The sequence below is a fragment of the Lynx rufus genome, unplaced genomic scaffold (genome assembly GCF_022079265.1).
Source record: "Lynx rufus isolate CCGP_SWC_20201006 ecotype Redwood Valley unplaced genomic scaffold, mLynRuf1.p SCAF_9, whole genome shotgun sequence".
NCBI lineage: Eukaryota > Metazoa > Chordata > Mammalia > Carnivora > Felidae > Lynx > Lynx rufus.
Window position 1 is genome coordinate 15,132,340 of NW_025814897.1, and position 565,912 is coordinate 15,698,251.

The following is a 565,912-nucleotide window of genomic DNA, read 5'->3' on the forward strand; positions in this document are numbered from 1 at the left end:
AACCTTGTGAAGCCCTCAACTCTTCCCCTTCACTTCTGGTCTCTAGTCAGCCAGCCCCCCTCCCCCCTGAAGGTTAAGGCAGTTGGTTCACAACCAAGTTGTTTGGTGACCTTGGGTGAGCTCCAGGCAGGCACTGGGGTGAGGAGATGTCTGTGCAAAATTGCTTGCAGAATGATCTTGGGATGCTGGATTTTAATTTCTGAAGCAAGAGAATTACGGGGGACACGTTTCCTGTCCTGGGAAAAATGGAGGCCAGAGTGATATGAAAGGAGGTTGGATTTCAAGTTTAGAAGTCATTTTTCTATAGATAGCTATCTAGAACTAGATCATTTTTCCACCTTTGCTTATTGAGCACGTCTGGTTTTTAGGTTTATATGCCTGTGAAAGCTGTGAATCTATTAGAGCTTTGAATCTTTTCCTATCCTTTTATCTTTACTCCTATAGGAAATGGCTTCAGCTTCCTTCTCTTTTGGAACTGAACGAGAAAAAACTAAGTGTTAACTAAAAGAAATTAACTCCAGGGGAAGGACATCATTATATTATCAACAGCTAAATTTTTCCCATTCTGGGACCTGGACATGCTTACTGGCACTAGTAACACCATCAAGGTAGCAAAGACTTTTCCTTTCAGCTCCAGTTAAATTCTCTCCCCTCTGTTTTGTTCTTTTCCTTCTTTGTCCTTCGTTCCTGCCTAGCAGTCTCTTGGCCGTAGACCTTCTCTTCTCTTGCCTTACTTGCTCAGGCTTGTTGACTGTCATCATTTTAAGGAGCTGGACTTCCCAGGACCTCCTGGCATCTTGTAGGGTGATTGAAATGGCCCAAGTGCTCCCCTCTGTAGAGGTCAGGTGACCCACTTTCTTTGGTTAATGAAACGTTCATGTCTGCAGGTTGGTAGCTTTCACCGACAGAAGTGTGGCAAAATGGAAGACCAGTTCCTTTGTTATTTTCATTTGGGCGATTCGTTTTTTATCTTGTAATCAAAAATTTTCTCTCTCATCAACGTTGCAGTGCCCTTTAGTCCACCAGCAATATTTTTCAGTATCCCCTAAAAATCTAGAAATTAGAAATGGGTATAAAAGCTATTCTCTTTTCCACAAATCTTTGAAGCCAAAGGAATATAGCGAGAAGAAAGGAGGAAGTGGTGGGGGCAGGGGTGGGGGGCTTACCTGCTTCCTAGTAAAAGCCCCTTGAAAGCCAACTATAGCAGGATGACAAATGTTTTGGGGAGCTGTGTGTGGGAGTTGGGGCCTCATTGTTGCTCTTTTCTCTGTCTTGTTCAGAATCAATCAGAAAGCAACATTTAAGTTTTGGTCATCCTCGTTCTCCCTTTTCCCTCTGCCCACTGGCCTGCAGGGATAGAGGCCATGCAGACCAACGGGAAAGGCCTCGAATACAGTGAGTAGAGATGGGACAGTCGCTTTTCAGGAGTTGACTTTAAAAATAGAGCTATATAATATATATTTTTTACAAGCAAGAAGCTGTTGTCAAGATTTTTTTTCTCCCACATTTAGAGTTAATAGTTTCAGGGTAGAAAGGAAGTAGCTATAAAAAGAAAAGTAAGTACAAGTTAAAAAAAATAGGACATTGGGACCTCGTAATGAAGGGGTTGAGTTTTATGCCCTGGAAAGAGCTGGGAAAAGGCCAGTTTTCCCCAACATGGGAAGAAATTACAAAACAGAATGTGGCATTTTCATTACACGGTAGCAGTTCTGGAAGTTTATTTACACAGTAAGTTCCGAGCTGGAAACGGACAGTCTCCAGTCTTCCTGACCGTCTTTGTGGTGAGGGGGTGTTCCCAGTCAGCCAAAGCAGCACCAAGTGCAAGGGGAATGAAGAGAACCCAGATAAAGAACTGTGATTCAGTACTCTTGTTTTATTGGTTTATGGCTTGTGGGCAGCTGGCCGAGGCCAGGATCTCCAGAGGCCCTCCTTGTGTTTCCCTTTCCCTCATCAGGTAATTCCACACTCGGCGGGTCCCACACCTGGAAGCAGTGTGTCGACAAGACAGCAATAGGACCCAGTGGGTGAACCAGGGGAATTCAGGTCTTCCCATTAACACTGGTATCATAGTCGACTGTGTTAGAGCTGATAGGGAGGAAATGAACTCGGTCCCCACTACCTAGCCCAAGAACCAGCCTGGGTCCCCAAGTGCTATTACTAGGAGTGGGGGCGTAGAGAGGAGGATAGGGGTGGAGGATGGCCTCCGGGAGCGGCTCGGGGGGTGAAGGAAGTGAGGAAGCCTTGAGGCTGCCAGCCTTTCCCCAGCAGCCTTGTTACTGAAGGCAGGAATGCTAGAGCCAGACAGCCCTGTGTTTGTGACACCAGGTATATAATGCTAGTGCCACTGTCGGCCGCCTCAGCCAGGTTCACGGAGGGGACACCAGAGAGGGAGACAAGGCAACGAAACTGCTCTGTATCACGTGGAGCTCTTACTACTACTTTACAGCTGAACGGAAGAAGTCCAGGCAGAGGCGTAGGGCGTCCACCCTGTACCTGTTGAATGAATCTCGAGGGTTCTGCTTTCAAGGGTGAAGAGAGGTCTCCTGCCCATCCCTCTCGGCACCTCAGTTGCAGAGCTCCAGGGGGGTAGGGGTCTGGGGAGGGAGCGAACATGGAGGGGGAAGACGAAGCCCGGCCCTGCTATGTTTGCTGTGTTCCAATTGCTGTCTTGTAGGGCACCTGGGGCTGAAGGGGGCTGGGAAAGGTGAGTGGTACCCGTCGCATGTGGAGTAGAGGGTTCAGGTAGAGACGAGTGGAATGAATAAGGTAGAAATTCATTTGTTAGATGGGACTTCTTAGTGGGCACTTTTCATTTCAGAGCGTTAAAAAGAGCTTTTCGGCTAGGTGAGCCCTTCTTCCCAACTCGCTTCTGGTCAGGCTACAACCACAGAAAAGAAAACGTTGGGTAGCAACACCCATCTTGCAAGATGGCCTTCTGTCTTGGAGATGCAGTCTGAAGCTGGGACTGGCGAGCGGCCGTGGTTCTGCCTTTTCTAGCTCTGATCCCAGCTGTTCCCTGTCTTTTGCGCTCCCCTCGTCTCCTCTTCCACCCGCCCCCGTTTGTACAAATACTCAGTCTAATTACATTTTTGTTTAATTCAAGAGGCAATCTTTGTACCAATGTGAGGCTCGTTTATACAGTCCCTATCACTAAAGCAAATAGCAGACTGTGCATCCGTTCCTACTGACTTTGGCCAGCAGGGAAGCAAGAGTGGCCCTTTCTCTGCCAGGGCACCGCAGACAGACACACACTGGGGCGACTCGGCTGTGATGCCACTACTTCTGGAACTAAGAAAAGAAGAATACTTTGGGTTGGAGAATCCAGAGGAATGGTGGGCAGAGGTTCAAGGCTGAAGTGTCAAGCAGCAGAATTTCCCAACTCGGGCTCGAGGTGACCGAGAATAATCCCGCCACCAGAGTACTGCTTTCTTCCCTCTCCTGTTTCCTGCAGGTGCAATCCCTGTAACCCACCTTGCCAGCTTTCCCTCCTTCTCTGTCAAGGCAGAGGCATTTGGTGGGCAGGGGAGGGTCTTGAGGTGTTCTGGCCACCGGTGCCATCTGCGTCTCCTGCTTGTGACCAAAGTGAACCACCAGATGTGGTCCAGGGGAATCTCTTGTCTTCCGCCCGTGGGCCTCCTCACTTCAACAGGGAGATGTCGTCCGCAAAGTCATCATGTTGATGGCGCAGGCAGCGGAGGCAGCGCCACTGGCACACCATGAGGCACAGTGGCAGCATGAAGAGGGCGCAGATGGCAGCCATGACGTAGGCTATGGTCATGAGGGTTGATTCATCTGTCTGTGGGATGTTGTAGCCACAGTCTTCCATGTCTGGGGTGACGAAAGGGCCTTCCACTGCTGCTGTCCTGAACTCATCATGCACTGGAGAAAGGGCACACGTCAGTGGGCGGCTCTCATCGTCACAGAGCAGTTTAGCTTATACAACAAAAAGAACTTCCCGATAGGCCTTGAAATTAGCCCCCGAGAAGGCTCTAGCATTTCCTTGCCTGGAGGTATTTAGGGGCAAGACAGAAAGCCCTTGCTAGGGAGAGGCACGCCTCTCCTCCCCCCAGGCCAGTGGGAGCAACAGCCCTTTCCTGTATAAGCATGCGGTAGGAATGGCACCTAAAAGTCAGTCTTGTGAGTTGACCAAAAGGCCAGCCCCAAGTATACCTGGTAAACTCACCTCTTCGGCCGATACCCACTTGAAAGACCTGGCCACCGATCCTCAAGTAGCCGGCATTCAAGCTCATCATGTAGCAGCTGACCAGGTCACTGTAGGCTCAGCCTGCTGCCCTTGGAGCGAGAGCTTCCCAAGGGCCCGAGGCAGCCCTTGCTGTTGCGGTCTGCAGCAGAGGTCACCGACCCATGCAGGGCTCACCGTGCCGGGCAGCACAGAAGAAGCACAAGCACGCTAGCTTTTGCCCAACGTGTTGGCTCTGCCGTGAGGCAACTGTTACTACCTCCCAGGCTGACAGGGGCCCAGGTATCCTAACTGCTGGACAGCGAGAACACGGACAGACTGACCCCACCCTCCTGCCTGGCTCTTACCGTGACAAGCACTGACAGCAAAGCCGATTCGTTTCCGGGCCCGATCAAAGACCACGTAGAAGCCCTCCATGATCACAGCTCCCATAACCGTGCCCGTGGAGGACTGTGAGATGGCGAACTTGTAGCAGTCATCTTGGGACGTGGCCACGTCTTCCACTGGCCGCAGGTATTGCTGGGGACAAGCAAGCAAAGAGGGAGAGGCTGTCTTCCTCACTCCAGCCCTCTCCCAGCCTCTGCCTTCCGGGTATCTGTGCCCTCAGGCTGCTCCTCCCTCTGCCATCCCTGAGCTCTGCGTGCTCCGTTTCTGCAAGAGCCCTCTTCCATGGGACGCTCCTCTACTTGTTCTTCCACTTGCGAGAGGCCATGCCTGGTCCCTGTCTCCCCGGCTGTACCGTGACCACTTCCTGGGCTGGGGGACATACCTGTGGAAGGATGGTGATGCGGAAGGACTGATTGGTGACCTCACCCATTAGGTAGAGGGAGATGACTGGGAAAATGTTCCAAGGGGTGGTGCCTGCTTGCCAGCACACCAGCTGCTCCCCCAGCCAAAACCCGTCCGGAAACTTCTCCGTCTATGTGGGCGAGAAAGGGATAGTGATGGGGAAACTGCCTTCTTCCAGCACCTCGCTTCTCCCGCTTTCACGTGACACTTCCCGCGCCCTAGATTTGCTTTTCTGTGGAATACCCGAGCTGGGGGAAGGCACGCTGAAACCCAAGAATCAGGGGAAGACGGAGGGAGGGCGAAGCCAACGCTTTGCACCAGGGGGACCGTGTGATGAGCCGACCGAGACCCAGGAAAGAGACTCGCTTTGAAGGCATTTAAGTACAAGGATCTAAAGGTAGACGACTTGGCTCTTGTTGAGACCTGTGACCTCCACGGACTTCCTCTGACACCACGTCATCTCTCGTACCCCTGCCCTTAGTCCCACTGACCGAGGAGGCTGCCTTGATGGATTTAACGGCGGCTTCAAACACCTTCTTGGGCAAACGAAGGTTGGTGGTGCCACTGTCCACGATGCTCTTGTCGTAGTTGTACTAGGACGGGGAGAGAGGGTTGGAAGAGTCAAAAGCCTTTCTTGTTGCCAGGCCCTGGACAGAATCGGAAGGGTGAATCTGACTGCTGGGGGGACAGCCTGGCTTCGTACTTCTTAGGAGTAGATCCGTAGGCGAGTTGTTTAGCCTCTGTGCCTCAGTTTCCTCATCTTTAAAATGAGGATAATAATAGTACCTACCTCAAAGAGTTATTTTAAGGATTAAATTAATACATTTGAAGCGCTTAGAATTGTGCCCGGCACATAGGAAGTATCCAGTAAATACTAACTTGTTATCTTGGGTGGGGCAGACGTTCTCCAGATCTTGAAAATAAAAATACCTTGTATAGTGCATTTAACTTTTCGTAGTACTTTTATATCTGTTCTAATTTAACATCATTAAGGATCTAGATAAGGAAGACCCAAATGGTTTAGCTGCTATTTACTGAGTACTGCTATGTGCCAGGCCCTGGGAGAAACAATTTATCCATTTTTCTCTGTCTTCACCAGTCTTTGCAAAGCTGTTTTTCCCTCTGTTTTGCAGATGAGGGGACTGAAACGCAAAATAGTAACTTGCCTGAGGGCACATGGCTCGTAAAAGGCAAAGCTAGAAACCCAGGTTTTTCCAACTCCAAAGCTGGACTCTTCCACTTGCATCATATGAAGCTGCCTCACCAACAACTTGCCCAAGGCCATCAAGCAAGGCGGTGACTAGAGTCCAGACATGCTCTTTCCCTTCTTAGACCATAATCCACATGGTCCCTGTGAAAGTGCCCTGCCAGTCCCTAGCCCCAAACTTCAGGTCCTGTCGTGTTACCGTTAAGCTCGCGACGGTTCTAGGCTCAGCCCCCAACCCTTTCTGCAGGTCCCCTGTACCCCTGCTCCGTCCTCCCAACCTCATAACTCAGGGTCTGACCTCATGCTATGTTGCCTCCCCCTTACCTCTCCCTGGTCCCCCTGGTGTCGTTACCTCCTTGCAGTCCATCTTCAGATCCTGCCCGTTGATCTCCACCCGCACAATGATCACCTCGTAGTACCACTCCCGCCGGATGGGTGTGTACCAGAGGCTGCCCGTGTACAGTGAGTGGTCGATACCCCCAATGATCTAGGGAGACAAGGAGGCAGGTACTCGTGTCCCGGCACAGAGGGACAGGGAGTTACCCAGAGACAAAGCAACGGGAGCAGAGATTCCCTGGGCGGGGGGTGGGGGTGGGGGTGGCAAGGCCCTTTACAGGCCACCTTTCTCACCTTCCTGCTTCTCATCAATTCATGTCCCAAAGTGATTTGTAGTTTCTTAAATGTGTTAAGAATGTGTCAGGGGAAGACGTTACAGGACTTTAAATTATTTGTTTCAGAATCTCGCAGCCCTCAACATAAAGTTATTTAAACCTCAACTGGCACAATAAACGTTAAATGAATGATTATTTGCTTCTCTTACAAGTTTTATTTTCTCTGCTTGTTGGAGATGGAGAACCATTCACCAGTTGTCCTAATTAATAGACTTTTAGACTCCTCACATCCCTGCCTTCTGATCATCAGACTAAATAAACTTAATTCGAGAGGTCTCATTTTCATTTTCTTTCAAGTTCCCTAACCATCTCATCCTTTCCAAGTTTACCATAGGCACCTGGGATCATTTCTGGACTAACGCAAGGAAGAAAAGGATGGAAAAAGAAAAACGGAGGTGGGGAATACAAAGAGGTTTCTCTTGGTTCTGAGTAGTGGAGCCCAAGAGTGTGGTGGAGCCTTATAGGGAGGGGAGGCAGGCGGTGCCCACCCCTCTGCCCAGTGCCAGACTGCCCCTCTCCGAGGATCTACTCACCATGCTCCCTCCAACTGAGGCCAGCACTTCTGACTGGTTGAGGGGAAAGCCGGCACCACAGAGCTGCAGGGAGAAGAGGTTGGGAACGTGGGTCTGCTTTACCAGGGAGTCAAAGAACGGCTCCAGGGAGTCATCGGGCTGTGGAGACAAGGAGTGAATCCTCACACAGAGGCCCTAATGGAAAGAGGCCAGCTTCCTAAACTGGAAGGCCAAAGCAAAAACTTGGGGGATGTTCCTTGGGAAAGACTGTCTTGAAGTACTGAGATTTGGCAGAGAGAGGGTTAGCAAGAGACACTGGCAGTACAAACAGGAAAGATCTACAGAATCTTTGATCCCCACGTGCTTAACCCGTTTCAGATTTATGGGGCCGGGGGGGGGGGAGGGGCTGTCTTATTCCTAAGATCTTGGGGTCGGTAGAAACCAGAGCCTACTCTTGGACCTGTCACAGTATCCCTCGCTATAGTTCTGCCCTCTACAGGGACAAGATTCAGATGGCCACCCCATCCCTGTGTTAACTAATCCTTCCAGCTGATTTGTTTCCCTCCCTCCGTCCTTTCCTCTTCTCTCCAAACCCGTCCCTCTGTGGCATGCAGGGAGTGACACACAGACACAGTGCCCAGGGGTAGGCTTTGTTCCTCTCACCCTGGCAATTTCAGCATAGGCCAGCCCCAGGATGCCCTCCCAGTTGGAGCCATTGATGAAGAACTTGTCTGATTCAGTGATGGCAGCGATGTTGGCACGCACAGTGACGTTGGGGCCGTGGGGGATGCTCACCAGGTCGGTGCCCAGCTCTCCCTCCCACTTGCCCTGGGTGTAGGGCACATACACACCCTTCCGGAGGTCCCGGTACGTGCTGGACCTGTGGAAAGGAGGCAGAGATCTGTGGAGGCATGACCACAACAAGTGGCATAGGGATCCAGCCTCTCCCCTACTCCCAGATGCCTCCCCTTACGTCCGAGGCATCGTACATAAGGTACTTTCAGACTGCTCAGCAGACCATCCCAGATCAATCACCCAGATCAGAATGGAAAGTAACCTTGCAAACAGATGACGGGAGCTATGACTGGGGCTCACTCTCCTGTCTCCATAGCTCATACCCCTAGATCTTGAGCTCAGGCCCTGTGAGGAACAAGCCTAGGCTTTGTGCATTGTGCCCGGTGCTGCTGAGGGACAGCTAGTGGGCATCTCTTCCCCCAGCCCCCAGCCCCCAGCTCCATCAAGCTCCCAGAGAAAAGGAGCCTCTGACTCTTGCTGCCTTGGGACCCGGTGGTACCATCTGAGTGGTAGAGAACGTGCCAGGCGGGGTGAATGTGGAACCTCTCCGGCAAGTTCTTCCAAAGAAAGAATCGGCACAGCCCTCAGCAGAGCAGGTAAGTGAGTATTACACACCACTTGTGTGGAACGTGTTCATGAGCACGTGACACCTCCCCCTGTGTTTCATCATGCCACTACCCCAGCCTTGTGTACGTGCTGGAGGGCAGTGATGGGACTGGGACAAGGAGGGGGAATGAATTCCCTTTTGTGGATCCTGACCACGCCCCGTCACTGACCACTGTCTTCAGACAGGGAGGTTAAAGGTGAAGGAGCCTAAGAAGGCAGAAGATGCCGAAGGTGACTTTGGCATCTGCCTAGAAGTCCGAGAATAGGATTAAAGGCTCTGCTTACAGATTTACACACACACAGATGCCTCAGACATTAGACGGCCTCTCGCCGCTTCTTGCTTTTGTGCTAAGGAGGCTCCCCCATCATCCTTCTCTGCCTCTCACCTTAAAAACCCACATCGACCCTCCCTGCCACCAGCTAGCTACGTCCAGCCGCTGGAACTCTGGACGGTGCAGGGAGACATTATGGCTTTCAGTCCCTGATATGGGTCTGGGCAGTGGGGCTTATGGAAGGTTCTTCCTTCCCTCCCTTGAACCGTGCAGTACCACCAGGAGTAGCCCCGGGGGGGGGGGGGGGGGAAGTGAAGGGAGCCGTCACTGCAGCCTGCTCAGCCTGGACTGAGTGAGTCGGTGTTGCCAGAAACCTGAGAGCCACTGAAGGGACCGGGGTTGGGCGGGCTGGGATGACGTCTCCACGTCTCCCAATTCAGGCGGAGAGAAGAAGACTCTTGGGTTGGGAACTGGGGGGCTCCTCTGCTTCCCTCCGCAAGGAGGCTGCCTTTGTCTCTGTACTGAAGCACTTCTTGGTGGTCCCTCGACCTCCCTTTTCCCAGAGTAAACCCCCTCACATCCCCCCTCTCCACTCCTCTCTCTTGGAAAGGCTCCGAGGAGCTCATCTTTCTCCCCAAAGCCCTCCCCTGACCCTTCTGGGCCCTGGACCGTTGGGAAGGGTTCTCTCTAGCTCTCCCCAGGACTCACAGCTGCCTCTGGTAGTAGCGGTGCAGGAAAGGGTGGGGGGAAGCCCCCACTGCAAAGTTACTGCTGCCCGTGTCCACCAGGATGTTGAGCTGTCAGAGAAAGGGGAGAGAAAGATGTCATCCACACGAGGCTCTGGGCTCGCCACCTCCTTTGTCCTTCACCCCACCGGCAATAGACTCTCCCTTTGGCAGGTCCCGGTGAAACTTCTGCCGTGGGGGACAGAACAGCCTGGCCCCTGCTACCACCATGACCACAGACGGAATATGGCCTCCTGTGCCATTCTCGGCATGGCCTCGTGTCTGCTCCTGCCTCCTCCGCGGCATCCTAACGTTTTCTGTGTTGCCAGAGCCACGTTGTCTCTGTGGTTTTCATTCCTCTTGGTCTCTACTGTCAGACTGCCCTTACCCACTTCGTGTTCCTATCTGGTCGTGTCTGCAGAGCTTGCCCCTTCCCTCCTTTTCCAGTCCTCCTAGGGAGCAGATCACCCAGCAGGCCGGCTGGGCTCACATCCCCGTGCAGCCCAGAAATGCTATTCTAGGAGCTGGCACGGGCGAGGGAAGCTGCGGGGACCAGGACGGCGTGTTGGTGCCCACATGTTTCTGACCCTGCCTGCCAGAATGTGGCTCCCCAAGAAGGGCTCCCCTCCTGTCTCCGAGGTGACACAGGCCTAGGAGTCCTGCTATCAGAAATAGTAGGGAGCCAGGAGCCCACGCCGACGTCCCGGTAAAAACCCATCTTGTCAGGGCCCTGGGTTTTGGCTAAATGAATACAGACAGGTGTCTTCTTGGTGTGCAGCTCCTTCTAGTGTTTCTACTTTTCTCAACCCCCCTTTCTCCTTTGGCGGCCTGATCCGTCCCTCAGTCAGTCCAGAGCCACATCTTGAATATCTTAACTGTATCCTCACAGGCAAAGAGAGGCCACGCCTCTCTCCTCAGAAGCACGGTTCCCCAAGAACTGACCCTCTTTTGCGGACTTTTCACGCCCATCTCCTCTTCTCCCCTGACCTCAGGGCTCTGTCATTCCCGTGTCCTCTCTCCTCAGTGCGGTGAAGTCAGCTGACCTCAGTTGTGGTGCAGGCTCTGACCTTGTCACCTTGGGCAAGTCCCCGTGCTCCTCTAGGCTTCAGTTTCCTCCTCTGCCAGATCCTCTGGCTCCTTCCTGCTCTCAGTGGTCCTTGTGGCTCCGCTGACTGCACCTCCCCAGCACCTGCTTAGGCCTCCTGGCCTCCCCGTGTCCCCAAAGACCCTTCTCTAGGGCTGTCTGTCCCCCCCCCCCCAACGCCCTCTGACCCTGCCTCCGCCCTCCTTCCCAGCCCCTTCTCCCCCCTGGTTCCCATTTCCCACCCCTGCCCTTCCTGCCCCACCTCTCCCCCGGCCCTCTCCAGGGTCTCTGGGCAGCCACCGCGGCCTCCAGATGCTGTGCTTTCAGAATCAATAGAGCTGGAGGCACAGCGGTTCCGATTTCAGCCAACCAGGTTAATGATTAAAAAGGCTTCTCCCACCTACTCCCTGGAGCCCCTCCCCCACCCGCCAGGACTCTGCTCCCAGGCACTAGGGTTGGCCTCATTCTTAGGGGTCCCTATTATCACTGGGCCCCAAAGAAGGGTCCCCATAGCTGTGCAAGACAGGGCTCCCTGGAATGTGTGCCTGGCTGGCTCTAGGAAAACGGCCACCTGGGCTTTTCTTCCTGAGGTCCCAGCTGGTCCAGGCCTCCCCCTCTACTCTCCCCTCCCGAGAACCTCTCCCTCCCTAACCAGGAGGCCCAGTCACTCTTGTCCTTCTGGGCCCAGCCTTTCTCCCCATCTGAGGAAGGCCCCTCCCTTCCACCTCAAGGGGGGTCAAGCCCAGAGCCCGATGACCCCCACCCACTCCCACACTAGGAATTCGGGCCACCACAGCCCCGTCCGCCACCTGCTCTCCATCCGCCACAAAAAATGGGGAACCAACATAAATGGCCGAGATTCCCTCCTGAGCAAACGTCCAACTATCTCCTCTTTGCCAAGTGCTCCTGGCTTCTGAGAGAAGCGGTTCTTGGTCCCGCCCTCCCAACATTTCTCACTGGAGCCCCAGAGCAGGCTCTCTCTCTTTCCTGCTCCCTGTGGAGGGTTCTCACGGGGCAGGCGCTTCAGGCAGCAGAGCCACCACCCGGGATGCAACAGGGCAGGTAAGGGCAGCCTGGAAGAGGCGGGTTGGAGCGAAGGGGTTTCCAGCGGTCACACCTCCAGAGCGAGGCCTCGCCTCTTACTGCCCCGGAACAGAGGCCGAGGCCGGCAGATGAGACCTCCCTGGCCCCCACAGCCAGCGACCGCCACCTGCCCGCCGCTGCGCCCACCTGTCCTTCCCCTCGGCTGCCCCTGCCCGGCTCCCTGCCTCTCCCTCAGGTACGTTCGCCCTCGTACAACCACCCCAACCCCAGTCTGAGTTCTTCCCATTGGCATTTACAACTGCTGGAGTCTCTCCATTAAAAAAAAAAAAACCTTCCTCAATCTCACATCCACCTCCAGCCACCATCCCCTCCCTCACAACCCAAGTCTGCAGCCAAGCTGTCTTCTTTCTTCACCTCCCACTCGTTCCTCAACCCATCCTAAAACGGGTCCTCCTCTGCCCCTCCCTCCACTACAGAACAGCCCTTACTACGGCCGGCAAAGGTTTCAAATACAAAAGACGTGTTTCACATCCGTTCCCGTCTGACTGTGAGGACTTGCTTCTCCCTCCTAGACACACTCTTCCCTGCCACCCCGTCCCGTGACTGTCCTCCCCATCTCTGACCAGACCTCCTCTGGTCCTCTCTGCTGGCTCACTTCTCAAGGCTCGGGCTCCGGCCCTCTTCCTCTCAGGCCCTACCTCCCTCTGCCATCTCCCCTGTGGCCACAGCTCCAAGTATCACCTCTGCCCCCGAGCTGATAGCCCGAAGCCCTTTCCTCCCCTTTGAGCTCCAGAAGCCCATAAGCAACGCCCTCAAAGTCCCCTCAAGTTCAGGATGTCTAAAACTGACCTTCCACGGTCCCACCCGTTTGTCTCTCCTCAGCCTTCCCCGTGTCAGTGGATGGCGTCACCATCCATCTGTTCTCTCTCTAAGTCAGCAACTGGGGGGGGACATCCTAACACCTTCCTCTTCTTCACATCTCCATCCGATGCATCGAGTCCTGTCCAATTAACCTTCTCAAAAGTCTCTGGAATTTACTCATTTCTCGCCACCTCCCTTGCCACCCTTGGGCCAAGCTTTCATCACCTCATTCTGGAATATCACAATAGCTTCTCAACTGGTTTGGGCACATTCGCCCTGGACCTCTCCAACCTGTCTCTGCACTATGGCTAGGGTGGTCTTTTCCAAGTGCAGATTTGACTATGTTGCCCTCCCATGTCAATCGATTCCCTCTGCTATGAAAATAAAAAATGTAAGCTTTCACGTTTCCTGCAGGGCCCTTCCTTGTCCGGCCCTGCCTGCACAGCCAGCCTCGTTTGTCCTGTACTTCCCAGCCCCTGGCCCGCTAGCTCATTGGAGGTCCTCAAACCAGCCATGGTCCTCCCCGCGAAGACAGACGCGAAGGTCCTTCACTGTGCCCAGACATCTTCCTTCTCGCTGGCAAGTCTGTCTAGTCATCTGTCATCCCGCAGTCCGAGCTCAGGAGGGACTACCTCCTCGCGGGGAAACACCAGGTCATTGTCTCTTATTAAAATGCCTCCCTAGAACATGTCACTCTGTCACGTCACATTGAATCTCACCTCCCTCGTATCTAATTTTTCAAAAAATCCCCATCGTGTCCCTAATGGGTTTCACGGTACCTGGCAATAAGTAGTTCTTGAATTAACGTTAAAGGAAAGAAAAGGGGAAAGAGCTACTCTATCCTGTTTTTTGGATGAAGGAGAGAGCCCTCAGTGGCTCCCCAGCTGTGGGTGTTTGTAGGTGTAGCTTGAGCTCAGACCCGTCTTCCTCTCACCGGCCCCCAGGTTTGACTTGGGACGCAAGTGGTAGTAGCCTGGGGTCCTGGAGCCATCTTCTTCCCCAACCCTTGGGGCAGGCTGACCCAGCAGTCTCTGTAGCTATTATGTTTTAGATTCCCAGGAGATCACAGCCTGGGGTCAGGGCTAGGTCACTGCCAATCACTTAACAAACAAATGCTCCCCCACCCCATCACCGGGGCCTCTGAGGGAAGGCAGCTTCATGGAAGTGCTAACAAGCCCCACAGGGAGAGGCACACCTGCCCATTTCACTCTGCAGGCCCGGCTCCCCAAGAGGAGTTTTCAGCAAAAGATCTTGGGTGATGAGATAGATACGGAGCCGGTGGGTTGGTGAGTTCTGGGTAAAGCCGGTGAGTTCTTTGTTCTCCAAATCTCACCTGTCTTGGCCCCAGCCCTCAGCAGACAGGGATAGCTTAGATTCTTCTGGATGAAAAGAGCCTTCGGGGGTCATCTGTCCATCAGCCTAGAGAGATTCTGAAAGGCCAACTCTGAAAGGTCTCTGGTTACTAAGATCTACAACCTGGTCTGGTAGTCTATCCCGGGGCCCTAGGAGGGGGCTTTAACTCGAATTCCTCCTATCAAAAAGGAAGTCTCTTTCCTTGTGTGTGGGCCTCTACTCTTGTCTAATAAGCCTTTTAGCAAAAGCTGGGATTGGAAGGCTTTCTCCCATTTTACAGAGAAGGAAACGGGCACCTGGAGTGAGTGGGCAATTTGACCCATCTAACACAATAAGCCACAAAGCTACACAAGAACCCATTGGTTCTGACCAACTCCACGTCTGGTGTTTCATTTCTTGACCTTCCCGTCTTTCATTTGGAGAGGAAGTAGATGGTACATTGCTACACTGATCAATCACGCTTTCCTGTACCCATGTCTTTGTGTGATCCCCTCCGACATTGACTCGAGGCTTGGCCATGGGATTGCTGTAACCAGTGGAGCGTCAGTAAGGGGGGAAAGCAGAGGCTCGATAAGGGCCTGTGCACTGGGGAATGTGCACCGGCCTCTTGGAATGCCTCCCTGATATTGTATGTGGAGAAGCTCCGTCTTGTCTCCTTGAAGATGAAAGACTTCATGGAGAGGGGGGTCCAGCAGGCCCAGCTTTGTCCGGCCCCCCGCTGACCCACCTGCTGAACGCAGCCACGTGAGTCCAGGTAAAACCTGGAGAAGAGCCACTAGCGAACCCATGGAATCCTGAAAAACAAAATGGCTCTTGTTTTCAGCCACCATGTTTTGGAGTAGTTTGTTACACCGCATCAGATAACAGATCCACTATCTGAATTAAATCCCGAAAACCCTGCCCTCGGGGGCGTCTCACCAACCATAGGTCAACCCCGATGAACATTTCCTGTCACTTGCCCCACCCCCCCCACCATGCTTCTCAAACGCATCATGATCTCAGATGCATGATGACCTCTGCACTTTCGCATATCCTGTTTCCTAGGCCTAGAACATTCTCTCCATGTTTTGTCTAACTTCTGTTTGTCTTTCAAGGCACAGTGTAAATATCCTTTCTCCCAAAGGTCTTGCCGTGATGCCCTCAGCCAAGGTAAGGCTCCTTCTCTTGCAGGTCCTCAGTAACACCAGTGCTTACTTGTATATCACTCATCTTATCTCATGTCTGCCTCCCACACTATGAGCTCTGCACAAGGGTGGGGAGCACTTCTGTATCCTTATTATCATATTCTTCCCTAGCGCTCAGCAGGTGCTCCATAATGACTTTTTTCCACAATGACAGTAATTGCCTCATTTCCTGTAGTTCTCTGTGACCCTACAGACTCTTGCTATTAATTCTCAGCCCCGGGGTCCTTGCAGGGGTGATTTCAGCCTGGTACCATGTATGGTGACAGTGACAGTGGATGCCCACTATATCCATGAAATTGACTAGATTATCTACCCAGGTTCTTAAAGCAATGGTAGTGACTTCAGGACTCGGTCCTAGACCTTTGAGTCAGCTTCGTCTGCTTTCCTGAGCGGACATTCCCAGACCTGAGCTTGCCCAAGGCTGAGAAAAGGGGGCAAGGAAGGACAAGAGGAGCCTAACGTCAGCAGCTGGCAGTGGCCGAGGGCCAACAGAGCGCACAGTTCCTGCCCCCAACCGAGTCCAGCGACTGGATCCTGTCCAGGTTCCCTCCGCCTTGACCAAATCAGCTGATCCACTGGAAATTCTTTCCCTAGACATACCCTTGCTTTCCATTTCTCTCTCCAGGCTAAAGCTGATAATCGATACCTGGGAGCAAGCAGCCTGCCTGGTACCACTTACCCTACCTTGGGCTGTTTTTTTGTTTTTTGGGTTTTTTTTTAAAGGAATCCAAAGGTGGCTGGGTCACCCCAAACCTTATCTAGTGCACCTTTCTCCCTTTAGACAGGATGTTCCATTTCCCCCAGGGTCAAACCCAACTCAACTAATATTTATCAAGGCTTCCTATTCAGCGAGATGATGGATGTGAACGGTCAAAAAATGTACATGTCTGTTCTTAAAGAACAGATCTAAGACCATGGTTTTTCAAACTTTTTTTTTTTTTAAGCAGCAGAACTCTTTTCCAACTTTATGCAGGATCTCAGTATGCCAAAGAGAGAAAAATAAGAATTGTTCTTTGGGAGGGAGAGGTTTACTTCCTTTGTCCCTCTCACCTCCTGTGGTGGCTCTTGAGGCGGCTCTTGAACACCTCCAGCATCCCACAGAACCCACCTGGAAGCCCGCTGGTCTGGGAGGAATCACAGCAGCTATTGGCTACCTGCTTTTCATTGGCAGACAGTAAGTCCTTCCTACCGTCTAATCATGTCCTGCCCACAGGTGACAGTTGCTTTCATCTTCTCTTGGTCTGTCCTCAGTTGAAAATACAGCTGATCTCTGGCATAAGCCCACTTTGCTCCAGGGCACCTGGGTCATGCTCAGTACAGGCTTGTTTGTTTGAGCCATTGGGAGATGCTGTGGTTCACGCCTTGAGCTATTTGGCAAGAGCTTCACAGGCACTGGGAAAGAATTGGTGGGGTTCACCAGCCCCGAGAGGCCAATGCGGTCTGGACACGGGGGTTACAGCGGGCAGTAGAGAGAGTAGCCACAGGTTGGTACAGTCCAGGAGACCTGGTGAAAGAGGACAGGCTGGGGTGGCAGGGGCAGGGAGCTCCGTGGCTTTGTCAGAGTCTGTGGGGAAAAAGACCAAGGAGTCCTAGCTCCCCCATGTCAGCCCTTAAGACTACTGATTCACCATTCCCCTAGAGGGAGCACCTCCGCCCTCTCAGGAACCACTGGCTGCGGCACCTGAGGATGTGGCAGAAGGGCATCAGTGAATGTTTCCCAGCCCTCTGGGCCCATCCTGCCAGAGGCGGCTCGGGGCAGTTCTAGGACCAGGAAAATGGTCTGGCTCCCGCCTAGAATTCTCCACTGCCCAGGCCCCCAAGAGACATGTTCCCAGCAGAGAAGATAGTTGTCTGCTAGGGGAGCTTCCCTGAGACATGTTTCTCTTCCTGGATTTGCAACCAGAATTTTCTGCTTAGATCTTTTTTGGAGGCACCCAAGAAGGGTTCCTGACAGTCTTTCCCCTACCCCCCACCTGCAGCTAAACTCTTTCTTTCCTGACCTGGGGAGGCAGAGGAGGAGAAGTGTGTGAAATGAGTGTGAGCGTCCTAGCAAAGCTCTCTTATGCAACCTGAAGCCAGTTGTGGTCTCAGGGACTGGGTGGAAACTTAGAAGTAGGATCTTGTCTAATCTTGCCTTGTCTAATTTGGATGGTGGTTCTTTGAGACCAATGTTTTTCAACCTTTTTAGTACTGGAAGGAAGGAAGGAAGGAAGGAAGGAAGGAAGGAAGATGGAGGAAGGAGGAAGGGAAGGATTGTTCTGGAATTCCACTGTATAAAACCAAGAAAAGCTCATTTAGGAGCAGGGAGAAGGGGAGAGGGTTTGGTGATGGGAGGGGTGAAAGGTCCGAAGTCTTTACCTCTTACCTTTCTCCTAACCTTCTCCTTCATCCTTGAGTCCCTTTATAGAATCTCACAAATCACAGTTTGAAAACCATTTTAGGGAGGGGAGGTGGAAAACCACTTGACCCTTCTTGGTTTCTGAGACCCTGAACCCTCATAGTTTTCTACTTCTCTGATCTCTATTTCTATTGCTCCCTTGAGCCCCAGTCTACGTTCAGTATTCTTGTCCTAGTCGTTTCCCTCCCCCCTTTTCCCTCCGTTGTCTCAAAGAACAAGTTTGCTAACTTGGCTTCCAGACCGCCTCTCTGCAGGTGACTCCTGAGTCTACCCGTCCGGTCATAACCCCTCACCCGGTTTCCAGATCCCCATGCTCAGCTGGTTACTAGATTCATCAATAAGAATGGTCTACCGGCATCTCGGAGGCAACCACACGTCTTAGACTGGAGAACACTGGAAAGAACCCAGGATTTGGACTTGGAGTCCAAAGACCTGGATTTGAAACTTGGCTCTGTTTTCCTTAGCGGAGTCTCTTTGGACAAACCACTTTGTCTGAGCCTTAGTTTCCTCACCCCCCAAATGGACATGCTAGTACTTCTCCCTTGCAATTAAAGCAGGATCATAAACGTGGAATTTTGATGAACTATATTGTGCTTTAAAGTTTGCTCCTTTTGCTGTGTTCCCTGATGCCACAGAGAGGGCACAGGGAAGGGAATCTCGTCTCTTCCCTCTCCCTCCCCAGGAGCAGAGAACACCTGCTTGAACTGACACGTGCACGCGGGATCTCTGAGGACTTCTTTCTATCCTTGCTGCCACCGGCGTCTTTCAGGCCCTCGTGTCTGACTGAGGGCCTTGCCTCAGACTCTAGACTATCCCGCTATGCTCCACACTGGAGCTGTTTTCCTAGAACCCACACCACACTGGACCACTCCCCTTCTCATATACTCAGAAGGACTCCCGACTGCCTGCAAAGCACAACCCAACCTCCGCTCAGCCTCACAGCGCCCCTGCCATACAACTTTCAGCTTCTCAGCCCAGCTCATCGCCTCTCTCCATGAAGCGTCCCCCCACCCACCCCCCGCCACCCCATCTCCAAATAGCAAAGCTTTCTCATCTTTCTAGGCCATACTCAAATGCTCCCTTTTCCAGCAAGCCTTTCCCAACACCCTGTCAGCAGTAGCCGCTTCTTCCTTTGCACCTTCTATGCCTCCCTGTTCTTCTCTCTGTACCAAATGCGTTCAGTCTCGTATGCTGTTTAGCTGTTTATATGTCTGTGTCTCACACTGGATTGCAAGTTCTCCAAGGGCTAAGACCATGACATTGTTTTTCTCTTCTGCTCACAGTAGGTGCTCAAGAAACATTTGTTAAACTGCACTGACTACCACCAGATCTCGATCCTCACAAGTATTATCCTGGGCTTGGGCACTGGTGCTCATCCCATTGTAATGAGATGATATCCTTTCACTTAAGCGAAAAGGATGAATGGGCTTCTTTCTCCACAGGCTCCTGTTCTGCACTTACAAGCACCCATCGAGAGTTCTGTCAGTCTGTCCTACACTTTATTCACTCACTCAATGTTTTTTAGGTGCGTGTTCTGAATCTGGCACTATCATAGATGTTAGATAAGAGGAATGAGACATTGCAAAAAAAAATCTTTTTTTTCCCAGAAGACCTTGTCCTCAAGAGCTTGATGTTCTGAGAGGGAAACAAACACAAAAACGCCGTAATATGTTCTTATAAGTGTAACGAGGGAGACAGGAGAGGGTGTCCCGGCAGAATGAAAAGAAATGGTCGTGCTAAGCCCTCTCTTCTCCCCCAGGATACCCGGCCAGGTGGCACGGCAGAGTAGAAACGTCCAGGTGAGAGAGGGTCTCAGCTTACTGGCCTGTCTTCTGGCCAATTGTTTAAATTCTCAGTCCCCATTTCTTTTGCTGGAACTTGTGAGTGATAGGACCATTTTTGTATATTGCAGGAAGGACTGTAAAGAAGAAAATAACCTATACAGAATATATTTGAAAACTTTACATAAACTACAACCATAAAGACAAGTGTACATTTGTCCACCATTACTGAATAAACCAGCCCCTCCTGCCCACCTTCCTGGTCCCTCAGATGGTCTCGTATCCTCCCAGATCAGAATCCTGAAATCACCCCCGATGTCTTCCTCCTCACCCTTCATGCCAGTGTCACCAAGTCCTGTCCGGCTGTCCTGGAATGTCCCTGCATCCTGGTCTTCTCTTCCCTTTCCACCTTATCTTGGCCACATGCTGCCCTTGCCACAGTGCCTCACACCCAGACTGTTGTGACAGAGCCTCCTGCCCTTGTACCTCTCAGTTCTGTTCTTCCTAAAATTCAGATGTCTCTTCCTAAAAGATTGCTTTTTCTATGTCATTCCCCTGTACAAATAAACTCAAGCTTCCCCCTATATCTGCAGACTGAAGTCTGAACCTTATAGCTTCATGTTGAAGGCTTTTGGCAATTCGGCTCTATCCTGTTTACCCCAACCTGTAGCATTAACCAGACTGGCTTTCTCACTGCCTCCTGAACAAACATGCATGAGCCCAGACACACGTCTCATTTTCTCATTCGTTGCGGCTTCTTCTGGTCTCAGGGACCCAGGCTAAGGATGGGAAGAAGTGGACATTCAAGTTAAGTGCAGTTACAGTTGTGTGGGACAGGTACCATTTCCCCACCGGAAACAGCTTCCCCTCTCCTAGCCATCCTTCAAGACCATGCTCACAGCACACCTCCTCCAGGAGGCTTTCCTTGATTTTACCTCCTGAACACCTAAAGCACTCACTCTTCCAACTACTGCGGATCAGTGCTTCTCCAGCTTGAGCCAGGGCCCCTGAAATTCCAACTCAGTAAGTCTGGGGTGGGACCCGAGAAGTTATGTTTGTAATAGGCTCTGGTGGCAAAGGTCTCAGTGCTGCTTTGAATTACCTCGTACTGGCACTTACGCTTTTACGCTCTATACTCCTCATGGGCAGCAAACCTATCCCCTGTCTCCCTGAGGATCAGCTCTCAACCCCCCCACCTAATCACCTGGCATACGGAAAGTGCCCCCCAAGTCCCACTTCTCCTTGTTCAGAGCACCCCGCCAACCACATTCTCATCTGCTCACAACAGCCCCACCAGGCGAGGGGAAAGGGCCTCCTTCTCGAAACTGCCGGGGAGGGAATCAAAGTCACCACAGAGCACAGACCAGCTGGCATTGGCTCGTGTTCACAGCCATAGGGCAACCCAGAGTCTCTCTAACTGTGGGCTCCCCGGCAATGGTTCCTTGGGCCGGTGTTCAACTGTAGGCCCACCTTCCCTTTCTAGGAAGGAGGGGGAAGGAACTGACATTCATCGGGCAATTACTCTCTGCCAATTTCTGGACTGGGGGATGTACACACTATCTCAGGGGGCCGGGGAAGTACGGTAACTGGTCCCTCAGTCCTATGTGTGTAAAATATGGTGGCCCAGAGCTCCCAAGTTCTTGTGCTTCCTTGCATAGCACAGAAGAGAGAGATGTGGCCAGAGAAGTTAGCAGAAAGTGACTTCTATTTACTGGAGGTCACCTGGGTCTGCGTGCATTGTCCAGGGTGATTTCCCCTACAAGGTCCCATTTAACCCTTGCAAAGGGGTTCTCCTTTCACCCGTTTTGAAGAACAAGGCAATAGCCTCAGAGAGGTTGCTTAATTTGCCCCAGGACACACAGCTGAGAAAAGGAAAGGCTGCAGGCTGTACAGCTGGAATTCCTGGTCTGTCTGGTGGATCCAAAGCCCCCTCCGTCGTGTGTCCATGCCCCAGGCTGTAACAGGGCTTGCACAGCGAGCGTATCAGTAGCAGATCAGGGAGTGGGTTGCAGGTCTCTACACCCCCCCCTGCTACCTGAGAGTACCTGCCCAGGCTGCTAGGGGCCTATCCTCACACGGATTTGAGACTGTTTCTGGGGAAGTTATCATGCACCGGAAAGAGAAGGGGTCCATAGGGGAGACCGGAGCCTTGGATGAGCTGGGGAGGTAGGAGGTAGGCCTGGGTGGCAGGGACCTAGGAAGAATTGCTTCCATCAGGTAACTGGGGGGCAGAGGTTTGCGTCTCTCCCAGATCCAGTGTAAGAGCTGTCTGAGAAGTTCAAGAGAAGTGTGGCTGTTCCCTCTAAACACACTCCCACCTTCACGGACCCTCCCAAGGACAGGCCTCCCGACAACAGATCCCACAGATCCGTGGGGGGGGGGGGGTGCCTCACAGAAATGTGCAGGCTCGGATTCAAGGTGACACACACCAGCACATGCAGAACCATCCCGCCACCCGTGCCCAGGCCCACCCCCGGAGGAGGCAAATGTGCACAGAGGGCAGCAGCCACGACACCCCACCCACACAGGCACAGAGGGTGCCACCTCCCCCAGCCACCTTGGAGGTGCCGCGAAGGACTGGAAGGATGGGGAGAGCTGGCAGTGTTTTCTCCACCGCCGCCGGGCTGCCTTCACCCCTCCTCCCGCGCCTATCAGCTTGTGGAAGGAGTGTCATTCTTAGAAGGGGGCTCTGGCTCCAGGGCTGCGGTTTGTCCTTTCCCCTGGCTCGGTTCAGTCCCCTCTGGCCTGTGCTGCGCGTGGCTTTGGGGGGAGGAGGGGCCGGAGTGCAGGAAGCACAGGGGGAAGGGGAGGGAGGGCCTGGGGAAGCCAGAGTCTGTCTGGGGCTTCTGAGCTGGAGTGGCAGTCAGGAGGAGCTGGGAAACCCCGCTTTGCTGTCCCTGTGGCTGCCCGGACTTTGGGAGCAAGGGGTTTATTCAGCTCGTGTCAGGGTTCCTGGGTCCTCAAGGTGCTGGGAATCATGGTCAGAACCCCAGGTTCCCAGAACACCAGAGGAGGGGAGAGGGTTGGGTGACCAAGATCCAGAGTGCTGGGGTGGGGAGACTCAGGCTTGGCAGGGCTGACACCTGTTCACAGCGTCCCTATTGCCTGGACCCTTCCCCGGGCCAGCCCCCCCTCCCCGCCCCCGAGTCTTTCTCTTGCCCCAAATCCTTACTGAGGGGTGTGCATGTGGGATTGGGGGCGAGGGGAAGACAGTCAGATGAGGGAGCCCGGGGAAGCCTGTGAGGGGAAGGGAGGTGGGAAAGGGGAACTTCGGGGTGACTGCTGCCAATAGGATCCCAGAGGGAATATCTGGGGGGAGGCCCCTCCTGCCCACACCATCCGGCCCATTTTAGCGGGGCCCAGCATGCTGCACCCCCCTCTCTCCCCTCTGCTCCTGCAGGGAGGAGGGGAGGGCTGGCCTGGAGACCTTACCGTCTGTGGGGGGCTGCCCACGGTCATCTCCACGTAGTAGCCCTGACCGGACTTGCCCCTCAGGTTGTCCACCATCTCCACAAAGCTGCCCCTCCGGCCCGGCTCCTCTTGTTCCTCGTCGGTCTCCCGGGGCAGCCGCAGCCCCAGGGGGCCCCCCCCTAGCCCGCTTCGCAGGGGCAGCCGGATGCCAGGCTGTGTGCAGTGGGCAGGCAGCATTCCCGAGCTCATCCACAGCAGGAGCCAGGGCAGTGTTTGGGCCATGGTGGGCCTGGCCTTTGGGGCCCTCTGGGCTCACCCTGGGACCACGTCCGGCTCTGTTGCCTGCCCCCAACTCTGGGTGCTGGTGGTGGCTGCTCAGGAGAGTGAGCTGCGAGGCATCGGGGCTCCAGAGCCTGCAGGCCCCTCGGCCGGCCCCCCGCCCCCGGTGCCGTGTGTGGGGGGATCGGGCAGGAGAAATCCGCAGACGGAGAGAGGAGGAGACGGATCCGAAGCCGGCTACATCTGGCCAGCGGCGCCCAGCCTCAGCAGAGGTCTGGGAGAGGACGGCTCAGGCTCGGCGGGAGGCGGGGAGGGGCGGGCATGGCAGGTCGGCGGCCGCTGGCTTCTCGGTCCTCCCCCTGGGTGGGCGGCGGGGCAAGGCTCAGGGGGCTCCGGGGGCGCCCGCAGCTGCGTGTGCTGCTCAGGCCACCATAATCCGGCTCTCAGCTCCCAGGCAGCCCGGGGAGGCGGAAAGACTTGTGGCGGCGGCTGTCAAAGCCAAAGGGTTTTCACTCTTCCCTGGGACCTATGGGAAGTGTAGTCTTCCCATGGCTGGCAGCCCAGCTTCCGGGGTTGGTGAGGGGTCTGGGATGCCCTCTGCCGAGATGGAGTCCACCCTGCAGGACCCTGGCAGGGCGGGCCGGGCCATCTCGAGAGAGCGAGAGCGGCGGCAGACTTCGCAGTCCGTCAGTCCTTCATTCTGCATTTATTGAGCGCCCACTGCATGCCGGACGTTCTTCCAGGCACTGGGGCTACACAGAGAAATAAAATGCACGTGCACCACACAAACTGATGTGGCATTAATGAATAGGGATTTGGGGGGTACCTCCGGGGGGATCTGGGTGACTCAGTGGGAGGAGGTGGGGTTTGATTCGCACTGTAAAGAACGGGTGGGATTTCCACAGGCAGATATTGCGGGAGAAAGAGGAAGGGGGGCAGACGGATATTCTAGGCAGCCGGCTGCATAAACAAGGTCCAAAGGGGAAAGCCCAGGGGCATTTTGTCTCCACTGGAGCCTGCAGTCTGTGGTCTTCTCTCACCTGAATCTTGTTGTGCCTTTGATACTCTACCTGCCCTCACCTCCACCCCAGAGGCTGTGAGTCCCCAAGATCCTCCTCATTTCTGTGCCGCCAGTCAGACTCAGGGTAAATGGCCACTGTCAGCTTCCAAGTGTTACCGCTCCAAGGGGTGTCTGTATACTGACTGGTCAGAGCCGAAAACAAAAATCTTCATAGCCCTGATAGCTTCACGGAGAAAAGCTATATGATTACATCAACGTATTATTTAACAAGTGTGGAAAGCTGTTGTTAAAATTCAGTAGTTCTGATAAAAGCGAAGGTGGAACTTCTTGAACACGATGACAGAAAATCGTGGAAAACATGAGAGGGACGGGCTGAAACTAATCCGCGTCAAAGGCAGGTGTAGCAAAGGGAAGGTCCCTATCACTCTCCTTCCCCCGCATAGTTTTAGATCAGCCTAGCTAATTGAATAAGATGAGAAAATGAAACACATTCTGTAAATATTAGAAAGCAGGCAGGGTGCAGCAGTCCCCGGAGACGCCTGATGGTCTGTTTGATCGAGTGTGCCAGGGACAGCTTACACCTGGGATGGACTGCAGAACAGCAGGTACCCGACTTGGAAGTCCAAGTCGAACGTAGAAGGACAGCCTTACTCAGCAACCAAGAGTCAGCTGTGTCCAAGGCGATCTCAGCAGCAGCAAGTCCCGGTGACGGTTTTCCAGGGGGAACCGAGACTGGCGTTTTTAGCCGAGACACCAAGAGGTGGTTAAACCAGTGCTGGAAAATCCAGGGAGCTGATTTCCAAGTGAAAAGCCAGGCTCCATCTACTGTTTGAAGCTTCCGCCCCAAGCTTGCGTTGTTCGTAAGAGGACCTGCATCACACCTTAATCCGTAGCCTTCCTTTAGGTCTTAAGGATCCTGAAAAGCTACCACAGACATTGGATTTGGTGGAACAGCAGCCGCGACTGAGGGGAAGGGCAGCAAGATGTTGCAGCACGTCGACGATGGAACGAGACGTGTCCTGCAAGGTGGCCAAATCCTCACTGGCACCTGTAAGGCTTTTGACGAGCATACGAACTTGATCCTCTGTGATTGTGATGAATTCAGGAAGATCGAGCCAAGGAACGTGAGGCAGCCAGACCATGAAGACAAGCGGGTTCGGGGTCCAGTTTTGCTCCAGGGGGGAGAACTTGGTTTCCATGACTGCGGAAAGACCCGAAGATACTGGCATTGCTCGGGTACCACTTGCTGGGCTTGCAGGAGGCCCTGGGGTTGGCAGGGCAGCGGGCAGAAGAGTGCCAGCTGGTGTTCCAATTCCCCGGGGCTCCTGCTGGATTAGCAGGTGCTGTCTGAGGGGTTGGGGGGCCATCCCAACAGGAAATGGCCCCACAGGGAAGAGGCGCTGTGGCAGCTTCCACAGTTGCTGCTGCTGCCGGCATTGCTGGAGCCTCAACTCCATGCCCACCAAGATGAGGGACCCCAGCCACGCGTGTGGGCTGAACACCACCCCCTCCAGGTATTGAGGCTCCTCCTCCTAGTGTGACGCCACCTGTGGGCCCACCGGTTGGGTCTCCCCCCCGCTTGAAGGTCGCCAACAGGCATGCCTTGTCCAGGAAGGAGACCCCCCTCTACCAGAAATTAGAGGTCCACCCCCCCCACCCCAGGAATGTATCCGCCAAGATCCTGGGATGCCGTTGACCCTTCTTAAGTCACTTTTCTCCCTGCAGTTTGTCTTGTGAAACCGTGTACAGTGTTTTGGGAGCTTTTGTTCCCTCGTTGCTGCATTAATATTGGTTAATAAAATCACAGAGCAATTTAAAAACATATAGGAAAGCAAAGGAATCTTTGTTTGCAGGTTATATGATATGAACAGGGAATCCTAACCAACAGGGTCATTAGACGCATGTTTGAAAAGAAAAGTCAATTTAGGGGCATCTGGGTGACTCAGTCGGTTAGGCTGAGTGTTTGACTTCAGCTCAAACCATGATCTCCCCGTTGGTGAATTCGAACCCACCTCAGACTCACTGCTGTCAGCGCTGAGCCTGCTTCAGATCCTCTGTCCCCCTCTCCCTCCCCCTCCTCCACTTGCGCTCTATCAAAAATAAACAACTATTAAAAAATAAGTAATTAAAAATCAGGAGATCAATGCATGTGTGGGAATTCTGTATATGATAAAGATGACATTCATCTCAAAAGGAGATAGATCTATTACTCAATAACTGTTTGGGGGACAATTGGCTATCCATTTAGAAGGAAAGAAAACTAAATCTGTATCTCATGTAAAAATAAACTTCAGATAGATCAAATGGCTTAACATGAAAAATAAAACTACAGAAAAAAAATAGAGGAGTATTTAATAATTTTATGCTAGCAAAGGTCTCTCTAACAAAACTCAGTTTTGTTTTATTTTAATGGGCAGGCTTGGCTACTTAAATTTGTTTTTTTCGTGTTTATTTTTGAAAGAGAGAGAGAGGGAGACAATGAGAACTAGTAGTAGAGGGGAAGAGGGAGAGGGAGACACAGAACCTGAAGCAGGGGCCAGGCTCTGCACTGTCAGTACAGAGCCCAACGTGGGGCTTGAACTCACGAACCACGAGATCATGGCCTGAGCTGAAGTCAGATGCTTCGCTGACTGAACCGCCCAGGCGACCCTTGACTGCTTAAAGTTTTAAATCTTCTGCAGAGTCAGACTGGTGGTATTTCAAGTGTGGTTCTTCCGCTTAGAAACTGAGAGACTCCAGGTTAGTTACTTATCCTTTCTAGTCGTCAGTTTTCTCATTTGTAAAATGGGGATAGCAGTAGTACATTCCTTGTGATGTAAGATTTATTTATTTATTTATTTTAAGATATTTTATTTTTAAGGGCCCCTGGGTGGCTCAGTTGGTTGAGCGTTTGACTTCGGCTCAAGTCATGATCTCACGGTGCGGGCAGCTCAGAGCCTGGAGCCTGCTTTGGATTCTGTGTCTCCCTCTCTCTGCCCCTCCCCACTTGTACTCTGTCTGTCTCTCTCTAAAATGAATAAACATTAAAACGTAATAAAATATTTTATTTTTAAGTATTCTCCATACCTAACATGGGGCTTGAACTCACAACCCTGGAATCAAGAGTCACTTGCTCTACTGACTGAGCCAGCCAAGGGCCCTTATAGTGTGAGATTTATTTATTTATTTAAAAAAAATTTTTTTTAACATTTTTATTTATTTTTGAGACAGAGAGAGACAGGGCATGAATGGGGGAGGGTCAGAGAGAGGGTGACACAGAATCTGAAACAGGCTCCAGGCTCCGAGCTGTCAGCACAGAGCCTGACGCAGGGCTCGAACTCACAAATTGTGAGATCATGACCTGAGCGGAAGTCGGACGCCCAACCGACTGAGCCACCCAGGCACCCCTATAGTGTGAGATTTCAATGAGATAATTCACATAAAGCCCTTAGAATGGCATCTGGTATATTGTAAATGCTTAATAAAGCCTAGCTGTTAGTGTTATCACTACACCATTTACAAAATTAAAAATAACATTTATAAAGTTAAAACATAAGTTACAGACTAGGAAACAACATTTGTCACATAATAAAGAAACAAAGGCTTAATGTCTATAATATACAAAGAGCTTCAACAAGTCAATAAACCCCTAGTAGAAACCTAGTAGAAAAATGAACAAAGAATGTGAATAGATAACTAAGAGAAGAAATTCAATGGCCAGTGAACACGTGGAAAAAAGTTCAACTTCACTAACAGTGAAAGAATGCAGTCACAGCAATATTTAGATAACATCACCATTTTTTTTTTTTTTGCCTCACATTGGAAATATTTGGTGTTGGTGAAAGTGTTGGTTGGATTAAAATTATTCTATTTTAGAGAGAAATTTGGCAATTTCTATTGAAATGTAAAAAATGTAAACTCTTTGAGCAATGTCACTTCTAGGATCCTATCCAACAAATGTAACTGTATTTCAGCATGTGTCCAACACAAAAACTTTGGAAACAAAAATAAACGGTTATCAGTAGGGGAAGGAGACACTCATTTAATGGACTCCTACTGAACCTTTATAAAGAATGAAGTAACTCATTATGAACTCACCTTGAAAGATGTTAAGTGAAAAAAGCACATTGTAGAATAACATATACATTATGATCTCATTTATGCAAAAATTAAAAAGTATGCACTTGTGCATATATATGTATGCATATACATTTACATCTGCATAAACATTAAAAAGTCTGGAAGGTAGGAACCCAAATGTCAACAGTGGTTTCCTCCGAAGTGTGAAATTCCCTCCTTCATTCAGCTTATTTATTCATTCAGCAAATGTGTATCGAGAACTTACTACATGTTAAGCACTGTTTTAGGCACTGTGGATACAGCAATGCTAAAATGGACAAAATCCCTGTCCTCATGCACTTTACATTCTATACAGGGAGAATGATGGTAAAGAAATAAAATATACAGTATTACAGATGGTGATACATACTATGGGGGAAGGTAAAGCGGAGAAGGGAGAAAGAAGGGAAGTTTGCAATTTTAAATATGGTGGATTAAGGGGCTCCTGGGTGGCTCAGTTGGTTAAATGTCTGACTCTTGGTTTCTGCTAGGGTCATGACCTTGCAGTTTCTTGAGATGGAGCCCCGTGTTGGGCTCTGTGCTTATAGCTTGAAACCTGCTTGGGATTCTCTCTCTCTCTCCCCCGCTCATGCTTCCTCTCTCTCTCAAAATAAATAAATAAACATTTTTGAAAAAATATGGTGGATTCAAAGAGTAGAGGGAACATTTCACATCTTTATATACTTAAAAAATGGTAGGATTAACAAATGTTGTTACTTCTTATTATGTGGGTGATTTTCTGTGTATTACAAGTAAACAGTATGAAAAGAGAAGAAAAAGTTCTAACAGTGAAATTTCTGACTTGGGGGTATGGCATAAATTTGGGGCCAATTTAGGTTTATTCCTCCCACATCTTTGAGTGCAGAAGATAACATATGCGTATGAACTTCTCAATCTCTCTTCCTTATTCACTGGGTATATTACTGGCATATCAATTGGTGTGTCATTTTTGTTATTTCCCCCCAAAGATTTGTTTTCTTAATTATGTTTGCCTAAGGGTATTTTATAAATTGGTTTGCACTTTGAAGAACAAACCTACAGGGAAACCTGATAAAATGCAAATTGTTTATCTGTGCGGGGTAATCCCATTAGTCCCTTGGTGACCCTGATTTTATTAGCTCTCCCCACGAGACAGAAAGGGATTCATGCTAAGGAATGAAAGTTAAGCATTTTGACGGCAATCGAAGTCAACCAGATTGATTACAAGTTCTTGGACACAGAGACCAAGTCTGCCAATAGTTTTTTGAATATTGTTTTGTATGAGGTCTGTGGAGGATGAGCTTGTGAACCCTTGGAGTCCCATCCCAGTCTGTCCCCCTGACCCCTCAGTGAGACTTTTAAGGAGTGTGAGGAGGAAGGGGGAGCACGGTTGGGTCGTCTGCAGGCAGAATAAAGGACGTGCAGGCAGAGCTGCTGCAGAAAGAGCCGGACTTAAACAAGAGGAATACATTCTGGCTATCTGGTTTGGATCTACAGAGACAACAATCTGAGTTTTGCATTCTGCGATCGGGGGCACTGGTACTCGTTTTGGGAGATGATGGTAGGAGCCAGATCCACCTCTACAACAGAACCAGTCAGCAGCTGCTCCAGGGGACTCAATGTCTTCAACCCCTAAGTTCACTTTTCAGTCCCCCAGTTCCGCAAGGATGTAAAATGGCCCTGAGGTTGAGGACACTTGAGAGAAAAGAAGATTTGCCTTCCACGTAAGCAAAATGAAGCTCTTTGGAATTATATTAGTAGCAACCTTTCTGCCAGACAGAGCTTGTAGAACGGCTCTACGTTGCATCACTTGTTTCTTCTTAAGCAGACTCTTTGAAACAGGTATGACGGATGTTATCCTCACCGATGTTGCAAACTGAGCCCTGTGCTCTGGTTGAAAAGACAAACAACGGAAACCAGGGTTCTTAAGTCCTGGTCAGGCGCTCACTGATTTATCACTGATTTAATCATAGCACGGGAAAGCCAGTTCTTTTGCAGGGGGTGGGGGTGGGGCGGTCTCCTCTCCCCTTACATTCACGTTCCTTTTGTTTATTAAAGCCTTAATGGGTTACTGATGATCAGTGTATTATTCACCTGCCATTAATCACACTACTTAAAAAATGATGACGGGTTGTGGGGGGAGCACCTGGGTGGCTCAGTCAGTTGAGCATTGACTTTAGCTCAGGTCATGATCTCACGGTTCATGAATTTGAGCCCCACTGCTCACTGCTGAGCAGTGCAGAGCCTGCTTCTGATCCTCTGTTCCCCTCTCTCTGCCCCTCTCCCTTTTGCTCTCTCTCTCAAAAAAAAAAAAAAAAAAAAGTGATGACAGGGTGGCAGGGCACCTGGCTGGCTCGGTGGGTGTACCATCCGACTCTTGATCTCAGGGTGGGGAGTTCAAGCCCCACGTGGGCGTGGAGCCTATGTTAAAAAATGATGAGGGATAGATTGCCTTAGTTAATTCACCTTACTATAAATACTGCGAATGCCCCTTTCCTGCCCAGGAAGAAATTCCCCTCATAACCAAATTCAGAGCTCTCTTATGACCCCTTGTGGCCCCTCTATCAACTATCTTGGACTACATCTCCCATCGTGCAACGGGAAACGTGCTGCACTCCTCCGTGACCCGACGGGACCTCTAACCAATCCAGTGTCACAGCCCTTGTGCAGTGACCTATCGGCTCCGTGTAGAGGCGGGACTCTTAGTTGCTAGGTTGGTACTCTTTCCGGAAGTGGTTGTTGGCCGCTGCAGAGCAACACCCCGGCGTCCCTGGAAGCGGGGAGCCGGGGTGGTACTGGGGAAGCTGCGCGGATCCGGGAGCGGTCGTCCAGTGCCTCCCGGGGCGGGGGGGGCAGGTGAGGACCTCCTCGAGGGAGGGGGCAGGGGAAAGAGGGAAGCCGGAGAGTTGGGGCACACTCGTGTGCCCGCGAGCGGGATGAGCACGAGTGTGGGCGGGAACTGGAGGGAGAAGTGAAGAAGGAGCGGCCGGACTAGAGTGCATCCATCCAGAATCTCCCCGAGTGGCGGAAGGGACGCCGGGCTGGGCTGGGGTGCGGGCGAGGGGCGAGCGCGAGTGACAGCGGGCGCCGGGCTACGCCTGTCAGCTGGCCGGGGCGCCCCTTTACTTGTCCTGTCCGTGGTTGGAGTGTGAGGCCCGGCCTCCGAAGCCCGCTCGGATACCTCTCTTCTGGGGAGGCTTCCCCGGTGTCCGAATCCAGGGCTAGCCCGACCTTCTGACGTCTTTGGGTCAGCTGGGGAAGTCAGGAAGTTTTTGGGTTTTGTTTTTTCCTTTCCTTGCATTGATTGAAAAATCTACCTCCTCCACTTGGAACCGCAGCCCTCACTTGGCTTCCACGACTCCTCGCTCCTGGGTCTCCTAACTGAGCTGTCTGTGCAGGCCTCTCCCCTTTCTACTCACCGTAGCCCATCTCTGGGTGATTTCGCCCAGACGTTCATTTAACTAGAGTGGGCTCCAGTCCAGACCTCTTTCCTGAGCTCAGGCCTGCCTACTGACCATCTCCACCTGCATGCCTCCCCCACCGTCCTGGCGCCCCTGATCTGTGCCTCCTCCTTGTATTCCTGTGTCAGTGAAGGACTCCCCTGTTCACTCAGCCAGGTCTGCACCTGGAATTCATTCAGCTGCTATAGGCAGCGGACATTTGATGGGCATTTCCTGTATTCTAGGGAGCATGCTAGGTGGGGCTGTTGGGCAAGGCATGGAAGAGTACAGATAATCAGACCGGGCGGAAGTGCCCTGATTTCCCTCCTCCCTGCCCTTCACTTGCTGCAGACTTCAGGTCCTCTAATTCCGCCTCCTAATACCCTGAGCGTCTGGTTCTTCCTTTCCATTCTCGCAGCCGCCGGCTTCGTTCATAATTTCTTGCCTGTGCTTTCAGGCAAGCTTCCTAACTGGTCCCTCCGCTTCTATTCTTGCCCTCCTCAAAGTAGTTCCTATGCAGCGGTCAGAGTATCTTTCTAAACTGCAGATCTGACCATGCCAGTCTCCTTTGTGAAGTCCTGTGATGGCTTCTCACCATGTGCAGGATACAACCTCAGTCCTTCCCAGCCCTTTAGACTGTGCTGCTTGCCTTCCACTGTAGATCTCTCTCCGGCCGCTCCTCCCTTTGCCCCTTGTGTTCTGGTCACATCAGAGTGGGTAAGAGCTCACGCTTTGGGGTCCCACAGACGCGGGCGCATGCATGTTCTGCTGTGCCTTTAACCTTTGGAAACTTGCCAAGTTCTTTTTTATTTAACCTTGCAGAGCTTCACTTTCCTTATTTGAAAATGGGGAAAATAATTTCCTTTTTTTTTTTTTATTTTTAAACTTTTTTTAAAAAAAGTTTATTTTGAGAGAGAGAGAGAGAGGGAGAGAATCTCAAGCAGGCTCTGACCTGCCAGCACGGAGCCCGATGAGGGGCTTGAACTCAGACACCGCGGATCACGACCTGAGCCGAAACGAGTCGGACGCTTAACTGACTGAGCCACCGAGGCGCCCCTGGGAAAACAATTTCTACCTATTTGAGAGGAGGAGGTGAGATGATGTATGTGCAGTATTAGTACAGTTCTTGGAACGTAGGAAGTGTTCAGTGAATCTAAGCTTTTGTTGCAAAATGAATTCTCTGCACCCACCATATTCTTTCCTGCCTCTTTGCCTTTGTCCAGGCTGTTTCTTCTGCCTTATATTTCCTTATTCCCTCGTCTTGGTGAGCTCCTGCTTATTCTTTAAGAGCCATCTCATTGGTCCTGGACTCTGTGATGCTTTCCCTGATCTTCCAAAGTAACATTTGCAATCCTTACCTTAGTTTCCCGTTGTATTCCCTGTTACTTCCCTTAATGTGCTTAACACATTATATAATCATGTTCGGCTTCTCAGCTGGGGTCAGCTGGAGTTCAGGGCCTTGTGTAATCACGTCTGTAGCCCCTAATAGCACAGTGCCAGCCCATGGTAGGTGTTCAGTAAGTGGTCATTGAATGTCCAAATGGCCTTCACTTATGTTCCCTGGTATTATATCTGTCTTCTGGAACAATATAGAATAAGCCTTTCACGTATGTAAATAGTAATAACAGCAACTCACATTTATTGAGATTATACTGTGTTTTAAGTATTTTACATATACTGGATAATTTAATTCTCCCGTCAATGGCGGTAGACATCATTCTCTCCATTTTACAGATGAGAAAACTGAGGTGCCTTGCCCAGCTGGTAAGTGGCAGAGCTGGGATTCAAAGCCAGTAATGTTCCCAAACCTATGCTCAGTTCCCACTACCTAATCACTTACAGCGTCTTCCACCTTCTCCCCAGTGCCATCTCCAGGAAATCTTTTCTTTCCTTTATACTTTCTTTATAACTGTTGAGGCAGACTGGAAGCAGTAATTATACAGGGAACCCTAATTGTGCAAATGTGCATGTATGTGTGCTCTGCTAGTGTGCAGGTGTTTTTACTCTTCATTGCATCCCTAGTGCCCAGCAAAGGTACACTTAGAGGCGTCTGGGTGGCTCGGTTGGTTGAGTGTCAGACTTCGGCTCAGGTCGTGATCTTGTGGTTCGTGAGTTCAAGCCCGACACCAGGCTCGCTGCTGTCAGCACGGAGCCCGCCTCGGATCCTCTGTCCGCCTCTCCCTCTGCACCTCCCCCACTCTCTCTCTCTCTCAAAAATAAACGAACATTTGAAAAAAGGTAAACTTAGGTGCTCAATAAATATTTCTCGAATGAATAAATGATCTCTAGTAGCCACTAAATGCAAATGATTTCTCTTCCCACCACCTCCTCCTTCCTGTGGTTCCTGCCCTTTTGGTCCTGTCCTTACCCACAGAAGATCTTTTTCGGTGGAAGATTTGTGTGAAATTCAAGTGACCCATGATTCTGGGTTTTCCAGATTCTTCCTGACATTTCAATATAGCTAAGTAGGCATCCTGCCACAGAGAGATTTCACCTGCCCGATGCTTTCCGGAGACGGGGTGTATCTAGGGATGTGAAACATTTCTCGAATGCTCCGAGATGGTTGCTACAGTGCCTTGTGACAGGTCACAGCCTGTTGGACTGAACATCGGCTAGCCCCGGTGTTCAGGCTGCTAGGGATTCTTCCTTCCCCAGGGATTCTTTCCCTTTCTCCTTCCCTTTCCTACCTAACTTAGAGAATTCAAGATTCCTGGGGCGCCTGGGTGGCGCAGTCGGTTAAGCGTCCGACTTCAGCCAGGTCACGATCTCGCGGTCCGTGAGTTCGAGCCCCGCGTCGGGCTCTGGGCTGATGGCTCGGAGCCTGGAGCCTGTTTCCGATTCTGTGTCTCCCTCTCTTTCTGCCCCACCCCCGTTCATGCTCTGTCTCTCTCTGTCCCAAAAATAAATAAAAACGTTGGAAAAAAAAAAAAAAAGAGTATTCAAGATTCCTGTGGCTCATTAAGCCACATCAGCTGCCCTGGTTCCTGGTTCTTCTCTGCTCTGCTTTTTAAGAGTCGGTGGCCCTGCTTATCTCTGTGTGTGTGGAGGAAACATTATGGGCTCCTAGGGTGTTAGGGGTTCTTAGGGTAGGGCACAGATCCCCACTTGGGTTTACGTACCGTAGAGGAGAATGCTTCTTCCATTAGCCTTTCTTCTTAAGGCATGAAATTGCTGCTTGGAGGTCTCATGGTGGGAATGAGAGGGGGCATAGCCTCACTCCCTTGGCTCCGTTGGACTGACAGAGGGAGCCGTTTCTTGTGAGTCGTAAGGCAAGATACCTTCCTGGCCCATCTGTCAACTCTCAGGGTACAGAGAGGGCCACAGTAACGATCCCTCATATATCCTTTGCCTTTTATCAGGAAACAGCAATCTTGGAACAGATTCAGAGCCACCAGACCTGGCCATTGCCTGAGCACTCACTACAGGACACATCCCAACTTCCTTTAGCAAAATTTTTTTTTCAATGTTTATTTATTTTTTTGAGAGATAGAGCCTGAGCAGGGGAGGGGCAGAGAGAGAGGGAGACAGAATCCGAAGCAGGCTCCGGGCTCTGAGCTGTCAGCACAGAGCCCAGCGTGGAGCTCGAACTCAGGGACCGCGAGATCATGACCTGAGTGGAAGTCGGCCGCCAACCCAACTGAGCCACCCGGGCACCCTCCCCCCCAACCTCCTTTTTTGATGACAGGGTCTTTCTGTTCACTTCCCCTGCTGTAAGAGGGCTGTATTTCGCTTGCTGTTCCACGTGGAACAGTGACAGCTTCTGAAGAGGTCAGGCTTGTTTCTCTAGACTCCCGTCAGTCATACCAGCGAGGTGATGCCTTCTCAGGTGGGGGACGCACTCCAGCAGCCACTTTACAGGGGGACCTGCCTCTGCGTCACTGGGAGCCTCAGTGCGGGAGGTGCCAGAACGGGAGAGTTGTGACCTGGGAGGGAGGAGCAGGGAACGGCATGAGCTCGTCAGCTGAAGAATTTGAATTCGACGCTGTCCCATCCCCGGAGCTAGAAACCTTGGACTCAAGTTGGACTCTTTTCCACCCTGCCTCCCATCCCGCTCCTATTAACCCTACCATCACAGCATCTGCCCCTTCTCCATTCTCTCTGCTTCTGCCCTAGTTTAAGCCCTCATCGTCTTTCACCTGGATGGCAGCCGCCTCCGTGGTTTTCCTGACACTAGTCTTCTCCAGTCCTGACATCCATCCCTGCCAGAGTTCACATCCTGAAAAAAGGCCGCCATGTGCCACTTTCTCTCACCAGAGCCCTCAGTGGCTCCCCTTTGCCGCAGGGGAGAGTGGAGACTCTTTCACACGGTCTACAAGGCTCTCCGTGACCTAGCTTTCCACGCCAGCCCCTGCCCCGCGTTCTGTATCCCGTACTCCAGAGCACCTTGTCTGCACCCGACATCCCCTCTGCCAGCTTCGCTCTCTCCACCAACGTGACTCTTGTCTGCCTTTGGTACCCAGCTCCTTACAAAGCCTTCCTTCCCCCTTCAGCGGGAATATATTCCTTCTCTCTTAGTACTTCTGGAGCAGGATGGTTATTTTTCCCCTTCTGCCTTCTGCTGTTGAAGTTGTGTGTGCTACTTCCCCTAGATTGTAAGCTCCTTGAGGGCATCATTGGGTGTAAATAGGGATGTGTGTTGAAGATAGTGTGGCTGCACTGGGATACGTTGCCATCGGGGGGATGAGGGTGTGCCGCCCTTTTGGTGTCACTAGGGTTTTCTTGCTGGGGGTCCTATACTGTGAGTTGTTTCTGCCCTGGTGGTGGGGGGCGGGATATGAGGTCACACTCTTGAGAGAGAGACCTGGGTTTCCAGCTCTTTTGTGACACGCTGAGTATTCAGCAAGCGTTTGGGGGATGCGTCTCAGGGAACTTTACGAGGTGCAGAGTCTATAAGGCCTGAGTTGTGAGCCATTGTTCCACCCTCCGCTATCCCTGGAGTCTGGAAGATTTGCTAAGTTGGCTTGCAGGGTCTGGTCTGACCCAGGGGCTCCATGACCAGGCTCCAGTTTTTCTCCTTTTAAGGTGGGTCATTGATTTTCTCTTTGGAAGGGGGTCTCCAGGACGTAGGTGTTCAAGCCCATATCAATCATGGCCGGGAGACCCATCCGCATAGGAGACCAGCTGGTTCTGGAGGAAGATTATGATGAGACCTACATCCCCAGTGAGCAAGGTAAGAGGCCTGGGGTGTACTATAATAGTTCTTTGAGGGCAGGAATGGTCTCTGATTTAATTTTGTTCTTCTGATACAAATCTGGTACAGGTACAGGGCTGCTTGGTATATTTGGTTGGATCAGGGGTTGGGAAACTAACTCATGGGCTTCCCCTGGCCTGTTGCCTTCTTGTAAATAAGGTTTGATTGGAAAATAGCCATACTTATTTGCTTATGTATTGTCTGTGGCTGCTTTCGTGGTACAAGGGCAGTGCTGAGTAGTTGTGAGAGAAACCGTATCACCCACAAAGCCTAAAATATTTACTGTCTGGCCCTTTACAGAGAAAGTTTGCTGGCCTTGGGTTAGATCAATGATTGTTTTTAAATGTTTATCTATGTTGAGAGAGAGAAAGAGAGAGCGTGTGTGTGTGCATGCGGGAGGGACAGAGAGAGGGAGAGAGAGAATTCCAAGCAGGCTCCTCACTGTCAGTGCAGAGCCGGACATGGGGCTTAATCCCACGAACTGTGACATCGTGACCTGAGCTGAAATCAAGAGACAGATGCTTAACTGACTGAGCCACCCGGGCACCCCGATGATTAACTTTAAATGAAAATACAGCGGCTTCAGGCTGGCTCAGTTGGTGGAGCGTGTGACTCTTGATCTCAGGGTTGTAAGTTCGAGCTCCATGTTAGGTATAGAGATGACTCAGAAATGAAATCTTAAAAAAAGGTCCATCTTTAAAAAATGTACACGAAAATATATTAGAAGATACCATGAAATACACTGTGTCCTGAGGCCAGGGGTAACCCAGTTTCTTAAGAAAAAATACCTAAAGCAATGTTTTTTTTAAACAACAACGATAACTTTATTAACAATAATAACGGAATTTATTGAGTGCTCCTACGTGCCAGTCTCTGTGCTAAGAACTTCACCTGTATTTCCTTTTCAACCCTCACAGCAACTCCATGAGTTAGGTACTATTATCATTCCCGTTCTACAGATGAGGAAACTGAGGCACAGAAAGGTTAAATCATTTCCCTCCAGTCACAGGTGTACTGAGTGGCACAGTTGGGACCCACACCTAGGTATCCTGACAAAAGGGCCTGCACTTTGAAGCTCTGTGCTGTGTTGAGGGGTGAAGATTCCTCTGAAATTGTCATGTGTCAGGGACCTGGGCACATAATTCAGGAGGTTTGCAGGCCTGTTAGAGAGAGGGAAGGAATCTTGCACTCCCAGAGCCCCCGCACTTTGCATAAAGCATAGGATTTTTATTTGTTTGCTGTATGAAAATACAAAATTTTTACGTTAAATGTATCAGTCCGTTCTCACATGGCCTCGTAATGTTGTATCATAGTTAGAAAAGCCTTCCTTCGCCACTGCACAGATAAATACTTCTCTCATGTTTTCCTCTGGGTTTGTCCCCACACCATGCACGGTTCGCCCATCTTTCCCCCACTGAGTAGGTGCCAGCGTGTGTATTTTGCCCACTTATCTCCCATAGGACTGTCCGTTCACACGCCAGCACCATACTCTTAATTACTGAGGCTCGGTAATAAATTCTCTTTTTCAGGAGGGCTGATATGCCCTCGTGGCTTTCCCCACACCTCCTACCCAAGTTTTCGTGCTTATCCTGTCTTACCTCCCTGGGAACTTGCGAATCACCTTGTCTGGTTCTGGGGAGGGCTCTGTGTGGGAGAACGGTTGGCATTTTGGAGAAAATTGTGTTCAGTTTATGAAAGAACCTAGGGAGGATTGGCATCTTTATGAAGTCTCCCCCTGCCCAAGAACATGGTATTCCTTCCCATTTGTGTTTTGTTTGTGTTTTTCAGGAGTGACTTAAAGTTTTCTTCACGCGGGTTTTTTTTTTTTTTTTCAACGTTTATTTATTTTTGGGACAGAGAGAGACAGAGCATGAACGGGGGAGGGGCAGAGAGAGAGGGAGACACAGAATCGGAAACAGGCTCCAGGCTCTGAGCCATCAGCCCAGAGCCCGACGCGGGGCTCGAACTCACGGACCGCAAGATCGTGACCTGGCTGAAGTCGGACGCTTAACCGACTGCGCCACCCAGGCGCCCCTCACGCGGGTTTTTACACATTTCTTGCTCAGTGTATTTCTTAAGTATTTTTTTTTTGTTTGTTTGCTCTTGTGAATGGGGACCTAATGATCTAAGGATGTTTAGAAAAACTCTTTTCTGCTCAGTTCAGGGTTAGACGGTCTAAGCTCAAGCCACCATCTCTCTCCTGAGACTGTCAGTAGCTTCCTATTAGCCTCCCTGTGTACACCCTTGCCCTTCGCAGGGGTGCTCCATCTCGCAGCGGAGTGTTCTTCTTACAGCGTAAAGCAGATCACATCAGGACTCCGCTTTTAGTAGTATTCGTTATACTCAGCATAACACTCTTAATGGGGTGTGCAGGGCTCTGCGTGACTCTGCCCTGTCACCTGGCCAGGTTCACGTGGTGCCACTCTCCCTTCCTCGCTGCCAGTCCCATGGCGTTTCTGACAGTCCCCAGATGGGCCAAGCTGCTGCTTGCCACAGGCCCTTTGCACTTGCTTTTCTTCGGTGCTCTGTGTGGCCAGCTCCCTTGTCTCCTACAGGTTTCAGTTGTGTTCCGTCCTGAGAGGTTTCCCTTGACCCTTTCTAAAGGAGTGCCCCCTTCACCTTGAGGTTCTCTCTCTCATATGTCATTTACTTCCTTTATTGCCTTTATCAGAAGCTTTCATTTTTTGTATATTTATCTGTTCTTTTTTTTTTTTTTTTTGAGAGAGAGCGAGCAAGAGAGTATGGGGGAGAGGGAGAGAGGGAATCTCAAGCAGGCTCCATGCCCAGCGCAGAGCCTGATGCAGGGCTTGATCTCACCACCTTGAGATCATGACCTGAGCCAAAATCAAGAGTCAGACGCTTAACCGTTTACAGGTGCCCTGTTTACTTCTTTACTGGTTGTTCTACTAGAAGAGACCATTTCTCTTACTCACGGCACACAGGAAGCACTCAAGAACTATTTGTGAAATCAGTGAATAAGTCTCTGGCTAGCCAAATTTCAGCTGGTCCTTTGAAAAAGTGCTTTTTCTTTTCTAGTCCCCAGGTATGCCAGCCTCCACATTCTCTATTGAGAGAACCCATACTGGTTTTGCCTTTCTGGCCAGGGGTATTATCACCTGGAGCATTGATGCCCCTGGGGTATTTATTTGATTATTCCTGGTGGCTCTGGTGACCTATTCTAGCAGTTAGCTCATCTGCCTTTTCCCCTGTAGGTGAGGTCGCTCTTAGCTCAGTATGTATCTCTCCCCTGTTCCTCCAGATCTCTGGCGAAAGAGCTTTCTATGCTTGGTTCCCAGAGAGTATTAGAGTCCATAGGACATCACAGAAGTGGAAAAGAAACAAATCCCTTCATGGAGGAGAGTCTTCAGAGAGTGGAGAACAAGGCTGATCGAGTATCATCTCACTTTCTCAGCTCAGCTCTCCCCTCGCCTCGGGCTCTTTCCCTCTGCTCCCGGGGCGCACAGTGCACATCTCCATTAAAAGCACATATCCCTCGGTTTGTACTCTGTTCATGTGTTGGTAAGGTCCCCGAGGGGCTTAGTCTTCTCTAGTTGTTCAGTCCATGCTTGTTGACTGAGTGACGGGCACTTTTGCACCAGGGTTTTGGAGCTTGTGTCCCGGTAAGGCTGCCCTCATTCAGGATGCTTCTGGCTGTGGCCGTCGGGGTCTTCCTGAGGCCCCTTGACCTTGGTCTTATTGTTTTGCCTTTGTCATACTCCGCTTCGCATTACGTTCTTGGAGTATGGCAATAGCATGCCTGGATTCAGGTGTGTCATTTGTAATTTAAGAAGACAGAATTATTTATGTTTATTATTTATATTTAGAGACATAACACCTGCTCACTTAAGGAAACTTGGAAAGTAAAGGTGAAGGAGAAAAAAGTTGTCTAGGAAAAAAACCTGTTTTTCTTTTATTCTCACACTCAAAATGCTGGCACCAGGTGTGTGTGTGTGTGTGTGTGTGTGTGTGTGTGTGTGTGTGTGTGTGTGTTTCTGACACTAGCTGTGTGTCCTACAATTCAACTTCACTTCCTGGAGAGAGCATCAGATCCCGCAGGTTAGGGGCTCGGTCATAGTCTGAAGACTGTCCCCAACTTCAGACATCAGTTGCAAGCCCCAGGTTGTCCCTGGTACTTCTGACCAACGATCTATCCACCAGAGTCCCCTGCCCCACTCCTTGGGTTTGATAATTTGCCAGGACAGGTCCCAGAACTCAGGGAGACACTTAAGTTGAGCAGTTTATCATACAGTAAAGGATACGATAAGGGATAGAGCTGAAGAGCCAGATGAAGACATACGTAGGGTGAGGTTACGTGGATGTGTTCACCAACCCAGAAGCCTTCTGAGCCCCGTAGTCTAGGGATTTTTATAGAGCCTTTTTCACCAAGTCATGGTCGATCGTCAACTCACTTTTCCAGCCCCTCTCCCCTCTCCAGAGAATCGGGGTGAAACTGCAAGTTCCAAGCTTCTAATCACGGCTCGGGTTTTCTGGTGACCAGCCCCCATCCGGGAGCCCACCCAGAGTCACCTGATTGGAAGAAAAGAGGCTTCTGTTACTCAGGAAATTCCGAGGGTTTTAGGAGCTCTGTGTCAGCACCTCGGGTCAAAGACCAAATAGCAACAGGAACTGGGGGCGGAGACTGACACTTGTATTTCTTATTATTTCACAAGGTTGACTGTGATTCTTTTTCTCTTTTCCATCCACATCCCCCACTTTGTTACTTTCTCATCATCCCGCCTCTTCCTGCAGAAATTCTTGAATTTGCCAGAGAGATTGGTATTGATCCCGTCAAGGAGCCGGAACTGATGTGGCTGGCGCGGGAGGGCATTGTGGCCCCACTGCCCGTGGAGTGGAAGCCCTGGTAAGTCAGCACGGATGTAGCCCGCGCCTGGCGCTGGAGGTCAGCTTTAATTTGCCACCTTTGTTATTTAAAAAAAATTTTTTTTAATGTTTATTTTTGAGAGGGAGACACAGAGCCCAAGCAAGGGAGGGGCAGAGAGAGAGGGAGGCACAGAATCCGAAGCAGGCTCCAGGCTCCGAGCTGTCAGCACAGAGCCCGATGTGGGGCTCCAACTCACGAGCCGTGAGATCATGACCTGAGCCAAAGTCGGATCCTTAACCAACTGAGCCACCCAGGCACCCTGATTTGTCCTGCGCAGAGTTGGGGACAGCTATGGGCCATTCCTCCGCTGTGCTGCCTGACACTTTGGGCCTGAGCCCAGGCCAACTTGACGGTCCCTGTGAGGGGTTCAGCACCAATATCCAGGGTCCTGGGAGCTGCTGCCTCGTGTCAGGTCCTGCAGCACCAGCCTCTGCTTTGGGCCTGGTGGGGAAGTGTCACTGTTGCCCTTTGCCGACTGATACCGAGAGTGACAATATTGAAACCCCTCAGTGGGTCCAAAATGGATGCTGGTGCTAAAGAGGTTTGTGGTGAGGCTACACAGACTGGCAGAGGGTTTCGTCCCTCTTGGCAACCCATCCTGAATTTGAGTCCCGTGCTCACGAATAGGTTCCCGTCTGTGGATTTGGTCACCTGTGCAGTTTGGCTTTGAGCTCTCTGCACGTACGGAGCGGACTGGCTCGGGTTGTCTCAGTGAAACAGAGGCTGATGGGGAGGAGGCTGACGGGGTCTCGGCATCCTCTCCCACCCTCGGGGGCGGGGGTGCGTGTTCGCTGTTGTGCACGCTGGCTCCAGCTCGGCTCCCTAAAGTGAGTGCCAGAAGTTTACTTCCCGCTCTAGCGTGAAGTCCCCAGTTAGTCCCCACGGTCTCCAGAGTCCTCCCTCTTGCTGCTGTTGTACAGTTTTGCACGCAAGGTATAATATTCCGTTCTTACCCACGCCATTGAATGCGTTGGCCATGCTTCAAAATGACCGCAAGTGTGGCCTCACTTGTCCGTGCTGAAGAATCGTAAGTTATCCTTTCAGCTTCTCACATGGCGGGCTCCCCGCTCTCCTGATCTCTGTAGCAGCGTTTTCCTTGGATCTCCTCCAGTTTCGTGACACCTCTCTTGTAATAAATCCGTCTGCACTCTACACTCTTGCAGGTGCTGAGCACTCGTGGTTGTGTTTGTAGGGTAAGTTTGTAGGATAGCGGTTTCTGTTCTGTTTCTCATATCCACTCCGATGCCCACATTTGCCTTATCTAATCATCTCTATCTTCTTTGCCTTCGTTTTTAGGTTTGTATATATGTGTGCTGTTTGCTTTTGGATACATTTTCTCATTAGAAACCACATGAGAGGGGCGCCTGGGTGGCCCAGTCTGTTAAGCATCCGGCTTCGGCTCAGGTCATGATCTCACGGTTCATGAGTTCAAGCCCCGCCTTGGGCTCTGTGCTCAGAGCCTGGAGCCTGTTTCGAATTCTGTGTCTCCTTCCCTCTCTGCCCCTCCCCCACTCACGCTCTGTCTCTCTCTCTCTCTCTCTCTCTCTCTCTCTCTTGAAAATTAAACATTAAAAAATGAAGTTCTTATTAAAAAAAAAACCACATGAGAAATAGAATCAGTATAGTAACCTCTTAATGTACACATACTTAATAAATAAATGGCTTCAGTGTTTGTAAAAAATAAAATGGTGAGTGGAAGGTGGGAAACTGTCATTGGTTATTGAGCCAGCCATGTGCCAGGGTCACACCTACCACCTTCATGTACCTGCTAGGGGTGGTCAGCACTTCTTTTCCAAATTGACTATTAGGTCTATGGACGGGTTATTTCTGGTTTCTCTGCTCTCTTCCGTTGATCTGTTTGTCTGTCTTAATACCAATACTGCACATATTGTCTTGATAACTGTAGCTTTATTATAGACGTTGAAATCATGTAGGGTAAATCCTCCCACTTTGTTGTCCATTCGCAAAGTAGTATTGTAGGTCCTCTGCACTTCCATATGAATTTTAGAATCAGCTTGTCATTTTCTACCAAAAAAAAAATCCTGTGGAGATTTTGATTGGAATTGCACCAAATCTAGAAATCACTTTAGGAAGAATTGACCTCTAGAACTTTATGGAGTCTTCCAACCCCTGAGCAAGGGTCTGTCTCCATTTATTTGGGTGGTTCTTTGGGTGGTTTTTTTTCTCTAAGAAACGTTTTGTAGTTTTTAGGGTACGTGCATTACCCATATTTTGTTAGATTTACTAAGTGGTCTATTTTAAATCGTATATGTAAAAATTTCCTATTGCTTGTTGCTTTTATATAGAAATAAAATTCGTTTTTGTATGTTGATCTCATAGCTGGCAACCTTGCTAAACTCATTTCCGTCAGTTCTAATAGTTTTGTAGATTCCATAGGATTTCCTACACGCATGATCACATCTTCTGTGAAAAAGGCATTTTTACTTCTTCCTTTCCAAACTGAATACCTTTTATTTTTATGTCTTTCCTTACTGCACTGACTAGACCCTCTAACAATAGAAGTGGTGACAGTGGACATTTTTGCTTTTCTCCTCATCTTAAGGAATTGAGTATGATGGGAGCTGTAGGTTTTTGTAAATGCCTTTTGTCAGGATGAGGAAGTTCCCTTCTATTCCTGGCTTGCTGAGGGTCTAAATCAGAAAGGATATTGGATTTTGCCAAATGTTTTTCTGTACCTATTAATAGGATCATGTGATTTTTTTTTCTATTTCGGTCTTACTAGGGTCAGTTGTATTGATTGATTTTCAAATGGTAATCTGACCTTGCATTCCTCGGATAAAGTCCATTTGGTCATGATTATATACTATCGGATTTGATTTTGTAAAATTGTGTTAAGTATCTTTGTTCTAAAAAAATAGTTTGAAGGGGATGAGGTAGATAGAGTTTGGGTATTTTATTATTCCTGATTTCCAATTTTATTTATTCATTCTATTTTGTGTTACAAGTTGAGACCTCGTTTCTGGCTCAGTAAGTGATCCTGTTTATGTAAATGTTCTAGGGATGCTCGATAAGAATGTAGTGTCTCATTTTTGGATATAGGGTTCTGTAAATGTCCTTTATATCAATGTGTTTTCATATATAGATGTGTTTATGTCTTCTGTGTCGCGGTGCCTTTTGTCTGGTCTAACTCTGAATAACAGTTTAGTTGAGTACAGAGTTGTATGTTGAGTACGAACAGCCCTTGGACAATATTATACACCCTTATCTTCTGACTTCTGGTTTTGCTAAAAAGACATGTTTTCTTGGTCTCATCAGTTATTTCTTTGTGGGTAGTAAAATTCCCCCCTCTCCCCCCTCCCCAAACTGGGTGTTTTTATTATTTTGTTTTTATCTTTGGTGTTTTGTAATTTCACTGCTGTGCCACGTTTGGATTTATTTTTGTTTCCCCCTTTCCGTCCCTAATTTAATGATTCTACCGATTCCTACAAGTTCTGCTCTTTTCAATATGTCTGTTTTCTTTTCTTTTCTTTTTTTTTTTTAGAGTTCTGTTCTTTCATTATGGATTCTACTCTTTTTGTCCCTACAGTAATTTTAGATGTAGTTAATTTTAGTCTTCTTTTGATTATTGTACTATGCCAGGTTTCCTTACGTGCCAATGTTTCTCTTTACTGGCACTGATTTCCTTTCGCAGTGAACTGTCTCCCCATGGGGTTTGTTAATTATTTATTGTGAGTTTTGTGAATCTATCTTCTGTAGAGTTATTTTCTGTGTCTCATTCCTGGGTTGTTGAGTGACTTTATGATAGCTTGTGCCACGGATTTTTCAGTGGGTTTAGTACTAAATTTTTACATTAATTTTCTGACTTGGGATTTCCTTACCACGGTTTGAATTCTATGTCTACATGTATCTTGGAGTTTTCGCCTGCCTAGACCTGGATTGCTTCTTTGCCCACTAGGTTCTTCTATTCATGGAGCCAGCAGCCTTAAGGGCCCAGTGATACGCAAGGGTCTTGCCCCTAGTTTCCCACTTCATGAAGGTCTAAGGCCGTATTTTGTGCCTTTCAACCGGCATTAAAACTCAGGTTTTGGGGAGCCTGGGTGGCTCAGTCGGTTGAGTATCGGACTCTTGATTTCAGCTCAGGTCATGATCCCAGGTTCATGGGATCGAGCCCCGTGTCAGGCTCTGTGCTGAGCGTGGAGCCTGCTTAAGATTCTCTCTGTCTCTCTGTTTCTGTCTCTCTCTCTCTCTCTCAAAACAAAACAAAACAAATAAATAAATAAATAAACAGCTTTTGAGGGTCTCTGTCCAGGTCAGACACCAGCCTTGACCTATCAGTTCACACACTTGTTATTCAGATTTCACATTTTCTTTCTGTTTCTGGCATCTGAGAATTTGGCACTAGGTGAGGCAAAGTCAGATGTCTTCTTCAGTTTGGGTAAACATGTTGCCTGAGGTTTCGTATGTGTGTCTTTATTTATTTTTTAATGTTTGTTTATTTATTTTGAGAGAGAGAGAGGGAGGGGCAGAGAAAGAGGGGGAGAGAATCCCAGCAGGCTACACACTGTCAGCAGAGCCTGATGTGGGTGTCAAGCCCATGAACCGTGAGATCATGACATGAGCCAAAATCAAGAATCTGATGCTCATGTGGATGGAACTGGAGGGTATTATGCTGAGTGAAATAAGTCAGTCAGAGAAAGACAGATATCATATTTTCACTCATATGTGGAACTTGAGAAACTTAACAGAAGACCATGGGGGAAGGGAAGGGGAAAATAGTTGCAAACAGGGAGGCAAGACGTAAGAGACTCTTAAATACAGAGAACAAACTGAGGGTTGATGGGGGGCTCTGGGGAAGAGGGGGAAATGGGTGATCGGCATTGAGGAGGGCACTTGTTGGGGTGAGCACTGGGTGTTGTATGTAAGTGATGAATCACGGGAATCTACCCCCAAAACCAAGAGCACACTGTATACATTGTATGTTAGCCAACTTGACGATAAGTTATATTAAAAAAAAAAATCTGATGCTCAACTGACTAAGCTACCCAGGCACCCCTGTATGTGTGTCTTTAGAAAAAATTTCTAGGATTTGCAGTGGTGTGTTAAAAGATGTACAGAATTTAAATATTGTTAATCATACATTACCTTCCTTTATAGTTTAATAATTCCTCCAATAATGGTACATATGGTTGTTCATTTAATAATATTATCAGTTAGGGGTGCCTGGATGGCTCATGTGGTTAGGCATCTGACTCGATCTCAACTTAGGTCTTGATCTCAAGGTTGTGAGTTCAAGCCCTGTGTTGGGTTTGAAGCCTTTTTAAAAAAAAATATCAATTAAAAAATTGTCGATTCCTCCAAAATGATGAGTACAAAAAAATTGTTGATCCAAGGACAGGAAATTATGCCTGATCATTTAAATTTGCATTTCTCAAATCATTCATAGAGTTGAGCTGGCCATCTGTTGGCCTTTTGCTTATTTATATTCTTTGCCGTTTTGTCTGCTGGGTTGCTTATTATTATTTTTGTTGAGAAGGTAAAAGTGATTTTTCTGTGGGTTTTATTTTCATTTAAGCATTAAAAAAATTTTTTTAAATGTTTATTTGTTTTTGAAAGACAGAGACAGAGCACAAGCAGGGGTGGCAAGGGGGGGGGGGCGGGGCGGGGAACACAGAATCTGAAGCAGGCTCCAGGCTCTGAGCTGTCACACAGAGCCCGACGCAGGGCTCAAACTCACGAACTGCGAGATCATGACCTGAGCCGAAGTCGGATTCTAAACTGACTGAGCCACCCAGGTGCCCCAAAGCATTTTTTTTTAATTTACATCCAAGTTAGTTAGCATATGGTGCAACAATGATTTCAGGGGTAGATTCCTTAATGCCCCTTACCCATTTAGCCCATCCCCCCTCCCACAACCCCTTCAGTAACCCTCTGTTCTCCATATTTAAGAGTCTCTTACGTTTTGTATTTATATTATTTTTGCTTCCCTTCCCTTGTGTTCATCTATTCTGTGTTTTAAAGTCCTCATATGAGTGAAGTCACATGATATTTGTCTTTCTCTGACGAATTTCGCTTAGCATAATACCCTCTAGTTCCATCCACGTAATTGCAAATGGCAAGATTTCGTTCTTTTTGATTGCCAAGTAATACTCCATTGTATATATGTACCACATCTTCTTTATCCATTCATCCATCGATGGACATTTGGCTATTTCCATACTTTCCATACTTTGGCTATTGTTGATGGTGCTGCTATAAACATGGGGGTGCATGTGTCCCGTCGAAACAGCACACCTGTATCCCGTGGATAAATGCCTAGTAGTGCAATTGCTGGTTCGTAGGATAGTTCTATTTTTTTAATTTTTTGAGGAACCTCCATACTGTTTTCCAGAGTGGCTGCACCAGCTTGCATTCCCACCAGCAGTACAAAAGAGATCCTCTTTCTTCACATCCTCATCAACATCTGTTGTTGCCTGAGTTGTTCATGTTAGCCATTCTGACAGGTGTGAGGTGGTATCTCAGTGTGGGTGTGATTTGTATTTCCCTGAGGATGAGTGATGTGGAGCATTTTTTCCTGTGTCGGTTGGCATCTGGATGTCTTCTTTGGAGAAGTGTCTATTCATGTCTTTTGCCCATTTCTTCCCTGGATTATTTGTTTTTTTTGGGTGTTGAGTTTGATAAGTTCTTTATAGATTTTGGATACTAGCCCTTTATCTGATATGTCATTTGCAAATATCTTCTCCCATTCCGTCAGTTGTCTTTTAGTTTTGCTGATTGTTTCCTTGCTGTGCAGAAGCTTTTTATTTTGGTGAGGTCCCAATACATTTTTGCTTTTGTTTCCCTTGCCTCTGGAGACGTGTTGAGTAAGAAGTTGCTGCGGCCAGGATCCAAGAGGTTTTTGCCTGCTTTCTCCTCGAGGATTTTGATGGCTTTCTGTCTTACATTGAGGTCTTTCATCCATTTTCAGTTTATTTTTGTGTATGGTGTAAGAAAGTGGTCCAGGTTCATTTTTCTGCATGTCGCTGTCCAGTTTTCCCAGCACTACTTGCTGAAGAGACTGTCTTTATTCCATTGGATATTCTTTCTTGCTTTGTCAAAGATTAGTTGGTCATACATTTGTGGGTCCCTTTCTGGGTTCTCTATTCGGTTCCATTGATCTGAGTGTCTGTTCTTGTGCCAGATTTTTCTGTGTATTAATCTTATACTACTATTTCTACTATTTTCTCCCCACCTCCTGTCTTTTAATTTTCTTTGCGCTTTCTTTTATCACACTGAAATTATACATTTTTTTGTACTTTTTTTTCCAGGTAAAACATACATAATGTAAAATGTACTGTTTCAGCCAGTTTTAGATATACAGCTCAGTGGCATGAAGTACATTCACAGTGTTGTGCAAGCATCACCACCACCCATTTCCAGAACTTTTTCATCTTCCCAAACAGAAAGTCTGTTTCCATTCTGCCCTTCCCCCCCAGCTCCTGGTAACATCGAATCTACTTTCCATGTCTGTTAATTAATCTATTCAAGGTCAAATCAGTGGGCCCACGATATTCAGCCTTTTGTGTGTGGCTTATTTTACTTGATATAATGTCTGCGAGTTTCATTCATGTTGTAGCAGGTGTCAGTAGTTCATTCGTTGCCAAGACTGAATACAGTTCTAGTGTATGTATGTACTACCTTTTGTTTATTCATTCGTCAATGGACATTTGGGCTATTTGCACCCTTTGACTTTTATGAGTAACGCTGCTGTGAACATGGGTGGACAAATAATCTGCTTGAATCCCTGCTTTCCTTTTTGGTATATATCCAGCGGTGGAATTGCTGTGCTATATGGTCTCTCTGTTTTTAATTTTTAGGAAACTAGTGTTTCTCACAGCGGCCACACCCTTTTCCATCCCCACCGACAGTGCTCGAGATGTCCAATTTCCCCACATCCTCCCCAGCAGTTGTTATTTCTGCTTGTTTGGTAATAGCCGTGCTAGTGGGTGGGAAGTGATATCTCCCTGTGGTTGTAAATTTCACTTTCCCTGATGTTTAGTGATACTGAGCATCTTCTCATGCACTTACCTGTCATTTATTATCTTTCTGTCTTTCATCCCTAATATTTTTCCTGCTTACTTCTGCATGTTTTCTCTTTTGTTAGAGTTGAGATTGAGCTTGAACTCATGACCCCTAGATCAAGAGTTGCATGTTCCACTGACTGAGCCAACCAGGTGCCGCCAGACTTGAGTCTTTCTATTGAGGAACATGGGCTGTCTCTCCAACAGCTTTTTCTTTTTTTCTTTTTCCTGACTTTTCAGTGAAGCTTTATAAAGATTTTGTACACGTTGGATTTATTCCTGGGTATCGTGTTTTTTGTATTGCTATGGTGAATTTTGTTTGTTTTCTGTAGCTGTCTCAATGAATTTTTGATAATGGTGGCTGGAATGCATGGCTTATTTTGGACTTGTCCGTGTTGAAACACAGGTTCATGAAATGCACCTTTACATTAGTTTCTTTTGTTGATCTCCACTGGCTTGGATCGTTATTTCTTAGGAGATCGGAGTCTTGTGTAAGACCAGAGCTATCACAATGCCTCTTTCTTCCTTGGACCATTTATGAAAATATTAAGGAAGGTCAATCCTAGAACTTATCTTTAAGATCCCATAGCATCTGTACTTATCCATCTCAAACCAAGTTTATTCCTAGGAACCCCAATGATTGTACATTTTCTTCTAGAGAAGTCCTTAGCTATCCCAGTCCTTTGTTCTTATCTAAGTTAACTCCTATATTAGCCAGAAGGTACCCTTTCCTTCTGTGTTAATCCTCTCCTGTGTCCCCCGTGTCTTCGCTCTCCTTCTGTCCCTCTCACCCAGTTCTTCCTTCTTTTCTGTCTCCTGGCCACTTTTATTCTCTTCCTTTTTTTCCTAAGTAGCTTTGGACCTGAGCAGGGACTAACTTGTGACCTCCACTCTCTACAGCCAGGACATCACAGGTGATATTTACTATTTCAACTTTGCCAATGGGCAGTCCACGTGGGACCATCCATGTGACGAGCACTATCGGAACTTGGTGATCCAAGAGCGGAGGAAGCTGTCAACTCCAGGAGCCGTTAACAAGAAAGACAAGAAAAAGAAGAAGGAAAAGAAAGACAAGAAGGACAAAGAGACCTCCAAAAGTCTGCTGGTGAGTCCGTGGATGCCAGCCCCCAGAGAGCCGGGGCTGAAACCTCAGGGGATATTGGGAACCCCTAGGTGTTTACAGCTGGGAAGTTCAGAACAACACCAATAACGCATTGATTGCTTGATAGTACATCATCTCAGTTATGCCTGTCTTCTGGCAGATTTTCCTTTAGCTTCTGGAAGTTCTTATCGTCTCTGGAAAATTCTTTTCTCCTCCCCCCTCCCCCCGGGAAGCACGTATTATGTAGGAGGATTATGGAGAAAGCGCGCTTCCCCGAGGATGTTGCTTTGCAGCAGTCTGAGAAGGGATACTGTCTACCCCTCTGGAGAGTGGGGGACAGGGGGGCAGTTGACAGAGAACCTAGATGAGTGGAGTGTCTTTCTTCTTTCAGAGCCAGGCCTTCCAAGTGTGGTGCAAATTCATAGATGTCAGGTGTAGCCATAATTCAGTTGTCAGAAAGCCAGTGCCTTCAAAGTCCAAAAAGAAAAGCTTTGGGCTTTATCCACTTTTGTGGATTGTTCTTTTTTGCCATTGTCCTTTGGTAGGGGTGAGTAACTGAAATCTGATGGCAGCGTGAGCATCTTGGTCTCAGGTAGCTTTTTCACTCTGAGTTGAAAGTGCTCTTTCCCCTTATTTTTATTTGTCCTTCCAGTATGTCTGAACTTAAGAAGCAGAGTTATTGCCCTGGGTTTATAGGTAGAGGAGCTAAGACTTGGAGCCATGCTGATGTGAGGGCCAGGCTCTCCCAGAGCGCTCTGCCGGTGCAGGGGATCCTTCACCAAGGTGGGGCGCAGGTGGGGCATGTTGAGGAGAGGGAGGCACATAGGAGCTCAGACCAGCCAGGTGGGGGGCATGAGAATATCTTTTCAACCCTCTCACTTGTCCAGTTGATTTGCTCTCTGTCTGCAGTCTGTTTCCCACCAGTGCCTGTGTTTCAGTGAAGATTTCCATCTCCCTTTCTTCCTTCCTTCTCAGGGTGTCAAGTCTGGCATCGGATGGTTGGTGATGAATTAATCTTTTTCAACACTTCCAAGCTCCACAGATACTCTTCCCTCCCCTGCCCTCCCCCACCTATCACCACTCATGATTCCAAGAAATAAGATAACAAGCCCGTCCCTCCAGATAAAGAGGACAAGTCATTTCCAAATCGGTTGAATTTTCTAATGTTAAGTGTTTCAAAGGCAGAAGGTGGATAATGGGCTTTTCACTAACCCAGGACTACCTAGTGTCTGGGCAGGCTCTGGCATGAGTAACGGTGAGAGAGGGGACCAAGCAAGGGTTCTGGGGTGGAGGGTCAGGTGACAGAGTTCTGGCTGTGTGACTGAGCGCGTGGAACTCCCTGTTAAAAAGGATTCCTTCTGTGGAGCTGAGGACGATTGGGAAGTCCTGGGCTGCCAGTCTGGCTCTCAGACTCAGGACAGTGCCTCAGACCTGGGTTTGTCCAGAGGGCAGGCCTGAGCCAGGTGGGTGACCTGGGCACAGGTGGCTTGGGCTCTCCGGAGGTATGCGTGCACAGGCCGGCTGGAGCCTACTGTGAATGTGTTTGCAGGGTGAGGTTTATCGTTCAGAGTTTCTTCTAGACTCAAGGTTTTCTGTCTTTGTGGACCTCTCTTGAGCAGTGCCAGTTCGTGTCTTTGCCAGAAGACCTTGACGGAATCCCCAGGGCTCCCCTCTTTGGCTGTTTCCCTTCTTCTTTCCCTTCTTAGACAATTTCTGGTAGTCCTTGGCAAGGCTGGTGGGTTTTATAAACTTAACCAGGCACAGAACTGAGAGCTTGATGATCCTTTAGAGACAATCTGGTTGGTGGTTCTGACAGTTGTTAGTAGTGAAGCCCTGTCTTCCAGTCATTCCTCTGTGGAGGTCCAGCATGTCCAGAAGTGGAGCTACCCCAGCTGAACCTGGGGGTGTAGGTCTTAGTGACGCCCGTTCCCCGTGACATGTACACTCTTGTGGCCTCCAGGGCACCATGTGCAACGAACCTGCAGTTTCCACGAAGCAAGGTTTGTAAGCCACTGATCTGGTCCAGCCTCCCCTTTATAGATAAGGAAACTAGGGCCCAGAAAACAAAGAAGTCAGAGGGGGTTTCTGGCTTCTTTTCCCCCTCCTGGTTTGTGTTTTACTTTAATTAGAGGGTGGGTTTCTGCTAAGGGCTTGCCGAGGGCTGAGGTAGCAAGTGTAAGTCAGAAGTGCTCTGTCTCAGTTTTTCTTGCATGTTTATATACCCATCTAGGAGACACAGCCCGAGCAGGGACTTCTGCCGCCTCCTTCCTTTCTCCGCGGCCCATCCCCTCTCCCAGCACCTGGCCTTGCTGATCTGGACCTAGACCAAGAGATGCAGGCTAGAAGCGAGGGCTCCTTTAAGAAAGGGAAGAGCCCACGCATGCTGGGTGACATCCCCTCGCCTCTCATGGGCACCCTGCCCAGCAAGCTTCAGCCACTCTCCAAGGGCCAAGCTTCCCGAACCCACCACATCTTTGCCGGCGTGGAGAAAATCTTAGGCAGGGCCCGAGCCCAGTGCAGAACAGAATTGGGTGATCAGCAGGGTCTGGGGAAACCCCAGAAGCCGACAGAGAAAATCTACCTGGGGTTTTCAGACCCTGAAATAGAAGATCTGGAACTGAGGACCAGACAGCAGAAGCCCAGTGCTCTGGGCCCTGAGAATACCCGGCCCCTCCAGAATGGGCAGGATGTGCTGGAGAGCAGGTGCCAGGCCTCTGTCCACTCAGAGCTTTCTGAAACCATCAGAGGTTTGGGCCACATGGCCAAACGGGGCTCCACTGGCCCCGGTGGGGACAAGAGCCAGAGCCCCGTTCGCTCACCATCCCCTGAGGAGGAGCCCTCCGGGTCCCCCTGTTCCTCTGACCACATGCTGCCTACTAGGAAGAACCCCCTGCTCTTGTTAGATCATGGCCCAGCTGAAGGCCTGAGCTGGCGGGGAGTTTCTGGAGACGGTGGGAGTAGGGGCAGGGGGAGGAGGAGAAAAGAGCCCCCAGGACTGTGGATGGGACAGGTGTCCAAGCTTGTCGACAAGGATACCCCCGGCAGCTGCAAGGAGACAGAACCCAGTGACCCTGAGGCTCCAGGGGCCTCAGCTAAAGATCCACCTCGGGAACTCTTCCTATTGCCACCTGATCGGCTGGCGTTAGAGCCGGCCCAGAGTGCCCCTTCAGGGAGTTCCCCTGGAGGGTACCCTACCAGTGAGAAGAGACAACCCCCGGGGTCAACAGACCCCCGCGAAGAAGACAGGAAGCCTAGTGGGTCTGAGCCTGACTCGGAGAGCAGCAGCCTGGCTTCTCACCTTGGCTCTCAGATCCTGGGCGAGGTGCATAACCTCCTTTGGGACCTGCAGAGCTCTCAGGGATCTGGGCGGGGCGTGGGTCAGGCGGGTCCCGGCCTGAGAGATCAGCACTCCAGCCCCTTTCTAGCGTTCCAGGTGTCCCCCATGCAGGGGTCTACTGATGAGTGTTCTGAGAGCGAAGACTACTCTGAGGATCAGAGGTTCTACCAGCACATCCTGCATATGGTCAAGATCTCCAGGCAGCTGGAGGGCCTGGGGCTGCCCGAGAGCACGCAGGAGATGCCACGTAAAGACGTTGCCAGCAGGGTCTGTTGCATGGCAGCCGAGTCTTCCACGATATCTAGTGAGGGTGAGCACGAGGCCATCAGAGCCACGGAGAGGGACGCGAGTTTTCTGACTTGTGGCCCGGAGGTGCTGGCGTGTCCTCTGGAGGCGGCTCTTGCCCCTGCTGGGCAGGAGGCCCGTCAGCAAGCCGGTTTCCAGCCGAGCAGCAGCCCCCTCAGGCAGGGGCTAGTCGAGCTGAGTTCCAACAGAGGGCTTGCTGCAGAGTCAGGCACGACGCAGCCTCTCGACCAGGTAGGCTTCTTAGCAAGCATGGCCCGTGGGCCTCAGTGAACTTGGCAGGGAGGGAGCCCGTCGAGCTGACGTTGGACTTGAACTCGGTGAACTTGGCAGGGAGGCAGCGGGTTGGGTTGACTCGGCCATCAGGCCTGCTCTCCTGTTATTTGCTCTCCCCTCGTAACTACTGATCCCTGAACTACCCAGGCTGGCCATCTTGTGGGGTGACGTGTATTTCATGTTTCTTGTACCCATCACCTGCGAGACAGCGGCTCGGGGTATCTAGACTTCCCTTCCCTGGAGCTAACTGTATTTCACAGATGGGTCACAGGCTTTGCAGATGATCAGTTTTGAGGGTAAGGTGGCACTGATCTTGGCACTCACGCAGGATCTACGTACCTTCCCAGGATTTGGGAAGACTTTCTCTTCAGGTGATTATGGACAGAGGCTTCCCAAGTGGACACCGCACCCCTAAGCTCTGAATTCAGTCCCTTGTGGGAATCCCACGGAACTGGAGTGTGAATCCAGTCATGAGGGGCTGAAACCCAGCATCTCCGTACCATCCCGCGAGCTGCTGTTGCTCCTGGCTTCCCAGGGCTCCCAGAAGCCATGTGAACAACCTGTGTCAGGCTCGTACAGACCTCGTTGGTACCGTCACTTCCTCCGCTGCTGGGATTTGCCAAAGGACGGTGCTGTCCCTATCATCCCGACCCCTTTGTCCCTTTAAAGAGTCACACCATATTCTTCATTCAGAAGAAGTCAAGTTGGATCAGAGACCACAGGGGTCGCTCTGAATTTCCCCAGCTATTCTTTTGCTGTTGCCCAGCTGTGGCTTTACCCAGTTGTTCCCTCTGGTTTCTAATTGCTGGCGTGCCCTGGTTCTCTGTTAGCTTTAATAACTACTGTAGCACTATAAATATCGGATAAGCTGCAGATGATCCTGAAAGTTTTAATTAGCCCAACGGCAGCAAGTTTATCCGCTCCGAAGGACAACGCCACGTACAGCCCATAGTCAGAGTTAATGGCCAGCTATAGAAGATGATCAGCTAGGAGCCAGGAATGTGTAATTTCCCTGCTAACCACTGATTTGGTAAAGGCCTGAGAGAACAAAGCCCTCAGCATGCCTGTCTCCCTCCCTCCAGCCCCCAGCACGTTAGCAAATTAGCCATGGTGGGAGTCTGTACTTTTCCATAAATACAGTGTGGGAGGAACTTTGGTTGCTGATCTGCTGGGGCTGGTTGGGAGGGCTGAAGTCAGGACGAGCGGGCCCAGTTTGCCCCCAGTTTACCTTAGAGAAGCCTTTCTGGGCTCTTCTCTGCCACAGCCAGACGGTGGCGCAAAATAGTAGCTTAGAGACAGCCCTGGGCTCAGTCCCATGTCTGCGCCCCCCTTGCTGGCCCTGTGACTTTGGGCAGGGCTCTCGATCTCCCCAATCTCCATTTGTAGGGACTGTGGCCTCGGGTTGTTGTGAGAGCAGAATGAGAGGTGGCGCAGAAGGGGCTTAGCCCGGTACCTGATGCTGGCTTCTGTGGGCCAGCCTGAGCGTTATGCGTTCCTTCTCTGCCTAACGGAAGTACTCTGCAGCAGGCCAGGTGTTTGGGCAGTGGTTCGGGTGTTCAAAGGTTCGGGACTTCACCCCCCTTTCGGAGGAGTGTCCGATCCCCTTCCCACACAGAAAGGGGCCCCGCTGAGATCCTGCCCGGTGGTCTGGCTCTTTGAGCCGGTGGATGAGAGACGGTGGGCCACTTGTGCTTCCTCAGCCTGACCTCTTCTGGCCTCCCCTTTCTCTTCTTGGTCTCCTTGGGGTTAGAGGGGAATGGTTTCGTGTTGTTTGATGCGTCTTAAGTTTGAGTAATGAATTTTAAAGAGGTCTTTGTAAGTTGTCCCCAGAATGCTCTCCTTGCCCCTTCTCCTAAGCCGGGGCTCCAGCTGCGTGAGTCCTATGTGAGTCCCTCTAATAACAGCCCTTTCACAACATCGGTGTAGCCCCGGCCCCGTCACATGTGCTCCTCACATTCATGAGCCCTTTTGAACTTCCCAGCACACCTTGCTTTTTAAGCGGCAAGGCACTCATCATCTCCATCTTGCAGATCAGTAAACTGAGAATTCAGTTGTCTGTGAGTGCGCTGAGGCCTTGCCAGTTCTGACTCCCAGCCTGGTTTCTTTCCCTGTCCTCGTTAGCCCGAAGCCTTCGTTTGGCCAGCGTGAGAACAGGGAAACTGGGGGCCAGGCTCCTTTCAGCCACCTTCCTCATCAGTGGAGCGGGGCAAGAAAGTTCTTCTTTTGCCATTAATGTATTTTTTTTCATAGTTGCTGTTTATTTTAATCAAAGTAATACATGCCCATATCAAACGAAGTCAAGTAGTACCAAAAGGTGGGTAACGAAACCCAGCAGTTCTCTGGGCGCACATACCCCTCCCCAGAGACAACTGCTTTCTTCTCGTGCGTACTTCCATATTTGTAAATAATACGCTTCGACTGCTTTTGCTTGGTTCATCAGTTTTAAACTTCATCTATTGAGACTTCTCCCTCTGGTAGATGAGGCTTTTGTCTCTGCCCTCCCTCTGCCCCCCCACTTCCTACGTGGCTTCTGAAAGGGGAGCAGAACCCTCCGCAGCATCTGCCAGATGTGAGACGGCCGTTAGCTGTGCGCTAGCAGCAAAGTTAGGGGAATCAGCAAGCCAGCCTGTGATTTCTCACACAGTTGGCACAATGGTAATTTCTGGATGTTGTGTTTCATTAGCAGCCTCTGAACGGAGGTGGTTTAAATTTGAGCGGGCAGGATTTAGATGTTTTATTTTTATATCTGCTTCTGACACTCCGAGGGCCACGTGGTTTCTTGGGTTTGTAACAAGATGTTTTGTGTTGCCCAGGCCCCGGGCTCCTCATTAGCCCCAGTCCACGTCCCTCTTGGGGGCCTGGCTCCCTTAAGAGGCCTTGTGGATGCCCCGGCCTCTGCTCTTCGTGGATCGCAAAGCGTGAGCCTGGGGAGCTCAGTGGAATCTGGTCAGCTTGGAGAACTCACGCTGGTAAATGGTTTTTTTGTGTGTGTGTTCGGTGTATTTAGTTCCTGTGGGGCCTTCGTGTGTCATGCTAGGATCTGTGGCCCACGGATGATAAAGAGAGGGCATGGGCTGAGCCCTCAAGGTTCATAATCAAGTTGGGAGGGCAAATCACACTTGTGTGATGCTGAACGTGGACTCTGGGCTACAGAGGACAGGCCCACGCCATGGGGACTGCAGTGCTAACTTTCCCATCCTGGTAGCCGGGGTGGTAGGAGTTGGAAAAGGGAGGGATCCGTGTGAGCTGGGTTTGCCGGGCTCGGCTTCCTGGCCGTGGCAGACTTGTGCTGGGAGACAACCAAACCGAAAGAGAGTCGGGCAGGCATTCTGCAGGTCTTTCTGGTGTGTCCCTTGACTTTTCTTCTCTGCTTTGGAGCCTCCACAGGGTCTCAAGACTTCTGCTTACACAAAGGGTCTCTTGGGCTCCATCCATGAGGACAAGAAAGCCCTCAGCCTCTTGGCTTTAGGGGAGGAGACCAACGAGGAGGATGAGGCAGAGAGTGACAACCAGGTAATGATGAATCCTCTTCCTGGCCTGGGAATCCTTTGTCCTGTTTAGAAAAGTTTTTTTTTTATTGTGGTCAAATATATATAACATGAAAGTTACCATTGTGATCGCTTTTAAGCGTGCAGTTCAGTGTGATACATCACCACTATCCATCTCCAGAACTCGCTCAAAATCCCGAACTGCAACTCTCTACGCATTGAACAGTAACTCCTCAGTGTCCGGTCTCCTCTTGTCTATGTTCTGTCTTTAATTTGCCTATTCTGGGTATCTCATTTAAGTGGAATCATACAACATTTGCCACTTTATGTCTGCCCGTCTTTTACATAGCATGTTTTCAGGGATCGTCATGTAGCACATATGGCTGGGTAATTCGTTGTCTGAATGTGCCACATTTTGTTAATCCATTCATCTGTTGATAGACGCTTGGGTTGTTTCCACCTTTTGGCTGACCTCTGCTGCTTTAAAAATAAGTCAAGTGATTTTCTAGCCCACAGCTTCATTTCTTGCCCAGTCTATGTACCTCCTGGGTCTGACCCAGAAAGCAACAAACAAGGAGCTTCTTGGCCTGCATCCTGGGCTGACCAGCTTCCTTGACTTACCCCCTGTAATTGTGTTTGTTTTCAGAGTGTCCGCAGCTCAAGTGAGCTTCTTAAGAACCTGCACCTGGACATTGGGGCGCTGGGGGGTGATTTTGAGTATGAGGTAAGAGCCTGAAGCCCTGTAGACAATGCCTCAGCCTGGTATGCTCCTCCTTCCTTCTTAAGCCTTTCTCCTTGTGGGATGTGGATTTAGAAGGAGAACCATCTTGCCCCAAAGCTGTCTAGATGGGATTTCTGGGGTTTGGGGAAGCACAAAGGGGGAAAGGAATTAATCTGTTCACTCATTTGTCAGGTAACCACCACTGGTTGAATGTTTCCGCATGAGGCACTTTGCTGGGCACCGTAGGTCACACAGGCCTAAGTTAGATGTAATTACTGCCCTCTAAGGGTTTACAGCCTCACAGAAGAGAGACTTAAATTATTGGAAAACAGAATAGAGTGCAGTGAGGCTGTAAGGAAGGTGAGAGGGGACTTGAGGGTCTCCAAGGCACGTGGATCAACCAGGAAAAGGCTCTGTTGGGAAACTGACCTATGAGGTGTGCCGGGGGGAGGACGACACACAAGGCTGGCCAGGCAGAGGTGAGTGGGGAGGGAGAAGCCCACACGCAGGACACTGCACAGGCGGAGGGTGCAGGGTGAGTTTGGGGAAGGTGAGGGCGTCTCTTTCAGCTGGCGTACAGAGCGCACGTAAGAGGTGGCCCATGGAGGTAGCTTGGGCTGGGTCACGGGGGACCTGAACGCCACCTGCGGAGTTTGAATGGGGTTACCCAGGCACTGGGAGCCAGCAGAGGTTTTGTAACAGAGGCGTTTCGTCCAGAGTCTTAACAGTGGTTGAATGTCGGCCACTGTACTGGGCCCCGGTGGAGATACAGGTGTCGGTAAGATGGGTTTGGCCTGGCCTCGCGGAGTTTGCAGCTGGAGAGAGAAAGAACACTTGGTACTTGGTGTTTAGTGAGTGCTCAGAGTTGAGTAAATGACTGTCCCAGGCACCCGTAAAGCAGGGCAGTATGTGCAAAGGGCTTGGGTGCAGGTGCCCGCTTGAGGGGAGCTCTGCGGGGGAAGAAGTTACTTGTCTGGAGATCAGGAAAAACTTGAATAGATGACATTTAACCTGGCTCTTGAAGAGTAGGTAGGTTTTAGACATGGGGGTGTAAGGGATATTTTAGGCAAGTGAACAGCTTGAGCAAAGGCGCGGGGCCTGGGAAATGCAGACTGTGGACGGGAATAGCTTCCAGACTCTCCCCACAGTAGTCCTGTCGCTTCTGATCTCTGTCCCCTGGTCTGTCCTCTGTTGCCACCAGAATGTTCTTTAAAACAAACAAAACCCAAAACTCAGCATGGTGTTGTAATACTTACAACCCCCCAATGTGTTTTTCTACTTGAAAAGGAACATTCCCTACTAGATACCCTTTGTCTAATAACTAATATTTATTAGTTTTTAAACAGTTAGGATTTCTCCCCATATTCCCGAGGCATTCACACAGCCAGTAAATCATCAAGTCAACAGCTCAGATTTCCCCAAACTTTTAAATACTGATAGGCTGAATCACACTGTTCACAAGTCTAACATATAAAACTCTTTGACAGGGGTGCCTGGGAGGCTCATTCGGGTAAGCGTCCAACTTCATCTCAGGTCGTGATCTCACAGTTCATGGGTTGGAGCCCTGCGTCAGGCTCTGTGCTGACCGCTCAGGGCCTGAAGCCTGCTTCGGATTCTGTGTCTTCCTCTGTCTCTGCCCCTCCCCTGCTCGTGCTCTGTCTCTCTCTCTCTCAGAAATGAACTTTAATTAAAAAAAAAAACACAAAAGAAAAAACGGGTGGCTGGGTAGCTCAGTCAGTGAAGTGTCAGACTTCAGCCAGGTCACGATCTCACGGTCCATGAGTTCAAGCCCCGAGTCAGGCTCTGGGCTGATGGCTCAGAGCCTGGAGCCTGTTTCAGATTCTGTGTCTCCCTCTGTCTCTGCCCCTCCCCCACTCGCGCTCTGTCTCCCTCTGTCTCAAAAATAAATAAAGGTTAAAAAAAAACCCAGAAAAACAAAAAAACCAAAAACTCTTTGACATACTTGAAACACTTTCAAGACACTGACCACTCACATTTTGCTAGAATGATCACAAAGCTGACCGGTAAAGCAACAGTGCCTGTATCATAGATTTAAGTTTGTTTTCTTATTATCTCTTACTATGTCCTCATCATCCTTTATCATAACTCTTAATTGTTTCTGACTCTTGCTTCTTGATCTTCAGCTCACCTCAAGAGCCAGAGTTAATGTCTTGGTGGGCGGAGATTGCAGATGCTGGCTGACAGGCCCTGGGTTGTAGGGAGGCCTTCCCCGGGTGGTCCAGCTCTAGCCATTGGGCAGACCCTGTTTTTATTGGTCCTCTATTACCCCAGAAACTGTCCAGATTTTTGGCTGTGCACAATCAGATAGGTTTTTAAAAAAAAAATTTTTTTTTAATGTTTATTTTTGAGAAACAGAGACAGAGTGCAAGTGGACAGGGGCAGCGAGAGAGGGAGACACAGAATCCAAAGCAGGCTCCAGGCTCCGAGCCGTCAGCACAGAGCCTGACACGGGGCTCGAACTCACAAACCATGAGATCATGATCTGAGCCGAAGTTGGACACTTAAGCAACCGAGCTACCCAGGCACCCCTAAAAATTTTTTTTGATTTATTTTTGAGAGAGAGAGAGAGAGAGAGAGAGAGAGAGAGAGAGAGGGGCAGGCTGTCAGCACAAAGCCTGATGTGGGGCTCAAACCCCAGCTGTTAGATCATGACCTGAGCCGAAGTCAGTTGCTCAACTGACTGAACCACCCAAGTGCCCCTCAGATAGGTTTTGATGGTGACTTTAACACTTTCTGTGAAATGTGACACTTCCCTCCTGCCCACCCCCCATCTTTATCATCAACCTGATCTGTGTTTACTTTGAAACTGTTCCCTGTGAGTGGGGCCTGGTCTGTTTGCACCGCATCCAAAGCCTTCTCGGTGTGTTTGATTCCCTGAAATGACAACTTTGTTTCCTCTTGCCTGCCACTAAGACCTTACACTGCTGATGTGAGCAGTAGCTCACGTGTGGAGCCTAGAAGGATGACCATGAACTGAAGAGAGGCATCAGGGGGACCTACTGGCTTTTGGAGGAAGTAGAAGAAAGTCTCCAGGAGACTGAGCACATTGGGAGTAGAGACTCTGCCCTATTCATGTGTACATGGCCGGCTCTGGCCCACTGCTTGGAACCTAGGAAGCATGTGGGTATGTTTTGCTGAGTGGTTGAGAGAATGAATAGGTTAATGAATGAGAGTGAGCCCTGCCAGGACAAGGAGGGGATCCCTTCAGGTTGTATGGTGCTTTTTTCTTCCCTTGGCTGTCCCAGGTCCTGACCAGAGTGGATACTCCTGCTGTCAGCAGGTGGATTGAAGATCCCACTGTGGATCAGTGGTGCACTTAGACTTTGGGCTGATTTTTGCTTCATAAATGTCAACAAAAAGGGGATCTTTGACATGTCCTGGATTTCCAAAAGCTTCCTTCTGATGATTATATGCTTCTTTGGGGGGAGTGGGAGCCTTTAAGCATATTTTTTATGACCTCTTTAATAGAAATAGACAACTCAGCAGGGGAAGTGTCTCTAGCATCTCAGCAGATTTCATTCTTTTGTCACGTGGAGTGTTGGGTTCCTGTGGTCTAACCCTGGGAGGAGGTAGGGCTTTTCCAGGCAGAGAAAGAAGGGCAGTGCTGAGGATGAACAGGGGTTTCAGGAGAGACAAAGCTGCCTCTGTTTGGACCACACCCTTTGAAAATGGCGTTTGTCCCAGTTTATAGACCCTGGATCCTCTGAGCTGCCCCTTTCTTCCCGCTCTTGGGCAGCACCCCAGACAGCCCTGGGTGGAAGTGTCCTGCCAAGCTTTGTGCTCCCCTGTCTCTGTGCCATCAACAGTCACTTTGCTCGTGATTCCATGAGAGGGCAGTAGGATGGCGAGAATGTCTGCTTCTCTCTCTCTCTCCTTCCCCCTCCTCTCCTGCTTTCAGTGTAAACCCATTTCTAGTCTATTACAGAATCAAAGGGGATAGGTTCATGGAACAGACTCTGAGAATGGGTGAGAGTGAGGAGGGGAGGCAGAGGGGTGGGTGAGCAGGCAGCGTGTGGCCTCGTGGGGCTGGTAAGAACCCATCATTGGATCAAAGGAGAGGGAGGGAGCTGGGCTTAGAAATAACAGGATGATGTCAGTGTGATTGGGAAGTGCTAACAACATGGGGTGGGGGACAATGCAAAGACTTGAGACCAGCTGGGTGGGAATGAGACGTGGCAAATAACCTAACTGATGGTTGGCTTAGGAGGTTCAGCTCCCCCGGCCCCCACTCTCTCCCTCCCAAGCCATGTGGATTATAGTAGCCCCTGCCTTTTGGGGGGTATGTTAAATATTCATGAAATCTCTGGCACCGCCTTCCCCATGCAGATGACAAGGTTGTTTTTGAAAAGGCAGCAGATATTTGCCTTGAGATACTCAGGGGCCTGGGGCTGTGACAGGAGGAGGCAGAGCACAGATCAGCTCAGAGCAAAGCGATGCCCAGGGGGCAGCGCTCGCCCTGGTCTGTGTACCCCACAGAACCCTGATGTGGGAGGCAGTACGCCGGGGCCTGGAATGTGCGTCCTGGGCAGGTCTCGGCCCATGGGGTGGCGACGAGCAGGGCTGTGAAGGGTGAGGGGTCTGGAGTCAGGTGGATTTTCCCAGCACTCTGTCACGCACCGCGTGTAATCTGCAACCAGTGTCCAGTCTCCCTTGGACGTTACCTCTGACTGTTGAATTGCTGCACTTGGTTGACACGGGCTCAGGGGATGCAAGCTCCTTTATTTTAGTATTAGCCAGGTTTTAATATCTTAATATTCAGGGCCTCTGCACTGGCAGTGTGGAGCCTGCTTGGAATTTTCTCTCTCTCTGCCTGTCTCTCTGCCCCTCCCCCCACTCCCCCTCCCCCATATGTGCGTGTGTGCATGTGCTCTCTCTCTCTCAAAAATAAATAAATAAACGTTAGGGACCCCTGGGCGGCTCAGTTGGTTAAGCATCTGACTCTGGCTCAGGTCATGATCTCTCGGTCTGTGGGTTCAAGACCTGTGTCGGACTCTCCGGCAGCTTGGAGCCTGGAGCCTCCTTCAGATTGTGTATCTCCCTCTCTCTCTGCCCCTCCCCCCACTCGTACTCTGTCTCTCTGTCTCTCTCTCTCAAAAATAAACATTAAAAAATACATAAAAGTAAACTTTAAAAAAATCTTTTAAGTTTTTTAATGTTTATTTACTTTTGAGAGAGAGACAGACAGACAGTGTGTGAACAGGGGAGGGGCAGAGAGAGAGGAAGACACAGAATCCGAAGCAGGCTCCGGGCTCCGAGCTGTCATCACAAAGCCCAACGCGGGGCTTGAACCCACAAACCATGAGATCATGACCTGAACACAAAGTCGGATGCTTAACCGACTGAGCCACCCAGGCAACCCTAAAACGGTATCTTACTGTTTAGGTAGACAGGATAGCATACACCCCTTGATGGGAAAGTCTTTTGAAGAATTTGAGCTTGAGAAGGGCATAGACTGGGCGTCACAGCCTTGCGGCCTGACTACATTCTCTCATGTATACAAATGGGAGTCTCCGTCTGTGCCAGGTGTCCTCGGATTTTGGATAGGCTACTTGTTTTTCCATCATCTTGAATATTCATAGTTAACATTGTTTAGCTATTTTCCGTTTAATAAGCACCGTACTAAATAGAGTCTAATCCCTGCGTAACCTTGTAAAATAAATTGTACACCTGACTTTTACAGAGTAGGAACTCCTGTATCTGCATGACACCCCCATTTTGAAAAATCCGGTCGACAGGTATTCACTGCGCACTTATTACGTGCCAGATACTAGGCCCTGAGGATAGCACGGAGCTGATCTGGTGAGGGAAACCCATAGGAAGTCAGCAGTGACGATACGGTAGATGTTGTGACAGGACGGAAAGGCTCATCTCAGGACAGCTGCCCCAGGGATCAAGGAGGGCTTCCTGGAAGATGTGATACCGTGAGGACCAGAGGGAGTTTGTTAGGGTAGATCGTGTGTGTGTGTGTGTGTGTGTGTGTGTCGAATGTGCATGGCACCTCAGGAGCAGGGAGGGGTCTTCCTGGAGCTGGGCCCTGGCAGGTGGCTCTTGAACACTGGGGGGCCCCCCAGCCACATTGGGGTGGGTGCCGAGGATGCAAGCAGTGACCTTGTCCTGTGCTGTGCGGAGGGTGTTGGTGGAAGAGGAGGCTGATTGGGGCCGTCCTGATTGCCCTTTGAGCTTCTTCCCGCGGCAGGCCTTCGAGGGAGGCAGGGGAAGCAACCTGGTGGGGCTCAGAGGGTTGACCGTTTGCTAAATGAAGTGAAGTAACCAACTTAAAAAAAAAAAAAAAAGGGCGTGGCAAAGAGGAAAGTGGCACAATGTTTATCCATAGGAGGAGAGGACGCCTGCAGGGTGTGGCTGCCTGTGCCCCGTGAGAAGCGGGCAGGGGCTGGGCGAGGAGCCGTGGGCCATGTGGGGAGATGCGGACTTTATCCCGAAGGCCACGGGTGCTGCTGTGGTCTGACCCTCCTTTGTCCCCTAGTCCGAGGTCTGTTGCCTTTTTCTCTTCACGAGATGACCGCGGCCAGGGTGGATTGGCTCTGCTTGCTTGTGGTAGAGTGTGGCTGGCCAGACACCGCTCTCTCATCCTCAGGAACTCCCACCTGCTGGGAGTCCGTGGAGGCCCCTCAGACTGGGCACCGAACTCCTGCTGAGTGTCGGCCGCGGTTGCGGTATCGGGACGGGGAGACCTGGCCCCGCTCTGCACGCGTTTGTCTTGAAGGGGAGCTGTTCCTCTCGGCCCTTTCTCTTAGCCCAGAGGCCTTGGCGAGGCTACGGATGTCGGGAGGACGGGCAGCACCAGAGGGTGCCCTGCCCAGGCCTGAGGGAAGCCGCCCCCTCCTCCCTTTCACCTTCTGCTTTTCTCCCTGGGACGGGCCTGGGGCTGATGACAGTATCACCACTGTGTCCCCGGTCCCTCGCTTTGGGCAGCAAAGGCTCAAAACCAGGGCTCTCTGGGACATTGCCCTTTTCTCCATTCTCAGCTGAATTCCTTGAGGGCAGGATCTACGTCTTGTTAATGTGTGGGTCCCCGGGCAGTGTCTGGCACATAGAAGGCACCCGGTAAATGACTGTGCGCATCTCACAGTAAAACATTAGTTAACATTTATGGAACACCGAGAGTCTTCCAGGCACTGTTCTCAGTTCTTGAGCTCACTTAGTGTTAACTCAATTAACCTTCCCCGAACCCAGTGAGATAGGCCCTCTTGCGTCTCCATATTTTAGAGGAAGAAACTGAGGCACAGGGAAGTTAAATCATTTGTCTAAGGTCACTGTAAGTGTGGGGCCAGGATTTGAACCTAAGTAGTGCGTCTCCAAAGCTGAGCTCTGAACCGCCCTGCTTTCCTGCCTCTCAGTCATCCTTGGAAAGTTTGGGTTGACTTGTCCTTAGGCCGCTGGACCTGCCGGCGGATGGTTGTGTCTTTGTGTTCAGTAGATGCTTTGACAGACAGACAGCATCTGAATGCTGCACTTAGGGCTTCTCCGGGGACCAATGAATTCTAGTCGTCAGGCCCCTTGTTTGAGTTTCCAGGTTGAGGAAATGGGAAGTCTCAAAAATCCCTGCTCAGAAGTTACTCACCCTGGCAGCCCCAGTGATGTTTTCTGGGAGGAAGGCTTTTCTGTATTGCAAGGAAGGATTTGCTTTTTCTATGTTGGCCGGCTTGAAAGGTTTTTCCTAGTCTTCCGAAAAAATATTTTTTTTAATGTTTGTTTATTTCTGAGAGAGAGCGAGACGCAGAGTGCGAGCACGGGAGGAGCAGAGGGAAAGGGAGACACAGAATCCGAAGCAGGCTCCGGGCTCCGAGCTGTCAGCACAGAGCCCGATGTGGGGCTCGAACTCACGAACCGCGAGATCATGACCTGAGCTGAATCAGTTGCTTAACCGACTGAGTTACCCAGGCGTCCTGGTTTTTCCTGGTCTTTAAAGTGAGGTTTGTGTCTGAGAAACAGGGTGTGGCAGCTGGAGAGGGTGCTCCTTTTGAGAGACCCTGCTAAGGGCACCACAGCAATGACAGCCTCCAGCTACAGCACTTTGATCCACCCTGGCTCATGCCAAGGCCATGCTTGTTGATGGAGAGCAACAGACCCGAGAGCAGGACCTTTTCTGCCAGATGTGGGACTGCTGCGCAGGCCAAGACTTCCTCAGAACTGGGCCCTTCCTGAGGCCACGCCTGTTCCGGCCCGTGTCCCACTCTCCCCGTCATAGGTCAGACCTGTGTTCTGAAGGTCTCCCGACCCCTTTATCCTTCATAGCCACTTCCCCCGGTAAATCTTACCTTGGCTTCTTTCTGCTTCTCAGAGCGTGCAGTTGACAGTGCCCCAGACTCGCTTGTACAGGGGAGGCTTTAGGAAGAGAGCCACCCTCATTGCTATTGAGGAAGGTCTGTTTTTTTTTCCCTGCTGCTTTTTAAAAAGTGAACAAATCGGAATTGTACACTTTGGTACTTTTTTTCTCCCATGTGATTTTCCATCATCATCACCATAAATACATATTGACTTTTTAAAAAATAAATATTGACTTCTGAGTCTGCAGTCTTATGATTTGGCTAATGGGGCTGGGACGAGGCATTTCTTCCTTGAGAACATAATAGCTGGTGATGGAGTTCAGCGCACTGGTTTCTGAGCCTGTCAGTCGTCGGGTCCGGTTGGGTGTATGCAAATCACCATAGACTTTTAGATTCAGTAGATCTGGAGTGGAACAGGGAATCTCTGTTTTAAATAGCTGTTAGGGTGTTTGATAACGGGAGCGCTGGCCCGTACGGGTCAAGGAATGACAGTTCCATCTTGTTGCAAGTCTCTGAAATCATTTGATTAATTCTGATGCCTCCTTGTCTGACATGGTCTGCTGCCACCCAGGAGTCTCCAAGAACAAGCCAGCCAGAGGAGAAGAAGGATGCTTCTCTGGATTCAGAGGCTGCCGGGCCCCCCACTCCCGGCAAGCTCTTCAGCCAGGATGCAGACAGCAGTCTGAGCAGTGCCGATGGCACAGGGCAGCAGGGAAGAGGGGCGAGTGCGTGGCTCCTGGAGAAAGAAAAGGATGAGAAGAGCGATTCAGGAATACCCAGGAGTGGGGTGGACCCTCGGGGCAGTCAGCCTGCCAAAGCCAACAAAAAGGAGGCACCAGAGGCCCCAGCGGATGTAGGAGAGGAGGGTTCCAGGAAGGGAGAGGTGGAAGGAGGCGCCGAAGGAGGAAGGAGGCGGAAGGAGGAGCCCAAGGAGGAAGCCTCTGTCCAGAAAGAGAGCAGATCGGACGCCAGCGAGGTAAAGCCCCTGTCCCCTGGGAAGTTGCCCCTCCTTCCCTGAGCTGCTCTCTTAAGCCCTGTGCAGATCCCCATCCCCACATCTTCATTACTGAGATGGGGAGCTTCATTTGCAGTCCCTGCAGCGGGCTGTCAACGTGGCTAGAACCCTTCACTGTGACAGATTTGCCCAGACCCAGCAGGCAGCCAGATCCTGAATGAAACTCCAAACCTGCTGGCGTTAGAAATTCAGGGTAGAAATTGGCCTTTCCGTTGGCACCCTCCCGGGACGTTTGTGTTCTTCTGTTCTACCTACTTGCTCTTTCTGCCTGCTCCTCGTACTTCTCGACACCAGTCAAGGGTCGCTGCTGTCTGTGTTTCAGTAGAGAGGGGAGGATGTGGGTGAGGGTGGCAACCATTGGGAGCATTTTGCCCCAGGATCGGTCAGTCAGGCTACCAGAGGCTCCTCTCATTGATGGCCCGGCGGTCTTGCTTTGGCAAGACCAGGCAGTGACACGGAAGTAGTTCCCGGTGCCTGAGGCGTCTTCGGTCGTCCGACCCTTAGTCCTGCTCCTCTTCCAGCCAAATGGGGCGGGGGTTCATTTAAAGGGTGTTAAGCTACTTCTTGGAGAAGACAGTCCCGTTCTGTTTTCTAGGACAGCAAGAAGCCTCCCTGCTGCCCGCTTTCCAACCGTCTCCTCTCCACTTCACTTGGCTTTCCTTCCAGGTGTAAACCCTTGTTGACCCGAGTCAGAGAGTGGCTGTCCCTATGTAGCTGGGCTGCGCTGTTCAGCCTGAGTGGGGTGGGCGCTGCTGCGTGTGTCCAGAAAGAAGGGGAGGGTCCACAGCCCCCTTTCAGGTTTTCTAGAAGAGGTGGGTTTTGGTTAGGTCTCGAGCTGCCTTGGCACCTTGGCCTGAACGGAATTCCCTGGGAAGTGATCCCAGCCCTCTCTGCTCCGCTCTGGGTGACGTCTCTATGGGTCTGTTTCCCCAGGAGTTGGAGATCAGCGAGCAGGTGAAGGAGCTGCAGCTGTCAGACTCCGCGGCCTCTGACCCCAAGTCCTTCCTGGAACTGGTGAGTCTGAGGGGGGGTGGGGCAGCAGCGTGGGGTAAAGCGCGTGGCTTTGTGAGCCCCTGCGGTTCGTTTTGCCTGGCATCACACAGCTTGTAGGTGGGAAGTCAGGACTCAAACCTGGATCTTGTCTAACTCTGGTCTCTCAGCCCATTAGCTAAGAGTAAACGCTACCTACTTCACAGGTTTGCTATGAGAAGAAGGTGAGGCAAAGAATGTAAAACGTTAGCCTATAAACATCAAGTAACTATAAGCTGTTATTACTGTTTCTTGTTTCTGCAGTGGGAATTGTCTGGGAGATACGTGACCTAGAGCCTCTGGGCTGTAGCAGAGACATTGCATGAATCTAGGAGGTTAGAGACTGGTTGTGTGTGTGTGTGTGTGTGTGTGTGTGTATTTGTATTTGTGGGACCACTGAGCAATGGCACGGCCTGGTCCTCAGGCTAGGTGGGCTGCTGCAATTACTGTTCCAAAGAGAAGACGTCGTCCTGGAATGTCACCGGGCGTGGTTGCTTTGTCCCGGGCCTTCCACGCAGCCTGCTGTATCCTGGCCCCCTCTGCCAGGTCTGTACCTACAGGGAGTAGTCGAGGGTGCTTTTTGGCAGCTCATCACCTCTGGAAAGTGTGCTCCATCTGTTTGGAGGAAGCGGATCAAAGGGAAGGGATTAGCAGGAGAGGGTCAGGGATGAGCGGTAATGATAGGAGGGGGTGCAGAGGAATTAGGAGGCTGCGTGCTCTAGCCCCTCGCTGAGCCACGGGCTTAGGAGGCAGATGGCAGCTGCATTAAGTGGAGTAGAACTCGAACTGAAAGGAAAATGTCACCAAAAAAGAAAGCCCCTAAGCTAGGAAGGGAAGGCAGAAAGTCGTTGTTGGCAAAAACCATCGTGAAGAACAGGCACGTCTCAGGACTCTTGGAAGCCAGGGCTCCATCCCTTCTGAGGGAGTCACTGTGTGGACAAATGTGCCCATGAATGTTTTTCTCCTCCATGGGAGTGGGTGGAGGAAGCCATGGACAGCAGGACCAGACCTCGACTGGGCATCCTGCCACGTATCAGGGCTGATGACAGAACTGTCCCTATTAGCGTGCTGTCAGGTAGCAATCCTTCACTTGGTTCAGCAGGGCTCTTGGGCTTGGAGGGGGCAGGATCAGGGTCCTGTGGCAGCCAAAGGGCGACGGGGAGCTGGCACCTGTGTGGGTACTTGCCGCCTGTCCCAAAGAGAAGCCTGTGGACAGAGCACCACTAATTAAGCCCCATTGTCCAGAAGGGCAGTGGGGGAAGGGAAAGAGAAAGCTGAGAACGGCCATCATGCCTCGTTTCAGTGCTGCCCACAGGTCTCGTGGGCACTTTGACCTCTCTCCTGGTACCCTGGTTGGCTCTCTCCTGGTGCCCAACTGGTGCCCTGGTTGGGCACCAGGAGGGAGAGACGACTGGAAAGTGACATGATTGGCAAAGAGCTTGGACTTTGGAGTCAGCCCAGGCACATCTGACCACCAACCAGCCCCGTTGTTTATCAGCTACTTGGGCTTGGGTGAATTACATGTCCCCTAAACCTGCTTCCTTATCTGTGAGATGGAGATAAGGGTGTCAGTCTCACGGTTATTTTTCCCTCCATGGTTTTATTATGGAAAAAAAAAAAGTTTTTTTTAAATATTTGAGAGACAGAGACTGTGTGGGTGGGGGAGGAGCAGAGAGAGAGGGAGACACAGAATCCGAAGCAGGTTCCAGGCTCTGAGCTGTCAGCCCAGAGGCCAACCCGGGGCTCAAACCCACGAACTGTGAGATCATGACCTGAGCTGAAGTTGGACGCTTAACCCACTGAGCCACCTAGGTGCCCTGGAAAATTTCAAATATACAGAAAAATTAAAAGGATTTTAGAGTGAATACACACATACTCACCACCTAGGGTCTTCAGTGAACATTTTACCATACTTGCTGTATCACATGTCTTTCCAGATTAGTCACAGTGTGATTTTGAAGATGAGAATAATCGGTAGATGTGAAAACCTTTAGCGCGGTGCCTGACCCGTAGTGGGCCCCTTTCTGGAAGGTGGGGGGTGAAGGAGAGGCCGTGATACGGACGATGCCGACCGTGACAGGGGCAGCGCTGACCTCCCCCTCCACTCCCTCTAGGACTTCGGTTTTTGCGGCCGGATCTCAGAGCACCTGATGGATGTTGACGTGCTTTCCCCAGTCCGCCGGGAGGGGAGTCTCTCTGGATGCTGGGTAACCCGAGCTGAGCCCTGCTTGTCCCGGGCTGTGTTTCTGGGAGTCCCCTTGCTTCTAACTCAGTAAGGCATGGCCCGGGCTGTGTCTGTGAAGGCCTCCCAATCGTTTCTGCTCTTTGCTGCTCTGAATTGAGTCATCCTCCCTGCCGCCTGCAACAGACATTTATCTGTTCATTCGTTTATTTAGCAACGACCAATTTGACCAACTGGTCAAAGGTTGACCCATTTGCTCATGTGCAAAGCTCTGTATAGACTGTGTGTTTCAAGGCACTTGCCAGCCTGGCCCACTCAGCCTCTTGCAGCCTCATCCTCAGAGCACCTGCCACACACCGGCCGTGCCCACCGAGCGCTCGCCGTTCCCGGGGCACACGATCCACCTCCTTCACTGCCCTGCCTGCCGTTTGGTTTCCCCTTTTGTTCCGAGCCCCTTCTTGGTCTTGGAGGCCCACCTCTGACAGCACCTCCTCCAGGCAGGGTGAATTGTTCTGTCCTTTTGCTACCCTTAGTGCTGCTCCTTTTGGTTGACGGGTCTTGGGTCTGTCTCCCTCCTGGATATAAGCTCTGTGTGGGCGTGGGAAATGTCTGCCCCACAGAAGGGTAGGAATAGATAGATGACTCAGACACACGTCCTGTCCTTAAGGAGCTTGAAGACAAGAAAGTCATTTTTTTTTCCCCCTCCGTGGGCTTGTTTAAGAGAAGATTTTGGCACATGGTGTCTGTAGGTTGAAGGGAGCATTTGGTTTGGGTGAATGGAAGTTTGCCAGGTGGAACAAACAAGGTGTCCGATGCGAATCAGGTCTGGGAGCCCTTGGAGGACTAAGTGCCGAGTCAGGGTAGAGCTTTTAGGCCAGTGGCACTTGAGGTCACGTGCTTCTCTCAGCGCTGGCTGGTAAGCCTTGCCGTGCTACTGCCCAGCCAGCAGATCGAGGCCGGACCTTGGTCACACCTGTTTGTAGCACTGGACGAAGGGTGTAAAGGCACACACAGGGCGGGATTAGTGAGGAAGGGTTGGGAGCAGGGAGTTGGTAGGCCCTTTTGGCAGTAGGTAAGTGGGAAAGTCGGTGGGCAGGATGGATTTGCATAGCTCTGGCTCCAAACTCTGGCCAATATCCGAATCCTTGGAGGCTTTAAAAAAGAAAGATTTCTGGGTCCTGCCTAAGACCCAATGACGCCAGCAGCCCTTTTTTGGGATATGCCGGTTGGCATGTAGGAGTAGCAGGGCCTGGCCTGGATCCGGTTCTCACGAGGCACTCTCTGAGGCAGACAGCCCCGGCACAGGAAGTCCTAAGCTGGACCTCATGACCAGGGTGTTGGGGCACCGAGCAGCGCCAGGCACTCAGGTGGGCTGACCACACAGAGCCCCTCGTGGGCCTTAGTTACTCCAGCTGTCTCCTGTCTTCAGGCCATGCAGAGGGTTGAGCCAGGAGGTGGAGCTGAGGAGACAGGGGCAGCCCTTTGTGGCTCTGACAGCACCACAGGTGTGGTCCCCTTTGTCTTCGGCTCCTCTGGCCAGGGCCAAGGCAGTGGCTTAGAACTGAACTAAAGTTCTAAAAATTTCATGAAAAGTTCATAAAAATTTTTATGCAGCTTTCTTTTTAATGTTTATTTATGTTTGAGAGAGAGACAGACCGAGCATGAAAAGGGGAGGGGCAGAGAGAGAGGGAGACACAGGATCCGAAGCAGGCCCCAGGCTCTGAGCTGTCAGCACAGAGCTCGACGCAGGGCTTGAACTCATGAACTGCGAGATCGTGGCCTGAGTTGAAGTCGGATGCTTAACTGACTGACCACCCAGGTGCCCCTATAATTTTTTTAATGTTTATTTATTTTTGAGACAGAAAGAGCATGAGTGGGGGAGGGACAGAGAGAGAGGGAGACACAGAATCCGAAGCAGGCTCCAGGCTCCAAGCTGTCAACCCAGAGCCCAATGCAGGGCTTGAAACTCACGAACTGCGAGATCATGACCTCAGTTGAAGTTGGATGCTTAACCGATTGAGCCCCCCAGGCGCCCCTGACGCAGCTTTATCGAGATGCAGTGGACATATGATAAACTGGACTTACTTCACATGTGCCACTGGATAAGTTTTACCATATGTGTGTGCCTTTCAAACCATCACCGTAGTCAAGATAATGATTATAATGAATTAGGAACATGAGTTTTATACTAAATTACAAAAGTGACCATGAAGTTGTTTCAAATAATCCAGAAGGTCAAAGCCTTCCACTTCCTGCAGGCTTACTGCCACAGGTGGGGACTATTAACGGTTTCCATGAACACTTTCGTGTGCCTTTCCAGAAAATTTTCAGTGTACGTGTAAGTCTGTGTCTGTGTCACAAAAAGTGCTTGGCGATGTGCTCTTTAACTTAGAGAGCAGCTAGGGAATAGGCCCTTGACTTATTTCTCAGTAATTTCAGATCTCCCTTACTCTCCTTACTAGTCGTGTAGCAGTGTGCTTTCTGAATGTACCGGGATTTATTTAGCTGGGGACCAGGTCATGAACACAAAACCCTGGAGCCGAGTTAAGGGTGGGCAAGTGGTGTCTTGAGCACAGTTGGGCCAGAGGTGTCGGGTGTGCTGGCCGTGTCCCCTTTCTGAAGAGTTCTTTTCTGGGGCAAAAGGGTCTGGGGATCAACTGCTGCTCTACTCCAAGGCCCTCCGTCTGGGCGCTTTCCCGAGGTGGCCCCTTCTGTCCGGCAGAGGGGCTCGTGTGTTTCCGGCAGCAACAGAGATGAAGCAAGTAGGAAGCAGACAGACTTGGTAGCTCATTCCTTCCGACCCACGGCTCAAGCCCCCCACTTTTATCACGATCACCCCGCTTTGCTGTCCATGTCCCATTGGGGTTTGTTGCGTAGAGTGTCCTCTGTGATTTTTTTTTTTACCTTGCAAGTGACAGAGGGAGCCGTCCGCCGAGCTCGGTGTGATCGTGGGGGAAGAAGGCTGGAAGGGATGGGCGGGGCGGGGCCGTTATCTGCAGGCTCTGGCCAGGCTGACGTGATGCAAAGTGGCAGTGCTGGCAGGCAGCCTCGTGCTGCAGGCACCGGCAGGTACTCACAGGCAGCATCTCTATTTTTGATGTAATTTGGGGGAGCTGGCTCCTAGCTCAGGCCCTGCCCTTCCTCGCCCATCCAGATGGTAGAGTCGGCCACGGCTGCTGGGGCTCCGGCTGCCAGCGGAGAGGCGTGGGAGGCCGTGTGCACGGGGCCGGGGACACGGCAGTGCGCCAGCCCGGCCGGAACCCCACTGGGGAAGACAGAGTGAGTTGTCTCCTGCCCTGCCTCTCCCGTTAACCCTCACGTCCCGGAACCGACAGGGCGCCTGTCATTGTGACAGAAGGGGTACGGGCCCTCGAATGGAGACGGGCACCGGCAGAGCTGAGGTTTTATGCCTTAGGCTGGGGAGAGGGGTGGAGCGGGGACACAGGCGCTGGCATTTGTGGCACACCTTCCCTGGGCCACGAGTCAGGCTTTATGTACGTGATCGAATTTAATCGTCACCTCGAGCCCCGCGAGCTGAGCTGTACTGTCCCATTTTATGTATCTGCTTTTTAAAAATGTTTGTTTATGTATTTGGAGAGGGAGAGAGAGAGCATGAGCAGGGGAGCAGCAGAGAGAGGTGGGAAGAGAGAATCCCAGGCAGGCTCTGCTCTGTCAGCACAGAGCCCGGTGTGGTGCTCGATCCCACACACCATGAGATCATGACCTGAGTTGAAATCAAGGGACGGATGCTCGACCGACTGGGTGACCCATTTTAGAGTGGAGGAGACAGACTCCCCAGCTGGGAACCGATGGAGCCCCCCCCCCCCCCCGCCGGCACCCCTTGGGCAGCTTTATCGAGATGCAGTGGACATTTTGATAAACTGGACTTACTTCAAAGGTGCCCCTGGATAAGTGAAGTGGAAAAACAAGAGCTTGAGTCCAGGCCGACTACACTGTTAGCCCCCTGGGGCCCCCCCTCGAGGAAAATGATTGAACTTACAAAGAACAGCCCTCTTTTTCACCCGCTTGCTAAATTGGCCCAGACTCCCAAGCTTTAAAATGAGATTTTGGGTTTTATTTTTTGGATGGGTGGAGTAATCAGTCCCTGACTGGGAAGGGGGCATCATCGTCCACTGATGGGACCTGGGTGCTTGGGGGAGCCCAGAATGGGGCAGAGGAGCACCCTGTCTTCCTCCCTTCGGATGCCCAAATGGTGCTCTTTCTGTCTCATTTCAGCACGTCCCCATCTCTCCAGGGTCCTTCCTTGTTAATGTGCTTTGCCGCTGCCCCACTTCTGCCCGCTTGACTTTGCCGTCCCTGTACATCACCGATACCGGAGGTCCAGGCCTCCGTGGATTCGGGGTGTTCACGGATGTCTCGGCCTTCTCTTGGCAACTGTCGGTGAAGGCTTCCAGTGACGGGAGGAAGGGTTTTCTTTCTTGTACGTGTTCGCCTTTAGCTTCTGGCTCTGCACGCAGTGACTGTGGCATCTGGCTCATCGTCCCTAGGTCGGCAAGGCCGGCCCTGGAAGCAGCTGCGAGCCTGGGGGCTTAGCCAGAGCTAAGTAGATGGGCCTCCTCTTCTGTGTCCCGAGTGGTCCTCATCCACTCAAGAGCCACCTCTCAGTATGTCCTCCTAGGCCCCAGAGTTGGTTGGACGGTTGAGGGACCCATATGCAGGCCTCTTCAGTAGGCACTTGCCACTGCTGCTTGCCCACAGGCCCAGAGGTTGGGAAGAGAAGACAAGGATGGCAGCCAGTCCAGCCCAGATGAGCCACAGAGCAAGCGGTGCAAAGGCTCGGAGAGGTACGGTACGTGGGAGGCCGCCCTCAGGGGCTGTTGGGATGGTGTGGGCCGGGGCAGAACCCCTGGGTTTGGTGTGCGTGGCTCATTGTGCTCCTGCCTGCGGGCAGACGGTGAGCAGACTGGATGGCCTCGCAAAGTCTGTGCGTGTGTGCATGCGTGCGTACGCGAGCATGCCCTCTGACTCTGCACCGAGACAGGAGCGTGGGTGCGTGTGGTGGGACTTTGTACACCGCTGTGGGCCAAGGCTCTGTGCTCTTCACTGGAATGGGTTAAGCTGTGTGTGTGCCTGGTCATGGGCCAGGGCTGGAGGAACTTTCTAGAGGGTCAGTACTACAGCTTGGAGGTGATTTGGAGAGAGAGAGTGACAGACAGACTAGGAGGGAGAGACCAAGGTTTGCCGCTTCTGAGGCTGGAGCCTGAAATGAGAGAGGCAAGGGCTGCTACCCTGGAAGAGGAGGCGGGGCAGTGCTCCTGCTTCTTGGACCTTGAAGAGCTGTGCGCATTCCTTCTTGCCTTTGTGCATTTTCTGCAGTCTGACCATTCGAGTCTGGTTCCTCTTTTTCTCCCTTCTTTCCGCTCGGCTCTTGCATCCCTGCCTGGCCTCAGTGACGGTGGACGCTGGGGGCGGATGCACCCGTGAGGGGGCCCAGCTCTCGCCCCTGGGCCAAGCGGATGCGGTGCAGGGACCCGGGAGGGCTGAGTCTAGTCCAGGCAAAGGGAGAGCTCAGTGGGGAGTCTGCCCCTCTTGCTTGTCTGGCTGCCTTGCCCTCCGTGGCTCCCCGTGGATGTAGGGCCGGGGCTGGAGCCCTGCCTGGGAGGAGCAGTGGACCCAGGTCCACGTACCACACTCGCCAGTTCTCTCCCTGCTCTCCAAATGGTGGGGCCTGACTCTGCCGCTCTGGCCGCTCTGACCAGGTCGTGTCCTCCACTTGGGCCTGGGAGGCGGCTCCAGAGTCCCCTTCAGAGCCAGGCCACCGAAGAAGGGCCTCCGGAGGCCTCTGAGGGGCAGCCTGAGCAGAAGCGGGCCGAGGAGCCCCGGGAGGACTCTGCAGGCAGCTCCATCCCTGCCGGTTCCCTGAGGAGGTAAGGGGGACCCGGAAGCCTTCCAGGTGTGTAGTTGTGTGTGCGGGGGGGTGCCCGGGGAAGTGAGAAGCCGGGGACGGTTTGCAGCCTAAGCAGCAACCTCAGGTTTCCACTTAGTGTCCCCCGTGAGCTGGAAAATGAGGAAATGTGCTTCTTCCTAGTCCTCAGTCTACAGCTAAAATTGGGGTGCCCCCTCCAATTAGGGGAGCCTGGAAACTCCTGAACCAGGAAGCATCTCTTCTGATCCAGCTGTCTTCCTGCCGGGGGCCTGGGTCAGAGACTGTCCCCCACCTGAGCTGTGCTGTGCCTGCGCCCAGTCCCCACCTGCCAGTGCTCCCCACCCCTCCCGGCGGTCCTTCAGCAAACCCAAGTAGGGCCCCGTTGTATGCTGGGCCTCTGGGGGAGGGAGGTGCAGAGTCCTAGGCTTCCCTGAGGCCAGCCGAGAGGGCCTTCGCGCCCCAGCCTGGCCCAGAGCCTGGCGTACATCGGCCAGATCTTCTGTTCCCCCGGCGAGAGGAAGATGCTGGTGTCAGAGCTGGTTTTAGAGCACATCCAGCTGGGATGAGTCACTGAGAGAAGCCAAGCAGAGCGATGTTCAGTCAACAGCATCCGCTACCTACCCCGCTGTGTGCAGAGCGGCTCCTTCGGAGCCGTAACCGTGCACGGCCCACGTGGACGGGCCTCTGGTCTTCAGTGTAAACGGCCTGGGAAGAGGCAGGTGGGGGAGAGTGAGGCCTGAGATCAGGAAACTCAGCTGGGGCTACTTCCCTTGTCCTCATCACAGCTCTCTGACCCCAGATGGGTGCACTGGGGGCCTCTCGCCTTCCTACTGCTTTTAACACCGTTGCTTCCTCAATGCTCTCAAGGGAAGAGACCCCAAGCCCACCTGCCGCCCCCGCGAGGGGCAGGGAGCAGCGCTCCGGGGCCGAGGAGCCTGAGGAGGGGGCGGCCAGCCCTGCCGCACCAGCCTCTCCAGAGGTGTAAGGGCCGGTGTTCGTGTCTGTCCCCGTCCTCCTTTGTGTCTGTGTGGTGTGAGTGCCCACCACTCCTGGGTGGTTGGGAGGGGATGCTGTGGCCCCTGCCCAGGGGGAGCGGCGGGGGAAGATTGCGTGTGCCCCTCATCGTGTGCAGCCGTGGTCACCGATCTGAGTGTGGGGTTGGCCAGGTCCCTGGGGCTCCTGGTCAGGGCCTGAGGTATGGAGGCGGAGGGGCGGGGGCACCTCCCGGGGTAGCAGTTTTTCCCGTTTTCCTCTCTACCTCGCACTATTTTTCGCTTTCTTAAAAACATTTTATTGAGGGGCGCCTGGGTGGCGCAGTCGGTTGAGCGTCCGACTTCAGCCAGGTCACGATCTCGCGGTCCGTGAGTTCGAGCCCCGCGTCAGGCTCTGGGCTGATGGCTCAGAGCCTGGAGCCTGCTTCCTGTTCTGTGTCTCCCTCTCTCTCTGCCCCTCCCCCGTTCATGCTCTGTCTCTCTCTGTCCCAAAAATAAATAAACGTTGAAAAAAAAAAAAAAAAAGTCTTTAAAAACATTTTATTGAGGTGTTTACATACATGAAAGCACATAAATCTGAACTGTACAAGTCAATGCACATTTACACGCAGATCAGATGTGGAACATTCCCGTCCCTTCAGGAAATTTCCTCACGCCCCTTTCCTCTCAATCCGCCACCCCAGAACACCGCTCTTCTGGCTTCTGTCCTGTAGATTCGTTTTTCCCGTTCTCCAACGGGATGTAGACGGAGTTATGCAGTATCCGGTATATGTGTTTTGGGCCTGGGTTCAAAGCTTACCAGCACTTCTAAGACTTGGAGATCAGTGAGCTTTCCTCCTCCCATTTCCCTTTCCCCTCCCACCCCTTTTACAGATGAGGAGACTGAGGCTCACGGGAAGGGATCTGCCCAATGTCATGTTGCCGGTTGGTTGCATAACTAGGACGAGGCTCTGGTCCCTGGAGCCCTAGACTTCCGACTCAGCGTGCAGCCACGGCTCCTTTTCTCTACAGGGACAGAGAGGAGCCAGGGTTATGCAAATTTTCCCATCTGTGAACCGAGCGGTACAAAAGGATCATGAGCTCTTGGGACTCGGGCCGTCGACTAGAGACGGGTTCACGCACTGGTTACTCACAGGCAGTGCCGCCGAGAGATGGCAGTGCACGTGAGCTCATGACTTTTGTCCTCACCACAGCACTGCAGAGTGATGTAGGGAAGGGACAGCCCCACTTTTCAGGTGGTGACAGCTCTGACCCTGAGGAATGACCTGGCTTTCCCAAGTCTCCTTGGGGGCTGTGGACAGCAGGTCAGGGTGTTTTCTACGAGGACAGGAGGCGAGTGTGGTTCAGAGACAGGACCCTCTGGGCAGAGGTCAGAAGGCGTCTTCCTGGCGCCTCTGGGAGGGAAGCTGGGCAGTGAGGCTCCTCCCCCCTGTCTTGCTGATGAGTCCCCTTACTTTGTGTTTCTCCTCCCAAACCAACAAGGCCGCCCCTTCTGGGTCTCAGAGAGACATTCCTTGACCACACAGTTTACACAGAACCCTTAGGAAGTATCTTCTTTCCTTTGCTGAGTCTTTTCAGGCCCCATAACGTCCTTGTCATTCATGTTCACAGCTACGTTTATGTGTTTTGTGAGGAGTGGCCCTGTGTCTGTGTTTCATTTGTTTGTACCTGCGGGGTTCTGATTTATGGAGGTGACTGAGTGACAACAACAGGCCGGTGCCATTAAGGAAGAATTTATTACTTACGCTTCCAGAGAGAAGAGGGCGTGCCACACCATGCCAGGCCACCTGGGGGATGACCAGGGTGTGTCAGGAGGCAGAAGAGGCGAGAAGGGAGAGCACAGCCTAGAGCCTTTGTTGGGGTTTCCCTGGGAAGGAATAGGCGAGGCAGGGTAAGTACCTTGAGTGAGTGTAGGATTGGACAGTATGAATGATTTTGGTGGGCTTTGGGCTATGGGGGTGGCCCTCCAGTTGCCTGGTGTGAGTTATGTAAGGAGATGCTTGTGGTCTAGCCTCCCTGGGGGATCGGTTGGTTTGCATATGAAAGACATGTTCTTTCATATACATATTTCATATACATATATATATTTTCATATACATGAAAGACATGTTCTTTCACATGGAGTTGGCTAATCCTTGGAGGGCCGGTCTCTCTGCCAGCAAACTTTTAAAGATGTCAAAACATCATCATCATAAAATAACACCAAATAAAAAAACCATGATTCATAGAATCCGTCACCTTTCACAGATGTTGTCAAGCCACTCAGGAGGAGTTAGGGGCAGAGGGCGGGCCAGCAAGCGCTGTGGGGCCAGAAGGCCTGGGTCTGGGACACAGGGATTGCCTCCCCTTGGTGATCCCAGCGTCTTTCCTGAGGTGCTTGTAGAAAGGGGGCCCGGGGGGGTGAATGAATGAAAACCCCTGGGTCGAGCACGAGAGGGGACAGGATCTCTTCGCGGTTGTAGTGGTGGCACAGCCATTTCCGAATGTCCTGGGTGCCACAGCCTCCCTCCTCCCCACCGCCTGCCCTCCTTGCTTCTTCTCTTTCTTGTCTCGCAATGACTTGGTGGCCGGCCTGAGGTGATTATGCCCGCACAGAGCCTCCCTCTTGGCCGCCGACTGTCGGAAACTGGGTCTCACTGATGCTGACACCCGAGGAGCGGCCTAGAAATCAGACCTGCCTCTTCCTCTGGAGGCTTCATCTTCCCAGTTGTCTCCTCAATCATTCAGGGCATCGTTGACTGCCTTGGACCTAAGCTGGGCGTTTGGGATCGTAGAGCTTTAAAACGGGGACACAGAGAAGAGGCCCGCGTGCCAGGTGTGCAGGCGTGCTCGCCGGGGCGTGTGGCCCGGGCACGTGCTGCCACGCCGTCTGAGGCCCCATCTTTCCACAGCATCTATCCCTGGGGCTCCACATAGCTCCGCAGCCCACAGGGGAGAGAGACATTAAAAGGTACCGTCTCAGGGAGAAAAGATGTTTTCAGCCAAGGCTGGAAATGAGTTGGAGGGTTGATGAGGCGGAGAGCTGGCGGGGGGAGGTCCTTTCCGAGAGCAGGACTCTCAGAGGAGGTGGCGGCCACATCTCTCACATCTGCATCGGTTGGGCTATGTCAGGGGGTCTGGAGGAGAGCCGGGAACTGGAAGGGGGGCCGGGGTGGCGTTGAGAGCAGAAGACAGTCGAAGGCACGGCTCAAGGCCATTTCCAGGCTGAGTTATGATTTTAGGAAAGGGGGGGAGGAAAGAGCTTTTTGGTATTTCAGAGACGTCAGTAGCCTTTTATGTCTTCCTTCTCTCTCTGGTCTCGAGGGGCTGAAATGGAATTCCAAAGCCCGCGTTTTCTTCTGCCGTTCTAATCTGATCCCGCCTGCTGCCTTCCATCTGCCGCAGCGAGGGGAAAGGGGGTCCCGCGTCCCCAGTCGGGGGCCGGTTCCCCTCTGCAGCCCCTGCCCCACTGCTCCCCAGTGGACCGTGTCCACGCGCTGCTGAGGCTGACGGGGCCAGCGTGCCTGGCCTGCCGCCCGTGCACCATCGGGGCGGGTGGGGGGTGGTGGTTGTGAGGCGAGACCAGTCAGGTTGAGGGAGCGGGGGCTGCAAGCTCGCACTGGCCTTTAGGACGAAGCTGCTCTGGGGTGTGCAGTACTTTTAGCCCCTGCTGCTTTCATGGCCTTGAATGTTCTTGGGTTTCTCTCTGGGCATTTCCTTCAAGAACCAGAATACAAGCAATATAGCAACCTTCACACAGACATCTTTTTAACCTTTATTCCTCATCTCACCACCCACCTTGTGCATCCACGTCGGCTCTGAATTTCTGTTACCCGTTTCCAAATACTGAGTTAACTCCAAGCAGATGCAAACGTGGCGTCATCGAGGAGATGGGAGCGTGGCATTCTTGGTGCACTCTTGCTACACTCTTTGGCTTAGGGAGCAGTCTCCTGCCTGGCTGTTGAGACAGCGTGGGAGGAGATTTCCTGTTCCTGGACCTCCACGGACTGTTGGGGGTCTCAGGGCTCGGAGACATGCTGCGGCTTCTCCTGCTGGCTCATGAGCATTGGCCTGTGTTCAGGTTGGGAGGCAGAGAGTAGCCTCTGGGGGTGTCCCAAGGTGCTGGCGTGAGCCTCAAGGAGCAGGCAGAGCCCTAGTGGGGAGACGGAAACGGCCGTGAACCGTCCTGGGGAAGGACCCACTGGGGACAGAGCTTCAGTCTTTCCCTATCGCTGTCAGCTCTTGAGCCACATCTTCAGGTTTGTACTTCGGGCTACAACCTACCAGGTCCACTGAGAGCCCAGTATGGGCCGCCCTTCTTCCTGGACCGCCACAGTGAGGCTTGCCCTGTGAACAAATACTGCCTGGATCCTTGAGGGGGTAGCCTTCCTGCCTGCCCTTGCGTGAGCTGATTTGCGTATGTGATTCCTGACCCTGGGCCCTCCCCCCATTAGGATTGCGTGTGTGCTGTTCTGTGTGTGTGTAAAAGGTGGGATAGTAAAGCTAGTGAGTGTTGTTCCACCCTTGGCAGGCGAGCTGCGGAGCCTGCAACTCCCCCAAAGCAGGCTTCCCTGAGGGCCATGGAGGAGGCCGTGGCCCACGACCTGGAGCAAGACCAGAGGCGGCTTCTGGAATCGAAACGAGAGAAGATTCAGCAGCTCCGGGAGAAGCTGTGGCAGGAGGAGGAAGAGGAGGTCCTCCAGCTTCACCAGCAGAAAGAGAAGTCTCTCAGGTCCTGTTCCTCCCCTTACGCAAGCTGCCTGGGTCTCGCGGTGACATGGGGAGGAAGGGAAGCCCTCCTCCCACCCCGGACACTCACGGCCCCACCAACACTCCTCCTCGGTGGCCTCTGTGGAGGAATGGGTTTCCTGGTTCCTCTCTTTGGGAGGGAGTTGGGAGGCGTGATAACAGCGGGACCAGCTGACAGTTTTTGAGAGATTACACGGGTCCACGTGCCTCATAGCTGCTAATTGGTTTCGTCCTGAGAGTGGGTCCCATGAGGTGTTGCTAGCAACCCTATCATGTTAAAGGATCTACCAGACGGATGAAGAAACTGAGGCACAGAATGGTTATTTAACATGTCCAAGGTATTGAAGTTAATAAGCAGAGCCGGGGGCGCCTGGGCGGCTCAGTCAGTTGAGCATCCGACCCTTGATTTCTGCTCAGGTCACGATCCCAGCGTCGTGGGATTGAGCCTCATGTCGAGCTCCATGCTGAACGTGGAGCCTGCTTAAGATTGTTTCTCTCCCTCTGCCCCTCTCCCCCGTTCATGCGGTCTCTCTCAAGTAAATAAGAAAATAAATTTCAAAAATGCAGCAGAGCCAGAAGAACCCAGGCACTTTGTCCCTGGGGCCCATTCTTGGTAGTCATTGCCCTCTCTCTTGGTAGTCAGGGCCCTGTTGGGACCCAGCGAGATTGGTAGGGACCACACAATATGGTGTGAGGTGCTATTTCCCAGGATCCAGAAGTTTCATTTGGGTTCCTACTCTTTGTGGTGTTGGCTGGGAGGCCCTCAACAAGCAAGACACTTAAGGCTGGGCCGGGCCTGTGTGGATGAGATCGTGTGTATACTTCATAAATAAGCTGGAGGTTACTTTCATAAGAAAAGGCTGTCCAGGGCTGGCACAGCGGCTTCAGAGTCACCAGGTCCCTGGTGGTCCTTTAATCTCTCTGCACTTGAGTGCTGGTTACTCTCAGGGCCTCTTCGTCCTGCTGAATCCCCAGCCGTCGTGTCTGTGCTGCCAGCAGGGAGAATAGGGGTAGAGTACGAAACTGGTAACTTCTAGCTCATTCGGTCCCTTTTAAGGCTCTTTCTTGGAAACTTCACCTAATAACTTCTGCTTATTCTTGTAAGGAGTTTTCCTGGAAATTTTACTCAATAATTTCCACTCACATCTCATTGGTTACTTCTGGCTGCAAAGGAAACTGGGAAATGTCCTCCTTTAGCTGGGCCTCTTTACCTGATGGAATAAAATCAGGGCCCCTTTAGGAAGGGAGCATGGGAGAAGGGCCACCGACAAGGTGATCAGCAATCTGCCATAGGCCCAGGAGGGGACAGGTACGACAAAATGTGTTAACAGACTCTGCACTTACTCAACCTTGTAACTGAAGGCTAAATCTTTTCCTCTTGGACAGAACATCCCAAAGTGGTAGACTTACTTTTGTAGCATACGTAGCAAAGAGTGTAGAAGATGCTTATGCTCAGAGAAACTAATAGAAAACCAACACCCAGCCACCCAGAGGGTTGGGGACAACCCTCTCATTAGCCCAACACAGGACCTGCTGACCCAGGGTCCATCCTTCTACCACCCCTCCTGTGTCCCCTGCCAGGCAGCATCCTCCTCTTCCAGCCAAATGAAAATTAGGGCAGGAGCCTGCCCAAACAGGGTAAGACTCAGCTGATGTTGACAGGCAGAGCCTTGGATGAAATCCTGGCTGTGTTTCCCTGCCAGCCGTCTAAGCTTCTCCTCTCTTCCTGGCCACCCTGGGCCTGGCTGACTGTGCTTTCCGTCCCTCGCCAAACCCCCAGCTCCAGAGGGGCGTCCGAGAGCCCTCTCAGGTCGTGGTGAAGACTCCACGTGCCAAAAGTATCTGACTCAGGGCCCGAAACACAGCAGTTGCTCAGTAAATGGCAGCTCTTGATTTTCAGTTGGAATCAGTGACGGCCATGGCCTCCACGGAGTGATTTTTCTGTAGGCAGCGCCTTGTCAGACTCGCTACGAAATAGTTGATTGCGAGAACCCGGTTTCTGTTCACGCATGAGCCTTCTGAGGGGTGGGGCCGCCTCTGCTGGGAAACTTCAGTTGGTATAAATTTCTGGAAGCCATAGCTGGCCTTGTAGCAAATACTTCTTGAATGAGAAGGCAGGCAGGAGGACAGGCAGTCTGACCCTTAGTTTCTTGAGTCATAAAATGAAGAGATTGAATTTAGTTGTGAGATGAAGAGAGACAGTTATAAAATGAAGGCCTTCACCTGCCAAGACCCTTCCGGCTCTAACATTCTGTGGTGCTACGTGTGAAATGGAGCCATGGGACAGAGAGAAAGGGTTTCTGGGGGGATCTAGAAGGGAGGATTTTTATTTAACTCAAATTTTCTATCAGGATGGAAGAGAGCAGTGGTGTAGATAACTTGAAATTGAAGATGACCTTTGGAATTCACTAGGAAGCTTTTCTAAGAAATTGTCTTCTGAATCGTATTTCTCTTAGGCTTGAATTCCCTGAGTGCACAGCACACAGCCCCTGGTCATGTAGGGGCTGCGTGGGCAGGGGGATGTCTGCCTGGGATGAAATGCTTACTGTCGTTTGTCTGTAAATAAGGCATCCCTCATGGGTCATCGGCACTTGCTTCTGAGTTTGGGGCTGGGCGATGCTGTTCAAATTTGACAGACACGTACGGAGCACCTGCTTCACGTTAGCTACTGTTGTTCAACACCTCGGATATAACCAAGTGGAAGACCTGATTCTGCCTGGAACGGCTCCCAGACTTGTCAGGAAAGCAGACCTACAAAAGATGAATTGTGATGCGTGGGATAAGGAAGGTCTTTCATATACAGGGCGATGGGAACAGAAAGGCTAGTCGATGAACTTGGAAAGTCTTCTCGGAGAGGAGGGAGCCGGGCGTTGAGTGGCAAATATGGGTTTGTCAGGTAGAAGAGGGGATTCTGGGGAGAGGCGCCCACACGAACAAAGGCCCGGAGGCGAGGAGGATCGTGGTGGGGTTGAGAGGCGGTGTGTCCTCTGATGTGGCTGCAACAGTGGATCGGGGGCAGTGAGGGGATGTGGCCCGGGAGCCGGGCTGGGGTCAGACTGCGTCTGTCCTGGAGCGAATGCTGCGCCGAGGTGCATTTACAGGCAAGGGGAAACCTCTGGCAGAAATCCTGTCCTGGGATCAAGCAGCCTGTCCCTCTGCTTGCTGCGGCAAAGAGCGGATAGAGTTCACGGCCCCCTCTTTATATGGGATGTATTACAGGGAGGCAGCAGGACCCAGATTTAGGAAACTTCGCAGGCAAGCTGCAGGCTTGTGGAGGCCGGGGGTCAGGGCTGATGACTAGAAGAGCGGTTCCTCCAACAAACTTGCCTTTCTTTTCCTTCCCAGTTCCCTGAAGGCGCAGCTGCGGAAAGCCACCGAGGAAGAGGAGACTCGGATGAGAGAGGAGGAAAGCCGGCGGCTGGCCCAGCTCCTGGCCCAGGTGCAGTCCCATGTGGAAGCAGATGAGAGCCAGATCAGGTGAGGGTGCGCCGTGAGCCTCCTGCCCCACGCGGTGCCCCCCGAGCGCCCGGGCCTGGCCCATTCCGTCTGTCTGCACAGGGCCGAGCAGGAGGCTTCCCTGCAGAGGCTGAGAGAAGAGTCGGAGTCTCTCCAGAAGGCCGAGAGGGCCAGCTTGGAGCAGAGGAACAGACAGATGCTGGCGCAGCTCAAGGAAGAGATGGAGGCCTCGGAGGAGAGAGAGCGGGCTTCCCTGAAGGCCGAGAAGGAGAGGGCTCTGCAGCAGCTCAGGGAACAGCTGGAGGGCGAGAGGAAAGAAGTGAGCCAGCGGCGTGGGGCTCCCGTCTGACGTGCCCCGGCGCTGCCTGGGAAGGGGCTGGGCGCCGGGCTGGGCGTGTGGGGTGGGGGACCGGGCACAGAGGAGGTGTCCACACAGCCGGCACGGGAGGCGGTAGACGGCAGGTGGGCTGTCTGGGCCCACTGCCCCGTGTGGACCCGGCCGTCTCGGGGCAGGTGCTAGCCCGGGTCTGCCTGGTGCAGGAGAGGAAAGAGCAGGTATCCAGGGCTCCATCTGGGGCCAGCGGTAGCCGGGCGCTGTCAGTCACAGTGAAGAAGCTTGAGGGGAAATGGCCCCTGGATTTGGGCAGATTTCATGACCGAAAGAACCCGGGCCAGACCAGAGGTTCTGAGACAAAGGGACCCTGTCCCCGAGGGGCAGCTGTGATGAACTTTCATCTCTCCTTAGCGAGGTTGGCCCACGTAGAGGAGGATTTTCTCCTTTGCCCTTACTCCCTGGGCCTCCAATCCTCTGTCTCCTGAGGGTCCGTCTCTAGATGAGAGGCGGAAGTAGGGCATAGCCAGGCCACGTCGACCTTCTTTCTTTGGGCGACGGTGAGCTTCAGCTCTTAGACCAGGAGCAGCCACACAAGGTGGGGGAGGATGTCACTGTACTGTCCTCTGGGTGCTCGGGCAGCTCGTGCTGGACCTCCAGCCCTCACCGCCTTGGGCCCTTGTTCACAGGCACAAGTGTCACCTGTGTACCTGTGGCCTAGCCCAGGGGCTGGGGGATGGAAGCAGTGACCCGAGGCTTACCGAAATGCCCCTCCACTCTGGCCTTCATGTTCCTGTTCATTTGCTAGTCGCAGACTTTAGAGACTGTGTTATTTGGGGGCAGCAGAGCTGTGCCTGTGGTTCCCCTTGGCCCTTTGGCTTGACGGGAGTCAGGCACGGTTCTCCTGGCTATTCCGTCCTCCCTCCGGGGTCAGTGCCTAGTCCGCCTTCCCCGCCCTGCATCCCTCACAGGCCCCTTGTTGCTCCTCAGGCAGCGGCAGCACTGGAGAGTGAGCACCGAGCTGAGCTGGAGCGGCTCTCTTCCTCACTGGAGGCCAAGCACAGAGAGGTGAGGGGCAGCTGGCCTTGGCCTGCAAGGCGGAGTGGCCTTCCTGGTCCCTGAGCGTGAGCCTCAGGGCCCCTTCCCGAACTCCACCCCGTGCCTGTCGCTAGGGTGGGAGTCTCCCTCCGCCTGAAACCCCCCCACCCCTGTGGGGCTGGCTGCTGGGCCCCTGGCAAGCGAGTCCCTGAAGTCGCTCTGCAGTGCTGAGTGTCACGTCCCTTGGGCTGGGACCTCCTCAGGTTGTCTCCAGCCTCCGGAAGAAGATGGAGGAGGCCCAGCAGAGGGAGGAGGCCCAGCTGCAGGAGAGCCTTGGTCAGGCAGAGCAGAGGGCTCATCAGAAGGCTCACCAAGTGTTCCAGTACGAGCAAGAGGTAAATGCTGGTCTGCTCCTTCGACTTCGTGTATCCCTGTCACGGGCACTCCATCCCGGCCCCAGGGGCCCTGCTTTGCCTTGGATGGCTCGGCTGGGGCTAGAACGTCTGGTTCCACCTCTGTGCCTCAGTTCCCTGGAGGCTGGGCACTTCCCCACCCCCGCACTCCCCGTACACGAGTGGGGAAGGGGCGCGGGGGCGGGGCGTGTGCACGTCAGGTGTCATGCGTGCGCGGAGGTCGTGTTTGTGTATACCACGTGCCGGCCCACCCTCGGGCCTGCGAGTTGCATCCCTGCTGCCTGCCCCGCAGCTCAGCGACCTCCTGCGAGAGAAGCGCCAGCAGGTGGAGAGGGAACACGAGAGGAAGATGGACAGGATGAAGGAGGAGCACCAGCAGGTGCTGGCTGAGGCCAGAGAGCAGTACGAAGCCGAGGTGAATTTCCCCGGCGCACATGCGCGGCGCGCGCACTCACACGCGGCGCGCGTCCTCAGCAGCCGGCGGCTTGCACCCTGCGGAGGTGGCGTCGCGGCCCTGTCCTGCCTGTTCGCCCCGCAGCGGGCAGGCTGCATCCCCTCCCGGAGGGGTAGCGGCTCACAGATTCGGAGCTCCTACCCCTGCCGGCACTGGTCTCAGCCCCTTGATGTGTGCAGACTCATTTAGCACCCCCAGCACCCCCAAGGAGGTGGGGACTATTGTGACCTCCAGTTTAGAACCGAGGAGACAGAAGCGTAAGCATCTTTCTCAAGTGTTCCAGGCCAATAAGTCAAGGAGCTAAGATTCAAGCCCGGCTGTCTGACTCCAGAGCCTTCAACTTTCGCTACCCCGACGACACCAGGCCGTCAGGGTTAATCGCAATCCCAGGACACTAAGAAGTAGACTAGCAAGGGCCAAATAATACTTAGATCTCTGCCCATCCTCAGCCTTGGCCCTTGGGTGAGAGAGTGGACCCAGCCGGCTCGGCTTGCTCACACTGGGGATGAGCAGGGGCCACAGGACTTTTAGGCCACTACCCCACGGACCGGAACTCATATGCCAGCCCTTCTGTACAGTCTTTTCCACAGAGGAATGACCAGCCTGTGATAAAATGTAGTTGATTCCCTCCCCAGGCCAATTCTGAACTTGCTCAAGAGCAGTGGCCTCTCTTCCCTTAAGGAAGGAAGCTGCACATGGAGGGACAGCAGGAGAGGCAGACTCCCCGGATGGGGTGGGGGTCCTCCTAATGTCGTCTGCGGCAGAGAGCGGTGCGGGCTTTCTGGGGGATGAGAGTGGTGTTCTCCTTGAAGAGCCAACCCCAGGGAGCTGATGGGGTCCCTGACCTTGCTGACCCGAGGCTGCTGGGGTGGGGGGGGAACGCTGCGGTTTCCCCGCCCACAGCCTCACCTTCTGGGCAGGAGAGGAAGCAGCGGGCTGAACTCCTGGGACACCTGACCTGTGAGCTGGAGCGCCTTCGAAGGTCGCACGAGCGTGAACTAGAGGCCGTGAGGCAGACGCAGGATAGGCAGCTGGAGGACTTACGGCGGCGGCACCGGGAGCAGGTAGGGGCTCTGGGCTGCCACTGGGGACTGGGGAGGGTGAACCCACTCTGATACCTCTGTGCAGGAGGAGGAGTGCTGGAGGCAGGCATCTGTGGCGGCAGCGGATCTGAGCCTTGACAGCTTCTGGAGTGGGGGTCTCATGGCGATCCCCAAGCCAGGGCATGTTAGTGCTTTCGTCTTCCAGGCCAGGGCCCATCCCCAGGGTTAGAGGAAGTCAGCCCCCCTGGGGGTTTGGGGTTGGCACCTTTGCCTCTCCTTGCCCCCCGTGGGAAGAAACAAGGTGTGGCGCTTTCCCGGGAGCCTGCAAGGGCCAATGGGAGGAGGCCCGAGCCCAGCTTGGAGGGCGTGCTATGGAATCTGGCTCTGGGACTCCCTCCTGCATTCACTTGCTAATGCCTTGCACTCTTTCTACACTTACATCTTTCACTCCGCCTATTTCTGTGCAGGAAAGGAAACTCCAAAATTTAGAGGTGGAACTGGAAACCAGAACCAAAGATGTCAAGGCCCGATTGGCTCAGCTGGACATCCAGGTGAGAGAGCGGGAGTTGAGGACAGGATCTCCAGGTGCCCTTGACCGTGGAATCATAGCTCCCATAGGAGAGCATGGGTCCTCCTGCCCCTTAGACCTGGGGCCTGGGGATGGCCAAGGGTCCCATGTCCTTCCCTCCCCCACAGGAGGAGACTGCCCGAGTGGAGAGGCAGCAGCTCCTTGAAGTGCAGAGGCAGGTGGCGCTGGAGAGCGAGGTGTGTCCACCTGTCTCGTCCTCCCTCTTCTCTCCCCCATTCCTTCTCCCTTCCCTTCTCTGCCTCTTGCCCCACATCCCACCTTGTGCTCACCTGATCTGTCCAGGTCATTAGGGTCCCCAACTGTGGTGGCAGCATCCCGCAGATAGCCCGGCCGTGTGGGGTCCTGAGCGGACCCCAGGGGTGGGGCTGTGGAGGGCGGACGGAGCCTGCACGGCTCCTGACAGTGGGCACAGCGACCACCCTCTCCCCGCCGTGCTCCTCGGGTTTCCCTGTCCTCTTGCTCCCTGCCTTTGCCCCACGTGGCTCTGGGTGCCTCTAGCTTTTCTTCTGCCCCCAGGAAGCCACAGCCAACCATCATCACCTGGAGGAGGCAAAGAAGGAGCACACCCATCTGTTGGAGACAAACCAACAGCTCCGAAGAATTCTCGATGAGCTTCGGGCCCACAAGTTGGAGCTAGAGTCCCAGGTGGATGTGCTGCAGACCCAGAGGCGGAGGCTGCAGAAACAAGTCAGGTGGGGTGGGCACCCTGCACTTGGCCACTCCTGCTGCCTCTTGCCTGCCCTCTGATGCTCCTAGGCCCTGTCTGCTCAGTTGAGCGGCAGGGGTGAAGCCTGGCAGAGGGGCTTTTGCTGCATTTTGTAGGGAGTGGGGGCTCAGAGGCTGTGAACAGCTGTTGTGGGGGGGGGGGTGGGTGGCGGTCCCTGGTTCTACTGGTCATGGCCCAGCCCTGCCTCCGGGGCTTTGATGGAAGTGAAGGGATGGAGACGGTCCTGCTGTCTCCCTGAGATGGGGGCTTGACGCCCAGACTAGCAGTCCTGACCGTGTGCCACCTATCCTGTTCCATCGTGGGAGCCTGCCTCTCCCCCACCCCCAATCCCCTTTCCCATCACAGCGACCTGGAGGCTGAAACTCAGAGGAAGCAGGAGGTGTTGAATGAGCTGGCAGCTAAGGAGAGCAATGCCTCCTCACGTGTTGAGCCAGATCTCCACATTGAGGACCTGAGGAAATCCCTTGGGACAGTGAGTTCTCTGTGCCTTGCAAGGGACAGGGTGGCCGGGCCGGGGCTCCAGGAGGGGGTCTGGCTCCGCTCTATATGCAACCTCGGTCTCCGGGCCTTGTTGTTCCTAGTCCCCCATCCCCGTCGGTCCGATGGTAACTGTAAGCGGGCAGTGTGCAGCAGCTGGCGGAGCCAGTTCTGTGTTCGGGCCCTTGGGAGGGGCTCGGGGGTCCCTTGAGCTGGCAGTGTGTCTAATATTCAGTGGGTCTTTTCTACTGTGTGTCCTTAGAACCAGACCAAAGAGGTATCCTCTTCTCTCCCCCAGAGCAAGGAGGAGACCGACTTATCCTTGGACAGGTGAGTCCTGATAGCCTTAGTTTGGGTCCAGCATTTGCTGAAGGGGTGCCTTCACAGATCTGGGGCTAACTGAAATGAGGTGGCTGTGGTCACCGGTGGGGCTTGGGTCCAGGGACCAAGGGAATCCCTTTGGCCAGCCCAGAAGGTGCCCTTGGGGCCACTCATACCGCCTGCTGGCATCTGCTGCTTTCTGGTTGAGGGTCAGGCTGATGGGAGTGTCTGGCCATCTGTCTGGAGGCCCCCGGCCCCCTCCCTTTCAGAGACAGGGCAGGACGACTCTGCAGCCTGCTGCACACTAATGGCGGCATCTAATGGCGGCATCCACTCACTGCCCAGCCCGGCATAGTCTGTGCTCCCCTCGAGCCTCTGCTGGGGAAGTGGTCTAGTGACCCACAGCAGGGGGTTCTCCGAGCGTTCGCTTCCCTCTCCAACCCTCTGCCCTGGCCTCCCACAGCGTCCGACACTACCTCTCTGCCGAGGGGCTAGCCCTCCGCAGTGCCAAGGAGTTCCTGGTGCGGCAGACGCGCTCCATGCGGAGGCGGCAGACGGCTCTGAAAGCCGCCCAGCAGCACTGGTGCCAGGAGCTGGCCGGTGCTCAGGAAGCCGCCCAAGATCCACCGGGCACCAAGGCCCTGGAAGACGTGCGCAAGGACTTGGAGGAGGTCAGGAGCTTCGAGGGGACCCTGCCAGTCCTGGGGGGGGGGGGGGGCGGCGGGGAGGGGCTGGCGGGGGTGCTAGGGGACGCGGGGCAACATCCACCTTTGGTGGATTTGGTGGATTCTGGGGACTCCACGACAGTGGCCACACAGGCCCTGGGGTCACCGGATGAGTCTTTTAGGGAGATGGGGCAGGTGATGCAAGTTGTCTGTCTCCACGACGATGAAAGCACCTTACGTTTGCATGTCGATATGCACGTGCAGAATGCTTTCTCCAGTGGCCATTTGCTCGTCATGTGACCGTAGATGATGCGCAAAGTAGTGGTTACTCTCGTTTTCTAGATGAGAAGTACAAGTCAGGTTTTTAAAACTTCACAGCCAGCGCTTTGCTTATCCATTCCATCACATTAAAGACTCGGTTCCTAAGTGAGTCTTTGGAGCACCCTGGGCAGAAGACTGAAATGCTTCTCTGACGCCCTACTTTCCAATGAAAAGAGAGAAACTTCATTGTTACTCTGTGTTAGGATCACAGATCTCTGGGCCATCAAGAGGGGTCTTGGCAGAAGCTCCCTTAGCGTTGTGTGGGTGCTCAGAGCTGGCGAGGGGCAGGCTTCCCGGGGCGTCTGCATGCAGCCCCCGGCCCTGTCCTTGCTCTGCTCAGTGCTGATAGGGGAGTTGGAGCATGGCAGGGACCCCTTGAGAGTGTGTCAGGTGCGGGCACAGCGCTAAGCACGTAACACGCACTGTCTCGTTTCATTCTCACGACCTCATGAAAACTAGTATTTCTCAGGTGAACTTGTAGGTGGGCCTCCCGCATCCGCGTGTAGCCCCATTTGCGTCCTCCCCCTTCTCTCTGGCTGCAGGAGACCCGGCACCTGGATGAGATGAAGTCGGCCATGCGGAAGGGCCACGACCTGCTGAAGAAGAAAGAGGAGAAGCTGAATCAGCTGGAGTCCTCTCTTCTGGAAGAGGTGCGGCCCTGTGGCCACGGCCGCCTCCTGCCGTTCCTGGGATGTGGTTGGGTTCTTTGGTCTCTTGCTGCGGGGTGCTGGGCCTTTGGGGCTCCCGAGCTGGTGAAAAGGGCAGTGGCTTCGACTTTGCATTTGTTGAACAGATCTGTGCGGGGGGGGGGGGGGGGGGGGGTCCCGAGCGGACCCAGAGCCTCTTGCTGCAGGTTCTTGAGAGAGGGACTGGCCCCTCCCCCTGCCATGGTTCCTGAGGAAAAGTGTGCCCCTCATGTAAGGAACGGACATACTTAGTGGCCTGGTCGACTTTCCCCCGGATGCCAGAGGTGTGGGTGAGGCAGGAGGGAAGCCTGGGTGAACAGACCCTGTAGGGGGAGTTTGCCAGGGAGAAGGGGCTGTGGTCCCAGCTGCCTGTGTTTCAGGCCGTTGTGACCTTTTAGCCTCCACCTCCCTCCCCCTGTGATGCAAGACAGCCTGTGCCAGAACCTGGGGTCCCAGAGAGCCCCCAAACCTCAACACGTCGCAAGAGCGGTGGGCAGAACGCACAGGGCAGGGGTCAGCACTAACTATTGCTTGTATCTCTCAGGTCCCAGATGAGGACATTCTGAGAGGCGCCCCCCCCAAGAAGGTGGTGACTTTTGACCTCAGCGACACTGAAGACATGAGCAGCGCAAGTTCTGAATCCTGCCCCCTGCCTCACCGTGAGTGGTGGCATCAGCCCAGAGGGGGACCACAGTATCCGTGGAGAGGGAGGGGCTTGGGGGCCTGAGGGGCAGCCCCCCTCCTTCAGCTCGGTGTGCGCAGGCCTCTGGGAGCCAGGGTCTGGGGCAGGTACTCAGGGTTGGTCAGAAGGAGGGACCCCGTCGGGGTTTGCCAGCACCCAGGGCAGAAGGAATCAGGGGCCCCCTGACTGTGCAGAGACCTTCCAGCGCCACCTTCTGGGAGGGGTTCTCTCTGCTGCTCTGGTCTGCAAAGGGGCAGAGGACCGTCTCCTGTTCCTTCCTTGCCCACACCCTGGAAGGCTTTTTCCCCTGGCCAGCTTCCGCTCTGCACCTTCTGGACCACGGAAGCCCTGCCGTCCCCCTTGTTCCCCATGAGCCGAGGGGCTGTGGTCTGGCAGACGGGGCGTACGGGGTGAGGAGGGGCCGTTCTGGGCCCTGAGGTCGAGTCCCTGCCTTTCAGTCAACCTGACCACAAGTGCCACCTTCCCCAACAAGATCTACTACTTGAGCAGCTCGCTGCAGCGCATCAGCAGCCAGCTGAATGGTGTCCTCAGCATGCTGGGCAGCCTCAACCCGCAGCCGCCACTGCCTCTCTTCACTTCCACGCCAGCGCACGTCCTGCCCGGGGCCGCCGGGAGCACCTCCATTCCTGCCTGCCCCTCCCGGCTCTCACCCTCGCCGCTGGCTACACCCTCATCCACCCAGTGGGCCTGGGACCCGGGGCTGGGCCCCAGGCTCTCCTCCTCCGCGGCTCAAACAGTGGATGACTTCCTGGTGGAGAAGTGGCGCAAATATTTTCCAGGTAAGCCTCCCTCCCTTCCTCCTCTGCCTGCCCCTTGCCACCCCCAGCCTTGGCATGGTCTGTGGATTACGGCCGTGGGTCACCTTGCGGCCACAGGCTCTGTGGGTCATGATGATTTACTGGAGCCTTTAAAAAATTTTTTTTTAATGTTGATTTTTGAGAGACACAGAGGTGAGTGGGGGAGGGGCAGAGAGAAAGCGGAAGACACAGAATCCGAAGCAGGCTCCAGTCTTTGAGCTGTCAGCACAGAGCCTGATGCAAGGCTCGAGCTCATGCACTGAGAGATCATGACCGGAGCTGAAGTCAGACGCTTAACTGACTGAGCCACCCAGGCGCCTCTGATTGGAGCCTTTCTGATGGGATCCAGAGCTCCTCCTCCTCATCACTATAATAGATGCCATCTTGGAGTCTAATAACTCTCTGAGGTAGTATTAATTTATCCCACTTTGCAGATGAGAAAACTAACTCAGGTTAAGGGAGATGCTTCAGGGTACCCGGGGAGTAAGTAACACACTGGGTCTTGACCCTATGTTTCTCCGACTTCAAGATTCTGCTCCTTACCGCTTGGCCATCCAGCTTCCCAGTGCTTCTGGGCCGGGGGCGGGGGGCAGTGCTCACCTGGTCTCTCAGTCCTGCTGAAGAATGTGAAAAGCAGATTAAGTTTTAGAAATAATAGGACAATTCCTATCATCTGTCTCTCCCCTGCAACCACTGAAACTGGCCCTGTTTTTGTGTGTTTGTGCGAGGCAGGAGGTGCTGATGAGCCGGGAGGCAGCCTGCTGGGGCTGCTTTCCAGTGCCCGTTTCTGAACGATTTGCCCCCACTTTTCCAGCTGGAGTACCGTTCCTCAGCACCGGCCCTCCCCCCCTGGAGAACAGGCTGGGTTATGTGTCGGCCAGGTAAGCGTCCCTCTGGGCTCAGGGTGAACCACACAGCCCTGCTGCTTTGCTGTGCCTCCCGCCAGGGGAGAACTCTGGTCATGGAGAGGGAGCTTGGACGGGCCTCCAAGTCACGCCGTTGCCCGGGTCTGAGGTGCCTCTCCACGCTGAGAGAAAAGGCCAAAACACTGGGGTCCCGTGGCAGCTGTCCTCACCTGGCTTGGCTCTGTGAAGAAGCTGCCTGGTAGCATCTCTGCAGGGAGAAATCAGCCCCTGGGGGACCCTGCTCCTTCCCCCGGCCCCTCCTGCCCTTGAGTGTGGCTTTTGTCTTTGCCATCAAGCTCGTTGTCTGCTTCATGGGCTCCTTTCTTCCCTCAGCCCTGCTGAGCAACATCTGGCACGAGAGGGGCACCCAGTGGGAAGGACAGATGGGCAATTATTTAAACCTGTTGTTAACTTCCCATTCATCTTCTGCCTTGCCAAGTTGTCCTCTGCGTCCCCACCCCACAGGCCCCCAACCCTAAGCACTGTCATTTACCCTTTGGCCCGCTTGGGTATTTGAGTCAAGAGAGGGGAAAGCTTTGGCTGCTGAGTGCCCGGGACCAGGCTGACGTCGGGAGTGTTCACCAGAGGAGGGGCTCACCACCGCCTCTCTGGGGACCTGATGCTCGCCCTCCCCGAGCGGCATGCTCCCCAGCAGAGGAAGCTTTGAGCTGCTAAAGCAGGCAGAGGCTGGCGTGTAGAGGGGAGGAGGGAGAAGTGCTGGCCTGTGGGCTGTTCCACACAGCCCCTTCCTCCCCTCCCCACGCTGTGCTCCTCCTTCCCAGCGAGCAGCTGCGGCTCCTGCAGCGGGCCCATCCCCAGGTCTCCGAGGTGGGCAGCACCGACGTCCAGGGCCTGATCGAGGCTAACCGAAAGTGGCTACAGCGATACAAGAATGACCCCAAGTCGTATCCTTTGACTGGTTCCTGAGCCTTGCTCCGTTCCTGCTGTAGCTGCTAGGATGGCTGAGCTGGGCCCCGCGGGTCCAAGGACGGCCCCGTTTGGCCTCTGGCCCTTCGCTGGACGCACTTAACTGACCACGGAGTTTTCCTTCACCTCGCCGCCAGACGTCTCTTCTCTGCAGGGCCCAGGCTGGCAGCCTCTTCTGACTTCCTGCAGCTGGGCCTGGATGAGAACAACAGGCTGAAGGTGTATCACTACTGAGGCCCTGAGCCTCTCCTGCACCCAGACCAAGTGCCTGAGGAGCTGCCTGTGCTTTCTTCCTTCTGAGAAAGCATCGAACTTCCCCACTCAGAGGAGCCACGGGGGCCGGGGCTGGATGGAAAGGATGGTGGGGCCGGAAACCGTGAGCTGCCCCCCTGAGACCATGTCTCTCAGGCTGCAAAGTGTGGACTTCTGTGAGCTCCTGTGTGGACGAGGAACACTGGTGGGGGGTCATCGGCCCCCAAGGGCCCCTCCAGGGGAGGAGGAGGGATTAAAGGAGTTGCCTTCCAAGGCCAAGGGCCTCCCTTGGGAGCGGAGTTGATCCCTTGGACCCGCAGGGCACTCAGTGCTGGGACTCCCGTAGTTCTATGTGTGTGGTCCTTAATTTACCAGAACAAAGCTTCCCCACCCCCTGCATGTCTGTACCTTTCGGACCAGGCTCTAATACCTCAGCATCATAGACATCAGACCTCTCTCTTTTTTTTAAATGTCTCCTTTCTTGAGCACTTGGTCTCTCCTTTTGACTATCTCAGGATCGGGCCCAGAGCCCTGCCAGAGGTTGCTGGAAGCTGTCCCTCCTCCACCCCCAGCCCCTGGAAGCTCTGCTGCTCATCCTCTCTCTCCTGGGACTCGACTGTCCTCAGGAGGGCTCCCTTCCCTCCGGCTCCTCCCCAGAGCCCTCCCTGCTAGAGTCTCAGGGTCGCAAGCACACAACTTTCAAGAAGCCACCAAGCCATACAAAAAGTCTGGGATGGCTTCTGGTCCTCATCTTGGTTTTCTCTTCTTGTTTCTACCCCCGCCACCCTTCCTCGGAGCTGGGAGGCTGCACCTGGCATTGGCAGTGAGGATTCTGAGCTCCCTGCAGACCCCGCTTCCCAACAGAGGGGATGTACTCTGACATCTGTCCCACTGTTAAATAAAATGCCCCCCGTTTGTCTCGAAAGCTATGGGGTAGCCCTTGCCTCTCTCCTATATAGACACCAAATTTCTGCCAGCCCTCTGTGCATTTGTCAGGGATTAAGAAACTGTTTACTCCTCCCACGTGCTTTGTAGGCATCAGTCTGCCATGGGGGAAAAAAGTCTGTTTTGTCGTGTAGCTCATTCTGTGTGCTTCGGGGCTAGCTCACGTGTTATAACCAACTCTGGTGACAAGCCTGTATTTTCTACATCAATTAAATCTCTGCAGGCCCATTTGCTACAAGGCAGTTGTGTGAATGTCTCCTCTTTGAAGGCCTTTGCCTCCTTGCTCTTAAAGAATGAAGGAAGGAAAAATTAACATTCACAGACCACTTCCGAGGTATCTAATCTAATCACGGCAAACCTGTAATGTAGATGTAATGGTTGAACCGAAGGCTCAGAGACCTGGAGGAGCCCAAGGTCCTCCATGAAATGGCGGAGAGCCCTCACGCCCGAGCTCCCAGTCCTGCTGCATTGGGAAGCCTCAGGAAGTGCTGACGTTCTCCATCTCTCCCTTCCCCCTCTCCCTACTCTGCCCCCTCCCAGCTGGAGACTCATTGTGCCATTTCCCAGAGGCCACTTGGCATTGTTTTCTCCATGCAGACAAATGAAAACTAAGCCCCCTGAAGTCCTAAGCTGGCAAAGTCGGGTGGGTTTTGTTTTCTGCTCCAGTGGTGTGAGCAGCCTACATAGTTTTGGGTGTGTAGCAACAAAATTGCTAGGAGAACCAATTGAGAAGTCTGTGTTTCATGGATTTGCATAAGAAAACCAACCGAAAGACAAAACAGCCTCCTCTGTGTCCCAGTGTTCTTGCTGCTCTGATGAAGGGACCGAGAAAAGATGGTAACATTTGTCAACTACCTTCTATGTGCAGGTGCTTTTCAAATATTCTCATTCAACCCTCTTAACCCACGAAGTTGATATCATTTTATAGATGAGGAACTTTGGGCTCAGAGTTTAAATGACTACCCCTCAAGGTCAGGATTTGAACCTAGATAGACACGTCTCTAAAAGCTGAGGTGTGTTCAATCTCCCTTAAATCAGCACCTTCTGTCCTCCTGACTCACACAACAGTCCTGGTCCGCTTGGTCTGAAGACCTGAGTCCCAGGGAGGGAGTGGGGTCTAGCTGGGTGGGGCAAATGCCCCCGGGCCAAGGATTACAAAAGCACTTTTTGAGAAGACTCCAAAACTGTCCCATCTCTCCCCTTAGAGAATCTAGCTGAGGAGTCTCAAACGATAGACCTTTATAACTAAATGGAACCTTGTAGATGACTATGTGTGAGTTACCCAAAGTTACAGTCAGTGTGTGGGAGAGGCGGGACCAGAACCTGAGTCCTGACTCCCAGCCTGGGGCTTCAGGAAAGAGTGTTTTTAAAGGGATCTGTATTTTGAATAGGCTCTAAGTTCACGTGGCTCAGTATTCAAAAGAGGTGAATGTCAGTCCACCCTTGGGCCAGTCTTGTCCTTGGAAGTTCCTTCTGGACATTGTATGCAAATACAAGAAGGGACAGTGTTTTGGTTTTCTTCCTTTAACTGGTGGGGTAAAGGTCATTCCTAACCTGGGATCAGACACTCTCCTAAAGCTCTTTTGTGAGATGTTCACTGACTGTTTTCTTAAGGGAGCAGCGTTGGGAAGGGTAGCCCTCCTGCTGTGAGGAGACTTCACACAGAATGGCAGCCCCTGGAGTGGAGAAAGAACCCTGGCCTCAGGACCCCTGGGTTCACCCTGGGCTCTGACACCTGCAAGCCATGTGACCTGAAAAAGTCCTTTCTAGGCCTATGTCTCCCCTGGTTAAAAGCTCAAAGCCTAAACCCACATTTTAGGGAAGAAGCAGGGTGACCTCCTCGGGTGGGGGAGCTGCTCTCATCCAGAGGGAGGCTGGAAAGCCCCCAGTGGCCCAAGGTAGGCTCTGGTGGGAAAGGGGACTGATGTGGGTTTCCAGTCCCACCACCAGCTTTTTTTGGCGGGGAGGTCCTGGGGAAGTGGTGATTAACAAATGGAGTCCTGCTATCACCAGCGTCCGAAGAATCGGAAAGTCCCTTTGTTCCTCCTTTCCCCTTGCATCTCCTACCTCCTCCACTGAATTTGCCATCTCTAGCAGAAATGTTATACAGAGGGCCCAACAAAGGGCAGTAGAACACTGTTTGCCGTGATGGAGGAGAGGGATGCCTGCTCTTGGGAGGTAGGAAGCAGAGGGACAGTGTGAGGAGTTCCACTGTCACGATCAAAAGCAGACGGGACGTGAGTCAGATAAGGGTTCCCGTGTTGTCTTCTCTATGCCTCAATTGTCACGTCTGTAGAATGGGATGAATAGTAGTACCTATCCCATAAAGTGGTTGAGAGGATTAAGGAAGTTAATCCCTAGAAAGTCCTCAAAACAGTGCTTATCACATAGTAAGAGCAGTAACGTCACCCAGATGGTAACATAGGTCATTCCTGAATTCATTCCCCTTCATAAGAACCACTAACAACTATTCATGAACGAGACACCACTGAGAGAATCTGAGAACACAGGGCCGAGGCTGAAGCGCCCCCCTGCGACACAGAGACAGAGGCAGATTGCATTGGAAGTGTGAGAGAAGCGGCTCTGTGCTCACTTGGCCTTGCCTTTCCCCGGGCCAGTAGAGCCCCACAGAGAGGTCCCCTTAAGCCTGCGGTTCCTCCTGAGGGACAAGAGTTCAGAGTAGACATCCAGCGCTACCGCCAGCATCGTGGGTCGCTTTGTGGGAGCCCCTACCGTGGTTTCACCCCAAGGGGATTGCAAGGGAATCTGCAACGTAAGTGGGGAGGGACTTCCAACGACCAGCACTTGGATTTTGGCCAACCATGTTTGTGCTTGGAGGGCCCAAGTATTGTCTCAACCAGTGGCTTTACTTATCTGCAAAACCAAGGCAGTGGTACGTGCTGACCAGGACTGGGTAGGGTGCAGGCCTACCCGATCCGGGTCCTCAAATGAGTTTGTAGGCTCTGTAGCCTGCTCTGCCCGCACCCAGGCAGAAGAGCTGGGTCGTAGCCCCACCAACTGTGGAGTGTGGCTCCCAGTCCCTCCTGACCAGAAAGCCAGTTTGGGAAGATTTGAGAGTTGCCGGAAGGGGGCCCTCCAAGTCCCACTGAGGCTGGACATCCCAATCATGGCCCCACTTGTTACGGAGCATGGTCCTTGGCTAACCCAGCATCACTTGAGCCAAGAGGCAACCGTAGAACTGACCACCCCTAGAGTAAAGCCAGGGGCCCTGTTTGATGGGCGAAGTTGGGGCATGGGTCAGCTTGACTCAAGACCACCAAGAGCCTTCATGGCCCTGGGAGCTGCTTCTCCCACTGCACCTCAACAGAGAAACTAATTCATAGTCCCGCTTATAGCTGAATACAGCCATCAGCCCACCTGACCAAGGAGCCTTACCAAAACACAGAGGAAGCTGCATAGCCCACCCACTGTTTACAGTGGCACTTGAACAGAAAGCAGAGCCTATGGCTTTCCCTATCTGCAGAGCAAAATTGGTGGCTTCATCTGATCAGAATATTCAGTGCACACTCTCGCCTGATTTGAGTCCCCAAACCGTGAGCCATGCAGACCCTGGGTTCTGTCTTGCTGCCCAGCCAGGGCAGGAAAGCTAATTCATAGTCTCACCTACTGCTAAGTATAGTACCCAGTTCTAGTAAGCCTGATTAGAGAATTCAGGCAACCATGGAGCTCATCCTACAGCCTCACTTGGACACGGGAACAAACCGGCAGTCCTATCTAGCTGTTTTCAGCCAGTGGTGTATGTACCACCTTTGGCCTCAGAGCTTAAAGAGTTGCCTTGTCCAAAAACAGACCCTAAGAGGAGACTTCACATGCCGAAGTCACTACCAGCAGACCTGTCCAGAAGCCCAAACTGAGCTGACTTGTGAAATAAGTCACAAGATGTCACAGAGACATCTGCCAAAGCAAACCTGCAAAGTCTGGAAGAAGAGACCACTTACTCAAATGCAGATACCAACATAAGGAATCAAGGATCATGAAAAATCAGACAAATGTGATACCACTAAAGGAAACTAATAAAGCTTAATAACTTACCCTACAGAAATAGAGATCTATGCACTGTCAAAGAATTCAGAAGAATCCTTTGAAGTAGTTTAATAGTCTATAAGAATACCCAGACAACTAAATAAAACTAGGTAAACAATTCATGAACAAAACGAGAAGTTCAACAAAGAAACATAAACCATCAAACCCAAACAGAAATCCTAGAGCTGGAAAAATACAATCACCACACTGAAGAATTCAGTTAAAGCTTCAAAAGTGGATCCAACCAGGCAGAAGAAAGAATCAGCGACCTGGAAGGTAGGACGTTTGAAATTATCCAGTCAGAGGAGTGAAAAGAAAAAAGAATGAAAAAGAGTGAAGAAAACCTGTGGGGGTTATTAGGATATAATGAAAAGAAATAATATTCACATTATGGGAATTCCAGAAGAGAAAGGTCCAGAAACTGTATTTAAAGCAATAATGGCTGAAAAGTTCCTAAACCTGGGGAAAAAAATAGACCTCCAGATCCAAGAGGTCCAAAGGACCCCAAATAGGAACCCCAACAGGGCTACACCGAGACACATTATAAATTACTAAAAGTGAAACACAAAATTTTAAAAGCAGCAAGGTATATACAAGTGACCTTCCATAAGACTTGCAGATTTCTCAACAAAATTTTTAGGCCAGAAGAGAACTGGATGGTATATTCAAAACATTAAAAGGGAAAAATTGTGAGCCCGAAATACTGTAACCAATAAAGCCGTTCTTCACAAATCAAGTAGGGATAAAGACTTTCCCTCATGAAAATTGAGATAATTCATCACCAATAGACTTGCCGAACAAGTGGAAATAAAAGGACACTAGTATCATAAAAACATAAGGCAGTGTAAAATTCAGTGATAGTGGTAAATATATAGTCAAATTTAGATTCTGTAATATGGTAATGGTGGTGAATAATTAACTTTTAAACCCTAGTTGTGGGTGAACAACAGAGTTCTGGTCCAGGATGGCAATGTTGGAAGACCCTGAACCCACCTCCTCCAGGGACGCAACAAATCTACACCTATTTATAGAGCAATTCCTTTTGAAGAAGAACCAAGGGCTGACTAAACAGCTTCTGCAAAACAAGAGAGAGACCATATAGGAATGGCAAGAGAGGAGACACATTTACAAAGGGAGCCCCCAATCCCTATGTTGTGAACTGCAAAGGGGAGGGATAGGACTGAAGGACCTGGAGCAGATTCATCTGCCCTGAGGCACAGAAAAAAAAAAAAAAGCCACAGTTTAAAAGGGCAACTGGAATAAAGGAACCACCCCTACGACCCTGCCAAATGGCTGGGGAGCTATTGGATCTCTCCTTGGGTGGGGAGGGGCTTGTGATACCAGTGTATACATTCCCTCTCAATCTTGATAGCATGGATGGGAGCAAGATCTAAATGGCCTACCACTGCAGCAAGCACCAGGGCCCTGGCCCACACTTAGCCCCAGCCATCCTACCAAGGTGGCCCCAGGGTACCACACACCAGGACACCTGTGATCAGTGCTCACTACAGCTCTAGCCATTGCACCAAAGTTACATTGGCACAAAGCATCCAAGAACACTCCAGGCCTGTAGCATTTCAGCACCAGTTGCCCTGAGAGGTCACCCTCTGTGCTCATCACCTGGGACATCCTGCCACTTCAGCTTCAGCTTCATCCCCTGTCCTCCCAGGGTCCCCTCTCTGCAGAGAGCTCCAGAACCTCCCTGACCTGTACCTACTTCAACTACAGTTGTCCTCTCAGGTCTCTTCTTGCACAGCCTATGCCCACTTCAGCTCTGGCCATCCCACCAGTGCAGTCCCAGCACAAGTGCCCCAGAATCCCCAGCCTATACTGGCCCCAGTGGCAGCCAGCCAGAGTCACCATGCACACAGTCTACACAGGAATGACCACACACAGGACCATTCTTTCAAGTTTAGAAGTGGCAGTTCTACCTAATTCAGAAAGAAAAACAGAAAAGCAAAACGAGACAGGAATATGCTCCACATGAAAGAATAAGACAAAACCTCAGAAACAACCCTAAATGAAACAGATAAGCAATGTGTCTCATAAGGAGTTTAAGGTCATGATCATAAAGATCATATCAGTCTGGAGAGAAGGGTGGAATAACACAGAACCATAACAGCAAGATAGAAAATATATTAAAAAAAAAAAAAAAACAATCAGAGTTGAAGAATACAATCACAGAAATGAAAAGTACACTAGAGGTAAATCAGTGTTAGATTAGTGGAGGTACAAGAATGGATCAGTGATCTGGAAGGCAGGATAATGGAAAGCGCCCAAGTTGAACATCACAAAGAAAAAAAAGTTAAGGTAAGGTTAAGGGATGTCTTGGACAACATCAAGCAAACCAACATTTGCATTATCAGGGTCTCAGAAAAAGAAAGAGAAGGGCAGAACACTGATTTGAAGAAATAATAGCTGAAAACTTCCCTAGCCTGGAGAAGGAAGCAGACATCCAAGTTCAGGAAGAACAGAGTTGCAGACAAGATGAACCCAAGGAGATCCATACCATGACATATAATAATTAAGATTTCAAAGGTTAAAGATGAAGAATTTTAAAAGCAAGAGAGAAACAAAAAGTACATATAAGGGAAACTCCATAAGGCCATCAGCTGATTTTACAGCACAAACTTTGTAGGTCAGAAGGAAGTGGCATGATATATTCAAAGTGCGGAAAGGAAAAGACCTACAACCAAGGATACTCTACTTAGCAAGGTTATTCAGAATTGCAGGAGAAACCTTTTTCCAGACAAAAGTTAAAGGAGTTCATCATCACTAACCTGGCCTTACAAGAAATGTTAGAGGGATTTCTTTAACCGGAAAAGACAAGACCATAATTAGAAGAAAATTATTAATTAAAAGATATAAATATGACAATATATGTATAAAATGCAGAGGGATGATTAAAGTTTTTTTTTATAATGTGTTCAAACTTAAATGACCATCAACCTAATATAGACTACTGTATACCTAGGATGTTATATATGCATTCATAGTAACCACAAAACGAAAAACTATAATAGTTACACAAAAAATAAACAGGATTCAAGCATAACACTAAAGAAAATCATCAATTACAAGGGAAGAGAGCAAGAGAAGACACAGGAACAGAGAAAAACGACACAAGAAGCAATTAACAAGATGAAAATAAGTAGATACATATCAATAATTACTTTTTATTTTTTTAAAGATTTTATTTTTAAGTAATTTCTACACCCAATGTGGCACTCAAACTCACAACCCCAAGATCAAGAGTTGCATGCTCCACTGACCAAGCCGCCAGGTGCCCCAATAATTAAATGTAAATGGTCTAAATGTTCCAATCAAAAGACATAGGGTGGCAGAATGGATTTAAAAAAATAAGCCCCCTATATATGCTGCCTACAACCATTTCACACCCAAAGACACACAGACTGAGAGCAAAAGAATGGAAGAAGATATTTCATGCCAATGGAATTGAGGGGAAAAAAAAGCTGGGTAGCATTCTTATATCAGACAAAATAGTCTTTAAAACACAGACTGTAATAAGAGACATAGAAGGGCATGCATACAATTAGAGGGTCAATCGAACAAGATCCAAAAATTGTAAATATCTGCCCCAAATTGTAGTACCTAAAGCAAATATTCACAGACAAAAAGGGAGAAATGGACACTAATACAATAATAGTAGGGAACTTTAACACACCACTTACATCAATGGCTAGATCATCCATGCAGAAAACTAATAAGGAAACTGTCTTTCAATGACACAGCAGACCAGATGGACTTAAGAGATATTTATAGAACATTCCATCTACAAACAACAAAATACACATTCTTTTCAAATGCACATGAAACTCTCTCCAGGACAGATCACATGTTAGTCCACAAAACAAGTCTCAATAAATTGAAGAAGACTGAAATCAGATCATGCATATATTTTGACCATGAGGTTATGAAACTAGATACCAATCACAAGAAAACAATTGGAAAAAAACACAAACACATGGAGACAAAACAGTATGCTACTAAAGAACCAATGTATCAACAAGAAATCAAAGAGGAAATTAAAAAATACATGAAGGCAAATGAAAGTGAAAACATAATGGTTCAAAATCTTTGTGATGCAGAGAAATTAGTAGTTTTAAGAAACAAATTTATAGCCATACAGGACTACCAAAAAAAAATCTCAATTAAACAATGTAAGCTTATATCTAAAAGGATCTAGAAAAAGAACAATCAAAGCCCAATCTTAGAAGAAGGAAGGAAATGAAGATCAGAGTAGAAATGAATACAATAGAGTAAAAAAAAAAAATAGGAAAGATAAGTGAAACCGAGAGTTGGTTCTTTGAAAAGATAACCAAAATTGATAAGCCTTTAGCTAGATTCATCAAGAAAAAAATAAAGAGGACCCTGGTAAATAAAATCAGAAATGAAAGAGAAGTAACAGTTTACACCACAGAAATAGAATAGATTATAAAAAACAACTACAAGAAACTATATGCCAACAAATTGGAACTAGAAGAAATGGATAAGTTCCTAGAAACATACAACTTCCTAAAACTGAATCAGGAAGAAATAGAAAAACAGAATGGATAAATTATTAGTAATGAAACTGAATTGGTAATCAAAAAACTCCCAACAAACAAAAGTTCAGGAACAGGTGAATATACAGATGAATTCTGTCAAAAATTTAAAGAAGAGTTATTACCTATTCTTCTCAAACTATTCCAAAAAAGAAGAGGAAGGAAAGCTTCCAAATATATCCTATAAGGCTAGCATTACCCTGATACCAAAATCCGACAAGGTTACTGAAAGAAAGAAAAGATAGGAAGGAAGTAAACTATAGGCCAATATTTCTTTAAAAAAATTTTTTAATGTTTATTTATTTTTGAGAGCGGCAGAGACAGAGTGTCAGTGGGGCAGGGGCAGAGAGAAAGGGAGACAGAATCCGGAGCAGACTCCAGGTTCTGAGCAAGCTGTCAGCACAGAGCCTGACTCAGGGCTTGAACCCACAAACTGCGAGATCATGACCTGAGCTGAAGTTGGACGCTTAACCAACTGAGCTATACAAGTGCCCCTATAGGCCAATATTTCTGACAAACAGATGCAAAAATCCTCAACAAAAAAGGTTAGTGAACTGCATTCACAGTACATTGAAAGGATCATTTATCAAGTGAAATTTATTGTGGGGAATGCAAGGATTGTTCAATATTTGCAAATCTATCAATGTGATACACCAAATTAACAAAACGAAGGTAAAAATCATATGATCACCTCAACAGATCCATAAAAAGCATTTGGCAAAAATCAACATTGTTTCATGACCAAAACTCTCCATAAAGTCAATTTAGAGGGAACATACCTTAATATAATAAAGACCATTTATGAAGAAACCACAGCTAACATACTCAATGGGAAAAAACAAATGAGAGCTTTCCTTTTAAGACCAGCTTTCCCACTAAGAACAAGACAAGGATATTCACGCTAGCCACTTTTATTCAGTGTATTACTAGAAGTCCTAGCCACAGCAATCAGATAAGAAAAAAGAAATGAAGCATCAAAATTAGTAAGAAAGAAATTAAACTGTCACTATTTGCACATGATGTAATACTATGCATAGAAAACCCTAAAACTCCACCAAAAACTATTAGAAGTAATACATGAATTCAGCAATGTTGCAGTATACAAAATTAATACACAGAAATGGGTTGAATTTATATACACTAACAATGAAGTAGCAGAAAGTGAAATTAAGAAAAACAATTTCACTTACAATTGAACCGAAAGGAATAAAATACCTAGGAATAAACTTGACCAAGGAGGGGAAAGACCTATATCCTGAAAAAATATAAAATATTGATGAAAGAAATTGAAGATGGCACAAATGGAAAGGTATTCCATACTCATGAATTGGGAGGATATTGTTAAAATGCCCTTATTACCCAAAATTATCTATAGATTCAATGCAATCCCCATCAAAATGCCAACAGCATTTTTCATAGTACTAAAACAAATAATACTAAAATTTGTATACAGACCCAAAATAGCCAAAGCAATCTTGAGAAAGAACAAAGCTGGGGGTAGCACAATCCCAGATTTCAAACTACATTACAAAGCTACAGTAACTGAAACAGTATGGTACTGGGACAAAAACAGACACATAAATCAATGGAACAGAATAGAGCTCAGAAGTAAACCCAAAATTATATGGTCAATTAATCTACAACAAAGGAGGCAAGAATATACAATGGGAAAAAGTCTTTTTAATAAATGATGCTGGGGAAACTGGGCAGCTATATGCAAAAGAATGAAACTGGACCACTTTCTTACACTACACACAAAAATAAAGTCAAAATATATTAAAGACCTAACTGTGAGACAGGAAATCACAAAACTCCTAGAAGAAAACATAGGCAGTAATTTCTTAGACATTGACCTTAGCCACATTTCTGTAGATATGTTTTCTCAGGCAAGGGAAACAAGCAGAGAAATAAACTATTGGGACTACACCAAAGTAAAAAAAACAAAAACAAAAACAAACAACTTTTGCACTGCAAAGGAAGCCATCAAAAAAAACAAGAAGACATCCTACTGAATGGGGGAAGACATGTTGCAAATGATATATCCAAAAGGGGTTAGTATCCAAAATATATAAAGAACTTATACAACTCAGCACCAAACCCCCTTCCCAAATAATCTGATTATAAAGAGGGCATAGGACCTGAATAGACATTTTTCCAAAAAGACATACAAATGGCCAACAGAAATATGAAAAGATGCTCGAAATTACTAATCATCAGGGAAATGCAAATAAAACCTTACACCTGTCAGAATGGCTTGAATCCAAAAACACAAGAAATAACAAGTGTTGGCAAGGATGTGGAAAAAATAAACCCTTGTGTACTATTGGTGGGAGGGCAAATTGGTGCAGCCATTGTGCAAAACAGTATAGAGCTTCCTCAAAAAATTAAAACTATAAATACCACAGGATCCAGTAATTCCACTACTGGGTATTTATTTACCCAAGGGAAATGGAAATACTAATTTGAAAAGATATATGCACCCTATGTTTATTATAGCATTATTTACAATAGCCAAGATATGCAAGCAATCCAAGTGTCTATCAATAGAGGTATGGATAAAGAACATGTAGTCTTATATACAATAGAATACTACTCAGCCATAAATAAGAATGAGATCTTGCAATTTGTGACAACATGGATAGACTGAGAGGGTATTATGCTAAGTGGAATAGACAGAGAAAGACAAATGCCATAGGATTTCATTTGTGAACAACAAATCTAAACAACAAAACAAAATCTAAACAACAAAAGAATGAACAAACAAAAAGCAGAAAAAGACCCATAAATACAGAGAACACACCGATGGTTGCCAGAGGGGAGGGTGGTAGGGGAGTAGGCAAAATGGGTGAGGGGAGTGGGAGATATAGACTTCCATTTATGGAATAAGTCACTAGGATAAAAGGTACATCCTAGGAAATATAGATAGTGGTATTTAAAAAAATTTTTAATGTTTACTTATTTTTGAGAGAGAGAGTGAGAGCAGGAGAGGGGCAGAGAGAGAGGGAGACACAGAATTGGAAGGAGGCTCTAGGCTCTGAGCTCTCCGCACAGCCCAACATGGGGCTCAAACTCACGAACCATGAGATCATGAACTGAGCCAAAGTTGGACGCTTAACCAACTGAGCCACCCAGGCTCCCTGTTAGTGGTATTATAATAGTGTTTGTATGGTGATAGATGGTAGCTACACTTGTCATAAACATAGCATAACAATATACTTGTTGAATTGCTACGTTATATGCTTAAAACTAATGTCACATTGTGCATCAACTATACTTCAATAAAAAATAAATAGAAGTTAAGAAACAGATTTGGTAAAAATAACCGTAACTATAATAATCTGTTATTAGTGAACACAATGTAAAAATATGTAAGTTACAACATCAATAACCTAAAATGTGAGGAGAAGAGGTAAAAGTATAAAGCTTAGACATTCTATTGAAGTTGTCATTAGTTTAAAATAGGGTGTTACAATTTTAAGACATTTTATGCAAGCCTTATGGTATTCACCAGGGAAAACCTGTAATTACACAAAAGAACATGACAAAGAAGTCAAAGCATATTGATACAAGACATAAGAACATCAAAACAAACCAAAAAGCAGGATAAAATACAAGAAACAATGAACAAAATGGCAAGAGTGAGTCCTTACTGTCAGTGATTATTTTAAATGAAAACAGAATAAATTCTGCAGTCAAAAGTCATAGAATGGCTGATTGGATACACAAACAACAAAAACAAGGTCCAATGATACACTGTATAAGAAACTCACTTTAGCTTTAAAGACACACATAGACTGAGAGTGAAGGGATGGAAAAAGATATTTCAAACAAACTGTAACCCTCCAAAAGGCAGGGGTAGCTATATGCATACCGGATGAAATAGACTTTAAAAATGGTAAAAGGTGACAAGATCATTAAATAATGACAAAGAAGTCAATATATCAAGAAGACACAACTAATATGTCCAACACCAGAGCATCTAAATACATAAAGCAAAAACTAAGAGCCACAAGGAGAAACAAAGAGCAACACAATAATAATTGGGGACCTTAATGCCCCACTCTCAACAACAGATAAATCAGACAGAAAATCAATGAAGATACAGCAGAATGAACAACACTATACACTAAATGGATCTAACAGATATATATATTACATATATATATATAACATTCTGTCCAACAGCAGGATACATATTCTTCTCCATTGCACAGGGAACATTTTCTAGGACAGACCATAAGTCACAAAACAAGTTTTAGCAAATTCAAGAAGATTGAAATCAAGCCAAATATCTTCTCTTACCGCAGTGGTATGAAACTGGAAATCAGTAACAAGGGGAAAAGTGGAAGATTCATGAATACATGGAAATGAAACAACACTTCCTGAATGGATCAAAGAAGAAATTAAAGGAGAATTAAAAAGTATCTTAAGACGAACATAAATGTAAACAATATACTAAAACTTATGGTATGCAGAAGCCGTTTTATGAGAGAATTTCATAGCAATAAGTTCCTACCTTAAGAAGCAAGAAAGCTCCTACATAAACAGCCTAGATCTATGCCTTAAACTGGACAAAGAACTGAGCCCAAAGTTAGCAGAAAAAAGATAATAATAAAGATTAGAGCAGAAATAAATGAAACAGAGAATGGAAAAACAATCAAAAATATTAATGAGACTAACAGTTGCTTCTTTGAGAAGATAAACAAAATTGACAAACCTTTAGTTAGACTACCCAAGGTAAAGAGAGGACCTTAGTGAACAAAACTATAAATGTAACAGCACACATTACAACTGATACCACAGAAATACAAGGATCATAAGAGGCAACTATTAACAACCATACGTCAACAATCTGGACAACGAAAAAGAAATGCAAAATTCTAGAAATGTACAAACTGCTAAGACTTAATCAGGAAGAAACAGAAAGTCTGTACAACTAATCACTAGTAAGGAGATTAAATCAGTAATAAAAAAAATCTCCCAATGATGAAAAGCCCAGGGCCAGTTGGCTTCACTGGTGAATTTTATCAAACATTTAAAGAATTAATGCTTTCTCAAACTTTTTAAAAACATTGAAGAGTTGGGAACACTTTCAACCTCATGAGAAACAGGATTCATCACATTAATAGAATAAAGAAAAAAAAGTCAAATGATCATCTCATTAGGTGCATAAAAAGCATTTGACAACATTTAACATCCATTCATGATAAATTAGGTAGGGAAGGAATGTCCTTAAGTATACCATAGGCCATATATGATAAGCCCATAGCTAACATCATGGTCAATGGTGAGAGGCTCAAAGCTTTCCCAATAAGATCAGGAATAAGACAAGGGCACCCACTCCCACCACTCCTTTTCAATACAGTACTGGAAATCCTTGTCAGAGCCATCAGGTATGAAAAATAAAAGGCATCAACATTGTTAAGGAAAAGGTAGAACTGTCTCTGTTTGCAGATGACATGATTTTATATAGATAAAATCCTAAAGACTCCACCAAAAAACTGTTAGATCTAACCAATAAATTCATTCAGTTAACTTGCAGGATACAAAATTAACATATGAAAATCAGTAGCATTTACATACAATAACAAATTCTGTGAAAAAGGAAGAAAATGACCCATTTACGATAGCATCTACACAGTACTTATCAATAAATTTAACCAGAGAAGTGAAAAATCTCTCCTCTAAGACATTGATGAAAGAAACTGAAGAAGAAACAAATAAATGCAAAGGCATTCCATATTCATGGATTGGAAAAATTAATGTTAAAATGTCAATCCTGGGGCGCCTGGGTGGCTCAGTCGGTTAAGCGTCTGACTTCAGCTCAGGTCATGATCTCACGGTCTGTGAGTTCGAGCCCCACGTCGGGCTCTGGGCTGATGGCTCGGAGCCTGGAGCCTGCTTCCGATTCTGTGTCTCCCCCTCTCTCTGCCCCTCCCCCATTCATGCTCTGTCTCTCTCTGTCCCAAAAATAAATAAACGTTAAAAAAAAAAAATGAAAAAAAAAATGTCAATGCTACCTAAAGACATCTATAGATTCATTGTAATCCCTATCAAGATTCCAAGAACATTTTTACAGAAGTAGAAAAAAATCCTAAAATTGATATGCAACCACAAAAACCTCTGAATAGCCAAAGCAGTCCTGATAAAGTGGGAGGCATCCCACTTCTTGAATTTCAAACTATACTATAAAGCTATAGCAATCAAATCATCAAGTGAGATTCATTGTGGAGGATGCCAAGATGGTTCAATATTTGCCAATCTATCAATGTGATATACCACATTAACAAAATGAAAGACAAAAATCATGATCATTTCAACGATGCATAAAAAGCATTTGGCAAAATTCAACATTGTTTCATAACCAAAACTCTCAATAAAGTGGGTTTAGAGGGAACATACCTCAACATAATAAAGGCCATTTATGAAAACCCACAACAAACATTCTACCCAATGAAGAAAAACAACTAATAATGTTCCCTTTAATATCAGCAACAAGACAAGGATGTCCACTTTAGCCATTTTTATTCAACATAGTACTGGAAGTCCTAGCCACAGCAATCAGACAAGAAATAAAAGTCATCCAAATGGGTAAGAAAGAAGTATAACTTTCACTATTTGCAAATGACATGATGCTATATATAGAAATACCTCAGGACTCCACCAAAACACTATTAGAACTGGTAAGTGAATTAAGGTTGCAGAATGCAAAATCAATAAAGAGAAATCCAATCCATTTATACACACTAATAATGAAGTAGCAGAAAGAGAGATTAAGAAAACAATCCCATTTCCAATTTTACCAATAATAATAAAATACATATGAATAAAGTTAACCAAGGAGGGGAAAGAGTTGTATTCTGAAAACTATAAAACCTTGATGAAGGAAACTGAAGACAATACAAATGGAAAGATATTCTATGCTCATGGATTGGTATTGTTCAAGTGTCCATACTACCCAGAGCAATCTACAGATTTAATGCAACCTCTATCAAAATAACAGCAGCATTTCCTGCAGAACTAGAACAAATGATCCTAAAATTTTTATGGAACCACAAAAGACCCCAAACACCCAAAGCAGTCTTGAAAAAGAAGAACAAAAGTGGCGGTCTCACAATCCCACCTGTCAATGTGTATTACAAAGCTGTAGCAATGAAAACAGTAACTAGCACAAAAGTAGACACATAAATCAGTGGAACAGAATAGAACACAGAAATAAACTCATGATTATATGGTCAGTTAATCTTTGACAAGGAGGCAAGAATATACAATGGGAAAAAAATCTCTTCAACAAATGGTGCTGCGAAAACTGGACAGCTAACATGCAAAGAATGAAATCGGGCCACTTTTTAACACTATACACAAAATAAACACAAAATGGATTAAAGACCTAACTGTGAGAACTGAAACCATAAAAACCCTAGAAGAGAGTACAGGCAGCTATTTCTTTGACATTGGCCATAGCAGCATCTCCTGAGGCAATGGGAACAAAAGCAAAAATAAACTATTTGGACTCCATCAAAATAAAAAGCTTCGGCATAGCAAAGCAAACAATCAACAAAATTAAAAGACAGCCTACTGAATGGGAGAAAATATTTGCAAGTGACATATCTGATAAAGGGTTAGTATCCAAAATATATAAAGAACTTATACAAATCAACACCAAAAAACCAAGTAGTCCAATTAAAAATGGGCAGAAGATGGGGCACCTGGGTGGCTCAGTCAGTTAAGCATTCGACTCTTGATTTTGGCTCAGGTCATGATCTCACGGTTCATGGGTTCAATCCCCATATTGGGCTCCATGCTGGCAGTGTGGAGCCTGCTTGAGATTCTCTCTCCCCTCCTCTCTCCCTGCGCCCCACCCCCCCGCTCCCGTGTGCATGTACTCTCTCAAGAATAAAACAAAAAGTACAGTGAGATATCACTTCACACCTGTCAGAATGGCTAAAATGAAAAACATGGGAAATAACAGGTGTTGGCAAGGATGTGGAGGGAAAGGAACCCTCGTGTACTGTTGGTGGGAATGCAATCTGGTGCAGCCACTGTGGAAAATGGTATGAAAGTTTCTCAAAACATTAAAAATGGAATTCTCATATGATCCAGTAATTCCACTAGTGGGTATTTACCCAAACAAGACGAAAACACTAATTCAAAAAGAGATATGCACCCATGTTTATTGCTGCATTATTTACAATAGCCAAGATATGGAAACAGCCCAAGTGTCCCTCAAAAGATGAATGGATAATAGTACACACACACACCCACACACATACAGGAATATTACTCAGCTATAAGAAAAAATGAAATCTTGCCATTTGCAATGACATGGCTGAATCTAGACAGTATAATGCTAAGTGAAATAAATCAGTAAGAGAGAGACAAATACCATGATTTCACTCATCTTGGACTTTAAGAAACAAAGCAAATGAACCAAGAAAATAAAAGAGACAAACCAAAAAAAACAGACTCTCTTTTTTTCAAAAAATGTTTATTTATTTGGGGGGAGGAGGGGCAGAGAGCCTGAGAGAGAATCCCAAGCAGGCTCTGGGTTCAGTGTGGAGCCTGATATGGGCCCTGATCTCACAACTGTGAGATCCCAAGCTGAAATCAAGAGTCGGACACTTAACTGACTGAGCCACCCAGGTGCCCCCCAGAAACAGACTGTTAACTATAGAGAACAAACTAATCATTGCCAGAAGGGAGGTGGGTGGGGGATGAGTGAAATAGGTGAAAAGGATTAAAAGCACACTTATCGTGATGAACACTGAGTAATGTACACAATTGTTGAATGACTATATTGTACACCGGAAACTAATACAACACTGTATGTTAACTACACTGGAATTTAAAATATTATCTTATTCCAAACAATTGAAAAATATCAATATAAGGCTTGAAACCGTGAAAATCCTTGAAGAAAACATAGGAAAAAAGCCCCTTGATGGGAGTCTTGGCAATGATGTTTTGGGTAGGGCACCTAAAGCACAAGAAACAAAACTCAAGAATAAGTCAAGCTAAAAGTATGCACAGCAAAGGTACAGTCAACAACATCAAAAGAAAATATTTGTAAATGATATATCTGATAAGGGGTCAAAATCTAAGGTATATAAAGAACTCCTACAACTCAACAGCAAAACCCCCAAAAATCCAATTTAAAAAGGAACAAAAGACCTTACTAGACATTTTGCCAAAAGAAGATATAATGAATGGCCAAGAGGTAACTGAAGAGATACTCACCATCACTAATGATCAGGGAAATGTAAATCAAAACCACAATGAACTATCACCTCACACCTGTTAGAATGGCCATCAAAAAGATAAGAGATAACAAATGCTGTGAGGATGTGGGAAAAAGGGAACCCTGTGCATTGCTGGTGGGACCTTAAGCTGGTACAGCCACTATGGGAAGTGTGAAGCCTTGAAACCATGAAAATCACAAAAATTCCCCTCAAAATTACAGACAGAACTACCATATGATCCAGCAATTCCACTTCTGGGAATATATCCAAAGGAAATGAAAACACTAACTTGAAAAGATACCAGCACCCCTATGTTCATAGCAATGGGGTTTATAATAGCCAACATACGGAACTGTCCACTGGCGGGTGAATGGATGAAGAAGTTGTGATTATATGCACACACTGGAATATTATCCATCCATAAAAAAATGAGGACATCCTGCCATTTGCACCAACATGGATGGATCTTGACGGCATTATGCTAAGTGATATTAAGTCAAGCAGAGAAAGACAAAATACCTTTTGTTCTCACTTACATGTGGAATAAAAAAAAAATCCAACTCCTAGAAAAAGAGATCAGATTTGTGGTTACCAGAGTGTGGGGGGGGGGTGGGTGGAACTGGAAGAAAGTGGTCGAAATGTACAAACTCCCAGTTATAGGATAAATAAGTCCTAGGGACGTCTTGCCCAGCATGGTGCCTATAATTAGCACTGCTGTATGATATATAGGAAAGTAGATCCTAAAAGTTCTCATCACAAAGAAAAAATTCTTTTGCTTTTTTCTTTTTATATCTATGAGATAAATGGATGTGAAGTAAACTTACTGTGGTAATCATTTCACTATACATATGTTGTAAATCAAACCATTATGCTGTTAACCTTAAATTTATAGATGTGTGTCAATTATATCTCAATAAAACCGGAACAACATAAATAAGAGGGATTCAACAGATGTTAGCTATTATTGTCACCCCTGCAGGGAAGTCAGGAACCATAACTGGGATTCTGTAACTTGTAGGACTTGCTGTGATCAAGGTTAAGTCTTGGACACAAAGGGCAACACAGAAGGCAAGGAAGAAGTTTGCTGGGGGATTGCATCTCATCCGTGGCCAGTTGTGTGCAAACGAGAACCCTAAGGAAGACTGAGAGAGACAGACCTCAGATGACAAAGAGAAGCAAGACCAGGCTACAAGGGAGGCAGGCAGGCAGGAAGGCAAGACCAGAGGGGAGCCAGTCTGGCTTGAGGAGACACCCTGGGATGGAACGGAAGACTGGCTCCTTGGTTTCCCCACTAGGAGCCAGGGCCTGCCAAGGCCTGAATGACACAGACTTAGCCACTCTCTCTCCTGGAGACCAGTCTACCTGTAGAGCCACTGCTAGGGCAGCTGTGGCCACTTTAGCATATGATGGGAGAGGGGAAGAGGTAGGGAATGGGGACAGAACTTTTTCTGTACACCTATTATTGTAGACTAAAGTTGGGACCAATGTCTAGCTCTAAGGCTCTACATTAGGCCTCAAAAAAAGACCTGGGTTCAAATTCTGGTTGCTATTCACTAGCGAGGCATCTTTGGGAAAGGATTCTTCTCTTTACACCTCAGTTTCCCCATTTGTATGACGGTGCTGAAAATAACCTCACACTGAGAAGATTAAAGAAACAGCCTGTGTCGCTGGGGAAATGTAAGCCATTATCAAGCATCTGCTGAATGCATCTAAGGGCAAGGCGGCCCAATCCTGTTGACCACCTGCAGGCGACTATCAGGGAGACTTCTCTCCCCATTCTGCCCTGGAGCCACACAGAACAAATGCCCCCTCTGCTCCTTCCACATGGTGGGGACACAGGGTGGTTTCAGACCCCTCCCCTGTCTCCGTATGAACACACACTTGTGTGTTCATTTGGGAGTTCATTTGGGAGTTCATGCATGTTCTCCTGGGCCCTCTTATGGACAATAGCCTCAGTTTCCTTACTTTGAGCTAGCACTCAGTGCTTTACCTACCTACAGAGTTCACTGCGTCCGCACAACGGTCCCATCGGTAGGTCGCTTCTTTATTAAGATGGAAAACAAAAACAGAGGGTCTTGGAGAGGCTAAGCTAGTAGGTGGCAGGATCAGAATGTGCAAATCTGGATTGGAATAAGTCGCTCTGACTTGTTGGCCTGCTGGTGCATGTGGGCACATACCTCCGGTCACGGCATTAGAGGGCAAGTATCAGCGGGTGGGGAGAGGTTGGGAGCAACTCTTCATCGGAGCAGGGAAAGTCTCAGAGAAAAGGCCTGTGGTCCACCCTTCCTCCTCTTCCCCATGCCTTCCCCTGCCTCACGGCCAGTGGGGCCTCCGCCACAAGGTGCATATGCCTTCAATTAAGTAGCTGGTCTCCTTCCTGCGCCCCGTTTCCTTACAGAGAAAGCCAGTAGTTTCCGGACCACAACTGCCTTCCCTTAGTTGTAGCCAGAAGGAGAGGTTGAGGGGGGTGCAGTGCTGCCCATTCCCCAGAAATCTCTTGCTGCAGCTGCAGGTTGGGGAAGAATCGGACTGGCCCTCCAGCTGCCACTTACCACCTCTCGCTCTGGCCAAGTGACTACCCAGAAGCTGGGCCTCAGTGTCTCCACCTGAGGATAGGATGGTTACACTCACCCCGGGGAAGTCACAGACTCCCTGTCCTCACCCCATTCTGCTAGAGCAGGTGCCTCCTGAGCTTTCCTCCAGGGAAGGCCTCTCTCAGTGTCGGGGACCTCTCCCTGAGGTCCGGCTGCCCATGGACCTGCTGTGATGCTCCTGCAGCCCCATGAAGCCCTGCTTGGCCGGGTGTGCTGCTCACCTCTTGGCTCAAGACTAATCAGACCCCAGTGTTCCTCCTGCCTGTTCCCCCAGTGTCTTGTTCCTGTCCTTGTTCCCCAAGAAGGGTCTCCAGAACCTGAGAGGCAGGAACCCTGGAGTCCTCCTGGGGAAGAGGGTGCAGCAGGACCCCTGGTGGTGGTGGTGGTGGAGGGGGGGTGGTTGGATGCTATAGAAATGTGGGATGCAGGGCAAGGTGAAGGGCTTGCCAGTGCCCAGATGTCAGGGGCCCTATGCCCAGGGTTCTGGCTCATTCACATGCTCTGGGACCCCAGGACTGGCTTTTGCACAGAGCGTTTGCCGAGGCTGGCCTAGATGCACGTGGCTCCCAGGTGGCTGTAGCAGTGGCTGCTGGTGGCCGCTGCTACTAGGCCCAGATCACATGCTCAGAGCTGTCGTGGGGACACCACATGTTGAAGAGGAAGTGGCTGGGCAGGTGTGGCCATTCCAGGCAGCTGTGGACACAATGGCCCAGAACCGTGCCATCTACCTCCATCCAACAACCGGGGGAAAGGTCAAACTAGAGACAAAGACCACGACCAACAGCAGCAGGAGGGCTTCAGGCACAGCTCGCCACACCGCTGAGTCTTCCCGGAGGACAGTCAGGGCATTAACATGGTGGGGGCAGGATGGTGCTTAATCACATGTTGTCCCCTCTGCTTCAGTGACTCCTGTTTGGAGTCAGAGGCCAAGTGCCAGCTTTGGTTGCAACCGATGGTAGTGGGTTTGAGGATATCCACCCCCCACCTTTGAGCTTCCCTTCTGGACAGCAGATGTTGTAAGGTCCTCATGGTGACTTTCAGTAGGTTCTCTAGGGCAGCAAGTGACCTTCATATCCCCCCTGCTCCTTTGGGCACAGCAAACCTGACTGAGCAGATTTTGGCTTCCCTGGGATCTGGCCCCTGATAGGAGGACCTTCATCTTGCCAATCAATCCTCACTTTACAGTTAGAAGCATCTTTACCCACATTATGGCCTTCCAGTCTCACCAACCTGGTGGTGCACAGACTATTTCCCTACTTCACAGAAAAGAAAATTGAGGCCCATGAGGGTAAAGCTACTTTGCCAGGATTATGGAGTTGGAACAGGAGCAGTGAGCTTTGATTCCCCATTCGCTGCTCTTCCCTCACCGGGCTTAGCACAATTCCTGCTGCGTAATAAGTGTGGAACAAATGTTACCTTACGGGTGTCACTTGGGTTTCCGTAAGGGGTCCCAAGAGGCTCGGTGAATTCTGGCTTTGGAATTCAAGTCCTGGCTGTGTCTATTGCTGAGCGACTTTGTGCAACAAACCCAACCTGTTGACTTTTTTCTTAGCCAGTAATACGGAGACACCTCTTAAGGGCAAAAATTATGAACAAGTTTTGTTTTCTACACTTAGCCCCTTCCCACGCACAACCAAAGAGGGTTCCTGCCTTGCTTTCCATTTCTCCCACCTCCCCTGGTGCCCCTGGACCTGGCCTTTGCTGTTCCGTAATGCAAAGTCAGGAGAAAGGGGAGCACAGGGAGCAATGGAGCCCAAGGACTTGATAGTGAGTTTTGCAGCATGCGAGGACTTGGGTTGGAAACGCAGGGTTTCTGTCTCTTTCTACTTCCATTTCTGACGCCAAATATGTGGGGTTTTCCCACACCAACAACCAGTTCTCTAACTGGGTGCCCAAAAGTTCAATTCAATTCTGACACTAACTCCCTGGAGTTAGCAGACCTCACAGGTTAAGAGCTCAGTGCCACAAGACTGCCCCCCACTTCAGATGCAACTCCCAGGGCTCCTGCACTTCTGATTGACCAACTATGAATTAGGGGTTTCCTCTTTGGGCTAGAAAACTTGCTAGAATGGTTCATGGAACTCAGGGAAAACACTTTACAATGTCATTTACGACACACCATAATAATGAAGGGTAAAAATGAACACCAGATGAAGAGTTACACAGGGTTAGGTCTGGAAGGGTTCTGAGCACAGGAACTTCTGCTCCTGTGGACTTGAGATGCACCCCCTCTCAGCACACAGATGGACTTACCAGCCTGGAAGCTCTCTGAACCCTGTTGTTTAGGGTTTTTATGGTGGTTGCACTACTCAGGCATAACTGATTAGGTCATTGTTCCTTAGTGATTTACTCAATCTCCAGCCCCTCTCTCTTCCCTGGGTGTGAGGGGTTGTGTTCAAAGTTCCAACCCTCTGATCATGGGGTTGGTTTCTTTGAAAACCAGTCCTTATCCTAAAGCTATCTAGTGACTGAGAGTTACTCCCTGAAGCATAAATTCAGGAGTGGTTGAAAGGGGTTTATTATCAACAACAAGAGATGCTCCTCTCACACCTATCACTCAGGAAACATCAAAGGTTTTAGGAGCTCTGTGCCTGCAACTGAAGACAAAGACCAAATATACAATTCTTATTATACCACAATATTGCAAAGGTATCAACGGGTATTACTTTCAACTGTTCATTTGGATCCCCTTCAGGGTCACAAAACCAAAGCAGATAATGAGTTAGTTAATTTTTTTTTCCTTGGGGGCACTGTCCATTGAGTGTCTGACTTGATTTTTGGCTCAGGTCACGATTTCATGGTTCGTGGGATCAAGCCCCATGTGGGGCTCTACGCTGACAGCGTGGAGCCTGCTTGGGATTCTCTGTCTCCCCCTCCCTCAGCCCCTTCCTCCCTTGCATGTGCTCTCTCTCAAAATAAGTAAACTTTAAAAATAAAAATAGGGGCGCCTGGGTGGCGCAGTCGGTTAAGCGTCCGACTTCAGCCAGGTCACCATCTCGCGGTCCGTGAGTTCGAGCCCCGCGTCAGGCTCTGGGCTGATGGCTCAGAGCCTGGAGCCTGTTTCCGATTCTGTGTCTCCCTCTCTCTCTGCCCCTCCCCCGTTCATGCTCTGTCTCTCTCTGTCCCAAAAATAAATAAAAACGTTGAAAAAAATAAATAAAATAAAATAAAACTTTTCTTTTGTTTTCTGGCCAGTTCTTTGGTCAGCACCGCTGGTCTGAGATTGAACCACATGGATTTTCGTGTCCACAGGAGTCACACTTTCTTACAGGATCGTTGTAAAGGTACGAGAATCTTTTGTTAAGTGATTAACAGAGTGCTTACCATAAAGTCTCAGTAAAGCAGCACTTCTGACTGTATTCTGTTGTACTGTTTTCTTGTAGCCTGGGACAGCAAGCTGAGAGAGCCAACAGTTCATGAAAACTCAGTATCCACTGATTGTCTATTCCCTGTCCATTTCTCCCCCTCTTTACCCTTCACGAGTCTAACACATGATAGAGTCAGGCATAGTCCTGGGTGTGACTGGGAAGGAACGGGACCATTCTATTCCATTGGGGGAGCTTATTAGCTAGCTATGAACAATGCTCAAGCACCACATGTGGACAGCTGCATGCTGAGGAGGAATAAGGCCTGTTCTGTGGGGACCCCATGGAAGGGTGGTACCAGGCTTTTGGGTGAAAGAGGGGCAGACTAAGCTTAGTGTTGGGGAGGCTTTGCCAGCAGAGATGTCCAAGGGTGAAGTATGCTGGCTTGGGAATTGAGGAGTTGTCCATCGGGGGGTATAGATGTGAAGGACGCGCAACCCTTGCTGACTGCAGAAAGGATTCAAAATTAGGATGGGAGCCTGGACTAGGGGACCCTGAAGGCTTTGACTCCTGGGATTCTCTGATTCTTGTAGACACTACAACCAAATGTGGACAACCTCTAGCGTAATGAACACACAGCCAGCAGCTGTTCCCCCTTCTGCCTAAGACCATTGCTTCCACTGCCCAGAAGAAGTGAATTCTAGGAGGAAGGACAGAGCCCTGATTGGTCCTCCTAGCCTTCTGTCCTGTTCACACAACTGTCCTCCCCCTTTGTGAACTCATCAGCTGCTGTTCCCCAACCTTTTGCTTATACAGATACGGGGGAAGGGAAGGTGGCATGGGTGGGAGGTTTACCCTGGACCTAGGTGATGGAGGGAGGGTTTCCATGGGGAGCCAGTTTCCCCCTCATCTCCTACATAAGGCAAGATGATGCTAGCTGTTAAGACAAACTTCCAAATCTCAGTTGTCTAATTCATTACACGTTTATTTCTTGCTCAGGTAAAATGCAGTTGACATCAGTGGGGTAGAGGGGCCTCTGATCTGCACAGATGTACAAGAACCCAGGCTAACAGAAGCACTGACATCTTTGGTCAGTGACTTCCAAACTCACCTTGGGCACGGACAGGCAGTTAGAGAGGAGGGTGGTCAAGGAGATTTTGTAAACCAGGCCTGAAAGTAGCATGCCTCACTTCTACCACATTCCAAGTGGGAACTTGGTCTTAGGACCCTATCTACAAGTCAAGGGGCTAGGAACTGTAGTCATTGTCAGGGCAGACGCTTCCTGGGAACAATTGCACTGTGGAGGGGGAGCATGAGGCACTGGCAGACAGCTAGCTGTCCCTGACATATCCCTTTACCATGGACCTCCCTCCTCAGGCTCTGCCAATTTGCACACACACCAGGTAATGAGCCCCTTGAGCTCAAGGACATCCTTTGCATCCCCAGTGCTTAGCTCAATGGCAGGTCACAGGCAGAGCTTCGGCTATCTGGTGGGTGAACAAAGGCTTCAGTAGCATTTTGCTTGTTAAAAATACAGATGCCTAGTAGAAAACACTTTGGTAGTGCCTCAGAAAGTTAAACCTAAGTTATATCCTTCTGTTGGATTGACCCTTTTATCATTATGTAATGCCCCTGCCTCATTATAGTCTTTATGTTAAAGTCTGTTTTGTCTGGTATAAGTATAGCTATCCCAGCTTTCTTTTGGTTTTCATTTGCATGGAACATCTTTATTCATCCCTTCACTTCTTGTCTGTGTGTGCCCTGACATCTGAAGTGAGTCACTTTTGGGAGGCATATAAATGGGTCTTGTCTCGTGGTTGTTTGTTTGTTTTGTTCGTTTCATCTACCTAGCTACTCTGTCTTTTGGAGAATTTAGTCCGCTTACATCAAAAGCAATTATTAATAGGTATGTACTTAAAGTCATTTTGTTCATTGTTTTCTGGCTTTGTTGTAGTTCTTCTCTGCTCCTTTCTACTTCTTTTGCGCTCTTCCTTTGTGGTTTGATGACTTCTTTAGTTGTATGCTTCGATTTTATTCCAGTTGTCTTCTGTGTATCTGCTGTAAGTTTTTGGTTTTATTGTTACCATAAGGCTTACATATAACAACCTATGTTTATAACTATTTTAAATTGATAAGTTTGAATGCGTTCTTTAGCTATACATTTTTACTCTATCCCCACCCACATTTTATGTTTTTGATGTCACATTTTACATTTTTTAAAAGTAGGCTCCATGCCCAATATGGGGCTTGAACTCATGACCCAGAGTTCAAGAGTTGCATGTTCTACCGACTGAGGTAGCCAAGTGCCCCCATATTTTACATTTTTATCTTGTGTATCCTTTAACTAATTTTTGCAGCTACAGTTATTTTTGCGGCATTTGTCTTTTAACCTTTGTACTAGCATATTTATGCACCAAACATAGTTGCACCTAAATACGTAAAGCAAATATTAACAGACCTGAAAGAAATAGACAGCAATACAGTAATAGTGGGGGACTTTAATACCTCACATCAATGGATAGATCATCCAGACAGAAAATCAATAAGGAAACATCCACCTTAAACAACATATTAGACAGGAAGAGCTTAACAGGTATATACAGAACATTCCATCTAAAAGCAGCAGAGTAAGCATTCTTCTCAAGTGCGCATGGAATATTCTACAGGATAGATCATATGTTAGGCCACAAAACAAGTCTTAGTAAGTTTAAGACTGAAGTCATATCAAGCAGCTTTTCCAACCACAACGGTATGAAACTAGAAATCAGTTTCACGAAGAGAATCACAAATATGTGGAGATTAAACAACAATTGGTAAATAAATTTAAAAAAATCAAGACAAATGAAAATGGAAATACAACATACTAAAATTTATGGGATGCAGATCATAATGATACATGCCTACCTCAAGTTCATAGTGATACATGCCTACCTTAAGAAACAAGAAAAACCTCAAACATCCTAACTTTACACTCAAGGAACTAAAGAAATAAGAACAAATGAAGTCCAGTTAGTAGAAGGAAGAAAACAACAAATATTGGAGTGAAAAATAAATGAAATAAAGACAATAGAAAAGATCAGTCAAATTAAGAACTGGCTCTTTGAGAAGATATAATTGACATACTTTGAACTAGACTCATCCAGAAAAAAAAAGATGGCTCAAAAAATAAAATCAGAAATGAAAAAGGAGGCACTGATAGCAAAGAAATGCAAAGGATCATAACAGACTGCTATGAGCAATTATATCTACAAATTAAACAACCAGTAAGAAATGGATAAAGTCTTAGAAACATACAACTTTCTAAGACTAAATCGTGAAGAAATAGAAAATATGAATAGACTGGTTTTCAGTAAGGAGATTTAATCAGTAATCAAAAACCTCCTCCCCACCCTCCCCCGCAAAACAATAGTCCAGGACCAGATGGCTTCTCTGGAGAATTCTACCAAATATTTGAAGAATTAATACCAATCCTTTTCAAACAGTTCCAAAAAATAGAAACACACCCAAACTCATTTTACAAGGCTAGCATTACCCTGATTCCAAAACCCAACAAGGACACCACAAAAGAACATTACAGACTAACATCACTGATGAACATAGATGCTAAAATCCTGGACAAAATGTTAGCAAACCCAATTCAACAATACATTAACTCTTTTTAAATTTTTTTTTAATGTGTATTTATTTGAGAGAGAGAGAGACAGAGAGAGAGACAGAGACAGAAAGAGGGAGAGGGGCAGAAAGAGAGAGGGAGACACAGAATCTGAAGCACGCCCCAGGCTCTGAGCTGTTGGCACAGTGCCTGATACAGGGCTTGAACTCAAGAGCTGTGAGATCATGACCTGAGCTAAAGTTGGACACTTAGCTGACTGAGACACCCAGGCGCCTCAACATTATGTTAAAAGGAGCTTATACCATGATCAAGTGCAATTTATTTCAAGGATGCAAGGATAGTTCAATATTTTCACAAAGCCAATGTGTTACAGCACATTAACAAGAGGCTAAAAGTCATATGATGATCTCAGCAGATGCAAAAAAAGCATCTGACAAAAATCAAAATCCATTTATGAAAAAAGAATTCAACCACGTGGGTATAGAAGGAACTTACCTCAACATAATAAAGGCCTTTTATGCCAAGCCCATATCTAACATCATCCTCAATGATGAAAACCCAGAAGCCTTTTCTCTAAGATCAGGAATAAGACAACGATGTCCACTCTTGTCACTTTTACTCAACATAGTATTGGAAGTCCTAGCCAGAGCAATTAGGGAAGAAATAAAAGGTTTTGTATGGAACCAAAAAAGACCCTGAATAGTCAAAGCAATCTTGAAAGAACAAAACTGGAGGGTCATAATCCCACAAATCAAGATATACTACAAAGCTGTTGTAATCAAAACAGAATGGTACCAGCACAAAAATAGACACATAGATCAATGGAACAGAATAGAGCCCAGAAATAAACCCACGATTATATGGTCAATTAATCTGCGACAAAGGTGGCAAGAATATACAGTGGGGAAAAAGTCTGTTCAATAAATGGTGCTGGGCAAACTGGACAGCCACATGCAAAAGAATGAAACTGGACCACTTTCTTACACCATACACAAAATAAACTCAAAATGGATTAAAGGCCTAAACATGAGACCTGAAACCATAAAATTCCTATAAGCAAGCACAGGCAGTAATTTTTCTCACATTGGCCATAGCAACATTTTTCGACGTTTATCTCCTGTGGTAAGGGAAAGAAAAGCAAAAATAATCTATTGGGACTCCATCAAAATAAGAAGCTTCTGCACAGCAAAGGAAACCATCAACAGAACTAAAAGACAACCTACTGAATGGGAGAAGATATTTGCAAATGACACATACGATAAAAGGTTAGTATCCAAAATATATAAACAAATTATACAACTCAACACCAAAACCCCAAATAGTCCATTTAAAAATGGGCAGAAGACGTGAACAGACATTTCTCCAAAGAGGACTTGCACATGGCCAACAGACACATGAAAAGATGCTCAACATCACTCATCATCAGGGAAATACAAATCAAAACCACAAGGGGATATCACTTCACCCCTGTCAGAATGGCTAAAATAAAAAACAAGAGACGTTGACAAGGATGTGGAAAAAAGGAACTCTGGTGTACTATTGTTAGAAATGCAAACTGGTGGGGCGCCTGGGTGGCGCAGTCGGTTAAGTGTCCGACATCAGCCAGGTCACGATCTCACGGTCCGTGAGTTCGAGCCCCGCGTCGGGCTCTGGGCTGATGGCTCGGAGCCTGGAGCCTGTTTCCGATTCTGTGTCTCCCTCTCTCTCTGCCTCTCCCCCGTTCATGCTCTGTCTCTCTCTGTCCCCAAAATAAATAAAAAACGTTGAAAAAAAAAAAAAAGAAATGCAAACTGGTGCAGCCACTGTGGAAAACAGTATGGAGGTTCCTCAAAAAGTTAAAAATAGAATTATCATATGATCCAGTAATTTCATTGCTGAAAACACTAATTTAAAAAGAGATATACACGCTTATGTCTATTGCAGCATTATTTACAATCGCCAAATTATGGAAGAAACACAGTGCCCACTGATGGATGAATGAAGTATACACACTCACACACACATACTCACACACATAGAATGGACTATTACTCAGCCATATAAAAGAATGAAATCCTGCCTTGTGCAATGACATGGATGAATCTAGAGAGTATAATGCTAAGTGAAACAAGCCAGTCAGAGAAAGACAAATACCGTGATTTCATTCATCTTGGGAATTTAAGAAAAAAAAAACCCAAAGAACAAAGAAAAAAAAAAAAAGAGACAAACCAAAAAACAGACTCAACTATAGAGAACAAATTGGTGGCTGTGATGAGCAATGAGGAAGGTATAGAATTGTTGAATGACTATCTTGTACATCTGAAACTAATATAACACTGTTTATTATATAGGAATAAAACAAAAAAATAAAACTAATAAAAGACATCCAAATTGTAATGGGAGAAGTGAAACTGTCACTTTGGCAGATGGCTGGTTATTATATACAGAAAACCCTAGACTCTACCATAAAATTGTTAGAACTAATCAGTGAATTTGATAAAATACAAAATCAATATATGAAAATGTTTTGTGTTTCTATACACTAATACTAGAAAGAGAAATTAAGAAAGCAATCCCAGAGGCGCCTGGGTGGCTCAGTCGGTTGGGCGTCCGACTTCAGCTCAGGTCACGATCTCACGGTCCCTGAGTTCGAGCCCTGCGTCGGGCTCGGGGCTGATGGCTCAGAGCCTGGAGCCTGCTTCCGATTCTGTGCCTCCCTCTCTCTCTGCCCCTCCCCCGTTCATGCTCTGTCTCTCTCTGTCTCAAAAATAAATAAACGTTAAAAAAAAAAAAAAGAAAGCAATCCCATTTAAAACCACATCAGAGAGAATAAAATACCTAGGAATAAATTCAACTAAGGAAATCAAAGACCTGTACACTGAAAACTGTAACACTGATAAAAAAAAAATTGATAAGGACACAAATAAATAGAAAGGTATTCCATACTCATAGATTGCAAGAATTAATATTGTTAAACTGTCCCTATTGCTCAGAGCCGTCTATAGATTCATTGTAATCCTAATCAAAATTCCAATGGCATTTTCACAGAAACAGAACAAAGAATCCTAATATTGGAATTGAACTACAAATGATCTGGAATAGCCAAAGCAATTTTGAGAAACAACAAAGCTAGAGGCATTATGCTCCCTGATTCCAAACTATATCACAAAGCTATAGTCATCCAAAGGGTATGGTATTGGCATAAAAACAGACACATAGATCAATGGGACAGAACAGAGAATCGAGAAATAAACCCACACATATATGGTCAATTAACTCACAACAAAGGAGACATAAATATAAAATGGGGACAAGACAGTCTTTTCAATAAATGTTGGGAAAACTAGACAGCCACATGCAAAAGAATGAAACTAGACCACTATCTTACACCTTGCACAAATGTTAACTCAAAATGGATAGACATGAACATAAGACCTGCAACCACAAAACTCCTAGAACGAAACAAAAGGGGTAAGCTTCTTGATGTTGGTCTTGGTGAGGAGTTTTTAGATCTGACTCCAAACACAAAAATAAGTGGGATTACATCAAACTAAAAAGCTTTTGCACAGCCAAAGAAATTGTCAACAAAATGAAGAGGCAACATGTTGAAAAGGAGAAAATATTTGCCAAGTATGTATCTGATAAGGGGCTAATATTCAAAATACATGAAGAACACATACAACTCAATAGCAAAAAAAAAAAAAAAAAAAATCCAATTAAAAAATGGGCAGAGGACCTGAATAGACATTTTTCCAAAGTAGGTATACAAATGGCCAACAGACACATGAAAAGATGCTCAGCATCACTCATCATCAGAGAAATACAAATCAAAACTACAGTGAGATATCAACTCACACCTGTCAGAATGGCTACCAAAAAGACAAGATAAACAGGTGTCGGCAAGCATTTGGAGAAAAGGGAACCCTTATGCACTGTTGGCGGGAATATAAATTTGTGCGGCCACTCTGGAAAAGAGTACGGAGGCTCCTCAAAAAGTTAAAAATAGAACTACCACGTGATGTAGCAATTCTACTTCTGGGTATCTATTCAAAGAAGACCAAGACATTAATTTGGAAAGCTATATGTGCCTTTATGTTCGTTGTAGCATTATTTACAATAGCCAAGATATGGAAACAACTAAGCATCCACTGATGGATGAGTGGATAAAGATGTGGTACAATGCACAATGGGATTCTACTGGAATACAACGGAATACTACTCAGCCATAAAACAGAGTGAAATCTTGCCATTTGTGACAACCTGGATAGATCTCGATGGCATTGTGTGCTAAACCAACTTGGTCCAAGACAAAAACTGTACGGCCTCACTTCTATGTGGACTCTAAACAAACAAACAAAAAAAAAACCAAGCTCATAGATACAGAGAACAGATTGGCGGTTGACAGGTTGACAGGGGTGTGGTCTGGGGTAGGTGAAATGGCTGAAGGGGATCAAAAGGAAAAAAAAAAACCCAACTACCAGTTATAGTTAACAGGGATGCAATATTCATGGGGACTATAGCTAAAACTACTTTGTGGCATATTTGAAAGTTGCTGAGAGAGTAAATCTTAAAAGTTTTCACTAGAAGAACAAAAACTTGTAACTATGTACCGTGAAGGATATTAACTAGACTTATTGTGGGGATCGTATTGCAATGTATACAAATACCAAATCATTACATCGTACACCTGAAACTAGTATAATGTTATATGTCAATTATACCTCAATGAAAATATTTTTCTTCATAAAAATGTTAAACATAGAATTATCATTTGATTTAGAAATTGCACTGCTAGTTATATATCCAAAGACTTGAAAACAGGGACTCAAACGGGAACTTACGTACTGATGTTTATGCATTAGTATTCATAATAGCCGAAGGAAACAACTCAAGGGTCCATCAATAATGGGATTAAGGGGCACCTGGGTGGCTTGGTTGGCTAAACATCAGACTTCAGCTCGGGTCATGATCTCACGGTTCCTGAGTCTGAGCCCCACGTCGGGCTCTGTGCTGACAGCTCAGAGCCTGGAGCCTGCTTCGGATTCTGTGTCTCCCTCTCTTCCCCCTACCCCACTCAAGCTCTGTCTCTCTCTCAAGAATACATAAACATTAAAAAAATGTAAAAAAGTAATGGGATTAAAAATGTGGTCTATACATATAATGGAATACCATTCAGCCTTAAAAAGGAACAAAATTCTCATACGGGCTACAACATGGATTATACTTGCAAACATACTAAGTGAAAGAAGCCAATAGAAAGGACAAAGACCCTATGAGTGATCATGGAGTAGTCAACTTAATAGAGACAGAAAGTAGAATGGTGGTTGCCAGGGCTGGGAGGAAGGCAGTATGGGTGTTTAATGAATATAGAGTTTTTGTTTGCAGACCTGGCAAAGTTCTGGAAACGGGTAGTGGCGGTGGTGGCACAAAGTGAATGTTCTTAGCGCCACCGAACTGTCAACTTAAAAATGGTTAAAATGGTGAATTTCACTGTGGCTCTCTTATCACACATACACACACACACACACACACACACACACACACACACACACACAAATACAAATGCCTGGAGTCCAGGCCCACAAACTGTGATTCAGCTGGGATTGAACAAGCTCTTCAGGTGAATCTGATGCTTAACTAGGTTTGAGCCCCACTACTCTAGCTCTCTCTGATTGTTGCCAGGAGAGAGCAGGGGAGAGGTCTCTCTGAATCCTTCCAGTGCTCTAGGGTGCATGTGAGTCCTCTGGGGAGTCTGTTAAACTACAGATTCTGTGGGTCTGGAGTGAGGCCTAAGAATGTCCCTTTCTAGCAAGGTCCTGGGCGATGCTGACGCTGCATGTCTGTGGCCTGTGCTTTGACTACCAGTGCTCTAGAGACAGACAGTGGCCTCATCTGCGGTGGACAGAGTGGAGGTCTGGAAAGGAGCACGGAGGTGTGTGGGATGATTACTCCAGACAGTTTCGTGGTAACTAACTGGGGGTTTGGCTGACTTTGGAACTCGCTTCCGGGGACAGTTCAGACAGGTGGGTCTGCAGTTTACCTAAAGGACATACCGAGGCCAGAGATGATCGGCACACAACACTGTGGATTCTGCACAAGTCTGTTTGAATTTCTGCCCCTTGTGTTTGAGAGTTAAGGATCCAGAGCTAGGTTGACCACGAGTGAAACTGGCTCGTTCACCTTTGATGCTCTGTTGCCTCTCCAAATCCGTCTCATCCTGCCTGGCCCACCGAGGCCCCCAGAGCTGAGTCCGTCCCTCCCTCCCTATCACCGCCTCGCGACAGAATGAGATACATCAGGCTCCCCGTTCCATCCAGCCCCGGCATATTGGCTCACCTCTCGGAGTCAGTCACTCACGGCTCCACACTGACCGCCTTCCGGACAGTCAGTCCAGCTGGTCTCCCTCGTCCTGGCAGACGCCCCGCCTGCAACGTCCTAGGGACAGAACTGCAGCTCAGCCTCTGAGCGAGCACAACCCCGGGCAGTGTGACTCTACGGTTAAGGAATCGGACACCCTGGGACTCGGATCTAAGTGCACCTTTACCTGCCCCTCTGACCTTGGATGAGTTACTTAAGTCCCCACACCACAGCTTCTCACCAGTCAGACGGAGACTGTGACACCTGCCTCCCAAAACTGCATTGAGGTCACATGGGCCGACACGAGAAAAGCCTTCTGCCCAATACCTGGCACACGGTGGAGAACTTGGTAATGTACGGTCACGACAGGGTTTCCCTCTGCAACCTTAAGCAGGTGCCTCTATTCTACTCTAGATTTGTTCATTCCCTCATGCTGGTCCGGGTTGGGTCCGATTCGTGTTTCCCCAGTGTCCAGCGCAGGTGGGGGCAGGGCGCACAATGGGGGCTCTCAGCCCCCATCTAGAACTCCCAGGCTGGATCATTGTGCTTGCAGTTCGGGAGGTGACCTGCAGATGGCGCACGCAGCCATGGGAGGCGTCCTGCCTGGCTACTGAAGGAGTGAAGCTGGGCTATCAGTCGGTGTCTGGAATGCAGGCCCTTCGCATTATTCTCATTAGTGCTGTTGGCTGGTTCTCTTGGTTGGGTCCTCGGCGTGGGGGCTGAAATGGAGTTTCCCCTGGGCCTAGGAGTCACCAAGGAGAACAAGGCCTCTGCCCCCGCCCCTGTCATGGTGCCTACCCCCTTACCTTGTACCGGGGACACTCAGAGGGACAGCTCCTCTGTTTCCCACACTCCCTCGGTGCTCACGGAGTGTTGGAGGAAGGAGTTGCTTTTTGGAAAGTACTTCCATTAAAGGTCATGCATCCCAGGTAGGGTCTTGCTGTGGCCCAGACGGGCAGGGACAGCTCACCTGCATCCTGCACAAAGCCCTCCGTTCTTCTCCAGCCCTCTGGGCCCCTTCCCAGTCCCTCCTCTCAGCTTCTGGGGGTACGGCAGGTCTCAGAGACTCACCTTCCTTCCAGATTCCCGATCCAGAGCTCAGCCTTCACTTGGGGGCACTGAACCCCCTATATGCTTCTTAGGTGCACTGTCTTTTCACCCAGGGGTTCCTGGCCGTGCTGGAGGGAGGAGGGAAATGGCCACCTGCCGTCTTTCCGTCTCCTCGGCCTACTCAAACCTGAACGTCCTTGGAGGCCCCGCCCACACGTCCTTTCATCAGATAAGGACCCTCCGCACATCTGCCTGTGCCCCCATTCCCTTCCACCTGGCAACCTGATGCCAACTCCTCCAAAACCAGGCAAGGTCCCCGGCATGCCTGCTGGCCCATCCTCTTTGGTGGAGCTCCATTTCCCTCCTCCATGAGCCCCTTTCACCTCTCCAAACTCTGATGGCCTCACTCCTTCTCCTTGGCCTCACTTTGCCTTAACAGCCTAGAACTTCCGGCTCTGTCCCAACCCCCAGGATACATAGAATCTCTTCCTCCCCCTCCCAGTTTATAGGCACCTCTTATATGACTTAAGTGAGCACTTGTGGTTTGCCTAGCTTTACTTCCCTGGGCACGGTCATGTTCTCCTGGAGGAGAGAAGCCAGCACTTAGCCTCCCCACCCCCCCCCCATTCCAAGCTCCCCAAGCTCTCAGCAAGGTTGCCTCATTTATAGATAAGGAAACTGGCCCAGAGGGGTTTAGGAACGTGCTCAAAGCCACACAGCTGGCCCCCTTTAGGGGCCGGCCCAGATCTGAGAACAGAACAGGTGCTCAAGAATGCACCCGGGCTAATTAAAAGCCTTTTAAAAAGTTTAACCTGCTGAGCTAAAACCCGCGCTTCTCACAGTCTCCCCATGAGAGATAGCCAGCTAGGCATAGGGGCCTTTCCTTCCTCCCCCCCCTCCCCACTGGCCCTTGCCAGATGGGAAAAAAGCTACCACGTAGAAACATAACCTTTATTGCACACGGCGCTGGGTTTTTTTTCATAGAAAAAGGTATTAACACATAAGCATCTGCAAATTGAAGCAAGTCCTGGTTTTCTTGGAACAGTAAAATCGCATGCAGTGTCTCTGAGTTGGGAGTTTGGTCTTTGTCAAAACCGCCTAGATTGAAAGGAGGGTTGAGTGAGTAGGAGGGAAAAATTGCTGAGTCTTTGTGCCTCTGTCTCAAAATAAGGGGAGAGAAATATATAGATACATAGCTTGTCGACATGTTCCCATCTCCCTATATATGTATATAGATCTCTCCACGCATATTTTGTGGGGTTGGAGGGGTTGATTTGTACTGTTAAATTCTTTGTGCCCTGGCTTCATGGAGAAGAAGAAAATAGTTTCATTTGTACAAAAGAGTTCTATGTACAAGCGTTCATGACTCGGGGGGGTTTCTTTTCGTTGCCGGTTGGTTTCTGTCTGTCAGTTTAATATAAATAATGCAGGAAAACAGCCAAGTTGGTGTGTGAGGGCTGGAGGTGCAGACAGGTCCGAGCGTGGGGCCGCTTTTCTCACCGTGCCCCTACACCAGGGTATAGGATTTCGAGTAGGCCCCTGCCCCCTGCTTCTGGGATCTCCCTACCCCCGATGTGCTCATCTCGAGAAGTGAGTCCCTGGAGCCCCCCATTTTGGTGTGTGGGCCCCCGGCCCGCGGAGGCTCGGTGCTGGGGGCCGGAGGGGCGGCACTGGGGGCCGCGGGGGGCTCGGCAGGGGTGGGGCCGGGAGCTGGGGGGGCCGTGCCGGCTGGGGGTGCTGGCATGGCCAGGGTCCTCTGAGGTAAAGTGGCTGTGGAGGCGGCAGCAGGGGCCCCTGGGTGCGGGAGGCCCAAGGGCTTGCTGGCAGGGTCCAAGGTCAGGTGGCGAGCCTGGGTGTGGTAGGTTCGAGCCAGGTTCCGGATGGAAGCCTCTCGGGGTGGGACCACGGGACAGGGCTCGCGCCCATCTGCCTTTCGAAAGAAGGCCTCCGACTTGGCATACAGGGGCAGGTTACAGTAGTCACCTGGAATCACAGAGCCAGAAAAGGTTGGAGGCAGAGGCCTCTGGGAGCCAGCTTGCTCGTGCCACCCCCTACTCCCCGATCTTTCCCCCGATCTGACCTGGGAGTCCCTCCACAAGCCGGGCAATCGTCAGTTACTTGACCTCTCTGAGCCTTGGTTTCCTTATCGGTGAGATGTGGACAATCGCACTTCCCTATAGGATTACCGTCAGTAGTGAATGAGATCAAATACGGAAAGTGCTGCACATATAGCAGCTGCTCAATAAATTGATACTTGTTGCTAAATGGCCGATATACGCTGCTCAGCTTCAGCTGGGGGAGAGCTCATTTCTGAAAACGACGACTCCCCACGCTGAGCCTGATTCTGCCTTCTGCCACATGTTCTGCCACACAGCAAGCGCCCCCACACTTCCACCTTTCCCACGGCTGTCGTCCAGAGGTCTGAAGTCAGCTACGTTTCCTCACCCCTCTCCTTTCTCACAGGTGGGATCTTCCTGATTTCTCAAACCACCTCCGTATGACACGCTTCCGGGACCCCTGCGCCCTGATCCCTTGGCTCAATAAGCATCCTCACCTGTAAATGTGCCTCTGTCCTGTGACTGTGCCAGGAACTTTCCTTACCTGATCTCATTTAGTCCCTGTAGCCCCCTGGATATAGGTTAATACCTGCCCACATTTTGCAAATGAGGAAACTGAGGTTCAGAGAGGTTAAGTAATTTGCATGGTCACTGAGCAAGGCCAGTAGCGAGCAGACCAGACTGTGCATGATTTGCACGGTATAGTGTGGTCCAGTGCCCGTTGATGGACCCCCCTCCGGTTATCCTACGGCTGTCCCACCAACCCCGAAGGGCGTATGCTCTGGCCAGGCCCCTGGGTCAGACAGTCCCCAGTCAGGCTAGGTCACTGCCCACCATGAGGTTTGACCACCATGGGCTGAGCTGCCAGGATTGTTCCTTCGCGTCTGGATTGATTTGAAAGGCGCTGAGACCCACGGCCGTGGGGCAGCCGTGTCCCCACACTGGCACAGCCTCGGGGTAAGGGGAGGATCACTACGTCCTGAGAACCTGTCCTGCGTCGGGCACGTCCAGAACTTTCGGTGTCTGCTACGACAACGCAGAGTATATGCTGTCGCTTGCATTTTACAAACGAGAAAAGGAAGGCCAGAGAGGCTAAGTGACTTCCCAAGGCCACGGAGGTATTAAGCGGCTGAGCCAGGATATGGACCCTGACCTGGACTCTCCCGAGTCCTTGCTTTGCGCTGCCCACGCCGCCAAGGAGCCCTGCCCAGGCGGGCCGGCCCCACGTGGTGGCAGGGCAGGGGACACAGCAGGGGAGGGGGGCCGAGCACTCACTCTTGTTGGCCCGGTGCGGGATGGGCACAGCCACGTTCTTGCCTCGGTCGGCATCCTGGGGCTTGGGCGGGGAGGCGGTAAAGCGGCAAATGCCGGGCTCTGAGGGCGTGCTCATGGACGTCATGCTGTCCGCGTTCTCGTTGGTGCCTGTGGTCATCTGGTCGGAGGAGCTGTCGGAGATGAAGCACTCGGTGATCTCGAACTTGGCGTGCTGAAGCTGTTCTTCCAGCTTGGCGTGCTCGTAGGCCCGAGCCAGCTCTTCGTACGTGGACGAGGCACTCTCGGTGGACACCATGCTGTTCCGCCCTTTGTCTGGGGAGACGGAAAGCGTGGAGGTAAGAAGAAATGGGGGGCGGGTCATGGGGAGAAGGGTCTCATTTACCAATGAGACCAGAGCTCACTTTGGATTCTGTGTCTCCCTCTCTCTGCCCCTCCCCTGCTCGTGCTCTGTCTCTCTCTCTCTCTCAAAAATAAACATTAAAAAATAAAAACAAAAACAAAAATGAGACCAGACTGAGCAGTGCCCCTACCCTTGACCCCAGTGGTCATCTCTGAGGACCCTGATCGCCCCCTGGGAAGGTAGCAGTGGTGGCCGAAGTGGGGTCTTTGGTGAATAAAGGGCAGAATGTCTTCCATTCTTGAAAATAAGCACCCACCCCCCGGAACACTCCGCTCTTTCTCCAACAAACATCACACATACCATTTTCTCTGACATCTTCTGGGATAGCAAACTGAAATCCTTGACTAAGCAGAGCTCAGCGAGGTCAAGTGTTTTTGCGCCAGCCACACAGTAAGTCAGTGGCCAGCTGGCAATGAAGCGGACTTGTGTCTTGGCCCCCATGAGCTGGTGGGTAGAGGCTGGGAAAACGGAAGGGGGAGCTGGAAGGTAGGGGAAGTGAAGAACAGAGAGCAAGACGCGGGCAGGGCCCTGGGCTCACCTGTGTCCTGGGAGAGGCTGGCACTGTAGCTGTCACTCTCAGTGACAGTGACACCATGCTGGGATCCCACGGTGCGCCAGTCAGAGGTGAGGGTGCGGGCAGGCGTGGAGGCCTGGCACTTGGTCAGCGTCCACTGGCTTGAGTACCGGTTCCGGGTGCTGTGGGCTGACTTGACGTTCTTCCTGGACACTGGATCTGCAAACAGGAAGCGATGGCTAGCACGTCCGCTGAGGGCACTGAGGCCTGGGCAGCTGGCACTTACCAGAAGGGCAGTGCAGAGCCAGGGAAGAGGCATAAGCAGCCACAGAAGCTCCCGTGGGGAGGCTGAGCACGTTGCCTTTCCCAACCACATAGCTGGCCCCGGAGGAACAGAGCTACGGTGGTGAGGTGTGGGGGCAGTGGGTGGCATCCTGGTCCTCCCCACCCACCCCATCTTTTCCTTCCGTGGGGGGAAGAATGTCGCCTCCTCTCCTGCTGCCTCCTGTGCACTCATTCCCCATAGCCCTTGATGTGTTCTATCCTGATGTCCAGAGCTGCAGCGCTAGAGGCAGAAGGCCTTTGGAGAGCAAGAACACCCAACCCTCAAATGTCTAGGTAAGGCAACGGAGGCCCAGAGAGACAAAGTTAGCAATATACCCAAGGTCACAGCTAAGTAAGTCTTCAGTCAATGTCTGTAGACTCTAACTCCAGTGTTCTTTGCATTCTTCCATGCTGTTCCTCTCCCACCTTTTTTTTTTTTTTTTTTATTGCCTGTGCCCCATGCTGTGCCCAAGACACCCTGTGTGGGAAGAGGTCTGTCTCCCTGGGGATAAGGCATACTGGTGCCTGGCCGGATGTCAGACATGTCGATGAGGGGTCCTGTGCTCTGGATGAGGGCTGGGTGGTGCAAGGAGACACCAGTGCAGAAACTCTGCGGGTTGACAGCTTGGCTGAACTCAGCATCCGTCACAGGAATGGTGGCTTTGTCATCTCCTGGGGGAAGAAGGACAATGAGTAGGAGTCCTTCTCTTTGGACGTTGCAAATGTCTTTTTGTGTTTATCCCACGTTGAGACCCAGAAAGGACAGAATAATTCTTTCGGCTAGAGGAGGAAACTTAGCCCTTGAGAGAAGCTTCAGTGAGTTCTGAGGTTGCTGAGTTGTTGGTGGGGCTGCTGCTAGAGCTCTGGGCACTGCTGGGAGGGCTGGTGGCTGCCCTTTGTGGGTTGTGGCCTGGGGGAGAGCGGGACAGAGAGCCTGTGGCTCTTGTCACTCACCCAGCTGCTTGATGCCCTCCTTGTCCTCGATGAGCAGCTGGACCCTGGGGATGTCAATGTGTAGCCGCGGGCCTTGGGGAGGCCCCTTCACAGGGGTGTCAAAACTTCGGTTGTTCTTGCTGTGGGGAGAAGGGCCAGCGGTGGGTGACTCAGCAGCCATGAGGGGCTGGAGGAGAGGGTTTAGCAGGACAGTGGGGTCTTAGAAGCCTGTCCTCTGCAGGGGAGGAAGCAGCCATGTGACACCTACCTTATCAACATTTCTGCCAAGCTCTTTGCATCTGCAAAAGAGTAGAGAGAAGGGCTCGGTGAGAATAGAGTCTGAGCAGGATGAAAACTGGCAGAGGCATGGGGGAAAAGGTGGGGGAGTTCCCTAAAACGGGACCAGAGCTGGTCTCCTGGGAAGAAGAGGGAGAAGTGAAAGGGCTTCCAAACTGGTCTAAAACACAATAAGGTCTGACTGCTCCTGGTGTGAGGTTTGGCTCAGGTCTGTTTTCCTTTCCTCGGATTTTTATCTAATATGGAGGTCCTTCCCAAAGGAGAGGGTATGTAAACTGCTCTATCTGTTTCTTGAATCGACTCTAATTAAACAAGACAACATAGCAGGCTGGGAATGGGTACCAGTGGAGGGTCCATCCTCAGTTGTCTGCTGAGAAGAGGAGAGAGTGAAGTTGAGGTGGTCAGTGGGCATCCCTAAATGACTATCAACCAAGAGACTTCATTTCTTCCTCTTGGGCACCTGTCCCCAAGAAGTCCATGGATGAATTGACAAAAAAAAAAAAAAAAAAAAAAAGAATGAGAGAAGCAAAGGGCCTAGTTAATCCATTAGACCTCTGAGGAGAATGAGAATCATGAAACTAATCTGTCAGAATGAATCTAGCTCCATGTATATATCCAACCATCTACTTACCCATCCATCCATCCATCCATCCATCCATCCATTCACCATTGATCCATTTACCTATCAATCTATTTATTTCTCCACCCACCCATCCAGTCATTCATCCATCATCTACCCATTCAACAATCCACTCGTTCAACCATCCATCCATCCATCTATCCATCCAATTATCCATTCATCTACTCAACCATTCATTCAATCACCTATCCATACATCCATAAAATCATACAATCATCTGTCCATCTTATCATCCATCTATCTATCCATCCATCTATCCATCCTCCAGCCATCCAAACATCTATTCAACTATCTACCCATCTACCTAATCATTCATCTATTATCCATCCATTCAAATATACATCCATCCATCCACCTACCCATGGATCCACACATTAATCCATTCAACCATTAATCTATCCATCTATCTAATCGTTCATCCATCCACTCCTCCATCTATCTATACAGCCACCTATCCATTAAACCACCTATACATTGAACCTTTCATTTAACTACCTATCCAGCCATCCTTCCATCTATATATCTTTCCATCCAACCATCCAATTAATCATCCAACCATTCATCCAATCATCCAATCATCCATCCGTCCATCCATCCATCCATCCATCCATCCATCCATCCACCCATCCATCCAATCGACTGCTAAACATGCAAGGCAGTGTTAGTAATTCCCTCTTTTGTACTACTGTTGTGCCCTGGCTTCTCACGTTAGACTGTAAACTCTATGAGGACTAGACCCATAGGAGTCCTCTATAAGGACTAGGGACTCTTCCTTCTTCATTTGTCTTTATATCTCCAATGTATGGAAGTATCTACAATACAGCAGATATTCAATAAATGTTTTCCAAATGAATGAATGACCATCTGTTAAGCAACTACTAGGTGCCAGACACTGTACTAGGCCCTGGGGAAATCAAGGTAAATCAGACCCATTCATGCCAGTCTATGGTATCATGTATTAGGATAGGGGTGATATTCAAAATATTTAACATCAGACACATTCTGGAAGCAACACAGTCAGAACTGCGCAAGGTCCTAGAGACCACCTGCAGGTCTATGCTTTAGTGGCCAGCTCCTAGAAGAATTGCAGGGATCCTGTGTGAGAGAAGGAAGAGCCAGGGTAGAAGGGAACAACATAGAAATGTTTATTCTTTATTTTGTTTTTAACATTTATTCATTTTTGAGAGACAGAGAGAGAGAGAGAGAGAGAGCACAAGCAGGGGAGGGGCAGAGAGAGAGGGAGACACAGAATCGGAAGCAGGCTCCAGGCTCTGAGATGTCAGCACAGAGCCCGACAAGAGGCTCGAAGTCACGAATCACGAGATCATGACCTGAGCTGAAGTCAGATGCTTAACCGACTGAGCCACCCAGGTGCCCCTAACATGGAAATGTTTAAATATTTAAACCAATATGGCTTTGCCAGTGTGCATCTCTAAAATTCAGCCCTGGTTAGGTCAGGCACAAAGTCTTGGGGGCACAGAGGAGGAAGCAGTGAGAACTAAAGTTTCAGAAGATTGGAGTAGCAGCTCTCCCTTCAATGAGACACAGGTACACTCTCTTGCCCAGATGGTGCCATGAGCCAATGAAAGGTGGCCAGCGTGGCTGAGGGCCAACACTCCTTCCTGGGAAGCCCGTAGGAAACTTGCCTACCTCGGAGCCGCTTCAGCCGCTTCTCCTTCCTCTTCTTGCGAACGATGAAGAGCAGTGCCACCCCCAGAGTGGCCAGGATGACCGGGCAGCCAATGGTGAACAGCTTCTTCACATCATCCCCCTCACCTTGAGCAGACTTGATGGGAGGGATGGTACCTGAATGGGGTGAAGAAGGGAGTCAGATGTCCCTTATGAGTAGGATCTATACAGAGTCCTCCGGGTGGGGTAGCCCTCGAACCTCTCTTGCTGCCCTTGGTCTCATTCTGACCCCCACTTCCTGGCACAGAGCCCCAGCCTTCCCCTTTTGCCCTCCCCCACCCCCCAAATTCTGGTCAGATCAGGACATCCATGAACAATCATGTAGTTTCTATGCTGCATTATGAAATTGATGACTTCGTGGGGCTGTTTTAGAGTTATCCTGAAGTCTTTCAGAGATAGTCTCCTTCCTGTTGGAGTTCAATGTTCATTTCTAGAGGGGGGACAGATGAGCTTAGATGCCCCCATCCAGCTCGTAAAATGGGGGAGGGATGGCAGGAATCAGAGAGAGCACTGTCAGAGCAGTGTGATCCCAGGGTCTCTTCTCCAGACGGGAACAAAGCCATTCAATGCTGCATTGTCTCCTTGATCCCCCCCTCCCATGGGCAGTATCTGCTAACTTTGGGTGCCTGCACAGAGGCAGTAAGTTCTGCTGACATAGCCCTCTGCAAAGCCCCTCTTTTGCCTGTTTCAAAGCCTTGAATAAGAGCCATCTCCTTCATGAAGCTTCCTTGTTTGAGCCCATCCCCTTCTGCTACTGCTTTTCTTCGATTTCCTTAACGCACAGGTCGACTTCATTTACCTTGTGACAATGGATCTCTATGAATTCAGCCTTCTATGTACCTTTAATGTATGCGTGCACGTGTGTGTGCGCGCGCATGTGCATGTGTGTGCATGCGTGTGTGTGAGCGTATGCATGTGTAGGAAGTGCCCCACATGGCAGACACCAAACACCCACGTGCTCATCTACACCTCCCAGACTTCCTGGCAGTTAGTTAGATGAGAATCAGGTAACTAGTTCCGGACAACAGAGCATGAACAGAAGTGACGTGCGTCACCTCCTGGCCAAGGCAGTTAAGAACTGGGGTGCCTCTTTTACCCTTCTCTTCTTGGTGACCTTGGAGGCTACCCATTCAAGATGGCAGAGCTAGAAGATGGTGGCCAGCCAACCCTCTCAAGGCGTTATGAGAGCAAGAAGCAGATCTTTACTGGGCTAAGCCCTGGAGCTCTTAGTGTTTATCTGTTACTGCAGCACAGACCATCCCATCCTGGCTAATGCACCACGTTAGCAGAGGGTCCTCCGAGGGCAGGGCCTCAACTACACCTCTACATTCCTCTCCATCTCTCTGAAGCAACAGAGAGCAAGGACTGCACCTTCCAAGACCGTCTGTCTTAGTGTGACCCGTTTGCCTGTCTGCAGGTCTGTATGGTCACGGGGGCACCTGCCCACCGGCCTGCCTGCCTGCCGGTCTGCTGCTCCCTTCCCTGTCTCCAGCTTTTTCCTCCCTGTCTGTTTTTCGATTTGTCTGTCCCGTCTTTATGCGTCTGCCTCTCTGCCAGCTTCCCTGGGGACACCTCCCCGCGGTCCGGGTGCTGCCCCTCCCACCCTCTCCGACTCACTCCCGTCGTAGTCCAGGGTGGCGAACTGGGCAGTCTCGTTGCCGCAGCCGGCGCTGTTGCAGGCCCGCATGCGCAGCTCGTACCACGTGGCCTCGCGCAGCTCAGTCAGAAACACCTCCCCGGAGCTGTTGGCCCGCAGCCCCTGCCAGGCCCAGGTGCCCTTGGGCCGGTACTCCAGGACGATGGCTGTGATAGGGCAGCCCCCGTTGTTCCAGCCCTGCAGGTTAAGCCGAGCATGCGTGGAGTTGATGTGGGTGAACAGGTGCTGGTCTTTGCTGAAGGAGGGCTCTGGGGGGCGGGGGGGGGGGGCACAGGGAGAGAGCGTGGTTAGAGACCGAGAGAGAGGAGGAGGGTTCGTTCATCCACGGGGGGGGGGGGGGGGGGAGGAGTACCCTGGGCCAGGGGGGCTGCAGTGGCTCTGGGAACAGCGTTTGGCACAGATGGGACTAGGGATGCCCCAGGGGACAGAGGAGGAGGGAGATGAGGGAAGGACCTGGAGAGAAGGCCTCGGCAGAGGAGGAAGGGATGTGGGGAGAAGGAGGAGGCTGTCACCATCGGCTACCCCGCCAGGGAGGTGGGGCCTGTTTCTCCTACTGTGATTGGTCAAGGTGCTATCCATAGGCCGGAACGCGGCTAAGCCCCTCCCCTCAGTCTCCGCTTCCCAGCGCCCTCCTTGCCTACCCCAGCCCTCTTCCATCCCCACGGCCTGGGCCCATCTCTCCCCAGCTGGGTGATCGCTAAGCCTCACCCCGCCCGTGGGTCTTTGCCTCGATGATCTCGCTGATGCGCCCGGAGCCCACGCTGTTCTTGGCTGCCAGCTTCACCTTGTACCACGTGCCACACTTGAGGCTGTCCAGCTTGAAGGACCGCTCCCCTGAGCTGATGAACACATCCTTCCACTCTTCGCTGTTGTCCACCGAGTACTGCAGCACGAAGCCTGCCCGGGAGGTTTGCCTGGCTCAGGGCGGGCGCGGCGGGGCCTGGGACACCCCAACAGGCGTCGTGGGGCTGGGCTCCGGCAGGGGCAGAGTGGGGCCTTTGGTGATGGGGGGAGGGCCCACGCAGGTTGGACCCAAAGCTGCAAGGAGTTTTCCCGCTCTCTCTTTAGCAGCTAAGGTGGGGAAGGGAGCAGAGCCTTGAGGCTTAAAAGGGACCCTATTTAGACCCTGCCACTCCAGGGATGGTCCCCCTGACAGCGGTATTAGATCACCTGGGGGCTTTTCAGATCCCATCCCAGACCGCTTGAATCAGAATCTGCATTCTTTAAGATCCTCCTGGTGATTCATGTGCTTATTCAAGGCCGAGAAGCACTCTCTGTCTACTGTTACAGATTTGGGAACTGAGGCCCAGAGAAGAAAACAGATCTCTCCAGGTTCACACAGCTCACCAGCAGCATTTGGGGTGGGCCGTCTAAACGTGGGATACCTAGGCTGGTGACTTTCTGTGGCACTTGGGTAACTTCCTACTGGTCCGAATTGCCCATCCCCCTGGCCATTGATCACTTCTGGGGCATTATGCGGACCAAGTGGTGGGAGTGGGTGAAGCCCTTCCCCTGCTCCTGGGCCCAGAGTTTCTTCCCCTTCCCCCCCCTCCTCATCCAGACCCCTCTCACCTCGGATGGAGCTGCCCCCATTGTCACCTGGAATCCAGGTCAGGGTGATGGATGAAGCGGAGGTTTTAGAGACAGTGAGGCGGGGCTGGTCCGGGGGAACTGTGAGGGAAAGCCACCAGCCCTCACCACAAAGCGTTAACATCCGATGACGGGGGCGTGGGGTCTCCCAGCTGCAAGTGAGGGCCAAGGCCTGGCTTTCCCACCTTTTGGAGCCTCCCCGGCTCCCGCTCCTTCTCTCCATCCCTCCTGCCTTCTCTTCCATGTGGCACCTCTGTCCCACTGAGGGTCTGTCGCCCAGGTCGTTGGGGAGGTTGCCGGGCGGCCGGCCTTCCAGGGTCTTACCTTGCACCAGAAGGTTGACGATGATGGTGTCGAAGCCTCCAGTGTTGGTGGCCGTGCAGGTGTAGTAGCCTGAGTCCTCAGCCTTCACAGCACGCAGCAGCAGTGTGCCGTTGGTATGGATGAGCCGGTGCCCGTCCATGGACACAGGGATGGCCGAGTCTTCACTGCAGGGGTGGGAGGGCAGAGATGGGTTATGGTAAGCACCCCCTCTTCCCGGGGCCTCCCTCAGGACTGGAGGCACACAGGGCTGGGAGCAGAAGGAGGCTGGCTAGGCGGCCCAGGGCCCTTGGCTCTGCTCAGCACTTCCTGGGGATATCCCGTAACCCTGCCCTCTCAGGCACCCAGGGAGGGGAGATCCTTAGCCGTCAACAGTGGGGAGCCAGGGAGCCCAGGCCTCCTGGGAGAGCAGTAGCCGTGCACCCGGCAGGGCCTCTGGTCAGCTGGAAGGTAAAGGCACCCGATTCTTTTCTTTATGGCTCATCTACCACCCATCACTTGGGTCACTCAGCCCTCCAGGGTCCCGCACATACCTGTCCTTGGTCCACTTCACAGCAGGGGCTGGATCTCCCACTGAATTGCAGGGCAGCCGGACGTCTTTCATCCAGGGTGTTGTCACGGTGCCTCCGAATGAGATGATCTTCGCTGGGGCTACGGGGAGGAGAACGTGAGGGCACCCCACTCCTACCCACAATGCTGTACTGGGCGGCCTTTCTTGGGGCTCCCCAAATTTACGCATCAAGCCCCCCGTCTCCTACCTGACCTCCGCTTTGAGCTTGGAGCAGGGGTGGGTGCAGGCAATCTCAGATGGGAGTCATTGGTTCAACAAACATTTATCAAATAAATACTTGCTATGGGCCAGGTCTCCCATGAGGCTCTGAAGACTCACACAGTGAAGAAGATCTATTTCCTGTCCTCGAGTTGCACATCGTCCAGGACAGACACTTAAAAAGGATCATTATGGGGGCAGGGGCACGCCTGGGCGGCTCAGTCGGTAAAGCATCTGACTCTTGCTCTCTCAGCTCAGGTCTTGATCTCAGGGTCATGGGTTCCATGCTGGGCATGGAGCCCAACTTAAAAACATTTTTTTCCCCATGGGTCGAGAATACTACGGTAGGGATAGGTACAAGTAACCATGGGAACCCACAGGAGGAATGGACTCCGCCAGCTCGGTGGTGGTGGAGGTGATAGCCAGGGAAGCTTCCGGAATTGGAAGCTTTACCTTGAATCTTGAAGGCTAAAAAGGAAGGCCCTGTGCAGGGAAGGAGAGTCATGGTGGGAAGAGGCAGCAGCCCCGAGTAGGGGCCTGGAGGCCTGGGACCCGTGGGAAGTGTGAGGGTCTGCAAATACTCTGACGTGACCAAAGCCCAGGGTGGGTGAAGGGGGACGGGTGGTGAGCAGGAGCAGAAGCATGGGCGGCGGGGGGCGGGGGGGCTCTGTCGGCAGAACAAGGAGGCTGGACTTCCTCTTGGGGTCATGAGCTGATAAGTAAGTAGTGACGTGTTCAGAGTAGAGTTGCAGATAAAGCCCCGGTGCCGGCAGAGGATGGCTTGGCAGAGGACGTGGCTCAGTGGCAAGACGGTGGCCAGAGAGCAAGATGGTGGCTGGAGCCGACGTAAGTGGGGCAAGAGGTTAGGGGCTCCAGGAAGCACCGGCAGGACTCGGGGAAGGACCTGGCTTTGAGGAAGCGATAGAGGGGGAGGGGACGATGACTGCCCGATTCCGGCTGGGTGCTGGTGCCCTCACAGAGACCAGGCACACGGGAGGAGGAGGAGGAGGAGGAACGGGGATACTTCGCTCCCACTGAACCTGGGGTCACCCGCGTGGAGTAACTGGGAAGCACCCAGATATACAAGTGTCCCACGGACACCGATGTGGGAGTCAGCGGCCCAGGGACTGAGTCACCGGGAGCAGGAATGTAGACTGACACAGGGGTGGCAGTAACATACAGCCACGGAGGAGAAAGGAACGTCCCCCGGGGTTGACAGGAGCACGGTCGGAGCACCAGGATGCACAAGCGGCCTCACGGAAAGCAAGAAAGGCAAAGACGTCAAGGGCACCCGGAGAGGGTAGTCGCGTCAGGTTCCTCTCAGACCACCGGGCCGTGTCACAGGTGTTAAGTTAACCAGGCCACCAAACGCTGTAGAGCTCCAGACCTGGTGCTGCCACGTGGCTGGGGTTGGTTCCCAGGGCCCCAGGGCTAGAGACTCAGGTGGCTGAGGGAGGAGGCCGGCCCAAGAGGAAGGTGGCCTTCCCACGGAGGCCCAGAACCGAGGCAGAGGACTGAAGTTGTGGGCTGGCAGCGGGTCGATCCCATGGCCTGCGGTCTGCACAGAGGGCACATCAGCTGCTGTGCGGCTGCCTCTTTGCTCCCGGGGTTGGGGCCTCACACCTGTCATTCCCTGTAACGCGGGGGTGCATATGCCCTCATGCCATACTTCTGCCCAGGCCAGGGATTCGATGGGGGTGTTCCCTGAGAACAAACTCCGCGTGTAGCATCTAGCCCAGGGCCTCCTAGGTCTGCGCTCTCTAAGTGTCTGTGCATCGAGTGAATCAGCCATCAGAGGCATTACCTCTAAGGAGACGTCTAGGCTTTGAAACGACGAAGCTCCCTTTATGGCTCTCGGCCCCGTGGAAGCCGCGTACCCTGCCACCGCCCCCTCTGGAGGAGCCGAGCCTTGGGACAAAGGCTCTGCCGCGAGCTGGGAGCGAGACTGATGTCCCTTCTTTCGGCCCTGGAGTCGAGTTTGGAGGAGGGACCGGGCCCTCCATGCCACCCGGCCCTGAGTAGCTGCGCGGCCTGGAGCGTGCTATAAGGCTTTCTGGGAGTCAGGGGGCAGCAGAGGCCCAGTGTTGGCGGATGCGGGACGGAAGCGGGTGGCCCGCCAGCTCCTCTCGGCCAGGTGGCAGAGAGGGTGGAGAGAGACACCCCCTCTCTTGGGAGAGCCCGAATTCTAGAAGGGGGCTTCTGGCCGCTTCTTCCCCTCCGGCCTGCGCCGCTTACCCTTGCCCGCAGGCTCAATGGTGACCTTCTCGCTGCTGTTGCCCCGGCCGGCAGAGGTGACGGCGGCCACCCACAGCAGGTACTGTTGCCCACGGTTTAGGTGGGCGATCCGGTAGAAGAGCTGCTCTGGACTCGTCTCATACTCGCTCGGAGCCTGCGGGACAGGGGCAGAGAAGTGCAAAACCCAGCCTCCTGGGCCTCCAGCCTCCAACCCCAAACTTCCTCGGGGGACCTGGGCTCAGAGTAGGGGGGTGGGCCAGTCAGGGGGCTGGGGAGAGGAGGCAGGATCCTGCCTCGTTCGCCCTTTGTGGTTTGGGAGCAACAGCGAGCAGAATCTGCACCGGGCTTGGCCCTGGGGGCTCGTGGGCCTGCTCTGGCGTGGTGCTGGGCCAGCCTCGGTTTACTTCCTTGGCCGACCCAGACCCTGGCAAGTGTGGCTGCAGGTCAGGGGATGTGAGTGTTTCGGGTGAGTGATGGAGGGAGTCCGGAGAAGGGAGAATGGAGGAGGGAGGGTCCCAGGAAGACCCCGGGGAGAGGGAGTCTCTGGGAAGAAACTAAATTACCGCATTTGCCTTATTAGGGCTGTAGACGGGCGCCCCCAGCCCGAGCCCGCTCCGCACCACCTCCCCGCCCCGCCGTCTAATTACCACTCCTTCATTCTGCGGGAGCAAACCGTCTGGGGGAAGAAGGGGTGGGAGACGGAACTCGGAAAGCTTCACGGGACAACACTTTATTAATGATTATTAGTGGTATAGATCACCGTATATATTTGTAGCTTGTATAAATCTATAAATTTTTTTTTTAACCAAATGACAGTTTTGACAAGTTGCCAACAAAACAATATCGGATCCCAGTGGTTTTACCAGTTGCTTTGATGAAAAGATTATGTTGCCTTGGAAACCAGAGGCTCAGATATTGAAATGAATTTGAGAAGGAGCTTTTGATAAGCGCTAGTTTGCAGACCTCCTGTCAGCCCCTTCCCTGGTCCAGGCGGGATGGGGCTGACTTTCATTTTATTTTTTGGTCAGCCGCGGGGAAGGGAAAGGAGGGCAGCACTGGGGCCTCTTTGAAATCAGGGCAGAAGTCTAGGGAGGGGGGAGCAGCCCCCGGAACAGATGGGGGGCCCTGAGGCCAGAGGGAGCTAATAATTAGTTATCTCTGCAGTCACGGGATCGTGCACACACATGCTCACATGCACGCTCACACGCACATGGACACGTGGACGCATTCATCCACATGCTGAGGGACAGACCTGCAGGTAGAGATGGGGTCACCGAGGGACATTCTCTGTGCCCCACGGGAGGACTGAGGGGCCCAATGACTTATGGCAGGAGAAACCATCCTTTTTGGCCCCAGGCCATCTGCAGGGAGATGTTAGGAAGGAGGCACAGGCGTCTCCTCAATACACATAGAGCTGCCTGGCAAAGTCTCCCTCTTGCCTCCCTAATGGAGATTTGGCCTTGAACCCAGGGGGGTCCCTGCTGCAGACAGGTGCAAGGCCACCTTCAGCCCTGGTACTTGGGAAGTCTTTGCAGGCTATGGCACCCAGGGGACCGTGCGGGTACCTGTAGTTCCTGTCTGTGCACGAAGTGGGTGGTGTAGTGGCTCCAACACCCGCCTGCCCTTCTTACCAAGTGTGAGTCTCACAGCTCATACACCTTTCTCTCTCAAGGCTCCTGGGGCCTCGGTTTCCTATTCTGTGAACTAAGAAAGCGATACTGCTCTGCCTACCCCGTGTGGTTACAGAGAGGCACAAATAGGCAAGGGGTGGGCGAGTCCTTTGTAAACTGGGACGCGTTCTTCTCCCGGCTCACTCTTCCATGAGGATTGAGGTGGGCATGTGCACGTGTGGAGAAAAGTCGAATGTGCGTGCTTGTGTGTCAGTGTGTACGTGAGCGTACGTTTGTGTCTACACAGGAAAGGTTTGGCTTTCCTTTGAAGGTGTTAGCATCGTATCCAGATCCCGGGGTCTTCCTTTGAACCTGGGCTCCCCAAGAATCTCCTGAAATCACTTTTAAAAACACATCACTGGGGGCGCCTGGGTGGCTCAGTCGGTTAAGCATCTGACTTCGGCTCAGGTCGTGATCTCGTGGTTCGTGAGTTCAAGCCCCATGTCGTGCTCTGTGCTGACAGCTCAGAGCCTGGAGCCTGTTTCCGATTCTGTGTCTCCCTCTCTCTCTCTGACCCTCCCCTGTTCATGCTCTGTCGCTCTCTGTCTCAAAAATAAACGTTTAAAAAAAATAAAAAATAAAAACACATCACTGTACTCCCAAATAAAGTCCCAGTGGATCAAAAGTTAAAAAGAAAAAGGTAAAACTATGAACATATTTGTCTTTCTAATCATAAAAATAAAGGCAAAAATCACAAAGGACAGTGATTCATAAATTTGAATTATATAAAAACAAAACCTACGGCACACCAAAAACAGTGTCAAAAGGCAAGCAATGAGCTGGCAAATAATTGCAGCCAATACGATTTTTAAAAAGGTTATTATCCTTCTATGTAAAGAGCACTCACAAATCAATGAGAAAAAACCATGAGCCACCCAAATAAAAAATGGATAAAGGACATGAATTGACAATTTTACCCAAAGATGAAAAAAAAAACCAGTCAATAAACATATAACAATAATCAACCTAAGTAGTAATGAAAGGAATATACCTAAAACAGGACCCCTTTTTCCCAATCCAACTGGCAAAAATGAAACATAATATAATATTTTGGATTAGCATGGGGGTAAGAAACAAGTATGGACTTATTTTGCTGGTGGAAGCATCAATTGGTTCCAACTTTCTGAGGGGTAATTCACAAACACGTATGCACATTTTAAGAATATCCATATTCTTTATGACTCAGGAATTACCATAGAAATTTACCTAAGAAAATGATAAAACACGTGCATAAAGACTTATCTGAAGAATGTTCAACGACGTGTTATGTACAATGTTGAACATTTGAAAATAGATGAAAGAATAATGTGGGCACCAGTTAAATAGATTACATACATATGGGCATTCAAGGTCATGTTTGAAAAGAGTATGTGATGGTGTGGGAAAGTGCCTAGATATATTACATGGAAAACACAGATTATATAACATTATGTAAAAATTCGTTTTAATTTTTTATTAAAAAAAACCCCCCATAATATGCGTACAGATCAAAGGCTGGAAGGCTAGCTACCAAAACACTGCCAGCGTTTATCTTCAGGGAACGAGTACACGTAATTTCTACTCTCCTGTCCATTCTTTTATGTATTTACAGAATTTTGTGCAATAAAATTGCATCATTTTGATAATCAGAGAAAAACAACAAGTGTATGAACACGTCTGGTACAATTTCTAACGGGACTCACTGCAGTTTTGGCTGCCCCCAAGGGCATAACTTGCGGGAGCCCACGCCAGACGCGGTTCCCGTCTATTCTCAGGGTTCCACACGTGCGTGTTCTTACACCCTGGCACGTGTGCATACATTAGACTCACGTGCATTGCCTCTAACCTCACACTCACACCCGTGGCTTTGCCCTGTCGCGTGTACGGGCGACTGTGTCCTCACGCCTGTGTCCCCACCCCCAGCGCTCACTCCTAGGTCTCTTTCATAAGCGAATTTGTAGTGCAGTTGTTTGGAATTTGGAGTATATTTGTGCAAAGCGGTAACATCACACATCACACGTCACACATCACACAGTGTGGTGGTCAGGTGTCTGGGTCCCTCGCTGAGGCGGTTCCTCCTCCATAAGGTGGCTGAACTGAATGAAGTTCTCATCGCACAGGCCCCCTGGCCCCTGTGTGCCACTGTCAGATAGGAACCGTCCCCAGGAGAGAGGGGCTTCCTACGTGCTTGTGCTCAGGACATGAAGAGAAGCGGGGAGGGTCCCAGGGTCTCCAGCAGGGCACGGGCCCCAGGAGCTCCCTTCTGGGGGCTCGTGAAGCCTGAGTTAATGAGGAGGCAGCACCCCTTTGAAAGGCTTCATTGTCGGAGGAGGAAATGACCGCACAAAGCCAAGCTGGAGAATGACTACCCTCTCCCATCAATTCATGAAGGGAAACTTGCCCAATGTCTAAGGCTTTACAATTGCCAGGCTGCTCGTAATTCATTCATCAAACATGCATTTAGTGACAATGATGTTCCAGGCACAGTGTTTGGCAGCTGGGGGACCCAGAGATGAAAAGATGCTGCCCTTGTCCTCACAGGGCCCCACGGACCAGCACAGGACAGAGAAGTGAGCAGCTAATTGCCATCAAATGCATTCAGCGTACGACAGAGGATAAAGACCATGCCACGGCAGGGGTCAGCAGTGGCAGAGGCGTGGGCTGGGAAAAGGCACAGCGGGCATCCAGAATGGTGATAAGCTTAGGATGTGTGTGGGGGGTGGGGGAACAGAGGGAGAAGGGAAGGAGGGGCAGACAGCACGGCTAAAACATCGATTGGAAAGTTGGCACAGACACCCAACAGTGGCAGCGCATTCTCAACGTCCAGACCCCAGGGCTCCGCATTTCCTCTCCTGGGTACACACCCAACAGGCACACGTACACACGTGTATGGGTGTGCACAGCAGTGCCGCAAGGAACAGCTCCAAACTGGAACCTACCCAAATGCCTATCAATGGGTAGTGAAATGGATAAAACAATTCTATATATGCACCCAGCGGAAACCTATACAGAAGTGAAAGTGAATGATCTATAACCACACCCAACAGTGTGGAGGAAATTCACAAGTTCAAAGTAACGTTGAGTAAAAGAAGCCGGATTAATGGTATGAACTTCACTTATATAATGATATAATGGACATAAACAGGTAACACTAATCTGAAGTCAGCATGGTCGTCACCCTGGCAGGGGAAGGGTGGTGACCGGGAGGGGCACAAGGAGGTCCTCTGGGGTGTCCTGATGTCATGTTCCCTGCTCTGGGTGCTGCTTGCCCAATGTGCTAGGAGATGTCATGGAGCCATACGCCCATGACATGTGCACTTTTCTGCATGTGGGCTGGTGGCCGTGAGGATGGAGGGGAGGACGCAGAGTCACTAAAAAGCCCACATTTCTGGGCTTCTCTGGCAAAAGAACTCTGGCCTCACTGGTACGGAGCTGGGCTACCTAATGCTCAGAGGGTAACTCAGAAAGACCACAGGAGAGCAGAGCGGAGCTAGAGATGCTTCCTGGCTGCCAGGAGCTCATCCACAGATGCTCGGGCTGCTGTCCCATCACAAGCTGCTGGTGGAGGGGGAAGCTGGCCACCTCCTGCTCCTTGCTGCCTGCCTGAGATGTCCTGAGCACATCTCCCAGCTACTACTCCCGCACGCCCCTGGTGCGCCCCGCCCCCTCCCCACTAGACTGGACACCCCTTGAGGGCAGGTGCACCTGCTCATGTAACTAGAATGGCTGTGCTCCAGAGTAGCCACCCAGCAGATCTCAGTGCTGGAGAGGCTGGAGATCAGGAAAGGTAGAGGGAAGGATGCACACTATGGATATGCTATGGATATGCATAGTATATGGATATGCATATCCATAGTACTGCACTGTGCTCCCAGCTTTGGGCAGATATTGAAGTCTGAGTCCTCTCCCCAGCAGTGAAGCCCAGCCCTGGCCCAGAGAGAGATGCCGTTGCCTTCCTTCTACTGTCTGCCATTTTCCTCCTCCCTCCAGTGGGCTCCAGGCTGACGAGGCCGCTCAGGGCAGAGCTCCAGCAGCCCTCGGAGCCCAGACCATTCACGCTGGAGCGTGATTCATTTCCAGAGGCCATGGACCAGGCAGGCCCCAGTCACCAGCTCTGGGGCCTGATAGAACCTTCCTTGGTCAGCCAGACCAGAAGACCAGAAGAGCCCAGGCCTTGGTCTCCCTTTCACATCTGCTTGGTGGTGACCGCCTGACTCAAAGAAGCCTCCAGGGGTTGTGACCACCTTGCAGCCCCTGGATCGGAGGACTGACCCAAGATGGGCACCAGGTAAGGCTTCAGCTGCTCTTGGGTGACCAGTGCCCATTCTTATCCATGAATTTAGGTAGAAGCATGGACATAAGCAGCCCCCGGGTTTGACCCGGAAGCCAGCTGGTCTTCAGGGTACTTTTCCCTTTCTCCTGTCCCTCTCATCATTGGGCACTGGGCCCACTTACCGGCTGGCCGGACCCAGGGCTGGAGCAGAAGATGGTGTACTTGCGGATCACCCCGTTGGGCTTGGCTGGGGGGAGCCAAGAGACAACCACACTGCTGGCGGACGAAGGGACAGCTTTGATGCCTGCAGGGGGACCTGGAACTAAGTAGGGAGAAGGCCAGGTCAGTTTGGAGAAGGGAGGAGGTTAACCTTTGGGAAAGAATAACATGGTGGGGAGAGTGAGGCAGATCAATCTGGGAGAGCTTCCTGGAGGAGGCATCCTTGAGCCATGGTTTAAAGGGGGGAGGATCCAGCATGGCAAACAGGTAAGGAGAAAGGTGATCATTTGGGGCTTGTAACAAAGTTTCCAAGATGAAGGCATTGGGAAGGGCCAGCTTCAATACTGTTTGGCCAGAACCAAGGACTTAGGACACTCAAGAGAGAAACAGAACCCATGGGGATTTCACACTGATCCCTAGGAACTTAACCTGCTTCCTCTCCCAACGTTCAACTACTACCTTGTATAAAGACCAAACATATATACTGGTCACTTTGCTCTTTGGCCTGTGAGCTCCTTGAGGCTGGGGGCTCCATGGACTCGCAGAGTGGACTGTGTCCTGAGGGTCAGGGGCTGGCGTCAGCCAATGGGTGACAGGGTTTCCTGCCATGTGCCCAGGGCACTGCCCCTGGGATGCTGCTTAGGCCCTTTCTGTTTTTAGGAGGGCAAGTCTACTTGAGAATTGGCCGGGATATTCATCCTAAGGGCATACCAATTCATATGTATTCTGCCCTCCCACTGTCCCCATCTCTGGTCCTGCCTGGCCCAGCTGGGTCCCAGGGTTCTGCTTGGGAGACTGGAAGCTTCCTGTTTTCAGATCCCCTTCATCTGTCCCTTGAATTGCTGTGCACTTGTCTTCCCTCCTGGGAGCTTTATATGCTCCTTTGAGGACAGTGATGGCTACTCAACTCCTTTTGCCTCCCTGAGTCTCAGTTTCCCCATATAGATGATGGACATAATAACAACCACATTAAAGGTTTGTAGAGACAGTTAGTACTAATTAAAATAAAGCACCTGGCACAGTGCCTGCCACATAGAAGACAATAAACGGTGACAATACTCAGTTTTGCTCTAGCATCTACTGTGATTTTTAAAAAAATCTAGTAAGTGGTCAACAATTCTAGGCTAAATAAAATGACGATCCATCATGGCCATCCATCCAGGGGCCTGAGCCCTCCCTCACAGCTACGGCCCTGATATCCTGCTTCTGCTAGTGTCTCTGCATGCTGTGGAGTGCAGGGGGCCACGGGTGGCCACTGGGGCTGGCCGGCGTGCTAACTCAGGTTCAGATCTTTTCCGTCCTTGCTCACTTCTATTCTCAGCAGTAATCGAGAGGGGTATGTTGATATCTCCCCCACGACTGTGTATTTGTCTATTTTTGTAGTCCTGTCGGTCTTTGCTTTTATATATTTTGAGATTATGTTATTAGGTTCACAACAAATTCGAAACTGTTTTATTTGACTAGTAAATTGGGTCTTTTATCCTAACAGAGTGTCTTTCTGTATCTCTAATGATGCCTTTAATCCTTTCACATTGAACCTTTCTCTACCTTTACGTCTTAGGTGTCTCCTATGAACAGCACATAGTTGGGTTTGTTTCATTGCTGGATGAGTCTGACAGTCTTTATCCTTTAATTGAATAATTTAGTTGATTTATCGTTAATGCAATCACTTATATGTTTGGGTTTAAATACCTCAGCTTACTAAATACTTTTATTTTTCTTTCCTGCTTTTTTTCTTTTTTTTGAATCGAGTCTTTTAAAAAATACTTTATTCCCCCTCTTTATTAGATTGGTTATTAGACAGCCTTTTAGGGGTTACTCAACGTGAACCTTTACCAAAGCCTAACAACATTAATTGGCACCTTTTTTTCTCTCAGACAATGCAAGAGACTTCAAACTTCTTACCCGATTTCTATGCCTTTGTTGTATATTTTAGCCACACACACATACACAAGCACACACACACACGCGCACACACACACACACACACACACACACACACACAATTAATAGACCCTCCCCAAGATGATATCACTATCATCATCATTTTACACAGTCAGTATTAATGGAGATTTACTCATACATTCACCATTTACTTGTTCTTTGTTTCTTGCATCATGGAACTCACAGCTGGGATCATTTTCCTTCTAGCTAAGGAATAATACCCTTTACTATTTCTCTAGAGCAGGTATGTTGGTGATACATTTTCTCAGTTTTTGTCTGCAAACGTCTTTATTTCATTTTAATCTTGGAGAGTATTTTGGCTCGGCATAAAATCATAGGTTGACAACTATTTTCCTTACACACTTTATACCACTGCATTGTTTTCTGGCTTCCTCGGCTTCCACTGTTTCTTGTCTTGTTTTTATTATTCCATTGTTTCTGATAAAGCAGCGGTTAATCTAATTGTTGGTCCTGTGAAGGTAACTGGTCTTTTTCGCTTCGGTTGCTTTTAGGAATTTTCCCTTTGCGTTTCCTGTTTAGCGGCTTTATTGCGATGAGCCTAGGTGCGGACTTCCTTAAGTTATTGCTTGTGGAGTCTGCAGAGTGCTTTTTGCTTTGGGGATGGATGTCTTTCATCAATTCTGAAAAGTTTTCAGGCATTTTATCTTCTGCCCCGTTCCCTTTCTCCTCTTCTTCGGGACTTCTTCTCACATCCTCTGTGCCCTGGATATTCAGAATGTGGTCCAGTTGTCAGCAGAAGCGTCACCTGGGAGCATGTTAGAAATGCAAAATCTCAGGTTCCACCCTAGACCCTACCGAATCAGAATATGAATTTTAATATGACCCCCAAGTGATTGGTATGCACAGTCAAGTTTGAAAATCACTGCTCTATCTCTGACTGGTTCTTTTATTTTCCATTCGTGTGTCTTTCTGAGCTGCTTTTCGGTCTTCTGATCTGCCTTCCAGTCTGCTAGTTATCTCTCCAGCTGTGTCTCATTTGTTATTAAATCTATCTACCGAGTCCTTAATTTCAGGTTAATAGTTGCTCTGGTTTCTAGATTTTCCATTCGATAGTCTCCAGTTCTCTTAAAATTTCAATCTTGTTAAGAATAACTATTTGAAAGTTCATATTTGACAAAACCTGTGTTTGGACTCCTTGTGGGTCTGTTTCTTTTATCTGTTTCTCTTTTTTCCTGCTTTTGTTCACGTTGTTCCTCATAATTTTTTTACTGGGTGCCAGACACATCATTTGCAAAACTGTTTGTAGAAATAGTTTGAGGCCTCAAATGATGTAATCTTCCTAAAGGGAGAATCTGTGTTTGCTTCTGACAGGGACCTGCAATCTGGGGTTACCTTACTCTAACTTCCAGGACTGAGATGATTTGAAGCTGGGCTGTGTACTTCTGGTGCACCTTTAATCCTACAGTGCTGCCCTCATGGTCTCAACTCAAAGTGAGGGGGACCCGCCTGCCCCAGCAGGCCCTTGTCTCCAATCCACGGCTTTCTAGTGCTGCTCCGATTCTCAGCCACTGCGTCCAGATTCGGCAAATGTCCCCCACGGGGAGAGCGGTTCCAAATGCCAGGGTCACCTCCTGGGCTTCCACTCTCCCTTGGATCCTGGCCCAGTAATTCTGCACTCTCCCACCAGCTCTCTGATGCCTTCAAGCAGGTGTTTTAAAAAATATTTTATCCGGATTTCCTAGTGTTCTCAGCAAGAAGGAGAGTGGGTTTGAGTCACGTAGTCCACCGTTACTGGAAGTGCAAATCCTCTGACACGTCTCTCTGAGCTTGTCTCCACCTCTCCCTCCACCTTCCCCTCCTGCCTCCCTAGCACACACCTTCTGCTTCTCTGCCTAGATGCCCACAGGTTCTAACAGGCTTCTCTGAGGCCAGTCCTCATCCCTGCCCCCACCCCCAGCCCCTTCCTGCCATCTGTCGTCCACGCTTCCGTGAGGGTTACCTTCCTGCAACACAGGTCCAGCCAAGCCTCCTCTTTGGCTAAATATCTTTAAAACGGTTTAAAATCCAGCCCAGCCTTCACTCTGATTTGGTATCCCCAGGGGAGTTGGGGTGTCAGCAAGATCCAGTCAAGTCAGCCTGAGACCAAGTTATAGACTGGGGGATTCGGACGTAAGAAATGAGCTTGGGGGCGCCTGGGTGGCTCAGTCGGTTAAGCGTCCGACTTCAGCTCAGGTCATGATCTCACGGTCCGTGGGTTCGAGCCCCGCGTCGGGATCTGTGCTGACAGCTCAGAGCCTGGAGCCTGCTTCGGATTCTGTGCCTCCCTCTCTCTCTGCCCCTCCCCTGTTCATGCTCTGTCTCTGTCTCAAAAATTTAAAAAAAAAAAAAAAAAAAAAAAGAAATGAGCTTGAATTTATTTGACTTTGTTTTCATTTTATCTTTTAATTTATTTTTGGTTTTCTCTACCTTTCCTGCTCATTTTTTCCTTGGAAACATGCAAAATCCTGAGCTGGCAGTGGGTGGGGAGGGGAGCAGGCAGGGGGAGGTAGGTAGGGAGTCACAGTGTCTTTGGCTATTCGTCCAAGCTCCCATGGTAGAGCTGGAGCCAGAATGCGGGCCTGTCTGCTTCCCAAGTCAGCCGGAAAGAGCTGTAATAACTGCCATCGACACAATGGGAGAACCTGGAGGAGGTGGGGCCGGGCTGGTGTAGTGCCCGCTTGTCTGCCCGCCCGTCGGCTGTCGTTCTTTCCTGATCCTTGGGGACCCATGGCCCTCTGTCCCTCAGAGAAAGCCGTCCCCATCACCTCCACCAGGGGATTCACCATACTCGGGGGAAGTCAGCCGCGATCATTCCATTCCCCTTTCAGTGACTGGCTTCGCAAGATGCACGTTGCCCCAGGGTGGCCAACGGGACATGAGGATAAATCTGTTGAGGAGGGGTTTCTGGGCCGGTTTTTATTCACTCCCCGAGAGAGGCAGGCCCATAGGAGGAGGCCACTTCTCCGACTCTGAACTCGGTCTTGTCTGCCGTGATGCCGGGAGCTGCGGGAGGAACAGGTGACGTGCCGAGGACGGGGGCCCACGGAGTGAACCAACCCTGTGGAGCTGCCTCCTCAAGACCTCTTGTTACGTGTGATAATAAATCCACTTACTGCTGAAACCTTTTTTTTTTCTTTAACTTGTATTACTCACAGCCCAAAGCTTCCTGTCTCCTACAGAATAGACGATACGGAGGCAAGAAGGTCTTCATTTGCCTCCGAGGAGCTGAGTGACATTCAGCAAGTTGCTTTAGTTCCCTATGCCTCACTTTTCTCACCTCTAAAATGGACATAAGATGTACCTCACAGGGCTACTGGCAAGGCTCAGCCACGCTTATGACCACATGTGGTACACATGTCAAGTGTGGCCGCTGTTCTGACGAGACCTCATCTGACAGTGGATTCTTTCTGGCCCGGGGCCTCCCTCTGGGGGGCACTGAGCCTCTGCGGGGCGCCTGGGTCCTCCCAAAGCAGTCACTTCACTGCCAGCACCTTGGTAGCCATTAGGCACCTGCTGTTTGCTAGCACCGCACGTCTTAGAAAGGATTTTACAGTTAACGTGCTTCTTGGGACAACCCAATGAGGCATCACTGTCCCCATTTTATCACGAGGAAACTGAGGTTCAGGAAGGTTAAGTGACTTGCCCATAACTGGCAGGGCTGGGACCCTTCTTCTGCCGCGCCCACGGGAGCCCCTCCGCTCTTCGGAGCCTCGCGGTAGGGCCCCGTTCCCTGCCCGCGATCATCCCTGTGAGCCTCTGCAGGCAGCTCTAAATCGAAAGGTTGAAAGCTCCTCGGAACTTTGGGTTCCCCTGTGGGGAATCCCTTACCTTTGTGAAACATGTGGAGGTGCTTATGGCTCAGACCTTGCGTCAGAATAGGCTGCAAGAAGTCTGGGGGCCCCAGTGGTTCCTCTCTGGAGGCTGGGAAGGTGCCCGTGTGTGTGGTGCAGAGGCTCTGGAAGGGGCCGGGCTCTGAGCACAGTCCCCGTTTGGTCTCCACATAAGAGCAGGTGGCTCTGCCTGGAGCCGTCCCAGGAAACCTTGATGGGGGGATTAATGGCAGGAAAAGTAGGGCAGGCAGGTTGGTAAATATTTAATTGCTCAGAGCTTACGGCGTGGAGGGGGCCAATCTGAGAGAAGGGCAGGGCTTAGGGAGAGTGGGGAGCTGGATTAAACTGCTCTGTTCCCCGAGGGCTGGGCTGCCCTGGGAAGCTCTCTACCATCAGTCCCAGCCTGAGACCCTCCTCTCAACAACTCTAACCCTCCAGCACCTTCTGCCAAGTGGCACAGGAGGGGCCCAGACTGTGGGAACTTTGAGAAAATGGAGGCAGTGAGGGTAGGAAGCCATGACGGCAATGTTGGCTAGTTTAAGTGCCCATTGGTGCCAGCCCCTCTCCACACAAACTCTTTTAAAATACAGCACCTGCCTCAGAAGGTTTAAGAATCAGCTAAGTGATGGGGCGCCCGGGTGGCTCAGTCGGTTGAGCGTCCGACTTCGGCTCAGGTCGTGATCTCACAGGTTGGGAGGTCGAGCCCCGCGTCCGGCCCTGTGCTGACAGCTCAGAGCCTGGAGCCTGCTTCGGATTCTGTGCCTCCCTCTCTCTGCCTGTCCCCCACTTGCACTCTCTCAAAAATAAGTAAACATTAAAAAAAAAAAATGACGTGTTGGGATGACACGAGGAAGGAAACAGAGGCTGGCAGCAGGAGCCCAGAGCTGCGCGTGGGCACACACAGCACCTGTTGGACGCGTTCCATATGAAGGAGGCCCCCTGGCAGTGTGGCCCTTCTCCCACCCTGTTCTCTGCTGGGTTCTCCACTCCCCCACCTCCTCACTTTGTCATTCTGCCCTTGAGCTTTGGCTCCTTATTTTCCTCCATTTCTGCCCCAGGGTGGAGGGCCTGGAGGTCACAGCTCCAAATGGAGGCACATCCCATTCTCGCCCTGAGAGCCTCCCCAGCATGCCAGAGTCCACGGCCTGGACCGCTCTGGGGCCTCTGCCACGCCCCTAACCTGAGATGTGTGCAGCGACGATCCTCTCCCCCTCCTCCCCCAACCCCAACCATCCGTCTCCAGAAGAAACCAGGCAGGATCTTGCCACAAAGACGATGCCCTCGGGGAGGGGGTGGGAAGAGAGGCTTTACCTGGCCTCCGACCTAGGGCTGCAAGGGGAGCTAAGGGAGTGGGGAGTCCCAGAGCATCTCACTGCCACCTGCGGTAAGCTGTGTTCTCCTAAAGCGGGGCCCCAGCATGCTCAAAGCCACCCTGCAATGACTTACGGGGACAGGAGACAGGACAGTGCCCTGCTCTCACCCTTCCCCCTGGGCAGTGCTCAGCAACGGGTCCGGGGTGGGCGGGGAGGGAGCCTGGCCGGTGGGCGAGGCCAGGCTGGGCGCCGTGGAGGGGACTCACCATCCTCCTTGGTCTGGATATACAGCACGCTGCTGCGCACGCCGTCCCCGGCTTGGGTGTAGGCCAGCACCTGCACGCTGTAGTTGGTGAACTTCTCCATGCCCCGCAGCTCCACCCGCTCCCGCGTCGTCGTGATGTTCTGCATCTCGCCCCACTCTGCCCGAGACAAGCAGCGTCGGAGCGCGCGGCCAGGCCGGCCGGGCCTGGGGCCCCTGCCGCAGCCCCTCGGCCAGCCTGCGCTCCGGTCGGGCCAGCTCCACTGGGCTCAGACCTCGACTCCACAGCAGTGGCGACCGGGGGGACCGCCACCTTCAGGCGCCGGGGGGCAGGTCTGGGGCTCTGCTCCCAGGCCGCGTGTCTCCGCAAGTGGCCCAACTGGGGCGAGCGGCATATGCCCGGCCTCAGCCCCAGCTGACCTCGTACCAAATTGAGCTTAATGCTCTCCCTTTCCATCTGAGCACCTTTCCCCTCCTCCCCTTCCCCTCTCCATGTGAGGGATCCCAAGGATCTCCTGGAAGGGAGCCTAGGCCAGGTGAGATGGTCACAGCCATTCCTCTTTGCTGTCCCAGGGCCTCCTTCGGCTCTCAGGTCAGTAGGCAGTGTGCTACCCTGGGATGACGGGGGACAGGCTGAGGCTGCCTCCTCTGTGTCTGACTGCTCCTGGGCCAGCACCCCGAACGCTCAGTGGCGTCTGTGAGCGGCTAAGCCCCTTCCTTTCTCCCCACCGCTGGGGACACCCTCCCCAGGAAGCACCCACACGGAGAACCCGGGCGAGGCTGGTAGAGGGGACAGCCCCCGCCAGGAAGGGCCGGGCCTTCCTCCGGCTCAGTGAGGACCCGTCATCTGACTCTGCCAAGGAACTTGCTATAGACGGAAGACGAGTTTAGGGAGAGGGTCCCACGGGAAGACCAGGGTCTTAGAAGGAGGAAAAGAGACAGGCTCCTGAGCTGACAGCCATCCACTGGGACCATCGGGCTTTCCAAAAGACGGGCCCAGACGCACTGGCTGAGGACGGGCTTCGTAGGAGACAGGTGCCTGCAACCCACCCCAGCACCTCACCGGGGACCCGGTGTAGAAAGAGCCCGAAGCAGAGAGCCTGGCCAGGGGGAGGCAACAGTCTGCTAGGGGCCAGGGGCACGAGAACACCACGCCCGGCCTGAGGCAGCTCCAGGTCAGTGCAGGGGAAACCTCAGAAGCCTGAGCAGTGGGACCTTTCTTTTTAGGAAATCAGAAACCAGGGTAGTCCTGTTCAGGACCGGAGCCAGAGAAAGACCCCAAAAGAGGACAGTATGGCCAACAACCCAGGTGACTTTAGGGAAGATTACAGGCTTAGAAAAGAGGAAGCAAGGGGCGCCTGGGTGGCTCAGTCGGTTAAGCGTCCGACTTCGGCTCAGGTCATGATCTCACAGTTTGTGGGTTTGAGCCCCGCGTCAGGCTCTGTGCTAACAGCTCGGAGCCTGGAGCCTTCTTCGGAATCTGTGTCTCCTCCTCTCTCTGCCCCTCCCAGGTTCATGCTCTGTCTCTGTCTCTCAATAATAAATAAATGTTAAAAAATTTAGAAAAAAAGAAAAAAGAAAAGAGGAAGCACGCTCTGGAAAGCCAGACCACCCCTTATGCGGCACAGCAGAAATGCATGAGGCTGTCCCCCAACACATGAACTGAGGACACTGCCAGAGATCCAGCTCCTGAGCTCCAGGTCTCTGTGCTTTCAGAGGAGATGACAGAGATAGAGGCAAGAAGGACACTTCCTGTTGGCAGTGTATCCGGGCACAGCGGCATCCAGGTGGGGAAGGGGAAGGGGAAGGCAGGTGCCCTGGAGAAACGACCATGAGCTGGAGTCTCAGGTCCTCCTGGGGAGAAGGGAGGGCCCCGGGGCTGGAGGCAGAAGGTTCAGGATCCAGGGAGGTAAACTCACGGGGGTGGCCCCCAATAGAACATTTCCGTAGTTGGGGATGCTGGGTCTCTGCCTCGCACAGCGGCAGACTTCCCTATCACTGCAGGGTTCTCGTGGCCACCAGCGGGCGGGGACTTGGTGTGTTTGTGAGGCTACACACGACTGTTTGGACCCGCGCGTCCCAGGGCGAGGAAGGCACACACAGGGTTGGTTGCTGTCCCTCTGCCATTCCTACCCAGGCTTCACTGCATGTGTTTCCCCACCTTTCTCCGGGTCCCAAGCGGCTCATCTGCGCAGACCGCTTGCCCCACGGCCTGGCCAAGGGGTGCCCCCTTCCCCCAGGTCCTGGTAGCCCCGCTTCCCCCTCGTGTCCCCTCCGGCCTAGGTGGTGAGGACTGTTCCTCGGTGCCCCGCCCTCCTTCCACAGCCCTCTGAAAGCAGCGCCTTCATGAAACTCTTCAACTGCCCCATTCGCGGGTACCTCCTGCTCCCTGCCCGGACCCTGACCGAACATCCACATGTTACATTAGAAACACACGTGCACCATCACAGCTCCAGTCATTCCCAGACACACTGCCGTCCAGGAGCAGCTGGCGTCCCTCCCCCCCCCACAGGGGTGACCCACCCTGATCTCTGGCTCTGGCTGGGGTAGCACGCGCAGCAGAGGGAGCTGCGCCTCCGCCGGACATCCCATGGGAAGATGCTCGGCTCCAAGCGCGGACACAGACCCTGCACCTCTCACCCCGAGACCCGGACTTCACTCCTGGCAGACTCACCCCCATCCACGTAGAGGGACCAGAAGATGACACGATAGCCTTTGAGGACGCCATTGAGAGTGCTGCGTGGGGGCTCTGACCAGGAGATGACCGCCACATCTGAGGTGATGGACAGGGCCCGGACGTTCTCGGGGGGCTGGCTGGGCACTGTACAGGGCGGGGAGAGAAACAAAGGGCCCCGTCAGGAGGTACAGCCCGACATCCGTGCCCCCCGCCAGAGGAACATGGAAGGAGCTCCTGACAACGAGTGAGGAGAGTCTGGGCTGTGTGGCTGGGAAGTGAAGCAAGTGTCCTCTTCTGGGTAAACAGAGGTCCTCACAGTCTCGGCGCCTTGGCCTCCCGGTGGCCCATTCCCCGTTCCGGGTAAATGCCGGGGCAGAAGGTGATGAACTCTGGGCATGAGCCCATGGGGATTCACCAGTGGGCACCAAAGCCCGGGGTGGATGCTACAGAGCCTGGAAGATCTCCACGCCAGCCCTGGGTCTTATCTGACGGCTGCTGGCCCTGCTGTGTCATCTGACCAGGTGGTCTGAGCCCAGCCTGGTTCTCGGGCCCCTTGCGTCCTTAATGCCAAGCTGAAGGGAAGGAAAAGAAGGAAGCGGTCCCCTCACCCTGGTGAAGAGGAGAAGGGGAGCCATAGACACCTTTAGGACTTCTGGGACCATTACACCTTTGTCCCTTGTCCCTGTAACATGAATATATCAAAATCTCCGGGATGACGAGAAAGCACTTTCTGAGGCCAATGTAGGTGGTCTGCCCTGCCTCTAACCTTCCCCATTGGAAAGCCATCTTTGAGCCTAACCCAAGTCCTATCCCCCTCCCTCAGGGGTTTGCCCCGGTGCAGGCCACTTTTTCTGAGATGGCAGACGGCAGGGATGCCAGGTTCTAGGAGCCACCTTGGCTGGGGAGAACTTTGGTGGCCCTTCCTGCTGGCTTCCGAATTGCGGGGGCCAAAGGGAAGGGCCATGTGTGCTTTGCTCTGAGAGGGAGGAAGGAGGCACAGGCTGGATGGAAGGTAATTAGATCCCATTGCCCCACAAGAGGCAACTCTAATTTTTATGAGCATTTAAATGATAATACATCATCGTAACGATCCTCTTTGAGAATGATTATTGTTTCATATTACTTAGGTGTAAAAATATAAGCACCATGTAATTAGGGACCCAGTGTAATAAACTAATACAGATCGCCCGTTCGAACAAAATGAAGGTAATATAATTATGGAAAAGACACTACTGCTAAAGCAGGGGCCCTTGAATACCCCAGGAGGAGTGCTAATATTGCCAGGAAACGATCGGGATCTGACAGGCTAACGAGGGCCTTAATTAAGTATGAAAAAGTGCCGGGCAACTGCCGCTGGAAACTTTCTTCCCTCTCCTCCTTTGTTTTGAAAATGACTCTACAGCCCACGCTGATCTCGCCCTCCTGGAAATTCTGCACCCTCCACCCCCACCCCAGAGCAGGGAGGCGGTGACCCGATGAAGGCCAGAGGCGGGCCTGGCCCTGGAGGACAGGAAGCTCAGTGCATGGCGGGGCATGTCCGTGTGGGCTCAGGGCAGCGGTTCCCCTGGACGCGCCTTCCCCGGGGCATCCTGCATCCACGTCACTTGGTCCCGTATCCCGCCTCGCTCCCAAGCGAGAGTATGACAACGGGGCGAAGACAGAGTACGGGATTCAGGGTCTGACCTGGATTTTGATCCGGGCTCCGTTCGTTACTACATGGGTGATTCTGGACAGGCTACTTCACTTGCGTGAACCTTGGCTCCTTGTGTGGGTAAGGCCCTAGAGGTCAGTGCTACGGTTCTCATTGGTGTTCCCGTGCCGGCAGCGCCAGCATCATCTGGGAATGTATTCGGAATGCAAAACTGATTCAACCTGCTAAAGCAGAAGCTCTGAGGGGGAGGGCCCAGCAACCTGCTTACAGCCCTCCAGCAGATTCTGATATACACTGAGGTTTGAGAACCACTGGGTTAGAGCACCACTTGGGACTAGTACTGCTCGTGTGAAGAGGTAGCTGGGTGGTCCTCCTCCACCCAGCCAGGTCTGGGGCCAGCATCACGGAGGGGAGGTGCTGGGGTGGGGGGGGGAGGCATGGAGCCAGTGTGGAATGGGGGGGGCTGGCTGCCTTGTGGTCCTCCCCACCACCACCCAGGCTTCTCTGTGCCTCTCTGCTTTCTATGTGCCTTTCCCTCTTTTTGCATTCTCCCCTTCCCCAGGGGCTCAGGGCTCCACCCCGAAGCCCAGATCGTGCCCCAAAGCCACTGAATGAGAATCCTGGAAGATGAAGCCTGGGCACCATTATTTTGAAAGCTCCCCAGATAATTCCAATCTGGAGCTAACGTTAAGGACCACTGGTACGCGCTAATCCGCTTTCAGGTGTTTCCGACCTGACGCGTCCTCCCTCCCAAGGGTGTCTACATTTTCAGAGAAGGTGAAGTAGGTAGAAGGCGTTGCCTAACCTAAAGGAATGACTTTCTAACAGTGGAATGTTGGGTATTCCGATGGCATTAAGCCCTGTGGACAGTTACTCCCCTCCCTCTGCTGGGGCAGGGTCAGACTTAGCGCAGGTTTTGGTCTCAGACTCTGGGTTGGGGTTGAGGGACGTCAAGCCGGAAGCCGAGGAGAACACCCTGCTTCTTTGATCTGCCCTTCGGGAGGCTGCAGGCATCAAGGGCCATGTCTCCTCTTTCGACCTGGCACAGGCTCAGGTACCAGCGGGCCCTCCTCTGTGCTCGGAGAGTGGGCACGTTCCTGCTTTCTCCTAACCCTGTTCCCCTGAAAACCGGGCCCTGTATTTACTCAAGAGTCCTCTCTAGTCCTCATAGAATCATGTTTTAAACAGTGGCCTCTAAATCGCCTGCCACATGGATCTTAGACTCTCTTAACCCCAGTCTCATGTCAGGTCCCTGAAACAGGTAGTGGACAGGTTCTAGCCCAGAACTGCAAAGGCAACTTGGTTTCTGCCCTTTGTCCAACCTGCAGGTTACAAGGGAAGAGAAACAGGAGCAGGATGTAGAGGAAAGGGCCCGGAGAGAGAGACAAGCGAGGGCCAGAATGAGGGAGAAACATGGATGGAGAGTCAGACGGGTGGCAGGTGCTGGGGAGGCAGAGTGTCGGCAAGCAGTGGATAGAGTGCTGGCCGTTGGATTGAGGACCCGGGGGGCTCCGTGGACCGGCATCTCTAGAGGAGCCAGTGGGCGAGAGGAGACGGAGGGATCCAGGGAGCCTGTGTGCCTCACAAGACCGTGATGGGGACCAGGAGCCGTGGAAGGGCCCTGAGTCCTCGCTGGCAGCCTGCCTCTGCACCCCTACCCTCTGCTGGTGCCCTCACCATCCTCCAGCGTGGTGGCATTGATCTCGCTGGACGAGGGCCCTGTGCCAGCCCGATTGAAGGCTTGGACCACCACCCCGTACTGGGCAAACTTCTTGAGGTTGTCCAGGGTGTAGACCTCGCTGTCCCCGGTGGCCTTCATCTCCACGATGCTATACTGCCCATTGCTGCCAGGGCTGTTCTCTCTGTAGCCGATCTGGTAGCCCCGTATGACGCCATTCTGCAGCTCCTTCTTGGGCGCCTGTGAGCACGGTAGGGGAGGGGAGACAAAGACACAACGGTGCTCTGAGATGCTGCTCTTAAAGCCAAAGTCAGATCATGTGACTCCTCTGTTCCCCACCCTTCAAAGACTCCTGTCTCACTCGGAGTGAAAGCCAAAGTTCTTATAATGACTATATGACCCTATATGATCTGACCCCCATTACCTCTTGGGCCCATCTCCTCTTCCCCATGCTCCCTAGGCTCCAGCACTGGTCTCTTGCTGTACACACTGGGCCCATGTCCGTTGAAGGGGAATGCTTTTGCCTTGGATACCCCCACAGCTTGCCTCTTCACCCCTGTGGCGTCCTTGCTGAAATACCCGTCTTAATGAGGTCTTCCTTACGATCTTTTTTTTTTTAATTTTTTGAGAGACAGAGAGAGAGCATGAACAGGGGAGGGGCAGAGAGAGAGGGAGACACAGAATCTGAAACAGGCTCCAGGCTCTGAGCTGTCAGCACAGAGCCCGACGCGGGGCTCAGGCTCACAAACCACGAGATCATGACCTGAGCTGAAGTCAGATGCTTAACTGACTGAGCCACCCAGGTGTCCCTCCTCACGCTCTTTCTGTAAGATTGCTCCCTGCCCTCTGTTCAGTATTCCTTACATTTCTTCCCGGCCCCCATTTCCTCTTGAACCCATCTTTTCTTCCCCATGTTTTATTTTTCTGCATTGCATTTACTCAGCATCATTGGATATTTTATTTATGTGTCCATCTGTTTCCATCAGAATGTAGACACCATGAGGATGAAAAGCATTGCCTGTTTTGTTTGCTCTTTGCTTTCAGTGTCTACAACGATGGCTGATACGTAGCAAGCCTGTGATACACAGTTATTGAATGAATGAATGAATGAATGAACGAATGAATAGGAATATCATTTGGCATGGGCTCGGGGACCTGAAAGAAAGGGAACAGCACACAAAAAGTAACCAGACGGAGAAGGAGGTGAGCAATTAGCTTGAATAAAAACAGAAGCCCGAGATACCACATCACACCCTGTAGGACAGCTCTCATCAAAAAATGGAAAACCACAAGTGTTGGTGACCATGTGGGGAAATCGGACCTCTCGTGTACTACTGGTGGAAGTGCAAACTGGTGTAGCTGCAGGGGAACACAGTCTGCCAGTTCCTCAAAAAGCCCAACATAGAATTGCCAGATGATCCAGAAGTTCTACTCCTTGGTATAGACCGCAAGGAATTGGAAGTGGAGACTCAGATACTTGCACATCAATGTTTAGAGCAGCCCTATTCACCACAGCCAAAAGGTTGGAGCAACCCAAGTGTCCACTGACGAATGAATGGATTAACAAAAAGCGGCCCATGAGTGCAACGCAATATTATTCAGCCTGACAGTTAGCCTCTTATTTAGTCGGAATGAAGTCCTGACATGTGCTATCACGTGGACGAACCTTGAAAACATCGTGCTAAGAGAAATGAGCCAGACACAACAGGACAGATATTGTGTTGATACAGCTTCCATGGGGTCACATGAATAGTCAAATTCACAGAGACAGAAAGCAGACTAGAAGTTTCCAGGGCCTGGGGGCGGAGCTATCATTCAATAGGGGGCAGAGTTTCTATTTGGGATCATGAAGAAGTTTTGCAGATGGACGGTGGTGATGGTTGCACAATACTGTGAATGTACGTAATGCCACTGAACTGTGCACTTAGCTATGAATAAAATGGTGGATATGTTTTACCACATTTAAAACAACAAAAAAAAGAGTCCTTGATTTTGGTGTGTGCCCAGCCCTTCTTGGAGCAGGGAGCTACACTGCCCTGGGCATCATGGTAAGGGGCTGGGGTACGTGGGGACTGGGGCCTGAAGCCAGCCCCCAGATGCAGGGACAGAGGTAGATGAGGACACGCAGTAAGAAGGGGGCATTATGGAGCCCTGGCTTGGCTGGTGGGGATGAAGGACTGGCCCCAGTCAGCCAGGAGGACAGAGAAAACACCAGTGCCATGAGTCTGGGGCTAGAAAACATGCTTTCACTCCAAGCTTCAACCCTGATACACAACCAGACGCACACACGCGATCCTAATACCTCTCACATCCGGAACCATGAACACACACATCCGGACCCATCAAAGCAAACACCGTAATCCACCCACCTACCTACAGTCACGTATACTTAGACTCACAGACAGAAACTGGCTCCTTTAACAAGCAGACTTGCCCATCTAGAAATTGAGAGACAGCACCCACCCCAGTGCATATAAAAACAACTTGAATCAGGGTTTTAAAGACAATGAAGTTAATTTAAAAGCCTACCTTTTATTATACAAAAAAATAGTGAGATCAAAAACAATTAAGTTAGTAAAACAGCCCCACTGTTTTTTTTTTTTAATTCAATGAATGTTTTAAATGAACTGCATTTTCAGCTCGCTGTTAACTCAATAAAATGAAGTTTTTAATTTAACATAATTGTTTTGAACTCACTAAATAGGTGTGTGTGTTTTTAATTGACTTGACTTTTTGTTAATGCCTGAATAATGTTTCTCTGCACTTGGGCAGTCCTGTTTGCTAGTTTGTAAGTGAGCAAATTTCTGAATTCTCATATCTGCCCATGTAAATCTACATACACACCCACACACACAGAGACATCTATTATAGACACAAACATACCTTCAAGAGTGACACCCCATCTTCATAATGACACATACTCTTATATTACATACACACACCCATATTGCCACGCTCAGAGAGTAACACACGTGTCCACATGACCACAGCTATCTATGCCATGACATATACCAACATATTCACATCAACATATACTGACAGAGGCCTTGGATGGGCATCCAGGCACACCCCGCTATATACATATATATATTCACATATTTATACAAATCTTGACAGATCTTCCTTCCCTCCCTCCTCTTTCTTTCCTCCTCGCCCTCTCTCTCTCTCTCCCTCTCTCTCTCTCTCTCTCTCTCTCTTCTCCCTTCCACTGCTCCCCTCACCCCCAACAGGCACACTCAGGATTTAAATCAATCTTAACAATATTTCTCTGAAGCATTAAGAAATCAATAGGGCTGATTGCAAATTTATGTCATAAAGCAGTGGCGATCCATCTCGCGGAAAGGGTCTTAAAATGAAGTGACTTATCTTTCAAGTGAATCTTTATTTTTCATTAATCTGTTTCTTGGTGTTAAAAAAAAAAATCCCCTGAGAAGTCAGGCCAAAATTTATTGATGGGTTGGTTCATTCTGAAGTTCTAACTTTCTAATCAATTTTATTTTTCATTATGAGACTTTGGAGAAATAAATCTGATTCTAAATTTTTATCGACCTCCGGGTCAGAGCTTTGTAGCCAAACGGCTCAGTGTTTTACATACGTATTCATTCCCTGCCCCCACCTCCTGGCTTCCTGACAGTATTCCTAGGAAATGGGTCCAGAACCAGGATGCAGACAGACTTGGGGTTGGACTCTAGGCTTCACCCCCTTCCCCCAAGTTTTTGAGGAAAGGCTTGGTGCCCAGATCTGGATGTGAAGTGGAACCATGGCTCTGGGCATGGTTCCCAGGAAGGCCCAACTGTGTAGTCCCTACCTCACTTTCATTCTGGTCATTTCTCTGGGGAAAGAAGGAACGAGGCTCTGCTCTGTGTCTATGTGGGTGTGGGGGGCGAGGGGGGGGTGGGGAGACACACACAAGAGTGTAGTGTTTTTAAGGAAAATATCACTAAGCCCTTCTGCATCTCTCCAGTTCTCAAGTCTACCTTGTTGAAGGGCCTGGGGGAGAACTAAAGTGCCTGAGCTTCAGTTAGAGCCAGAAAATGACTGTGGAGGTCGGATCCCAGGAGCAGAGGAGGCATTCCCCCCAAGCCCCACTGTTGGGATGAGAAAGCTCCAAGAAGAAGAACACATACAGGCCCTACGAAAGCTCTCTGTTCCCAAACTCCGTGCCGTGGCCTCCTCTGATGGGTCGGGATAAAAGTACCTCTTCTGGCTACCCTCCAGGAACAGAGGGTCAGATAAGCCAGTGTGAGAAAATACTTGAAGCCTGGAAGAGTCAGTGCAACAGGCGGCCCTGAGGGCCCACGGCAGCGATGTGGTGGTGAGTTCGCCAGAGTTACCCAGGACGGTGTTTCCCTCCTGCTCCAGGTTATTCCGATCTGTTTCTCTGCCCAGCTGTGGGGTCTCCTCTAAGAGTTTTCTCATGTGACAGGGTCTTCAGGACATCCTGTAGAGTTTAAGGTCTCTGCCCCTCATCCAGCCCCAGAGGTAGGGAGGACAGTTATTTTCAGTGATTTCATAGAGGAGGAAACTGAGGCCTGAAAACACCAAGACTCCTGCGGAAGGCCTCACCAGGAGAAGATAGGGGATCACATTGCTATACCTCCCAGCTCCAGTGAGAGGGCCAAGATGAGGGCAAGACCCTGTTCTGTCATCTCTCATCATCCACAGGGCTCCCTTGAACTTTGTACAAAGTCAAACCCAACTCCTGACCTATTACAGCATGTGGGGCTTAGAAGAGAGGCCGGTGTGGTGGAAAACCCACCTTCCCTGCTTAGCATTGCCAAATTCTTCATCCCACCTCAGGTACAGGCCTGCCTCAGAGTGCCAAGGCGGAGAGGGGGTGGGGAGTGGTGGGGGGACCCATCCCTTTATCCTCCCGTCCTCACTGTGGTTAGCAAAACAAAACAAAACAAAACAACAAAAAAAAAAGACAAAAACAAAAACAAAGACAAAAACAAAAACAAAAACTGGGCATGAGAATTATAAGAGATTAGAGATCAGCAAGCTTGTTGGGGCTTCATTCCTGGGTTGAGAAGGGAGGAGGCATGGAGGCATTCAGTGGGAAATTCGACCTCACTTACCTTCCAGGTCACTTGGATACTCTGTGAGGTCACTGGCTGCAAGGTGACATCCATGGGGGGCCCATCAGGAGCTGGTGGAGGGGGAAACAACATTACAAGTTAAGTCAGGGAAGAAAAGAGTCTTATGTGCTCACTCTCATCCTCTTCAGCTGGAGGATTGCTGGGAACAAAGGAAAAGCTCATACACGAAAGCAGAGAACCTCCCATAAAACAGTCATAGGGCTTACCTCTCCTCTCCATTCTCCATCATCATTTGCTGAAAATGCAGCGAGCAATGACAACGAGATATTACTCTACATTTAGCACACTGGGAACAATTTTTAAAAGTTTGATAGTATCAAGTGTAGGTAAGGGTGTGTAGTAGTGGGAATTCTTTTTTTTTAAGGTTTACTTATATTTGAAAGAGAGAGAGAGAGACAGAGAAAGAGAGAGAGGGAGAGAAAGAATGAGTGGGGGAGGGGCAGAGACAGATGGAGACACAGAATCCGAAGCAGGCTCCAGGCTCTGAGCTGTCAGCACAGAGCCAGACATGGGGCTCAAACTCACAAGCTGTGAGGTCATGACCTGAGCTGAAGTCAGATGCTTAACTGACTGAGCCACCCAGGTGTCCCAGGAATTCTTATATCTACTGGCCATGGGAAAGGAAACTGGCCCAATACTTTGGAAGACATCTTGGCCTTTCCGGTTAAAGGTAGGAGTGTCCTCATCTGATGCCTTTGTAATTCTGCAACTACTTCTATCCCATAGAGAAACTCACAGACCTCTGTAAGCATACAAGTATGAAAATGTTCACAGGTCCAAGCTGCAAGCCACCTAAATGTCCCTCTTCGTTAAAATGGACAAAGAGGCTGTGGTATAATCATGGCAGAGAGTACTACAGAGCACTGAAAATGCACAAATGATGAAACTCACAAAAATACTAATGATCAAAGCAAGGAAGACACAGAATATATCAAGAATAATTTAATGAATACATTCCCTGGGAAAATGGGCAAAACCAAACAACATGCTTCTGCATACATACACTGTAGTGACAGTATAAAAGAGAAAATAAAGAATGACTACTGGTTACCTCAAAGGGAGGCATGGGATTATGGTTGGGAAGGGGCAGAGGGAGGACCCCTGGAGTGCTGGTAATTGATAGTGAGTGTTGCTTATCCTATTTTTTGCTTTATTATTATTATGTTTTAATTTTTTTTTTACATTTATTTATTGTTGAGAGACAGAGAGAGACAGAGTGTGAGCAGGGAAGGGGCAGAGAAAGAGGGAGACACAGAATCTGAAGCAAGTTCCAGGCTCTGGGCCTGATGTGGGGCTCGAACTCACGAACTGAGAGACCATGACCGGAGCTGAAGTCAGATGCTTAACCGACTGAGCCACCCAGGTGCCCCGGTTTATTATTATCTGTAAAGCTACACATATATGTGACATGTACTTTTGGTATTGTTTTCTATTTTGCAATAGCAGGAGAACATATAGGAGGCTTGTTTAAGTTTTCAGAAAAACTCCAAAACAAAGGTCACAGAAAATAATACAGGGCACTAGTGCGCCACCCTTTCCAGACAGGCTGGGGCCAGAGGAGTGGGTAAGAACCATGGACAGCTCCCCAAAGCCCAGTGTCTAGAACTCCATCTGGAAAAGGTCAAACCTAAGAGCCTCCAATGACCCAAAGGCAGACACAAACAAATACCTTGGGATCTCTCCTTCCCTGTTCTAATTGTAAGCCCACTGTCAGTGGACAGGGTGGGTGTGGACCTCAGATGGCCCTGATCCCCAAGGTCATGGGAAAGAGCCACAAGGCCAGAGTGCTCACCGGCCTCCTCGGTGCTAATGGTGAGCTCTTTGCTCGGCTCGCTGCGGCCAATCTTGTTGAAGGAGTACATGCGGATGCTGTACACAGAGGCTGGGTGCAAGTCCACGATGTTGGCCTGGTTGATGGTGGGGGAGATGTTGCGTGTGGACTGCTTGAAGTCCCAGGAATCTGGAGAGAGAGCACCCCTTTCAAACCACAGCCGGGAAAACCTCACAGCCCTTCCCCAGCCTCAAGCACCAGCACATCCCAATCTCCACTGTGATGCCCAGAGGAGGGCCAGCTCACACAGACTACAGCCAGAGGGCACAGGCCTTAACCACCTCACAGAGAGTACAAGGATTCTGTTCCATGAAACTCAAGGAGACCAAGGGATGCCGGAGAACATGAGCAGTCAATGCACTGGCTCTCCTCTGCCCTGAGCCAGCTTGTGAGTTTAAGCCTCAGATAGGGGTCAAACAATATGTTCCTCAAGGTCCCTTTCAAGATCCCCATTTTCTCGCTATCCTTAAGGGTGTGATTAGCCAGTGCCCTCCTTCCCGGTCTCCCACACCACATCAGTGACCAGTTGTAACCATGAGATACCTATCAACCCAGTGCCAAGGGTGAAGCCAAGTCTCCCCCTTTTTCCTTCTGTGTGTGCCTCCGTATTTCGTTTCCTTGTGCACTTGTGTGGTGGTGGTCTTGAGTGCCACTTGGTCTTTGGGGGGACAGACTGAGTGCCAGAGTCCCCAGCCCAAACCTTACCCTCTTGCTCACTAGCAGGAGAATGCTCTCTGAGTCTTTAAGGTCAGGAGCCAACAAAGAGATTAGCATGTTCCCGATTCATCCAAGGGGACTGGCAGGCCATTCCAGGGCTGTTTAGCAAGTGAAAAATGCCACACAGGAATACTGTGACAGTAAACATTCTGCATGTCCAGAGGAACCCAGTCATTCATTCGATATATTTTTGCTGTGCTTCTACCGGGGGATTCCCAAGAAAAATGGGAAGGGGTTGCAGTTACAGCAAAGCCTCAGCTAGGATCTTCCAAACCCAGAATTCATAACTAGATTACTTTATTGGCCCTTCACTTTGAAAAGAAAAAAAGGCAGAGCACAAGGAAACAAGCTGATAGTAAGGCTTAAAAATCTTCCCGGGGCATGTCCTGATGTCACTATTCAGTCTAATTTTCTACGCCTTTTAAATCCACAGTAGAGGATCCTGAAAATTCTCAGTAGAAAAGATCAAATTGCATTCACTGCTGTTTAATCCCTAGAACAGGAGAGGAGGCAAGCATATTCTAGAAAGACTGTTAGGAAGATTTCCCCCCCCCCCGCCCCTTTAAAAAAGGGCTTATACCTGATAAATCAGTTCACCAGAAGAGACTAACCCATGCCCTCAGATTCTGGTTAATTGAGGTCTTGATGGTTTTCAAAACACCACTTCTAGCTTCACAGGCTCGGCATCTGTGGAGGGCACCGGCCCAGCTCCCCATCTGCAGCTTTGCATTTAATTCTTTGGCTTCATGAGCCAAAGTCACAAATGGCAGGCTGTGGGTGCTCAGAGGCACATTATTTTCTCCTTGTCTTTTAAAAACACCCCAACCACCCAGAGAGTCACTCTGTGGCTGGCAGGTTAAGCCAGGGTTGCAAATACGATGGCTCCTACCTGCTGCGGACATCTCTTTGGTTTGGGAGGGAATGGGCTACACCTCTCTCTGTGGCATCCTGGGAGCTGATGCCAGCTCACACCTCGTACTCAATTTGCCCGTGTTTATGGGAGAGGGACATTAACCACGAGTCAGTGGGGGAGGAGGCCCACATGATGTGTCTGAACACAGAGAGACTAAGGAAAAAAAAATATATATTTGCATATACATATTATTAGACGAGCCTTGCTCTCTATATTGGTAAGAAACATTCACATGGGAGGTACTGTGGATGGAAATATACATAAAACTGACACTTTCTTCACAATAGATTCAGGTTATTGGTTCCTCGTTTTTACCAATATCACAGCAGCGATAACGTGTCCCTCTGTGTGTGAGTCACCTCCTATCGATTTGTCCCAGGACAGTGGATGTTAACATTGCTCACTTAGCTTAGGTGGCCCTCTGTCAGATTCCTCTACTTATTATATAAAGTTAATACGTTCCCCTCTATCATTAGTAAAGGCGTCGGAGGGATTTACTGAGAGATGTATATAAACCATCACATTGTCTTCTTAGTTTCTCTTTGCTTGTAGTTTGCTTTGGAAAATGAAGGCTGTCACTTTCGTTTCCTTGGAGATACTAGCCTTTGCGAACCGGGGTTTTAATCCATCAGGCCTCGGCCCTCTGTTTCCATTATAGTTCACACATTCATGTCACAGACATTCTCTTCTTTATTACTTCTTTGTATTTTCAAAAAAAGTCTACAAGAATCATATTATTAACGCATGTCAAGTGTGTTAAGTTTCTAAAATATAGCTCAGCACAAATGATACAAATTTTCAAAGAAATAGGAGACTTGGAAACGATTGCTCTAACTCATTTTATCTCAGTGTGTGTGTTCATCTCCCCAGTGTGTTTACAAAATACAAAGAGCAGCATCGAAAAATAGATTTATAAGATTTACACAATTGAAAATAATCTTGGTTTCGCTGACACGAAAATTTGGTCTCTATCACTTCTCGTGTATGCATACTTCCTATTTTTATGTATGTTTATGTGCATAAAATGTTAACATTATTTGATTCATTCTTTCTTGTTACCTTCTTAACATGTTTCTATTATTCTTCTCAGTTACAGAAACTGCTATAAACATTCATTAGGGCTGTCTCTGAGTATTGTTCTGTGTTCTTTTCAGATAAATTCTAGTTAAGATAAATTGGAGTAAAACCCGAGCTTTACCATTTACTGGATGTTTGACAAAATATTCTCATAAAAGAGGAAGAATAATATTATTATTCTCAGATTATTTATGTGGTTCATGCATTCATATATAAAAAACTGTTAGAAAGATATGCGGTACATAGTAAATTTTCGAAAGGGTTTGTTGTTGCTATGCTCACGATCCTATTAGGCCTGTAAATTCCATACAACCCTTTCATTGGACCACAGACATTGGTGTTCACTAGTTAAAAATGAGCTTGTTAAAAATGTGGAAACCCAGGTCCCGCCCCAGAAGTGAACTAGAGAGAGTCTGCATTTTTACAAGGGCTCCATTTTGTTTCTGCACACATTAAAATTTGAGAAGCACACTTCTGACTCACCATAACTTTTCCATCTGAGACATATACACAATTTACCCCGTATGCCATAAATACCACACTCAAAAATGTGTATGCCTGTGTTCTATACATTCAGTGGCATAAACTATTGTGGCCCCCATCTTAATATCCAATTTCCACCCCTTAGATTTGACCCAGAAATACTTAGAAGTGGAACTTAGGATGTAAAGTTTTTACTATACTAGCAACAGTAAAGGTGCTGTCAGAAAACAGTATTTTGGGACATCATGTTCTAGAATATTCTAATATCCTACAATGTCCTCTCTTCTCACCCAGGCACAACACTGGATTGGAAACTGGAGAATCTCCAGCAAAACCCATGTCCCTTTTTCTAATAAACAGGCTTATTGTCTCTAAACTCAACCTGGTCACCTTTTTGGTGCAAAAGAAGGAGCCGTGGGATGTGAGGAGGAAGGAGACAAAAGCCAACACAGCCGGGTGGGCGGGAGCGATTGAAGCGAAGGACACAGGTGAGAGGTCAGAGGTCACAGAGGAAGCCAGACCTTGACATATGGTTTGGGAAGATTTGCTTCAATGGCAATGATTTTTGAGACACCTAAGTTTTCTGCTGCTGTCACAGAGGGAGACTCTTCCCCAACCCTCCAGGCATCTTTTGCTCCAGCGGACTTCTGTCACGTTCACAGTGAGGCCCAAACTTGTCCCCTGGAACTGCGAGGCTGCTTTTCCATCACTTTTAGGGGCCTGGGAAAATCTGGGCGCACTTGTGAGGAATTCTGCGTTAAGGCATTTTTAGAGTTCTGCTTCTGCCTCGTGTGAGAAATTTGCAAGGGAAATGGTCGAACTAGCAGGGATTTGGTTCAGAAATCCCAGGAACACCGGGGACAGGTATCACACGTGCTCTGCTGAGTCATTTCCAATCCTGTGGAGGCTTCACACACGGCCCTCCAAGGTTCAGACAGTAATTTCCTTGTGCACAACGCACCTCCTTAAAATGAGCAAACCGAATCTCCCATTCCACTTTGAAATTTCCGTGTTCTTTGTAAGAACTAACTTTAGAAATTTCAAGTCTATGTGCCCCAGTTCCTCAACAGTACAAGAGTTTCATGCATCCATTTACCTCACAGAATTCTTTCTTTTATTGAAGTATAATTGACATATAACATGATGTTAGTTTCAGGTGTACAACATAATGATTCAGTACTTACATACATTGTGAAGTGATCACTACCTTAAGTCTAGTCACTACCTGTCACCATACAAAGTTACAAAGTTTTCTTCTTATGATGAGAATCCTCATCATTTAGTCTCTTAGCAACTTTTTAAAAATAAGTTTATTTATGTATTTTGAGAGAGAAAGTGCAAGGAGAAGGGCAGAGAAAGAGAGAGAGAGAGAGAGAGAGAGAGAGAAGTGAGGGAATCCCAAGTGGGCTCCATGCTGTTAGTGCAAGAGACGGATGTGGGGCTCTGTTGCATAAAATGTGAGATCACGACCTGAGCTGAAATCAAGAGTCGGACGCTTAACCCACTAAGCCACCCGGGGGCTCCACATCTTAGCAACTTTTAAACATGCAATGCAATATTATTGTCCACAGTCACCATGCTGTACATTACTTCCCGTGACTCATTTATTTTACAACTGGAAGTTTGTACTTCCTGACGTCCTTCCCGCATTTCACCCACTCTCAAAACTCCTTCCCTCTGGCAACCACCAGTCTGTTCTCTACACCTACAAAGTTTATTATGTGTGTGTTTTTTTAAATTCTACATATAAGTGAAATCATGTGGTATTTGTCCTTTTTCTGTCTGACTTATTTCACTTAGCATAATACCCTCCAGGTCCACTCTGTGTTGTTGCAAATGGCAAAATTCCACTCTTTTTTACGGCTGAGTAATATTCCACTGTGTGTGCGTGCGTGTGTGTGTGTGTGTGTGTGTGTGTGTACATACATCCCACATCTTTCTCCATCCATTCATTTATTAATGGACTGAGGTTGCTTCCATATCTTAAGCTATCGTAAATCATGCGGCAACGAACGTAGGGGTGCATACATATTTTTGAATCAGTATTTTTGGTTTCTTTGGATAAATTCCTAGAAGTGGAGTTGCTGAATCAAACAATAATTCTTGTTTCAATTTTTTGAGAAACTTCCACACTGTCTTCCATAGTGGCTGCAGCAATTTACATTCTCACCAACAGTGCAAGAAGGTTCCCCTTTTTCCCACATCCTTGCCAACACTTATTATTTCTCGTGTATTCAATTCTTTGAAGGCTGAGAGCAGTGAGGAGGCGGCAGAAGAAAAGCCTGAAGCTTGCAGAGGCTGGTTCATGAGGTTTAAGGAAAGAAATCATCTCTATAACATAAGAGTATTAGGCAAGGCAGCAAGTGCTGATGTAGAAGCTGCAGCAAGTTATCCAGAAGATCCGGATAAGAGAATTAATGAAGGTGGTTACACTGACCAACAGATTTTCAGTGTAGATAAAACAGCCTTCTATTGGAAGATGCCACCTCGGACTTTCATAGCTAGAGAGGGGAAGTCAATGTCTGGCTCCAAAGCTTCAAAGGACAGGTTGATTGTCTTGTTAGGGGCTAATGCAGCTGGTGACTTAAAGTTGAAGCCAATGCTCATTTAACATTCCAAAAATCCTAGGTCCCTTAAGAATTATGCTAAATCTACATCGCCTATGCTGTATAAATGGGACAACAAAGCCTGGATGCTAGCACATCTGTTTCTAACATGGTTTGCTGAATATTTTAAGCCCACTGTTGAGACCTACTGCTCAGAAAAAAAGATTTCTTTCAAAATATTACTGCTCGATGACAACGCACCTGACAAGAGGTCCGATGGAGATGTACAACGGATGCCATCTTCACACCTGCTAACACGATATCCTTTCTGCAGCCCATGGATCAAGGCGTCATTTCGACTTTCAAGTCTTATTATTTTAAGAAATACATTTCATAAGGCTATAGCTGCCACAGATAGTGATTCCTCTGATGGATCTGAGCAGAGTAAATTGAAAATCTTCCGGAAAGGATTTGCCATTCTACAAGCCATTCAAGAACATTTGTGATTCATGGGAAGAGGTCAAAATATCAACATTAATAGGAATTTGGAAGAAGCTGATTGCCACCCTCGCGTGGACTTTGAGGGGTTCAAGGCTTCAGTGGAGGAAGAGGCTGCAGGTGTGGTGGAAATAACAAGAGAACTAGAATCAGAAGTGGAACCTGAAGGAAGAGGAGACTGCATGGCCGCCATTGCAGGATAAAACTTGAATGAATGAGGAGTTGCTTCCTATGGAGAAGCAAAGTAAGTGGTTTCTTTTTTTAAATTTCTTTAAATGTTTTACTGATTTTTGGGAAAGAGAGGGTGAGCAGGGTAGGGGCAGAGAGAGAGAGGTGGGAGGAAACAGAGAATCCAGAGTGGGCTCTGTGCTGACAGCAGAGAGCCTGATTCAGGGCTTGAACTCACAAACCGCGAGACCATGACCCGAGCGAAGACGCTTACTGACTGAGCCACGCAGGTGCCCCAAGAAAGCGGTTTCTTGAGATGGAATCTACTCCTGGGAGAGACACTCTGAAGACTGCTGAAGCGACAGCAAAGGATTTAGAATATGACATAAACTTAGCTGATAAAGGGTTTGAGAGACTGGATGCCCATTCTGAGAGAAATTCTACTGTGGGTAAAATGCTATCAAACAGCATCACCTGCTACAGAGAACTCGCTCGTGAAAGGGAGAGTCTGCTGACGTGGAAAACTTTACTGTCTTATTTTAAGAAATGGCTGCAGCCACCCCAACCTTCAGCAACCACCACTCTGATCAGCAGGCATCACCACCATTGAGGCAGGACCCTCCACCAGCAAAAAGATTATGACTCATTGAAAGCTCAGATGATAGTATGCGTTTTTTTTTTTTTACAATAAATTATTTTTTAAAATGTTTGTTTATTTATTTTGAGAGAGAGAGAGAGAGAGAGCGAGCGAGCGTGGGCGAGCACTAGCAGGGGAAGAGCAGAGAGAGAGAGGAGAGAGAGAGTCCCAAGCAGGCTCTGTGTTGTCAGTGCAGAGCCAGATGCGGGACTCAAACTCACAAACCATGAGATCGTGACCTGAGCCGAAATCAAGAGTCAGAGGCTTAACTGACTGAGCCACCCAGGCTCCCCTACAATAAACTATTTTAAAATTAAGGTACATAGTTTTTTTTCCCAAACAGAATGCTATTGCACACTTAATAGACTACAGAATAGTGTACACGTAACTTTTATATGCACTGGGAAACCAAAAAGTTCATCTGACTTGCTTTCTCTTGGTGATCTGCAAGTATCTCCGATGTATGCCTATAATCATTGATAAGTATGTACTTACTAATGCCACTCTGTTAATTGTTTTCTGCCTGCTTTGTAGTTTCTTTCTGTTTCTTCTTTTGCTCTCTTCACTTGTGGTTTGATGACTTTCTTTAGCGCTGTGCTTAAATTCTTTTCTCATTTTCTCTTGTGTACTTAGGTTTTCACTATGAGGCTCGCACAGAATAGCCTATATATATAATAGTTTATTTTAAGCTGAGAGCAACTTACGTTTGAATGCATTCTAAAACTCTACCTTATTTATTCCTCCTGTTGTATAATTTTGATGACACACTTCACATCTTTTTGTGTGTCCATTAACTAATTATTGTAGTTATGCATTTTTTACTACTTTTGTCTTTTAACCTTCACACTAGCTGTATGAGTGATTAACCCACTATATTTACTATATATTTACCTTTACCAGTGAGATTTTTACTTTTGTATGTTTTCTTGTTACTGTTTAGTGCCCTTTCTCTTCAGCTTAATGAAGTCCCTTTAACATTTGTTGTAAGATCAATTTAGTGGTGATGAACTCATTTAACTTTGCTTGTCTGGAAAACTCTTGGTCTCTCCTTCAATTCCAAATGATAACCTTGCCGGGTAGAGTATTCTTGGTTGGAAATTTTTTCCCTTTGGCACTTTGAATACACCATGCCACTCCCTTTTGGCCTGCAAAGTTTCTGAGAAATCTAATATCTTATGGGCTTTCCCCTGTACATAACAAGTTATTTTTCTCTTGCTGCTTTATAGATCCTCCCTTTATCTTTAATTTTTGACATTTTAATTATAATATGTCTTGGTGTGGCTCTCTTTGGGTTTATCTTATCTGGAACTCTCTGGGATTCCTGGATCTGAATGTTTGTTTCTTTTGCCAACGTAGGGAAATTTTCAGCCATTATTACTTTATTTTTGTATTTTTAATTTTTTATTAAAATTATTAATTAATAATAAATTAAATAATAAATAATAGTTAAATATCAAACTAAAATAATTTTAATTATTAATCTTATTATTATTAAAGTAAGCTCTACACCCAATGCGGGGCTTGAATTCATGACCCCAAGGTCAAGAGTCCAATGCTCTACCAACTGACCCAGTCAGGTGCCCCAGCCTTTATTATTTTAAATAAGTTTTCTTGCCCATTTGTTGCTTCTTCAGGAGCCCTGTAGTGGGAGCGTTACTCTGCTAGATATTGCTGCATAGGTCTCTTAAGCTATCTTCACTTTTAAAAATTCTTTTATCTTTTTGCCACTCTGTTTGGGAGAGTTCCACTGCCCTGTCTTCCAGGTCACTGATCCTTTTTTCTGCTTTGTCTAGTCTGCTTTGAACCCCCTGGTGTGTTCTTCAGCTCTGTGTCTTCTCTTTGGTACTTTTTAATATTTTCTGTCTCCTTATTGAAGTCTTCTGTGTTCATCCATTCTTCTCCTAAGTTCCATGGGCATCTTTATGACCATTACTTTGAACTGGTTATCAGGTAATTTATTTACCTCCATTTCATTACGTTCTTTCCCCCTAAAGTTTTATGTTATTCTTTTATGTGGAACATATTCCACTGTTTCTTCATTTTGCTTGACTCTGTGTTTGTTTCTGTGCATTAGGGAAAATAGCCACCTCCCCTTGTCTTGAAGGAGTGGCCTTGTGTAGGTGATGAACCATATTGTTTAACCTTGCCCTAGCCCTTGGTTGTCTCCTGAACCTTTGTGATTGTCTAAACAGCCTGATTTATTCTGGATCGGTCCCAGTTGTTGAGGGTGTGCCAAGACCTGTCAGTGTTCCAGAGGGAGGGATCTTAGCACCTGCTGACTTTCAGGCTGATTGGAAGCCAGATTCTTAGACAGCAGCTTTTAAAGTATACAAATACATACTGTCCAATGGGACTGCAATCACAAACCCTGCTGGCCTCCAGACCAGGCCATCTGGAGGTGTCCCCTTGGCAATAGTTGCAAAAGTCAAGGCTCCAGACAAGTGTATGAGCTCCTTCCTGGGATGTACTGGTATGTTGTAGTGAGGCCAAGGGAAAGCACAAGGATGGCATTCCCTTAGCCCACATTCTCTTAGAACATTTCGGTAGTCTTAGGATGTGTCATAACCCGAAGCCTGCCCTTTAGGCTGAAGCTCTAGGACAAGTAAATAGGTCCTTTCCACAAGAAGGCTGGGGTGTGTTTTAGTTTGCTGTCTGTGCAGTGTCCTGGGGGTGAGAGCCTGCCAAGAATTGTCTCTCTGATTGTTTCAGACCCATGGGGCCTAGAAACATAAGCCTGCCTAGCCACCAGACCCAGATGCTCAAGGGCTGTCCCTAGTGTGGATTGTGTGCACCTGCTGGCTTTAGCAGGGCCACAGGAGAGTGTGGGGGTGGGGTGCACCAGCTGACTCTAGTGGAGAAGAAGAGCCAATAATTCCCAAGCACTTGTGATGCACCAGGTGTGGTGCTGGACAATGTAAACATTCACCATTTACTCTTCACACCCCCATGATATCGGCACTATATCTCCGCGGCATCGGCAACCCCCACGTCACCAAATCCAATTCTTCACCTGGCCTCTCGGGAGTGTTCAACACTTGGACCTCTCCCTTTTCCTGACATACTCTTTCCTTGGCTTCCCTGATAAAACACTCTCTGGCTTTTCTCTTACGTCTTGGGCTATTTTTCCTCTCTCTGCTTTGCAGGTGCATTTTTCCCACCCTCCCATTAATGGTTAGATGGAGTTCTTCCAGTCCATCCTAGGTCCTACTTCTTTTGTTTTACAGAATTTCCCCATATTTGGCTTCTATTTCCATCTATACACAGATAACGTGAAGATTTGTGTCCAGCTGGACATCTCCTTTGAACTCAAGATTCTTACAGCCAACTGTTTACTTGACGTCTCTTCTTGGATGTTTCAAAGGCAGCTCACATTCAACATGTCCAAGACAGAAGTCTTGACCATCCCCCCTATAAACCCATCACCTTCCTCACGTCCGCACCTCAGGAAACAGGCGCATGGTGTTCCGGGTGTTATTCCGGACTCTTCTATGAAGTCTTATAGCTTTTGTGTCCCATGTATCTCTTAAATCTCTCCATTTCTCTCCATCTCCATCCCCGCCCCAGCCAAGCCACTGTCACCTCCCCCTTGGACCAGGGAAACAACATCCCAGAACCCACTGTGCACCCCCTTCCATGTGTTCACCACACTGCAGCCATCCTTCACCCCACAAATAGGATCAAGCACTTTCTGCCGGCCGAATACTGTCCCGGCCCTGAGAGTGGTCTTCTCGAACACAAATCTGATACTGCTGTCCCCCTGCATAAAACTCTCCAATAGTTTTTCCTTGCTCTTGGGACAAAAACAAAATTTCTTCTCGGGACCCCAGGCCCTACAACATCTGGCTTGTGTATACCTTTCGGACTCCATGTTTCTCCACTCTTTTCGTCTGAACTCCTACAGCATTTACAGCCCTCTTTGCCGCACAGGGCTCACTGTTTCAGTAGCAACTGGCCAAGGAGACACTAAGCTCCTTAAAGGCGGGAGCCATGTATAAAGCTTTGCCTGTCTCCACTTGGCATGTGCTGGGCACTTAAAACCCATTGTTGGTGTTAGATCCGAGCCACTGTGTGTCCTTTACTTTGGACTCAGAGTTCCTCTGCATTTTGTAGTCACAATAAATACCCCGCCTTGCCTTTCCCTTCCCTGCCACACTAGGCCGCCAATCACAGAAGGGTTGGGGCCTGGAGGGTCCCAGAAAGTGGCCCCTTTCTCTCTGCTTTTACCAGTCGTTTGCAGGTGGATTTGACCTTGTGTTCCCAAATCATCTTTGATGTTGGCATAAAAACTCTCTCCCCACAGCCCTTTCAGGCTAATGCATCAGAGTCAAATCTGAAGGCCTTTAGCTGATTTTCCAAACTTGATCACTGCCATCTCTCTGACCCTGAATAGCTGAAATTAGGGGCCCTATTTTCTTCTCTTTCCTTTTCAGCTCTGAGTACTGAGCTGGGTTTGGCGAATATTGTCTGTTTTAATATTCCCTTTCATATGAGCCTGGCTTACCCAGATTAACATATTTCATTAAGGGCGCTCTCTCCCTTTCTTCATCAAAGGGTTTCTGATGCAAAAATATTCTTCTTAAAAAATAAGGAAGTGGCTGGGGAGATGTCAGCGCCTTCTACTCTGTGGACTGCTTGCCGGGAGGGGACCTGGAGCCTCTGGTCTTTCAGAAGACACATTTGCTGTAGAGGGAGAGCAGCTTGGACAAAAGCCACATCTGGAGCATTTAGCTGCCTGCACTTGGGAAACAAATCCATTCTGCATCTCTGACTTTCTCCTTGCATGACAGCACTAAGCCCCCGCCCCCACCCCCACCCATGGCAATCTCTCTGCAGCACCCAGAAGAGGTTCCCTGGGTCACGACGACCGCACACGACATCCCAGCATCAGTCCCTCTCACAGCCACACTCCAGCTAACACAGAACATCACAGCACACACCAGGCTGGCTCACCCCACAGTGGCCGACAGCTCGCACCAGGAGGCTGCCTTCTGGGCTTGGAGGGCCATCCTCAAAGAACCCATTCCTGCTCCTTGCTTGGGGAACAGAAATGAAATGTAGTGTCTGCATTTTTAAAACTGCACAGCGCCATCTGATAGATTTGTGTGGATGGTGCTATTTATCATTCAGCATTCATGTATTATTACTCTGCTGCCCGGGGCCAGGAGAAGTCAGCGTGAGCGGGATGGTTTAGAAAGGGCAGACTTGGTAATTTCCCTTGGAAAATTAGCACGATGAGCAACATGGCAGAAAACCTGGCAAAGACAAAACTGAGGCAAAGGAGGGGGTCAGGAGCAGCTGGTCCGGACCTGGTCTGGGGGTGGTCTAGGGCAGGAGGAAGAGAGAGGGAGGGAGACCCAGCCTGGGGGTGGTCTAGGGCAGGAGGAAGAGAGAGAGGGACAGGACAGGGACCCGTGGAGGGTAAGGATGTGCCAGGCTCTGTGCTAAGTGCTTCCACGTAAGTCTCCACACTTGTTTAATCCTTACAGCCATTCTGAGAATTACACGCTATTGTCTCCATTTGACAAAGAGATGTCCAAAGTAGCTTGCTAAAGATCACACAGTTCTGATGCTTGGTCAGCCCAAGTCTTCTGCTTTCAAGAACTGTTCTTGTTCTACTATTCCTTGTGTGGAAGGAGATCTACTTACACACACACACACACACACACACACACACACACACACAGCTCCCTCCTTCCTTTGAGTCACCCATCTGTTCCCTAGGATACCTTTTCCAGTTATCACGTAATACTGTTTGCGGAGTATTACACATGCTTGGATAGTGCTTTGTAATGATTCTGAAGGCGTGTGTGCGTGTGTGCGTGTGCGTGTGTGTGTGTGTGCGCGCGCAGTGTATGTTCTCACGCCAACTGCGCTGTAAGCTTCAAGGGCAACACTCTATTTCTTCTTCTTTCCCTACCACATGGCTGCTGCATGATTCTGCAAAAAATTATTGGCACTCAGTTCATGTTGCTGACTGACAGACATATATTTCAGCCTGCGAGTCCCATAGGACTATAAATTGCCACATGAGGTATGTGAGTTAGAAGGGAGAGAGGAACTCACATTTATTAAAGGTTTACGACAGCCCTGTGCTAGATGCTCTCTCTCTCTCTCTCTCTCTCTTTTAAAGCAGGCTTCACACTGAGCATGGAGCCCACCATGGGGCTTGAACTCGCGACCCTGAGATCAAGACCTGAGCTGAGATCAAGAGTTGGAACTCGATCGACTGAGCCACCCAGGCGCCCCTGTAGATGCCTTCTCTTTAATCCTCAAAACAATCCCACGAGATAGGCATTACCGTTCCCACCTTATAGACGAGGAAGCTGTGCTGTGCTCACGGCTTCTGCCTGATGCCAGGGATGACTCCCTACAGCTCCCCCAGAACCCCCTTTCCTAAATGCCAGGACAGATGTCCCCCCGGGATGGAGCAGTCCAACCCAAAGGTAGGGGAAAGGACCAGCCGGCATCCCCCTGCTCTTGATCCTGTGATTTATTTTCCTACAGGCGCAAAGCCCTTGTTGAAGGGAGCGTCTTCATTACCCCTCCCTCTCCACTCTGCCCACCCATCCTGGCACCCCCAGCTTGGGGGTAGGCTGTGGCAGTCCCTCATCTTGCGGGAGAGCCGGAGGGGCTTGGGCAAGGCATGGATGTGCTCTGAAGATAGCATCTTTCCTGCCCCCCTCTCCTCCTGCATTGCTCTCCAGATGTGTGATGTTCTCAGCTTTGCCCTGCTCAGCGGGGCCCCGGGAAAGGTTGCCACACATTAGAGAGTGGTCCGCGGAGGGGGAGCAGGCAATGGGGCAGCATGGGGGAGGAGGGCGGGGAGGCGGTTGCAAGGGACAGTCGGGGAGGGGTGCGAGTGACAGCCCAGGCCTCCCCTCCCCTCCTCTGACAATGACAGGGCAGAGCCCCGCCAGCCATAGCAACCTGGCAGGGAGACGGAGCGGGCAGTGCCATACGGGGGTTGGGCCTACAGGCCCACCCTCTCCCGGGGCAGCCGCAGGAGGTCTTGACGTATGAGATGGACACAGTCAGCCCCCTCTCCCCTCGTGCCCCGCGTCTCTGCTGAGGCCTGGCCACTCACCACCTCTCCCCAGCCGCAGCCTCCCACTCCCTTCCCAGAACCCCATTCTTCCACAGACGCCAGATGTATCTTTCCAGGGTGCCGTGTTACCCAAGTCTCTCTCTGGGAGCCCATCGAGAGGGGCTCTCAGTGACCTTCCCCAGCAAAGTAAAAAACTCAGCCCAGAGGCCCCAGAACACATTTTAGTCCCAAGGACTGTATCCAAGAGCCCTGCGCTAGACAGGCCACTCCCTGCGGTAAACTCCACCTGCTCCGGGCTCTGCCCTTCCCCGTTCCCTGAACCCAGGCCCATCACCTTCCAACCCCCAAGTCCTAGCTCTCAATGCGGCACCTGCAGGGATGAGAGAGAGCCTTCCCCGGTGCCTCTGATGGTGGCAGCCACCCTCTGCCACCCTCTTCCCACACTCAGGGATGGACTCCTGGGTGGCCGGCTGCAGCCTGACTCTTCTGCCCAACGAGACAGTAAGCTTCCGAGGGCAGGGCGCCTCCCTGGAGAAACCTGTACCGGAGATGACCGATCTGGTGTCACGGACGGAGCTGCTTCTCAAGAGGTGAATATGCAACTCTGACTTTGCTTTCCTGGGTCTCACTTTGACTCACTCAGCAGCCATCTGCCGAGCATCTAAGCCCGTGGCGGGCAGTGTGCCAGGTGCTGGGAACACAGCAGGGACTGAGACTTGGTCCTTCCCGAGGAGAGGACACCCAGCCAGCCACTGACTGTGCGCTGTGCTAAGGAAGGGTCTAGAAGCCCCCAGGAGAAACAAAACCTTGGAGTTACACGAAGACCTGAAAACTAGTTGGAGCTGGCAGAGGAAAGGGGGCTGGGGAGGGGTGAGTTCTCCAGGCTCTCTTTTCCCATTTCTGAATTGTTTTTGAAAAGCTGACAAAGGCTTAAACGAACGCAAAAGGTCCAGAAGCAGCCAGAGTGAGGAGCAGGCTTGCCTCGCATTCCCACGTGGGTGCCACCCAGGCGCCCTCTCGGGGGTAACCCCGGTGGCCCATTTCTCACGTACCTTCCAGAGAGAGTCAAACAGACATAAGCATGAGCCCCTGCGGCAACCCTGTGGCTTGGTCCACTCCAGGCCTCTCGCCCCCTCTGAGGCCCCCTCTTTGCCATTTCCTGCCACCTGACCACGGGTCCCCTATTTCCCCAGAGACCTGGGGGCCCACTGTCATTCTGCTCCGCAGGGCTTCACGGCCTCATCGGTGCTAGCTAGGGTCCCAGGGGAGGGCTCTGAAGGGATACCAGGAGGACAAGACTTAGATCTAGGTTTTTCCAGGGGATCCCGTCCCCCGCAGACCACCAAGGTCCAGCTCTCTGACCCCCAAGCACTCCCATAATCCCAAACCAGGAGTGCCCAGATGACTAGCCAAATCCATGATGTCTCTGACCCCACAGACTCAGCCCATAGCCCTTTGCCTCCGGGCCTTTCAGCTGCTTTAAGTCAGACCACCTTGTCGCCCTTGGCCCAGGGACAGTCCTGGAAAGAAGGCACTGACGCTCCTCCCTCCCCGTTAACTGCCCCATCGTCTGCCCCTCTCACAGAGCTCTTAGCCCAACCAGAGTCCTGCCCTTAGGGAGAGACGAGGGCCTGTGGCCTGGTGGGTGCCGGTGTGTTTGTCTCAGATGGGCAGCTCTGAGGCCCAAGGACTCCCCCACAGGGGGGCACGGACAGGGCATGGGCACAGGGCCACCGCAGGCTGAGCCTTCACCCTACCTGATTTGTTCTTGTATTCAATATCGAAGCCCGTGATGATGCTATTCCCGTCGAATCGCTGGGTCCAGCGCAGGTTCATGCTCCGGGCCTTCACCTCCCGGATCTCCAGCTCTGGGGGGTCAGGGGGTTCTGGGGAGCGGCAGAAGGAAGGAGCAGAAGTGAGGACGGCAGCAGAGAGCATGGCCTCCTGCCTATCTCCAGAGAAGGCCAGGGTTCTGCTGTGTCCCGGGGAATTGGTGCCAGCCGTGGTCTTCCCATGGGCTCTGAACCCGGGGTCAGGGCAAGGTGGGTCAGGGGGAGGCCCAGCGGTGGGGCTCAGAGGCAGAGTGGGGCCTAAGCTTGGTCTCCTGCTTTGTTCCCCTTCTCTTCGTTGGCCGGTGGGAGGGCAGGCCCTCTTGCAGGGATCCCCCTGACCCGAGAGTCTGTTTGTCCTCCGTGAAGAGCTCTCAACTTTTCCCGGCTTGACTCTCCCTGCCCTCATCTCCTCCCGGGTCCGGGGCCACAAACCCAGATGCCCCCCACTTCTGGAAGCAGCAGTGCGTTCTACAGTGACCGTGGCTGGTGTAAACCGTGCTGTCCGAAGTGTGCCTGGAAGGGCCCTTACTGCCCCGCTCTGGCCGGAAGGGAGAGCGTAGGAAGGCTCTTCTCAGAGGCCAGTTCCTATCATCCTCCACCACGGTGTGGGTGATGACCCCGTTCTTGAGGTGGAGCTGGCAGCGGGCAGCTGGCTCCCTGGGGCGGGGCTTGGGAACGGTGGGGCACAGGTACCTTGCACAGTGAGTTGGATCAAGCCCCGGTCCTCCCCATATGAGTTGATGGCGTGGCAGCTGAAGAACACAGAGTCCCCACGGTCAGCTGGCTTGAGCTGGGAGGTGGCCCGCAGGGCAGGAGGATGGGGAGAGAGGGAGGAAATGGGGAGAGTGCTTTAGAGCTGGTCTGCTGAAGGGGGCTCACTCTAGTGGGGGGCAGCAAGGCCACGTCTCCTGGGAGAGGGGCCCACAAGGGCTTTGTCAAGGGCTCCTCTTCCCTGAAAGTTCCAAGGATGGAGGGGTGGAGGAGTCCAGGCAGGGAGGGGCTGAGGGGGGACAAGGGGGAGAAAGACAGGGGCTGAGGGACCCCAGGAGAGTGGGGAAAAGGGGCTGAGGGGATCTCAAGAGGGAGGGAAGGGCTGAAAGTCGAAGGAGAAGGGGAGGGACTGAGGAGTCCCAGAGGGAGGGAGGAGCGGAGGGGTCCAGGAGGGAGGATGGAGTCCAGGGGTTCCAGAAAAGGGAGAAGGGCTGAGGGTTCCACACATTTAATGGCTGTAGGGTTGTCAGGAAGGAGGCATAGTGAGGTTCTAAGGCAGAGGCTCCCGAATGAAGAAGGGAAATAGGTAGGAAAGGGAAGGTGCTTTTGGGGGTGAGGGGAGGGGCTCCCAGATCCCCATCTACCTCCAATAGATACAGCAGTAAAATTGCGGGCTCCCCACTTTCAGAGAGTGGGGTCCCCCTGAGACCGGGGCGTGGTTGCTCACCTTCAGCGTGGAGACAACCTCATCGCCGTTGTCCTTGGTGGCGATGGCGTACCTCATGACTCGGTCGGGGTCGATGACCGTGTCCCCCTTCTCCCAGCGGATTATGATGGGCCGCTCACCCCTGGCTGTGCAGTTGAGCTCCTTGGCGTGACCCTTGATGGCGATGGTGGTGTTGGGGTGGGAGGTGATCATGGCCGGGACTGGGGAGGGGAGGAGGTGCAGGAGCCCCAGTGAGGGGGGGCGGGGCGGCCAGCCTGGGGGAGGGGCGTGTGCCTTGTGCAGAGGCCCCGCCCCCGCTACCCCTCCCCTGCAGAGCGCCTTAGCCCCAGGGACGGGGTCTATCAAAAGTTGTGGGGGGGCTGTCAGAAACCCCACTTGCCTATCTTCCTTTTCCGCCTCCCCACCCATGACTGGAGTGGCCTCTCTCTTCACCAGGGATTCTTATATTCCGCGGACACCTTTTCAGCATGTTTTAAAACGCACAATATATACAGAACTACAAAGGAAACCAGATATATTGAAGTATGGCTATACAAATATTAAAAACCTTCAAAGGCAAACTTTTCACATAGTATATCACATATCAATATGTGTTTTTTTTATTACCCTTTATCAAATGCTGTCTAGTGCGGAGTTACATCAGCACGATTCTGTAACGGCGATAAGCATAAATGCGAGAAGTGTGGTACGAAAGCATCTGTGGATTTCTGCTGGTGGGGGCCTCGGGTGCTGCTTCTGCTGTGGTTTGTTGCTTATATTCAACATGGAAGGAAATACTACATGTCAGCTCTAAGTTGGTGGGAAAAAAGATGTGCTCTCTTCTCCTATGCAAATTCATAGACCCCTTAGATCAGATCCATGGACTTTCTTTTTTTTTTTTAATTTTTTTTTCAACGTTTATTTATTTTTGGGACAGAGAGAGACAGAGCATGAACGGGGGAGGGGCAGAGAGAGAGGGAGACACAGAATCGGAAACAGGCTCCAGGCTCTGAGCCATCAGCCCAGAGCCCGACGCGGGGCTCGAACTCCCGGACCGCGAGATCGTGACCTGGCTGAAGTCGGACGCTTAACCGACTGCGCCACCCAGGCGCCCCAAGATCCATGGACTTTCTGAGGGGGTTGGGGGGGGGTGGTCTCTGGACCCTAGGTTAGTTATGAGCCCTACTGTAAAGTACTGGGGCCTTTGCTTTGTGTCCATGGCTCAGGCTCTCTCCAAGGCTCAGGCTCAGCTGGTTTACTCCTCTCGAACAGCTGAGAAGCTCCCCTGTTCATCCAAACAAAATGCAACACAAAACCCTGCAGAGCATCGCCATTATTAAGGTCCCTCAAGCAGCTTTAACAGGTTTCTCCCCACCTCCCCGCTGAGCTGAGAAAATCACCGTGAAGCAACCAAGGCCCCATCTGGCCATCAGGAGGTCACTCCCAGTGCGTCTAGATCTTGACCCTCTTCTGGGCCTGAGCACCTTAGCTAGCAGCAGGAGGAGGGGCCGGGCAGAGGGAAGGACGGTCTCGGCTGCCAGGGAAATCCTGTCCCCACTCTCCTCCCTCCAAGTCAACAAATATGCATTGAGCGTCCATGCCATTATGTGGCACTGTGGCAGGCCTGGGGGACACGCACGCTGTGAGACAGGGTCCTTGCCTCTTGGAAGGAGGGGGAGAGGGGAGGGGGACAGACACCTGCAGGAACCCCATGAAAATGTGGAGGATCTGAGCAGTGTCGCACAGAGGTATTAGGAGAAATTACCTTTGACTGAGGGTATCTGGGGAGGCGCCATCCATCCATTCAACGAGTATTTATTGAGCACCTGTTATGTGCCGGGCTTTGTACTGGGTTCCAACAGTGAACAGGACAAACCAGATCTCAAGGAGTTTCATGGTAGCGGTGAGCACAGACAAGGCTAGCAATCCTGGCACAGGACGGCAAGTACTATGCTGGGGAAATGCATACGGGACACAGCGGGACTTAGATGGGCACCCCAGGCCATGAGGCCTGCTAGAGCAGAGACAGCCGTACGTAGGGCAGACCCCAGGAAGCAAAGTGGTGTGATGCACCTGCAAGACTGTCCTTGCCCTTGCCTTCTCCTCACCCCCTTCCTGGGAAAACCTGCCTATCTGAGTACGGGACGCAGTGGCTCTCGTCTGCGGGATGCCCGTTAGCCCATTAGCCACTCTGGAGCCCACAGACTGGGCTGGCACTGGTTGGCAGTGAGAATCAGACATCACTCCACCTTCCCACCCCCACCCATGGTGGGAAGAGGACGCCTCCCCACACTGAATTCTGCAGAGCAGAGACCCAGCTCATCATCATACCCCATCAATGGCCTGCCTGGGCAACCGTGCAAGACGGCTCCCAGTCTCTGGCCGAACACCCCCCAGCTGCCCTCTGGGGCACCGGGTCCCTGCTCCATGTCAGTGGCTGATTTTTTCTTTCCCTCCCAGTGTCCTCAGGACTTTTCTCCCCTCCAGTTTTAATCTTTTTAAATGGAGAGAGCGAGAGAGAGTGAGAGAGCGAGCTGGGGAGGGGGGGGAGGGGGACACAGAATCTGAAGCAGGCTCCAGGTTCCGAGCCGTCAGCACAGTGCGATCCCGTGAACCGCGTGACCATGACCTGAGCTGAAGTCAGACGCTTAACTGACTGAGCCACCCAGGCGCCCCTCTCCCTGCAATACCCTCCAGTATTACAGACCTACTCAAAGTTCTTCCCAGCAACTCTCCAGGGTCACCTGACTTCTAAGGACAAAGGATGCCACGCAGCCCTAACGATGATGTGCCCTGAGACACCAGTCGGTGGGTGAGGAGACATTTGAAACAGGTGTGGGGGATGAAGGGCAGTGTCTGGTGTCCCAGAAGTCACACGATGCAGCCAGCCACCTTCTCCGCCTTCTGTCTTACGGAACTTGACACTGAGGCCAGCCCTGGCCCCTGGCCCCTGCACCAGCCTCCGAGCACAATCCCCAGCCCTAGCTCATCAAATAACGAAGCAGATAAATTTTATAATGCACAGCATTACACCAGGATATACAATAAAACGCGAAAGACAAATAACGAGGTGCAAGTTATAATGAAGAAAAAGCCTGCAGTCAGAGACATCCGTGTATGAATTATTGACTAAGGTTTTACACTCTCAAGGATGTGTGGAGGAATATTTTCCATCAAAGATTTGCATAATTCACTCGTATAAACCTGGGTAGAATATAGAGTGAGATTTTACATCAACAAGTCAGGCCTTGCATTGCAGATGCCTCCATTTTTTTTTTTTTTTTTTCTGAAGGATTGAAATGCAGGGGTGTGGGGGCAGGGGCACATGGGCTACCTCTGCTCTCCCCACGGTGAATGGCCAGAGACAGGGGCCGGGGACCCCTGAGTGGGCCAAGCCCTGAGGCCTTCCTGGAGAAGAAGAGGTTTGAGGAAGTCGGAGGAAAAGAAGACTCTTCTTCTGGTAGGAGCACTTCAAAGCTCCGCACCAGATCAAGAAACTTGTAGCACATCCCTGTTTTGTTCTCCAGGCAGGGCTGCCCTAGCCTGTCCAGGGCATGTGTGGGGATTATAAAGGCACCCCTCTGGCTGGATGCAACCCGGTGCCAAGAACCGTAGTCTGGCCAGTGGGAAAAGACCTGGGCTTCAGGCTCCACTTGCCCCTTAGGCCCTGCACCTTTGAGCAGTGCACAACCTGTGCATCCGTACATGCCAGTCCCACCCTAGGGAGTCTTCCCAATCATGTTTGTTTAAAGAGACAGACATGGGGGCAACTAGAGAAAAGAGGGCCTCGGGAGATCCTGGATAGGCCTCAGAGCCCACTTGGTCCTTTAGCCCCGGGGCGGGGGTGGGTTCGTTTCAACCACGGTTATTGTAGTGAGTATCGGCTCAGTACAACCCAACGCTCTCCTCACAGCCTCAAAGCTCAGAGCATGTTCAGAGGAGCCCGTCTAAGAAGAGGAGGCTCTTCTGTGGCCCCCCCACCCAGCTTGAAGGGGTTGGGGGCCAGGCAGGCGTGGGCCCTACTTGTGTCTTCACCAAGTACGGAGACTTTAATACAGTAGAGTCAACCCCAGGTTCACCACCTGTGGTATGAAGACAGGCCACCTCCTTGCAGAGTTGTTTTGGGGGCCGATAAGTCCGTATATGTGAAGGGCCTGCCACGTAGCAGCTGCTGGAGAAACCTGGGTACTATTCCCATCCCAGGGCTCTCAGGCCCCTCCCTCTGCTGTTCCAAGACAAGCCCCAGATAAACGCATGCACCTCTTAAGATGTCACTTGCCAGACTATTCCACAGAATCACAGAGACCTAGATTTGCAGAACCCAAGTGACGTTCGATATGGCAGTTACCAACCACACGTGGCTCCTGGGCGCTTGAAATGTGGCTCCCACGAACTGAGATGCGCTGTGAATGTACCGCTCGCACTGGGCTTCAAAAACGTAGGAAGAAAAAGAATAATGTAAAACTGTATCCTCCAGAATGTCGCACTGGTTACACGTTAATATTTTAGAGACACTGAGTTAAATGAAATACAGTTGACTCTTGAACAACACAGGTTTGGACTGCATGGGTCCACTTATAGGCGGATGTTAAAAAATAAATACAGTCCAGCACTGTGAACGTATTTTCTCTTCCTTACGATCTTCTTAATAACATTTTCTTTTCTCTAGGTGACTTTATTGTTAAGGACACAGTCTATAATACACACGACATGCACAATATGTGTTAATGGACTGTTTATGTAATGGCAAGGTTTCTGGTCAACAGTAGGCGATTAGCAGTTAAGTTCTGGGGAACCCAAAAGTTACATGCGGATTTTTTTGCTGCTTTGAGGGGTCGGCACCCTTACCCCCTGCATCGTTCAAGAGTCAACTGCAAACTATTACTATGAATCTCAGTTGTTTCTTTTTTCACTTTTTGAACGTGGGACAATGAGAAGAGTTCAAGTTACACAGGTGACTTGACTTTGTTCCTGCTGAGTGACCCAGACCCTTTGTTCTACGAAAGAAGAAACTGAGGCCATACAGGGAAGTGATCTGCTTACGGTCACACCGCTAGGAAACCGCAGTGTATCTGAAGGGCTGGCCGATGGGAGAGGGGATGCTCGCCACACAGGGCTGGAACACTGACGGCAGATGCTGGGAGAGAGATTCCCCAGTTCTTTAGCATCACAAGGACAGCCCCAGGTGACTCATGAAACAGGACAGCTCGTCCCGGGCACTCGACGGAGGACATTAACAAGCTGGAGTGCGACCAGGAAGATGGGCACATCGCAGACTGTGAAATCTGAAGAGTGGCCGAAAACCGGGGGTCTGTAACTTGCGGGGAGGGGCATGGGAACAAGACACAATGGTTCTTGACAAAGGGGGAAGGACAGACGTCCTCTGTGGCCAAAGAAAGAATTTTCTGGTAGTTTTTGCTCTTTAGGGAAAGTGTTGCAACGGGAGGCAGTGATCCCCTGCACCAGAAGTAGGCAACCCTGGGCAAAGGCAGAGGAGACCCAGGCAGGACCAGAGGACCTCGCCCTTGGGAGTGTCTGGGTCTCTGGGAATCTGGCTCACTGTTCTGGGAGGCAGTTCTACGATCCACCATACTCTCCTTGCCTACAGGAGTCTGAGCCCTCTGTCCTCGGCATAGAAGCAGACAACCCGCCTCCTCTCTCCTCTCTGCCCCGCACGGTCTCCCTGCCAACGCCAGAACGGAGAACTCTACCGCTGCGCCTCTTCCCCAGCCTCGTCCCCGGCCTCCCAGGGCCACAGTGCCCCCCTGTGCCCACACACTGGGGGCCCATCTGCTCTCCTCTTCCCTCCCCCTCCCCCTTGCCTCTTGCTCCGGATCGCAAGGTCTCTCTGCTCCACTGATTCACGGTCACCAACACGACTGAACCTAAACACTCACTGCTCTGTGCCCCAGGGGGCTTTCTGGGTTGAAGGCAGCCCCCACCCCCACCCCCCTGCCCATAAGGATTCCCTAGAGAGATGTTCGTGTTCAGTCACCTACCCACAGGAACACAGATACACGCACACACACAAGCAGTGATAAGAGCACACCCCAAAGTCACCAACACAGTCACCTGTGCTCTGACATCCTTACCCATAGACTCATACCTGGCGTCACATACACATAACATGATGCGGTTGTCGGCCGTATGTCGATACCCTGATGTTGCCTAAGGTACATCTACCCACAGCCCTCCATTACATAAGTGCCCCCACCGTCCACACACACACACACACACACACACACACACACACACACACACACTTTTATGATTACCTTTCACCGGGAACTTACCCGCTACCACGTGCTGGCAGTATTTTAGTACTTTAACTGAATTAACTCAGGGGACGTAGGTCCTGTCGATACACCCGGCTCCAAAGCCTGGGTCCCGACGTGTTTCTTGACTAAGCTCTATGGCCTCCCCGGGCCCGTGATGCCCACGATGGAGCAGGCGATAAGCTGCGTGCTTTGCCTCTTGGCTTTACTGCTCAGGGATTCCCCCCTCAGCAGCAACCAGGAGAAGTCTTATTATCCTCATTTTTCAAATGAGGAGACCAAGGCTTTCAGAAGGCACTTCTTCCCTAAGTCCCTGCTACTGTGGTTGCAGGGGACGGCCACCTCTTCCTGTCTGCCTGCCATGCACGCACACGGCATCTGGCCTTGGAAAGTGGAATTTGGCTGGCGCCGAGGGGCTGTGGCTCCTCTGTGGTGGGCAGCCCCAGCAGGACACTCCCGGGCAGGCATCAGGGACTGCAGCTTTAGAGGCACAGCAGGGGAGGAAGAGAAGGGATTGTATGCACGGGGCTGAGTCCTGTGTGACAAATGCTAATAGCAGCCACATAGGCAACATGATGCGCCAATGGGACACAGGAGGCTTTAATGAGATACAATTTCTCTGCTTTCCCGCAGTGTAATTCAATTAACAGCCAGGAAAACCTAATTTCTTTTTACAAAGAGGGGTGCAGGGGGAGACTCTCTGGGGACTCGGGAACAGGGAGGGGCTGGGCGGAGAGGCATCGAGGAGACCCATGTAGGCCAGCCGCCTCTAATACACAGCCCCTTCCAACACGGCCCCTTTAGGCGGAGAGGGAGAGGCCGGGCCATTTCCCTGAGGTCCTGTAGGAAGTCCTGTGTGAACTGAGCCAGTTTTGTCCAAAGCGTTACAGTCCCCGCGCCCGGTACGCTGCCTGGCACCACACGTGGCCAAGTCAGAGCAACTCTGGTCGAGGCCACAGATGACATCCAGGGCCCCTTCCCTGATACCCCGTGTCATTGCACTTGTCCCTCCTACGGGCATAGGGCATCCCCGGCACGGTGCGTGTCTTAGACGGCAGCGTCCTGGGATCCTTGTCTCTGGCTGTTGAGACTCCCCAGGGCGGAAGCATCTGTGTTCAGGGCTCGGCATATCTGTGGAAAGCTCCCACGCGCAAGGCACCTCTCTTGTTCCCTGCCAGTGCCCCGGGCCCACCTGCTTGGGTCCGCAGTCAGACTCGCTCCAGGGCAGGGAGGAACCTTGTCGGGCCTTTGGTGCCCAGGCCGCTGCTTTACAGCCATGCCGAAATTTCAGATTTTCTCCTCCTGGTTCCTCTGGGGCCTTCTTGGCAGGCGTCACGGGGAGGAGAAAGGCACCAGGCTGGGCGGAATCCCCCCCCTCCCCTCGCTCCGGGACCCTCCTGGGGCAGCAAGCCGAGGGGAGAGGAAATCAATTTCAGAAACAAGACAGTTGTCAGAATCCGATGTAACCGGTTCCCGTCTGTGAAATTACTCGCAGGCCGGCTCCTGTCACCCCCGAGGTCCTGCCCGGACCAGCTGCTATTTACATTTTAATTTGATGTGAGAGGCTGATAGATTTTTAAAACACCGCGAGACAGCTCCGCTTCCTTGCTCACCCCCAGCCTCCACAGACTTTCCCACCAACCCCAGGCTTGGAGATGGGGCTCTGGGGCCCTACTTCCCAGGCTGGGGAAAGTTCCTGGCAAGTTTGCATAGACCCTGAGCAGCCTTTGCAAGGAGCTTAATTCTTGTTAAGGAGGGGGCCCGGGGGGTGGGTCTCAGCCCCTACATTACCGGTGAGGAAGTGGAGGCTCAGAGAGGTTAAGTGGTTTGTCTAAGGTCACACAGCTGGTGAATGGCAGGCAGGAGGCCGAGCCCCAAGTCCCCTGACAATTCGTCAGCTCCCTTTCCTTTGGTTCCATTCCAGCCTTCTCCTTCTGCCTGCTTGATTTTTCTCCCACTCTGGGCTTTATCCCAAGAGTGGGGAGCTGGCCGGGGGGGGGGGGGTTTGCGGATGATGTAGTGTCGATGAATCCCGGGGGAGCGCAGGAGCCCGGGATCTGGAGCGGGGCTGGGCTGGTGGGGCCAGGAGGCCAGGCCAGGTGGGGCTGGCCGTGAGTCAGGCGTCCTCTGTCTCGGTCTCCCTCCCTCTCTTCCGCCTGGTGAGTGGAGCTCAGCTGGTGTTTCTGACAAGTCCCCAAGCCACCAGGGAGGGAAGATTCAGTTATGAATACCCAAAGGAGAGGAACAGTGTGTGTGGGAAGGAGAATGTGGAAGACACAGAACGGGAATGCCACCGGCTGCTGGGAGAGGCCCGATAACATGTGGAAAAGGCACGGAGTGTCACATTCCGAGAGGAAGGACGGGCACCTCTCCATGTCACTCCTGGACCGGAGTATGTAGTCCTCACGGTGTTTTACGTTCCCGAGGCCTGCACCGTCCGGGGCTTTTCATGTGCATACACTCACATCATCCTCACAACCACCTTATCTTGGTTCCCACGTTTCAAATGGGGAGACTGAGGCTCAGAGAAGTAAACCGCCCAAGGTCACACAGCTAGTAAGTGGCAGAGCCAGGACTCGCCCCAGGGGCCCGTGGTTTTACCCACGATGCGACACCGGCCAGAGAAGGGCAGTAGACAGGCGACCGGGTCGCCAGCACTGGGGTGGGGGGCAAAGAGCCCAGCTTCTTCGAAGAGAAATGTGGTCACATCTGGGGGCAAGAAGATTGGTCTGGGAACCAGGAGACTAAGGGGTTGGGCTATTTTGCTCTCCTAGGTGGGGGGCCTGGGGGAGAGGGTGCAGGAGGTCCTCGGGGCTGGCTGCACATACGAATTACCTGGAAAGCTTCCAAAAAATTCTTGTTGCACAGTCCCCATGCTCAGAGGCTCTGGTTTCACTGGTGCAGGGTGGGGGCCAGGGTGGGGGGGCTTGTCACACATGGTTTGGGGAGGAACCGCGGGGCTGGATGGGCCTCATCTTCCACCTCTGGTTCCTCCTCTGTGGCCGGGAGGACAATCTTAAAGCCAATAGGATTGGAGCAAGGGCGGCAAAGTCCTGCTTTTCTTCGCCGTCTCCAAGGAAGAAGCTTTCCTTTTCCAGGAAGTCCTTCTGAGAGTCTAACTGAAATGTCTTCAGGATTTGCACAGAGCTTCTCCCTAGTTAGGAAGCTCTGGGCATGCTAAATGCTTTTTTGGATATCCCCCTCTTTGCCCTCTGAGAGAAGATTTTCCAGGGGACAGGAGATACCCGCCCCCCCCCCTCCAAAGGCTCTTGAGAGCTCTGTAAACCCACTTGTCAGAGGAGAAGGGAGCCTCCTGGCTCAGCAGCTCTCAGCAGCTCTCATCTTTTGTTTCTGGAAGGATTACATGTACCCATCTGAGGTGAGTGGGCCCCTCCTTCCCCCCCCCCCCCCCCGTCCAGCCCACTCCCCTTCCTCCCCCCCAGGCCTGTGTCTCCTCCTTGTTAACAAGATCGTGACAAGAACACAAGAACGTAGCCCTGTTTGGAGGTGTGAGATAAGCTGCCACAAAGGGGCATTGTTGGTGCGCGGGGTGGCGGGTGGCCCTTTCGGCTCAGCCAGGCAGGAGCTCCAGGCTTCCCCAGAGAAGAGCTGGTGTTGGGGGGGGGGGTGCCTTCTGGTGCCTGCTTTGTTTTCTCCCTTCTTAAAGAGCCAGGGCCATGGCGTTGTTAATTTGATTGCACCCACTTGGGCTGCACGTCTCCCCTGATTTGCCAAGCTCCACCTGAAGCATGAGATGAATTCAAATTGCGTGGAAGCAATCAGCTTCGCTCTGAGGGGTGGTGGGGAGACGCCCGGGGAGCCGGGGGCCCGTGGGACCCTAGCCGCCCACCGCCTGCGTGCGTGCGGGCACGGCTGGCAGGATCGGCGTGTGTGTGAAGGGCGGCATCTGTGAGACTTGGACCGCAAACCTGCTCCCGCTCCAGGGTGGTCTCGGTGGAGACCCACCGGGCCTCGCTTTCTCCGGCTATAAAATGGGGTCAGGCAGTTCTTCTTTGGCTCCCCGCCAAGGAGTACAAAGCGGACTTGGGGAGTATTCTCACGTCAGGGTGGGAACCCGCTTCTCCCCCGTCTCTGGTCTTCCTTCTCCAGAACGTTGGGAAAATGATCGCTAATAATAAAAATAGCTAACACTTACGGAATGCCTATGACGTGCCATGCGCCTCGATTAATGAATTATCTCATTAAATTCTGCGGCCCGACTCCCCCAGCATTCTAGAAGGTGGGAGGCGTTTTTATTCCCATTTTCGAGATGCGAGAACACTCAACTCTGAAATTACCCTGAACATCGGAACGCTTTCAGGAACAAAAGGAGGTGGTGCCATTTTGAGTTACTTGGAAAGCACTTCTAGGTCATCGCCGTGAGAGCACCCTAAACCAGGAGGCAGCAAACTTTGTGTGTGTTGGGCCAGCCGGGAAACATTTTAGGCTTTGCAGGCCCTGGGTCTCTGTTCAGATGACTCAGCCCTGCCACCGTAGCTCGAAAGCGGCCGTGGACGGTAAGACGGGAGGAACGGGAGAGGCTGCGTTCCAGCAAAACTGGAAGCTGGCCAGGCTTGGCCCCAGCCCCGGTGCGCTGACCCCACCCCGGCCCTAGAGTCCGGCACACAGGAGTTTCTGGTTGGGACAGTGGTTGCCTTGAGACAAGGACAGCCGCGGGATGTTGCAAGGGAGGCCGTCTCGCCTTGCAGACTTCTGGAAAGCACGCGTGTATCGAATACATCACCGGGCATGGGTACTGGTACGGCCTGAACGGTGTCCCCCGCAAAGGGATACGTCAAGTCCCCAGGAGAGACGGGCGTGGAGGAAAAGGGGTGTAAGGCCTCCCGGGGAGAGGCCGGGGCGCTGCACCCACAACTCGAGGGCTGCGGGGAGTCCCCGAGGAGGCAAGGAAGGACCCTCCCCAGAGGCTGCAGAGACGGCACCGCCCTGCCGACATCTTGATTTTGCATTTTTAGCCTCCCTGGATTGCGAGAGAACCCATTTCTGGTTTTTTAGGCCCCCTGGTTCGCGCTCCTAGGAAACAAACACAGGGATCCAGCGCGGGAGAGAGATCTTCCCGCCAAGTGCCAGGGAGGAGAGGCCGCGTCTCTCCTCGGTGGAGCCGGAGGGGACTTTCCACCCCCTGCACCGTGGGGAGCCCGCTCCCCGTTACACTCCCACCCCATGCGCGGGTTGGCGGTAGGCAAGCAGGTTCAAGAGTCTGGGAGGGCCACACACACTCGACCCCTACCCCCAACCCCAGAGATAGACACTCACTCGGTGAGCGCTCCGTGACTGCTGAATAATGAATGAACGGCGGCAGGCCTGGGCACGAGCAGACGTGAGCTGGAGAAAATCTCCAGAAACCCCATCTGGCCGTGTCTCGAGCCTCTGCAGACCTGAGAGGCCAGACGCGAGCCCGGTGCTCCCGGGCTGGAGGCCCCGAAGACCGGGCAGGGATGGGATAGGGGTAGGGGTTCTGGGGGGATTCTCCAGTCTGCCCACCAGTCTCCTCCTTTCTGGCCCAGGACAGGACACCGGCCAGCTACACACAGACTCGTGAGTCACCGTAGGGGGGTGGGCACTGCATCTGGGCCAGCAGGCTGCTCTAGGTAGAAACCCTGGCAGTGTGTCAGCCAGTATCCGGCTGCCTCAGAGCACGCCGCCGTCCCACCTTGCCCTGGCCAAAGCGAACACACCCGCCCTCCATTCTCATCTCCTGCATTTCTACTGGTGGCACCACGGTGCTTCTCATCGTGGCTTCAGGCCTTGGCTCTCCCGGCGCCTTGGTCCAACCTATCATCAACGCCTGGTGCTTGTTCCTTCGTAATGACTCTTAGATCCCCTGCTCAAGATCCTAGCATCACTTCCAGATGTCGGTGCCACTCTTTCCACGAGAGCTCTCTCCCCGATCCCAGGCTGCCACCCTGTCATTAGAGTTTCTCCTCGCGGCCTTCCACACGGCCTCCTACCCCAGTGCCTTTGCTCGTGCTATTCCTTCCACCACCTCTTCTTTAAGGCTCAAGTCCCACTCCTCTATAAAGCTCTGTCTGACCATGCCTGTCCACGCTGGGGTTTTCTTTTCTTTTTTTTTTTTTTTAAATTTTTTTTTTCAACGTTTATTTATTTTTGGGACAGAGAGAGACAGAGCATGAACGGGGGAGGGGCAGAGAGAGAGGGAGACACAGAATCGGAAACAGGCTCCAGGCTCCGAGCCATCAGCCCAGAGCCCGACGCGGGGCTCGAACTCCCGGACCGCGAGATCGTGACCTGGCTGAAGTCGGACGCTTAACCGACTGCGCCACCCAGGCGCCCCCACGCTGGGGTTTTCCGTCCGGGACCTAACGTTGCACCGATAGCCCCAGACCCCTTGCACGTGATCTTGCCTTGTTTCCAGCTCCCTCACTAGTCTGTCAGTTCCTTGGGGGGCAGGAGGGGTGATTTATCAGGAAGTGCATGTTTACTGCTTGACTGATCCAACGATTTACTCTGCTCCTACCATGCGGAGAGGCTTCGATCATAACGGGGAGAGCAGATCTGGGCTCCTCACTTAGGGTGGGGTTTGGAGGCACTGCTTCAGCTCTTTGCCGGCCTGCTGCTTATCCAGTAAACTGAGCCACCCAGTGATAACCCCAGCTCCCTTGTGTCTCAAAGTGTTTACTGTACCTTGATTAGCACGTAGGACACACATAATCCTTTGTTAATCAGATCTGCTGGACCTGAATATAAGGAAGGCCTTGAATGACACCTCAGAGCCCAGACCCATCCGGATGCTCTCCTGAGGTCACGGTCACAGGGACTGCCTGTCCCCACTACCTAAAGCCTCTAACAAGGGCGCAGGGGCCCCAAAGAGCCTGGGGACAAGACGTCCCCAGTACAAGCACTTACACATTGGGAGCGGAGGTTGTACATGGGCAAGGTCACTCCCTCCTCCTATCCCTTCAGTAAAACACTCCTCCGCTTGTCAGGGGGCCTGGCTTGTCATGGTGATGAGGGGAGGAGAGGTCAGGGAAGGAGGTTGTCCCACGTGGAGACTGTCATTCTACCCTGACACCTGTGCAAAGGACCCTTCGGGGGCTAGGTTTGGCATGTGATGTGACTTGCTCCAATGACACAGCTGGCCTCTTGAGGTCAGTAAGATCTCCCACGTTTCTTTGGTTCAGACTTGTCTTTTTCTGTAAACCCTGAACGTGGCCCATTTGTTGAGCTATGTTAATGCCTTAGGGGCTGAGGGAAGGGGAGAGAAGGATTGTGATTTCTCTTAACAGAGGAGCAAACAGAGTCCAGGGAGACGAAGTGACTGGCCCCAGGTCACCCAGGGTGTAATGGGGGACACTGAGATAAGAGATCAGGACTCCCATCTCCCTGCTCAGGGCCTTCCTGTCCCCTGAGCCATCCACTCATTTCGGCGTCCCTGGGTCCTGCACGGGGTGGGGAGAGCCTGGGCGGGCCCCTGGCTGCGTACCCCCTGGGGAGGGTCTAGGGGCGGGGAGTGCAGGACGGAGCCTGGCCTGGTGACAGGATGTGTCCAACCTCTCTGCTCACCCCTGTTTGAGGAAGCAGGAGACAAAGTGCCGCTCCTCACTCTATGAAGTTGAAGATCAATAAGGCCAAAGAGCCTGCTGGATAATTATTGCCATGGAAATCACGGCAATGGCTCATTCCCTCCTCCCCTCCCCTCCGTCTCTCCCTCCTTTACCAGAGGCTGGGAGGCCAGGCCCCAGGCTTGCAGAGACCCTAGGCTTGGCACACACCAGGGTGGTGCTCCCTCGGCTGCCTCGAGGCTGGGCAGGTGAGGCTGACTGGTGACCAGCACTGGGGTGGGCAGGGTAGGTAATGTGCCCAAACTCCCCGGCCGTGGCAGGGCCAGCGGCGGACCCAGGCCGGTGTGACTCAGCAGCCAAGCACTGTCCTTCTCTGCCACCTGCCACTCTGCTTTCCTGCCTCGTCCCCTGACTGCCGAACTGGCAGAGAGGCTATCCTACCCACCCTTCGGCCGATCAGGGAGGCTCATCAGGGCAGAGGGAAGCAAGCACCAAGGGGGTGACCTGTGACCCCGCGTGACGGGACCAGACCTCTGGGCTGGGGTCAGTTGGCCTGTTGTCCCCAGCAGGGCAGGCCAGAGTGGGCAGAGGCCTCTGCTGAGCAGGCATTCCCACAGAGGGCCCGGCCTGCAAGGGACTCCAGTCTGGTGAGGACACAGGCCCTCCCGCCAGGGAGCACAGAGGAAAACCTTGGGCCAGGTACTTGGCCTCCTCATGCCTGTTTCTTCTTGTGTGCAGTGAGGGCCCTTCTGAGTATGTGTGCGGACATCCCAATCCACACGTCCCGGGGCCTTCTGCGTGCCCTGCAAACAGCCGTCCCTCAGGCCTCGGGGTCATGCTGCTGGCAGGGAGTCAGGTCCCTGGGAGGACAGACTGAGGAAGACACTGTGGAAGATCCTAGAAGTCAGCTCGGGGCATTCCCTGGAATGTGGTCCAGAAAGGGAGTTGTGGGCTCTGGGGAGTCATTTCCTTTGGCCATAGACTCCTTGCCCTGTGGGAGGGGCAGGGGCTCTGAGGGCAGAGGAGGCCTTCTAGAGCCGGAGCCCCAGTCACTGGGTCTGTGGGAGGTGCTGCTTCTGCCCGACAAGAAAGTCTTTCCTTTGGGCAAATTTGAAATTAGGACCATCTCGGGTCATTGGATACACCAGACTTTGCATCCCGCCCTCTGTACTGCACCAACGGTCAACCGCTACCCAGGCCTGGGACCCCCCTTCCCCGGGTGGGCTCCCTCCACTCCTCCAGTCCCCACTTGGGCTCCATTCTCCGTTCTCCTGCCTTCCAGTGACTCTGCGGCCGGGTGTGCGCCTGTGGAGGGCTCTTGGATCTGGCTTTAATTGGTCTGACATTTTGCTAAACAAACAAATCAAAACTCAGACCAAACAGAGAGCCCTTATGGGTTTAATTGGCCATGGGTTCTGCCTTGGCCCAATCACTGGAGCCTTTACAAAGTGGAGGGGAGTCTGGGGGATATAACGGAACCTGTCTAATCAGGTAACCTGCTGCCTAAGAGGGCTTCTGAGTCCAGGGAGGCACTGTCGTGTGGTGGCACAACATCAAAACACAAGCAGCCCCTTGCACTCCAGACTAAGCAGCCTGGCTTTGTACCTGCCTCTCCATAAAGCATTCCCTTTGAAGATGGTTTATTTTTTTTTCCTGTGTGCCCGCTGGAGCAGGGATTGCCTCCTCCTCCTCCTTTTGGTCATTATCTCTCTCTCTCTCTTTTGCATTTTAAAAAGGAGATAAAAGGTAGCTGGATGTGGCATTTTCTTCTGTTAACTGCATTTATTCCACCAAGTTCTGGGAGGAGGTCTGGTGTCCCGAAAGGACCATGTGCACACTGCTAGAGTCATGGATCGTCTGAGCTGGAGAGGACGTTGGGATCGGTTAGCGACTAGCTGCTAGTGTGGGCCTCTTCTTGTACAGACGAGAAAACCGAGGCTCAGAGGCGGTAAGGGGTGGCTCTTGGAGACGTGACTGGTGGGTCACGGGGCCAGGACCAGCATCCGGTCTTCCGGCTCCAGATCTTTGCTCTTCCTACCAAACCACGAGTCCACAGAGGCAAGCTCTGGTCTCAGCTGGGACTGTATCTGCCAGTGACCTTGATCCAGTGCCCTACCTTCTTTAAGAAGGAGCTTTTGCCTGCTGACCTCACAGGCAAGGCAGGGGAAGAACTTTGTAAACTATTAAGTGCTGGCCTTGTGAAAGCGGCAAGACTGGCCTGGACGCTCAGGCAATCGCGGGCTTAGCTCACACCAGCACTCTGGGGGCCAGGAGGGCCCGGTTGGTTGCCAACAAGGATGTCCGGGGGCTGGAAAACCACCTGCCCACTCTCACATGCCCTTAGCAACCCAGGGCCCTGAGGATAGGCTCTGCATGGCAATCCTACAAGCATCAGCTCTGGAATGCCAACTCCCATCAAAAGTCCATGCAACTGGGGCGCCTGGGTGGCTCAGTCGGCGGAGCGTCTGACTTGGGCTCAGGTCACGATCTCACGGTCCGTGGGTTCGAGACCCGCGTCGGGCTCTGTGCTGACAGCTCAGAGCCCGGAGCCTGTTTTGGATTCTGTGTCCCCCTCTCTCTCCGCCCCACCCCTGCTTGTGCTCTGTCTCTCTCTGTCTTTCAAAAGTGAATCAACATAAAAAAAAAAATTTAAAAAAAAAGTCCATGCTACTTAGAAAATACCTAGCTTCCAAAAACCACAAGCACCTGGCATTTCATTTTCCCTGTCCTTCCTCCTTCCAGTGTGTGGCAGGCACCTAAGTTCCAGCTCAGCAGACGACACTCGTGGCCTTCGTTGCCTCCATACCCCGCGCTATGCCTTTTCCTCCGGCATGGGATACCTCCACCGCCGTCCGTTCCTGCCAGAATCCTTGTGTTCTTCCGGCCCCACTTAGAGACTGTTGCTTTTGTGGAGCCTTTCTTGACACGCCCTCGTTCACCCCAAAGTTAAAATTGATTTCTCCATCCCTGATTCTCTTTGTGTCACTTTGCAGCCTTTGGAGGCATTTATTTTGTGCACTATAGTCATGTGGGGTATAGGTCTACCTCCTCCTGAAGATTCTAAATTCCCCGAAAGCAGCAACAGTGTCTTACTCATCACTAGATTTTCAGCACCTAAAACTAATGATTACTAACGATTATCGCGTGCGTATTTTGTGCCACGTACTGTATCGATGGCTGTGAGCACACGTCTCGTGTGAACCTTCCTGATGAATAAAAAGTATTGTAACCTCAAACTTAGAGAGGAGGAAATTGGGGCTTGCAGGGATCACTGTCCAAGACTTCATAGCTCTCGGGGGGGCAGACCTGAGATTCGAACCCTGATCTGTCTGGTTCTAAAGTCTATGCTCGCAGTCACAGAGTTTTATTGATGTATTTAGTGAGTGCTCAGTGGAGATCTACTGAGTTATCATTGGAAACTGTAGGGGTCCATGGTGTAGACACTTCCCAACAGAAACCAGCCACAAATGATGCTTCTTATAACGTATGTCCCTTTGATGTGTTTACTTTCTTTCTTTTCGTCTAAAGTGGGGATTAAGGTCAATAAAAAAGCGTGAGGTCTGATAAGGTGGAGCCATACTGGGTCAACATTTTCTCGAGTGTGTTAGAGGCACTGAGGCTGGCCCGGAAATGGGCTTTGAGGGAGGCCTGGAAATGGCAGGTCTCTGTGGCCAGCTCTGCAAGTGTGTGGGGGGAGCACTGGTGGTGCTGTGTCCGAGATGGGTCAGGGATGGCTGGGAATGGCTTGCCCTCCAGCAATCTCATTGATGACCCATGCGCCCGGCTCTTTTAGCTTCCAGGGCCCTTCCAGGGCCCTTTTAGCTGAAGTCAGAGCGGGGAGATGGGAGAAGGCCCAGGGAGAACGGAGGAGGAGAGGACAGAGCAGCACGGGGGGACGTGCGAGGGGCGTAGCTGGGGGTCGGCTACCTGGAACAGTACGGCTGTGTACACGCAGCAGGGTTTAGCTCAGAGACAGTCCCCGAAGAAAACTGGGAACACCCGTGCCCCACCCCAGCGCGCACCCCCCTTCCTCAACATTGCCACTCTGTCACAGGTAATCTTCCGGCAGCTGAGTAGTGTGTATGTAGCGTGATTCGGGCTGCCGCAGAAGCGTAGACAGACCCTCCAGCCCCAGACAGAGGCCCTGCCGCGCTCAGTCCGCCCATACCCACTGCCCTCGGGCCTCAGTTGCCCCTGGCCCTGCGCCTCCTGTCTTGCTGGCATTCGGGGCAGCACAGGGGCCCCCGGCATGGCTGGGGCAGGTCACTGGGGAGCATGGGAGACAAGGGGGCGTCTGCGACACAGAAAGCGTGTCAGGAAAAGGCCATCTGAGGAGCACGCGAGCGCGAGGGGGGTGAGACGGCACAGCTGGAAGGCAGCCTGGCGGCTGAGGGCGGTGGCGGAGCAGAGGCTGTGTGAGGAGGTGCTGACAGACCGACTCACAGGCGGTGGGGAGGGAGGTGTGGCGAGCAGGAAAATGTGACCCGAGGTGTTGGTGAGACAGCAGATGTGAGAAAGGCATGTGCGTGTGCCTCGCTGTGGAAGGAAGCAAAGGAAAGCGACAAGGCGGCTGAGATTAGGGAGCAGGTCCATGTGTGTGTGTGTGTGTGTGTGTGTGTGTGTGTGTGTGTGATTTTGTGTCGCACATGCTCACAAGGCTGGATTTACAAAATGTGCTTCCTCTGAGTATCTCTGGGTGTCACATAGCTGCTTCCTGGGTTGTGCAGTGCGGACAGCACAGAAAAAATGCAGGCCCTGGGAGGGGAGGTGAGTTGCTCAGGGTCGCCCCCCCCCCCCGCCCAGGACACCAGGGACGGCCTGACGTGAACTGAGTCTCCTCACACAGCCCGCCTCCTGACTGCCGCATCACCCATCACCCAGGTCCCTCTTGTCCCACCAACCATGGGCCACAAAGCCACAGCCAGGCTCGTCTGGTAGGATGCCCTAGTTAAGAGAAAACAAGAGCAAAAACGGGGGGTGGGGAGCCTAAGGGTCTGGGCTCCCTCCTCTCTGCCTCTGACAGCGGCGAGATAAGGATCAAATACCAACAATGGTTCCAGAAGGAGCCTGCTATTCCTCTCACCTCACGCAGGCAGAATTAGCGACGTCCGCCCGGCTGAGGGATGTAGATTGATTGCCTGGTGTTATTAAGGACAAAGTGCTTTTTGATAGTGTGAGGAAGCAGCTCCCCAGGGCGGGGATTCCGGCGCTCGGAGCTCCCTGAGCATCGATCGCTGGGGCTCCCCTGTCTTGTGCTGAGCTGAACACGGGCGCCGGCAGGCGATAAAGAAGCCATGATCCTCAGCCGGGGGACCCCACACCGGGCAGTCATTCCCACACCTACCCCGCAGGGACTGTTAGTACGAATAACAAAACTGCTAAGATTTCCGCAGCGTGCCGGGGGCCAGCGACCATACTGGCTGCTTGACACATGTTATCGGACGCGCGCTCGACACGGAACGTAACAGGCAAAGGTACTACCACAGTTTTCATCTTCTCTGTCGGGGAAAACGAGGTACGGCGAAGCCAGGCAAGCTCGTCAAGGTCACAATAAGTACAACGTGGCGCCCAGACTCACACTTGGCTTCGGTCTGGTTTTACAACACAGGCTCCCACCGCTGTCCCTCGTGGCCCACGGTCCGTTGCCCGACCCGGAGCCAGATGGACACCGTTCCCCTGACACGATACCTGGGGGCCCATGATACAGTCCCCTACGAGTGTCAAGGGATAGGCTCGTCTGGTAGGAATATCTGGGTGACTTGACGGAATTCGGGAATATTCTGGGCTTCCGAGGCCCACGAGGCCAGCTCTAGGTCCGGGGATTTGGAAACCATAGAGCATCTAGTGATGCGTCTTGTTGCTCATTCGGCTTTCCCCCACTATCTTCCCCTTTCTGTGATCAGTTCCCGTGTTACTCAGACAGTGTGGTCGGGTGGGTGGGCTCGAAATAAACTTCGGGCCCAGGGAAGAAGCTGGAGCCTAGACAGGTGAGGTGACCTGGCCAAGGCCCCAAGGCTCATCCCGTAGGACTCGGAGCCCAAGGTCTTCCGCCCACAGGCCTTTCCCCCACACTGTGTACGAGGTATCCTCCTTTCTAGGCCACAGACACGTTACGCACAGCAGGTGTGTACTGAGTGGCAGAAGTTAAGTGTTAGGATCGTGCAGTTGGAACTGCCAAGCTGCGGAGCAAAGCGCACAGAACGTGACCCGGTACTCGGGTTCAGCAAACCAGGAGCTTATCACGACGGCAGTGGAGTGAGCTGGGGCTGCTCAGGGAGAGGACCTTGTTTTAGATGAGCGGGGGTCCCGAGTGCACCTCCGACCGGGAGCCCTCCCTGCCTCCCGCCCACATCTGGAACAGCAGCAGCCGGGCCGGGAGGCTGGGTGGGTGCGGAGACGGGCCCCGGCCTGTGGTCGGTGGGGGGGCTGGGAGGGCCGCGTGCGGGCAGGACTCACTCTTGACGGTGAGGAACATGGATTTGCTGATGTCGGTGCCCACGCCGTTGCTGGCCTGGCAGAGGTAGTAGCCCATGTCCTCTTCCAGGACGTGGCGGATCAGCAGCGAGCTGTTGGCCAGGATCTGGGTGCGGCCGGTGAGGGGCACCGGGTGGTACTGCTGCGGGCTCCCGCTCCCTGGAAGGAGGCGGCCGTTAGGGGGCTGGTTCCCCGGGCGAGCGGGCAAACCGTCTGGGTCGGGAAGGGCTGCCCCAAGGGATGCCCTCATGGCCTTCTCTTGCTGCTCTAGGCCTATTTTGTGGCACCCCGAAGGACTCCTCTGGGCGACACCTGGGCACTGAGCTTCGGGGCTGCACTTGGAGAGGAAGAGTTGTTTTCAGGCCGCTTGGCCACAGGCAAAGGGAAGATGGAACCCTCCAGTGGCAGTCGCCTGGTCTTGGATAGAGGCCAGCCGTCCTCCAAGGGGGGCTTTGCGGTACCTCCTCCCCATTCCCCCAGTATCAGTGATGGGCATGGTCTACAACAAGAGGCTAGCATGGGACCTAGATACCAAATGTATCCCTAGGAAGAGGAAGGGCTCCAAGAAGGACCATAATCCCAGAATAAGTTGACTGGTGACAAGCGGGAGTCAAGGAGGTTCTGGGTCCCCGGGGCGGGGGGGGGGAGGGCTGGGGAAAGCAGGCAGATGCGGAGTTCTAGGGCTGCTGGGGGGAGGGGAGAGATCAATCGGTGGGGACAAGAGGAAATCTGGAGTCGGCACGACCGTCGTTCCTGGTCTGCAGAGCCCTAGGGGTGGCTGAGGATAATCTCCAGAGCGAGTATAGCCTGGCGTCCCATTAAAGCTCAGAACCCGGCTCCCGCCACCCCTCTGCACCCCCGCCAAGGCTGGGAGTTGTGTGCAGGAAACAGGCCCAAGTCCCTTCTCCCCATTCCCTGACCGTGCTCGGAGACGCTGGCTGGCCAGGGGCTCACCCTTGGCATGCTTCCACATGACCTTGGGCGGGGGGTAGCCATCCACTGAGCAGTTGAGCACACCAGCTTTGCCATAGATGCCGTCCTGGTTGTTCGGCTGCACCACAAATCGAGGGGGCACTGCGGAAAGAGGGAAGGCGGGGAGAAACAGATCATCTGTCTCTAACGGGTCTTCTAGAGCTTTGGGTACCTTCCATTCTGTGCCAGCCCCGTCTGGACCATTATCAAGCCGGCAGCAGGCGGCTCTGAAACCCAAGATGCTGAGGGCTTTTGCTGAGCACCGGGAGTCGTGAGTCCCCAGCTCTGACTCTGCCAATGACTAGCTGAACAAGGGTCTTCTCCTCCCCCAAGGGTCTTCCGGGTCCTGGCCCGGAAAGTAAGAGACTTGGATTTCTTGATCTCTAAGGCTTCCCAATGGAGCCAACGTTCCCTCAGCCCGTGATTCAGGGCTCGAATCTAGAGAGACTGTCAGCAGCGGACCGAGCTGGACCCTCCCTCCCTCGCCACCGGCCTCTCTGCTCACCACGCACGATGAGCTGGCGCTCCCGGCTCACGGTGGCCGCCGCGTTGCTGGCGATGCACGTGTAGTTGCCGTTGTGCTTGAGGGAGACGCTGGAGATCTGCAGGGAGCTCATGAATTCCTTGCTCTCGATGGTCACGCCCGAGCCTGAGATGATCACCTGTCCGTCCTTCCTCCAGGTGATACGGATGGGCATGTCCCCCGAGGACACCACGCAGGGGATGTAGAGCAGCTGGCCGATGGAGGCAGGTGGGAACTCAAAGGGCTGGATCAGAGGGGGCACTGGGAAGGCAAGGGGGAGTGCTGCTGTCAGCCCCCAGCCCCTCTCGCCCCAGCCTGGCCAGCAGCACGGGCTCCCTGCCCCACCCCCTGACTCCTCCTGAACCTGGGGCTGGGAACAGAGTTCCCGGGGGCACCAGGGCCTTGTTCCATACACGCAGAATCCCTTGGGGTGCCACTGTCCCTTGGTGCCCATCCCCTTGCCCACCCAGGCCTGGACCCACTGTCTCTGTGTAGGGCACTGGCTGGCCAGCATTACTCCTGATCCTCAGATTTTCCCCGGAATTTGGTGATGATTCACGTGCCTCGATTCCCATCTGCCCGTGGACACAGCTTGGCTTTCACCCTGACGGCCCTGCTGCTCCTCGATGGCCCTGTGTCACTTTCTCATCCCAAAGATGCATCGGCTCTCTGGGGCCTGGGGTCGACAGGGATGCTGTGCCCCGGATGTTGGGGGTGGAGGAAGGGTGGCTCTGAGACTGTCCCCTGTGCATGCCCCACAGCTGTGCGTCTAAACCCAGGGTGCTGCCTGCTGGCCTCCTCCTGCCGAGGTGCCGTCACCCGCCCCAGCCCTGTCCACTGTCATCAAGTGTTAGCACAGGTGAGGGGAAGCCCTCGTCACTGGTTGCTGCGTCTACCTTACGCTCACCCTCTCACCGAATCCTCCCACCAATAACGTGGTGTGGGCTTAACCGTCTCCAGTTTACAGACGAGAAAACCGAGGCTCGGAATGGAGAAGTAATGTGCCCTGGGTCATCCAGCTCCTAAGAGGTGACAGTGGGATTTGGGACCTGGTCTGCCTGCTCTCAGAGTCCAAGCTCTCTCCCTTATGCTGCCTGGGTGCCTCTCTGAGAAAGCCCCAGACAAGCCCAGCCCAATGACCCTTTTGTCTCATCCGTGAGCTCCCTTTGGGTGGCAGGGAGGAGCAGAGAGAGAGCCCTGTCATTTGTGAGGCAAGCAGTTTGCTGTTTGTCCCGCTAAGTGGCATCCACGCAGCCTCCCTCTCCCCCCACCCCATCCCCCGAGATCCAGCCCGCCCCACCGCCCACATCTTGGCCCCTGTGGGGCCTGTCTGGAGCCTGAGCTGCCGTGAGAGGGATCCTCCTTTCTCAGCTCTGGCTAGAGCACCAGCCATTATCTTTATGATAACTCAATTAGGCCACAGTGACTTCCCCAGCAAGTGGGGGGAGAAGGGAGAGAAGGAGACAGACAATTAGCTTAACAAGGATGAGCACCCAGTAGATGAGATCTCCTTTCTGCAGTCAAATAATTAAATTACAAGGCTGTCCACAGTCCTCTGGCCTTCTCCCAGGCACCAGCCCCACCCCCTAGGGAAGCCTGCCACTTTCCACGCTAGGCCCACTCACAGTGGCCACCAGCAAGGGCGAGCCCTGGGGGGAAAGGAGGGGTAGCATCCTATGCATGCCGGAGGCCCTCCCTGCACCCTAAACATTCTCAGGGCTCGGCAGAGAGCCGCCGCAGCAGAGAGGCCTGGTGTGGGCATAGAATAACCTTTGGCAGCCCTTTGGATCCCTCGGAAAGTTCTTGATCAAGAGCCTAGGTCCAGAGGAAGCGACATTTAGGAGGGATATTGCCCCCATGACCTCTGGGAATAGAGCCATACCCTTCAGCTGGGTATGAACCTTCCCAATGTCATCTCCCACCTCACCCTTCATCCGGCCACAGGGGCTCCATCAACGCACCACGAACACCCACCACTCCCACCCTTAGCTCGTGCCTGGGTGAACACCGCTGGGCATTTGGCCTTATTTCCCACCGTGTGCTCCACCAAGGGCCCACATCCAGGCCCAAAGTCCAGCCAGGTTTTCTGGGGCTTTGGTCACTGTCTGGATCTCCCCATCCCCGTCTCCCCTGGGTTGGGGCCTTGCCCCAGTATTCTGGATAGTTTGCTGGGCCTTGGGTATCTCCACATAGATTTCTCTAGAACCCTGACTCTGGTAACAGCCCAATGCCCATTGCTGAGATTTCCCAGAGGTCTCTCTGTTGAGCTCCGCTGATCTCCCGCCCTACCCCCTGGCTTGTTCGGGTGCCGAGATCAGACCGAAGCTTCTGGCCTCATTGGACTTTTTGATGAAATCGCGGCAGAGACCCTGATATGCCTCCAATCTATTTCCTTAGGCCAAACAGAACCGGTCCTGGTCCAGTTCTCCTTCCCACAGAGGCCCAAAGCCAGAGCCCGCAGCACCCGGTGTGCACCTTCACCATGACAGCTGTCACATGGCGGTGAGGTGGTGCTTTGCATTGCCACCTTCCCTGGGGGGCTGGAGCTCCTTTAGGGCAGTAACTAGGACTGATTTTCCTGGCAAAATGCGTGTGTATGGGGGGGGGGGTAAGAACGAATGTATGTTCGGATATTATTTCCTGGGTTGATTTTAGAAGTTGAACTGCCAGGTGGGCAAGGGGTAGGGAGAACACAGGAGAGGGGTCCATCCAGAAAAAGACGGGGGTTCTATGCCATTCCTCAAGACGCTGCACTTATGCTATGGGGTTTTGGAGCCACGAGCTTGTCCCTTGGTCCTTCCTGGGGGTCAGGCCCTTGCTATCATAGCCCCAGAACTGGCTCCTATGCACACTTGGACATGACCAAGGGGAGACAGGCTGCAGTGATGGGCTGCGGAGGAGGACGTGTGGACAAAGCAAGGTGCCGGGAGGTTCCGCCAAGGGAGGAGAGGGCCGAGGGTTGTCCAGTCTGAAGGACTGTGCCCTGGGGATGGGCGGTCAAGTGCTACCTTTCCACCGAGAACAGAGCAAGTAGAGAGCAAAAGATTGAAGTCAGGCAGGGAGGTTTAGCTCAAGGAAGGGGAAGACTCTCTCTCAGTAAGAAGGGATTTGGATAATGGAACAAGTTACTAAGGCAGGTTAATTCATTAATTAACTAATTCATCTAATATTTATGAAATGCCTACTCTGTGAAGGCATTATTATGCTCTGTGTGGGCTGGGGAAAGTAGAAACATGCTTCAAATACAGATAGAGCCCCCAGGAGCTCATCGTTTGCTAAGGAAGGCAGGATATTTCCCTCAGTTATTATTGGACAAGCCCCACTGGAATATACAGATGCTGAACTCTGAGCAGCGAGACATATCATCTGGCTGGGTGACCGCAGCCTCACGGAAGAGGTGGCATTTGGACAGAGAGTTAAAGGACCCGCCTGCTGTCAAAAGGACATGGGGTGAGAGAGAGGGGAAAGGCTGAGCCATGGGGCAGAGGCCACCCGGGGGCTGTCATCCCCTTCTGGCCTTCGGGAACAACGTGGATGGTTACTGAGAGGCCAGTGGAGGAGACAGTGGCCAATATCCATCGGGGGAGGGGGCGGTTAGACATTCACATGCACTGGCCAGAGATGTCCTGTGGGAGGCAGATGACCAGACAACTCACCAGAGATCGGGGGCAGGCTCCTGGCCCCCCTCCGCCCTTTGCCCCTGCTGCAGGCCAACAAGACAGGTGCGATGGTGTGGTTGATACGTGTCCCCTTAGGAACCTTTCGGTGGAAGTGCTAGGGGCTAGAGCTGCTCACAGCATTTCTTGGCTCCAGGCGACTATTCCGATACCCCCATAACTGCAGGCGCAGCGGGAGGAAGAAGAAAGTCTAGGGATCCTGGCTCCTTCACGGACTCGCCGACCACCGGGAGGGGCCCTGTGAGCGAGAGGCTCTGAGAAGCAGTGTGTGTGGGCCCTGTGATGGGTACGTGGGCAGCTGAGCTGACGTGGGGCTGCTTTCTGACCTGTGAGTCCGTAATGTCTCCTCCAGCGCTCAGAGGTGGGCATGAGCTAATCGAATTGTGTGGGTGTCCATTTCTGCCTCTGGGAAAGCAAGCCTCAGCGACGGCGGGGGTGGGGGGTGGGGTGGGCGGTGACCACCTCTGTGGCAGCAATGATCAGAGACCTCTTGAGTGCTGACTGCGTGAAGGCCCCCCTCCTGGCCCTGAGCCCCAGCATATCCCCAGCACCCAGCCCGAACGTAGGTGACCCAGACACCATGTGTCCCACGGTCCTGTCTCGGGAAAGCCCTGCTCTGGCCACAGTCATCTTTGGTAAAAGGGTGACTCTGCTCTGAGAGAGGCGGGGCCGGAGCAAGGTGCTACAGTGGCAAAGAGGCCAGAGGGCAGAGTGGCTGGGGAGGTATAGTGATCATGGCAGGTCCAGGAGGTGTCCAGCCACCATAAAGCCTTTATGGCCAGCTGCTTGGGAGTGTTGCACAGACAGGGGTGTGCTGACCACTGGCCCAGACCATAAACACTCTATGGTGTCTCTCACCATCCATCTTTTTGTTTAATTTTTTTTTTTAAACGTTTATTCATTTTTGAGACAGAGAGAGACAGAGCATGAATGGGGGAAGGTCAGAGAGAGAGGGAGACACAGAATCTGAAACAGGCTCCAGGCTCCGAGCTGTCAGCACAGAGCCCGACGCGGGGCTCGAACTCACGGACCGCGAGATCGTGACCTGAGCCGAAGTCGGCCGCCCAACCGACTGAGCCACCCGGGCGCCCCTCTCATCATCCGTCTTTGAGACTGATCCTTCTTATTTACTGCACCTGTTCAGCAGAGAGCAGAAACCGGGGAAAGTTGGAGTGGGTGCCTCTGCGGCCCGGAGATGGGGAGAGAGCCATGCCTAGCAGCTGGGGGCTAGACTCTGCTTTCCATTAAGTGACCGGAGGCCAGCCACTTCCCCACCACCACCCTGCCTCTGCCCCTGGGCCTCAGTTTCTTCATGGGAAAAGTGGAGGAGTTGGGCCAAGTAATCTCTAAAGCCTCTATATTTTAGGAATAATAATAACTTCGCTTCCGTGTTTTTTGCCCCACAACCCTCTCTTCTCAGGAAGGCCTCCCCTGACCACCCTATTTAAAATCGCAAACCACTCCCCCCTCCCTTTGGCACTCTCATCCGTGCTCCCTATTTGACACGGGGCATCTTTTACACACGTTATGCATTTTCCATTTGCCCGCCAGAATGGAGGCTCCCTGAGGGCAGGGATTTTTGTCTTGAGTATAGCTGTGTTCCTAGGATAGTGTCCAGAATCTAGATGCAGCACAATAAATGTCACTGAATCAGTAGATGCTGTTTCCACATCACCATCATCACCCTGACCACTGTCATCATCTTGAGCTCTGTCCAGTGGAGGATGCTTGCTCCTATGTGCCAGGGCCCCTCTGCTGAGGAATAGGACCACTGGCAGCAGCTTTCTTGATGCCCCCTTCTCCCAAGTGCCACTGGGCTATCTGCCCCCGTGGAACCTGCTCTGTCCCCTTCCTGTGGATGCTGGTGGGTTCCTTCCAAACCTCCACCTCTGCTGATAGCAGGCAAGTGGCTAGGTGACTGGCTCTTTCTTAAGCCCCACCCTGTGATCACAGAAACCCCCAACCCGTTCACGAAGGTAGAAGGGGCCCTCTTCCAAAAGCTCCAAACACGTGGCAGGCACTGGTTAGAGCAGCGGGGGGCAGACTGAGTGTGGGCGGGGAGCAGGGGCATTTGGGAATGAGAGTATGTGGGTGTCCTTTCCTGTTAGCTCTCCACGGGGACCTGGTACTATCTTCTGGTCCTGGCCTTGCTTAGCATGGGCAGAAAGCCCCTTATGCCCTTCTTTTTGTTCCAAAGGCCCTCAGAAGCTCAGATTTGGGGATGGAGATGTTCTCTCACTGAGCCAGAGCCAAGGAGCCCCAGTTGCAGCCTGCCTTCTTAGTTAATTAAACATTCAGCCCGCGTGCCCAGAGATGCTTTTATGCTACATTATTTTTCAGCTACAGGGGGCCCTAAAGACATCAAATCTAGGTTGGATCTATGTGCCCTCCTCTTAGCATCCTGCCAAGGATGTCTCTGGATGCCCAGAGACAAGCACTTGCCTTCCCTGCAGCCCTGCTCTCCCCCCGCCAGCCAGTGTCACAGGCACCAAATCCTCACTCTCTCCCCTCGGCCCTCCCACCTCGCTGGGCCACGGTAGGCGGACTCGGGCAATATTTCATCTGGTTCCACTTACAGCCACCTTTCGTGGCTCAGGAATGATGCCTGACGGGAGGGTAGGGGCAGAGCAAACATTTGTGCACGTGTGGCTGCCAGCGTGTGTGCATGTGTGCGTGCGTGTGTGTGTATGCGCCTGCAAGGGTGGACAGGTTAATGTATATTAACCTATGTGTGTGCACATTTGTCGCACGGACACGCGTACAGTATGTGCTAATAAGCACATGGGTGCACACGCGTGCACAAAGATCTCTGCACATGTGTGTGCATGCGTGTCTGGTGTGTTATGCTCTCAGCCCAGCGTTTGAAAAATTCATCAGAATACAAGCAGTCCCAGAGGGAATGGTGTCAGCGGTTGCTTGGATGGATTTTTGCCCCTTCCCCACGGAGAGAGCCCATGGCCCCACAGGGAGGCGGGGGGCGGGAGCGACTTCCGCTCGATCCCACGCAGCCGGTGCCCTGTCCCACCTCCGCCTTGCCCTCGTCTACACTCCGGGTCTCTGCTCTGATCCTCTGAGAGGGATGCGTGTCCCAGCCGGGTCGCAGCAGCGGGCAGAGTGCCGCCTCTGGGCCTGTCCCTCCTCACCCAGACTCACGTCGTGGCGGTTCCACACCCAGGGCCACCGCCTCTACCTTCCTCCTCGAGTAGCTCTTGGAACAGCACATCAGCTAATCAAGCCGTGTGCTCCTAATCAGCTCTGATGGGTTCTTCTGCAAAAGTGCATTCTAATGAGGTGGGGGGAGGGAGCCAGGGGGTGGGAGGGTGAAGGGCCGGAGCTTTCAGAGTGGCAGGGGCCTGGGGTCCCGGAGCCCCACACACAAATGCTGCTTCTTGGTCTGGAGAGAAAACAAGGGACGACACACCCCTCCTAGGGCTGGATTTTCAGACTGTGAGGGCGGGGAAGAGGGAATGTGTGCCCATGTGTCCCTACTCTGTACACACACATGCCCTGTTTGACGAATGCCAGGCTTTGTGCTGGGTGTGGGGGACACACGTGCCTGGTGCATGGGCTCTGCCCTCTAGTATCTCTCTCTCTCTCTCTCTCACACACACACACACACACACACACACTCACTTTCCTCTTGTCGCTCAGCACAATCACAACAGGCCCAGAGAGTCGCTGAGACGGAATGCATCAGATTCAATTCATTAGGACTGATCGCTCCCTGAATGGGGTTGAATAATTGATGAGCAGAAGCAGCTTTCAGGATGCTCGGCGTACTCCGAGGCTCGCTGGAGCCCTGTTATTTTTTTTTTTAAGCCAACAAACCCGGCCAAATGCTCACTGGTGCGGGCGGGCGAAGGGAGTGGAGCAAAGGTTAGATGTTTTAATATGTGATGTTTACAATGTAAATTCTCGGTCCACTGCGTGTAACGGAAATGGATACGGCCGCCCTGGATGCTGGGAGGGGGTAGGCAGGCTGTGCTGTATTCAGCGGCCACCAAGCTGGGGATGCGGCCTGGGGTTTGGGGGGGGCGAGGCTCCCGCCAGCACAAGGCCCCAACCTGGGCAGAGGCATTAGGCTGAGGCGGGGCCGGGGTGCCCCTCAGTCTAGCTGGGGTGCAGCGGCGGGAGGCAGGGAGGCGGGAGGCCCATGCCGTCAAGGTCTCCTGTCACCTCCCCGGGCCTGAATTGGCCACAGCCCCATCGTTCCCGGGGCACAACGTGAGGCTTCCCGGCAAGCTACTCCAACCCAGGCTACTGTCTCCGTCGCAGTTGGGGAAATGCTCACCGTCTGGCACTGTGACAGGTGGTGGGTGCACAAGGATGTATGTGACACGGTCCCTGTGCATTGACGAGCATGAGCCCCGGTGACAAGGAGCAAGGGAGAGAGGTATTGACCACGCCTTTTGCTGCTACTGTTCAGTTTTCTGGCTGTCCACCAGACATTTCCACCCCGATCTGCCATTACCACTGATTCTGGAAGGGGTCACAACTTAACGTGTCTGTCTCCCCAGATTCTTCTTTCGCCCAGACTTCCCTCTTCCTGTCGACAAAGCCTTTATTCGATCTCGCTCCAGAAGTCTGGGACCCACTGCGGCCTTCCCCTGTGCCCGGGTCCCTCCTTAGGCTGGGACCCTCCCCCCCTGCCATTTCTTCCTGCCAATGGGCCCCGGGAGCCACACCAGCTTTCCTCTCCTGGTTCATGTGTCCCATGGGATACAGAGGGGGCCTCCCCTCCCTGCTGCCCTGGGGTGACACAGATGCCCAGGTGACAGGGGCTCTCAGCACCCTCAGGGACCTCCTCTCTCTTTCAGACTTCCTCTCGGGGTCCCAGAAGTCCTCTTTCTTTATTCCTGAGGTGGAGTGGGGCCAATGTTCCCTCCTCCCCGTCTGCCCTCCCCCCAGCTCTGGGTGAGAGCCCGGGGCCTGGAGTTACACAGGCCCGGGCAAAATTTTGGTTCCAGATGACAGTTTACGTACTTCTTGGCGCCCCTCGGCCTTTTCTGCCCTGGGAATTGGGGATAAGATGGTACCTGCCTTAGACAAGTGGGCAGGGGTGGGGTTAAATGAAACAGAGCAAGGAGGGCATCCGGCCACAGTGACTGGGGTGCGATGGGCCCCCCCACAGTGATAGCTGTCTTATTACGACCAAGATTGCCGTCTGGGGCTGGAGACCCAGATGGTGGCCCGGAGACCATGGCGCTTCTCTCCTGCCTCCCACGTGGAGCCCCAGGTGACATCTCTGTGCTCCCAGAGCCTCAGGCTCTCCCGGTGCTCGAACCCACCTTGACCCTTAACCATTTCAGCCAATCACCAACTCCGTCCTCCCAGCCCAGCCGCCTGGCTTTTCCAGACCCCTCCACAGTCAGGCCTGGCAGGACCCACTTCCCCATCCTGTCCCCGAGCAACCAGGCCCCCCTGCTCCCACTCACTGCCCAGAAAGTCTCCAGGCCTGGGAGTTCCAAAGAACGTATCTGGGAGGGCGCTTCGTCCACACACCCACACGGCCCCAGAGCCAAGGGGACAGTCGTCAGTTACTCACACGTTCCTTCGTTTCCTTAGTTCGGTTCATCCGTTCACTTAACCCACAGGCATTTACTGAACGGCCACCAGGGACCAGACACTGTGCTGAGTACCCTTGCATAAAACGTATCCCAACCGAGTGAGAAAGAAGGGCCTGGGCTGGAGGAGGTTTCCAAAGTCCCAGGCGGTGCTTTGTAGACCTCAAGCGGCGTTAGCAGGTGGAAGCTACCGGCCGGTCCCGTAAAAGCAGCCTGAGCTGGCCAAGCTGTGCCCCGGGAGGGAGTCAGGGCACCCACCGTGTGTCCCCTCCACCAGCGTCCTGCCGCTTCTGCTCTCCTGGCTCCTGCCTCTCGCCCCCTCTTGTTGGACTGAGTTCTCGCTGGCTCCCTGCTGACGTCACGTGGCTCCCCATCGCCCACCATCTCTGCCCAGGGCCTCTCGTCCAGACGGTGACCAGGCCCCTCTCTGTGTGTCACTGTCCCCCCCCCCCCCGCCCCTCACGCCTCGTGGATCAGACCCGCATTGTCCTGTAGACTGCGGAGGGATCCTAGGTGCACAGGTACTCCTGACCTTCTCTGTCTCCCTCCAGTCTTCCACGCTGCCCCCTTTCTCCCAAACACCCGGTCGGGACTCTCTCTTCCTCCACCTTCCACTGACTCAGGACTGCCTGAGCACCCAGCCAGGGAGGCACCCACAGTCCTGGGTGGCCAAGTGGTCTCTGGGTCTGGGGAGGGGGCCTACCTTTGACGGCCACGTGGACACTCTGACTGATGGACAGCTGGGGCTGGATGAGAACGCTGCACAGGTACTCGCCCTCGTCCATGCCCTTCTGAACATCGGTCAGCTTCAGGGTCCCGTTCTCGAACACCACCTGGCGGTGGTTGTCGGGCAGCAGTAGGGCGTCCTTATACCACTTGATGGAGTAGTAGGGGTAGCCGATGACCCTGCAGTTGATAAGGGTGTCCCGCCCGGCGACAGCTGTGATGTTCTTCATCGCCCGGATGCTGGGGGGGCCTGGGCAGGAGTCAGGAGGGACAGGGGGTGTGGTTAGCCAGGGACAGCCGGAAGCTGCCCTGGGACTCTCTTCTCAGTCGCTTGGCTCTGAAACTATCAGGGGATGGAAATTTGTGGGGGAGGGAGGGGGGCCTTTACTGCAAGGCTCAAGGCAGAGGCTGGACCGGGGCGGGGGCAGTCTTGGTCCCTCCAGGACTCCCCGTTACTAGCTTCAAAGAGGTGCAAACAGACACACTCCATTCGTGCCTGGGGCCAGAATCCATCCCTCTGATGGGACGGGGTGTTTGAGCCAAGGGAAGCCTCGGCATGAAGTGACCTGGATTTGGGAGGACGGGTCCTCATTTACAAGATTCAGATTTGGGGGTCCCGGTGGACATGTGGAGATTTGGCTATTTTCATTCAACTTGCTCATCATGGTCTGGAACCAAAAAGGATCTTGTATACGTTATATATTTAAAGGACAGTAGGAAGGTCTTCGTTGGATGAGCCGATGACTTTTTTTCTAAACAGGTTAAGCGCATTTTGTGGGTCCCTGAGAAGGGGCCTTAAATGAGGGGCTCTGATCGCACTGACTGTGGGGAGGGGGTATCTTCAGCTGGGTTGCCAGGCAGGTGGCAATGTGGGAGTGGTAAAGAGGGCTCAGAGGCCACCAGGCAGGGTCAATGCTGGAGTGGGGACAAGAAACTCCAAGCTTCAGGTGCCTCCTGAGAAGACAAGGGACTGGACCAGGGGATCCCGGGACCCTGTAGCTCTAAGCCTTCCCATGTGAAGAAGGCAGGAGGGTGGCCAATGGGAGCCCACCTTTCTCATGTGGGGGTTGGAGACCTGACACAGGTGAATTTAGTGGGAACCGCTGCTCTCCTTCCTGTGCCCATGGCAGCCACCCGTGCCCCTCCCTCCTCCTCCTCCTGTGCCCTTGGGTTAGGAGTCCCTGGAGGGGCCAGATGAGGACCGTCTCACCCACAGGGCTGCAAAGCTTCTGAGGGGGCCCTTGTCACCACAGTGACTTGGAGAGCTGAGATATGGGGATGATCATCTGAAGACTGCTTCCCCCACTCCTGGGGGTGTCTGCCACGGGGCACCCCCGCCCAGCCTGAGCCTCCCGCTCTTGATGGCTTGGGCCTCGGTGGGGAAGAGGGGATGGCAAACTGGGGGGAAGACAGTGTGCTTGCTCCCGGCTGCTTACGCCTCCTGCAGCATTCGAGGGCCGGCTCGGTGGGAGGACGCTGGGAGCACAGCTCTGATGGACACCCCCATCAAAGGTCAAGCCTGGCCCCACTGCCCCATCCTTGTCCTTGTCCTTACAAGGCCCTGGTAGGGCTGGTGGTTGCTATGGGGTGTGGGGTGTGTCGTACCCAGGGCTAGAGAGTCTTGATGGGGAGGGTTGGGGTAGGGGGTAGGTACCACTGGAGGAGGAGAAGGGGGAGGAGGAGGGGACAAGAATGCAAAGGGTGGGGGTGACCATACCACACACACACACGCGCGCACACACACACACACACACACACACACGGATGATGGGGTTGTGGAGGGCAGGGAAGAGGGGAGAAAGAGAGGAGAGAGACCTCTACTAAAATCAAAATGACAGTTAATAATAAGTACTAATCACCACAAGAATGATGGTAACCACAGAGATGGCAAAGAACTCAAAAGCCTATTCTGATATTTAAATGTAGACAGGCACCTCTTACGTTTATTCGCGCCTGATATTCAGCACTGCCCACCGAGTTCCGCGCCGTGCACCGGTATACGCCCCCGTCGCGGATCTGGGGGCCCGTGACGTTCATGTGGCTGATGGTGGTGCCGTCGGACATGGTGTGCTGGTTGGTGCGGTGGCTCCCGTCCCGCACGATGGGCTCGTCGTCCAGGGCCCAGGTGACGGTGGGGGGCGGGGCGCCCTTGGCCGCACACATCAGCGAGAACTGCTCCCCGGGGTTGACCACTTTCTCGCTGAAGGACGAGACAATGCGGGGCGTGCCATCTGCAGGGAGAGAGGAGCCCCCCCGCTGAGGGTCACGGAGCCACAGAGAGACCGCCAGCCAGGCCACCCCGCCCTGGCAGAAGGGGAGGAGACAAAGCGGAAGCTGACGACAATGACCACGACAGAGCTCCCATGGACGTCGACTCATGTGCTATCCACACAGCCCTGTGACGCGCCCATTACTACCGCCCACGATTCAGGACTCCTGGATTTGAATCCTCCTGCAGCCACTCGTGAGCTCTGTGTCTTTGGGGAAGCTGCTCAACTTCTCTGAATCTTCCCATTTCTTATCTGTGGAGGATGGAGATATTGGGGACAGCCACTCTACCCTCCTCATACTGATGCCGGGAGGTCGAAACGGACGACTGCGTTAAAGATGCTTTGCAGGGCGCTTTTGTAAGCGCTCAGTGAATGTCAGCTCCTGTCGCCTTTTCTTTTTCTGCCTCTCGCCTCCCTGCGTTAGTAAAGACGACGGGGCTCAAGAACCCCATGTGGAACCAGGACCTGACTGGGCCAGACCCGCAGAGTCTGATTCCAGCCCTCATTCCAGCAGGTGGGAACTGGGGTGCTGTGGTCCTGTTAGCAAAGAGCCTGAAGTTTGAGGCTTAGCTGCTGCCCAGAGGCACCGGTGCGTGTGTGTGGCTGGAACTTAAGTCTCGGCTAGCTCAGTAACCCTGGACAGGACAATCAGCCCTGCCGCCCTACCTTCCTCCATGGAACAGGAGACACGTAGTTCCTGACCCTGGCCATCCTTCCACACAGGGTCGTTGTAAAGGGTTAAAGTATGTGTTATGCACTTTAGCAAGTAAAAACCGAAACAAACATTTAGAAAAAGGTAAGGCAAATGTAACATGGTGTTTTACATCCCACCCACATTTCACACTAAGATGCTGACGGTAATCTGGTCCGCCAGTCCCCAGCTCCATTTCTGGGGGAGACCCTCACCTAAAATACGGAAAGAGCCTGGCGCCTGGCAGAGCCTGGGACTGCGCACTAGGGGTCACAGCCGTCGCAACACCCACCCCCACCCCCACCCCGCCACTTCCTTTCCTGAACTCTCTCCCTTTCTGGCTGCCCCCCCCTTCCCACTCTCTGCCTTTCCCACCAGCCTCATTTCCCACATCCCTACTCCGGACCGGCCAGCAACGGCTGTCCTCTGAGAAAACGCGCGGTGTGGGGAGTCAGTTAGTCAGGGAGTCCCCAGAGATGTAAGGGGCCCATCTTGAACTGCTCTGTGCCTGCCTTCTGTGCTTCCTCGTGAGGAAGAGAGGCCAGGATCTGGCTGGACAAGAAGAGGCAGGGGCTGAGGGAGGGCAGCACTTTACCGGGCACTGTCCTAGGGTGAGGGATAAGGGGATACCTAGTCCCAAGGCTAGGAATGAGGACCCGCAGGCTGTGACAGGTAGACCTGTGGGGCTTGCCCGGGTTTGGTGCCTTTGTTACTACAGTGAAAAATCCTTGGAAGCAATAGGATTGAGGGTTTTTTGTTGTTGTTGTTGTTGTTGTTGTTGTTGCTTTTGTAGCAACAAAGGAGCCGGGAAACCACTAAATTTATTGGTAAGGATAGGGTCTCTGCTAACCCCCACTGTATCTTTCTTCTTCGTGCAGATAAGAAAAAGATGCCTCCTCTGTGTGGTCACAGCCTGGTGCCAGGGCTCACGGCTTGGCAAGTGGGATTCAAGCTGGATTTCAGTCCTTACTCTTGGTCCGGCCCTCTTGGTTGGGTGCTTTGTGCAGTGAACAACCTGGACAACCATACATATGTGCCAGGTGAGGAACCCTGGGTGGTAGTAAGTAGCTTTACAGGGAGAGAGAAGCAAGTGAAAACCCAGGTCTGTGATAAGAAACAGAGCCTGCTGTGAAGAGGCCTCGGTCATGGAGAGGATTCAAAAACCCATGAGGCTGGCAAGAAAGGCAGAGAATGAGGAGAGAAGGACAGCTAGAAAAAGAGGGCTCAAGGAAGAAGGCAGAGGAGGGGGCCAAAGGCAGTGACTCCTGGTGGGCAGTCCCGGGGCCTTGGTGAGACTGAAAGCCTTTGAGATCCTAAAGAACACTCCTTTAATAGTAAGATTCTGGTGATTTCGGAGGGCAGGGGCAAGACGGCCCGGTGGTTAAGAGACTTGAGTTCAGATCCCAACTCTTGACTCTTGGCAGAGCTGAATGACCTCGGGCAAATGACTGAAGCCTCAGTTTCCTCAGCTATAAAAATAGGGAACTTAAAAAAAAAAAAAGCATCTCCCCACAGGGCCCGTGGGCGGAGGAACTAAGCCAGGCACCGTCTGGACGGATGTCTGCTATCAGGAGGGGAGGGAGGCAGCCTGGGGCAGGGCACCTCCCGGCCAGGCCCCGGGGGTCCTGAACCCACCCCTGTGCTGGCTGCCCCAGCTCACCCTCCAGCACAATGATGGCGAAGTCCTGTGCGGTCTGGGCCTTGCGGGTGGCGAAGCACTGGTAGGCCCCGGAGTGGCTCTTCTGGGCCGAGGTGATGAGCAGCGTCTCGTTGCTGAGACCGCGGATGGAGACGGCCTCGTCGGGCAGCACCAGCTCAGTGTTGCGGTACCAGCGGATGGTGAACTCCGGGGAGCCCAGCAGGGCACAGGACAGGATGACCGTGCTGCCGATGCCGGTCTTCAGCTTCTTTGGTGTCAGGGTCACGTGAAGGGGGTCTGGGCCAAGCCAGCAGGGGAGGGGTGAGGGGGAAAGGTGGGGGGAGGAAAAGAAAAGAGAAAGGGCTTACCGTGGAGCAGTGTGGCTGGGGGTGGGCTGGGGGAGGCCCTGGTTCTGTCTCCAGACTCCTGGTGAGGGGGACCGGGCCGAGTGAATTCCCTCTCTAGAACTCAGTTTACCCGTCTGTCAAATGTCAGCGTCAGGCCGGGAGATCGCTCTGTACCTCTTGTGATGACGGCCTGCACTTTCTCGATGTGCGCGTCGGGGTGGGGGGGGGGGCCGGGGAGCACCCTTCAGCTCATAAGGAGGACGGGAGACTGGCTGGCTCGTCATCTCCCCTGACCCCCACCCCAGAAACCAGGGAGGCCCCCGGGGCCCTGCCACCTGTCTCTCACACCCACACAGGTAACCAATTTACACGCACCAGGACTCTGCTCTTCACCCCCACCTCCCCTGCCCTGCTGCAGGTCCCCAGCTCCCAGCCCGCGACCATCCTCCTCCCTCCCTCCGTCCCTCCATCCGTTCTCTGTGTTGTGGCTGGCCACTGCCCCGCTTGGAATGGCCATGGTGCCCAACAACTCCGTGTGGCATTCAAGGCCACCGGGGCCCCTGAGGACCTGCCCCCCCTTCTCAGCTCCACACTCCTCGAGCAGCAGTGCCCTGTCTGGGCACCCTGGGCTATTTCTTGCCCCAGAGCCTCCACCTAGAGCATTCTTTGTCCCCTTTGCCTAAGGCCTACTCATCCTTCACACTGCGCTCAGGACACCTCCGCCAGGAAGACTTCCTAGATACCACTCCCGTCCCAGGCTGGGTCAGGACCCCTCTTCTGGGCCTCCCTGTGTGTAACTAGGACCACACAAAGCACGTGGTCTCTTAATCACTTCTCTGTGTCTGTCTCTCCCTCTGGGTGGTGAGCACTTGAGAGCAGAACAACGTCTGTCACCTTCCATCTCTGCCCCAGGCTGGCCTCTCTCCCCAGATCCCCGTGGGCTTGGGGTTCTCTATAGGAGAACCCTACACAGGACCCCCCGTGACGTAGCCTGGGGGATAGGGGACCCCAGCCTGGCTGGGTGGGGTGTAGTCAAAGTGCACAGGAGTCTGCTCACGCTGAGTTCTCCCGCTCTCCCCGAGTCCCCGCCCTGGAACCGCCAGTGCACACAAGGCAGGTAGCATCCCATGCGTCCCAGTCCCCAGCTGGGGCTCCCGCCTTCCTGCCCTGCACACTTGGAGACAAGATGGGCAGAGGCTTGGGGGGCAGAATGGGGGTGTGTGTGTGTGAAAAGCATGCTTTCCTGCCTATGGCCCCGGCAGAGAGGGGTAGTCAGAGAGGACGGAAGGCAGAGAAAAGTTATGTCACTTTCCCTTGAACCTGGCTGTCCAGCTGAGCCCAGTGTGGGAGGAAGATGGGCAGCTGAGTGTCAGAGGGGGAATGAGGCGCACCTACATGTACAAGCCAGCTGGGGTGTGCCCATGGGTAGGGGCGGCCACTCGTACGTCCGGGCGCGTGTGCCCGGATGTGAGCATGTTGGCAAGTAGCATGGGTGCCTGTGTGATGTGTATGGGTACGGTATACGTGGGCATGTACGTACGGAGAAACGGGCATGTGAACTTTCAACCCACCTGCCTGAACGTGTGTGTACATGTGCGTGTGTCTACGTGCGTATGTGAGTATCTGCTCGCCTATGCGTCCTGAGGCGGGAGCTGTGAACACCACATTACCCAGAGTCAGGCTTGCTAATTTTCCGAGGACTCAGGGGTGTGCCGCCCTCCTGACCTGTGCCCTGAGACAGCGTGTGTGTATGTCTGTGAGCATGAGATGAGAGAGAGAGACAGAGAGAGAGAGAGACAGAGAGAGAGAGAGAGAGAGAGAGAGAGAGAGAGAGAGAGTGTGTGTGTGTGTGTGTGTGTGTGTGTGTGTGTACCAGGAGGGTGGGGAACAGGGGGGAAGGCATATTGAATGATTTGGGACAGTACTTAGGGCAAGGAGTGGGGTATCAGCCCTGGTCCCTCCCCCTGTCTGCCCTGCTGGCTGGGGCGCGTTAGCACGTGAGGAGCCCCCGTCCCCTGACACGGGGCTCTAACCCAAGCATCTGCATCATGCACCGTCACTCCCACAGTGTTTCCTGAGGCTCCTGCTCTTCGCGCTTCACACGTGTTCACATGTGGGGGGACTTCTTCCCAGCACTGCATGCAGATGATAAACGTACCCCGACTGTCAAGATGCCCTCGTCTATGGGAAGGAGACGGGGTCACATCTGGGCTGAGGACGACAGGAGACCAGGCCCGGGAGGCCAGCCCGGCGGGGAGAACATCCGGGGGTCTGCAGACCTGCAGCTCTATGCTCTTGACATGGGTGGGGGTGGGGGTGGGGGTGGGGCGGGAGGGCTTCCCTGCTCAATCTTTATGACGGAGGGAACTTCTCTGCAGGATGGGAGCCGGATCCTCTCTGGACGGCCTCCTCCCACTGCCCAGGTTGAGTGACCCTCACGATGCCGTTCAGTACAACATTCAGGGCCTCAGGCTGTGTTGTTGCTCTGCAGGAGTGAGATTCCCCGAGGGTCTCCAAATCCCAGGCAACCTACTGCCCACGCCCTTCCTGCAGCCCAGACAGCAGGCAGCTCAGAGAGTCGGCCTCTGGATTCCAGGGCTGGAAGGGGCCTCTGCACTTTGCCGACGGGGAGCCCCGGGCCAGGTCACACGAGGCGGGGGTGGGGAGGGGCTCTCTGGCACCGGCCCCTCTGCCCACCTGGGGGCTCAGCAGCAGCAGGGGTCTGCTAAGGCTTTCCACTCTCCCCAGGGGCTCGCCGGACCCCAGGAGGCCCGGGGATCTGGGATGGGGGAAGGAACAGGCAGGACCAGAGCCGATGCCCCGCTGGTAGGTCCTGGGAAAGTTGCCTTGGTCAGTTATGCCTGTGTCTGATCTGATTGATCAGTGCCCCGCTCAATTATTGCTAAATATTCTGAATATTGTCTCTGATTAACACCAGCACTGTTTAGACTAGTTCAGACACTCCCTTCTCCCAACAGGCCAGGAAGCGCTGTGAGCTCACTACGTCACTGTCACCCTCGTGGTTCCTTCTTACCCTCGTGACGTCAGGAGGCAGGAAGCTCCCGGGATCATTATCCCATTTTGCGGAAGAGGACACTGTGGTGGTGGTCACCGTTATGTGATTTGCCCAAAGCCGGTTACTCTCTGATAAAACCAGAACCAGGGGCGCCTGGGTGGCTCAGTCGATTAAGTGTCTGACTTCGGCTCGGGTCATGATCTCATGGCTCGTGAGTTCGAGCCCCATGTCGAGCTCTGTGCTGACAGCTCAGAGCCTGGAGCCTGCTTCTGTGTGTGTCTCTCTCTCAGCACCTCCCCCCACCCCCCACTCATGCTCTGTCTGTCTCTCTCAAAAATAAATAAACATTAAAAAAAATTAATACCAGAGCCAAAAGCAGACCTTCTGATTTCAAGCCCAGAGTTTTCTGGGATGTGAAACTGTCTTCCCAAACCAGGGGATTATCCCGTGGGGCCGGCCAGAGGCAGGTGCGGTCCCTCCCTGTCACACTGCAGTGCTCTCAAAGGTTACTGGGGCTGGAACAGGGGCTTCTCCCACTCACCAATGACTGTGAGGGTGCCTGTGGCCTCTGCTGAGCCAAAGGTGTTGGTGACCTCACAAATGTAGGTGCCGCTGTCCTCAGTCCGCAGGTCACTGATGGTCAACCCTGTGATGCGTTTGGTCCAGCGGCTGTCGGCCGGGAGGGGGCGGCCGTCCTTGAGCCAGCGGATGGCAGGGATGGGGTAGCCGGAGGCCGTGCAGGGCAGCTCCACGGTGTGACCGGCCCACACTTCCTGGGAATGGAAGCCGTCCAGGATGGTGGGGATCGACTCGGCAGGGTCTGGAAGGCAGAGAGCATCAGTGGCCCTGGCGAGGCCTGAACAGGATGAATTGGGGGTGGGGATGGGGAGGCAAGCCCCCAAACAGGCACCTGCTACCCCCGGATGGCCCGGTGTGGACGAGACCTCCTGATGTCCCCTGGGCCTCGGACTCTGGCCCAAGCTCTCCTACTCGGGCTGGACATAGGTCCTGAGAATCATGACTGGAAGCAGGGGCTTGTGGGGGAAGAGGCTGGGGAGGGCAGACTAGGCTAGAGTGACAGACAGACAGATGGAACAACGGAAACAGCGAGAGGTGCAGAGAAGGAGAGGGTGTGTGTGAGAGCTCCCTTCACAGAAACAGTGCCTGGAGTCTGGCCCAGACCCAGGAGCAGTCATACATACCCTGTGACACGAGAATCAGGACTTCTCGAATTTGCGATTCTTGTGAAGTCTTGCTCTGGGCCTCAGACTGGACTGGGGGTGCCCTTCAGGGATGCGGGGACAATCTGCCCTGTCCTGTCTCCTCCCACCCGCAATCCTGGCAAACTCAGAGAGGGCCGTGCATTTCCATCTGCACCCAGAAGGATCCAGAAGTTAAGCCTTCTGCAAACCACACCTGCCATCCCGAACGATTCTCTATTTTGCATTCCCATACCAAGAGAAACCAGTGGCTGCCGGACCCGTGGCCCGGAACCGCAGAAGACCCGGGCCCCTGGCTGGCAGGGTTCTGTGTGTGATGCTGTGACGTTTCTGAGTGGTGATCTAGCTGCTCACAGCCTCGTTCTTACCCTAAGAGGCCTCCCCGAGTTTTCTGCCTTGGGAGACCTCCTCCTGCTATAAAACCTGCATAGGCTCCCCTCTACCTCCATGATACAACTCACGCTGCTTATCCTGAGTGAGGCCTGCTATGATGTGGGGTCCGGTCCCGGCCAGGTCCCCGGCCTAGGCTGCCCTCACCTACCTCCTCGTGGCAGTGGTTTCCCACTGGTGTCATGCTGTGTCCCCACACTGCCCTCCCCGCCGGATGCCCAGCCTCCCGCTCTGCTCGGCCGACGCCTCTTCATCTTTCACAAACCAGCTTCCGTGTCGCCCCTTCTGGATGCCCTCCTCCCCCCGCCACTCTCATTGCGTCCCCATAGACTTTCTTCCTCTTTTATTTTCAAACAACCTTCTCTTGTTGTAACGAAAGGGTGAAAAAATGTAACACACGCACACGGCAAAACTTCAGAAAGTAGAGAGAGGCATGAGGGCATGAGTGGGAGAGGGAGGCTCCCTCGCCCCTGCCCTCAGCCACCTCATCTCCCTCCCCAGAGGCCCCCACTGTTGCCGCTTTGCGCGGGGCCCTTTGCAACAGCGGTTAGCACCGGGCCGCGTATCTGTCTTCTGCAGGAGACCGCCAGCATCTTGAGACAGCGGTGATCCATTGTATCTCCCGTGCCTGCAGAGAGCAGGGCCGTGGCTGTTGAACCACGGATGTCGGGAAGAGGACGAATGGGGGCACTCGGGCACAGGGCGGGCCAGTGGGCTGATTTGCCAGCTTGCAGAGTTTTTATAGGCTCGTAGACTAGGAGAGCTGGCTTAGCAGTCTTGGAGACCACAGACAGGGGAGGACCCTGAGACCAGAGAGGCGCGGTGACCTATCCAGGGTCACACTGCAGAGCCTGGATCACCGGCCATGGTCTCCCTGACCCTTGCTGAGAAAATGGAGCCCGAGATGGAATAATCTAATAGGGACTTTTGCTCCAGAGCGAACGGTGAGAGCGGCAGACGCCCCCCCGGCCCCTCCTTGACTGATGGCAAATTTCTCCCGTCATCGGCGCATCTCCCTTGGAGAAGGGTTGGGCTAGGAATGCTCTCTGGGGGAAAGACTTTCTCGAAGACTCTCTACTCCCTCCCTACCGTTCGTAGCTCTTCCGAGGGAGCCTGGGCTGAGGATCAGGACAGCGCGGTGCCGGTGCGGGTCACGGATAAACTGTGTGACCGTGGGTGAGTCCTGTTGTGTCCCAGCGCCAAAGAGCTTGGCCGAGCGAAACCACTATGCAGATGTGCCCGGCAATTACTGTTTGGCACCCGCCCTCCCTCCCCACCAGCGTCTGCGGCCTCTTCCCCACACAACCCTGTGGGAACGGTCGGGATAAACAAACCCGGTGCCAGGCAAGAATTACTCAATGTGACACTTAATTGATGCAAAATACACAAATTCCGTGGCACAGCGCAGAATTTACAAGCGGAGGGGCCGACGGGGCGGTGGAGGAAGGGGCGGGGGGAGGGAATTAATCACCGAGTCTCAGGCGTGAAATTAAATTCTGAGGGAAAGAAACCTCTTTCATTACTCCGGAGCAGAAGTAAAATGCTGCGGCGTGTACGGGCGACAGCCCGGGGGGATCGGGCGCTGCCGGGGCTGGTGCGGGGCTGGGGGAGACAGATGGCTGGGCCCCGAGAAATCTCCGGGGGCGTGCCGGGGCTGGAGGGCTGGGGGCGCCCCGGGGAGGCTGCTGGGACCTCCCCCGGTCGGACGAGCAGCGCTGCCCCGGAGAGGCGCCCTGAACACGGCTTCTGCACCTGACTTTGCACTCCCCGAGCTGGGGCGCCCTGGGCTAGTCCGCCAGCCTCTCTGGTCACTGGTTTCCTCTTTATAAATGCAGATAATGTCTATTCCACGGAGTTAATGCTCGCGGAAGCTCCTGGTAAACGCTAAACAAGCACGTACATGCATAGAATGGTTGTTTCGGGGGTGCGTTATAGGGGGCTCGGGCTACTCTTGTCACTGCCTCCTTCACCTTGGACAATACAGAAAAATGGCTCTCCTCCCCTTCCCCAACACAGGCCCTTTGGAAGGGAGGAGGAATACTAACGCAGCAACAAAAGGCCACTGCCAAAACACAGCGCTCCCTGCGGGGCAGAGCCCAGACTAAGCCTTTTCCATCTGGTATCTATTCCTCCCAGCAACCCCCGGGGGGCGGGGTATGTTTTGTCGCTCCCATTTTACAGATGAGGAAGCTGAGGTTCGAGACGTCCCTTCGTTTGGGCCAACTTGCACGTGGTGAGGCTAAGCCTCAACCTTGGGCTGGATTCAGAGTCCTTCCTTCCCGCCCTCTGTATCCAGCTCTGCGAGGACCGAAGGGTATGGTGGAGGCCCTCGTCCGATGACCATCAGAGACACTCTGCCACGTGGGTCCTTCTGCTCCTTCCTCTCGCCTTAGGGCCTGGGCAGACAGGGGCAGCCGTCCCTTGGGGTGTGCGGGCTCAGACCCCCTCCCCCCCCCCCCGCCCCGGTGCCACCTCTCCATCTGCTGACCCGGAGCTTCTGGCTAGAGAGGGGCCGCACTCTTCCCAGCCACCAGCCGGGGAGCCCTCGGGGGTGCGGGCCACTACAGAGTGAACCGTCTCAGCGGAAACCACGGCCAGCCTCTCTCGTTCAGGACTGACGGAGCCCCGCCTCAAGCCGGAGAGGATCTGCGGTGTGTGGGGCCGGAGGCTGAGGCCCCGAGCTCCCCGACGTGCCCCCCTCGCACCCCCTCTGCACCGCCTTGCTCCCGTATCACTTGCGTTTTTGCCGAGACAAGCAGCTTGCAGATGGCCTTGTCACATCACATCACATCAGGGCCGTGTCACCGGCGGGGCCCCTTCCCCTTGGCTCCCTCCGCTTCCTTCCCTCCAGGTCCCTCCTGCTTCTCTCAGATCTCGTTCACTCTTGACTTCCCCTCTGCCTTTGTCTCTCTGCGTAGGTTTTCTTCCGTTTTCTCCCTGTCCCGGGTCTACTCTGTGCCTGCGCCTCTCCCCTCGTCTGGCCGGGGGCCTCCCTATCTTTACTGCCATGTCTCTTGGTCTCTGGTGCGTCTCTTATTCTCTTCCTACCTCCCCCGCTTCTCCTCACCGCCGGTGGGGAATGGAGACCAGAAGGAGAACGGCTGGCATAACCTCCAGTCTAAAGAGTGTCTTTTTTGAGACACCTGCCCACGCCCCCCCAGAAGTGGAGGTGAGATTGGCAGGATGAAGGGGCCAAGTACGTGTGCTGGAGAAAGAAGCCGGCCTGCAGGAGGGGGATGTCTGCACTGTGCCCACGTTTTATGAGAAGCATGCAGATGAGATGCAAAACAGCATGTAGACAAGTCCCCATAATTTGGAAGGGAAGCACTCCAACACATTTGGGAGCTGGGCTGCAGATTCTGAAGTCCAGCCACGAAGATAGGGCCTCTTAGTACAGTCGCCTTGCCTTCCCGCATGACAGTTTCCCCCGGCATTGGTTAATTCCACAAATATTTACTTAGCACCTACTATGTGCCAGGCATAGGCCCAGGTGCTGGAGACACAGAGGAGAATCGGAGAGCCCCACCCCTGCCCTGCTGGCTCCCACTCTCCTGTTGTTGCCTCCAAACGTGCCAGGCAAACGAGAGAGGGGTCTGGGCTAGAGTTCATCTGGGTCCTCACCAAACCCCAGAAGGTCAGAGTCAGACAGAATCAGAGTGGTCATCTAGTCAAGCTACTTCTCTGGGGTCCCCGAGAGGTCACGTGATTGGGTGGGCCTAGCCTTCAACACCACTGCTCTATCCGTTCACCCTCCCTCCAAAAGCCGCTCCAATCCCACCTCCTCGAACAGCAGAGATGGTCAAATTGCAGGTCACAAACCGCGAGGAACTTGTGAAATCCATTTGGTAAGTTGCGACCAGCATTTAAGTAAATCAAAATTGGACAGCATCGAATAGAAAATATCAGAGTGCATTTAAATGCACATGGTAGGAAATACCAGAGTGCATGGCACAGGTTAGGATAAAAATGTCTATCTGCAGATCGCAGTCAAAAGAGTTTGAAAAAGTACAGTTCCAGAAAGGCACTGTTCCTTGAGGGGTACCATGTGTCCTCCTTTACTCTGTGACTGGGGCATGAATGGGGTGTTCAACTGACCCTTCCCATGGGGGTGTCCACACTCTGGATGCAGAGCGTGAGTCCTGGCTTTGCCTCCCACTGGTTAAACAGTTGGGGCAAGTCGCTTGGCTTCCCTAAGATCTGGTTTTCTCACCTGTAAAACACATCAGTGTATACACCACAAGGCTATCACGGTGCCTAAAGGATAGCAGAGGAGTGAGCTCTCTGGCATGCAGGGGACTTAATAACCATTAGCTTCCATCCTTCCTAAAAGGTGATAATAATCATTCCTGGGGTGCCTGGGTGGCTCAGTCGGTTAGGTCTCCGACTTCGGCTCATGTCATGATCTCATGGGTTGTGAGTTCAAGCCCCGCATTGGGCTCTGTGCCGAGGGCTCAGAGCCTGGAGCCTGCTTCAGATTCTGTGTCTCTCTCTCTGCCCCTCCCTGCTCACACTCCGTCTGTGTCTCTCAAAAAAAATAAAATAAACATTAAATTTTTTTTAAAGTGATGATCATTCCAGAATAAGCATCCTTTATTTAATTTACAAATAGTTTTGCTTCTGAATTCTATTCTGCCTACTTTTAAGCTATAACAAAAGAGACACATGCACTCATAAATAGGTCAAATAGAATCTTAAAATACATTTAGAGACACGAAGGAAAAAAAACTTCCCTTATCTGATCTAATTTCACCTAATCGTTAACTATGTTTGAATATCAGGTTCTGTTTAGGAGCCTCCTGGCAGCAAGGGCAAAAAAAGGAAACAGAAGATGGATTCCATTAACCCTCATTATCTGATAAATGGCAACACATCAGTTCTTCAGGTGAGCTCGCTTCCTTAGGTACAGACTCTGAAGTTCTTACATGAAGCGCCCTCCACACCAAGCTGGACGACTTCTGCCCCTGGAGGTCCTATGTTTGTGTTCCTTAAGCTCCTTCTCCGAGGCTCCCGACTGCCTAGATACACAGCAGCCTTCCCGGTCCCTGGTGCGGATGTGCCCACCCCAGGGCTGGGCTGGCGCCCGCAGCAACCCCCTCACCTACCTGTCACAGAGAGGCGGGCCCCATTGCTCTGCCGGGTCTCCCCGCTATATTTGTGCTTGGTGATGCAGCGGTAGGTGGAGAGGGCGTCCTCTTTCTGCACGTCCGAGATGTACAGCCCGCCGTGGTGAGTAATAAAAAACCTGTTTTCTGGAGACAGAATCAAGATATAATCCATTACTCCCTTGGCTGGGCACACCACCAGAAGCAACTCAGGCCGGCGGCCGGCCTTTCTCCCAGAACCGTTATTCCTTTCAGTGTTAGATGCTTCAGAGTTTTATAGAACTATAGTAGGCTTTAGGGTCAGACCGAGACCTGGGTTCCAAACTGACTTGTCCACTCATCAGCTGTGTGATCTCGGAAAACCTACTTAACTTCTCTGAGCCCTATGAGAAGGGCTACAGCCCTACAACGGGGTGCAAATAACACCTCGCGGGGTGGATATAAGGATGAAAAATAATAATAAAGTGGCACATAGCAAGTGAGGGTCAGCGTCACCCGGTGAATGTCAGTCCTCATCTCTCCTATGCCTGTGCAAAAGCTTGCAAAGCTCTTTCACGTCCATCGCTCATTTGTCCTTACAACCGTTTGTGCGTCCTCTCCATTTTCAGGTCACACAGCCAGTAAGCAGAGCAGAACTCAGCCTTCTGGTTCCCAGCTCTGTGCACTAAACCAAACACAAGCGTAAATCCCTTTCTCTCGATTTCAATCGTATATTCACTCATCAAACAGTTACGGAGGCCAAGCTCTGCCAGTAGTGGCGATAGAGAGATCCAGATACACAGTACTAATTCAACACACAGTTCTCGAACGCTCGTTTTGTGCAAGGCGCAGGTGCAGGCACTGTGCTTTGCTTTTCCAGGTCCTACTGTCAGGACTCGGCAGGGAAGCCAGAAGGACGGGCAGTAAGACACCCATTTTGCTGATGGTGACATATGACTCCACTTAGAGATGCAATGGGTTTCCAAGGTCCCGGGGCAGACCTTGAATTTGAGCTGGTGAGCGCTGATTTTAAAAGGGGAGAATGTGGACTTGACAGTTGGGGAGGGGCTTGCATTCAGCTTCAGACTCCCCTAAGCGCATGGCAGGGCCCTCCCACCCAAGAGCCAGCCAAACTGGGATTGAGGAGCTAAGTTTGGGTCCCTCTGCCTGCTCTCTGGGGGCTAGGCTGCTTCCTCCCGCCTGGGGGCTGAGTGACACCCCCCTCCCCCTCAACCCCTGATAAGAGCTCTGATACTGGCTCACTCTCCTATTAGAAATATTCTGGGGCGCCTGGGTGGCTCAGTCGGTTGAGCGTCCGACTTCGGCTCAGGTCATGATCTCGCGGTCCGTGAGTTCGAGCCCCGCGTCGGGCTCTGTGCTGACGGCTCGGAGCCCGGAGCCTGTTTCAGATTCTGTGTCTCCCTCTCTCTGACCCTCCCCCATTCATGCTCTGTCTCTCTCTGTCTCAAAAATAAATAAACGTTGGGGCGCCTGGGTGGCGCAGTCGGTTAAGCGTCCGACTTCAGCCAGGTCACGATCTCGCGGTCCGGGAGTTCGAGCCCCGCGTCAGGCTCTGGGCTGATGGCTCAGAGCCTGGAGCCTGTTTCCGATTCTGTGTCTCCCTCTCTCTCTGCTCCTCCCCCGTTCATGCTCTGTCTCTCTCTGTCCCCAAAAAAATAAATAAATGTTGAAAAAAAAAATTAAAAAAAAAAAAAGGAATATTCCATGACGCCCCACCCAGCAAGCACAAGCCTCAGTACCGGGGGACGGGGATCTCACCGGTGACACTTTGTGACAAGGCATGTTGTACGTACGGCTGAGAAGCTTAAAGTGTCTACCACAGCTTTGACAAGGTTCTCCAGCCTTCCTCGGAGGATCTGTGGCTTCAGCAGCCCCTCCCAAAGTGGAGAGCTCTGACTTTTAGAGAGATCTTCCTGGGTCACAGTTGGTCTCCTCGAGGCTCCCTCCATGGGTCCTGGTTCTACTCATGAGAGCCCCACAGAGCTATCCTGAGCCCGGGTCACTGCCACACTGCCACACACACTGGAAGGGAGCTGTCGTGCCTTTAATGTTTCTGCGGCCTAAGCAGCGTAGGGGTTTGTGTCTTAGTATTTATTTAATATGGTTTCAAATAACTTCGTCAATCTGGGTGACCTCTTGTTTCTTCATAAACTTTGGTTTATCTGCACATCTCCTAGTCTTCCCGCTCTCCCATACACCGTTGTATAGGACTAGACCTACTATGTGCCGCCACTTGGCCAAGTGGCTGGGACCTAGCAACTGGCCTCGCGTGACCAGCGCAGGAGAGGGCTGGACTGCCAACCCCCCAGCCCAACATGGTTTGCTTCCTACAGGGGACAGAGAGGGAGTAGAAGGCAGCCCCATCACCCCATGGTCTCACACTCGACTGGCACTCAGCCAGCGCCCTGGTCTTGTGTCTGTGAACCGCTGTGAGGACACCTGCCGTCTCTCCACCCTCGGACACCTGGCTGTTGTGGGCCCACACCTGGGACGTCACATGGTTCCCCCGTGAGTGACGTGTTGCTGCCCCCCCCCCCGGGTGCATGCTTGGCCATGTGGCAGGATGCCAGTCCTCTGGACCCCCGCCGTGCCCCTCCGGCACACGGACCGCACCTCACAGACCCCCGCTCAGTGCTGTGGGTTAAGAGACGTGGAGGAAAGTGGGAGGGAGCCCAGCCCTGCTGCCGGCAGTCGGAGAGGACCCGGGGGAAGCACAGAGAAAGCCTGGCTTCCCCGCCAGACTCTGAACGTGCCGTTTTGTCTCCATGTTGTGACATCCCAAAGTCAAATGCGGAAGCTCTCCCGTGATTTATTATGTAACTGGGACTGGAATGCAGAAGTATGGGAGGGTGCTGCTGATCAGAAGTACCCGGCCGGGGGCGTGGTGGCGGGGTGAGGAAAAACAGGAAGGACCCCCGATCCGGCACCAGCAGCTTGGCCCCCGTGATCTCGCAGCTCCCCGCACCCCAGGAAGACGGTGCATTCGGTCCTACTGGAATTCGAAGCTGGGAAGGGGTGCTGCGGTGATGTGGTGGGGAGCTGGGGTTTCTATAGCAACAAGCAGCTGCTGCATCTGATGTTTCACATCCTTCATTGTCCTCATTTCCCCCCTCCCTTCCCCCCTTCTTGTGCATATTTAATTGCAGTAACGTTTCCAGACACAGGGTATCGTTCCTCCTGAAACAAAGGCGGGCCGGCCGCAGCCAGGGGGATGCACAGTGCTGGAGAGAGGGGACGGAGAAATCAGGGTATTATGTTAATCCCCCCTGGGGGTGGGGGGGGCTTGTGCAACATCAGTTCTGCATGTTTGATGAGAATCAGATGACGGGCCCTGCTGGGGAAGGGAAGCAGCAAGAGGCCTGTGGAGTGAGCGGCAGGCGGCGATGGGCGGGGGAGGCACAGCCAGCTGGTGGGGGGTTCAGAGGGGCCAGGGCCCCACAAAACGGCTGGCTCTCCGATGGGGTGCCCTGGCAGTCGGGCAGCCCCCACCCTGCACTCCAAATGGGACCAGCCATCCCTGGAACGGGTAGAGGAGCAACTTATCCTCTACCCTGGCCCCTTCCGCCAGGGGGTAGGCTGGGTCCAGCCGGAGGAAGGACAGAGTGGCAGCCAGGACCACTGGGTCCAGCTTGCATCCTGAGGCCACGTGGGAATGCGTGTCTGGGGTCATGTTTGGTCGACACCAAGATGGGGAGGTACGAATGGCATTTCGTGGTCAGGGGCCAGCAATGCTGGATATCTTGGGTAATAAATACTGTCCAACCCCAAATGCCGGTAGTGTCCATACGGGTTTACGCTGCAAGATCACTTTCCCTTAGGTGCCAAGCTTGGGACATGAGACCGTGTGCAGGGGCGCCCCGGTGGCTCAGTCGGTTCAGCATCCGACTCGCGATTTCAGCTCAGGTCATGATCTCACGGTTTTGGGGTCGAGCCCTGCATCGGGCTCTGTGCTGACAGCCAGGAGCCTCCTTGGGATTCTCTGTCTCCCTCTCTCGCTGCCCCTCCCCTGCTCGTGTTCTGTCTCTGTCTCTCAAACTAAATAATTAAGCGTTAAAAAAAAAAAAGGACTGTGTCTAAACGTGGACTCTGCCATTGATACTGCTTGTGTGTCACATGTCAAAGGCCGTGGCTCATCTGTGAACGGGGCCATGACCAGGAAAGTGCTGCGTGTGGTTAAGGAAACCTTTCTTTAAAAAAAAATTTTTTTTAATGTTTATTTATTTTTGAAGGAGAGTGATACAGAGCATGAGTCGGGGAGGGGCAGAGAGAGAGGGAGACGCAGGATCCGAAGCAGGCTCCGGGCTCCGAGCGGTCGGCACACAGTCGGATGCCGGGCTCGAACTCGTCAACCAAAGATCATGACCTGAGCCGAAGTCGGACGCCCAATCGACTGAGCCATCCGGGCGCCCCTCTTCTTTTTACTGTTACTAAAAATACTCCACCTGCTTCACCATCCTTCTTCTGGATGGTCTGGAGCAGGCCTCTCCTTTTTTTAAAATTTTTTTTTTTTTTTAACGTTTATTTATCTTTGAGACAGAGAGAGACAGAGCATGAACGGGGGAAGGTCAGAGAGAGGGAGACACAGAATCCGAAACAGGCTCCAGGCTCCAGGCTCCGAGCTGTCAGCACGGAGCCCGACGCGGAGCTCGAACTCACGGACCGCGAGATCATGACCTGAGCCGAAGTCGGCCGCTCAACCGACTGAGCCACCCAGGCGCCCCGCCTCTCCTTTTTTTAAAGCTGCATATTTACCAAGTACCTAATACATGTCAGGGCAAGGATTTTATACACGCTATCTTATTCAATCCCCACAACCCTTTGCAATGGATACTATTATTTTTACTAACCAAAGCACAGAGAGGTTAAATAACCCACCCATAGTCACACAGCTAATAAGTGGCAGAGCCCAGATCGTTAGTCTACTTCTTACGCTCTTCCAAATCTCGGTGTCGACTGAGACTTCTAGAATAGCAGCACCTCTCATAGGAACATATGGTCAGCTTGGTCGCTTCTGTCAGTGGGGTGGTCACTACCTTACAAAGGAACGCTCATCCGTTCAGTTCTGTTTGGCTTGATTTATCAAGTCGTTCCGGGGCACCCCTCAGTCCTGGACTGGGCTCCCTGGAGAGGTCTTGGACCTAGTCTCTGCTCTTTGGGATTCCATAGTTAGAAGACAATGTCCTACCACCAGGAAGGGGCCCGTTTGGGGGCTGCTGAAGGGTGGGGAGGGGATTCAACGGAGGCCATCGGCGAGAAGAGAAAGATTAAGAGGGGCCAAGCTAGCTGGTGTGGTTGGCCGAGCCTGGGACTGGATTTCGGAGACTGGATTGGAGTCCGGGCTCTGCCACTAATGATGGGGTGTGTACTGGGTTGAAGAGTATCTACCCCATCCCCCCTTCCCCCGCCTCCGCCAAATTAATGTCTACTCAGAGCTTGTGAATGGGACCTTATTGGAAATAAGATCTTGGCCAACACAATCAAGTTAAGGTGAGGTCATACTGGATGAGCGTGGGCCCTGAATCCGGTGTGTTCTTCTAGGAACAGGGAAACTTGAACACAGGCACACGACACGGGCAGAAGGCCATGGGAAGACAGAGGCAGAGAGTGGAGCGATGCGTCTGTAAGCCAACAGACGCAGGCATTGCCAGCAACCCCAGAAGCTAGGCAAGAGTCGAGGAAGACCCTCCTCCGGAGCCTGAGGAGGGAGCAGGTTCCACCCACACCCTGATTCGGGACTTCTGGCCTCCAGGAGTGTGAGCCAGTAAATCTCCCTGGGTTAAGCCGTCAGCTTGTTGCAATTTGCTACGGGAGCCCCGGGCAACCGACACAGGGTGACCTGAGGGGAGTCCGGTCATCTCCCAGGCCCTCAGGTGTCCCGTCTGCAAAAGGAGGAAGAAGGTGGATCCGGTGTGTGTCTTTAAGCATGCCTATACGTTAGAATCATCTAAGGAGCTTTTAAATTAAACTCAGAATCTCTGGGCGTGTGGCCTGGAAACCGGTATCCAAAAAAAAAAAAAAAAGCTTTTCATGTAATGTGCAGCCAGGGCACAGAACCACTGGGTGAGATAAACTCCTGGGGCCCCTTTGCTCTGACAACTGATGTCTCTATGATGGCACCAAACTTTGGAGTCTCGCTTCTCCTTCAGGAAAAACGACTTAATAAATGGGACTTGTGTCCCAGAGCTATCGGGAGAGTCAGACGAAATACGACATGCGAGGGTCCCCGGCACGAACGGCCCCACCTCAAGGAGGTGAGGGGCTCGCAGTCCCCGTGGCCAGGCTTCCTGCAGATTTCCCCCCTGCCTTCTTCCCCAGGAGCTTGGGAATAAAGGGGACCCTCCTCTGCAATTCGGAGGCCCCGCACACAGGTGCTGAGGGAGCCAACGGCATCTTCTCTTTTTCTAAAAGGTCGGAGAGCCGGGCCTCAGAGACTCCTGAGAGCTACAGGAGCCCCGGAGAGAGGATGATAGAAACCTCGGGGCTCCTGGTGGCTCCAGAGGGCTGTGAGGGGGAACAGCTGCCCTCTGCAGAGGCGCGGCCTCTCTCTGCTCTCAGAGGCAAGTGTGAGGGGAAGTTTGGTGGGGAGAGGGTGCCGGGCAGAGGAGGAGGAAGGACCGAGGGTTTTTCGGGAAGGTGTGAGCTGGACGGGTCCTACTCAGGCCTACTCCGAACGCCACAGGGACAGCAGCTGCCGAACTGGCTCCTGCTTTGGCCCCTGCCCCTCCCCCAACCGTGCCCAACCCGCAGCCAGAGTGATGCTCTATAACCCAAGTCGGATTATGTGGCTCCTTTGCCCCAAACCCTCCAATAGTTTCTCATTTCACTCAGGGCTGATGGCCAAATAGGTGCCCTAGAAATAAATCTTTCTTTTTTTTTTTTTTTAAATTTTTTTTTCAACGGTTTTTATTTATTTTTTTGGGACAGAGAGAGACAGAGCATGAACGGGGGAGGGGCAGAGAGAGAAGGAGACACAGAATCGGAAACAGGCTCCAGGCTCCGAGCCATCAGCCCAGAGCCCGACGCGGGGCTCGAACTCACGGACCGCGAGATCGTGACCTGGCTGAAGTCGGACGCTTAACCGACTGCGCCACCCAGGCGCCCCTAGAAATAAATCTTTCTAGAGCGAATGAAAGAATGAATGAATGAATGAATGAATGAATGAAACTTGCCCAAACTCTAAGGTAGTTTTATCCCCATTCCACTCACGAGGAGACGGCCGCTCAGAGAAGTCAGATAATTCTACCTCCTCCAAGAAGCCTTCCCAGATTAGCCCACTCCCATTGCTGAGTGTTTCTACATCTGGCAAACCTCTTGCACTGCTCATCCCTGTTCCTGCTGGATTCAACCAGATTTTTAAAAAGGATTACTTTTGAGGATTCAAAAGTCAAGATGAAGCAGCATGGTGGTTCCTTGAGATAATATAAATAGAATTACCACGTGATCCAGTAATTCTACTTCTGGGTATATATATACCCGGAAGAATTGAAAGCAGGTTCTTAAAAGGATGTTCTCTCACCTATGCCCATAGCATTATTCGCTGGAGTCAAGAGACAGAAACAACCCAAGTGTCCCCCGATGGATGAGTGACAGAGAGAAGATAGTAGAGACAAACGATAGAATATTCCTTAGCCTTAAAAGGGAAGGAAATTCTGACGCAGGCTACCGTATAGATGAACCCTGACTACACTGTGCTGAGTGAAATAAGGCAGTCGCGCAAAAGAAATACTGTCTGATTTCACGGATATGAACTACTTGGAGCAATCAGCTTCACACAGACAGAAAGTAGAATCGCGGATGCCAGGGGCTGGGAGAAATGGGGAGTGGATGTTCCACGGGCACCGAGTTTCAGTTTTGCGAGATAAAGCTGCCCTTAAACACGACTGGACTTTAGGCTGGGCTGAAATTCTCCTGACATTAAAACTCAACACTTAAAACTGATTAAGATGGTAAATTTTATATTATGTGTACTCTACCACAATTAAAATTAAAAAAAAAAATTAAAGTCAAGATTATAAAGAATTGGGATGAGTGTCTTTACAAAGTAGTGAGTTTCCGGTCACCAGGTGTATTTAAGGAGAGGCTGAAGAGACACTTGGCTGAGATACAGCATAGAGGATTTAAGCATTGAATAAGAGAAACAAATTGGGTCGTCTTTAAGGTCCCTCCCTTCCCAGATATGTATAAATTCCTAGCTTAAAGAACGGCAGAGCTGCGAGACTTCTTGGAGATCAGCTGCTACAGTGGTTTTTAAATCAGGGTACATGTGCTCGTCACCACCCCAGGACTCTGGCTGTGGTTATTCCTCCGTGCCTGAAATGCTTTTTCCTTGACTCACCCCCGGCCCCGTTCAGGTCTCTCAGTTCAAGTGCCAGCTCGTTGGAGAAGCCTTGCCTGACCCCCTCTATCAAAATTAGACTGTGCTCCGCGTCCCTGCCCAATTCCTTACCCTGCCTGTTTGTCTTCGGAGCACGTGGTGTTTCTCGCTGACAGCAAGGAGTTATTTTAGTATCCCCGCTCCAGAACATGGCTGGCACATAGAAGATATTCAGTGCACACGGAGGGAATGGAGGGACCCCGGTAGGAGAGGAGGCACCGCCCATGGAGTGAGACATCAGGCTCTCCAGCCTGGAGTCCTGTCCCGAGGTCCCCCACACCCTGGGGTCTCTCCCCTCTTAACCACGGCTGCCATACTGTCATGGCTTGGGCCACTGCTCCCCCCTTAGGTTCCCCAGCTCAGCTGAGTCCGGGCGGGACATTAAAGCAAGACTGATGATGGTTTGGAGCTAACACAGGGATGTAAACAGACAAGGACGTGGCTGGGCAATCTGGAGAATAAACTATGGCTGACTCATCTTCAGAGGGCGGCCCCTGCAGGGAGTGACCTCACCTTCCCAGGAACTACTCAAGCACATGGAGACCCAGGGCAGCCGGCCCAGGGAGAAGAAGGGACAGAAACAGCCCCTCTGAAGCGTGCCTGAGGCTGGCCTTCCACTGCCCTTCCCCGACCCAGGACCTACCTCTCCCTTAGCTGATTGGAGGGGAAATACTACCCTCGCCTGGAGGAGAGACCACTAACAACAGAGGTCACTGGTTCCAGGATGGAACCCCATTAGGGTCCCGGGGCCAGCTCTGAGACCAGAGGTATGCAATGCAGTGGTGAAGGCAGAGAGGCGCTTCGCCCCTCTGTGGGCAGCAGCAGAACTGAGCTGCCGTGGGCGGCGCCATCTCTCCCTGCCTCCAGATGCTAGGGGTTCCCACGGCTGGGGCCTTTGAGGAAGGCGACCCGTGTCCAGGAACCCGTAGCGGTGAGCTTCCCCTCTTGGGCCCTTTTGGGCATCCCTCATGGGTAGGGTCTGCTTGGGCTGGGAGACAAATCCAGGCCTAGCTGGCAAAGCGTCTTAAATCATTTTATAAACTCATCAAGAAAGACACCCCAAAGTGCACGAGTCAGTGAGCACCCATGTGCCAAGCGCGTTCCCACATGGCCCCTCTCTTAAGCGTCATCCGCAGCCCATCACCAGCAGCACGAGCTACTCCTCTTGTTTTACGGATGGGGAAACTGTGGCTCAGGCGGGGCCCAAGTTCCAGTGACGCATCTAGTGAGTGGAAGAGGCAGGATTCCCACCTGGGTCTCCTGAACCAACCCAGAACCGCTTTCCCGAAGCCCAGCTGCCAGGAGGGTGTGTGCTGTTATCTGGAGGGGGCTGGCCAGAGCCAGGAGGCGGACTTCTCCAACCCTTCTGGCTTCTTCCAGAGGCGGCTGCCCTGTCCCTGGCCGGGACCAGCGTGGTGGGCGAGCAGGGAGGTGAGGGATGAGATGAGCCCAGCACCAGAAGGCATTACAGTCCCGACTGCAAGAATGGACGCACCACATCCCCCAGGAGGCTGCTGGGCAGTGACGTAAGAGGTCAGGGGCATCCGGCAGTGGAGGCCTCAGACCTAGGCAGCAAAGACGCCCTGCCATGTTGGGGTGCCCTGTGTCAGCAGGAAGGCGTGATCGGGGGCCGGTGGCTGCATGTGTCTGTGACAGAATAGAGCGCGTGTCCTGTCACGTGCACGACGTCAGGGGCGCTGGCACAGGCCGGTGGGGCATCGCAGGGGCCAGAGAAGGGGCTGGCAGCTCGGGGAAGTGCATACTTGGGGTCAGAAATGGGAGGTTTGAGACCTGCCCCCTACCAACCGTGTCGCTTTAGGAAAATCCCTTCACCTTTCTGGGCTGCGGCTGTCTCATCCCCTAACCGGGGATGCTGACCCCTGGCGTGCTCGGCTCACAGCATTCTTTTGCAAGGTCCACGTGACAATGTCTACGAGAGGGTGCTGTGGCATATACCACACTATACGTGTGTAAGGGATTACTACCGTAATACGAAGTATGCAAATAGCACATGCAAGTGTGCAAATATGAAGTATCACAAATGCATGCGTGATTATGACATATACGTGGAGCACAGGCATTTTTGCAGGTATCGCGTTGAATGAGCGAATCCTGGCTGTAGAGATGCTTCTGGGACGATGCCTCTCAGCTGCTGGAGTTAGAGAAGCTGCTGCTTCCTTCCCGAAGCAAGAAACCCAGAAGCTGAGGGAGGGGTTTTCAACCCTGCCCACACCCCTCACCCCTCCAAGGAAGGTCTCAATCCACAGCAGGGGTATGGAGCTGGGGACGGAGGGAGGTGGGAAGAAATGCGCGCGGCTTTGCACCGAGAGCGGGACTTGGCTAGGGTTAGACAAATCCTTCATTGGGCCCTGGAAAAGAAGACACACTTAGCCTGCCAAGGCCCAAGTTTGTTTCTGGGGCAGCCTCAGGATGCCAGAGCCTTGAAGGGCCTCTCTCGGCCCCCAGGGCCGTCCCAATTCCACAAGAGTAATTGCGATCAATACAGGTTATGAGTTACAGCTCCATCCCATAGAGATTTACAGCGACGATGTGGTCAGCCTGCAGCTCAGAGGTGAGCAACACAGCCCAACCGCAGGCAAGCTCTTCCCTCCCGGGCTGTCTTCCCCTCGGGGCAGGGTGGGTGGGGGTGGTTGATGCTTCTGGCTGGTAGAATTAGCCCTGCCTGGGGCTCCGGCACCAGGCTCCCCTGCAGGAAGCTATTAGGGCCAGCTCTGCCCAGCTGCTTCCTTTTATTCCTTCCCGTGTCTCCTGCTGATGGTGAGACCCTGGGGGTACCTGCCAGCCTGGGTCTGAAAAGCCCCAGGGAAGCCAAGGCCCATTCTGCCTCGGACTCTGGCCTCCCAGGATTGTAAGCCCCCCACCCCAAGATCCCAGGAGAGATTTGCAGCAAGGCGGACGGCACATGGCGTTTGAGTCAGGAATTTGGATTCAGGTCCCGACCGCTAGTGCTGGCTGGCTCTAAGTCCTAGATTCTCCCTGTTATGGGCTGAATGGTGTCCCCACAACATTCCTAAATGAAGCCTTAATCCCCAGTGTGGTTGTATTGGGAGATAGGGCCTTTAAAGAGGTAATTAAGGCTGAGTGAGATCATAAGGGTGGGGCTCTAATCCAATATGATGGTGTCCTTGTAAGTAGAGGGGGAGATGCCAGGGACGGATGCGCACAGAGGGAAGACCGCGGCGGGGACACAGTGACAGGGCAGCCATCTGCAAGGCAAGAAGAGAGGGCTCAGGAGAAACCAAACCCGCCACTCCGGTCATTTTGTTACGGAAGCGCCAGAAAACGAATACACCCCTCCTCCAGACATGCTGTTCTCTGAGGGCCCTTCCAGCACTAAGATTCTCGAGTCGGGATCTGCCGTGTGAAGATAGCGGGGTGAGGACTTTAGGGTAGGAACGGGGAGGAGGACAGAGGCGAGCTGGTCCTGAAGGTCGTCGGGCGTGCCACACAGGTTGGGGGTAGACAGTGAGAGCGTGAGGGGCGGGGACTGAGCCAAGACCCCCTCGGTGGGCATTGGGTGCCAGAGGCAGCGAGGACGTGGGCGGGGAACCGGCCCCGGGCGTGGGCCTTGGATCCCAGGGAGGGCCTCGTCTGCACTTGCTATCAAACATCCGAATCTGATCCACCCAATGCATCCACTGCATGGAGTGCACCATGGAGTGTCCACTGCATGCGACACTCGAGGAGACGGAGGCACAGAGGGTCACACAGCTCGTCCGGGCCCGCTGCCCTTTCCCCACGGAACGGCAGTCGGGCAGGGCACGCACCTCTGGGTTGCGAGGGGGACTTAGAGGGACGGGCGGTAGGACTTCTGCTGTGAAGCTTGCATGGGGTACGTCGAGCCAGAAACTCTGCCCTGTCTCCAGCTGGCAGGAGGCACAAGGGAATACTCAGGCGAGGGTTCCAGTGGGCAGCTAAGCCAGAGCCTGCTTCCTGGCGCAAGGGCTCCCAGGTGCTGGGGAAGGCACCATGGCCCCCAAATCTGATGCCAGGCTGGGCTGGGCTTGGCATGTCGGGCTCCTGGGTGGCACCATGTACCGCATGTGTTCCCAGGGGCCCTGGGGACAGGCCTATGCCCTTCTGTCTCCACCACTACCCCCGTAGGTGAGACGGTGAGTGTCAGAGCGGAGGGCATGGAACTCTCTGGAGGGGTGCCGACCTTATCCTATTCTCACGGGGTGTGGCTCAGACTCAGTTTCTCCCGCAAGGCGGGAGGGTCCCAGAGCTGCCCACAGGGGTCATTTTTTCCCTAGGCTGAGTCAAGCCACGGGCCAGGCTTAGCTCCAGCACGTGGCTGACTTTGAACTAGGCGCACTGAGGCGGTCTCCTCATCTCCACGCCTCATACCTCCACCCGGCCATGGTCTTCCAAGAAGGGATGAGACGTTGCTCGGAAGGCTACCATGGCCTAGAAATGTCATCTAGGGGAGTCTCTCTTCCGGAAACACTTATGCAGAGGCAGGCCTGGTGGGGCTGGGAGAGGAGAAACCTGGTTTTGAACTTGCTGGGTGACTTCTGACAAGTTGCGGTGCCCCTCTGGGCCCGTTTCCCTAAATGACGAACAGGGGGATGGAACCATTTGGTCTTGAAGATACTTCCCAAGCCTCACTTTCCTTGTGATTCTACGATTTCCCTCCACTCGGCTGGACAAGGGTGGGTGTCTCTCTTTTTAACCCCACCTTGGTCAGAGCTCTGAGGGGTGCTGAGCGCAAGAGACAGTACGGACTCAACCCTCCAGGGCCAGAGTCATCTACACGGATACAGCAGCCCCTGACCCCCGCCGTCGCCCTAGCCTGATCATGCCAAGCTGCTACCACCCAGGACTCCCCATTTCTGCCCTGTAAGGGAGATTAGCCAGGTCCCCGATCTTTATCTCTGCCTGTGGCCTCTACAGGAGACGGGGTCACTGGAGGCACAGGAACCTGAGGTCTCACGAGGACCAAGGAAGGTGACGGCACGATGGAGCAGAAAAGGCCCCGGCTGGATTCAGAAGGGCTCGGATTCGAAAGTTTCCCTTCCTTGCTGAAGGTGCTGGGGGAGCCATTGGACCTCTTTGAGCCTACCTCCTGTGAGAATGAGATGGGCCAGTGAATACACCCAGTGCGATACCTGGTGTGCAAGAAGGAGTCAGTTGGAAGTTACTGAATAATGGAATGAGTTAATGAATAAACAAATGTATAACTGTCGTAGCGGCGGGGGTGGGGGCACTCACCGCCTGACCTGGGCCTCAGCCTCCAAGCGCAGGGGCCTCTGACCACTCCTACCACCTCCAGCTGCCCACAGGCTGGCCTCCTAAGCAGGCAGGAGGGTGTGGGTTCCCGGGGAGGGACCAGGCTCGGCTCCCTGGGGCCCCGGCGGAGCAGATTGACTGCTCTGGGCCGCTGAGACCTAGAAGGGCGTCAGCACTGTCACTGGAGCGCCCCCAGGGACCTGCAGCTCACAGGGGGCACAAGGATGAAAGGACTCGGGAAGGGGAACGAGCCGGAGAGCCTGGGTGGAGGGAGACAGAGAGCAGTGGCCGGCTTCCTCTCCCCCCGAGTCCTTTTCTCCAAATACAGCTCCCTCCTTCTCTACCCCAGGATTAGCACACATCTCTCATTCTCCTATTGCAACAAGATTTTATTTCTAATTATGCTGTAATAAAACTGGAGCACTCCCCGGCTTCCTTTCAAATGACTTGTACACACAGTGCCGATCGGATCCTCCTCAGCCCCATTGTAATAGCATTTTCCTGACATTCATTAGACATGCATGAGAGGGGCGCTTTAAGAATAGCATCGCATTTAAATGGATTTGCTGAGAGAGGAAGATGAAAAAGAGAGAGGCGAGGGGGGAGGAGGGAGAGGGAGAGAGGTCTGTTGAACAAACTACAAAAACAAGATGCCATAATCACAGGGTGCTGAAATAAGCCTCTTTCTTCCCCGTCCTCCTCCTCCGGCTGCACATGGCAGAGCCCAGCCCGAGAGGCGGCCTCCCAGCCTCCCGGAAGCCCCCACCCCCACTTTTATGTTACCCACTGGGGGGGCTTCATAGCTCCTCACTGCTCCATGTGTCAGATGCTCATGGCGTAATGGAAATAACTATTATTACGATTTGGGAAAGCGGCCTTGCTTCTACAGAACCCCGGTCACCAGGCGGCCGGCAGGGAGGGGGACCCTGGGTGCTTGGACCTGGGGGAGGTGGATGGGGATGCCCCCCCCCCCAGGGCTCGCCTCGAAGGTGTGGTTCCCACCTCCTGCTCTCCACCCTCCCCTCTGTGACCACGCTGCATCTCGAACCCCCATGGGCCACTGAATAGCTGGGGTTTTCCTTGTACCCTGGGTGGCTCTGCGGTGATGGACGGAGTAGGAGACCCGTTCTGACCCCCTGGTCCTTGGAGGCCTCGCTCGGGCCCCACCCACCTCCCCAGCGAGCACTCGCTGCAAGTGCGTGTTCCATGACGGGCCGCCTCTCCATCCCGGCCCCCTACATTTTGTCCATACCTGCGTGTGGCCTCATCTAATTCACGCACCTTGCTACAGCCACGGACATCTGATCCCACCGAGGCTTCCTATGTCTCTCAGGATAAAGACTAAAATCCTTAACAGGGCAGCCAGAACCCAGCGTCCTTCCCCTGACCCCACGTAGTGCCATCTTGGTTCCAACTGCAGCCACACTGGCCTTCCTCTGCTCCTCCAGAAGTCCCACCTCCTTCCTCCTCCAAGCCTGGCTACTTGGGACACCTGCCCCCTTCCTTCCTAGAGTTCACTCTGGCCACCCCCCTGTCAGAGCTCGGCTCACTTTCCCTTCCTCAAGATGACCTTCCCCACGAGTGTCCCATGTCCTGATTCCCTGCACATGGTCACAGCTGTGATGGAATGTGTGCTGAGTCACTAGAAGCCCAGAGGCCTGGCAGGCTCCTTGAGGGTCCCGGCCACCCCTGTAGGCCCAGCCCTGGCTCAGAACAGGTGGAGGCTCAGAACAATGGGACCGATGCTGGGCACTATGCTAGGGGCTCTTCCTGATATGCTGTCTCATTTAATCCTTGCTACCGCCTTACTGAGATAGAGGTTTTTCCCTCTCCTCTAATTCGCCCCAAATCACTGAGCGGGGGCTGTCCAAATCCAAAGCCTTGCTTTGCTATGCCACTTCCTTGTGCCCCGCACTGCCCTGGACATTCCCACCAGCTCCTGCCCATAGAGAAGGCCACCAGCCTCCCTGAACCCCAACAAGGCCCTTCCGGAACCTTCTTTCTTCTGGAAGCCCTCTTGGAAAGCCCATCTAATGTAGACTTTCTCTCCTTTTCCAGACGGTGTACGGTGCCTACTGTGGGGCCACACCCTGGGACCCAGGGGGGCCTCAGGTCTCACACTTAGACTGTTTCCCTACTGGCCCATAGGAGCCATTCTGGTATTCCCGGATCGCATGCACATTCCTTAAAGATACTGTATGCCACTCTTCCGATCCCCTGGGACACGGGGGCCAGGGCTGGGAACGCGGCAGTGGATCTGTCACCAGAAACGCGGGCGCTGCCCCCTGTGGAAGCTGTGCGACCTGGATGCAGGTCTTGGAGAGGAAGCCTCAGCCCCCACCTCCTCATCTCTGGTGGGGTCTCAGTGAGCTGTCCTCAGAAGCAGCACCTCAAGGACGCTTCCCTTCTCTGTCCCTGTCCTTCCTCCGGACTGTCTGGCGACCACTGGGTGGGTAGAGACAGAGGATGAGGAAGCTGGTCCTACAGTGTCCCAGGAGGAGGTCTGGCTGCGAGGGGCATCATACTGTGACCTCTTGATACCCTCTGATGTGGCTCCGAGGGCACTGGGATGGCAGTGGAGACCATCCCTCTGTCCTTCCCATGTTTGCCTCCTGACTCACCACCCTCCACTCCAGGCGCCTGCTTGGTTCAGAGGCCTCCGGCGTCCACACGCTGCAGGGAGAGGAAGCTCCTATAATGAATGGTCAGAATCCCTGAAGGCCAAGAGCAGCTGGCAGCACCTCTGCCTCCCAGGCCCTGGTATGGCCCATACCATAGGGCACTTGCTAAAGGCCAAGTGCGTGCCAGTGAATGAGACCGTGACCTCCATGACGCTTGGGCTACTTGCCTGCCCATGACTCTGGGCTCAGCTTCGGGTTCAACATCTGCATACAGTGGTGCTCAATGATATTTGTCGAATGAATGAATGAATGAATGAATGAATGAATGAGTACATGGATCTCAGCCCTTTCACCTCTGTGGTTAAGTCCTTGGGCTCTGAAGTCAGACAGATCTTGGCTCCACGGTGTGGTCTTCTGCCTCTGCGACTCAGTTTCCCCATCTATACCAATCTCAGGGCTGGATCTGTCGCAAAAATTAAACTGGCCCAGTGCCTGCCAGTAATTGTTCAATAGACGACAGCTCTCGTTGTTATTACTACACCGCTTCTGGGGAGAGAAGAATCTACCTAACGCTGACTTCTAGCTACTCGGGAACTCGGAGTGACCGCTCGTGTTGGTGGATCTGGGTTATTCCCGCATCCCGTTTCCCTCTTGCTAGAGCCCCTGAAAATCCTCTGACGTTGCTCAAATAGCAGAGGCTATCCTGTTATTCTGAACACCTACGTTTTTTATTTGCAGGCTAATCATCCTGGCTGTGTGGCACGCCAGGGATGCCAGCCAGGGAGCTCGTCAGGAGAGGGAGAAACGCGCACAGTCCCATCACTGTTTGCATTTTATCGGCCCTCGAAGTGAGTCTGTCTTATTGAAATGATGAAACGCACCAGCACTCTGCCCCAGCTGTACCGGTCCACACGCTTCTCCCCAACGCTGTGCAATCGCAGCACCTTTAAGCTCTAAATTACATCCTACCTGTTGGGAGCCTCCCCTCCCCCCACCCAGGCCTCCTGCCCTCTCTTCCTCCCCTAACCTGTGGTATCTGTACCCCTTGCTAGGCTTTCATGACACACTCACTTTTTGCCACTCGTCTTAGAAATGCAAGGTGGCTCAGTCGGTTAAGCATCCGACTCTTGATTCTGGCTCAGGTCCTGATCTCATTGAGCCCTGAGTTGGGTTCCATGCTGGGCCTGGAGCCTGCATAAGAGTCTCTCTCTCCCTCTCTCCCCCGGCCCCTACCCTGCTCATGCGCACGCATACTCGCGATGCGTTAGTGGCTTGTCTTCCTTGGTGACAGTGCGCAGGGGACGGAGAGGGGGAGCGTGGGGGGTGGTGCTTCTCATTTACCGATTTCCATGACTGCCAGGCAGATGCTTCACACGCATCGCCTCATCGTAATCCTGGGGGGCAGGCACGATCATCCCCATCTTAGAGCTCTGGCAACCGGGTTCAGGGAGATAAGATACCTGCCCAAGGCCACACAGCTAGAAAACAACGCAACTGGGATATGAACCCAGATTGTCTGACTCTACAACTCCTTGAGGCCAGAAGCCTCAGATTGCCCCGCGGGATTTCCACGGGCCTGGCCTGCGAGCCCAAGTTGTGTTTACTGACATTAGCTGTGGACGATGGCCATCTTTCAGGGTGGACAGACATTAAATGAGAAGCACAGATGAAGACTACCCTAGGCTTCCTGGGGTACACGCTGGGGACTTACTGATGACACGCGCTAGGCTCTTTGTGCACGTGCCGTTCCCAGCGGTGACGCTGACCAGCGTCCTCTGAGCCCAGCTCTGGCCCCGCCAGGTCCCTGGGCCCGTGCTGCTCCCTCACCTTGTGCAGAGTGGCCCCAGCACTTGGGATGCTGAGCCCCCTCACCAGACAGGTGCAATGTCCCATCTCTCACTCTCTGATGCATTCTGGGTAATCCATCACACAACTGCTTCCAAATCTACCCAGATTTGCTCTGGTCTCCCCTCTTTTGACTCTAGCAATTTCCTAGCTGAGGGAGGTGACCTCCTCCAGCCTCTGGCCTCCCTGCATCTCTGCCTCTCCCTGAACATGCCCTGCTGACCTAGAGCCTGGGCTTCCGCCCAGCACGACCCTCTTGCCCCTGGTCACGGACTATTCTAGACTTGGTCTCTTTCTCAGGATGCCTCTTTGCTCTGCGCTCATCCCTAGTTGAGGGGCACAGGACAGGCAGGACCCTTGTTTGCCTGCTACCCCTTCTTGGGATTCATCCTCTATGCTGAGCTTTCTTGTAATTAGCATTCTGGGTTGAGGGGGTCATAAGGTCCCTCTGCAAAAGTCCCTGAAGATGTATAAAGAGAAAGAAATTTGGAAGGGCAAAGGTCAGAGCACATCGGTGCAAGGAAAGAGTTTGGGATACAACTTAGGGTTGAAACAATATCTCGGTAAGTTCTAGGAACTGTATTCCCCACTCCCACCAAATTCCAGTCTTGGAGAGAGCAGAGGAGGAAAATAGCATTAGCTGAGCACTTACTATGTGTCAGGTACTATATTTAGTGCATTACCGCAACCTTGCCAGATGGGTATTATCATCCCCAATGTACAGATGACAAAACTGAGGCTCAGAGAGGTTGGACAAGGTGTTGTCTGCGGCACAGACCCAGGAAGTGAACCCGGGCCCAAAGCTCGACGCTCTTATCTGCCTGGGCCGAACTACCTCCGCATGTCCCCTCTCTAGAGTCTTCTGAGGGACACGTGTGGGGGTGGGGAGGGGAAGGGGTTGAGAGAGAAGGAAAGGAGCACACTGGGGGCATGCATCTATCATTTCTATCATTTTTCTGCCGCCTAGGCTCCAGCTTGAGCTCTGCCTCCTTGGCCTGTAAGTTAGAAGCAGTCACTGCCCCCAGAACCGGAAACTGAGGAGGAACAGGGGAGGGGGCGGGGGGGGGGTGACGGCAGCAGAAAACCGGGGAGCAGCTGACGCTGGCAGGAGACAGCCTGCGAGGGCCTCGGTGTGATTTACCCACAAGGCCCTGGGGCCCGGCAGCTGTGGGGGGCATCCCGGCATATCAGCAGTCACACCATCAAAGAACAAGTAGGAATTAATATCCCTGAGGTGGTCCGCAGCCTCTGATACGAGCAGAAAATTACAGGACACGAGACGGGAGCATTACAGAATGAATGGGAGGGGACAAGAGATTTCCGTGGCTAATCCTGTTAACGAGACAATTTCTTATCAAGCTCATTATACTCGTGAAAGGAGGGAGCACGAGGGGGAAGAGGAGGTGGGGGGGGAGAGGGCGAGGGGGCTAGCCCTGGAGAAGGAAGGAGAGAGGCAGGGAACATGTGGCACCGGAGCCCGCGGGTTCCAGGGGAGCAGGTGCGTGGCCGGCAGGCGTCTGGAGGAACAGCGCCCGCCTGTCTGTCCCTGCTCCCCTCAAAAGGGAGACAGGGGTGAACACTCTCCCTGAGAGCCACCTCCCGGCTCGGCTGTGCAAACGTCCTCCCTGCCCTGACAGCTGTCTGAACCCTCGGGTGCCCGGGAGAGAAGCAGAACCTTCCTTCCACCCTCCTTCTTTGACCCAAACCCCATCTGATCCCATCTCCAGCGGATCAGCCGGGACCATCCCCAACCCGCGCAGGCGTCGCGGAGCAGAAGGCACCCCGGTGCCCGCGAAGCACTTTCCCGTCCAGACCCTCACAGATTCCTCGCAGCCCCGCTTTCCCGTGAGCTGGACCGACGGGGAGGGGATGACAGAGCTGGGGAGTCAGAGGGCCCGTTCGGGCCCTTCCCAGCCGAGCGATTTGGGCCAATCACTTAACCTCTCTGAGCCATCGTTTTCTCATCTTGAAAACAGGTTAAATAAATTCTGCCCTGCCCACTTCACGGGGTCCTTGACGGGATTCAAAAGGCTAATGCACGCCAGAGGGCCTCACAATCGGTGAGACATTTCCGTCAAGGGGAGTGACCGCCACAGTCACTCTGGAGCGGAGGTGACAGGATACGTGTCCCGTTGCAGGTAACAAAGAGGAAGCGGCAAGCTTTAGCGTGAAATCCAGGGTCGTTTCTGCTGCCACAAAGTCACTCCACTGCCTTGTCTTTGGCCAGGCAGTCACGAGGCAATTCAATTGGCACCAACCTGAGAATCCGTTTGTGACACTCAGTATTCTCCTAGCTGGCCTGGGGCAACCGCTGAGGTCGGGGACAAAGTCCTGATCCTCAAGAAGCTTATCATCCACTCGGGGAGGAGGAGTCAGATCCACGGAGTGATAAGAGTTCAAGCCGGGGTCCCTCCCCTGTCGCCCGAAACACTCAAGCGCGTGGGACTAAGGCCATGGCGGCCTTACAAGGGCGAAGACCACTGGACCGGCACCCGGAGGGAGGGTTCCACAGAGGGGTCAGGACCCTCCGTGAGGCTTAAGGATGTGTGGGGTTTGGGCAGATAAAGGAGGAGTCAGATAAACACTCAACAAACATTTAGGGAGCACTTATTACATACCTGGAGCCGTGCTACGTTAGGGACGTACACAAAGATGCTTAAAACCTGTTAGTGGTCAAGTCCAGCCTCTCGGCAAGCGTTGGCGAGTATGCGGAAAAACGAAAGCCTGGTGTCGTGCGGGACAGAAGGCAACACCGTGCGGCACCACGGAAAGCAGGTGGTCCCGCCGAAGTCCAAAATAGCACTGTAGGCACGCGATCCAGCAAATCCACTTCAGACCCCAGGGAGTCGGAAGCAGGGACTCTAAAATGTACTTACACACCCATGTTCGCAGCAGTGCTGTGCACAGTAACCCCAAAGTGAGTGCAACCCTAGTGCCCACTGACAGATGGGGAGGGGGGTGAACAAAATGTGGTCACACCATGGAATACTATTCGGCCCCGAAAAGGAAGAAACCTCCGGCATGTGCCACAGCATGCATAAACCTTGAGGGCAGTAGGTTAAGTGAAATAAGCCAGTCACAAAAGGACACATGTTGGATGATTCCGCTTACACGAGGTACCTTGAGCGGTCAACTTCATACAAACAGAAAGTAGAACGCGGGTTGCCAGGGGCAGGGGGAGGGGGAGACGGGCACGGGGACAGAGTTTCAGTTTTGCGAGATGAAAGTGAACTTAAACACTCCTGTGCAGAGATGGATGGTGGTGAGGATTTCACAGCAGCGCGATGGTACTTAATGCCATACGCTTGAAAATGCTTACGACCGTCAACTTTTGTTGTATGTATCTTGGCATAACTTATTTTATTAATTTTTTTAATGTTTATTTATTTTTGAGAGAGACAGAGACAGAGCACAAGAGTGGGGAGAGGCAGAGAGAGGGGGAGACACAGAATCCGAAGCAGGTTCCAGGCTCTGAGCTGTCCACACAGAGCCGGCGGCAGGGCTCGAACCCAGGAACCGCGAGATCATGACCTGAGCCGAAGTCGGACGCTTAACCGACTGAGCCACCCGGGGGCCCCTATCCTAGCGTAATTTAAACAAACAATACAAAGGTAGATTCTATCTGCACAGACCTTTTAGCCTGTGCCCTTCCTCCTTTTTTCTCGCTGTATAGATGGACGCGAGGCTCGGGGCGCAGTGGCTGTCTTGTGGTCATGAGGGGGCCAGCGCAGGAAGGGGAAAGGAGCCTGCTTTCTTAGCCATTGGACCAGCCCTGAACTGCCCGCTCCCAGGCTCCCTGTTATATGAACAAACACACCTCTCCAACTTGGCTGAGTCGCTGCTCAGGACTTGTATACATGCAGCCACATGCGGTCCCAACGGAGACCGCACCCAAAGCTCATCACCTCTGGCCGCCTACTCTTCTCACCTCCGGCGCTTCCGTGTTCCTGCTCAAGCTTCTCGGGCATGCTGGAACCTCCTACCCCTTGGAAACACCACGCTCTGTGCCTCTGGCTGCCGCAGAGGGCCCTCTTCCGTTGGGGCGACTTCCTGTTTTGGCCTGACAGCTTCCTCTGCAGCCTTCTGCATTCAGGTTGGGCATCGCCCTGGTTGGGTGCATTACCCCTTGTTTGGGCTCCCCTAGCACCCACCCCATGCCCACCCCCCTCACGGTATTTACCACTTTTTTCTAAATTGGCCATTTTCATGCTATCTTCCCTCTAGACGGCGAGGTCCTTGGAGGTCAAGGTCTTGTTCAAGTCTGGACCCCCGGGGCCTATGTGGGTGTCAGGCACATGGCAGGCGCTCAGTAGGGACAGGTCGCCGAGAATTCTTCTGACTTGCGGGGCCTCACAATTTGGGGAGGAGGATTCACCCCCAGAAAGGACTCCCCGAGAGGAGCGGCCCAGAGGACTGAATGACGACTCCATCACAGAGAAAGTCAAGTTGAGCGGGGGCCCGAAGGACACCTGTGTGTCTGCCTCCCCGTGTGGGGATGAGGCGAAGGGGACGCCACGTGTCACGACAGAGCAAGGAGCCTTAGGAAGCAGGGGCTGCACAGGGCAGAGGGAGAGCAGGGTTTTGGGGGGCGATGAGTTTGGACATGATGAGGCCAGAGTTTGAAGGGCCTCCCTTTTAGCCTGTGCATGGGAGGTAACTGCTGAGGGCTTTGGGGAGGGGAGAGAGTGTCACGGGTCACGGCTCAGGTCCCGGAGCCAGGCGCACGGTCGCCTCTCAACCAATGTAACCAGCTTGGATTCCTGAAAAGCTCCCTGGTGGGTGCGGAGGGGGCGGGAACCAGGAGGAATCTTCTGCAGGCGTCCTGGTGCAGGATGGGGGGAGGGGAGGGGGAGAGGAGAATGTGGCGTGCAGAAGGGGGGAGACTGAAGTCACTCTGTCTAGGGCCAAGACCCGGCTCTGTCACTTACTGATGTCACTTTGGGCCAGTTCTCGATCCTCTGTGTCCCAGTTTCCATGTCAGTAGAAGGGGGTTCATCACAGCACCGATCTCACAGTTGTGGCATATGAATGACATGAGACAAACCATCACAAAGCGATGAGAGTGAGGCCTGGCACACAGCAAGTGCTCAGTGGCCCTGAGGGGCGATGGGGGCGAGGGGACATCCTTGGTCCCTGTGGGATGTTCAGAGACAGTGAAACCTGTGACTGGAGCTGAGAGCTATGCTAGGGGCTACGGGAGGTCCAGGCAGTTGAGAGGGGAGGCCTGGAGGGCAGAGGGTTTAAATGCCGACGTGAGGAGCTGGATGGCCTCTGATGAGCCGTGCAGGGCCACTGAAGGTTACTGGGTGCCGGCATGCAGGACAGGGGGAGGGCTTTAGGAAGGTGAACAGGGCTATGCTTATAGGGCAGGGAGGGAGAGACGGAGAGAGGCAGGGAGGGCGGAAGGGAGAATCGGACTTGTTCCTGTTCAGGCTCAGCTCCATCAACCCAAGTCCCTCCCAGTTTCCCTCATCCTCCAACTTGGCTCTACTAGGGGGTCCCAAGAGGAAGGCGGTGCCGGGGACATGAGCAAAAGCTGGAGACAAGACACACACTATCAACATGCCCTGCATGGGATCCCCCCGATTCCAGGGTGCCGGGGCTGGGGACTCTGCCTGGTGCTGCAGCCACGCACCCACGCAGCCTGCGTGAACACCGTGAGCCAAAGAGACAGGCGTCCTCAACTCTCAGGTGAAGGGCAAGGGCCTGGATAAGCCAGCTCGTCCAACCGGGGAAGGGTTGCAATCCTCTGACAGCGGTTCGTCTAGAGCCCGAGAGCCTATATGCCTACATCTTCTCGGCTGTGTGCCAACCCATTTTGATTGGGTTAAGCTGGTCTAGTGGGGAAGAGGGTGCTAGTTAAAGGGGTGGTGAGTTGGCATCTTCCAAGTGAGAGGGGAGTCGTGCCTTTCCCGGAGATGGTGCAGGGAAGGGCCAGGCCCGACAGGGCCCCCGCAGGCTAGGAGCCAGACTAGATATTGGGTGAAGTATCTTTAAAACGGGCATGAGGGTGTCTTCTGAGCTCTATGTGAAGTTGCTGGAGGAATTGAAAATGTGCCCAAGATCCTCTAGCGAGAGTCAAGTATCCACGGATGGGAGGTCAAGGGTGTGGAGGCTTGTGGAAGCAAGCACGAGGGCCACGTTTAGCAGCAGAGGCCCTGACGGGAAACGGAAGGTGACCTTCTGGGCAAGTGCTTAGCACCAGCCCGGGTGCTACCCTGGAACAGACGTGGGCCTCAGGATGCCTGCTTTCCAGAGAAGAGGCTCCATCCCGCTCCGACCTGCCTTCTGTACCTCGGTAGAGCACAGACCTTGCTCAGGCTCCCTATCCTGGGGAACCAGGCCTCCTCCAGGCCAGCCCCAGCCCATTCCTCCTGCCCTCCGGCCCGGACGTACTTGGCCTCATCGAGGGCCAGGGTGCAGTGGGGCCTGGAGGGGGTGTAGCTGTGGCTTCCCTGGAGCCCCAGCCTGCCTCACTCAGCTCAGCCCCTCTCCCTGCTTTTCATCGGAGCAGAAAACAAGGGGGAGCCCCAGGCACTAGCAGAGCGTTTCGGCGCATGTGCAATTTGCATTATTTTCCGTCTCCATCTTGAGTGGCCCTGGCTTTGAGCAGCCAGGAGGAACACCAGCGGCTCCAGCCAGAGAAGGCGCTTGGTCCAGTTTGGGCTGCAGAGTGGTGGTGGTGGTGGTGGGACGTTGCTCTGGGATGAGGAGAGGGGCAGGGAGAGGGAAAGGATCCCACAGGGCGTTCAGGGCCAAAAGGGTACAGGCGTAGGGTAGCGGTTCTCAAGTAGGGGTGATTGGGACCCCCGCGAAGCTACTCGGCAGCATCTGGAGACGTTGTCGCTTGTCGCACTGGGTGGGGGGAGCTGGCATCCAGTGGCAGAGGCCTGGGATGCTGCTAGAAACCCTACCAGCACAAGACAGCCCCCAACACAGGAGGACCAGGTCCGAAATGCCAACAGCGCTGAGGCTGAGAAACCCAGACTGGGGGGGGGGGAGTCAGAGGAAGGAGGAGAAAACCAGAAAGGAGAGGGACGGGCATCAGCTCTCGGCCGTGTCTGGCAGGCACAGGGCCCTTCTGACCGCTGCGGAGCAGACGGAAGGAGCGGCAGCTGGCTCTACGAGGCTGAGCGGCTGCCTCGGGTCCAGGCGCCTTGGGGACAGTGGCACTGGTCAGATGGCAGGTGGCCGGGCTGCGGAAGGGGACAGGGAGCTCCACGGTGCACAAAGAGGAAAAGGGGAACACAGGGAGACCCTGGGCAGGGACAGAAGTCACAGGAGGGGCACTTTCAGGGGCAGAGATGTGCGGGTTGGCTGTGGCGAGTCACGGCCAGGTTAGAGGGGAGCTGGGGCCCGGGGTGGGGGGCGGGGAGGAAGCCCCTGAAAAGGCCTTCCCCAGGCCCGGAGAAGCTCCAGCCCCAGGAGAGCTCCTTGGGCAGGTTTTGGGAGGGGTGCAGGCAGGACGGAAGGTGGTGAGGGCCCCAGAGAGAAGGCAGGCCCCTTCTTCAGAAGGGAAGAGGAATCATTCTGAGCAGGGACATACCCAAGAAATCAAGGACTGGAAAGGACTGTATCTTATTGTGATAACGAGGATCACGTACATAGCTAATACAGCTGCCAGTTAAGTCTTCTTATTTTGAGAGACAGAGACAGAGACAGAGAGAGGGATGGGAGGAGAAGGGCAGATGGAAACAGAGAGAGACCCTTAAGCAGGCTCCATGCTCCGCCTGGAGCCTGACACAGGGCTCGATCTCACGACCCTGGGATCACGAGCTGAGCCGAAATCAAGAGTCAGACGCGCCGCCGACTGAGCCACCCAGGTGCCCCAGTTAGGTATTTGTAATGTCGTATCTCATTTAATCAGCACAGCAACTCCACGCCGGATGCCACGAAGCCCAAGGGGTGACGTCCCAAGCTGTGTAGAAACAGGCCTGTTGCCACCACAGTCCCTTCTCTGCTGTCATATTCTCACCGTGCCTTATCTAGCGATGCTTCCAAATCTACTTCTCATTGATTAGCACGCTGCCCCACAAAGTAGGCCGAACAAGGAGCAATGATCTAGTTTACGTCCAAGGAAACAGAGGACACCCAGTTAATCATGGGAAAGCCAGAACCAGAACTCCGCCTCTTGACTCCTAGCCAAGGCTCTTCCTAGAACCCTCTAGAACATGGAGAGGGCAAGCCTTCCTGCCCTGCTTCTGCGCCTGCCTCTTCCTGAGGGTGGCACTGATCTAGCTCCTGTGCGACTTACCGGAGGCATCTCCCCACTCGGTGTACTAGATCTGGGAGAGGCCCCATGGGCACAGAGTATCAGCAACCTGGCAAAAAATCCTGCCCGGCACCCCTGCTTCCGGGGCAAGGGCTTTCGTCCAGGGCACGCCGGCGCCCCCCTCTCCCCTCCTGCCCATTCCCTCAGAGGATTTACTTATCGTTGTAAAATTCGTCCTCATTTACTAAAAGACTCATGAGGCGGTGGTGGGGAAGACTTAACAAAGCTCGAACTCCTCAGTCCCGTCTGGCCCGGCCGGAGAGCTGTCCCGAAGGCTGGCCTCCAGGGCTGCCCGGGGCTAGAGATGGAGGGTGGGCACTGGGGCCCCTGGGCACAGCCACCGTCCAGCAGGGGGGCAGGAAAGCTCCCACTGCAGGGGCAGCCCCTCCCAGGGCGGGGGCGCAGGGCTCACTGGTGACCACGGCTCACGGCCGGGCTGTGTGGGGACCGCAGGCAGCTGGAAGTGAGGTGCACCTACTGCCCGCCTCTCACAGGGCCGTGTGAGGTGGGCACGGGTCCTCTCCCTGTGCACCCCCGGATCCCTCCCTAATGGCAAGTCAGCCTGCGGCCCAGGGCGGCGGGCACTGACTGGGCTAGGAGTCCCGCGTCCGAACCAATTCTCTCGTGTGATCCCGGCCCCCTCGCTTCTCCTCTCCTCCCCTCTCCTCTCCTTTAGTTTTACTGGGCAACATAGGAGTTGTGCCAGAGGCCTTTCCAGACCTCGCCCAGCTAGAGCACTCTGTGATCCCGTCACTCCTCCTCCTAAACCCCGGCAGTGGCTCCGTGCTGCTGTTGCGGGCAACTCCCGTCCATAATTCAGTGGGGCTTTTTGTCGTAAGGCTACTGCCCACCCCTCCAGCCACGTCTTCCGCCATCCCCTGCCCCTCACCTTACCCCACCTGCCCAGAACCACTAACAGTTCCTCCTGGTTCTCTTTCCCTTTCCTCCGGGCCTTTGCACATGCCGTTCTCCCGCCTACACTGGTCTGGGTCTCTGTTTCCCACCCCCACCCAGCCCCTCCATTGACATCTTATCTGCAGGCTATAGTTCAGCTTTCACCGCAAACCCCTCCAGGACCATCAGTAAGGGCTGCGGGCCCTTGTACCCGCCCCCAGGGCACCTGGCTTTCTGCATACCACCACCCTGCACTGTCCTTTTATGTAGGCCTTGCCCTGTTAAGTATGTGCTCCCTCAGGATGGGGCCATGTCTGTTTTGACCCTGGGTGTATCCCCAGGGCCTTGCATAGTATCGCTTGGTAGATGTGGAATGAATAAATGATTGCATACAGTGATTTCATGGGCATAGAAGCCCAGGAGGAACGTATTGCAGGGTGGGGGCAGGGGTGAGGGAAGGGTGAGGGTGAGGAGGCAGCTAGAGTAGCCGGAGAGAGGAGAACGGGAGAGACAGACCGGAGAGAGAACGGGTATCACAGACACGGAGGATGAGGGTCCTTCTGCCTGCGGCCTTGGCTCAGAAGGGCAGGGTTTCTGGGGCTCTGGGTCTGACCCAGCTACCAGGGGCATGGCAGTGGCCCTCTAAGATGCCGTCCTGCCAGGCAGGGCTTGAAGGGCCCCAGCTCCCATTAGTGGCACATCATGATTCCCCTGGTGGCCCCTGAGCCCCATATATGCTCCGCACCCAGAATATGCCGCTCCCTGAACCCATTACAACTTCTGTCCCCCTTGTGCCTGGACTCCAGGGCTCCTCACCAGGGTGTGCGTACCAACGCCCGTGCAAATGCCACTTCTTCTGGATGGCTCCCAGATCCCCTGGATCCGTTTCCCCCTCTGAGTTCCCACAGCACGTGGTACGCGTTTCACGTCGCTATGCGAGTCGCAGCAAAATGTTGCCATGTGGTCTGCCTGGCTGGAAGGCAGCTTCTCTGAGGCCCGATGTCAAGGAAGCACGAGTTAGGGGAAATCCAGCAAACTTGGGCTTCAGTGTCAGCTCCTAGCCAGTAGCCGGCACAGACTAGACCCTTTGTGAATGAATGAATGAATGAATGAATGAAGGTGCTTCATTTTTCTAAACTCCGGTTCCTTCTTCCTAAAATGGGGATTATCGTATCTGTATCACGGGGATAGAGGCCAGCAGAAACTACACAGAGGGGTCTGACACAGAAAACAAAGGTTTCTATTATTGTTACTCATCCACGCACCCCGTCCAGCCCAGCCCTCCCTTTCACCTCATTACTGAAATGAGGTCAAAGTCAAGAGCGGTTACCAAGGCCAAGCCCGTTTCCTGATGGTGTGCTGCCCACCCCGAAGCCAGTCCTGGAGTGGAGGCTGCTTGCAGTTAACTTGGGGGCAGTTGGCCACTTTATTTTAGCATGCTTATTTCTTGTGTATAGGGCGAAAGTCAAGAGATTTAGAATAAAGGAAAGAGGGGAAAAAACCCAAACCCAAAGAGCCGATCAGCGCCATACAAGACGGAGGGCACAGGAGCACGCTGTGCACGCAGAGCAGCTGGGCCTTCTGGTTTCCCAGCTTCTAGAAGCTTGTTAAATACTGAACCCCAAGCTGAGGTGCAAACCAGATGGGCTGGGAAGAAGGGACGGGGCCAGCTGCATTTTAAAAACAAGCAATAGGGCACTTGGGAGGCTCAGTCGGTTAAGCATCTGACTCTTGATTTCAGCTCAGGTCACGATCTCACGGTCTGTGGGACGGAGCCCTGAGTCGGGCTCCATACTGAGAGCGTAGAGCCTGCTTGGGATTCTCTCTCTCCCTCTCTCTCTCTGCCCCTCCTCTCTCTTTCTCTCTCTCAAAATAAATAAACTTAAAAAACCAATAAAAGTTCTTCCTCTTGTGAGCTCTCTACTTCCAAACTTGCACGAATGTGAACGAAGTCAGGTGCCAGAGGGAAATCAAGTCTCATCGGCGGCGCTGAGGCTCCTGACGCCTGCCTGCCTCACACGGGCCTCCTCTGCCCCACTGTTTGTCCCTCGCGTGTTCGCGGACTTTGTGCTCAGCTTTGAGGAGCCTGGGGACCACTACGTCAACTCCTTCCCGTTTGGAAAACATAAAAGCAGGATGTGTTGGGAACAACGGGAAGGTTATTCCAATGGACTCCAGAGTTTTTTTTTAACATTTATTCATTTTTGACAGTGGGAGAGATAGAGTGTGAACAGGGGAGGGGCGGCGAGAAAGGGAGACACAGAATCGGAAGCAGGCTCCAGGCTCTGAGCTGTCAGCACAGAGCCCGACGCGGGGCTCAAACTCATGGACCGCGAGATCGTGACCTGAGCCGAAGTCGGACGCTCAACGGACTGAGCCACACAGGTGCCCCAAGAGTGAGGGTAATTTTAAAAGTGAGACGTGCAGGGCCGGGGCGTCTGGGTGGCTCAGTCAGTTGAGCATTTGACTCTTGATTTTTGGCTCAGGTCATGATCTCACAGCTCGTGGGTTCAAGCCCCGCATCGGGCTCCATGCTCACAGCTCGGGGCCTGCCTGGGATTCTCTCTCTCTCTCTGCCCCACCCCCCCATCTCAAAATAACCAAACATGAAAAAAGAAGCAAGAAGGGCAGAGACAGTGGCACACGTTGCCCTGCTTGTGTCAGGATGGAGCATGTGACAGCGGGGACCGTTCTGAGGGCAGAGAATTCACTGGCCACGGAGTGAGAGGGGCCAGGCCAGGCGGCCTGGCGATGGAAGCAAGCGGCAAGAAGAAATACCAGATGAATGGAAAGCGTGCTCTGTGTGCCGTTTGCCATCGGCGAACGTAGGCAGAACTTTGGCAACAAGCCGAGGGCGGGTCTACAGACTCGGGGCCCACGGGGGTCCACCCAACATCACAAGGAGGTGCCAGGTGGCCAGTGCTGACGCGTAGGAGCTCCCGGGGCACTGGTGGGGACGAGCAAGGCGCAGGGTTACCTGCCTCAGAAGGCTTTCAAAGTCTGCCAGGCGGGTCTGTTTGGGGAAAAAGAAGCCCGATAATATCACATCCGCAAGATGGAAAAGAGTCGCCTGGTTTTAAGGCTTCGAAGAACGGACGCGTGCTCCTGCTTCGTAGAAACGTACTCAGGGAACGCAACGTCACCCCGTCCTTGTCACTTTGGACTTATGACTCAACGGGCGGGCTCACAGCCTTTGCCAAGAGAACCCATGTGCGGGAACAGAGAAATCTACTTTGTTCAGAAATCACTTTGTTCTTTGAATACTTTGGGAAGGCAGTTACTAGCTATAATTGTTTTTGTTCACCTGAGAACATATGCCTCTTGAGGCCAATAAGATGCTTCTCTGCTCCAGAATCATCTCTCAGTCAACGGGCCTTGCGGGCCCCGGCGGTATTCCCACCGTCATTGGCGTGGAAGCCGGCACACTCTTGCCTCGGGCCTTCGCCGTGGCTGTTCCTCCGTCCAGGAGGCTCTTGGCCACAGGTTATGTCGCCCATTTCTTACCTCCTTCAAGTCTTTGCTCACATCCCACCTTCTCAGTGAGGCTCTGTTCCACGTCCTGCCTCCCCTTCTCCTCCCCACCCCCCCTTCCGTAATCTACCTTCTCGCGGCACACGACCTCAACACTATCTACACAGGAAGTGCTGATTTCCTATGTTGCTTGCCTTGTCTCCTCCTACTAGAATGTCCCGCGAGGGTGGGGATCTCAGATATATTCACTGATCTGTCCTAAGATCCTGGATCAGTATCTACCACATAGAAGGGGCCCGGTACGTATGAAATGAAACGACTCCACCATGCTCATATCCCCCGGGCTTAGGTCCAATATATCACCTTGCTGGTGGCCCTCAGGCCTTCTCCCCTTGCCCTTGGCCTTCCTGTCTCTTGGCCTAGGCGTGCCAGGCCACACTGCCTGCCCTCTGGGGATGGTGGGGGCACAACCAGGCACACTCACTCGGGGCTGGGCAGCTGGAAGCCTGAGTTGGAGTGTGGCCAGACTGGGGACAGGGCAGACCCTGTCCCCCGCATGCTGGAGCTGAGAGCTGCAGAAAAGCAGGTGCATCCTGTGATAGGGGCAGACAGCTCTTGGAGAACTATCTCTTTTACCCCCTCACTGTCACCCTCATGACCAAGTCGGGGTCTGAGGACTGATGGCCTGACCTGGCTGATGACAACATTTCTGAGTCCTCACTGTGGGTCAGGCACTTCATGTGCCTGGACTCATTTTATCCTCCCCACAATCCTCCCAGGTCATTGTTAGCATCACCATCATCATCTCTTTGTGACAGATAAGGGACTCCAGGCCTCTGGAGCCACGTGTACAAATGCACAGAGGTGGTGACGTGAAGGAGTCAGAAGTCAGGCTCCCCTCTGTCCCGGCTCACAGACGGCAGAGACAGAACATGAGCCCGGGTCCCTCGATCCCCGTCCTATACCCCTTCTGTCACACCAAGCTACCGCCCCTCGTTTGTCCCCTACTGCTTTTGCTAAGGGGAAGGTTAGAAGGCTTCACAGAAATGGTAACATGTGAACTGGATCTTGGTGGCCCAGACAAGGCCTTTGGCCAAGTTTTCTTTTCCTGTGGACTAAAAGTGAAACTACATTTCCCAGCTTTCCCTGCAGCCAGACGGGCGTGTAAGACTGGCCAATGGGACGTGGACTGAAGTGACACACCCCCTCCAGACTGGGCTCCTCTGAGGTTCCCCCTGTTCCTCCACCCTCCCTCTTCTCCCCTTGCCGGCCAGATACACGGAACCCCCTTGGAGGGCTCCGAGACCCCAGGAGAAAGAGAGCTCTGTCTCCAACTGACTTGAGGGATGTGACGTGAGAAAGAAACTTATGAGGTACTGAGTCATCGAGACTCTGGAGCTCTTTGTTACAGCAGATTTATTACTGCTAATACAGCCTCGGAGGATGAGGACATGTTTGCAAGGCAAGGAAAGCAGGGAAGGACTTTCTGAGAAGCCCGAACACCTTGAGCAAATTTGTAGAATGTGACGGAGGAAACTCAAGCTGCCAGACTTTAGAGAGGGGCAGTGGAAGAAGAGCCAAAGGGGTCGGGGCCAGAGGACGAAAGCCTTAAATGCTGTCCTGGAGATGATGGGGGGCGGGGGGGGGGTGCCTCTGGGGATTTTATGCCGAAGGCTGACACATCTAATATGAACTCTGGAAGGATCGTTCTAGTGCTGTGTTTCCTCAGGATCCTTCCAGGAATTCCAGTCCAGAGAGCTGTTCGTGGAACACGTGGTTCTGCTTACCCTTGGAGAGTGCACATTAACACCTCAATCCCTCTCTGTGCCTTTACTGGTGTACTTTCTTCTTAGTGCCCAGCATGATTTGAAGCTCCCTTGGTTACTTACAAATGTATTTGCTCCCTGTGCAAGAATATAAGCCCCATGAGAGCATAAATCTTGTCTTACTCACCACCTTTTCCCAGCAGCTAGAGGAGTACCAGGCACCTAACAGGTGTTCAGTGCATTTTGGGTAACTGAGCAATCAAAGGCTCTGAGAAGTCCTGCGGTAAAGGAACTGGCTTACTATGTGTGCAAGACCTATTAATATTCCCCTTGACTCTCACACTTTGTAAATGTTGCTCTGGTGGCCAGTGGCAGACGGTGGAGCTTTTTGCTGACTGTGCCTACCTACTCCAGGGGCCGCTGAGGGCCATGACCCCTCATGGCGTTGGAGGCGGGGAGGCTCGGCTAAAGCACAAGGAAGCCGCTGGCCACGACAGCTGGAACCTGGTGCTGAGGCTGAAGCCTTGCTCCCTGGAGGGCTCAAAGCAGGATTAGGTCTCCTGCTCCCCGTCAGCCTGGCTCCACGCCAGCTGCAAGGCCAGCTTTCCACACATGGCAGTTGAGGGTAGACGCTAACCTTCGAGGATTAATACCGGCCCCGTGCAGAACACAGCTCCCACGTCAGGTGATCTTCAGCGGGGCGCCAGGAGCCCCGGACAAATGAGATAATGAAATCCAAGCCTGATTATGGGGAAGCAGCAGGACCCGGCGAACTGAGCCCTGGTGGGCAAGGTATAGGGAGACAAGGACTCTAGAGGACGCACGGCTGGGCCTGGGCCTCTTTGCTCTGGCATAAGTAGTTTCGTAGGGGGCTGAGAGATACTTCTGGCTGGGGACCAGAGGTCTGGAGAGCAGGAGAGGACCTGGGAGGTCACCCTTGTCATTGCAACCATTAATTGAGCAGTTACTATGTACCAGACACTGGCAGAGGCCCCTCCACAACCCTAGAGGTAGGTATCATTAATGATATTTTACAGATGAGGACACTGAAGCTCAGGGAAGGGGGAATGGGAGAGGAAAAGGGAGAGGGAGGGGGATGGCAAGAGGGAGAGAGAGTGAGGGGGGGAGAGAGAGGGGGAGAGGGGGAGAAGGAGGGGGAGAGGAGGAGAGGGAGGAGGGAGAGAGGGAGGAGGGAGAGGGGGAGAGGGAGAGTTGGGGGGGAGAGGGGGGGGAGAGAGGGGGGGAAAGAGGGGGGAGAGAGAGAGAGGGAGAGAGAGAGGGGGAGAGGGGGAAAGAGACGGGGAGAGGGAGAGGGGAACAGGGGGAGGGGAAGAGGGGGAGGGGGGAGAGGGAGAGGAGGGAGAGGGGGGAGAGGGGTTAACTTTCCCAAGATCCTGGACTAAGTGAGTGGCCAGGCTGGGAGGAGGAATCCAGTCTTTGGACTCCCTGCCCAGTGCTCTTTCCTCCATTCTCCACGGCCTCCTGGAGCCCTAGCCTCTGTCATTCTGTGCTGCTGTGATTCCGGGCATTCCCAGGTGAAGGCTTGGCTCTGGGACCCAGTTTCTCTGCCGTCGCGTTCAGAGCGGCTATTTGAGAGCAAGGTGGAAGAGGAAAGTCCTGACCGTCTGCTCTCCCCGCCCACACTGTGCGCTCTGGCCTTCCTCTTCAAGTAAGGGACAGCTCTCCCAGGGCAGAAGAAGTGAGAAGAAGGGCTCACTTTGGCTGTGGCCTCGCTGGATTTCCAGCCCGGTCTTCGGAGCTGAGGGGGGGTGAAGGTGAGCAGGGCGCTGGGACTTGTCCCCAGGTCACCCAGCCAGAGGTGAAGAAGACTTAAGGAGAAGGGAGGATTCCTGATTCTGCATCTGGCATTTCATTGCCCTTCCCAAGACCCTGTTCTTCTGCCGAGATCTTCCTGCCTCCCCCCCACCTCCCCGTTTCATCCTGGGGTATGTGGTCAGGCAACACTAGCTCTGTTTCTGATCTAACACCAATTATGAGCTCTTAAGATGTTCAGTAATTACTTACTAGGAAACCAGTAGCTGAGTGAATGTGCCTTGCAAAGAGCTGGTCCTCAAAATTCAGTTGAGTGAAAGCGAGCAAAACAATCCTTGCCAAATTTCGATGGTTCTCTGCCACACCCTGTTCGTCGGATCAAGATTGTTCTCCTACCCACTCCCGGCTAGTTCAAGCACAGGCCAGAAGGTCTGAGAGTCCCTGGCCCCTCAGAGCGTGGGGTCCGCCCCGCGGACAGAGGGAAGAGAAAAGTAACCTTCACACAGTGGTCCCTTTCAGCCTTCAAGGTCACAGTGGTAACCATAGCGATCCCAGGTGTCAGCCCGGGAAGCCCAGCGCTTTCCTGCACGTTGTTACCCGGCCTGTGAGAGAGCTGTTGTTCTAGCATCCCTTTCCCAAATGGGCAACGTGAGGTTAAGGGCCGGCTCAAGTTCAGGCTGCTATTCCCCAGTGGCACGGGTCAGCCCTCAAAGCTCATGCGGGTCCTGAAGCAGTCGGAGCTGATCCGAACATTCCAAACCTGATCCCCTACTGTCGGCAGATTGTGCCCAGGGTGGCCTGTCCATATGCCCTCTGCTAGCTTGTGCCCACAGCCAGATTTCCAGAGCCTCCCGTCCTTACTTACGGGTCTAGGTGTCCAGACACGGGGGCTGATCAATCAGATGCTGGTCTGGAGGAATCTTGCAAGACCCCGCTCAGGCTGGACTACCTCTATCAGCCCCTGGCAGCTGCAGGGAGGTTAGAGGAGCCTATCTTCCATTCCATCCAGAACCTTCCCCTGACCCCAGAGTCCCAGGCCCTGGGCGGCCTCACCCCTGTGCCCTGCCGGCCCCAGCCGATCCCCCAGGGTGGGAGCCCTGAGTCACCACCCCAGAGGTACAGCAGGGTCCTGCCGAGACTCAGCTCCCAGCGATGCCACAGCCTTTTTCCTCTTGGGCCCCCGCTGCCCACCCCGCTGGCATTACATCAGTAAAGCAGAACCTGCTTGGATCCCCTGGTGGTGCTAAGTCCTAAATGCCAAGTTCTCCTTTAAACCTCCTCAGGCAAGAGCAGAAGGACAGAGTCCCAAGGAGATCGTGGGAAGGGGGACGTAGCCACCCTCTTCCTCCCAGCCAGCCCATCGCATCCTCTGGGAACCCCAGCACAGCTGAAGGACAGGCCCAGCGCCCGCCAGCTACCCCGGCCTTCCTCTGCTGTGGCGGGTCTTTTGAACTTGATGGAACATTCAAGAGCCAGGGGCTGCTGGAGACCAGGAGCCACACGGGAGGCAGGGCCTGTCCGCGGCAGCAGTAGTTGGGAATAGTATGAAAGTACTCACTTGTCCAGTACTTGGGGGGGATGAAATCCTTGTAGGAGCTGTTACAACTTTGGCCCTCATCACCGCCCTGGGGGGCGGGAAGGCCAGGTGCTTAAGGCTCATTCACTCACAAAGAAACTGAGGGCCAGAGAGGGGAGACACCCCTGGTGGGTTGGTTCAGCCCCAAACCTTATGACTCAGGCCGAGCATCCTGTCGTGGGTGCAGTGGCACTGATAATTATTCAGCGGCACCCACGTCCCCCTCTTCCTGGGCACACAGCTAGACCTCACCTCCCAGCCCCCGGGGTGCTGTCTTGGGACTTACTGGAAGCTGAGGATTCCCAGGTTCTATTCCACACGCCCCCCCCTCCCCCCGCCCCGCCCATGCTCTAGCGGTGGAGGAGAAAAGACGGGAAAAGCCCCACTGCCTAAAGAGTTACCTACCGACAAGGCCATTGCCTTGGACATAAACTTCTACTGTGTTTGAGCCATTACACTTTTGAAGATGTGTGTTAGCGCAGCCTGGCCCACCCAAGTCACACACACACACACACACACACACACACACACACACACACACACATGAGATGGGCTCAGCTGCGGCCTGTGCATGCAGGGCAAGGAGAAAACGATGCAAAGAAGCATCTCTTACGGCCCCTGCCCTCAGGAAGCGTGCGGCGTAGTGGGGGAGATGGGGCAGACACAGGTGGCAGCGTGTTCAGCCAGACTCCACTAAACATGCCCGAAATGAGGGAGTGAGTACCGAGGTCAGAGGAGAGAGAGTGCAGGTGCACAGGCAGCGAAGGCAGCTTCAGCTCTGGTCAGCACCGGCACTCAGGCTCTAAGGCGATGAGGGACTTGGGCAGCAGAGTGGAGGCACAGCTGGAGCAAACGCCTGTCTGCAGGCATTGGCGAACATTCTAGCGGTCTCAGGATCAGCTAATTCCCTCTTCAGGCGGTTGCTACTACAAGCCTGACCTTCAAAGGCAGACCTTTACAAGTCTGACCTTCAGGTGGGACTGCCCTTTGGGGTGAGGACGCTGTGGTTGGTGTCAGAGCAGAGGCTGGGAAGCCAGAGCCCTTGGGTCTTTACCTTGGCCACAGCTCTCTGGGTCCTGGGTCCTCCTCATCCCTCCGGGACAGCTGTGACCCTAGGTGTCCCCGGGGCAGTGGTGGCATGAGCCCCGGGAGGAGTCAAGCTGTATCCCAGGACCATCTCCAAGCTCCAGCTTTATGTGAGCCCTGTTCTGGCAAAGTTGCTTCCTCCCTGCAGTGAAGGGCCGGGTCCAAAGCAGCTCTCAGGTGGGCAGGTGTTCGTTCCCTTCCTGTTTCTGGGTTCCTCCAGCACTAACATTCCATGGTTTTCTGGAGCTGAGAGCCAGGGAGTACCAAACCCCGCATTTTAGGAGGCGGATGGGCTGGGAGGGAGGTTACGGTGCCTGCCAACCCTCTGCCCCTGGCTGCCGGACCACTCTTGGAGGGCCACTTTCTGGTCCTGGGTCTCAGTTTTAGGATCCAATGGTGCAGGAGAAAAACTGGGCACTGTATCCTTAGAGGAAACCCATTCATTTAGGAGCTGGGGGAAGGAACAGTGAATTCTGAGTTTCTGGCTGGTCCCACAGAGGCCTGGTGTTGAGGGTGTCTCCTCTGGTCTTAAAAGCCCCCCTAGTCTCCTCCACTGTGAGGAGAAGATGTGAGGGGCACAGATGTGAGGGGTTGCCTGCTGTGATTATCCGGAAGCTGAGCTCTCATGGTCTGCACTGCCTTGGAGGCCCTTGTCCTTTCTGCCAATTACTTGCCCTCCGCTCTCAGGCCTCTGCCAGACAGCTGTGGACTGGCCTTTCCCCCAACCTGTGGACTCTTTAGGCCACAGGACATGAACTCTATGAACCTATATCATCTGCATGGGGCCTCCGTCGCCATCTCTCTTCTGAGGCTAGCTGTACGTGGGCCCTTGAGGCTGCTCTCCTCCACCTCCCAAGGGCAGGTTCGGGTCCAGGACTAGGTGAGCAGCAGGGCACCAGGCCCTCTGGGCTCCGCCCCCTGCCTGCCGCGGGGCCTACGGCAAACCGCAGAAGCCCCTGGGCACCAGCACCCACCAGACTCCATGGAAAGAGGCCCAGGCCCAGGAAGGGAGACCTCGCCCCCAGCGAGCTGGCCATGTCCTAAAACTGCAGGGTCAGGAGCCAGTGTGGTTTTCAGAAAAGCTCTGGGAGAGGAAAGTCTTGCAGGGGATCCGAGAGCCGAGTTTAGATCAGCGGTTCCCCACCTTTGATGCATCCTGGGACCGCTCTCCAACGTGCAGAAGCCTAGAGTCCAACCGTGAAGGTTCGGATTTTGTAGGTTGCGGGGAGGTCCTGACACCTGCTTTTATCACGCTTCTCCTGGGGATCCTGTTGCATGGCCGGAGTTGAGGGGCGCAGGGCGAGAAGCACCCACAGCTTGCCCTCACCGCCCCCCCTGCCTGCAATGAGCTGCTGTGAATCACGGTCTCTGAAACAAGAAGAGGTCTCCGCCCCACACGGCGGGGGGGCATGCCACATGGCGCGTGCCCACACCGCTGGGGGGGGGACCGCCCACCTGCACCGCAGATCAGAGAGAGGGTGGCTGGGCCCCGGGCGATCTGGGCCACGGATGGGACGCCCAGAGGCCCACATGCTGAAACTCGGCCTCGATAAAGACCACCCTTTGTCCAGTGATGCCCCTGTCCTCCATCAGAACCCCGGCTCTGCACGGATCCTCACGGGCGCCCTCTGATGGCCGCGGTGCTGAGACAGCCATGACCTCACCCAAACCCACCTGCTCCCACTTAAAACCAGGCCATGTTGAGGAGCCTGCCTTGGGAGGGCCAGTTGGCCTGGGGTCAGAACTTCACTCTTGGCTTTACTGACTCCATACTGAGCGGTGAGGGGGTTCCCATCCGTGGGGAGGGGGTAACAACCATTCCTAGATGTGAGGCAGGGGGCCACCACAGAGCATGAGGACGGACCTGGCTCACCCAGTGGGCCCAGCCTCGCCCCTCCCCGTTGCACGGGTGAGGAGATGACTTTGCAACAGCGGGCTCCCCTCACGTCTGTCTGCTGGCCTTCTACCCAGCCCCCCTCAGTTGACTGCCGACATTTCCTGCACCCCTCCCCCCAGCTTCCAGTGTCTACTTCAGTCAATACAAATGAATAAGAGAACTAAGATATTGTGCGTATGAGGGCAGAGTATACAACACGGGAAGCTCCTAACACAGCGCCTGGCCCGTGAGGCGTCCCCGAGAACCGGGAGTCTCCCCTCCACCCCTCCCCAAACCCCAGACGGCACCAGTGAAGCCTTTCCGTTTGCGACAGTTCTTTTGTCCTGCTACCCCCCGAACCCTTTTAGTTTTCAGTTCCTGGGCGTGCAAAGGCAGCTGGAGAGAAGGATCCGGCTGTGTGCCGAGTGTCCGGGAATAATCAGCGGCACAGTCAACATTTTCATCAGGGCAAGTGGATAATCCAAGGGCGGAGAATTGAGAACCGGGCTGGAGTCAGAGCGTCGGTGGCCTTCAGAGGCTAGTTACCACTGATTTGAACATTCTAGGCATCTTACATGGAGGTACCACGCTTTCCACATGGCTCGAGCTTCATCGCAAAACTGAATCCCTGAATCAGAGTCAAATTTACTCTGTAAGTCATTTCCGCGTGGCAAACAGCGTCATGAACAAAGCACCGAATCAGGTAACGGGGAGCCTGTGCTCTAGTCGTAGGATCCCCTGGTGCTGGTGTCAGCGCTGGGTCTTCGGTCTCTCTGGTCTCCGGGCCAGGAGCTGGACTGGCTTCGTGGCTCTCAGACCCCGGCCCTATCCCCTCACTGCCACACTGTCTCGACCCCCTTTCTTGATTCTTCTGTTCCACATCTCAGTGTGATGTGCCCTGAGGTCCGGAATCCCTTTCTCTGTTGAGGCTTTTCATCTACTCCCGGGGCTTTAAACCCACCCCTATGCCAATGGCTTTCCAGGTGAGAATCTATAGCCCTGATTTTTTTTTTTTCCAGAAATGCTTACTGTTCGCCTCTACCTGGATGTCTAGTGGTCCTTCCGGTGCCCCAAACAGCTGAGTTCCACCTTTGCCCTCCAACCTGTTTCTCTCATCTTCCCTTTCTCCACATAGGACTCCAATCCATACCAGGTGCTAATCCAAAACTATAGGAGTTATCCACACTTCTTCCTTTTTCTTTTCCGCCCTCACTTGATCATCAGAAGTCTTGTGGGCTCGGGGCACCCGGGTGGCTCAGTCGGTTGAGTGTCCGACTTGGGCTCAGGTCACCATCTCACGGTTCGTGAGTCCGAGCCCCATGTCGGGCTCTGTGCTGACAGCTCAGAGCTGGAGGCTGCTTTGGATTCTGTGTCTCCCTCTCTCTCTGCCATCTCCTCCCATCTTCTCTCGTGCTCTGTCTCTCTCTCTCTCTCTCTCTCTCTCAAAAATAAATAAAAATTTTTTTTAAAGAAGTCTTGTTGGCTTGATGTCCAAATGCACCCCAGCCCCATCTCTCCACGTGCACTGCCACGGCCCGGTCTAAGGCTTCTCACCCTCCACCTGCTCACCACAGGTTGTTCCCTTTGCTTCCACTTTTGCAACCCATCTCCGCGGCAGCCAAAGTGCTGCTTTTAAAAAACACGCATCTCCTCCAATAGCTTGCCAGGACACTTAACGTAAAATCCAAACTCCCTACTGGGACCTAAAGCCTTCCATACATAGCCTGGCCCCATCTCTGCGGCTCTCTGCCTGGGACACCACTCTGGCCACTTGAGTACAAGACCATTTCCACCTTGGACCTTTGCACCGGCTGCCCCCCTGCTGGGAAGCTTTGTCCCCGACCATCACCCAGCTGGCTCCTTCCCGTCACTTAGGCCTCCGCTAAATGTCACCGCCCCAGACCACCCGACCCGCCGTCGAAATGGAGCGCCCCCTTATGGTTCTGTCGGTTTCTGTTCCCTGCCCAGCACGTACCGCTGTCTGATGTTTAATAGTTGGTGCCGTTTTTCTCGTTTGTTGACCGTCTCCGGCAGATCGTAAAATCCGCGAGGTCAGAGACTTCATTTGTTTTGCTTACCACTGTATTCCTAGTGCCTAGAGCCGCTTAGCACTCTGTAGGTACCCAACACGTATTTGTGAATAAGTGAATAGATGTCAGCTCCCATCCAGGTCTAGGGGTACACGACACATTTGGAATATTTAATGATGAATTATGTTATTCCAGGGAAAAGTTTTGGGGAGCCCGAGAATGCGGTTTGGAAGGTAATCAGTTAAATAGTGCACTGCGTGCCATAGCGGTTTAGTTGTCTGGAGGCCTCAGGCGTCCAAGCTTTGCTTCTCGGGGACACAGTGAATTCTGGGAAGACAGGGACATGCCTTACTCATGTTCAAGGGTCCCCAGGAGCTCAGGGTTGCGCTGAGGTCCATCAATGTTTGTGAGAACGAATGGATGGTCTTTGTGTGAGCTAAGGAAGGAAACTGAGGCAGAGAATAGGGAGGAAATGTGCTCGGGGGTCATGATGCCTACAGCTCCCGTGTCGTTCCCAGGGCTCAACTTTGTTCTCTACCTTCTGGGCTGGTGCTGCCTCCGGAGCCACTTTGGTTCCTTCCTTGTGCTAGGGGAACAAGGCAAAGCCATCAGCAGCTTTTCCACTAGGCGTCGGCTGGAGGAACGCGGCGCAAGTTGAGTTCTAAGGGGCAGAGGTGGTCAGGGTGAGCGTTAGGGTTAGGGGTAGTGAGGCCAGAGTGACGTGTGGACAGCGCATTGGCTGTGTGACCTTGGGCAGATCCTACGTCTCTCTTTGCCTCCACTTCTTGATTCATAAAAAGGAATGCATCCCAGCTTCGGGTCCTTACAGGATTGCGGTGATGATTCAATGAGAAATGCGTGGAAAGCTCTTTGCGAGGTGCTTTGCACACAGTAATTGCTCAGTAAACGTTGGCCATTATAACGATCGTGAATACTTGGGGCCTTGAGCTGGGATCTGGGGTACCAGGGTCCTTTGCCTAGATTTCCTTCTCCCTCCCTGCTTTGCAGCCACGGGCAAGTCACCTGGAGCCTTCTTCCTCTTTTTTTTTTTTTTTTTTTTTTTTTTGCCACCGGGATAATGATAGCTCCCCTTCCCTCCAGCACTGCTGTGTGGATTAATTAGTGTTAATTAATGGGCTTTGAAAATGAAAAGCACCTAGGTAAGTGCTGATCATGATTATTAATGGGAACCATGAGCATGGAGAAGGTGCCGAACAGGGTCCTAAAATTATACAGATTACAGAACAATGAAATCATTGGGAAAGTGGCTATTAAGCTCTGAGGCTGGGGCCCAGGCCTGCCAGCCTGCCAGGTTATTCAAACCAGGACTCAAAACCCTGCAGTCATTCTTATGCAAAACTACTTGGTGAGCCAAAAAGGTGCAGTATCTTCGACAAATGTCGCAGACTGGAAAGGACCAAGGCAGGTCACGGAGCAAAGCCGCCTTCTTTGAGAAGGACCGCAGACAACCCCAGCCCTTGGCCCCTCTGAAGAATGTGCCACACCCACGTGCACTTGGAGGTGGGAAGGCGGCCCCCCCCCCCATGGCTACAGTAATACAGGGTGACACGTATCACCTACTCACCATGAAAGCGTAGTTATCTAGTGAGCACCGTGCGTTAAGGATTTGACACGATGCACGGTCTTTTTCTCTGAGGCGGGGGTCAGTTTACTGAGGTCCAATTTGCCCTCAGTAAGGCTCACCCTTCTACCTAGTTCTGCGAGTCGTGACATACACGCGGACTCTTATAACCGCCACCGTCGTCAACATACAGAGCTGCTCCATCACCTGCCACGTGCCTTCACGTCCCTTTGTCATCAGACCTTCTCCCCACGCCCAGCTTCGGGGAACCACTGATCTGTTTTCTGTCCCTAGAGTTTTGCCCTTTATGGAATGTCACAGAAGTGGAATTATACGGCAGACAGCCCTCGAGACAGGCTCCTTGCACCTAGGACAAGCATCTGAGCATAATGCATTGAGATGGATGCGTGTGAAATCTGTGCACGAAGAGCCTTACGTGCACGCGTTATCTCCTTTCGTCCTCAAGACAACTCTAATTTGCACACTATTATTATCCCCATTTTATAGATGAAGAGACTGAGGCCTACAAATGTTAATTCGATTAAGGTCGTACGGCCAGTAAATCACAGAGCCAGGATTTCTGATCTCAAAGGCCATGGATTTTATCACCGTGGCCCTCCACGAGCCCATCGGTATAGCTTTTCTAGAAACCCATATGGGCACATTCGGTTGTTTGCACTGATTGCACTTCCTTTTCCAGTGGCCCTTCTTGTCCCCTGGGCTCATGGCTAGCTCCTCAAAATGAACTTCCTTTTCTACATGACTCAGTGACCCCTAGGTTACAGCCCTGAGGGTTGTCACGGAGGCACAAACCTCCATGACCGTGGGATGTGGGTTTCTGGATCGAGTCAGAGCGAGTGCATTTTGAGAAGACAGGGATGAATCCAGGGGGCAAGAAGGGCATCCGGGACTTCGCAGAAGAGAAGGGCTGGGCTCCATTGACTTTGAGAATCACCACCTGGTGTCTTTTGGACTCAGCGTCTAATTTCATTTCAGCCGCTGCTTTGCTGATTTTGGGCTCTGTATCCACCTAAAAGTCCAGGGGGACCTGGGGGTACAATGTGGTCTGAAACCGCAAAACCATTCTCCGTATCCTTGGAGAAGAGCGGGCCAGGGCTGGGGAAGGCGGTGCAGAAATTGGTTCAGCAATTAGTACCCCGACAGAGTTTTCCTCGCACGGGGTCCCCGATGACCTCGCTGGAGGAGAGGGGGATGAGTCGGTTCCTGGAGCCCACGTGACCCCCTCCTTCCCCCACGATATCAACAATTATTAAGATGTGCATGAAAGTGCACTGACCTAGTTGGAAGGTTTCATAAATATAAATAAATTAAATGGTTATGCCTAAGGACGCCTGGGCAAGCATGTGGGGAGGGAGGGGGAGGTGCTCACGGTTGGATGGCCTGCCGAGCAAAACCAAGAGAGTACTATAAGGGAGAGGACAAACCCCACAGGGCCCTGCCTCGACGCCAGGACCCTCTGTCTCTGGGATTGGCTGAGCTTGGTGCCCTGGCCAACGGGTTGTGTCTACGCCAGATGTTGATCCCTCAGCCCCCGGGCAGCTCCCGCAGCATGGGGTGGCCTGGGAAAGCCCAGACCTGGACTTCTGGCTGCCACCAGACTGGTCAGTTTGTCCTAGTTGCCGGAAAGTATTTTCTGTTTGTGTTTTAAAGTAAATAGGTTGAAGGGGAAGGAGCCTGGGTGGTTGGTGGGGGGGGGGGAGGGGATGGGGATGGAATTTCCAATATTGATTTTTATGGGGGAAGATGGACCAAACACTGAGCCCTCCACTCTTTCCAAAGAGCTGTCATACTATAATCCCATGTTATTCTTACAGCAGCTTTGTGCGTGTGTATGGGGTGGTGGTATAATTATGGTCGTTCCCATTTTGCAGATGAGAACACTGACGCCCAGAGAGATGAAGTGAGTTACTCAAGGTCACCCAGTGACCAGGTGATTTGCTCAGTCATGAAACCACAGCCTTTCCCCTCTCCACACCGCTTTGGGGGACCGGACAGTCTTGGGATCCTCACCCCTCGTTTCTTCTTCCCTGTTTCTAGTGCCCCTTCCATCCCCATCACCAGACCCCTCACACCTGAGCCTCCTCGCCTGTGGTCCGTCCCCTTCCAGTTCCTCCTGGGCACTCTGGGAGCAGGCAAATCTTCTAGAACGCTGCTGCCAGCTCAGCAGCCCTCTGCCCAACACACCTGGGCTTCCTTTACCTAAGGGACTCTATGCACCGTGGGCGCCTGCTCGGTCAGCTTCTGTGATCTGACGTCACCTCGCCCCCCATGAGGCCCCTGCCTGCCCCCCTTCGAGGCTCAGCTGCCGCACCACCTCATTGGGGTGACTCTGATCACCCTAGCCTGCAGCTTTGCCCCTTCGATGGCTATCTGGAGCACCATTACTCTGCCGTGCCTTGCAGTCCCCTCCTTCTATGCACGAGTCTGCCCCCCTGCACCCCGTTTAGCCTGGGGGTCCCTCGGGAGTGCCTGACAGCACGGGCCCAGACCACCCTCTGACCGGAGACCTGGGGCACAGCGTGTCCTCTGCACATCTCCAATCACGACACGGGAGGGCGTGGAGCCCAAAGGTCTCAGAGTCCCTTTCCAGCCCACGCTCCCTAAGATCGAGGGCCTCATCAGCCAGGGGTGTGAAAGACCCACATGTTCTAACATCGCTATCTCCAGGAATTTGCATGGTAACAGGTGCAGTGCTTTCAGCCAAAGCTCTGACATTTTGGGGTGGGGGTGGGGGAGCTCCCCGGTACCCTGTGGGGGCGGGGGGTGGGGGTAACTCCTCATTGCCAAGGGCCAGGCCTGTTTTGTAGAGATTTTCCTACTCCCCACTCCCTCCTCCCCCACCTCCCCATGCAACCTTGAGGGATCCTCAGGGAACTAAGAAAATAGAAACACATTTAAATTCTTTTCCGCTTCTGTCCCCTTGCATTTAGATGACTGACTCATCTGGCCCCATCTCCCCTGTCTCTAACTTTGGGCTCTAACCCCGAGGGGCAGGAACACTGTCTTTGTTCTAGATCCCTTTTCACGTCTGAAACTCAGGCAGGGGACTCTCGGTGCGATTCATCACCTGCGGCACACCCCCACGCCCACCCTGCCAGGTCAGAGTCCTGCCGGCTGTCGGGAGCCAGATTCGACCCAAGATGGGGATGTTCAGGAGGAAGAACCAATCCCAAAGCCGAGCCAGTTTACTCCTGATCAGAGCTGTATCGAGGAACCTCACAGTTCGTCCAGGTCTGCCCAGATCCGGAGGGCGCCCATGGATGCCTGGTGGAACCAATGTCACTTGCTCAGAGCAACGCAGACCCCCGCTCTCCTGATGTTTCAGAGTCCTTAGAGCAAAGCTCTCGGGGCCTGGACGGCTTCTGGAAGTTCCACGATTTGCCCTGTGTTCAGAGTCAGGAGACATCAGACGTGCGCGTCATCGCCGGTGTTGTGTGCGGTCGCTTTTGCCGGTTTCAGGAACTTGGAGTGTTGCTCTTTAGATGTGAACAGAGATGATGTGGCATATCCGAGTGTAACACACTGGCAAAGAGCACAGGCTTGGGGCAGGTTACTCAGTCTCCCCATCTGTAAAATGGCTTCACAGCAGTACCTACCTCCCAGAGTCGTCGGAGGAGGAAAGTACCCGGACCTGTGCTTAGCACGTGGCAAGTCTTCAAAAAAATATTAGCTCCTGTTATTACAAAATGACTTAGGGCCATCGCAAATATTACCAGTGAGTAACGGACGGCCCGGGTGTTTGCGGCAGCCTCATTTTGATGATTTTGGTCCAGATTATCCTTGCCAGTATTCTCTCTCGGGATTATTCAGGGCTTCCTGACTTCACAGTCATTCAGCGTTTCCATGTGACTCATTTCATTTCGATGTTCAGCAAAACGGAATTAGGAATTCGTATTTTCTACCCCAAAAGCATGTTCCGAATCAAATGGAGATGACTGGGGAGGGGTTGCCTGCTGTTTGAAATGGTGGTTTTACAGCCTCTGCAAATACATCTGTACGCGCGCAGAAATAAGAACAGTACTCAGGGCATGTTTTCAGTGCTCGGGGGGGTCACCCAGCCGACTTGCGACGGCAACCGCTGTTGATCTTCCCTGAGCTGTCGCTTGCGGAAGGAGGCAGCAGGTGGGAGAACTGGTGCCTTTGTTGGGGAGCTCAGAGACATGGAGTCCCCAGGCCGGGGACCCGGCTCATTCCTTGGGGGCTCGCTTGAAATGTCACCTCCCCCCCACCACGAAACCTTTTTGGCCAATTTCCTGTCAGAATGAATCACACCTTTCCACATTCTCAGAGCATTTGTGTTTATACCAGGGGCCTTTCACCGAAGGTGCCCCCCCCCGAGGGCAGGATGGTCTCTGATTCATGGAATGTCCCGAACAACCGGCTCATGCCTGGAGCAGGGGAGGCTCTCGGGAAATGCTCGCTGAGAAAGGCACGAATGCCCCTGGGTGACTGACCACTTCCAGATCACTGGAATGCCGGGAGTAGGGACCTGAGAACCAACTGGGACAGCCTCTTCCTTTTGCAGATCCAAAATCAGTCCTAGCAAGGACGCTTTCTTTCTCCGATGTTCTCTTCCCAGACACCTCATGCCCAAGCCCCAAATGCGCATTTTACTGCCCTGTCTGTGCAGAGGTAAGCTTGCCACGAGACATGAAAGTCCAAGTCTGGGACCTTTGGGGGAGATGAGACAGCCCACACTAGTGATGGATTTGACCTTGCTCTCTCCAGTGCCCATTCCCCCACCTAAGGCACGGGGGGGTGTTTGAACGGTGTTGGGGAGGGGGCTGACGGCCAGGGTGGCCTCAACTCTGCCCAGCTGTCACATCTGCCCCCATCATCCACTCCTCTCCCCACATGTATGTTTACCTTTACTGTTTACAAAGCAAAGTGCAATCAGGTGAACTATTCTACAGGCGAACTAACTGAAGCTCGGTGTAGTATCCTGGAAAATGTGTGGACACGGATGCCGGAATCCCGGCTCTGTTCTTTCTAGCTGTGCAACATCAACCAAGCTCTGCCCTCTCTGGGCAGCAGTTACGTTCGCTAGGGACCAGGATGCCCCCCTCGGCAGGGTTTGGAGAACAACTGAGCACATGCACAGGCCTTTCCCAGGGAAATGGTGGTTAGAAACCGGGTGCCTTGGCAAAGCAGCCCGGCGAGGGCTGGACTCTGTCTCCTTCCACGCGGCTCCCCCACCGCCCTCTTCCTTCTGCCTCGTCTTTTCCCACTTGCAGCCCGAGTCTGCGTTTCCTTGGCGATGGTGGAGCAGAAAGCCCATCCAAAGTGCCATTCGGAACCGTTCCCTGGTCAAAGTTGTTCTTCAGACATCCCCCCCCCACCCCAGCCCCCAGCCAGCCGTGACCGGAAGGGCTGTACAACACGTCTCTCCTCCTGAATGTCACAGTCAGACAGCACCAACAAATAGGGACCGACCTCATCTGATGTCACTACGGCAAGAGTTCGAGAGACCCTGGTTGTAATGGCAGCAGCAGCACCAATAAGACAGAAAGGACAAAAGGGATGTTTTCTTGGCAGAGGCCGGCTCCAGTAGAAAGAACAAAATCTTGGAGGTTTTGAAAGAACAGAAGCTTTCAGAGGTTTGTTCTCCGTGGCTCTGTGGGGACACCAAGGAATCCTGCCTTTTGCACCGGCAGCCCTTTCCAGGGTTTGCAGACGTTAGGCTGGGGCCCCACCGGATAGCTAAGCTAGACTTTGGCTAATAGGAAGGTGGAACAGAAAAAGGTCTTAGCAATAAGCTAGCCACCCCCTCTCCCAGCTGAGTTCGGAGTGGAGGGGCCCAGGCCCAGGAAGGGGGGGGGACAGCTGGACTGAGGCCGCAGGGCTGAGCCCTTGCCCTGGCTCTCTCTGCTCTCAGCTGGGCTGTTCAATCCCTTCCATTCGATGGGGCGGGCGGGACCGGATCCAGATTGGAGGCGAGACAGAGCAGAGAGCAGGAACACTCCGGCACAAGTCCAGAGACAGGAGCTGGGAGCGTGCAAGGCAGGTCAGAGAAACCGAGCCGCTTCCGTGACGGATTTCCAGGGAGGAGCCTTCGGGACCCAGCCCTTCGGAGAGCAGAGCAACACAAAGCGCTCTCACACTGTGGGGTGCTCTGCCCAAGGAGGAATGGTTTCCCCCACCCAGGCCCACGGCCCCCAGCGTTCTAGTGACTTACTGCACCTGGCACCCTAGCTTTGGGGGAGAGAGACTGCCCAGTGCCGAGGCCCAGCAGACCGTTTTAGAGGATGGTGACGGTCACAAGGTGAGGTTCAGTGAGCTGCTGCCTCACCGTCTCGACAGCCCCCTCGGATCCCGTCTTCTAGGACACACACACGCACACACACACACGCACACACACACACACACACACACACACAGCCAGCTTGGCTCTTCTCTGGACAAATCCTTGGGCTGGGTGGCCACGCGCTGTGGCAGGCCCGGGGGGGGGGGAGGCGCTCAACTTTTGCCGGGGATCACTCCCATTGCTGTTGTCCCCGGGGATGCCTTCTTAGGTCAAGATCTGCCACCACCACCCTCACTCTTCTGGATAACCGAAACAGCTGACATGCCAGGCAGCGAACACGTGCCAGGGGCACTAGCTCATTTAATTCTCTCACAAAGACCCGCGGTGTAGATACTGTCGTTATCGCTATTTAAGAGTTGAAGGAATTGACAGTGAAGCAGGGTCAGTAACTTGCCCGAGGTCAACCGGCTGGAAGATGGCGGAGTCAGGGCTCCAGCCAGGCAGGCTCGTGACACTGCCCTCTGTGTTTCTCCCAGTGTCCCCACCATGCTGCCCCGGCCACCTTGCTCCCCTGCAGCCCCAGACTGTGCCTCCCAGCACCTGCTCTGTTCCCCAGACCCACGGCAGGTCTGGGGCATGCCCGTGAGTGCTGTCACGCTGGTCCGGGCTGCGAGTGCTCGTGACATCTCCCTCCCTCTTCCTGTCCCCTTCAGGGGTCCTGGGACCCCAGGTGGAGGAACTGCCCGTCAGAGCCGAGTCAGGCCAATATTCTCCATGCCTCTCTGCAGCCCGGGACCCCAGCTGCCTTTGCAGAGCCGTCGCAGAGATGATGAACGAAAGGGGCAGAGGATTGACTCGGAGCAGTGACTCTTCTGGGAGTGGGGAAAAAAGGGAAGGGAAGGCGACTTAAAAAAAAAAAAAAGTCTCCCTTGGTTTTCAGGATTTAGGGCCGTTTGTGCTGGTCACACCTCTTCTTTGTCCCTCCCACCGGCCCTGACAGTGAGTCAGACGCAGAGGGAGCCCCCTCCTTGGCGGCAGCGGGGAGAGCCGGGTCGCCTTCCTGGGCCCGAAAGACCCCAGTGGCCCGAAAGGAGTCGCTGCCCTTCTCCGCCTGGGACTAGGATCTTCAAGTCTGCCATCCTGGGACGTGATGACCCTACCATCCTAAACGTCACCACCGCTAGGGGACAAACGATCCACCACCGCTAGGGGACAAACGGTTCCCCGCGTTTATGTCACAGACGCTGGCACGGCCCTTCGGTATGGCAGGCGCCATCCCGAGCAGGTCGGGGATCCGAATTCCCCGAATCCCAGGGCAACTCTGGGTGGCTTCGCAGTTGCTCCCAGCTCGGGATCGGGGGGGGGGGGGGGGCTGAGGCACTAAGGTCACAGAGCTAGTAGGGGGCAGGGCCAGGGGGAGACTACGGCAGGCTGGCACCAGGGTCCAGGCTCTATATCACCACCAGCACTGCCTCTCTGCCAGCTTCGTCTGTGACCCCTCTCGGAAGGCACGACGTGCAGCTGCCGTAGCCTTTCCTTTCCCTTCGGGACCGAGGGGTCCGCTCACCGAGGCCTGCGTGCCACCTCGCTAATTAGAGGGCCCATTCTGGTCACTTCTGGTTTCCCGTCCGGCCTTAGGTAGCCTGTGCAAGCTGCAGGGGCAGATTAATCCGGGATAACACAGCCTACGGCTCCCAAACAAAGCCACGTCGACGAAGCCCTCCTCTCCCAGGGGCCCCTGAGCAGGTGCGCCGAGGGGCAGGAAGCGTTTTGTAGGTTATGTTGCAGACACACAGGCGCCCTGGATGCCAGCGAGGCAGAACTGAGGCTCCACCCCCACAGCCTCGGCCGGGCTGCCGCAGAGGGCTCTGGTGTACGATATCATCAAGGGACCGTCGAGCGCTAAACATTTGCGATGCTTGCAATCCGAACAGGGGGGTCCAGTGAGGCGGGTGGGCCAGGCTGAGGTCCACACATTGACCTCGGTGCCCAGGGTGGGGAGCAGGCAGGTGAGGCGGGCTTGGGGTTCCCGTCCCCATCCTCACGGCCACCCCACTTTGCTGGATCCTCCTTACTTTTTCCTTCCTCTTTCGCCTCCCATCTCCCGCGCCCTCGGACAAGCGGGGAGCATCAGGGCAGGATCAGGGGACCCTGCTGCCATCTGTAGAGAGGAAAATGAGCCTCATCGACCCAAATACATAGAATAAGCACATGCAGGGGGAGAGTAGCTGCTGTAAAGAAGCATGAGGCATGGTTGGGGGAGGCTCCTGCAAGGAGAACTGGGGTTGGGGCTCAGAGGCGCCCCGCTTTGGCTTATTCCAAGCCTCAGATGAGAGCGGGGAAGGGGGCGGCAGCGTCTTTCTTCGCCATGATCAAATACGAGCCCAAGAGGGGGCCTGTGAATACAGCGATGCAGATGACAGGCATCACTAGGTATTAAAATGCAAGCGACCAGAGCCAGCCTGCTGCCGATGCCGCGATCCGCCTCGGAGGGGACCGCTAGACCAAGTTGCATCAGAGGCACGGGGCAGCCCTTGCTCCCGTCACCCAGATATTCATTTATTCAAAACAAACACGCACTCGAAGTCTTTTTTTATTGTAGGTGAACAAAGCAAACACATTCTGCAGGCAGAACCGCCCTCCCTTCCCCCAACTCAATGTGTTTTCATTAATATAAATTGTTTGCAGTAGGCAAATTAATTCTAGAAATGGTTTTTAGACACGGCAAATCGTTCTTGTAAAGCAAAGGATGTGCGAGGGCCCTCTGCGTTTTCGTATGCACCAGGGATCTTAGGTAAATATAATAATGTTGATAATGATAATCGATGCTTATTACAATGGCCAGGCTTAACAACCTGCAGCACTCAGAGATGATTGGAGTGGCTGGGTCCAGGTTCTGAGCTGCGTGGAACCCCAGGGAGTGGGTAGGTGACGGGAGCTACAGGAAGCTCGAAACTAGGGACTTCTGGGTGTATCTTAAAATTTGCCTTTGTAGGTTTTCCCATTTGAAAACACCAAGTTGGGGGTGCCTGGGTGGCTCAGTCAGTGAAGCGTCCAACTTCGGCTCAGGTCACGATCTCATGGTTCATGAGTTCGAGCCCTGCGTCGGGCTCTGTGCTGACAGCTCAGAGCCCGGAGCCTGTTTCAGATTCTGTGTCTCCCTCTCTCTGACCCTCCCCCGTTCATGCTCTGTCCCTCTCTGTCTCAAAAATAAATAAACATTAAAAAAAAAAAGAAAGAAAGAAAACACCCAGTTAGACATTCCTGAGAAAGACAGGCATAGTCTCATTATACAGTTGAAAGGGTGAGGCCCGGAGACACTGAGTGATCCGGTCAAGGTTACTGACTAGTAACTAGCAGAACTAGGACTGAAATTCAAAGTACCTTGGTTCAAATCTCCGACCTCCACCACACTGGGGCTCCTACACTTCAGGGATTTGGGTCCCCCTAGGAATTTTTCCGCCTTCTCCAAGTGCCTCTGCATTATCATATGTAACGTTCTTCTCAAAACAGACCTTAAATTAGCAGACATTTTTTGGCCGAACCCATCTGACGATCACCATGTCCATGAAACCCTGGGCTTGATGTGCTGGTTCTGACTTTATTAAAATAAAAATTAAGTGCATAACTTCTCCTTTTAAGTGCTGGTCTATGCGCCACCTAGAATTGCCTGCTTTACCACAAGGGCACGCGTACCACATTTTGGGAAGTGAGGCCTTGCGCACAAAAGCTGCAGCCTGACACATCTAAGTTGTTCCTGTCACCACCCCGCCCCCAATACCTGCTGGGTCTGCTTGTCCTGCCACACAAGTCCCGCCTGGAGGGTGCGTGCACAGGGTCCTCTTCAGAACTATGGCCCTGCTGTCCCCGAGAGCCGGAAGAAGAGGCTGAGGACAGAATATTATCTGAGCTCTGGCTGGGGTCTGGGGACGGGCGAATTTCAGAGCTGCTGCAGAAAGACCGCCGGGCAAGCTCTAATAGCTATTCTACCTGCAGAGTGGGGTTCAGGGCAGTGGCAGGGAGGAGAACGTAAGCCACAAAGACCCCCAAATACAGAGTCCTGTACTGGCTGAGGACAGGGAAGCATTGCTAATTTTGTAAGTAGCATTAATGATGATATGGTTCTACAGGAGATAGCCCTACCTCTTTGAAAGATTCCTACTGAGTTTATAGACATGAAATTACGAGAGGCTGGGATTCACTTTAAAACAGTTCAGAGGCGTCTGGGTGGCTGGGTCGGTTGGGCGTGCGACTTCAGCTCAGGGCATGATCTCGCAGTCCAGGAGTTCAAGCCCCGCATCTGGCTCTGTGCTGACAGCTCAGAGCCTGGAGCCTGCTTCGGATTCTGCGTCTCCCTGTCTCTCTGCCCCTCCCCCATCCACTGTCTCTGTCTCTGTCTCTCTCAAAAATAAATAAACATCAGGGGCACCTGGGTGGCTCAGTCGGTTAAGCGTCCGACTTTGGCTCAGGTCATGATCTCATGGTCTGTGGGTTCGAGCCCCATGTCGGGCTCTGCGCTGACAGCCTGAAGCCTGTTTCGGATTCTGCGTCTCCCTCCCTCTCTGCCCCTCTGCCCCTCTGCCCCTCTGCCCCTGGCAATCTGCCTGTCTCTCTCTCTCTCAAAAAAAAAAAAAACAAACATTAAACAAAATTAAACAATAAACTGTTAAAAAAGATTTAAAACACTTCAGCACGAAGTACAGGGAGACAGGAAGCTAACGTGGACAAATCTTAACAGTTGTTGAATCCGAGTGATGGGTACATGAAGTTCACTATTGACCCTAATTTGAAATATTTGCAATAGTCCTTTTTTTAAATGGAAAAAAAAATCACCCTAGCTCAGGTAGCATAAGAAAGGGGGTATCAGACCTATAAGGCGGTAGCAAGGTGGGGGGGGTGAGGCGGGGGTCTTTGGGGAAAGGAGGTGGTTCCAGCAACCCCCTCACCCAAAAAGCACCTTCAAAGTTTGCCTTCGGCTTCTCAGCCTGGCCAGGTTCTCACTTAACCGCTGCGTGCCGTCATGAGCGCCAGCTTCAGTAATGAGGAGGGATGTATAATTGATGAAAGCTCGATGTGATACAGTCACAGAAACCTCGTCTGCTGGAAGACATCTGTTCAGCACACAGAATCCACTCAGCTACTGTCACAAAGCATTTACTGTATTGTATCAGAGCGGCAGGAATATGCGAGCGCCCGTGCAAGCTGCGATCTGTAATATTATATGACTCGGGACGTGGGGAGGTAGGAACCCACGCTTCTGTGTTTGATATTTATGTGTCTGGGCTGCGCTCCCTCTGCCTCCCTTGCTCTGCCTGCATTGCTTCAGCGTCCTCCTCGTAAATTACCTCTGCTCCCCGTCGGGCTTTTAGTGGACCTGGGGCCAGCGTCTGACTCCTCTCCCTCAGAGACTGGTGTCACAGAAGGCTTGGGGAGCCCCGTTCACTGCACGTTCTGGAAAAAGGGAGGAGCAGCTCCCGGGAGGCGGCTCCAAGAGATTCCTCCTTCCTCTAGAACTCTCCTGCTGGCGCACGCGAAGCCCTCACCGGGGCCTCCCTCCGTATTGAAGGCTCCTGATCAGAGACTCCAGGCTGTCATCCTGTACTCCCTCTGTACCCTAACTCAGAGTGCACCTCCTCCCGGATGCCGTGCCGGCCAAGAACGCCTCACAGCTTGGGTGCAGCCTCAGCAGCCCTTCGGCACTTTATACCCCCTGAGCTCACACTGTCCTCACTCGGTGTCTGAAGCATGGGGTGCGGGCGCGTGCGCGCAGGCCCTCCAGTTCCCCAGAAGCTCCCTGAGGGCTGGGTCCGTGTCTTTGCCATCTTTAGGGTCTCCCCTGTGTCCTGGCACAGGGCCACAAAGCGCCATCCACCCTGGACGTCTAACTTTGAAGGTCTCTCCCTATTGAAGGCTGGAGACCCCTAGGGTCACTAACGGACAGCAGGCATTGTATTAATAGCTAACGGTCACAGAGTCTCCACCACATGCCTGGCGATGTTCGAGGCGCTTGAGAGTGTTCAATAACATAGTCCCTTCCGTGACCCTGTGGGGTGGGAATAATTATTAGCCTCATTTCTCAGATGCAAAAACCGAGGCATCATAAGGCTGATTCTGTGCCTCGGGGTCACTCAGCTAGCGAAGGGTAGAAGCAGGCTTTGAATCCAGGCAGACTGGTTCCAGAGCCTGAGCTCCCAGGCGCCCCAGCAAACTGCTGCCATGACGGGGCTCAGGAGGAAGGGCTCTGTCGTCACACTGCTCTGGGCGCGAACTCCAGCAGTGTTTCCCTGGTGTAGTGACTGCCTCCGGCCTCGGTGTTCTCTCCCACAAATGGGCTAAGAACAGCCACCTCGGAGGGGGACTGGGAAGCTTAGAGGGAATAAGGGTCCCAAGTGTTAGCACAGTCCCTGGTACTTATGCGTCACGGAACAAGAGGGCGTCCCTGCCTCCGTCCCTGCAGAGAGGCGGCAGCGGGAAATGGCCCGGCCTCTCGATCCGCTGATAAATGGTCTAAAGGCCCCGTGTTTGCCTGTCTCGCCCTTGACAGTTATCTGATCAAACCGGTCTACACAGAGAACTGCTCGGCGGTCAGCAAACTCGGGCCTCGCTACCAAGAAAAACAGACGTCTTCTGCCCCTCAGCTCAGCTCTGTTTCCATCCTCTCCACCCGTCCCCACCTCTTGTACTTCTTGCCTAAAAAGGCAGGTTCCCCCTGGCAGCTGCGGAGCTGCCTCTTCGTGGGCCTCACCCGGGGGCCGCAGGTCACTTAGGTAGCACCTCAGGGCTGCTGGGCAGGGGCCTTAATTAGAGTCTGACAAACGAAACACGAGGATGAAAGTCGTCCCATGCTCCCTGCAGAGGGGAGCATTAGGCCGGAGAGAAGCCGGCCCTAACCACCCCGGGCTGCCGTATAGGCTTCTTATAACCCCCCCAGTCCCAGAGGCCGGGTCATTTGGTAGAAGACCAAAGGCTGCATGGGTTTGAGGCCTCCAGAAACAGAGCAGCGGAACCTGATTTCTGCCTGTCACAGGATGTGGGGTTCCCATTGTCTTTGAACCATTGTATTAAATCAGCTTTCTTTTTAAAAAAAAATTTTTTTAAAGTTTGTTTATTTTTGAGAGAGAGAGAGAGCACGAGCAGGGGAGGGGCAGAGAGAGAGGGAGACATAGAATCCAAGGCAGGCGGCAGGCTCTGAGCTGTCAGCACAGAGCCAGATTCGGGGCTTGAACTCACGAACCGTGAGATCATGACCTGAGCCAAAGTCAGATGCTGAACCGACTGAGCCACCCAGGCACCCTCTCTTCCCTTCCTCCTTCCCTTCCTCCTTCCCTTCCCTTTCCTTTCTCCTTCCTTTCTCCTTTCCTTTCCCTTCCTTTCCTCTTCTCCTTTCCTTTCTCCTTTCCTTTCTCCTTTCCTTTCCTTCCCTTCCCTCCCCTCTCCTCTCCTTTTCTTTCCTTTCCTCTTTCTTTCTTTCTTTCTTTCTTTCTTTCTTTCTTTCTTTCTTTCATGTTTATTTTATTTTTGAGAGAGAGAGAGAGAGAGTGCACTGGGGAGGGGCAGAGAGAGAAAGAGAGAGAGAATCCCAAGCAGGCTCTGCACTGTCAGCACAGAGTCCAATGTGGGGCTCAAACTCACAAATGGTGAGATCATGACCTGAGCTGAAATCAAGAGTTGGATGCTTCACCAAATCAGGCACCCCCAAACCAGCTTTATTTCTAAGGGCCTTCTTAAAATGGGAGGTAGGTCCCACCTGGTATGGTTATACAGGGAAGCGAGACATCAGCCTTTGTCAGTTTTGCCAAAGCAAAGAGAAGGGAGCAAAGGCAAATCTCAAGGAATTCCAAGAGACATACATGGATGTTGGTCCCTGCTTTTAATTTTTTTTTTCAACGTTTTATTTTATTTTTGGGACAGAGAGAGACAGAGCATGAACGGGGGAGGGGCAGAGAGAGAGGGAGACACAGAATCGGAAACAGGCTCCAGGCTCCGAGCCATCAGCCCAGAGCCCGACACGGGGCTCGAACTCACGGACCGCGAGATCGTGACCTGGCTGAAGTCGGACGCTTAACCGACTGCGCCACCCAGGCGCCCCGGTCCCTGCTTTTGACTCCAACTCCAGAGTAAATTTCCTGCTGTTTCTCAACGTAGGGTGGTACTGGAATTTTGGGCCAGCACTTTCCTTTGTGAGTCTAGGTACATGCCCCAGGGTGTTCACACACCCACGGGGATGGGGATACCACCCAGGCGGAGAAGCCCTTCCAACTTGCCAGTGTTCCTAACATGGCATGCACACCTGCTTGGGTCTCTTGTTCTAAGACTCCAGGAACAGTCACGACTTCCTCTGGGCATCAGCTTCTGCAAAATAGGGCGCTGTGCTCCGGCCTTAACATGTGTGCTCTAGATGTCCCCAGTGGGCCAGACAATCTCCTGTAGTGGGGCCAGATCCTCAACTCGCTATTTGCTCCTCTCTCCCTGGCAGGACTCCTCAGGTCCCTTCCTGGTTTGTGGCATCCCCATTCCTCTCCTCAGAGGTCTTTAGTCCCCTAGGTTTGGAGCCCAGGGAGAGAAGGGGGCAAGGGAAGGGCAAAGGGTGTGCTCCCTTTTCCCCCTGGATAGACCCTCTCTATTATTCAGTTCTGTCAATCCCCTGCCCTCTGACAGTTTCTATGGTGGGATTTTAATTCTCCATTGTTACCTCTGTCAAGATGGGCCTCCTCTCTAGTTCACCCTTGCCTTTCTTGGAGGTTCTGTTTTGCATTTCTATGGTGGGTTTCCTCCTTCCTGATATAATGATTACTCTTTCTCTTTCATTCACACAATCAGATACACACACACACACACACACACACACACACACACACACCCTTTGATATTTCCTTAAGGCACTTCTCTGAAGAAATGAGGGTGAGGGAAGGCTATAGGGGAGCTTTAATGAGGAAGGCTTTCTTCATAGTGAGGGTGGGGGACGGATGGAAGAGTCATTAGAATAGGGATCAAGGAAGTCAGTGGAGCCACTGTCTCTGAAGAGCTTTTAAAACATCTGCTTTTTTTTCTCATTAAAACATGATACATATTCATTGGAAGAAATTTGGAAAATTTTAAAAAGCAGAAATAAGAAAATCTAAATCAGCGGCAATCCCACCAAGAAGAGATATTAGTTAATATTCAGATGCTTTGTGGGTGCATTTCTTTCCAGTCTTTTGAGGGGGGGCATGAGATCAGGCTTTATTTGCAATATTTTCTGTGTTGGTTTTTTTCCCCCACCTTATATTATAATAAGGGCTTTCTTCTGTATCAGTAAGTCAGCTTTGAAAGCACCACTTGAAGACTACCTACTATTCTCCTCTACTCCTCTGTGTGGATAGACTGTGATAGACCTCCCGAGTTTTCCAGAACCCTAAGATGCTAGGGTTGGCCCTGCTTAGTAGTTCCACAAAAATCTCATAAGACAGAAGATGGGCCTCTCTCCCTAATGATGCATTTCCCTACCTTACTTCACAGTCAGGAAGAGCTTGCCAATGTCCGTCCCCTCCCCCTCCCGTCCCCCTCCCCCTCCGCACCCCTGTGGGGGCTACCCTGAGATGGGCTTTTGGGAACTTCATGTACAGAAACAAAAGCACCTTCCAAGTTCTAATTCCATCACAACCAACGTAAGACCACCTTTCTCAACAACCCTCCCAAAGTAAAAGGATAAAAAGGATAGCAGCTGTGGAAATACGTAGGAAAAAGTGGCTAAGGAGCAAAATGTCATGTCTTAAGCTCCAAGACAAAATCATACGGGAGCAGGAAATTTATTAATAAATTCTTTTTTGTTGTGTATTGTCCATGATAAATGACCACACTCAGCATCAATAACTGCAAACATACCTGGGAATGAGATATACACACAAGGCTATCGCTCTGGCTGAAAGCAGTGGATTGAATTCAATTTCAGGTTTGAAGGCAAATTTCACAGCCCTAAGCAAAATTATCTGAGAGAGCTGCCACCACCATGCACGCAATAAAAGTAAGACCACTGTGGCTCAAGTGGGGGAATTTCCTCCCAGAATTATACAAGATCTCGGGCATGGGATGGTGGAGAGTTCTAGTCCTAAGTCCAGAGCTTTTGAAACAAGAAGCTCTACTTTTAATGGGTTTCTTACCAGGAAACCAACCTCCCTGGAAGTTCAGAGCATCTTCTAATCAGAACCTGCCATTCCTATCAGGAAAAAATCCCAGCTGGGCATGCCAAGGGCACAGAGCAGTAGAAGGTTGGGCAGGAGAGACAATTGGAAGCCCACTTCTAATTGTAATAATATATTTCTATGCTTGAGTGACATTCAACATGACAGAAAACAGATGCAGGATGAATACTACATAGGATTACTGCCTATGGAAGCTGCTTCACAGTGCTCACAAAAAGCACTGTGGAACCATGCATTCTAGAAAAATAACGATGAGGCAGGGGAGGTGGGAGATAGAGATGTGGGGAGAAAGACGCAAAAGAGAGCACACAGAGGCATATTGTTCAAAAAGTTAATCCCTATGAACCAAGACTAGCCAAGGCTGACACACGTGTATTCGATGTATAAAAGGGAAACTCCAAAAAGAGCTTATAATTCTGAATGCAGAGGCAAACCTGGACATCCAGTCTGTTACAATAAAAGGTTCATAGAAAAAGAAAGGAGGAAACCCAGTAGCTAGCTTCGGGATCACCTAGTTTGGCATTTACAAGGTTTCCACGTCCGTGAATTTGTCACTGGTGTGGGCTTTCTTTTCCCTTGGCATAGAGCGGTTACAGTGATGAGCGGTCACATAAAGCACAATATAAATTTTTATTATTATTGGACGGTGCTGTGGCTGGAACTGCACTGTTCTGCATGGAGGTTTTCAGACATATTATAATTACATTCTGTAGGTTTGCAAATAATGACATAACCCAGTCACCTTACTGTGGCTATGATTTATTACAAATAACAAAATGTTATTATATGGAAATTAGCTTCCACACAACAGCTGACTGGAGGGGAACGCTCCAGAGCGGGTTTAATCACGAAGACAGGAACCCGTGGCATTTCAGGACCTGGGACAGCGCCAGAAGGGCCTCCGCCCCCTTGCTAGACAAAAAGACTGCTCTGCAAAGAAGGCATCTGGAAGGAAGGTGTGCTAGGGCAGGGCAGTGAGCAGTTAAGACCCAACCGGAGTTCAAGGCCAAGGCCTCTGTCAGCCCGGGAGAAGGAGCTGCTATCGATTACTGTTAATTTTTCACTTGGGTGCTGCCTTCTCCTGACCTCTTTTTGCAACTTAAACGTTTCTTCTTTAACTTGAAAAGAAAATTGTTAATCCTAGAATCATCATCCATAAGCCCTCTTTCTTTTTTGCATCTTTGCAAATATCATCACTAAAAAGAAAACAAAATCAACCAGAGATACGGTGAGTCTAGGCATATTGAGCATATAAGGCATGTTATGTCTAGTCCTATCCATAAACTTAGGTCAAGCCCTGGGCAGGGAGAATCCAAAAACATACATAGAGTGAAGAAGTAAAACATTCATTGGTCATTTAGTTGTTTAACATTTCCCCCAACAGGGTGGATGAGAAAAAGCAAAATACGACACTTTCAGACATTCTGTCCAACTCTCCTCTCTCCCACTGTAAAAGCTTAAGAGACCTGAAATGCCAGCCTAACAGATGTATCTATTCTGGTTATTTTCTGAGATTTTCCAAGGGGATTACCTTTGGTATAATGCATTTTGACACGGCAACAATAAAAATGATGGTAGTTGCCATAGAACCTTAACGTTTTCCCATATCCTATGGGTGAAACTGATTACCCCATTGAACTTAAGGGTAAGAATTAGTTCAGCAACTTGCCCAAGACTGAAGAGTAAAGGAAAAATCAGAACTCAGGTTTGCTTATATCCCAGATATATTCTGCTATATCATCTGGGGTGTCTAGGGTGTTTTAGAGGATGATAGCTTTCCAAAGTGCAGCACAGGACCCTAGGCTGAAACAGGTTTGGGCTTCAGTATACTTTTTCCCCACCTTAGGAGTTGCTGACTCTATGGAGAAATTCTGGCTGTTTTTTTTTTTTTTTTTTTTTTTTTTTTTTTTTTTTGGTCTCTGTCTACATTCAGGCCCATCAAATATAAACTCCAAACCTTTCTTTGCCCTTGTCTATATAATTTCAGAGTTTGGGGTGGGGGTGAGCTATTGAAAAGGGGGGAACATGAGCAGGGAGGCACTTTGTGTGGCAATGGGTCAACTTTCATCATAGCATCCTGGCGATGCAGTTCTACAAACCCCAAGTACGTTTATTGTGATTTCAAAATCAGGGCTAAACTGCTTGGGTTTAAACTGAGTAAGATCTCTGAGAGGGCCTTCTTTCTGACTGTCTCATTTGGGGCTGGGTTTCTTTTTTTGATGTTGGTGCCCAAAGTTTTGAAAGAATAAATGCATTAAGAATTTAAACACCTGGAAAGCAATCACTCAGTGACATTTAATAACACTAATGTGGTGGAATTATAGTTATTATAGTAATACAGATCTCAGCACCAATTTCCTTTCAGTAATTAGAGAATTTCTGACCAATTAACATGACACATTTTGCTCCAGCTCGGGGTAACTCCTGGGTGGTTGCTGCAAAACCAGGAACCTTTTCTTAGAACCTCACAGGTGTATACCTCCTTCTTTTTTGCCCCAGACCCTAGCATGACTAGGTGATATGGGATCCATCCCTATATTTTGGTTGCTACTGGGAACATGCAGTTGCTTCCCCTTCATTATCCAGCCCGAAGCCACTGGAAGTCCAAGTTTAATTATAGTCCTTACTCCCATACCCTGGGATACCAGTGGCTGGAAGAGGATTTCCAAACCGTTCCCCCCAAAAGTCTTCAGTGGCTCCTTATTATCTAGATTCATGGAACTATGGAATGAGCCCTTAGGAATCTTCTAGTATTGGATCATTTTCTTTGGAGTATGGATGCCTTTCTCCAAATGAAATCCCACACGGAACCCCCAGGTACAAAATGGGTAAAAAAAGGTGGTCTCTGTGAACATGGTGTTTTCCTCCTCCTACAAAAGTTATCTGGCACCACTCTGTGGTTTCATCCAAATAGACTCCAATCCAGGATTCAACCCAGTAAGGGCTGCAGGACCCCGGCCTTTGTTGGGTCAAAGGATTCCCAGCTGGGTCAGAAGATACGCATACAATACACACAGATGTACAAACATTAGACCAACAGTGGTGGTCACTCACAGACAGACACTAAAGCCCAGCTTAGCATCGAGGACTCAGCTGTTTGTCGCCCTGACTCCAGGAGAGCACAGGGTGCGTGGCTCATTGCCCTCGGGGAGGGAATGGCAGGATACAAAGTGAAGGGCCAAGTTCTGCATCTGAATCTCAGCTCTGCCTAAGTGTGTGATCTGGAACAAGGTTACTTAACTTCTCTATGCCTTATCTTCCTTCTCTGCAAACACAGTGGGCAATACTCACAGAACCTACATTACAGAGATAGGGTGAGGAGTGGATGAGTTTACTCTGAGAATAAGCATTGATTTCCAAAAGGCCTGAAACGAAGGAAGCATTCCGTAAGTGTTGGCCTTCCCTACCACCTACCACCCTTGAATTTTCGTTGCCTGGTCTCTGTCTGGCTTTGCCAGCACCCACGTGGGAGTTCCTGGGGGGTAAGTTGGGGCAGCGCTTCATGCACCACAGAGGGAGGGCACTCACTGCCTTGTCTTTTGCAGCCCCTCCTTTCTCCTCCTGGGCCTGGGCCTGGCTGGCCGAGCGGGAACATCTTGCAGGCACGTGACAGCCTCTCTCGGCTGAGCTGCGATGCGTAAAGGGATTTACGGTTGTAGAGTCACATCTCACTCTGGATCATGTCCGGGAGTAAATCCCCACTCTCTGCTCACAGCTGTGCACTAGCAGGCCCGGCCCTGTGGAAGGGAGATGCCAGCTTCCCTCTCCCTTGGGCTCTGGGTCCCGCTGGCCATTCTGAGCCTATCCCTCCCCACACCACAGGATCCCCCCTTCACTCCCTACTCCCTTTTCTCCCCACCAGAGGAGGGAGGAGGGATGGTCTGAGCCACCACATCAGGCATTGACAATTAAGCCTATTCAGAGCTGAGTCATTTGCATGCAACTCCTCACCAGGCAGAAAACACTCAACCTGTCATTATCTCCTGGCATTGCTGGTAACCGTGCCATGCGGCTGTATGGCGGCTTCCCTCCCCTGGGCACTGCCAGGCAGGGAGAAGGTGATTGATGAAGGGCCCGGAACCTTTTCTCTTGCCCGAGCTGGCTTCTGCAGGAGGCCCAGAGGCTACAGCGGGAGGAGGCGGCGGCATGGGACAAGCTGATAGGACCCCACGGACCCAGCTGTGCTTGGGCACCGGGGAGGGTCTCTGCAGGACACTGCAGGAGGATTGGAAGCAGGACAGGAATCATCTGAGGGTAGTTCTCACCTCCTCAGCTGGAATTTTAAATGAGATGATCCCTTGAAAACTAGGAAAAGCCACCGTTTTGCTGTATACGCACAGAGCAGGCCCCATAGCAGCTGCTCCCTCAAAGGCAGGCCAGCTGTTCCCTGCCCCCACCCTGCACCCACTGCTTCTCCCTCCGTCCTTCTCATACCCCCAGCTCGAAATAAACCACCGTAAGATCCAAATGCTATGATGGCAGGGAATGCTGGTCCAGCATTTCTGGTCTCAGACACAGAGATAAAAAAACACCAAAGGCACAGGATCTCACACTGACTCCTGACTCTGGATCAACAACCCTTCCCAGCCTATCAGGAAACCAGGGTTCAGGGGCCTTAACCCCAGGACAAAGGGGGTGGGGTGGGGTGCTGGAACTCTTCATCAGGAGATTTACTTTAACCTTTCGAGGTCAATAGAGCGTCCAGCTGAGACCTCCCCTCCTAAAGTCAGGACCAGCCTACATTTAGAGCAGGCGGTACCACTATGAAAGATCGAGAAGCACCACACCATCCAAAACACTATTCAGCATCCACTATGACCTGAAATTCCACTATTCATGTTTTATTCCTTTTGCTTAAACCTTTGGTCCTGGTTTAAATGCTAACATCCCTGAGAGAGGGAACACTATAAAATGTGTTCAGTTATTTACTTCTTAGTAAGAATACATTTCTATAGCCTTTTCCGAGGATAAGCATTGATTTGAAAGGAAAAGAGAGACACAGGAGAGTATCACGCCCTTGAATGGGTGGGAGCAGGTCTTACTAGGAGGGAAAATGCAGGGCAAGACAATCTGGGTTGGGAAGACCAGCCTTGCTCCGATTTTGCCCCCAGGACCAGCTCTGACTCACTGGTTCCTGGGATGGAGAGACCTGAACACACGGGGGTCCAAACCAGCCCAGCGGAGTGGCGTCTATCCAGAGATAGGCTTTCCGGGACAGCAGGACCCTGTGTTCAATCCCTGAGCAGGAGCTGGTAGGACCGCCTTTCAGTCTCACGACATTCTCGGCTGCTGTGTTGAGGCAACATACCCACAAAGCCCAGGTCTGTTTCTCATTCAAAGGCACAGATGGATCAAGAAGTCATTTTGCATTTCGTGCCTCTGTTTCCGCCTCCAAAGCAGCAACTCTACCTGGCTGTGCCCAGAAGTGCTGCCTTTTGTTGATCTCGACAAAGAGGAACTTCCACTTGGCAGGCGGGTACAAGCCTCTACTTTGTGCCCCTAAGATGGGCGGACTTTTAGCTGGTGCCTGGCAAGAGAACTCCACCCGCTCCACATCAGGCCCTGGGCACAGGTGGCCTGGTGTGGCTGGCTGTCCGGGCGGGTCACTGTTCTCCCCGTGCCTGTGACTCCTGAAGGGGAAAGGGCCTCTCTTTAGCCTCTGCGGTGCTCAGCCCGAGGCAAGGCGCTCGGCTGGAGCTCAACGAGTACTAGCCGACTGGTTGCCCGCCCTTGCCCTTGAGTACATTACGGTCCGGTTAGGAAGGCAAGACCCCGCGCACAGCTACCACCGGGGCAAAGCAGCGCAAGGTCCCTGATGGGAAAGGGCAGGCAGAGTCCACTGACCTGGCAGAACCTTCTAGCGCCCGGCCTGGAAATCCTCACGGGCTGCAACCCTCACCCGCGGCTCACTGCTACGCTCGGTCCTAACGTTGCCCCTTTATGGCGCCTCTATCCTGAATCAGATGTTACTGCACACGGCTTCCAAGCGGAAGGAAATCCACGTGTCAATAGCGTGGTGGCCGAGAGCTCTGGGGTCAGGCACATTTGAGTATTCGCCGCGTCACTTGCTGACCGGCCGTGGGGAGCTTAACCCCACCAGGCCTCGGTGTCTTCATCCGTAAAATGGTGACAGAGAACTACCTAGGTCAAAGCTTGCTGCGAAGATTACGTGACACAATGGATCCGAGACCTGAGACACGGTGAGCCCTCACTAGATGTTTACAATTTAATTTTGTTATTTCCTAAAGCATAAGGCTAACACCACAGGGCGATGCCCCCGTATTCGTTCTGAAGGAAAAAATTTTAAATTCAGAGCGGGGAGACCAACTCGTCTCGTCCAGCAAGGTGCCACGGTGCAGTCATTTGGAGGTCAGGAGGGCTAGTGTAAGAGGAACTCAGGAGTGTCAAGCAATCTGGACAGAAACGGAAAAAGCGTAGGCGATTTCCTGAATGATCTTGAAGACAGATATTTGTAGGAGGGTCGTACGGTCGTCCAATATCACTTTAGGCAGAAGCCCTAATTTACTGAACATCTACCGCGTGCCAGGAATTGTGCCAAATGCCTTATTCATAATCCTCAGAACGACATTTCCAAAATGACATATTCCAGTATTATCCCCATTTAATCCGGAGGGAGCTCAGATGGGCAGGTGCCGTGGCCAGGGCCCCGTGGGCTGGGCCCCGGCGGGGACAGAATTCCAACCCAGCCTTGTCCGACCCAGAGCCCAGGGCTTCCTCCTAAGCAGGCTGCCGTCCCTGCCCAGGTATTACTACCACACAGGCTCCTCGCAGGTTATGTGAGCCTCTCAGCCACCTTGAGAAGCCCCCGCGCGCTTGCACGGTGTCTGGCCTGTGGCACGTGCCCCGCACGTGACAGCGAATCGAACATCTGGTGGCCTCAATCCATTTCACGTACTACCAGGGGATGGAGAGGTGCCACTGACAGGAAGTGGCCCAACACGGCCGTGGCACACAGACCAGTGTCCCGGTGAGGACAAGCTGCCGCCATGTTTCTGAGACGAATCCTGGGAACTTGGCCTCTTACCGGCTTTGGCTGCTGCGCAGAGATCTCCCTCCCCTCCTCCCAGGACCGCCTCCTACCCCCAAGGCCCATGTTAAATCACACCAAACAACAGAGGCCCCACCTTGGAGGGCTCCGCTCATGAATAATGAACCCACACCAGGCTCCGTTCTTTTGAAGGCATTCTCTCTTGGCTGGTGAAGCGGTGTGGCATGGCGGCTGGCTCATTATTGCAGGTGTTTATTTATTCATGCTCCAGTGGGGTAGGCCGAGCCCGGCCGCAGACATCATTTTCCTCATTGAGTCCTGCTCTCCACCCCCTTTCCTTCTAGTACTCGCTCCTCTCCGAGGGCTCCCGTGGAAGACGAGGTGGAAAAGCCAAGTAGCTCGATGGTCCCAGGAGCCCGGACGGAGGGGCCAGAGATGGAAACGGAAGGAGATCGCTCCCATGCCAGTCTGCCTGCCTGTGCCTCCCTGGCAACAAGGCCTGTCTGGGATCCAGGGCTCCCTGCCACGGAGACATGAGACAGGTGCTCTGGGGACCGCTATCACCTGGCCTGTGGCACAGGCTGTCTGTTGGCTGTGGGCCTGGGGAGGGACCCGATCGGAGGGGCTCTTGTCGATGGAGCCCACGGCAGCTGGAGAGCGTCCTCCTCCTTCTCCTCTGCCTCCCTCCAACCCTCCCAGGCTTGAAGTCCTCAAGGCCCTTCTCCTTCTCCTTGCCCGGACCCCTACCCCCACCCCATGGTGGGGGCAGTCTGACAAATACTTCCCGGGGTCACCCGCGGGGCTGGCAAAGATGGGGCTGCCCACGCCTTCATCTCGCAGAGCTCAGCTCAGGCCTCCCACATCCTTGCGCCAACCCTTGCGCTAACCCTCCGTTTCCAGCCCGGAGAGCCTCCCTCTGCAGCCGGCACAGAGCCCTCTGACCATGCAGAGTCACGGTAAATGCAGCACAGCCCAGAATGCAAAGACAAGGCAGAAGGGAACAGCACTTAAACGGGGGCTCTCAGCCAACTTTCATTTACTCCACCACCTGGCTTCTTTTAGTCCTGGGCACATGGAGTCTGTCTTTGTTGGATGAGATTTCTCCGGTAGGTCAGGGTAGCCCGCAAGGGCGGAGGAGGGAGGTGTCTGAGGATGGGGTGATTGGACAAGTGGCAGAGATGTCTGGGGTGCTGGGGAGAGATGAGGGGGTCAAGGTGGGGTTTCTGGCCCTAGTTCAAGCTGTCTGGATGAGAACTTCCTGTTCCAGGGGATGTCCTGCTGTGCTGAAACCAGACAGACATGGATTTGGACCCTGGCTTGGGTTCTTTCTAGCTGTTCCATTGTGGGGTAGGGGAGTCACTTAATGTCCTTGGGCATGAGCTTTCCTCATCCATCCACCGGAGTGAACCCCAACTTCCTCGTACAACACCCAGCCCAGGGCTTGGTAAGCGCTCAGAACGTGGCAACAGTTACTATCCTGCCCATTCCCCAGCCTCAGTCTTCTGTTCTGTGTAACGGCGAGAGCAAGGCTGAACTTTTCCGTTGGGCACATGGAAAATCATTCTTGAAACGGCCAGTGATGCCATGATGACTCCTCACGGAGCTCTCGGGTTTGCAGGGCGCCGGGGATCCCACTTTCTTGGGGTCCTTTCTTCCCTCCCCTCCTGAGGTCTCCCTGTGAGCGGATTCTGAGGAACACAGAGGAAACCGGGGAACACCTCCTTGTCCTCCCACGGCTTCTGTGGCTGCCGGAAGGAGCCTCCCGACCTTCGCCGCTCCTGGAGAAGGTTGCTCAGTCTTTGTGTCAGCCCTGCCTGTGACAGGAATGCACCACCGCACGCCTTACCTGCTCCACCTGTAAGCAGCTCTAAGTACCAAAACCCCCTTACAAATAAACCCACTTGCCTAAGGTCCACCCAGATTACAGCTAGACCTTTAAAGGAACGTGCTGTTTTCTGTACTGTGGCCCCTTCAAGTATTCGAGACAGCTATAAAATTCTCTGCAATATCTCTCTTCTCTTAGATATACTGATTAAAAAGGTCATTCTTTTTTTTTTCTCAGTGTTTATTTTTGAGAGAGAGCGAGCGAGCGAGCACGAGCAGGGGAGGGGCAGACACACACACACACACACACACACACACACACACACACACACAGAATCCAAAGCAGGCTCCGGACTCTGAGCTGTCAGCACAGGACCTGATGCAGGGCTCGAACTCACGAACTGTGAGATCATGACCTGAGCCAATGCTTAGCCAACTGAGCCACCCAGGTGCCCCAAAAAGGTCATTCTTCACCGACTGAGCCACCCAGGCGCTTCCAAAAAGGTCATTCTTAATTTGACATGGGTCCCATCCATCCCACCCACCCTGACCCTGTTCTGGCTCCAAAGATAATCAGTCTGCCAGGTTCCCCCTTTGTCTGCCTGAATGGGAGATTTTCGGGATCTTCTTTATCTCTGTGAGTTTTCATCTTGCTAAGGCTAGCTCGTTGTTGTAGCCCAAGGAAGGAAATGTGGATTTGATTCGAATGTCCCTTTTCTTCAGACGTGCTACAAACAGCCTACAGCTTCTTCACCCAGGAAAACCTTCTGGGGAAGTGTTTCACCGAGGAAGAGTGGAATTTGATATAGGAATCAGTGTAGGGAGAGTGTTGACTTGTTTTCTCAGGCAACACTTACTGGGAACTTTCCAGATGCCAGGCAGAGTGCTGAGTGGTCAGAATACAGAGATGCCTAAATCGGTCCTGCCCTCAGGAAGCTCACCATCGACTAGGACCAGAGTTGTAAGCATAAGGCTCCGAGAGCAGACTACCCAGAAGCGAGGGTCTCTTTCATAGGAAGGGGGCAAGGTGGATACCCACTCTTTCCAGACGTGCACATTCGGCCATCCCTGACTCCAGGGGTAAGCTCCCCACCACCTTGTTTCCTGACCCCAGCGTGGGCTCTTGATGTTTGTGACTGAGTCTATCTACTTTGGAGACTAGGTCAGGACATGCTTCAGAGGAAAGGGAAGGAGGGGTAGATGGGGCGGCAGCCCACTGATTCAGAGCGGGAGGTCAGCCTATCAATCTCAGGGGAAAGGAGTGCACACATAGGTGCAGAACCAAAGCGATGCCAATCTGCCTCTGCTCTGGTCTGGGTTTCTGCCATTCACCGCCCTAACCAATGCTGGCCACCTGGGAGCCACCAAGGTCCCAGTGGGAAAGAGAATTCAACTCAACGTTTGTTTGTTTGTTTGTTTGTTTATTTATTTATTTATTTATTTATTTATTTATTTTGGGACAGAGAGAGACAGAGCATGAAGGGGGGAGGGGCAGAGAGAGAGGGAGACACAGAATCGGAAACAGGCTCCAGGCTCCGAGCCATCAGCCCAGAGCCCGACGCGGGGCTCGAACTCACGGACCGCGAGATCGTGACCTGGCTGAAGTCGGACGCTTAACCGACTGCGCCACCCAGGCGCCCCAAGAGAATTCAACTCAAAAGCGTCACAAGCAGAGGCCTGAAGGAAGGGACTAGCCGCAGAGGGGTGGTGCACAGGCAGTGCGGGTGGACCCGGAGCACCTTAGCGAAAGCTGGAGTAGGGACCTAGGCATCACACAGAGGGACCCTGGCTCCTAGAAGACAGTCCCCACACCTCACCTTTGCTGAGAGAAAAGACTTTGCAGGACAATACCTCCACGAGCCGTGGAGACCTTAGCAGGACAGGTGAGGAAGGCAGGACCTTGTGGCAAGAGGATGGCAGAGAAACCAGAGGGGTCCGATCCCTTGTCTCCCTGGCACCCAGAAGCCATCTTGGGTAGTAAAGACTGCAGGGGCCTTATTAGTAGGGAAGAAAGAGTCCCCAAGAAGAGTGGGACCCTCACAAGCGTATTTGCACCTTACGTCCCAACAGACCATTTTAAACTGGAAGAGACAGCATTCTCTTTAAGGGACAATTGTAAGACTTCCTCTCTCTCCACCTGCATCATGGCGGCTCTTAAGCAACGAGACCAGTCACGGAAGCTAACAGAAGTTTCTGCACGGCCGCGTATACATTTTGATTCGTGACATGTGTCTCGAGAGCTCCTGGGTAAGGGCATCGAGCCAAGTACTGTGGGTGATGCTGGGCGGATGAGACCTCAGGGGAAACGCAGACAGGGGATACGCATGAGCAAATGAAAAGTTTAGTAGCAATGCAATTGTGGACTATAACAATTCCACGACGGGGAGATGACATTAATACTTGATGATCTGGTATGGTTAACACAGCCTTGCAAATAGATGTAACTTTTATTGAGTAATTTTTTCTGATCATAAAAATAAAGTATACTGATTATAAAAAAAATGGAAACATATTGAAAAGTATAAAAGAAAGAATTGAAACCCAGAAGCCAACTTCCTCTATTAACATTTTGGTGTATTTCCTTAACATCATTCTTTATTTTTATATGTATATATAAACACCCCCACAACGCACACCCACATATACACCCATACGTTCTGGTATAGTTGAGATCATACCGTGCAGTTATATTTCCTGCTTATTTCGTTTCACATTCAGCTGAGAACATGTTTATATCTTTGAACATTCTTCATGAACCAGCAGGTGGGATGCCCATGGGATAGCCCCCCCGCCCCCCGTCGGTATTTTAAACTATTTCTAACTTTTCGCTCCTATAAATCTTTATCTGTATTTCTGATTATTTTCTTAGGATAAATTCCCAGAAATGAAGTTATTAGGTCGACAGGAAATCCTATTTGTAAGGCTCTGGGATACATATTGCCACAGGTGTTGGCACTTATCACCGTCAATAGTCTCGGTGCCCTGCTCACCTTTGCCAACATGAAACGATACAGATTTTTAAATACGCGGCAAATCGCGAGGCTTGCTTTACTTCCCATTTGTGATTCCTAGTGGGGTCGGTTTTCTTCTTTAGGCTTCTGCAACTATTCTTTCTTTCTTCTACACGTTCTCTGTCGTGTTCTTTGCCCGGTTTTCTTTCCGGATGTTTGCCTTTTCTTAATAGCCTGGAAGAGCACTGTATTTTAAGGATTTTTATCGTTGCCCACTGCTATATTCGTTTCAGATAGCCTTTTCTCATCGTGTGGCTGGCTTTTCGCGTTATATTATTCGTTGGATGAAGTGGTGTGGTAGGTGTGATGGTGAACAGTCTGGAAGACTGGCTTTGCACTCTGGCCTTTGCCCCTGGCCGCAACGTGCCAAAACGGAGAGGTTTTCTGGAACTGACCTTGTCTCCCGCACTCTTCAAAACCTGCAGGCTGCTTGACAGGAACTTCTGAGGATGCCCTGCAGGTCGCTCTTGACCTGAAAACCATCTCTTCCCCACCTCCCCCTGGAAGAGTAACAAACCACCAAACACATACCACAGAGTAGGCTGCCCCCTCAAGGAGGCGCCAGCGCTGTCCGCACCTGGGCTTCCAGACTGTTCCCAGCCGACGGCTGGGGAGAGAGAAATCTAGGCCAGTTCCAATGGATTCTTTGTACACATTCTTCATGCCAACAAGACACTCTCGACTGCTCGGCTCTTTCCCTGTGAGTCAACGGGGAGCTCCAGAGACCAGTCCCCTCCCCACCCGCTTTTGTTGCTACAACTATATTTTCTGGCCACACATTCTTCCTAAACTTCTTCCTGGTGGGGACTCTCTTCCTGGTGGGGACTCTCTCCCAACCACACAGGACACTCAGGCGCCCCGGTATGCAAGACGCTGGGCAGTGGGAGAGATCCTCAGCAGGTCCTCCGACTAAGGGTTTGCTATGTCAACAAAGACCTTGTCAACAGCTATCTCTAGTCACTTTCTTGGGGCAACGTCTCCTCTCCCCCGCCCCCATGGAGTGACAATACATGGGTTAGCACGTGGCAGGGTTCCTGGGGGCAGACAGCGGGGGCAAACAGCGAGGACACACTCGGGGTGAAGGGGTAATGGTGGTATTAGGTCTTCTGACACACACCTCTGTAATATCCTTTGGCCTCCTCTTTCCTGCTTTTCTTTTTCTTCTTAAAATATCTCGGAGGTTATTCCTTATTGGTACCCGCAAAGTCACGGGTCCCTCACATTCAATTATCCACCACCGTGTCTATTTATTTAACTAGTTCTCCGTTCCTGAGCATGGAAACTTCTGCTTCTGGGTTTCTATGACAAGCAACACTGCAAAACAACATCAACAAATCCCCAACTTGAGCACACGTCTCTTTGCTCACGTGCTAATGGCTACTTCCGTCTCTGTAGAGTGAATTCCTACAAGTAGGATGGCTGAGACGAAGGTATGCATGGTCCCAATGTTATGATCTCCTGCCAAATTCCCCCTCCCTGCAGGGGAGAGTGAACCTGCTTAGCCACCCCCCCACCAGCCCCCACCAGCAGCATAGGAGGCCAGTCCACTTAGAAAAAACCCAAACTCCCCACCTGGCCAACTAAGCCCTGATGATGTGGCCCCAGCCTGCCTCTTGTCAGCTTTTGCAAGGTGACTGTTCTCCCCTCCCCCTATCCTTGTTGGCACGGCCTTTGTATATGCCATTCCCTTGCCTGGAAGTTTTTCCTCTGCTTTCTCCCTTGCTTACCTTTCAGATCTCAGCCTTCTTCAGATAGAAGCCTTCTCTGAATCTCCAGGGCCGCGCTTAGCCCCTTGGCCTAACTCCTAGGGTGTGCTGCCCATCCCTGAGCCTGTCACTGGCCTCTTTACGGTGGTTATGGGATCACTTGCGAAAGGTCTGTCTCTCGACTGTACTCTTAGCTCCATGTGGGCAGGGACCATGTCTCTTCCTGATCACCTTGGTATTTTTAAAAAAATTTTTTTGATGTTTATTTATTTTTGAGAGAGATAGAGATATAATGCGAGTGGGTTGGGGCAGAGAGAGAGGGAGGCACAGAATCTGAAGCAGGTTCCAGGCTCCGAGCTGTCAGCACAGAGCCTGACGCGGAGCTCGAACTCACGAGCTGTGAGATCATGACCTGAGCCGAAGTCGGACGCTCAACCGACTGAGCCACCCAGGCGCCCCAGTCACCTTGGTATTCTAAGAGCAGGTGCAGTGTCTGGCCTCCAGAAGGCAGCTGATGTATTCCTTGGGTGACCAAAGACAGACGAAATCATCACCTCCTGCGTCTACACCTCCCGTCTTGCACTCATTTTTTTTCTCAGTGAAAGATCAATACCCATCTAGCATATTGGCAAGAAACCCTACAGTTCTCCTTAATTCCTCTCTCTCCTCCCTCCATATTCTCCTCAATTCCTCTCTCTCCTCCCTCCATATTCTCCTTAATTCCTCTCTCTCCTCCCTCCATATTCTCCTCAATTCCTCTCTCTCCTTCCTCCATATTCTCCTCAATTCCTCTCTCTCCTCCCTCCGTATCCAGCAACGGTCAAATCCCTTCAGGGCAGCAATGACTCTTCCCCCTCTCCGCCCTTGGTTACATCATTTCCTTCCCTGAAGTGCTCTGTCCTCCTTCAGGTGCCCGATGAAGTCCTGCTCGTCCTCGAGATCATAGTTCATCTTTTTCAACGCCTGCCAGCCCTCCCAGTCACATTTAACCTCGCCCCCAGCCCAGTCACGAGAGCTCCTGAGGGCCTTTGACTTGGCTGAGTTTTGGAATCGTCTATGGAATTTCCTGTCCCCCCACCGGATGTGAAGGAGGGATGTGAGGAGGGCAGGGAGCCATCCTCGCTCACCTGTAGCTGCCCCGAGCACAGTGCGCACACGCGGTAGGTGTTCGATAGGTTCCAGACAGAATCAGACCAAATGACGTTCATGTACAAGGGGCCCATCTGGGCTTCTTGTGCTTTTGGAGGGGCTTTCCAGACAGAGCTCTCAGGCAAGGCCGACAGACCCTCTTCCCCTCCTCCCGCCTTCCCCCCAGCACAGGCAAGCCCAACCCCAGGGCTTGCCAACTTTCAAACTACATTTTCCCCATCCCAGGATTCAGGCAATATCATTAGGCAAGGCAGATGTTTCCCATCAGTCTGGAAGGTTTCTATTTCCATTTTCCACATCAGCATCATGCTATCAATCTCTTCTCCAGCCTGCTTTCGTCTCCTGCCTCCCCACCCCCACCCCTCACATACCAACCACTGGTCCTGCTATGGATCAATTCCTGTGTTGCAGATACAAAGGTAGTTTTGCTTGACAAATGAAGCTGCCCTTCCAGGAGGTAATGAAGAGATCGATACTGGTTATACTGGAATGCTCGGGAGCGAGGAGGCCAGCAACACCCTGGCCATTTCCACCAGCAGGATCGCACTGTGCCACTCTCCCCACCTTGTGTCACCCTGCCTCCCTCCTTCCACACCTCGGCACCTGCAGGGGCCTGGCATGCCCAGGACCAGGCAAGCCTGCTTCTCCTTGCAGAGAAGTCACTCACTGGTCCTCACCAAGAGGCACAGAGCCCCCTGCCTGGGCCCTGTGGGCCAGTGGCCTGGAGGGTAAGTGAGCAGCCTATGAAGAAGTAGGGCAGCACTGAAGGAAGAAGCCTGGTGGGGTGAGGCGACAGAAAGGAGGCCACGGTCTGAGTCCCAGTTCTGCCACTGACTGGCTGTGTGACCTTGGGAAGTGACTTGGTGTCTCTGATTTGGCCACAGCTTCTACTGCGAGTCAAGGAGTTTAACTAGATACTCTAGATAATCTAGGTCCACGGATGCACTTCTGAGGGCCCAAGTTCCCCTGAAATTCTCTTCAAATTCTGCATGTTCCCCCCACCCCCACCCCCCGCCGGGTAGAGGGTCCATGTTTCCTCCCTACCCGATGCCCTTTAATGTCAGATTCTTAAAGGGCTCTTTGACCCTAGATGGTTAGTTAACTTAGCTCTAGCATTCTTTGATTCCAAACGGGAGACAGGTACTCTTACAGTGCTGTTGATATTGCTGGGGACACACAGAGGGCGCCTCAGAAAAAGACTCCAGGGCACGTTCAGAGTAATAGTACGGAGACAGCTGAGGCAGGTGGATAAATCTGGGAAGACTTCCTGGAAGAAGTAAATTTCAATAAGGAGGCAGAACTCTCAGGTGATGCAGAAGCTTCAAAGGGAAAGGTGAAGGGGGCATTACAAATAATGGGGTGCTCTCTCCTCTTCCCCATGCTGAAAAAATGGGATGCTTCGCGGGGTTGGGGGGGGGCGCTAATTAGCTGAGCCAGCTCACAGTCCTCCACCAAGAACAAGAAATCAAAAAGTCAAACACCAGCTCATTAAATGCTCAGGGCTGGCTAGCTATTAAAAGAATTTCCATTTCAGAACAGGATGCCTACCAGGGAATGCCAGACCTAAATATAAGCCAGCCCCCTCCCTGCATGGAGACTTCACGGTGTTAGGCAGGCAGGAGGGAGAACTTCGTGGAGATGTGTCATTACTTTTAACATCCAAATATAACCCGCCCCGGGGGGTCTGGGACCGAGGCTGTTCTTCCCAGCTGCGTCCTGTCAGAGTCAGGGAAGGGCAGCGGGGACTGGGGGAGCAGGCCCTCCAGAGGGCAGAGGTTTGGGCTGCAAGCAGACCGTGGCCGTCCCTCCCGTTCCCCAAATGTGGGGAGTCTGGAGGGAGGGCCACTGAGGTCTACTGGCCACACCTGATCTGGCTGCTGGGGTGGGGCGGGGGTTGGAGGGAAGTTTAGGGGCTCTCTGGGTGAGGGAGGGGGTGCTGTGGGTATTTATGATTACTTTTCCTGCATGCTTCTCTGGAATGGGGAGAGGAAAGAAATCAGGGAAGGAGCGCCCCTCCAGCTGCCTGCAGATGTATATACACGTACACATATGTGCATTTCTTTCCCTCAGAGCATGCGCTCAGTGGGCAATTCTGCATTCACGGGGATGGTCATTCATCTGATGTCTGTCATCCCTGAGATCGGAAGCCCTCTGAGGACAAGGGCCGTGTGTCTGTTCACTTTGCAACCCTCCACGTCTAGCCCGGTGCCTGGCGTACAGAGGTCCTCGGTGAGTGAATTAACAGACGAAATACCAGTGAGTCCAAGGCCCCCCCGTGTGGGTGGAGTACTTTCTACCTCTGGTCTCAGCTCAGCGCTCAGGGGAGAATCACCTGGATGCCTGCATTCTGAGTGATCGGTCTGGGGTGCCGCGTGGGCATTGGGTGGGTGGGGGGGTGTTTAAAAGCTCCCTAAGTGATTCTAATGTGAAGCTACATGATCTAATAAAAAAGCTTTTATTCTCTCAGTTTGTTTCCCCCTCCTCCTTTAATACCCCGTTGCTGATCCTTAAAGCACTCTCCTGAGGTAGGTGGGGCAGTGATTTTCCCCATGAGACTTGAGAAGAAACCCAGGCTCAGAGCAGTTGAGCAACTTGCCTGAGGTCACACAGCTAACGGGTGACGGAGGTGGGATGGAGGCCTGAGGTCCTCGTGGTGCCCGGCCCTGTCTGATCTCCCTGGCTCCCATGGAAACCACGGGAAGGGTCCTGACATCCAGGAAGTTCATTTCTTGCAGTGGGGCAGACAAGTTGAGGGGGCCAAGGAGAAGCCACCGTCGCCATGCAAGACCTGGCATGGTTCTGATGCCAACAGACAGAGGGCATAGCCTGTGGTCAGTTAATTGCACACAGGAGAAAGTCGGTAGAGAACCCACAGCGGACCAGTCCGTCTCAGGGTGCTTCTGGTGCATGTGGAACCAAGGTCTGTTGATCCGGGAGGGGTGACTTAGGTCCCCAGCGGCAGAAGAACACCCCCACCCCCACGCCGGAGTAAGGACAGTAGTGCCCTCCTCATAGGCTGCTGGGAGGGTGACGGGAAAAAAACGCAGGTGCAGTGATGTCAAAATGGAAAGAAAATGCCGCTCTGTGTCCTTCATCCCGGGGAAGAGCTGCTGGCTTCTGCTTCCTTTTCCGGCACATCTGAGCCCATCGCATCCTGAAGTCGGGCGCTGGGCCTGCCAGGGGAACCAGCTAATCCTCCTGGCGATCTTCAGCACGTGACCTTTGGACCAGAAGGAGTTTGCTTTCTTGACGTTGGGAAAGATCTCATGGAAGCAGGCGTGTAGAGAGAGGGGCGGGTGGGGGGGCGTTCCCGCGACGTGGACCTGTTGGTCAGCAAGGCCAGTTTCAGGGACAGGTGGGGCAGGTGTCTCACCCTCCAGAGGCGGCTGCTTCCCAGATGTCCTCCATTCTTGCTGAGGCAATATGGCCGGCCGGGGGTAGGGAAGGGAGTGCATCGAGGTGTGGACCTCACTGAGCCCCAGGCAGGTGTTTCGGGTGGGTAGAAAGGCAGCATCCCCTTCCCGGGAAGGAAAGCCTCACAAAGGCAGTGTCACACATCTGCCTGGCACCGGCGAATCAGCAGCTGTTGGCTAACGTGTCCCCATCAACGACCCTGGGGTCACGAGTGAGTGTTCATTTACTGAATCTTGCTCCCACGAGCAGGAAGGGGAGCGGCGTGGGGAGTGGCTTCTTGCTGGAAAGCTTCTGCTTGCTTGGACAGAGCTGGGATCTGCAGCCAGGTCTCAGTCACCCTTTCTGCCTCGTCTAGGCTGTGGTGCTGAGGCTCTGTCCCACCGTCGGGCCCCATGGCTACAGACCACTCAGGGGTCAAACGTGGCAGTCTTGTAATTAATAGAATTACAAAGAGGGAAGGGACTTTGGGGTTGCCATCGGCTCAGCTTGAATCGATGCTTGAACCTCCTTTGCGGACAGGCTTCTAGTGTCTACTAACATGCGTCTCATGATGGGAGGCTCACTGCCTCCCTAGGTTCCCACTCAAATGCACTAGACCTCGTCTTCTTGGATTGGGGCACGGATCAGTCCTCTCAGCAAGTCCAGAAAGTCACCAGGCCCGCTGCCAGAGCCCGAGAAAGTGACCCTGCTGCTGGAGCTGTCTCGGGGGCTCAGGAAGGTGGTCACACGTGGTGGTCCAAGACCCTCAGTCCTAACAAGACCTCATACCCCCAAGTAGACATGTGTGTGTTGCTTTTCACTGCTGTGTAGTATTTCACCATATGAATACAGCCCTATTTAAAAAAAATTGTTTAACCTTTATTTATTATTGAGAGACAGAGAGACACAGAGCATGGGCAGGGGAGGGGTAGAGAGAGGGGGAGACACAGAATCCGAAGCAGGTTCCAGGCTCTGAGCTGTCAGCACAGAGCCCGACGCGGGGCTCGAACTCACAAACTGCGAGATCATGACCTGAGTCGAAGTTGGTCGCTCAACCCACTTAGCAACCCAGGCACCCTTGAATATAGCCCTATTTATTTTATTGCTGACGGACGTTTGAGTTTGTTTCAATCTTGAGTGAATGAATCCCACATGAACGTATCTCATAAATACAAGGCTGAGCAAAAGAAGTCATAGCCCTAAAGAGTATCCTTTGTATAATTCAATTTTATGCTTTTTTTTTCCAGGGTGGGGGATGTTAATGACTGAAGGGGAATGCAAGGGGTCCCTGGGGTGCTGGTGATGTTCTAGTTCTTAAGTTAAATTGATGATTATACGGATAGGTTTACTTTGTGAAAAGTCAAGCTGTACATCTATCATCTATGCCCTTTGACATATGTATGTTATTCTTTATTACAATATTTAACAACATTACAGGCCCACGATGATTGATCTTAAAATAGTCATGCTCTAATGACTAGCATGAGGGGACTTTACACTTTGTTACTGAGGTGCAACAGAGAGGAGGAAATTTTGAGGGAAATGCTGACCCTTTTACAGTTATAGTGAAAAGTCTAGCAATAGGAGTGAAATAAGTCAGAGAAGGACAGATATATGTTTTCACTCATATGTGGATCTTGAGAAACTTAACAGAAGTCCATGGGGGAAGGGAAGGGGGAAAAATAGTTACAAACAGAGAGGGAGGGAGGCAAACCATAAGAGCCTCTTAAATACAGAGAACAAACTGAGGGTTGATATGGGGTGAGGGAGAGGGGGAGTGGGTGATGGGCGGTGAGGAAGGCACTTGTTGGGATGAGCACCGGGTGTTGAATGGAAGCCAATTTGACAAAAAATTAGATTCAAAAAAAAATAAAATTCCAAAAAAAAAAAAAAGGAAAAGTCTAGTGATAATTAAGACAACACTAGGACGTCAGTATTCCCATCTCGCAGAGAAGGGAATGGAGGCCTAGAGAGGTTAAGTAAGTATTGCAAGGTCACACAGCCGGTAAGTGGTAGAGGTGGGGTTCTAGAGTCCGCTGTCAGGGGTCCAACACGTTGACAGCTCCCGAGCTCATAGGATGCCTCCCTAAATGCACCCCCAAGCTGGTTCTGGGGAAGCTGGGCCGGACTGGGAAGCCCTCCAGCCTCGGCCACTGGCCCGAGTGGTGCCGGCCACCCGAGAGGAAATGCACCCCCACAGTGTGGATGTTGTCGTATTTTTAAAGAGAAGTAAATAAGCCTCCTCATTTGCATGATATTTCACGCTGACTCTGCCTCTCAAACTGTTATTCCATCTACACATGGCACTGTGGGATGCCTGCGATATTTTATAAAGTTAATAACTTTCTCTTAATTGGATGAGTTTATAGAATAGTCTGAGCAATTAACAATAATTACGCCAAAGACACTTTGATTCCAAGGATGCTCTACAAACATTGGCGTATTAAGCCATTTAGGGGGAAGAAAAAACCAACAACCTACAACACACTACCACAAGACGACACACGGGTGCACACTCATTCCCTGCAGTCTCGTGACCCAGAATAAGTCCCCGTTTCCAGGCCACGGGATGGCGGGGCCTCTCTGAGATGCTCGAAGAGAAATGGCTCATGTCACACTTCAGTACACGCCTGCGCCTTCTCCCCTTTGTCCCTCCTGGCCACCAAGAGGGGCTGGCAGGGTCAGGTCCTGCTGGCACTTGTTGAAGGACACGCTGTCCATGCCCAGGTGACCATGCAGGACAATGCCTTCTGAGTGACTGGCACAGATTCCTAATAATCTAGGTCTACACTAGCCCCTGCGTGCCTCTCTGTGTCTTTGTCTCTGTCTCTCTGTCTCCATTTCTCTGTCTCTTAGTCTCTGCCTGTCTCTGTGTCTACCTCTGTCTCTCATGTGCTGCCTTTGATCTCAAGAACACATTTCTCGGGATGACTTTATCAAAAAGGACAGTTGCCAAGGAACACGGAATTCAACACTACCCGAATCAAATATTTGAGCTCTTCGCTACAATGTTTCATGGTTTCCCCAACACTCTACAGGGTGGTTGTTCAGTCTTTGCTGGGACACCTCCATTGATGGGGAGCTCGCTACCCTCTAAAGGCATCCATTTCATTTTAAGACAGCTCTACTCAGGAGAATCATCTTCTGTACAATGAATGGAGCTGAGTTTTATCTCCTTGGAGCTCCCACCTGCTGGTTCTGCTCTTTGGAGAATACATGAACTCCTTCTTTCACACAACCGTCTCAGTTTTTCGTCACCTGACTGAGTCTCGGTCCCCCCCCGGGCAGCCCAAGTCTTCCCTTCTATAGGCAGGGGATCCTGGATTCTTGTCACCTTTTCTATCATTCCAAGCCAGCTTCCGGAACCCATCCATCTGAAGAGCAAATTCCAGCCTTAAAACAAAACAGGTCCCTGGTCTACAGTGTTCACGTGACCTTCATCTCTTTATAGTAGCTTAGGTTTGGTTAGCTTAAAACAAAACAAAACAAGAATCGGTCTTTGCAGGCAAATAGATGCTACTATTTGAGCTGGGGGAAATGCGCAGGCAAGGGGAGAGGCGTGTCAGTGGGGTAAAGGAAAGCACAGCGTTGAGAGATGGGATCTCTTGCAGCTAAGGCTGTCTCAGGCAGCCCAAGTCCGGCACCAGCAGGCTTGTCCCTCAGCCCCTTGGGACAGTTTTAAGTGTCAGCAGCGCTCACTGGGGAAGGCGTCGCACTGGAGCGGGACCTCTACGCCAGGCCGCGATGATGCACAACATCATCATGTACAAAGCTGTACCCCTTTGTACCATCCCGCCGTCAAGCCTGTCTCAAAGCGCCTCGTCGCAGCCGGGCTCAGGGAGCCAATGCCTGCCCTGTCTTCTTTGCCTTTCCCTCCGTCCCCTCCCCAGCTCCACTCTTGCCTTTACGGTTCTAGCTCAGGGCGCCCATGCCAGCCCATCTGTTCAGTCCCATATGCTTCCCACAAGGACTGCCAAGTCGGGACCAGTGCTCGGCGACTCGCCTCCAGCCCCAGTGGCTGGACTGAGGCCTTTTCTGCCCAACCTGGTCGCTAGGAAACAGACCGGCTGCCACGTCAGGGCCATGTCTCCGCGTGGTGGCGGTGCAGCAGAACCCTTTCTGTTGGCCCCCAGGGCACCTGATGAGCACCCGGGCGGGCCCCCCGGGGGGTACCACCCCCGGTCAGGATCCAGGTCCTCGGAAAAGTGCAGACGAGCATGACCCTCTCAGGCTGGAGGGTCCCACCCGTTATGAATCTGTAGGTCACACAGAGCGGAGATTACATTTCGGAAAAATTATTATTTGCAGGACGATGGAAAGGACGTTTAATCTTTTTATTGTGCCCTTTGCAAATCTGTTGTTCCTTTTCACTGAAGAACTTCAAAATGATTGTGGATAACATATTTTGATTCCAAGATGTTCGTGTTGGTACACTTCAAGGGGCATAAGCGAAGATTTGAAAACTAGGACAACATTTTGGAAATGCGAGGTTCCTCTTCTTTTTCTTACTTTTTTTGGTAGTGGAGACGTGCTTTATGGATGCACCTTTATATGCTTCCACACATCCACAGCCTGTCATCGGTCGTAGGTCATAGGGTACCGTTACCTGTTCCTTGGCAAATTCTTTTGACAGGGCACTAAAAGGCACGATGCGGGGGAATCATGTTAAAAAAAAAAATCCGAGTTCAAATTCTGACTCTTGCATTTATTAGCTTTGTGACTTTGGGCAACTTCTCTGAGCCTCAGTTTCCCAATCTATAAAATGGGGATAGTAATCGCTACTCCGTCAATTTGGTGAGAAAATTAAAACAAATTTGGTAAGGCACTTAGCACGAAGGCTGGCCCACTGGAAACAACAGATCACTGCTGAGTAGATTATCCTGGTAAATTACCGCCTTGTGACTTTGAGGTCCCAAATGCACACAGTCCCCAAACAGCATCCTAGCTTCAAAGCCTTGGCCGAAGCTCTTAAAGTAGACGAGGAAGCGGCTCGGACCAGCAGACGTGATCCAGCTTCTCTGCACAAACCTGAACTAGGTCTGAATTTCAGCAGCCGCTAACAGCAGAGAGCTAACAAATTGGTCTCTTTACCCTGCTAGTACGAGTAAACACTGCCTGCTCCCTCTCGCTCTCCCTCCCTTCTCTTCTCTTCTCTTCCCCCACACTGACGTATACCCCTCCCCACTAAGATTAGACTGAATTCCAGTTTATAAGGCCATTCTGACACCTATAGCCAACCAGCTGCTCCATTTAATAGGAAAGACACTGTGACTGAAATTAACTCCAGAGGGGGAGATTTCCGAGCCACTGCTCAGACAGGCTTGTCTGCTTGCCACCAGTTTGGACTAGAGCCCCCCCACCTTGCCACACCTCCTCTCTTTCCTTCTCCATGTCACGGAGGAAACACCCTTGCCCCTACAAACCCATCTTAGGCCTAGACAGGCAGGATGGGGTGCCGACCCCACAGGGACAAGTGGAGACCAAATGCATAGAAAAGTAAGTCAGTGTAGAAAGCTAAAAACAGTGGACATGGAATCAGACAGATGAATTCCAATTCGATCTCCACCACCTGTTAGCTGGGTGACCTTGGGCAAGTCGCTAAACCTCTCTGGGTCTCGGTTTTCTGAACCGCAAAATGGGTATAATAATAACTAGGGTGGGGTGATTGTGAGAACTCAGGAAAATAATGCACATATAGACGTTTCATGCAGCACCAGGCATACGTAGTAGGTGCTTAATGAAGGACAGCCTGGTTAAAGCCTGAATTTCAGCTTTGCGGCAGAGATAGAAAAGTCTCCCAGCCTGCAAGAATTTCTTTATTCCAGCTACATAGTTCACTGTCTATGGACATGGCACCTGGGGCAATTCAACTGAAAATGGGAGATAGCCGCGTTCCTTTCAAAGCCCTGCTCAAAACTCCCTTCCATTAGGAAGCCTCACTTTGATCAAACCACTCAAGTTTTATTGTTCTTTTTATTGGGTGCCTTTCAGCACCTATGAACACATTTCAGACTATAGAGAAAACTCAATCATAAGTAAACATGATAGGTGGATGCTCAACTTTGTACACAGTTAGGGACCAATGCATCTGCTGATGTCTGAAAACCCAAGGTTGAGTAATTTGCAGGTAGCTCTGTGGTGACCCCTATCTGTGAAATCTGGCACTGCAGACCAGCTCTAGTAGACCCGGAAATATCTGAACCAAAGGTCAAGGCCGGGAGGATAGTGCTCCCAAGAAGATATCAGGGGATTCTGAGGCTCAGGAAAAGGATCCATGTGTACATTCGCAGGTACATTTTTCCTGAAAATGTTATATACCTTGTTGCCCAGCCGGACTCTAGGATTCCAAGAGTAGGGCTGTATGTCTTTCTTTGGGGAAGATACTATAGATAAGGAACTAGGAGCTGGGCTCTGGCACTTGTTGGCTGTGTGGTTTTGGTAAGTTAATCAACATCACTAAGCCTCATCTCCTTATTTACCCACTAGAGATAATATTTACCTCAAAGAATTAAACTCAAAGTTTAAAGGAGATAATGTGGGAAAATACCTGCCACTTACTAGCTGCATGCCCCTAAAGTAACACATACATCTTCCCCGAGCCTCAGTGTTACCATCGGAAAAGTGGGGTCATCGTGAGGTTACCCTGAGGATCAAAGGAAAGCATGTGTTTTGTAAAAAGCGTTCCGTAAATTGAAATGCTATTTAAATATTTCGCTCTTAGTATGGCAATCAGACCACATGGTCTGAAACCTAGATGAACCTCATTCTGCGTTTGCGGGATAACGAGCGGTGGACCCAGAGACCATTTACCATTTGCCTAGGCCAGGCTCAGCTGTTTGCCAAAATGACGACCCCCACGAGAGGAGAGGAGGTCTGGCCAGATCACTACCACACTGATTTTTTCCACCAGATCCATATTTGGCTTTGCTCATCCCAAAGGGCCAGCGGCCTAGAAGCTCCATGGAGGAGGCAGTTTTGTGCCAGTCCCCTTGCTTCGCCATGGAGATACACGGCCTCTTTGGGGTGGGACGATAAAGCTGAGCAGCCACCATCTATCTCTAAGACGTGAATTTTGATCTGTCTTTCGGGACAAAGATGCCCTCCCTCACCTCCCCCTGCGCCGGACGGCCTGCAGGTCGCACGGAGCCGGTGACAACGTACAGCGATGCGGAGCCTGTACAGCTAACAGCCCAAAGCGGAGCAGACACATAGAACTTCCTGGGTCTCCGAGAAAGCCGTCCTAACCAAATGAGCTGACTGTTCCCTTCATCCTCGTATGGAGGAGTTTCGTGTGTACGTTCTGGAGCCCCCACTCCATTGCAGGTCTCGGAGGAAGGAGACCATGGCTCCTCGTTAGCCCATAAGACGTTTCCTACGTGGCGCTTCTACAGGATCGCGTGGGCAACAGATTCAGTAAGTCATATATACGACGTATGTGTATAGAGAAATAATAATATTCACCAAGTCCATACTGGGTATGAGTCACTACAAGATACAGACACACGCCCAAGATCTTTGGCTGGGCAGAATACCACGGCCATCATGAGTGTTGACCTAATTTGATTTTGTATTTTTTAATTAAAAACTTTTTTAATGTTTATTGATTTTTGAGAGGGAGAGACAGAGACAGAGCATGAGCAAGGGAGGGGCAGAGAGAGACACAGAATCCCAAGCAGGCTCCAGGCTCTGAGCTGTCAGCACAGAGCCCGACACGGGGCTCAAACCCATGAGCCATGAGATCGTGACCTGAGCCGAAGTCAGACGCTCAACCGACTGAGCCACCCAGGAGCCCCATGAGTGTTGACTTTAATGTAGGCTTAGTCTGAGCTCAAATCTTGGTTCCACTCCAGCTCTGGGGCCTCAGGTACGTTATTTGAGATCTCAAAGCCCTATCCTCACCCCTCCTCCCTCTTCAGGGACATGAGAACACTGGTTTTCATCAGATAAAACCCCTAGGATGGTAAAGGGCATCTGCTGGTCTAAAATGCTAAATTCTTCCACCGGAAAGAACACTGGCATGGGATCTGGGGTCAAATAGTCTCTGCTCCATCACTTACCAGCTATGGGACCTTGGGGAGGTTAAATAACCTGAGGGTCAGTTTCCTTGCCTCTAAAATGAGGATAATATTGATACGGATCTCACTGTATTGCTGGGAAAGTTGAATAAGACAATGCCTCTAAAACACTTAGCCCATTGGGGCGCCTGGGTGGCACAGTCGGTTAAGCGTCCGACTTCAGCCAGGTCACGATCTCACGGTCCATGAGTTCGAGCCCCACGTCAGGCTCTGGGCTGATGGCTTGGAGCCTGGAGCCTGTTTCCGATTCTGTGTCTTCCTCTCTCTCTGCCCCTCCCCTGTTCATGCTCTGTCTCTCTCTGTCCCAAAAATAAATAAACGTTGAAAAAAAAATTAAAAAAAAACAAAAAACACTTAGCCCAGTGCCCGGTACATGGTAAATGTTCAATATACCTTGGCTATTATTAACTAAATTTCCCAACAGATCACGCAACAGAGGCTCAAGAAATGAAGTAACTTGCCAAGATCACACACGTGAGATTTGAACCCAGCAAGCTCCCTGGTACCAACACCAGTGGCTATCACTCTTGGGGGACAATGGCTTGCTGTTCCCCTGAATGAAAGGTAGCTACGATTTCCTCAGGCGCTGTGAAGGCTTTACTCCAAAGAGAATACTGGTGGGTGTCGGGTGCCATAAAGGACAGGGGGGAGCGGGCTCTCTGTACAGGAGGCACAGTGGAGACAGAGAATAGCTTACTCTCAGTAAACCAGTAACTTTCCTTTTACCGTTTGTTGGTTCCAGATTAAGTCTAGCCAACTCGCTAAGCCACCCACCAGCTTCAACTTGATTGAAATGAGCTGAATTGAAGTGACAGCATCATAAGGTGCTCCCCGAGAAGGGTGAGAAGGGTCAGGTGCAGAGGCTCAGTGCAGTGGCAACAGCCAGAGGAGGGCCCCTCAGCAAGGCCTGGAAAGAGGAGGCGACTCATATTTAGTCTCCGAAGAATGACTGGAGCCATTTTTGACCTTGCGGCTCTCGACAGGGGAATGAACGGCAAGGTGATCTTAACCTGCAAATGGACGGGGAGGTTGGAGGTCCCAAACCCACCTGTAAGTGGGCTGTGAGGGGGAGGGGGTGGGAAGTCATCCCTTTACAAGTTAAAAAGGATGCACCCTTTACGCTCGCATTTTTGTCCTTTTCTGTCTTTTGGCCTTTTCGTTTTATGGCTCACTCACATCTAGGTAAGATAACCCCTTATTCTACCAGGCATTGCCAGGTACACCGATGGCCCCCAGAGAAGAGCCTCACACTCACTCCACGGCCCTCGAATTCACTCCCCAGCTGGGGCCAGGGGGGCACTCCCATCCGTCCCTCATGGACAGACTGCATGAGCCCCGGGTTCAAGTGCAGCCCCTGGCTAGAGTCATAGCTTCAAGAGCCAGCCTGCGGGGTGGAGAAGCCTAGCAAGGATTTCTAGCAAGGATTTCTCTGGCAGGGACACAGATTAATTTGTGGCCTGGAAGAGAAGAGAGAAGCAGAGTTTGGGGGGCAGGCTTGGCTTTTGGGTCCAGGTCAGTGGTTCCCAAACTTGTCTGAACCCTGGAATCATCTGAAGCGCTTCCACATCCACCAATGCCTGAATGGCATTGGTCTCAGTGCGGCCGCCGCTCTGGACAGTTTCAAAGTCCCCCGGGTGACTCGAATGTGAGTCGCTGGTCTGGGACCTCCTTCACACCCAGCCTCAGGCTCTCCCCGCCGAGGGACACAGGGAGTCCCTACGGGGACCTCACACACCGCTGGGCAGGGGGAGTCCAGCTCAGCAAAGCCATCTGAATGCGAAGAAAGCGATTCCGGGGCCCTCGGAAAGGTCCCTCTCTGGCTTTCAAAACACCTCTGCTCCCTTCTCCCTACGCCCTGAATCTCCTTTCACTGGACAAACCTCTTCATTCCACAGTGAGCCATAAGGCTGAAAACAATAGGGCCCTTGGGGGGAGAGAAAGTGACTCCCACTCACGCTAAGCTGTGCCTGACGAGAAGCTTCTCCACGCTGCCTGCCTGTGGAAACAGGAAACCTAGAGCGGGGGGCGGGGGGTGCCCTCATTTCAGAAATGAAGAAACGGGGCCCCAGAGGTGGGACCTGGCCAGGGCCATCTATCCAGCAGGTCAGCAGTAGAGCCTGTGGGCACAGAGGGTACTCTCCACCCTTGACACAACTTGGTCAGGAAACGGCCTTGACTGTGAAAAATGGAGGCGTGTCCCACAGATGTCCCGTGTCAGACATCGCACTGCCCCAAAATGGCCTGTGGAAATATGTCGGGCATTTTTTCTTTCTTTTTTTCTTGCTAACCATGTCTGTGGATGCTGCTGGCATTAGTGGGCAGGGTGCAGGGACACTCCATACCCTGTAACGTATGGGCCGGTGCTGCCCACAGAAGACCTGCCCAGCCCCAGATGCCCCCGGTGTCCCCTTTGAGAAACACAATTAAGCCATGGGCTGCAGCTGCTTACGAGGCTCTTGTTTCCCCGGTTGCACGCTTGGTCGCACTGGGATGTCACTGGCAGAGGAAGCAGCATCTGTGCAGCTGTGAGGCCAGCATGTGGGCCGCGGGTTTCCAGCGGGCTCCTGCCCCATGACCTGGAGCTAAGCCGTGGGTACAGGAGAGGCCGGAGACCAGCTTCAGGTCAGAAGGTAAAAACGCCCCTTGGGGGGGGGGGGTGACGTCCAACATAGGCTCCTCCTGTTGGGACCCGCCCCTCTCCCGGCGTCAGATCTGGACAAAGGGTCCGACCAAATGCCCATCTGCCCCTGCTCGGCCCGAGTGGCCTTGGTCCCCTGCGAGTGCTACACAAAGGGAAGGGCACGTCAGGGACGACCGCCCTTTCTCGAACAGATGGGACGCCAGCCCGCATTGCCAGGACGCTCGTGGGGAGTGGTGGGCATTTCGACCGCTGACTGTTTTCGGGGGGTGCTTCTCTCTTCTTAATCCAAGGATCTTCATGCTTTCTTGGTTTGGCGTGGGGGGCAAGGTTGGATTGATGAGCCATTATCAGCTAGGGAGACTCCAGGGCTATTTTAGTCACTGGGCCAGTCATGTGTCCCCTCCAGCCTCAGTCTCCTCATCTGCAAAGGAGGGTGGTGATGCTGCTTGCCTTACTGTCGTGAGGACCACAGGAAGCGAAGCGTGTACAAGCGTGTGGCAGGTTCTAAAGCGCTTCACCAACAAGCCCCCTCTGTGCGGGGTGGCGGGGGCTTATTTTCTCATCTGTCCCAGGGTCCCAGCACCCCTCGGTGTCCAGGGCCCACACCTGCACACCCAGGGCCCAGTGGGGCCCAGCGGGGCCCAGCTCGCCGGCCTGAGGTCCCCAAGAACTGTCCTCCACATCTTACCCACCTGGGTCAGGACCGAGAGGGCCTAGCAAGCAGGCACATAGTAGGGCAACTCTCATAATATACTCCTCAGGGCCTCCACGACCAGCACTTTAGTTCTCCAGGAAGATAGAGAGAGGAAGAGAGGAAGGGGGGAAGGAAACCGACAGAAGAAACCAGCCAGGCCTGTTGGCGGTGGTTCCTGTGAGACTTTACATTTAAGAAGATGGGCTGACATTTATGGCGAGAAGTTTTATTTCTGTGGTAAATAACCTCCGATAGCGTAGGTCATTACGCTAATTACAGCAGATAATTAATTTTCTAATTCTTTTTTGAGGTGGCCACATATTACAAGAGAAACACAATTTATTCCTTTTCTTCCTGGACGGATATGACAGGGCTCGTCCCTTCCTCCTGCCGGACCAGAACCCGAGAGAGCAGGGAGTTTCGCTCTTTGGTTCCCTGGCCCACCGAGAGATACCCCTCGAGGTTACAGAGACCTCTCCAGCCCTTTCTGGCAAGTCAAGCTTTCCTCGACACCCCCGGAGGGGGATTTTCAGGGGCTCTGCCCAGCTTCCCTGAGGCCGGCTCCTTCCGTAGGTGGCTGGTGCTTATTTCAAGGTTTTGGCTAAAGGCTGTCACGTGCCCTTCATGGTGGAGCACGTGGCAGAGCCAGGGTACACGGGGTGAACTCACTCCAGCCTCTGAGCCATCGCACTCATGTTCCCTACCATCTGGGTGCCCAGGTACACCCTTCCATGCAGACCCTGTCCGTCCATGACCATGGCTTGGCTCCTTTCAGCCGTAACTTATCTTATCTCTAGAGTGCCCAGCAGGGAATTTCAGGAACTTCTGGGCCAGGCTCTTTGCATCTATTACCTCATTTAAATTTCAAAGGAGGTTTCAAATCTTGGAGAAGGAGCCAGGGAAACTGAGGCTCAAAGACGTTAAGCGCCTTGTCCCAGAGCACACAGCTGGGAATGTGACCAGCCTGGGATGGCCATTGGGCCGAAAGCCAGTGAATCTCCCCCAGCGGCCCCGGCCCCGTTGCCCACACATTCTCTTTTTATAAGGGATTAGGCTCCTCATGTCCTTCCAGAACTCACCAGAGCCCCACACTCCTCCAGCCCTAGGATTACTTAACAAGACTACACTTCTTCCCCGAGGCGACAAGAGGCGTCTCTGTATCCTCTGCTGCCCCCATGGCCCACAGAGACCAGCGTGGGCCGGGGCACCTGGGATTTCGCAATCATCACCCTGACATGGTGAAGGCGTTTGCCTTTCCTAAAGCCCATTCGTCACATGGCGCATTTGAACCTTTCGACAGCCTGTGAGGGAGACGTCAGCGCGTCATTATTCCGGCATCAGAGTTGGAGGCCGAAGTGCCCAAAGCTAACACAGCTGAGAGGACGTGAAGAAGGAACCGGAAGCAGATCTCCGGCCCCTTGTCCCGGGATTTCCTGAGCAAAACAGTGGTGTAGGGGACTCGTGAAGGAGGGGCACCAGGCACGGCCTGTGTTCAGGGCCCCTCCCTGGCGGGGGGGAAGCACAGACATTCTCCATGTCCCCTGGGTGAAGGAGGGAACAGCAAGGCTCTGAGTCCTGGCACCCCTGCCTTCCTTGCCCAGCCTCCCAGGACAGTCAGAACCACTGGTTTTGGAGCAGGACAAGTCTCCCCTTCCCGCTCCCCCTCCTGGATCTTGCCAGCCCCTCAATCTGTGAGCCCAGCCCCCAGCCCGTCCCCTGAGCCCCACCTGCCCCTCAGACAAGCCAAGTCTTCACAGGGGCCTGCCGTCACCCCCCTCCCCGCACACAGCTCCCCTCCCAGGCTTCGTTCATTCATTCATTCGTTCAAAGCTCCTCTGCCGAATCTTTACCGACGGACGTCTGTACACGCACATTCATAGCAGCATTGTTCACAAAAGCCCCAAGGTCAAAGCAATCCAAGTACGCGCGGACAGAATGTGGTCAATAAATCCAACGGCCTATTACTCGGCCTCAAAAAGAACAAAAAGAATTGTGACACGTGGTCCGACGTGGACGAACTTTGAAGACACTGGGCTGAGAGGAGCAAACCGGTCCCCAAAGGACGAATATTACATGATTCTACTTATAGGAGATACTTAGAGAAATTTAATTCACAGAGACAGAAAGCAAAATGGGGTTGCCAGACGCTGGGGGCGTGGAGGAGGTGGGGAGCTACTGTATAAGGGGTACACAGCTTTAGTTTGAGACGATGAAAAAGTTCCGCAGGGTCGTCAAGATGGGGGCACCTGCCTGGCTCGGTCAGAAGCACACACAACTCAGTCTCAGGGTGGTGAGTTTGAGCCCCGCGTTGGGTATAAAGATTGCTAAGGAAGGGGCACCTGGGTGGCGCAGTCGGTTAAGCGTCTGACTTCAGCCAGGTCACGATCTCGCGGTCCGTGAGTTCGAGCCCCGCGTCAGGCTCTGGGCTGATGGCTCAGAGCCTGGAGCCTGCTTCCGGTTCTGTGTCTCCCTCTCTCTCTGCCCCTCCCCCGTTCATGCTCTGTCTCTCTCTGTCCCCCCCCAAAAAAATAAATAAACGTTGAAAAAAAAATTAAAAAAAAAAAAAAAGATTGCTAAGGAAGACAAGAAAACTTTAAAAAAGTGGTTACATTTTATGTTATGTATATCTAATCGCTATTTTTAAAAAGCTTTATTGTATGCCTATCGTAGGCCAGATGCCGTTTTAGGTTGTGGGGACACGGCAGTGAACAAAACAGAGGGGGGAGAAAAAAATCCCTGCCCCTGTGAAGCTTACACTCTTACTGGGGAAACAAATAAGAGACGGTAAACAAATAAGGAATTTGATATTGTAGGTCAAGTGCTTGATAAGTGCTATGAAGAGAAATGAAGTGGGGGGAAAGGGGAAGCGAATGATGTGGAAGCTATTTCACCTAGAAGCTCAAGGAAGGCCTCTGAGAGGATGCTGGAGTGCACACGTGAGGGACAGGATGGACTGAGCCCTGTGGGTGCTGTTCCTGATGGGAAACCAGCAAGTGCAAGGGCCCTGAGGCAGGGGGCCAGTGTGACCGGGGCGGAGTGAGCCAGGGTGAGAGGGGGTCAAGGAAGGCTTGGAGGCCAGACTGTGGATTTCATTAGAGTGATCTCCTTGTGTTTCACGGCACCACCACTTTTCCTGCCAGTTGGCTTTTAGACCTTGGACGAACTTAGCTGATTAAGAACTTGGACTCTGGGGGTGCCTGGGTGGCTCAGTCGGTTGAGTGTCTGACTCTTGGTCTTGGCCGAGGTCACGATCTCATGGTTTATGGGTTGATGGGATTGAGCCCCACATCAGGCTCCTCACTGGACTACTTGGGATTCTCTCTCTCCCCCTCTCTCTCTGCCCCCCCACCCCCGTGCGCGCGCGCGCGCTCTCTCTCTCTCTCTCTCAATAAATAAGTAAACTTAAAAAAGAAAAAGAGCTTAGACTCTGAAGCCAGACTGCCTGGGCTCACATTCCAGCCCCCACTTCCCAGAGGCACAGCCTTGAGCAAGAATACTGACCATCTCAGGCCTCGGTTTCCTCATCTGTAAAATGGGGATGGTACCAATAATGCCTCCTTTGTATACTGTACATTTACTGAGTGTTAGCTTTTATTATTTTGGCTTCCTTTGACCTTCTTGATCTTGCCCTGAATAGCTGATCTGTTGCCAAGTCCTATTAAGTCCACCTCAGTGGGCCGGGAGTGGTTCCTCACGTGCCCACGTACCTCCAGCACCTGGGGCACGGTCCCTGAGGGACAGCCTAGTTCCTGAGCACGAAACCCCACACATGCCCTGCACTGACCCTCCTCCACCCCCCCCGGTCCCCTCGCTTGACCAGTTACCCCACTTTCTTTGGTTCCAGGCTTCTCCCTCCCTCTACGTGGGACCGGGGCTTCTGGACTCCCCAGACAGTCCTGCCTCTGCTTTCCCTTCGATCCGATGTGTTCGCGGGGCTTCCACATCCGCCCTGCTCCTGTCTCCCTCTGCCAAAGTCACTCAAAGTCCCCACACGGCGTGGCCCCAGCCGGGCCCCGAGCACGTGCAATCCAAGTAGAACGTGCACGCGCTCCCCAAAACGCAGATGGAAATTAGAAATGGCAGACTGAGCAGTGTTAATGAAGCTTAAAAAAAAAGGAAAAAAAAAACCCAACAGATCTAGGGATTAAAAAAAAGAAGAAGAAGAAATCAGTTCTACTTCAAGAGCAAATGTGCTTCGCAGAGAGGTCTGGTGATTTTCACTGGGATGTGTCACCACCTGGAGGGTGGGGCAGGGTGTGAGGTCTAGTTTTGGAGGCTCAGCGGTGCTGACAGGCAAGTGCCTTCGGCAAGGCAACATCCCCCAGTGTTCCCAGTGCTCCCAGCCGCTTTCTCGAAGAGGCCTGTGTCGCTGCTGAGCTGGCCAGGACAGGAAGCTCCAAGCTTCCTCCTCCTCGAGCTAGGGGTCAGCAGAGCCGACGGCTGTCTGTGCTGAGCGTCTGCTGGGCCTGCAGGACGGGGTGGCCTGAGGGCCGCATGCTTGCTCTGGGATCTGGGACAGCGCCCTGGGAGCCCTGGGGACAGAGGACAAGGCTCTCCCGGCCAGAGAGGCCTGGACAGGATGATGAGAAACTACTAGCCATGTAGGCAGGCAGAGAGCAACAGAAACCACAAGTGACAGACAACGGGACAGACCGTCTGAGTCTCAGAGAAGCGCAGAAATGGGGAAGAGGGAGCAGGGGGAGGAGACGGGTGTTCCTGTGGGACACAGGGGTGATGTCTCCCACTCTGCAGCCCCTTCCTCTTTCATCTCAAAGGCCCCTAACCTACTGTGAGGAGAGTGGGGAGGAAGGGAACAGACAGCAAGACAGGCCGAGCGGGCCCGGCCACCCTGCCTGAGCGGGCCACCAAATGCCTGCTCCCTAATCGGCCTAACAAAGAAAACACGCATCTGCTCGGCTCAGTGGCCTTGGAGACATGCAGACATCCGACTCCACACAGCGTCTTCTGCCATTCCAGTTGAAGGCGCTGGCTCCCAGAATGCTCTGGGTGTGGATGGGGGGCAACGAGGCAGAGTATGGGCGGGGGGGGGGGGCAGGCAGACAGCCCACGCTGCCAGGAAGCCTCCTCCTGGGGGCACAAGGAAGGCCTGGCAGGCCTGTCTTCCCATAAACCCAGGCTGACCACACGCTCGGCCAGTGTGACAGGAGCCTATGGTCCCACTGCATGGAGGCTCACCGTAGCTCTGAGAAGTAAGAATTCGTGTTGCACCCATTTTACAGATGCGGAAACCGAGGCTTAGAGAAGCAAAATAAGCCACCCACAGTTACACAGTGAGTGGCGGGCAGGGCCAGGGTCTGAAAGCAGGCAGTTGGACTCCAGACTGCACACTCTGGGAGTGAGAAGAAGCTCATCCTAAAGAAAAACCGTACCACACCTTTTTAGCATGGGGACCGGGAGCACAGTCAGATCAAGAAAGCCTGCTTCAGACCTCAGCTCTGACACTCTTCCCGGAGGTGTGACCTCGGGCAGGTCATATGACCACCCTGTGCCTTAGTTTCCTCATCTATAAAGCTGGGGTGACAGCCTTTGGGGACAAGGGTTGTGAAGACCGAAGGAAATCGGTCACCTAACATGCTCAGAAGAGAACCCGGCACATAGTAGGTGCTCAGTAAACACGAGCTGTTATTATTTTATAGGAAGGAGAGCGTTGATGCCAAAAGGCGGGGAAGAGGTGGGTGGGTGAAGAGGAAGAGGCCCTTGGGAAGGACGAAGGCGTCTTTGCAAAGACAACACTGCTCACCATCCTGTCCCTGCCTGGGACACAGCAACACGGAAGGCCCAAATCCGGGTTTCCTGGGGGCCTCCTGCTGTCGCCCAGTTTCAGCTCTGCTCAGCGGAGCTGACACGTCTCAGGAAGCCTCTCCTGCAGACACCTTCCCTGCTGGACCAGGGGACAAAGAGAGGGGAGCTCCCCAGGGCTTCTGGAACCACAGACCCACCTGCTTCCATATTCAGTATTCCCTGGGAAGGAGCATTCCCGAGAGGAGACCCAGGCGGGCCCCAGCCGATGCTCACCTCGCACACCCCAAACAATCTTTTCTAGCATCTTCTCTCCACTGGATCCAGAACTCTTAGCGGCCTCGTCTCAGAGACCGGAGAAATTAGTTCAGTTCAGCCTAAAGGGCAGTCTCTTTAGGAACATTTGCATTTCGAAAGAAGCCCGAAGGGAGAGAACAATGCTTATTAGGACAGGATGCATTCAAATATCAGACAGCAGGGGCATGCCGATGTTTCAGTGAGCGTGTGTGTGTGCATGCACATGTGATGGGTGTGCCCTGTGGACATGTGTGCATGTGTGTGTGCACCTGTGTGAGCATGCGGTCAGTGTGTGTGCACATAAGTGCACGTTCACGAGTGCCCGGCACTCCACAGATCAATCATCTGCCCATCTAACCCTCCAACCACTCAAGCCTTTTCCCTCAGGGCCAGGCCCCAAGCCAAGCTCTGCAATGACAGAGGACAGCCATCTGGACCCTGTCCCTGGGGAGAAGCCCCCTCAGCAGAGGAGGGGAGGTCTCCAGACGGGAGCCCCGGTCACGTCGCAGGCTCACGCCAGGCCAGCACCTGCTGAGGAGGATGCCGTGGCCCAGGGCGGAGCACTGACCGGCTCCGGGACATCACATACACGTACACATGTCTACACGGGCGCACTCACACATGTCCACGGGACATGCTCACCAATGTCCCCAAGGCGCACTCGGGCACTCAAGTTTACAAAGCAGCTGCAGCCTCCACACCATAGAGAAAGGTCTTCTGCGGCCTCATTCACAGAGGCTATCCACCTGCGGTCTGAGGTGCTCCCAGGGATGGGAGGCTCACCACCTATCCGGAGAGGCCACTGAGTTTTGGGCCGCTCTAGCTGTTGGGTTACTGTAAACAAGAATCCGTTCTCTCCAACCCCAAACTCATGCCGCTGGTCCTGCTTTCTCCCAGGCCCGGAGGTAGCTGATGGTGGAGACTGTTTGCTCAAAGCTTTCTTTTCTTTTTTTTTTTTTATTTTTTTTTCTAACGTTTATTTATTTTTGAGACAGAGAGAGACAGAGCATGAACGGGGGAGGGGCAGAGAGAGAGAGGGAGACACAGAATCGGAAGCAGGCTCCGGGCTCTGAGCCATCAGCCCAGAGCCCGACGCGGGGCTCCAACTCCCGGACCGCGAGATCGTGACCTGAGCTGAAGTCGGACTCCCAACCGACTGAGCCACCCAGGCGCCCCTCAAAGCTTTCTTTTCTAAACTTTGCTCATAGGATGAGTTTCCAGCCCCTCACCAGCCCGAAGCCCCTCGTCCTGCTTCAACGGAGCAGGCTATGGAAGGCATCAGTTCCGGGAGCCGGGAGGCCACTGGCTAATTTGGTCAAAACAAGTCACGCCAGAGTGCGGCTCAGACTTGCACCAAATGTTATGGCGCGGCCCCAACATGTGGTCAGGTCCGGATGTGGCTTTGTTAAAGGATGAACCCCATCAGGTCCCCTATTCAAAAAATTCAGGCTCACGTGGGTCCCTTTTCCTTTGATTTTTTTGTGTGTGGCAGTACTAAGTCATTCACGGTCACTGTCACCACCATTTATGAAGCATTTATTGTGTGCCAGGTACCATGAGAAGAGCTCTATTAGCTCATTTAATTCTACCAACAATGCGAGGCGGCGGACGCTGTTTATTAAAGGAACGGAGCCCTGCCGACGTTTACACCGTATCTACCCAGGGAGTGGTGACTTCAAAAGCCAGAGTTCCTAACCATCAGGCTACACGGCCTCTCGGAAGAAGGCCTGTCCGGCTGGGCTCTAAGTGTCTTAACGACCCTAGGAGGATACCACCTTGTCCTTTGGACTTTTGGTCAGGGAAGACAACACAAAGCCAGGTCCCTTTGCCACTTGGAATTTGGGGTAACAATGACCGTGAAGAGCGGGCAGTTGGGGACAGTGTGTGACTCCCTGTGGCCTGGGGGCACCCGGGCGTCCGTTGGCTGAGGGGTCATGGCTCCTGCCCCTGGCCACACTTGACCAGCCCGGGCTCCAGCAGATTCTTCTGCTCCCACTAAAAACACATCTCCCAGCTGAGAAGGCTGGGGTGGGGGGTGGGGGGGGGTAGGGAGGAGACAGGCACGGCCACATCCAGCCTTAGCTCTCTGTCAGCGCAGAAGGAGGGCTGTGAGTGCTCTCAAAACTGGGTTAAAAATGGCTTGGCTGTACCTATCTTATCTGCTTTGCACTGAAAGCCTTCAGCGCGTGGCAGCTTTTCACGCAGAATTTTCCTTGCTAATCCCCCTTTGTTAGCTCTGATACCGACGTTGCGGTACCAGCCTCGTCTGGGCGATTTGAGAGGGATTACAGACCCTCAATCCTTCAGCATGGGGGAGAAGAATGTTTCCTTAAATCAAATTTTACACAAACCTGTTTTCAAAAATAATCAGAGTGCAAATCCCTCCTCAGGAGCGAAGGGTGGGGGAAGACACTTGTGTCTCCAAAATTCAACGCTGCGTGGGAAGCTCGCCCCTTGGAGGGCGAAGCCAAGGTGCAGAACCACCTGGGGGACTGACGGCACCAACCCTTCACACCCTCCAGACTTTTCCACTCACTCGGCGGGGCCCTGCGAGAGGAGGGAAGGTCGGAGGCTCCGGCACGGATGGGCGCTGACCTGACCCTGCTCCCCACCCTACCGTGAGCAAGGTGGGGGAGGCGATTCAAATTCAGTTTCAACAAATACATAGTAACAACCTCTCATGTGCCGTGCGCTGTGCTGGGCTTGGTGGGGGACACGACCATCAGTAAAGTTTTCCCCTGGCCTGGAGGAAATCCCGGTCGAGCAGGGGAGGTGGCTGGAGAATCTGGATACAGGGCAGATGGGCACGGGGGGCTATAAGGAGCAGCAAATGACAGACAGGGAGGAGACTGTCGTGAAGGCTCCCTGGAACTGGGGGAGCCTGGGTGGGGACTGTGTTTCTTAAGGACCGGAACCTTGGATGCCCCCAAAGGTCGTCCTGTAGTGAGCAGGAAAAGGGTCACGGGGAATCAACTATACCCATAGCTGCCTCCACTTTGTAGGGTACAAACGGCGGCACCATATGCCTTCTCCTGGCTGGATACAACAGGCCATCTTTTAGGGCTCTTTCCAGCTCCCACGTGAGGCTCTAGAAGGCCAGCAAAAGGAAACCAATTGTGCGAGATGCTAGCGGCCTGCAGGCTCAGTCCAAGGTGCTCAGCGCCCTAGGAGTAAGCCTGGAGTCCGTGCCACCTAGAACTTGCATTAGGGACCTCTCCTCAATGTCCTGGAGGCAGGGACTGATCGGCAGAGCCCCAAAGCCACGTCCACCCGCAAACCTTCTCCCTTCCTGCCAACGCCGCCCCCCTCTGCTGCCACCGACGTACCCTTGAATCTGGGCGCCCAGCCACAAGGTGGCCCCCTCTGCCCCTCGAGGTCACAGACGCGGAGCCTGGTGGGTCCGGACCCTCAGCTAGCCACACGGCCTGGGCTCTCCTTTCCTGGTCCTCGAGGGAGGCGAAGCGGGAGCCTCTTGAGAGCCAAGGCCTCTGACAATAAACGGGCCTCGAAGTCAGATTTCGTCTGTGACGCCGTGCCGTGGCTAGGCGCTGGAGGAGTGTGGCCAAACCATAAACCCTGTCCTTCCTCGGCTGGCATGCCACGCCTGCCGCCCACCAAGCCCCGACCGGCTGCTCAACAGTGAGCAAATCGCCTCGTGGGGGCTGACTAAAGATGGATGTGCAGCCCCCGAGGTCACTGGAAGCCCGGGCTGCTCTCGGATGCATAACCCCAATATTTTCTTCTTAGGCGATTCTTCTGCTCTTTGATGTTCTGCAGCGACACACAATCGTGTTCAGTCTGGTGCACAGAACGGGGAGGGGGAGGAGGAGGAGGAGGAGGGGCCCGGGGAGGGGGGGGGAGGGCCCCGGCCCCGTCTGCCCGTTCTTTCCGGGCAGATTCAGTTGTACCATTTCATCCCTGGCCGGTCAGGAATTGAGCGAGCTGCGGGCTGTGTTTCCACAGCACCAGGATCACGGGTGTCTGAGGGAGGTGGTGCCGGTGGGTGGGTTTTATGGCCTCAAATGCCCCACTTCCCGATGTGTTTTATTTATTTTAAATTCTGCGACTCACTTGTCATTCTCCGTTTTGCAGGGTGCCCCCAGGGGCTCAGGAGAAGGAAGCGGGGTGCGCCTGGGGCTCATGCTTGCCTGGGGAAGGAGAGAAGGGCAGGAAATGAGGAAACGGGGGGCGGGGGGCCACAAAGAAGATGCGATGGGAAGGAGAAGGAGCAAAGGAGACGGAGGGAGGTGGGCAAGCAGAAAGCAGGGCACGGTTTAGGAGACGGGAGGAGAAGCGGGGGGGGGGGAAAGAGGAGGCCATCCTTAGGACACGCGGGAGAGGAGGTGGGGATGCAGCAGAGGCAGGACGCGGGCTGGGAAAGGGCGCTTTAGCCACCGGGAGGTCTGGAAGGGGGAATCTAGGGCCGGGGAACAGATGCGGCAGCAAGGCCTGTATCACTGAAATGCCTCGTCCCAGGGTTGCACCCCTGCCGCTCGGTCCTTTCCTCCCCACCCCTTCCAAAGAGCGGCCAAGCCAAACTGGAGTCAGACTCAGACTCAGGGCTTCTGACAACTTCTCTTCTGTGCAGGCCCAGATCGCAGCCAAGGCCTGACCACCCTGCCCTGCCCCCTGACGCCGGGGGCTCTGCCCTGACCGGTGAGGGGAGAACATGGAAAAGGGGTCAGAGCGGTAACGGGGGAAGCACTGCGTCTGAATGAGGAAAAACCGTGTCCTCCGTTGGTGCTACGGCTGCGGTGAATAAAATCACACCCGCGCTTCTCCTGGCCAGACATTTGGGGAATAGGTGAGTATTTTCAAAGCATTCCTTTTTTTAAGAGTGAAACAGCAAGTTTCATTATCATATTTTAATTAAAAGGAAAAAATCCTATTAAACAATTCCCAATGTATTCGGATTAGCAAAACCCAGCACCTGAGACCCAGTAGCTCAGCATGTGTGAACACCCTAACCAGACTCATTTTCCTCAGAAAGTCTCTCTACACCTGCCCCTTCCCCTCCAGCTACGCAAATGGCTTCCCCGGGCTCCACTGCATGCAGGCCACGGGGCCGCGGGGGGGAGGGGGTCCCACGCTCCTCTCACCTCCCCCCTCCCCACCGAGGGAGGCAGTACGTAGCCATATTCCCCCCAAAACTTACTGGAAGCCCCCAAACTCCCTATTCAAAGCACGGCTGGCAAGAAACCCGGCCGCAGAGTCAGGTGGTCCTGGGCTTGAAAACTGGTTCCCCACTTCCTGCTTGTGTGGCCATAGGCCATTCCTTGATTTCTCGGAGCTTCCCTCTCCTGATTTGCAAAATGTAAAATTTACATCTACCTTATGGCATCGTTGGAAGGATTGAAAATTACATATGAAAAGAATCTGGTACAGCGCCTGAGCAGTGGTGAGCGAATAAACAGGAAGAGTTATTCTTACATTACTATTTGTAGACAAGGTAGAGGTAGGACTTCCAGAAGCTTCGGATAAATACACCTTGCTCCGTGAGCACATGAGTCCATGCTGGTCTGTCCAACTAACTATATCACAGCTCGTGGGGTCACAATTTCTCCTGCTTCCTAGCCTTTGCATACGCTGTTCTATCCCCACATTCCCACCTACCTTATCTGGTTAACTCCTACTCATCCATCCACTCTGAATTTGGGAGTCACCGCCTTAGAAAAGCTTTTCCCATCTGGACCTCAAGGCCTGACCCCTGTGCGCCCAGGCCCCCTGTGCTTGCTACAATTCTAGAAGCTGTCCCAGAGCGTCTTAACTGTGTAAGAGTCTGGAATCCTCCCTTGAGACTGTGAGCTCCTTAAGAGCAGGGATCAGGCCTTGTGCACTTTGGTGTCTCCCAGGTTATTGCACATAGTAGGTGCTCAATAAATGAGATAGGTGAGGGAATATCAGACAACCAGAATCAAAATGAGTAGGGAAACGTGTTAAGAGAAGTGACAATTTCACACACGAACAACTTAGAGGTCTAACCAGGATCACTTGTTGAGATATGGTTTCCCGTCAGAAGCCAATGCAATGTGGTTGCATTAACAGACAAATAATTTCCAGATAGAGAGACCGAGGTCTCTGCTCCCCCTACATGGGTAGCCACAGGAGGGGTGCTGGGTGTTGTTTTAAACACCCGTCAACATGGCAGAGCCCATTCTCTGGAGACCACCGTGCATGGTGAGGGGATCCCACTTCTCATGTCCTGAGACATGGCTGAGGGGCAGAAGACAGCAGCTTAGCGCAAGTGGTTTGGGCCTCTCTCGACGCCTCTCTTAAAGCTGAGCTGCTATGGGGCAATGTAGGGACTGGACGTGTTCTGGGTGACTCCAGGGGGGGACCCCACACCAATCCGCATGGGGAAGGAGACCCAGTTCCACATGGAGTGACCACCCATCCAGTTTGCCTGGGACGACCTCAGCGAAGCCCTTCAGTCTCAGGCAAACCTCTCTGTTCCCCCCTGCAGCGCCAATCTTTCTGTTTCTATAGATTTGCTTATTCTGGATACCTTATATAAATAGAATCACATCATAGGTGGCCCTTTCTGACTGGCTTCTTTTACTTAGCATAGTATTATAGAACGATTTTTGGGGTTTTTTGTTTGTTGTTTTGTTTTGAGAGTGTAAGCGGGAGAGAGGGGCAGAGAGAGAGAGAGAGAGAGAGAGAGAGAGAGAGAGAGAGGGAGGGAGAATCTTAAGCAGGCTCCACACTCAACACAGAGCCCAACGTGGCGCTTGATCCCACGACCCTGGGACCATGACCTGAGCCAAAAATCGCACGCTCAACCCACTGAGCCACCCAGGTTCCTCGTCATTTTTTCACTATTCCTTTTCACAGCCAAATAATATTCCCTTTATTTGTATGGATATACTACAGTATGGACCGCTTGTTCGATGCATTAATGAACCTTTGGGCTGTTCCTAGCTTCGGGCTATGGCGAACAATTCTGCTATGATCATTCATGCGCAAACTCCCGTGCGGATGTAGACTTTCACACTTCTTGGTGGACGCCTAGGAGTAGAATTGCCAGGCATATGGTACTTCTACGTTCAACTGCTGGAGAAACTGCCAGGCTGTTTGCCAAAGTGGCAAACTTTCCCACCAGCGGCGCGTGAGGGTTCTGATCTCTCCGCGCCCTCCGCCCCCGTTACCGTCTGTCTGTCTTTCCGAGTACAGTCATCCCAGCACGTGTGGCCAGCACACTGCCACAGCCAGAGCCCGGAGGAAACGAGCTAGGGTGCCCGCAAGTGGTGACAGCCCTGACATCAGAAGTGTCCCAACAGAGCTACGGGAGCCTGGGGAAAGGCTGCCCAGGTTGGCGGGGAGGTTGGAGGGAAATAGGTCTAAAAGTCTTCGGCTTTGTTAACCCTGCTCTTGGGACTGCGGGGCCTGGCGGAAGGCTCTGGAAAGGGACGGACGGCAAAGGAATGCAAAGGCACGCGGGAAGGAGGGTATGGATTGCTGTGGCTCGCTCCAGCCCCATTCTGCTGAAGGCCTGCTTGTCGCGGGTGGCAGGACCGGCTCAGGTGTTGCCGGCTGGGCCCGCGCCGCCACCCAGTGTGGGAGATCTGGTGGTGGCCGCAGAGACCCCAGAAACCGCAGCCACCATCCTGCCCTTGCTGCCTCCCCTGTGCCTCCCGCTCTTCTCGTGGGGCTCGGCTGCCCATCCGTTCTTCTTTCCTCTGACACCTGGCCTCTCCGTTCCTGTCTTTTCATCACGGAAGGGACTTCTAGCGACCCGGGAATGTCCTCGAGGAGGAGACGCGAGAGACCAGACGGGGCGCACGGAGCTGGGTGGGTGGGGGCGAGGAGGGGTGTACCCCAGTTCTGGGGTCCCCAGGCAGCCTCGGGGGTGGCGGCCACCCCTCATTCTGCAATCAGTCCTCAAATACACGGCTAGCCGCACTCAGGTCTCATGCTCGGGCTGCGGAAGCGGCTCTCCTGCCTCGTTTCTTCCTCGCCCCGCTCCCCACTCACACACGTAAAACCCAGACCACAGCCCCCTGACAGACCAAGAGCTCCTTCTCTGCTGACGTGGCCCGTCCGCTACTCGCTGCCGCTGTTATCCTAACGCCCTGGTGGCACAGACCCTGACATACGGGATCTCGTTTAGTCCTCAGGAGAATCGTGGGAAGCAAGTGGGGGAGGGGTGGCTGCTCTTACCTTACAGATGGGCTGAAGTTTATCTGAATGACTTACCCTAGATCATGCAGGTGCACATGTCAAGGTCAGGGCTCAGAGCCGGCCCCCGGGTTCTGGCCATTCAGAGCAGGTGCCAGGACCGAGAGCGGGTTGACCTAAGGGTCCCGGAAAGAGATCATCTGTGACACAGATGGCTAAGTGCCACCGTCTCCCCAGCCCTCACAACAGAGCCTGATCACTCTGAGGGCAGCAGGGCGAGTGGGCAATTCCGGGTCTTGGCTCTTTGTCTTTCCAGTTTGACTTCACATCCCCTGTGATCACATCGGTGCAATCATGCCTCTTGCAGTTGGTTGTCGGCATCGAAGATGAGGATATAACGACCTCCCTGGTGTCTCACGCGCGCACACCCCTGGCCACCCCCACCTCCCCGGTGGACACCTGCTCGGCCTCCACAGAGCTGCGTGTGACTATAGCAGCTTCCCCTGTGACCCGGCCAGGGGTTGCTGCTGTGGAGGCTTCTGATTGCCTAGCAGAGGCACGGAGGGTACGGGGTCAGTATCAGCCTCCGAGTGAGAGACTAGACCCGCCTTAAACTCCCAGACAAGGGAGCTCTGTGTGCAGTAGAAGACGGACCTGGAGAGGAGAAGGATGAGACTGAGGCTGGGGACCATGACAGCAGCATCACCGATTGATGATTCCTGCCCTAGGACACAGAGGGAGCTGAGGCTGAGGGTACCACCTTGGCCTGTACCCCCACGAAACTAAGGGAGGAGGAGACGGACAATTCCAGTATGTCCCTCACACGATATGCCACCTGTGCTACAAAGAGGTATTACTGAGTCCATTTAAGCAACGAGGCAAACTGAGGCTGCGGGGGGGGGGGGTGGGGGCTGATGTGACACAGCTGATGAGTGGCACAGCTGGGGTTCTGGACCACATCTTCTGCCACCAAGCCAGGGCTGTCCTACTCTGCCACCTGCCTCTGCCCGGCTCCCCTCCCTGACTCCTCCAGTCCCTCCTCTGAGTTCCCCCTGTGTTGATCTCCACCTCCCCCCTGAGCCCTCACCGCTGCTCTTCGCCCGCATCTGGTTTGTGACCCCCGCCCCCAACCCCATGGGATCATAAGCTCCTAAAGGGCAGAACCCATGGCTTGGGGGCCTGTTGCATCTGAGTCTCTAACACGCTTCTGGACGACGCGGTGCTACTCGCTAAGCAGATGCAAGGCCCTAAAGACAGCTAGTGCGTAAGTCCGGGTGGCACCTGGCAGAAGGAGCCAGGCCCACGCCAGTGGGAGGTGCCACCTGGACTTTGTCCTTGTTTCCCTTGGTCCCCTGAGCTTCCCAGGCCGTCCCACCCCCCACCGAGCCTGGCATCAGGGAGAATGCATGGGCTTGGTCACTTCCTGGTGGCTGGGACCCAGGTGCCCTACGTAACCTCTGTGCTGTGTGGTTAAATAGGAACACAAGAATCCTGACTCCACAGGGAGGTCAAGAGGATGAAAAACAGTATGTTTACAACCGGAGGGGGGGAGGAATCTCAGTATGGACTGGGTATTAGATGATACCAGGTCATTACTGTTAACTTCGTTCAGTGCGATGGTCCAGCGAGAAGTTCCTGTTTTGTATAAACGGCCACTAACGTGCGTAGGGGTGAAATGATCGGATGTCTGGGGTTTGTTTTAAAATAACTCAGCAAGAGTAAAAATAAAACGAGCCAGACAGAAGATGAACTCAGCGCGGCAAATTCACGGCAATTGATACAACTGGGTGATGGGCGTAAGGGGGTTCACTGTGTAGCTTCTCTCTCTACTCCCGGATATATTTGAAAAAAAATTTCATTATAATCATACCGAAAAGGATAAAAATAAAACATGCAGGGGAAAAAAAAGGATATACTACATCTGGGATTTTGCCCCTGGCACATAGGAGATGCTCACTAAATTATTTTCCGTTCTATATTTCTCCTCTTCCATGCCTGCAAGGGGACTGAATCCCCTCCCCTTAGGAGAAAGCCCACAAACAGGAAGTCGTTGAGTTCTGTCAAACCCAGAAACCTCACCCTAGCCAGTCACAGGAGGCCACACTGAGGCCAGGTGTCTCCTCCAGGGTTGGACACTACTGACTGTCATTCATTAAGCACTTACTAGGAGCTAGCTGATGGCCGAGGGCGGTGTGCAGGTGCTCTCTTTCATCCCCACAGCGCCCCTATGAGGTGAAGACAAGTATTACCCCCATCTGTCCATCTCAGAGCCTCTCTGCCTCCAAGTTCATCCCCGCCCTCCCCTTGTCTTGCTCAGGGCTCTGGTTCTGTCTGCAAAAATCAGCACGTCCACCCGGGTCGGCGCATAAGCCTTGCCCCCGCGGGCCACCTGGGCATGGTCTGGGGGACAAAAATGGGAACAATAAGGCCCCACTGGCAAGATGCTCGCCGGGACCCCAGGTTGGCAGAGGCACAGAAAGGCAGCCAGGTGGTGGTTTGGAAAGGAGTGACGCAGCCATAGGAGAGTCGTGTCCCTGCGGCTGGACTGCCATGATCCGGAGTGGGTTCTGTGGGGTCTCCTTCCTTCTAGCACTTGCTGCTGCTGAGATGAGACATCAGCGTGGTGGGGCTGAGGAATACCCTTTCGTGATGCCCATGCTGCTCCTGGGTCCCACCCTCCTCCCACCCCGGCCCAGGCTGCCAAAGCTGTGCTGTGTTTAAGCAGTCTGGGTAAGGCTTCCTCTTCCAGGATGCCCTCATGGAGCAACAGGATGGTTTTCCCCAGCCTTCCTCTCTGGAAACACAAAACTCCCCTGATTTGTGCATACCGAGCTCTCCACCAAAACCTGCACCTCGCATGCTGCAGGGATTTCAGACGTCTCCTTCGGTACACGTGTTACCTAGCTCCGAGTCTGAATTCATCCACCCCACGTTCTCTTTACATCTGCTGGCATCCACGCGGTTCCCTTTGAGGCTTTTACGGGGCCAGCTGAAACCTGAGAGAAGGAAAGTGTGACTTCATAGGGAAGCCTGTAAACTTACAGAGCGTCTGACCCCGAGAGGCGGGACAAGTTCCAACTATAAAGAGCTTCGGAGAGGGTTTCGCTCATTGCAGGATGTCAGATTATGATGGATAATCAAAGGAAACCAAAGAGACTGGATGTGTACTTGACTGTGTGTGGGGGAGGGGGAATGCATCCCCCCCCCCTTAATATATACTCCCACATCTTTTGTTCCACGGTCCCACTCTTTGCGGCTGGCGTTAGGGATGAAAATTCAATCCTCCCCTGTAAGTCTGATCTCTTGAAGACGCCAGATTTATCTTTTAATTTTCCAGAAGGTGGAGGATTCCTCTGTATGCCTTTCATTCACCCGAGGAGAAGAGCCGAATCACTTTTTAAAGACTTCCCCTGCCCCCACCTATGCTCGTATAGTTTTTGGTGGGTTGGGCGGTCCACCCTCCGCCCCGGGAAACTGACCCGGACGCTTTATTTCCTGCAGTGGCGGGGAGGGGCTTCAGGGTGACCCGACTGCAGAGAAACAATGCTTGGGTAACCATCCATACACCTGTCAACACTCACACTGAGCCCCGTCCTGCGGGCTCAGAGTGCCCGCACATATCTCAGCTCTGGTGAGCCTCGCCATCACCCCTGGGGTGAGCTGGGAAAGCCTTATCTGCATTCCACAGGTAAGAAAAGAGGTCTGAAAAGTAGGAAGACCCATCCACAGGCGGAAGGTTGCGCAGTTGGCACAGCAGCATATTAGCATGAGCCTGTCTAGGTGGAGGGCACAGAGAGGCTCCCTCGGGCTACGAAACTAATGTTGGGGTACAGCCTGGCTGGACACCTGCGTGGCTCCCGCAGTTTCTACCCCAAGAGCTTTCCTTCTCTGTGCAAGGACCACAGGCCCTGTGTGAGGCCACGGTCATGGTCTGTGCTCTCGGTCACGTAGGTCTGTTCGACCCCTCGACTTGCACCCTCCTCCCTATTGAAACACACCTGGAAGCCACACCTCCCAGGCCTGATAAGGTCCAGGTACAAGATGCAAAGCCCCCTCTCTGGAAACGACAGGGTAGAATCCCAAGGTGTCAGACATCAGCCACTCCAACCCCCATTTTATTATTTTTTAAATGTTTACTTATTTTGAGAGAGAGAGAGAGAGAGAGAGAGAGAGCGCGAGCATGAGCAGGGGAGGGGCAGAGAGAGAATCCCAAGCAGGCTCCACACTGTCAGTGCAGCCCCCCGATATGGGGTTCGAACCTGTGAACTGTGAGATCACTACGTGAGCTGAAACCAGGAGCCAGATGCTTAACCGACTAAGCCACCCAGGCACCCCTCCAACCCTCATTTTAGAGGCCAGGAGCTGAACGCGTCGAGTGGAGAGAGGTTAGCCAGGGCTTGCCTGGTTTTCCGGGCGGGGCTCACTTGTCCTGAGAGTCGAGGCCGGGGCTGGGCCTGCACGAGCAGCACGTTCTAAAGCTCCAGGAGTTTCTAGCCCCTGCTGGGGTCACGAAGACGCTTACGCCCCCCCGTGCAGTGGTGCATACATGCTGTCACCCAAAAACTCCCTCCAGACTGCTTTCCTTCCTTAAATTGAACCCATCTAGAAAGTTTTCTTTCCTCTCCTCGCTGAAGACATCCATCACTTTCCCCAGCAGAGCCGAGGAAGCCACAACTCCTTCCCCGGGTTTATTAAATACGTTCAAGAGACTATTTGTAGCTGTCATGGTGAAGCCGACAGGGAGGCTGGGAGCCCTCTTGGCTGCACAGCCTGCATTTCAGCCTCTGGGTCGGGGATGTTTCTCTACAAATGTTTCTCCAGAACGGGCAGAGCCAAAGGGACACCCCGAGCTCTAATGCAATTGGCCCCACTCTCAAACAGCCACTGGGGGACCACAATGGGGTGGCCGAGGGATTTCGGCTGGGGCTGGCTGGACAAGGACAGAGCGCATCTAGCCTAATACCCACCTCTCGTGCATCAGACCCCAACTCAAACAGTGCAGAGCAAACTCACTCCTACTCTGTCCCAGACCCCCATGGAGCCACTCAGACTCATAGACCGGGCCTAGGAGCCCTGGTGTGGGGACCCTACTCCCCTGATGTGGGCTGGCCTAGCTCAGTCTGCCTTTGAGCTCGCAGACTGGAGACAGCCCTGCACATGGTGAGTTCACGTTGGAGCAGGGAAGGGAAACATTTTCCACAGGAGCCTGTAGGGCTTGCCTGGGCCCGGGAAGGAGGCGTGGGGACAGCAGGCTGTAGCCTTAAAGGACCTCAAAGCACTTCAGAGGCCCTGGAAACTCCCTCCCCTCTTGATGGATGAGGACAATGAGTCCCAGGAAGACAGAGGGTTAGGGTTAGGGTTAGGGTTAGGGTTTAGGGTTAGGGGTTAGGGTTAGGGTTAGGGTTAGGGTTAGGGTTAGCTCTACCCCCCTGCCCAGTGTCCCTTCAATGCCCCTTTATCTGAGGGCCCAGGACACCTGAGGCTCATTTTCTCCCCTCCCTAAGATTAAAAGCGGGGTGGGAAAGAAATCCCAGAAAGGATTAAGACTGAAATTAGGAGAGCCAAGCTTCTAGATTTTTTGAGTCACTTATTTTTCTTTGTTATTATGAAATGTTTCAAACATACAGGAAGAATTCTATAACCAACATCTGTAGACCCACTACCAGTATTAACAAATCCTAATAACTTGAATGATTTCTATTTTCAAATACGGTATTAGCTGCTATATGGTTAGCTGAATTTTCATAGCTCTTTTCAAATGTAAAATAATTTTGTTCTTTTCAATAAAGGCATTTCATTAAGTGTATAACCGGGATTTAATTTCTAGACCCTGGAAGACTTCATTTTAATACATTCAAACTCAGGAAGGAAAAAGGGCCCTCTGTCAGGCCATGCATCCTGAGTTTTCCTTTTGGAAAAACGGTCTCTGTGGCTCCAGCCTGGCCTGCTTGGAGGGTAGGCGTGGAGGAAGGGGGTTGCTGCAGATTCCCTAGACTCTGGAGAAGTGAAATCCCAGAGCAATGCTTTCTTTCAAGCTTTCAAGATGGACCCCCCGCCCAGAATGTTTGCTGGCTAAAAAGGAACAGGAGAGGAAGGGAGGAATGGGGGGGGGGGAATCTAATCTTGGCCAGTCTCTGCCAGGTACCCCCAAAGCCTCATCCTGTCTAGAACCCCTTACTCCCCTCCCACACCCCGGTACCTTCCTCTGCTCTCTTCTTGCCAGCGATTTTGATCTTGGAGTTCTTATTTAGCATCTATTAGGTGCACTGGTCACGTGTCAACAGACTGTTAACTGTATGTGCTGGACCTGCTCATACGAGCTCAGAGAGCCAGTCGTGTCCCTCTTCCCAGCCCCTTATTCAGGGACATCACCTTAGTAGCTTGCGGTTGGCCACCGTAGGAGTGTTTCTGCCACGCAAATCAACCTGCAGACACTGCAATTCAGGCTTCCCCTCTCCCCGAGAGCTGGCTGTTAACCCTTTGCCAGCACACCACCGGTACTGAGCGTTCCAAGAGTATTTGCACTCAAGGGTTCTCCCAGAGGAGAAAAACACTCAGGAGTCAAAGGAATGAATCACAAATGGTCAAATTTCAGGGATGAGTCTGGGCACAGGAGGAGGCTCACCTCGGCCAAGCAGCCGCTGCTTAGTGTTTTGTGGCTGGATGGGTCCCTAGGGGCTACGTCGTCCAAGCCCCTCGGGGAGAGGGCGAAACGCAGTCCAGAGAGATAACAGGACATTTCCAAGGTCACGAAGCTCACTAGTGACACAGCCTCCTTTCCTGGCACTTTCACACGGTATCACCACCCTGTACCCCCTTGTGAGGCTGCCCGGCCACAGCTGGAGATGGAGACGGGGGTCACCTGAGGCCGAGCCCAGGCGACTTCAGCAAAGGCACAGAGGTGGGGACGGCGGTGCACCGAGCACTTCCTGTCCCTTTGTCCTCACCCTGCTTTCCCAGGAAAGGGCCGGGTGTCTAGTAGGTGCTTAGTAAACTCTTATATGGGCTCAGGCTGATGAGCCAGGCCGGGCAGGGGTCCCCTCCCCCGGTGCGCCCACTCAGCTCCCAGACTGGAAGAAAGAGGGCACAGGGACAGCAAGCTGCACTGGCCCTCCCTGGTGGGGTTGCTCAGGGTCAGAGGGCAGCTGAAGTCTCCAGAAACCTAGGTGTGAGTCACGAGGCCGAGGGGCATGAGGACGATGGGAGCGGTCTGGTGCCACTCCAGGCTTTTATGTCGCTGGAGCAGGAACGCGGTGCTGACAACCAAGAGAGGCAGGAGCTGGGGCCAAACCTGACAGCGAAGGGGAGGGGAGGGGACGGAGAAGGGGGACTCGGGGAGTGGGGCGGCAGGACAGACAGAGCTGAGAAGAACCACTGTAGCTAGAAGACGGCAAGCGGGCCGCAGAACCTGATAGCAACGCAAGGAGATCAAGTCCAGGAAGACGGGCCCAGAAAGGGGGAGAAGGAAAGAGGAGCCGGGGAGACTTGCCCCACGGAGCCACGCTTGGCCTGGCCTCTGCTCACACCTCCTCCCCTCCCCGGGGGGCAGCGTGGGGACCCTGTGGCCCACCTGTTGGGACTTCCCGTCCAGTGGCACACGCACAGGCTCAGAGAGGTGCCCCAACACGGGCGCTGCGGCCCAGGAGCAGCCCACGGTGGCCATGCCACCCGGCCCTGCACGGAGGCTCTGCCTGTCCACACCCCTGGCGACCGGCCACTGCCCCCCAGCCCGGTGCCCTTCACCCCCTCTCCCTGCCATCTGTGCCTTCTTGGAGCACTCGCCCTGTGCGGAGGGGAGCCGCAGTGACCTGGAGAGCGGGAGGGCTGGCTCTTCCGCCCAGCTGTGTGTCCCTGGGGTAAGTGACTTCCGGCCTGGAAACGGGGGGGGGGGGGGGGGAAGGCCGGCTGTGAGGGGTGCTCCCGGCTTCCCGGGAGGGGCAGGCGCCGGGCTGAGTGGGCAGCCAATCTCCTAAGCGCCACAGCCCTTTCTGAAAAGGATTAGCAGCAAAGCCAGACTTGTTTCCGTCCACCTCAGCCCGCCCTGGTCACTCAGGGGCTGAGTTCAACTCCTGGCCATTAGAGGAAATCAAGTGTGAGCAAAGAGAAGGAAGGTCTCTGGCGGGGGCGGGGCGGGGGGGGGCATGAAAGTCACGGGCCCTGGTCAGGAGAGTGACGCAGACACCGGGTCTGTGGTTGGCTCAGAGGGACCCAGGTAGGACTCACCTCGTCTGCAAGATGGGGACGGTGGCGATGCCTCACCCCGTGGTTGTGTGGAGAGAGAAATCACACAGCCAGAGGCCCGGTGCACACTCACCTCTGCTTAGCTGCTCAATAAAGGTCTCTCCCCTTCCAGCTCTGGCAAGCGGGGTGTCCCCGACTTCGCGGGGACCTCCTCCAGAGGCAGGAGCGAAGCTCTCTGCAAATGCTTGCTGGTTCCCCGGGAGGTGAGTGCCTGCCAAGAGGAGTATACCCCGGTGGGGAATGCGAGATTCCCATAGGCTCGGGCTTAAGTGGTCTAGAGGGCAACAAACTCACTCCTGAGCATCCGTTCTGGCCAGGAATTGTGCCCAGTGCTTTACTCACATTATCTCTGCTGCAGACCCAAAGGAGAAAATCCACGTCTCCGGGCCCAGACAAGTCTCCCGTGGCCCCGGGCCATATTCCTGTCCTTCCAGATGCAAAGGTTCAACCTTCACCTCATTGGCCCGCCATCGCCCTCGCTTCCTGTGGTCACCAGACCCGGTCCGGCATCTCTGCCTCTCTCCGGTTCCGCGGCAGCCCAAGCCCCACCCCGGACTCCCTCCTGGCTGGCTCCCCACTGACCTTCCTACTCTGGGCTGGCCCCCTTGAACTAACCCCTCACTTCATCATGAGAGTAATTGTCTTAAAATACTACTGGCTAAAACTTTTGAAATGCCTCCTGGATAACATGTAACTCTTGGTCCCAGATTTGCTCCCAAACCACCTTTCTGGGCCTCTCTCCCCAGAAAGGCCCAGGGTATGCTCACGTCCAGCACCAGCGTGGTCCCCCCATGTACCAGCGGCCTGCAAGGTCCTTCCTCCCCCCATCTGAAGCACAACCCTCCCAGGTACTGCCTCTTGGGAAGCCTTTCTAGGTGGTGCCTTTTTGGAGTGCCCTGCTTGGTCCTCCCTTTGGTTGCCAGAACATCCTAGAAAGGGCGCTGAATGGAGGTTGGCCGTGCCACCAATCGGGCAAGTTAATAATCCTCCGGGTCTCCGTCTCCTCACTGGTGAAATCAGAGGGTGGATTGCATCAGGGGTCCCCACATATGGCGCCTCATGGCCTTCATCTGGGTACTCGAAGGAAGTACGGGTTCCCAGGCGCCACCCTGGGCCTTCTGAGCCTGGATCTGCAGGGTGGGGCCTGGGAATCTGTTTGGGGACACTCGCCAGGTGATTCAGAGCCATGGCCCGTTCGGGGAGCCCCCGAACTGCAGAACCTATAGATTGGCCCGGTGTTGAAGGCTTGTGCAACTACCGATTTCAAGGGACCTGTGTCTCTCTTGCAGGCTCACAAGGCCTTGGCTGTGACATTCAGAAGATGTTCAGCAAATGATAGTTGAATGAATGAATGAGCGAACGAACGAACGAAGTCCCTGAAGAGAAGCAGTTGTAGCTCTTTAGAAACCATTCTCCCCGGCTTTTTCAGGACAATTAGGTAGGAAGTCAGAAGAGATCACACACAGGCTTGTGCAAAGGGGCGGTCGGAGTCTGTGACAGTCGGAACACACACCTAAAGGAAGGTCATGGCACTGAGCTGTGAATCAAAGTCTCTCTTTAGAGCTGGGCTGAATCGTCCTGTTTTGTGTGTGTGTGTGTGATGAGGGGCAGGGCGGGGGGGCTTGCTAGGATTACCAAGATTATCGGGAAAAGCTGAAGGTGACCAAGCAGCTACAAGTGCCCAGCTTCCCAGTGTGGCTGCAGTCAGGGCCTCGAGCTCCAGGCCCTGCGTACCAGGGCCAAAGTGGGTCAGAACAGTCTGGGCGGGCCCCCAGAAAGTCCAGGCCGTGAGGATTCCCCAGAGACCTCTAGGGAGCATGAAGGAATGTCGCTGGTGGGTGGGTGATAGTGAGGGACCCTGGAGGTCAGCCCTGTGACCGTGAGGGACACAGAAAGGACCCGCTTTGTGAGCCATTTCCCCCAACCGCAGGGCACAGACCAAGGCCAGGCTTTGACCAAAACCTCTGTCCAGAGTGCTTTGTTCTTGAGGCTGGTGATGGCAGCTGGACCAGCGTCCCCGTGCCCTGGTCTTAGGTTGGGGATGGGACAATGAAAAGAAATGGGTAAGCCCACAGAGGCCACCCTGGCAGGAGCTAAGGCGGGGGACTTGTGTCCCGAGGACCCCGTCCTCCCCGCTCCTACGTTCGCTGACGCTTTGCTTGCCATCTGAGCCCCGTGCCGCATCTCTAGCAAAGTAGGAATACTCAGACCCTTTAAAATGTGCTGTCCCTCAGACTTGCAGAGTATCTTCTTGACATTATCTGGTTTGTCACAGTATCCCTTCAAGGCGGAGGTTCTCATTCTCTCCTGCTGCCCAAGGAGCCATCAGGATGCCAGTGTGGATACTACAGGACAAGTGTGGCTGCCACCATTCGTACCCGTGAGTCCGGGCCCCCAGGCTAGCCTCTGTCTTCAGAGCAGCTCTTTTTTTTTTTTTTTTTTTTTAAGTTTTTAATTTTGAGAGAGACAGAGAGAGAGAGAGAGAGAGAGAGAGAGAGAGCGCGCGTGCTCGCTCAATCGGGGGAGGGGCAGAGAGAGAGGGAAAGAGAGAGAATCCCAAGCAGGCTCTGAACTGTCGGCACAGAGCCTGATGAGGGGCTCGAACACATGAACTGTGAGATCACGACTTGAGCTGAAACCAAGAGTCAGACGCTTAACTGACTGAGCCTCCTAGGCACCCCCAGAGTGGCTCTTCTAAACGAGCAAGACCTAGGGCACCTGGGTGGCTCAGTCAGTTAAGCGTCCGATGTCGGCTCAGGTCACGATCTCAGGAGCCGCGAGTTCGAGCCCCGCATCAGGCTCCGTGCCGACAGCTCGGAGCCCGGAGCCCGCTTCGGATTCTGTGTCTCCCTCTCTCTCTGCCCCTCCCCCACTCACACTCTTGTTTCTCTCTCAAAAATAAACAAACATTAAGAAAAAATTTTAAACCAGCACGGCCTGATGCTTTTGGCCCTGGGGCTCCCCTCTGCGGCCCCAGCCTGGTCAGAGCTCTCAGATTCCAAGGCTGAAAGGCAACCCTCGGACCATTAGAATGATCCAGCAGCCATGGAGGCCTCCTAGCAGACGAGGCCCCAGACTCTGACATGGCGACTCGGCCTCTGCAGCGTCTTGTCCGTTTGGGAGACACGGCCCCGGGAGAATTAGCCCCGAGTGGGTTTTTCTGTTCTCGAATGGTTAAACACAGAGTTACCACTGACCCAGCAATTCCACTCCCAGGCACATACCCAGGAAAAATGAAAACGTATGTCCCCCCAGAAACTTGTACGTGACTGTTTATGGTGACGTTGTTTGCGGTAGCCCAAAGGTGGAAACAGCCCAACTGTCCATTTAACTGATACGCGGATAAAGGAGAGGAGGCATATCCATCCAAGAGACTATTACTCTATTGTGGAAGACTATTATGGTAGACTATTACTCTATTACTCTATTATCACTCTCTTATTCTATAACGGAAGGAGCCATGGCTACAGGCCACAACGGGGGTGAACCTCGAAAACCTGACCCCGAGCGAGAGGAGCCAGACGCAAGAGGTCACACGTTGCACGATTCCGTTTACACGAGATGTCCAAACTAGGCAAACCTACGGGGACAGGAAGTAGACTGTGGGTTGCTGAGGACGTGGGGGAGGTGGGGGGAGGCGTTTAGGGGGCACCACGAAAAGGGTAGGGGCTTTCTCGCTAGGGTGATGGAAATGTTCGAAAATGGCAGTGGTGGTTGCCCATGGCTGGAAACGTACCAAAAACCAGTGAGTTGTATGTTTCCGAGGGGTGGATTGTGTGCTATGTGAACTACATCTCAATAAAGCATTATAAAAAGATTTTTTTTAAAGAGAGCCTCAACCTGGACCTGGGAGATGTGGGCCGACCTTCTGGATCTGCCACCGGTCTGCTCTGTGACACAGGAGAAGCGGCTTCCTTCTCCGGCCGCCGGCCCCTCCACGAGCCAGGGAGAGACGAATGCCTGCCTCTGAGGAGCGTTGAGAGGAAGAAGGGATGGAAGGTGCCCTGGCAAGAGGGATAGGAACAGAGGCATCATTTAAATGGACAAGATTTACTGTCGAGATGTCACTGCTCTGGGAAGTTGCGACGTCCTTGAGTTACAGGCTCCGAGCCCCGTGGAATGTTAAGTTACAGGGGGCCTGAGAGAGCAATCAAGGACACAGGTAGGAGGATGCCGTTCTTGCCCAGGTACATATGCCCCCCTCCCCCCACCCACAAACGTTTCTCGGAGGCAGGGAGGCCACTGAGCCGACGGAGAAGGCGCGGGAAGGACTGGCAATGCTCTACTTAGGGTACCCTGGTGGGAAGGGCCACCTGGAATGGCATTCCCTCACACCTGCACCCCAGGACGTAAAACAGCATCAGACGCAGGCTCTCTGAAATCTCTCTGAAACAGAAAACCCGCCTCCCACGTCTGCCTCCCAGCCCCCGTGCCAGGTGTCCCGCTACGGCAGCTGCCAGCACGTTCCTTCCCTCGTTCCGAACTCCAAGTGGACAGCCCCAGGCTGACCGTGGCCGCCAGCCTTGCAGCCCCCCGTGGGCGTGGCTCCAGCCCACACCCAGGCCCCCCGTCCTGCCTTCTTGATATCCCGATACCGCGGTCCATCTGCGGGGGGGATCCGCACCCGCAGACACGGGGCTGGGGCCGCCACGTCACGGGCATCTGACAGGTGGAGGTTCAATGTGCGCGCAGAAGGCGGCTGGCTACTTCGGGGCCTTGAATTCTGGAGCAACGGGATCCTATACTGATAATGATCATTCTACCAATAAAAACGATACTATTAATAAATAGCTTCCACTTTGTCACAGGCATAGACTTTACAGGGAGTATGACTGAGGACTCACAGCAACCTGATGAGGTACATATCATCATCTTCATTTCATAGATCTGGACACCGAGGCTCAGAGAGGTTAAGTGTCTTGCCCAAGGTCACACAGCTAATAAATCCTTTACTGATAGGATTTAAAACTAGGTCTGTCTGATGCAAAAATCAGTGGAAAGTGTCATTGATCTACAATTCCCCCCTCAGGCTTTCTCCCAGGAGTCAGAGAGACGAAGACCACCCAAGCATCCTGAAAATGACTGCTCTGTAAAAGGGTAGTCTCAGCTCCTGTGGGAACTGGGCCCAGCCCCAAGTGTCACATTTAGGTCAGATGCCGTGAGGGGCCTTTGTTTGACCTCACGTCGGAGACATGGGAGAGGGCAGGCATATTTTGAAGCTCTTAGTCTGAAAAGCAATCCTGGGTACAGGAGGAGCCTGGCTACAGCCCTGCCCCTCAGTTCCCTTTGCCAGAGTGGCTGAGACGAACTCACCCTCCCCCCCGCCCCACCCCCCATAGGTGGCTCCCGGTCCGTGGCTCTGGCACCGGGCTGGCAGTGTGCAGCGTGGCTGAGATTCAGGGAGGGTCCACCCACGAGCTCAGGGGTGGAACAGAGAGGGTGATTACTCGCACTCTCCAGAAGTGGGGTGCAGCGGGACGTCTGGGTGGCTCAGTCGGTTAAACGTCTGACTTTGGCTCAGGTCACGATCTCACGGTTGGTGAGCTCGAGGCCCACATCATGCCGTGTGCTCTCAGCACAGAGCCCGCTTTGGATCCTCTGTGCCCTTCTCTCTCTGCCCCTCTCCCACTCTTTCTCTCTCTCTCTCTCTAAGATACATAAATAAAACATTTTTTAAAAGAAGCAGGGTGCAGAATCTCAAGTAAGACAGACGCCTATCCTAATGCTTTCCTTCCAGATTCCCAAAAGCCCTTACATTTCCAAAAGGAACCTGGATCCCTAGGACTTCAGGCCTGTGCATAACTCAGTAGGCCCCTGAAAGAAGAAACAGAGGAAAAGGAACCAGGCAGAGAAAGCCTTGAAAGTCCCGTAGAAAGTTGGAACAGACGGGCGTCGCAGCAAGAGAAGGGAACCGGAAATGAGAAGTCACAACCCCCAGGGTCAGGTGCCCTGGCCAGTAAATGAACGTGGCTTGCTTTAAAATCTAGTACCGGGGGAGAGCGCGCCTCTCCTGCCAGAGTCCCTTTGTCAGACACCCCTATAACAATCATATTCCCACTTTTGCCTTGGCTGCCACGAAAGCTCAGAGTTGACTTTAATGCGCGGTGTCAGGGAGAGTCTGATCCCAGGTCCCCGGCAGAACGGCCCCCTCCTGATCCCACCCTCTCATCTATCTGGGATCTGCTTTGCTGACTGTATTTGTAGCTGTCAAGGGTCCCCGTTCTCCTGTTGGGAAGGAAGCTGGCAGGACGCGCAGTATAGACGGCCCCTGGATTACGGTGGGGGATTTTAGCATTAACAGGGCGCTGGATTAGTGACCTTTTAAGGCCCTTTTTTAACCCTGCGTTTCTGGGACAGTGATCAATAAATAGTCTACCCTGCACTCTTCCCCCACAAAAAAGCCAAGCCTCTCCACGGTCTCCCGGAAAAGAGTGTTCTGCTTCTGGAACGCCAAGGAGCGATCGACTCTAGGGCATGTGCTGGCACAGCACAGTGAGCACAGACCCGCTCCTTGCTGGTGTCACCTTTCGGTGCTGGAGCTGGGCTTGGTCACAGGACGCCAGCTGGCACGGAGGCACAAGGAGCCGACTACTCGAGAACAATGGCCCTTCCACGACGCAACTGCCTGCTAATTGACAACAAAGGCTTAGCGGGGACTGCGAAGTCATGAGGCTGTCTTTAGGACAAGCACAGAATGGAACGCGAGCCTCTTTCAGGACTCGTGTTGAAGCGTAAACAGGAGCCACCGCGGCGTCCCTTCTGCAGCCCGAGAATCTTTGGAGCTCAGGCCGGGCTCCGTGTCGGTCTAAGCTTGAGCTGTTTGCCGATATCGAGCCCAGGCAATGGGCCCGCCACCTTCATCTCATGGACGGACGTCAAGGAGGCCTTCCTGATCCACCTCTTCAGGGCGACGAAGTTCAACTCCCTCGTTTGACAGTTTGGCAAGCCGAAGCCCAGAAAAATGACAACTGGCCGGTGTACTAGCCAGCAAGAGCTACAACTCACATCTTCAGAGCGAGATCTGAGGTTGGGCGGGGCCTCCCGCAGGCACTGGCAGGGCGTCACCTTTATGAAGAAGGTACAACTTTCGGCAGGGCTCAGGCAAAGCTAGATCTCATCCCAGGGCCCAAGGTAACAGCTCCGATCCGGACCAGTGAAGGGTTAACATCTCAGAGGACAGTGACAGGAGCTGGAGTCGGCCCAGCCAGAGGAAGACAATTAACAGCTCAGGAGCAGGATAAACACATTCTCAAGTGGCCAAGACTCTCCCCTTCGGTAAACCGGGTGGCTTAGCCGTGAACCAACCTCACAAACAAAAGCGTCGATCAAACAGCCTGCGCCTTTTCCCCAGCGGCCCCAGGTCCAGATACTCCTTGGGTTGTTTCAGGAAAGAGCCGTTCACTTGGTGCTCCCAGGGCATGAGGTGAGGCGTGGGCCTCTAGCTTCTCCAGCCAGCCCATCTGTCCCCACCCTCCGGTCTGCATGTCGATCTGACCTCCAGGGGCACGGGCCTGTGATCACGGTGGTAAATAGAGGCACCTCCCTCCCCTGCTGACCCATGCGGCCAGCGCGACTCCCAGGCAGCCCGATCAGGCGGTAGGCACTGTTCCCAGCCCCGTAGGGCCTTGCTGCCGTCTCCGGGCTTCTGGAGGGTGAAGTCGCTGGGGTTTAAGGCGAGCTTAGTTCAGGGTAGCCCTGCTGTAACCCAGAGCTAGTAGACTTGACCGGTATGTCTTTGTTCACGTTCCCCAGCACCCGGACGTACACGGCTCCCTTGGCAGTGGGGGTCACGCCCAGCCCCGGGATATCACTATTATGCTTATAGTTTATGGAGTGTTTTTAGACGTACCTAATGTAAGCCTGACCACAGAATATGAAGCCAATGGTAATAGTCTCATAGAACAATAGGAAACCGAGGCCACAAGAGGTTAAGGGCCCTGATCTAGGCCGGCTAGTTAATGACGAGGTCAGAAGCAGAGATTTGGTTTCCTGCCTCCTTGGCGAAATGAGACGGTCTTCCAGAACAGCTTGGCTGATCGAGCCCCTTGTCAAGGCATTTTTATTATTTTAGCCCAGACCCTTTTGAGGCCCGAAGGCACCGGTTTGTGGACCTAGTTAGCTCGCCTAAGTACCTCCTGGGGGCGGTGGGGGAGGCTCTGTGGGGTGATCGGGGCTGCTCTGGGCCATCTACTGAGTTCCCCACCTTCCCTGACCCTCTATCATCTACCTCACAGCCGTGTCCTTAGCTCACCAGAACCATTTATCTCTTTTCCCGTCACCCTTTCCTGCTTCCTACTCTTCCTCTCTCTCCTCCTGAGACAGGCTGCAGGAAATGGTCCAACTGCACAAGCAGAGTACTCTGTTTCTGACTCCAAGTCCCTGCCCCGGGCCCCAGTCCTATAGGAGCGGCTCAGAATCCAAAGCTCCAGGAAGGGGGACTGAGACCACCCACAGCCTGCCCCCTCCCCAGTCCCTTTGCTTTGGGAAGGAGCTGGCAGCATGGCCTCACCGGTGCCAGTTGAGGACCTATCTTCAGTTCCAGATAGAAACGGAAGGCCCAGGGCAGCCACAGTCCATGCATCCTTGGGCACATGGCTTTTCTCATCCGGGCCTCAGTTTCCTCATCTGGAAAAGGACAGGTTGGATCCTCTAACATCCGAGTTCCTTACTGCTCTCAGAGACTCTGGGGGGACTCATTTCATAAGCAGCAAGAGCAAAGCCTTAGCATAGATCCCATCCTCTGAAATGACTTTGCCATAAAAGAGGCGGCTGGGGCAGGCACTAATACATTCGTGGAAACTCTAGAGAGCCCAAAAAGGATTTTAATTAAAATGTAAATGTTGTGAACATTCAAACCCACTCCACCCTGGGAGCTGGGGCCCAGCTGCCGAGAGGGGTCAGGGCACCGTTTGCCATCATTAGCATTAACAGGTGCCCTGTACGTGTTGCTGATGCAAAATTCTATCGGGGGATCTCGTTCATATGGAACACCCATGCAGGAGGAGATGGGGTGTCCTCTAGTGGGTTGCATATATCTAGAGGTGGTCTTGTGGCTTGATTTGGAGAAAGACCCCTGGCCCCCAATATCTTCCCATCCTATTAGAGACACATATATATTCATATTTTATATACCCATGCCATATAAAATCCCATCACTAGGGGTTCCTTTGAGTTAGGGATCACACTCCTATGAGTAGGCAAAGAGCACACAAGAGAGAATGTGTTTTATTAATAGTCACTTCCCAGCTGTGCAGTCCTGGGCACCAGTCTCGTTCTTTCTTGGAAACAGTGACAAAAATGCTTGGCCACCTCTTCAGGGACGAGGGGTGTTGCCGTGGCCTGGCCCCTGGACTCTCTTCCTTGGGACCCAGAACCCTGGAATCATGCTCAAATTTCTCAGGGCTGATGATCCTGGGACGTAACCCCAAAATGGCAGGAGGAAATCCAAGGGCTGGCAACCAGAGATGGGTGCCTCACAGGACCCCAGGCCCCGACCAAGCAGTAACAGAGCCGCTGAGGAGGTAGCCATGGCAATGAAAGGCCTTCCCCTGCGGCTCCAACCACGAGGGAGAGGAAAAGGAGCATATGACAGGTGCACACCAACACTGAATACCACCGCTGGCTGGGGTTTGCATTCACTCTACTCACTGAAACTTTTGGTGATTGTCTAATTATGGCTCATTACAAACATCAAGTTACATTCTGCAAGGTCGTAACTACGGGGGAAGGAGACAATTATTATAATGAAGCCGTCCTAGCCCCAGACTCTTTCCCCTCCAATCAGTCCAAATGCCACTGCTCAAATCATCTTCCTTGCCTGCCGCCTGGTCCTCTGGGGTCTCCTCCCCTGCATCCCTTCCCAAGGCCAAGGCAACAGAGCACGACGCAGGGCATGGTCCCTCTGTGGCCGGCCTGCACCAAGGGTATTTTTCTCCCCTTTCTTTCTCTAATGGGCACCTTTCTCCTGGTGCTGCCTTGGTGGAGGGGAAGAGCCAAGGACGTCGGATGGGTGCGGAGACAGGGACTATGACCGAGAATGGTAGGTTGCGAACCAGAAGTTTTGCTCCTTCCGGCACAGTCTATGCAAGCTGGGACCCGCCTGCTGGAGCAGGGAAAACAGTTCCGTGAAGGCCAGATACTGGTCCACAGACTCTGGGCAAGTGAGGCCTCAGCAGTAGGAAGAGGGAAAGGGTTGGAGGGGCCTGGATACACCTGTCTCTTGCCTTTCTTGGGAGTCCTTCTATCCCCCAAAGGCTGTCCTGGGAGAGGGTGGGGGGCCAGTCTCCCTCTCCAGAGAAAAGGCTGGTCTGTATCCAGAAAAGGGAAGGGGGGTGATTTTAGTCCCTCCCTCTGCTGGTGAACTTACTTCCAGGAATAAGGCACCACTTGTAAAGAGGACGGTCACAAACCCCAGCACCCAGAAACAGGAAACCAGAAGGATGAGATCCAGGCAAACTCTTCCTTTCACGGAACTGGTATTTTTTAGTCTAGAAAAGAGACTTCAAGGGAACATGACAGCCGGCTTCAGAATCTGAAGGGCTGTCGTGTATAAGAGGAAGCAGATCTGGCCCGTGTGCCTGGAGGCACATTCGGATCTGCAAACCAGCCAACCATGGACTTCGCCACCTCACAAAGTAGGGGGTTCATGGCTGACAACTGGTCAAGGAAGCCGTAGAAAAGACTTGCTCTCTGGGTGGCAGATGGGCTCTGAGGTCCCTTCAACTCGGAGACTCTGCGTCCGTGACGCCACACAGCAGCTCCTGGCATAGGGCCTCGCACACAGTGTATATCCAATCAGTGTTTTCAGACTGCTCAAAGGACAATAGTAAATCACACAGGGAATCAGCTTTCAAGCAGGTGGTAGCCACCTTCTCCAGCAGACCTCTTTGCAACCAAAGGCATCGACCGTGGCTCCTCCTGGGAGTTATCAAAATAATTAGGAGTCACCCGCGGTGCTTATTCAAAGTGCAGATTCTTGGGCCCCACCTAAAAGTTGGATTCTGTAGGTCTGGAACTGGGACAAGAAATCTGTATTTTATTATTTTTTTTATTTTATTTTTTTTTTATGTTTATTTATTTGTTTTTGAGAGAGAGATAGAGAGAGAGCGAGCAGGGGAGGGACAGAGAGGGAGGGAGACAGAATCCCAAGCAGGCTCCGTGCCCTCGGCACAGAGCCCGATGCGGGGCTCGAACCCATGAACCATGAGCCCATGACCCGAGCCGAAATGAAGAGTCGGAGGCTTAACCAACTGAGCCACCCAGGCGCCCCAAGAAATCTGTATTTTAAAATAAACTCCAGGGGCGCCTGGGTGGCGCAGTCGGTTAAGCGTCCGACTTCAGCCAGGTCACGATCGCGCGGTCCGTGAGTTCGAGCCCCGCATCAGGCTCTGGGCTGACGGCTCAGAGCCTGGAGCCTGTTTCTGATTCTGTGTCTCCTTCTCTCTCTGCCCCTCCCCCGTTCATGCTCTGTCTCTCTCTGTCCCAAAAATAAATAAACGTTGAAAAAAAAAATTAAAAAATAAATAAATAAATAATAAAATAAAATAAACTCCAGATGACTCTTATGCCTGGGATTACCGGAACATACTTTTAAGAAATGTAGACCGACACTAAAAAGCCGTGGGTTCCTCTGGTTCCCTGGTAATCAGCCCCATCAGAGCTGCCCCTGCCTTGGACTCTCCACATCTATTTGCCCCTGGAGACGGAAGGGGCCCCCGTCTCGTCTGGCTGAACCCCAGAAAATTCTGCGGCCAGAGTAACCAGGAGAAAATGAAGGCAACTTTCCGCCCAAGACCCATCACCAAGCAATACATTCCACGCCACTGCAAAGCTGGGCTCTGGGACTCTGGCCACCACAGACTCAGTCCTGGGAGCTGGCCCATGTCCTTGATGCTTCCGGTCCTGCAACTTCCTTCCCATTGATGGCTCCACCTGGTCCTCCTTCCTAGGTTCAGTCCTTGGCTCCTACCTTGACCATGATTTGGGCTCTGTTTCTGGCTCCACTGCCTTGAGCTACGCAGCCTGGCTCCCAGGACTCTCCCCCTCGGGGCTGTCCCCGATCATTTCCTTCGACTTTGTGCTCTGGTCCTGCAAGGAGAATCCACCCAGCACCCCCTCTCACTTGCTGGGCTGAGAAAAAAAGAAGAAGGGGCTAGACTTTCATCCCAACCTTCCTTTTGCCTGTCCTCAGGGCTTCTGCTCCTCCCCCACACTGCCTCAGAATGAATGAAACCTGGCCTCTGCCAGGACGGTCCCTCTCTTTCAGTCCCCAAATCAGCGCCAAGTGTCCAGTACGGCCAGACTCTCCCTTCCCCTCTGCCCTTTCCCTACAGGGATTGATTTGTTTAGTTTCAACGGTTTAATCTTCTCCTTCCCTGGGAGCAGAGCTGTTTTCTTCTGATCCCTGGTGGGAGGCGTTCTGTATCGGACTGAATCAAGGGGGGGGGGTGCTGGGGGAGGAAGGTTAAAGAAAAAAAAAAAAAAGAAAGGAAGAAGGAAAACATACCTTCTGGCAAAACCCAGAGCACCACTTTTGCAACATCGTTCCCGGCTACATTATTTATAGCATGACTGAAACATTTATTCCTCCCCTGCTCTTCCAAAGAGCTCCGGTGTTTCCAGTGAGCTGTCACAAGTACAGGGAGCCTGCGCGCTCAGCGCAGACACCAAACGTTTGCAACACAACAGCGCGCCCCGGAAAATGCCGTGGCTCACAGTGGCCAGGAGGAGACGAGGCAAAGGGGCTGAGTGCCTGGGAAGAGAGAGGGTGTGGCTCCAGGATGCAAGGGGAGAAGACAGAGGGAAGGTATCCTGGCCGTGGAGAGGAAAAGGGGGGTCTCTAGGCAAAGAGCTGAGGGGCCTACCTGCAGCCAGGCTTGCAGAGAACCAGAGGCCCAGGCTCACTGGGACCCAGATCTGCAACAGTGACACTCAAGGAAGCACCGGCTGGTGACAGCCTTTGTGCGCGGATCGTTTAATTTATTCCAGTTTACATAAATAAGTAAGATATAAATTGTGGTGCGCTAGAGAGGGCATGGGCTTTGGATGCAGAGAAATCTGTTCCAATGTCCCTTATGACACCTGTCTGCTGGGCAACCTAGAGCACAGTCGTATAACCTGAGGCACCTCTTCCCTTTCTGCAGAAATAGGGATGCCGATATGTACCTGGCTGGCGTTGCTGGTTCAGAGCATCAAGGTCACATAAGACAAGTGCCCGGCGCTTGAAGCGAATTTCATCTCAATTATAAAAACCAACCTAGCACAATGCCTAGCTCTTAATGGATATTCCATCAAGGTAGCTCAGTCCATTTTCAGCCGGCAAGCATTATGAGTATTCACAGGTTTTGCAGAACTGTCTCCCAATGGCCTGGTGTACATGCTAATGAGAATACATAGTGCAGTAAGGGAGACCTGACGTTCTCGAAGGCCTCCGGCTCTCTTTGAAAGAATAAGCCCACGGACCCATTCATCCTGGCTTTGCTTTAGCTGAGGCAGCAGCTACCACGGCCCTTCCCGGCTGCAGGTCTGCTCGGCACGGTGCGAGTCACGTCTACCAACACCTGCTGTGATTGCCCAGGGACCTAGGACCCCCAGACTTGGCCCCCTTTTCTGCCTTTGCTACTGTCCCTCTCGTTTGCAGGAGGAGATGCTGCTTCCCACCGATTTGTTTCCCAACGCTCCCTCCTGCCCAGGGGCGACCTTGTATCTAAACACATTAAAGTTGTATTTGTTTTAATAATTCCTCCACTAGAGAAGAAGGGATAGGAGACCTGGTGACCGCCACTCGTGTGGCGTCTGACGTTGGAACAAGTAAGTTAGCCACTCTGAGAGTAACAACGGAACAGCCTCAGCATGCATTACGTGCTAAGCGTTTTATACACGTCCCCGTTATTCCTACGACAACCCTAGGAGGTCGATATTATTATCCCTCCGTCCGTCCTTTCATTTCTTATTTATGCGTTCCTGTGAAAACATTTTAAAATGCCCACTACGTGCCACATATGGCCGAAGGAACATAGCGACGAATGAGATTGCTGTCCTCATGGGAGCTCACGATCCAGATAAGGAAACTGAGATGCGGAGAGGTTAGCGAAGGCCACGTGGTATCTGCCCTCGGTAGTGATTTCCTGCTTCGCACCTCTCTGCAGGGAGGCTGGAGGTCTACAGATCGCATGGGACCGGTTCATCCCGCCCCCCACCGCCCACCCCGCTCCCAGCAGCTGGATGCCTCAGGAAGTGTGGCACAAGCTCCCAGCAGGAAGTGACTTACACACAGATATGTGAGGGTTCCCTTTAAACCGCAGAGCACGACGTGCTGGTTGTTTTCTGCCTCACGATGCTAGAGCCCTGTGGGTACCCAGGAGGTCGGCCAGGTCCCCTTCTGATTGTGAGACCCCAGCAGGTGCACCCAGGAAGACACCTGAGCCGGTCCCTGAACAGAGCAGAGCGCTTGCCCTCCCTGACCCTCTCAGCACCGCTCTGGCCCCGGCTTCCGTGCGATGGCAACATGTCCCCGTCTAGCCACTTCTACCTCACCAGCCACACGTCTACCCACACTAGCCGCTCCTGCCGCCCAGGCTGTTCCTGGGGCTTCAAAGCGTGGGGAGTGCAGAGGAGAGGAGTGTGGCTCGAACAATAGCCAACTTGCCTAAAACCCCGATGCTGGAGTTAATAAAAAGAAATGAGCCCATTCAGGCTAGCCCTGAAATTACAGTTTCTGTTTCACTGTGGTGATAGGAGGCGGGGACTTTGGCACACAGCTTGGCGTCGGTCTGGTGGGGGCGGCGGAGGGGGAGGCGGAAGGGGCCTCGGCTGCAGACGGGTAAGCCTGGCACTTTGATTTGTTTTCTCCCTTCCCTTCTGGCCTCCCCTCCTTCTCCAGGTCCCCCTCCTATGAATATATTTGTTTGTTTATTCCTATTGATTTCCAAAGGCTTAGGTGCCCGCGGGGCCTCTTGCTACAGGTGTACCAAATGCAAATCCGACAATTATAGTCAATCCGGCGGCAAAAATTCCCCGTGAAAGAAGAAAGCCAAAGGGGTCCCTGCTGGGAAGCGCAGGCCTCAAAGGCAACCCTCCGCTGCAAGGCAGCTTCAATGGGCCTGGCAGCACTGGCCTGGGCGGGCACCAGGGTGGGCAGATGGCCGGGGCCAGGCCCTCGGGCCTGCTCTGAGAAAGCTCTGCCTCACATGGCCGGCTGTGGCATGCCGCCCCGAGAGACCTGGAAGGTCCCCATCTGCCTGAGCTGAGTGAGCGGAAGGGAGAGGAAGAGGTCTGGGCTGACGCGGCTTCTCCCCGTCCAAGCCGTTCTATGTTGTTGGCTCGTTCATTCAGCAGCTATTTAAAGCACACTCTTAATGCCAAGCACGGTTTTAGGTGGGGGAAAATACCAGTGCCCAAGACAGACGGACGGACAGACAGACACGCTGAGCTAAGGTGGCTTGTAGCCTCGTCAGAGGCATCAGGAAAAAACAGTAAAGCTTTAGGGCAGAAACCAGGAAGGGAGTGAGATGGACAGCAATGGACAAGGGCTACTTTAGACGGGTTGGGAAACAGTGCGTTTACACTGGGACCAGAAGGAGGAGAAGGAGTCAAATGCGCAGCGTGTGTGGGAAGGGCTTTTCCAGGCAGAACAGCACATGCGAGGGCCCCGGGGGTGGAGGTGGCCGCGAAAGATCCTGGTTTGCCTGAGACATGGAGATTGCAAATGGGGACTGTGGCAAGAATGGGCTCAGTGTCAAGGGCCAGTGTCAAGGGGTCCTCAGGACCCCTGTGCGGCAACTGGAGTTAAGAGTGGAACTTGAAGCTCCAGCTGATGGCCCAGCCGAGCCTAGGATGCTAGACTCTCTTGAAAGGAGGAAGCCCTTCTGGCCCCGAGGTCTTCAGGGACCTCTGTCTGTCTGCCTTTCGGGAAGGACGAGGAAAAAGTTAAGACAGCAGTTCTGAGGCTTTTCATCCCCATAGTTTTCAGTACGCTCTGTGTGCCTCGGCCTCTTTTTACTGCTGGAGGCCAGACCCTTCGTTCATCGATGCATTCACGCCAGTAAATACTGATTACCTACTAAGTGCACAGCAGAAAGGTAGGTGGGTAGGAGTCACGTGACAAGTTTGGCCGGAGCAGGACGGGCTCCGTGTGTCACGGCAGAGAGTCTGGACTCGATTCCGGAGCCTGGAGACCCTTTGCACAAAGGTCTGGAAACGGGAGTCGCAGACTCAGACTCTAATGCACCAGGAGGTTCCGGCTGCAGCGTGGAGGGGACCAGAGGGGGGGGGGGGTCCACCGAGGAGGCAGAGGCCACTGTGACTGTCCAGTGAGAAGAGACGACTACTCCTCGGGGCATGTGCCTACTGCCCAGGACAACACCAAGCTTCACACCCCCCTGTGCCTGGGGGCCATTCTGTTCCTATTTCCAGAGTATTCTGCTTACTTTTTTGCCCTAATCTTGAACACCAACAGATACTGCAAAGCTCCTCTCTTCTTGACTTTAGAATCCATTACGGGTTTGGGCCCACCCCCTAGTTGTGGCGTGGCCGTTGCTGACAGTGAAAGGAATTTGCGTTCCTGGGCACGCAATGACTAGACAGAAGGGAAGGATCCCAGAGGGCCTGGGTGGCAGAGGAAGGGGGACCAGATTTCCTTTTTCCGTGCTCACATCCACGTGGATAACTGAGAGCTGGCTGCACCTTGAAAGTGGTGCACATTTGGAAACCGTGAGGCCGGTATCTGGCATAAGGAAGGCACTCGATGCTAGACTTCAAAGCACCAACCCAGTCCACATCTTCCCCAGAGAGGGACGAAGCCTGGGCAACCTGTGCCTGTAGCAGTGTTTGATATGCAAATCTCCCATCTCTTTAAGCTAGACTGTTTGTGAGACAGAGAGGTAGAATCAGAGTTAAGGAGTTTGCCTGAGAGATCCTGGAGCCCTATGCCCTCCTTTCATAGGGAAGCTATCAGAGCCGCACCAATGTAAAATGACCCATCCTGGGACCCTCAGTTAATAACTTATCCTGGGGCCCTCAGTTAAAGGGCTGCAACTCTCACACTGGATGTCAGGGGGCCACGCAGAGTCTATATTTACATCTCAGGGCTTACCTGCTAAACCCAGTGCACACAAAATGTCTCCCAACAGCAGTCCCGGGATCTGAGAAATAAATACTTAGATAAAACGTCATTTACCAAGACCCAAATGCCTTTTAACAGAGGCTGTGGCCCAGCAGGGTAAGCCAATTACCAAAGGATTGTGTTCCAAACGCAGCCTAACTGTCTCAGAGCCATGTCAGGGGGAATCAATAAGTGGTTAATCAATGGATTGATTGATCATTTACTGCTAGTAATTAAATTTGGGGGAAAGTACAAATTCTATTACACCTACAGTCAGTCAAAAGCAACGCTCAGATCCTGGAACATGAAAGGAAATAAAAATAGAACGCTTGTGGCCACAGTATTAGAATCAGAGTGGGGGAGGGGGAGAGAGGAGGAGGGGGGAGAGAGAGGGAGAGAGGCGCTTCATCTCACAGCATCACAGAGCTTCAGGGTCAAAAGAAACTTTGAGGGTCCTCCAATTTAGTGCCCTCGTTTCTCATTTTGGCGAGGGGGAAGCCGGGGCTCCCGGAGGTTGAGGGACTTACCCAAGGAAACCAGTGGGTTTCAGGGTCAAAGCAAGGATTCCACCCGGGCCTCTTGCCTCCCGGCCCAGTGCCCTTTAAGAGAAAGGGCAGGCAGTCCCCGGTGTACAATTTGGGGTCACTGATGCTTTGCCAGCCGCTTTTCCCTTAGGGCACCCACTAGGTTCCCCAGGGGCTATTTTCTCCTCACCCCAAGCACATGGCCCGTCCATTAACACAGAGATTCCTGGAGATGCCTTCTACGTCAATGGCCTCTCCTTCCACATCGATGGCAAAGTCAGGAGGAAGGGTGCTCTAAGGATGAGGATTTGCCTCACTCAGGAAATCCAACGGGAACACGGGCGCGCCAAATAGCTCCTGGAGAAGCAGGAGCAGAAACTCCGGAACAAGCCCAAGGGCATCCCAGTGATCCCATGAGCGGACAATGCATAGAGACCTACTCTGTCAAGGTGTCTGTTTCTTATAGGCTCCGCGGCTTTACCATCCAGGGTTTTCTGTCTGATGCTTCTCCTGTAGCCCTCAAATCGAGCATCACTATAGGCCTGACATGTGTGTTTTGAACGGAGGTGTGCTGTGACAACCAAGGGCAATCATCTGTGCCGAACGGGTAGCCTTTTAGGCCAGATAAGGAGACACACGCTGTTTGGGTTTTCCTCTGTGTGGAGGTAGGAACTGGAAAGGGCAGGGGGACACGGGGGCGGGCTGTAAGTTATCATACTTGTCCCCCAGGTTAGGTGGAAACTTCTCCGGGAAGCCACCCCTGACCACCCACCCGAGGCTAGTCTCTCTAGACCACTTGTGCTCTGCTGTGTCCGTCCAACCCCTGGGGTAGCTTCACCACCCGTTTTTAAGGCTCTGTGTAGACGAGCTATAAATCCCAAGTACCTTCCTCCAGCTAGCCCACAGGATTCGGAACCCCCTTGCCCCTTGCTGCCAGTCTAAATGCGATCAAGAAAGGCAAACCCATTTTTATTACTTGCTTAAGCCAAGCGGAATTAGGTAGGTAAATCTGCTGGGATGAAAATCAATACATTCCAAAGCCAAATATCAATGATTTCTGAATTATCCTCTGGTTTTCTAAGATCTGTGCTGGTGCCTCTGTTTACGTTAAGCACCTTCCTGAGTATGGACTATATATAACCAGTAGCCCGGTCAGCTCCCCAAGGGTGGGGATCCTGCCTCCTCTCCTCTCCCTTTCTTCCCGTAATGCCTGAGACAGCGCTTCCCACCGGGGCTTACCCCGAGCACTCATGGTCAGATGCTCTACCTTCCCCTGGAATCCGTCCCCTGTTCTCACCGCCCCCCTCCACTCCCACCCTGCACCCCGCGCCCAGAGAAGCAAATCAGAGAGATTAAGGATTACTTGACATGCTCTGTGCAGTCATTGGTAATGTCCAAGCCTCCCGCACCCCCCTAATTGGATCCGCGGCCGAGAAGTCTGATTTAATCAGCCGGTGATCACCACTGGGGAGGGGGAGGGGGCGGTTCGGGAAAAGGATGAGCCTCCCGGGCCTCGGCTTGCTCTGTTTGCGGGCCCCAGCTGTGTGTGCACAATCAGCCTTTATTAACTATTACACTTCATTCCGGACAGCTGCCTGGGGAGAACATCGATTCATTCCCCAACCTTTTAGGCTGCCCTGGAACTCGGCGTTTCCATTTATTTATCTCCTTATTTCCGTGCACACGTGCAGGTGACTCTGGACTGGAAAGACGGTGCCAGGAAATGGATTCAATTAGAAGCATCCACTCCGCTCTCTTCCCTCGGGGTCCCACCTTTCATTCGGCCTCACCCATGGGGTGGGATGCCCCACATCCCCCTCCCCTCCCCCGCACCTTCCAAGCCCTGAATAGAAGGGTCCCCACAGGAAAAGTGAGAGCGACAGCAAGGCATCCAGAGCGATTTACTTTGTCAATACTTGTCTAGGTCTTCTGTGTACCTGAACATATTTTCCTGGGGACGCTCCATCCTCCCCTGCCTCACGCCCACGTGTGCCTGACATGTGCTACGCGTGGTCCGGGCACAGAGCCAGTGGTCCTTCTGAGGCTTCCTACAGGCCTGTCTCCAGGGACTGGAGGCTCCTGGGGGGGGGGGGGGCGCGGGTGCACCGGGGTGCAGTCACTCCTGGACCTTTGGGGCTCTAGGGGGTTCTAGGGGGTTCTAGGAGAAGGGGGAGCTGAGGCGGTGGCCCATTCTATGACAAGGTAAGGGGCTTCCGGGTAGAGGCATTTCTGACAGACCAGGTGAATCTGTCACGTTCCTCCCAGCGGACCCAGGGGACAGGGCCTCTCAAATGACTCACGCACCCCGTCCCGATACGGTGCTTGGTGCCACGCACTCCCCGTGGGAAGCCCTCTCTTGCATATTAATGGAATGTTCACGAAGGTAGCGGCCCTGCGTGTTATCTCACCCTCGATATCCTACTTCAGATTCAAGATCTCCCCCATTCCTCCACACGGTACCCAGCCAGGTCCCCCGTTTCTTCCGTATGGACTGAAGACAGACCGTCACGCTGAGCGAGGGGCTGAGTGAGTGGTCCGAGAGAAAGAGCAGCCTCAGAAAGCCCTCAAAGAGATGGTGTTTCACATCTCCCCCGCCTGCGTGTTCCAAGTCCCTGCTGCTACCCCCTGTGTGACTTCGGGCAAATCACATGACCTCTCTGGGCCTGTATTTCTGCACACGTAGAAAGGGGTAAATCTGCGGTCTCTACTCGCCCTTTAGGGGTACTCAGGACCGCGGGAGATGGTGCGTGCACAGATTTGTGAGACGTACAAGTATCTCCTCAGGTAGTGAGTGGAGCAGTTAAGCGAACAGACCTCGGGTAAGGGAGTGCTCGTGCCGTGCCTCGGGTTCCCGTTTATCAAATGAGAACGACAGCAGAGACTCCCGCACAAAGTGGTCACGCAGATGTGAGAAGTCGCTATACGCGGGGCGCCCGGGTGCCTCAGTCGGTCAGGCGCCCGACTTCAGCTCGGGTCATGACCTGTTGCGTGAGTCTGAGCCCTGCGTCGGGCTCTGTGCACTGACTGCTCGGAGCCTGCTTGCGATTCTCTCTCTCCGCCCCTCCCCTGCTCGTACTCTGTCTCTCAAAAACAACAAAAAAAATTTTTTTCTAAGCTGCCGTACGTAAAGGACTCAGAACAGCACAGGGTGACTTTAATACTAACACACGTGGACAGGCGGTCTATCTCCGTACGTGCTGCTCTCCACGCACGCAGAACACCATGGCTCCGACCATCATGAAACCTCCCCGCCTCGGCCGGGCAGGCCGGGGCCTTCTTTTGATCTGGACCTGGGTCCCACTATGGCTGGACTTGTAGGGAGAAAGCTGCCCACGACAGGGCCGCCATCAGGACAGGCCGGCTGCGAGGCCGCCTTGCCAGGTGTCAGTCTCCCTCACTCCCCCGAAGAGGCCAGGCGCCCCAACAGTCCATTCTTCTGACTGTGATACTGTCCCCACACTGAGGGAGGCCCGCTCCGGGGACTCGGAGCGGAGGGCTGGGAGCATGAGGTAGAGACCCGGCAGCAGAACAGGAAACACGGCCTGCAAGCCGTGGGTCTGCTAACAGGTCCCAAACCCACCAGACTCCCTCATAAAAAAGTTCATCACGATGGAAACGATAAAATAGAGCAGAGAGACAATTAAAGGACTGGCAATAATATCACAAGTTGGCAGAAAAAAAAATCATTACCAGTTTCGATTACCAAAAAAAAAAAAAAAAGCAATCACAAGGGAGGAAGGAAGGGGAAGGCAACACCTTGGACGGTATAGTTTTCCTAAGTCACAAGCAGGAAAGGAGCCAACCATCCTGCGAACAAAAGACAGTGGACACGCTTCTGACAAGTTCTAGAAGTCTCCACTTTCCAAAAGGAGCCAGGAAAGAGCCGGGACTAGGGTCACAGGGAAACCCTTCTGTCAACATCCTAAGGCTGCATTTTGGATGCAAGCCCCTCTGGAAAAGTGGGGACACCTGGGTCTCTCCTTCCAGTCCCATGGCCCCCCACCACGAGAACGGGCTGAAGGGTGACGACCTGCCCCTCACAGCCTACGACCCCCTTCCCCACATGGCGCGTCCCTCCCCCCTCTGCTTCCTCCACCCAATCAGCCTCCATCGCAGGTGGGCTGGGAGGGCCCGGGGCCGTCTGGAAGGACCGGTGGCCGACGAGGGGACGCCTTCCCCAGCAAGCAGCACGGGCCGGGGCCTCACCTCACCGGGCCAGGTCCCCATGGAGCAGCCCCCAGAGCCACAGGCCTCCAGCGGGCCCAGGGCCACCGTCACTGGGAAACGGGCCCGAGGGCAGGCTGTGAGTGCTGTCCAGCCTCCCCTAAGTCCTCCGCTAGGCGTGCGTTCCCCAGGGAGCGTGGGCAGGCCCCGGAGACTCAGCTGAGTAAAGGGGGGCCATGCCCAGGGCGAGGACTGCACCTCTCTCCCCGAGAAGCAGGCTGCAAAGCACCGATGGGGACGCCCCCGACGAGCGGGAGACTTTTACGTCAATCATTTCATCTTTCCGCGTCTTGGTTTCTTCACATCTACGTGAAGGTTTGAACCAGGAGATCATTATTAACCATCTTCCTGCTCCAACACCCTAAATCTATTATGACGGGGTATAACACAAGATGTTCTCGCATGGTCTCGGTATTTCTGGTGGAGCCCAAAGGGTGAGAGTCACCAGACTTTCCTCAAGGGGCTGGTTAAGGGGTGAGGCGCGCTGGCCTCCAGCCCTGAGCCCGCCACCAGCTCCAGCGGAGATTGAAGAGACAATAGTGTGAGGGTCTCTCTCAAGAGAGTGGGCGCTCCGTGGGTTCCCTGCAGTGTCTGAAGCACGTGTCCCACCACTGTCCAAGGGAAGGGCTGGGTGAAGCCCCAGCAACTTGAGAAGGTTCCAGGAAGCCCTCGGGAGAGCGAGCCATGGGTTCCGGGGCTGTAGGCAGGGGCTGGTAATGAACCCGGCCTGGGGGGACAGAGGGTGGCAGTACCCTTCACTGAGGGCAGAAGGGTAATAACCGCGGCTAGCTTTTACCGAGCACTTCCTATGGGCCAGGCTCCTTTTTAAGGACCTTCCACACGTCATCTTGTTTCAACATCCCACCAACAAAATACTATTATTATTATTTTTGTTAATGTTTATTATTTTTGAGAGAGAGACAGAGGGTGAGCGGGGGAGGGGCAGAGAGAGAGGGAGACACAGCATCCGAAGCGGGCTCCAGGCTCTGAGCTGTCAGCACAGAGCCCGACGTGGGGCTTGAACTCACGAACCTCAAGGTCACGACCTGAGGCAAAGTCGGACGCTTCACCAACTGAGCCACCCAGGCGCCCCCAAATGCTATTATTAACCCCATTTTATGGAGAAGGTAAGTGAGGCTCAGAGAGGTGAAGGGACGTGCCCGAGGTCACAGAGCTGCAGAGCTCAGAGCCGGAATAAGAACCCAAGCAGCCTTGCTCCAGAGCCCTGCTCCCACCCACCACGCTGTACCTCCCCTCTGTAGAGCTGCCTTGAAGGAAACCGCTCCCAAGGACTGCCCTCCAAGGCCAAAGAATGAGGCCGTGTGCTGTATTCTAGAACAGGTGCTAATGGGGGCTCAGGAGACATCAAGCAAAAAGGTCACCGCCTGCGTCGGGAAACGATGCGGTGTTAATGGTGCCAAAGAGCCGCTTCCAAAGACCTCACCAAACCATCCATGAGGGAGGGGGCGGCTGCCCGTCAAGAGCGAGCTACAGCGGCAGCAGCAGAGTCAACGACCTTCCAGCCCTTTCCCTCTCACCGCCCCCGTCGGTGCGGCCAGGAGCGTGCAAAAATAAGTCACCCCTCCGTAGTCCTTGCAGGTTGCCCTGTATTGGTGAGGCCCGCGCCTGGGGAAGGAGGTGAGGAGATGCCTTGACAGAGGAGAGAGAGACCGAGGCTTTGATGGAGAGTCATGAGCGAACGATGCAGCAAAAAAGAACATGGACAGTCTCTGTCCTCCTGGGGCTTACAATCCAGGGGACAGAGCGCAAATAGTGACGAACAAGTAAATATTTTGTATGCCACGTGGTGTTGACGACTATGGCAAGGATAAGTGCTCAGCAAGGCGAGTGTGCACGGGAGAGGATGCTATTTTATATAGGGGTCATGGAAGGTATTCCTAGCAATTCCTGGTATTTCAGATAGACGGTCCTGATGGCAGGGGGGTGGGGGTTAGCCCCAGTGGGTATGGGGTGCAAGAGCATTCCAGGAAGGGGAAGGGCAAGCAGAAAGCCAGCACAAGAGGCATGCGTGAGGCAGACAAGAGGCCACTGTGCCTGGGGCAGGGGTGGGGGGGCATGGTAGGAGATGAATGAGGTCTGAGAGATAGCAGGAGCCACGGTCCGTGGGCAAGAACTTTGGCTTTGACTCTGAGCGACAGGAAAGCCATCAGAAGGTTCTAGGTGGGAGAGTAAAGAGAGTCTTTAACACTAGAAAGTCAGAGAGCGGACATGCCATAGGATGGCCTGAGATTTCAGGCAGGAGCCGAGAAGGAAAACGGAGCACGTTGGAAGGGCAGAGGGAGAGGAAAATCCAGCTATTCCCCGAGTATGCTCTAGGAGCCCAGCCTATTCAACAAAGTAGAGACATCAACGCTGATTTATGCATTTCTGAGAAGGCTTTTTAGCAAATCTTCACTGAGTACTTCATCATACCAAGTGCTGTATTAAGTATTTAAACTTATTGTCTCACTTAATCCCCGCAACCCTATGAGGTGGGGGTGGGGACGCTTCCCCCATTTTATGGATGAGCAGAGTGAGCCTGGGGGACGAGGAGGGATTCAAGCCGAGGTTTTCTGCAGCAGAAGCTAAGCTAGGAGGGCACACAGCGGGAGGGGTCCCCAGGCTCAGTGGCCGCGTGGCCTGCTGCTGGAATGGGGGGGGGCCTCCTCTGGTCCGCCCCCTCCTCTCTGTCACCTCAGAGGCGGCCTGCGGGCCTGGCTACCATTTGGCGGATCGTCGCTAGGCAAGAGCACAGGCAGAACAACGGGCAGCGCTAACGCTCTTGGCCTTGGGGCCAAACCCCCAAGTCTGGCAGTCGGCAGGGCCCTAACAGACGCCAGGATTCGTGAACCAGATCCTGGACTCACCAGAGAGCAAGGTGGCGGGGGTCAGAGCTGCAGGAAAGCAGCATCAGCAGGGGCAGGAAGAAGGGGGCAGTCACCGTCCCCCTCCTGGTGAGGATCAGGGAGAACCAACGGGAGGGGGGCCGCTTGAGAAGGCCTGGAGATCAAAGGTAACTGCTATTCTGAACTCTGGCTGAGATGGGTAGGTGATGGCTGCTTTCTGCGGTCCTTGGTGAGCGGCCACGTCCCCCTGACTTCCGTTGTGCCCCTCGCCCCAGCGTGACCCGCCCAGATGCCTGTCCGCCCGCAGCCTCTCCTCCCTTTCTAGGACAGTTTCTGGCTCCCCGGGCAGAGGTGAGGCGGGGGGAGCTGGGGGCCTCCGTGCCTGGCACCTTCGCCTTTCTTGCTGTCTGAGCCAAGGCCTGTTCTAATGTAATCCACCAAAAGCCTGCCGAAGTCCCCCTGGATTCCAGAACAGCAGCGGGAGGCCTACAAACTCACCAGGCGGATTTGGTTCGGCTCCTTATTCAAAGGGGGAAACTAAGCTTAGCAGCCTTTTCCTCTAAGAACGGACAGCACGTGCCCACCACGAAGACCAGCCCCTCTGCAAAGGTTCTACAGAATTCTGAAGTTGGCTACAAGGCCCTCCTCTCGGTGAGGTGGACGGGCGGGGAGGAGTTAGGCTCACAAGTTCAGTCTCATAATTCCCTGGACGTGAACAGGTCCTCAGCTGCCAGAGCTCTGGGTGTTCGGATTCCCGGCACCTTGGGTGACCCGCCTGTGCCTCCCTCAGTGGCTCAGCTGGCAGGTGAAGGTGACACCCTCTTAAAACCGAAGGCGGGAACCTGACCCATGATCTCTGGGGCTCTACCATCCAGCTTTCTTTCTCCATCTTCTCGAACTAAAATGGGGCAAGGATTGTTTTCTCTATTATGCAAATGGAATCCCAAGGCCAAGCAAACCCAAGCGACCTGTTCCCGACCACATGGCAAGAACCGGGTCTTCCAGTTCCCACGCCTGGTGGGCCAGAGTCCCCCCAGCCCTGAATGATCCCGTGCAGGGAATCCCACCTGTCTGCACTGGGGCCCCTCATATCCTACCAGGCCAGCAAGCAGAAAGGGCAGGAAGGGGCGTGCAGAGCTGTAGGGGCCTTCCCACAGATCGAGAAAGCACAGGAACAGAGGTCCGGGGCTGGGAGGGACCTGCGGGTTAACTGCTCTGATTTGCCTGGACCCTTGACTACTGACTTGAGCCAGAGTCTGTAACCAGGTACCGGCACTACCTTCCCATCACTCTTGCAATGTGGCTGTGCCAGCCAGGCCGCTGTCATGACCGGGTCAGTCCTCCAAGCCTCCTTGGGGACGTGCTTCCTGAATCCTCCCCCTTTGCTGGGGGCGGGGGGTGGGGGTGGGGGGAGATCAAACCAGGCACCTGTGGGGGGGGCGGGGTCTGACAGCTCAGGCGGTCCCGTCCCCACCGGCAAGTCCTCTGGGGCCCCTCCCCGCCAAAGAAGCACGGGGGGTTGGTGGCCTGCATGTGTTCACGGCCTTAGTGAACACAGACACGGGACGATCTGGCCACGGGATTTTATGCCTCCTCAGGGACTGGCCAGCTCTGGGAGCACAGAGGTGAGGAGGATGAAGCCCCCGGTGTGGCAAGTTATTCGAAGCGTGTGTATGTCTGCATGCGGAGGGGACTCTGCTCCCCACGTCCCCCTCTGAGCCCAGATTCCCGCCTTGCATGTTTCAGACCAGTGACCAAAACCCATATAGATTCAGACTCAAGCTTCTCTCTCTGTCCCACGCCCTCCAGACTTGGCCAGCACCCAGAAAACCCCCCCGCAAAGGGATGGCCCTGGGATCAACAAGGCTTTGAGGTCTTGCCCCTCGTGAACTGTGGACCCTGGACCGGCAGCATGAGTACCACGTGGAGGCTCCTTAGAAATGCAGAATCTCGGACCCCAGCTGGGCCCAAGGAACCAGAATCTGCATTTTTAGCAGGTGCCCGCAGTGAGTCCCGTGTGCACTCAGGTCTGGGAAAAACCACTTTGGAGACAGGGACTGGCCCAAATTTGAATGGCCCCCTGGCTGGATCACAGGGCATCAGAGTCCCACTGATCCCAGGAAAGCAAAAGGAATCCTCCCCCCCCCCTTTTTTTTTTCAGGCTATTCCAAGTCAGGCAGGATGTCAAGTTGGAAAAATAAAAGTCCCTCGACGTGCCAGGCCTTTATGGAATTTCCATGTTTAATTCGCAGGAAACTGATTTCTCCTCCACTGCCACCCGACCCCCGTCTTGCCCACCTTGCCTACCACCAGCACCCGCCCCTTTCTCCACCTAAAAAGGAAACACAAAACCCACGTGAGGACATCGTTAGTGGATACAGCTTCTTTAATTAATTTAATAAATTAATCCTCGGACTTTTTTCTTCACTGCACCCTCCTAAGGCACTGGGAAGAATCGCAAACACCCACATAAAATCCTCCAGCTCGCAGGAGCCTCTTCTATTAATATCACCGCAAATTAATATGATTATTTAAGCTCCTAACTGGCCGCCCCGCCTCCAGTCTCTCCACCAGCCCCACTCAGAACCACACAGAGCTTTCTCGAGCGCTGGCTCCGTCGCGTCACTCCCGCTTCACCCTTCAGGGGCCTCCTACCACCTGCAGACAGGTTCCCAGTAAGGCGACGACCCTCCCCTCCTGGGTGGTGTTTGGGAATTGGGGGTGTCACCGAGGTGAGGTGCCCGGGTACCAGAGAATTTTCCCCCTCGAATGCTGGCAGCGGCTGATCGTGAAAGGCGCAAGGGCAAGGTCGCGGCCTCAGGGTGCCCTTCTCTACCCTCCTGGTTGTGTCTTCCCGTGACCTTGGTATGCCCTCCACCACTACAGCGGCCATCCCCCTTTCTACCTGTTCCAGCTCCAGCCGTGAACTTGAACAGAACATGTGCTCACATGAACTACTCTCTGCTGCCTGAGAGTCCCTCCAGGCTCCCTCCCCCCTCATCTCGAGGAGCTCCTGCTCATGTTGCCCATTCAACACCCATGCTGCCCCTCTCACGCCCCAACCGTGAAGGGGGTTAAATGGAACCTTCTGGTCTGTCTCCGAATGTCAGCTCAAGCCCAACTCTGAGCAGGACACATGACAAAACTCCCAGAGTCTCATGAGAGTGTGGTGGCTGGTAGAGAGTACTTTTGTATCTTCCTTCCCCACTGGGGCAATAAGGAAAATGCACCCCTCCACCCCCCAAACCCTCACCCACAGCCAACCCTGTAGCTCTTGGGACCTAAAGCCACCGTGCACTGAAGAGTTCTGGAGGCAATGTGACCCGTGTCCCCGAGACTGAGGGTGACAGAGACAGGTATGTGACAAGTACGCGACCCTCCTGGGGAAGAGTATGAAGGCCAGAGGCTGGCTGGAGAGGCCATGGAGAGACGTGGGAGGGGAGAGAACTGCCCTGAGCCGGCTTCCCGGCCCTTCCATCGACTGTCTTCCCCCGCATTCTACAGATGAGGAAACTGAAGATCAAAGAGAATATGTGACTTGTCCGGGATCCCTTTGTTATTAGCTGGCTGAAACAGGAACCAGACCCAGATCTGCCCTTTCCGCCAGGCCACACTATCCCTCAGCTCCTCTGGGAAAGGCATGCTCCTTTCCTGGGTGGTCCACTCACTGATCCGTTCATTCATCCTCCCCTAGTTATTCTCCTCTGCCTCCAGGCCCCTTCCCGTATAGCGCAAGGGTTAGGCATGTAGATTCCAGAACCATACTGCCTGCGTTCATATCCTGGACCCACCATTTCCCAGGTGCGTGACTCTGGGTAGGTTACTCGACGTCTCAAACTCTCCGTGTGCCTGCATATACAATGGGAGAAATGGGGTACCGTCTGTATCCTGGGACTATTTTCTTATCACACAGCTGGCTGTCTCCTGGCCATTACCCCCATCAAAGTCCCGATACTGGATTTAAGGAAGGACAGGGAAAGACGGACGCAAACGCACACAGATTTCTATGTGCTGATGGCACCCACAGTAGGCGGTAGTCATTTTCCTCTCCACACCTTGCCTTCCCTCCCTGGGAATGGATGCCAAGGAATGAACCCTTAGGAGGATTTTCCCTCCTGTTCAGGCCATCCCCAACATCAATCCGTTTTTCCTAACCTGTGGATGTGCTGATTCACTTCTGAAAGGGGCGGGGCCTCCCCAGGTCCCTGTGCCCATACATCGATCAAACAGACCGCGGTAGCGTTGGCACACAGGGAGAATGAAAGAGGAACAGATCACACATGAAGTTTTGCACTGATCTTTCCACTCTCCGTCTTCCTCCCCGCCTCACCTCCTAACAGCGGCCTCCCCACCACCAATCAGTGCATCTTTCAGAACCTACCTCTCCCTCCCACACAGAAAGGTAGGAAACCCATCAGTGCTTGTTTTTAGCCGGGAACAAACTGTTCACACATTTCATTAACCAAAAAAAGAGAAAGAGGGTGTGTGGGGTGAAGATGCTATAGCATATCAAAATCATTTAACTAATTTATATACAGAGACTCGGAGGTAAGGAGGAACAGAGTGGGAGGGGGGATGGAGTTTCCTTTTTTTTTTTTTTTTTTTTTTTTCAACGTTTATTTATTTTTGGGACAGAGAGAGACAGAGCATGAACGGGGGAGGGGCAGAGAGAGAGGGAGACCCAGAATCGGAAACAGGCTCCAGGCTCCGAGCCGTCAGCCCAGAGCCCGACGCGGGGCTCGAACCCCCGGACCGCGAGATCGTGACCTGGCCGAAGTCGGACGCCCAACCGACTGCGCCACCCAGGCGCCCCTGGAGTTTCCTTTAAAAAAGACAAGAGCAGGTTTGGAAGGAGGGGGCCCGTTCTGTCTTTGTGCCGGTTTTTCTGTGTGGATGCGATGTGCCTGTGTGCTTTAGGACGTATCGCTGAACGTTAAACCCTTTCGGTCAGTAACATAAAACCGAAGGGTATTTGCGTGTGTGCTTGAGATGGAAAAGCAGGTGTCGAGCAGGGTCTAACCCCTTTCTTCCTATATGGCTGTCAGATCTTTAGCCAAAGGTGGGGTTGAATTTGCTTGCTCATTGCAATGCAGGGGAGAAGGCCTGCAAAGTTCCCTGATGAGAAAGCCAAGGTGGGCCCCAGGGGAGTTCGGGGCCACGCAGCGGGGCCTGTCACAGGAAAGCTTGGCAAAGAGGAGGTCCCCCATCAAAAGGGAGGTATCTCGAGACCTCCAGGTGGCTTCCTCCTGGTCTTCCAACATACGCTAGCATTGGATCCTGTAGTGGGCAATACAATTGTGGGGGGACTCGTAGGGGTAGGATTTCAGAGCTGCAAGGAATCTTAGAGGTCACCTAAGGCCCCTTCTTTTACAGATGAGGAAAGTGAAGCTCAGAGAGGGTGTGTGACTTCTCCAAAGGCACACAGAAAATTAATGGCCAGGGCCAGAGTCCAGGCCTCCTGGTTTCCAGGAAGGTGCTATTCTTATCACCCCACCTTCCCCTCACCCCCTTTCCTCACCTTTTCTGGTCAGGTCAGCATGCGGAAGGACACCGGGGTCAAGGGCAGGGCATGCAATGTGGACCCCGGGCAGAGTGACGGGGCACACGGGACCCCAGTGGCGGTTCTGGAGCCCTATCGCCTCTAGCTAACGGGCCTGCGGTAGGATGCTGAGGGGATGAGGCTTCTAAATGGCCCCGATAGATGTCCTGGAAAAGGCCAAAGCTTGGCTTTCTACCCCTGAGCTGTCGTGAGCTCTGAACTCTCCAAGAAGAGGTGGAAAGCACTCTTCCTTCTGGGTGAGTCTGGGCAGGAACTCCACCTCTCTAAGCCTTTCCCTCTCTGCAAACCTGCCCTGCCTGGCTCCCAAGGGTGTGGTGAGATCAGGCGTGGGTTCCAAAGTCCTGAAAGTTGTACGCTCCCGTCCATGTGAAGGCGGATGATGATTGCTAGTGGTGGTACAACCACCACTCTACAGACAGTGAGAATGGACCCCTAGTGCCCACCGCATTTCAAGCTTACTTTTGGAAAGCAGAACCTGGAGAAATCCTGAGCCCTGAAAATGTGCTCCGATCTCTTTCCCTGACGTAGGGAGTTTTTCGCCAGCGGGTTCTCTATAGCTGCACCTCCTGGTCAATGTGCATTCCCAGATTTAGCCCAGAGGCAACAGCCTATTGGGATAAGGCTGTAGAGAAGAGGGGGTGACGTCCCAGGATCTATCCCCACCCCGGGGGCACCAGCTCCTGGCCAAAGACGCGAAGTAGACAGAGCTCAGCCTGACTTTGGACGGTGGGCTGGAGGAGGGCAGGGGTGGGGGGTACTGGGCTCGGGTGGCTCACCCCTTGGCATAGAGTTCAGTCATGAGTCTACCCCCAATACTGACCCGCCCTGCACATGGCCGGGGGCTGGGGGGCGGGGGGCGGTGCAGTAAAAGTGCTTACACAGTCCTCCATGAGTACCAGCCGTGAGTTGCTTCCAGAGCACATGACAGCGTGTCACTGGGTTTGACCCAGTGGTAACTAGGCCTGCTCACCCCACTGGCAGAGCAGAACCTGGCCTTCTCACCGCAGGTCTAGAGCCGTCATTATTTCACCGGCCTCCCAGCCTCCCCAGCCTGGGTCCTTGCCCTACTCCGCAGAGCTCCCATTAGGAGCCCCTCTGAGACCTGTCATCTCCTTCCTGAGCAAGTAAGGAGAGTAAGTCCCCAAGTAAGTCCCCTTACCACTGATGGGGGCCAACGCAGTCACAGTCAGGTATGAATGGCTGTACCGACTTCAAGTTTCCTTTCCTGAGGGTGCTTGAATGCGAAAGGGAGCCAGAGTTTTGAGGAAGGGGCAGGCACATAACCAGGGGTGGGAGACAGAAGCAAGAGTGGACACCAGGGAGGGCAGGGCCTGTGAAATCCAACCACAGAGGCAAGGAGTGCCCTGGCCATGGGTACAGCTTGTCTGTCTGTCATACCCTCTATGAGCCCCAGGACAACGGTGCTCACGGCGATGGTGACAACCCACATCGACTCAGCTCGGCCTTTCGGAGAAGTCCTTCCGCCTTGGCTCCAAGAAGAGCTGATGCGGGCACAGAGGGGGGGAGGGTGGGTTGCGACACAATGAATGCATCGTCCGTCTTTAAGCCTCCCTGACCGTGTGAGGGGGTTGCTCTCTGGGGATAGTCTCCGACGGACCCCATCTCTCCAGGGGCCGCAGGCACAGGGTGCATGCATGAAGTCACGCCGAATGTGGACCAGGGAGAAGGCCGAGGGCTGCAGGTGGGGAAGGATGTACAAGAAAGAAAGGAGGCCGAGGAGGAGAGGCCGGAGGGGGCGGAGGGCAGTGGGAGAGTTCACGGTTAAAGGAACTTCAGGAGGAGGGACACGTCCAGGGGTATTTTGGATTTGGGGGCCCATCTGCATCCCAATCCCCCAGGCCTTCGGCAGCACTTTGTTCCTGTCACCATTGACCGTGTGCCTGTGTACCCAGCGTCATGGGTACACAGAAGGCTCCCCGGGACCCGGGGACGTTCACATTACCATTTCCTTTGAAAAGTGAGGAAATCAAAGCTTCGGAGAGTCATCTCTTTAGGCTGTAAGGAAAGAAATCAGGACTCCGACAAATTAAAACCATTACGGGCAGCTTCGCAGACAGCAGGTGTCCTGCCTTCCCACACAGAAGCCCCCCAGGGAGCTCAGGAGAAAGAAGGCTGGATGGCTGGGATGGCAGATCCAAGCACAAGTGTCCTCCTGGCCAGCAAGCCGTGTGGTCCAGGTCCCCAGGGGGTCCAGCAGCGCCCTGAGACGGAACCCAGGCGGCCCTTCCTGCGGGCCCAGAACCAGGCCGGCCCATTCCCGTTCTCCTTGACAGCTGAGGGAGGAAGAAGAAGAAAAAGCAGCTCCTGCGGGGCCCCTTTGGGGAAAGAGCCGCTGCTGGGAGAAGGCAGGGGGGAAGGGGACTCTCAGAGAAAACCAGAACGGTGTCCCGGGAAGACAAGGACTCCGTCTGATACTGCGGTGCCAAGCCCAGAGACCCACCAGGAAGGAACACGGTTGGCTGTGCCCATGAACCACGGAGGGTGGCACCTCCGTGGACGTGGAGGGTGGGCTCGGGATCTCCTCTCACCTCCAGGCAGAGGAAGCGTGGAAAGGCTGTGCTCCGAGCGGGGCCCTGACGAGGGTCCCGAGTCTCAGCAGAGCGGTGGTTGGGAAGAGGAGGGAGGGGAGCCCCCTCAGCCCATCGTCAGCCAAGCAGAGTCGCCCCCTCCTTGTCTCCTCTCGTCACAGACCTGCAGCCCCCACCTTTAAGGGCAGCAAGGACAATAACCGGGAAAAGACTTCGAAAAGAATAAAAGCTCTAGGGGCGCCTGGGTGGCTCGGTCGGTTAACCGGTCGACTTCGGCTCAGGTCACGATCTCGCGGTCCGTGAGTTCGAGCCCCGCGTCGGGCTCTGTGCTGACAGCTCAGAGCCCGGAGCCTGTTTCAGATTCTGTGTCTCCCTCTCTCTGACCCTCTCCCATTCATGCTCTGTCTCTCTCTGTCCCAAAAATAAATAAACGTTAAAAAAAATCAAAAAGAATAAAAGCTCTAGATGAATGTACTATCTCATCACCAGCATCATCTTCAAACCTATTAAGTGCCGGATACTATCCTGAGGTACACAGTCTTTTTTTCCCCTCTTAAACTGAGGTCAGCCTAACGGGGCTGGGGATCGGCTAACCCCTGCGGGCACCCTCCAAACTCCCCGTGGAAGCTTGAGTAACCCTTTCAGCACTTGGCCACCATGTACCTTTGAGGACACTCGTCCCACAGAACAAACCGACTCCAGAGTTGCACGGATCGCTTCCCTACCCTATAGCGCCAGGAAGTGGCATGGCCGCCCTCCCCCTCCCTCTTTCCAGGGGTGTCCGTTGTAGCAGGAAGCCAAGGCAGGTGCTGAGCCCCCCTCCGTGCCAGGCACGGTGATTGTCACCCTCACCACGACCACAGAGAGAGCTGTTCTACTGTTTCACTGATGAGGAAGCCCAGACTCACAGAGGCTAAGGAATTTGCAGACAAAGTAGTTTCAGCAGGGCCAGAAACACTTTTTTAAGTTGTATTTTTTTTTTCAGTTTATTCATTTTTGAGAGAGCACAAGCAAGAGAGGGGCAGAGAGAGAGGGAGACACAGAATCCAAAGCAGCTCCAGGTTCTGAGCTGTCGGCACAGAGCCCGATGCGGGGTTCGAACTCACCAACCGCAAGATCGTGACCTGAGCGGAAGTCGGGCGCTTCACCGACTGAGCCACCAGGCGCCCCAGAGCCAGAGACGCTCAAGGGACCATACAAATTCACTCAAATAAGTAGGGCTACTTACTTTTGTTTATATGTTTGCTTCTCTATGTATTTTTTTTTTTTTTTTTTTTTTTTGCCCATCTGTCTTCTAAAGCCTCACTACTCCGGGTTGCGCCCTGTGGAACAGCATCCACCCAGGAACTGGTTAGAAATGCAGAATCACAGACCCTGCCCCAGAATCCATTGCTTTTAGGAAGATCGGGTAAGCGGGAGACACGCTGAAGTTTGAGAAGCGCGGATCTAAAGGAGAGTGGCCCATAGCAAGAAAGATTGAGTTTGCCTTGAAGAAAAAATTCCTGCCAGCTGGTTATAAAAATATGCTTATGGGGGGGAGGGAGGAGGTCTGGACCGAGATCCTCAGGTTTCTGGGATGCTCAGATGAGATACGGGGTGGGGGGCGATGAACCAAGAGGACTGCTCAAGGCTCCCTCCTGCCCTGGGAGCCACATCCTAGGCCCTTCTGGGGTCTCCTGAGGAGGAGCCCGAGGGGGTCCCATATGCCCCTGGAGCTCCCCTGTCTGCTGGAGACTTGGATTCAAATGCAGCCACCTCTGTGGAGCTGAGACCAGCAGGCTTAATTCACATTCTCCTGGAGGATAGGTATTTGCATCAGAAATTACCCTGGAACTTAATTCTGCATAATGTTGCTCAGACAAACGACACCCCTGAAACTCTTTGCCAAGGCCAATAATAACATAACTGCAGACAGAAATAATGAATAGGAGCGGAGGGAAAGGGAAAATCAAGGAGGCAGGGGACGGGGAAGGCAGAGAGATGGGCTTCGAGCCAGAGGTGCTCTCGTCTTTGCATAAAGTCACTAGCACGGCCCCAGCACACAGCAGTCACTCAACGGTTTTCAAAAGCCACACGCTATTACAACAAACAAACAATGGAGTAAAGCTAAAAAGAGAACTGCTTCAGTGTACCGACGGACTATTAAGCAATTCATTAATCCAACCATTCATTTGTTCAACAGATTCTATCGGGCACCTGTTATAGTCAGGCACCGTGCTGGGCACTGCGGTCCCTGCCCTCATGGCCAGGTCAAGCCGTGGGCTGAGCCTCCTGTGGGCAAACCCAGCAATTCGGAGAGGGGAGGGCTGTCAAGACCCCTGCTGGGGAAGCTTAAAGCTTAAAGCCCTTAGGGGCAGAGCCCTGGCAACTGGGGATGTGAGTCAAGGTATGCAGGCGTCCAGGGGCGTGCAGGTTTCCCTGACGAGCTTTTCACGTCCGCGGCACTGGACGATGTGATTTCCTCGAGGACTATACGCGCCTTCTATTTCAGAGCTGGAAGGGACACTGGAGACCATCTTGCTGTCTCTATTCATTTTACAAACAGAAGAGTGAGGTTCAGAGGAGGAGTGAGCTTTGCCAAGGCCACCAGCCAGTTAGCCGCAGAGTTGCAGGAAGAACCCAGACCCTCTCCCGGACCGTGTTTCATACCTCCCTGGGGGGCAGGGGACCTCGCTCAGCCCCTGGGGCAGGCGAGTCCCATCTCTCTGGATCTCGGCTTCGTCTTCTGGAAACAGACAGGGGGCAACTTTTCAGTAGTTCTCACGCTGTGCTCTACGGCTGTGCCTGGGGGACCCTTGGGAGAGGAGGGGGCCTGGCCGGTGGGGTTCTGGGGAGCCCCTGCTTCAGTGAGAGGGGCTCTCTTGTTCAGCGGGCTCTCATCAAACAGTCCGTTTGAACCAAAGGGTCCACGGCTGAACACCCAAACCAGAACGAACACCCCAAGAAATCTCCCTCGGGTTCCTGCAACACAAGGATCGTGCGCTTTGCGATGACACGGGAAGAGAAGACGGGTTCTCGGGCCCGCGACACGACAGCCACATTAGGGAGAAGGAAACACACACGTGAGCAGACTCGAGAGCTGCAGGAACAGCATTCAGTAGTAATCGTCTGTCCCCAGAGTAAGTCTAGAGTGACCCATGTCACAGGCTGATACGTAGGGCGTGGAAGCATGGGTGTCACTGCCTGAGGGGGTCCCAGAGAGACCGGCCTCCCTGAAAACACACAGACTGGCGACAGGGGCCTCGGGCTCCCGACTTTCTGCCTTTGGGGATCCACTGGGCATCCCGGGTGCCACCGTCAGCCCAAGTGTCCAAGGCCACCAGCCTCGCGCTCCTCCCACCAGCTGAACCCAATTATGCGTGTTTACATTACAGTTACGTATAATTCTGCCATTTACATTCAGTCGCTGGCTTCTCTGTGTGCTCATAAAATATTAACATTGGAGGGCCGCTTGTTGCAGAAATGTTTATAATTTCTCTTCCCCATTATGGGCTTATTAATGATAATAATGCCGTTTCCCTGCTTAGGAGCTGGGGCTACCGAAAGGCAATCACTCACCATAGCTGAAATATGACAGTGGGAAGTCGGATTCCGTTCCCTGCTCGGCATTTAATCTTAATAACATTTTATCTTGGACGACAAGTGTGTGTAATGTTGTTTAAAAGCCATGACTACATCGACACTGTGCGTTCGTTCCGGAGAGGGAGTGGGGGAGGGGTGGGCCGGGGCCCGTCCCCTCTCCCCCTCCCCCTCCTCTTCCCAGGGGCTTCCGGGTTGGCCTCTCCTCCCTCCACCCAACCCCAGTTCGGCATTTCTGCGATGAAAGGATTTTTTGTAACCTGCGAGGATGAAAAGTACTTATGAGTCCATCAGCCTTTGAAAACACAACTACCTCAAATGGGCTCTATTAAAAATAAATAAGTCCATTTGGGCTGGAGAGCCGGGCCTAAGGGAGCGTAAAGCATTTAAGCTGTGTTGCAGAGGGACAGGTGCGGTTTCCCTCCCCTACGGCGAGGCTCCCGGTGATACAGTCCGTGGGCACAGCTCGTCTGGCCAAGCTCGGTGGTTCCCCCTCCTTGTCTCAGCCCCTGTTCCCCATTCCCAGCCTGCTTTGCACTGTCACGAGATGCAAAAGGATGTAAGCCTTTTTGTGTGTATTTCTCTCCCCCTAAATATAAGACTTATTACATTGTATACGTTAAATATATACAGCTTTCTGTATCTATCTATCTATCTTATCTACCATAACTCGATAAAATGTTTTGGTTTTTTGTTTTTTTTTTTTAAAGGACCACCAGGGGCGCCTGGGTGGTTCAGTCAGTTAAGCGTCCGACTTTGGCTCAAGTCAGGCTCACAGCTCGAGATCTCACAGTGAGTTCAAGCCCCACATCAGGCTCTGTGCTGACAGTGTAGAGCCCGCTTGAGATCCTCTGTTCCCCTCTTTCTTTGCCCCTCCCCTGCTTGGGCTCGCTCTCTCTTTCTCTCTCAAAAATAAACAAACATTAAAAATAAAGGATCGCCATAAGGATAAAATTCTAGGTATACACTGTGTAGTGTGCCCAGAACATGAATTATATTGTAAATTTACCATCACCATCGTTTCCTTTCCTCATTTCTAAGTTACCTAATAAGCTAATCTTATTCAGCTTTAAAAAAAAAAAAAAAAAGACACCTAGGATAGGATTCTGTTCATAGTAGGTGCTCGATGGCTAAGTGCCGGTTGGGATTTTACACTAAAACGACCAGTTAGCTTGGAGAATGGTACTGGGGCGAGAAAGGGGAGCATCGTTTTTCTGAAGCCCGGTTTTATAAAAGAATGCAGGGTCAGAGAATCATAGCCGCTAACGATCGGAAGGGGCCCTCAAGAACACCTAAATCAGCCTTTTTCCCAGGGGCGCCTCCCGTCTGTTTCCCTGTCGAGGGTGGAGGGGGGTCATCCAGGCCTTATACTAGCCCACCATCAGCGGCACGGAGTTCACGGTTTGCACGGATGTGTTGCTGGCTGGGGAGACCCAGCAGAAATATTTTCCCTGCCCGGGACCCAGATCTGCCGACCTACAGCTCCCCAGTTCTGCCTTCGGGAGCTCACAGAGCCAGGCACACAGAGCAACGCCCCTGAGTATTTTCTCCAGACCAACAGCTCGCGTTGCTTCAAGCATGCCTCATTCGACAAAATCTCTAGACTCATCGCCATCCTGAGTGCCCGCCTCTAAGATGTTCCGTTTGCCGAAGCCCCGCCCCAAGTGTGGTGCTCAACACTGGGGCTCTGACGCGGTTTGAACAGCGCGGGATATGGCAGAAGCATCACGTCCTCTGCTTTGGAATCTAACTTTTTATTGATTCAGAGCGAGAACCGTCTTTGGCATCTTGCTGTGCCTGTTTGAGCAGCCAAGACACCCTAAGATGTTCCTGCTATCAACTCAAACACGTAGGCCTTTGCTACCTGAACCTACATCAAGTCAAGTTTTCCCCAGCCTACGCTTACAGAATTGATTTTTTTTTGGAAACCTCGGTGCAGGACTTTCCATTTATTCCTGTTAGTTTCATCTCCGTGCTCTCAGCCCGTCATCACAGGCTGCAAGGTATTTCGGATCCCGATTCTGGGGTCCCACATATCAGCCACCCCTACTACATCTCTGTCATTCCCGTATTTGAAAAACATGCCTTCTGGGTCCTACTCTAAGGCTTGATAAATTACTCAAGGGGCAGGTCAAGGCTGAAGCCCTGTAGTCATCATCACACATCTCCGGCCAGGCAGACGTCAGTCACCGATTTCTTTTGGCCACCAATTGCTTAGTGGGACACAGACCACAGACTCTAGGAAAAGCCCTGTGTCAGCAGAGGCTCTGGAACTGGGAGAAATAGACCACGGGCCTTGTTACGGGACGAATAGGCTGCATTTCTTTAGCAAACTGAGCCTCTAGACTCTCAGTTTCTTCACCCATATGGGAGAAGTTAGATTGGATGGCCCCATATTCTCTCCTAGCTCAATACTCTTCTTTTAAATTAATTAGTTAATTAATTAATTCTGAAAGAGAGAGCAAGCAGGGTAGAGGCAGAGCGAGACGGGGGAGAGGGAATCTCAAGCAGGCCCTGCACCACCAGCGCAGAGCCCAATGTGGGGCCTGAACTCACGAACCGTGAGATGGTGACCCGAGCTGAAATCAAGAGTCGGACGCTTAACCAACTGAGCCACCCAGGTGCCCCTTTAGCTCACTACTCTTGATGGATCAACGACCATCCTGCAACCACGTTGCTCAGACTTGCCCACAGGGACACAGCGAGAGGCTTTGTCAAGAGCCTCATTCAAGTCAAGATATCCCGTGGCTATAATATTCTCTTCTCCGGTGTCCTTCTGCAAACAGGAGAGGAGTTTTCTCATGTGACTCGTTTTGAGCAAACACAAGCTAGTTCCTAATGACCGCACATCTTTTTCTAAATGCAGTGTGGTTCCCTCCCCTGTCATTTTTAGTCTCTCTTTTTCTACTTTTTTTTTTGTGTGTGCAAATGAAGATATGTTTCCACCTATAGTCTCCCGGTACCCTTGCTGTGTGCATCAAGACATTTACAGAGTGTTCATTCCTTCTACTTTCACAGCAGGGCTGAGAGAGCCACAGCTGAGGAGAGCAAGGTACCCGCCCCATCCCTAGCCAAGGAGGCACACACTTGAACAACTCACCATCATATGATGTGGGAGGGCCACATTGGTGGTTTGCACTACGCTTGAGGAGGAGTGATCTCTAATGACAAAGGGACATCCTGGGAGAACTGGGCGGAAGAAAGCCAGAAACCTGGCCCAGGGTCCAACTACCGCCATCTTCCAGACCAACAGCAGGCGACCTTGGGGCCCACAGACAGCACACCGAGCCGGTCCATACCCAGGGGTGTGGATGCTTAACACCACCCGGGGGTGTGTTTGTGCGGAGAGGGGCTCGGCTGGCTTGGGCTGTGGAGACAGGGAAAGGCCTGGACGGGGGCAGGGACCACAAGAACGAGGAGCTCCGGTGTCACAGCTCAGGCTGGAGGCCAGACATTTACAGGGTGCTATTTGAAGATCACTTACTACAGAGCAACAGAAACTAGGGAGTTCTGCTCGTTCGTGTTCTGATCGCCCGTCAGCCGGCCACCATCTCCCCAGCAGAGGCTGTCCCCAGGGTGGGCTCCTGGCTCGTCCCCCTCACGCTCCCCTCACAACCCACTCCCCCCCCCCCCACCCGGGTGCAGCGGGGAGGCGGCCCCACGTCCTGCCATCTGGGCTCTCCCCAGCGCCCAGCGATTCAGACTTTCCTTTCGAGGTTATCTGGACTCACATGGGGGCTAGAAACACTCATCTCTCAGAGTGATACCACAAGCTCGTACTCGCTATTCGGCTCGCTCTCAGCATGTTAAATTCCTGCTCAACACCCGGGGAAAGGACAGCTCGCATGCTCGCCCATTAATAGTACAACCTCCCTTGTCATCTGAGGCAGCCGCTGGCATTTAAACAGCCTGCAAACCCCACCTCCTCCACACAAACTTCAGGGGCTGGTACCCGAGCTTACATTCAGCGAGGGCCTTCTATTTGCCAGGAACCTCCTCGTGCACGCCGCAGACAGATTACGTTTAGCTTCACAACAGCTCGGGACGGGGATGGGGTGGGGGGAAGGGGCTGTTACTTTGTTACCCTATTTTATCAGTAAGGAATCAAAAGCTCAGAGAGGTTATCTCATTTGTCCAAAGTCACACAGCACTGACTTAGCAGCTCTCTGCGATACAGCTGTGGCTTCGCTGACTCCCAGTTCCTGTGCTCGGCTCCCCACACCTGGCTGCCTGCCCTCACGGAGCCCCTCTCGTCTGTAGGGACCCCCGCCAGCAGTCCTTCCCAGTTTCCAACCTGTGTTCGAAACTTTGGTCCTGCCTTGTGGCACAGCCTGAGTGGAAGATGTGAAGCAGAGATTCTCGGGCACACCTGGAGTCAATCTTTCTCTCTCCTTCCCTCCTTCCTTCCTTCCTTCCTTCCTTCCTTCTTTCTTTTTTTAATTTTTTAAAAATGTTTATTTACTTTTGAAAGAGAGAGAGAGAGAGACAGAGCACGAGCAGGGGAGGGGCAGAGAGAGGGGGAGACACAGAATCCGAAGCAGGCTCCAGGCTCCCAACTGTCAGCCCAGAGCCTGACTCGGGGCTCGAACTCACGAACCTCGAGATCATGACCTGAGCCAAAGTCGACGCTTTACCGACTGAGCCACCCAGGCGCCCCATGTCTCCTTCTTCTCTTATGGTAAACCATGCTTCCTCTGCCCCCACTTTTTTTTATTGTGGTAAAGTACACATACAATTTAACTGCACACATACATCTTAACTATTTTAAGTATACAGTTTAGCGGCATTAAGCACATTCACATTGTTATGTAACTATCACTACCATCCATTTCCAGCACTTTTCTATCTTCTCAGACCGAAAGCCCCTAGCCATTAAACACTTACTCCCCATTCCCCCCTCGCCTTCGCCCCAGACAATCACCACTGAACTTTCTGCCTTTACGAACCTCCCCACTCTAGGTACTCATGTTAATGGAATCATATAACATATGCCTTTTTTGTGCCTGGCTTATTTATTTCCCTTGGCATGGTGTCCCTAAGGTTCACCCAGAGTGTAGCCCATGTCAGAATTTCCTTCCCTTTTAGGGCTGAATATCAATACCTAAGCTCAATATCAACAACTAATACCTCATCCATTGTATGTCTAGACCGCATTCCGTTTATCCAGCCACCTGTCGCGGAAGGACTCCTGGATTGCTTCCACCTTTAGGCTGTTGTGAATAATCCTGCTGTGAATGTAGGTGAGAAGGATTCCTTTGCCCACCCCATCCCACTAGGTTTGCCAAGCACAGAACATTCCGGAACAGCGCCATACTCTTTTGGGCCAAGGCACTGAAAACTGTCAGCCTGTCAGCATTACCCAGAAGAGGTAACTCCTCGAGTCACTATGACTCATTAACACTCCGGCCTGGATTCCTTAACCTGTGTTGCTACCGTGTCATCAAGCAAGGACACGGCCACCAGACAGGCAGGTCCAGACGGGGCCAAGGCAGGCCCTGGTGGAATCCGGCCATGGAGGGAAGGAGAGGGGACCAGGCAGCAGGTGCGTGAGCAAACACGGGCAGGGGCTGGCCAAGGGGGCAGTGAGGCAGGCCTGCGCAGAAAGCCTTGGCCTTGGCGAGCAGAGCGAGGAGAGGTTAAGTGTACAGGGAAGGGGCCAGGAACACAGGCTCTTAGATGGGAGGAGGGAGGGGAGGTGGGCTTAGGGGAAGAGATTCTAGGTCCAGGCGAATCGACGGGGGCTTTTGACTTCACGAGGCCACCCCAGGCTCTGTCTGGGGTGGGAGTTGCAGCAAAAAGAAAGATGCTAGAGGCCAGGGGCCAGTGATACACAGCAGCAGGACCTGGTGGCCACAGGACCATGCCACGTGCTTGGCCACCAGCCTCTATCCCTGGCACCTGGGCCCCTACCGTAGCTCCCGTGCCAGCGACGGAGCCGGCACAGGCTCGAGAGCTGGGCCACCCCCAACAGACTCCTCCTGGAGCTGCACTGTGGTCTGAGGCCCTGCCTGCCCGGGGCCCCTTCCTTCCTTCTCTCCTCTCCCTGCTGGTACAGCCCAGCAGGACCTCACCCACTCCCGCCCCCTCCTCTCTCCTCTTTGTCCTCCACACAACTTTTCTCTGAGTAAGTCAGCCGCAGTCTAACCCCGCCTCACATCTGCTCTGCGGAGGACCCGAACCGACCCAGAAGACAGCCAATCACCCTTGCGGCCCCCACCCGATCCAGCCCTCCGTTAAAGCCCACTTCCCTCCCGGGCTCGGCCTCCCCAGCGCTTCTAGAGGCGGAATGGTAATCCAAACAGGGGCAGCCTAAGTTTACGGTCGTATTCAACTCTGAAACCAGGGGGCCTGGTTGAATCATGCCTGGCAGCTGCTCAACAGATATCTGAAGAACGAATGGGTGTATTCATAATCGTACTCCAAAGTTTCCCCTAGTTCTGTGCTGATTAAAAAAAGATACGGATGTATATATTTTTTTTAGACAGAGCAAGAGCCCATGAGTGGAGGAGAGAGAGAAAGAATCTCGAGCAGGCTCCACACTGAGCCTGGAGCCCAACGACTGAGCTACCCTGGCGCCACCCCACCCCCGCCCCCCGCAACCTGAACACTCACTTCATTTTCCCCATGACCCTATCAAGCAGGCTGGGCAGAGATGGCCCCAAAGATGTTAACCTGAGGTCCGCAGAGGTTGAGGAAGCTGGCTGCAGCCTCAGGGCTCAGGGCAATAAAACCCTTCCATCTAAAAGCCCCTGGACAGCAGTGCAAGGCCCTTGGTCCCCAGCTCCCTCGTGACCACCGGGGCATCCCAGCCGATCCCAACCCAAGCCCAGAGAAGCAGCAAGCAGCTCAGAGCACAAGGCCGGAGTTAGACCCAAAAGAGATGCGTGAGGCCAGCCGGCTATCGACCGACCTACTTCGCACTGTCAATAACTAATACCTCAGTCATGACCAACCGGGTTCCTAGGATGTATCTGAGGAGGGAAGATCAGCAGGAAGGAGCAAGGAGCACGGCTTTCCTGGCAGGGGCAGCGATGGGACAGTGGCGACTCTCTGCTTGACTTGCCCCCACGGGAGCAGCGCCCCGTGGGCTGCCGAGAGCAGAAGCCCTGATGTGGCCCAGGGGCTCCCCTCCACCCAGCCACGAACCTTCTTCAACGTTCTAACCGTGCTGTGCTCCACCAGATCACCACTAGGGACACAGCCGTTCATTGCCAGCTCTTAAACAAACCGCTTCGGGCCCCGCCTTGGAAGACAGAACGGAGTTTGCTTTATTTTCTCTTATTTTTATTTTTTTTAACGTTTATTTTTGAGACAGAGAGAGACAGAGCCTGAACAGGGGAGGGTCAGAGAGAGAGAGAGAGGGAGACACAGAATCCGAAACGGGCTCCAGGCTCTGAGCCGTCAGCCCAGAGCCCGACGCGGGGCTCGAACTCACGAACCGCGAGATCATGACCTGAGCCTAAGTCGGACGCTTAACTGACTGAGCCACCCAGGCGCCCCTATTTTCTCTTTTTTTAAATGAGGCAAAACCAAAGCAGGAGAAGCAATGGGGCGGGGGGTGGGTGGCGGGCAGGGCAATGCGTGCTTACTGAGCGATGACACCACTGGGCGTGTTCGGCCCCCCCCCCCCCCCAGAGAATCAACAACCTCTAGAGACAAACAGGCTTTGATAACCTGCTTATGGTCAATTAAAAATGCCAATTAACACTCCTGAAAAATAGTTCAATATTTGTCACCGAACTCAGGATGAGATACCTCTGGTGGCGGGGGGGGCGGGGGTGAGGAGGCAAGGCTGCCTTCTGCTTCAGAGGAAGAGCCGGAGGGCTGGGGCAAAGGTTCCCCCCTCGGCAAAAGCAGCAGGGGGCTGGGGGTGGGAGGAGGCCAGCCTCTCCATCCGCACTCCCACCTCCCAAATGTTTATTCCAGCACCTTCCAACAAAGTGCCACTTAGGAGCTCAGCCCTGCCATTTGGGCACAGCCCCTCTACCCGTCCTGTTCTGTCACCCAGGCCTCCGCTTCCCGGCTCAGTCCTCACCCTCCTACCCTCAGGTCTGGTGGCCGGCTGTCCTGGGGACGTCACACTGAACACCCAGCCTCCTCACCCCCCAGGCTCCCATCCACCCCACGCCAAACGTATGGAGGACAAACAGCAGGCGCCGTGCACGACACGGACCGTGCGCGGTAGCTGTGGTCGTGGCTTTGTTGTGTTCCCTGTAGAGGGCTCCCCTCCCTCCCCCTCCCTCCCATACACACGGCCCAGTTACACCTCGTCTGGGACTGGAGCCCGCTTCTCCAGTCCTTCTTCCCACCCCTCAGGCTCTTGCCACTTCTTACCTGGCTTCCCAATTGACAGCCTTTGTTGCTGCCACAATGATCTTTCTCACATGCAACCAGGATCATCTCAATCCCCTCACGTGAAATAATCCAATGGCCCCTGTTTGCTTTCGGGAAAAATTTGGACCCTTTGGAGAGGCACAGAAAGCCTTTAGTGTCCTCGACTGACCTCTGCCCTAGTTTTTAACCTTCTACCCCCAGCACACGTGCACATACACACACACATACACACACACACACACACACACACACACCCTCCATGTACTGACCCCCTGGAGTCCCCTAGAACATACATCCCCTTCCTGTGGGATGTTGCCTCTGCTGGGGTAGCCCTTTCTCTTCTTCTTCAAATAGCAAACACTCACTCTCTGTAGCTTAAGCCCCACCTCCTCCAAGAAGCCCTCCCTGACTGCTCCTCCTCACCTTTGATTTAGATCCCCCTCTATCAGTCTGCTGTGTCTGCTGTCTACCCCCCTGGCGGCAATTTCCATCCCACACCATCAATGTCCGTTTCTTCTTCCTTGAGGTTTCCCTGAAAACAACGGTATTTATCTATTTATTATTTATAGTTATTCCTCTCACATTTCCTGGCACACAGTAGGTATTCAATATGTGTTCGTTGCATGAATGGATGAACGAAAATTGCACACCGCTTTATAAAAATTGTGTAATCACCAAGTGTTTGCGAATCAAACGCTATTTTCCCCTGGAGCTTTGTTAGAATATCCGAGGTGATTCATCCTCACTTCCAACTGTTAAGATATCAACCGTGGTTCTAATTCTCTAACTCTATATGTCTTCCCCGCCCCCCCCCCCCCCGCCAAAGCCTCTGCCAGGTATAACTCGACCTCAAAATGATCTAGGAGAAGCTGATCGTTAAGGGATTCTTGTGGTTAAGGCTCACTGTAAAAGAAAAGACTTTCTGGAGTACAAATAACCATCTCCTAATTTATGTACTTGGCAAGTTTGAACTTGGAGGTTTCTTTAAAAAAATTATTTTAATCTTTATTTTTGAGAGGGGTGGGGAGGGGCAGAGAGAGAGGGAGGCACAGACTCCGAAGCAGGCTCCAGGCTCTGAGCTGTCGGCACAGAGCCCCACGCGGGGCTCGAACTCACGAACCGCGAGATCATGACCTGAGCCGAAGCCAGATGCTCAACCGGTGCCCCTGAATTTGGAGGTTTCTTTAAGTTAGCAGAGCACTCTTGCAGTTTCTCTGAAAATGTGACCACGGTTGCTGCGGCTCGTCCCATAAACATGCAGATAGAGGGGCAGCAGCCCGTGGAGAACGTGGGACGAGTGGAGAAAGGAGATGGAAACCACAGAGAATTCCAGGGCTGCTTGGCAACTCCATTATGCAAAGCAGCGATTTTGAAGGAATACTGCTCAGAGCTCAGGCCTCCAACTCTCAATTACCCCAGGGCTATTGCATCTCCAGATTATCCGGCCGTCTTTGCCATCCACCTAATGCTCTAAGGGGGACCCGGAAAGACAGTCCCACGTCCCATTCGGAATCCTTCGGTCTGCCTCTAAGAGAGTCACCTGCTCCACGCCCGGGCCCCTGCCCTCCACCAGGGCCCCTCCCCAGACGCCGCACTCCGACCTGGGAGAGTTTGTTTACTTACCGCGCGTGGCAAATAGGCACACTGAAACCTACTGCTAATGCGCTTGCTAATTTTCTGGTCCCGGGAAACCTCAGTTCCCAAGTGACAGCCGGATTTTAGGCCCATTAGCTACCCTGTCATCAAAACACCAAATCTAACCCTCTGTTCCACTCCTGACCTTTTCCAGTACCTGGATATTAGGGGTTCTCCTTCGGCGTTCAGCCTTAACTCCATGCAAAATGTCACGTCTAAAGAGAGCTGAGTGGAAGTGGATGCAAAGACCTCCTCTGTCCAGAGCCTGGCCCAGAACCTCATGCCTAGAGGCAGCGCAATAAACATCGGAAGGAAGGGGAAGTAACAACGGTAATGATGATCTTAATAATACCAACTATCCCCCCCCCCCCCGCATTTATACAGGACCCGCTGTGTGCTCCGCCCACACTGGACTCCTCACTGGTATCATCTAGGTCAGTTCTCACCAGTAGGACTGTGCCCATTCTACAGACAGGAAGACTGAGATCTCAGAGACTAAATAGCTTGTCTAGGATCACACAGTTGACAAGGTTCATGCTCCTAACCCTGGCGAAGAGAGGAGGAGATAAGGAAAGGAAGGAAGGAGGGGACGATAAACACAATGACCTGAAAGCAAAGGAGGCCAGGTGATTATCACGAAATTTACTCCCGAAATAAGCAAAGAAATAAGCACTTGGTTAGCATGCCTTGGCTATGCTCCCTGAAAAGCTCAAAGGGCCCTCACATCTGTGCCTTCTTCTTCCTACAGCCCAACAAGGCAGGCCAGGGGGTCTGGCCAGCTCTCCTTCCTTTCCTCCGCCCGTGTCCCGAGCCCCACCTTCACCCTCGCCCGTTCCCAGATACGCTCTTTAAAAACTGTCTTCCAACAGATGGCAAAAATGAAGTCTGGAAGAATCTCATGGTTGAAACTCACATATCCGGCTCCCCAGCACAGACACCATGGGCCGCGCCAGGCAGACTGGTGGAGAGGAACAGGGGCTGAGGGTCCTCAAAACACTTCACCATCCTCCTGGTGACTGGGCCGGGAGCCCCGGCAGCAAGAACATATGTTCCCCGGTTTCGCTCCAGCCGAAGGGAAAAGGTAGATGTCACGCACACCCACAGCCCAGGAACAATGCGAGTATTAATAACTGTTTTAATTGTATGCTAGTCTCAGCATACTTCCCCATGGCGCCTCCAAAGCCATTTATCTTGGTACCTCAGAGGAGGGACGGTACTATCCGCTGGGGGCCCAGCCGGGCTGGTGGTGACTAATAGAGAACTCTTCATTCAGGGGAACACTGGAAAAGCATTTCCATTTCTCCTGCGCGCACTAGGTGGGCGGTGAAGGCGGTGAGCTAAGTAGAGCACTGTCGAGGTACGCCTGTGCGCCCCAGTGTGCGTGCTGTGTGTCGACTCTCCCTGCCCACGCCAGGGGAGGCACGCCTGGGGGGCTGGGAAGGGTGGGGACTGCAGATAACCCCCTACAATGCCTAACCTAAAAATAGTGCGCTTTTGCCTTTGACTGGCAATATACGATTTCCCTCCCAGCAAAATCACCTCCCTAATTTTACTGGGCTCAGGCTGTTACTCAAATGAATCTGTGTTCTCCGAGAACCCCCCGCAAGGCTGTAGAAGCCAGGTGAGTGCAAGGTGGCGTGTAAATCCAGCCCGGGAGTCTGCATTTGTCTCGGACGATCCTAATTCACAGCCAATTAACTCTAAGTATGAACACTGTGTTCCTTTTAAGATCACATTCCATATTTTTCTTTTGTTAGAGACAAGACACTTCCACCCTCCAGAGCCGCGAAGGAGAAAGATTTTCTTCCCCTGCTAAAAATTCCACTTCTTCTCACCCCCATCATCTACCGTGATTAACATATGTTCGGTACAGTAGATACTCTCTGTGATAAACACAGGACTTCTCTGAGGCTCAGAACCACCATGGGAGTGGTCCAGAATTATCTCCAGTTACGAGTGGAGAAATTGATGCTCAGAAAGAGAGCCTGATAAGGGTCCAAATCACTCACCCACATATCTCGTCCATCCGCTTGCCTCTCAGCAGAACTATGACCGCAGTGGGGCGCCTGGGTGGCGCAGTCGGTTAAGCGTCCGACTTCAGCCAGGTCACGATCTCGCGGTCCGTGAGTTCGAGCCCCGCGTCGGGCTCTGGGCTGATGGCTCAGAGCCTGGAGCCTGTTTCCGATTCTGTGTCTCCCTCTCTCTCTGCCCCTCCCCGTTCATGCCCTGTCTCTCTCTGTCCCAAAAATAAAAATAAACGTTGAAAAAAAAAATTAAAAAAAAAAAAAAGAACTATGACCGCAGAGTCTCCAGCAGGCGTATGTCTTCTTAGTCCCTCCACCCCCGCCCCCACCCCCAGAGTCTCAGAATGTTTTGTCTCTTTGGTAGCGACATCTGGAATTCTGAATTCCCACATATTCAATGATGGGGGAGGCAGGAAGCAGGATGAGGTAAGAAGTGTGACCTTAAGCCAGAGCTTAACCTCGGAGCCTCAACTTTCTCACTTGTACAGTGGAGACAGAATATGTACCTTGCACCGTGATGTGCCCACTCGCCGGCCGGGCACGGAAAAAGAGCACTTCGAGGTGGACCTCACTCCCAAACCTCTGTTAACAGCGAACTTGGACAGGTAGAGCACCTTCAGGACGCACGCATGGCTTCTCTGCCCAGCCAGGCCCTCTTTGATACAGTTGAAAAGGAGAGGGTGCCTTTGAGCTTTATTTGGGGAGGCGACCGGGAATAAAGGGCCCTCGATGAACCAGACAGAGTACGCCCCCTCCTCATATAAATCCAGACTTCTTCCTGCTAGCTACAGACGCCAAAACCACGTGTCACGGGGGCCTCTCCACGAAGTTCCCCTCCTCCCTTCCAACTTACATGAGCAGTCTCTGCTCGCAGGAGGTCTTGCCCAGGTCTGGAGATTGGCTGGTGGGCTGGCTTCAGCCTCTCCATGTTACAGTGGGGGAAACCGAAGCCTGCACTTAGGCAGAGAGCAGAGTTCAGATCGTCTCTAATTTTCCCGTGACCCCATGCTGGCCTGTTCCCAGGGAGGACTGCAATCAGAGCGCTGTTTAGTTTAGGTAATGCGGCAGGATTAAGGGCTAGAAGGCAGAGGTATGAGTTTGAGACCCTCTGTGCGGCGAATCGCTTCAGCACGCGTGCCCTGGGCCGCACTGACTTCTCCTGGTGAACCGCAAGCCAGGAGGGAGGGGGCCACATCGGTGCAAACACTCGTGCCCCCGAACAAACGCCCTCATCTGCGCACACCTGTGTAGCGTGAGGGGAGGCAGGAGACCTAGGGTCCAGCCCCGCTTCTGCCACTAATATCTCCGGCAAGGCCCTAACTTCGGTTCCCTTCAACTTGCTCAATTATAAATACCACCTGGGGCCCTTATTTTAAAGCGCAGATTCTTGGAATCTTCGCGGAACTAGTGACCTAGAATCACATCACATAGAGTCTCAAGAAGTTCACAAACCACAGGTTGACAGCCCGGGCTTCAGACCTTTGTTCTCTGCTCAGCAAAACGAGGGGAGTAGATCAAAGGCTCTCCTAAAGCAGCATCGCGGGGCCCGCGTCCCAGCACAGGCGTTACGCGCCTCTGTGACCAAGTCGCATGTGAAAATGTAGCACTGCAGAGGGGCCCCGATGCACACACGCATGGGGGCAAAGAGAACCTAGTTCTCTTTTTGCTCTAGCTTGTAGTCTTGTTTGGCTTTGGCCGGACTCCTGGTGGTGACCGAGGGGGTTTTAAGTTACCTATAAAGTCTGTACTTTGGGGGAGCCGGCGCTCCAAGTCCCTGACATGACTGATCCCCGGCCCAGCAGGTGGGTGGTAGTGGGCAAGGAGACCCCCATGACAGAGCACATTAGTTAGGGGTAGTTACTTCCCTGTCCAGAGAGCTCACGTTTCGGGTGATTAAGTAAGTACTACCTTTGAAAGCTAGAAAAAAAATGGTGGAATGAGCGTCCTGGTCTCCAGAGAAAAAGAAGAGAGGGAATGAATGATGTCGGACGTTCCTTTGGATATCTCTCTCCTCTGCTCCTTCACCCCCCTCCCAAAGGGAGTGCCCCCCAAGCCCAGTCTTCCAAATGTCTTCCCGAGCCAGCACGCTCAGCCCCCTGCAAGTGCGCCGAAGTGCTGGTGGAGACAGACATCTGAGCCGCAGGTAGACCAGAGGCTTCGAAAGTGGTACCATGAGGCCATCTTTCCAGTCTTGGAGCATGGGCGAGTAGCCTTCTCCATCCCTGAGAGGTTAAAAAAGAGACCGGACCCCCAGTGTAAACTCACCAAGGGGTGAAGACCCAGACTGGATTAGGGCAATGGTGAATGTGAGAACCGTCTGTCGCAAAGGACAGACTGTGTCTTCCGTATACCCTGCCTCTTGCTCTGGGCCCTACACTGCCCGCTCCTATCCACAGGACAGTGTGACATTCCATTTTCCCACACTAACTGTGGGCGGCCAAGAAGACTTGGGTCAGAAGGGACTTCAAACCTGCTTAATGTAACCCCAGTATCCACAGCTCTGTCACATCGTCTCCATCGGCGGGGGGCGGTGGGGGGGGGGGGGGCGCGTCTCCCTTCTGCTGGAAGACTACTGACAAGAAACTCACCATCTGTCCAAATCTCTTTGGACGGTCCTGCTGTAAAGTGGGCTGGTCTCCTACTTCCTCAAGCTAATCTCAAACTTCCTTCGTTACTCAAGGTCCTTGTGTTCTTCCCAAACCAATTAAATTCTGTTTAACTTTGGGCAAGTTTCTTAACCTCTCTAAGTCTCAATTTGCTTTTTCATAGCACGGGGATGATCAGTAATACCGAACTCAAAGGATGGATGTGCAAGTCATGTGAAATAGTGAACAGACAGTGCTTGGCACATCGTAAGCCCTCAAGAAATGTTAGTGGCTAATATTTTGCTTTTGAGGAATTGATACATTCCTCTGTACCTAAGGCATTCCCGATATTTTCATTTTCAGCAGGGACATAGGCTGTCCCGAGAGTGGGTGCTCTCAGGTGCTCTGGAGACATGGGCAGGGAGCGTGGGTCAGAGTTGGTACAGTGCACACAGGTGAAACAACAGCGTCCCATCAAGGCCCAAGGCTATCTGAGTCCTACTGGAGGTCGGCGTTGGGTTGAGGTGCAGGCTCCCATGACATGCCTCCCAGTAAACCATCCTGATTTCGTCCAAGGCAGAGTCCTATCCTAGAATCATAGTATGCCCAAGCTGGAGAAGCTTCTTCAAGTGTACCCACTTGCTTTTTGACTTGGGCAAGAAATTTAAGCTCTCTGAGCTTCAGTTTCCTCAACTGTGAGATAAGGATATTGATCCCACCTTGTGGACTTTTCAGTTTGGAATAAATTGAAATGAGGTACCTGACTTATGCCAAACTCAATAAATTACTACAGGACTTCAGATACAGCCTAGTATCACTGGGTGGGCCAGCCAGCCAGTAGCCATCGTGAAACAAGATGGCAGCCATCTCACTCCACTTGGGCTTCCATACCAAAATACCACTGGTTAAGTGACTTAAATCTCAGAAATTTCTTTTCTCACAGTTCTGGAGAGTGAAAATCCAAAGATTGAGGTGCCAGCAGGCTCAGTATCCAGTGAGGACGCTCTCTGTGGGTTGCAGACAGCTGCCTCCTTGCTGTGTGCTCACATGGTGGAGAGGGGAGAGAGTGCGCTCTCGGGTGCCTCTTCTTATAAAGACACTAACCTACTGAGGCAGTCTTCAAATACAGTCCCGTGGGGGGTTAGGACTTCAACACACGAATTCGGCGTCGGGACAGGGGGAGGGTAAAGAAATACTCAGTCCATTAAAGTAGCCCAAAAGGGGCTATTTATCTCAATAAATTTCACGGGGAGGCAGATCGTTACGTGACCACATCCTTCCCTTCCCCACCCCCAAGCTCCTTCCAGTTTCACTAGGCTTGGGGTCCGGTTTCACAAGACGGAAGCCAACAGGTTAGCATCTTCTGGGCAACAGGCAAATGTCCTGATCCACCAGCTTCAGCACAGCAGCTGTGAGAAAGGAGACCCCAGGGAGCTGGTCCGGGCCCAGGTCCCTGAGGATCCAATCCCTAAAGGTGACAATGACACTAAGACAGACCCAGATGCAGAGAGCCGGCTCAGCATCCCTGCCTCATGCCGGGCCTCCTCAGTAAGACATGCAAAGAATAAATCTATCACCGGACTCCACCCAGCCTCGGCGCAGTCATGCCCTTGGTGCAAGGATGGCTGTCCCCTTTGCGAGGAACGGGTCCAAGAAGGCCTTGTCCCGCTGACAGATTCCTGTTCTGACGGCCCGGGATTTGTATTTTACTTTGCTTCCTCTAACACGGCCTTGTTTATTGCATGGATATTTCAACTCCCAGATTCATCTTGGGATCGTTGTTAAAGGTTCCTTCTCTGCTCACTGAGATGTCGCTGCTAATCATAAAAATCTATGTTGCAATTTCAGATTAATTAATGTGTAAACTGGGGAAGCTAGGGACTGTAAGCCATGTTCCCCACTTCTCTGCACCTCTCAAAATCGTATCCTTCTCTGATACTCTTCCTAAGAGTAACTTTACCCCCAAAACCTGTCTTTAGCCGGCAGACAGCCTTCCTTGGGCTGGGCTCCAGTCATGGCTTCCTGCCCGTGGACACTGGGAGCTGACACACATTTTGAGCAAAGAGCGGCCTCCCCAGTTTTAGCGACCCACCAATGTATCCAGGTTAGGGTTAGGGTTAGGGTTAGGGACTAGACAGAACTGGGGAAACAGACTCTCAGTTCAACTGCAGTCTGCCGCTCACAACCTGCGTGACTGTGTGATCGAACCCCTCCGTGACTCAGTTTCCCTGTCTGTGAAACGGGGATGATTACAGTGTGTACCTTGTAGGTTGCTGTTAGTATGAGATGAAAAATGCTAGAGACGTACCTGCACGCAGGGGACTCAAGAAATGGTAACTGTCAGGTGATGTCTGCTGGTCCCAGCATCTGGACGGCCCGAGACACAACCCAGCAGCCACACTAGAGTTCTGCCCTCTGCAAGTCGACAGTCTAACTGGGGAAATGGAACATACTCGAAAGAAAGAGCATGCTGAGCCCGAAGCCGCGTGGTACCTGTCATCAATGCAATTGGAGTTGGATCACTTCAAGGTCACACGGCTGTACTCAGGGAGGCCTGTTCTGGATCTACACCCACCCCCGCCCCCAAGATGGGCAGAATGTTGGAGAAGCGTATCCAGTGGTCAAGCCTTGCTGCTCTTGCCTTCTCCAGAGAAAACCAAGAAAATTGAGTGCATTCCTAAGTGACCCTGGCGGAGCCTTCCAGGACGGCATTCTTGAACAGCCTTTTTTCCTCTGTGCGTCAAAGTTGTAGCTATGATTTCTGCCTCGTGGGGCAGGCTGCGCCCAGCGAAGGGCAAAGCAGAACGAGGTCGGGAGAAGTTACCGCTGCTCTGCATTGGGCGACCCTCCTTTCTTTTGAAGAGTTAAGATGTGAACCCCACCGCCCTCAAAACTGCACCGACTATGAGAAGGCACCGGTGCTCCCAAATTACAGAAGAGAAAAGCTGAGGGGCAGAAGAGCTTGCTGAAGTCCCTGCATGGAACCAGCCGTGGGGCCTGATAAAAAAGCTCAGGGTCCCGTAGAGCAATCTGGCCTGGATCTACCCCCACCATCGTTTCTTCTCTTCCACCCTCTCTTCCCAACCGGGCACAGGCATCCAATCCCTGGCACAGATAACTCCAGGGACAACATCCTTGGCTTCTTTACTCAAACATCTGCAATTCCACCCTCAAGAAAGAAGACTGGATTCTGCAGCTCCTTTTTTTTCCTCCTCCTTCCAATTTCGTCCCCATCACCTTCATAATCGCATCTCTGGATTGTTTAATTCCACAACGAAGCCACTTCTGCTTATAACTGGCCTCTCATCCGCTAGGATTAAGATTCGTTTCAAATAAGAGGGTTTTTTTTCCCCCCATTCCCCTCTCTCACAGGCCCAAACTGAATTTGCATTACAAAAAAATTAAACAAAAGCAGCTTTTTGAATCTCCATTCATTACTCCCATTACATTTGTTAACATCATTATCTCCAACTGAAGATGGCAACCATTATCAAATGTTGCAATGCTTTTGTGGACCTCTTGCTATATTAGTTTAGAAAATTGCTTTAATGCATATGCTTTTAGAGGTTTAAAATCTACCATGGCATTATAAGCTATATAATGCTGTACATTTTTTAATCTAATAGTGCATGTATTTTTTTTTTTTTTTAGAGCACGTTGCACTGAAATAAAAAAAAAAAAATGCATGCCCGTGGTAAGGAAGAATATATATGCAATTGGGGAAACGCAGAACCAGGCTCCTGACTGGCAGACCTCTTCCACTTCCTTCTTCCCCTGAGAAGAAATCACTCCTCCTGAAATCCACACCCTGAGGCCCTAATGGGTCTAATGTGTGTGGATGGTGGGGGTGGGTGTGGGTGCTCTCGGACCCTGCGATGGGGAAGAAACCTGTTCTGTTTAGGGCTATAAGCAAAAAGCAAGCTCCGTCCGGCTACTCATTAACACAGAAAAGCACGGTTTCGGGGGCAATTACCAAATTTCTATATTCATAGAAATCCAGTCTCCCTGGAGAGAAAGGCTCAGGTTGGAACATTTATGAAGCGCTGGTTTCTTATGGAAATAAAAATTTTTGGTAATTACACAGGAGCTGCTCTTTATCCGCTTCTGCATTTTAATGATGGGGCATGGTATTTTGTTAGTTTCCTTTTTTTTTTTTATTACTATTAAAGTGCACGCAGGCGACAGCATCCTTGCTGGTATCCCGGGGATCCATTCATCCTAATAGCTGAGAACGAGCGTCTGCGTCCCTGCTCAATCACACCCAATCACTCTGCTCACCAAACCAGAGAGAGCAGAGATGCAAAAGACATGACTGTCCTCGTCCTGGCTCGTGCTCTGGGCGGTAGCTCTGCCCCTCTAATTCCTCCCCCAGGGCCCCCCGTTTTCTCCCTCCCCACCTCTCCTCCATGCCAGCCCCCTTTCTGGGGCCGTGTGGAGTAAACCACTCCTTAGGAAAGCCAATTTTAGGGCCAAGAGGTAGAAGGTGTGTGAGATTCTTTATTGCCTCCCTCCCAACCCCCCTTCCGGCAGCAACCCCCCACCCCCAACCACGTCGGACTTACAGAAACATGAACCATTGTCGCTGACGCGGGACTCACATAACAAGCCTCCCTGCCTCAGTTTGCCCATGGCTCCCTCCATTCCCAATGCCCTGTTGGTAGCTTCCAGTCCCATCCCTGCCCAGGGAATGACCACTCTCTCCCAGGGAGGCCTGCAAACACGACGCCAACCCCCCTCCCAGAGCTATTTGGGCTGATTTATAATGGTTATAAAAGAGGTCAGAGCTTGATTAAGCTTAATAGATCCATTAATTACGCCAAACAAAACAAACATAATGAACATAAAAATTTACGACCTCCGTCACCCGTTCAGATGTGTCCCCCTGTCAGGCCTTGACAGATTCTGCAGAGCCCGTCCATGTCACCACCTTGTAGGGACCAACGGCCTGTGGCTGTGTGGCCACGGGGAAGGTGGCAGGTGGCAGGGGTGGAATGCCTCGCCAGACTCCGCCGCTGAGGGAGGAGTCGACCTGGAACCACCATCCTGACCGCCCATCTCCGCAGCCCACAGAGCGGCACGGGGCAAGTGAGCACGGTGGTCACATCATCGTGGTTGGCTTGACTACTGGTCCGGTCCCCGGCTTTACCGCTGAATAACTATATGCCCACTGGGTGAGTTAGTTCATCTTTCCAGATCCTCATCTGTGCATCTGTGGAAGGGGAAGTAGCCAGAGCAGCTATCCCTCAGGGTGTGTTGCTGGATTAACTGAGTTAATGCATCTAAGGTGCCGGGACTGTGTCACCTGTTTCTTTGGGCCTTACTGTTACTACGGTTTGAATCAAAGCGGGAAACCATCTATCGCTCCGATGTTTCTTGAGGAGCTTCACCTTTTCCCCTTTTCTGAGAGACAGGGAAACCTGTCCTGAAGTTACCCATCACCAAGCACTGAAGTCTACCAAGTGCCTAACACGTACGTGGTTAAGGGCTGAAGGAGCGAGACCCGCGGTGTCTGTTCAGAAATGGCTTAAAGCATCAGTAAGAGCCCAGAAGGTCATCTAACGGCCTTCTACCCACCTTGCCATTTTCCACAGGGGGAGCGGGAGAACAAGAAATGTTCGAAGGGGCTGGTCCAAGGAGGCTGGAACGGTCACCCTGGGGCTTCTAACCAGTCCAGGTGTCTTCCTCTCGCGCCGTCCCTTGAACGTGCAAACGCCCATCCTCCCACCCACGCGGTTTATCACACAGCAAAAGAGACCACGCCAGGAAGAAGAGAGAGCAGTGCGGGAAAATATGAATTGAAACCAGAAACCATAACGCGCCGGCTTGGCGTGACCGTTCTTCAAGTTCCCAACGCTCTTTGGTTTCTGAATCCAACGGTTCTTATCTTCTCTGGGTCTTTGCTCGAGCTCGTCCCACCCCCTGAAATGCCCTCCTCCCCTCCTTGTTCCTTTGACCAACTCCATTCCTATCTCGAGACTCAGCTGAGCTTTTCCCTCTTCTTCGGCTTCCCTTAGCCATCCTGTGATGTCCCAGAAATAATGGCGCCCTCGCCCCTTCTCTGCTGCCCCTCCAGCCCCGCCACGATCTCTTCTCTGTGTGGCAATTAACGCTGCGTTGCGACGTCATTGTTTTTTTGGCTTGGTCATCTTCTTATTCACCAAACAATATACTGAGCACCTGCTACGTGCCAGGCGCTGTCCTCGGCACTGGGAATATGGTGGTGAACTAGAGTCACAGCCCTTGATCTCATGGAACTTACCGCCTAGTGACACTAATCTCACTTGTGCATCTTTGAATCCTCTGTGCCCACCAAGGGCCTAACAAGCCTGATGCCGGAGGGGCTGGGGTGGTTGGGGGAGGGGGAGGGGCAGAGGCGGGCTGTGGGTGGGCTAGCTGGGGAAGGCCAGGAGGCAGGTGGATGACTGGGACCTCTTTACAGAGCAGAGGCAGGAGTTATGGTCCTGCCTGGAGCCCACCCACAGGGCTGGCGACAGGCCTGGGGGAGTACAGAGATATCCACTCGGTGTGGTTTAACCATATATAACCCTCCCCCATCCATTACTCCATTCTGGGATATCAATTCCTAGTCGGTCACTCGGCCCACAAGACCCTGAAAATAGATTTAAATTATTGCTTTATTTCCCATCCAGCTCAGGGTGTTGATTTATGCTGCCCAAACAATCAAGGCTTTATCTCAGTCACCCAGCAGCATTAGGAGCAATTTATCATGGTTTACTTCTCTCTCTGCTACCCGACGCTGGTGCCTATTGGCTGTGTCCTTCTCAGAAGCTGCAGCACCAAGTGGGCCTGAGCGACAATGGCAGCAGAGGCCAGGGTCCCTCTCTGACAGCCTGGAGCAAGGGGACAAGAACATGCTTAACCCGGAGACCCTTTTATCTCTCGGAGAGCAGAAAGACGCCGGGGCCCGGATGCCCGGCATCCTCGTCCCAGCTGGGCTATTAACCAGCTGAGCAACTTGAGCAAATCGGTTCCGCTCCCTGGGTCTCCACCTCCTCGTCTTTGACCCTCTCTGGCCACTGAGGTCTCCGGAAAGAGCCGGGGCAGCTTGGAGAGCTGTCCCCACACAAGAGCTTTGGCCTTTGGCTTTTACGAGCTTCACCTCGACAACCCTGCGCCCACCTCCCCGTCGGGAGACAGACCGCGGCCACGTGAACGCCCTGAGCTCTGCGTGACCCTACCCTGTCGGAACAGGTGAGTGCACCGAGCAAGAGCGGAGAGCTGGAAGTCAGAAGGGCCAGCCGAGTGTGAGGCGCGATCCGGCTAGAGCAGGAGTCCAAGTCCGGCCCGCCACCTGCCTCGTGCCACACGAGAGCTAAGAATGGCCATTTACATGGTTGAAATACCTGGGGGGGGGGAATCAAAAGAAGGAGACCATTTCATGACACATGAATGTCACATGAAATTCAAATTCCAGCGTCCACGGATAAAGGTGTTTTGGAACACGGCCGCACCTGCTTGTTCACGTACAGTCTGCAGCTGCTTTCGCTCTACGCGGCAGAGCTGTGCGGCTGCGAGAAATCTTATGGCCCACGAAGCCCAAAATGTTTCCTCTCTGGTCCTCTACAGGGAAACGTCTGCCAAACCTCGGCTAGATGGCTGGCGTGTCTGAGACCAGGTTGGTGGCATTTGCTTTCTGCTCTGTTTGGGATGGAGACTCTTCCAGAGGGAGGAAAGGATCTCTGGAGGCTTTTCCTAGCTAAGGGAAGCCCCCCGAGGGAAGCCAAGGTCGAGAGGCAGCTCCGAGCCTCCATCACTGGGACGGGTGATTAGGCCGGCTCCTGCCACCTGGTAGAGCGAGAGAAGCCAAGGACACACCCTGGTGCTCCATACTGTGCCCTCCACGCGAGCCGTCCTTCCCCAGCCACACTTTCTGTGTTACACACCCCTCAAAGGTCACCTCCTCCATGAAGCCTTGCCTGTCTCCGCTTGGAAGGGCTCCATCCTCCTTCAGAAGGCCCTCAGCCCTCCATCAGGGCTTCTCTGACATCAGTCCTCATTTCCTGCACTGAGGACAACTAAGTGGTTTCATCTCAGCCCGCTTCCAAGTGACTGGAGGTGGCTTCCGGTGTTGATAAGGAGGGCAAAGCTGCTTGGGAGCTCAGCAAAGGCCATCCTGCTCCCCCAGCAATGGCTGCTGTGGGTGGGGGGTGGGGAGGGCTTGGGACTATCCTAGGTCCCTGCCTCACCTGCTCTATGCTGTGTGCTGGGCACTGAGGAACAGCGTCAACCCCCTTGTGAACTACACTTGAGCCCTGAACAAAAGGGGTGCAGTCAAAAATCCACATATATTTTTTTTAATGTTTATTTTTGAGAGAGAGAGAGGAAGAGAAGGGCAGAGAGGGAGGGAGACACAGAATCGGAAGCAGGCTCCAGGCTCCAAGCTGTCAGCCCAGAGCCCGATGCGGGGCTCAAACCCACGAACCATGAGATCACGACCTGAGCGGAAGTCAGATGCTTAACCGACCGAGCCACCCAGGCGCCCCCACGTATTAATTCTTGACTTCCCCCCGGAACTTCCTGTTGACCGGAAGCCTCACCAACAGCATAAACAGGAGATTACTACATATTTTGTCCGTTGTATGGATTCTATACTGTATTCCTACAATACAGTCGGCTAGAGGAAAGACAATGTTATTAAGGAAATCATAAGGAAGACAAAATACATTTACAGCACCGGATTGCATCGATCGAAAAAAATCTGTACACAGTTCAACCCCGTGTAGTTCAAGGGTCAAGTGTATAAGGGGGCAGGGCCCAGGGCGGGCTCAAGGCAGGCCAGGACAGCTGGTCCTGACGAGACCCCCAAATCAGTCCTTTCAAGGGCTCCCTGGCAACTGGCACGAAAACACACCTCTTGGCCTGTTCTCCAAGAACTGCCCAGAAAGGCACCTGCGAGGACGGGGGACGAACCGCTCTGCCCCCCACCCGTCGGCCAACAGGAGGAAATACGAAACACGGGTTCCAACTTTCGGGAGGAATCCGTGGCATTTACATAGCAAACAGTACCCAGGTGAGGCAGCGTGTCAACAAGGCCCCCGCTCAACAGCTCCCATGTCTCAGCATATTTTAAATGTTTGCCACATGCCAGAGATTAATATTTTAACTGCCGCACGTCCCTCCGCAGGAGGAGAAGCTTCCGGAACACAGTGTAACAATTGAACGATAGTACAGCGGGGCACGGCAGACGTGGGCTCCGGCCTCTCCCCCACCAGCCCACACACCCCCGGCCTGGCCTGGGCCAGCAAGGCGTCTCAGGGTTGGGCGGGCAGGGTTCTCAGGCCGGAATGACCCCCGAGGAGGCTCCCAGACCCTTCACGAGGCCCCCCCCCCCCCCGCTTCGGAGGACAGAAGTGTGTGGACAGTTCTAAGCAAAGCTGCGGTGGCCTTTGTCCAAACACAGAGAGTTGTGGATATTTGAAATCCAGCAAGAGGTTTCTTGGAGTAAGGGGTATGGGCAGGGGTGGGGGATGAGACTCTCCTCGGTGACAGAATTCATTAATGGGATTAATGAATTAATTGAAGAGCTCCTAAATTACCGATATCCCTTCAGACAGAAAATACGTGGCTCAGGGGGAGGGCGTATGGCCTACGAAATATTGCTCACAATTTCCTTTCTGAAAATACACACTCCCCTCACCCCCATCATATCAGACCTTTAAAAATCCCTCTCTGGTTAGAAAGGCCTTTTTTTTTTTTTTTTTAATCTTTATTTTTGACAGAGAGAGAGACAGACAGAGAGAGAGAGGTGGACACAGAATCCGAAGTGGTCTCCAGGCTCTGAGCTGTCAGCACAGAGCCCGACGCGGGGCTCAAACTCACGAACCGCGAGATCATGACCTGAGCTGAAGTCGGACGCTCAACTGACTGAGCCACCCAGGCACCCCTCTGGTTACCTGCCAGTGCCGGCTTGGGGTCAAAACTCTTCTGTGAAGCAGCTAGGGGATTTCAGCCACAATCACCCGGTAATAACGACAGCTAGCCTTTAATGAGCATTTACTATGTTCTAGGCCGGCGGGCAGCAAGCTTTTTCTTCTAAAGGGCTACATAGTAAATATTTTCAGTTCAGCAGCATGGACCATGTTTATAAAGGGGGGAAAAAAAACACTGCGCCTGGGTTCACATTAAGGTTTATTTACAAATACAGGTGGTGGGGGGCGCCTGGGTGGCGCAGTCGGTTAAGCGTCCGACTTCAGCCAGGTCACGATCTCGCGCTCCGTGAGTTCGAGCCCCGCGTCGGGCTCTGGGCTGATGGCTCGGAGCCTGGAGCCTGTTTCTGATTCTGTGTCTCCCTCTCTCTCTGCCCCTCCCCCGTTCATGCTCTGTCTCTCTCTGTCCCAAAGATAAATAAACGTTGAAAAAAAAAATTTTAAAAAAAAAAATAAAAAAAAAAAAAAACAAATACAGGTGGTGGGTCTGATTTGGCCTGAGGGCTACCGTTTTTCTGACCCCTCTACGAGTGTTTTACACACATAATCTCGTTCAATCTCCACCGTCACCCTAGGAGGTGGGCATTGTTAGGACACTCCCTTTTCAGAAATCAAGCAACTCAGAGGCAGGGTTAGCTTCTCTGCCCAAGATCACAACGTTAACAGGCAGTGTAGCTGGAATCCAAACCACTGAACCCGCTTGTTCTCGCTAAGAATCTTGGAATAAGGATAAAACTCCTAGTGTGGAGTGCTTACTAGAAATCAGGTACTCTTCCGAAGGCTTTCTTGATCCTTACCACTTTATGATTATGCCCACTTTACAGATGATGAAACCAAGTCCAGAGAGGTGAAATGACTCACCCAAGGGCACATAGGTTAGCAAGGGCAGACGAGGGATCCGAACCCAGGAGGTCTAGTTCACCGTTCTAGAATCTTAACTGCTTATCTCTTGAGACAGTCTTTCGAGGCTGGTCAGTGGGCGGAAGGTTCAGGGGGTTAGGCCTCTGCTGTCTCATTCTGTTGTCCCTGGAAAAATGTCCGACCCGAACTCACCTCGCACCACGTCCCCGTAACACATCGCCAGTTAAAGAGCCGACTGTGGTCTGTGGCCTCTGGCCCTGAACACACGTGCGGTTTCCAAGGCAGAAAGGACTCGGAATCTGGGTAGGAAAGTTCCAGTGGTGTACCATCCCACCTGCCCTCCCTCCCAGCCTCCATCGAGTCCCTATCAATTAGTCCCTCCCAGCCGTGGCGCCCGGAGCCCTTGGCGGACCCTGAAGGGAAGGAGCCCCCGCTGGTCCCCGCCGATGCCCAGTCAGCAGAGACAGGCCCAGAATAGGAGCCGCCTGTGAGCCACCCCCCCCCCCCGCCCACACATGCCACTCACAGTGACACCCAGGCATCCAGGTAGGGAGCAGATAGCAATTTTCCTTTTTACTTATTGGTGCAAGGCGAGGCAGAGCGCCTGACAGGGCCCCAAACAAGCTGTCAGGAACTTCTAATTAGGGCTGAACGGCATAAAGAGTGCACACGCCCTCCAGCCTGGGAATTAGCAGGACAAAGTGCCGAGATGGAGTCAGACAGGCTGAAAGGGGAAAGCCTGCTGCTGGAGGAGAGGAGGGGGGCGAAGGAGCCGGGGCCAGAGCGCGAGGGGAGCCAGCTCCCCTCTCCAGGGCTCCGCAGCAATGCCACACGAGGGGAACGCCGGACCGATCCCCCTGCGGCCTTCGAGCCCCTCTCTGTCTCCTCCTCCTCCTCACTTCCCAAATAAGCCGCTCAGTCCCAGCAGAGTGACATCCGAGCATGGACTTGAGTCAGCCACACCTGGCTTCCACCTGGGCTGTCCCTCTGTCTGCATCCCGGTTTCCTCACTTACCTCCAGGGGGTGCGGCGAGGGTTAAAGGCAAGAAACGCTCTTAGCATAGCGCACGCACTCAAGAAACACGCGGCAGCCACCATGGTCACTGCGAGCCGTGGACTCCCGAGGCTGAGCTAAGTAAACCCCGCGACAGGGGCAGGGCACAGCCTTTGTCCTCCGAGGAAGCATTTACCGGTGCCTATTGTAGAAGATGCCCAAGGTAGGCCTTATCGTCCCCATTTTACAGATGAGGACACTGAGGCTCGGGTGAACCGACAAGCAGTAGATTCTGGGCTCGCACGCTTAAGGAAATCCCCATAAGCCCAATGATCGTGCATTAAGCACGGTGCTAAGCCAGTGCTGAGGTATTTCCCCAAATAATGCTCCAGTCACGGGCCCAATGCCGGAGAGCCTAAAGACCTAGAAAGTGCTCCTTTGCACTGAGCCAAAACGCGCCTCCCTGTAAAGTCTGCCCACGTGGGTCCTGGGTCCTCCCTTTGGAGATGCAGTCAGTCCAGTCCCTGTGGACACGCCAGCCACACAGGTGCCACATGGGTAACAACCATACCGTCCCCAACCTGCCTCCAGTTACATCAGGCCATTCCTCAATGGTTGACATGTTACTCAGCTAGTTAGTTACTGCGGTCAGAGCTTCCTGACTCCACCCTTCTGACCCCCTCCTTCGGCGGGGACCTGCTACCTTTGGTCAACGCCCTTTTGAAAACGTGGAGCCTGGGGTCACGGCTATCAACCGACTGGCCTGTCACTGTCCCGGAGCTGTCTTGGAAGGCTTATCCCCCTACCGATTCAGGCCAAGACCCAGGCAACCAAGCCCCTAAGAGTTTTTCAGGTGTGCTACTGAAAATCCTGCACCCCATCGTGTCTCGGTGCCCTTTGATTCCAGAAACAGTAGTTCCAATGCATCCCTATTAGATGTCATCTTATGTTCTGCCCATAATTCCAGCATTGAACTCACTTTCAATCCTTTTTTTTTTTTTTCCTTCATAGCACAGGGGATAAGAGCAGAGGCTCTGGGGTCAGAAGAGCTGGGACTAAATCCTGGTTCCGTCACTGGTTACCTTAACCTTTTCTTCCTCAGCTTCCTTACCTGTAAAATGGGCACAACGATATTACCTACCTCGTCGGGATGCTGAGAAAATTCAATGTTGACACACGCGATACGTTTAGAACGGAGTAGGTGTCCCGTAACGTGGGCTATTATTTTCCTTATCACTAGTGCACAAGGTATTATCTCCTTGCAGCTTGAGGTCATTCACGAATCTTATTAGCATGGCCTCCACATCATTAGTCACTGAAAGAACAGGGATCCCCATGTCCCGAGAAACTTTCCCTCCAGACCGATCTCAGTCTATTAGGCGTTCACCCCCCCCCCCCACCCCACCCCGGGTCTTCAACCTGTTACAAACACTCCTCGTGGGATACCGTCCGGGTTGCAAACCTCCAGCTGGTCCACAAGGATGCCATGAAAGATTATGCCAACCACCCTGCTGAAATCCTCACCCTCCGTCCAGAACAGGCTCTGACCTACCAGCTCTTCACAAGAAAACCAGAGGTTTGTCTGTCAGGAAGCCATCCTGATTCGGGGTGATCGCCCCTGACTTGCCTGCGTTCTGTTCTAGAAGCCTGCCTGGGGCTGGCGCTGAGCGCCTCCGTGGGCTGTCTGCAGCGTTCCCCGGCTCTCCCCCCCTGGGGAGAACACTTGCCTGTCTCTCGACTTACAGCTCTGTCTGTAGTTCTGGGAGGCCCAGGGATCTAGCCACCTCACCTGCAGCGCCTGCCCCCTGTGCCGGCCAGGTGTCCCCATCACAGGGCCGGGCCGTGGCCGTCCCTCACGGAGGCCCCCTGCACCCCCGTCCCACCACCCTTCTCTCAGCCTGCCTCTGCCAGCTGCCCCCAACTCCCACGAGCACTATGCCATCTGTGCCCATCAGCAAACCCACACCTCCTTGTTCTTGCCACAAAAACAACTTTAAGAGTCCCTTCCTAAGGCTTCAACAACATTTTCTTTCCTTCCGGCTGACTTCATGTGGGCTTTAGCCTTCCTGACCCTTGTCTTACAGAGCGTGATGAGCTGACCCCAAGAACTCCTTCCGGTCTGGTGAGAATGTGAATCCCTCCGGGGCTAGAGGCACAGGGTTGAGGCCCCTGGTCCTGCCATGAGGGGTTCTGGGTGGGTTTCTAGGCTGGGGTTCTGGGCCAGAGCCGGAAGCAAGAGGAGGAAGCACCACCGCCCCCCAGGAGGAGGGCGGGAGGCAGGAGGGCCCCAGCCCGGAGCCGTCACACGGGGCCGCCTCCAGGCTGCCCACCGGGACGTGCAGCCGCTCCCCACACCAGGCCCTCCTGCTACTCTTTATTCATTAAAATGCTCAGATGCCGACTAACTTTATTTGCTCAGTATTTATTTCACCAGCCTTGAAGCGGGAACAACAGGCAGCTTGATTGAAAGGTTGTCTGGTTTCATTGTGGCTCCTGTAAGTAATTCTACAGCCTCGGTGGAAATGGTATTTTATAACTTGCCAGAGCAGATATCCCTCCGTGAATTGGAATGGATATTCCTGCGTCACCCAAGCTGCCTTCTCCCGAACACCCAGGCCTCTGAGAATCACTGCCCTTTTTCCACCGCACCACGACATTCTGCGCTTCTCCAGGGCCTGTGCCCGAGAGCCCTGCAGGGGGGCGTGGAGGACAGGAGCCGGTCTCCCCGAATGTGGCGGCCACCATCCACCGCCCCCCCCCCCCACCGGCAGAGGGGAACCGGCTCAGACTGTGGGGAGGCTCCAGATGAGACCTGGGCTCATTCCAAGGGGTGAGCCCTGGGGTGGGGGTGGGGGGCAGAGAGTCCCTGCGGTTGCTCCTTCTCCGGACATCCTCGAAGGCCAGCTGGTGGCGTCGGGCCCAGTCTTGCCTAGAGAAAGGGAAGGCTAAGACGCTTTCTGGAAAGCATTAAAAATAGGAGGAATCAGAGAGCACCGGCGTTTCCTGCACGAACCCTGAGTCCCGCTGAGAAACGCAACAGGCAGGGCTGGGCAGGGTCTCCCTGGCCAGGAGGCAGGCCGGATGCCTCTGTCTGCCCCTTCGGAGGGTGCAGGCTTATCGGGCAGAGCAGGCCTCTGTGCCTTGGGGCTCAGAGGGAGCCCCTGCGGCCCAGCGCCCCTCTCTGGCCCAGCGGGACCTCTTTCTGCCGGGGCCTCTGCGGAGCAGAGGCGGCTCGTCTCTCCGGCCCCCAGAGCGCTGATTGCGACTCTGATCGCGGCTCAGCAATCACCCTCTCCTTACTATTATGACTAAATCAAGTCGGGTGATTTATCTCCCACTTATCTTTCCCGTTTCCGCTCCCTGTCCGATCCGCACTGTTGAACACACCAGAGTGAAAACATATCATCCGTTCCGATCAGCGGCCGTGGAGCCAAAAAGCACACCCCTCCTGCTGCCTGCGGCAGAGAGGCCTGCCCTCTGGAAGGAGGGGAGACCTTCCCGGGGCCTGGAGACCCACGGAGGCTCTGCAGAGGGAGCGGGCCGTGGCTATGTGGCGAGAAGGAGGGAGGGGGTCTGGGGGAGAAGGCGGCAGGCATTGGGCCTCAGCAAGAGGCGCCACAGCCCCAAGGCTGCTCTTAATCCAGGCTTTACTCCCTGTCCCGCTCATCCGTCCCCTTCATCTATCTGTCCCCCTTGGGCCTTGTGCCACTGCAGCTGCTCCCGCTGGGCCTGAGCCACCAGCCCCACACGGTCCCTTCCCTGCCCCCCGCGCCCCCCACCCCGGGCCCATGTTGAAGGGACATACGAAGCCTACTGTGCCTGACATCCTCCGCCCAGGTCGGCCGCCCTCTCTGGATGCGCTACCCCCAGAGGGGACGGCAGCCCACAAGACCCCATCCTGCGAGGGGCCGACAGTGTAGGGGGCAAGAGCGTCGGTGCTGTGGCCAAAAGCCTGCTTGGCTTTTTTGAGCCCAGTTCCCTTATCTGTTAGAAGGGTAATAATACCCACCGGTGCAAAGATCAGAGGAGGTCACGTGTGTAACTAGGTGCTTTAGGAGGTGGCATTTAAACCATTAAGCCAGGGGCACTCCGGTGGCTCAGTCGGTTGAGCATTCGACTCTTAACTTCGGGTCAGGTGGCCATCTCACAGTTCGTGGGTTCAAGCCCCACATCGGCCTCTGTACTAGCAGCACAGAGCCTGCCTGGGATTCTCTCTCCCTCTGTCTCTCTGGCCCTCCCCCACTTGTGTGTGCTCGCTCTCTCTTTCTCTCTCTCTCTCAAAATAAAATAATATAAATAAACAAACCATTAAGCCAGATTCTTCTGTGTGGGGGAAGGGAGAGGGGGGACCTCACAATAGTGCGATTTTTGTTGTTATTAGTATAGGAAAAATTTCTTGGGTGATTTATTTTTATTTCATATCATATTTTTACATTTATTTATATGAATATAAGGCCACTGGGAAGCTCCTGACCCAAGCCAAGGGTACATACATCAGGATGTTTTCTCTGGGCTTTAGAAAGGCTTCCCTCCTGCAGGCTTACGGCCCACGGGAAGGTGGGGCCACGCAGAAGGGAGGGGACCCAGAATTCCAACCCTTTCTCTGCAAAGTCGGAAGGTCAAGCTAAGCTGAGGGTGGCACTAAAGAGGGTTTGAGGGCAGGACAGAACCCCAGGGGTCCCAAAGGGAGAGGCTTAGCGAGGGAAAGGGGCCATATCAAGATGGCTTTAGAGAATGAAGGGGCCATATCAAGGTGGCTTTAGAGAATGATGGTGGGATCGTGATACGAAGTGTGGGGGCTTCCGCCCTTGTAAGGAAGCTGGACCAGCACAGGCAACATGTAGGAACAGGAGACCCTGGGGTAACGGCCAAAGCAATGGCATGGCATACTGTCCCCCAGGGGGCATTTAGCTTGATATCAGGCACACAGCATTCAAAAAATGTTGGCTCCCATTAATGATGACGGTTGACATTCTTCGAGTGTGCTCCATGTGCCAGATGGTTTCACACCTTTGACGTTCACTGACTCATTCCATTCTAACTAAACTCTCTTAAGTAGGTAGTGTTCTTACCCCTAACTTTATAAATTAAGTATGGAGGCACAGAGAGGTTAAATAATTTACCCCAGGTCACAGAGCTAGTAAGTAGAAGAGCTAGGATTTGAACTCAGATCCATGGTTATCATTGTTGATGATGAAAGTTCTAGATCTTCCCCCACCTCAACCACCAAGACCGTGTTAACCCTTTGAAACACTGTGGGGTTAAGAGGATGCGTAGATTATAGACAAGCCTTAGGAAAACAGTGGGTCACTGGCCAGAGGTGACAACGACCCTAGCTCTTTCTTTTCATTCTCTTCTTACCTCCCTAGCACCTATACTCTCCACGGTCCCCAAGCAAAACCCTCTCTCCAGAAACGACGGAGTGTGACTGCAGAACTGAGCACACTACTTCTCCTGATGTATTTGCCTTTCAGCTTGAAACAAATACTGAAGTCAAAGGAATGAACTTCTAATGGCAGAATATCAGAGCCCAGTGAGGTGAGGGACTACGGCCAGGTGAACACTGACAGGGATCCACATTCCTTCATGCCGTCTGGACACAGCCCGTGTCAGAAGCAGGGCCGAATCCGCTTGGAGAAACTCATCCTGGCCTCCTCCCATCACCTCGGATCTGGCTGAGCCATTTCACTGCTGGTGTTTCAGCTCTGACTCTGCAAAGATACTGGTTTGGAAGGAAGTCACCTCTGAGCAACACAAAGGCACTTAACGAAAGTTGGGGTGCTTCCAGCAAAGTGGGGTCAGAATCACAGAGTTCTCATCTTTCAAAAGGCAGCCCTCATGCCCCTGCTCAGGTGAGGGACTGGGGGTCAGGTACTTCCTGGAGGTCGTAAGACGAATTGGGGCCAGAGATCGGGGTTTGCCATGGGCTCAGCTGTCTCCAGAAATGGTCACAGTCTCCTCCTTTCCTGGCCTCCCCACTGCTCGTGTCTTTGGGTTGCTGTCGTTGTTACTGACTCCCAGGTCACACTCAGTCCTCACTGCACCCCTACAGTTGGAGCTATTGCTGCTGGCCTGAGGGTGAAGGCCCTTGCTGGCCAGGCACCTTCTAAAGCCTGTCAGGCCTCCCAGTGCCGGAGTGGGACAAGCTCCTGAGTCCAGGTGAGGAGCCTGGGTGAAGTGGGGACACGTAGCACGAAGAGAGCACTGGTCAAGAGCCGAGAGGCCAGAAAAGAACTCCGGTTCAGTCCTAACCAGCTGTGCGACCTTGGCTAAGTCACTGAGCTTCCTGAAATGAGAGCGGAGGTGTGAAACCTTGTTCTGCCTGCCTAGCAGGGCTGTGGGGCAACTCAAAATCAGAAATGGATTATGTATGGGGCACCCGGGTGGCGCAGTCGGTTAAGCGTCCGACTTCAGCCAGGTCACGATCTCGTGCTCCGGGAGTTCGAGCCCCGCGTCGGGCTCTGGGCTGACGGCTCAGAGCCTGGAGCCTGTTTCCGATTCTGTGTCTCCCTCTCTCTCTGCCCCTCCCCCGTTCATGCTCTGTCTCTCTCTGTCCCAAAAATAAATAAACGTTGAAAAAAAATTAAAAAAAAAAAAAAGAAATGGATTATGTATAAGAGATAGCTTTGTAAATCACGCTAACGTCAGGATCATTGCCGTTGTCGTTATTCACAGTCTCTTGTTTCCGGGTCTCTCTATAACTCTGAGGGACTCCGTGAGAGTATTTCTTAGGCTGGTGACCCTCTGCCTGTCATGGGGTCTTCCCACAGCCTTAGGTCCCCTCCTGCCCTGTACCATCGCAGATGGCCTGGTCATGTACATGGCCTGGTCCCCATGTACACCCTCCTGCTTAGCAGGGGACGAGGCCAGTCTTTAACCACTCAGTTCCGGATCCTAGGAAGCATCCCCAAACCAAGATAAATCCTAGAGCTAGCCCAACCTGTAACCCAACTTGCCTTTTCTGAGCAAGGCAGTAAGACCCCGTTCACACAAACTGCACCACAGCAGGCCTCCTTGAGGGTCGATTCATCCTGGTACGGTACACAGGTTCCTCCCTCATGACCTGCTGAGGCTCCCTAGACCTCTGTATGGAGAATTCTGGATTCTGTGAGAAAGAGTTCCAACATCACCTGGGGTGAATGATGAGAGGCAGGAGTGCTGCCATTCAAGCCAAGTTGGGCCAGTTCTAATTGGGTGTGACTCTTCCTGTTAAGGATGAAGATGCCAGGTGTAGGGACGTGAGGCCAAATGCCCAAGGTCACCAAGACAGAGACTGCCCAGGGCTCCTTCCACTCCCCTGTGGTTTGCAAACTCTGTCCTGTGAAGTCACAAGGTTTTTGAGGAACTCCCTAAAGATGTGCCAGGGAGCAGGAAAGAGGGAGCAGGACAAGGCGCAGGGGGCAGGGCTCAGGGCCTCTACCCCTGCTTCAACTTGAGCAACCGCCTCTTTTATGGGCTCTAAATGTCAGGGTTCTATGTAAGATTCCGCTTGATGTAAGGATTTTGCTGCTTTAAAAAATGTTTCAAACCCATGTATACTATACCAAGACACTGAATCATCTCTAAGACCTTCTAATCTCTTCTCTTCCTAGAAAATTTCTTGGGCAGATCGACACAAATCATTTGACAAGCATTGGCCAGGCCAGTAGGATAATGACCCAGTTGTTGAAGAGCTAGCACTCGAGCAGGGGAGACAGTCAACTAGTCAACCTTAGGAGAAAATGGCTAGCGCTGCCACAAGTTACATGGGAAGGATGAAAGGGTAGGAGCACAGAAGCAGAGGGCGCTGTTTAGGTGGGTGGAGGGGAGCTCCTGGGGGAGGTTTCCCACCCAACGTGATATGTGAGCCTTGAAGTCAGTGGGCTCCAAGGATAATCATCCCACTATTATCAACTACCAGCCAACTGAGTCCAGAAACACATAAGAAAAGATTCTGTTATGACCAAGTGGGATTTATCCTAGGAATGCAAGGTTGGTTTAATATTATGAAATCAATCAATGTCATACACCACAACAATATAATACGGGATGTGCTCATCTCCACAGACACAGAAAAGGCATTTGACGAAATTTAACACCCTTCCTGAATAAAGCACTCTACAAACCAGGACTAGAAAGAAAGAAATTTTCTCAACCCGATAAAGGTCATCTACAAAAAAACCTACAACTGACATCTCTTAATGGTGAAAGAGTGGTTGCTTTTCTCTAGGATCAGGAACAAGACAAGGATGTCAACCCTTATCACTTCTGTCAACGCTGTACTTGGAGGTTCTAGACAGGGAATTTAAATGAGGCAGTGAAATAAAATATAAAAGACACCCAGATTGGAAAGGAAGAAGTAAAACCATCTTCTATTTGCAAATGACATGATCCCGTATATAGTAAATACTGAGGAATTCACTCAGAATTATTGGAATAAATGAAATCAGCAAGATCGCAGGATACAAGATCAATACACAAAAATCAATTGCATTTCTATACACTAGCAATGAACAATCCAACAATGAAATTAAGAAATAATTCCATTTACAGTAGCATCAAAAAGAAAACACTTAAGAATACATTTAACAAAAAAAGCACCAAACTTAAATTATAATAGACTGAAAGAAGTTACAGAAGACTTAAATAAAAAGACATTTCATGTTCATAGCCTGAAAATATTGCTAGGATAGCAATACTCCCCAAACTGATCTACAGATTCAACAGAGTCCCTATCAGAATTCCAGTTGACTTCTTTGTAGAAATCAACAAACTTATCTTAAAATTAACGAAAATTGCAAGGGACCCAGGATAGCCAAAAACGGTCCTGAGAAAGAACATGCTGGAGGATTTGTATTTCCCAACTGCAATACTTACTACAAACCTACAGTAAACAAAATAGTGTGGTACTGGCATTAGAATAAGCACTTTGATTCACAAAATAGAAATGAGAGTCCAGAAATAAATTCTTACAATTAGAGTCGATTGATTTTTTTGACAAGGGTGCAAAGATTATGCAGTGGGAGAAGGACAGCTGGATTTCCTCATGCAAACGAATAAAGTTGGACCCCATACCTCACACCATATACAAAAATTAATTCAGAATGAGTCAAAGCTCTAAATGTGAGACTTAAAAATACAAAACTCTTAGAAGAAAACATACAGGTAAACGTTCAAGACTGCAGATTAGGCAATGGTTTCATGTATAGGACACCAAAAGCACAAGCAACAAAAGAAAAAAAAATAGATAAAACAGATTTCATCAAAATTGAAATGTTTTGCACTTTAGAAGGACACCATCACAGTGAAAAGACAACAACAGAATGGAAGGAAATAATCTGCAACCCTTTATCTGATAAGTGACTTGTACCTAGAATACACAAAGAATTCTCATTACTGAATAAAAAGACAACCTAACTGAAATATGGGCAAAAGGTCTGAACAGGCATTTCTCCAAAGAGAATACACAAATGGCCAATAAGCACATGAAGAGAGATGCTCACTGTGATCAGCCCTGAGGGAAATAGAAATCAAAACCACAGTAAGATAGCACCTGACACCCACGAGGGTGGCTCTTGTGACAGAACAATGACCCTCCAAGATGACCACCACCCTAACCTCCAGGAGCCTGTGAATGCACCCGTAATGTCTGTAGCCACGTTTCTCATAATAGCAAAAAAAGTGGAACGAAATCAAATGTCCTTCAGTAGGTGAAAGAATAAAATGCGGATTCATGCTACTATTCAGAAGACCGTCTAAGACCTCATGCTCAGTGAAAAAAAGCCCAACACAAAAGGCCACATATTGTATTGCCTGTCCAGAACAGGCAAATCCATACGGGCAGAGATTAGCATTTGCCTGGTCAGGGTGTGGGTCAGGAGGAGAGATAGGGAGCGACTGCTCATGGACGTAGGGTTTCTTTTCAGGGCGATGAAAAATGTTCTAAAGTTGATTGTAGTGATGGCTGCCCCACTCTGTGAATATACTAAATATCATCTAACTGTACACTTTACAATTATAAACTGTGAATCATACCGTATGCGAGTTACAGATCTCAATAAATATTTTATTGGAAAAAAAATAGATTGCCTTCCCTGTCCTGCCCTGAGGAGGTAGTTAATCATCGAACGGCCCCTTAGATGTCGGCCTTAGCCAACCACAGCCTTCTGGTTTACCTGAGTTGGGATTCCAGACCGGGGTAGGCGTTGCCTTCTCATGGCCCAGGGTCCTCAACATGGACACCGGAAGGCTAGCCCACAAAGCACCCCGCTTCCCTCACCAACCCTGTCTCCCACTGTTCCAGCCACAGAGCACACAGGCTGTAATTCTGGAACATGAGGTTGTCCACACACCCGGGCTGCCCCTTCTCCCCGTAGACCTCCTTTCTGCAACTTTTACACATCCCAAGACCCCATTCGGCTGTGGCTCCTGCAGGTGGCCTCCCCGAGCCCCCAGAAGCGGGGCAATTTTGCCCTCCGTCAAGCTTCCTCGGGTTCCCCAGCTTCACGAAGGCAGGTCTGCTATCACCTGACATCACAATAAGTACAAGTGTTCCATGAGTCTTGCACCACGGGCTTGAAGTTCCTTGCGGGCCGAAGCCACTCTTGTCTTTGCAGCTTCAGCATCTAGCGTGGCTGGCACACAGCAGGTGTTCAGTAGGGTGGATTAAGTGGCCCGCCAGGCCATTTTCCCAGCCTGAACCTGGGCAGGCCCAGCTGAGACACACGGGAGCAAGGACGGACAAGTGTCAAGGACGCGGGGTGGGGTAGGGGTGGAGAAGAGGGTGGGTGTCTCGGGTGGGTGCCATCCTTTTCCCCTTCCTTCCCCTTCCTGCTAGCAGGTACCCTCCATACTCAATGGCCTTTTTCTCCTCCAGCTGTCCCCCCCCCCCAGGGACAGATGTGTAGAATCAGCAGACTCTTGAAGACTGAGGAGCATCAGAAAGAAAAGACCACCATCTGTTGAGGATCCACAGTATGTAGGGACTTGGAACGTTCACTGTAGTCTTTGTTCCTCAAAGTAAGCAAGTATCATTATCGCTCATTTTTCCAGACAAAAAAAACATGCCCCGGCTCACACCAAGAGTGATGTGCAGGACAGGAATTCAAATCTGGGTCTTCCTGGTCCTAAGAGTTCTGCTTTCCTAGGTCACATACAGAACCCTCTTTGTGGATCTATTAACAAGCTTTGTGCCCTGAGGGCAAAGATCACTCCTCTGCCCCCAGCTTCCTCCATTATAAAGAGAGACACGTAGGGGCGCCTGGGGGGTGCTCAGTGGGGTGAGCTTCCAACTCTTGATTTCAGCTCAGGTCCTGATCTTGTGGTTCATGAGAACGAACCCCTGCATCAGGCTCTGCACTGACAGCGTAGAGCCTGCTTGGGACTGTCTCTCTCTCTCTCAGTAAACAAAGAAACATTAAGAGAGAGAGAGAGAGAGAGATGTGTAAATGACCCAATGAGTTCTTATACTACTGAATGAGTAGTGGAATTTTAGACACAGGCAGGGGCCCTGAGAGTACACGATTGCCCAGTGCTTCCCAGAGTGCGCGCGCGCGCGCGCGCGCGTACACACACACACACACACACACACACACACACACACACCAGCGCCAGGCCCACGTCAAACCCACACCCACACAGGAAGGGCCAGGGTATGGGTCACTTGTCAGGCTGGTCTGCTCTCACCTCTCTCCTTCTGAAAAGTGCACGGTGACTGCCCAGCTTCCCTGGGAGCCAAGCATGAAATCCAGAAAAAGCCAGGAATTATTATTATTATCATTATTAGTGTTATTATTGCATGTAAATTGTGCATGACTAACTCGGGAGGAGGGGCGCGCTTTCTTTTCCCAGAGCCTACAAACATCGGTATGATAATAATAAAAAAAAAAAAAAAAATTATATGCTTGAAAACATGCACCCAGCACTGCCCTATGTTTTCTTCTAATTGTTCCCAGAGCCTCCAAGAGCCACATTTAAATAAAATGAAGCAATTATTTAGTCTGCAATTAAAGATCGCAGCGATTTATTTTTAAATAGGAATATCATCGTTGGGGGTGAACTGGCAAGAGAGGAGGACAGAAAAGTCCTGTGACACGAGGTGGAGGCAGGAAGGAGGAACAGAAGGCAGGGAGGCCAGGCCCTGTGCCGTAGCAGCCAGGCCCGGGCGTGGGGGAGTGGGTAGCGGGGCAGCTGACTTCCAAAGAGGCTGAGGCCTGGTCCCTGGGAAGCTCAAAACGGGTGGGTGGGTGGCTCCATGCCTGCAAAGCCCAGAAGACCAGCGCAGCTATCTATCTGGCTCTATGCTGTGAAACTCCCGTTTCCTGAAAGTGCTTAAAAATGCTCCCCGTGGGGGCGCCTGGGTGGTTCAGTCGGTTAAGCGTTCGACGTCGGCTCAGGTCACGATCTCACGGTCCGTGGGTTCGAGCCCCGCGTCGGGCTCTGTGCCGACAGCTCAGAGCCTGCAGCCTGTTTCAGATTCTGTGTCTCCCGCTCTCTGCTCCTCCCCCACTCATGCTCTATCTCAAAAATAAAGAAAACAAAACATTAAAAAAAATTCGAACAAAATAATGCTCCCCGTTTAGGCCTCGAGCAGCACCTGGCACCCCGCAGGATGTCTGCAAATCGCAGATGACGGGTAGCGGAAGCAGGGAGTGGTCACGCACACCCTCACCTCGAGACCCCGGCCCGAGGCAGGGCTCGGTAAGAGTAGGCCGAGAGACACGGCTCAGACGTCGTGGGCCTTTGCTCCCCGGGAATGGCTGCTTCGTCCTCGTGAGCATCGAGGTGGCAGACTCAAGGGGACAGGCCATTAAAACAGGCTAATAAAGGATCACAGATGAAACCTGCCGGTGACGGCTGCCCGAAGGTCACGGTCATACCAGCCTGCAGAGGAAAGCGGTCTGACGCGGGCGCCCTGACCAGCCATGGGAGGACGCAAGGAGTTGGGAGGAGCGGGGGAGGAACAGGGACAGGATGTTGGAAGTGACCTTGAGACTGTTCCCCCAACTCTGCCCGGACTCCTATATGAGGGCTCTGCTTCACTGGTGGTTGGTCAGAAAAGTCTCCTGGGGCACCACCCCTCCACCTCTGTTCTCTCCTCATGATGTCTTCTTCTCGAGCACTTGTGTTTGGGTAACGTCTGTCTCCTGTTTTCTGTGAGCTCCTTGGGGACAGGGACAGGACTGTTTTCCTCCACAGTGTTTGTTGAGCAAATGATCTCTGGGTGGAGAGACGAGGCGGGGGCCTGGGAGCGGGAGAAGCGCTCAGGAGGCAAGGCGAAGGCTGAGCTTTGGAGGCGAAGGACTCGGGCATGTGACACTCGGCACAGACACAGCCTGGAGATCTGGAGGTGGGGCTGCTGCTCTTGTCTCTCCAGGTGGCTGGTCACCTTTCCACGAGAAAGCCTGGGGGCTATTTAGCGGGGATCCAGGTCATGCGGTTGGAGGCCCTCACTCCACACGGCAGATCCCCTCCCGAGGGACGGGGACCTCATCACCTGGCCTCACAGTGCATTTGGGGAGGCGGAGGGCTGGGGGGCTGGCGCGGAGAGATGGGCTCTGAGAGTCGTTTCGTGTCTCCTTTTCCAGGAGCTCCTGGCCACCGCTGCACCGCGTTCAGGGGGGGAAGGAAAGCAGACGGGGGGACCTCTGCCCGGAGAGGGGAAGCACTGGGTCCCAGGTCACACCGAACAGCAATGGCAGAGCCGTGATCCCTAGCGTGCAAAGAACTCGCGCGTTCATTACCTTACTCCACATCTCACGGGGCACGTATTACTATCCTCATTTGACAGATAAGAAAACTAAGGCTCAGAGATGGTGCAACACTGAGCTCAAGGTCATACAGGTTAAAAAAAAAAAAAAAAGGCAGATCCAGGACACCTGCCCCTAGAGAGAGGAGAGGCTGTGTGTGTGTGTCTCCAGGAGGGGAACAATCACCCCTTTAAAAGGCACATGAAAAATAAAGCAAGGAGAAGCCTGGACCTTCAGAGAAAGAGAGGGAAACACAAAATATCTTTTTCTTTTCCCAGAACGGCAGCCTGTGTGAGCCCGCGGGGCCCTCACATCTGTCTCCTCATACAAAATGAAAGAGGTTTTGAAAAACAAGAGGGGCTCTAATAAAGCATAGACTGTGCCGGGCACAGAGCTGTGTCCAGCGTGTCCTGTCACCGTCACCGCCGAGGAGACAGCGGCCGGGCTGTTCCCGCACCCAGGCTCTGCCCCAACCCCGGGGCTCCAGGAGAGGTGCAGACAGATGGACACATTCACGCCAGGCTGAGAAGCCAGGAGGCCCAGGGCCCAGCTGCCCAGGGCAGAAACCCAAAGCCACGGCTCAGCCCATCAGCAAACAGGGACTCTCAGCAGTGTGACTGCTTCTCAGAACCCAGCCCCCGTCCGCAGGGCTCCTCGGGGCTCTCCCAGAAATCAGACCAGCAGCGTCTCTTAACCGGGCTGTATCCGTCACCTACCGCCGCATAACAAATTACTCCCGGGTTGAGCAGCTTCAGACAACCAGCATGTATAACCCCACATGGTTTCTGAAGGTCAGGAACCGGGAGTGGCCGAGCCGGGGAGTTCCAGCTCAGGGTCCCTCATGAGACCGCACCGCTGTTGCCCACGGCTGCGGTCAACCAGGGCTGGAGAATCCGTCCCCAGCCCACCCGTCGCGTGGCTGTGTCAGGTGGGTTGGTTCCTCCTGGCTGTTGGCTCGGGGCTTCAGTTCCTCCCCACGTGGGCATCTCCCTATGGCTGCTTGTAGATGCGGTGACTGGTTTTCCCCAGAACCGATAATCCAAGGGCAAGAGCCCGAGCCCGGAGCCACAGTCTTTCAAAGCTTCATCTCAGAAGTGACCTCATCACTTTTGTCATTTGCCGGTGGTTTGCCCAGACCAACCCAGGTACCACGTGGGAGGGTGCAATGGGAGGGCGTGGACCAGCCTGGGGGGCACCGTCGCCTTCCTGGAGACATGGCTACACCGCGGGTGGCATCCCTGGCCCTGCCCTCCAAACGTCAGGGGCTCCCCGAGTCGCTCTGCAATCAGAATACAACCGCCGGTTCCCTCTCCTGCCTCAATCTCTCTCCATCCCACACACTTCCAGACGCTTCTTAGGAGTATTTCTTATCATAGGACCATTGGCCCCATGCCCTCAGGAGCACGTGATGAGAAAGAAGCTTTGGCAATAATGCAGAAGCCATCTGTAAACGGGTAGAGTAGAATAACCATGAATCACAGGGCCGCTTGGGTCCGGATTCACAGCCCATCTCTTACGAGCTGGTGTAAAGGTGGGCAAGTCACTTCCCGTCCTCCTTCGGGTTCCTGATCTGGGAAATGGGGGTAGATAAGACCCAGCTTGCAGAGCTGTGGTGAGCGGTAAACGAGACAATGTATGCACGTCAAGCCCCCATAGTAGGAGCTCAGCAAACCACTTGCTTTGGCATGGATATCAGGCTCCAGGCAGAAATTTGCTGTTTCTTTAGTACCCAATGTCCAGCTGTCGCCGCAAGCACACGGTCTGGCGAATCAGGAAGCTCAAACACTGCTCTTGGCTTCGGGGGAGTCGCTCTAAAGTTTCCTGGGCCCCAACTCCCTTGGTTACACCCGGGAAACAAATCAATTCTCATTATTTTATCCTTTCCAGGAATGTAATGATGGAAAAGAGAGAATAAATAGAAGAAGGCCTTTCAGGATTTAAAGTTCGAGTGTAGCAGAGATTCTGTGCCTGCTGGATTTCACGTCCCCACAGAGTCTGGCCACTTGAGCGGCAAATGTACGCCGAGTGACCACGATGTGTCAAGCGTTACGCCCATCAGCCGTACCCGAGGCGGAAGGAGATTGGAACAGCGAGCTGTGGGCCTACAGAGCAAAGAACCTTCCTTCGAAGGGGTTTGCTGCTCCGCAGGTAGAAGGTCCTGAATCTGAGATCCATGATACAATGGATGTGTACATTTAAGGTAGTGTTGACTTTGATTAAAAACATGGTAGTCCAGGGGGCGTCTGGGTGGCTCATTCGGTTGGGCGTCCGACTTTGGCTCAGGTCACGATCTCACGGTTCGTGGGTTCGAGCCCCGCGTCGGGCTCTGTGCTGACAGCTCGGAGCCTGGAGCCTGCTTCGGATTCTGTGTCTCCCCCTCTCTCTGCCCCTCCCCTGCTCATGCTCTGTCTCTCTCTGTCTCCCAACAATAAACTTTAAAAAAATTTTTTTTAATTAAAAAAAAAAAAAACATGGTAGTCCAGCTCAGAATCAATGATACTCTCCAATCCAGCAACCACGCCGGGTTCATTTTGCTGGGCTCTGGGAAGGCATGTGTCTGAGAGACACATGCCGAGAGGGGTCTATGGAGGATCACTTGGGTTTCCCACGTGAAGGGTGACCCAGGCAGTGGGCCAGGCTAGAGGAAAGCCAGAGAGACGAGAGATGGCGTGGTAGGCTCCGGGGACGGGGAAGAGTCCAGTGGGTGTAGATATCTATTACGCAGACAGCGAGGAGGCACGAAAGGTTTAAAGTCGGGCAGTGGTATGATCAGATCTCTATTTTAGACAGAGGTGGAGAGAAATTGGAGGCACCGAAATCAGTCAGGAAGCAATTTCAGGCTGCAGGGGTGAAAGATGATGGCTGCCTGAAACACGCGGAAATGTAGGTTGCTGAATGATTGCGTGTGAGTGTACTTCTACACCCAGATACGTTTTATGCCCCGTTCTAGAACAGGACTGTTTCAAGTGGCATCTATTCATTGCTTCTCCACCCACACACTCTGAATTCCCTTCTCACCTCCTGCCAGCACCCCAGCAATTTCTACTTTCTCGGGACTTTTCTTGCTAGAATCCTCCCAGTTTCCCAAACAGAACGAAACCTATTTTGCATTCTAGGTCATTCCCTCCCTATAAAGGATTTTGTGGGCCCAGCAGTAATTAGCTCCCTGTTTCTCAAGTCTTCCCTCGGATGCTGACTTCAGCCAGACCCCTCTGGCTGACTTCAGCATTAGTCATACGACGTCAATGTCAACCACACTTCATCCTTACCTGCTATCGTGAGGCATGGGTTCCCGTGCACGTTTGGTCGCACACACACTCTATAAAAAAAGATTACCTACACATGCATGCATAAAAGTATGAACCATCAGCCTTCTGCTCGTTCCATCGGGCTTCCAGGGCCAAAGCCTTGGGTTGCCTGGGCATTCTTGCTCGGCGGGGATTTTCCTGGCGACCAGGCAAGGAGGTTAGCACAGGCCTCTCCCAGATTAACGTCCATGAGCTGCTGGCTCCACCAGTATATAAGAGCATCTCGGTTTGGGGAGCGCCCACCTTGAGGGCTACCGGGTATCCAGGCGGAAGTCGCCCTGCAGTGGATGCTGAGGCGAAGAGGTGTGTGGCCACATCCTCGGTTGGGGTCCGGGACCAATATTCACCTGAGAAATCGCCGGGAACGCATCGTCGTGGGCCCCATCCCAGACCCACTGAATCAGAAACTCTGGGGGTGGGATCCAGCAATCTATGTTTTAACAAGCCCTCCAGCCGACTCGGATGTGGCTGCAAGTTTGAGGACACTGACCTAGGACGTGGAGATGGCTAATGAGGTGTAACAGATAAAAGGACGTTAATCCCACAAAGCCTGCGTATCGACAGGGAGTGCCCGGGAGCAGGTGGTGGTTGCTTGCTTCAACTGCACACAGCGTGAGCCCTCTCACGGAAATTAACCTTAGTTACCCACTAAAACCTCCAGTATATACTCTGGACTCTGCGCATGGTTATTCAGGTTGTGCACTGCACAACTCGGAACAAAACAGAAGCAGAGGGGCCGCACCGCCATTTGTGGTGGCCGTGCTTATGGGTCTCGTTTGGTGGCCCCCGGGCTCCTCACCACGGACCCAGTGCCAGCCCCCTCTGCAACGGCACATCTCAATCTCCACACCGATCCATCTGTTCAGACAGCTGAGCACACGGCTATCACCTTTAGAGTTTAGGGGCTATGGTATGGACCAGTCCAGAAGAACCAGTGAGTAAGGATTCCCAGAAGGGATGTTTTTAACAGCCAGAGTGAGAAAGAGAGACAACAGACTGCCTCGGGAGGGCGGGGCTCCCTGGTCACAGGGGGAGTCGGGCAGAGGCCGAACGATCACCCATAGCAGGGGAGGACCAGGCTCCCCGCACGTACTGTCTTTTCTAATGATGGAAATGGCTGTGTTAACCCCACTTACTGATGAGGAAAACTGAGGTTTAGGAAGCATGGAGAACTCGCCCTGCGTTGCACAGCCAGTAAATATCAGAACCAGGGTTTAGACTGGGGCCTGACTCCAAAGTTCATACTCTTTCCCCTTTATCATCCTCCGTCCAGCACTAGGCGACCAACTACCCCGGTGTGTCCGCGACAGGGCCGAGAGGGCAATTCCCGGGGCACGGAAACTCCCAGCGCTAAAACCGGGGAAGTCCCGGGCAAACTGGGACGAGAGAGTCACCCTAACACCACGAATCTTCCTTTCTGGGGTCTGCCAGGACTCCATTTCCAACCCCTCTCTCTTCTCCAGCCCAGCCCCAGTCAGGGACCTCATTACTGACGCGGACAACCTCAGCCAGCTGCACCCGGCCCGGCTATCCCGGGAAAAGCTCGCTGCCGACACCCTTGCTCCCTGACCCTGTCACTTCGTCTCCCCTTGATTCCAGCCACCTGACAAACGCTGGGGACAAACAAGCCTGGGCTCAGGAAGCGGCAGGCCTCCGCCGTGGCCGGCCTGTCCTGAGCCTCCCCGACTCCAAGGATACCCCGGACAGCGTGCTGAAGGGCCACGGGGGGGCTCCGCCGGGTGTGGCTCGGCCGGTCCACGGCCAGGGGCGTCCCCGCGACAAGCAGCCCCGGCGGGCCTTCTGATCCAGACGCAAGGGCCAGCCGAAGGGGAAGGACATCCACCCGGGACCCACTGGGGCCTGGGCGCCTCTTCTCTGTGCTCTCTTTTATACATAGTCACGTCGATCCCGGAGGCGCATGCTGCTGGCGGAGAGGCTGGGCCTCCCCTTTCACGCTGTGGACTTGTTGCTGGAAGCGGCTGCCCAGCCAGGGGCAAGCATTCTTCTCCCAGACTTCCTTACATCTCTGCAGGGCGCCGACGGAGTCCCGGCCTGTGAACGGGGTGTGTGCGTGAAGGCCACGCCTGGGCCCGGCCTGCCAAAAACTCGCCCCTTCATCCTCCACCGTCTGTCTCCTCCTCCGCCATCCACCTCTGGGTGCCGACCTCGAGGGCCACCTTGAGAGCGCGGATCGTTCGCCAGAGGGAGCCCCTGGTTCGTCTGGAGCTCTGGGTGACCAGGTGGAACAGACCCCCCCCACACACACACACCGCCAACGGCCTACCACATTCTCCATGAGCAAGAAATAAGTCGTGTTCAGCGGCCGAGACCTGGGTTTTTTGTGTTAAAACGGATTGGGCCACCTTCACGAATACAGTGTTATTCCCACTGATGGACAAGGAAACTGAGGCTCAAAGATGCTCCAGGATTCCCTAGGAACACACGGTCATTAGGGGAGGTGGCTCCCCAGGTTCCTCCACACAGGGCCGTGTTCTGCGTGGCCGAGCCAGGCCGGCTTCCCTCCCTGCTGGGGCTGCAGGCCTCTGGACTCGGCCCCGACCCCGTCCCTGGTCACCTCAGCATCACCTGGAATGCCACCTGTGCCCTGGGGATGTCAGGGGGTCACGGCACACCAGCTCCACACCCCAGGCCGAGCCCAGGCTGGCTTTGTTACCACTTTCCTCCTCCCCGGGGAAGGCAAAGTAGACCATGGAGCCCGCAGGTTTGGTCCTCACTGGTCAGGTTGATAGGGCTTCCGTGCTGCTGGGGACGAAACAAAAGAGGGCATCGTCTCTCCCCAGCACCGGCTCCTTGACCATGGGTCCTCGGAGAGCAACCTGGCCCGTGGCTAGACAACAGCACCCTTCCTTGTACTGGCCTCACTTCCAGAAGCTTGGATCCAGCCGACTCTCAGGAGGCATGGTGAGGATTTATAAAACCCAACAAAATGACCTAACCCGAGGTCGTGCACTGCGTTCAAGGGAGAGCCTAGATCGGAACCTGCCCTCCTGACTCCCAATCCAGTGATCACAGGACAACCATGGGGCTGATTCGCCTACATAGTTAAGCACCCACATTGCGCCTTGGGCCAGTGGAGGCCCTGGGGCCCCACCTCGAGCCTTGTTGTGAGACACTCCTGTTCACTAACACGCGAATCTCAAATGCCCTGACAAATAATAGGATCAAGTCCATCTGGTGACACCCTGGGCTTGGAGGGAGTGAGGCGGCTGGGCGCAGCGGGCCTGGTAGGGAGACAGAGCCAAGCGGCCTCATGCGGGGGGCCAAGGCAGGCCCCAGGGCCCTTGCACGGCACAGGCACCAAGTTCCCGGGGACGCCATTTACCAAGGAGCACAGCAGCATTTGGATTTCTCCCTTCAGCTCCAGTTCTGTCTGTCTGCAGAGTCAATATGTTTGAATCAGAATAAATATCTGGAGAAGGCCACTGGGGGTGGCGGAGGGAGGGGCCCATCTTGTCTCTGATCAAGAGCTGGCTCTCTCGAATCCAGCCTCGGCACACCAAGGGGCCCCTACCCGACAGCAGTGACCCACACTGGGGAGCTGCGTTACTCGTGACGCTGTGGCCTCAGGTGGCCCCACCCCGTCTCCTGAGTGTCCCTTCTGGGACTGCATCTATGGAAATGGTCCCCCCACTCTTCTTCCCACCGCCCAGCCATTCATCCCACCCGCCCCTCCGGCGGGTATAGAGAATCCGCTCTGTGCCAAGCCCTGTGCAGGGTATAAGACACGGCTTCTTGCCCCCGAGGCGCTCACGGTCTGTAGGGGAGACGGACACACAAGCGAGCAACTACAGCGTGGTCTTAGGTAGCACAGCCGGGGAGCAGACCCGAAGAAGATGGTGAGAGAGAGCAGGAAGCAGATAGAGGTTGCAGGACACCAGCAGGAGACGGGCACAGAGGTGGAGGCAGAGGGGCGCAGGGGGCCCGGACAGGACGCCAGGCTCCTGGGTCGGGGCCAGTCCCCCTGAGGGCCATGGGAACAACTTGCCTGCACACACACACATACACACACGAACAGGAGGGGACCCGGAGCCCAGCCGTGACCAGCTTATGCCCCAAGCCTCCCAGATACCCTCAGTTCTGGACATCTCCAGCCACACCACTCTCTGGCATAACCACCTGTGTGGTCCTGGCCCGGCGGGTCGTTCCTGAAGCCCAGGCCCCTCCTGGACTCTCTCACGGGCCCTCCAACAGGCCTCTGCCGCTCCCTTTCTCATTTAATTTAGAGCATGCTGGGAGAGAAACCCCTTGTGCTTATCCTCAACAAGCAATCCTGAGCAATTAACTGGCAGAATGTAATATCCACAAACAGGCCAGCAGGCTGCTCATGGCCTGCAGGTGTCACATCTGGGCGGGGAGAAGGTGGCTCCTGGCCGCCCCTCCCACTCTACCCCACCGCGTTGAGAGAGCCCTTCTTCCGAACGCTGGCTCCGTCTGTCCCTGGAACCGGTTAGCTCGTCGGTCTCAGTTTCATCTGAAAAATGAGCTCCTTGATCTGTAAAATGGGCACAATCACACCTCTTCCCGTCAGGGCTCTGTCGTTAGATGAGATGGTGAATGGCCAGCGTTTAGCCGAGTGCCTGGAACCTAGTAAGAGATAGTAACGTATTTGCTCACCACGTGATAGGCGTCGCCCAGAGCGGCTCACGTGGGTCACCTCACCGAAACCTCACAGCAACCCCGTGAGGCAGGTACTATTATTATTACCCTCATTTTACGGATAATGCTCCGAGAGGTTGAGTAACTTGCGTGAGGTCACACAGCAAGTAACTGAGCCAGGATCCAAACCCAGACGGTCTAGCCCCAGAGTCCAAGCTCCTGACTGCCTCAGTCCTGCCTAAAGCAGGGCCTCTCAAACCCTAAGGAGCAGAAGTAACAGCCGGTTGCAGATTCTTTTCCTGCAGGGCAGGGTGGGGCCTGACAAGTCCCAGGCCTCGCCAGGTGAGGCCACAGGGTAAACAGCCGCCTTCCCTTTCATTTCTTGCAGAAAGACCGGCTTCACAAGCAACCTGGATTCCCGGGATTTCTGAGCTGGAAGGAACCCCGGCAATCCCTCAGCCCCGCTCCCTGCTCGGCATCCTACGGGGCCTGTGGTTGCTGGGTGTTCCCTCCACTCTCCACCGAGCCCCAGCCGTGAGTCCCCCTGGTAACCAGAGCTCCAGCGGGGCAAAGTCCACGCCAACCCTACCCTCGGCCTGTTCTGCGCATCCCACTCAGGCCTGAGCCCAGAGGCAGGGAAAGGGGACATCTGCCCCCAGGCCTCGTTTTGATTGCAGACAAAGAGACAGGACAGCGCTGGGGGTAAATTCTCAGCTACAGGTCCGAGTGAAGGAAGTCACAGAAACAAAACAGGTCAGCTCGGAGATAAACAGGCCCCGCGGCCCAGCCTCCCCCGCCACCACTGAGGGCCAGCTGACCCAGAGGAGGTGTGGGTGTCGGGGGCGGGCAGGGCCAGGAGCCACCCGATAGCAGCAGCGATTAACGATCGAGACAGCAGTGACCTCACCCGCAAACCTCACACACGTAGCGTGGAGGAGGAGAGGCCAGGCCTGGGACAGCAGGCTGCACGCACGCTTCCATTTGCATGAAGTTCAAGACCAGGCAGCACTAATCTACAGTGACAGGCATCAGGAGGGTGGTCACCTGGGGGGGCGGGGGTAACAGCTGGAGGGACACACGGGAGGCTCCGGGGCGCTGGTGAGATTGATCTCGGGGTGGCTCCATGGGCGTGTTCGTTCTGTAAGAACTCACCGAACCGTACAGGGAAGGTCTGTGTGCTTTTCCGTACGAATGCTATACCTCATTAAAAAGTCAATTAAAAAAAAAAAAAAAAACAAAAACACCACCGCACGACCTGGCTGCCAAACAGAAACAGAAGAAAACAAAACCGGGGCAGGCTACCGAGGGAGTCCAGCCTGTGGCCCCTCAGGGAGCTCTCCTCCCCTTAAGACAAGGTGGGGCGAGGCGGGGACACAGGGGTGAGGGAGCAGTAACCCTGCCACCCTCTGTGCACGTGGAGATCGGCACCGACCAGAGGGAGCCTCCCCCTGGCCCCCGCCCCCCTTTCGCTCCCACGCTTTGTTCGCCAGGGCCGGAGGCTGAGGGACGTCGGTACCCAGAGAGACTCACGTCGCCCCAGGACTGGGCCCAGATTCCCCACCTTCCGCCTCGTCGTGCTGTATTGGCTACGCATGGAAGAGTCTGAGCTAGGCCTCCCGGACTCAAACCCCAACTGCGTGACTTCCTAGTATGCATCTCTGGTCAAGCCCCTCCACTTCTCGGTGCCTCGGTGTCTCTGTGCATCAAATGGGGACAAGAGCGACACCCCTCTCCTAGGTTATTCTGAGGATCCAGTGAATTCCTATAGGTCAGTGCCTGGAGTAGCGCCTGGCCCACAGCACGTGCTCTGTATGTGAATTCTTATTACACTCGACATTTTGCAGATGTGTTAGGCACCTCCAGTATGAGCATCTGGGAACAGGCCAGGGGTCAGGAGACAGGGACCCGGGCCTTGTGCCAGGGCTGTCTGCAGCCGGCTGTGTGGCCGAGGGCTCCGCAGTTCCCTCTCTGTGCCTCTTGCCCCATCACAGGACCCAGGAGGCCCAGGGAAGTGCTCCGAGCCCTGAGAAGAGGGGCCGGTCTCCTCGGACCCACAGAATCCTCCCACTGCTGTCAGAGACATCTTTCCGTCCTCACACCCCCACCTCAGGACCCCTCGCAGCTCTGGGTGTGCCGGTGGCCACTGGGGACCACAGGGCGCTCGCTCCCCAAGGGTAGGTGCTCTCTCGCTCCTCTAGGCTCTGTCACACTCTGTCTCCACAGCCGGGACCCACTCTCCCGACCCACTCCTCGCCTGGCAAACTCCTGCCCGTACTTCAGGACTCGGGGGACCTGACCTCCCACGTCTTCCGCGGAAACCCCCTAAGGCGGCCCGGCCCCCCGTCTTGTCAGGGCTCCCTTGGCCCCTCGGACACGCCTCCAGTGTAACACATAGTACCTCTGGCTGAGAACTCGCAGTTCTGGAGACCTGTCCCACCCTGGATAGTGGCTCCCTGACGGCACCCAATACGCGAGAGATAAATAACAGATTGAGGGGATCCGATCCAAGGGCCACCCACACTTCCCCCCCTCCCCCAGGGCCCAGAAGCCAGGCTCCCTGCCACCTGCTGGCTTCCTCTGCCCACCTCTGCCCCTTCCCTCCCAGCATCCAGACTCACTGTCTGCACTGTCTCTGCCACCCCCCTTCCTGTGCCCCCCCCCACTTTGAACCCTAACCTTTGCCAACGCGGTCCTTCTCCCCGCAAGCTAGGCACCACAGAGGTCCTGTAGCCGTCTCAAAACCTAGACCCAGAAGTGCATTTCCTCCAATTCTAGGTCCTACCTTGACGTCACCCAGGCCTGGGCCCGCTCAGGAACCACCACCCCCCCCACACACACGCACACCTCCCTATGTCAAGTAGCCTTGGTCGCTCCGTAGCCTGGGTGACCAGCAGCCAGTTCCTAAGTGTCCACTGTCCTCTCCCCGTCCCTCCTCAAACATGTGCCTTCGGCACAAAGCTAAGGGCAAGCTGGAATTCCAGATGATTCCACGAAAACCCATCCTATTCAGAAACAGGGTGCGGCCCTATGGGGTTGTTCGGGGGAGGGAGGGCCCGGCACACCACAGGAGCCAGACTGAGCACGGGAGGGAGGGCTCTGCTTTCATCATGGAACCCTGAGGTTCTGCAACCTTGGACAGACCATCCGGGTCTTCTGACCTCGTTCCCCTCAGATGACACGGGAGAGGGACAATGCCCAACTCCCACAACTGTGGCGTGTATGGAATGCACGACTTTGTGGGGCACTTTTGTAAGCCCTGAGGGTTCAGACAAGCCAACGTGTTAAGGTCAGACTGAAACACAAGGTGATCAAAGACAGAGGACTGAGGAAAGATGCCTTCACGGGGTAACAAGTCACCAAGTCTGCAGAAGGAGAAGGGTCTAGAGCCTTTCCCCCAGGAAGCAGGTTTCCCTTCCATGAGCCCTGCAAAATGCCAGGAAGAACATAGGCTTGGCTGGTCACAGTCCTGCTCTGCTATTTACAAGCTGTGTGACCTTGGGCAAATGACTTGACCTCTCTGAGCTTACTGCCTCCTGTGCAATACAGGGATAAGACGATATAAACTGTGGGTTGACATGAGAAGGTAAACACAGATCAAGAAAAACTGGCACACAGTCGACATTCAATACATGGTAACTAACATTATTATTACCTGGCCCTGCTCTGGACACTGTGCATAACGGCCAGCTCGCTACCTCATGAGGGAATCTAAGTCGCTGCTTGATACTTCGTTAGAAAAGTTCCACTGACGCTAAGCCGCCTCCGTCCTCCCCATGTCTGCCCGCCCGCTGGTCCTCATTCCGTCTCTTGGAGCTTCCCGGAACAGGCCCGCTCCCCCTTCCCTGCGGTAGCACCCCAGGGACGCTGGAAGGTAGGCAGGAGCCGTGTCTCCCCAAATCTGCGCACCCCCAGCCGTTCGGCACAAGTCTATCAGCTTTTCCCGTAGACCCGACTCTCCCAGCTCACACACCTCCAGCACCCTGCAGGGAGCGGCCCAGGACAGAGCGCCCATTCCGGCTGGTACGCGGTGCAGGGATCTGGGCCCTGTGTCACTTGGGATCCGCTCGGAGATGCGGGTTGGAGGACAGGAGGGCTGAACTGCAGGCTGGTAGTGTTGCTGAGAGCCCAGGCACTGCGTGCAGGAACCTTCCAGCGCTCCGTATCTAATAGCCTAGACATCCCACGGAAACGGCTGGCAAAGGAACTTCAACGCGACCCGCGGACCTCGGCCTCCGGAACCTGCCCATCTGCTGGGGAGGAGGTGGCAGGCGGCCTGAATCCTCGGTGAGATGCTAGGCCCAGACACAGATGACCCCAGCCTGCCCGTGGGGGTTCCTAATGGGCCGGAACTCCGTCAGGCTAAGCTGAATCGGAGGGAAGTACAGGTCTGCCGGGAGCCAGGCCCGGGCACGAAGCTCTCGCGACACAAAACACAGGGCGCGTGGGGCCGCCCTTCCAGCAGGGAGACGGTTGAGGCCAAGTCCAAGGACTGACCGGCAGGAGGTGTTGGGATAGATGATGGCCGTCTGTGCGAACTCGAGCTCCGGGGGTCCTCCATGAGGCAGGCACGACCCTGAGCAGGGAACGCGGACACCAGGGTGACATGGCAGGGTTTGATCTGGCTGACAAGGGGCACAGAGGAGTGACAGCGTAGAAGCTGGGAGCCTGCATTCTCATTCTCCCTTTGCCCCCAACAAGCCACGCGACCCGCCCGGGCCTGGCTTTCTCACTTGGGTCATGTTGGTTCAGGGGCATCTGTGGTAGAGGAGACAGAACAATGGAGGATTCATCCGGCAGCGAGAAGTGGGTACAGCGGGGCAGCGGGGAGGTTCAGTCGGTTGAGCGTCCGACTCTTGGTTTTGGCTCAGGTCATGATCTCATGTTTCATGGGTTCAAGCCCCACATCGGGATCCGTGCTGACGGTGCAGAGCCTGCTCGGGATTCTCTCTCTCCTTCTCTCTCCGCCCCTCACTTTCTGTTTCTGTCTCTCTCAAAATAAAATAAAACAGAAAGTGGACACAGCACGAAGGGGACCCCACGCTCAGGGATTCCCCGAAGGCTCTCGGGCTTTGTCTCCTCTCCCTGCCCCCTGCTCCCTCATGCTGCATACTCCGGCGTTGCCCTTACTCTCGATTGGGGGTGGTGGGAAGGGCTGGTCTGGGCAGGTAGACACCTGCCTCTTCGCCGGGCCCAGGGTAGGGGCAGGGAAACTGTGTCCCTTCAGCAGAACCAGAGGAGTGTTTTCAGTCTCAGCTGACCACACTGGGGGGACTTCCAGTGACTTGAAACCGAGAGACCGAGGGAAACTGTCAGCTTCCCAAGGGCGGTAGCTGCAGGCACGTGCGTTGGGCAGAGAAGGGTAAATGATGCCCGGTAAACATTCGCAAAGTACCTGCTGGGTGTGTCTAATCCGCCAGGTTCATGGGCTATTGGCACGCATGCCTGCCCTCCCTGGGGTAAGCGAGGGAGGGATACAAGAAAACAGAGTCTAGGCCTCCGTGCTAACTCTAATCCCAAAGTAAAGCCTCTAGAGGAAAAACGCCTGGCTTGGGAGCTGGGAGACCGGTTCAGATCAGAGAGCACCTCAAGCAAACGAGCGGAATCGTGTAATTTACGAAAACGTCTGACTTCATCAGCCGGGTTGCACAGAGATCGTACAACGGGACCACCCCGCCCAGCCCCTGCCCTCCGAGGGCTTATGCTCTACAACACGGCCTCGGGCTCCTGTGGGCAGGATGGCAGGGGGAGGGCGGTCCCACCACCTTGCACCAGCCAGGGGGCGAGGGGCAGGGGTAGCCCGCCCTTCCAGGGTCGGGTCTGCGCTGTCTCGACCCCAGGCTTCAGTGTCAGCCTTCTCAGGCTCCCTGCCCAGGCCTTGTGCTTTTCTGGGGCTTTCCAAGGCTTCCATCTGGGGGAGGCCAGAGGCTGAGGGCGGGGGCGGCCCATGCATGCGTGTTTGTGTGTGTTTGTGTGTGCGCAGGCGTGTTGTTGGCAGGGACGTGACTCTGCATTATCCTGGCCCGTAATGAGTCCTCATTGCAATGGGTTTGATGGAATAATTATATTCTGGAAAAACTGCAGGAAACTGCGTCCCACTTCTTAAAGGGCAGGATCATCAAACATTTGTGCTACATTATTTGCAGTCACACCTTCTGCTGCATCTGCTGCCTTAAAAAAAAAATCTCCAACTCCAATCTGATCTGAATATATAAATCTGAATTATCACAGCAAAGGCGATATGCTCACACCTTTTTTTCGTTTTTTTTTTTTTATCTGTTGCCATGGTGATTAGATAAAATTCACGCCAAGTCTCCAGGGAAGGATGGAATCATTTCAGACAGTTTCTCAGCCCTCTCAAGCTACTTCTCCCTATAACATGCCTGGGCACCATCTCTGGGCTTGGGCAGGAAGACAGACAAGAGAAGTCACCACCTCCTTGGAAAGCCACGGACGAGCAGAGGAAAGAGCCCACATCTCAGATGAGCTTTGGGGGCCGAGCAGTGTCCTAAGCCACAGGGCCAGCACCACGTTCTCGACCCACAGCCCTCTCAGCAACCCCAGAAGCCACCTGGGGAGGAAAACGGAGGCTCGGCGCGGGGGCGGTGAAAAGACAGTGCCCTTGTTCAAGGTCAAGGCCACGGCAATTGCAGAAATTGACCCAGGGCCGTAGCCTTGCCCTTCCCAAGCGAAGCTGAGCAAGGAAAGAGGTCTTCCTCGAAAAGAAGAGTTTCAACCACCAACACTAGGTCTGCGTCTGGACCTCTTCTCATCAGGGCTTCCCCGGACTAAGATTCTCACGGGGGCTAATTAGCAATGGATGTCATTTATTAAAAGGTTTCACACAAAAGGCATTATTGACCTAATCGTTATTTACCGCCACCAGTTCATAAACGTCTGCATGTGTGCGCATGTGCGGGACTTAAAATGATCCAGAGACTATTACAGAAGGCAGAGTCTGCCTCCCTAACGTGAGCCCTCCCGTTTCTATCACAAGTCCCAACTCCAGGGCAGGGGACGTAGGCACCCTCAGCTCTCATTCCGGGAGGCCCCTTCGACTGAACTGAACGCAATGCTTGGAAAAGCTGAGTGGCTCGTTATTAAAGCCACAGCTGAGCAGAAAGGGGAACGCTCTGTCAGCCCAAACCTGAAGGGTACAGGGTGGGACAATAATTTGTGTTGATGTACTCCAGTGGCTCACGTCCAGGGTCTCAGGAGTAGTCCCACCGGGAAAGAGGAAGGGTGTTGGGGCACATAAAACGTTAAGTGTATCTCTCGGCCGTGTCCTACCCCACGGTGAGTTAGGACACAGAGCCTCGGAGGACAGGAAAGGCCCCTGGATCTACCAAGGGGCTTCAGCCAGACCCCTCCAGGCCAGCGCACACGGAAGAGAGGGGCCACGAGCAGGTCACTGGGACAAAGAAGACCTCTTTAAGTATCGGTCAAAGAACGAGTCTTTCCAGGTAGGTGCTCTCCAGGACTAGGGCACATTCCACAGAGAAGCCTGAGAGATGCCAGGCTGTCGCCGTTTGCCAGAGGCTCCGGGTGAACTTGCTAAGCACGGCTTCCTCTCTGGGCCTCAGTTTCCCACTCTGGGAACGGGGAAGCAGCCTATTTCTGTCACCGTGGGGAAACACTGCAAATCCTAACCTCAAGGGGTGGGTTGGCACGAGGGCCCCATAGTGACACAAGGACTCCAGGAGGACCGAGTGGGCCACCCCCCATCCCAGGGTGTGTGAGCCAGGGAGAGCCAGCCATCACCCCCAGGATGGTGGTAGGGGTGGTGGGGACACCACGAATGACATGGGCATGGGGGCTGGGCCGTCCTGGCTGTGCATCCTGCCAAGCCACCTCGGGCGATGCTAAGCCTGCTTCCTCAAATGTAAAATGGGAATAAATTAATCACCTACCCCACAGGGTCGTCGTCAAGTGTAAATGGTATAAAGTCTATAAAGCATTTACCATAGTTCCTGGCATATAGTAAAGGCGCAATAAACGGTGGCAGAGATGATGATGATGATGATGACGACGACGACGACGAGGGAGAAGCATAAGGATAATGTCACTTCAGCCCAACGTGAGGCAAAACACCTGCGTTCTGGCTCCCTCTTTGCCATGTGTTGCTGCTGTGTTTGGGGGCACGTCACCCCGCCTCAGAGCCTTATCCTTCATTTACAAAACGAGAGCCTACTCTGCTACGAGCTTGTGCAACGAGTGTTGTGATTCTCCATCCTCAGATGAGAAAACGCGGGTGTCGAGAAGTCAAATTCGAGATGCTGCACAAGGTCATGTATTCGTGGCTGAGCTAGGATGCAGACCCCGGGCTAAGGGTGCCTCCCTGGGCTTCAACACAACGGTAACGACCGGAGACGATGTGCATACATTTTTCTCGATTGTCAAGAGTGACACGTGGCTAAGTTGCCTCCTTCCGGACGACGGCCACGAGAATCGCCTTGAACTGACAGCTGAGACCTACGACCCAGTGGGGCTTTGGAACAGCTGTCACTCACCCCGCCTGCTGCCAGAATTGAGACAGGAAGCCGGGGAGATGATTCTAGAGAGCCTGGTTCTAGTCCCGGCTTCGTCACTGATTACAGGACTCTGGACCAGATCACCTGCAAGTCTCCTCCCAGCACTAAGCCTCTGTGGTTCCAGGATTCATTCACTGGGGATCAGGCGAAATGGGCAGTTTGCAAAGGAGAGGCTTAGGCCTAAGGACACCGGAGGGAGGTCGGGGAAGGCAGGGCCACTCGGGGGACGCGTGGAGGCAGCTGAAAAAGATCCTGGGGTCCTTTCCCTTTAAGAGGAGCAAAGATCCCTGACTTCTGGATTAGGCTGTGCAAGCCAGGGAAGGGGGTGGGGGCTGAAAAGCCCCCTGAGTCTAGAGATTCAAAGGCACCCTGCCCCTGTGAGGTGCAGAAACTCTTAATTGGAGCTGTGCGTGCATCCAGCACCGATCACTCCATGATGTGCCTTTCTGAAGCACAGAAGGCAGCCCTTCATTAAATCCGACACCAGGGAATTAATTCAACTCACTGCCATCACTCTGTCTCCGTCACCCGCTCCCCTCAGCAGCCATTGCTCCTTGATCTCTCCCACCTTCGTGTCGAAAGTTCTCCTTGAGAAGGGAAGCTTCCCCTGACTGTCACCTGCGCTGTGACTATATCATGGGCCAGGACCCAGGGCCCAGAGGGGGAGGGCAGACGGGTGGGTGGATAGATGGCTCCACACACACATGCTGTCATACACAGATGAAGGAACACGGGCCGTGACGGATCCTTCGCCACCACCAGCGGAAGAAGGAGAGGTTTGAAAGCTGACGGTGACAGCTAAGTGGCTCGCCCCTTTTTAGCTGTTCCTGACACAGTGACTGTACCATTAAAGTCCCCCCAGGAGGAGTCACGGGGAGATGGAGAAAAAGAGAAGGGGCTGCGGGGAAGCTACCTGGGTCACTCTGTGCTGTCACGGCACTTCCTCATCCACAGAAAATCAGCTTCCAACTGCCCCCCTCACCTACCTACAGGTACCTTCCTACCTACCTGTTACGTTCGGGGTTTCCTCCGGACTCCAAGACGGGGGACCCATGTGCAGAGATACCTCGCTCCGAGAGAAGTCGGGCAGGACTTGGGGCGGGCGGACCCCCACCACCACCTGTGGGATCCGGTCACCCTCCGTGGGAGATGGTCCTCCTTTTCCCCCCAACACGCCAAACCAGTATTATCTTTGTTCTACTGGTGCTGAGATGGGGAACCAGGAACCCCTGCCCTAAGGCACCGAGCTCTGAGATCTGTCCGTCCAAGAAAACAGTGCTTCAAAAGCCTTCAAGGACCTTCCGTGTAAGTCACCGGGCAGCACTGGAGTCCAATTCCTCTTTCTAAATGGAGCCCCAAAGGGCTGGCAAGGAAATATAAAATAGTCATAAGGCCAGGGAGAGAGAAGGTGGATTATGTGAATGCTCATCGATGATGGAAGAGAGGTTTAAGGAAGAGTTTCCCTAAAGGAAGGAGGTAGATCCCCAGGGAAATAGCAGCAGCTGGTCCCAGCTCCCGGGTGAGGTGAGGGATAGCCAAGGAAATAGCCCTAGCGAAATAACTTACATCAGTACCCCCATTTTACAGATGAGAAAGTTCCGAGAGGGAACCAACTTGGTCCAAGGTGAGGCCCAGCCCAGAGCCAGGCCCTGGCCTCCTTCCGGCCTCCTTCCGGCCTCCTCTGGCTTGCTCTCTCCCTCCTGCACCAGAGCTTTTTTCCTCTGGAAGATTCCCACTTGCTCAGGAATTCCAAGTAGACAACAACTCTTCCTGACTTTAATCAAACCACAGAGCGGAGTCAGAAATGCAAAACGAGCCTTTTTAAGGAGCTCTTGTTTTTGAACCTTCTTAAGAAATTCTGACATTTTCTCTTCGTCGAGTCGCAAAACCAGATTAGAAAGTTTTCCTGGCCGTGGCGGGGGGTGGGTTCCCAGTGTTAGGGCTGTCACCACTGAAACAAGGCAGCACCTTGCCACAGAGTAAGGCAGCCTGGTCCCGGCCCGTCCCTGAGACACGAGACACTGCACCTGTACCCATCCCACCAGTGCGCCTGGAGTCGCTGTTACGTCCTCTACCTTCGGGAGGACAGGCCCTTTTCCTGGGAGGAGGGAAGCCCCATCTTTGGTAAAACATCAGAGGAGAGGAAGAGAGGTAAGTGCACCGTCATGGGTTTTCTATTAAATACATTCCTACTCATCAACGCCAACAGACTCCTTGGAATTGTGTAAAAAGATCTGAGTGACCCTCTGAATCTTCCCCATTGGAAGGTCAACTTGGGAGGTGGGAGAGAGAAAACTGGTGCCGGCCTCCTCTCAGAGACGGGATTCGCAGCTCTGGTTCAGAGCTGGGGACAGAGAGAAAGGCCACTCAACACGGGGGGTGCCAATGGATTCCCAAGGACAAGCATGCCTTTCTGGTGCCATGTTGTCCCGTATCCCCTAAGCCCTCAAAAAGTTCTGCGGGAGACCTGCAGGCCCAGGTGGGGGGTGGGATTTGGGGGAAAATCAGGAAGGAGGTTAATGCCACATTCACTCCACATCAGGACAAAGAAAGAGAAGCATCCCTGAAACACAGAGCAAAAAAATGAGAATTTGGCGGAGCTAAGGAACCACAGCCAGGGACGGCTATGAGCCCGGAAGCATTTCCAAGGAAGTGGAATTAAGATTAGAGGTAATTTTGTAGCTTGTAAGAGGCAGGGGCCACCCTATCAATATCCGGGTTATAGAAAAATATTATTGTTCTTATTTTAGAAATGAGGCAGTTGAAAAATTCAGGGCCCAGAGCTACTGAGCCAGAAGGAGCCAAGGCCACAGGGTGGCTGATAAAAACCTGATCCCAGCTGTACTGGTAGAAACAGCATGTTCCGGCCCAGGAGAGGCTGGAGTCTCATTGAGCCCTCTGTTCATACCATCTGTGGCGCGGGGCGTCTCTCGGCCCTGTGTTTTGAGAAAGATGCTGACGAACTGGAGTCTGACCGGAGGTGGCACCCAGGGTAACATATGAGATCAAACCCTAGAAGGGACCTGCTGCAGAAACGGTCCCCTAGGGCCGGGAGAAAGGGACATGGCGGGGGGGGGGGGGGGGGGTGCAGGACAGGATGAGGTCTGTCCTCTGAAGGGTGCCACAAAGGCAAGAAGGAAAACTCATTCTGTGTTAGTCTGGGGGGCGGGGGGGGCAGGAAGGGGACCTGAGGGGCGAATTTCAGGAAAGCACATTTCAGCCCAACATCAAAAGGAACTTCATAAAAGAGGCAGTTGCTAAAAACAAACAAACAGACAAAAAACAACCAGAAAAACCACACAGGAGTAGCAGCTACTTTGCAAAGTACCTGCACTTAGATATGGCCTTTCCATCCTCGACCCACCTCACGTTTAATCTCAACACATCCTTGCAAAATTTAGAAAACTGCACGAAAGAGATCAGAAATCATTCCCGATTCACTACCCAAAGTAGTAACCACAACAATCACTCACTAATGGAAGCATTTCTTTCTTTCTTTCTTTTTTTTTTTTTTAACGTTTATTTATTTTTGAGACAGATAGAGACAGAGCATGAACGGGGGAGGGTCAGAGAGAGGGAGACACAGAATCTGAAACAGGCTCCAGGCTCTGAGCTGTCAGCACAGAGCCTGACGCGGGGCTCGAACTCACGGACCGCGAGATCATGATCTGAGCCGAAGTCGGCCGCTTAACCGACTGAGCCACCCAGGTGCCCCGGAAGCATTTCTTTCAAGACATTCGTCTATGATAGGTGTTTTTTTTTTAACCAGTTGGAATCCTATTACATAGATAAAAATGTATTTTCCACTTAACGTATTATGATCCTTTTCTCATGTAATTAAAAATGCATTGGGATATTTGATTACATTATTGTACCCATAAATTATTTAATCATCCCCCTATCATTGGGTATTCGGGACCTTTAAAAAAAATTTTCACTGTCGTAAATAACATTGCAGCCAACAGAAATCTTTACTGCCGTGTTCGGTTACTTCTTAAGGACAGAACCCAAAGTGTGCAGGCCCTGATGGCCCCACGTCGCCAAACTGCTTCCCGGAAAGGTTGTCTAGTTGCATCAGTGGTCCGTGAGTGCGCCCAGCTATTCACAGGCTTGCCAAGATCACCTCCAGGTTTCCCTGGAAAGAGCACTCTTCCATTTGAGGTGAGATCACATACACTGCTTTTCAGGAACACGTCTATTACAGGCCTACTTAGGCCAAACCAGGTAGAAACTCTGTCTTGCACACACACGCACGCTAATTCTGTGTTCTTTGTCACTCTGGCAATACCTTCAGACCTGGGGGCATCGCAACACAAATGTACCCCATTGACCATGAGACCGCCTCTCTCGTCATGTGGTAGGGGGCTTCTTGAGGCCTGGTGCCAGGCCCAACCAAGGCCACAGAGGGTGTCTGTAAAATGGGCTCCGTGTGCAGGTGCTACCTGAGACCTGGGTATGCAAGAGGGCAGGAGAACCAGAGAAGGAACAGGAAACCACTGTCGCAGGAAAAACTGGGATGGAACTAGGTGCTGTGAGAGGTGAAGGAGGAGGGGGCAGCTGGAGAGCCCCACCCCGCCCCCTGCCCAACCCACCCTCTGCTCTCCAGGTCCCATGGGGCACCCCCCTCCTCTCACCACTCTGCCCCTGCGGAGCACGGGCAGATCACCTTTCTCTCTCAGCTTTCCTCATCTGCTACGACCTGGGCTCCCAGATTTCTCTTGTCATTTGAGCTGGGATTGGGAGTAAACCCTTCAAGGCAGGTAATGATCGGGGCCCCTCCCCGCATCCCCAAGTCACTTGTCCCTCCCCAGCTGGCCTCTGGCATGGACTTCCTGCCCCTCAGGACAGAAGGACATATGACAACGGCTGCCAGGACGCCCCTAGGCTCCCAGCTCTTGGGAGAATGGCAGAGCAAGGGGTCTCCCAGCCCCACGAATAGCCGGTATTCACTTTCAGGGCCCTCACGCTGGGTCTCCAGACTCTCATTAAACCACGAAACAGATTACAATGAAGTCCCGAGGTAGATCCATCTCTCCCCCTCTTACATTTATACCACTTTTAACGTAGTTATTTAACAGCTCTTGAGCACCAGCCCTGCCCAAGGTGGCCGGGGCAGAGGAGGCAGGAAACAGGTGGGGAGGGGCGGGGAGGGGCGGGGGGAGCATCACTGAGATGTGGGCACGTCTCCTTACCTCTCCCCAGCTCCACCCACAAAGAGCCCCTGGGATCGGCTTCCCAAATCCCACATTCACCAGCCACGAGCTCTCTCGGCATTCCCAGCCCCCCAACCCTGGAATGCCACAGAAGGGCCCCAAGTGTGACCCCACCCTTCTCCCCGCATTTTGCGTACTGTGTTGAAACGGGTTCTTCCTAATGGAATACACCACGCTTATAGAAAAAGGGTAAAAATAATACCAAAGCACCCATGTTTATTTTGGCTATATTTTCTGCAGCTCTTTTTAGGAAGAAACATTTTAAGAAATAAAACCTTCTGGAAACAGTTGTCTCTCCCTCAGTGAGTCCGTTGCCTCCTTCCTCAGAGGTAAGCACTACCCTAAATATGGTGTTTATCATCCTCATGCATGTTTTTTTACTTTGGCTACATATGTATGTATCCAGAAACAATGCAGGGTACTGCTTTGCATGTTTTCAAACTTTATACAAATGGTACCATAATGTACACATCCTTCTGCGATTTGCTTTCTTCCATTCGACGTTTGTTTTCGGTTTTCTTTTCATGACATGTCCAGGCTGATTTGTAAAGCTCTGCTTCATGCATTTCCCCTACAGTATAGTATTTCATTGCGGAAATAGAAGAGATTTAATTTATCTATATTGGTTTCCAATTCTTTTACTATCACAAACACAGTTGCCATGACAATTCCTGCCTTGCCCATATGTAAGAGTGTCTTTAAGGAACATGCGTGTCGGAGCTCTTTTCCGGACATGTCTGTCTCCCCGGCAGGACACAGACCTGTCACCCACGGTGCCCCCGGTGCCCGGTATGATGGGGGGCGCATGGGGCTCAAAGAGTGGGTTAAACTGAACCAAGCCGAAAGGGATGTGTGGAATCATCTCTTCCAGCCCCTCCACTTAGAGATGCGGAAAGTGACATCCAGAGAAGGGAAATGAAGGCAGTTAACGAGAGAGCGGGAGCCAGAAAGCTGTGCCCCTCCCCCAGCTTTCTGGTCCAATACTCTGGGGGAGTTGGTGACAAGCAGGCACGCAATCCACACGAGAGAGGGCAAAGACAAAGGGAAGAAAGGTGTTAAGGAGATTATACCTGGGCGCTGGGCCTCCCAGCATGGAGGGTCGTCTCACACTCCCCCTCCAGATGAGATCTCGCTCCTGGACACACAGACAGAGACCTCGGATCTGGACACCCTGCACCCAGACTGAAGTCTGCCTTTCGTGTTCTTGTTTTGTGTCGCAGGAAGACCCTGGGCCTGGGACCCGAGAGACCCCGACACGTGGCCTAGAGGTGAAGAGTGGGTCCTGGCACCACATGACCTGGGACTGAGTCCCTAGCCCGCTCCTTACCAACTGTGTGGCCTCGGGTAAGTTACTTCGCCTCAATGTGCTTCATTTTCCTCATCTTTCAGATGAGGCTGGTAGGGCCCCTGGGCATCTGACTTCAGCTTAGGTCACGATCTCACAGTTCGTGAGTTCAAGTCCCATATCGGGTGGGCTCAAGTCCCGCTTCGGGTGAGCCCCACTTCTCTCTCTCTCTCTGCCCCTCCTGGGATTCTCTCTCTCTGCCCCTTGCTCACTTACGCCCCCCCTTCTCTCTCTCTCTCTCTCTGTCTCTCTCTCCCTAAAAATAAATAAATAAATAAGTCAAATGGGGCTGGTAATCCCAACCACCTTATCATGATATTGGGGGGACGACACAAGTTCTCCTGCATAAAGTAATCCACGCCGTGCCTGGCACATGCAGGTACCATGGGTTTATCACCACCCTCCCCTCCAAACTCCACGCACTCTGCCCAGCATGGCCTCACCTCCCCCTCTGACTCCTGGGCCTTGGGCAGGGCCTTGGGCAGGGCGCTTCTGAGGCCCCATTTCCTCACTTGAACATGGGGACAATGGCACCGTGATCCCATCTTATCCCAACAATACAACGAGATCAATCAACGCCACAGGCCTTGATGAGGTCAGCTCATGAAACAGACGCACTGGAGCTCTCACCGATCATTTATCGAATTGTGTAACTCCTGGTGGGGCAGAGCCTCTTCCCACTCACCGTGGGCCACAGACCGCGTGGAAACAGGAAATACACTCGGTCTTTACCACATGACGTCACGTCTACCACAGGGCCTGACTCCGTATCTGGCCCATGCCATCGGAGGTACCGGAGGAAAGAGCAAAGTCAGCGAATCTCTCACAGCCTCTGTTTGCTCGTCTGGAAATGGGAAGGACTGTTCTGTGCTGCACAGAAACCTTGTGGGAGTCAAAGTGTAATATGTATAAAGTGAGCTATGAACTATAAACGCCCAATGCAAATTTAACTCACTAATGTCGTAAAAAGAGAGGGACTGTTCCGTTTGTCTTTAATCCCTATACTGCTTAGACTCTGAGGCGTGCCTGCCCAAAGGAGGCCCAGTGATAATTCTTGGGAAATTTAAGGGCAGGCTTAGACTCCGGGAGGGAGATGATCTCTATGTTTCTGGGAACATCCTTAACCACCAAAGACCAGCGCCCCAAAATCCGGACCATTCCCCACTCAAAATCTTCAACGACTCCCCATTCCCCTTTAATTATATAAAACTCGGTACAGCATTAATTACTCCCCACGCTTAAGTAAATATATCGTGAGCTCCAGACACACCAGCCAGTCTCCCCGAAGAGCACAGCCTTTGTTCACCGGGCACCCGGGGACTTTACCCCCATGGCCTCCTGTATGCAGAGCACGGGTTTGCTTACCAAAATCGCCTAGGGGACTTTCGCAGATACAGACGACTGGGTCTTACCCTGCCCCCCCGCCGGGATCCAGACTTCCCTGTTTGGGGTGGGCCTGGACGATAGTGGCGATTCTAACGTTGAGAGCAGACAGGTCTAGAACACTCTCCCCTGCGGGAGCACCGCCTACCAAAACAACCCATTCTCCAGGACCCCTGGGAAACGCTGCTTCTGATGTGGCACCTGCTCTAACCACAGCAGACAGGGCTTCCCACCCGTGAGCCCGCAGAGGCCGTGCCTCTCCTGTGCCCTAATCACACCCTCCTTCATTGGGGGTCACCTGTGTCCCACGTTCGACTTGCCTATCAGGCAGCAAGCCCCTCAACGGCCAGCACGGGTCGCATCTTCCAGGTCTCTGCCCACCCTTCCTGTACCTACACCTCACAGGCCTCATCGAATAGTGACCGCTCCAAGGGTGTCTACAAAACTCGGGACACCGAGTTCACCCTCATTCCTGCCCAGAAGATGAAGAGGAGAACAGGGGACCGTCCGCTGTTCAGGAGAAAAGGCCAAGCTCTGTACACTCACCCAGACGCGCTCCAGAGCTAGATGCTCCTATGCCCTTCCCCAAAGATAGTGGCCAAGGTGTCTGCCTTGGGTCTCTGCTCTTGAGGGCGCATGTGGGGGTCTACGCAGGTGAGGGGGAGTCTCCTCTTTCCAGAGGCAAAAACCGGGAGTGTTGAATACATGAGAAGACGCCTAGCGACACTCATCATCAGGGAAATGCAAATCAAAACCACAATGAGATATCCCCTCACACGGGTCAGAATGGCGACAATCAACAACCCAAGAAACAACCCATACTGGCGAGGATGCAGAGAAAGGGGAACCCTCGTGCACCGTTGGTGGGAATGCAGACTGGGGCAGCCACTCTGGACCACAGTATGGAGGTCCCCCAAAAAGCTAAAAATAGAACTGCCCTACAATCCAGCCATCGCACTACTGGGTATTTACCCAAATACAAAAATATTAATGCACCGTGATGTTTATAGCGGCAGTATCTACAATAACCAAATTATGGAAACAGTCCAAGTGTCCACTGATGAATGAATAAAGAAGATATGGGGTGTGTATGTGTGCACACACACACACACACACACACACACACACACACTGGAATATTACTCAGCTGTTAAAAAGAATGAAGTCTTGCCATTTGCAACAACACGCATGGAGCTAGAGAGTATCCTGCGAAGCGAAACAAGTCAGAGAAAGACAGATACCGTATGATTTCACTCACATGTGGAATTTAAGAAACAAAACAGCAGTGCCTGGGTGGCTCAGTCACTTAAACATCTGACTCTTGATCTCAGCTCAGGTCGTGATCTCATGGTTTGTGGGTTCGAGCTCCATGTCGGGCTCTGTGCTGACAGCATGGAGCCTGCTTGGGATTCTGTCTTTCCCTTTCTCTGCCCCTCCCCCGCTCTTATTCTCCTTCTCTCTCTCTCTCAAAATAAATAAACATTAAAAATAAAAACAAACAAACAAGCAAAGGGACAGAGGGGCAAACCAAGAAACAAACTCTTAATTATAGAGAACTAATGGTTACCAGAGGGGAGGTGGGTGGGGCATGGGTGCAAGAGGTGATGGGGATTAAAGAGTACACTTGTCGCGATGAGTACCAGGTGACGTACAGGAGCGTTAAACCACCATATCATGCACCTGAGATCAATATCACACTCTCTATTAACTGGAATTTAAGTAAAAACTTAAAAAAGCCGTACGTGCGTGGGTACACGTATGTACATATTCACCATGTACAAATTACATCGCGCATACTATTCGCACCCATTCGCACATACACAGTTTAATTAAAATGAGTTTCCTTGGTGTGTGGAAAGAGGAATTTCTCCAAATCCCCTGAGAGCCTCGAGCAAAGACCCTTGGGAATCCCTGTCTACATAACACAGCATCTTGCACACAGGAAATGCTCAAAAAACATTTGCTAAATTAAATAATGAACGGAAAATGCAACCACTGCTTGTTGCTAATGCCAACGTGGCCATTTAGACAGATTCGGGGGGTGAAGCCAACGTAAGACATGGCATTGCCAGCTGCAGCCTGATGGCGTCTGTGCCTTTTCCTGGGCGCAGGCTCTGAGCAGGTACCCCGGCTTCCCTGGGCTTGTGTAACGGCAGGCTCTGGAACATTCTAGATAGCGAGCCTCTTCCCTTCTGTGTCCCACTCCGACACAGGGTGGTGAGGAGGATCCCCCGGCATCCTCTCTGAAGGGACTCCCCTGCTTAACAAGGCCTCAGAGAGCCCCCAGACCCCCACACAGAGGTAGCATCCGATACCTGGCTGACTCCTGAGCCCATAAGCAGCTGAACGGAAAACCCAGACTTCGCTTCCAACTCCCACCCCCACTGCCACTCACTGTCACAGGCTCCGTCTCCCACTCTGTCGTCTGCTCCGCAGCCGCCCCTCCGGGCTTCCAGCAGATTCCCTGTTCCTAAAGATGTGGGCGTTCAGGTATGTTCTGACCCTGATGTGGAGGGCGGAAGCCTCTAGGTGTGAGAGGAAGAAGCTTCCAACTTAGAGGCCTTCGTGCCAGCCTCTGAGCTCCTACTGTCACTGTCCTGGAATGCAGAAGGCTGTTCCTGGTTTCGCTGGCTCAGCATCCCACTGAGAAAGGCAGGCTTCGGCTGACTAAGACACATGCCTAAGCTCCTGAGGTTTCTGCACACGGCAAGGTGCCTGCTGGACCACAAAAGCCAATGGAATATCGGGCTTGTATATAGGCCTTCTGGGAAATACTCTGCCACTGCCCCAACATGAGGGTCTGTTCCCTCAACATCCTGCCCTAAGGCGCTCAGCCCCAATGTAATGAGACCCAAGCTCACCCCTACACGCTCACTCCTAGATACCCACAATCAGACGCTCGCCCCCTGGATGCCCCGCCTACTTGCTCCCACCCGCCCACTCACTCCTCCCGGAGACCTTCCAGGCCTGGAGGGGATGACAAACCCTGGAACAGTTAGCCTGTATCCGTTCAGCACAAAACAGATCCTACATCGAGAGGATCTCTATGTAAAACAAAACACGGAAACAAAACAAAAAACCAGGTCTATATAAAAAATGCTAGCTATACACGGAGACTATGTTTTCTCCACATAGAAAAAGTACCTAACTTCTAATCTCCACAGCTGCTGAGAATGAGACTCAGAGAGATAAAAAGACCCACCTAGGGTCACACGGCAAGCAAGGAGCGGGCCTCAGATTTAAACCCAGATCTCTGGCCAGAGCCTACACCGTTTTCGCTTTGCTATACAGCTTCACTCCATCAAGAAGAGGCTCCCAGCAAGCCCTGCCGATCTGAGGCATCACAGGAGCACAGGGGGGCTCGACCAGCAGCCCCAGGGCCTCCCCCTTCCCTTTATTTTAATTCATGCCATTGACAGCCCAATCCAGAGATCAGCACCCCCCCCCCAATTAAACGTCTCTTGTAGGCATCCAATAAACCTCATCTGAGCGCCTACTCTGTGCTGGAGCTCAGTGACGCTTGTGGCATTACGGATGTAGACCCTCGTCCCGCGGCGACCCAGCCAGCGCGGACCTCTGCCTGGAACCACAGCCCGTCCCCTGGCGGCTCACGTTCTGGCGGTGAGGTCTCATTGATACGCAACAGAGTTCAAAATCACAGGCTTGGCAGGAAGTGCCATCTATACATAGCTCTGCCATTCTGTAAGCACCGTTGGCTTCTCCTGAATAAACGCTACCCTACATTAAATGCCAGAATTCGGCGAGCAGTCCTGCATGTTTGCAATGAGATTGAGAACTAAAAGCAAGATTGATTCTGATGTGAACACCAGCAAAGCAAATGGGTTTTTGAAAACCCTATAATTTCCCTGCAACCCTTGACTTCACTAAACACACATTTTTAGACTGCAGCACAGTTAGGTAGGCATTAAACAAAAATGAGGTAGTCTAATGATGATTTATGTGTAGGATAACCTTCCATAAAGAACCCCGCTCTGATTTCAGGGTAACTTACAGAGGTGCCAACTTAACCAAACAATGCCGCTTGCTCCGCGTCCACTGCCACGGCGTGATCTCGGGGCAAAGCGTCTGCCGGCAGTTGTCTTAAATCTGCTGAAATTCACCCAGTGGGTGCTCTGGAAATGCAGCACCTGCCATGAACTAAATGGAAAAGCAAAACACGACACATGCACACACCACCAGAAGCACCTGTGAACACAGACTATTTTGCTCGACTGTGGAGCCGCGGCTGATGGTTCTGGAACCAACCAACTGGCAGGCAACTGCAGAGCGGCCCGCCCGCCGGGAGATCGGAAGGGGTGCTGGGGAGCCGTGGGCGTGCGGTCCAGCGGGGGCCTCAAGGGCTCCCGAGGGGCAGGCATCACACCGGAGTTCCTGTACCCAACCCCCCTTCCTGGCTGGGTGACCTTGGGCAGGCCTCGCAATCCCCCCAAGCCTTGGTTTCCCTCCTAGGCGAAGTGAAGAACGTGTCCCCCTCAGATGGGATGGAAAAGATTCAGTAAGATTATGCCTGTGAGCAGGCTTTATAAGCCAGAGCACGCTGTACAGAGGAAAGGCGGCACAGGGCACGGTGTGAGAGGTGGCCCAAGTCACCGCTCAGAGCTGAAATCAACGTGCCCTGGGCCCAGCTCCTCACTCTGTGGCCTTGAGCAGGTGACTGACCTCCCTGTGCCTCAGGCTTCTCATCTGCAAAATGGAGCTAACAATACCAGCCGCTACATAAGACACTAGGGAGGATGAAACAAAATGGCCCACGAAAAGCACGTATCACAGAAGAGCTCAGTAATTGATCACTTCTTTGCTTACTGACCGTTATTATCACCATGATTATCATTTCCAGTCAGGCCACCCGACTAGGGAGAGAACTCCTTTGCTGCTTCTGCATGTTTCCCTGTCATCTCTCACCTGCAGAGTGTGGTTTATGGCTTTAGGAGGTAGGATTTTCTCTCTGCACTCTAAGGAATAAATTCAGGCTGTCTGATTCTGATGGCCCTTCCCCCATGAAAGCAAACAATAAACAAACAATAATAACAGAATTAAGGGCCAGCTGCTGTGTCCTCTCTGTAACTGCCTTGCTGCGGGAAATAGTAATTGCCACGAGCCCCCGAGACAGACCTCAGGCTAGAGTCACCAAAGTGCATTACAGGTAAAGAGCATGGACTCTGGGTCCCAGCGACAAAAGCTTCGCCACTGAGAAGCTGTGTGACCCGGAGCAAATTGCTTGGCCTCTCTGAATCTCATTTCCTGTGTACCTTTGAGTTAGGGGAGGGTGGGTAGCAGGCCTGCCTCACAGGGTTAAGAGGAGAATTCAATGGCAGGACGTCCAGGCACCTGCCGCCGGGCCCTACAGACACACGTGTCTTAATACGCTTCTCGCCTAACCACGCGCGTCCCCAAGCCTCACGGCATCTGCTTTCCCGTCTGGAAAGTGGGGAAGGTAATGGGGGTTACCGCAAAGAGCAAATGAGATCACGAAAAAGCCCTTCCTACACGGTGTGGGGTTGTGGAGACACTAGTTATTGCTGAACCAGGGTCTGAGCCCTTTGAGATTAGACCGGGCAGTGTGTCCCGGGAAGGGAGCTTTGCTGTGTTGCCACCGGACCCCACAGGCCTTCATCCCTTCCCTTAATGTCATTTCTATCAGGTACCGTGCAAGGCACAGGTGAAAAGGAGAGGAATTCCACACCGTCTTGGCGGTTCGTTTCCCTCATCTTGCCCCCGTGGTCATCCGTCTCGCCTTAGTCCCGTCTTCTCAAGGTCACGTGTTCTACCGCCAGCCCGGCGCCCAGCACAGCCCAAGGCTAGACAACGTCATGAAGCTGGGGGGGTCAGGGGTAGCGTCTCCCTGCCGTGTTTAGAGCCCTCCTTCCCCACCTGAGAAGTCAAGCCTCTCCAGAGGCCTGCTTTCCTTGGCAGGGATTCCGTGCACAGGTTTCCTTATCCCCATTTCACAGACGAACGAAAGAGGCTTTGAAACTGACTTGCTCAAGAGCACGGATTAGGACTAGAAGACCACAGCCTGCCTTCTCTCTGCCGCATCCCACTACCTCTTCTGTAAGCTGTCTGCTCCCATCTGTCACCCAATTTCCTATCCGGTTGTCTTTTTCTTGCGGCTTTGCAGCAGTTTTTAAAATATATTTTGTGTGTCAAGTTTTCCGGAGGCAATATAGCGTAGGGCTTAGGAATGCAAAGAATGGCATCCGGATGTGTACGTGTGGGTCTAACACTTCCTAACTTTAGGCAAGTCACTTAGCCTCGTTGTGCTTCAGGTTGTTCATCTGTAAAATGGGGGAATAATAGTCCCTTCATCAGATTGCTTTGAAGGCTAAGTGAGCCAGCGCAGAACCTGGAAACCTAGTAAGGGTTTCGTAAGTGTTAGGCGTTACCATGTTGCCCCTCCACACACACATTTTGTTTTCTTTTGTTTTTGCTTTTTTCCCAGAACTGGCAGGAACTTCATATCCTGGCATCCTTTTCAAACTGCTCTCACCACTTAATTTACCCTCTGGGTCACCCCCACCCTCTCCTGCCTTCCTGCCTTTGCCCCTGCTGCCACCTCCACCCAAAGCGCTCCTTCTGCCCCCACGGCCCCGGGGAATGTATCCCAAGACTCAGGGGCAGGCTTCCCTCCCTTTTGTGATGGCTCACTGGGCCACCATCAGAAAGAATCGCAGCTCTGTTATATCATGCTCTCCACGGGAAGATACTACAACCCTACTCCGGAGCTCTGCCGAAGGGAAGAAGAAGGTCATGGGCCAGTTCGACTCCTCTTCAAGCCCTGACCCTGTGCCCTTCACCCGGCAGGGGCCCAAACCCCATTGTTAAATTGCCTTGAGCACACCATCCAGTTCACATTAGCCCAGATTGACCATCCCAACCCCTTTTCTCTACGGCCCGAGAGAGTCGAGAGCTGAGATCCCCCATTTTGCGTCTCAACAGAGCATCACAGGGGAACCCACAGAAGCCTTCTCTCTCTGGGCAGCTGTGGAGCAGCTCAGTGAAATAAAGACCAAGGACCACCCAACTTAAAACCCTGTAATGCCACTGGGTTTCTGTGTGACCTTACCTAGGCCTCTTTCCTCCCTGCCACATGACAGTTTAGTGGGGGAGAGACTGGCATTTTGTCATCCTCATTAATCATCTTCTAAAAGACTGGAGAGAAGAGGGGCCTGAATAAAATAAGGAGCCTGCCCTTGCTGGTTATATATTCTCGTAGTGGGGAGAACACAGATTGCAAATATACTAGACAAAACACGATTAGTGCCTTGAGCAAGGAACACGATAAAGTCCGGAGGGAGTTCACAAAAGGATCCCCTCGAAGAAGGTTAATCGGGGTGATTTTTAAATCCATTCTTAGCAGAAATCGGGAAAGAGATCATGGAAAAGGTGGTATTTGAACCAGGCTTTGAAAGATGGGTAGGGTTTAGATACACAAAGAAGGAGGGAAGTCTGATAGTAAAAACAAAACACCTCATGAGCAGTTAAAATAATGGGCTCTGAGAATGTCAAGGGAGAAGGGGTGAAGGGAGGCCCGAGAGAGCATCAGTTTATCAGTAAGCGTGGAGGCTGGGCTCCCGGACCTCCAGGGCCCTTCCAGCTCTGACAGTCTGTGACTCTCTCCGTTTGTGGCCTACATGCATCCAAACTGGTCTCCAGGCACAACCCAGCTCTCTCTTGTCTGCTCCGTCCCCCATCCAAGTCGGTGGAGACATATGGGATCCGAGGTAGTCTTGGTATCAGTCTGAGCAAAATGCAATTAATAAGCTGAATCTGTATTCCAAAGCAAACCAAGATCGTATATGACTGTTTACTGCGTGGAGATTATCTATCCCTGTCCATCAGAGCTGACAGCATGAACTGAATCCTAAACCCCCAGATGAGGACGGTCTTTGTGTGACCCACTGGGCCAAAAACAGAGCCAGTGCCCAATAAAGCCTTCTTGTTAGAATGGCTGTTTTATTCACTGATCTTTCAGCTAGAGATCTGTTGCCCTTCAGAAGAGCCAGAGGTCAGTAGAAAGGTTGGTGACACATTTCTGTCCCTAGGCAAGTACAGGAGACAGGGACAGGCCCTCCTCCCGTAAGAAAATCTGAGGACAGTCCGGTTTTTAAAAAAGCTTATTTACCTAGAGAGAGAGTGAGCGAGCCAGAGAGGGGCAGAGAGAAGGGGACAGAGAGAATCCCAAGCAGATTCCACACCATCAGCGCGGAGCCCGTCACGGGGCTCGAACTCACGAACCGCGAGATCATGACCTGAGCTGAAATCCAGAGTCGCTTAACCAACTGAGCCACCCAGGCGCCCCAACAACAGTCCATTCTTAATGAGAAGCTTGCCCCGGAGAGACAGCGGGAGATAGAAGGACTAGGAGGACCCCAGTTCAAACCCAGGTTACAGCCGTTGTTAGCTATGTGACCTTGGGTAAAGTGTTTCATTTCCCTGGGCTTCAATGTCCTCATTTATAAAATTAGGAAAAAAAAGAAAACGAAACAAAAAATGTTATCTCTTAAAGGGTTATTGCAAGGATTAGAGATAATTTAGGTCTCAATACATGATAGATATTATCATTAATCTCATTACTATTATGCTGTGACAGGTGCTAAGAGGGCCCTGAGGATAAAGAGATGGAAAAGATACAGCCTTATACCCTCCTGCAGCAGGGAGACAGAAACAACCACCCATCACCTAAGAGAATACGATGTAAGTTCTGTCGGCAGGCTTACGGAAGGCCTCCCGGAAGGGGACCCATGTGGACCGAGTTTAAAGGACAAAAGAGAAGTAGGGTATCAATGAGGAGAGGAGGGGACAGGTACAGAGGAGACAGCAGACATCACAGCGATGAAAAGAGGTCTGAGAAAACCCGGGAATAACGTGGAACCCTGGGGACCATCAGGGAGGTGGGCTCGCTGACTCTCTCCTCCGTCAAGGGTGGGCTGCGGTCCAGGAGCCCTGCCCACTAGGAGGCCCCTGACCCCCTCTGACCGGATTCCTCCTGGCCCCTGCATCTCTCCCCCACCACCACCACACAGGGCCCCCAGCGTGCTCCCAGCCCAGCCAGGGCCTGATGACAACCCAGCATTCCAGAGCCCCATCCTCAGAGACAAGGGAGCCGATCCAGGCTTGTCTTCCAAAGCACCGGTGGACACATCTGGCCCACATCTGAGCAGTGTCCAAAACTCCCCTCTGGGGCCACGACAGCCAGTCAGCATGCTGGTGAAGAGCATGCTGGGAAACTCCCACAAGGAGCCCGCATCGATATAATCAGGTCTGGTGGAAATTAAAAGCTATTAGGAACAGGGCCGGATTTATCTTTATATCCAATAACATGCATTGTAATGGTGATCATGCAGATGGGAAATTAAACCACATCTCAGCTTCACTGGAGGCCTTAATTTTGATTTACGTTTGTGCACAGCCCTTTGCCCTCTTACCCCCCACCCCACCCACTCTGGAGAGCCAGTTCTCCTCAAGACCAAGGCCCCCGAGACAGGAGTAAAGGGTAGGAACCACCAGATCATAGGTGAGAGGCTCTGTGCTCTTACATCTTTTTTTTTTTTATTTTTTTTTTCAACGTTTATTTATTTTTGGGACAGAGAGAGACAGAGCATGAACGGGGGAGGGGCAGAGAGAGAGGGAGACACAGAATCGGAAACAGGCTCCAGGCTCCGAGCCGTCAGCCCAGAGCCCGACGCGGGGCTCGAACCCACGGACCGCGAGATCGTGACCTGGCTGAAGTCGGACGCTTAACCGACTGCGCCACCCAGGCGCCCCATATCTTTAAATGCCCCAATGGAAGGGAGACATCCAGCTTGGAGGGAAAAGGCAGGGGTGTAGTAGGGAGTTCTGGGAAGTAGCATTCTGGGGAAAGTTTGCGTCTCGGTCTCTCCAGCCTCTACCTGGGAAAAGTACAGGCAAAAAGCTGCTGAGAGTTTCTGTGGCCGACTCCCGGAGGCTTATCTGCCCCTCCCCACCCTGGACAGCTGGGAAGGCTAACCTGTGAGCAGACACCCAACTCACAGAGCGTGTTTAGGCACCAAGCCCTTAATTCCTTCCAAACACCCTCGGAGAGAGGGGTTGAAGGGTAAGCTCTTCATTAGCAGAGGCCTGCACCCAGAAGGTGTCCCCCGGGGCCCTGAGCGACCCACCTCAGCCTTCCCATTCCTCCTCCTGCTCTCCAGCACCTGCTTCTGTTGGCCCTGTGGTCTGTGAAGGATCTGAGATCCAAGTCAGCATGTTCTGTCCGCTCCAGAAGCCTACTCTAAAGCATCAGTGGGGATAACCGGCTCCTGGGTCCTCCCCTGACCTCACGGCAACCTAATCATTAAACCTTCCCCCACCACGAGAAGCTGATATCCGACCTCCCAGACACCACACACACACACACACACACACACACACACACAAACACACACACACATACTGGGTACAGTGTGAGTAGGGAAGGCAGATAATCCTGTTTTTATGAGAAAAAAAAAAAAACAATGAACAATTTGCATTTTCCAAAATTAAAGCATGCGGCGTGTGGGCCCAAGTTCTGGCTTCTCATCATCTACAGAGGCTGGAGGAAGCAAACCTCTAGTCGCTGGTTCTCATGGATTCCGCTGGGAGCGTGTTAGTTGGATTTGTGTGCTTTGGAAAGTCTGTCCCTGGATCTAAAACGTGGCTGTAGAAGGATCTAGAATGATTATGGATGGTGCCCGAGGGCTGGGCGGGGGAGGAAAATTCTCCAAGGCTAAAGGAAAGAAAGAGGTGCTACAGAACTGAAGTTTAACAGAGCCCTGCAGATTAGGACCAAGCCCACTTCCCTGATAATTATGCCCTTTGGGGCCCCCAGCCCTGTCTTGACATCAAAGATTGCCCCGAAGCCCCAACTACAAGGGTTGCCGCAGGGAAGCTCGCTGCCTCCAGCTCCTACGCCTAGGAGTCGGGTTAACCTTCCTGCTCTCCCGTCTGCACCGGATGTCATCATGTCGTCCGACCCCACACCCACTTCGATCACCCTTATTTCAACACTCTTCCCACATTCCTTCGAGACTTTTCCAACCACCCATTCACGCTCCGACGGAACATTTAGCAAGCACTTGCCCTGCATGTACAAGGTGACGTGTGAGAAGCCAGGGAATGTGTGGATGAGCCAGCCATTTCCCACGCTGGGAAACTCAAAAAAGGGGGGCCACAGGGCCTGTTACATGGAAACAGACACACTGCCATGGGAAACAGCAGGAACAGGAATGCCCTCTTCCCACTGGGTCATCATCATCATGGTCACAGCTGTCCTCGGTGTGCCAGGCAGCGTTTGGAACCTTTTACAATATTGACTTCTTAAACCGTGTAAAGTAGGGCAATCATCATGCCCATTTTATTATAGCTGGGGAAACTGAGGCACAGCGGGGCAAAAGACTTGCGCAGCTCATTAAACAGTGGGATGAGTCTCAACCTAGGGGGTCTGGTCACCAACTCCAGGGACTCAATTCCACGAAACCTCCCCTAAAACCCAACAGGGACTTTTTTTCCCCTTCCTAAGGCCAAAACCCTCCTTGTCTAGAGCACACATTTAAAGCCTCCGTTGCACTCAGAGTAACACTGCATTGGATATACGTGGACCGGTGCTGGGAGGCAGTTCTGCATGGGGTTAGCGCACAGGTCGAAAGAACAGACCTGAGTTCGAGCCCCCGCCCTCTGCTTAATAGATGCCTTACCCGGAAGAAGTTACTTCCTCTTCTGTAAAGTGGAGGGTAAAAATACACTTAACAGACTTTTCATGAGAACAAAATGAGATCACATAGGAACATTTCTTAGCCAGTGTCTGGCAGGTAGTAGCACTCAAACAATAATTATTATTTAATAATATTACTAATTGATATTACTTTAATGAATCTAACTCTTAGTCCATAAACTCAAGTGTATAAAAAATACCACCTTTCCTTATGTTCTGTCAATCACGTTCCATCGGACTCTGTGGGATAAATGGGCCGTTCGATCTTCATTCCTGGGGCTTCCCCCAGGGATGTGCCAAGGTCCGCGGTCTCTCACCAGCCGGTTGCCCCTGCCTGCATGATCCCTTTGGGTCTTGAGCTGTGCACCCCACGCCTCATTTGGACGCAAGAACCCTGGACTCAGTCCCAGACCCCGCGGAGCTACACACAGCCACCCATTGTGGGGCCCAACTGTTTCCTCCAGCTGCACCCACTAAGCGGCCTCCAGTCCCATCCCCATCCCCGGGATTCGGACTCGTCTATGTCCCGTTTGTTCCTTGTCCTCAGAGGCCCTCTTCCCCAGCCAGAACACCCATCCTAACCTCTCCTATGAGCTTATGGTTTCACAAAAGGCAGGAAGAGCGGCTGTCTTAAAGTAGATTCGGATTCCTGTCCTGCTACAAGCTCTGAAGCCGGGAAACATAACGGCCTGGCCATCTGCTTGGAACTGAGAGAAGGAAAAAGCACCAGGAGCAAAACACAAATTAATGTCTCCAGAAGAGTATCCCGCCATGTCAGCTGTAAATATGCCTAAGCATTGGCTCTCCTCCTAACTGCACTGGAACCAGGTAAAGAGCTTTAAAAACACTGATGCACAGGCTCTACCACCGAGATACTGATTTGGGGGCGGTCCCAAGCACCAGTGTCTTCCAAAGAGCTCCCCCGGGACTCACCTGCGCAGCACGATTTAGAAACCCGGCTTTAAGAGCTTCCATGCATCGAAGTCTGCCTTCCCTAACCAACCCGAAAACCCAAGCAACGAGAATCATTTCATACGACCAACAATGAGACATCAAAGCTGCAAGGGCGCTCAACACCTGGTCAGCTTCCTCCATTTCACAGAAAGGACGAACCAAGGTGCTCAGCCGGGAAAGGAAGAAAAAGCAGGAGATCGTGTGCACCGTGCCGGGATGAAGGCAGAGGGTTCGGGAGCGGTGGGGGGAAAACCACCCTTTTGGCACCGGAGGCCTGGAGGCGTTCTGAGGACTTGAGGTCCTCTCTTGGGGTTGCCAGACCAGATTTCCTGTTGAAGGGACAACACCACATAGGAACAGGGAACCAAGAACGAGGGGCTCGCGATCATGGCGGCTCTAGCAAGGTGAACCCACGACGTGGCATTGACCTCTTCTCCCGATACCAGGCACAGGCAGGCTCGGGCCAGCTAGAATCCTAACGGGGCCTTTGGCTAAGTCATGAAAACAAAGTCCCACACGCATGTTACCCGTGTCTGGTGCCCTCGGGATCCGGTGCTCATTGCTTGGTCATTCCAGGCACACCATAGCCAGCCTCCTGGCTGTCCTCTCCCCACAGCCCATCACGGTGAAGGAGCCTCCAGCCTCACCTCCCATTGCAAAAAGCAAGGGCAAGCGAAGGTCCAGGGGCCAGGAAGGATGGAGACCCCGCTCTCTGGGGGAGTAGGATGCACCCTGTGCCAGACGGGACCGTCGCACGCCCAGCAGAGAGAGAGGCCGCTGGCACGTGGGTTTCCACCGCCCCACGGAGAGACGTGCCCAGCCGAGACCAAAGATGCTTTTTTTTTGCCGAAGCGTCACTAGAACAATAACAAATCAGTCACCAGAACCAACCTCAAGATCTCAGCTCAACAACCAACTCAGCACCTCTGCTTTATCTCTCCCCCAGTCCCCGGCCGCCCCGCAGCACCCCTGCCCGCCGCGGCGCCACAGTCCTGCCTTACCTGGGATGATGGAGACCGTGTCCTTCTCCCAGGACACAACGCTAACATATTCCTGCACTGAGGAGGGGATGAGGCACTTGAAGACGGCCACGTTTCCACGCATTGACCTTTGATCCTCCACCCGGACGGTGTAGGGTTCCCTGAAAACTGCAGAAAGATGAGGGAGCGGGAAAGAGGGGGGATGTCACAAGGCTGGGACTTGGTAGGGCCCTGAGAAGGGAACGGAGAGCCCGCTCAGCCCCCTCAGCTCCCCCCCCCAGGCCCCACCCCCCATCACTTCCTCCCCCACCTCCCGTGTAACCAGCCCCAAGGTTCCTGCCATGATCTTCCTCCTGCCTGAGTCATGTCCTCTCTGCCCTATGGGGGAGCCTACTCCCCCTCAGAAACACCCAGCCTTCCTCTGCAAGACCATAAGCCCAGCTTCTAACCTGTCCAATTTCAGGGAGGATTAACAAACCATTCGATGGGGAGGGCCTGAGGGCAGCAGCTAAGTGCTGCGTTGTGATCACATTCAACAAGGGGATACGGAGGCAACGAGGAAATGCGATAGAATTCCTCTAAGCAAACCACACTTGATTTCCTACATGCTTCCTGGGCCCCGGGTGGCAATGGTTTTAGGCACGGCGACCATAACCTGCCAAAAACAAAAACTGCGACACGGGATGGAACAACAGACTTTTGTGCCACTTCAACGTGACAGGCAGCCTGGGAAAACGCAGCTCACACACCAAACTTTCCGGAAGGGCCCGGGGGTTTATGAGGACAACGGAGGAGAATATCTGAAATTGTGATGGCCTGAAAATGGGCGGTCTCTAAGATTCCCCGCAACAAAGAATCCTTCCTGCTCTCTCCTACCTCCTGACACTGCCTACAGCCTGACCCCCAGGCTTGCCCCTGCCTCCAGAACTCTCCGTTCCTTCCCCACAGTGTGCAGCGGGGACCTCCTGCCTCAGCCCCACGGCTGGGTTCTAGGCCGCTGTCACCTGCAGCCACGCTACATGTCGGGTCCCACGGGTGGGCCGGCTGAGCCTCGGGGGTGGGGCCAAGGGGCCCCGCCTCTCCCTTGTCCTCCTCTGCTTGGCCTCTTCCAGGGATCGTTCCCTCCTTCCACCCTTCTCTGCCAAGCGGAGTTGGTGCAGCCAGATCCCCGCTGTCTACCGACCTTGTCCTTCAGCAGGCACCTGGGCAGCGTGCCCTCCTGCTCTCCCTGCCACGGTTGCCAGGGTGACGCTCAGGGCCCCGCAGCCCCTCTGGCTGTGCACCTGCAGCCCCTCCGGCTTCATCAAGAGCCGCTTAATTGGCTGTGTCTCTAGTCAGGCCAGCCCTGCCCGGCCTCCCCAGGCCTTTATTCTCTCCCCACCTCCCTGTTGTGACTGTGCCAAAGAGGAGAGAGAGCCGAGGTGGAGGAGAGGTGGACAAGGGTGTGGGCAGGGCACTGCCCAGGGCTGCGAGAGAAGCGCCCAGGAGGCTGACGGAGAGCCGACACGGGAAGGAAGAAGAGTGGAAGAGGACAGAGCTGGGCTTTGGGTGCACACGGCCCTGAAGACTCCCCGGGGGCCGGCAGAGGCCGGGCTCGGGAGCAAGCAGGCCTGCCTCCTCCCCTGAGCCGCTGTGTGACTCTGCCCAAGAGGTACTTAACCTTCTGGAGCCTCGGTTTCCTCATTCATAAAAGGAAATCACAACAATGATAACAGCAGCGTGTAGAAGGCCTGGCCCAGGAAAGCACTGCAAAAATACTGTTTGTCATTATAGCTGGTACCTCTGACTAGCTGGCTATGCGCCCTTGGGCAAGCCACTTAACCTCTCCTCGTCTTAGTCCCTCATTTGTATTAAAAAAAAAAAAAAAAAAAAAAGGACTTTACAGGATTGTGATGACAACTGCATCCTAACCCAGTGACAGGCACACAACTGGAAATATGACATTACTTTCTCTTAAACCAGTCCTCTAGGCTGTGGAGGCCGGCACTGCACCAAACCTTGGCCTCAGGGCTTCCGGCCCGGCACGTGACGGTGTTAGGGGGACAGTGCAAAGGGTCTACTCCTGAGAAGAAGTTCCACAGGGAGCCCCAGGAGCGATACCCTGAGGACGGTCCTGGGTTCGAAGAGCTCACATCTACTCCCAACCAAACCAACTGGATGAAGACCAGCTCTTTAATCAAGAGGGCCCTCCCCACCTCACCCCCTGAGGACACCTGTTGCCAGCTCCTTGGAACCTTGGACCTGTGAGAGGCGCTCCTGAGGCAGAAGGATCCTGGAAGTCAGAGATCTTACAGGATCTTGGCCGGCAGGTTGGGAGGCCTTCCCCAGAACCTACCCTTCTTTGCCCAACACCATCACCAGGAAAGATGGCACACCCCAGGCTTGTTGCCATCAGAGCGGGTTGGCTAAAACATTATCTGTCCTCTCCCACCCAGAAAGCTCTTCTGAGAAAATCAGTCCCAAAACGTCAGTGGTTTATTGCTACTTGAGGTACACCTTACAACGGATTATGACATACCAGGGCACCGTGACATTCTAATTAAGAGTAGCTCCACCTAAGCCCTTCCCTCACCTCCTGACCTCGCTCCCAGAAATGAAATTTTTTTATTTTCTTTAAAGAGAACAGCCGAGGAGCGCCTGGGTGGCTCAGTCAGTTAAGCATCCGACTTTGGCTCAGTCGTGATCTCACAGTTTGTGGGTTCGAGCCCCAAGTCCGGCTCTGTGCCGACAGTTCAGAGCCTCGAGCCTGCTTCCGATTCTGTGTCTCCCTCTTCTTTGTCACAAGAGTGAGCAAAGGATTCAAGAGAATACACAATGCAGGACTCCATTTATATAAAGCACAAAAAGAGACAAACACCTGTATTGCTAGAAGTCAGGACAATGGTTTCCCCTAGGGGGGTGGTGACAGAAAGGAGGACAAGGGGGGCTTCTGAGGTGCTGATGTTGTGTATCTTTATCTGGATGTTAAAGTTTGTGACAATTCATCAAGCTACCTACTCGTAATATGTGTACTTTTCTTTATATATTTAAATAAAAGGGGTGGGTTTGGGGGGTTTTTGTTTTTTGAAGCGAGCAATTCACTGGATATTTTCCATGACTCAAGCACTCAAATGAACACTTAATTTAAACAAGCGCCAGCTGCCTTGGGGCGCCTGGGTGGCTCAGTCGGTTAAGCTTAAGCGTCCGACTTCGGCTCAGGTCACGATCTCACGGTTCATGAGTTCAGGGCCCACATCGGGCTCTGTGCTAACAGCTCAGAGCCTGGAACCTGCTTCGGATTCTGTGCCTCGCTCTCTCTCTGCCCTTTCCCTGCTTACGCTCTACGTCCCTCCCTCTCAAATATAAACAAACATTATTTAAAAAAATTGTTTTTTTAAATAAATGAGCACCAGCCACCTGCGTGGCTCAGTTGGTTAAGCACCCTCTTGATTTCAGCTCAGGTCATGGACTCACATTTGGTGAGTTCAAGCCCTGAGTTGGGCTCTGTGCTGACAGTGCAGAGAACCTGCTTGGGATTCTCTCTCCTTCCCTCGAGGGCGTGCTCTCTCTCTCTCTCTTTCCCCCCTCCTACCCCCTCTCGCGTGCACACCTGTGCTCTCTCTCTCTCAAAATAAAACTAAACGTTAAAAAAATAAATAAACGAGCACCATCTCAGTTACCATCACAGGTAGTGATGAATGGGGTAGGTGTTGGCATCAGCTTTGCAGAGGAGAATGGGAAGGAAGGCTCAGAAGGGTGTCCCTTTCGCCTAAGGACGCCCACCCCGTAAGGAGCCAAGACTCCAAAGGACCAGAAGACTTTCCTTGAGAGACAGACTTCTTCCACGCCCCCCACGTGGACCCTCAGAACAAGGGGCTCTGCCCGTTCCCCGTCACCACCCTTAAGACGGAGCTATCCAGGAGGCAGCAGGTGGCTGACACCTTACCTGCTTTGACGCGGATGTTGGGGCTCCGGATCTTGCCGGCCGCATTCTCCGCGGTGCAGAAGTAGTCATTGTCGTGGATAAAGCTATTGAAGGCGGAGGGGGAGAAGGGGTAGAGCTGCAGCGTCCCGTTGGCGTGAACGTGCCGGATGTGTGGCACGTCGTAGATGTCGTCCCCCGTGGCCAGGTACCATCGAAGGGCCGCACTGGGGGAGCCCGCAGCCGGGCAGGGCACCACCACCCCCACGGAGCTGGAAAAGGTCACCTGCTGCAAGGAGTCATTTACAAAGTAGAGGCTGGTGCCGACATCTTCAGGGCGAGCTGCAGGGGAACCAAGGGGAGAGGCTGGGTTAGCCGTGTTCTGATAATAACCCCCCACACCACAGAGGCATGTGCCCCACACCCATTCATAATTTAAGCGCCAGTCACTCAGGAAGCACTTACTGAGCTGACGATGCCCCGGGCACTGGCACAGGCATGTGTGAGACAGTTGCTGCCCCACAGAAGCTTCCAGCCCAGCACCTGAACGGCCTGAGTGAAAACATCTCACTCCCATACCAAGCCAAGCCCACGGAGAGGGGATTGGCCGCCACTCCGCTAGGCTGAAGGGTCTGAAGCCATGATCCACTATTGGCAACCACACATCAGGACAAGTACTGAAATGGCCTCAGTAAGTATTTATTGAGCACCTACTCTATGGCAGGCAGGTTCACACCCATTACCTCAATTCATCTGCCCAACCCTGAGAGGAGCTGGTATCGTTTTTTTATCATTCCCTTTCCAATTTTTAAAAAATTTTGTGATGCTTATTTATTGCTGAGAGAGACAGAGTACGAGTGGGGGAGGGGCAGAGAGAGAGGGAGACACAGAATCCGAAGCAGGCTCCAGGCTCCGAGCCGTCAGCACAGAGCCCGACGCGGGGCTCGAACCCACAGACCGCGAGATCATGACCTGAACCGAAGTCGGACAGCCAACCGACTGAGCCAGCCAGGCGCCCCAACCCCACCCAGCCCTGACACTGACTGACTGTGGGGACGCTCCCCTTCTCTGTCCTTCTGCTCCTTCGCTTATAAAATGGGGTGGGGGTAGGGGTGGGTGGACAGGGCTGCAGAGACCTCAGGCATCTGTGACCGGTCGCCATCACAGCACTCGGCCACCGGGAGGACGTGCTCAGGAGTGCAGCTGCCTGACTAGAGCAGGGCCACCTGACCGGGAGGACAGCTGTCCGCAGCTCTCACACCGGCGCCCGGCCTCAGTCTTTCCTGCCTGATGGGACGCAGCCCCGAACGGTGGAATCGGGGCCTCCCTCCCTGCTGAGGAGCCTTGCCTCCCTAAGAAGGGCCACCTCTGAACAAGTGGCGACGACCCAGAAGAAGAAGACAGCCCAGTCCCAGGTCTCCGGCTGGAAGCCCCTCCCTCTCCACCAGGAAGATCACGCAGCAAACAAACCACTCCGCGGCTTATTTAAAGAACGTTGCAGGGGACCCAACTTGACCTCAATTTCCACAACTTTATGAGGAGGAGGAGGGCCTGCATCCGGACTGTATTAATATTCTTGGCTTAACTCTGAGCGGAGCCTCCAGGGAGAACGCACCGGGCAACTTGTTGAGGGAGGCCATTAAGCCTCATTGGTCAGAGCAATTCCCATCATCTCACAAAAAGCCACGATGAAGCCATTAGCATCAGTGCCGGAAAACATGTCCAGGGGCTCCTTGCTGGGGTGTCAGGGGCATCCTCTTAGCGGCAAATGCATTTGCTGTCCCCACCAGGCGCAGCACCCTTAGCGGCTGAAAGGCTCTTGGGGAGGGAATGGTATCACCTTCCCATCCTCCTCTTCACACTGCCTCCCCTGGTGACAGTCCCGGTGTCGATGACTAAGCAAGCCTGCCCTGAGGGGAGCGGCCCGTCTCCTAAGACTTTCAGAAGCTCAGAAACGTGCCTCACTCACAGCGGCTAGAGGATTCTCCAAAATCACGAAACCCCGGCACCTCACGGGTCAGCCAACTGAGGCCTAGGAAGGCTTCTCTTTGGACCCAGATTTGCCAGGCTCCCTTTCCGTGGCCTGCTCCCCTTGGGAGAGACTTCCTTACTGCGATTCATTCAGCAAATATTTGTGAAGCGTCTTCCACACGCCAGGCACTGTTGTAAGCACGTTACTTATACGACCTCTTTTAACCTTGCAACAACCCTATGCAGTAGGGGGTACTGTCCATCCCAGTTTACAGATGAGGAAGCCAAGGCACCAAGAGATCAAAGCAACTTGCCCAAGACCACACAAGCAGTGAGCGAGGGCCCGGGGATGCAGACACAGGCAATCTGGGCCCAGAGTCTGGAACAATTGTTCGGAGCAATTAGATGATTGTAACCATTGCAGTAACAAAGAGGGGGCCCTCGCCTTCCTCAAACACCACCTGGCCACCAACATCCAAATTTAGATGGCCAAGAACAGAATTAATACACCTGTGCACCTGCACGCATAGACACACGCACACACTCCTCCTGGGAGGAGCCCCCTGTCGGACTCGACATCTCGGACAATGCTTAGCCTGTGAGAGCAGGTCCATCACTCTGGGGTTCTGGAGGCTTCCTGAGACAACCTAGTTAATCAGCCATCCTCTCCATGGCAGCTTTATAGATTTGGGGAGCCAAAATCCATCAAGGTACAGCAAGACTCTACACTGTGCCTGACAAATGGACGGGGGGAAGCGGAGAAAGATTCCCGACAGAGAGGGGTTCAGAATTATCTGATTCAGGGGCGCCTGGGTGGCGCAGTCGGTTAAGCGTCCGACTTCAGCCAGGTCACGATCTCGTGGTCCGTGAGTTCGAGCCCCGCGTCGGGCTCTGGGCTGATGGCTCAGAGCCTGGAGCCTGTTTCCGATTCTGTGTCTCCCTCTCTCTCTGCCCCTCCCCCGTTCATGCTCTGTCTCTCTCTGTCCCAAAAATAAATAAACGTTGAAAAAAAAAATTTTTTTAAAAAATAAAAATAAAAAAAAGAATTATCTGATTCAAGGAACAGGGTAAGAAAATATTTGTGATGTAGCCCTCAGTAATAATAATACCACCAGCAATTATAAGAGGCTAGACCCGTTGTAGATATTATCTCACTTAATCTTCAGGACTCCCTGCGGAGTGGTATTATTGTTATTTTGATCTCACAGATAAGGAGATTAAGACTCAAAGTTAACTAACTTCTCCAAAGTAATACAGTGTCAGTGCCAGAGCTGGGACTGAATCCCAACGCCGCCTTACTTCTGGACCCAGGGATAGAACCGCTCTATTCCGTGAACCACGGTGGAGACAAACCACAAAATCTGGCTTTCCGGGCTGGGTACGCCCCACCCCATCCTTTCTTCCATCTCAACCCCACCCCAAACACACAGCCCTCGTCTCCCTCTCTCCCGGCTGGAAATCCGTCCCACACCTCCGCCTGCGAGACGGCCCCTTCCTCGGGCCTCCTCCACTGCCACCAGGGGCATCGGCCACAATGAGAGCAGCCTTCCCGCACTCTGAGCCTTGGATCCTTCCAGAGCCAAGGACACGGGGTTCTCAGCAACTACAAATGGGTAGATTTAATTGATGAATTGACTGGGATTGTCCAGCCACCTGTCAGGACTGATGAAACGGCAGATTTATAGCAAAAGGTGAGTAGCCTCATATGTCTCCCACCCCGGGATGCGAGCTGCTGTCTTCTGAGTCTGGGGGAGCTGGGGAGGATGAGACAAACCATTCATTTCTGCTTGCGGCTCTGACAGCGCAGTGCCATTATGAAACATCACCCTCAGGTGTAAAACAATAGCGTTTTGCACTTACGTCGGGCTCATACTTTACCATCACAAGGCACCTGTCAGCCCAGCATGCAGAAGCCCTCTAATAAACATTAATTTAGCCTCACCCCAGCTGCCAAGAGAAAGGAGGGAGCAAATCTATAAAGGGGAAACTGAGGCACTGACCACCCAGTATCTCAAATCTCTGCCACGTGCCAGTGCAAAGGTTGGCACAGGGGCACCAGTGAGTGGCCGCGGCGGCAATGGGTCCATTCGGTCACCCGGCCCTAAAAGGGGGATTAGCAAGGGTCTCACTCCAACCGCATGGAGTCCGGCATGGCCTCTACGGTGGGTTCGAATCTTCAGAGCAGTGACAAAACCTCAGCAAGCACCGAGAAGAGCAAGGCATGGGACAAGAGAGCTGTGCTAGGAGTCTGCCGAGCTGCCTTCCCTCCTGGGACTCACCCCTGACCTGCTGTGGGTCCCCGGGGCTAGCCACGAGCCTTTCTGAGCCTCGATGTCCTCATTCACAAAAGACAGGGACTGTGCCATCTGACCTGCCCTCCAGGACTGCAGAGCAGAGCAAACAGAATGCGGGAGTACTTGGTTCCCCATAAAGACGAGGCGCGAGTAGGAGGGACGAGGTTGCTATTCCGGTCCCAGGGACCCCCCCCCCGGCCGACGGATCCAGGGTGCTTACGGTTACTGCAAAGGGTGGCCGGGGCACAAGCACCACTCTGCAGCCCTGCAGAATTCAAGACCCTCCTCCAGCCTCCAAGGCTCTCCTTCCCCAGGTCCTTCCCGACCTAGGGACCAGATAAGTCTTGCTCTTTCAGAAGACATTTACAGAGCACCATTACTCAGCAGCCAGCGGGACAGCTCTGGGGATGGGGGGGCTCAAGCTGAGCCTCGAAATAAGATCTAAATGAAGGCACTCCCAGAACCCAGGCCAGCCCGAACGACGCGCTATGGCGGAGGTGGGGACAGCATGTTTGGGGAGCCCCACAGAAACCTGCCGGGGGCAGCGTTGGGGACGAGAGGCAGGAACAGCTGGAGTGGCGAGCTGGCCCTCAGGGATAGGAGACAACGAGGAGGTTTGCAGGCTGGGGGACTGAGTTTATGCAAGTTCTTGTAGCCCTAGGCCCAACTTCATATTTTGTTAAATCTTTTTTTAACGTTTATTTTTGAGAGAGAGAGAGAGAGAGAGAGAGAGAGAGCGTGAATGGGGGAGGAGCAGAGCGAGAGGGAGACACAGAATCCAAAGCAGGGTCCAGGCTCTGAGCTGTCAGCACAGAGCCCGATGCGGAGCTCGAACTCACAGACTGTGAGATCGTGACCTGAGCCGAAGTCGGACGCTTAGCCGACTGAGCCACCCAGGCGCCCCAGGCCCGACTTCGTTTTCACCTTCCACTTACTTCCCTGAAGGCTTAGTGGCTTAGCTAACGGTGCAAGTTCTCAAAAGAAAGGAGACTAACACTGACTGAGCACCTGCTGTGTGCCAGGCACGTGGGGTGGGGGGCGGGGGGTGGTCAGGGGTCTTGACCTTCCAGAGTGCTCTCTCACTTAATTCTCGCACAAAGGTACAAGGTGGTCCTGTCCGTCTCATTTTACAGGTGAGGAGAGAGAGGCTCACGGAGAGATTGTTCAGCTAGAAAGAGGCAGAGCCAACATTCGGTCAAGGTCTGCCCGGTCCCAAGCCTGAGTTTTTTCTGTCATGACGCTGAGGAAAAGAATTCAAAGTTAGGGGCCTTGGGAGGTCCCCCCTCACTCCCTCCCTGGAAGCCAGTCCCAGTTTGGAAAGCATGTCCTCGCACCGGAAACTCCTACTGCCCCCTTAAGTCTCAGGGAAGCCCCCTCACACACACTCCCCACCCCCCCCAACCCTGCCCCAGCTCCTTCTTCCCTCCGCAGACACAACCAGGCCTATTTACAGAGAGAACGAGAGGAGGGGGAAACACTTCATAAATAAAGAGGGAGACATTCAGATCAACAGCAAAGCTTCTTCTGGTCAAAGGGGGAAATGGATTTTTAATAGAAAATGGAAGTTATGGGCTCGGTTGTGATGTGACAGACGCCCAGACTTAAACCCATTTAATCTTCTCTGCCGTTTAACGCGCAGCACCACCCTGACGCCGTGTTTCAGAAAACAGGCTCCAAATCGCTGGGAGATTAGAAGTGTAGAAATAGCACCGCAATATTTTTAAACCAGAAATCGCCCCCAGGCATTTGGGCTGCCCCCAGGGTCACCACTGAAATCTGAATATCCATCACATCAACTCTCGGAGCGCTGGCCCTCCCTCCCGCCACCGGCTGGCCATCCGGATTAGTTCGGGGAAGGAAACTTGACGCCCGTGGGCCCCCACCCTACTGGCCGGGGTTGGGGTGGGCCCACCGAGGCTTCCTCCCAGGTGTATGCTGAATTGTCCCCGTGTGATCGTCTCCAGTCAGCATAAATGACAACCCAAGGGGGCTGAAATATTAACACCTCGCCACCTCCACTGGGAGAAGTGAGTCATTTTGCTCTCCTCCTTTACAATATTTACTCATCTCATTCACTGGACTTTTCATCCAGGAGCATCTGCCAGTGCTGGGCCTGTCACCCGCCCCCCCAGAGACGGGCAAGAGGCTTCAGGGGTCTCCATGCCCCGGCACGGCAAGTGTGGATGGGGGGAAAGCGGTGGGTCCCCAGGACAGTAGAGGCGGGGGGAACCGGCAGGGCTGTGAGCTCCCTGTCCCGGCCACCACTCTATCTCCTGGGCCTAGCACAGCACTGGGCACTTAGCACCCAGACTCCAGGGCCGGGCTCCCCAGGTTTGAATCCCTGCTCTGCCGCTTACAAGCAACGTGACCTCGGGCAAGATGACCTCACCTCTCTGTGCCTTAGTTTCCCCGTGCATAAAATGGGGGCGACCTCAAGCGCTGTCAGGTGGGACGAGTCCCTGTCAACGACAGTGTCCGGGTATACGTTTGCGCCCGGCACCACCTGAGTATCCGTTGCTATTGTTTATGAGTATTTTCATTATAACAGGCACGCGGCACTCGCAGAATAAATATCCCACAACAAACACTTACCCCTCACCTACAGCAATAACGACTACCACTATCTAACACAGTTCTCAGACGGTCTGATACAGAATCAGCCGGAGAGCTGGTTAAGAATACAGATCCTTAGACAACGGGTTCACCAAGTGCGTCCGAGGGCCAGGAAACGATTTCTGACGCGGGCGGTCCTCCATCCACAGCTCAGAGCAACACTCCCCAGAGAAAAGTAGATTTTGCCACGCTGGACCTCCAACATCACCTTTGCCAACAATAGGCAGTTTCCATGGGCTTGGCCGACAGGACCTTAGCACCACGTTAATTAACTTAATTTGGCGATCGAGTTAATGAAGTAATAGTGTGTGATCGATAACAGTAAAGCATTGCAACAGCCTCACGCTGCTGCCCGCAGGCTCGCACACGATTTTTTTTTTTTATGCAGATGTGGCCGGGTGAGTTTCTTAGGTTAATCTGCCAGGTTCATTACTGCACTGCATTTGCACACAAAGGTTTCCATAGGCGATATATTATTTGCCCTCGCTCTGACTCTTCTTATCCCATAGTCAGTTGGCAAACTCAGGCCCGGAGACCAACCGGCTGGACCTCAACTCGACCATCCAAAACCCCAGGTCTGGACCAGCGAGACAGGGTCTGACTCCTTCATCAGGAAACTTACTTCTTGTGCGTCCACGCCTCAGACACAGTCTGTGGCTAGACCCTGGGGAAGGTCTCCCCGGACGGCATCAGAGCATTTATAGGCCATCAGAGTTGGCAGTTGCCCCGGGGCACGATGGAACGGCCAGGACCAAGTCCCAGGCCTCCCGTCCGTCGCTGTCCCCCAAACCTGGCGCACCTGCTTCACCACCGTCCTCACCATCATCACGGCCATCGTTTCGTTTTTAGCACTCATTTGGTGCCGGGCACCGTGAGACGCCCTTCCCCCGCGTTATTATTCATTGAACCCCTACAACCACCTCTAACCACGAGACCCCATTGTACAGAGGAGAACACAGGATGTCAGGTCAAGCAATCTTCTAGTTTCACGCAGCTAACAGTGGCAGACCTACACATCCAACCCAGGCCTCCCTCCCTCCCGGCCGGTATCCCTCAACGGGCACCACACATTCTAGACTCAGACCGTCTCCAGGGTGTGAACGTACCATCAGGGGGTTTTCCGATGAAGGAGAGCAATTTGGGGTATGACATTTCTTACTGAGTTGGGATTGTCCCGGGCTTCCAACATTTCATCCCTAGTGCTGCACCCCCCATTCCCACAGCTAAATGCCAGCCCTCCAGCTCCAAATTTCCTTAGGGAAGCAGTCCTACCCCCCCCCGCCCCCCACTGAGCAGCACAGCTCCAAGCACCCAGGGGCTCTACCTCCCCATCAGAAACCTCGGTTTTCGGTTCTGATTTTGGTTTTTTAAGATCCTCAGCACAAACATACTTCCTGCAACCAGCAACCTGTGAGACCCAGCAAAGACCAGTCATCTTCCAACCTACAAGGCCCCTCACCACCGGCTCCAGAAGCTATGAGCCAACAGCTGACAGTCGAACAGACTCTTTAATCTCCCAGCCCCTTCTAGACAGGCCTGGGGAAGGGAAGGCCTCTTACGGCCAGAAGGTCCTTCTAGGGAGTCGGCTCAGACAGCACAGTTGTCCCTAGAGATTCCCAGATTTAGATTGTTAACGCTTCAGGGACTTAAGAGATTATTTTGTCCAATCTCTTCCATTTACAGATGGGGAGCCGGGGGCACAGAGTAAGTAACCTCAGGTACACAGCTACCCAGTGTCCTGGCTGGGACCTGACCACTGTCTCTACTGTTCCTTCGATTCTGGCCACCCCACTTACAGAGCCCAGCAGCCGAGGAATAAAGGAGCCTCACGGAGAAATGAAATGATGTGGATGAGGGAGCATTCGAGGAACCAGAGGGGCTGGATACCCGGAGGAGAGGCCTCCGGTGGGCAGACATCTGTCTGCAGCGGGCCAAAGGGTTATCCAGCAGAAGAGGGCTTCACCTATACCCCCGTGCTTAAAACACAGAACCAAGGCCAGTGAACAGAAGGTACAGAACCCAGACCGCGGATCCTAAGGACGAGCTCTGTAATAGAACTGTGTGGCCGGAAGGGGCTGCCTTCAGAGGAAGGGGTTTCCTGTGGCTGCAAGGGCCGGAGCAGAAGAACAGTGGGTCTAGTGGGAAACCTGCATGGGGTCACACATCCGACTAGGGGTTGGATCCCGCGTCCTCAAAGCTGCCTTCCGACCCGGAAGACTTTAGCCCATGGCAGTCATCTGTTCGCTCGCTCGCTCACTCTCTCTCACACCGCAAAGCAGGTCCCCAACCCTCAGACCCCATGGCTGTGGAAGGCCATCCGAGAAGCAGGGTGGCCATAACCCTGACTCAGCCGGGCTCTCAGGGCCCGGATTCCAGTAACTGCCGTCACCTCAAATGAGGTCGCACACAAGATAGGACTCTATGCCTACTGCTCCTCCCATAAAAGACCATGCATCCTCTGCAGGGAGAATCACCCTTGCCGACGGGTGTCCAGAGGACTACGGAAGCAACTCACACCCGAGGACCTGGGGAGGGAGCAGAGGTAGGCTCTTCCCACTCCCACCAGACACCGAGCCACAGGGACGGTGCCAAGCCTGCTCCCAGAAGACTACTGCCAGCCTGGCTGTGCCCTGTCAGCCGTTCCCCACGTCCCTGGCAAAATTCTCCATATGTGGGGGGCCCGAGGAGTGGGGAGACAGCCACACACAGCTGGGAGACCTTCGTTGTTCCTGGATGATGAAGTGACAGTAATTATACCTCACGTTTCAGCAAAGGATTTATAAGGCTATAAAAGTGGTTTACTGTGCCTTTTACATGTGTGTGTTTCTCTGTTGCCCTGTCTGGTTTACAAAGCATCATCACATGATCTACAATGATGGGCCCCGCATCCTTCCTGCACACATGCAAGGACAGGTGCCCTGTGGAACAGTCAGGACAGGGGTCATTTCCCCCCATTTCACAGATGAGGAAACAGAGACACATGACCTCTTAGGTGACTTGCCTAAGTCAGGCTGGGCTTTGTCATCTTGGTCTGCAGACGACATTCTTCCCAACACACACACACAGTGTAATGGAAGTGCAACTAGCATTTGAATAACTCGGTTCCTAATGAAGGTGGTGACCTTGGAAACTGTCAATGCCAGCATCACGAAGAGCGAGGACACGGGGAGGTGGGGCTGAACGGACGAGGGGAGTAGCAGCTGGATGGCACGGGTGGTACCCGAGGCTAATGCTGTTCACGCTAAAGCAGCACTGGACAAACATCTGTTAAACAGGGCACACGGGCTGTCGTGCCCCCAGCCTCTCCCACACTCGTGGAGCCCGTAGGCCGCAGCCTGCCATGGGCAGCACCTGACCTCTGGATCATACGCCACTTCCCTGCAGCTAGCTGACTGGGTCATAAAGGGAGAAGTGGCCGAGGGGCCCCCAAGGTCATGGGCTGTCAGGGGACTACCTGAAAAACAGCGAGGTTCGTCCCACCAGGGAGAAACACAGAAATCTACCCAGCCAAAAGGCATGGGGGCTTCTCCCGCGTAGCCCATTCACATAGGCTTTATGTCATGAAATCAGGGTAGTTCTTACTCTGTTCGGCTACACGGCAGAGATTTAATAACCAACGTGGCCTTCCTTCAGCAGGCGTGTGTGACTGGCCTTTGCCTCACCCTCAGATCCAAGTCCGGAGCCGACCTCTGCCCTTTTCTGCTGCCCTAGCTGTGGCTGGGGAAAGGAGTGTGCCGGGCTCCCCAGGGACACCCAGGTGCCTGCATGGCCTCCGCTATCTCGTGGAGGATGGGTCCTCCAGGCTACTGGGCTACGTGACAGAAGGAAGCCGCGATGTCCCCTGCTTTGGCCACCACACAGCTTTTCTTACTGCTACAAATCTAAGCCAGGTGGCTGGCCAAAACTGCAGCTGATTGAGTCAACTACTCGGGACAGGATCCGATGATCTATTTGGAGGTATGGGCAGAGAGAGGAAAGTGGGAGCAGTGCAGGAAAAAAAGGAGAGGTCAGTATTTATTGAGTACCAACTGCACTCTGGCTAGTTTATGTGTATGATCGGCTTTAATCCCAATTAATAGAAAGTGAGGCTCAGGGAGACCCCAAGTCACCTATCTAGTAAGTGCGGGGCCGGGATGTGAATGAAGGGTTTGCTTTGACTCCAAATTTCCACCACGCTGGTGAGTTGCGATCTTTTTTATTTTTCTTTACAACTCCAATACATCAAATGCTCTGATTGAAAGAACTGGGGAGGGAGGAGCTTGAAACTCGGCCTGCTGGCCCTCCCCCAGGCTCCACCCAATGCCTTAGGGCTCCTTACCACCTCCTTCAGAAAGCTCTGTGGGCTCCAGGTGAACCAGGGCCCTCCAGGATCATGAGAGAGGCAGAAAAAAACAACTCTGGGAGGCCTTCGAGCTGCACCTGCCTGGCCAGGATTTGCTCCTGCCCCGGAAATGCAGACGAAACCATTCCCGAAGCCACATTCCCACTGCAGACATCCCAGCTGGCTCCCTGGGAAGGAACACTCCGGCTGCCCTAAATGCTTGCTTCTCAAGTGTTCCTCCCAGCTCTGGCCACCTCCTTCCCTCCGTGACCCCGTGACCCCGCACCTGCCTTCCCAGGGTCAGAATAAGCAGCCCCGGGGCGCTTCCCCTAATCTCACAGAGACCACGGCCCCATCCCGAGCTGGAAGTGGACAAACCAGGAGGGTGAAAGAGCCTTCTGCTTCCCATCATACCCCTTCCCATCCACACCGCTTCTGTCGCTTCTGCCCACAGCCCTCAGCACCCGGCTTCCTGCATTCTGAGGGTGCGCTCACCAGAAGTCTGGTGTTGACCCGGGATTTCCACAGCAGGTGGGGTCCCCTCTCCTCATGCTCTCCTTCCTGCAGCCCGAGAGGGACAACCCACACCCCAAGTTTGGTCTGCCTCGGGTGTCCCTGCCCAGCAGCACTCATCTTACCGCGATAGCAGTTCGAGCCCCTGTGGGCCTCGAACTCAGAGGCAAGAGAGGAGCACTGCCAGAAGCAATGGTCCTTCTTCACACTCCTGCCCCACACCCATGCCACGCAAGGAAAAAGTGACCGGCTGCTGCTGAGGCTGAGATCAAGAGGCTACTCACACAGAGAGGGCGAGGCTCTAGGCCGCGCTAGGTCAGCATGCAAATCTGCATGCAAATCATATGCAAATCTAGGGCCTGCCCTTGGGTTCCTGGCACCCTGTCATCTCTGCTGCCTGTGGCTCACCCCGTTCAGGCACCTGGGTCCTGGTTAGACCTACTGGGGTAGGGGCTGAGAAAGCACTTTGGGAATTTGGGGGCTCTTCCCCTAGACTACTTCAAAAGTCTCCGAGAAACACTTCTTCCAAGATCACACGGGAGGAAAGACTCTCTCCGCCTGGTAGCTCTACCCCTGAAAAAAAAAAAAAAGGCGCTCTGAATAGTCACCCTCCCTCCAATTCAACCACAAATAAAATCCACCTTCACCAGGCTGAGCGGGGGACCAAGCAAGTGACAAGGATGGGGTTCCTGAAGACATGGAGAAGGTAAATGGGGCCAGAGGTCCACACCGCCCCCGTCAAAGGCCAACAACCCAAGAGATGCTCTCGGCAGACTCCCGCCCGGTATCTGGGGGCTCCCGGCCTGCCTGCTTGGGGGCTTGCTTGTTTAGCAAAGCACGGTTGGGCCAAACGCCCGTTGGCTTGCCCACCTCCTCCCCGTTCCTCAGTCTAAGAAAAACAAGCCTCTCCAGCCAGTCTCCTGGGATCTGCTCAACTTAAGCACTGCCTCTGGGTCAACTGCTTACTTGCTTTTTGTTTCTAATTGAGCTCCCCATTCTGCTGCAGAAATATATTAAAGGCAGCTGACTTTGATGGCCAGAAATACGAAGCATCTGAAAGCGTCGCCGGGCATGATGGCAATTCGGTTCTCCGCCACGTTATTCTAGCGACGGGGGCCTCTACGCCCACCTACCCCCTCCCAGTGCTCGCCAGTCCCTCACCTGCTCCTAAGTTGTGTCTGCCATTTCAAGATTTTCAAAACACATTCCCCCAGCGCACCCCACCCCCCTTCTAATTAGACACCGAACAGAGTGTTAGAGATTTTCTTAATGGCTTGACGAAGCCTTTTAATTCAGTCTTCTCAAGAGAGAAGAACCATGAGTCCCCATCCGAGAGGTTGGGGTGGGAAATGGAAAAAAAAAAAAAATCAATGCAACCCATTATTTTGGCTTTTAGAAAACAGGAATTTTAGTGCCGGGGAAGCTTGTTTTTCTACACAGTAAAAATGCAAATGCAGCCAACACAGATGCTGGCCCGCTGGATGTAACAACGGAGCGAGCCTCACTGGGGTTCATCTGGCTGCCCAAATCCGGATTTGTTTGGGCAATAATAAGGCAGTTATTGGAGACTCGATAATCGATTATTAAAACACCTTCCCAGTTCAGTTCTGGGGAATCGGCCTGAGCTCAGGCATCAAAAAAAAGGTATTTCGAGAGGAATGGAAGTAACAGAAGCTTAAACCACATTCAATAACTGCTTAATTCCATCCAGAGGACGCTCCATCCCATTTTGTTTTCTTCTCCGCTCTCTCTCTCTCTCTCTCTCTCTCTGCCTCCTCCCGCTCCTCACAGATGGACGTACAAATTATTGCAAGAGGATATTGTTTTCTGTAACAGGCTCGAACGTTCACATTTACATTTCCTTGGTGCCGTGGGGGTGACTGGCAACGAGAGAGAAAATACACCCAACCCCATCTTCCCTGCTCTCACGGCGACACATCTTCCCCCAGCCGCCTCTGTCGGCCCCCGCCACCGCGCCACCCCAAGCACAACAGGCCCTGGGGACCAGCCTGGCACCTAAGACCCAATTAAGGCACGAAGGGAAAGAAAGGCCTGTCTGGCGAGGCGCCCTGGTGCCCAACGCAGAATGCTGGAGCCTCCGAACGGCAGGGCCGCCAGGGCTGTGCAGACCGAAAGGCCGCCGAGGTCCCGCCTCACCCGGCACCTCCAGCCTACCCCTAGGCCCAAGGCCAGTGGCAACTTCCTTCTCGAGTTGGAAAGGGTTTTGCCCCTCAGGCTGTCCTGTCCCTTCTGGGCCTTTCTCCACCTCCCCCCAGCCCCCATCTGCTTTCCTCCCTATCAAATAGCTCAGGCTTCATTTATTCATGCCCGGCTTCTGGGAGGGGGAGGACGGGGTCCTTCAGGTATTTGCTGAGGGACATCCACTGCTGGGGAACGGAGTCCTCTGGAAGGAGTGAGGTCGCCCGGCGGGGACAAAGCTGGGCAAGAGTGTGGCAGAACCTTGGGCCTGTGCTTTCTCGCCTGACAAAATGGAAAGGGGGTGGGGGGTGGAGAGAGAACTAGCGAGAGAGAGAGAGAGAGAGAGAGAGAGAGAGAGAGAGAGAGAGAGAGAAAGCTGCCGCTCCTCACCTTATGTATTTTTAATATTAATGTAATTAAAGCTGCGAGCCGAGCCAGCCTGCGGGGGCGGAGGGAGGCAGGAAGAGCCTGGGGAGAGGGAGAGTGGGGTGTGGGGAGGGGGTTAGGGGGTTGGGGGGGGTTGGCGCAGGAGACTGGCTTCTTGCTCCGCAAAAGTGGGAGGAGAGGGTGCTGAGCGGGGGACAAGGGGTTAACCAACCTAGACCAGCCTTGGCTTGGCGTGTCACCCAGTGGGCCCCCGCTGGGTCTGAGAAACTCAACTACTTTGTCCACGATTCAGAGGCCACCTCTCGCCCGCACCCCGATCTCTAGGCAAACCCCAGCAGTACCTGGGCCTTCATTCTGGCCTTGACCGGGCGGTATTTACAGATAAAACAAGGGTCACCCTGCTCCCCGCGCCGCCGCCCCCCCCCCCCCCACCCCCAAGCCACGAGATACTGCCGTCAGCTCCGGCAGGTTGCAGACTCCAGACCCTGGGGCATCCGCACAGGGGAAAAAACTAGACCCCTCCCGGAGCGCCAACCCCCTGCTGGATTGCCCTTCCCCCATCGCCTAGGGGTCAAGAGCTGCGGCTCGGCGGGGGCCCCCGGCGGGGCAAAGCGGGGAGAAGCCGCCCCCAGGGCGCGGAGGAGAAAAGTTAGAGGGCTGAACAGGTAAAGCCGAGCTGGTTCGAGCGTGTGTGCTTCGCTGCGCAAGGGCGCGGAGTTCGGCCGCCTCATCTCCCGCCATCTGCGCGCCCGGGGGCACGTCCTCTGCCATAGCCTGGAAGCCCTAACGCCGGCGACAGCCCGGTCCCGACTCAGTGCCCAGGTGCCTCCGGTCAGGAATGTCTGCCCCCTCCCCACCCCCCAGTCCCGGCTACCTCGAGGATCAGGTGCGCGGCGCCCGAGCGGCAGGTCTGGACAAGCCGGACACCTAGACCCACCCCTAGCAACGCCTTCTCTCCGGGGAAAGCGACACGCCTCCCCCCCAAACTGAAGACTGTCCCCGTGTCCGGCTGACCCGGCGCGGAAGCGGAGAGTCTCGCACCTTGGGGCGCGCTGCCCGAGGTGGCTCAGGCGGCGCAGCGAAGCCGCGGCTGGTGCCGGGGGGCAGGGAGGGGGTGGGGGGTGAGGTGGGGCTGGGGGAAGGCGACCTTTGGGTCCGGAGAACAAACTTGCCATCCGAGGGACCCCGGCTGTCGGCACCCCCGGCTCTCCCCGCCCTGCATCGGGCCCGGGCGCGGATCGGCGCCCTGCGGTGCGGCGCTGGGGGTCCGGGGCGGCGGAGGGGCGCAGGGCGGCAGAGGAGGAGTGAGCCGCGGAGTCCGAGGCCCGAAGAAGCGAGGACTCCCGGGCCAACCAACAGTCACGGCCTGAGGACCCCTCCGCTCGGAGGGCACCCCGGGGTCCCGGCGCCACCAAGCCGCAGGAGGCGGGCGAGGGGCTGGGGGAGGGGTCCCGGGCAGGAACCGCGGCCCGGCAGGGCGCGGGGAGACGAGGGGCTCGTCCCCCACCACCCCTCCGGGCGCGCCCCAAAACGGCAGGCGCGGGCGGCCGGCGGCGCGGTCGAGGGCACCCTCTCACCTGACCTCTCTCCGGGCGCCGGCCCCGCCCCCGCTGCGCCCCACCCGGGGCCGGGCACCGAGGTCGGCCCCCCGCCCCCGGGCACCTGGAGCCCGCCGGGCGCCCCGCCTCGCCGCCACCCGCGCGCGCCCCGGCTCCGCCACCTCCGCCGCCCCGGCGCCCGCGCGGGTCTCACCTTTGTGTAAAGAGTCCAGGAGCAGGAGGAAAGTTACCAGCCACATGCCATAAAGAGGCCCTATTCTCCGGGGAGGTGGTCCTGTGGCCGGCCGTGCGGCAGCGCCTCTCCCCCGCTCAGCGCGCTCCCAGCCGCCCGCACTCCGCGCCCCGCTCTTTCTGCTCCTGAGCCCAGCGCTCGGCGGCGGCGGCTCCTCCCTCCTCGGCTCCCTGGCTCCTGTCATCCGCGGGGCTGGGCTAGGCGGCCGCTCTCCCCGCCCCCCCGCGGCACCCCGGGTGGTGAGCGCCGCGCGAGCCCGGGGCCCAGCCGGCCCCCGGCCCCGCAAGCCCGGGGACGGGGGCGGGGGCCGGGCCCAGCCGGCCCCCGGCCCGGGTTCGCCGTCCGAGAAGCCGGGGGTCCCCCGCCGCCCGCCGGCTCGGAGGGTGACATGTGTCCTACGTGCGCCAAGAGCCCGCCATGCTCGGGCCAAGGAGGCCCTGCGTCTCCCGGCCCGGCACCTGGGGCGAATGCTGCCTGCCTCTTGCGGACTCAGTTTACCCATGGATGCTCTGAATAAAATCCAGACTAAGATCCTTTGGCGTCCCCCGGAGCCAGTCCCCACCTCAAAGCTCAAAGCTGCGTGCCCTTCCAACCTCTAGGTCTGCAAGCCTGGCCCCTGGGGAGCGGGGGCTGAGCCCAGCCAACCCCCCCCACCCCCCCTCCCCACACACACACACAGCGCGACTTCCCAATTGTCTTCAGCACTTGGCACAATTATTTGCAATAAATAGTTTAAGGTCTGTTCTACCTCGTGTATCTTCCTCCTTTATCTTCACCTACCCCACCCGCATAGCTTTCTCAGCAAGCAGAAATTGGTTTCTTCCTTATACCCATCTGCCTAGAGTTGGCATGGGATTCCATGGGGCTTGAGTGAGGGCATCTCAGTTCCAAAATGAATGTTGAGGACCTGCTGTGCGCCAGGCACGGGCTTTGGCGCTGGGGACAAAGGCACGGCCGAGTCAGGTCTGCTGTGTGACAAGGCTGCTGTGGTTAGGAAGCCCTCCTTGTGTTGGTGATTCCAGAATAAGGGCCCACGCAGGACCCGGAGAAGGGGGCCACGGTAGCCCTGAGAATGGGATGCGAGACAGGACTGGACCGCCTCTCAGGAAGCATAAGGGAGGCCGCCTCGACCCGCTCTGACTGCTTGGCTTGACGCGCTTCGACCCGTTTCTCTGCGGTGTGCAGGCAGAGGGGGATGTGAAGGGGCGAGGGAGATAGAGGGGCTGCGGTTAGCTCCATTGGACAGAGGAAGAAAATTTACTTCCCCGAAATGTCTTGCCTAAGTTCAGACCAAAGAAGTAGGTCTCCTCATTCCCGGGTTTTGCCAAGATATCTCTAGACATTTTAGCTAAAAGTTTGAAAGCGTGCGTTTACTTTTTTGATATGTTAAAATCTGCATAAGCAAATTTACCATTCTAAGCATTTTTAAGCGTGCGGCGGCATCAGGTACATTCACGAAGCTGTACGACCATCACCGCTATCCGTTTCCAGAACTTCTCCATCATCCAAACAGAAACTGTGTCTCCACTAAACAATAACTCCCCATCCTCCCCTGCCCCCCATCCCCCGCGCATCACTAATTTGCCATCTCTCTCACTTGGCCTCGTGTAAGTGGAATCCTACAGTATTCGTCCTTTTGCGTCCGACGGATTTCACTTAGCGTTATGTCTTCGAGACTCATCCCTGTTTTAGCAGGTGCATCTCTCTCCTTTTCTTGGCTGAATACTATTCCACGGCATGCACTGACCACGCTTTGTTTATCTGCTTATGTGTCAGGGGGCACTTGGATCGTTTCCACCTTCCGGCTATTAGGAGTCATGCTGCAGTGAACACGGGCATACAAATACCTCTTGGAGACCCTGCTTTCGACTCATCCGGGCCTACACCCGGGGGTGGAATGCCTGGATCCTACGGTCATTGCGTTTTTAACTTTTTAAGGAAGTGCCAGGTGCATTGACTTTTTCTGTAGCGTGCTTTAAGGGTGTAAAGGACTCTCACCTGCACTTACTCCGTGTAATCCTCACAAGCACTTTGATGCTTTATCACCCTCTTTGAAAACGGGGAGAGAACGCTGAAGCTTAGCTTGTTCAAGGTCACCCGGTTTGCCTCACAAATGAGACCGGAACCTGGGTCTCGTGACTCGGGAGCAGAGCTCCCTGCTCTGCACTGCGCTGCCTTCCCTGGTGCTCAGCCTCACGATGCTAAGTCACCTCTCTGAAGCGGATGCTTTTTCACTAGAGGGTTTCATCCTCTAGAAACAGGCAGAGAACAGAGACGCGGGGTAGACTGCAACAGGTGTTCCAGAGGACCCAGCCCAACCCTCTGCTTTCAGAAGAGACAACTGAGGCCCAGAGTGGGGGAAGAGACGGAGCCGCCTGAGGTCATGCCGGCAGTGACAGAGCCCAGATGTCGTCACACTTCTGGCTTAGCTCCCCTCCCTCACCGCCCCCAGCCTGCTGGGCTCATTCTCCCGTCATGTCCCTTCCCTTCTAAAGGAGACAGTCACTGAGAAGAATCCAGTTATTTAAAACTAAGCCTATTGACCCAGAGCACCTGGTCGGGCCATGCCTAAAATAACCTGCTCCGTCAGACAGGATGAAAGGGGCTGTTGCCTGCTGGCAGGGGACAGGCCCTCGGTGGGGTTGCGTACAGCTGCTTGGGTCCCATGTGCTGAAAGGAGAGAAGAGGCTCCTCCCTTCTCCATTTACCTGAAGTACGTCCTGGAACCTGGATGTCTCGTCTATGTAGGTTACACCTGCCGGCCCTTAAGGGATCACAGCACTGTGTATAGAGGTCCGAGTGTTACCGCAGGATGAGGTCGTTCACTGTGTCAGTAACTATAGTCTGGCTATTGCGTGAACAGAGGGCACGTGTGTGGGAACAGGGGGTGGGCAGGTGGGGAGGGCCGACCTGGCGATGCTCCGGGCAAGGAGGCTTCAGCATGTCACGGTTAAGTGCGTGGCTTTGGAGTCAGAGCTGAGTTCCCAGCCCCACTCTGCCACTCACGGGCTGTGCACCCTGGGGGAATTTATGTGCGCCAAGCCACGGTTCCCTCACCTGTAAAGTGGGGACCGCCCCAGCCTCTACCTCAGGGAGTTGTCATAGGGATCAAATAAGACAAGCCCAGAGGCCAACACGTCGTAGACACAGGTACACATGTCACTGATGTTACTGGCTTTGCTCAGGGGTGGGAGAGAGAATCGCTTTACCGGGGAGATGTTGGGATAACACCCGGTACTCCGTGCTTTGACAAAGCCAGAGATCACAGAAACACGGAAGGAAGGTGCATTCAGGACTGGAAGAGTGTGGGGAACCGCCAGCAAGGGAAGGACCTGAAAGTGGTCTCCCCCACTTTCAGGCTTTTTATGTTTTCCATTTTCTAGCTGTTTTGTCCCTCCTTAGCATCTAGGAAAGTATCTGTGGAAAATGACAGTCTGGCTCAGATGTGTTCAGAAGTCCCCTCTCAACTGGAGTTGTGTCGGGAACTAGCTTGACAGAGTCAGCAAGGATCCTAGCAAGTGAACGCCAAGGAAAAAGTGAGTCTCAGGGCCAGAGAGGGGGCGGCTGGGTTCCCCCACGTGCACTTGAACTCCGTCGCTCATTCGGGGAGGAGCTATTTTTTTTTTTATTTTGTTGAAAGGGACGATTCCTTCTCAGTCCCCGATTAAATGGAAGCCCTCACACCCACACACAAATACTTGCACACCAAAGTGAGAACAAACACAGTTGCCCAGGCAAACATTCATGTGTACAGGTAAGTGTAAACACTTAACAACAGCACACCTGTGCCCAAATGCAATTTGAGTGTAATCCAAAATTTCTGCGTTGGCTCCTATGAAGATGCCTTTATTTTATTTATTTATTTATTTATTATTTATTTATTTATTTATTTATTTATTTATTTTTACCAAAGCCTCAAATGTGTGGGATTCATTTAAAAACAGTGATTAATTTCAATATTCTGTTACATCAGGATGCTGGGTGATAACGTGGTTGGTGTGTGTGTGTGTGTGTGTGTGTGTGTGTGTGTTACCAATTCTAGCTGAAGCAGCTATATGAAGGCACCGAGAGCCCTCTCCAATTCAGGTTAATCATGGATATTTGGGGGGTATTATTTTGCCTTGTTAGGACTAGAGCCATCAGGAGAAGCAACACATGCTTTAATTGTTGAATTCAAACAACAGCTTCTATATTTTGGATACTTTCCTTCAAAAACAAAGGCATATAATTATTTTAGCAAAGCCTTCATATGTGCTCTGCAATTCTTTAACAACTTCAGTATAGATAGGGTTTTTATAGAAAGAAATTGATACTGAGCCAGATCAATGTTGAAAACTTAACATTTGGGGTTATATAGCTAATTCAGGATTGACCTTCTTTGCACTAATTCATTGACTGAAGGGAAAAAAAACAAATAAGGATTTCCTTTTTTTTGTAATTGATTTTCATGTTATAGAAAGAGTCCTGGACTGTGAATCAGAAATCCTGGGTTCTAATCTCCTCTAGGCCACCCTAGCCATCTGTGTGATCTTGGTCGGACAAGTCACTTTGCCTTTTTGGGCTCAGTTTCCTCACCGAATGAGTTGAGCAAGAATCATGAACAAGATCCCTTCCTAACACCAGAGGTGAGGTGAGCACAGATATGTAATGTCCCAGTCCTGTCCTATGTAGGGAGCTGTGTGCGTACCCACAAACATACACGGGCAAAGAAACAAAGAGATACAAATTTTCGTACACAGATACTCAGAAGCAAACACACACACACACACAAACTTTCGCTTCAAATGCATGCACGTACATCTAAAATATTTCCATCTTTTTGAGATGAATCACTGCAATTCATAAGTAGTGATGCCTACATAAAAAGGTAGTATATATCCTTAAATTACCCAGGCTTTCCTTAAACCACGTTTCTATATGCTTGTCTAGGGGGATGTCTAGGTATGTGGTAGGTACCACTTTACGCTCTCAACACGGTGGATTGAAACATCACGGTTCCAGGCTTAAATCCCGGAGGCTTTCTCCCCCACGGAAGGGATCTCTGGGGTCTCACTACTCTTTTTCAGGCCACTGTCTCGGGACGGTTTGTCAGGGGCTGCAGTAGCCCCCAGCAAGGCTGGAGCTCCCCCAGTACCCATGGCCCCCCTTGGCTGTTCTCTCTCAGCTCACAACGCCCAGATGGGCCGAGAAGCCAACCCAGAGAGGTTCCCTGAAGTCCAAATTTTGTCGAGCTGAAGCTCACGGTCACGTTTCTGTCTGGGGGTGGGCGGTGGGGGGGGGGGTGTGCTGTTCTCCACTCCTTCCTTCTCAAATACACAGCGCCCCTTCTCCATCTGTGTGAGCCCTCTCGGGCCGTGAGGCCTGGCCAGACACCGCAGCTCTCCAGGACCAGCCCCAGCCCCAGCCAGCCCTCCTCCTAGCTCGGCTTTGCCTAGCTCGGCTTGGCCGTGTCAGCATGGCCTGTGGCTCTCATTTCTTTGTCCCGTGCTGTGGCTATCCATGCCCGTGTCTGTCTGACTTGTCTCCTCTTCGAGACACATTCCCTTTGGATTTGCACCTGCCGAGCCCAGCCCGGTGCCTGCTCACACCAGGCGCACTCGGTAAATGTTGATCGAACGACTGGACGAGCTCATCCTCACAGAGTTACAAAGACCTGATTACCACGTCACGGGTCATGCCTTCCAGAGAGGCATGTCCCTTAACCGGAATCAAAGCCTTAAGCTTCGTAATTCTCGGCCTGGAGTTGTGGCCTGGAAGGTGAGCACTTGGCAGGGTAGAAGAGCCTGCGGGAGTTCTGACCCGAATGCCGGTCTCAGCCAGCGTCACCGTCGCCTTCATTGCCCTAGTCATTGAGCACGGCCTTCAGGATCCAAAGGCTTCAGTGTGTATTCATTTCGGATCCTCGCCAACAAATAGACAGGTGGGCCCGGAACTGTTTTTGCTCGATACACAGAGGAAGAAACTGAAGCCCAGGGAGGTTTGTGGTGTCAGAGGCGGATATACCGCGAAGCTAACACAGCCCAAGCTTCTGGGTCCTATAGGGCCCGGGTCACGTGCTCACACGGCCCGCCACCGTCGGTACTCTGGGAGAACAGTTTTAAGCGTGATCCGTTACGATCGCTCCTCTTTTCCACTCTGGATGGGTCTGATGTGCATTCGGGGGAGGTGACTCGGGATCCCCCAAAGTGAGTGAGGGAGAGCCCCGTCTGACTTGGGATTGGTGAGATACATCTCGGGACTGCACAGGCAGGCGGGTGTAGCCATCCCGGTGTGGAGAGTGGCTTGCGTGAATACTCCTACTGCGTGGATACCGCACCTGCTCGCGGGGCTGTGTCCCGCAGAATGGCAGGGCCCCAGTTGTATCACAATATGCCCACCCGCTAAGGGGCCTGCCCGAGAGGTCCGTGCGTGTGTGCACCGTGGAGAGAAAGGGTCAAAGTGTTTGCATGGAGTCAGAAGCCAGTCTGTGCAACATTGTAACAATTTTTTTTTTTTTAAATAAGCATTATAGAGGTGTCTCGGGCAGTGGACACAAACACTGTTCAGATTTTGTGATGTTTGTGGTATTTGTGAATTTTTTCAAGATCTGTAATTTGTTGCACTGTCCTTTTTATCATTCTAAGGAACTCCGTGCATTTGTGCCTAATATTATGATAATAACCTTGTACTGTTTTCCTTAAAGAAGTCCCTCCAAGGGGTGTGTAAGTTTTGGGTCCAGCAAAACCTGAACCCATCCCAGGAACACTCCTCAGGCCACAATGTGGTGCTGAGCTGGGTCTAGAACCAGATTTTCTGGATTCTGGCCCAGGGCTCGTCCCACAATCCTTTGCTTCAGAGACAGTGTGTAATTTATGTGTTTGTACAGTGCTATGCACACAGAAGGTGCTCAGAAATGCCACAGCTCCCCCAGGGGACTGTCCTTCACGGTGAAGGGGAAGTCCAGGCTGGGCCCGTGGCAGTGACCTCAACTTGATGACAAGTCCTCTTCCTGAGAAGTCTGGCCATCTCACAACGGGCCGGACCTGTCAGTCCACAAAGCGGAGGATCCTGGGGGTAGAAGACAGTGCTGCCCAAGTGGTCTCTACACCCCCTCTGTGGGCAACACCCCTCCTGTCACTGTGACGGGGGCCATATGCACGGAGGGCTGAGATGCCCCTCACAGCCCGAGAGCCGGGGAACACCCCAGGGAGCCCCTCCAGTCACTCTGAACAGGCAATCCACCTGCCAGAGGTCAAAGTGACAGAGCCAGGGTGCTGCGGCAGTGGGCAAAAGGCTGTTTGGGACAGCAGAGGCAGACAAGGACGCTGGGGGGGGGGGGCAGCAGACTGTATCGGCCCATCACACCCGCAGGCTCTCCTACACCACCGGACAGGTGCTAATACAGTCCCTGCTTGAATGCCTCCAGGGACGAGGGGCTCCCTGCCCAACCAGAAGTCCACGCTAACTTTACTACTCATGATCACGTACGCACTCTTTTCTTTATTGAACGCAGTCTGCCGTAGCCCTCAGGATGTGCCCGGTCTCTGCCCGACGACAGCTTTTCAGATATTTGAGAACAGCTACGGTGGCCTCCCCCAAAGCCCTCCTTCCGCCAGGCTGAAGACTCCAGTTTCGTCAACCTCCTCTTTTCTGAGCTAATTTCCAGACCCGTCACTCTCCCGGTCTCCCTTTTTACACATTCGCCACTTTGACTCCAGCTCCCTTAGAACCAGAATGGACCCAACCCTCCAGACGTGAGCAGCCCCGAGGACAGGCACTATCACCCCTTCGAGAGGTCTCTAAACTACTCGCACTTTTGACCAAGGCTTGAACGGCCTTCTTGGCCGATATGCTCAAAGCAGGGCCTCTTTCCGTGAATTACTGCCGAGACGCTCCCCTCAGCCCCGTGACCCTGATGTGGATTGTCTGGGGGGCGGGGGAGGTGAGCGCGATTAGACACATTTGTTGAATGGTGGGTGGATGTGATACCTTGTGGGTCAAAGAGTGCCACTTATACATACTCATGGGGTAAGACTGTCCGTGCCTCTGAAATCCTCACAGCCCCAGGGAGGGGGACAGACCTCAGTTGAGAACATGGGACTGAGGAACCAGAGGTCCCAATTTCAGGCCACAATGGCGCCGAGAGCTTAGTATCTTTACCAGGCTTGACTTGACGTTGAACAAAACCAGCTGAAAAGGCAAACAGATCGAACACCACGTTCCTCGAGCGTGTCACGAGAAGGAAATAGGTTATACGCAAGAACGGAGTTATGACCAAATAGGTTTGGGAAACACTGGAATGACCAAAGGTTAGCAGGTGCCCAGAACCTTGGAAACGCTAACGGGCGTGGCGAACCTCCACGTAGCAGACACAGTGTGAGGTATCTAGGGATCTGTTTCCCGCATCTCCTGGTCTAAAAACTCTGTCCTTTCGCTGGCCACTTCCCGCATCTTGTCAGTGTGTTTATTCTTTCAGCGAGTCAGTTCCCAGCTTTCACGTAGGCAGTGCCCAGTGTTCCTAGGAATCCCAACATGGAATGTGTTGCCTCGGGGGAGCTCGCACCCCCGTGGGGAAGACGTACAGAGAGCAACAAAGGGAGGCCCACATGCCGAGTCAAAAGATCAGAGTGGGAAGGGGGCTGGAGACCATTTGCCACAAGCACCTTGTGTCACAAAGGAGGACGTGGTGGCCAGGTGGATGGAGAACATCCCCTGTCACTTGGCCTGAGTGTTAGGGCAGGGCTTAGCTGCTGGGCTCCTGACTCCCGGGCCCATACTCCGTCTACTGTGGTCCTCATGGCCCAGGTCACGCAGACTGGACTGGATGACTTTTTTTTTTTTTTTTTTTGAGGTGGGGGGGAATGAGTTGGGGAGGGGCAGAGTGAGAGGGAGGGAGAGAATCCCAAGCAGGCTCTGTGCTGTCCCCGAGGCAGGTGATCGATCCCATGAACTGCAAGATCATGACCCAAGCTGAAACCAAGAGTCTGACACCTTACCAGCTGAGCCACCCAGGCGTCCCTGGGCTGGATGGCCCTTCAGGCCCCATCTAGGGCTGAGATTTGATGAATCTGTAAAGAACGCTCCTTAAGCTCAGAGAAAACCAAAGCAGGAGGTGGGCTTGCATGACAGGAAGACCCTGGATAGGCCGAGCTGGAGGGAAAAGGACACAGCAGCCATCGGGCATTGGGAGAAGGGGTTTCCAGAGAACCTGGCTCTGTGATGTGTGCCCACTCATCTGAGACACCCAGAACCAGGGGACGAGGGCCGTGTCGTTCCAGACGCCCTGGGTAGAACCTTGGAGCTGAACGGATTGGTCAATTGCTTGTCTGAATCAGCCAAGGTAGCTTTTTTCCTTTTGGCAAATTATAACCAGAGTCACGCACTCCTGATAATAATGATTGTTATAACTGAACACTTGCTGTGGGTCCCGCACTATTCTAAGTACGATAGATGCATAATATCAGTTAAACCTCGAAACAGTCCTCTAAGACCAGAATTATTATCATCCCCCTTTTACAGGTAATGAAACTGAGGCGTAGAGAAATTAAGTAACTTGTCCAACGCATCAGATGCCCAAGCCTTGAGCTGGACAGGCTGATTTCAGAGCCTTCATCCTGCTTTATCGCCCTTGGAGGTGGTTGGTAGTGTTCCGGCTGTCACATTTTCTGTAAAGGGTTTTAATATAGGAAAATGTCACATCCGAAGTAGAGAGAATAGTATAACGAATTGCCACGTGCTCGTCTTCTAACGGCCACAATTGTTGACTCGTGTCCAATCTCGTTTCCTTTTTATTCCCATATTCCCGCCCCCCACCACTTCCCATCACCAGGGATTTTTTTGAAGCAAATTGCATGCATTATATAATTACACCCGTAGATCTTTCAGTGTGCATCTCTAAAAACTAAGGCTGAATCCTCATTCTCATTCACCACACTTTACGTGTTCTGGCTGAGAAGGAGCTGTGGCCAGGTATGGCCCCCTCCCCCCCCACGCACACACACGTATACACACGCACCGGACGTCAGGCTAGCCACTGCCTAAAACAGCTGAATTTGTGCCCCCTGGGTACAGATGCATTCGGCTCACTGGGCAGCCTGTCCCAAAGCCCTCACCTCGCGACCTGGCCAGATGGCCTCTCTGGGGCTCCTCGGACTATCCTGCTTCAGCTGAAGCCCCTGCCCTCGGTCTAGCTCCCGTGGGGGTGGAAAACAGCCGGATGTGCTGGTCTTCTGCCTAGTGTGGCACAAACATAAGTCTCTCTTGACCAGCCTAGACCCAGCCCCCAACCCTGGCCGCTCCTCTCATCCCAGTTCCTATTTCAAGACGATGTAAGGTGCCCTCCTCTGCCTAGGAGGGAATGATTCCCCATCCTGCCCAGGCTAAGAGCGAGGGGTGTGGAGGAGATGTGGCTGAACCACCTGGATTCAGTCCACAGTCAGAGATCCACTCATGAACTGGGAGAACCATGTCTCGCTTTCCTCCTTTGTAAAATGGGAGCATAACACCGACCTACCTCACTGTGTGTGCGTGTGGCTGTGAATGTCCAAAGAGATGGGCGAGTTTTCGCTGTGGATTTGTTTGGGTAGGGGAGGCTGCAGTACCTGCCATGGCCAGCAGGTGTCGCCCAAAGACCAGCAGGACGCGGCCAGGTGGGCAGGGGGCCACTCCCTTGAGGGGATTATCTTTCCACATTAGATCCAGTTGGACTTGGGGGAAGTGGAAGGAAGTTTAGTCTGTGAGATTTCTCCTTATAAAAGTCAATCTGGGGCGCCTTGGTGGCTCAGTCAGTTGAGCATCCGACTTCGGCTCAGGTCATGATCTCGCAGTTTGTGGGTTCGAGCCCCGCGTCGGGCCCTGTGCTGACAGCTCGCAGCCTGGAGCCTGCTTCAGATCCTCTGTCTCCCTCTCTCTGCCCCTTCCCCGCTCATGCTCTGTCTCTCTGTCTCTGTCTCTGAAAGATGAATAAACGTTAAAAAAAAATTTTTTTTTTAAAGCCAATCTGGGTCTGGCTATTCCCAGAGTTAAAAAGTGGAGCCTTGCCACCTTCAAAGCATGCTCGCAGGAAAACCCCGCAATGAGACAGGCCTCAATAGCCCCATTTTACAGACGAGGAAATTGGGGCTTCAAGAAGCGAGTGACTTGCTAGAGGGGAGCAGCCACTAAAATGACAGAGCTTGGCCTTCTGATCCCATATTCTGGGCACTCTGCGGAGGCACATCCTCAGAAACCAAACCTCTATGCGGAGACCTGAGAATGACCGTCCTTGCCCCTGTGGAAAAGCGTAAAAGGTATGGGTGCCCCCAAAGCCTTTGACGTGTGATCTGCCGACCTCCGAGTGCGTCTTCCCTCTGTGAGGCTCAGATGCCACTGTTCAGTGAACTAGGTCAATGGCTCCCAAACTCAACCACGCAACCGCACACGCGTGCACGCACACGTGCACCCACAGGCGGGGCAAAGGAGACAGAGAAATCCCAGGCTGCAGAACCAGGGATCTATATTCTACATTTCCCAGGTAATTTGTATGTAAGCAGCTTAGCGTGAGACTAGGGGCTGGCATCTGGGAAACGCTAGACTGGAAGAATCTTTCATGGGTTTATGTTCTGTCGTTTCATAAAGAATTTCCACTTAAGCTTGTCAAAACCCCTAACACAGTGCCCGGCACATCACTTGATATTCAAATACTTCAATATGTTGCTGAATGAACGACCGAAACAGTATGCAGTCCCCAAGTCAATGAAAGCCTTGGTTGACATTGCTTCACCACTGAATTAACATCCACATTGTGTTTTTGTAGCATTTTATGACATGTTTGTATACATGATCTCACTCGACCTCTAATGAGTTGAGTCCTATAGTCTCCATTTTACAGAAGAGGAAGCTGAGGTTCAGAGACACGAAGGGGTCTGCCCGCGGCTGCCCAGCTAGTCAGTGACAGACCCAAGCCTCGAACCCACGTCTGTTCTGCCCCACTTCCGGGGCCTCTCCCATGGCACGATGCCTGCTTGATACACTGCATGGTTTGAGAGGAGGGAAAATATCAGATCTAGAAGAGAGTCGGTCTTCCTAAACTGTCAGGAATTACCTCCAATCTGGGGACAGGTGACATCAGGAGTTTGTCCAGAGACCCCAGGGTCTGGAGAAATCCTGCCTCATCTGCAGAAGGGGCTCGGTGCCGAACTCCAGGGAGGGTTGACAGGTGGCCCAGAACGTCGGCGCTCTACTCCCCGGAGAGGGCGGTTCGGGAGGGGCAGGAGCCTGCCTCCCCTTCTTCGGCCTGGCCTCTGGGGTCAGTCATCCAGCTGCCTTCCCTACCGCAGGGTAGTCTCCACGGCCCCAAAGACCCCTCGTCCACAAGGCTGTGTGCAGGGAATCTGGGTATCTGCCTCCCCCTAGTGCCATGAGAGGGGATGGGGCACCGTGGGCCTCTGTGTTCCCTCACAGCTCAGAGTCTCTGCCCTTACCCCAAGCAGTGCCCCACACACTCACTCCCTGTCCCAGCTGTTTCCACCTCGGCCTCTGAGAACTACTGGAAAGGATGAGCAAATGGAATCCTCTGATCCAGGCCCTTACTCTCAGCTGAGGGGCCTGCAGGGAGGCAGGGTGCATTCAGCCCGGTACCCAGGTCTCCTGCTGCCGGGGCCACACTCCCGTACCGTCTGCCGGGCCCCTCCCCAGCTCCAACACCACCAGGAACGCACACGCACGCGCGCACACCCTCTCTCACGCACACACATACGCTCACACTCAAAAATACACCAAGGGGAAACCTGTCATCAAGCCCCTTTTTTCACAAACCCTCCCGGGTCCCAGCACGGGAGCCAGAGACCGCCCTCCACTGGTCTCAAAGGGACTGGGGCGCCCACACTGAGCTGGCCGTGGCCCAGGGGTGGGGCCTCCTCGAGGGTGGACCAGGCCAGGTCTGCGTGGTGCTAAGGTGTGTCTGAAGCCAGGGCCTCTGGTGGCACAGGCCTCTCCTTGAGACCTGGCGAGGGGGAGGGCGGCCCCGAGGACCCCTACCCCTTGATCCTCTTGAACGGTGTCCTGAGGAAAACACACTGAAGAACAAAGAGGAAAGCAGTAAAGGGCTGAGGAGCCTCGAGGGGTCCGGGAAGGGGCCACGGATCCAGTGTTAGCACCGAAAGAGCCTCAGCAACAATCATCAACAGCCTCAGCTCGTTAAAGACTGGTCGGGAGCAAGGAACCACGGAGAGTTAGGAAACGTCTCTCCACTGGGGAAACTGAGGCTCAGGAGGGACTTGCCCACAGTCCCATTGGTCACAATTAGCTAAGCCAGGGTCTGAAAGCCAGGCTGGCTGGTCCCAAAGCCTGTGATCCTTACCGCGATGCCAAGGAAGAAATGCTGGCTGTCCCCTGGACAGGCCCGCGGTAGGACTTCCTGAGTGACCACATGCCCAGCACCCCGCAGCCACCTGCCCCGATGGCAACACTCAGCAGCTCTCCTGGCCCCTTGGGGGAGCGGGAGGTGGTAGGGCCAGCTGTGGGTGATCACTCGTCACTCATTCAGCCCTCTGGTCGGCCAGTCATGCGTGCATTCAACCCACACTTCGTGGGCACGTACTACGTGCCCGGGGCAGGCTGGGCTCTGGGGACTGGTGGGTGAGCCATCAGATCGGGCCGCAGGGCAGACAGACGTGAAGGGATGGGGCCCCCCCAGCAGTCTCCAGGGGTGCTGAGGAGGACAGGTCAAGAAGGGTCCAGCTGTAGCTGAGACCCAGCAGGGCCTGTCCCACGCACGCCCTGGGCAGGCATCTGAGGGCTGAGGCCACTCCCCGATGATGTTATTAACTGTGTCGGACGCCTATGGTCCACGGACATGAGACCTGAAATATTATTCACTTCAGAGCGGAGGACACTCAACTCCCCACGCAGGCTGGGTTTGGCACGACTCTGTTCCTGATTGATAGGCCTTTCAGGAAACAAAGACCACGAGAGAATTCAACATGCTCCTGGCTCGGGGCCAAGCCGGCCTCATCTTCTACGCTTTGTCAAGTGCGTCTTTTTGTCTGCCTTCCTCACTTGCAGGGTGCCTCTGCTTTAACTACCAGGAAGAGGAAGCAAGTGTGTATTTGTGGGGTGTGTGTGTGTGCGCGTGTGCGTGCACACGCGTACAAACACCCAGCTCCCCCTGAGCATGGCTCTCCCGGGGGCTGGAAGGAACAGGGGGTCAGCCACAACTCCCGCACTTACCCTTGCCCTCAGCCCCCTGACTTTGAAGCCCATGCCTGGAATTTTTGTCTCGTGTTTGCATTTCCCAAAGCCAAGTCCAGAGACAGACTCGGCTCTTCTCAAGGTCACACAGCAGGCTGAGGGCAAAGCTGGCAGCGAGCCCCGTTCTCCACCTTCTCCTGCACCGGCTGCACCGGTGACGTTCTGGGGCCACAGCCCGCTGTCCCAGCTGGAAATTTCCACTCCTCTGCCCTTCCTCTGCCACGCTCACCTGGGGGACTCCTCCTAGTGTTACCAAAGAAGCCCTTTGGGGAAGCGACAGAGAGAATTTCTTGAAAAGGGAACCAAGTTTAGAGCTCTACAGACAAACAGCAGCCAGGAGACCCTGGGGAGGCAGGACTCTGGAAGGTGACACAGGGTCGGAACAGGCAGCCCAACAAGGGAGAAAATAAGATGCCAAATCAGAGCTTGGGGATTGCCCCACCCGCACCCCACGCAGCTCCCTCCAGGCACGAGGCCCCCCACCGACACCTGCGGGGAGAGCCCCTGACTCGGGTCGCCCCTGCCATCTCCCCGAGCCCTCCAGGGTTGAGGCTGAAGCCCCGAGCGCCAAGGTTCCGAGTTCTAAGAAGGATGTCTTTCCAAGCCTTCAGTCGCTCGACTGCAAACACGAAGTGTCCCCATTGCGGGAGGGAGGCCACCGAGGCTGAGCAGGGGGCTTCCCTCCACGGCTGGGTCACCTGGGTGCCCGTCTGGCTCCCGCAGGCTAGCCCGGGGCTCAGTACCGTCCTCCCAAGTGGCCCTGGCTCCGAGGCCCTACCTGATCCATGTTCCCAGCCGGGGACTCACCACCATGGCAGCAGCGGTGGCATTTGCGTCTGATCTCCCTCCAGCCTAGCGTGTGTCAGGTGGACGATGAAGGGGCGCTCCGCTGCCACCGCCCCAGAGGCCTCTGCTGAACCGCAGTTCAGAGCTCGGCCGCCCGGGGCCACAGATCAACAGGGAGGCCATTAATCTCTCCAGCCCGTCCCCCACCCCCGCCCACTGCCCCAGAGCTGGCAGGAACAGGAGGAGCCCCTGGGGGAGGACTCAACTCCCCTCTCGGCTCCGGGCCCTCTTCAGCAAGGCCACTACCCCCCCTCCACCCTGTCTGCCCAGAGACCCCACTGCCTCCGATCGAGGTGGGACCAGACTACATGCTTACGGTGGCCCATTTACGGCACCCCTCCTGGATCAGCCTGGGAGAGTGTGGGGTTGCTGGGGGCGCAGGGGAGTCCCCCAAGGTTTAGAAAACCCAGAGGCCCATGCCGGGGGCACCCTCACTCTGGAAAGGAGGTCAATGCCTGCAGGATCCAGGGACCATTCGGTGCAAGCCGGCAGTCCCTGTGATGGGGAAGCCAAGGGCAGGGGGCCACCTAGCCAGAATGCCCAAGAGGGGATCTCCCGCCGCCCCCCACCCCGGGCTCTTTCTCAGCCCCCACCCCACACATAGGTGAGCTCCCCATGCACCAGTGTGCAGAGGCTGGGGGAGATCGGGCATTGGGCACTCCAGCCTGGGACGGGGGCGACGCGAGCTGATGGGGTCCCCGCCCTGATACTGCCCCTCCTGCCCTCATGCCCCACTCTTCCTATGCACGGAGGCCGCGAGGAAATGCCAGGGCGGAGCAGGCATGGGAACAGACCCCATGGCCCTAGGATCCAAGGTCGGCACACACCTTTTATGCCCTGAAAGCTCCCTGTGGAGGGTGCTGGGGCGAGGCTGCCTCTGGGGCAGGGCGGCGCTGTCGGCCCGCGAAGCAGGTCCAGTTTTCTTGGACCCTCGGCGTCTCCACCCGGTATGTGTTCCCCCTGCCTCCCACCCTCCTCACCGCCCTGGCTGGGCCCGCCTACCAGGCCAGTCACTTGCAGCTGGGCCTCCATGACAAATCCACCTGGGGGCGGGCTTAAAAACTACCAACATCTCAACAGTTAAGTCAGAATTCCTGTGGCTGGAGTCGAGAGGAGCGTGCTCTGCCTCTCTCAGGTCCTGCTCATGCCATTGATTAACTCAGACCGTAGGGTTAGAGGCTTCGTGGTTACCCCAAGCACTGGGGAAGATGCACAGACCGCGTTGGATCCCTACCTTCCGGAAGGAGTGAGAGCTCCAGACCCACAGCCGAGAAGCACCCCCAGAATGGGGCAAGTGATCTACCTGCAGGATGTGCAAACGGAATGAGAAGAGCTCCCAGCTTTCCCAGGAAACCAGGGCACCAGGCGGACCGTTCAGGGGGGCCTACTGTCAGCCAAGGGCCTTGGAAAGACAGAGTTGAAAAAGCCGAATTCGAAGGTTTGGACTGAGACACGTGCTCCCCCTGGTGGTGATAGTGGGAATTGCATCCCCTCGGACCAGGCGTTTTGTTGTTGTTGTTGCTGTTGTATGATGAAGAGTAATTCATCCAGTTGTTCTTTGTGACTCAAACCATGTCTGAATTGTGAGAAATCCCAAAGTCAAGCGAAAGTCAGTAGCTCCCAGCCCATGTGAGCTTTGTGGACAGGGAAGGGAAAGTATTCATAAGGGCCCTGACCAGGAACAGGTCACAGACCTCAGAATGGCACTTGGGTCCATGGTTCTCAGCCCTCGCTGGTCTCCAGAACCTGCTGGGAGCTAGCTACGCATCAGTTTTCACCCACCCCAAGATTCATATTCAATATTCTGGAGGGAATGCTGGGTGTCTGGGCTCTCTGGGGTGTGTAACCCGGGACCCAAAGGAGCCTCAGTTTTCACAAGGGTGGAGGGTTTGCGGCCAGGGGTGGAGAGGGGAGCGGTTCACCTGGGACCATTACCCCTGTGGAATTCCCCTCCCAGTGGGCACCCTGAGAGGCCCGTGTATAGAACATTCTAGAAGTGTAACTCCTCCCCACTGCTCGTATTCCTCCCCAGGTGGCCCACAGACCTGGAACACCCCCTCTTCCTGTCTGTCCTGCTGTTGCATGGAGAAGCTTCAGGAGGCAACCTCCTGTGGAAAGCGCCCCTGACCAGACCTCCCCCAATTCCCGTTCACTTCTCCCATCATCACCGGTAGCTCGAGTCCACGCCCCATCTTGTGTATGGAAATACTGAATTCTATTTAGGGATGTGGCCTGTCACATTTCATTTGTCGTCGGTGGGCCCCCATCTGGAGCAGGTGTTGTAAAGACCTTGGCCCCGGCTTGTAAGCGGCCAGGCTTTCCTGGTCTCCCTGGAACGTGTCCTCCCGCCAGCCCCTCTCTCTTTTCCCTCAGCTCTCCAAGCCCACAGGGGGTCAGTGGGGCTCTGCCCACCACCCCCAGGGGTCAGTGAGAAGAAAGCTGGAACAGTCACCGGGGACCTGGTTTCTAGCTCTGGCCCTGATCCAGGCGGGCTGCGTCACCTGCACGAGTCACTGCCTTTCCCGGGGCCTCAGTTTCCCTCTCTGAAAAGTGAAGCTTGTCTGTTTTGCTAAGGATCTTCTGTGTTCAAACCTCCTGCGATTCTGCGAGGGTCGGGGGGCTTCAGGGCCTGGGGGCCGTGGAAGAAGACAGAGGACTCAGTTTGCAAATGGAACGGTGGCCTGCCTGCCTCTGGCCCCCAGACACACCCTGTTCATCTTAAACTCCACTAACGTGCTGCTGTCCGGGCTCCCCTGCCTGTTGTCTCCTCCCTGCCCTGGCGTGCTTGCAGGTCCTGATGGGGGGACTGGACACTAGGTGGTGCCATGATCCTTCCCTTCCGCAGGGGAGAGTGGAAGAGGGAAGACAGGCTCCTTCCGAAACGGCCAGAGGGGACCGTGCTGCGCTGCAAGGAGGCCGCAGGCATCAGGAAGTTGGGCACTGGTGGGAGAGGCAGCCTGGCACCATCTTGGGTCAAGTTGTCCATGGACGGCTGCCTGCCACCGTGGACGGGGCTGGAGGAAAGGGTACCGAGGGGCCCCACCGTCACTGTGCACCCCTCGGCCCTGGGATTCGCCAGGGTAGCACCCCGATACGTGGATGAGAATAGGCCCAATGGGGGTCCCCGAGCCCCAAGAGTGGAAAGGGCGCGGCCTGAGCTCAGCACCAAGGTCGGGAGGCGGGTAGGGAGAGAGTGTGCCAAAGCCTGCGCCAGGCCCCCCGGACCCGCCCGGCCCGGCACGCTGGCGCACGTGTGAGATGGCAGGGCGCATGCTGTGGTCACAGACAGCTCAGGGCATGTCTGCGGGAACCCCCAGCAGAGAGCTCCAGTAGCAGCGTCCAGGACCTGAGGCAGAAACCCAAGCAGCACCCGATCAACGCTGACCTTCAGACTTCCCGGCTGTGTCTCTCTCTCTCTCTCTCTCTCTCTCTCTCTCTGCCTTGGGAAGACAGGCTGAGTCCTCTGCCCATGGGGCTCGGGGGGCAAGAAGAGGCCCGCAGGTGGTCCTACGAAACTTCCTGCTTTAATAGGCACGGGCACCTGAGCAGTTCATTGAAAACCGGGAGAGACCAGGCCGCATTGCACCCCAGCTTGGAAGGGCGAGTTGGTCGTGGCAGGTATAGAGGAGGAGGGAGGGAGGCCAGGGAAGGAGCCATCTCTGAGGCTGGCTTTATTATTAACAGGAGGCGGCCGAGAGGTGGGAGGAGGCCATGTGCACCCAGGGGTCACACGGAGCCTGGCGCTTCCTTCAGCCGAGGGCCTGGCGGTGCTGGGGACAAAGGTCTACAGCTCAGGGAAGGCTTCCCAATGACCCCAGTGCAACGGGGGCACGGCAGACTCTGAAAAGACAAAGATGGGATTTGGGCTGTAGTGGGGGCCGAAGCAGGGCCTTTTGTTTCATTCCTGATTCATCGACCTTTCTCTCCGCAGCCCTCCCTGGCTGGCCCCCTCCCCTGTCCCTCCCCAACTTACCCATCATTACAGCTCATCTTCGTTGACTTGCCTGGGGTGGGGGAGGGAAAAAGACAGGTGAGAGGTCAGAGGAGGAGGTGGTGAGTCCGGGGGGGGGGGTCCCTGAGGTTGGGGACCCCCCTTCAAAGGCCTCAGAGACCAAAATCCTTGGCCTGGCCCTCCTTCCCATCCCCCTCCACCCGTGTCCCTGCCTCACTCAGTTACCCTGGGCAGACACCCACCGGTGTTTCTTTCTGCCCCCACAGCGGAGTCTTTTGCCTGGAAGAGAGAAAGGAGGTGAGTTTCCCTCAACCGCTCGCTTCCAAGGAGACCCTCCCTTTCCTCCCTCCCTCCCTTCTGCCAAAGCCACAGGTGACTGTTTCTGTCTTCACATATGGCGGGGCCATAAGCATTCAGGGGCCCAAGCCGTTCGGTCAGTCCGTCAACAAACATTTACCGCAGTGGATCCGTGGTAGGCTGGGCGCGCCGAGAGCAGTAGCCGAGCCTGGGCCATCGCGGTGCCCCCAGCACCAGGGCTGGGCACATAGTCGCCGCTCAGTAAGCTCTCGGAGGAGGACGACTGTGAGGCCAGAGCCAAGATCTCTGCTCAGGCCGGCCTGCCTCCTGCAGCTGTGTGCTCAACCACTATACGGTGCTGCCCTTGAGACACCTTCCGGATGAACTGGGGAGACCGGCCATGTCTGCAGACCGAAGCCTTCAGATGGGATGGCACCAACCATGGACGGGTTAGAATCCCAGGACGCAGAACTGATTGCGTTTCTGGGTGTGTTTCTTCCGGTTGCAGCAAAACAAGCCAATAAGCCTTTACTAAGTGCCTGCTGTGTGCCTGCTGGGGCCGGGCTGGGGCTGGGAGATATACAAGGACCCTTCGCTCCCCCAGAACACTCTATGCCTATGCCTGAATGCTTTCTTGGCTGCCATGTCTTTGGATGATAGCCCTGGCTTTATCGGTGGGATCGTCCCCATTTAACAGATGTGCAAACTGAGGCCCGGGGAGTTGGGGATCCATAGTAAACTAGCAGTGGGTCCTGATGCCTCTGGCTCCCAGCCTCATTTGCTTTCCAGCAGTGGGCGGGGGGCCGGGGGGTGGGGAGGGGTGGGGGGGGAAACAGCTGAACCCAGCTCTGCTTCTGATTGGCTGTGGAACCCAGAGCAAATTGGTGCACCTGCCACGGTCAGTGGTTTTCATCTATCAAATGTGATAGCCTTGACCATCCCTCAGTGTTGCCGAGAGGATTCAATGGACTGAGATGGGGGCGCCTGGGTGGCTCAGTCGGTGGAGCGTCCGACTTCAGCTCAGGTCACGATCTCACGGTTTGTGGGTTCAAGCCCCGCGTCGGACTCTGTGCTGACAGCTCAGAGCCTGGAACCTGCTTCCGAGTCTGTGTCTCCCTCTCTCTCTGCCCCTCCCCTGCTCATGCTCTGTCCGTCTGTCTCTCTCTCTCTCTAAAATAAAGGTTAAAAAAAAAAATAAACGGACTGAGATGTAGCTCATGCCAAGAAAGGAAAGTGACCGGATCTGGTCAAGGGAGGCGTCCATTGGAGGTTGGTTCCCTCCCCTTGAACCTCGAGGACACCGCAGTGTCCCGGGCTGGAAGAGCCTGCCCTCCCATCTCAGCAGCTCCTCCACTGGCCACCAGAGGGCGCACGCGAGGAAAAGGGAACTTGCTCTGGGTGGTCCAAGGACCAAGTAGGGAGGCATCCTGGGGTGCCTCTGTCTATCAGGGTGTCGGTCAGTTCCCACATCCTGCATGGGGCAATGGAGGTGAGCGCAAAGACTCACTTCCCTTCTGGGATCTGGGAAGCGAGTGAGAGGGCTTTCCCCCACCCCCACCTGGGGAACCAGTGCCCAGTGGCTTTGAGAAGAGATGAGGCTCCATGCAGCGCCTCCCCCCCGCCCCGCCAGCATGAGGCCAGCCCCACTCACTGAGGATGATGATGAGCCCCACGACAAAGGCCAGGGCAGCAAAGATCAGGCCTCCATTGCGGACGGTCTCGTAGTCTGAGGAAGGAGAGGGCAAGGAGGTGGGATGGTCGCCCCAGGCACCCCTCCTCACAGCCCACCCCAGCAGCAGCCCCATGCTAACAGGGGAAGATGGGGGAACATAACTGGGGGGTGCCGGGACCCGGGCATCCGCGCGTGGTGGCCAGAGAGGGGCCGAGGAGGGACCCGCCGGGCCTACCGTAGTAGAATGGGTCCACATCCCCTGTGGGGTTGCCACCTGCAGAGAGAGCCAGAGGCAAGGTGAGCGTGTCGCAGGAGCCGTGGAACTCACATCCGTCCCATCCATCAGCCCCAAGTGGCCAAGTGGGCACGAGGAGGCTCGTGGGCCTCTAACGCCACTGCCAACGGGGACCTCTGTCCTAGGCTGCTTCAGATAGAGTCACCTTGGGACCAAATACCAAGCATCCAAAGCAGAGCTCTGTGCTGCCTGTGGGGGCCTCTGGAAACCCTGGGGGGTTGGCTCTTTCCTCTCTTTGCTTCCTACGGTAGTAAGCAAGGCCGAGGGAGACATCTCCCATTAGACTCACCTCCACGTGACTTCTTAGTCCCTCTCCATGTGACTACTGAACGCCTAGCAGATGCCTAGCGACATTCATGCAACGAATGGAGAGGCCCTTAACATTCACTGAGCAGAAGGGGAAAACCGAGGCCCAGTCTGGAGACTTGTTTAAAGTCCCCACGAAAGTTCGAAGCAGAACTGGGTCTTGAACTCAGGTTTCTAGATTCTTCTCGCTTATGTTTCTATCCTCAACGGGAAGCAAATCCTTTGAAGAGACATTAATAGATGGTGTTTACCACATGCCAGTCCAAGGCTAACAAAACCTTAGCTCATTTAGCCCTCAAACAACCCTATGAAGCATTAATATTATTCCAATATGATCCATAAGAGGACAGAGGTACCGAGGGGTTAAGTCACATGCCATAAAGGGGGAGAGCTGGCGTTTGAACCCAGGCAATAGGTTGCCAAGAATCGAGGTGCTTAACCCCTTTGCTACACTGCCTCTCAGATGGTCAGAAGGAACAAGATGTTTCAAGGTCAAGTATGGTCCGGTCCCTTGCCTCCTGTGGTGTTCCCCCACCAGGGGTGGAGCTCTGCCCCCCAGCCCCGTAAACAGAGCACACTTGTCTTTGGGCAGCCGGGGGGCACCTGGCCAGAGCTTTGCTGCCATGGCTGAGGGTGGCCCCTCTGTCCCGCCCTGCTCCAGCCCCTTCTGGGCGGTAAGTAAGCCGTGCGTAAGGTAGAAGGAAGGCACAAGTTGTCACCTCCAGTGGCGTGCTCAACCGTGCCCTGGGTCACGGTGGGGGGCTTTGGGGCCTGGTGAGCCCGGTTATCCCCAGGGCAGCCTCCCTGGCCAGGCGGGGTCAGTGCCGGGGCCTACGGGGGTGACTGCGGGGGCCCGATCCCGCCCTCCCGCAGGAGCCCACCGAGGTTGTCTCCCAGGATCCGGTTCGGGTCTTGTTCAAGGTCACATGGGGGGTGAGCGCCAGAGCCACGACTGGCCTGGCGGCTCCCCTCACCACATCAGGAAACCATCCATTTGGTGATCCCACCCCGCCCGAAGCCCTCATCTTTCCTAGGTCTGGCTCAAAGCCGACCGTGGTCAACAGAGGCCCCTGTTAGCCTCCAGGCCCGAATCACCCCCATGGCAGGATCCTTCCAGGGCTGTCCCAAACTTGAGGGGCTCTCCCCCCAAAGCCAGCCTGGCCCCCTCCACCTCCTGCTCCGAGCTTGGATAGTCCCCCAAGATGCATTGTACCAGGATAGGTGCGTGCCAGGAGGCCGAGACAGAAGCTCACCCTCACCCCCACCCCCCAGCGCCTCCCTGGCCCCCGAGGCTCTGCCTTCAAGCAGAGTTAAGGCAGGATCCTCTTTTCAAAGAAATTGTTTCGAAAAATCCTTTTAGGATTGGGTGGCAAGGGTGGGGGAGGGGCGCCGGGGACTCTGGAAGGCAGGGGGCAGGGGTGCAACTCATCCGTCCAAAGGTGGCCCAAGGAGAGACCACCTGCTTCGCACACGTTCGCACACACTCACCGTCGTCCGCCAGCAGCCCTGCCATTTCCCCAGCGGCCTGGGCTGGTCTCCACTGCCCTCTTCTGCCTCTGCTGCGGGGAGAGTGCCGGGCCGTGGGGTGGCCAGGGGTGAGGTGGGGGCATTAAACATTAACAGTGCTGGGTAATATTTACCCCAGTCACAAGAGAAACCCTAGTGTGAGCGGAGGGGCTCCCTCCGAGGCACGAGGAGGTGAGGGGGCAGGCAGGGGCAGGGAGGGGCTGGCTGGGCTCCCAAATCCTCCCAAAGGAAATTTCCAGAGACGGGGCGGGGAGAGGTAGGCCGGAGACGTCGTGGCTGGGGCTGTGGCGACGGGGAAGTGGCACTTTCAAAGTTACGTTCAGCGGGTTCTACAGCTTGGGGGACGATGTCACGGGGCCCCCAGAGGCCCCCAACCCCAGCAGCCGCCCACCTCACCAACCACCGTGGAGATCACTGTTGCAGCTGCTATTTCTTACCCGGCATTCAGGGCTCCCCTGAGGGGGTCCCGAGGCACCCGCCCCTCTCCCACCTCAAGGCCCGCGCCGAGCCCACCATGCGTTCACACCCCCACGCCTGCCCGCTCCTGTTCTTCCCCTCATCCATCAAAACTGCCTCTAGCAGCTCGCACCTCAGCCAGAAAGGCTCCAGCCATCCCTCACTAATCTCTCTCTTCCTGCCGCCTCTGGCATTTTCCTCCTGCAATCCAGTTGCTTCCACACCAGCTGCCCAGGTTGCACGTAGGCTCCTTCAAGGAAGGGGCCAAGTCCTGCCACGGGGAGAACGTCTTGTCTTTATAATTCACAAAGCGCTTTCCCAATTATTATTTCCTTGTGCCTTGTGTGAGCTCCCATTTTACAGATGAGGCATCTGAGGCACAGAGAGGGTAGGGCCCTGGCCCGAGGACACACAGCCAGTGACGGACAGAGTGGAGAATGACAGGCAGGCCTTAGGCTTTAGGGGTCAGGTGCTTCCCCACACCTCTGAGGCTGCCTCCCCACTCTGTGGTGGCCTCCTTCGCCTCGGGGACCCCAGGGCTGGGGACCCCATGGCTGTTCACGTTCCCGGCTAAGTTCTAGTTCACTGCACTGGCCTCCAGAAGAGGCTGATGTTCCATGGGGCCAAGGGACCCAAGCTAGCAGTCAGTGTCCACCAAGGAGGGGCTGGTCCTTCCAAAGAAAAAGAACCATGTTTTAATCCTCCTTGAGCGGCTGTAGGGGATCAAAGTTTGAGTTCATTTCCTGGCTCCTCTACCTGCTAAGTAAGTGACCCCTGTCGAGTTCCTGAACCTCTCTGTGCCTCAGTCCTCTCGTCTGTAAGATGGGACTGTTCCCTACCTGAGGGAGTTGTGGTGAGGAGAAAGGGAGAAAATGCATGTAGGGAGCCGGGCACGGGACCAGATACACAGCAAGTGTCACTATTGTCACTGTCGCATTTGTGCCGACTAGAGAAATAAACGGCATTGACCTTTTGTTGAACGTCAGCTGCTGGACACAGGAAAGCCAACTCCCCTCCAGTGAAAATTAGCACGGGGTGAGACGGAGAGAATGTCATGACCTCGCAGACCAGGAGCCCCAACACCCATTCGGCAACCTTCAGCTTCCAGAACCAAGCGATGGATATTCATGAGAATATTACAACCCAGCTCATGCTCAGTAGGGGCCGACCATGTGTCAGGCTCTTTACACGCACTGTCCCACTGAGTGAGCGGTTGCTCCGTTCTACAGGTAAAGAAACTGAGGCTGGTCATGTGCTCCTTGTAACGGCCCCTGGAGGTGGCCGGGGAGGTGCCGTGTCTCCCACTGGGCAGCCCAAGAAGACTGAGGGGCATGGAGGTTGAGGGATTTAACCGAAACCTCCCATTAGTAACAAAGCCAGGGCTAGAAAGCCAGACCCCCAAGGCTGGGCTCCCAAAGCTACCGTCACTCTCCCACACAAGACACCGGTGCCCCTTCCTACACATTCTCCTGGCATCTTGGCGCATTTTGTCTGTCTCTGTAAGTTATTGCGGATCCCATCTGGAATAAGGGGTAAAAAAAATAGGCGGAAAGTTAGATAGATGATAGATAGATAGACAGGGGAAAGAGTGAGAGGTGGTTTCAGACAAAAGGGGAAGTCGGAAAAACAAGTTGTCATCTGCATTTGTAACTCTAATGTGCAAGGCCCTGTTGTAAGCAAGTAATGAAAATCAAGTCACATAATCATCGCAGCTCTGAGGTCAGGGAAGTATTATCATCATCCCCATTTTATAGATGAGGAAACTGAGGCACAGAGAAGTTTAATACCTTGCCAGAGGTCAGGCAGCTAGGAAGTGGGGAAAGCAAGATTTAAACCCAGCAGCCTGGCTTTAGAATTCCTGCAGATGAACAGATGGAGAGACAGACAGAAAGGGAGGCTTCGGGACCAGCTGTCTTCCCAGCCCCAGCGGCACAGAGATGCTCAGAGTAGAGATCACCACGTGCCCAGGACTCCACCTTGAGATGCCCTTGTCTAGAAATGCCTCCGTCTGTCCTCGCTTCTGCTTCCCGCCCCCCCCTGCACTTCTGGGGAGCAGGTGGTGCCCCTGAACGTGATGAGGTAGACACCTGCATCCGAGTCTGAGCAGGTGGGAGGCATGGGGTTGAGGGGACTCACCCAGGTACCACCTGTCCATGGCAGGAGCTGTCGGCTGTGTCCTCGGTGGGAGAGAGCGGTGACGTGCTGGTGGCCCAGGGCCTGGAGGGAAAGTGCGGCCCTCCCTCCCTCTGGCCCCGGTGGAGCCCAAGCCCACAGGCAGGAAGAGACAGAGTCAAGGAGGAGGGACTGACAGGGGAGCCCTCACCTCGCGCCTGCCTGCCCCTTGGGGCGGGCTGGGGCGGGAATCCACGTGAGACGTTCTCTGAACTCCACCGGGCACCCGAGGAAGGGGGGAAGCTGGGAGCCACAGCAAAGCGAGCCACAGCCATGGGCCCCTGTGTGCCCGGGAGAGAGGCCACAGCCAGTGCCCTCCAGGCTGCCCAGGGGGCCTGCAGAGGTCACTGAGGGAGATACTCGGGGCCATTTGTGTATCCTGTAGGCCTTCACTCAGCTGAGCCTCCTGTGTCCTTAGTAGGCAGAGAAGGGAAGCAGCTGGGGGCCCGGGGGCCGAGTGGAGCAGCTCCACGGCCGTCTACCCTTCCTCAGCTGGGCCCCCCGTCGTAGCTCCCGGTGACTTCCCGCAGGCTGTGACGTCAGACCTGCCCGCCCCACCTCAGCGGCCCAGCCGGAGACACCAGCAGCCCTCACGAGGCCTCGGGGAATGGCCGGAAGACAGCACTTCTGGTCCCGGGGAGATAGATACAGGGGGCCTGTCCCCAGCAGGAGCCAGGAGCCCACACAGGAGATACAGAGCAGCCCCCCAAGCTGGCTCTCCACCAAGTCTCTGTTCCCTGGCTCCGGTCAGATGCCTCTCTGTCCCTCCTTAGCCATATCTCCTGCCCCGAGGGGACGACTGACGACCCTGCCCCACGCGAGAGCCACCTCCAAGCTGGAAGACCCCGGGGGAAATGGAGAACCGGGGGCCTGGAGGGGCGTGACCTGGAGGGGCTGAGGTCTGTCCTGAGGGCCCTGCTCGGGGGGCCGAGCGGCTCCCACGACCAGGCTGTGTCACACGTTCCCAAGGGGAAACCTGCACACTCAGCTCAGGGCTGCCGAGCGGAAATTCCCCAAGCGGGACGCTTTGGAAGATTCATACATCTCGGGGCTAGATGACGTTTCGGAAGCTACCTGGTCCAAACATATCGGTGGTTCAGGAAAGTGAAGATCGCAGCCGGAAGTCCCTTCCCACCCTCCCCCAAACACACACACGGACTCAGTCTGCGTTACCTACCGGACCCTAATGCAGTGAAGGAAGGCATCTGGATCCCAAAAAGAGACCCTGTGTCATGAACTCGCTAACTGGAATGAACCTCCAAAGTCATCCCGCCCATCCCCATCACTTACAAAGGGTTCACTCTCCTACTCCAACCCTCTGAGGGCTCGGGATGTAAACCAAACTCCTTTCTTTTACGACACTCCTTAATCTGGCTCTAACGACCTCTTTGACCTTGACTCCAACGTTCCCACCTTTTCTCTCTCCTCCAGCCATACCAGTCTCCTTGATGGTCTCCTAACCCTCCAGGCGTGCTCCTGCCTCAGGACCTTTGCACTGACTGTTCCCGCTTCCTGAGCACTCTTCCTCCAGAGAACTTCTGGCTAACCTTGCTCACATCGTTCTTCATAGATTGACTCAGAAGAACCTTCCTGACATCCCGATCTACAATTTCACACTCTGAGGGGCAGGCACCTGGGTGGTTCAGCCGGTTAAGCATCCAACTCTTAATTTCAGTTCAGGTCATGATCTCATGGTTTGTGAGTTCAAGTCCTGCGTCAGGCTCTGCCCTGACAGTGTGAAGCCTGCTTGGGATTCTCGCTCCCTCTCTCTGCCCCTCCTCTGCTCGTGCTCTTTCTCTGTCTCTCTAAATAAATAAATAAAGCTTAAAAATACATATATTAAAAATATAAAATCAAAATAAAAATAATAAAATTTCACACCTACCCTCTGCAACATCTCAAATCCCTTCTTAGTTGTTTTGTTTTGTTTTGTTTCTCTCTGGCACTTACCATATGTGGTGAGTTACCAATTATTTTCCTCATCGTTTTCTGGTCTTTCTTCCAGCTAAAAGTTGAGCTCCAGGAGAGCAAGGAGTTTTTTTTTTTTAATGTTTATTTTTGAGAGACACAGAGACAGAATGCGAGTGGATTGGGGCAGAGAGAGAGGGAGGCACAGAATCTGAAGCAGGCTCCAGGCTCCGAGCTGTCAGCACAGAGCCCGACCCGGGGCTCGAACCCACGAATCGTGAGATCATGACCTGAGCCGAAGTCGGACGCTCCACCGACTGAGCCGCCCAGGCGCCCCTGGAGAGCGAGGATTTTTGTTTGCTGCGTTCATTCGTCGATTCCCAGTGCTTAGAAAAGGACCTGGCCTGTGGCGGGCCCCTGGCTTTGTTCAGCGAATAAGTCCCAGCGGTGAAATCCTTTCTCTAGGGGCACAGGCGGGCCCTGACCTTGCCTACCGCAGCCTCCTTCTCTGAAATCACTTGCTCTGTAAGAGGCGGCAGGAACTAGGGAGGCCCCACGGAGAGACAGTGGGTGGCCAGCAACCCCCACACCTTGCCAGCACCTCCCCCGGAGTCCTCCTCGGGGGACATCCCACCCCCAGCTCTCCGCCCGGAGCCCTGCGGGCGATTTTGATGCCAGTGTTTATTTCTCCTCTCCGGGGAAGGCCGAGGCCGAGTCAAGAAGGTCCACCCTTTCTTGCTCACACCCAAGTCCTCCCTCGGGCTTCTCCTCCGCCTCCAGCTGAGGTCATCGGCCTGGCTGACACTGCGGACAGGGAAGTCCCCCTCTGAGACGCCCTGCTCTTCATCAGGGAGCCCCCGGCTCCTTCCGCCTGCGGCCAGCGGTCCACGCCACGCTCGATCGAGCCCCTTTGCACCCCCGCTCTTCACTGTGGACTCTGTGATGCTTGGGGGAAGGTCACGTCTCCGGGTCTCCTTCTTCCCGTCTGTAAAATGGGGTGGCAGCACCTACCTCGCGTGGTCGTTGTAGGAATTGAGAGCATGTGGGTAAAAGGCCTGACCAAAGAAAGCCCTAATAAATGGTCGCTTCGCTATCCTCACCTGAAATGGCCTTCCAGGAGGCAAGCACGCTCCCTGGAATCCCTGCCCCGGGCTCAGTCCCCTGCCAAGATGGTCCCTGAAGCAGGTTCCCAGAGCCCCTCCCCCTCCTGCCCCTCAGCACGATCTCTGCCAGCCGCCCCAGCCCCAGGACCTCCAGCCTTCCTTCCCACCCCTTTGCGACACCTACACAGCATTGCTGGTCGCTGCCGGGGTCGGGGTCGGCTGCATTTCTTTTCGTCGTTCTCGGGATACGGAGCCAAAGGGGGTGGGAGTCCCGGAAAGGTTCCAGGGCAGGCAAAGACCTCCCAGCCTCCCTCCCTTCGTCTGAGTATTCTAGGCTGGAGCCAGAGGGGGCCTTCCAGCCATCCACTGCCTTCCTCCCAAGCCCCACAGATCAAGGCGATCTTCGGGAGGTATGAAGAGGTAGCCCCGAGTCCCGGGTCCCTCTTCTAGCGCTGTCGCACCCAGTGGGACAATGTCGTTGGTCGCCATGCCTCAGTCTCCCTTGTCTTCCCCGGGCAGCCTTCCACCCGTGCCCTGAATCTTCAGTCTCAGGGCAGGAGTCTGGGTGGTCTCTCTGGAGATGGTAAGATAAGGAGGTGGCACGCTGGAGCGTCAGCTGAGCGCTCTCCGCCTGGGGGTCCCCCTCCACCAGCCTTCCCAAGATGGGGTTCTCCAGCTCCACCGTCCCCGCGTGTCTAGGGGCTGCACGTCAGAGCGCGCAGCCCCGGCCTCGAGGTCCCCAGCCAATCCTCCTGGTGTTGGCTCCCGGCTGGAAAGAAGCCAGAAACCGCTAGAAAGCTCTGTTTCCGGGCTGGGGTCGGTCTTCGGCTGCATGGCATGCACGGCCCCTTGGCAAGGAAGGTGGCAGCTCCCGGGACCCATCTGTGCCGCCCAGAGTTCCTGAACCCCAAGGAGTGTGGGCTCCTGTTTCCTGCTGTAGCCTCAGACGCCAGGGTCACCGGGGTCTTATAAGGCGAGGCCAGGGGAGGTGGGTCCTGGAGGGTCCATTCCTTAAGTCTTGGCTTCAAGATGACCTGAGCCGTGGGGCACACAGGTCGTGGGAGCTGCCAAAGGGCAATGTACTGTGAGAGTCAAGGTCACGGAAGCTTTCTGCTCCCTGAGCTGGCAGGGGATGGGGACGTCCACTTCTGTTTCTACAGCTGGTGACGAGGGCAAACCCGTTTGACCCACCTCTCCCGCAGTGAATACCCTGGAGAGAAATGCATTCTTGACTTTTCTCAGAACTCAAGTCTGGGCTTGACCTAGACTAGAGGCTATTCTCCCCAGCTGCAGTCTTCACCTCCTGGTAACCCCATTCCCCCTTATCTCTGAAAAATAGCTCCAGGCTCACCACCTCCAGGAAGACCTCCAGGAGCAAGCCCACCCTCTCTGCTCCTGCCTTTCCTCCACAACCTTCTGGATTACACGGGCATGGCCCAGATGGCTCATATCTGGCTTTATAATCATCTTTGTCCTTTCTTTGGCCGAGTCTGGCCTGTGCCAGGCCTCAGCTCTTGGTGTCTGTTAAGTGTCAGTCTGGTGGCCAGAAATCCCTCCTCGGTAACAGTTCCGTCCACTTCGTGGTTCTCGATAGTTCTGAAGAGCTTCTGCCTCCTTGATCTGCTCTGTTCCTTCCAGTGACTCAGCCAAGCAGGTTTTGTGGTCCCCATCTCACAGAGGAGGAAACGGCAGTGTTACGGAGGCAAGTCAGAGCTCAGGCCCGGGTCTCACGGAAGGGCCACCCTGCTTTCAAAGAAAGGATGCATAAGGAAATGGATGGTAGTAAAAATATTAACAACACAATACCCACATGTAGACTCTTCAAAGGGTTTGCGTGCCCGTCGTATCACTTTGACCTTGGGAGGGAACAGGAGAGGGATCGGTGGACCCATCGCCCAGGTGAGGAAACTGAGGCTTCCGTGGCTTTCTCAGGGTGATAACTGGGGCCCAGCTTACCCTATGGCTAGGAAGCCTTTCATTTTGCGAAGACAGTGACAGAGGCGCCGGCGTCTGCCTGAGCTCGCACAGCTAGAGAGAAGAGGGGAATGCCAGAGAATGTCCTGAGCCTCCTCCTCCTCCACCGGCCTGCCTCCGAGCCTGGCTCTGAGGCCGGATCCCACTCCTCTGAGCAGTGCGGGAGACCCTCCCCGCAACAGCCCCGACCAGCCCACGTCCTCCATGATGTCCCATCCAGCATCACCTGCTCTGACATCCCTGCCTTGGCAGGTGCCCCATTATTGTGCAAGCAGGCGCAGGGCTGGAGCCGGCTCCCTAAAATCCACAACCGGTTGGCTTGAGCTGGCTGTCTCTGCCCCCCTGGAGTTCGGCTGTGACAGCAATGAATCACACTAATGGTGAGAGGTGACATTCTTCCTCTTCGTGGCCCGGAGACAGGTATTTCCAAAGCCTCTCCCCTGGCTCAGGTAAACACACCTGATCTCTCCCTCTCTCTCTCCTTCTCTCTTCTGCTGGGGACAAGGTGGGGTGAACCAGATAGAGCTGGACCGCCCTCCCACCTTGGCTTTGCCCGGCCACCCCTGCCAGCCCATGATCCCTGGGAAGGCAGAGCCCTCCTCCCCAGAGGAAGGAGAGAAAGAGCCCGGTGACCTTGGCATGTGCTTCAGCCTGGCATCCCCCTCACCCACCCCACCCTCCCTGCTGCTTGCACTCTGCCTCTGACTCTCTTCCAAGAACAATTTGGCAAGTTCCAATCCACAACCTGCAAAAAAAAAAACACCCCAGAATGGTAGGGAGGGCCACAGCCTGGGGGACCAGTAGGCAGAATGACCTATTTTTATGTGGTGTGAAATAACACAAACACCTCTGTGCGCAGACTTGAAAATCTTTGGAGTGGGATCCCTGGGGAGGGGGGCAGTAGCTGGGAGGTAAAGCGTGCAGGACACCTGAGATCACTGTCCGAGGCCAGGGGATTCAGCATTCCCTTCTGGGAAAAGGCACAACCGGTCAACTTTCCCATATAACCAAGTTATACAGTTCTGTATCCAACCAAATGACAGACCTCAGTCACCTGTCTGGGGACGAAGTGGACAGGTGGACAGTCCTGCCAGCACAGAGCACTGGTCCAGAAGGAAGACACACACTAGACAGCAATCCGTGCCTGGATTCTGGAGTCTTCTTCCCTGGCCCTGCAGTGCTAGTCCAGAGAGGGGGAAGGGGCTCATCCATGTGGGTGGGGGGTGGGAGGGGGAGTGGAGTCCTCAACCGGAGCCCGGACCTGGCCAGATTAGGCCGTCCTGGGCAGATTCGCAGAGTCCATTTTTGCCCGGAGGGTCTTGAACACTTCCAGATGGACAGCCACTCCGGTTGGGGATTGTCACAGCTGAGGGAACCCGGGACTCCCTCACACGAGGCCAAGTTCTGCCTCCTCTCACGTGCACCTGATGGGTCTAAGCCCTTTCCTCTGCAGCACAGAGTGAGCCGGGCTTGGAGCTGGGCGGGCCCGGGCTGGACTTTGGCTTTGCCCCTCGGAGCACAAACTCGGGCCAGTCCCACCGAGCCACAGTGCCCCCATCTGTAAAATCATGAGACCATCAGGTAGTGCCGTGAGTCCTGAACGAGTTGATCTATGTGACATCGTCCGCCCCGTGTTTGGTAATAGCATGCGCTCGATGTATTAGCTGCTTTATTTAGTTATGAATCATAATATTGCCATCATTTTGATCACCAGTTCCTTTGACTATTCGTTATGTGTCTTGTTTCCAGACCGCAAGACCCTCCCCAGAGCACGGGCTAGCTAGCGTATGCCCTGAAGGGCCAGCCAGGCTCCCGATGTGGTCGCACCGTGCCAGGCGATCCTCTCCCTGCCCCTGGACGTCAGCCCTCCCCTGCAGAAGGAAGCCAGGCCACATGGCGTGCCAGAGAGAGCTTTGGTGACAGACAGCCTAGGCCGGGTTCCTAGCCCCTCCATTTCGCAGCCGTGTGACCTCAACCAGTCACAAACATTTCAGAGAATCTATAAAGTGTGAACATCCTACCCACCTCAGAAATGAGACTGGGTTGTCCGGGGGAAAGATGAGCGGGCGCTGAGAGTCTGGCAAAGAAGGGAAAACTATTTTCTAGAATGCCCTAGAGTTGATAACATGATTACTATGAGAAACACCCGAATCTCCCCCATTATACTTCCTCATACTTATTTTTAGAGTTCAAGGTTTTATTTTTAAGAATGAATGTGGGGAGGTACCCACCATCTTTTGTGTTCCTGGGGCCCCGGAGGGTCTTCATCCGGTCAAGCTCTGAAATTGCTGTCAGCCTTGTAATTCCCTGACCCGTGAGTGTTCCCACAAATGGTGCTCATTAGCTGCCTTAAACTTGCGGTGTGACCGGAGATGGTGTAGCCTCCGCGATCACTGAGTTGACAATGTGGAGCTTGATCTCAGCGATAAGCCCCAGGTCTTTTCAAAGACCTGGGGGGACACAGGGCAAAGGCAGGTGCAGAAGTGCCCCGGGGGCAGCCAGGGGGGTGACTGGACCCCCGAGTCCCTCAGGACCTGCACCTGCCAATTCCGCAGCCCTAAACTACTCACAGACTCTAGACGGGCTCTGAAGATTTGGAGGGGGGGGCGGGGTGAAGGCGTTCCAGGCACTCTTACCTTAGAACGAGACATAGTCCTTGTCCACTAGGAACCCTCTCAGATAAAGACACACAAAGCACGTAGAGAGGACGGTGAGCAGCAGCGACCTCGGGGAGAATTAGCCTGCATCTGTGTTTATTTGGCCAACAGCACTTTTCCAAAGACTGAATTGCAGTGTCTTTGGGAGGACACTGTGGGTGACCCCTGGCCCCTATGAGCCACTATGGACACCATCCACGTGGCCTCCACAGTTTTGTATTTTTTTTTTTTTTTAAGTAGCCTTCACACTCAACATGGAGCCCCATGCAGGGCTTGAACCCACGACATGCGTAAGGTTCAGGTCCTGCCGCGGGCGCACCGACCCAGGAGCAGGGGGAGGTGGGAGGAGGAAAGGGGGAAGGGGTCCGGGGGGAGGGGAGGAGCTAAGCTGGACCAAACAGCTGTCACCTCCTCCCTCTGACCAAGGACCGAGTCCCTTGGGCCCTACAAACGCTCCAGCTCTCTGACACAAAGGAAAGCACTTCGGAGCCACTAGGAAACAAATGGTGTTTTATTCCCTTTTGTTGTGGAGAGGATCGATCACAGCACGGAGGACAGCGGCCCGGTCACGGCGGCACGTCTGGTTGGATGCCACGAGAACACGATGGATGGGAGGGGCGGGGTCTGCTTGGATTTTCCATTCTGTATGACCTTCGACCTCTTGGCAGTTCCCTCCGCAGCAGGGCTGTGCCCACCTGCCCCGGGTCTCTAAGCCACGTGTAGCCGCTGCACTTGCCGCTCTAACCAGTAACAGGTGGAGCAAAGGGCTTGGGAGCCATCGCTGCTCCCTGACCAACGGGATGCGGGCAGAGAAGCACAGGACGCCTCCTCTCCCTGCTGCTTTGCTGGCCCCCGCAGAATGGAGCCCCTCAGCCACTGCCTACCAGAGACCTAATTCAGGGACAGGAGTCTGAGTCCAGAAGAGCCGGGCTGTAGCTGGGAGTCTGGGAAGCAGGGAAGGTAGGAGAGAGGAGCAGGGTTCCAGAGCCCATGGGGTTATTGCTGAGAAGATATGCAGGGGGCACGTTCCCCAGGGGCAGACTAGAAGCCCGGGGCCCGGGATCCCGGGCTGCTCTGCGACGGTGCAGGGCAGATGAGGACCCCGGGGTGGAAGCCCCAAGAGGGAAAGGACCGTGGAAGGGGCACAGCCTGCCTGGAGGCAAAGCTGGGCTCACCAGCTCCTTGCCGTGAACCTCCCGATTGCCAAGAGACCCTCAGAACAGACCTGGGTCCGGACTAGAATACAGAAGCAAGGTTCTTGTGAATGAAGTGAAGAGAGGCCAAGAAAAATGATCACGGAGGTGATGTAAACCTTCCCAAGTCCCAAGACAACTGGAGACCCCCGCCCACACCCCCTAGCCCTACACCCACCCCCAAATCAAGAGAAGGGACTGGTCTCTCAGGGAAAAAGCGGACTCCCGGGAGTGGGAGATGATGGGGGTGGGGGCCACAGGGGGGCAGGGAGGGGCTGACGGTGACATGGCTCAGCACCCACCCGGGAAAGCGAGTTCAGGGTCACTAAAATACAACATCATCCACAAACAAGCAGCCACAGAGATCACAGTCATCAAACACACACAGACACGTCACAGGACGTGGACGAGACCGCGGGCTGCGGGCAGGAGAGGCGGGTGTCAGTTGCATCGTTAAGTTGAGGATCGTGTTCCAGGGGACGGCGAAGGGGCAGGGGGACACACACACACTCTTGGCTTCTCCTGGGGAAAGATCTGCTGCTGAAGTGGCCGGTGTTCTTAAGCATCAACACTTGCGTCTAAAGGTTCAAGCAGCTCCTTTCAGGTTCTGGGAGCTAAAGGGGGAGAGAATCCAAATTAAAACTCAACTCTGCCTCCTTTCTGGCGTCTTTACTGGCTGTCTCCCTGCCTTAACGCAGCGCCTGTGCCCCCCTGAAACTCACAGGAGACCCACTCCGAGCTCACGTCCCCGGTGACACAGGAGGACGAGGCTGAAATGCACGGAAAGGGGGAAGGGCCTGGGAGGGGGAGGGGGGCCCAGGGAAGCGCTTCTCCCAGGAAGGCTAGAACCTGATAGACATGGAAAGAAAATTGTTAAACCCGGGGTTTCTATTTCAGGACACCCCCAGTCGTTGCTCACAATCCCGAGACCTAAGAGAACAGGGTTTCTGAGGAAGTCCTAGTTTAGGAAAAAAAGCAAAAAACAAAAAACAAAAAAAACCCAAGCCTCCTTCCCTTGAGCCTCCCCCCACCACCCCTAAGATCGGACCTGCCAGTGGCCATAAATGGACAGAACCCCGAGCCACCAGCTAGGACACCTGACTCCTGGATTGGCATCTAGGGCCACCTCGTGTGTAGGAGATCACTGACCTTCCCAAGCCCCGTCTAGGAGATGGACAAACTGAGCCCCGCGCTGCCCACCCACGAGGCTGTTGTGATAACACGATCTTGGATGGCTGTTCTCTCTGACCTCAGTTTCTTCATCTATAAAGTGGGGCTCAATCCCACCTGCCCTACTTGCTTCTTCCGGTAGGCTCAGGCAAGTCTGTGCGGGGCAGCATTTTGAAAACTAAGACATTTAACGGCAAACACTCTCCCGTGTCCCTACAATGAACAACGGAAGCAAATGCTAAATACGGTGCCCCTAACAGCTGAGAACTGAGAACGGCTAACGCTGGCATCGGGGAAGGGGGAGATACACTATTCTCCCTAGTTCTGTGTAGAGTTAGCAAGTTTGATTCTAAAGTGTTGATGTTTTTTAAGCGGTCCTAAGCTACTTTCTGAACCATCGTTAAAAGCCATTATCTTTGAGCTACTCTGATATTAGGAGGAGTTCACGAACTGTCATTCTCTCCCAAGTCCTGCCCCCATCGCAGGGAAGGTGACCTTCCATTAACCTGGCCTCCGGTCATGCAGAAGCAGAAGCCCTATTCCCCAGCCTTTCACCGCGCATGTGTGGTGCCCTCAGATGTCTCCGTCCATCTGTCCCGTTGTCCTTTCAGACACAAGACTCCCCAGCCTGGCTCAGAATAAATGCTGTGCCCACTGCAAAAGCTGGCCCAGCACCTCCCTGAGGAATGAACAGTGACGGAGACAGAGGAAGACACGGGAAGACAGGATCCTACCTTCCTACCTGAGGGCTGCACCTCAGTTCTCTGCTTTCTGGGGCTCCGTTGCTGGGGAAAAAAATGGAACAGATTGCAGTGAATGGACCCCTCACCCCCACAGGCCACCCGCCGCAGCAGCCGTGCCCAGGCCTGACGCTGGAGGAGTCTGAACCGTGCAGCAAAGAGGGGGCTTGGCAGGATTTTGGGTCAGACAGACTTGCTGGTTATAGGAATTGGGCACATTCCTTAACTTTTCTGAGTCCCTGGGTTATCGAATGCGGATCGCGAGCCTCCGTCACGGGGCTGTGCGCACACGAAGGGGGCTCTATGAAGCACCTGTCTCGTGCCCGACACAAAGCACATGCCCTATAAACAGCAGAGGTCAGGGGTAGCAGCTGGTTTGGTGGAGATGAGGGGACAGCCCAGAGCAGGGGCCCCGGAGACCGCTCTCCCCGCACAGACACAGGAGCACGTCCAGTTGGCTCTAGGGAGGCCACGGTGTCTGACCACCATCCCTCCCGGAGCCATCCGAGGACCCTCCCCCATTGCTTCTATCCCACCCGGGCCGGTGGTCGTGACCACTACCATTTGCAGTGATGAGGTTCTCCACCTGCACCTCCTCATCCCCCGGAGCCCTGCAAGAGAAGGAGAAGCTTCCGTCGGCGCTCTGTGGGGCAAACCCGCTGTCCCTGCTGGGGCAGGGCCGTCTGGAGCAGGCCCCTGAGAGTCACTGGAAGGCTGTGGCACTCTCCACCAAGGGGCGCGTGGGGCCGGGGGCGGGGGCGAAGCTGGGATGGAAGGGGTGTCAGGGGAACTCGCAGGCACCCTTCAGTGCCGGCCCCACTGAGCGCTGGGAAGGAGTGGCTTGGGGCCCCCTGGGGGCTGGCATCGTGTCCTGCCAGACTTTGGACTTCTGAGGTCCACTGCTGCCCCTGGTTTTTGCGGTAGACTAATGCGGTATGGGGTGGGGGGAGAGGTGAATGACGGAGCCCGAGCTCCTCCTCAGCCAAAGAGCCCCATGCACAGGTGAGGAGCAGGGACAGCGTCGCAGGTCCTGTAGAGACGAGATGGACCTCCCGAGAGGCTCTGAGGCCCACTGCTTCCCTTCTCCCAAGCCCAACTGTCTCAAGGGCTTTCAGACGCGCGTCCAGCACCTTCTTGCTTCCCTCCCCTCCTCAATATACATCAGAAGAGAGTATACAGTTCTGATCTCAATATACATCAGAAAAGAGGAGGGGCTAACCCTCCATGCTTTGCCCTCGTGTTTGCCAGAACATGCCTGGCACACACCAGGGGGCCCCGCCCTGTCCCCTCCTAGCGTCACCTCCGATATCCACAGACACGCCATCCTTACCGGGGCTTCTGATTGAAATTGCATTTGCATCTGCGACCTGAAAGGCAAAGAAACCACCCAAGGTCACGCTCCCGGCTCGAGTTCAAGGTCACGCTCCTGGTTTGACCACAGCAAAGCTGCCACAGGGGGCTACATAAAAAGCACAGTTATATGTAGCAATCCTCTGTGGGAGTAGGGTTCTTCTGAGGTCAAGGTTCAACATTCAAATGCCTGGATGATGGCCGTACCACAGTCTGCTTGATCGGGCAAGTGCAGAGGGCTCCGTGCGGCCCGGGCTCTCATGTGCAGAAAACAAACGCGGGGGCACCTCTCTCAGAGCACTCTAAGGACAGCTCCTCGCTATCTCCTGTGACTCCCCGACCTCTGCCTACTGGACATAGCACCAGGACAGCCACCCTGCCCTTTCTGATGACCTTGTTTTCATCAAGCATTTATTTTGTTCACTTTTCTTTAATGTTTATCTATTTTTGAGAGAGACAGAGACAGAGCAAGAGCAGGGGAGGAGCAGAGAGAGAGGGAGACACAGAATCGGAAGCAGGCTCCAGGCTCTAAGCCATCGCCACAGAGCCCAATGCGGGGCTCTAACTCATAAACAGCAAGATCATGACCTGAGCCGAAGTCGGACGCTTAGCCGACTGAGCCACCCAGGTGCCCCTATTTTGTCCATGCTGCCCTGTTTTACTGAGCACTTACTATGTGCCCCGCACGATGTTACGTGCTGGAGATAACAGGGAGAACGGGCCATCTCTCTCTCCCCCCGAGAGAGCACGGCCGGGCTCCTATACTGTTCTCTACTCCCCCGGCAGCTGCAGACATCACTCTACAGAGCCAACAGGGAACGAACAAACTTACTCAGGATAAGGAGAATCCCCACGGAGAAGAGCACCACAGCAAACACCAGTCCCCCGATCCGCAGAGTCTGGTAGTCTGCCAAAGGAGCAGAGGTGACAAAAGGAAGGGAAGAGCAGGGCTTCCCGTCCCTGGGCGGGGCCACACCCCCCCTTCCCCCCCAGGGTTACCATCACCGCTCACCATAATGAAAAGGGTCCTTTTCCTTCTCCTGCTCAGCTGCTGAAAAAATAAACGAGTGTGGGCAAGAGGAAGACAGCTGCACATCTGGTTTCCTAATACCCCACCAGTGTCACTTCCCACAAAGGGACTCCTGGGAGAGAGAGCCCATTAAGCAGAGGTGCCCGGGGAAGCACAGAAGGGCCTGCCCACTAAGGCCAGCCCGAGAGCAGAACTGGGTACCACTCAGAGCCCCGGTGCACAGCACATCCACATTTCTTGCCCCTTTGCATTGTTACATTATGCCCCAAAGGCAGGGTCTGTCAGCCCCCTGTTACAGGTGGGGAAACTGAGACCAAGGAAGAACATGTGACTTGCACAAAGCCAGAATCTAGACACTGATGAGCGGGCCTGGCTCCCAAGGTTCAGGCAAAAAGTCTACAGGGACCTGGAGTGCTTGAGAGCTTGAAAGTAGAGCCTGCTGGACCCTCTGGGGAGAGGTGGGCGGGCTGGAACAGGGTCTGTGAATACATGCTGCCTTCCAGCAGTTTCTCTGCTGACTTCAGCGGGGACAGGGGAGTCACTGACCAGACATGGAGAATCTGAGAGCCCCCCAGCCCTATGTCCCAAAGGGCCAGGACCTGGAGGGGTACTTACCACTGGCCAGGACGCTGGGAGCCAGCAAGCTGCACAGAAAGATCAGCACCACCTCCATGGCGTCTGGGGACAAAGGAAGGAAAGTGAGTCTCTGCACAGGAGACCCCCCCACCCCAGCCCTCGGCCGGGTCAGGGGCCGCCGCGTAGGGCTCCCGGCTCTATTCCGAGTACCCTCCACACAGTAAAAGTTCAAGCCACAGAATGGAAGTGGCTGACGCTTACTGAGCTCTTACACAGGGCTCCGCACGCATCAATTTAGTTACTACAGCTGCCTACTATGACAATCAGTAGGCGCAATGACTGACCCGTTTTGCAGGCGAAGAACCACAGTTTAGAGAAGTTAAATGAGACTCCTGAGAGCGAGTGGCAGAGCCCAGGTCCTGACCCCTCCACCACGCTGCCTCTCCGGTGCCGAAGCCGGAAAACCCCAAGGCTTTGGTGATGACCCCAGCTGCGCCCTCCTCTCCAGGCCATCCTTCCGGGACTTCCTGGCCTGGTTCCCCACAGCCAACACCCACGGTCGGAAGTTCATTCTTCTAGATTAAATGGGGCAGGTAAGCGAATGCCTCTCTAGCCCAGCCTGCCCGCCATGTGGGGCGGGAGACTTGCTGTTCACTGGTCTCCGTAGGGTAAATCCTGAAATGCCAACAGCTCTCCCTTAAGTTGCCCCCGACACCCTCACCTCTAAGGTGCCCGAGCCAATTCTTCCTCCAGTCTTAGTTCATAATCCTCCAGAAAGGCCGTTTGGTCAAACAAAGGCAACGTGCAGACCGATTCTGAGTGCCAGCATCCTGACCTTCCCCTTCTGTCTGTGAGCTCATCGAGCCCCTGGACTCTGGGGCCAGGGGCCCCAGGATGGGCCATCCGGATGGAGGCAGCAGGCGGCCAGGGACAGATTTCAGTGGAGTCACACGCAAGTCACTCCTGGGCTTAAGGAAGTATGTTTGGTGAAGAGCCATCAAGGAAAGGCAGAAAGAAACCCACACCAGGAAAGGGCAAGGCTGTCTGTCTTCCTCCAGGGGGTGAGACTGGCAGTGGCCTGACCCCCCCAGACCAGTGTCTAGTGGCCAGGACCATGCTGGCCCTGAGGGATCGCCCCCATTACTTGCCAGTCCCCACGCAAGCATCCTCAGCTGCCCTTCACCTCTCGGCCACCAGGGGTCAGAACAGCTGCATCCAGAGTCGCGCTGAGACCCAGCTGGGGACTTGGAGAAAGCCGCTCGGTGTTCATCAAAAGGCAGTAATTTGCTTCTAATGCCATCTCATCTATTATTTGTAATTTTTTCCAATTTTACATAAGTTTTACATTTTATACGTATAAAAATATATGTATCACGCCCGCATACATAGTAATAAGATGAACACTCATAACTTAAAAACTAGAACTTTACAAGCACCTGCTACATTTACCTACATTTTCCTCCAAATCGTCCCTCTGCCTCACTCCCAGAGGTAAACAGTATCCCGGACAACGTATATCCATACATTTTTTTCATCATTCCCTTGTTCTTCCTCAAAGAATTTTTTCTTAATGAAAGATAAAATTCACACATCATGAAACTCATCATTTAAAAATGTACAATTTTCGGGGCACCTGGGTGGCTCAGTCGGCTAAGCGTCTGGCTTCAGCTTAGGTCACGATCTCACGGCTCGTGAGTTCGAGCCCCACGTCCTGTCTCCCTCTCTCTCTCTCTCTCTGCCCCTCCCCAGCTCGTGCTTTCTCTCCAAGTAAAAACATCCAAAAAATTTTTTTTAGTAAATACAAAGCACGCAATTCAATGGTTTCGGTATCCGCACAAACCTGTGCCACCATCATCACTAACTCCAGAATATGTTCATCACCGCAAAAAGAAACCCCATACCCACTAGCCATCGGTCCCATTCTGCACCCCGGCCCCCAGCCCCTGACAACCACTGACCTACTCTCTGCATCTGTGGATTCGCTTATTTTAGACACTTCACGTAAAACAATCATACGCTATGTAGCCTTTGGCGTCTGGCTTCTGGGATTTAGCATCACGTTTTCAAGGTTCATCTATGTTGTGGCCCGTGTCAGAACTCTGTTCCTTTTTATGGCTGAGTGATATTCCTCTGTATGGCTATCCCTCCCACTCTTCTTCAAAATCTATTCGTCATGCACATATTACGCGGGTCGTGGAGCTTTTTTGAGCTTTGTAATGATCATACTATGTTGTTTGCAGTCTTCTGGGACTGGCTATTTTTGTTCAACATTGTTTCTAAGATTCACCCATTAGGACATGTAACCTTCGGTTCATTTCTTTCCAAAGTTGTGTAGTATTCCACTGTGCAGCTTAATTGGTTCACTCTCCTCTCAGTGGAGATCTTTTTGGCTTTTCCCATTTTGTGCGATTATAAATAACGCAGCTGTGAACATTTTTATGCGTGCTGCACAGCGTAAGACGCTTTTTCATTTTTTTTTTTTTTTGCCATCATTTTCACATGGAATACTTTTTACGTCGGAACCCAGTGCAAATACATATTCACGTATACCGGGGATAACAACATCACAAAACAACTCTTAACCTTAAAATGAATGATGCCCTCTGACGGTTTCTGTTCTGATTCCCTTTTTAAAATAAAATGGTTAGACCCACTAACGGGTCATACTGCAGTAGGAAGATGTATATTCTAGAGACAGGCCTAGGAGTGTGGTCACTGGGTTGTATAGTACAAGTTGTCAACCTCACAGAATACTTTCGGATTGTTTCCCAAAGCGGTCATCCCCGTTTCGACACCCCACCACACCACCTGCGTGACTGTGCCTATCCCTCGGCATCCTTATCCACACTTGACGTGGTCAGACTGCTTAATTTCCGCCAATCTAGAGGTGTGAAATACGGTCTTAATCTGCTCGCTCATTAAAGGAGTCGGGCTTCTGTTCCTTCATCGGTCATGTGTCTTTCAGGTCTTCTGCTCACTTTGCCAATGGGTTGGGCATTACTAGTATTATTCAGGTGTTATTCTGGATATGAAATCTTTGTCACGAAGTATTGCAAAGGTCTCTTCCCTATTAGCGGCTTTTCATTTTTTGTTGTTGTTTTTCAACGAACAGAATTTCTGAACTCTAACGTAACTGGACGCAGTGTTGTTTTTGTGCGTGTCTTGTTGAAGATACCCGTCAGCCTGAGTCAGAAAGAATTTTCTTCTGGACATATTACAGCTCCGCCTTTTACATTTAAATCTTCATGTCACCCAGAACTGTTGTTCACGTGAGGCAGGAGGCAGGGATCAAATTTTTACTATTCAGGGGTGTATCTGCTACTACAACTTCCCTTTCGATCTAGGGGTCGGTCTGTGTGTCCCTGCATCCGAATCCGTGTCTCCATTGCTACAACTTGACAGCGATCTTCCCGTGGGGTAGGAGAAACTTCTCCTCTCTCCCTCTTCCCCCTCTTCCTTCAGGAATATCTTCCCTCCTCTTTGTCTTTCGCTCTTATAAATTTTAGAATCAGCCTGCCAAATTCATCTGAAGCTGTTGGGATTCTCACTGGAACTGAGACAGTGGATCTGAATCTTGAGACTCCTATCCAGTCTGCCTTTCCATTTGTACATCCTTTTCAGCGTCTTATATTGGTTTTATAAATGCTTTCATATAGGTCTTGCACATCTCCCATGAGATTTATCCCTAGGTGCCTTATGTTTCTTATTGCCATTTTAAATGCAATCTCATGTGTGTTTTCTAATTTTCGCTGGTACAGAGAAAGGCAATTGAGTTGTACATATTGATCTTAAATCCAACAATCTCACTAAACTCTGTTAATATTTCGAGTAATTTACTTACAGATTTCCCCTGGGTTTTCTCTGTCGATATATCATCTGCAAATGATACAGTACTGTTTCTTCTTTGCCAATGCTTACACCGTTGGGTTTTATTTCTGGTCTTCTGTACTGCTAGGCCTTAGAGTAAAACGTAGAATAGAGGCAGTAATACAGGACACATACACACACATGCAGTCTTATTACTGGTTTTTATTTTTTACTCGTATTTCATTTGTGTGTGTGTTTATTTTTATTTCTTCCCAGCTTTACTGTGATGGGACACCTAACATCGTGTACGTTTAAGGGATGATGATTTGATGCATGTTTATGCTGCCACATATTGCCACAATAAGGTCAGTTAATACCTCCATCACCTCACATAATTATCTTTTGTGTGCATGGTGAGGAATGATAAAGAAAATATGGCATATATATATATATATATGTACATATATATAATGAAATATCATTCATTCAACCATAAAAAGAAGGGAATTACTGATTTTAAATAGATTTCTTCTAATGTTTTATAAGTGCCCCTGTAATCCTGGTTTTCCAAGATGTTTCTGTTTTACATTAATTATGAATGAATGTTCGGGATCTACAGCTTTTAACCTTTAATCCGTCAACGAAGTAAATTATGTGCATGGGTTATCTAACGTCAAATCATCCTTACACTACTGGGATAAAACCAATGTATTATTGTCTTCCTAATAAATTGTTGGATTTGGTTTGTTGCTATCTTGTTGAGGTTTTTGCATTTATGTGCGTAAGATTGGGCCATAATTTCTATTTTATTGTGTTGACCTTGCCCGGTTTGGGGATCATGATAGTCCTGGCCTCACAGAACAAGTATTTCCTCTCTTGCTATTCCCTGGAAGAGTTTGCAGAAGACAGCAATAATCTGCTCTGTGAACACCTGGTAGAATTGTATGACTTAGTCTTCTCTTTGTGGGAGGATTTTCAATTGCCTTTTCAATTCATTAATGGCCATGACACTCTTCAGATTTCTCTTCCTCTGGAACATATTCAATGAGTATAATTTTTTATAGCAATTTGCCCTTTTCTGCTTTCAAATTTATTATCAGAAAGTTGCTGATAGCATTTTATACTTACCCTTAGAAATCACTAACTTCTGTTGGATCTGTAGTTATGTCTTTTTCTACATTCCTAACGTTGTTATTTGTGACGACTTTTTTTTTTTTCATCAGCTCCACCAGATGTTCACTCATTGTATGTCTTTTCAAGAACCTGCTCTTGGTTTTGCTGATCCTTTTTACTGTGTTTTAAATGATCCTTCATTCTGCCTTTACATGTTCTTTGGGTTCATTCTATTATTCTTTCTTTATATTTATCTTCTTATGTTGGATACCTGGTTCATTAATATTTAGCTTTTCTTGTTTTCTTTTTTTTTTATTTTTTTTAACGTTTATTTTTGAGACAGAGAGGGACAGAGCATGAACGGGGGAGGGGCAGAGAGAGAGGGAGACACAGAATCGGAAGCAGGCTCCAGGCTCTGAGCCATCAGCCCAGAGCCCGACGCGGGGCTCGAACTCACGGACCGCGAGATCGTGACCTGAGCTGAAGTCGGACGCTTAACCGACTGAGCCACCCAGGCGCCCCCTTTTCTTGTTTTCTAATATCAGCATCTAAGACTGTAATCCTCCAAGTGCTACATTTACCCCAACACATGAACTCTGAAATGTGGCTTATGGCTTATGTTAAGTTCTTAGTACTTTAAATTTGCACTGTAACCTCTTATTTGACCCAAGTGTTATAAAGCGGTGTGTATGTTAAATGTCCAAAAGTATAGTGATTTTAAATTACTTTCATAATTGACTGCTAACTGAAATGCACTGTGGTCAGAGAATGTGGTCTGAGGATACAGATGCCTCAAAATGTATTGACCTAATATATGGTTAGTTATTCTAAAAATTATATTCCATTTATTAGAAGACTAAAAATTCCTTCATTGTTGGGAAGAAAGTTTTATGTGCCTATCAAATTAAGATTATTAAACTGTGTTGTTTAAATTCCTACACACTTTATTTTTTTTGACTGGCCTCTCAACAATGGAAATAGGTGCTTTAAAGGATACCTCTATGAGGAAGGATTTATATATTTATCCCTGTGTTTCTTATAATATTTAACAGAAAAATTAAAATTGCTATATTGTCCTATGGGTTGGATTAAATTCTATTTCACTTTCCACCTTCTTGTGTCCTTATGTGTTGTACGTATAGTTTATCATCTTGTAAATGGCAAAGACAGATTTAAAAAAGCTTTTTTTCTTAATTCCACCTGATAATTTTCTATTAACTATCAAGTTTAGCCCATTTAATTTTATTGTGACTATTGATATATTTGGTCTGATTTGTTTCTCTTTTGACCTTTTTTTTTTTTTAGATTTTTTTTTTTTCTTATTCACTTTCTCCCTCTACTGGTTAAGAAATTATACACGCTATTTCTAGTCCTTTAGTGGTTACCTTTGGAATTTTACCATGTGTGTTGGCTACAGACTGAATGTTTGTGTCCCCCAAACTCATATATCGAAACCTAATTCTCAATGGGATGTATTTAGAGATGGGCCTTTGGGAGGTGATTAGGTCATGAGGGGGAGTCCTCATGAATACCATTAGAGTCCTTACAAAAGAGAGCTCTCTCACCTCTCCCCCCAAGTGAGGCCTCAGTGGGAAGATGGCCATCTGTAAACCTGCTTTGCCAGCACCTTGACCATGGACTTCAGCCTCTAGAACTGTGAGAAATAAATTTCTGTTGTTTGTAAGTCCCCCAGTCTCAGGTACTCTGCTGTAGCAGCCTGAGCAGACAAAGACAGTCTTTGATTTAACAAAGTCTAAAGTTAAAACGTATCATAGTTACTGGGTATAACACCCTTCCTGAAAAAGACAAAAACACAAATCACCTCCCTCCTAATACATGTGCTATTGCACAACATTTCAGTTCCGTTTTCGATTCTATGACATAGACATTAGAATGTATATTTCATGGAAACATGTTTGTTTAGATTCACTCGCATGTGTGGTAGCCGGCCTTCAAGACGGTCCCCACTACCCCCTGGTATTGCACCCTTGTGCAGTCCCCTTCCACACTGCACCATCTGTGTGACCAATAACATACAGCAGAATTGATATGTCCCTTCCAACAAACAATAGATTATAAAAGGCACGATGGCTTTCTTTTCTTGCTTGCTTGCTCTCTTGCTCTCTCCCTCTCTCCAACTGCTTGCTTTTAGGGGAAAAGGCGTCTGCCGTGTCTTAAGGCTCCTCCAGCATCCCTGCCGAGAGGCCCACGTGGCAGAGAACTGAGGGCCTCAGTTCAGAAGCCCGCCAGGAAGGAGACCTGCCATGAACCATGTAAGTGAGCCTGGAGGCAGATCCTCCAGCTTCCACACGATCCCCACCCCTGGCTGACAGCCTGACTGCAGCCTCGTTAGTGACTCGGAGCTGAACCACGCAGCTCAGCTGCTCCCTCGCTCCTGACCTCGGGAACTGTTTGAGAGAACTAATGCTGTGGTTGGAGGCTCGTTTGTTATGCGGCAGGAGATAACCGATACGTTGTATTTACTAACTGATTTCTTCATGATTCTTTCTGCTGAACCTCAGCCATGCATCAAGACCTTTTCTTCACTCCTGAAGAACATCTTTTCACAATTTTCTTTAACAAAGATCTACTACTTACAAACTCAGGTTTTGTTTACTGAAAATGTTTTCATTTCACCCTTCCGGTGGACAAACTCTTAGGGGAATCCCAGGAATTCTGACCTCCTAATATTCCGGCCTTGGTGTGATGCCCTCCCCCTGAGTGGGGACTGCTGCTGGGACTGGCTGCTAGCCAGGAGAGGGGATGTTTTTTTTGGGGGGGGGGGGGTTAATGTTTAATTTTTAGAGAAAGAGAGAGGGACAGAGTACGAGCAGGGGAGGGGCAGAGAGAGAGGGAGACACAGAATCCGAAGCAGCCTCCAGGCTCTGAGCTGTCAGCACAGAGCCTGATGCAGGGCTGGAACCCACGGACTGCGAGATCACGACCTGAGCGGAAGTTGGATGCTTAACCAACTGAGCCACCCAGGTGCCCCCTTTTTTAATTAATTTTTTCAATAGGAGAGGGATTTTTGGCAACAGGGTCCCTCCTAGGAGCAGGAAAGACACATGTTAAGGGTTCCAGGGAAGCAGTTACTGCCATGCCTTCCCCTCAACTCCCCCCAGATCCCTTTCACAGCTGCTGAGGTTCAAGTCCATCCTACAAACACACACTGAATTCTAGAAAGAGCCACACTCTTCTGGGCTCTGCAAGGGATACGTGGGTAAACAAGATACAGCTACGGCTTCCAAGGACTGGCAGGGTTTGGAAGCAAAGGGCTTGAGTACATCAGCAAGTGCGAAGAGAGCTTCAGGAGACATAGAGACTACAAAGGAGGGTCCATCGGGGCAGGGAAAGGGGGAGCAGGGATTACCACACGGAACCTGGAACGTTCCCATGGGGGAGCTGACATTTCAGCTGGACCTCGGAAGGAGGATGGGATTCTGATGGACAGGGGCAAGAAGAGAGAAAAGCCAGGGCTCCCTGGCAGAGGAAATGACATGAGCCAAGGCAGTGAGAAGCAGAAATGGGAGGCAGGGATAACAAACAGTACTCAATTCAAGTTCAGTTCGAGTTGAGCCTCGAGGCACTCCTTGGATGATGGCTGCCTGAAGTGGCCACCTCACCTCAGAAGGATTCTGAATGAGGTCCATCAGGAGAGGGGGCCTGGCCCCATTGGTAATGTCTGCACAGCACTGGAGGGTCCGGGACAGCAATCTGCCAAGTACTGGCCATTTCTAGAGCAAGATACCCTCCAAACAGTGAACGATCCTGTTGAGCGAGGCATGAGGGGTGGGTGGTGAGAATTCTGATAAGTCAGATTGTGGAGGCTCTCGAATGCCAAGCCGAAGAGTAAAGACTCGTCTTTGTGTTCCGGAGAAAACATTTCTGATCAAGTTACAGTGTGCTGAAAGAAATACTGTTACGGATTTGGAAAGTGACCAACTCCCCGTTCCTCCAACCTGCTGCCCAGGCCTGGCCTCCACCAGCCACACCTCAGCACAGGCCTCCTCGGGGTGACTCTCGGCCCCTGCGCCCACTTTGCAAAGTCTCGTCGGTACCGTTGGCATTGCCCCTGAGTCAAGTGGCCAAACACACACACAGAGCCTCTGCAAAGACACACAATGCCCTTCTCTCACTGCCGCACCAAGAAACCCCAGAGGGGCCTCCCCTCCCTCCCACACAACCGCCCCTGCGCGTGCCACGCCCTCCCAGTTACCACACATTCATCTCTCCCAGGAGGGAAGCAGGGCCCTCTGGGGCTGGCTAAGGGTGGGTGCGGGAGGGGCAGAGAAAGAGGCAATAGAAGTGAGAAGTCTCATTTCCGGGCCACAGAGTCTAAGGAGTAGATGGAAGAAAGGAGGGAGGGATCTCTGGAAGAGGGAGAAGCAAGGCTGAGTTGGGCAGAGCTGGGAGAAAGGGTTCAGGAACCCACATTAGCCTCCAGATGCACGTGAAGCCCCGGAACCCTGCCTGGGGGGAGCCCGAGGACCTGGCTCTCAGGGACAGGGTCTCAGGACAGTGGGGGGAGGGGGCGCGGGGGTGGGGTCCTGGCCCCCTTACTCTGCTGCTCCCCAGCTCTGAAATTCTACACCATCTAGACCACCCTTCCCAGCGGGGGGGGGGGGGGAAATAGGACCAGCCACGTTTTGCTTCCTCCGTGGCCCGTGGCATCTTATGAGAAAGACTTCAGGTTTCCAGTGGTGGTTCTTCTCCTCCTTTCCACGTTCACAGTTACCTCTATGTCGGTAAACAGCTGACATTTCAGGTGACAGCAACCCTTCCACGTTAATTTCGCTCCCCGATCTTCCTGCCTTTTTGCACAGTTGCTTTCTGCATGTGCGGGAGAAAGCAATCAGAAGAGTTTCTCCGGCGATTATCTTTCCATTCTGAGTCACATAATTTCACATAATTGCTGGGTAAAAGCTGCTCAGAAAAAGAAGCCACTGGTTGATGATATAGCAACATATGCTCTATTATTTTTGATTCCATGCAGCAGTGAGGTAGATCAGAATACCCAGTTCCATTGTGAAAATAACTCCGAAACAACCTCCCTCTAAAGCGCACAGCCTCCAAATTACAGTGGAACTTGATCATCTCACGCTCACGCCTCTCTCCCTCCGCCCCTAAAGCCTCGAGCCCTGTCCAGTGCATCTGGCCTGCCTGTCTTTCTTCAGGCTCAGCCCATCAGAAACATGCCCGGAGGGATCACTGACGCCTGAGTCCTGGCAGGATCCCCAAAGAAACACGAGCCCCACCCCCCACTCCAGACAGGACATGCAGGATGGGACCCGTTTATGGGGCCACAGAATGCCTGGGCCCCACTGTTTAGGCTGACTGGTCACCCTCGACTGTGTAATCAGATGCCAGGGGACACGACTTAGCCTGTGATGTATCCAGATCTCTGCAACAAAGAAGCCCGCTAAGAGAAGATTCCACTGTGTATAAATAGGACGAAGCCAAGATGTGAGGTTTACCAGATGGGGCTGGAATCACAGCACGCCAGGGTCAGAATGATTGAGATAAAAGCTCTTACTTCTCATTTGAGGAGACCGAGGCCCCAGCAGAGCAGTGACGCGGCCAATTCACACAGCTAGCCAGGGCACAGAACCGTCTGCGGCTCCCGTCTGAGGCTCTGGTGGGCTCGGACAGGGAGACGGGCAGGCCAGGCCTGCAGGACAGGAGGCCACGAAGGCAGCCGGGGAGGAGACAGGAAAGGGGTTGCACCAGAGCAATGAGAGGGGGCGGGAGGGAAGCACCTGACAGGCTCCTCAGCTCTCCATTAGAAGACCACCTTTGACTGAGGACATTCAGGGGGGCAGCGCTGGCTTCTGGGAGGCGAGAAAGAGAATCACGTCCAGAAAGACCTTCCGGAGGCTTGGAGCCCCACTCTTAGTCTCTCAACAGGGGGGCAAAACACAGGAAGGCAAGAAAAGAAAAATTAACCGTCCTTTCCAATTATCCCGGCCATGCCATTTGGCTGATCTTGGGGCAGGTGGCTGTTACCTACAGCCTAGATCTGGACAGCCTGAGGCTCGGCGAAGGACCAAAAAGAGAAAAGGCCCAGGACTAAAAAACGTCAAAGACAAATTGGTCTGACTTACTGACAGAGAGGTGGGTTCTTCAAGTTCCTAAGACACTGGTAAGTCTGACTGTTTGTCAGGAAAACAGGACCAGACTGTCTGATCTATTTGTGTCAAGATCGTATTACAGACGGGGCGCTGGCCCCAGCAGCCTTTTCAGGCCTCCTTCGCCTGGGATTCTGTGAAAGGGTCGCGTGTGCACCTCGTGAGTGGTACCAAGAGTTCCAATGACACGTGCTAATGGATGGGGCTCGGGGAAGTGGCCGGCACAAGCCAGCAGATAATGCCCACACCCGTGCTGTACCTTGGTGAGAACGCAGGTGTGATAACGCCTCCGTGCTGGAAAGACTGGAATGTTCTTGATCCTCTCGGGCACCCCTTCCCCCACTGAGGTCTCCCTGCTTCCCCATCCCCGCAGGGACAGCCAGGCATTCAGACACACCCCCACCTCCTTTCACACACAGAGGCCCTGTCCTCCCTGCACCGCTCCTCACCTTGCTGCTTCCCACCCCGGATGCTTTGGCCTAAAGCTCTCTCGGGCTTTTATGTGCCAGAATAAAGAGAAAGCAAAGAACAAAAGGACAGTCATCATCTACTTGACAGCTGTGTCTGGAAGAGCTCAAGGGGGCACTTTTCCAGGCTCCGTCCTGCTGAGCCCAGAACTCCCTTGGCTCCTTCTCTGCCACGAGGCTGTTTGCAGGATGGGGAGGGCGGAGGGGAGGGGGGGGGGGGCCGGGTTTGCTCCTCATCTCCTGTTCCACGTGACCAGTGAACCTGGAAACGGCCAGGACCACACTGTGGCCCCAAACCGCTACACTCCGGCCTTGAAGCTCCCCAACCACAGGACCCTCGGCCCCTCCCCCAAGCTTCATCATGTGTAAGATACAGGCTGGATTCCTGATCATCTTGGGCCCTCTTCGGGGAAGCTGCTCAAAATCCCCCTTCCTCATATAGCCACGTGACATAGCTGCGGCCTCCCTACCCGTAGACGCCTCTGTGCAATGTGCAGCCCATCCCCCACCCCAGGCCAGGGCGCCTCCGCCTCAGGTTCAGGTTCACGCCCACGAGCCAAGGGCGACAGAACACGGACCTCCTGAAGAGGGACGTTCAGGCCCGGGGTTCTCCCCGCAGCTCACACATGGCCCAGTCCCCACTCACATCACACACCTCTCGGGGCACAGCCTTGACGGGAGCGTGAAAAGGAAGGCGGAGGAAAGACAGGGGAGTTTTCGAGGTGGTAGGAAACAGTGAGCTCGGGGGTAGGAATAAAGAAGCGAGGTGCCGGCAATGGGGGGTTGGGGGCTGGGGACAGAGGCCTGCCGGCAACATAGCAGTCCTTCTGTGAACCCCATGGAAGGCAGTGTGAGGAATGGAAAAGTCTGAGGTGGAAAGCCCATACCCGAAGCCCAGTCTTGGGGCCTGGAGTGGCATAAGAGGCGACAACAATAATCATGATGAGTAGCCTAGGAAGTATATATTACCATCAAACCCATTTTAGAGGCAAAGAAACTAAGGTGGAGAAAGAGAGGTCCCCTGGCAGGTGAGAGCTGGATTCCAGGCTTCAGCCCAGCTTTGTGGGCTTCCTGCTGGGAGCCCAGAACTCATCCCAGGGGAGGGTCACCTATACTGTGGCTCCCTGGAGGCAGGGGAGGGGCGGGGGGGGGGCACCGCCCCAGGCAGCTGCCACTCTGTTCTTGCTCCTCCCCCAGACTCTTGGGGAGGCCACAACACGGGGGCCACAACAGAGGGCGCTCCTGTCTCAGGGTGAGCCTTTACCAACCAAGCTCCCCAGCGTCTCTAGCTTCATGCATATTCATACAGTGAACACACAGTGCCTGCCAGCTCACCCCGGAGGGAGAATTTATATTCCCTTGTTGGACAGAAAGCTGTTTACTCAGGAGGGTGATTTTTTTTTTTTTTAACAGATTACAGAATTGCACAGCTGATGAGGCTGCATTTGTGCCACACCAAGTACTGTTCTCAGTGGTTTAAATATACTAACTCATTTAATCCTTACAGGGGCTCTAGGGAGTGGCTCTGATTTGGATCATCCCCATTAGACAGATGGAGAAACTGAGGCCAGGGAAGTTAAGTAACTTGCCCAAAGTCCCAGAGCTAGAAAGTAGCAGAGCCTGGATTGGAACCCAAGTAACGTGGCTCCAGAGTCCTCGCCTTGAGCCACTCTACTCACCTGCCATTCTGCCTCTCAGTGGTTTTGTGGCCTTGAACAAGCTACTCTACCTCTTGGAGGCTTTGCTTCTGAAATGTAGAACAAGGGTAACGACATGTATCTCGGGAGCCATGAGGATGAGAAGAAATCACTTTTGTGTGTCGACAAGTACACTGGTCGGCCCACACCCTTCCCTTCTGAGAAGGGGATCTCCTTTCGGAGGGGAGAGGGCGCCTCCCCCACCCCAACCCTACGGGTCTCCTGGCTAAAAGGAGCAGGTCTGAGACGTCAGTGGTTCCCAGGGACTGTCACTTGGTGGAAACAAAGTGAGGAAGGGTCAAAGGGTGAAGTTGGGGGGGGGGTGGCGGGGAAGCCTGTAGGGGAGTCAGTTCACCTGAGGGAACAGAGGAGCAGGGAGAAGGGAGAGGGAGCAGGTCAGGGCTGGGTGTGCTCCAGCCCTCCCAGCTCCCACACCAGTGCTGTGCATCCTGTGGTTTGGCCCTGAACGGGGTACCTGCCTTGTCTAACCAAGCTGGAGTTGGCCTTCTGTTGTTTGCACTGGAAAGAGCTGTCAGTTCAGAGTCGAGTTCCAGGCCGGGCAAACAGAGACTGCTCTTTAAGCATCAGCGGCTGATAGTATGACTACTGTCACTCCCCAACTCCTTCCTCAGCTTCCCCTCCATTTTCTTCTACCTTCTCGTGGGAAATGGGGAAGAGAAAGAGAGAACGGAGCCAGGAAAGGGCCCTGGTCCCTTCCTCTCACTTCCCTCCCTTCCTCCTCCAGCCACCCTCCAATCTCTGAGGGCTCCGGCGTCCTCCTGACCGGTGGGAAAGGGCCCTCGGCCCTCAGAAGACACAGGCAGGCAGAGAGAGGGCCTGGGGAGGCCCCCCAGAGCCACTGCTTTCTCTTGCCCCAAGAAAAACTGCCAGTGTCATCCAGGGCCACAGACAGGCGGCATGGGGGAGAGCGGGTCTCACCAGGGCAGCCAGAGCTGATGACATGTCGGCCACCACAGGGCAGTCCCAACCCAGAGACACAGCAGCAAGAGAAACGGAGGGCCCAAGGTAGCAGAAGAGGAAGGAAATCCCAGAGGAAGAGAAACTGAACAGGGGAGACACCCAAAGGGAAGCTGGAGAGGAGGCTGACAAAGGAAAGACCCGATGAACCAACCAAGCGAGGTTGGCCAAGGGCAGAGTCCCGGCAGAGACCGAACGCGAGGAAGAGAGACGGAGAGACACAGGTGGCAAAGCAGAAAGGCCAGGACTGCTGTGAGACGAGACAGTCTGCTCCGCAGAAACACCAAACAAGCCTTCGTGCCACCGTCCTCCCTGCGAGGCCCTCTCTGGGCCTCCACCCTACCCCTGCATGCCCTAGGCTGGGTGCTGAGACTCACAGGCACAGGGTCAAGCACACTCATGCCTCGGGCAGCCCTAATCCCCCTGCCTCTTGGGTTGAAGGGGCGTTGGGACAAGGTACACCAGGACAGAGACTCTTCCACCCTGGACCTCCGAGTGCACCTGCAGCTGCTGTCAAAGAAACGGGGAGCACCCTTCCTGCTCCCGATCCCCGCCCACGGGGGGCTGAAGGGGCCGAGGGTGGCGATGGCGATGTTGATAACCTCATTTGCAAGACAGCCTACTTACCAGACGATTTCACAAGCACCAGCTCAAAGGAGTATCACAACCACGTGTGACGTTGGGGAATCGGCCATTTTACGGACCAGAGGAGGTGAGGCCCGCCGCCACTCGCCCGCGGCCCCGCGGCAAACGGTATCGGCTCCTGAGTCTCCGGGGGGCCGAATGCTGACGGTGCCCTTCCAACTCTTGCTGCCTCCCTGGCCAGTGTGGCAATGCGTGGGGACTAAGGGAGATGAAAATACTGACCCTGACCCCACGCCCCAGCTGGGCTCATATGATGGGCGTGCTCTCCCCCAGGCCAGAGGGGAAACACGGGTAAGCATAACGCACATTAAGTTAGATAGCTGTGTTTAACTTCCGCACGCACGCGTCATGTCACTTTCATCATCCTCACAGCGGCTGGCTCAATTCTGCGCTGTCCACTATGACCGATGTCAGGGGAGGGCTGGGACTCCGGAGCCCCCTGGGAGGAGAGGGGAGGCCCGGCCTGTCGGCCATCGCCGAACCCTGGCTCACAGTTCTGCCCCTTCACCCCCAGCTGACGCACCCTCGTGTCCCTCCTCAGCCCCCACCGCCCACAGCAGCTGCCGGGTACCCTGACGCTCTCTGGCCCGCGAACATCAGCGCCTTCATGCCACAGCCAGACAGTGTCCCACACGACCCGCAGGTGATCCCGTCCACCGGAGCTTGGGGAAGCCAACAGAACTACCAGCCCAGCCCCCAGCAGCCTTTCAGAGCGGGCCGCCAAGCTGCAGATCTCCCCCGCCTCCTTTTTTTTCTAGAATGCCTCAGAATTAGATCAGGGTATAGAACTGAACGAAAGACCACCCCTCCTCAAAAACAGATCCACATCCACAACATTGTCCCACGGGAAGATGCTTTAGCTTCACCAAATGCTTCTTTTCAAATACTATCCGATCCTAACGGTCGCGTATATTTCAGCCTGCATTCTCAGATCAGATTGCTTTCCAGACCGCTGAGATCGACCTGCATTTAGGCGGAGCAAAGAAAAGTAAGGTTGGGACAGGGCGTAACTTGGGAGAGAATGGCACTATTCTCCTTCCGGGAATCAAATTAATACGGCTTTATTGATGGCCTGCTTTTGCCTGGACAACTTAGTCATCACCGAGGGTACGACACACACACGATCACTGCCTCCAGGAGCTTACAGTCTAACAGAATTCACAGGGTCCCCCCTGCCCCCCAGCCTCCACACTGCTGTCGGACCTGACAGCTCTTTCCAGGGCAAACAACATGGTCCCAGCCATGCTCACTCCTGCAATATCTCTACGATCTGGCCTTCTCTCTCTCCCCCCCCCTCAAAATCAATAAACTTGAAAAAAAATACAATTTATATAAATAAATAAATAAATAAATAAATAAATAAATAAATAAATAATAGAAACTTTTTGGGGAGCCTGGGTGGCTCAGTCAATTGAGTGTCTGACTTGATTTCAGCTCAGGTCATGATCCCAGAGTCATGGGATCAAGCCTTGCATTGGGCTCTGCAATGGGTGAGGAGTTTGCTTAAGATTCTCTCTCTCTCTCTGTCCCTATCCCCTTCTCATGGTCTCTCTAAAATTTTTTTTTTTTTAAAAAAAGAAAGAAATGTTTTACTGTGGCGTATAAATACCTCTAAGTCTATCCATTTTCTACCCTTCCAGTATTTTCTCCCATACTTTCAGCTAAGATAGTCGACTCCTGTTTCCTGCTGTTCCCACCCCTTAGAATGCCCTTCCCTAAAGCAAAAAGAATATGAAAACAGAGAGAGACAAACCCTAAGAGACTCTTAAATACAGAGAACAAACTGAGGGTTGCTGGTGGAGTGTTGGGTCGGGGGTGGGGGGGGGCTGGTGGAGTGTTGGGTCGGGGCTGGGGGGGATGGGCTCCAGGGGCAAGGGGCATTAAGGAGGACACTTGTTGGGATGAGCACTGGGTTTTATACATAAGTGATGAATCACTAAATTCTACTCCTGAAAAACATTAGTTAAAAAATAGTAAGATTACAAAAAGAGAGAGAGAGAGAGAGAATGCCTTTCCCTAACGTGCTGCCAAAGTTGAAAAATGCTTTGTCCAACGACCCCTCCAGCCTACGGACTGAACTGCATGCTTCTTTCCCCCAGACTCAACGTGCACCTGTTGCCTGTCATTGGCACTGATCCGGCACACCGCACTTTCTGTTTCAGGCTCTCTTTAACAAGGCTCTCCTAGCTGAAAAGTCTCTGTGCCACCCCGTGACTTGCAAGAAACTGAGGCCGGACAGCCAGCCAGTGAGTGCTAGCTGACAGACGGATGTTTGAAGGAGCACAGCTGTAATCGCCAGGCCCTAGAATTGTGTCGGGGAGGTGTGGGGGGCACCGAAAACCCGGTCCTATCAACAGCAACCGTGATGATTCACACGGATCGCACGTACCCTTGATGTTGATGTGGCATGATGAAAATAGCATTCCGCCTCTGTGATTTTCCTCCCCAAAACCCATAAGCCCGGTCGAGTCATGAGAAAAAAGTCAGACAAATCCAAGGTTGAGGGGTACCCTACCATATGGATGACCAGTCCTCCTCAAAACTGTCAAGGTCATCAAAAAAAAAAAAAAAAAAAAAGGCAAGTCTGAGAAACTGGCACAGTCCAGAGATGCCTAAGGAGACAAGACAACTGAGTGGAATGTGGTATTCCAGACAGGATCCTGGAACAGAAAAAGGACATTAGGTAAAAACGAAGGACCTCTGAATAAAGTATGGACTTTAATTAATAGCAACGTATTAGTGGGGCGCCTGGGTGGCTCAGTCGGTTGAGCGTCCAACTTCAGCTCAGGTCATGATCTCACAGTTCGTGAGTTGGAGCCCCACGTTGGGCTCTGTGCTGACAGCTCAGAGCCCGGAGCCTGCTTTGGATTCCGTGTCTCCCTCTCTCTCTGCCCGACCCCCACTCACGCTCTGTCTCTCTCTGTCTCCAAAAATGAATAAATGTTAAAAAAGTTTTTTTTTTTTATTTCACTTAAAAACAAAACAGCCCCCAAGCCCATCCCATCACCTCCCACGTCTGTTCACCTTCCTGGCAAGCAGGGTGCAGCCTTGTGCCCTGTTCATGACGTCTGACGCTCCTGTAACAGAGGCCAGGCTTTTACAGCTCAGAAGCACAGAGCCAAAATCCAGCAAAGGCTTTTAAAGCTGCATTTAAAGCAAGTGTTTTGGGTCTAACCAGAGGTCACTGATGGATCTGTGGCCTCCAGAGGAAAATGCAACCTGTTCCCTTGATTTGCATTTTAAATGCCCGTCAAATAAACAGTAAACATCAATTATTCTGTTTAATAACCTAACTTGAAATGACTGGCCCCTTACAAAGTTCCAAAGAGGGGCTGATGAACAGAGAGCACTCTAAGCCTGGGATTAAGGAGACGGCAGAGGGCAGTGACGCTGTCACAGGCCCAAGGGGCCTGAGTTACTGAATTCCCTGCACTGCCCCAAGGCGGCTATAAGCATGACAGGGCACCTCGGGCCCAGACCATCATGCTGACACTTCCCAGGGTGGCCCCTTCCTCCTGAATCCCTCTCATTGTCTTGCGGGGCCTCCCCGAGTGTCCCCCTCTCTGGGTCTGCCCCCACCCTCCTTCACTCACAGAGGAGGGCGCCCCCACAGCTGAGGCCGGGAGGCTGAGCCCACAGGTCCCTGTGACTCAAAGCTATTTCTCTGGAGCCCAAACCCAATCTAGCCTGGCTGCACAGGGGGAGTGGGAGGGACAAAGGTCCTTTATCATGTAGAGAGGACTTATTATTTCAACCCAGAGGCACCTTTATCTTTAACATGGAGTTCCTTTGGGGGAAGAGACACACAGTCAAAGGAAAAAAAGAATGGACCACGCAAAGAAATAAGGCCCTTTCCTTGGAAAGGGATACACAGAGTTCACAAAGCACAAACACAGGCCTGGTTTCTAAAAATTTCCCTGGAAAGACCCCAAGCTGACCCACCAGTGGGGGCCCAGTGCCTCGCTGGCCCCCGCTATCCCTGCCAACTGTGACGATCCTCACGATGCCATCCCAGACACTGCCCCAAGAGCTCTTCCGGACAGGACAGCCCAGAGACACAGAGCAGGGCTGTGTGGCCAACTCCGGCACAGGCCAGGGATACAAGTTGCCCAGAGTCAGGGAGCAGGACTGTTGCCTGCCGGCTGCAAGCTCAGAGGGCCCAGGCCCCTTCCCCTAGGAGAACTCGATCTAGTTCCAGGGAACCTAGACGGTGGGCGGCATCGCGCAGGAGCCCGGGACCGCCCCCCCCCGGGCAGGCTGGGCAGACGTGAATGAGTCAGGCCAGCAATGGGATCACCTCCTCCACATGCCCGCTGACAAAGGCCCATTCAAGAGAGGCCAGACAAGCATTCCCGGAGGCAGAAACAGAAACTCAGAGCAGCTGCCAAGGCCAGAGGCCCACAGCACCCTGCCCACGGTCAGACCACAGTACCAGGCAGCTTGGCCAGGCCCCTTGCCCTTCCCCATCCAACAGCCCAGCTCCTGGAAAGCACAGCTCTGGCCTGCACGTCCCAGCCTGCAGGGTGCTTTGAATGTACTCACATCGTCTTGCTTCGCAGTGGCAGGGGTGGGAGCATGGGGACAAACCCTGACCCCAGGGAAATCTGCCCTGCCTCCAGATGGCAAGGGTGGGTACACGTGCATGTTCGGAGGGTTTATACAACCTCGTGTGCCTCCACTCCAGGAAGCACACTGTCCCCTCCCTCCCTGCCACAAGTCTTCCTTCCCCTGTTCCCGCTGAGCCAAGGCCCCTACCTCTTCCCACGTATGCACTGCCACCGCTAGTGTGTGTCTCCTCCATCAGACTATGAACTCCCTGGGGGTGGAGGCACAGGCTAGGCATCCTCGGGGTTCCAGCGCTCAGCAAAGCAGCCGCTCAGTAAATGTCGATTCCCCACTGCATGGATGTTCCGTATGATTATCCCTTGTGGTTATGATCCAATCCCAGCTCAGAACAACCCAGGCACCTGCACAGGCTTCTTCAGGAATTTAAAAACTTTCTCAGCGCCCCTCCCTTCCACTGCCTCGTTTCTGCTCTCTGGGGCTCTGTCAAACCCCACTCACCAAAACGCTATGAGTCAGCTTCCCTCCACTGACCTCAGACCTTCGGCATCCTCCAGACCCCGGATGGGGTCGAATTCTTGTTTTCTGGATTCTACCAGGGGAACCGCCCCCGCCGCGACGGCGCATGGGCACGAAGGAACGCACGCCTTAGGGACGCGCAGGATGCATTCCTGGGTCTGAGCGACTGGCAGGGAGGCAGTTCTGCAGGACAAGTGGGCTTTCAACACCTCCTGGTGGGCGAGGACTTTCTCCCATATGTTCAGTTCACACATGCTCACTGGACTTTCTCCAGGTGCCCAGCACCATGCCAGGCACCGTGTGGGGGACAGATCCTGCCTTTGAAGAGGTAAGGAAGGTGGAGGGGAGGCGGCGGGCCTCGTACTCTAGGCGGAGAGTCAACAGGGCATTCAGGGGGCCCAGGGGGAGGAAAGCACTTCTGTTTACTGGGAATTAGGAAAACCTATTTGCAAGAATGAGCACTGGAGAAGAACCTCGGAGGCTGATGTAACGACAGCGAGTTACTCCATTCCCATAATAATAATGTCATCACTGTTATTATCGTCACAGCAGCTAATATCTCCTGCTTACTACATGCCAGGCACCGTGTGAAGCACCTTACACAGCTCACCTCCGTCATCCCCATGCTCGTGTGACAGATAAGGAAACTGAGGCCTAGAAAGGTAAGAAACCTAGGAGGCATCAGAACCCATATTTGAACCCAAGTCCGTGCGCCAGCCTCTGTTCGGCAGGCCCGAGGGAGGGCTCGTTCCGGGTAGGACCTGAGCACAGGCAGACAGGAGGAGAACACAAGTCCAGGGATGGCCCACCTGGGGACAATGCCCGGTGCATGGCCACACCCAGGTTACGAGAGCCTCAGTGCTGATGCCCAGGCACCTGTCCTTATTAACGGACCACGGAGAGCCACGGGAGGTGTGACGTAGCCGGACTCCGTCGGCGGCACCGCCGGTCAAGTGGATCGGGGCTGAGAGAACAAGGCAAGGGACCGTCACAACGGTCTGGGTGCCAGACTGCAGCTGGGTGAGGCGAGAAGGGGTGTGGGGACCTGCGAGCACGTGCCCACGGGAGAGGGATGGCAGGTTACGTATGTGTCAAAAAGGGAAAGTGTGTGCACGTGTGAGCCCACGTGCGCATGAGTGCCGGGCCCTTCCGGCTGAAGAAGGTTGCAGAGCCTTCCTGATGGGAGGAAGGGACGGGACAAGGCGACTGATCGAGGTGAGCAGGAGGGCTCTGAGAACGAGAAGCTATTCTTTTCACGGTTCTGCTGGGTCCTGAGACGCGGCCTAATGCATCCAAGGGACTCGGCTGACGTTTGTTAAAAGGAGGCCCAAGTCAGAGATTCTGAGGGAACAGTCACATTCCCATGGCCCAGCCTGGTCCCCAGGGTCCCAGCCCCCTTCCTGGACTTCGTGCTCCGCCCCCCCCCCCCCAGCCGCTCTGAACATCTGAGTAACAAATGTGTTCCTGTGTGGGATCCAAGCTGACTTCAGACTTCCCCAGGTCAAGGTCTCACCTCCTCCCTCCTATTCCAGAGCAGAGACGATGCTGACAATTGGTTCCAGACTTTTGTCTCAGAAAGAGATATTTTGCTTCTCATCAGGCACAGAAAGCCCTGCTCAACTCCTGGGGCCACGGCCACAAGCTGGCCAAAGGCTCTCCCTCTCGGGGATTTCACAGACCCACCAAATGGTGGCCCTGGGTCTCATCCTCTGCAGAGAACACCTCTTTCAACCTTCTACCCAGCCTGTTTTAATCCTGGCAGAACAGAACAGATAGACCAGTGTCCAGGAGGGGCTGGCTCCTACACCCCGAGAGAAGAAAACCCAGTTTCAGCGTCTGGGGCAACTCCCGTAGGACTGGGTGAAAGGGGAGGCTTTCTCCAAAGGAACCAGAGACCGGACCCTCTCTTGCTCAGCTCAGCTGCAACCCTGTATTATGAAATAATGAGCACAATTTGGCACCAGGAGAGAAAAGGGCTCTCCAGATTGTATAATCTACCAAAATTAGAGGAAGAAATGGCTTAGAAATCATGGAATCGAAACCCCTGATTGACAGAGGTGGAAACAGAGGTCTAAAATTTTGGAGGCTTTCACCTGCCTGAAACTATTTCTGACTTTCACCAGAAGCCCAGTTTGTATCCAAAAGGGTATCTGTGGGATGAATGCACTTGCCCTTGGGCCAAAGCCAGGACTAGAACCTGGGTCTGTGCCTCCAGGCTCATAGCCTTTATGCTTCGGCTCTCTGCCTCCAGGGACTGTGCCTGTCACGACTGGTTTGCTTCCTCCGGGCGCTCAAGCACTGGGGCAGAAGCAGGTGGGTGATTTGTTAGACAGTGAGTCCTAGGGGCCGCCTGGCACAGTCTGCCCTCCAGATGGCAGCCAGCTAAGTCCAACAGGGCTGCGGGGCAGGGGAGCATGTGCTCTGGTTTATGGGGGATCCAGGTGGGCTGACTCACCTAAGGCTGCGGGAAGTTTCCAGGGTCTAGGGAACTGCTCCTTCTCCCCCCTCTCCTAGCCACACCCTCCAAGAAAATACAATAGAGCAGGCTCTTGGCTCACTCGGGTACCCGCCTTGGGCACCTGCCCTTTGGGGAGGGATAGCTCAGTCCACCAAGGATTGCCAGCAATAGAGAAAAGAAGGCAAGAGATGTGGGATGGGAGTGTGGTGTCACAAATCCTAGCTGAAAAGTCAGAAAGCCTCAGCCACCGCTGGGTGTGTGTGTGTGTGTGTGACTTCTGAGCCTGTTTCCTCGTCTTCACGACGTCCTGATTGGATGTTCCCTCAGGGCCCCTTGTGACCCTCAGAAATCTAAGATTCTCTTCTTCCTCACTCTAGTGTCCCTAGTAATTAATACACAGTAGGTACTCAAAACAAGTCACTGAATGAATGAATGAATGAATGAATGAATGAATGAAATGGATACTCCGTCGGTCCAAAGTGCAAGCGGAGGCCGGGAAGGCAATTCTTCCCTCTGGTGTCCACGCAGGTGTTCGCCCTGAACACCACCGAAGCCACGGGTCTTGGAAAAGCCCCAGCAATGCAGGAGCCCTTTGCAAACTGGCTTCCTCTCCCAGATGCACAGATGTGGCCGGAGGGGCCACAGGAAGCGGGGAAATGTGCCTAAAGGGGAGAGGGTGGCCTGGACCCCCAACAGGAGCAGATCGCCGGACGCGTGCCCTCTTACCGCCTGGCTCCTCTCCTTCCAGCCCCTCCTGGCCCTGTCTCCACTCGGTCCTCTTCCTGCCCTCCCTGCACCCCTCCCCCCCCCCACTTGCTCCCTCTCTCAGCCCTACCACCCGTCCTCCCTCCTTTGTGGAGGCTCTCAGCCCTCTGCTGGTCCCGGGGCTGCCCGATCCTGTTAGCCAGGAAGACTGGGGGTGGGGGGGGGGAGCCGAGATGAGACCGCCAGGGTGGGCCAGGAGCCTCAGGCTTTCTCAGGGTCCGGGCAGGGAGGGCTTTAAATTCTGGTTGTGTGCTCAGCCTTTTGAGGCTAGGACCTAGGGGAGGGGCTCCTCTCTGAGGGAAGCTGGAAGTTGCGAGTGCATTTCTCTCTACCTCCTAACCCAGCGTCCCCAGGGAGATGTTTCCTTCTGGCCTTCCCTGGGCCTTCCCTACACACACTCCCGCACAGAGCCAGATGAGGCAGGAAACTGCCCTCTCTCTTCCAGCTCGAGACTTCTCTCGAAGTACTGTGTGTGTGTGCGTGTGCGTGTTATCGTTGGTGTGAGAGCACACGCAATGTGGGAGTGGCATTGAGGGTGCTGTGTAGGATGAACTGGGTGTGCATGCGGTGTATCTGCGGGATGAGATACACGTACCTGTAGTGCGTTCGAGTGCGTGGCACGACAGAACGCGTGGTGCGTGTGTGTGAGGGACTGTGTGCGGCGCGGTATGCACGGATGGATATGCGTTTGGGGCGTTCGGGGCACGTCTGCGGGGTGTAGTGGGGGGGCAGCTGGAGCGAGGAAGCCGCCGCCTGGGTTCCAGGTGGGAGCTGGCTACCCAGGGTCTCTGAGCCAGAGAAGCCAGGGATAACCAGTCTCTAGGCAACCATGTTGGGGGGGGAGGGGAGGCGATATGGAGGTGAGGAATGGGCAGGAAAAGGAGGGAGGCTGAGAATTGAAGAGGGGTTTCCATGGCAACTGCCAGGGAGGTCACGTGCCAAAGGCTAAGTTGCGGAAACAGATACACACATCCACGCATCCACAATATGAGGGCGGCGGGCCCCCGGGGCGGGGGTCCTTCCGTAGAGGACGGGAGCTGCACACTGACCCATCTCCGAACCTGGAAATCCGGGCCCAGCCGGAGGGCCCAACCCCGGGGAGACAAAGGAAGTGGAGGAAGAAGGAGGCCACAGCCCCCCCCCACCCCCCCCCCATGTGTGGGGTTTGGCAGCAGGGGCCTGACCGGGCCCAGTTCTCCAGCACCGCCGCTCCCTGCGCCCACCCTCGGGTGCTTTCCCGACCAGCCACCACTTGTAAGAGCCAGAAGCAAGCGCCAGGAGCCAGAGGCGCCCTTCCAACTGTCCACGGAAGCCCAGCAAGACACAATGGGGGAGGCTCAGCCAGGGCCGGCCCTGCTGGGGAAAGGGGCTGGGCGTGAGGAAAGGAGAGAACCGGGGATCGGGGAGGCCCCCTGGAAGAAAACAGGATAAACAAGAAGGAGGGAAAACAACTGATGCAGACATTCTCATGAATCCACGCTCGGAACCCCAGCCCTTCTTTACCTCCCCACCCCCCCCCCCCCGCTGCCCCTCAGCCCCTTGCCCACCGCCCTGCCCCAGCCCCCACGCCACCCAAGCACCAAACCAGCCGTCCCATTTTGCATGGCTCCGTGTGTCTACACTCGCCTCCAGCCACGTCCCCGTCTTCACATGCCCACGCTCCACTCCAGTGTCCACGGCCGCCCAGTAACAAAGGGGAGGCTCCCGCTAGATCGGGGTGGGAGCTGCCCCTTCCCCTTCTCCAAAACACCGTAGCCCCACGCCCCGGGCAGAGGCGAGGGCGCTGCCGTCACCGGCTTCACCCGCACCCACCGCCTGGCGGGCCTCCCCCGCGAGAGGCCACGCTCCCCTTCCGACGCCCACCCCCCCCCCCCCGGGTTTACAGCCCCCAGCGCGTTCCCGCCGCCGGGGCTGCCGGGGGGCCCTCGGGGGCCGCTCACACCCACCTAAACAAACAAAACGCGGCAGCTCCCGGCGCCGCCGCGCTCGGTCCCCACCCCGGCCTCCTGCCGTCCTCGGAAGAAGCGCCCAACTTTGCCTCCCGCCGCCGCCGCTTACCTGCACAGCGCGGGCCCCTCGGAGACAATCCCCGGAGGACGCACGGAGTCCGAGGAGCTGGGAGTGGCGGGGCTGGGGGCAGGGCGGTGGGAGAGGCTCTCGCGTGTTTCCCGCCTCCCCTCCTGCGCAGGGCTGGGGCGGGCGGGAGCGGCGCGGCCGGCGCGGGTGGGAGAGGGGGGCGGGGCTCGGCCGGGCCGGGCTCCGGGAAGGGCCGCCGCGGTGTCACCGGGGAGCGTGGCGCGTCCGGGGTGAGGGTGGGCGCCTCTGGGGGGGGGGGGAGTGGGGGGGGGCAGGCCCCGCTCCAGAAGCAACAGGAGACGGCCGCCGAGGGGGCGGGCCCGCGCCCGGGATCTGCCGCCAGCTGCTGCTTTTTGGTTTTCCTCCGGGGACGGTGGGAAGGCAGCGAGACAAACACAATGACAGAGCTAGTGTCTCTCCGAAATAGTAAACCGAGGGGAACGGGGAAATAACCCAGCACCAGACACAGCAACCCACGTTAATTGGGAGCCTTGGCAATTAGGGGGAATGTGTACCGAAAGCATGAATGGCTGTGTCGTAGGCGCCTGAGCCCGCCCTGGTTGTAGCTGTCATTTTCAGCTGGAGCCAGGTGGGGGGCGCTCACCCGAGTGACAGGTGTGCTGCCTAGGACCTCCTCTTCAGGGCCCCTCATCCTGGTCCCGCCAGGTCGCAAGACTGCCCCCCTCCCAACCCAGTCCTCGGGGTCCAAATTTAAGATGACATCTGAATTTCAAGATGTAAATCCTGGCTCTGCGACTCTCCGTGGAATGTAGCCTTGAGCAAATCGCTAAAGGAAACTCGTGAGCCTCAGTTTCCTCACAGATGACGATGGCTGGGTTACACTCACCTCCTGGGAGGCTTAGCCCAGGAGCTCAGAGTGAGTGCTCGGTAGTCCGGTACAAAGGCCCTGAGGCAGAAGGACAAGCTGCTCACTCCTCAGGGCTGTGAGCGGCAGGGCTTATAAGAGGGGACCAAGAAGGGCAGGGGCAAAAGCCAGAAAAACACAGTAAAGGCTGGCCACGCAGTCGTAGCCGGGAAGTCACGTTGCCTGCCATGAGGCTGTCAGGGTGAGAGGGGTTTCCTGAGAGAGACCGGTTGTCCACACCTAGGCGGGACCACAGAGACTTTCTTACAGACCCTGGGACAGAGGGACATGGCCAGGAAGAGACCCAGCCCCACCTCCAACACCCCCAGCTCCCAGCCTCAGTATTTTCATCTGCAAAATGAAGGAGACTAGGTAATTTTTAACAAATGAGAAGTTCTCAAAATCCCAAGGCAGGACATACTCAAGAATTCAAAAAGGCTCTGCACAGATGTGGACGCCATCAAGGATTACTGAGAACAAGTGGGTAGCCCCCCCTCAGGGAGACCGGCAGGGGGACAGCTCCGACCCGTCGAGCACAGGACCTTGGACAAAACGGGCATGGTTCTGGGACAGTCCCCAAGTTCTGTGGGTGCCTCCGAAAGCTAAAACTCTAAGGCTGGCTCCGATCCTGGCGAATCCACGGGTCTTGACGGGGACCAAGTAACCTTTCTGTCCCTGTCTTTTCCTCTACAAGTGAGAACTTGGTGACAGCTGTCCTCCATTGTCTTCTGCTCTCGGTGGGGGGGGAGAGACGAAACCACACCACTTGGTAGGCTCGTGTCCTTGGGCAAGTGGACTCATCCTTCCCAGATGCCCTTAAGTGCCATTTGGGCCATTTCTCTGCGCTGCTTTTTCAAAGTCCCCTACTGGTGGAGACACATCAAACCCAGGGCTTGGCACACCCGTTGGGGAAAAAGGAACCCCAAAGCCAGGTCACCTGGAGTACCAGCCCCTTTTCCGCCAGAGAATTCCAAGGCGTTTGGCCACACGACTTCCTGGGGACACCTGCCGCCACGGCTGCCTGGCAAAAGGCTGCAGAGGTAGAACAGGACCTCCGATCCCTGGAGGAAGGGCCACGGCTTGCCTCTCAAACGGTGCTTCTTCACCAGTCCCTCCAGGACCACTGAGGAAGACGTGTGGGGCGGCGTAGCTATGATCCCGCTCAAGCTTGTTCCAGGAAGGGTAGCATCTCCCTCCAGGGGGAGAAAAGAGGCATCCGGCCCCTATGAAATGTGGGCGTGAGTCAGGAAGGGTCACCAGCTGTGCTGTTCTTTCAGTGCACATTTATTGACGTGAGGAGCCACTCTGCCCTGGGCCAAGCTCCAGGATCCCACAGTGAAAGGAAAGTCAGGGTCCCTCGTGGCTAATGGGTGAGACAGATATTTATCAACCGGTCCTACAAATAAGTGTGCAAGTAAAACCTGGTCCAGAGCCCTGAGGGTGTAGCATTTGAAAAGCAAGCCAGAGGGTCAGGTGGTGTTAAAAGAGAGGAGGTGAAGGAGCCAGGAATTGGAAGGACAGACAGGAGTGGGAAAAGATTCTGACATACCAACGGAAGCAACATGTGCAAAGGCCCTGAGGCAGAAGGAGCACGGCACGGAAGGAGCCACGGTGGCCCTGGAGCAGGGGTGACGGGTCGCAGAAGGAGACAGATGCTAGATCAGGCAGGCCTGGTAGTTCCTGGGCAAATCCAGCTTTTATCCTCAGGAAACTGGGAAGCCACTGAAGGGCGGTAGGAAACCCGTTGCAAGCGAGAACTGGGGAATGGCTAGCTTGGGATGTAGGGGCCGCCCCTCAATGAGGAGCCAGGGGCTGCGAGGAGAGCGGTGCCCGTGTAAGGCTGAGACACGGGCCTGGCCCCCAAATGAAGAACACCCTGTTTCTCTAAAGGCGCTGGAAGCAAAAGGAGAGAGCCGGGCAGGGGTGCATGGCCATGGTGGAAGTAGGACAAGAAAGGACAGAAACCGTTTCTAAAACGCTCCCCAGGCCTCCAGAATCGGAGGCAAAAATAGCTCTTCAGCGTGTCGGCACCAGGGCCACGCAGCCACTGACCGGAAGTGGAGGGCCAGCGGGAAAATGAAAGCGGCAAGGCCGGGAGTCTCGGGGAGAGATTCCCCACCTCTCCTAGCAGGTACCCCTCCAAAGTGGCTTTTGAGGTACCGTTTCATCCTGGGGTGCAGACTGTAGGCTCAGAGCAGCTCCGCCAAGTGCTACTTTGGATCCTTTCCCGCTCACTTTGTAAATTATTGTTTAATGTTTGTTTATGTTCTGAGACAGACACAGAGCATGAGCAGGGGAGGGGCAGAGACAGAGGGAGACACAGGATCCGAAGCAGGCTCCGGGCTCCGAGCTGTTAGCCCAGAGCCCGACGCGGGGCGGGGCTCAAACCCACGAATCGAGAGATCGTGACCTGAACCGAAGTCAGACCTTAACCAACTGAGCCACCCAGGAGCCCCCATTCACACTCACTTTGAATGTACCTCCCCCAACCCCAGACAAATGCTGAGCCCCCAAACCGTAAGACAGGACCGTTTTCTTACTCCTGGGCTCAAAGAGCTTGCTCACTCCCACACTGCTCCTTGACCCTGGTCTGTTCCACCCTCCCTGACCTTTCTTTCTAGACCCCCCTCAGCTTCTCCCTCAAGCAGCTTGTGTTGGGGCCTTTGTTGCTTTACCCAGTTCCTGGACAATCCATTCCACAACCGCGGTTTTCATCCATTTAGGGCCGATGGCCCCGCACTCTCCAGCCTGGTCCTCACCCCAGAGACCCAGAGGAGTAATCGCCAGGGACCCAGCCCTGCTCATGCTGAATCCAGCACCCGACCCCCACCCCCAACAAAGACGCTTCCCCTCCTGTGTCTTTCTTGAGTTCATCAATGGCACTGCCCCCACCCAGTCACTCACCCAGGAAGGCACCTGCCATCCTCACTCCTCTCCCCTGACTGCTTGGGTTCTAGATCAGGCCCCTCTGCTGCCAGCCTCCTGCTGGAGACTCTGCCTCAGTCTCCCCACCCTCAGGCTGTCAACTCTTTGGTAGTCATTCTCTACAACTCGGACGTGATTCAGACCTTCAGCAGTTTCCTGCTTTCTGCACACCGCAGCCCGACTTTTCAACACGACGCTCAGCCTTTACAGCCCAGCACCCACCTACCTTTTCTGCTTCGTCCCCTGACCCCCACCCCTTGCTCTGCCTTCCCCATCCCATCCCCACCCCCTGTCACCCCAATCCTTGCAACTGCTGTCCCCCAGCCCAAGAGGGCCACTCAGTTATCCAAATATGCTGCCCCCTTGGGGCGCCTGGGTGGCTCAGTCGGTGAAGCGTCTGACTTCGGCTCAGGTCACGATCTTGCGGTTCATGAGTTCGAGCCCCTCGTCGGGCTCTGTGCTGACACCTCAGAGCCTGGAGCCTGCTTCGGATTCTGTGTGTGTCTCTCTGCCCCTCCCCCACTCACGCTCTCTATCTCTGTCTCTGTCTCTCTCTCTCAAAAATAAACATTAAAATGAAAATTCAAATATGCTGCCTCCTGGCCTGCCCCCCAGATCTTTACTCGTAGAGTTTCTCTGCTTAAAACATCCCCTCTCCCTTCTCGGCCTGCGAGAACCCCACCTAGCCCGCAAAGCTCAATTCAGACGTCGCCTTATTGACATTAAGGCTGTTTTGTCCATGCTGTCGGGAACAGTGTCGTGCCTTACACGTATAAGGGTACCTATCAGAGTCCAAATTTTGGTGGGTATAATTGCACATCTGCTGCCCTAACGGAACAGGAACTCCTTGGGGTCAGCCCGGCCTCTCGCTCCATCTGAGACCCCCGTGTCTTGCCTGGTGACCCAACCAGCCAACCTCTCCAGATTCATTTTGAACACTTTCTTCCCCCACTCTCCCAGCGATCTCACAGCCTAACCCAAGCCTGCAGACCTGCCCCCCCGCCTCCCCCCCCCCCCGCCACGCACTGGTACCCCGGGGCCTGCACCACACGTGTGCCCTGCCATTGTTTTGTCCTCTCCGCAAGGTGACGGGGGGGGGGGGGGGGGGGGACGGAGTAGCGGTGCTGTTGAGGCCACAGGTAGAGGAGAGGTGAGCAGTGAGCCTCACAGGGCTCCCAGGCCAGGCCGTCTGCAGAGTTAGAGCAGGAGACCCTGGCACTGACTTTGGGGGTTGAAAACCGGGACTCCTCTGCGACTTGTGGAGCCGCAGGGACTGGGGAGGATGTCAGACACAGCAGGTTCCCCAGACCAGATCGTCGCCTTTTTCTAACCGAGGTGCCTGTGCTCTGTGTAAACTACTCATTTTCCAGACTCTCTAGGGGTGTCCATGTGACCCAGTTCTGGCCCAGGAGATAGCAACAGAATTATATTGAGTAAGGATTCTAAGAAAGACATGTGACTTTCGCCCCTGGGCCCTTTTCTTCTCCCTCCTCCTCCTCCTCCTCCTCCTCCCCCTCCCTTTCCACCTCCTCTTTCCCCTTTCCCCCCTCCTCTCCTCCCTCCTGCTTCTCTACCTCTTCCTCCTCACCCTCTTTGGTCAGAAACCTGGGCGTGATGCCTGGAGGTAAAGCAGCCATCCTGCCCCCCAGAGTTGCTGTCACCTGAGAAAATTCAGCCCCCATTACAGAAAATGGACCGTAGCTGGTTTTCTGTTGCACGCAGCCAACACAGTCCCAACTTGTCCAAATAGGATGGAACAGCTGGGGGGGAGACAGCCTGGCACCATGGGAAAGCAGAAATTGAGCACGAGCGAAACTTCCCCCCCCTGCAGGATCTCTACCTGTCAATCCCAGCCCCACTCACACACGCGTGACACATGCTAGCACGTCCAAAGAGAAATAGACACCAGCCCCTCTCTTCCTGGAGTCGGTCCCCCATTTTCCCCTCCCTTAGCTACCTGTACCTCAGGATCTTGATTTTTGAGAAAGCGAAGAAGGCAGAGGCAGGCAGAGTGGGGGAAGTCTGAAACAAAATTTCTCCCTGTCTTCCCACAGGAAAACTATAACATATGTCAGGAAACAAGGCATGCCAAAGCATGCATGAGATTTGTTTCTAAGTGAAAAATCCACCCCGGTCCCATTAGTCTGGAGAACTAATTCTGCCTGATTAACTTAAACTTGTCTTGTGAGTGTGAAGTGTCGCCTCAAGGTGCCAATCTCTAATTACGAGCACGCCTCTTCCAGAGCCGCTCGTTATCCAAACGGGGCACATGACCGCTCCGCCCCCCAGCCTTTCCACTCTGCAAATATGCACCCATTTGTCTCTTCCCAGTGAATGCAAATGGGAGGAAACGAGTGATGTTGCCCTTTGGAGATAATGACGTTGGAGATTCAATACATAATGGCTCCCTAGACAAGACCAGAATAGATTCCTGTTTCTGCTTTCCCCTGTGCACAGAGAGGCTGACAGCCTTTTAGCATAAGCAGGCGTCTGAACTCCCCACCCCTCCCTGAGTGCCTGGAGCCAACGTTTGCGGGGCGAGGCACCTGTTTATCATCATATACTTTCTTCCAACCCCCTGGATCCAGGCTCAGAAGAGAGGCCAGAAAGAACCATAGGGACACAGCAGGGGCCTCCATTCAGTCTTTAGACCAGCCCCGCAATCAGACGATACCCCACGAGCCCAGTCACGTTTCCAGGCTGGAAAGACTCGAATCCACTTTTTCTCTGTTGCATCCTCCCCGCCCAGCCCCTCCCCAGAGCCCAAGCAAGAGTTGAGGGAAGCAATAAAATGTTTTGGGGCTGGCTGGTTTGCTGAACTTTCTAGGGAAATCATGCAAGGCCTGCAGAAGAACTGCCAGGAGAGGAGAACAACTTCCCTGCAGGGCGAACTCAGGGCCTACTGCATTTCTCCCAAGGAGCAGACGGCACCAGCCCGAGGCCTGGCATCCCGGGGCTGTGGCTGGCCTGTCGCGGGAAGGGGGTTCATTTCTGATGACAAGGGGCACCCAAGAGGGACGCCGAGCAGGTCAGCAGACCGCTTGCCTCTCTCGTCGGTTCCTAACAGACTCTTGGGTCCACTGGCTTCTCCATCTCTCTCAACCCTCCTTCCATTCCGTTCTCTCTTTGATGATGTCGTTCGTGTAATTGCCTCCCACACCGAGAGCATATTTGATGTCCACCGTTTAAAGCATTATCTCTATTGATTTTCACTTTTCAGGTCTTGTATGGAACCTAAGATGTGGCTGACAGGAGGGGATGGGCCTACAACTCTCACCATTCTGGCCATTTATCCCAATATTAAACATTTATAGAGCCCTGGAACGCAACTCCTTCCTGGCACATTGTTTAAAAGGGAGTGTGCGGGGCGCCTGGGTGGCGCAGTCGGTTAAGCGTCCGACTTCAGCCAGGTCACGATCTCGCGCTCCGGGAGTTCGAGCCCCGCGTCGGGCTCTGGGCTGATGGCTCGGAGCCTGGAGCCTGTTTCCGGTTCTGTGTCTCCCTCTCTCTCTGCCCCTCCCCCGTTCGTGCTCTGTCTCTCTCTGTCCCAAAAATAAATAAACGCTGAAAAAAAAAAAAATTAAAAGGGAGTGTGCAATTGTCTTCCTAAGTTTAACTCAGAAGCTTCAGCTTCCGAATCGGGAGGAGGAACACAATGATTTTGACCCAGGGAATCACCTAAGCCGGGTACTGTTGGACGGTGAGTAATCTGAAGACAGGAAGGGTGTCTAGTTTATGTTTTCTGTTTGTTTATTTTGTCTTTTGGGGGGAGTTGTTTGTTTTATATTTTATGTTTTTAACAGCCATTCCCTGACACCTGCCAATATAATTGGTGGATGACCAGTATTTACTGATGCAAAAGATTAGAGTGATATTGACGGGGCTTCTGGGCGGCTCAGTCTGTCGAGCGTCCGACTCCAGCTCAGGTCATGATCTCCCTGGTTCATGAGTTCGAGCCCCGCGTCAGGTTCTGTGCCGATAGCTCGGAGCCTGGAGCTTGCTTCGGATTCTGTGTGTGTGTGTGTCTCTCTCTCTCTCTGCCCCTCCCCTGCTCCCACACTCACTCTCTCTCAAAAATAAATAAATTTTTTTTTTAAATTTTTAAAGAAAAAGAGCTGTAACTTCTGCTGTAGGTGTTTGGAACACCACCTCTTGGAAGCCAGCCGCCTTAGAAGAAGTCAGACTACCCTGCTGGAAAGAGATGGAGAGAGACCACATGGAGAAAGGCCTGAGGTCACCTTGGACGTTCCCATCCCAGCCGCGGGCCACTCGCTGCGCGACCCTGACCACCAGTCACTCAGCTGGGCCCTGCCCGAATTCCTATTCTTCAGATCTTGAGTAAATAAAATGGTTGTTGTTTTTTTTAACCATTACTTCGGGAGCATTTTGTTTTGCATCAAGAGACGACTCAGGCAAGGTGATTAGGCCCCACGCCAGGCCCATGAATCTGATTCTCCAAGAGCGGGGCCTGGGCCTCAGCTTTTGAACAGAACCTGCCTGGGACCGGGAAAGAGCTGAATACCCCCATGAACTGCTTCATACATGGCTCGCAGACTCAGTGGGTCTGAAGTCCTGGAGTGCACAGGAGCCTGGAGCAGGGACACACACAGCGAGAGAGACAAGGCCACGTCTTGGAAGAAACAGGGCACGAGAGAGTTCTGCGTGCAGAGCTCTGAACAGAGCCACAGGGTGGATATCTGAGCTGGATGAGACCTATCTCCCAGGATTTCCATGTCATAACTGAGGAGTGAGAAACACATACACTTTCTTAAACTCATGGCAAATATCTTAACATGTTAACTAGGCCATGTACTTGTGAGTACCAATTATTAATGTCCCAACTAATCCAGGGTAAGAGAAAAGATCAGAATAAGAGGTGGAACTAATCTAGGCTGCCTTCCTGGAAGGGTTGACCTTTGGAGGAAGAGGATGGAGGTTTGGGGTAGAAGAGTGAGCCCAGGCACAGAGGTTGGAATGAGATTGTGGCAAATACAGCGTGAGCTACTTGGCAGGTTAAAAAAGGCCTGCTGGGGGGGGGGGGGGTGGCGCCTGGGTGGCTCAGTCAGTTGGGCGTCTGACTTTAGCTCAGGTCACGATCTCGCAGTTCGTGAGTTCGAGCCCCGCGTCGGGCTCTGTGTTGACGGCTCCGAGCTGGAGTCTGCTTTGGATTCTGTGTCTCCCTCTCCCTCTGCTCCTCCCCCATTCATGCTCTGTCTTTCTCTGTCTCAAAAATAAATTTAAAAAACATTAAAAAATTTTTAAACAAAAAGGAAGTAAGAAAGAAAGAAAGAAAGAAAGGCCTGCTGGGAGGGAATAGGGAATTAGAAGATTCCATCCAGGGTCAGTTTTCTTATCTGCTTCCTCCACCAGCCGAAGAGAGACAGGGCTGGCAGCCACCCAATTGGGAGGGCCTATGACCCGGACTTCCTGAGTCCCCAGCTGCCCCCCTGTGCTGCTAAGAAAGCTGACTGGGACCTGGGAGAGAAGTGGCCCCCAGAACTATTTCTGTGAGGCCAAGTCTTCTCAACCCAGTGTTGGGGTTCTTCTCTCTCCCCTTCTCTCCCCTCGAAGCCCAGCCCCCCCCCTTTATCATTAGAGGAGGCCCAGAGATACCACCCAAGTGAGTTTATTTTTAGTTTCCCTTTCTTCCCAAGAGCTGCTGTGCACAGAGCACATAACTTAAATGCTCCCAGCTGCCCTCTGCTGAGGATTGAACAAGAGAGAAGGGTTGCTGCTCGTAGTGGGAGAGGTCAAGGCCAAGCAGAGAGAAGAACTACCCCTCTGGTCAGGGTGGGCAAAATGAGTGAGGTTGGTAAATTTATTTCTTTGGCAAATAATTCTCGCTCAATGGACAAATCAGTAACGCTGTCTGCAGTTTCCACGCCAAAGAACAGGTTCTTTCGGACAAGTAGTAAGAGGCTAGTAGAATGAGAATTGGATAGTCACGAATTAGAATCCAGGACTGCTGGTCTCGAACAAGTTCAAGACTTTTCTGAGTGTCCGTTTCCTCATCGGGGAAGGTGGTGGTAATGAGAGCCTTCATTCCGTGGGGTTGTTGTGGGGACTGACGGCGAGACCACACGGAACATACCTGCTGCGATGTCTGGCAAGGGCAGTTACTCAACGAACATCTATTTTGTGACTTCCTGCACTAACTGAACCCACGTTGACTAGCCCCACGATACGACTCGATCTTTAACTCACACCTGCTATGGACCTAGCACATGCCAGGCATGAAACTAGGCATGTTACACACCTTGTCACACAGTAACCTTGAGACCTAGGTGTTCCTTACCCCCATTTCCCTGTGGCCCTCTTCATGGTGAGCTCCACCCCGTGGCAGCCGTTGTGACAAAGGGACAGAGGGAATGCAGAGACACAAGACAGCAGCGACTGTGGGGTCCAAGTAACACGCCCTGGGCTTCGGACCTCTGTACCTTTGCAGATCACCAGGACACCGGGTGTTCCAGGAGGGAGGAAAGCACCACTGGCCGCCCCAGGTCTCGGGGACCCTGATCAACCCAACTGAACTCACTGAGCTGGCTCGGGTAGTGCGGCCAGAGAACTGCGCCTCCAGGAATTAACACAAATGCCACCGCCAGCTGGAAGTGAGCGTTTCCCATGAGGCTGGCACAGCGCTGATGAGTTTCCATGCATCACCTCCCTTAGCCCACACAGCAGCCCTGCGATGAAGATCCCGTGATCACCCCCATTTCCGAGACAAGGAAACCGAGCCCGAAAGAACTGAAGCAGCTTCCCCAGCGTCTCTGAGTTGATAAGGGGCCGAGCCAGGACGAGAATCTGGGTGCAGATCGGATACATGTTTGGGGTTTTGTTCAGTGAAGATACAACCTTAGTGCCTGGCTTTCGGGCATCCTGGCTCCTTCTTCCCACGAGGAGATCCTGCTCTCTGGGGCTCCCACCGCGCACAGTCGTATGTCACAAGGACACCGTCTCATGGCCACCTGCCACCCGCGCCCCCTGCCCTGTGTGGCCCCAAGGCCCTGGCGCCCACCCCACCCTCTCTGTCTCTCTCTCTCTGCACGCCCAGCGTCATTAGCCAGGGACTGGCCAGAAGTTGTTCTCTTTGCCCTGGGAATCTGGTTAGGGGCGGTGCAGGGAGGTATTTTTCCACTCTGAATAAGCCATTTCTCTTGCTCTCCCCTTGTGAATTTCCTGCTTCCTGCACCATTGAGATTAAATTTCTGTCTGTGATAAAAGAAGGGCGCCTTGTGGCTGCTCTTCCCGGGGACTGGTAAGAAATGGGGGCTCAGCTGGAGACATAGCCGCCTATCATCGTTATCACCATCATTTAATATCTGCTAAGTGCCTCAGAGTGACTGCCCTGGACTTGGGAGTGCTTTGAGAGGACAAAGCCGAGAAGATGGAAGGAGTTTCCTGCCATGAGGACGCCTATATGCAAACCTCCACCTGCAAGTCAAATATCCCAAAGCCTCTCACGCAGGTGCATCCCGACAAACACATCCTCCGGAGCGCTTCTCAAACAGAAGTGCAGACCCAATGGCCAGGGGTTAAAACACAAGCTGCTGGGCTCCACCCCCGGGGGGACGTGGGTGCTTCTGGTCAGGGGACCACATATGGAGAACCCGCGTCCTCGTCCACCCACCGAGCTCTCAGATGGTCACACGTGTGCTCAAGTGCACGTGCACGTTCAGACTTATGCGACCAGACACAAGGTCCTGCCACCCCTTTCTGCATCTTTGGGCTCCACTCTCCCCACTCATTCTCTGGGCTCCAGCCTCTCCAGTCTTCTTTCTTTCGACCCCGCGAGAGATGGGATCATGTTGAGCTTCTCATAGTTACAGCCCCACCTGAATGTCTGCCTCGTGGTAGATGCCCAGAAACATTTGTTAAATGAATAAATGAACCCCCCCCACACACACACGTGGGCAGCTCACATATACACACAGGTATTGACACGACAACACATTCACATGTGCTTTCATGCTGCCCTTAACATTCTTTGAAGAATAGAGTAGCACACTGGGACACTGTTGGAGGTATGGAAGTTAATTCAGCTCTCCTGGAAAACCGTGCAGCATTTTGGATGGAAATGTAAACAAGCCTCCTTATTGAAATTTACCCTCAGAAGATCGTTGTTTCGGAATGAAGCAGGTGCAAAGAAATTCACAGCAGCAGTGTGTATAATAGCAAACTCTGGAAACCAACTACTCCTACTTGGATGTCCACTGACAGATTGATATATCTGTCCAATGGAATATCCTGCAATTGTTAAAGATGATAATACCCATGCCTTTGGGAAAGGTGCTTATCTCCTACTGTTGAGAAGATGAAATCAAGGTACAAAATAATCTATAAAATATGATCCTACTGGCATAAAATTGTAGCCCTCTCTATGGACGCATGGAGTTGTAGCATTTTCCCCAAATGCTAATACTATTTACCTTTGGAGAGTCGGATTTTTTAAAAAAAAATTTTCTTAAGTTTATTTATTTAAGAGAGAGAGAGAGAAAATGAGCAGGAAAGGGGCAGAGAGAGAGAGAGAGAGAATCCTAAGCATGCTCCGTGCTGTCAGCATAGAGCCCAATGTGGGGCTCAATCCCAAGAACTAGGAGATCATGACCTGATTGGAAATTGAGAGTCTGATGCTCAACCGACTGAGCCACCCAGGCACCCTTGGATGGTGGGATTTAAGGTGATTTTTACTTTCTTCTTGCAATAGTACCTACTTCATAATGCTGTTGAGAGATTAAATGAGATAAAGTGTGTGAGGATGCGGAGAGTTTATCGCACGATGCTTGTCACAAATAAACAGTTCTCTTTACATTATTTTTATAGTTTCCAGGATCGTTTGGATTTTTAAAAACTCTCCTGTAGTGAGAGCTAAATTATAAGAAAACAAAAACAACGAAGCTTTAAAAAACAGACCAGGTGGGGGGTCGGGGGGGGGGTCTGGCTGGCTCAGTCCGTTGAGCATCCAACTGTTGGTTTTGGCTCAGGTCATGATCTCATGGTTCATGGGTTCGAGCTCTGCATCAGGCTCCACACTGTTAGCCCAAAGCCTGCTTGGGATTCTCTGTCTCCCTCTCTCTGCCCCTCCCCCACTAACATTTCCCCCCCCCCACCCCCATCTCTCTCTGTCTCTCAAAATAAATAAATAAATAAACTTAAAAAAAAAATAGACCAGGCTGGAAAGGGCCAATGAGGAGACACCATGATAAATGATAGGTATATGTCCTCGACCTCTACCTCCAACCCCAGCATTTAACACGGTTTTTGGTATTAGTAAGTGCTTGTGACAATTTGTTGAATTTCACTGGATTTGGAGCATCTATTACTCAGAACTATTAGAAGGTTTATCAGAGAAGAACCTGATGGAGTACTGATCTCTAGTCCCACCACAAGGCAGATCCCACCCAGACTTCACCGCTGACCTTGAGGGCGTCAGCCATGCTTCCCCAACGGGGCAGAGTGATCGTGTTTTTCTAACTAGAAGAAGAGCCCTCCCCTGGGATTCAGTAAGCCCAAGAAGTTAAGGAAATGCAAATCCCTGCTCTTCTTTCTCCCACCCACTGAGCTCTTCATTAAACTGCAATTAAATTAACATCTCTCTTCTTCAACAAGACCCAACCTCACCGCATACATAAACTGACTAGACTCCCGCTTCTTTAGATGAGAGATTATTCACTTTTTCCTGAGTGTGGGCGGTGAGAGTCAGATGAAGACATGGTTCCAATAGCATTTCCGGGAAGTAACTATCCAAAGACAATACTCGCAGATTTCCATTTTTTGTCTTCGGCTGTCTAAGGTAGCAGTCCTCAAAGTGTGGGGGTCCCTGAGACGTTTTCAGGGGATCAGCAGGTCAAAACTGTTTCCATAATAATACTATGATGTCAGTTGCCTTTTTCACTGTGTTAGCATTTGCACCAATGGTACAAAAGCAATGGTGGGCAAAACCATTGGCTCCTTCTCACGAATCAAGGCAATGACACCAGCTCGTACTTGTAGTCGCTGTTGCCTTCACGATTACACAGTTGCCAGTTTCACTTAGGAACATCGACGCAGCAGAGATTATTCATGACTCAAATGTATTCATTTGTTTAAATCCTAATCCCCAGTACATGTCTTTTTTACTATTCCGTGTGAAAAAAATGAAAGCAGTCCTGCCACACACCGAGATGCTAAGCTCGTTTCGAGAAAGAGCCCTTGTAAGTCTCAGCTGCAGGCTGAACCAGCCACTGTTTTCATGAAACACCATTTTTACTTGAAAGAAGATTGACAAACTATGATCACTCCAACTTGATAGCTGGCAACCATTTTCTCGAAAATGAGCAAAATGAGACTGTCACCTCAAAGAAAACATCTGACAATATTTGCTACTAATGATATAAACTTACAGTTGAAAATTCGGATTGTGGAAAATGTGGGTCCTTCTCCATGAGCTTCCCAATCCTTAAAGGCTTTTCTGATGAGATCAGGGGTGACATGAACAGATACTATTTTTTATATTGTACCAGAATGTATCAACATTTGGAAGATGTTCATAACTCAGAACCAGTATTTTCCAAATGAGCAATGTATGATGTTATACAATCAGGCATGGGTAAGAGACCCATTGAGAGTGCAACATAGACCAAGAGATTTTAAGATAAACCAAGCACAAAACGTTCATTGACAGATTTCAGATTCCACATTGCAACTGACCTTTACAGAACTGCTACTTGTCAAGTTTGTGTCTAGTGTCACAGTAATCACGATCACTTGAAAGGGCTACTAAAATACTCTCACTTTTCAACTCCATATCTGTGTGAGCTCAGATTTTCTTCATATATTTCATCCCAAATAATGTATCACAAAAGATTGAATACTGAAGCAAGTATTAGAATCCAGCTAGATATTAAGCCAGATATTAAAGAGATTTGCAAAAGTGTAAAACACCTTTTTTTTCTTCTTTAAAAAATAGAGTTAGTTTAACAAAATTATTATTTATGTTAACATGTGATTAAATACTTAGCTGTAAGTGCAATGACATAGGTACGGGGTCTGTATACTGAAAACTATAAAACCTAAATGAAAGAAGGCAACGAAAATCTAAAGAAATGGATGACATACCATGTTCATGGTTTGGAAGGCTCAATAGTTAACATGTTAATTCTCTTCAAATGGAGTACAGATTTACCACGATCCCAATAAATATTTCAACAGGATTCTCTGTAGATAGAAACCAGCTGGTTCTAAAACTTGTGTGGAAAAATGAGGAACTAGAATACCCAAAATAATTTTGAAAAAAAACAATTTGGAGGACTCACCCTACCCAACTTTAAGACATACTATAAAGCTCACAGGGTGGTGAACGAACAGACACATAGACCAATGGAATAACATAGAGTCTGGAAATACACCCACACAAATGTGCTCACTTGACTTTCTGACAAAACGAAAAGGCAACTGGATGGGAAAAGAGCAGTCTTCAACAAATGATGCTGTTACAACTGGACGTCCATTCACAAACAAATGAGCTTCAATCTAGACCACAACAGTATCCAAAAGTTAACTCAAAATGGGTCCTAGGTTCAAATAAAAAAGCATAAAACACCAAAATCCTTAAGAGAAAACATCAGAGAAAAATCTTTGAGTGCTTAGATTTGGCAACGTGGTCTTAGCACAATCCGAAAAGAAAAAAATGATAAATCGGGATTCAGCAAACTAAAAACTTTTGCTCTATAAAAACACAATTCAGAAGATGAAGAGACAAGTCACGTAGGGAGAAAATATTTATAAATCACATACCCTACAAGGACTAGTATCTAAAATAGATAAAGAACTCTGAGAATTCAAAGGAAGAAACAAACAATCCAACAAAGAAAGAGGAAGAAGATCTGAACAGACAGTCGCTTAACCAAAGAGGATCTTTGGTAACACGTAAAATAGATGCTCGCCATCGTTACTCATTAGGGAAATGCAAATTAAAATGAGATACACCTCCGCACCCATTAAAATGGCTACAATAGGGGCGCCTGGGTGGCTCAGTCGGTTGAGCATCCAACTTCGGCTCAGGTCATGATCTCGCGGTTGGTGAGTCCGAGCCCCGCGTCGGGCTCTGTGCTGATGGCTCAGAGCCTGGAGCCTGCTTCGGACTCTGTGTCTCCCTCTCTCTCTGCCCCTCCCCCGCTTGCACTCTGTCTCTCAATAATAAATAAACATTAAAAAAATTTTTAATGGCTACAATAAAAAAATATGGGCAATACCGATTCCTGGGAGGATGAAGAGCAAATGGAACTCATATTTTGCAGGTGGGAAGGCAGGCTGGTACAGGTCCTCTGAAAACAGCCTGGCGGTTTCTTATAAACATACGATCACCATATGACCCATAGTAATTTATCCTGGGGGAGTGAAAACTTAGGTTACGTGAAAATCTGTACACAATTATTAAAATCTATGCCCATCTTGGTTTCTGCCATGATCTTATCAGGAAGGAATGGCTTTGACTCAAAAGAGAATTTATAGGCCTTTGTGCGATGTTTATAATGGAGACAGGCCTGAACTGTGTCTGTTTATAGGGCTTTGAAAGCTGAAGAGAAGGGAGCGTGAGTCTGACCCAGGGAAGGGGGCAGGAGTCTTGAGAATAGAGGTACAGAGGTACAGAGAGGGGCAGATTTGTAAGCTACTGCCTGTACCTATAAAATCCTCTGAGGGGCGCCTAGGTCACATGAGGTCTGCTCGCCCAAGATCACACAGCTAAGTACGTGGCGTGGCTGGAGTTTGTACCCCCGGGTCTCTCGATTCCAACTTCTGGGCTTTTGCCACTAAACCACAGGGTAATCGGGCGGAATTCTAAGAAGATCCCCAGCCCCCTCCTTGTAGGAGAAATGAAGAACTTCTTTCGAGACTCGGGCCTTGGACAGGGGAGGCATCCTGTTATGTCCACATCTCAAGTCCCGCCGGCAGGAACTGAGCCGTGGAGGACCAAAGACCGGGCCATACCCTCCCCTTCTCCAAGGACTCATCTAAGAAAATCTCTGGACAATCCAGGCTGCTTATCTGCAGAGAATGGTCCTCCGTGTTTGGAGTGGACCCATTGTAAGACCCGTAGGAGCTTGCTGCCTGGGCTGGGCAGCAGGTTTCCAAGGAACAGGAAGCCCGGGTCAGGGCAGAGGAGGTAGAGAATGAGCGGCATGCGACTCTTGGAGCCACCCACTCACACTGAGGAGCCATGGAGGTGTCCTGAGGTGACAGCTTATTGTGGCACGGGAGGGCCTCCCAGAAAGCATCCACTTGGGACGTGGGTACAAGAGGAGTCAGGGGGCCACCTCCCTTTCATAGTTCATAATTCATCATGCGTTTCTCTCAGGTTCTAGAAACTGCAGGAGCTAAGCCTCTGGTCATGTGACTGTCCGAGGGGTGTGCCCAGCCTTCTCCGTGGAGCTCTCCCGCCCTGCCCCTCCCACAGCAGGGGCCTGGTGGAGAATGGAAAGATACGAGCCAGGCGGCCGAGCCTATGAGGTCACAGCTAGGGGAACCCTAGCCGACTTTGGAAAGCGGCTTTTAAAATCACACAGCTTGGATTCAGGCTCAGCGCCCCCACTCAGTAGCTGTGTAGTTTGGGGAAGCTTATTTGGCTTGCCTTGGCCTTTGCATCCTCATCCGTAAAATAGGGATAATAACGATGCCTACCTCACGCTTACAGGAGAGAAGAGACGTCGGGGGCTGAGCACAGCATCTGGCACATAGCGAACATTCAGCAAGTGCTAGCGTTTAGCATCATTATCCTCTTGATTCTCATTACAAGGAGCTCTCCACATCTCCCAATGTCCCCCCACAGCACATGAGGACATCGGCTGAGCAATTCTGGGAAACAAAAGCCCTTGGGAATCTAACCAAACTCCAGAGGCAGCTGGATGGGCAGCGAGGCTGAGGCTGTAACTGGCTCTGTCCCCAAAGAGAGACTGTCCCACCCCCCCGAGACACTCACTTGGCCCCGCCCTCCCTTTCCCAGGGGAAATTCAGCAGGCAATGGAGTTGACAAAGCCGGAGAGCCTGACTGGTACCCGCAGATGCCTGGGAACCAGGCACTGACCAGAGGACGATGTCACCAGCAACCTCCCCTACCTCCCCATCCGTACACACACGCACCATCTTCCTGGAAATTCTGGACCAATTTGCAAAGTCCCATCACCCCCTTCCATGATTCTTATGGCCTCTATAAATGTCCTGGACCTAAGGAACGTTTTTTCTTTTCCTTTCAAAAGAAAAGGCCTTTTCGCTACCTTATCTCTCCTCCAACACCCACATCCCTGTAACCCTAAAGGACGAGCACCG

General features: G+C 53.1%; 6 protein-coding genes and 2 pseudogenes across 8 annotated transcripts; 4 read left to right on the forward strand and 4 right to left on the reverse strand.

Moving 5' to 3' along the window:
• Positions 1 to 1,855: 1,855 nt before the first annotated feature.
• On the reverse strand, positions 1,856 to 23,632 carry BACE1 (beta-secretase 1). The gene is made up of 9 exons (XM_047071660.1): positions 22,916 to 23,632; positions 9,762 to 9,850; positions 8,044 to 8,260; positions 7,402 to 7,539; positions 6,550 to 6,684; positions 5,482 to 5,583; positions 4,971 to 5,120; positions 4,549 to 4,720; positions 1,856 to 3,879 (listed from the first exon to the last, which is right to left on the reverse strand). Exons 1-9 carry the CDS (start codon positions 23,174 to 23,176, stop codon positions 3,638 to 3,640), a joined length of 1,506 nt encoding a protein of 501 aa, XP_046927616.1. The 5' UTR covers positions 23,177 to 23,632; the 3' UTR covers positions 1,856 to 3,637.
• A 1,104-nt stretch (positions 23,633 to 24,736) lies between these two features.
• On the forward strand, positions 24,737 to 24,962 carry LOC124505865 (SNRPN upstream reading frame protein-like; annotated as a pseudogene).
• A 161-nt stretch (positions 24,963 to 25,123) lies between these two features.
• LOC124505866 (small nuclear ribonucleoprotein-associated protein N-like) lies at positions 25,124 to 25,777 on the forward strand (annotated as a pseudogene).
• Positions 25,778 to 31,039: 5,262 nt separating this feature from the next.
• CEP164 (centrosomal protein 164) lies at positions 31,040 to 97,337 on the forward strand. Its single transcript, XM_047071590.1, has 33 exons — positions 31,040 to 31,127; positions 36,761 to 36,881; positions 41,652 to 41,763; positions 50,703 to 50,907; positions 57,634 to 57,789; positions 58,199 to 58,333; positions 58,955 to 59,032; positions 67,910 to 68,314; positions 69,287 to 69,367; positions 71,497 to 71,589; positions 76,284 to 76,369; positions 77,285 to 77,452; positions 78,319 to 78,432; positions 80,197 to 80,334; positions 82,954 to 83,154; positions 86,517 to 86,648; positions 86,730 to 86,946; positions 87,949 to 88,026; positions 88,260 to 88,391; positions 88,702 to 88,824; positions 89,784 to 89,927; positions 90,374 to 90,457; positions 90,603 to 90,671; positions 91,012 to 91,187; positions 91,568 to 91,694; positions 91,962 to 92,029; positions 92,484 to 92,691; positions 93,549 to 93,656; positions 94,237 to 94,351; positions 94,833 to 95,174; positions 96,007 to 96,073; positions 96,880 to 97,002; positions 97,162 to 97,337. The coding sequence occupies exons 2-33, from the start codon at positions 36,800 to 36,802 to the stop codon at positions 97,256 to 97,258; spliced, it is 4,464 nt and encodes a 1,487-aa protein (XP_046927546.1). The 5' UTR covers positions 31,040 to 31,127; positions 36,761 to 36,799; the 3' UTR covers positions 97,259 to 97,337.
• A 36,597-nt stretch (positions 97,338 to 133,934) lies between these two features.
• Positions 133,935 to 463,325, reverse strand: DSCAML1 (DS cell adhesion molecule like 1). Its single transcript, XM_047071154.1, has 31 exons — positions 463,208 to 463,325; positions 237,858 to 238,004; positions 231,687 to 231,965; positions 227,804 to 228,079; positions 225,117 to 225,413; positions 223,160 to 223,432; positions 213,198 to 213,476; positions 212,675 to 212,794; positions 211,703 to 211,879; positions 191,449 to 191,648; positions 190,704 to 190,800; positions 189,936 to 190,064; positions 174,056 to 174,223; positions 172,243 to 172,313; positions 167,164 to 167,404; positions 163,833 to 163,979; positions 161,163 to 161,318; positions 153,773 to 153,912; positions 147,669 to 147,822; positions 145,198 to 145,315; positions 144,668 to 144,831; positions 144,326 to 144,424; positions 143,462 to 143,650; positions 142,714 to 143,001; positions 141,058 to 141,213; positions 138,739 to 138,769; positions 138,492 to 138,610; positions 138,057 to 138,209; positions 137,238 to 137,432; positions 136,300 to 136,611; positions 133,935 to 134,950 (listed from the first exon to the last, which is right to left on the reverse strand). Exons 1-31 carry the CDS (start codon positions 463,308 to 463,310, stop codon positions 134,475 to 134,477), a joined length of 5,754 nt encoding a protein of 1,917 aa, XP_046927110.1. The 5' UTR covers positions 463,311 to 463,325; the 3' UTR covers positions 133,935 to 134,474.
• Positions 463,326 to 501,900: 38,575 nt separating this feature from the next.
• On the reverse strand, positions 501,901 to 508,890 carry FXYD2 (FXYD domain containing ion transport regulator 2). Its single transcript, XM_047071194.1, has 6 exons — positions 508,872 to 508,890; positions 504,387 to 504,425; positions 504,131 to 504,205; positions 502,425 to 502,461; positions 502,204 to 502,234; positions 501,901 to 502,070 (listed from the first exon to the last, which is right to left on the reverse strand). Exons 1-5 carry the CDS (start codon positions 508,888 to 508,890, stop codon positions 502,210 to 502,212), a joined length of 195 nt encoding a protein of 64 aa, XP_046927150.1. The 3' UTR covers positions 501,901 to 502,070; positions 502,204 to 502,209.
• Positions 508,891 to 517,042: 8,152 nt separating this feature from the next.
• On the reverse strand, positions 517,043 to 548,070 carry FXYD6 (FXYD domain containing ion transport regulator 6). Of its 3 annotated transcripts, none has more exons than XM_047071193.1 (8): positions 547,804 to 548,070; positions 522,648 to 522,710; positions 522,015 to 522,053; positions 521,835 to 521,909; positions 520,983 to 521,019; positions 520,214 to 520,263; positions 519,647 to 519,697; positions 517,043 to 518,356 (listed from the first exon to the last, which is right to left on the reverse strand). In XM_047071193.1, exons 2-7 carry the CDS (start codon positions 522,703 to 522,705, stop codon positions 519,669 to 519,671), a joined length of 288 nt encoding a protein of 95 aa, XP_046927149.1. In that variant the 5' UTR covers positions 522,706 to 522,710; positions 547,804 to 548,070; the 3' UTR covers positions 517,043 to 518,356; positions 519,647 to 519,668. The 3 variants fall into 3 exon arrangements, with proteins under 3 accessions (XP_046927149.1, XP_046927148.1, XP_046927147.1); XM_047071192.1 differs by having other exon boundaries at positions 522,015 to 522,050; positions 547,804 to 547,882; XM_047071191.1 differs by having other exon boundaries at positions 519,655 to 519,697; positions 547,804 to 547,882.
• On the forward strand, positions 536,691 to 538,721 carry LOC124505285 (uncharacterized). Its single transcript, XM_047071190.1, has 2 exons — positions 536,691 to 537,731; positions 537,982 to 538,721. Exons 1-2 carry the CDS (start codon positions 536,940 to 536,942, stop codon positions 538,411 to 538,413), a joined length of 1,224 nt encoding a protein of 407 aa, XP_046927146.1. The 5' UTR covers positions 536,691 to 536,939; the 3' UTR covers positions 538,414 to 538,721.
• Positions 548,071 to 565,912: the final 17,842 nt, after the last annotated feature.

Coding starts and splice junctions, on each gene's coding strand:
- BACE1 (XM_047071660.1), bottom strand. CDS start 23,176: ATGGCCCAAACACTGCCCTGGCTCCTGCTGTGGATGAGCTCGGGAATG. Junction 7,540..8,043: donor CCTATGCTGAAATTGCCAGG/GTGAGAGGAACA, acceptor TTGTCTCCACAG/CCCGATGACTCCCTGGAGCC. Junction 4,721..4,970: donor GCATCACCATCCTTCCACAG/GTATGTCCCCCA, acceptor GCTTGTCCCCAG/CAATACCTGCGGCCAGTGGA.
- CEP164 (XM_047071590.1), top strand. CDS start 36,800: ATGGCCGGGAGACCCATCCGCATAGGAGACCAGCTGGTTCTGGAGGAA. Junction 76,370..77,284: donor CGGTGCAAAGGCTCGGAGAG/GTACGGTACGTG, acceptor CGCTCTGACCAG/GTCGTGTCCTCCACTTGGGC. Junction 92,692..93,548: donor TGCGCAAGGACTTGGAGGAG/GTCAGGAGCTTC, acceptor CTCTGGCTGCAG/GAGACCCGGCACCTGGATGA.
- DSCAML1 (XM_047071154.1), bottom strand. CDS start 463,310: ATGCGTGGAAACGTGGCCGTCTTCAAGTGCCTCATCCCCTCCTCAGTG. Junction 190,801..191,448: donor AGGTTGTCTCCACGCTGAAG/GTGAGCAACCAC, acceptor GCCACCTCCCAG/CTCAAGCCAGCTGACCGTGG. Junction 145,316..147,668: donor CATTGAGCCTGCGGGCAAGG/GTAAGCGGCGCA, acceptor TCCTCCCCGTAG/CCCCAGCGAAGATCATCTCA.
- FXYD2 (XM_047071194.1), bottom strand. Junction 504,206..504,386: donor TGTGGACCCATTCTACTACG/GTAGGCCCGGCG, acceptor CTCCTTCCTCAG/ACTACGAGACCGTCCGCAAT. Junction 502,462..504,130: donor GGGGCTCATCATCATCCTCA/GTGAGTGGGGCT, acceptor TCTCTCTTCCAG/GCAAAAGACTCCGCTGTGGG.
- FXYD6 (XM_047071193.1), bottom strand. CDS start 522,705: ATGGAGGTGGTGCTGATCTTTCTGTGCAGCTTGCTGGCTCCCAGCGTC. Junction 521,910..522,014: donor AAAGGACCCTTTTCATTATG/GTGAGCGGTGAT, acceptor CTCCTTTGGCAG/ACTACCAGACTCTGCGGATC. Junction 521,020..521,834: donor GGGGATTCTCCTTATCCTGA/GTAAGTTTGTTC, acceptor TTTGCCTTTCAG/GTCGCAGATGCAAATGCAAT.
- LOC124505285 (XM_047071190.1), top strand. CDS start 536,940: ATGAACCAACCAAGCGAGGTTGGCCAAGGGCAGAGTCCCGGCAGAGAC. Junction 537,732..537,981: donor AGGCCAGAGGGGAAACACGG/GTAAGCATAACG, acceptor GTCCCTCCTCAG/CCCCCACCGCCCACAGCAGC.